This window comes from Phoxinus phoxinus (genome assembly GCF_949152265.1).
Source record: "Phoxinus phoxinus genome assembly, chromosome: 6".
Taxonomy (NCBI): Eukaryota; Metazoa; Chordata; class Actinopteri; order Cypriniformes; family Leuciscidae; genus Phoxinus; species Phoxinus phoxinus.
Window position 1 is genome coordinate 13763424 of NC_136881.1, and position 505034 is coordinate 14268457.

The 505034-nt window shown below is 37.2% G+C and overlaps 24 protein-coding genes and 3 long non-coding RNA genes across 71 annotated transcripts; 17 read left to right on the plus strand and 10 right to left on the minus strand.

Annotated features, from left to right (window-relative positions):
• Positions 1 to 4042: 4042 nt before the first annotated feature.
• exosc9 (exosome component 9) lies at positions 4043 to 8521 on the plus strand. Its single transcript, XM_079616484.1, has 12 exons — positions 4043 to 4315; positions 4425 to 4519; positions 4899 to 5018; positions 5101 to 5203; positions 5781 to 5918; positions 6013 to 6095; positions 6795 to 6927; positions 7081 to 7169; positions 7367 to 7513; positions 7721 to 7839; positions 7975 to 8038; positions 8160 to 8521. Exons 1-12 carry the CDS (start codon positions 4250 to 4252, stop codon positions 8182 to 8184), a joined length of 1182 nt encoding a protein of 393 aa, XP_079472610.1. The 5' UTR covers positions 4043 to 4249; the 3' UTR covers positions 8185 to 8521.
• A 272-nt stretch (positions 8522 to 8793) lies between these two features.
• On the plus strand, positions 8794 to 24000 carry ptpn9b (protein tyrosine phosphatase non-receptor type 9b). Of its 3 annotated transcripts, none has more exons than XM_079615214.1 (14): positions 8794 to 8884; positions 9560 to 9628; positions 10740 to 10883; positions 10986 to 11075; positions 14207 to 14331; positions 14421 to 14526; positions 17786 to 17896; positions 18030 to 18871; positions 18996 to 19092; positions 20194 to 20263; positions 20345 to 20423; positions 20997 to 21147; positions 23032 to 23239; positions 23321 to 23839. In XM_079615214.1, the coding sequence occupies exons 3-14, from the start codon at positions 10809 to 10811 to the stop codon at positions 23542 to 23544; spliced, it is 2178 nt and encodes a 725-aa protein (XP_079471340.1). In that variant the 5' UTR covers positions 8794 to 8884; positions 9560 to 9628; positions 10740 to 10808; the 3' UTR covers positions 23545 to 23839. The 3 variants fall into 3 exon arrangements, with proteins under 3 accessions (XP_079471340.1, XP_079471338.1, XP_079471339.1); XM_079615212.1 differs by having other exon boundaries at positions 9560 to 9686; positions 23321 to 23832; XM_079615213.1 differs by lacking the exon at positions 9560 to 9628 and having other exon boundaries at positions 8800 to 8884; positions 23321 to 24000.
• Positions 24001 to 30683: 6683 nt separating this feature from the next.
• On the minus strand, positions 30684 to 90541 carry ptprdb (protein tyrosine phosphatase receptor type Db). 2 transcript variants are annotated; one of them, XM_079615144.1, is made up of 36 exons: positions 90234 to 90541; positions 72956 to 73099; positions 70581 to 70726; positions 70208 to 70349; positions 68999 to 69184; positions 67808 to 67816; positions 61342 to 61452; positions 60389 to 60400; positions 58841 to 59110; positions 57032 to 57613; positions 56777 to 56919; positions 56539 to 56680; positions 54593 to 54895; positions 54062 to 54255; positions 52206 to 52229; positions 51783 to 51900; positions 49066 to 49719; positions 48464 to 48561; positions 46983 to 47239; positions 46085 to 46178; positions 45691 to 45900; positions 45300 to 45460; positions 44620 to 44735; positions 42976 to 43073; positions 42608 to 42731; positions 41657 to 41832; positions 39997 to 40020; positions 39267 to 39386; positions 38044 to 38198; positions 36747 to 37032; positions 36357 to 36535; positions 36108 to 36234; positions 35412 to 35537; positions 33797 to 33951; positions 33328 to 33463; positions 30684 to 31239 (listed from the first exon to the last, which is right to left on the minus strand). In XM_079615144.1, the coding sequence occupies exons 2-36, from the start codon at positions 73041 to 73043 to the stop codon at positions 31171 to 31173; spliced, it is 5835 nt and encodes a 1944-aa protein (XP_079471270.1). In that variant the 5' UTR covers positions 73044 to 73099; positions 90234 to 90541; the 3' UTR covers positions 30684 to 31170. The 2 variants fall into 2 exon arrangements, with proteins under 2 accessions (XP_079471270.1, XP_079471269.1); XM_079615143.1 differs by lacking the exons at positions 49066 to 49719; positions 51783 to 51900; positions 52206 to 52229; ... (2 more) ...; positions 60389 to 60400; positions 67808 to 67816.
• LOC306999986 (uncharacterized protein) lies at positions 90518 to 131000 on the plus strand. 3 transcript variants are annotated; one of them, XM_079615147.1, is made up of 7 exons: positions 90576 to 90679; positions 124626 to 125636; positions 127926 to 127997; positions 128104 to 128280; positions 129065 to 129185; positions 129794 to 129889; positions 129982 to 131000. In XM_079615147.1, exons 2-7 carry the CDS (start codon positions 125123 to 125125, stop codon positions 130103 to 130105), a joined length of 1104 nt encoding a protein of 367 aa, XP_079471273.1. In that variant the 5' UTR covers positions 90576 to 90679; positions 124626 to 125122; the 3' UTR covers positions 130106 to 131000. The 3 variants fall into 3 exon arrangements, with proteins under 3 accessions (XP_079471275.1, XP_079471273.1, XP_079471274.1); XM_079615148.1 differs by having other exon boundaries at positions 129797 to 129889; XM_079615149.1 differs by lacking the exon at positions 127926 to 127997 and having other exon boundaries at positions 90518 to 90679.
• A 290-nt stretch (positions 131001 to 131290) lies between these two features.
• tyrp1b (tyrosinase-related protein 1b) lies at positions 131291 to 140040 on the plus strand. Of its 2 annotated transcripts, none has more exons than XM_079615145.1 (8): positions 131291 to 131363; positions 133056 to 133411; positions 133527 to 133837; positions 135098 to 135302; positions 137394 to 137561; positions 137732 to 137911; positions 138074 to 138223; positions 139541 to 140040. In XM_079615145.1, exons 2-8 carry the CDS (start codon positions 133057 to 133059, stop codon positions 139738 to 139740), a joined length of 1569 nt encoding a protein of 522 aa, XP_079471271.1. In that variant the 5' UTR covers positions 131291 to 131363; position 133056; the 3' UTR covers positions 139741 to 140040. The 2 variants fall into 2 exon arrangements, with proteins under 2 accessions (XP_079471271.1, XP_079471272.1); XM_079615146.1 differs by lacking the exon at positions 131291 to 131363 and adding an exon at positions 132760 to 132865.
• Positions 140041 to 144232: 4192 nt separating this feature from the next.
• Positions 144233 to 175115, minus strand: rbm47 (RNA binding motif protein 47). Of its 6 annotated transcripts, none has more exons than XM_079616729.1 (7): positions 174877 to 175115; positions 167570 to 167736; positions 151759 to 152482; positions 150585 to 151053; positions 148865 to 149071; positions 147509 to 147699; positions 144233 to 145923 (listed from the first exon to the last, which is right to left on the minus strand). In XM_079616729.1, exons 3-7 carry the CDS (start codon positions 152449 to 152451, stop codon positions 145672 to 145674), a joined length of 1812 nt encoding a protein of 603 aa, XP_079472855.1. In that variant the 5' UTR covers positions 152452 to 152482; positions 167570 to 167736; positions 174877 to 175115; the 3' UTR covers positions 144233 to 145671. The 6 variants fall into 6 exon arrangements, with proteins under 6 accessions (XP_079472855.1, XP_079472857.1, XP_079472854.1 ...); XM_079616731.1 differs by having other exon boundaries at positions 148865 to 149068; positions 174877 to 175112; XM_079616728.1 differs by lacking the exon at positions 167570 to 167736.
• A 5576-nt stretch (positions 175116 to 180691) lies between these two features.
• lap3 (leucine aminopeptidase 3) lies at positions 180692 to 190363 on the minus strand. 5 transcript variants are annotated; one of them, XM_079616343.1, is made up of 14 exons: positions 190233 to 190363; positions 189269 to 189366; positions 189046 to 189161; positions 188890 to 188944; positions 188684 to 188789; positions 188044 to 188203; positions 187737 to 187901; positions 185131 to 185289; positions 184929 to 185053; positions 184752 to 184840; positions 183400 to 183502; positions 183226 to 183305; positions 182966 to 183078; positions 180710 to 181625 (listed from the first exon to the last, which is right to left on the minus strand). In XM_079616343.1, the coding sequence occupies exons 2-14, from the start codon at positions 189359 to 189361 to the stop codon at positions 181439 to 181441; spliced, it is 1551 nt and encodes a 516-aa protein (XP_079472469.1). In that variant the 5' UTR covers positions 189362 to 189366; positions 190233 to 190363; the 3' UTR covers positions 180710 to 181438. The 5 variants fall into 5 exon arrangements, with proteins under 5 accessions (XP_079472467.1, XP_079472469.1, XP_079472468.1 ...); XM_079616342.1 differs by lacking the exon at positions 190233 to 190363 and adding an exon at positions 189868 to 190080; XM_079616345.1 differs by lacking the exon at positions 190233 to 190363 and adding an exon at positions 189868 to 190036 and having other exon boundaries at positions 180720 to 181625; positions 187737 to 187898.
• clockb (clock circadian regulator b) lies at positions 190047 to 210196 on the plus strand. 3 transcript variants are annotated; one of them, XM_079616339.1, is made up of 22 exons: positions 190415 to 190495; positions 190671 to 190728; positions 191161 to 191267; positions 192390 to 192449; positions 194615 to 194763; positions 196105 to 196196; positions 196388 to 196477; positions 196595 to 196712; positions 196878 to 196991; positions 198449 to 198567; positions 198716 to 198798; positions 198896 to 199002; positions 199090 to 199237; positions 199741 to 199816; positions 200514 to 200655; positions 203106 to 203197; positions 203308 to 203418; positions 204536 to 204682; positions 204770 to 204997; positions 205790 to 205899; positions 206045 to 206312; positions 207720 to 210196. In XM_079616339.1, the coding sequence occupies exons 3-22, from the start codon at positions 191251 to 191253 to the stop codon at positions 207900 to 207902; spliced, it is 2454 nt and encodes an 817-aa protein (XP_079472465.1). In that variant the 5' UTR covers positions 190415 to 190495; positions 190671 to 190728; positions 191161 to 191250; the 3' UTR covers positions 207903 to 210196. The 3 variants fall into 3 exon arrangements, with proteins under 3 accessions (XP_079472464.1, XP_079472466.1, XP_079472465.1); XM_079616338.1 differs by lacking the exon at positions 190671 to 190728 and having other exon boundaries at positions 190047 to 190495; XM_079616340.1 differs by lacking the exon at positions 190671 to 190728 and having other exon boundaries at positions 190069 to 190495; positions 204548 to 204682.
• An 889-nt stretch (positions 210197 to 211085) lies between these two features.
• On the minus strand, positions 211086 to 248276 carry kitb (KIT proto-oncogene, receptor tyrosine kinase b). 4 transcript variants are annotated; one of them, XM_079616350.1, is made up of 23 exons: positions 248197 to 248276; positions 247138 to 247242; positions 241940 to 242025; positions 221072 to 221341; positions 220334 to 220618; positions 219724 to 219863; positions 219473 to 219641; positions 219014 to 219200; positions 218291 to 218406; positions 218083 to 218197; positions 217473 to 217657; positions 215826 to 215932; positions 215586 to 215712; positions 215321 to 215425; positions 214652 to 214762; positions 213947 to 214085; positions 213777 to 213838; positions 213591 to 213691; positions 213310 to 213432; positions 212813 to 212924; positions 212594 to 212693; positions 211948 to 212053; positions 211086 to 211866 (listed from the first exon to the last, which is right to left on the minus strand). In XM_079616350.1, exons 4-23 carry the CDS (start codon positions 221241 to 221243, stop codon positions 211705 to 211707), a joined length of 2724 nt encoding a protein of 907 aa, XP_079472476.1. In that variant the 5' UTR covers positions 221244 to 221341; positions 241940 to 242025; positions 247138 to 247242; positions 248197 to 248276; the 3' UTR covers positions 211086 to 211704. The 4 variants fall into 4 exon arrangements, with proteins under 4 accessions (XP_079472476.1, XP_079472475.1, XP_079472474.1 ...); XM_079616349.1 differs by lacking the exon at positions 248197 to 248276 and adding an exon at positions 246269 to 246342 and having other exon boundaries at positions 247138 to 247213; XM_079616348.1 differs by lacking the exons at positions 247138 to 247242; positions 248197 to 248276 and adding an exon at positions 246269 to 246393.
• Positions 231345 to 234200, plus strand: clrn2 (clarin 2). Its single transcript, XM_079615951.1, has 3 exons — positions 231345 to 231907; positions 232751 to 232930; positions 233071 to 234200. Exons 1-3 carry the CDS (start codon positions 231655 to 231657, stop codon positions 233337 to 233339), a joined length of 702 nt encoding a protein of 233 aa, XP_079472077.1. The 5' UTR covers positions 231345 to 231654; the 3' UTR covers positions 233340 to 234200.
• Positions 246189 to 248387, plus strand: exoc1l (exocyst complex component 1 like). The gene is made up of 3 exons (XM_079616351.1): positions 246189 to 246403; positions 246622 to 246785; positions 246985 to 248387. The coding sequence occupies exons 1-3, from the start codon at positions 246283 to 246285 to the stop codon at positions 247246 to 247248; spliced, it is 549 nt and encodes a 182-aa protein (XP_079472477.1). The 5' UTR covers positions 246189 to 246282; the 3' UTR covers positions 247249 to 248387.
• Positions 248388 to 248459: 72 nt separating this feature from the next.
• On the plus strand, positions 248460 to 263724 carry smc2 (structural maintenance of chromosomes 2). The gene is made up of 24 exons (XM_079616346.1): positions 248460 to 248779; positions 249052 to 249201; positions 249283 to 249405; positions 249683 to 249721; positions 249839 to 249949; positions 250117 to 250161; positions 250425 to 250658; positions 252285 to 252434; positions 254485 to 254718; positions 255344 to 255503; positions 256753 to 256870; positions 256975 to 257113; positions 257726 to 257845; positions 257940 to 258144; positions 258934 to 259069; positions 259176 to 259300; positions 259434 to 259627; positions 261152 to 261295; positions 261392 to 261586; positions 261662 to 261862; positions 262332 to 262448; positions 262530 to 262690; positions 262885 to 263032; positions 263161 to 263724. The coding sequence occupies exons 1-24, from the start codon at positions 248612 to 248614 to the stop codon at positions 263341 to 263343; spliced, it is 3600 nt and encodes a 1199-aa protein (XP_079472472.1). The 5' UTR covers positions 248460 to 248611; the 3' UTR covers positions 263344 to 263724.
• A 590-nt stretch (positions 263725 to 264314) lies between these two features.
• On the minus strand, positions 264315 to 286995 carry ecpas (Ecm29 proteasome adaptor and scaffold). Its single transcript, XM_079616021.1, has 49 exons — positions 286921 to 286995; positions 286013 to 286143; positions 284828 to 284944; positions 284515 to 284633; positions 283856 to 284002; positions 283580 to 283763; positions 283293 to 283432; positions 283123 to 283201; positions 282890 to 283009; positions 282718 to 282803; positions 282411 to 282486; positions 282271 to 282320; positions 282069 to 282135; positions 281852 to 281974; positions 281563 to 281666; positions 281347 to 281470; positions 280651 to 280731; positions 279674 to 279893; positions 279294 to 279385; positions 278626 to 278760; positions 278374 to 278515; positions 277366 to 277538; positions 277103 to 277204; positions 276700 to 276823; positions 276058 to 276203; positions 275909 to 275963; positions 275688 to 275802; positions 275380 to 275448; positions 275121 to 275238; positions 274851 to 275018; positions 274667 to 274746; positions 274474 to 274579; positions 274331 to 274378; positions 274119 to 274237; positions 273889 to 274039; positions 273192 to 273257; positions 272776 to 272865; positions 272065 to 272131; positions 271878 to 271969; positions 271721 to 271787; positions 271352 to 271543; positions 269588 to 269799; positions 269378 to 269421; positions 267136 to 267328; positions 266830 to 266971; positions 266635 to 266740; positions 266352 to 266440; positions 265978 to 266049; positions 264315 to 265318 (listed from the first exon to the last, which is right to left on the minus strand). The coding sequence occupies exons 1-49, from the start codon at positions 286940 to 286942 to the stop codon at positions 265179 to 265181; spliced, it is 5505 nt and encodes a 1834-aa protein (XP_079472147.1). The 5' UTR covers positions 286943 to 286995; the 3' UTR covers positions 264315 to 265178.
• Positions 286996 to 289866: 2871 nt separating this feature from the next.
• Positions 289867 to 304416, plus strand: fbxo10 (F-box protein 10). 2 transcript variants are annotated; one of them, XM_079616430.1, is made up of 11 exons: positions 289867 to 290014; positions 292253 to 292881; positions 293553 to 294368; positions 295542 to 295691; positions 296164 to 296300; positions 296400 to 296470; positions 296618 to 296770; positions 297422 to 297751; positions 299004 to 299314; positions 300180 to 300361; positions 301695 to 304416. In XM_079616430.1, the coding sequence occupies exons 2-11, from the start codon at positions 292291 to 292293 to the stop codon at positions 301870 to 301872; spliced, it is 2919 nt and encodes a 972-aa protein (XP_079472556.1). In that variant the 5' UTR covers positions 289867 to 290014; positions 292253 to 292290; the 3' UTR covers positions 301873 to 304416. The 2 variants fall into 2 exon arrangements, with proteins under 2 accessions (XP_079472556.1, XP_079472555.1); XM_079616429.1 differs by having other exon boundaries at positions 289886 to 290014; positions 293553 to 294407.
• A 32-nt stretch (positions 304417 to 304448) lies between these two features.
• On the minus strand, positions 304449 to 313419 carry polr1e (RNA polymerase I subunit E). Its single transcript, XM_079616431.1, has 14 exons — positions 313344 to 313419; positions 313055 to 313119; positions 312696 to 312835; positions 312335 to 312438; positions 312160 to 312236; positions 311994 to 312079; positions 311457 to 311509; positions 310158 to 310302; positions 309958 to 310068; positions 309746 to 309842; positions 308055 to 308188; positions 307086 to 307167; positions 306828 to 306959; positions 304449 to 304944 (listed from the first exon to the last, which is right to left on the minus strand). The coding sequence occupies exons 3-14, from the start codon at positions 312751 to 312753 to the stop codon at positions 304782 to 304784; spliced, it is 1242 nt and encodes a 413-aa protein (XP_079472557.1). The 5' UTR covers positions 312754 to 312835; positions 313055 to 313119; positions 313344 to 313419; the 3' UTR covers positions 304449 to 304781.
• A 954-nt stretch (positions 313420 to 314373) lies between these two features.
• Positions 314374 to 324311, plus strand: tmem192 (transmembrane protein 192). The gene is made up of 6 exons (XM_079616942.1): positions 314374 to 314558; positions 315113 to 315265; positions 315461 to 315722; positions 317297 to 317434; positions 321921 to 322023; positions 323357 to 324311. Exons 1-6 carry the CDS (start codon positions 314529 to 314531, stop codon positions 323478 to 323480), a joined length of 810 nt encoding a protein of 269 aa, XP_079473068.1. The 5' UTR covers positions 314374 to 314528; the 3' UTR covers positions 323481 to 324311.
• A 681-nt stretch (positions 324312 to 324992) lies between these two features.
• On the minus strand, positions 324993 to 330134 carry apela (apelin receptor early endogenous ligand). The gene is made up of 3 exons (XM_079614976.1): positions 329488 to 330134; positions 327279 to 327368; positions 324993 to 325243 (listed from the first exon to the last, which is right to left on the minus strand). Exons 1-2 carry the CDS (start codon positions 329588 to 329590, stop codon positions 327280 to 327282), a joined length of 192 nt encoding a protein of 63 aa, XP_079471102.1. The 5' UTR covers positions 329591 to 330134; the 3' UTR covers positions 324993 to 325243; position 327279.
• A 5317-nt stretch (positions 330135 to 335451) lies between these two features.
• Positions 335452 to 337855, minus strand: LOC306999889. Its single transcript, XR_013797931.1, has 3 exons — positions 337485 to 337855; positions 336149 to 336276; positions 335452 to 336059 (listed from the first exon to the last, which is right to left on the minus strand). It is a non-coding gene; the product is annotated as an uncharacterized lncRNA (long non-coding RNA).
• A 10436-nt stretch (positions 337856 to 348291) lies between these two features.
• On the plus strand, positions 348292 to 368736 carry marchf1 (membrane-associated ring finger (C3HC4) 1). 10 transcript variants are annotated; one of them, XM_079614987.1, is made up of 8 exons: positions 348292 to 348420; positions 348637 to 348907; positions 359369 to 359419; positions 359509 to 359588; positions 360760 to 361434; positions 362145 to 362325; positions 364000 to 364135; positions 366261 to 368736. In XM_079614987.1, the coding sequence occupies exons 2-8, from the start codon at positions 348818 to 348820 to the stop codon at positions 366575 to 366577; spliced, it is 1530 nt and encodes a 509-aa protein (XP_079471113.1). In that variant the 5' UTR covers positions 348292 to 348420; positions 348637 to 348817; the 3' UTR covers positions 366578 to 368736. The 10 variants fall into 10 exon arrangements, with proteins under 10 accessions (XP_079471113.1, XP_079471112.1, XP_079471108.1 ...); XM_079614986.1 differs by having other exon boundaries at positions 348411 to 348482; XM_079614982.1 differs by having other exon boundaries at positions 348415 to 348482; positions 364000 to 364147.
• Positions 368728 to 371948, minus strand: tma16 (translation machinery associated 16 homolog). Its single transcript, XM_079614993.1, has 7 exons — positions 371242 to 371948; positions 371049 to 371158; positions 370900 to 370937; positions 370360 to 370444; positions 370080 to 370228; positions 369273 to 369315; positions 368728 to 369119 (listed from the first exon to the last, which is right to left on the minus strand). Exons 1-7 carry the CDS (start codon positions 371242 to 371244, stop codon positions 368966 to 368968), a joined length of 582 nt encoding a protein of 193 aa, XP_079471119.1. The 5' UTR covers positions 371245 to 371948; the 3' UTR covers positions 368728 to 368965.
• A 77-nt stretch (positions 371949 to 372025) lies between these two features.
• On the plus strand, positions 372026 to 397041 carry fnip2 (folliculin interacting protein 2). Of its 5 annotated transcripts, none has more exons than XM_079614978.1 (18): positions 372026 to 372164; positions 379724 to 379847; positions 382744 to 382836; positions 383000 to 383100; positions 383191 to 383265; positions 383346 to 383398; positions 384143 to 384205; positions 384909 to 384980; positions 385961 to 386096; positions 386190 to 386391; positions 388395 to 388483; positions 388858 to 389004; positions 389267 to 389436; positions 391549 to 392284; positions 393139 to 393295; positions 393495 to 393695; positions 394323 to 394438; positions 394854 to 397037. In XM_079614978.1, exons 1-18 carry the CDS (start codon positions 372079 to 372081, stop codon positions 394930 to 394932), a joined length of 2700 nt encoding a protein of 899 aa, XP_079471104.1. In that variant the 5' UTR covers positions 372026 to 372078; the 3' UTR covers positions 394933 to 397037. The 5 variants fall into 5 exon arrangements, with proteins under 5 accessions (XP_079471104.1, XP_079471106.1, XP_079471103.1 ...); XM_079614977.1 differs by lacking the exon at positions 372026 to 372164 and adding an exon at positions 376254 to 376495; XM_079614981.1 differs by lacking the exon at positions 372026 to 372164 and adding an exon at positions 378599 to 378681.
• Positions 397042 to 401596: 4555 nt separating this feature from the next.
• Positions 401597 to 410727, plus strand: zbtb5 (zinc finger and BTB domain containing 5). 2 transcript variants are annotated; one of them, XR_013797961.1, is made up of 4 exons: positions 401597 to 401800; positions 403717 to 404799; positions 405709 to 407495; positions 408297 to 410727. XR_013797961.1 is itself a non-coding variant. In XM_079615275.1 (3 exons), exons 2-3 carry the CDS (start codon positions 403720 to 403722, stop codon positions 406738 to 406740), a joined length of 2112 nt encoding a protein of 703 aa, XP_079471401.1. In that variant the 5' UTR covers positions 401597 to 401800; positions 403717 to 403719; the 3' UTR covers positions 406741 to 410727. The 2 variants fall into 2 exon arrangements, 1 of the variants encoding a protein (XP_079471401.1); XM_079615275.1 differs by having other exon boundaries at positions 405709 to 410727.
• Positions 410728 to 411345: 618 nt separating this feature from the next.
• Positions 411346 to 419550, minus strand: grhprb (glyoxylate reductase/hydroxypyruvate reductase b). 2 transcript variants are annotated; one of them, XM_079615277.1, is made up of 9 exons: positions 419320 to 419548; positions 413616 to 413746; positions 413456 to 413528; positions 413264 to 413380; positions 413106 to 413194; positions 412913 to 413017; positions 412678 to 412813; positions 411850 to 411980; positions 411346 to 411767 (listed from the first exon to the last, which is right to left on the minus strand). In XM_079615277.1, exons 1-9 carry the CDS (start codon positions 419469 to 419471, stop codon positions 411646 to 411648), a joined length of 1056 nt encoding a protein of 351 aa, XP_079471403.1. In that variant the 5' UTR covers positions 419472 to 419548; the 3' UTR covers positions 411346 to 411645. The 2 variants fall into 2 exon arrangements, with proteins under 2 accessions (XP_079471403.1, XP_079471402.1); XM_079615276.1 differs by having other exon boundaries at positions 413264 to 413528; positions 419320 to 419550.
• Positions 415326 to 416574, plus strand: LOC307000048. Its single transcript, XR_013797963.1, has 3 exons — positions 415326 to 415459; positions 416221 to 416294; positions 416439 to 416574. It is a non-coding gene; the product is annotated as an uncharacterized lncRNA (long non-coding RNA).
• On the plus strand, positions 416987 to 418430 carry LOC307000047. The gene is made up of 3 exons (XR_013797962.1): positions 416987 to 417205; positions 417372 to 417531; positions 417620 to 418430. It is a non-coding gene; the product is annotated as an uncharacterized lncRNA (long non-coding RNA).
• Positions 419470 to 439776, plus strand: uba6 (ubiquitin like modifier activating enzyme 6). 2 transcript variants are annotated; one of them, XM_079615271.1, is made up of 32 exons: positions 419470 to 419610; positions 421746 to 421828; positions 426038 to 426132; positions 426818 to 426846; positions 427528 to 427622; positions 429262 to 429373; positions 429519 to 429599; positions 429678 to 429800; positions 430060 to 430183; positions 430262 to 430365; positions 430451 to 430513; positions 430607 to 430683; positions 431544 to 431610; positions 431696 to 431839; positions 432351 to 432418; positions 433120 to 433279; positions 433373 to 433450; positions 433542 to 433723; positions 433817 to 433922; positions 434014 to 434103; positions 435289 to 435369; positions 435450 to 435578; positions 435756 to 435807; positions 435898 to 435961; positions 436090 to 436159; positions 436303 to 436374; positions 437172 to 437295; positions 437387 to 437580; positions 437670 to 437797; positions 437894 to 437981; positions 439061 to 439155; positions 439354 to 439776. In XM_079615271.1, exons 1-32 carry the CDS (start codon positions 419512 to 419514, stop codon positions 439502 to 439504), a joined length of 3228 nt encoding a protein of 1075 aa, XP_079471397.1. In that variant the 5' UTR covers positions 419470 to 419511; the 3' UTR covers positions 439505 to 439776. The 2 variants fall into 2 exon arrangements, with proteins under 2 accessions (XP_079471397.1, XP_079471398.1); XM_079615272.1 differs by lacking the exon at positions 419470 to 419610 and adding an exon at positions 420728 to 420838.
• Positions 439777 to 444766: 4990 nt separating this feature from the next.
• apbb2b (amyloid beta (A4) precursor protein-binding, family B, member 2b) lies at positions 444767 to 503012 on the plus strand. 8 transcript variants are annotated; one of them, XM_079616718.1, is made up of 21 exons: positions 444827 to 444845; positions 461825 to 461899; positions 462714 to 462763; positions 468153 to 468283; positions 468514 to 468548; positions 469901 to 470851; positions 481040 to 481257; positions 481369 to 481560; positions 482010 to 482084; positions 482387 to 482440; positions 483279 to 483364; positions 483471 to 483531; positions 487064 to 487210; positions 489796 to 489923; positions 494890 to 495004; positions 495222 to 495309; positions 495616 to 495699; positions 496873 to 496914; positions 497473 to 497588; positions 497739 to 497918; positions 499692 to 503012. In XM_079616718.1, the coding sequence occupies exons 6-21, from the start codon at positions 469903 to 469905 to the stop codon at positions 499860 to 499862; spliced, it is 2706 nt and encodes a 901-aa protein (XP_079472844.1). In that variant the 5' UTR covers positions 444827 to 444845; positions 461825 to 461899; positions 462714 to 462763; positions 468153 to 468283; positions 468514 to 468548; positions 469901 to 469902; the 3' UTR covers positions 499863 to 503012. The 8 variants fall into 8 exon arrangements, with proteins under 8 accessions (XP_079472843.1, XP_079472845.1, XP_079472846.1 ...); XM_079616717.1 differs by lacking the exon at positions 461825 to 461899 and having other exon boundaries at positions 444767 to 444845; XM_079616719.1 differs by lacking the exon at positions 461825 to 461899 and having other exon boundaries at positions 444767 to 444845; positions 495619 to 495699; positions 499692 to 501922.
• Positions 503013 to 505034: the final 2022 nt, after the last annotated feature.

The window sequence follows — 505034 nt, forward strand, 5'->3', positions numbered from 1 at the left end:
AAGATCTTAACTCATAAATAACATAAATAAGGTTAGAAAATGGCACTAGCTGAGATCTAAACAGTGATGTTTGAAATGGCACATCATGTCTTTTACTGCTCAACACATGCACGCAGTAGTAGCACAGTGAGTTAGGTGACCGCTTGACCTCTGTGCCTCAAGAGAAGTTACGCCTAACAAAGGCAGTTCTTCTGGAGCTTGGCCTTCTCTGAGACCGCGGGTGTCCTGTTTCTGGTCTTCGGTTAGGGTAAGAGTGGGCTGTGTGCTGTCTGGGTCAGGAACTGTCATTGTTTTGGAGCTGGCATGAGAAAGCGAACTGTGCACTTTGGATGATGACTCAATCCATGTGGCCGCGCGCTCCTGTTTACGAAATTTAGCTCGTCTGTTCTGGAACCAGACCTGAATAAAATAAAATAAAATAAATAACCTTTTTAACAAATATAGGCTACTTTAAATTCGCCTACCTACTAAAGTCTAATCGTTTTAAAACCTGCATTTTTCATAGGGGTTCTGTATTTATTGTCTCATTGTGTTTTGAGGACAACTAACACTGTGTCAGATAGGCATTCACAACCAACACTATTAGATATTTATGATAAATAAAAAGAGGTTATAGGCCTATATCATACAATAATACCTCTGAACATGTTATAAAAAAAAACATTATATTATTTTATTTCTTCCCCTTTCTGGTTTGTATATACTGCCACTCTCTAAAATTCTGAAATGGTAAGCTTGACTTAAATAACCTGTTTTACGGCTATGAAGGTGGTCTTAAACTCTCTGAGCCTAATCGGAACGTAAGATAAGAAGAGAAGAACATATACCTGAACTCGAGCTTCAGTGAGATGGATCTCCTGCGCGAGCTCTTCTCGCGTGTAGATGTCTGGATACTGAGTCTGTGAGAACACGCGCTCGAGCGCTTTCAGCTGCGCGCTGGTGAAGATGGTGCGGACGCGTCTTTGTTTGCGTCTCTCCTGGATGCCTCGTTCATAACTCAAAAGATTGTGATGAACTGGAAGTTAAATTACATTTTAATTGAACACAAAAATACATTTTATACAATTAGTAGCCTAAATGTTATGTATCTAGCCTATACACTAAAAATGTGTGGTCGGTAAGATTTTTTTAATGATTTTGTTGAAAAAAGTATCTTATGGTGCGTTCACACCGGACGCGAATAGCGCGTCAGGCGCGAGTGATTCCAATGTTAAGTCAATGCAAAGACGCGTTACGCGCGTAAAACGCGTGTAACGCGTCTTTGCATTGACTTAACATTGAAATCACTCGCGCCTGACGCGCTATTCGCGTCCGGTGTGAACGCACCATTACGCTCACAAATGTTGCCTTTATCAGATCAAAATACATTATAGGCTACAGTAATTGTGTGAAATATTTGTAAATTTTTTCTATTTAAATATATTTTAAAATGTAACATAATCCTGTTGTGGCACATCTACATTTTTGTAGCTATGTAAAATCTTGAATTGATTAATGCTTTATTTCTGAATAAAATTATTAATATCTTTAAATAATAATAATAATAAAATAATAAAAACCTTGCACAAACTTTTGAACGGTATGTTATAGATAGGCTATAGACTATGAAAAAGTATTAATGCTTTTTTTCTGTAGTTAAAAGGGTTATAACTATTTCAAGTTTTAAATCTTATAATCTCAAATGCAAATAATTACATCCTTAATTAATGTTATATACTAATTAATTAATATGATTAAAGCACAGACCAACCTGTTATGTAATGTGATGGTTGATGAGAACCGGGCGCCATGAAATGGCAACTGGTTGTGTTACCTAAATTGCACCTGTTATATTGGAAGCTGAAGGGCTGACTGCAGGAGCTGATAGAAGTTCGGCCAGTGTCCATCCCAGACTCGTATGCAGACGTTAGGTAGCTGTACTCCATCATAAGTATTGCAGTATTGAAGTCTCTCTGGTGCAGTCCTCTGAACTGTTCTTACGCGAGGGCTCTGTGGCTTTTATTACCCCCGAATTCAGCTTATTAAGTCGGTTATACTGACACGTGGCGGTGGGTCTCATTGTATTATTCTTTTGACATGTCTCTCCATCATCTCTGCCTCCACCTGCATCATATCATTCAGCAGCCTATAATGATCCATTTCTATAGCCTCTGGACTTATATCTATATTTTGCATACAAAATTTCCCCAAACAAAAACAAAAAAACACTTGCTGACTTAAAATGTACAATCAACTTGGATGTTTAAGTTATTTCAATTAATTTACATTAAACTGACTTAAAGAATGAGTTTATAGCTACGTTGAAAATTGCTTAACTTATTTTTATAAATTAAAGCAATGTAAAAGCATATGTAGTCATAACTTATTGATCATTGGGCCATTTTTTTACATATGCAACATATTGATTTGTCATTTAATAGACTATTTATTTATTTATATTCATTCATTCTTTTAGCCAGCTTAAAAATTAAATATGAACGCTCCACACCTGTGAAGGTGTTATATTGCCTTTATTTTAAATATTTGCATGTGTCATTAAAATGTTGCTGTTATTGTATTTGTAGCCTTTTATAGCCCATATTGCACACTTTTCATGTAGTATACCTAATTAGAATTTCAATAGGACTAAGAATAACAAGCTGTTTCAGAAATAAAACATTTAGCATCTGCAGTATGCAGTGCTTGCTTTTGCTTTAAAACCCTGGTGAAAATATGCAGCAATTTTTCATAACCAAATGATTTTTTTTTATAGGCTTATTTGCTTTGTAGGCCTTTAGCTATTCACATTTATTTGATCTCACTTAGTTTGAACCTTGCATGACATTTGACATGAACTAGGTCAAATAGTTATTGTGTCGTGTAAGTTTATATGTAGGTGGAAAAGAGAGACAGGAGATGATAGAGTGGGGTTTGATGCAAATATCCACGCGTCTTTCTTTGTGCTGCACAAGCGGGTATCACGTTGAGCTGCTCAAAAGATTGGCGAGTGTGCAGTCCATCCATCATAACGTTATGAGAGGAACAGTCCTACACAAGAGCACCAGCTGAACAATATCAACGCTGCCATGATTAGTCGTGTTCGGCTGGTACCATTAACTGCGTTTTTAAAAGGGACATCTGCGTACGTGTGAATTTGCCACAGGCACATTTGGGCTTAACAAAAGCTTTCTAATTATATCAAATGATAAATCACATTATTTTGTTACAGATTGCACGAGATTATGACCCATCAAAAGATCCAAATTGCTGCACTGAAAGGGGGGCTGGTTAATAAATCAGTCTAATTTTTAATAAACGCTTAAATTCTTAAATAATTTTTTTTTTCACATACATTGTGCATGCAGCTATGCCTCTCGCTAGCGCCCATGACGTTTCTTACAAAAAAAAGATTAATCTATCAGTTAAAACCATGGTTAAAACACGTAAAATATTTATGGCCACTGCAATAATCAGTTTCACAACTGGATAGATAATTAATTTAAACAAAGATAGGCCTAATAGATTCAAATGAAATTACATACAACATTTCAGAATAAGATTATGAGTTTCTCACGCACAAAATCACCAAGATATTCGAATATAGGCCTAGTCAACAATTTGACAAAATTGGACTGAAACTGAACTGTGCTTGTGTTGACCTGGCGCTGATCTGGACCTTTTTTTTCTTCTGTTAAAAATCCACAAGTAGCCATAGCTATATGCAAATATGCAATTAAACAACAAATTATACATTTACAACAAATTTTATAACAAACAATTATTTTCATATTCTGGCATGCTTCGGCAACTGAATGAATTCCTTGGATTTTCTTAAACTATATTTATCGGGGTAATAGGGTGAATTCAGGTTGATTGGGACACTTTTTGCCATTGAGTGGGGGAAAGTGTCCTTTTCAACCTGAATTCACCCTATTAGCCTACAAAATGTATTCTACTAGTAAGACAATACTATTCTTCTATGGCTACAACTCCATATCCTTATCATTTTCAACGGTGAATTATATAATTATATATAATACATTTTTATTTGTTGGAACAGGAAATGTCAAACAAACGAAACGACTGTGTTTTATGTTTGATCAATTCTAAAACTGAGCCGTCGTTCACCAAGCTCATCTGGTGCCTACGCAAGTACCATGCGCCAATGCTATACTTACGTCATAACATCGCGCAGGTTCTACACTGAGAAGCATGTGAGAGGATGCAGTGGTGGATCGAATTGTTTATGTGATATATTCAAGCTGTCAAAATGAGGGATACTCCGCTGTCAAACTGCGAGAAGCGTTTTCTTCTTAAAGCTATAGAAGAGAAAAAAGTAAGTTGCACATTGTGAATATTTTTTTGACGTCATTAGTAATGAAAGGTTGTGATTATTGTCATTCTTCATTTCACATCTCAACTGATTGGTTTTCTGTTTTCTTTAGCGCTTAGATGGGAGACAGACATACGATTACCGGAATATTAAAATCACTTTTGGAACCGATTATGGCTGTTGCATCGTGGAACTTGGGAAAACAAGGTAACGTTATCATCAGTTACAGTTGCTTAAATACAAACCACCGATTCTGAAGTCATAACAACCTCTTGTTTACTATCTAGGAATATTTACTCCCGGTTTTACAGACAAGACTTAAGCCTACTCTAGACTAAAATGCATCATTGAGTGGAAAGCCACTTGCGCTGATATATCTTAAAATATGCCAGTGCCATTGTTTTGTCTTTTATGCACACTAGTAATGTTTTTTAAGGCATGTTTATATAAGCTACTTAAATGTCCTAATTGAACTGAGGCCAAATCCTGGCTTAAATCTAAACCCTGTCTGTGAAACCAGGCTTTGTCTACTTTGTTTGGGTACTTCCTCGAAAATCCCATTTTGAACACGTGTTTTTCCTTTCAGGGTGTTGTGTCAGGTCACTTCTGAGTTAGTCCCTCCGAAAGATTCACGTCCCACAGAAGGCATCGTGTTTTTTAATTTGGAATTGTCTCCCATGGCATCGCCAGCCTTTGAGCCCAACAGGTTCACACTGTCACACACAATCATGTAAATTATTCTCTTGTGTTTTCTTTCCTCCTAATCCCTGTGTGTTTGTGTTTTATAGGCAGTCAGAATTGTTGGTGTTGTTAAACAGACAGCTTGAGAGGTGTCTACGGAATTCTAAATGCATAGATACGGAGTCTCTATGTGTAGTTTCAGGAGAAAAGGTGATATACATACCTGTCATATGATAACATACAATATCATTCAAAAGTTTGGAGTCAGGTAAACATTTTTTTAATGAAATTAATGCTTTTATTCGGCAAGGATGCATTAAATTAAAGTGACAGTAAAGACATTGTTACAAAAAAAAATCTATTAAATATTGTAATTTTGAACTTTGTATTGATCGAAAAATCCTGAAATATGTATCATGGTTTCCACACACATATTAAGCAGCACAGCTGTTTACAACATTGATTATAACATTAATATTTTTAATAATAAAATGTTTCTTGAGCACCAAATCAACACATTAGAATGATTTCTGAAGATTCATATGACACTGAAGACTGAAGTAATGGCTGATGAAAATTCATATTAAATAAAAAATAAAAAGTTATTTTAATAATATTTCACAGTTTTTACTGTATTTGATCAAATAACTGCAGACTTGGTGAGACATGAGGGGAAAAAAACTTACAGACTCCAAACTTTTAAATGGTAGCATCATTTCTTATTCTCATAGTAAAAACCAGAGCAAATGAAATGTCCCTTCACTCACCGTACCTCTGTTATCGACAGGTTTGGCAGATACGGGTTGATGTCCATGTGTTAAATCATGATGGAAACTTGATGGATGCAGCAAGCATTGCTGCCATATCTGCACTCTCACACTTTAGGCGGCCAGACGTCGCTATTCAGGGACGAGATGTTACTGTGGTGAGTCCTGAAACCCCAGAATGGATTCATTTGGCAGGTGATATCTTTGTATTGGTGGTGTATTCCATTTTTTTTTTTGTGGTGTTTTGAGCAGTTCAGTCCAGAGGAGAGAGATCCGATTCCTCTGAGTATTTATCACATGCCCATATGTGTCAGCTTTGCTTTCTTCCTGCAGGGGTAAGAAACATCACATGCACACAATCTCTTACAACAATCTCATTACTGATGATTTTGCTGGAAATTAGGGATTTTATGGAAGCTTGTTTCAGCTATGCAATAGAAAGAAAGAAAAAACACACACAAAAAAAACACAATTGTTTACATCTGCATGATATAAACTCAGCAATTCTGAGTTCTTTTTGCTCTCAAGTGCGAGTTTATATCTTGCATTTCTGACTGCTTTCTCAGAATTGTAAGATATAAACTCGTAATTGTGAGCCATAATGTCCAATTCTGAGGAAAAATATATAATAAAAAATTCTCTGAGTTTATATCTCACAATTTTGACTTTATAACTTGCAATGGTGTGAATTGCGAGACAGAACTTTGAGAACTAAGCTTGCGAGTTAAAAAGTCCAATTATGCGGAAAAAATAATGACTTAAGAACATGCAATTGAGACACTATATCATGCAATTCTGAGGAAAAGAAAAGGTCAGAATTGTGAGATAAAAATCGCAATGACCTTTTTTTATTATTCAAGGGTGGAAACAAGCTTCCATAGAATTCACTGCAAGTTACCTATTGCAAATACTACTATGTATTGAGTTGCATTTCAAACTTGCCTTTCTCTTCTATTCTTTTACAGTAATTGCTGTTTTCATTTGACATAAGAGATATTTTTTTTACAATCTTTGTTTACTTATTCCTTCGTAAGCTCGTATTTGCTCGTGGACCCTTGTGAACGAGAAGAGCGAGTGAAGGATGGATTGTTGGTGATAGCCATGAACAAACATCAGGAGATCTGCTCCATTCAGTCCAGTGGTGGGATCATGCTACTGAAAGACCAGGTAAGTGTATGTGTGTGTTAGTTATAATTTATTTAGTCTAATTTGACTAATTTTTAGTTGCTGTCATTGATTTATCACATACTGAACTTTCTAAACTGTTTTTTTTACTATTAATCTGTACTGTAGAACCATAAACATTTTGTTTTCCCACAGGTTTTGAGATGCAGCAAAATAGCAAGTGTGAAAGTTTCTGAAATTACACAGCTCATCAACAAAGCCTTAGAGAATGACAAAAAAATTAGGTATGCGTGTAGGTTAGGATGATTTTTTTTTTTAGATGTTAGAATTTGATCTTCCAATTCATACAAGACCTTTTATCACTCTTTGTGTCATATTACAGCAAATATAAATTGAATAATTAAAATGTATATTATTATATTAAATTGATTTACCGTTTATTGGTTTTCCTCTTGTTTTTTTTTATTATTATTTTTTTTAGAAAGGAGGGTGGAAAGTTTGGCTTTGCTGAGTCCATGCCCAAAGAGCGAATCACAACTCTTAAGAGAGACGAAGCCCCGGTGGAGATGACAGATGTCAAAGAGACAGCCAATGACATTGTGAACAGAACAGAAACTTCCACAGAAGCGTATCTGAATGCATACAGCATGGGGACATGGGGAATAGCCAGTTTTAGAACTCATGTTGATTGAGAATGTTTTAATATCTTGTTTAGGAATGCAGAAAAAGCAGAGTGATGGTTTGACGTCTCATTAGTGAAGCATGAAATGTTAAAGGAATATTGTATTGCTGTGCCATGTTTTACCCTAATATTACTCCTTAACCCCAGAGCCAGTGTTCCCTCTCCTGTTCTTGTTGCTGCGGGAACTGCACACGTAGGTGAGGGTATTGTAAACTCATGGGGACTCGATGAGGATGAAGAGGATGAACCTCAGACAGAGGACAGGAAAACAGGTACATTGTGTGAAAAACCTGTGTGTGTTTTTGTGCTGTAGAGTAATAAACACTATATATGTTTGTTCTAAAATCTGAGAAGAAAAATTGTCTGCCCAAAAATACGTGTGTGTGTGTGTGTGTGTGTGCGTGCAGATGAAGTGATGGTTATCTCAGACAGTGAAGAGGATGAAGTTGTCATTCTTAATGAAGAAGCCAAGTGAGTAAAGTCAATACATCTGTTATCTTAGTTACCTCACTCATAAAAGAACAACATAACCACATAATGAATGCATACCCTCATGCAGTGTGATATAACCAAAAATAATCTTTTTTTTAAGGAAATCCAAGAAGAATCGAAAATGAACTTCAGTACTGCAGAGGAAAGAGATGATAATCAGACTCCCATACCACTGGACACTAGTTGATTATTATAATTTTTTTTGTATTACAAAATAAAATGTAAAAATATGGAATTCTTTTGTTTCTGAGTTATTAAAGTGAAATGAAAATAAATAATGCTTCCAGTCATGTTGATGAACCGAATAATGCTTCCAGTCATGTTGATGAACCGAATTATAAATGTCTCAATTTAAGATTTTAAGATCTCTCACACGTGAAATGCTGAAATCATAAACATCTAAACAATAAAATATCTTCTGGCCAGTACGGGGATCGAACCCGCGACCTTGGCGTTATTAGCACCACGCTCTAACCAACTGAGCTAACCGGCCAACTTGCTAATGGGTTAGGCACATGAGTTAAGAAACTTAAATTAGACTAGCTGATAACTGTTATACAAATAGATTGCCACCGATTTAGAACTACTCTCTTGAAAAATAAACTGCTCCCAATCTATTCTCCTCGTGCCTACTTAATTCATTTTTATAAATATCTTGTGTGCTAACTTTCAAGCATGGTTTCACACATTACTGGGCATGCGCGTCTACATACATGCGCTTGACAGGCACCAGCGGCGCGTTCCCGTCAGCAGAGAGGGCGCGCCCGTAGACGTTGCTGCTCAGGCTTCAAGATGGCGGAAGCCCTGACAACTCAAGAGGAGGTGGTAAGATACCTAAATATTTTCACTAGTCCTTCGTCGATTCCGTAGCGTTTCAAGCTGAGCCACCACAAGCTCAGTTTTAGCATGCACTATGGTGATATGTCAGATAATACAGGTTGTGGTTTATTTATTAACGCGAATCGCGGCCCTGTGGCTATTTTTTAGGTAACGTTAGCTGAGGTTAATGCTAGCCGTGTTAGCGACGCTTAACATAATATTGAGCGCTTTATTAAATATGTATTGACAGTTATGATTTTAGATTTTTGGAAAACTGGTATTATAAAACGACCCTTGCATGTGTTGGACTGAACTCCAACTGTCTGTCTAGCAGCAAGTAACATTAGGTTGGCATAACTTACAACGTAAATGTGACTCGCGTTATCTACGTTAGTCTGTTTAGTCTTATTCCAGCATTACATAAAAGCTGTTATAACACAGTTCTGCATCGCTGTCATGTGTGTGGATAAATTAATGCCCATGTCGCTGTCGGTAAATAACAGTGAACCGGCTGTGTGATGTGCTCCAGTGCGGGAAAATGTAAGACAGGTAACTTAACGTTAACGTGAACACTCGCATATAGTGCTGGAGGTGCCATTTGTTCTGACTCGTTGAGGAAACGGTGTACCGTAATATGAGTGTAGCATAACGTCTGTCAACACGATCCGTCTCTCTTTACAGATGTCAGATCATCCTCCAGCTTCTGCACATGCATTTGATTGAGTAGTATCATCTTTGGGCACTGCAGAAGTAAATGGTTTTTTTTTCTTTTTGCATTGGCAAAACTGGTTCATTTTTGGAAAATCAGGTAATGTGAGGTAGATAGACTGAACGTTATAAGTGCATTAACTAGTGGCATTTTTCTGGTAATATGGATAACTAGAGGGTGGGATGTACAGTAATGTTATTTTAGCCTAGTAAATACGGTATATAGCCTTAACTACCTTTATTATAAAGTTTGTGGGGAGTAAGAATTTAGTTTTTTTATGCTCTCATGCTCACTAAGGCTTAATTTATTTGATCAAACATACAGTAAGAAAAACAATAATCTAAAATATTATTACAATGTAAAATAACTTTCTGTTTAAATGTAATCTATTCATGTGATGGCAAAGCTGAATTTTCAGATATATGCTGATTTGGTGCTCAAGAAACATTTATTATAGCAATGTTGAAAACGTTGTGGAAACAAAGATTATTTATATTCAGGAAGGATATGCTGATTGATAGAAAGTTCCAAAGAATAACATTTATTTTAAATATCTATTGTGTCCATCCATGCTGAGTATAAGTAGGCTATTCATTTCTTTGAAAACGTTTTTTACTGACCCTAATTGTTTGAATGTACACTGAAATTATTACATAAGATTGTCAAAATGTACTAAAACTATCCAAAAATGGATGCATTGTTCATTGACAAGGCTGTTGGTAGATTTTGAGTTTGTTGGTTTGACATGGGAGAGTTAATATTTCTGTAATAATACCTGGAGAAAAGCATCTGCTATTCATCTTCATGTATTTTGCCAGAATAAACAGTGACTTTTGAATGGCAGCAATGAAAAGGATGCTGTAGGCAGCCAGATGGTGTCATGCTAATCAGACAAACTTGGCCGAGCAGCACGGTTATTGGCCATTACGATAATCTCAGAATGCCAAATATCAACTGATTTATCAACAAGATTTATATATTTTTATCATTAGTAACAGCGGCCAGACAAAATTAACACTATATAGGAATATTATACTATATAGGTTTATTATAATAAATGTACAAAAATAAAAAAGAGAACAAAAATAGATGATGTGTAACTGTCATTAACATGTTTTTTTTAGATGAAATTTGTGTTTGTGTGTGCGCCAGGCGGTGGAGAAGTTTCTGGCTGAGCTGAGATGTCTGGAACAGTCTCAGAATGCAGATCTTGTCAGTCAGATGACAGCGGTTAAGTTCCTCATGGCAAGAAAGTTTGATGTATCCAGAGCCATTGACCTCTTCCAAGCTTACAAGGTACAGTAACCTAACATAAAATGTGTGTGTGGTTGCTCATATGATAACATCCAATATACTGTGTGAGTCCATTTATATTCTAACTCATGTGTGTGTCTGCAGAACACCAGAATAAAGGAAGGCATCTACAATATTAACCCAAACGAGGAGCCTTTAAGGAGCGAGTTACTCAGTGGAAAATTCACAGTTCTGGTGAGTGTGATTTGAGATGGACATAATGCGTGAACATTACTAATGAACAGATCAGCTTTTTGGACACTGGTTGCTGTTGCTTCTCGGATGAAAGAACATTTTGGTTGTGCAGATTGGAGATGGCATGATTTGTAGACTCAAGTCATTGTTGTTTTTGTGGTCGTAGTCGGATGTTAAAAACTATTTCAGATTTTGGACATATTGTGGACATTAGCATATTAGAATGATTTCTGAAGGATCATGTGACACTGAAGACTGTAGTAATGGCTGGTGAAAATAAGGATGCATTTTAAAACACATTAAAATGGCAAACAGTTTATTTTAAAGTGTAATAATATTTCACAGTGTTTTTGATCAATGAAATGCTTGGTGAAGAGACTTTTAAACGGTGGTGTATCTGCACATTGAAAGACAGAAGAACGAAATACGCTCGGTAAGAAACCCTAACTTTGGCCAACTGCAAATACAAGAAGAATTTGGACACAATACTTTTTAAACACTTTCAGATTATGCGAATGAAAAACTGCGCAAGTCGCAATCATTTATATTTACTGTTCCTGTAAATAAAGCAGAAAATAAAGGCCACCATCATTGCTAAAGTGACGCGAAAGGAAATTTAATCTCTGATATCACACCATCACACACTGAGCAGTTCCATGATCTTTGTTTAGTCTGGTCGTTACTGTTTGTTTCAGCCATTTTTCATTCAGGATCATGCTGTATACAGAGTTTGCTCAAGTGTTTGTGTAGGCAGGTCTGATGTATTCATCACATCTTAAACAGTTTTCAGAGCACTGAGCATGCACGAGAACTGTTCCAATGATATATGGATGGAATAATCAGTTTTAATCCAACTTGTGGTTGGCTACATTGACTGGTTTTACATGCACTTGCTGGTAATGTGTGTACCGGTATGTATTAGTTACAAGTAGGGCTGCACGATTTGGGGAAAATGTCATATTGCGATATAATAAACAAATGGTTTCATGAGTCAACTTGCTTGGTTCTCAAGGAAAATGCACACACAGATTAGTGATAATGCTGAAATGTGTATTTCTCAACTCAAACTAGCAACAACAACTAAAATGTACTGTTTGCAAATTAAAATAACATTTATTACAAAATGAAATAATGACATCTTTGCAGTCCAAACTTGTTATTGTCTCAGTAGTACAATAGTATAAAATAAATAGAACAATAAATAAGAACAAGTATGCTCATGAAAATAAGATTTTGAACATTCTCTCCAGATAAACAGGGACATTTAAGCAGGATGTGTATTGTGATTGTCAAAACATTGGGTAACTAAACAGAAATGTGTTAAGTTTAGTGACAACATGTTACAATGTTTACATGGTTGACGGGTAGGCTACTGTTTTTATTATAGCTTGACACAACTTTTATTTCAATTCAAATCAAATCTTGTGATTTGATTCCAATCTTGATTCAATATCGATTCATTGGGAAAAATATTAGCTACAGTAGATGCAAGTTAATTTTTCTCAAGAAAAAAAAACTCACCTAATGCTGTAAACATAACAGAGAGCCCTGTCAGCTGGTATTATTTATTAAAGGTTAAAAAATAAAATAACAACTCAAATTAAATGTGGTTTTTACTAGGCTATAATAACGGTACAATATTTTAATGATGTAAGGAAAAATATAATACATATTTAATATAGTGCACATATATTAAATGTAATGAATTATTATTATTATTATTATTATTTAGCAAAATACTCGGTCCTCTCTATAATTTGTCTAGCCAACTTATTGTCTTTCCTGAGGTATATGTAACGTTATGTGACACATGTTCTCCAGCTGTTTTATTGACCTCTTTTCGCAGTTGAAAAACACTGATTGATCGATATTATGTATGAGGCATAACATTTTGGTAAGTTGTAGGCCTACTGTATCTTTCAACACCCCTATTGTTCATTCGTGTTTATTTACCATTAAAGGTAGGGTAGGTCAGAATTGTCTAAAAAAACTTTTATTCAAATTTGTTTAAACTGTCTTTATATACCAATACATAATTAAAATGCAAGTACTCTGAAATAGAGAGTATAAAAAACTGAGTGACTCTAGTGTATTTAATCTTCAATAAATGCAGCTCATTAATTCCATTCACTCCTACCTAAAAACGGGTGTGCGACTGCGCGCATGTGGGAAGAGCCAATAATAGCGGCGGTAGTCATGGCGACGTAGAGTGACAGTCGCGCAAGCCAATCACGTGTTTCGTCCCGAATGGAATTAATGAGCTGTGTTTTTTGAAGATTAAATACACTATAGTCACTCAATTTTTATACTCTCTTTTTCAAAGTACTTACATTTTAATTATGTATTGGTATATAAAGACAGTTTAAGCCAATTTGAAAAAAAGTTCTTTAGACAATTCTTACCTACACAACCTTTAACTAGTAAAGAGTAAGAAATGTTCAGTTCATGACCACATTCTGACTGTCACGTCACATTTACAAGTGCCACAACGCCATTGTTTGAATTAATAAAATTGACAGAATCTGAGAGCTGAGAATTTGTTTCATATCATAAGTAACCTGCTCTGTCTAGTCTGTTGGTGTCAGTGTCCTCTTTGCTTTGATTTTTCTCAGCGTGAGAAAATGGATGTGTTGTGAGCGTGTGAATTGCGTGAGTCTCACGCTGAATGAGTGAGAGTTGGCAGCCCTGCTCTCTCTGCTCAGTGTTGGTTATATTATAGCCAAAATATCGCCATATAACAGAGGTAGAATTTTTTTCTGGCCACCAGTTCAGTGTCCGCATGCTCACCATCATCTTCACCTGTTCTCCACGCTGCACACCAGAGAAAGTCACGACGTGACCATACGAGCCACACGTGCCACTGCCTAAACTGAAACTGACTGGTCTTCTTTTCATTAGCGGTGTAGAAAATGGGGAAACGGCTCTCAGAGAGAATGGGTTGTCATGTCCACACATGCATTTATTTCATAAGATCACAGCATTTTGCGTCATATAATCGCATAGGCTTAAGTTTGCGAATGCAATATGATTTATCGTGCAGCGCTAGTTACAAGTATGTTGTGTATGCTTTAATTGCAAGTATGTTGTGTATATAAGTTGTATATGCATTAATTTGGCTTCTTTGTGTATAGCCCGGCCGTGACGCGAAAGGTGCAGCTTTGGCACTTTTTACAGCACGTCTCCATCGGCCAGACCTCACTACCCATAAGGCTGTTCTTCAAGCCATTATATATCAGCTGGACAAGGCCATTGAGAGGTAAATAGACCACATCCATAAATCTGATCAAATTGAATGTGGTTAACTGCTCTGCATCTTCATCTAAAACATCTTTCTCTCCCCCTTAGTGTTCAGACACAGAGAGATGGGCTCATTTTCATCTATGATATGACTCACTCTACATATGCCAACTTTGACTATGAGCTTTGCGTCAAGATTTTGAATCTGCTTAAAGTAAGTGTTGTTATGCTGTCAAGACCATCTGTCTCTTTCACAGTGTGTTCATCAGTAGAACTCGGTGGGGTTTGGATTTGCTTTTTTGAGATCTATTAAGCTTTTCATCTGTCATCTGTATTTACTGTTATTAGGGCAACCGTGATAACTGCATTACTGTAATACAAGAAACCGCCGCAACCACGTTGTTCACGCTTTTTATTTATTTATATAAGGCTATGCCATTCTTGTTTACACTTCATACATGTGCACTGAATGTTAAATAAGTTAATGATAACAAGATTGAAGAATGTATTTTTTCCGGCCAACTGGCTCTTTTCTACTTAAGACGCCGTGTACAATTGTGATTTGTACAGAGGATCCGTAGATTTACTAAACAAGTTTAAACAGAGTGAGAGTGAGAGATCGACTGAGCACGTGCGATTACCTGCGTCTGTCTTACTTAGGTCAAGGCATATATTTGTGAAAGAAAAAAAAGTTTGCCATGTCTAACAGAAAAGCAAAATCTTTTTCGTAGCATCCTGTCAACGTTTAAGGATATTTCCCATGAATGGCATCAGCGCTGGTCTATGCATTGAAGCAATGCCATTGGTCTCTATGAAGTGAAGCGTCACCCCGGTGACACATTGCTGGTCGGTTGAGCCTTGTAAAGTGGTCCTCAAAGTTAAAATTTTCAACATCTCGCTTCATTAATGAATGAATCAGCGTTTTTGAACGTATTAGTTTAATGAACAGTTTAATGATTCACTCAAAGATCGTCCCTGGCCGCCACCTAATGGCATAACAATGTAACCTGCACTGACTGACAGCCTGTCTAGAAAACGCAGAGACTTGCAGTGCTGATCCTGGTGAAATATCAGCAGTCTTGGTTAGAAATCCTCTCATCCAATAGCCCAACAAGCTATTTGTGAGGTTTCTATTCTGTTATGTGGACCCTTATTTTGACATTCTGTTTCCTTTAGTTCCTGTTTCCCCGCTCTGTTTAGTTTTGGTTTCATTGGTTACTGATTATGTCTTTGTATGTTTCTATAGTTATGTATTAGACATACTAGACAGTATGTGATTTGTACAGAGACAGTATGTCTAGTTTACTTTCCTTTGTTCTACCCGTTTATATAGCCCTGTGTTTCAGTTGTTCTTGGTCAGTTCTCGTTTATGCATTGTGTGTGTTTTGCATTATTGTCCTGCATGTTCATTCAGAGTGTTTGGATTATTAATAAAGCCTGTTTTGTTTTTGAATCTCCTTCATCTTGGTACCTGCTGACAAATTTAGATGGGCTAATATTGCGATATTGAGCCACTCAGTATCACCACAAGGGAAATTCCTTCACCTCGACAGCCCTAACTGTTATACTTGAAATTATTGGAGAACTGGAGCTGTATTAATATTCAATAACATGCAAGAAGGGCTGGTGATATATTGCATTTTTACAATATATCATATAACAGCATTTTACATATCGCTATGATTTTATTTACTTCCTTGAAAAGCGTTGGTTTTCTTGCAACTGGCAAGGGTTTGTAATCGTGTCTGAGTTAAGTTGCAAAAGCTACTGAATATTTTAGTGAACAAAAGGTTGATAATATTGCTGTTACTTTTGTTCATATGTAACATTCAAAAGTTTTGGGATCTCTAGTTTTTGAAAGAAGTCTCTTGTACTCACCAAGGCTGCCATTATTTGAACAAAAATACAGCAAACAGTAATATTTTGAAATATTTTGTACAACTATATTGATTGTATTGATTTCATCTTTAATATATTTTAATATGTTCAACCTAATATTCCTTTGATGGCAAAGCTGAATTTTCAGCATCGCAACGCCAGTCTTCCGTGGCACATGATCCTTCAGATGAAAAAATATGCTGATTTGCTGAAATATGAAAATATGCTGATTTAGATTCCTTTCAGAATCAAACAAAAACATACTGACCCTGATTTAAATAGTACTGTAAATGAAAATTATTAGGTTAAGCATTTTTAGTGCTACTTGTGCTCATTTAACTAGATTTCCAGTGTTTTAGTTCTTGCATTTTGAATCTTCTACTTGGAAACAGTGGTTTGTTTGGTTCCTCTGGTTGAAAAAAGTGGCTATGGAGGAAATAATGACCAGATCTTGAGAAATTTCTTGATAAAATGTTATTGTTCAAGTCGTTGAGTCCTGCTATTCAGAGAGACCTTAGAAGGATTATTCTGAGAGTGCAACAGGAGACAACAAACATTTTAGTAGACCTCCATAGACAAACGTTTTAGTAGAAAGGCAAGCCTTTTTTGTTCAAGCATTACAATGCCCCTGTGCACATGGCAAGATCCATTAATAGATTATTCAATGAGTTTTGTGTGAAAGAACTTGACTGGCCTGCACAAAACCTGGATCTGAACTTCACTGAACACCTTTGGGATGAATTGGAACGCAGACTGCAATCCAGAACCCATCACTCATGTTCACTGCCTGGCCTCGCTGATGCTGTAGTCTCTGAATGGGAGCAGGTCCCTAACATAATGCCTTCCGAGAATAGTGGAAGCTGCAGCAAAAAGGGGGTGAACCGCTTATTAATGCAGATGGTTTAGCAAGCACATGAGTTTGTAGGCATACGCTATATTCCTACACACTTTAAGACCTATAGTGTTTTCAAAGACAATCCACCAGTCAGTATGTTTTTTTTTTTAGTTTTTTTTTTTACTTTATTCAGCAAGGACACATTAAATTAATCAAAAGTGACAGTAAAGACCCTTACATTGTATTTGTTTAAAATTCATCAACTTTTTAAAAATAAAAACATGTATAAAAATATATATTTTTTAATCAGTTCCACAAAATATTAAGCAACACATCTGTTTTCAACACAGATATTTCCTGAGCAGCAAATCAGCATATTAAAGTGATATCTGAAGGGTCATGTGAGATTAGTAAATGAAAGGCTGTTCACACCAAGTATGATAACTATCATCGTTGTGTGAATGGGCCTTAATGGCTGATACAAATTCAGCTTTGCCATCACAGGAATAAATTAACCAGAAAAGTTATTTTAAATTGTAGTTATTTTTCTTTATTTTTTGCTGTATATTTCATCAAATAAATGCAGCCCTCATGAGCATAAGAGACTTATTTTAAAAACATTTAAAAGTCTTACTGACCTCAAACTTTTGAACCATTGTGTATGTTCCTGATTTTTTTTTTTTAGATGGGTGGGTCTGTGAATGGAAATACCACAGTCCTTTGTGTATTGTGCTTACTGTCTGTCTTTTTTGTGATTTAGGGGGCTTTCCCTGCTCGTCTGAAATGCGTCTTCATTGTGTCGTCTCCGCTGTGGTTCCGAGCACCGTTTGCGGTACTCCGTCTGTTTGTGAGAGAGAAACTGAGAGAGAGGGTATGTCTAGAGCTCTGTATGACTGACTGAATATACGAACATTAAACTCTTTGAAACTCTTGGAAGGTTTCAATAATTTGAATGTGATTGCTTATTTATATTCATGTTTTCTTTTTTCCCTCTACCTCTGCAGGTGTGCACTGTAAGAGCCCACGAACTGGTTAATCACATCCCGGTCAGCTCCCTTCCGGAACATTTGGGTGGCTCGTCACAGTATAGTCACATTGCCTGGATCCAGTCCTGTGTCAACTCCAGCCCCAATAACTCTTCCTACGTCACTGCGGACTGCTTGGGCAGCCTGCTCCGCTCCTACTCCATGGAGCATGGGGAGAACACCTCAGCTGACCCCTTAACTGCCAATACTTCAGGGGCCACCCTCCTGGGGGACGGACTGAACTCGAACTGCACCTTACTAGATGACGGCAATGCCAACCTGCAGAACCACAGGGCAGCAGGGCACGCGCATTGGAATGGCTCTGTGCTGCCAGGTGGCATTTCGGGGTCCAACGCCAATGCCGTCAATGGCCGTGGCCGTCAGCCGCCCCCTCAGTCAGACACGCCCCCAGACACGCCCCTACATCACAAACACACAGCCGGTGCTATATTACCGGGAGGAGGAGGGACTATGGGTGTGGAAGGAGCATGTTTAGACGACAGTAGGCAGGATGGCAACGGTGCTGAGGACAGCCAACAGGAAATGGAGTTTCTGGAAGAGGAAGGGGATGGAGACGGCGTTCCACCCCTCCCACTAAAATCAAGGCCGCCACCCCTCCATCACAGCCCCACTCCAGATATGAGCTGGTTTCCGGGAACGACGACGGAAGCGGCTGCGTTGTCGGTGCACGTGGCTGAGCCGGGCGGAATGAGCCTGCAGGATCTGGTGCAGCACGTGAAACGCAAAAAGAAGAAGGGCATTTATCAGGAGTACGAGGAGATCCGCAAGGAACCTCCTGCTGGAACCTTTGACTACTCTAAGTAAGTGACATTTGCATTTGGGTATTTGACATATTATAAACTTCTTTGTCTGTAAATGTATTTGACGATACATTTACAGACCAAGAAGTGTTTGCTTGTATAAATATGATATTTATTCTGACAGGAAAGCCTCTAACCAGATAAAGAATCGCTACAGTGACGTCCTTTGCCTTGACCAATCACGCGTTCGGCTCTGTCCGCTCAATGATGAGGACGACGAGGTCAGAGTAATGCCCATTTCCCCTTATGATGATCTTAATGGTTGTCATTGTTCATTGCAGTCATATTATAGTTTTTTTTTTAAAGTATTTAATATTAGCTTCTTTTTTTACCTTTAATGTTAGTAAATGTATGTGTGTAATGTTAGGGATGCACCGAAATGATAATTCTGGGCTGAAACCGAAAATTCTGGATGCACTTGGCCGAAAACCGAAACCGAGAAGGACTTTAAAATAATTCTTAATTTCTTATTTTAAATTAATCTATTTTGTATAATTAAATTAATATTAGACTTTAATTATATTCAATAATTATATTTAATCAGATTTTTTAAAAAAGCCAATAAAATAAAAATTTCCATACCTTTATTTAAAGTAACACACCAAAATGCTTCGACTTACATGCTCTGTAGGGCTGTGCGATTTGGGGATAATATCTAATGCAATTTTTCTGACCGATATTAGGATTGCGATTTGATTCGCAATTTATTTTGTAAAGTCAAGTTTCAGCTCAATATTCTCAGTAGTGTGCAGCACACACTCTAAATTAAAGGAGTACAACATGCCTTTAATGTTAGACCCCTCCACTACCTTGTAGTCTAGCAGATGCAGTGTGCCCACTATTAAAACAACTGCAAAAACCACTTAGTGTCATATAGAGCTGCATAAGTGCAGTTATTCAACAACCACAATCAATAGGCTTATAGTCTAGATCCATGTTTGGATTTATTGCAGTTCATCATTGAGAAGGTTTGATCGCAGATTTAGATTTTTGTCCTCTTTTATTTTTTCCCTGACAAAAACAGTGTGACAATTTGGTTTGAATTTTTTGAACTACCGGTACATTTAGTCTCGTCTTTTTTCGTCAACGATATTGCATGTTTATTTAGTCAAAGGGGCATATTATATTATTGCTGGGGCATATATTTTCGGTCTTTTTTCTCTTTCGGCCAAAAAACATACATTTTTGGTGGCCAAAATTTTGGTGCATCCCTAATGTTTATGTATTGTCTGCTTTATATCAATTACTGATTTTTTTAGCTAATCTAGTTTTAGCTACCGATAATAACACATTACATTTGATTATTATTTTATTTTATATAGACGTCTGACTACATCAACGCTAGTTTCATGGATGGTTACAAGAGGAGTAATGCTTACATCGCTACTCAGGGTGAGCCTTTTTGTTTTTCACAACTAAAATTTTTTTTGTGAAGTACACAATGTGCAAATGTCAAATTTTGGCTTATTTCAGGGCCTTTGCCAAAAACGTTTGGAGACTTTTGGCGAATGGTGTGGGAGCAAATGGTTTTAATCATTGTTATGACTACAAGGTTAGTTTCCTTCTATAAAAAGTTATAGATTTTATAAGATTTTTTTTCAATGATGCTTTAACAGGATTTTGGACACAATAATAAAGGGCTGCAACTAACAAATACAATACCGGTCAAAAGTTTGGCGTCAGTAAGATTTTTGCTTTTTTTCAGCTAGGATGCTTGAAATTAAACAAAAGTGACAGTAAAGACTTAAACATTTTTACAAAAGATTTCTATTTCAAATAAATGCTGTTCTTTTGAACTTAATATTCATCATAGAATCCTGAAAGTATCATGATTTTTACAAAAATATTAAGCAGCACAGTTGTTGTCAACATTGTTAGTAATAAGAGCACCAATCACCATATTAGAATGATTACTGAAGGATCATGTGACTGAAAATTGAAGTAATGGCTGCTCAAAACTCAAATTACCTTTTTAAAATATTAAAATGGAAAAAAGATCATAGAATGTTTGTCCTTTTATTCCATTTATTTATTTTTTGTCTTCATCCTATTATTATATAAGTATTAATGTCTGGTATAGAAGACCAGTATAATTCTTGACAATCTTATCTTTTGTCCATCTCAGAGTTGTAGAGCGAGGCCGAGTGAAATGCGGACAGTACTGGCCATTAGAGGCTGGCCGCACTGAGGATTATGGGTACTTTTTGGTGAGAAATGTCCATATTGAGATGTTTCAGGACTTTAAGCTATCACACTTGGAGCTCTTCAACACTCAGGTCAGTCCCTCGGTCTCTGTTTTTATCTTTTGTTGCCTATATATTCTTTTTACTGTTTTTATTAGGGCTGGGCATTGACAAATTTCACAATTCAATTTCTGTTCATAAGCTTGTGATTCGATGAATCTCCATCGAACTGATGTGTATATAATGCCGTTTTTATAATAATAACTTTATATTAATATAGTATAATAATATGAATGTTATTATAAAATATATAATAATGTAAGAGTACAAATATGAAAATGTACCGTATATACCCGAATATAAGACGACCCTGAATATAAGACGACCCCCCCATTTTCCAGACTTATTTTTGGGACAAAAAGAGATTTTTGTGGAAAAAATCTGGTTTTCAACAGAAAATAATTTTATTTGAAAATTGCATTGATAATTCACTCTCTCTCTTCCAGCACGTGCGCGCACCTCTCTCTCTCTCTCTCTCTCGCTCACTCGCTCGCTCTGCGTCTCGCGCGGCAGAGAGGAGCAGCGTTTTAATTCAGTTAAACACAGATATTATGTTGCTTCTCTAATTTTACATGCAAGTATAGCCGAAATCACAGCACAGGTATTGTTTTTATCTTATGTGTATTTGATTTCATCAGACGACGGCTTGATTATCAGGTTTTTTGTGCAGATTAACATTTTTGGATGGGAAAGCTGGTTTTGACGTAATGGGTCGCGTTTCAGTCACTATTTAATATTAATTCTGTTGTTCTTTCTCCCTTTCCCCCTGTGATTTTGTCTATATCGCGAATATAAGACGACCCCCCATTTTTCAGCCTATTTTAAGGACAAAAACCTTCTTATATTCGGGTATATACGGTAATAGTGTGTTTAAAAAAATAAAAAATCCTCTCTAGAGTACATTTTTCTTGGTAATTGTTTATGGTCTATGAATGGCTTTCCTGAGGTAAATGTAATGTTACGAGACATTGTTCTCAAGCTGTTTTATTGACGTCATGTCTGTCCCTGGTTGAAACACTGATTGAGCGATTACACGAGACATGATGCATTTCAGTTTGTTGTATTGTGACTTTCAACATGCTTTCGGATGTTCATTCATGTTTATTTTGTGCTGTAACTAGTAGTAAAGAGGAAGAGATGATCACGTGCCACTTCAACTGAGGCGCTACAGCGAATTGTCAAATGAAAGGGCGACAAAACCACATTTAATGTTTGAATTCAGTAAAATTGAAAGAATTGAAAAGAATTGAGACTGTTTAATACAAAAGTAACCTGCTCTGTCTTGTCTAACAGAAAAGTAAATAAAGTTAATAAAACAACGTTTACTTGACTGGCAGGACAGCTGTTTCGGGGGTTGCCTAGCAACATAAAAACCCCGGAGCGCACTGCTCTTTCTGTGTGATGGGCCAGTGCTGTGCGCCTTGTGTTTTGAACCTGAAAAACGCGTTTGGTGTGAGCGGGGGCCTAAAGGAGTGAAAACAGCAGCAGGAATCATTGCGCACATAAATGAAGATCTGTCGTAAGGAGACAGTGTGTCCGATGCTTGTGTCGAACCGTAATGGGCAATGTAGCTCATATGACGAGAAGGGAACGAGAAGGTTTGCTTGAGCATTCTGCCCTTTTTAGGATCGCATCTTGTGACCTCGCATACTATTTTGGATTTGTTTAGATGTCCTTGCGTTCATATTTCAGTCAAACCACACCAAGGTTCGGTTGGCAGCGTTCACACTTATTTAAATTAACTGCACTAACAGAGAAATGGCGCCAGAGTTCGTTTCAATTGAACCAAACCTGCCAAGAGTGAACACACCCTTAGATCACACACTTATTGTGTAGTTACAAGGGATACGTTGAGGCCTTTTATATGCATGTTAATGTTTATAATAATGTAAATGACCGTACAAGCTTCTCTTTCAGACAGGGGAATGTAGGGAAGTGTCTCAGTATCTCTACATGAGCTGGCCAGATTTTGGTGTTCCAAAGTCAGCGTCAGCCATGTTGGATTTCCAGGCACACGTGAAACGGAGACAAGAGTCCTCATTACGAACACTGTATCCTGATTGGACGGGCCCCCCAGGTGGCCCCCCAGTGGTGGTGCACTGCAGTGCAGGCATCGGCAGAACAGGTGAGTCTACTTTCTTTTTCATCTCATTTCTTAACTGCACTGTAGCGTGTCTTACAAGCTTGCTTTATTCTTCTCCCTCAGGCACGTTTTGTACTTTAGACATTTGTCTCTCCCGTCTGGAGGACATCGGGACAGTGGACATTAAGCAGACGGTGCGTCGCATGCGGACGCAACGTGCCTTCAGCATCCAAACCTGGGACCAGTACTACTTCTGCTACAAAGCAGTGATCGAGTACGCCCAACAGAGCGGCCTCCTGCAGCCCGTGGAGTGGTCCGACACAGAGCTGGAGACCGACAGCGAGTGAATCAGGAAAAACAGAACTCGCACGAGAGGGCGCAAGAGGCACAGAAGGAAAAGAAACGGTCTTTTCCCCTCTCCGGGCTACCAGGTAGACTCCACTGCCACCTCTTTTCTTCCGAGGAAGATGCGGAGATAAAGAAACGAGGAGCGGAGGATGCTTTTATCCTGCCACTTTTCAAGCCCTTCTTTTTACTCTGATCTGGACGAGATCAGAGACTGTGGCTTGGTGTACGAGTTGTAGCATTTTTTATACATCTAAATATAAATACTGACTTGCACATGTGGGAATGACAAACTTGAAAAATCCATTTTATCGTATTACCTGCTCTTTTTTGCTCAAAGTGTTGTCAATTCAATATCACTCAACTTGGGGTTACATTCACACTTTTTATCAAAGTGTAGGAACATAAAACTTGAATTTTTTTTTTTTTTTTTCTCCGTCACATTTAAAGGGGTGATGAACTGAGAAATCATATTTTCCTTGAGCTTTTGACATATAAGAGGTCATCATACTATAAAAATATCCTGTAAGTTTCAGAACTGAACTTCCTTGTTAGTCCAATAAAAGCTTTTATTGACACCAGGCACAGCGAACGACAGGTTTTTCAAAGTGGGGATCTATGACGTCAAAGGGTATCAAACACCGCCTCCGCAGAAGAAGATCGACGCCTACTTTAACACTGCCTGTTTAGCCCTGCCCACCGATTCGTGCATTACATGAAACTCATTATAATATGCAAAACTGTTATCCAATCATAGCAGTGGGCGTTTACTTCCAAGTCTTCAGTGCTGCACGAGCAATTGACGAGCATAAAAACCGAGCGTTTCAGGAGCTAGGCTCAAAACCAGGGTAGAAAATAGCCTATTACTTATTCATTTTGATGTTTTTGAATGTAGAAACCAAGCGAACGTCATAAGTTGACCTCAGACAACAATATAAACATTTTTAAAAAGCCAGTTCATGACCCCTTTAAATAGCAATTTATTTGTGTCTAAACAGGTTCCAACAGTTTTCTTTCCTTTTTTTTGTTGTTGATATTATTTGTGTACTTCACCGTTAAACTAATCTTCAAGCCAAAGGTATGGTGTCGAATGCTTGGATGTATCCGTAATGATCGTTGTGACTTAAACCCTTGTATATCTTGTAACATACATTTATATATTGTGCATAACAACCTTTGAAAAGCCTTGTTTTAATATAATACTCTTAACTCTCTTCAGAATTATGTGTATCTATATACACATCTATCTATATCTATATATATATATATAAAGAATATATGTATAAGTATATGTTGGGTTAAAACAAAAGGAAAATAGGAGGAACACAACTGTTATATATGGTGTATCTTGGTGACTGTTCTGGAGGTCCTGCAGTTTTAATTTTTTAACTTACCGTAGTCCATGATTATCCAGCCTTAATGCAGGGCATCTATCATTCACAGAGCGTCTCAACTGGTAGATCCTCTCTGGATTCTGGCCCTTAACCTTCAATCACTGCCTTGCTCCCTCTAAAGTATGAACTTTTTTTTTCTACCTAAAAAAAAAACAAAAACAAAAAAACTATGAGCCCCAAGTTGAAGTATCCTGAGCCGCACGGACACTAATTCTGTTACCACGATTATCTAAAGAGATCCGTTCTGATGTGAAGTGTTGGAGTCATTTGTTACGAGTGAGCTGGGGTCTTCAGCTGTGCGGTGTGTGGAGTCCTGGGGTCAAAAAGCCTCAGTTTTTGTGCCTTCAAGTTTTCCGTAGCAATGTGTAGTTTCAGGCAACGAGTAAAACAACTGGTCTCACATGCATATAGGGAATTTATTTTAATCTCAGGGGTATACTTGGTGTTTTCCTGCTCTCAAAAACGTCATTTGCCTCTCTGGTAATTATTTCCAAAAAAACAAAACAAAAAAAATCTAACTACCGTATACAAATTTTATTTTGAATTTTATACAGCATCATGTATTATATTGTTTTTATTTATGCCTTTGTAGAACTTCAGCAGTATTGAAATTTGAATGTTGGTACGAAAAAATGAACAGTCAAACTATTTTAAACTGATAAGCTAAAGAAATCAAACCGTAAAACAAAAGACTGATCAGTTTTGTTTTAAGTTGTTTTAAGTTCCGTATGGAATTATGTTACTCAGCATTGTGTTTTGGGAGAAAAAAAAAAAACTCAGTTATTTTTCCAGATGCCTGTAGCAGAACCTTTTTTTCATACCCTGTGAACTGTTAAAGGGCCAAGACTGAAACGGACATGTGACCCATCAGCACGGCTGCCACTAACAGTTTTTAACTATTTGCCAATCAACAAGACAAGAAGTTTTACATGTAAGAAAACCAAAAAGAAGAAGAAGAAAAAAAAAACAGGATATGTTTGAATGTTATATGATTAGATAAAAACCACGTTGTCTTTGGGAGAACTTTGGAATGCTTTCTCCTTGAACATGCTCGTATGATGACACATGGTAGTGAATGTGTGAAACGTCCTTCTCATCTAATGTTTACTTGTTGAATGACTTGTCCAATGCAGGTGTGCAGAACATGCTTGACTGTTTTATACAGCTGATTCCTGCTTGAATGAGACTAAGTGGAAGACACACTTGGCTCTGATTTATTAAAGCAGTCGGGAATGCAATGTGTGTCTTTTTTCATTTGGTGCCCAAAGTTCTTGTGATTGAGTAATGGCCTTTTTACCCGACATCTGCAGCAGTGTCGTAGTAAACATGAATATTATTCTGAAACTGAGTGTGTGTTAAATGTTAATGAGGATTGAAACTTGAAACGGTGACTATAGAATATATATAACTGTTTTGTTTTCAGAAAGGAGTTATTTTGGAATCAACAGAAAGCTGCATAGGAATTATAATATGGATTTGTAACTTCATAACAGAAGGTGAATGGTATTCTCAGCTTCTGTATATCCTGGAATTGGATATAAATATAAAAAGCTTACCAGCATTCTTTACATTGTTCCACTATTGATTTAAACTAAAATTAGTTACCTTGTTTATACAAAACATTGAAAAGTTATTGGGTTACTGCTATAATGCTGATCACATATTATACAGTTTAAAAGCAAAGGAGATATACACGTTAACATGTTTACACAATATTTAATCCAAATGTACTCCAACGTTAAAACTAATATTAATGCATTGTGAAGACTGTAGGTAAATTGTTGAACTGACACTAGGGGGCGCTGACAGCTATTATTGCTGATGGCAATAATCTCAAAATGGTCAAATCAGAACAAGAAGCATTGCATCAGTCCTTGAGTTTATTTTAACACTGAAATACCTGACATGAAATAATAGTCCTGTTTTTTTTTTTCACATTCGATACATCAGGTTTTTATCATAGACTATAAAAATATTGTTTTTTATGAATCATGTAGTATGAATATATGATATAGGAAAATATGGAGTTCATATTCGAGGAGGAAAAAACACGTGTTTCGCTCTGGCCCAAACTTGAGCAAAAATATCCATTTTGGGGCTGTTGTTGCTAATAATTACAGTGTATATGGCCAAAAGGTAAGATAAGATTCTGATTTTATAACGGTATAGCAACTAAAATGGATATAGCCTACCAGTTGTCACTCTGTCTCCCAACATGTATTCTGGGTAAGATACTTAAATGCATAGCGTTGTAATTTTTATTGTGGGGGCAAAACATAATGCAATGCAACACAATGATAATTACTAATTATCGACGATAACTAACAATATAACATTCTTACGTTTACTTTTTATTAAAATCTGTAAAAATGTCACAGAGCTGTGTAGCATGACCTGCATTTTTTTTTTTTAATTATAGGCTAACGTTACTTGACAGAAGGATTTATTTTGGATCATGTTGAAATTTAGAGGCCTTTAAATAATTTAGAGAAGTTTGCGTATCAAATATGTAAGTTTAATAGGGTGTGGCACGGCCGGATGTATGCAGGCATTCAAGGCACGTGCCTGTGCTCGCCATGGTGCTCGCACGTCCATGGGGGCCCAATTACAATAAGAAGAAATAATATTGTTTTATTATTAGAAGGCTATTATTTCACTCTGATGCTAAAACTCTGTATGACAATACATTTAACCACTGAAAAGTATTGAAAAGAGCTGTGTGACTACCGCATAAGTCCCACCTCTATCGTGACTGAAGTGCCGCATGCTGTTTGTTTGGACCATCTCTGCTTGTTTGCGAGGGTAAACTGGTTCTGATTAATTACAGCGTTTTCTTTACTCAAAAACACTATATTTAAAGGAGAACTCCGGGCAATTTTTAAGTTAATCTTGATCATATACCTTTGTGAGTACTGTCTATAGAAAAAACCCCGAACCGGATTGGTGCTTGCAACACGGAGCTGCTATACCGCTAATGCCCAGAGCTCCCACTCAGCTAAAACAGCAGTTATGGGGCATATTCATAAAGAGTGTTTTTGTGCCTCTTAACAGACACAAAATGCAATTAAAATGTCTGTCCAACATGAACAGGGTCCTTACATGAAAACAAGATGCGTTTAGCAACTTAGCCATTGTTTAAATTTACCTTAATAGTGTTTTAGACCGCTATTTGTAGTCTCGCGCTGAAGTCCCGTTGTAGCCGGAAAAGGTAAATAGAAGTGTGCAAAGATATGCTCTGTGGGTCTGTTGTAATATTTTACATTGTACCTGTTTTGTCTGTATTTGCTTCGTTAATAATAATAAAAAAAATAAAAATAAAAATAGAAGTGTGCAGGTGGGAGGAGCGTTATGTGTGTGGTCAATATAACCAATTACCGTCCATAGACCATTACCAAGAGGAAATAATGACTCACTGGACTATTCTTACCATTTTATTTGTAACAAATAAAACTTTTCCAGTACAATTGTATTCTCACACAGCTGTCCTTACAACATAAAGTAGGAAAATTAAAAAAGAAAACGTCCTCTGAAATATTTACATTTACTACAAAATCAGAGGTAAAAGATTTCCCTTTTGTGTTTCACATTACTTGATGGGTGAAATTGTAAAACCACTCACAACATTTGACAATATGAAATTTGTGATACAATGCATATTTGGTCAGATTACATGATATAGATTGTGCTAGTTTATTTTTCACATGAAACAATGTCATGATTCATCAAAATCAGATGGTGCCTTTGTATTGTACAAATGGGGACTGTCATGCACTGGAAAATAGATGAATTTATTTCTTTTTTGACATTAGCAGATAATGTCCCATTACACAAATGCTAATTTATATCCTCTTGAAAAAATAAGCATAGCTAGTTTCAACGAAAGTTGAAATTTGAAAAACCCTGAAACTTGGTTGTGATATTAATATGTTGTAAGGTGTAACAATATGGAGAAGGTAGATTTGCGAGATAGATTTTTTAAATACAAAACTAACTCAACTCTGGTTTTAAAAAAAAGTACTCAAAGACAAAGATGTTGCAAATAAAGAACAATTTCCTTACACTGAAAGTAAAATGAGCTGAAGTTCGCAGTGACCAGACTTCCTTGGGAATTACTGAATGATGACTATTAGAAAGAAAATCACTCATTTTATACCACCCTGTCATCTTAAGTATTCAACAATAACATTATGCGCATATTGTCTTAAGCTTTGTAACCAAAACTTATTTTTCTCTTAACATGCACACACTGTGAGCAACACTGTGAAATTAATCTCATTCAATACAAATAACATTCTGTGTTGAAGAAATAGTAAGGGTTAGTGCATAGAACAAGAGTGCAGTCATTTCCAAAACCATAACCAGACTGTCCTGGGCCATGATACTCATTTAGACACGTCAGGGTCATTTTTGTATGTGTTGTAATAAAAGTTGTAGGTCTAATTTGTCATGCATTGATGTTTTATGAATCAAATTTTAGACATCGAACTTGCAGTGAACAGTTTTCAATTTAATTTAGTTTGAAACGACTTGCTCTGGCTTTTGAAATCTCCCTTTCGAATGCGTCCTCACCAGCATGAAAAAGTCATATCGTATTTGTGTTGATGTTGACACACCAACATCATTAATGCTTTCAAACATATGTGAAGATGATGACACCTCACAACGCTGATAAACAAGAAAGCAGACATTAGCCGTTAGAAATGAAAGTTTCCTGCAGCGGTACAGACTGAAACTGCGAAAAACTTTACTGAATTATAATTTCAAATACAAATCATTTATAATGTAATAGCTATTATTATATATGTAATGGAATATGCAGTTCTCTTGGCCCAATATAGATGCAATAAACGTGTGCCCTCTCAAAAATGGACACATATTGGCTTTCAATAATATAATTGTCTAGTCTTCTTGGCAGTACTTCACTTGAATGAATAAACCGCACTGGTACTTAAAATTGGTCTGTGTGTGAAATATATTATATATTAAAATTCACTCAGGCGGATATAACTGTATTTAATTATGTTTTATTACGCATTATATATATATATATATATATATATTGTTTTATATGTGTGTTTTTTTAAAGATAAAAGCAGGTTCATATCCATAAATATTGAACATATAACCATTTTAAACATGTGACTATGATAAGGCACTACCAGTGTCAAATTATCCATTATGTTATTGTTTTGAACACATCAACTCATGTTTAGAGAGTTTAGCTTCAACATTTGAACTTCCAAACCCGATCGAAAGCATCTAAATAGTTGTTTTGGTAACAGTTTAGTGAAAAAAACCCCTTTACATTTTACTGCAATCAGTACTTTTCTTAACATATGTGCATTGACACGAACCTCACTCACATAGTATAAATATCACTCAATACATTGACAATTTATATATATATATATATATATATATATATATATATATTTATATATATATATATATATAGCTAATATGCATAATAACAAATTTGTTTTATACTTTATATCATATAGGATTAATGAGACAATATAATTACAGTGAGAATATCTCTAATACTTGAGTGGTTTAAAACTTGAAGGTGCCGTCACGTTCAATATTGCACAGTTTTCGAGACAAATCTCCATTTTCAGCTTGTGTTATTTTTCCTTGTCTTAAATCTGTGATAGATATGTACGTATATCTATGTGTGTGTGCTACAGATAAACGAACAGGATACTGGCATAAGCACCAATACTTAGGGTTTTTTTGAATTTCATTTTGTATGTATCACTTAAACAAGTGAGTTGGTGGATCCACTATACAACTGGTGACAAAAAACAGTGGAAACTCTAAACCCGGACTGCATCCCCTTACTGTTTTTTTTTTTTTTCTCGTTAAACAAATTATGACACATAAGAAGTACCATCAAATTGTTTGATTGTTGCCGTCTCCCACAATTTCATTGGTCTGTTGAATTGGTCCAGACGGCACATGGCTGGCTTCAGGAGATTTCATTGGATCTGTTGGCCTGTTGGCTGTAATGGCAAATCTGTACTCAACCCTAAATATGACTTGACAACTTTCAGCTATATGATTGTGTTGTGACAATTCTGTATCTCAGCTGCCCTCCCTGACTGGCTGTTAAATTGTGTGCTGTCTGGAGAAATCAAACAGACTCTGGAGCTGTGGGCAACACAAAGAGGCAGTCGGATTGATCAGACGCAGGTCTCGTGTGTGATGATGTGGCCCTTGGTCCAGGGGAAGGTTTTAGGTTGCATAGTGATCAAAACTGCCTAGGTATTCCAGCGCTGCTCGATAGCAGAACTGGTACTGCTCCTGTGGAGGGTAAGCACACGCACACACACACACACACACGCACACACACACCATTTGATTTGACTCAGAGCTGATCAGTATACTACTGAAATTGGTGTACACCTCAGTGTAAAAGTAAAATTGATAGTAATATAAACTTTTTGAGATACGAATAGACAATTATAAGAAATAGTCACAAGTAACAATGAGATATGAAGTCACAATGAGAAATAAAGTCAGAATTATAAGAAATAATGTTGTAATTATGAGATATAAAAATCAGCTACTAGAAAGTCACAGTTGAGGGATATAAAGTCATAATAATGAGTGATAAAAGTTACAATTGTAAGAAATAGTTAATTAAGTCACAATGAGAAATAAAGTCATAATTATAAAACCAATATTGTATTCATTAGACAGTCACAATTGTAAGAAATAGAATTATGAGCTATAAAGTCACAATAACACAAAATATCTCATAATTGGTTTTATTTCTTATAATTGCGTCTAATAATTACATGAATAACAATAGTCATAATTGCAAGAAATAAAGTAAATTGTGAGAAATAAAGTCACAATTGTAAGAACTAAAGTCAACTATTGAATAAATTAGGAGATTATGAGAAATAGCAGCAATTGTGAGATAAAAAGTCAAAATAATGAGAAATAAAGTAAATTGTAAGAAAGTTGTATTTATGATACAAAGTCAAAATTATGAGAAAAGTCATGTGTGAGATATAAAGTCACAATAGTAAGAAATAAAATAAATGATGGCATATAAAGTCACAATAATAAAAATATTGGCTTGAGCCAATGTTTCAAAATAGAGCAAATAGAGCTTTTAGGGAGAATCAACCAACAACTGCATGTTAAGCTACGATAGGAAAAAGTACTTTAACATCAACATAATTTTTCAGCAGTTTTAAAAGTGATTCACTCTTACTAGTCTAAAGAAATGATGAATCTACGAGTAGTTCCATGGAATTGTGGGTAAAAGACATCAGTACTAGGGGTGTCACGATTCTCCAAATCCTCGATTCGATTAAATTTTCGATTCTAAGGTCACAGTTCGATTTGATTCTTTTTTTTTTTTAAAGCACAGGTTGCTATGCCATTTTTAGACCAAATGTCAAATTTAAAACATTTATTAAGAACACAATGTAACAATAACTTATATCTTCAGTCAATTGGAAACTTAAGCAAAATAACCTGCGATAGTTTCTCCTGTAACCCCTTCTTCACAGAAGATGACATTCAAGTTCACAACAAACAAACAAACAAACAAACAGTTTAACCGTCGCGCAGAGCCACGTCTTTAAAATTCTAACACTTTATTCTCTGAGTGTACACTCACTCACACACACACACATACACCGGCGGCGCCATTCGGCGTCTGTCCGCGGCACCCAGCAACGGCTCAGGACCTTGTTCAAAATGAATCCTGCCGCGCCACAGTGCTCCATTTACATAGTTTTATGTTAAATTTATTTTAAATTAATACATTTTATATACATTTATTTGTCTCGTGACTTCACACTGTGCTGCAATATAGGCCTACATGTTTTACATTTACAGAAATCAGCTGGTTGAATGGAAATTGCTGATGTTATCGGATTTTCAGGATACATTCAGTTAACGGACGCTCTCTGAGATAAAGTGCTTCAGACTGCAGACTAAGCAACGTATTTAATTGTTGAGTAGCCTCATAACATAGACATGATCTTAATTCCATAATGTCCTTAAACATAATATTGCAGGTCATAAACTGAGAAAGTGCGCGCGTCCGGTGTGCGATACCTCGAGTTGTCATAGACGCGACGCGGCGCTTCTCGTCTGGTGTGTGCGATGCCTCAAGTTGCCATAGACGCGGCGCTTCTCGTCGGGTGTGCGGCCCCCAGAGGAGGTTGACTCGCAGCATTTCAACACGCGTGTTTTTTTCCGCTTGACAAGCCGACCGAACGTGACATGGGGGCGTGACAGCATCGACGATTCCATTTTTTAATTCGATGATCGAGATTGTGACTTAATTTCGATCGATTTCGATTTAAAATCGAAATCGTGACACCCTTAATCAGTACTGTATGATGTGGGTTCAGTACGCAAGCTTACCTCTGTCTGCACCATGGCTGGTCTCTGAGTACGCAACATTTTGACAGTCTGGAAGATGTCGACCACTCCCTCATAACGCATCCTCTCCAACACTATACTCAGAGTGATGAATACACCTGTCCTGCCAACGCCAGCACTGCACACACACATCCCAGGAAATGTGAGAATTCATTTTATTTCACAGCTCTTTGTAAGACTTGAGTCGGACTGGCATTTTGAATCATGACATTTTGCAGTTACATATTATTGTACAATGTTGACCTGAACTGTAAGCACATAATGAAGAAATTTGATTCTAATCTACAGTATGTAAAAAAATATATATATTCAGTAGGTAACCTTGCGAAAAGATTTTAAAAAATGTAAGTCAGACGAAATAACCCCTGAACACAGACTACTACACTGAACACATAATAGAAAAAAAAGAAATAAAAAACATCCAAAATTCCTCAGCACTTATTTTCCTCACCTGCAATGTACTGAGATCGGCCCATCCTGCCCAAACTGCTCTTTTGTTTTGTGCACTTGACCGATGAAATCAATGAAGCCTTCACCAGATTTTGGCACACCCTGCTCTGGCCAATCCGTGAACTGAAACTGCCGGACCGTTCTGGATTGACCGTCCTAGAAGAGAGACACACCAGTGAGAGACAGACAGCGGCAGCATTTCAACCTCAATTTCTGTGTGGAGAGGTTATATAAAACATGGAATCATATTACATTTTCAAGACATTTTTAACCGATAAATAATTTGCCAGCTGACTTTTAAGCATTATATATTGTAGTAATGTTAGTTAATGTTCCAAATGAAAGTTTCATAAAGTGTAATCGAGAAAACCTAGCTTTTCTATGCTGGGAGCCTCTGGTCTGTAAAAGTTGGAAATCCCAATGCTAATGATTTATGCAGACCAATCAATCTGACTGAACCATGGAAAACATTTCAATAATACATATACGGTACATACATACACCCCACCCTAAATGTTTCCATTAATCCGTGTTTCCACTGTTATATGGTAGGGGCCGGGGGCACTGTTACAGATTTTCCGAAATAGTATTGCATCTCAGGATCCAAAAACAAGTTAAGAAGATCTGTGTAAACCAGGGCGGTGTCTGAAATCGCCCCAAGTACTCTTAAATACAGCCATTTGTAGTGGTGTCCGAAACCATAGTGGACATTAACGAGTACATTCATTCAATCCCATAATGCACCACAATAACGAGTGTACAACCAATGTACAGTCAACGCAAGAGAATACCCACAATGCACTGTGAGAGCCAAATGCCGAATTAATTCCCGTGTCTGACCAGAAGATGGCGCCCGAATCATCCATCCATTCATTTTCCAAACCGCTGGTCCAATGTGGCTACAGCGTAATATCATACAGGTATAAATTCCTTTTCAATTAATTATTAAATTGTTTAATTAAGGTTTATACATATCTTTTCATCGTACTACTGGAGCTGCCAGTTTGCTAAGTTTCAAATAATTATTAAACAGCAAGCACAAACTACGCAAAAGCTGCAGCCCTTCCGGCACACTCGGAGTCCGAATTCACTCACTCGTTTTCATTCACTCCATCAAGTGGATTATATTAGTGGACTACTGTAGGGAATATGATCATCAAATATTCAACAGCATATAAAATCAAAACTGCCAAAAGTTACAGAGAAAAATGTCGATCCCACAAAGAGGATAAGACTGTGAATCTTTGGGGGTGTTGATGGTCTCGGTCTACTCTATCTATGTTTAGATCATCATTCTGAATCTGATCTGGGCGAAGTCTTTGACAAAAACAAGATTTTTTTCAGCTTTTTGTTTTGTTCTTTGTTGTCTTGATAAAAAAAAAAAGAATAAATGAATAAAATGGGCTTTTTTGTTTAAAAGCAGAGGCTCAGTTCTTTTTTTTGATATATTAAATTTTTACATATTCATACAATAAAATATTCTGGAGGCCATGAAATTGTGTGAATATGATCAAAAATGCTGGCGCTAACTGACAACTTTTTTAGTAAACGCTGATGGGGAAAGAGATTATTGAGAATATTTGAATGGCCAGGTATTACATCACAGTTTGACCTACCCTTGCGTCTGTGACTTTAAACTCTCGGAGTATATACTGAGGCATGTTGTACTCCGCCATGGGATCCACCACAAAGTACTGATACCGTGCTGACCTATCAGATGGCCAATACTGATGACATTTCTCCTGCATAAGAAAGAGGTTCACACATTAGCTTCTATCACCGTAACCTAAAACTAAATCTGTTAAAAACATTTTTGTCAATTGAAATTCTAAACAAAATATAAATAACTGGAATTAGTTTAAGTTGAAGCACAAAAATTACTAAATGGATCTAAATAAAAAGTACTGAAATCTGAAAAATTAACTAAACCTAAATAGTCATATTTAAAAAGAACAAAAACTAATAAAAATGACAAAAGCACAACACCAAAACTAAAACCTATCCAAATAAATGCTAATAATTCAATATATATGAACACCACACCACAAATATAACAATAAATGCACAGAGAAACGATATCGTTGGAATCACTTTCAAAACGATTTTTTCCAGCTGATGAATGATAAAAATATTGACAGCCAATCAGAATCCATCATGCTTTAAAGAGCTCGAACATTTAAAGGGGCAGACGACAAAACAGAACGATATCGTCCGCTGGTTTAGACACTAATATAGTTATCATTATAGTTATCATTCTTGATGTGAACGACAGCCTCTAAACACTATTGACGTGTGTGTATGTGTGAACTGACCCTTCCCATTTCTCTGAGTTTAGTAAGCATAACTACTATAGTAGAATTGTGTTCCCAAAGCATCCGCCAGTAATCTTCAACAGTCTCTGCCAGCGGCCCCTGAGTCCCAATATACGCCCTCTGTTGCCTAGAGAGTAATGAGAAAGAAATGAAAGAATTCCACCAGCAAATATTGATGTGTCAGTGGTTTGTTTTGTAGTTGTGTTGTTTTATTTTTTTCTAGTAAATATAAAGAGATCACAAATGTACCTGTAGCCATCTATAAAACTGCCATTGACATAGTCTGAGCCCTCCACTCCTCTGATTGGCTGCAGACACACACGTGTGCTTTCATATGGCATGATATTGACCAGTCGGTTTTTGAACTTATTGCACGGAAGGCTGGCACTGACGAATCTGGAGTTGTGAGCTTTGGCATTAGCTAACCGCTGAAAGGGAGATACAGAAAAAAGAAATGAGCAAACAATTTTTTTCATTTTATGAACAATAAAAATCAATGCACAACTACCAGCAACAATAAATAATATAGTATTTTATATTGCTTAGATTAGAAGATAAATGGATCTAAAAACTTAAACTGTTGTGGATTGTTTCTTTTTAAAAAAAATTTTTTTTTTCAGTTGTTTTTGATGAACTCACTTTAAACTCCTGCTCCATTCCGCTGATGTGCTCTGGCGGCTCCGTCTGCGACAGTCTCTGGATGTAGGCGTAAAGGTTTCGCGCCGGAACCTCTGTGTTGCCGCAGGAAACGGCCTCCAGCAGCGCATCATAAATAAAGATGTACTGCTCCTCTGTCTGCACCATGTAGTTTCGCTGAGATCGCATCAGAGTCACATGACCATAAACATCTATCGCCTTCTCCTGCTTCACACGTTCCAACATGGCATCAATCACAATGAAGCAGCCCGTTCGGCCCACACCAGCACTGAGAGAGAGAGAGAGAGAGAGAGAGAGAGAGAGAGAGAGAGAGAGAGAGAGAGAGAGAGAGAGAGAGAGAGAGAGAGAGAGAGAGAGACTCCTTCTGTCACAAGCACTCACAGTAGCACATCTCTCGCTTAATAGTTTCATATCATAAAAACATTCTTATTAGACAAGGTGAGCCTGAGAAAACTTTTTAAATTATATTTTTTCAATAAATATATATACATTTTAAAATCATTATTTAAATATTATTATTTTTCTCCTTGCTTTCTTCTTTTCTCATGTATTTTCCCCCTCTGTTGTTGCCTGCTTTGTTCATTCAGTTTTGTTTATGTTGTTAGTGGTTTAAATGTTAATAAAAAAGATGCAATAAGAATAATTATTTTATTTATGTTTATTTACATTTCCATAACGACCAACGCAATCTACCAAGAGCAACGCAAATTAGCGTCTGGTTTAAGACATGCTTTTTTGGGGGGGTAAATAATGGAGCAAAAATACCAGTAAATTGACTAGCGCAAACCTTAGTAAATCATCTGGAGTGATTCATGTAAATACTCTCCTCCCATTAATTTTGGGTCTGAAAGAGAAACTCAAAAAAATGCATATGCAATAAGGTCAGCTGCAAAAATAACCCTTTTCAGCGCTAATTTTTAACTGCTTGTCTTTAGTAAATCCTAACAGTGGTTTTTAACGCCAAAAGAGGGTTTGAGCTGGCGCAAGCTGTTAGTAAATCTAGTACTCTGGTATTCTGACATGTAATTTTATGTAATCTACATTTTTCCTGTCAGTTCATTTGTAAAAACCTTAGCGATGTATATAGTAATGTTGCTTTGTTGTGTTAAAGCAAAAAAAAAAAAAAAAAAAAAAAAAAAAAACTACTACTTTACATTTTGTAAATAGTCAATAAAATTTAGGCCAATGATTTAAATAAAAGACGTACCAATAGTTTCCTCAGAATCGTACCTTGCATGTCTGACTGGATATAATGTTTGTTTAATTCTGTACCAGTTACCTGCAGTGGACCGCGATGGGTCCGGCGTCTGGGGGGTTGCAGGCTTTTACCCGTCTGAGGAAGGCCAGGAAGGGAGTGGGATGTTCAGGAACCCCCTGATCTGGCCATGCTGTAAACTGGAACTGACGAACCTCCCTTTTCTCACCACACCCACTCTGCACATAGAAACAACACAATTCAGTACAGTACCATATACTTCTAAAATAGAATAATGTCCATTTCTAAACGCATAAAGCATAATATCCAACATAATCTCATCCAAACTACTCGTCCAATCAGCAGCATGCACCAACAAAATGAGTCTAATCTTATTCAACATACTTCCCATCTAGCGTGTATGGTCTTAACAGTGACAAACTAAAAAAAAACTTATTATAATTGATAAATAATTGATAATTATTTAATTATTAAAACTGTTGAATAACAAATAATTGAAACTGTTGACAAATACAATAGCATAAATGAAAGCTGCAAATAGCAAAACAGCAACACCGTAATCTGCATAATTTATTCAAGCATTGCTGTGAATTTGAATACTGTTTTATCACATGTTTTATCCCCAGATTCCATAGCTTGCTCCAAAATTCCTGAGCTTAGCAGAAAAATAAGCTAGTGTTTGGTGAACTCGCTGTTTAATTTTTAAAGTACTTTTGCAAGACTTTATCAAGAACAATATGGAGAAGAAAATCAGACATTGCCGAAAAGATGATGATGTCAGAGAGCATTTCATCAGCAAAATGTTAATTTTCGATATATATTTTGAGGTGTTGTGTTTCTATACAATATATAGGTTTTGTTTCAATTATTTATTTATTATTTCATATGTATTTTTTCCTCACTCGCAGTGGCTGTACCTGAATGAATTGACTAATGTATCCCCTTTCGAACAGTTTCATAGTTTCGTTTTTTACGATCATTTTTGTTGCATTTGAATACATAGTAATGTCACAACTACATAGTTATGCGGTGTGACAAATAGTTTAAAAAGTATAAAAAAGTTCATTTAAATTTAATTGAAAGTTGATTAAAAATGCATACAAAAAGTTACAGTATAAACACCTTCTTTCAAACATTCCAAGGTAAAAACAAAAAAGTTATGTGATTTCATAACTCGTCTAGGGTTCCACAAACCTACAGGTCGACCCTGCCATAAGGTTACATTTATGAGAGCAATGAAGTGTTGGTATACAGTGTTTATGCGCTGATCGCTGCTGTTTCGTTACCTTAAACAGGGCAAAAGTCCTGACGCAGTAGGTCGCAAGCTCCACCGTGTCCAGTAAAGAGACTTGCATGAGTCCGTATGTCTCTGTGCCTCTGCTGGGCCAGTACTGATCACACTTATTCTGCACACAGTTCAGCAGACACTTAGTTAACCTCACACAGCTTGAATATGTCTCAATGTTAAAGGAAACATCAGAGGAGAGCTGAAGAACCAGCTGAGATAAACTGACAGTCAGCTGCTCTTCAGCCTGGCTGCTTTCCATCAATAACAGTACTCACTACGGCTATGTGTCAGTCTGCTCACTAGTTCAATAGTAGGTATACTACCCAGGGAGTGGGTTGCCTCATTATTAAAATCATTCCAGTGCATTGAACAGTTCACTCCCTAGAAATGAACAGAATGCTTTTTTAACTCATCTCATTTTTATTAATTCCCATCAAAGGGAACTAGGGAATGGACTGAGACACACCCTTTTGAGAGTACATTTTGGCATGCAGTGATAGTGTGATAATAATCAGCCAAAAATAGCAAGTTACACTTTGTGACTTGTGGCAAAATGTGTCTCTGAAGTCAGTGGGAAAGGAAGCGAGAAGAGACAGATCAGAAGAAGAGAGAGTAGGTGTAAATAAAGGATGAGGCAGAGATAAAAAGGAGTAAGAGGTGAGACACGACATATCAACCATTCAAGTGAAAAGTGAGAGTGGTCTAATTAGCCAAGTGAGACGTCTTGCCTTTGAGAAGAAATACGAAGGCATCTGGAGAGTAACAGACAAACATCATAAGACTTACTCTGCTCCGTAACACCACACAACAGACTCACTGAGAAATACGCAAAATATCAATGCTGTGTTTGATTAAAACAAGGCTAGTAAGGTTAGTGTGTGTGTGTGTGTGTGTGTGTGTGTGTGTGTGTGTGTGTGTGTGTGTGTGTGTGTGTGTGTGTGTGTGTGTGCTCTTGTTTATGTGATGTATGAAGACACAAATTTGTATAATGACATGTGTATTACACTGGTATTACAACTTAAACGTGGTTCATGAGTCCTCATAATTCATTAAATAAAAATTCATTTTATTAAAAATGTAAAAATGCAGAATGCTTCCTGTGATGGGTAGGTTTAGGGATAGGGTCAGTGTAAGGGGTTAGAATATACAGTTTGTACAGTATAAAAACCATTACGCCTATGGAGAGTCCTCACAAGTGTAGCAAAACAAACTTTTGTGTGTGTGTGTGTGTGTGTGTGTGTGAGTTTGATTAAGTGTTTAGTGTCTCAGTAGTCTGTTCCAAAATCTAGTCAGCTGCCAAGTGCCTTTTAGGCATCCTGATGTAAAGACTCAGATTTTAGTCAAAAAAATTTTCTTAGTTAAGTTTAATGTTTTGGTGGGCTGCATAAATGGCCATAGCTTCTGAAAATCGGTTACATTCCTGATAAAAATGTGATTTTGACAAGCATTCAGCTTTCTTGCTGTTAAAACTTTACGTTCTGCAGGTAGTGTTTGCAAATACACTACCGGTAGTTTTGGGTTGGAAAGATTTATTTAAAAAAGAAATCAATACTTTTATTTAATTAGGAAGAATGCATTAAATTGATCAAAAGTGACAGTAAAGATGTTATTTTTAATGTTTTATATTTCAAATAAATGTAAAAATATTAAGCAGCACAACTGTTGATAATAATAAATCATAATAAACAATAATAATAATAACAATAAATGTTTCACGAGTACCAAATCAGCATATTATAATGATTTCTGTAATAAAGACGGGAATAATGATGCTGAAAATCCAGCTTTGCCATCACAAGAATATATTGCATTTCAAAAAATATTAAATTAGAAAATAGTTATTTGTAATTGTAATAATAACAGCTGGGTAAAATCATAGTGACCCCAAACAATTTGAATGATAGTGTACATTGTTCTGTAAGATATAAGATGCACTCATAGACAGTATATAAACGGGATGCACTACTGCAGTGTAATCATTGTGAATAGAGCTTAATACAGCGTTGCAGAGATCCTTCACAGAATCCATTGCAACAAGGTCAGTGAAACAATCAAAAAGGTGAAGGTGAGAAGTGTCATAGTGTCAAGTGACATAATCTTTATTTGATTAAATATAGAAAATTATTGATAAATGTGTGTGCAGGGTATTTTTGTGCTTATTAGACTATGTTGTTGTTAGCTTAGCAACATGCTAACAAGAGGAGTGTGCTTTGAGGAGCTGCTGCTAATGTTTTTAAAATTATTCAAATCACAAGGTAAGTGTGCTTTTTTTTTGTCAAGACTCTACCTATTTAGGTAGTAGACAGCTAGGATTTATACTAGGTTTTGGAACAGAGCTTGTGTGACTCCACACATGGTGTGGTTTGTGTATGTATAATTAAATCTCACCCTGGATTTCTCCTCAAGTTTGGTGATCATGATGATATTTGCTGTGTGTTGTTCCCACACCATTCTCCAGAAATCACTAAACGTGTCTGGCATGGGGCCCTGGGTGGCGATGTAAGCGCCCTGTCGGCGGTACCCGTCTATGAAGTTGGCATTGATGTAGTCACCGCCAGGAACACCTGCATAACAAGATGGAATGGGAAAAAACTAAATCACATTCAATCTAACAAGAGGAAAAAAATCTAAAATGCCTTTCATAAATTTTAAAGGGTGTAAATGAGATATATAATTAAATTCCATTAGTGGTGTGTCAGATCTAATATTTTACAATTAATTAGCAGCACAAATCAAGCTCAGAAGTCCACAGTATATGGGATATTAACTGGAAAATGACAACAGGATTTAAAAAAAAATCTATCAATGTGTCAGAGACAATTAGATCATGGACAAAGTCATATGCATTAGTGTTATTTTACTATTATTTATGTACAATCATAGTATTTAATAATATTTTAAATTAGCTTTAATTTGAATATTTTCAGTTATGCTTTTTTGTTTAAAGTTTATTAAGTTTATGTGCTTTTTTAGTTTTTTATATTTCTATTTAGTTGTCATTCTTTTTTATTTAAATTTTAGTAATTCTAGTACTTGAATATATTTATTTCAGTAAGTTGCAAAAGTTAGCAAATCGCAAAATCTGCCATTTCTAATTAAATTATCTTCTCCAATATTTATATTTTATTTGACTTCAGCTTCATTTAGTTTACTGAAAATGGCTAACACTGGTACAGTATGTGTACATTTAGAGATAACAAACAGCAATGGTGCTAGATGCCATGTGAACAGGTAATAGCTTTAAGTTGATTTCCCATGTTAATACTCCTGTACGATTAGAACGTGTTATTTCTAATGAATACACACAGAAACAGCAATATTGAGCACACACGCTCTCACCATCATTGTTGGAGAGTGATACTCTGGTGTGGTCGTAGGCGATGACGTTGGCATATCTGTTCTTTGACTTGTTAATCTCAAGGTTAGACTGTTCCCATGAGAACTGTTGCCCTGGATCAATAGACTACAAGAGAAAAGCACGCCATGAATTACACATCACGCTGGACATGCCCCATACTGTACTTCACACGTTACAAACATCACATGGGCTATGCAATGAAGTTAGTGCTCACACACGAAAAAAGTACATTAAAAAAAACATGCAGAAATGTGGTGCTAATGTACATAATTTATTGGCCAATATCATTTTAATGTACATCTGCGGGGTGTGAATGTATGGGCGTGTGTGTGTGTGTGTAAGATCTGACCTCATACTCTTGAGAGAACCTCAGATTGTCATTGGCTTTCATCCTCTCTATTTGAGCTGGCAGTTCTGAGACAGATACTGGAGGGTGACTGGTCATGCCTGTCAATCACATCACACAAACACAAAGATCAGTTCACACTCTGAGAACACGACATGCTACTGGATTAAGTGCTCTGAGCAGTGTGAGAGAATGTTAGTGATATCATCTATATTTTAACACTTGGGTTCTTGAGTGTGTGTGAGTGTTTTGAGGATAGAAATTGCTAAAGGAATGTAAAAGGATTTGTGTCGTAGACTAGTTGTTTGTACCCAGAGATTAATTTTATAATGTAACGACACTGATGGTTTAGACCAAATTTAAATGGAGTGGACAGGTTGGGCTGATTGTACTTTTAGGGGGACATTTATAAATATTTCCTGTTTTAATACATTTATGTGCAATGAACAGCTATAAAACAAGTAATTCCACATAAAATATAGACCAAAACTAAGTAAAAAAAAAACAAACAAAAAAATAACAATAATATTTCAAAGCTCACTAATTTGTCATGTTGTTTTTAATGACAAATGCTGTAAAGTAATAGGTGAAGTAATATAATTGTTTAGATTATTTACTTTTTACCTACTCAGTGGGAAAGAATACACACAAATGTTTTATTTAGTGAAGTAAACAGCCTCACAGAAAACTTGATTTATATTATTTCATGATATACAACTTTTTTTGGTGGCTGTGGGCAGAGCCTCATATTCACATCCCGCTATAAAATCTCTAAAAATAAAGTCTGAACATTACTGAATGATGTGTGGTGGAGGGTATAGATTACAACAGTCAGAAGTATTAAGCAAGATGGAATTAGCATTGAAATTGCTGAATCAGATCAAATTAAACTTTAAAGCAAAAAAATCAATATTGCTGCATTTAGAATATAATTGAGAAGAGTTAATTTAATGTTTGCAATAGTTTTCTGTTTAGCAAAGAACATTGATTCAACACCAAACTTATGATTACTGTAATATTTATTATAGATAGCTTTATTTAAAAATGTCTCTGGCATGTCCTCCTGTAGATGTGTGTGTGTGTGTGTGTGTGTGTGTGTGTGTGTGTGTGTGTGTTTTATCATTGACTAAATGTCCATAACAAACAATAAACAATGTCTTGAAAATGAAAATCTAAAAACGTAAAAAGGTTTATGTGAGGGTTAGAGGAAGGGTTAGGGGATAGAAAATATCATTAGCTAAAATTAAAAAAGGAAAGCTCAACCATATGGAAAGTGTGTGTTTGCTGGTGTGTGTAAGGTGTTGTGAAGTCAGTCAGAGCAGAGAGAAAAGCTTCACACGCTGCAGCGGGTGTTCACATACACCCCTGTTATGACTCAAATGAGTTAAGAGGATGGAAAAAAGCCAAACCAGTTACTGCATATGTGCGAGCATATGGGGGTTAATCAGTCAATATAGACTATAAAACACATAACTAACTTGATAACCGTCGATAACCGATGAAAGATGCACGCAAACCTAGAAAAGAGACAACACCGTGTTGATACCGACAGTGTGTGAGCATTAAATAGGGACTGGGAAATTGATTCTTCAGCACTCTGTACCTGTGTGTGTGTGTTAGTGACATATCTTTTCATCAGTATATTACCAGCCGTTGGGAAGTTGATTCTACGCAGCTCCACTGGATCAGATGGATGCTGGGAACTCATGGCTTTACTGCTGCTGGGAAAGCTGCACTTCCTGCCTTCCAGCTCTGCCCGCTTCCTGTAACATCACACGCGTAGGAGCATTAAAGCAACACTCACTTAGTAGGAAATAGTTTATATTGCATTTCGAGCATAATTAGATTTACAGAGAAACATAATACACAGACCTGTCTGGTTTGCTGGTTTGTGCACATATAATGCAAGGGAAGACAAAAGAAATAGGGATAAATAAAATAAGCTTCTGCGTAAGTAAAATATAACACATCTAGCATTTTTTATTCCTTTGCTTATTATCCTTTTTTTTTTTAAATCATTCAAATTAATTAATCATTCATGCCAATTTGTGAATCGCTCAAGAGATTAATTGAAAAGGATTGATTGCTGGTTTCAAGTTTTACTCTACACAAAACAAAAGCAATATCTAGTAGGTAAAAATGTAGATTTTAGAACATTTTAGAGCAGAGCATAATTAAAACAATGCATGTTCACTATGATTTTTCCATTTTAAATTGGAAAATTCTTTGATATTCCCACAGTGGGAACTCCCATTGATGTAATTGAACCTACATTCACCTCTTCAAATTCTAAATCACTTTCCTTCTCAATTCTCCTTCAATCTCACCTTTTAAAGAGGAGAATGAGGATGACAATGCTGATGATGAAGATGACAGCCAGAACTGGCCCAACCACCCACAGAAGCCCCTCCTCCTCGTCTACGATCGGCTGCGGCTCAACATCGGAGAACAGCACGGCATCAGAGAATGGACTTGTGGAGTACACAGTCTGTCAAATCAAGAATTAAACAAGACACTTAGCATATTAGGATAAACATATATACAACATTTTTATGTAAAAAACAAAACAAAAAACAAATAAGGTATTGTGAATTCAGAGACAGCTGAAGGGTTGCAGGCACTGTACTCAAAATATAACATTGTTTTTTATAAATTATTACTTAAAAATTTAATTGTGAACCTCAAAAATCACCAACATGAGAGAAAAGAAGGACTTACGTTCTGGCCCAGTTCAAGAATAGCCAGCACGAAGCACACATACTCCTGTCCGTTCACAAGCGGTCGGTTCATGAATGCTCCATACACACGGCCGTCTCCTAGTTTAAACTCGGCTGGAAGATTCTGGAAATGAGAACTGATGTATGCTTTTGCCTCCGCCTGCCTCCGTAGACGCACAGAGCGACCGGTCCCATTAATCTCCCTCAGTAGCTGGAGAAACCAGAAAACAGGACAAGCACTTGACATGAGCCACGTTAACCACAACAGACGCTGCAACTGCCTTATGCTGAACCAACATGTTTAAAACTGTCAGCAAAGACAGTGAACGACTTGATCAAAACTGTAAAAAATATTTATACTGCGGGATCAGCATTTCATTACAAAAATGTGGTACCTCATCAATGTTCATCTCATCTGGATCACTCCATGAATTCTGGAAGTTTCCTCCTCTCTGCCTCTTCAGAGGGACAACCACAATGTAGAAACCCCTTCAATTAAAAACATGTTATTATATTATTATGGGTGAATCTCGTGAAGAAAAATCTTTTTATTTTCACACACAAAAAATTAAATGAAGGCAGTTAAATATTTTTGCATTGTGAAAATATGAATAAATATTCTGATTACTGTAATAAATAATGAAAATATATGTTTTAGTTTAAAATGAGCATAAACTGAATTCAGTACAATAGAAAAAACAAAGTATATATATATATATATACACAATTATTATTATTTTCAAATGCTGTTCTGAACTTTCTATTAATCAGAATTCTGAAAAAAGTGTTTAGAGTTTCCACAAAAATATTACGGAGCACAACTGTTTTTAACATGAATAAAAATAAGATTCAAAAAATATATTATTTTACAAACCAGATCCGTAGCCTACATTAGAATGATTTCTGAAGAATAACGTGACACTGAAGACTGGAGTAAGGGCTGGTGAAATTCAGCTTTGCCATCAAAGGAATAAAATATATTTCAAAATATTTCAAAATGTAATATATTTGATAATGTATAATATATTAAAACTGTTATTTTAAATTCTATTTACTGTATTTTTGATCAAATGCAGCTTTGAGCATAAGAGAGAAAATCATACTGACCCCAAACTTTTAAACCGTAGTGTATATTTTATATATAATAATATACATTATTCAGTTGAGTTTAAAATTGTAAGACCACACTGGAAATCTGGAATTCAATATCTTATTTAAAGCTGGAAATAAATAGTTTAAAAAAATGTCAGAAATTTTATGAAAATTTGAATCATTCTTTGGTGTTTTGCTGACCTGACGTTAGCCTGTCCCTGGACAGCGGGCAGCTGTAGGGTAGCGATGCTCTGAGAGCTAGTCTTGTCCAGGAGCTGGGGTTTCTTGGTCATCAGGTTTGGAGCGGTCATGGCGTCTGCGCGGTGCTGCAGACCTCCAGTGCTATCAGCTTTACTGGTTAACAAGAAGGTGTATAGAGACTGGGGCTTCAGCTTGGTCACTAACTTCTGCCCGAGCCGCCCATCCACCTCCACACTTTCACCATCACCATATGAGATCTGAGGGAAAAAGAGAGAATGGAAACTAACCAGCAAAGACTATGAGCATGTTGTGACACACACACACTCTCGAGAAAGGCAGAGTGAGATTAAGAGTGACACCTCAGATACTTGCTAACATGCACACGCTCGCACGTTTATACCAACACTGTCATACACAATTCCACTTCAATATGTTGCATGAAGGGTAGCAATGGAGGAACAACACACACGCCCAACGTAAGCTTTATACTGAGCTAATAATAGTCTATCACATAACCCAGCCGTTATGGGCACCACAATATGACTTTAAATTATTTAAAATGAGAAAAAAAAAACAGCTTTAAAATAAGATAACAGCTAAAAAAAGCAAACTGACATCCTATTTCTTATTTTAATTAACCATTTTTATAAAAAAAGATCGGAGTTCCCATGATCTTGGAAAAACGGGATGTAGAATATGGTCATACAGCCAATAACCTAGTAATATGCATGCTAATAAGCAACTAGTTAACAGTGAGCATTGTACCCTAAACTAAAGTGTTACCGAAATGTCTATTCTGAATGTAAATTTTTCTAGTTAAGTCAAGCTCTAAATATTTTAGCATGTAGAAACTGCTATTTTGAGTAAAACATATATATATATATATAAAAAAAAAAAAAAGTAATGTAAATGTGAAAAAACATTAAGTTCTTGAAACTTCTAGAATTACCAAATTTAATCATTTTAATGTGGATTATTTATAATTATTTATTTATTTATTTATTTATACATACAGGTAAGTTGACTGAGAACGAGTTCTCATTTACAGCAAAGACCTGTGTAGGTCACACAGAAAAAAAGAGAAATACAGCCAGGAATACAATGTACAGTAAAACAAGCTAAATCAATTAAAAACAATTAAAAAGAAAAGCCAAAACAATCATAGGAAAAAAACAAAATAAAATCTTTTTTGTTATTGTGTTATGTTAATATATTGCCACTACTAGTTTGTGTTAATACAGACGTTTGACAATACAATAGGTCTGCACTCTAAAATGAATGTATTGACTTAAAACAGGAGATACAAAGACAAATGTTTTGGCTGTTCTGCCTTCGTCAGTCATTACAGAAGTTTGAAAACAAGCTCTATATGAGAGGCTTTTGAATATTGTCTTGGATAACGAAAGGCCACACACACTCGTCATGTAGACCCAAAAATTTTGTGCAAACATACACAGCAAAAAAACTGCAGTACTACTTACAATGAGAGATTGTGCTTTATTACTGGCGGTTCGTGGCTCCCAGGTCAGCAGCACAGAACTCTTCATTGCAGCTTTCACTCTGAAGTTCACGGCAAACACTATTAAAGAGAAATAAAACAAAAGATCAACACAACACACTTCAATACTTCAGCTCACCTGAGCAGAACCTCTGGCCTCCAGCATGAGCAGAACATCAAAGAATCTTTTCAACCGTTTCTACTAAAAACATTTACCACATCAGGTTGTTATCTACAAAGGGTGCACAAAGCCGAAAGGAGAAAAAAGAGCTAGTCACTCTTTTCTCATACGGTAGTGCTGATAAGAATTTGCCACTCTTTTCCAAGGGCTCACCTTTACCATAGTTGAGATTTATGTGATTATGGAGCCCTCCACGTATACCTAGACCCATTTTCAGAAAGATTCTCACCTTTTATCTGCGCTTCGTGAACGTCACCAAACAAGAGACTCAGACCAACAAAGACAGACAAAAATGACCAGACAAAAACAGAAAATATCCTTCCAGGGTAAAATTGTTGTGGTTTTGATTAGGGAGGGTTGCCTGACAGTAAATGTTTGTATGTGAGGATATACAAGTGTCATACCTTCCTGTGCTGGTTGTGTTTTGATGGATACGGGGAGACTATAGGCCCCAGGGCCGTGTTTGCTAAGCACGCACACTCTCGCCACATACTCAGTATTTGCCCGTAGGCCATTGAGAACCACTGTAGCCTCCGAAACGTCTGATTCCATGGCAATATCCGTGCCATTACTATAGGTGACAGCGAACCACACGCGGTAACCTTGGATCCGGTCATAGCTTCTTGGTCGCTCCCATCTCAGGATCACGGACGAGGAGTTGATGTTTTCAGCCGTTAAGTTAGCCAAAAGCGGCACGGGTTCCTGTATGCTCACATTTTGACCGTCTGTTGTCCCCGGGAATGTTACCATGTCATCTGTGGTTGTTTGCACCACGTTTGGTGTTAAAAATGTGACCTGAGCGCTTGAACCATAACCCCATATGGTACGGGCCGCGAGCCGGAACACATACAGCACCCCTGCACTCAAAGAGGAGACGGTGTAGGTGTGTTCCTTAACGTCTAGCTCCTCCACCATGAAGGAGTCTGAGGTCGGGTCAGCCTGGCCATATGAGAGCCTGTAGCCCAGCACAGGAGACAGACCAGCAGGGGGAGGCTGCCATTTTAGTAGGGCAGTGCCATCCTCTGATGGAGAGACTGTAAGAAGGGGCAAACCTGGCACTGTGGAGTAGAGAACAATACTTTAGATCAACACTAAATATGTGGCGCTGTAGTGAAGTCATGATGTGTTAGGTTGAGTGAAATACTTGACTTTCTGGTTATTACAATAGTTCACTCAAAAATGAAAAATCTTTATTTTCTTCACAGCTCCAATAAAAACTTTCTTGCACAATTCACAAAAGAAGGCCGTGCTCTTTTCAACTGAATTACAATGAACAGGGACCGAAGCTTTCATCCTTTAAAGGGGTCCTATTATGCTTTTCCACTTTAGTAAGTGTGCAATGTTCCTGTTTGTGCATAAAAAAGATCTGCAGAGGTTACAAAGATCAAAGTCCCTTCCAAAGGGAGATATTATATTTAACATAATCAACTTTTCATGAACTACAACGAACGGCTCGTTTAGACTACAACGCGATTTTTTTGGATCTTATGACTTCATAATGTTCCTCATTTAAATAATCTCCGCCCACTGAATACCCAAAAAAAGGGGACGAGGCCTGGTTGAGCTGCATTAGAGAAGACAGTGTTGTCGCTATGTCAAAGAGATGCTGTTTTGTCCACCCCGTTTCCAAAGGTCATTTGTTTGACCTTCCTAAGGCTTAACGTTTATCTGTGCGCTGCATATTTTATGGAGAACAGCTTGTGTAAGCTCTCGCTTTTGTAAGACGGTTCACTGCTCCTTAGGAAAATTAACCATGGTTTAGTAATCGATTAGTGTTTGAATTACCTTAGTTTTCCGACAAATATCACGATTAAATGGTGTATAACATCGTATAATGTAGAAAATTACAAAAAAACATAGCACTCTGAAACCTCCTGTAAAATCTGTGCTTGCAAAGTCTGTGCATGAAATTCATTCTGCATGATTCTCGTTTGTAAACATTGTCAGGGTCTGAATCAAATTGGTTTGAAATTGACGCCATCATCAATACTTACACGACTAGAGAAGAACTCGCAGTTATAGAGGGGCGGGACATTTCCTGAACACGCACTAAGCACTGCCAATCACAACACACTGGGCCAGCTAAACAATCACAGTACATTTCGTATTCCAGAAAGGAAGGACTTCATGTTTGAGACAGAATGGGGAGAGAAGAGCTGTAATAATGTAAAATATGTGAAAAATAATGTGTTTTTTAACAATCAAGCATGAAAACATATTCTAGTAGTACACCCAAAAAACAAAATCAAGACTTCGTAAAAGGGCATAATAGGACCCCGTTTAAAATGAAAAGACTCACTGAAATTCACTACAAAATTAATTAATTGAAAATCTTGACATTTACCATAGCTTTCCTTGGTATATTTTTAAGAGTGAATAAGAGGAGTAGTCCAGTTTGTTAACAGATAATTCTTTTGAATCAGAATCGTTTGATCCGGTTCACAAAATTGGTCTGAATGATTCGTTTATGAATTGAAAAGTTTAACTCATGCCTTACAATTTGAAAAGTTGAAATCACAGACTCAATATCCAATATAGATAAATCACTACAAATATTGACACATACTATAAGTAGTAGTCCAAGCTGTAAGCAAATAATAATTTTTAGTCAGTGAATCGTTTGATCAGGTTCACAAATTGTGTGAATGTTTTATGAATTTGAAAATTTAAACTCATGGAAAAATCCAGTGTTATTCACAAAAAATCTTGACATCTGCCATAGCTTTCTTTCAAGCATTTTTAAGTTAATAAAAGTAGATTTGTTAGCAAATAATTATTGAGGCAGATCTTTTCAGTGAATCAATTGATCTGGTTCACAGAATTGGTCTCAATGATTCGTTTATGAATCATAAAGTTGAGCTCACACCTTACAATTTGAAACGTTCAACAGCTCACATGAGGGGAAGGGGGACTGTCATTGAAAAGAGCATACAACTATTTTCAAATGTTCTCCTTTAGTGTTCTGTGGACAAAAGAAAGTCATATGGATTTTGGATTTGGAATGATATGATGATAAGTAAATGCTTTTCATTTTTGGGTGAACTTTCTATTTAACACTGAGATAATCACAAGTGTGTATACCAAAACATGAACGTGTATGTATGTGGGAGGGTGTACACACATGATGGTTTAGTTCTGATGACGATAGGCTTGCTGCGTGATCCATCGCCTTTTGAGGTGAACGCAGCCACGGTCACAGAGTATTCAGTGTTTGGCCATAAATCGGTCAAAATCAGGTCCTAATAAACACATGCACTCACTAAAACAATACTTCAACAAAAAAAAAAAATGTAAAGAAACTAAATGTCCATTTTATTTGAAATTCATTATTGAAAAATCATCTTGACATACAGATTCCATTTCCCCCCAATTCAAGTATAGGAGCTGTACATGCCTATTGCCTAGATTATATATATATATATATATAGCTGTCTGGATTGGAACATTACCAAGATGGCCAGAGTGAACTGATGTGCCTTAAAGGGACTTTGGTTCAAGTAAATGTATTAAAATTCTGGGTCATGTTCAAAATAGTTATACTCACATATTGTTTCGAGTCATTCTGTGGCTGTTTACACACACACACAAAAAGAAGTAAAATGAATTTGAATGCCAAGATGTAATATGATTATTTCCAACAACACAATGAATAAAGGTCTACTGAGAATAAATAGTGTGAAAGGTTCACTGGAACAATTACATAGTGGTTTTAAGGCTCTTTGATTCTAAGATAGTTATCGGAGGTTCAGTCTTAGCATGCGGATAATAAGCAGATCCTGATGTTATCTGATGATTAAAGCGAAATGAAAGTCCATTTAGAGAGCATTAGCTGTGCTAAGAAGCCTAATTACTGACAAACAAACAGCTCATCCAGATCAAGTGATAGTTAGGATTCTACGCCATGTTCTAGTGTACAGTATGTGAGTGATTCTTCAATTTCTATTCTCCTACTATAAACCTTAAAAAAGTAAACATTTTCAAACTTAATGAAAAAGTTTTTTACATGCCTTTAATCAAGTTGATTTTGGTATGTGTGAATTTTTATATTTTGTGTGATGGAAATGACCTTCTTTAAGTTTTTAGAGAAAAAGTTGGATAAACCTTGTACTTATTAACACAACAATTAACTAGCAGTAAATTATGAGTTTGTAAAATAAAGAAAATCTGCCCAAATGTTGTACCAAGTCAAGCACAGTTGTCTGGAAAAAAAAAAGCTGAAATGTTAAGGGTTTGTGAGTTCACAGCATACACTGCAGCATGAATAAATGATGCGGTTACTGTTATATGATTACTGTTTTGCTGTTTGCTGAGTCTTTATTTCAACTTTTGTTTTGTCAGTATTGTTAGATATTTGTTGTGTTGTGATGTTAAGAGCTCATCTTTTTACATGTTGATTGTGACTGTTATTGTGTCAAGTGTTTAGGTCTATGAATTAAATTCTAGACATCTTTGCTTTGTAAAGTAATACCTGGCTTTGGAATTAAAGGAACACTCCACTTTTTTAGAAATAGGCTAATTTTCCAACTCCCCTAGAGTTAAGCAGTTGAGTTTTACCGTTTTTGAATCCATTCAGCCGATCTCCGGGTCTGGCGGTAGTTTTAACATAGCTTAGCATAGCTCATTGAATCTGATAAGACTGTTAGCATCTCTTATATATTTATAAGCAAACTCTTATATATTTTTCCTCGTCATGACGCATTTATTGACGACTTATACTACGGAGCGGCTTATAGTCCGAAAAATACGGTACTGAAGGAAAATGAAAATTGAGTGGAAGTACGTAGGAGGGTGGAGCCAGGCTATTGGAAAATTAGCATATTTCCAAAAAAAGTGGAGTGTTCCTTTAAAGTTCACTTCACATATTAAGTGTCCTATAGAACTATGTATATATATGGCTAACAAAATTATGTTGAATTAAATTGTGTTTAACAAGAAAACTGTATAGTTGCTTTAATGCATTTTTTGGTTGAATTATGCATTTTACATTTAACAAATTTGAATGGACAAAACAAAGCAGTGTTACTAAGGACCATTTTTAAGAAATATTTTTTTCCCCAAAAAGTTTCAAATATGAAAAGTCATTTCTTATGAAAAGTCAAATTTACCTACTTCTACATTTTTTTATAGATTTACTGAAGACTTGTTTAAAAGTTTGAAAAATAAATTACCATAAAACATTATTTTAAGATTTTCTACACAACCAGAAAAAAACTTTTTTATATATATATTTTGGAACCACTTGGTGTCAAAAGAGTGAAGTTGCGTGTCCTTGAATTTGGAGAGTCCTTGATTTTTGAGATCAAGAATTCATTATTTTCAAACTGAGAACAACTCAAAAATAAACCACATTTCTAAAGAACACATATTGAGTGTGTGTGTCCTTGAGGTGAAGTCTCCTACCTGTGGCTCTCTCAGTAGGTGTTCCCTAATTCTGGGAGAGACTGTTCTCTCCCCTGCTGTTCGTCTGGCGTATGTCACCTGGTAACCACGGATCTTTCCATGCTGTCGCTCAGCAACTGGAGGTTTCCATGACACTCTAGCAGAGGTGGCGTTTAAGACCACCACATCCACACCCCGCGGCGGTGCGCTGGGCACTAAAGAGGCATTTGAGTAAAGGACATATAGTCACAGCTGAACATTCCTTTCAGCTCACAGGAGAAGGACAAGGAAAGGTCAGGAAAAGAGGTATGGTACTGAGGTTAAATTATCTTGACAAATCCTTTGGGAAAAAGCTTAAGTCATGGAACGGGATCTGAACATGTTATCACCAGGGTGAATGAGCCAAAAATGCAATTTATGCAGATGGAAAAATTCTGAAGGTAGGAAATCCAAAGAGGAACTTTTGCAACCACTAGTCTCCAAGGCTTTTGAAGGGCTTTTGGGAGAGGCTCAGCTTCAGGTCAAGGGTCAAATTAAGGCACTGTCACATACCGTCTTCCTCTGTGCGGACCAATATCGGTAGGCTCTCAGGCCCTTGATCTGTGTCAGTGTGGGCAGCAACTGTCACAGAGTACAGGGTCCCTTTCTTCAGCCCCTCTATCCGGTACCGGAAACAATTAGATGGGATGTTCGGGATCCTCTGCACAGGGTCATTCTCCCGTTCCACTGCCACATATCGGATGGAGTATCCCGTTATGATTCCGTTTTCATCTGTGAGGGGTGGAGTCCAGCTGAGCAGTAGACTTGTGGAGGAGGGGCTTATGCATGTGACTTCCTGGGGAGGGGGTGTGGACTCTGATTGGGTGGTTAAAGAATTGGGTGGGTTTAATTGTGTGTGTTGAGGCAGCGGTGGTTAGTTTAAGTGTTGTTGTGGATGATAATGTGTGGAAATGAAATGAAATCAGAGAAAGAAAAAAAAAAGACATAAAAGGACAAAATTGACACGTAAAATGTGGTGTTGACACACACAGGTCAAATAAAGCAAGACATCAAACTGCAAATGATCGTCCACATATGGTGAACTGAAATGAAAAACGAATACATTCAACGTAAAACTTACTTGTTTGACTCCCTCTTTCCAGATCCTTTCATTGAGTGTCTCATATTCTTACCTGCTCTTTACACTTCACTAAATTTTCAATAGCCTGACAGCTGTTTACTGTATCTTTCCCAAACAACTTCTAACCAGTAGCGTTGTGTCATATCAGAATCCAAGTCTTTACAGCCGAGTGAACAAAGGCAATGAAAAACATGCTCTCTCAAACTGTACTCTCTATGTCTAGCATGAAAAAAAAATCTGATTCATTTAAGGAATCAGTTCATACTGATGGATTCAGTGAATACGCAAGATTCATGACATGCAATTTAGTTAATGCAGCTGATTATCACTATGTTTCTGATACAGTTATAATTTATACAAAGAAAAATCTAGTTTTATTAGCTGTATTTGTCTCTTTAATTATGTTTAATGATTCTGTTCAAGTTTAATGCTGTCACTCCATTTGAAGTCCTTGTTTTTTTTAAAGATAAACTACCATGAAAAAATGGCATTGTGAGACTTTTTAATGTCTTTGAAAGAAGCCTCTTATGCTGCATTTATTTGATCAACAATACAGTAAAACAGTAATATTGAGCAATTTAAAATAACTGTTTTCTATTTGAATATGTTTTAAAATGTTAAATGTTTATTCCTATAACTTTTGTCACCTCAACATTTGAACCTATTGTTATGGATCACAATATATTACAGGCCATAACAATATAATATTTTCTGTAAAATAATGTTTTCTTGTTGTTTGAATAAGTTAGTGTATTTATTCCATAAGGTATCATTGTTCAATCAAAATATATTATTTTACTTTTCTTTTGGTAATATTTCATTTATTTTATTTATAAAAGCCCTAAATAGTCATTTTCCTAATTCTACAACATTAAATTATTAAAAAAATAACTTTTATCTTATAAAAATGTGTTTATAAATATTGTGTCAATTATGTTACCGCACCAAACATTGCCTTTAAATTGGTGGAATTATCTTCCACAATTATGTAAGATACATGCAAGAATGTATTACTGATCACACAGTGAGTTGTTTAAAGGTATTTTAATCATGATTTCATTAGTGCAATGTGCTCTTAGCATTTATGCTAGCAAGTAGAGTTTTTGGCTAAAAAGCTTAAAATTGTCCAATCTGTTACCAAGCTGTTGACAGTGTGTAACAGAATTGACAGTAACAGAGTTGACAAACAATAATATAAAGAAATCTGTATTTTTATTAAAGGTAAAAAAAGGAAGTGACTCGTGTTTGGCAGGCATTGAATTATTAAAATTGAATACGTTTTCAATAAGATACTGGAAAGAATTTATGTTACTGAGCAGTTTTTTTCCTTAACTTTTTGAAATGCAAAATGTAACTCCAATTATAGAATCACTCATACGTGTCTGTGGAGTCTGAACGGTGATTTCACTGGTGAATGCCCCCAGGCCGTGTTTACTGCGCGCTGCTAGTTGAAATATGTAGGTGGAAAACGGCTTTAGATTCTTCAGCAGATAACTGGAGCTTGGATCAAATGATATTTTCTGGAAGAGAGAGGTTTAAAGGAATTAGCATTAAACCAGACGCTACAAAATGAAAACGTTTTGTGTGTGTGTGTGTGTGTGTGTGTGTGCGCGTACCTGCTCTGGCTGATCTCCAAGCCTGTAAATGAGCTCATAGCCAGTGATGGCATCTGTGCCGCTGTGAGCAGGAGGGATCCACGACAGAAGAATGCTGGTCTCTGATTTCACCTCTGCCTTCGGTTCTGTGGGCTGGGATGGGACTAGAAATGAGTGGAGGCAGAAAGACAATGCTTAGAGAATGATGCAACCGAAACAAAATAAGCTGCAATATTAGATTCTATAAAATAATCCCAACTTCACAAAACTGCACACCTCCTGTTTTGGCAATGATGTGCAGATCGCTGGAAAGAGGTCCATCTCCGACTGCGGTAAAGGCAAGCACTCTAATAAAATATGTTTTGTTGGGTGTCAGGTCTCGTACGTTTAAAAAATTAGCCCCTCGAACCATTTCCTTCTCCCATTGGCTCACAGACAGAGACGAATCAGACGTGTAATACACCCTGTACCCAACCACCTGACCGTTGGCTTCCTCTGGCTCCTCCCACTGCACCATCGCTGTGGAACCACTCAGCATGCGACCTCTGACACGACGGGGAGGGGAACTAGGCGCCTGTTCGGCTGTGCGAGCTTCCACGGTCTGACTCGGTGGGCCGCGGCCAATCGAATTCACCGCCATGACCCGGAAATTGTAGTGCGAGTAGGGGCTGAGTCCACCCACGCTGTAACGAGTTGTGGCTATGGCATCAATTTCTTTAAAGGTGTCGGTGGAGGAGGCGGGACGATACTGAATGATGTAATAAGAAACAGCAAGTGGATTTCCACTGTCCCACATCAGAGTAATGCTGGTGGCAGATCGCTCCATGACAACTGGAGCTCCTGGAGGATTGGGGAGGGCTATGGAGATGAAGGAGGAGAGAAATAAATTAGGGAAATTTCTAAAAAGATTTACAAAAAATATCTATTTAAAATAAATGCTATTTTTTAAAATTTTATATTTATCAAAGAATCATGAAAAAAAATGTATCACGATTTCCACTAAATATTCAGCAGCACAAATGTACTGTATTCTAATTAATATAATATAATATAATATAATATAATATAATATAATATAATATAATATAATATAATACAATATAATATAATTAGGGCTGTCAAAAGATTAATCGCGATTAATCGCATCCAAAATAAAAGTTTGTGTTTACATAATATATGTGTGTGTACTGTGTATAATTATTTATATATATAAAAAAACACACAATCATGTATATGTTTAAGAAAAATTGGTTATATTTATATATAAAATATTTATATATAATATAAATTATATAAATGTATATACAGTATATAAATGCAATTATTTCTTAAATATATATATGAATGTGTGTGTTTTTTTTTTTTTTTTTTTTTTTTTTTTAATTGTACTACTATTTCACAATGTCACAGTTTTAATGTATGTTCAAATAATTGCAGCCTTGGTGAGCATAAGATAATTTTTTCTACTTTTAAAAAATCAACAACAACAAAAAATCATAGAAGAATCAAAAGAAATCAAAATAAATCATACCGACCCCAAACTTATGAATCATAAAAATAAAATTAATTACTTTCAGAAAATGTTTAATACTATTTAACTTATTTTAATTTAGTATCATGAAATTACATGACATATGACATAATTTAAATTAATTACGGACGCTCCCAATGCAAAGGTTGTAACAAAAGATAGACAGCAGTTTTACTGCCTCCTATATAATAGCTAATACTTGCCAAATTCTGAAGCAGAAGCTCAAGCAATTTGTATGCTTATTTCAGCTTGTTTGCTTAAAAAAAATGAACAAGCCTTTTGAAATCAAATGTGTTTGATGTGCACTCAGAGTGAGTCGTAGCCTATGAGTCCTATGAAGAATGTTCCAAGTCATTGACTTATATGAGGTTACATTTGAGTCAGCCAGGCAAGAGACAGCAAGGCAGCTCACTAGGTGTTGGAACAACCATCAGCCCCCCTGCTTCCTTAATATTGGCTCCTCCAATGGAACATATTGTTTAACTAAATGTTTTTTTTCTTCTTCAAAAACATTAGGCATTTTCTTTGAGTCTTTTACCATCACTCCTGTGTACCTTTAACTGTGATCTGGGCAACAGTTTCAATAACTCCAAGTGTAGACATTGCCACACACGTGTAGTTGGCAGACTGGCGTACATCTGTGAGCTCCAAAACATTTCGCCCAATAGGCATGTCATCTTCTGGTGTCAAATCCTCGGCTCCCAGCATCCACTTGACATATGGCATGGGAACGCCCACTGCCTGACAGGAGATATTCACACTTCCTCCCGGCATGATCTCATAATCCATCGGTGGCACTGAGAATCGAGGAGGGATGCGACGCACTGAGGGTGTAAAAGACAGTGAGCCATTTACTAACTCATGCTAAAGACATTATTAATGCTACAGAGAGCAGCGCTTCTAATAAGATACGCCCTCAGGGTGTTGTACGCTGCAGGTTATTAATGTGTTTTGTAGAGAAGAGTGGGATAAGATGCGGCTTTGTCATCTCTTTAATGGATCAAACCATGCATAATTGTTATCAGGTGACTATATACTAGAAGAAGCCATCAATATATGTATATAAATGTTATATAAAGAAAAGAAGCCATCAAATACAGCTGCCTGTGATCGAGAGATGCACATTAAAAAGTGATATGCATTGTTTTATGCTAAAGAACTGTATTTGACATGTCAAAGTACATATTCTACAGTTTTTTTTATCAAAAGCAAATTTATCCACGTCTAAAAATATCATTTATTTAATAAATATAATATAAGGTCATATATTAAGGTGAATTGCTGGAGTACAGATACAAGTACATTTTGCTAAGGATTAGCCAAGCATTAAATAAAAAAATATCTCTCAAACTGGTATCTGTGGGGTAAAGTGTGCCAGATAGTGATAGTGAGTTTGTCTTTTAAATGTTGAAAAAAGTTTTAAAAATACTGGCTTTTACTGGCTGGTTTATGAAAATGCTAATAACAAAACTGGGATGCATTAGTAATCAAGAAATATATTATATATTATATTATACATTTTTCTTCTATCTTATTTTCCTTTCAAAATAAAATTCCCACACTTTTTAGTCTGCTTACAAATTGTGAAAATAATTAGTGAAAATGGAGCAGTAACGTAACAGTATACTATTACAAACACACAATATTCAAATTTAATTAATCAATGAATAATACTATTGATTAGCATTACCAAACATGGACGTTTTATTATTATTTTAATTTAATACTGTGAAGCTGCTTTGATACAATCTGTATTGTGAAAAGCGCTATACAAATATTCTTGACTTGACTTGACACAAATAACCTAGGATGAATGTATGAAATAAATTGTAGTTTTGTAAATTGTAAATGGACAGAAGTTCAAATAGGTACATGGCATTACTATGATATAATTTGCTATCAGCATTATGTTATGGAATGCAGTTGAGAAGGATCAGGTTAAATGTGGCGGATTAGTGTCAAATGACATATGCAGTATTAGGATCTGGAAAGTGAGTGTCCGGAGGGAGGGAATCCCAGTGGAGGGGAAGGATTATGTAGATGTGAGGGTCTGAAACTCAGATTAGAGTAAGAAACTGAACACTGATTTGAAGAGCACTTACCATCTCTTAATTCTACACAGGAGTCCAACAGTGAGACGGGAGCCAACAGGGAGAAACAAACAAACAATGACAACATGTCTAAGGTACGTAAGAGGCAGGGCCGTAACCACCATAGGCATTCAGGGGGACAAGTATTTCATTAGAAATGGACAAATTGCCCTCCCCCTCCCACCCCCCACAATATGTGATGATTCTTAATGCTGCTCTCCATTACGCACCGCTCTGTTTGTTGTTAGGATGACAGAAAGTTTAAAAAGTTACAATTTCAGGCTGGTCTGCCTCAGCGGTCTAACAGCGTTTGTCAATGTCAAAATGATGGCCAGTCAGATCAAAGAAGGCGGCCAGTCAGATTACCATTCACTGACAACGAGTGTGAATTCCAACGCAACATTTTTAATTTTTACAGTGAAAGAGTGTGTGCGTAATAAGATATAAGTAGCTAAACATTTAATAATTGATTTAATAACTGTTTTTACGACAGATACGTTTAACGAACCACAGTACGGTAATATACAGTGATGCAAACTACTTAACCTCTTGGCTTTAATTTAGCCATTTTTAATTGAAAATAACTGAATGTGACAAGACAAGAACGTTTTTTGTTTTTTTCTCTCTTACATTTTTGACATATTAGACAAACAAGAGTGAATGTGTGCATATTTTTAAATAAAATATTATTTGTAAAGAGTTTAAATGGATTATTTCACAACTATATAGGCTTCTATATAACTTATTTTACCGTTCGTATTTCTTCTTTTCCCTTAAATTAATTTTAATCCTTTAGTTATTTAATTTCTTTAAAGAAAAAGACCAAAAAAAAAAAGAAAAAAACTTTGGTCCCCCCCAATGTTCAAGACATGGTTACGACCTTGATAAGAGGAAATGATCTAAGAAGAATCAGACAGATCAGACTAAAATAAAACAGCGCTGAAATAAGTAACTCAAAGCTGTACCTCTGACGTAAAGGTTAGCTGGTGTCGAGTAGCGCGTTCCTTCACTGTTGGTTGCGACACATTCGTATTTACCCTGATCAGTTTCTTCACTCTGATCAATCTGAAGTGCACCTGGATACATATGCACATATAAAGACAAAACATTTACAACACAACGACACGTGCACATACTTTATCCCCCAGCCCAGTCCTTTGGAACGGTTAAGCTCAAGTTAAGCTCTATCGACAATATCTGTGGCCTGCTGTTGATCATCACAGAAAATCATTTAACTCGCCAAAGAAAGACATTTTATATAATAATAATAATAATATTTTTTTATTTATCTGTAAATAAACATTTTATATACAGTATATTGTTTTATTTACGTTATACTTACTGTAATTTCATATACTTTTCACAAAGTTAGTAATAGATTCTATCATGCTATAGTGTAATATCATATACATTAGCAATACTGTCTAAGTACATATTAATTTTTTTCCCAGCTAGAAAAATACAGTGTCTTGCACAACCAAATAATTAGTCGGATCATGTGTCGTAAAAAAAGTCTAATATAAACTAATGACTTTTTTTTTTTGAAAGTAATTTAAAAATTGTAACTAATTTATTAAAAGAAAATTATAAATGTATAACGTTTCGGACAGTCGACCTTTCTCAGGCTTGCCTTGCTCTATTGACAGTGCATAGTGTACACACAATTTCTGTTTGTTTTCACAAACTAAGGGATGAGTAAAACTTTTTTCCATGGAAAATCGAAAGTATGTCACAGATGCTGTCCATAGAGCTCAAAAAATGTGTTAACTGAAACTCAGGCAAGCCAACGCCGCACAAACTGGTTTACATGTAAATATCAGGACAAAATTACAGTGGCCAAGAGAGTTAAAACAACATATAAATCAGAGTATTTAGAAAAACTCCTGGAACAAGTCTGCCAAGAATAAAATAAACAAAATATTGCCTTGTTATCTCAAAAACAAAGCAATCAAGCAAATGTTCTTACCAAAGAGAAACAAAGCAGTCAAGTCTCTTTCAATATATATATATATATTTTTAAATAATAATATTTAGATATAGACACAGACAGACAGACTCCAAAAAGAGACACAGGCTGTTTGTTGCACAGCATGTAGAGCAGATTCTAAAAAGGCTTCATTAAAAAGATAAGATAAAAATAATAAAAAGCCTGATTTATCATCCAAGTAGAAATTTCTAGCTGAAAAATGAAGTGATGTTTAATTAGAGAGAGAAAGAAGTGAAAAGATCCGCAGAGGGATCAGAAGAGCGTGAGAAAAGCAGGAAAAATGTTTTAATTGGAATAAATTAACAGCATTTCAGAAAAATATCAATATTTTCTGTAATGTTAGTTACAGTAAAATAAGTCAAGTAAATTACTGGGGGAAAAAATCAGATTTGGTCTATATTTTCACAATATATTATAAGTTAATTTAGCTAATCGTTTAGGGGTAAAACAAAGTGACCAGCGATATACTGTTAGTGAACATCTGATGCTGACTGCTGAGAGCAAAGTTTAGATAAATATGTAAATACATCCTGCGCGCTTTCCTCTCAATAATAAAATAAACACACAATGGAATTGAGACAGTAAGCATTTTAATAAAGCATAAGAAAAGTATCTGATCATAGCAACGTGGATATGTTTGCACAAGCTCTGCAATTCGGCACTCTAGTAAAGTTACGTCATGTTTATTTATATAGCACTCTATACAATAAATTGCTTAAAATCAAGAAATACACATAATTTTATACTTCATTGAAAAATTAACCAGAAAAAATTTCCACGAGAAAGAAGACGGAGCCTCAGTGCGCACACCCACCTATTACATAATCGCCACGGACCAATGGTACTATAAACGTGTTTACAGTACCAGCCGTAGCAAACTTTTCTGGAGAGTTAGCTTTGGCAAGCTGTTTCGATCTCCCAAAATGAACTCCAAACGAACTTAATTTCATCTCATTAGTTCGTACTTCGATTTCGCTTGAAGTATATCGGGGCCTTAAAGGTACAATATGTATGAATTTTGTAATAAAATATCCAAAGATCACTTGCACAGTGTGATATATTTCCTGCGGTTGTGTACTAACAATATCCCAAAAGTTGTTTCCGCTCGTACTGCCATAGTAACCATGGCGACAGACGTGGACAACTGTGTTACGTCTAGCGGCACGCTCCCGTTGTCGTCGTTGTTGTTTCGTTTAAACATTATGAACCATGGCAAGCAAACTTTGTGACAAAAGAAGAACTAAAGCGAGGATCAATATCAGCGTGGCATTTTCGAGATGCCGCAAGCTCCACAACCGTGACAAACTTCGACTTGACAGCTTCACAAGTCAGGACTTGACAGGTACTTTATTAGACAGGTGAGCAAATGTACATAAAACTAATCAATGTTATATAGTTCAACATGATGAAATGTTAGAATATGATCTGTATGTTATTCTAATGTTGATCTAGCTTACTGCTAGTCTCATATAGCCAATAAAAAAAACATAGAATAACATTATAACTTTCAACACACTCAAATGCGGTTTAGTATGATAAGAGAAACAGCGCTGCGTTCCCTCACAAGTTTCATTCGTCTAATAAACTGACCTGTGTGAGTAACTAGTAATTCAGCACTTGCGGGTAGTTTGGTAGAATGAAATGTCCTTATTCCTTTATATCCACGGGACTCACGTATGGCGCTGAAATCTGTCTCTAATCATCCATAAACATTATTAGATCCTTCAGCTTGACGACAATATCCATAATTCTGCGCAATGCTTATGAGTCATCAACCAACGCCTTTGTTATTCACCGCTAGCAACCCCTAGCGGTGAATATTGTAGCTTTAAGTCATCTCTGATATTTGCTACTCAGAGTCTACTAAAAAATTATAGCACATACATTTTTTTCCAGTTTCAAGCAATGATGCAACCATTCAAAGGTTGGAAAGGGGACTAAACATAAAAGTCCATGGCAGTTAGCTCTGAATTTCTTTAAATGCTAAGCACTTTTAGAGGATATACACATTTTAAATGTATAGCCTTTTGGGACAACAGGCCAAAAACAAAAGTTGACTCATCTATTAATTTTTGTTGAAAGAATATGCTATCTAGAATGATAACATCCCTCCTTTTAATACCTCGTACATACGGTTTAAGGATGAGCCTTTCAATAGATCCTGCCCATGCTTCCTTTTCCAATAGGTAATACATCACCACAAGAAAGAAAACTGCATCAGACAATGTCAGGGGGCCTTTAAAAACCATATTGAACAACCACTAAAGTAAATCCTCTTTCATTTTTCTAACCTAAAGGAGAGATTTCAAATTATTTTTATCAACTCACAAAATGAATGTCTATTTGATTTTAATTCACCATGAAAATAACACATTCAGATAAGATCTGCGAAAAAGGGGATGTAGTTTTATCATGGAAACAGAACCCAAACATTAATCATGATAAACACAGTCTCTGAAAATGACACGGTTAGTCAAACAAACAGGGAGAGAGAGAGAGAGAGAGAGAGAGAGAGAGAGAGAGAGAGAGAGAGAGAGAGAGAGAGAGAGAGAGAGAGAGAGAGAGAGAGAGAGAGAGAGAGAGAGATGGAAAGAGAGAGATGGAAAGAGAGAGATGGAAAGAGATGGAAAGGAGAGGAGAAATGGAAGAAAGAAAGAGAGCGATAAGGTGAGGATAGATGTGGTGGGTTGCTTTAGTCTCTTACCTCGGATAGGCGTACCCCCTGGATGTGTGAGAATGAAAGCAGATGGGAGATTAAAGAGAAGACGAGTTAGTGCAGCGAGGGAGAATGAGAAAAAAACAAAGTGACAGAGAAAGAGAGAGAGAGAGTGAAAAGTAGATACAGAGAAAGAAAACAGAAAGATAGAGGGATAAAATAGAAACAGCAAAAATAAAGTGTGCAAGAAAGAGAAAGAGGGGAGAAGGGAGACTCTTCATGTCTTAAGTGCAAAGTGTATGTTGGGATTTTATGAGATGGCAACAGAGGTTGTCTTAACCAAAAAGAACTGAACATTTTCCGTCATTTAGCACGTTTTAATGATTGGTTATACTTTATAAATATTTTCAAATAGGATTAGGATTTTACAAATAATTTAAACAAATACTTTAATTAAAAAAAAGCATTTAGTCTATTGTGTATCCCTATTTCAGAAAATTGTTTAGCCATTCCCATAGTAAAATATGTGGTAACACTTTATTTTGATAGTTCACTGTAGACATTCTACTAACTATAAGTTCCTTTGCAACAACAAGTCAAGTACCAGTCATTAGAGTATTGCTAGACTGTCTGCTTAATATCTGCTAACATTTATTTGAATGGTCCCCCAACAGACCTTCTACTTAATATAAGTAACTTTGCATGTACTGTACATGTCAACTTATTCTACTAACCCTAAACCTAACCCAGTCTACTAGTACACTAATAGTTGACATGTAGTTGCAAATTAATGAGAGTTAGTTGACATGTAGTTGCAAAGTTACTTATAGTATGCAAATACTTGTAGGGATTAGAAGTAGAGATGTGCCCGAAGCCGAATATGTTCGGAAAATAAATTACGATTCTACGGAGCTTCTAAAAATACGAAATGGGAGGAAAAAATATATATTTAAATGCTTTTGCGTTCTCTCACAATTATTTAGTTGGGCAATTATATTGTATATAATTTTCGAACATCAGGGAGTAGCTATCAATTATGCGGGGTATTGAAATCACTTTTAAGTGCATGCTCGCTTTTCACTTCCCCTTTCGAATTCGCGATCACGCGCACTGAGAGGAGGGAGAGGCGGTACTGACACCACATTTTACAAGATAAGATATTTATCAATAACGCTCAGGATCTGTTGTGCACCAAATCTTCTGACATCGTCCTGTCAGTTATCTCTCCTACTATTTTACGTGACAAGTGAAATCTGATGTACTGTAATGTAACCGACTACCGCAAGCCTAACCATGTCCCTTTAGGGGCTCCGTAGAATGAGTTTTCCGTGCCTTTGTGAATTCGGATTTAAGCTTCAGGCACAACCCTAATTAGACGTAAAGAAAAAAAAGGGGTAAAAAAGTTTTAGGTTCACACTTGTAGTTTGCTTCACCCTTTGGAGTCTCCGAACAAAAAAAGAAAATGATACATTTAGTCCTGTTTGACTTCTAATCTAAAGATACAAAACAAAGGAAAAAAACAGCTTCTATGACATACATGTTTATTTTGAGACAGAACTTACCGAACATCCAAAACAATGCTGTGTACTAAATGTGCTCCTTGTATGTGCATACATATGATGGTATTTTTACCAGCTGAGAACTCACAAAGAACTTATAAAATGTGTAAAGGAATCAAAAGAGCGCCAGAAATTGCTCCGTTGCGCCCACAAACAAAAATGCTGCGAGGAGACGCTGTTTCTGATGCCTGTGCCGAACTGATAAACAACGTAGCTCCTATAATGAGAAAAAACAAGTATGCTTGAGAATTCTTTCCTTTTTAGGCTTGCATCTTGTGACATTATCACATACTATTTTGGGTTAATTTAGATGTCTTTGGTCCGTGTTCATTTGAATAAGCTCACACCTATTCAAATGAACCACACTAAGAGCAATCGCACCAGAGTTTGTTTTTAACTGAACCAAACCTGACAAGTGTGAACACACCCTTTAAGAACCCCTGCGTAATCTAAATGATTATTTGAGGAGAAAATCAATAGTTTATTATTATTGTTTATTAAATCAGATGAACAGATTACAAAAACAAAGAGTGGAATAAAAACAAAAAGCCAATAATCTGCTACTAAAAAACTCTTTCCACTAAAGTTTGTGTAAACGAAAAAATTTACAACCAAGTCCTCTCAGTGACGGATAACGCTTAATCGTAGCACAACCTCTGGATGACACCTGTTTTCTAAAAAAGTTGATCATAAAATTCATGGAAAAGAACACAGAGACTTAAGACAGGCAGACTCGAGCCCAGAGAAAGAGGAAAGCCAAAAAGGCCACGGTTTTGGGTGAAAAGCCACTGTAACATTCAGCATTAGGACATTCAAACCTATCTAGGCAACAAAGTAAGAGAAAGAAAGAGAAAGAGAGAGATCTGAAAGAGTGAGAAGGGGGGTAGTGATGCAGGAAATCCAATGCCAAGGGCAGTGAGTGTTTGGAGAAGTGAAAGAGTGAGCCAGTGAAGGAGGGAGCAAGAAAACGTAAGTGAGAGTGGAAGCGAGAGGCTCAGTACCACACGTTAGAGGGGCAGCGCTCGGGTAAGGAGAACTATCTACTGTACGTGAATACTGTGTGTTAAACTATGTTCTGACTATATGTGTGTGGAGAGAGGGTGACTATATTGTTAGGGGAAATTCAATACTGTAAGATATATCATGCGCTTTACCAATAACGACATGTTTGTGTGTTTTGTGGTTGAACATGAGTGGGTGTGTGTTGTGCCTCAGAATAACACACTTACCAAAGGACTCTGTAGATTAAAACACAGAAAGAGAGACAGCACATTTATCACTTAAGGTCGTCACACAGCAAAAACAGTGTGTTTGAGACTCTGTGTGTGTGTGTGTGTGTGTGTGAAAGGACATTAGGCTACAGGATTTCTTTAAAGATGCACTCAGAGAGGTTATGCGTGTAAGTTTGCGGCATGGGATCTCATGGATTGTTTCATTGGTCTTGCAGTGACTGCGTGTCTGGATATAAATTTTTTCCCACTGTTATGTTGTGTCTTTTATATGTCTATTGTATTGTCTGGTTTCCTTGTTTGCAGGTACTTTTATAATTATGTTTTTTTTTTAAATATATAGTGTATATTATATATTTGGTACCACATTCATTATCGTCCAATACTAGATTTTTTTAATTTATCGGTATCAGCCGATATTTTTATTGTGAATGCAATTTTTTGGTTACATTTAAATTACATCTACCATTATTTAACACTCACTTAAAGTTACTCTTTAAAAGCACTTACAATTTAACAAGCACTGTTAGATCTTTTAAATCTTTAACAAATTTTAAAATAAATATTGTTTTTCATACTGTACATTATGTTGTGATGCATATATATATATATTTTTGCATTTAAGATTATTTATTTTAGTAGTATAGCAGTTTAATATTGGGCACAATATAAAAAAAATGATAGGCTTTCCAATATCGTATTGGCCAGAATTTTAATATTGGTGCATACCTACCGTATATATGTTAAAGGATAATTCCGGTATTTAACACCTTGAGTCTATATTGTAGTTTGTTTTGGATGAACAAGGGTGGTGGACAACATTTTTTTGACAATGGTTCCTCTCTCGAGTTTTTGACTATAATAGAATTGGCCATGGACCCATTTAACATTGGAGTCAATGGGCATGTCCGAAAATGTCATTAAAACAGCCAATAATGTTCGTTTACAAAACTGTTAAACTCACCGAGTGGTTAGTGGTGTTGGTCCCATGAGGAGACCAGCTCCATGTAGACTGAACCATTTTTTTTATAAAGCTACTGATATGAGTCTTCATCTCATGTGAGTGTACATCATTTACAACTTATAAAATGTACTATTTATTTTTTAATGAGGAAAATTTGCTAAGTGCACCTTTAAACAAATGACGAGAATAAGAGAACAAAGACTGCAAATCCTTCAGAGCACACACACCTGAGCGTAGTTGTTTGATCCGGCCATGAGTGTGTGTATCTATGGGGAGGAAATCTTTAAACCAGGTGATCTCTGGGTCAGGTGTTCCGCTGGCTGCACACAGCATGGTAGCGGTGCGAGAACGCTCCACCACCTTCAGCTGAGGACCCATATCTATATTAGGGAAACCAGCGGGAAGCTGGTCCTCTGAAATAAATAAATACAAACAAACATTACACTCACACCTCTGTTGATATTGGAAATCACCAAAACAAACACTATGCAACCCAGGCAGCTCCCCCATCATGAGTGTATACGCTCCCGCTGATTGCCTACAAGTGTGTTTTGGATCTCGATCTTATCCACTTTTTTTAACAGTGTTTCACAGAAATCGCTTACTGCACCTTAAAGACAATTCCTGTAGACTGTAAACAGCCTGTACTATAATTATAGACCACAAACTACAAAATAACTAGTGATGCACAATATACAGTAAGTGAGACAATTTTAAATTTTTACAAAAAAACAACAAACACTTGCTCATTTTTAAATCTTGTCTGTAACATAAGCCGATAAATATTTTCAAAATTTTTACAAGTTGTTTACTGATTACGAAAAAAATAAGTTTGGGGTTTGTCAAAGTTAACATCTCAATATAAGATATGAATTGAAATATAGTAGGGATGGACAATATATCGGCCACCATATCGGTTATCGGCCGATATTTGTTCATTTTTAATGTTATCGTTATCGGCCCAATACAACAATTTGCGATATATTAAAGCCGATAAATTAAAGCCGATATATTAAAGCCGATAAATAATGGATTATTTCCTTGAGCTGAAACGCTTCAGATTCTGAGACACTGTTCGACATGATGGTTTTGAATTGCTTATATGATTTGCTCGTTATCGATTGGATCGTCATATTTTGGGGTCCTTGTCACTAAAAAGATGGTTTAATGCATAATATCTGCAAAAATTACAACTAAATCAGCATAGACAAAGCGTAAAAAGCATAGATTCAGTGTTGGCCTATAGCTGTATATTGGCCATTATATTGATTATTGGTCACTGCATGAAAACAATTATTCTAATTACTTCTAAAAATTCTGTGGTACTTCTCTAAAAATAGCAGAGATGACATGTATCAGGCAAGCAGAAACGCACTTCAGAACTCCAAGCTAAAGCAAATCTTTTGAAGAAGCTTCCAGTCAGATCCTGTACCTACCGCGGAGAACACTGAGACGTGTGGAGGCGCTGATCTCCCCCCTGTCATTAGATGCCACACATTCATAGATAGCCTCATCTCGCGGAGTCCGAAGCGGCTGCACTCGCAACACAGACCCTGAACCATCCTCAAAGTCTATCACCTACAGACAAACAGAGAAAAATGTGTTAGTAACTCCCTGAATAGCTTGTGTGTCTTTATAGACCATGTGTATGGAATCCACTGAGCCAGGACAAATGTGTGAAATTACAGGAAGTGTACTATGGGAATCTCACTTTAGTAGTGTTACAACCTCATATCGCTGCTTGCAGCAAATGTGTAAGCAAGCTGTCTGTACGGTTTGTGTTTGTGCAGTCGGGGGTCGGGAGTTTACCTCAAATCTCTGGTTGGTGACTTTTTTGCCTTTTCTGCTCCATGTGATTGTGGGCAGTGGATCTCCTGTGGCTTGACATACGAAGGAGGCCACGCCCCCCTGAACACCTATCTGATCAGTGGGCATACGAGTGAACCGAGGAGCACCTGCCAAGAAGGACAGAGATTGGTCAACACAAGCCCAGTTAAAGGGATAGTTCACCCAAAAATGAAAATTCTGTCATCATAAACTCACCCTTCAATTGTTCCAAACCTGTATTAATTATTTTTTTCTGCAGAACACAAAGATATTTAAAAAAAATGTGGGTAACCAAACAGTTGATGGCCCATATAAACATACATACATACATATGTTTTTATACTATGGAAGTCAATGGGGACCATCAACTGTTTCGTTACCAACATATCGATATAAATATATTCTTTTGTGTTCAGCAGAGTATTGAAATTCATACAGGTCTGGAACAACTTGAAGGTGAGTAAATTATCAAAGAATTTTCATTTTTGGGTGAACTATCCCTTGAAGTGCAAAAGTGTCTTGAGGATGGGGAAACTCTCATCTAGTATTTAAAATCTCCAGAATTAATATGAATGCATCCATACATTTTTAAGTTCTAGTTCTCATATAGTGTAGTATAACTTAAAGGTTAACGGCAGGGTTTAAAATGAACAAGTGACAAATGCACTTCATATAACTTCGTATAAGTTTACTGCATATATACATATGTCATGACATGCACAGTTAAGCCAATAATTATTTTCATGTTTTAAATGCTATTGGTTCAAATAAACAAAATAAAATATAGAATTTTGCATTTAAGTAACTAAAACTTTATGGACCAATTGGTGCTTTTTAATTTTAAACCCTGCATGTAACCCTACATGTAAGCCATATCATTATTTTTTACATTGAACCAAATACTAAAATGATATACTATAGGCCCTATGCACAGCTGCACTACTTCCTGAACTTGTGCAGGCTCCTTTGTTTCCTGTCTGCCAGGATTGGCCAAACTGATTAATCCAGGTGTGTCTGACCAACAACAATAATCAGACACACCTGGATTAATCAGTTTGGCCAATCCTGGCAGACAGGAAACAAAGGAGCCTGCACAAGTTCAGGAAGTAGTGTAGCTGTGCATAGGGCCTATTATGTCAATTAAATGAAAAATAAAAATTCTAAAAACTAAAATCAGTCGTTTTAAATGCCGTTTAAAATAAAATAAAATGGATCTTATGCAATTAGATGCAAGAAAGAATCACATGTGAAGACCCCTTACAAATAATGATCACATTGTTGAAAATGACAATAAATCTGACTTTGACTTAAAGTCATAAAACCTCTTTAAAAATCAGGCAGTGACTTCATGCGTGCATCAAAAGTGCATTACAGTTAATACGAAAGACAGAGTGAATTAACTTGTAGATGAGGAAAAGTGCGGATCAGCAGTGTGATTGACACAGTCTGCAGCGCTTGCTAATCCACTCGGTCTACGGATGATGACACATTAATCTGCTCTATAACCCACTGACCAGCAGCTCTAAACTAATAGCATGTGTAATTAACCAAAGGTTCAGCTCCGGTTCAAACAGAACAATAAGAGCGCGGTTGAATGTTCATGTCATCACCCCAGATGATGTGCAATGAAATCTCTTCATCTTAACTTTACATGCTTTAATCTACACAGGCGCAGATAACATTTGCACAACAAAGCCTTTGAGTGCAACTACATTTTTCATATTTATATTTTATATTAAAGTACAAAGACTTTAGAGAGAACAACACAATATTTAATTATTATTATAAAATAATTAAATTAAAAATAATTAATACAAAAACATTTTTTACACCCACATAATAAATCTATTCAATTAATAAAATTAACTATATTTTAATTAAATGTAATAATTTTTTTCTTCAAAAAAAAAAAAACTAAAAACACAATGGTATTTTTTTCCGTCATCTACAAGAGTATAACAAAATGCAGGCCTGATTATCTGCTTAAATGTTTTGCCATGGTCATCAAATGAAAAGATGTATTAAATCCATGTATTAAATGTTGACGTCGTTTCTTTACGTCAGCGGGCACAGTTGTCTTGTAAACACTGATCCAGATATTTGGTGCAGTGAAAGAAACAAATGGAGGATAGTATTATAATCCATCCAACTGGTTTAGCATTATGAAATTGCTTAGCATGTTCACGAACCTTATTTTTTTAATTACATACTACGTTGTAAGCTGCATTAAAGTGTGCCTTTATCCTTTTACACTGGTGGGGATTGGGGAACCCATTTCATGAAAAGAGCCGGCAATTATTCTGAGTTTCAGAGGATTCTGCCTCTGTTTGATATGTTTTTGATGCCTGTGTACTCACTTTGCGTACGCGCCAGCTGGAGCACGCTCAGTAGAATCAGTAGTGCCGGCTGGTAGGCGCTTCTGTAGATCATGTGACCTCTGGCCATCCTCTCATTGGCTTGTCTGTTTATGTGGATCACCAAGCTGTAAGTGCACTCATAACCTAAAATACACATGTGAACAAGCAACCATATCTGTCAGTCACATGTCTAGGCCGCAGCACATGACATGAATCGATTGCATTAATCAATTAGTACTCTGTGTGTAAGACTTTCTCTGAGGATCAGATAACAAATGACTGAGTGGTCAATCAATTCCTGAACAATGAACATATCATTTAACATAGAGCCTTACAGGCTGAGAGTAGTCTAGCTTGCATTAAAGGAATAGTTCACCCATTTACACACCCTAATGTTGTTCCTAACCGAATGGGGGCTGTTGAGCTATGAATGAATGAATGAATGGATGAATGGATGAATGGATGAATGAATGAATGAATGAATGAATGAATGGATGGATGGATGGATGGATGGATGGATGGATGGATGGATGGATGGATGGATGGATGGATGGATGGATGGATGGATGGATGGATGAATGAATGAATGAATGAATGAATGAATGAATGAATGAATGAATGAATGAATGAAATCATCTGAAGCTGTACAACTTAATGAAACTCTTTACATAAGTTCTGTCATTCATGTTTAGGTATATTCAAATATGGCGCATCAAGGCCGATTGTCGTTGACATCAAAAATTGCAAAAATTATGTATTTTTAAGCTTGACAGCCCTAGTCCCCATTTAATTGCATTTACAGAAAAGTTCAATGAAGACATTCTGCAATAGATCTCATCAGTGTTCCACGGAAAAATACATTTTATTTAAAAGAAATGAATACTTCTATTTGGCAAGGATACATTAAATTGATCAAAAGTGACAGTAAAGAGATTATGTAACAAAAGACAATAAATGCAGTTCTTTTGAACTTTGTGACACTGAAAACTGCAGTAAATGGTGGCTGAAAATTCAGCTTTTCCATCACATAAATAAATCAAACTATATTAAAAAAGACAAAAGTTATTTTAGATTGTAATAATATTTCACAATATTACTGTTTTTACTGTATTTTAGATCGAATAAATGCAGCCTTGGGAGCATAAGAATCTTCTTTCAAAACATTATAAAACCGTACCCAACTTTTGAACAGTGGTGTATGTGTCCAGAATGGCATGAGGGTGAATTAATGATGTTCATTTTTAGATGAACTATTCCTTTAATTTAGTAAGAAAATACTGACAGTAATTGCCCTTCAGCGTGCTAAACATATCGAAGCGATAAACTTTAAAACAATCTGCCATTTCTCACACTTCAAAGCTGTCAGCCGAGTTAGCAGAAAAGTTTTTTTGGGGGATAGTTAAAAAAGGAAATAGCTGATAGTTGGACGAACAAAAACTGTTCAGATCTGTTCTGGTTTTAACAAAAGTGGGACAAAAAAATAACTGGGAAGTTATACAAGGTTCAGATTACAATAAAACCGTAGAAAACAGTATTTGAAGTAGAAAAACAGCATGGAATATATGATAATACATAACAGCTCCTAAAGGCATCTCTCTCTCTCCAGCAGGCCGGAAAACTTTACCATAAACTCAATAATTATAACCTAGAGCCCATAAATGTATAATGTATCTTCTGAAAATATAACGAAGAGAACGAGAAATGGAGAGAGAGAAAGAGTTGGGTGGGCAGTTGAACTGCACTAAGTAAAAGTTGCATTAAATATGGATGCTGTGCATGGGAGATTGCCACAGATGGGGTGTGTGTTGGGAATCGCTATGGTAACTCTGCCCCCATGAGCACCACGCTTGTCACATCACATCACATCATTAGGAGAGAGAGTGGTTGCAGACCCCCTCATCCGTGCAGCCTCCCCCGTCTCCTATCCATATTTAATTCCTCCACTGCACTCTGAGGCTTCCTTCACTTTTACAGTGCTGAGAGAGAAAAGACCACACGTGTCACTTCCTGCAGGGAATCATGATGATGTAGGAAACGGGGACTGAAGGAGGGGAACGGTGACACATACAAACCCCAAATGAGTGTGTGTTTCCACATGTCTGGATTAGACTGTGGAGGAAATGGGTCAATCTGATCTCTGACTCATGTAAAACTGAAGCCCTTCAAACCCCTAAACCTACACACACACATACACACACACACACACCATCTGCCTCATTTGGAAAACACTCCACAGCAGCTTAACGCAATCCCTAATACACATTATTATCTGGAAAATACGTAGATGCACGCAAGGCATACGCAAACGCACAAATGCACCAAAGTATATCCACCAAAGATGCGTCACATCTAAAAGTCTAAGACCACTAATGAAAATGCTCAGTTAAATGCTATGTTTTCTTCTAATTTATATATTTAGAATTGAATGAGTATAACAGTTTCAGTAAAAAACAACAAAAAAAACATTTTTTATCATTTTTTTTTAAACTTTTTTTACAGCATGCACTCAAGCTGAAATATACTTCACAAGTCTGATGATCCATGTTCAGCATTCTTTGAAAGAGCATCTTCTGCTTCAATGGAGAAAATCTGACTTCTTGCACAAAGGTCACAATACTGCTGACTCTTGCTGACATTTTTTTTCTTAGAACTAACTGTTTATTTACAGGATTAAATAAGAATTTATTTTTGACATTTGGACAATGTGGATATTGTGTGTGTGTGCGTGTGTCCTGGTAAACCCTATGGGGACAAAATGGTAGGTTTAGGGTTAGGGTTAGTGTAAGGGGATACAATATACAGTTTGTACAGTATAAAAATCATTGTCTATGGAAACTTTTTTTTTTTACACGATGTGTGTGTGTGTGTGTGTGTGTGTGTGTGTGTGTGTGTGTGTGTGTGTGTGTGTGTGTGTGTGTGTGTGTGTGTGTGTGTGTGTACATACATGTTTTTCTATCCCGGTGGGGACTTCAACCTGAATGCACACAGACTCATATGGACTAAAAGTCTTTTTTCAACACAATTGAGGTCCCCATGAGGAAACAAGCTTCTAAATCACACAGAAAGAGTACAAATGTAAAAATCAAGAAGGTTTTCTATGATGGGTAGGTTTAGGTATAGGGTTAGTGTAAGGGGAGATAATATACAGTGCAGTAAAACAACCATTACGTCTATGGAGAGTCCCCACAAAGACAGTAAACCAGACGTGTCTGTGTGTACACGTGTCTGTGTGTACACGTGTGTGTGTGTGTGTGTGTGTGTGTGTGTGTGTGTGTGTGTGTGTGTGTGTGTGTGTGTGTGTGTGTGTGTGTGTGTGTGTGTGTGTGTGTGTGTGTGTGTGTGTGTGTGTGTGTGTGTGTGCGCGTGTGTGTGCGCGCGTGTGTGGATTATATTCCTCTCCCCTGTGTTAGAGCCATATGCTACCCTGCCTAATCTGAAAAGAACAGAGATCATTATGATAACCTGATATTTCCTGCTTCAACTCCATTTGTGTCAGAAGTCGATAGCTAAGCTTTGTGGCTACGTCTGTGTGCATATGAGAGAGACAGAGAGAGAGAAACATATGAGACTATGAAAGTAAGCCATCAGCAAGCACATATATGTGTGTATTTGTGGAACAGCGAGACATAGCTGCTGCTGACTAAACAAATCTGCATCTTAATTACTTATTCAGATGCAACGAGTCATATAATTGATATTTATTACTAAGGCACCAATCATGTTAACATGCTCCGACACAATTAGCCTGCAATTAGGGGATGAGAGTGCTAACAGCATATCAAACAACAGTGAATGATGAGCTTTCTTTTGAGAGACCCTCGTCTATTGTTAGAGGGATAGTTACACATTTACACAAAAACATTACACATCTTTCAGTATATATTCATGATCCTCATGTCGTTCCAAACTCGTGCAGCCTTTTTTCTGGCATGGAACACAAATTTAGATATTTTGAAGAATATCCTGGCTGTTCCCCTCCACCCCCCACTCCCAACAATGAAAGTGAATGGGGACAGGTGCTGTCAAAAGCTTTATAAAATGGCCCATATGATTTGTGCGATATAATGTATATTTCCATTCTTCTGAAGCCATACAATAACTCTTAGTGACAAACAGATTAAACAGATTTTTCACTGAAAATATTGGCTTCCATTCTAAACTCAACTATGGCACATTTGATGTGTCGCATGCACACAAATATGCGGATAACTACCAAAATCAGCTTTGAAATTGAAATAACCCGTTTTGACCAGTTTACATGTGTGGTAGATTTCCCCCCACGCACATGACTTAAAGGGCACCTATTATGACATTTAAAATGTTCCTAATGTTGTTGTGGGAGTCCCCAACAACAGTTTTACATGCATACAATGACAAAAAACACTTTTGTTTTCGTATAATATGCATTTATTTTTACCTGATTTGCTCACCGACTCCCAAATGATTCGTTCAACGACTCGTTTTTCAAACCCCTCCTTTGCGCGACGCTAATCTGCGTTGATTGGTCAGATGACCCAGCAGTGTTTACAGAGATAATACTTATTTTTAACACGGAGTGCAATGATGCTTTTATCAATTAAATTGTATTATAATAATGATTATAGTCCACTGCTTTATAGTTTGTAGTAAAAAACGAAAAATAAGATAAATAATTTAATGTTATGTTAGCGAGCATAGCCCAGAGTTCATATTGTAAAAGCACAATCAGTCTTTGTTTGCATTAGCCCGATGCATAAACATAACGTTTTTACAAATAAAAAAAATGCAGTTACGTTACTACGAGGTATTACTCTATTCTTTAAGACAACTCCGAAAACAACGACAAACACTTCACATCTCAATACAATTGTCATTGAAGACCTAGAAGCTAAACGGTGCTTACACAACAAACAAAATAATTATTAAGCATGCTACATAAAATATAAAAGCAAAAATTATTAATAACACTTACAGGTTGTGATACGGAGGAGGAAGCTGATGCAAATACACTTAAAACTGAACCTTCCTTCAATATCAGTCGGCTCGCGAATCCAAGTTTGAGTGCATTTAAAAAGCAATCGTCTTCAAAATGACGCGAACAAAGCACAAGGCTCGGACTATACTTCTGTGGTATAGTGAATTGTCTTCAAATGCTCCTCCTTGGGCAGATGAAAAAAGTTTGCTTTTGAGCCGCACTTCAGAACACAGCGTCTCGTCGCCATGATATTTTCCCTGCTGGCCTTGGAGCGCAATAAGTGGGCGTATCGTATTCAAATAACTTGACAAGTTGACGTCATCTAGTCAGAGAAAAAGCTTCGGTCTTCTAACGATTCATAAAAATGACTCAGAGTCGACTCTCACTTTTGAAAGACAATAACTTTATATACGGTGCACTTTCATATTTCAAACTTTGCAGGATGTTTTTGTTCACTTAGATCTATGTTACACACTACATGAAAGGTACATTTCAAAATTCCATAATAGGTGCCCTTTAAGTTTACCTGGGGAGTCTCCAGTCGACACCCAAGCGTCTACAGTCGACACTTGCAATATTATACTCAGGTGAATTCACTGACCGCAAACTAACCCCGCCTAAGAGTCTCACACTGAGTCGAACGACGTCTCGTTCCTTTTTGAACACTATCACTTGGGAATAAGGTCTCTAGTGTTCCACTAACCTGCTGCACAGCAAGAACTAAACAGACTCCAGAGTCCAGACAATGCCTTCGAATGCCTTCACGGCCAGAGGATCTCAGACAAGGTTCAGAGAGAATCCCACCAGCAAAAAGAATACAACAATTTTTATAGAATAGGAGCATGGCAAAGGTGACATGATACATTATTACATAATTTTCCTACAATAAGATTGGTCATTCATTTGCATACTTCAGCAAGCCTTTCTGTTACTAGGTAGAAGCAAACTATGATGACCGTTGATTTACTTCACTTTGTTACTCGAAGTCATGAGTTTATAAATTTAGATATCGGTCTAGTTTCATTTCCCCTTTTGTAATCTTCAGACATGATTCAGACACACTGACTGACTGACTGTTTGGGGACATTTCAGGTTTCAAAAGCATATAATTGCTAATTCTGTTTAATAACTGTAAAAAAACAAACAAATCCATCATACATGCAAAACAATAACCATGGAATGCAAGATCAGGTTATTTCAAAGTGGTGATGCCAAAATGTCAGCATTTATGTATTCCACTCTATGCATTCCTTTCAGTTTTCGATGATGTGAGTTGTGATGTTAAATGTCAGTAGGAAACTTGTACACTCATATTCTCCTCTCATGCTTGCAGTTTCTATGACTGTACTACTTCTCATTCGCCTACACAAGGTGAGAACACAATTTTTATAATTTCTTGGGTATTTCTATGATATATATACAACCAGATACACTCACTCTGGTTGGATGCGCTTACATCTGCAGGAAGGATGCAAAAATCAATCAGTGACGATTGGTTTGTTGTCAAGCAGTTTTATGCCAATAAAGGAAAATGGTTTAATGCGTTAGCATGACCACAGGTGTTTCAGCTTATTAAGCATAATCGGTTTAAGAACATGCATGAACGAAAACGCACTCAAAACGCACATCATTCTTGATGTAGAAAAATCTACATCAACATCTAAATACATTCTAAATCTGATGCTTTTATAGTGGTTTTGTCATTATGGATCACTTTCATTATATATAAATGACTGACCAGGATATGCTTTAAAAATTCACCTTTTGTGCTCCACATGAGAAAGAAAGTCATATGGGTTTGGAATTTCATGAGAATTTGGATGAACTATTCCTTTAACGTCTCACAACTTGTATACTGTATTAAACCCCGTCCCCTGTATTTCAAGTGAAAAAAGGAACCAGAATTATGTAGGCTTTGAATGACTACAGTTAAAGCTCAATGGACGAGCCACTAAACTCCCTCGCAAACCCTGACTGAGCGATGCACTCTTATTTTGCTGAACCACGTCAGTTTTTAACTATTAAATCAATATGTGCTCTAAGGTCCATGGACATAAGCGGCAATTTAAAATGAAGCTTATTAACTATAGATGGAGCTGCAATGCCATTGCCAATAATACATACAACTGCTGATCTATTAATCCTGTACAGCAGGGGTCTTCAACGGGACGTTTGTGACAGTACTGCAGTAGTTTTTGTAAAAACATATGGTGAGTAAACTTCAATACAAATGAGCTAAAGTTAATCAAATGAAGCTCAGCTAAATTATTTATTCCCCCTTCAACACTAGAATGCATTAAGTAAAATTAAACTTAAAAATTAAAACTCTCTGTACATAGTTAATGATCATTTGAATGGTTCTGTAATGTTAGAATTATAACATTAATTTGATACTATACGCATATTATTGCAGGCCATACTTCAAAGTTAACTAGGGGTCCCTGCTCTGTCTTTTATCCACCAGGGGGTCCTTGGCCTGAAAAAGGTTAAAGACCCCTGCTGATCTTCCAAGCAAATCTTGTTTATTCATGTAGAAGACTAGTGAAACTTGTTTATATTTGTTTGTGCACATAGAGTGTAGTGTATATGTGCCTCAGATGAGGACATGGTAATAACGGCAGTTACATAAGGTGATTTGCAGTATTGGGTAGGAAAATTGCTGTGTGTCCTAATGTTTGTTCTCTAACATACAAAAACGCACACTGAATCGGATATAATCACTAACTGGAAAGAGAGATTACCATCGTGTACTAGGTATACATTGGAATCAAATCCAAGTTTTCTCATTTTCAAACAGCTTCTATAATATGCATCCCATCACATGAGCACTCAAACATATAACAGCGAGGAAAAACAATTCTTTGGCCATATGGCCGCTGTAACTCAACACAAGAACATGTAAGTCTCTTACAAACACAAACTCTACAAAACCCCTCATTAAGTCTCTGTACAACAGATGCAGCTGTCAGGGCAAGAGACAGATGAGGACAAAATGACATGTAGATGTGGGACAGTCTTGCTGGCAGGCACTCATTGCCTTGACAATGCAGAACTCCAATTAGAGCTACTTTGACATGGAGCAGCTGTGACAGTTAACAGGTACACACATCTGTCTCACCCTGGCGAAAAGTGACCCGAAGCTTCTACATATGGAACGCCCTGCACGGCACAATCATATGGGTCCTCTGCGTATTTCAAGTGGCTTCTGTTATACTTCAATGCAACATTTAAAGACCTTCTAGATATTACATTCCACTTTTTTTCAACAAAAACAAAAATAACTACTTGCCTGGATGTGCAGAACTTACAATTCATTACAAATAAAATGCATGTCTAAATAACTTGGTAACATGTTATTTTAGTGTCCTTGTTACATATGTTGTTACATGTACTTACTATAGTGATAACAGTAAAGTATGCATAATAATTACATGCAACTAACCCTCAACCAAATCCTACCCTAACCCTATAGTAAGTACATGTAGTTGCTTAATATTACAATGTAATTTTATACAATGACACCTTAAAATAAAGTGTAACCAATAACTTTATACCATGGTCTGTCTCACTAGACTCTAAATACTCGGCTGGAATGCGTGCATTAAAACGATTTATGCACAGTAGGCTGCAGGATATATTGTTTGAGCATCGATATCACAACGTGTCACGTCGCAGGATGTGCGATGTCAAGTATAGTGATCGTAGTTGATCCATGATACGTACAGGCTAGCTGCCCCCCCAGTTCGAAACATGTCATTCACAGATTAATTGCTAAGTTTATCCATCATATAGGGTAAAATTATATAACTTGCACGTTTTTAAGTGGAACCCACGTGCTGTTTTGTGTGCACGCACTCACACAGAGCAGACAGAGCACGCGAACACCAAATTCTGTTCTCTTTGTGCTTGAAGGGACACATACACACAAAATTAAGTCAAAATGTCCGTCTCTGCGAGAATCCTGGTAAATACAGTAAACAATTGAGAAAGAAAACAGATATCATCATTATATTGGATCCGTGCATTCGTCTTAAAGTGACAGCAACCTAATAAGCCTTTATCTGTTTGTGTCACCAATGTTAATCAAGCAACAAAAGAGAAAGATAGAAAGATTTTTACAAAGATAAATTGTATTAATTAATTATATTTAATTTATTAAGTGAAGGCAATGTAATTTTACATTTGATTATTCAATTACTGTTAGGTTCACCTGAAAAACAAAGCACTGCTTATTTAATTTGTATCTTTGTTCTATTGTATTTATCTATGCTTTTAATTTGATGAAAAGCCGCCTCTCATGTAGTGCACGAATACTGTACTGATTCCTCTTTCGTGTCTTCTTGCGCTTGATTCGGACAAACACACAAACAATTATGTCCAAATATCCTTGTAAACACACAGTCAGTTATGTCTTAAGGTGAGACACTACAGGTGAATAGGGTACAATTTTAAAATAATAGATATCACCATGAAACTTCCTCAGTTGATTACTTACACAAGTTCATAAAAAAAAATGTATTACAAGTTTTTGAAATTTGTATGTTTAATTATGCAAATTATGCATTATCTCATTAAATATGTGAAATTTTGCATATTTTTCGGTAGATAGATCTGAACATATGATAAAGACAGGTGCAACATTCTTTTTTCATTTTGATTACACACAAGATGAAAAGATGTTCAGAGGGATTCCAGGATATATGCTTTCATTACAGGAAATCAAAATATACTGTCCATAGCCTTAAAAAATAGATTTTCGCCATTTTTTTTTAATTAAAGTGTCACATAAATAAGGCCAGGAATGATTTATTAACAAATCCCTCTGAACATATCTTCAGAATACTGCTAAGTGTATAACTGGAAAGTTTGGTGTACATCGGTGCTACATAGGCTGAGATGTTTCTACTGGAGAATGACAAAAAACTCATTTTGAGAAAAAGGCATTTAAAGATTTGTAATGTAAAAAATCATACTTTTTTAATGGAAACAACTATTTACTGACACAATATCTTATCAAATCATTAGCAACAACAATACAAACCACCTAAATCACATCAAAACTTATAAACACAACATTTATGGCCTTTAACTGAGCAGAAAAACAGTCAAAAACACACATCTAAATGTCAGAGCGAGTCACGTGATGCATCTGAACGAATCAGGTTGTCAGAAATTGACATCAGCCAATGAGATTCCGCTTTTAGAGTTAAATGCCCATTATACTTTCACGATTGGTTGCTGATTAAAAGGAAATTACCATATTTGGATCCGACAGCATTGTAAAGGAGAGAGAGCGCTTTCCAATGATGTGTGAGATTAAAGGAAGCAGAGAGAGATCGCGGAGCAGCGCGTTGATTTCGAACGCCAACTTTTGTTGAATTTCGGAGAAATCTACAGACGCAAATAGACAGAGTGTAGTAAAATAAAGACCTAAATGTGTATTTTGGACTTTTTTTCACCACAAGTCTGAAAGAAGACATGTTATTGAAGACAAATATCCCAAAATTGACCAGTGAAAAAAAAACAATGTTTTTGCCTGCCGTGTCTCGGTTGTGTAGGTAAGAATTGTCTAAAGAACTTTTTTTCAAATTGGCTTAAACTGTCTTTATATACCAATACATAATTAAAATGTAAGTACTTTGAAAAAGAGAGTATAAAAATTGAGTGACTCTAGTGTATTTAATCTTCAAAAAACACAGCTCATTAATTCCTACCGGGACGAAACAAGTGATTGGCTTGCGCGACTGTCACTCTCCGTCGCCATGACTACCGCCGCTATTACTGGCTTTGCCCACGTGCGCGCAGTCGCGCACCCGTTTTTAGGTGGGAGTGAATGGAATTAATGAGCTGTGTTTATTGAAGATTAAATACACTAGAGTCACTCAGTTTTTTATACTCTCTATTTCAGAGTACTTGCATTTTAATTATGTATTGGTATATAAAGACAGTTTAAACAAATTTGAATAAAAGTTTTTTTAGACAATTCTGACCTACCCTACCTTTAAGTGAACGTAAACAGTAAAAAGAAAACACATGTGTAACAGTATATTGGATCTGTGCATTGTCTTAAAGTGACAGCAGGCTCCTAAACCTGCTGCTGTAAGAGCAACATGTGCAGATAACAGAATACCACTTAAGGAAATGCTTTACCTGACTTACAGGAAGCCCTCACACATCCACCGACCACCGGGGGTGGGTGGCCTTTAAATGTTTTAATGCGAATTCCCTTTTGGTCTCTTCTCTGTGGAGGGTCCTTCTTGCAAGAATAAAAACCTTATAAAAGACACTTTGTTTGTTATTCCAAATCGGCCTCGTCATAATTAAAGGGATCACTGATCTTGAATGAATAACTTTTGTAACTTTAAGAAGGATTAATCTATATTTTATTTATAAAAATTAAACTACACAGTGTTATTTTACATTTGATTTCAATTTATGAACTTGAACTTGTTCAGTAGTATTTATTTGTGCAGTTGCTAATTTGTTCTTGCTGAACTTTCATAATGTTTGAAATGTATATTAGTTAGTCTAGTTTATTAATTAGTTCTTCTTTAGGCTGCAGATTTTTTTTCATGGCATTCAGCTGCAACCGAATGTTTTGCAAAACGACACAGATAAATATGCTTGATATCTAAATGTTTCCTATGGTCACCTATGGTCATGAGCTTTGGGTCATGACCGAAAGGACAAGATCCCGGATAGGCGGCCGAAATGAGCTTTCTCCGCAGGGTGGCTGGGCGATCCCTCAGAGATAGGGTGAGAAGCTCGGTCACTCGGGAGGAGCTCAGAGTAGAGCCGCTGCTCCTCCACATCGAGAGGAGCCAGCTGAGGTGGCTCGGGCATCTGTTCCGGATGCCTCCTGGACTCCTTCCCGGAAAGGTGTTCTGGGCGCGTCCCACCGGGAGGAGACCCCAGGGAAGACCTAGGACACGCTGGAGGGATTGGATTATGTCTCCCGGCTGGCCTGAGAACGCCTCGGTGTCCCCCCGAAAGAGCTGGAGGAAGTGTCTAGGGAGAGGGAAGTCTGGGCATCTCTGCTTAGACTGCTGCCCCCGCGACCCGGACCCGGATAAGCGGAAGAAGATGGATCTAAATGTTTGACTTTTTTATCAATAGTTAAGAATCGGGATTGATAAGCAGAATCAGAATTGCTCAAATTCAAATGATACCCAACCATAATCGCTACATACTATTTCTCAGCAACGAGGGGGTAACATCGTAGTTTTTTAAGGAATTAAACTCACTGCTTCATTGTTAGTAGAGAGAGATGCTGCACAGACGCGGGTAATTCACATGTCTCATCTCTCTCTCTTTCTCTCTCAATCAATGATTCATTCAAATAAATGCAATAATATATTCATTCAAATTAATGTAATCTCACCACACTACTATATCTCTGTCTGATTTAATGCGGGCAGAATGCTAGATCTAACGAGCCATAACTGACGAAAATATCTGTCATTTTTATCCTTCCAGTCAAATATTGCGCTGCAAACATAAATAACAGCTTTAATTTGTTAATGCTGGAAAATGACAATTTGAATACTTCACACCGGGCGATTCCTTGCCTCCATGTCACATTAAAATCATTTAATGCACAACTAGCCGTAGATTATCCCTTACATACTGTATGTAAGTCACAAATATACACTGCAAAAAATGTCCTTCCTCCGTATTTTTGTCCTGTTTTCCATTATAAATATCTAAACATTCTTAAATCAAGATACATATACTTGAGAAGCAAAATGACTTGGGATATTATTGTTTTCTGAAAATATCAGATATCAAATATCAATAGAGTTTAAGCTAAAAAAAAACAAGAACAATATCTTCAACATCAAGTCAATGTATCTTCTCAAGTGAATGTATCTAGTGAATTTTTATTTTATTTTTGGAAAACAAGAAAATCAACGACTGGTTGCTAAATGATTCAAATAGGAAACAAAGATCTGAATATCCCCAAAACACACATTTTGAGATAGATCAAATTATTCTTAGATATTTGGAAAAAAAAACATACTTGAGAAGACAAACAGCTTGTATAAATGGATTACCATAATTGCATGTTTTATATCCTACAAATGGGATTTGCGGAACCAAGTTAAAAACCATAATCAATAACAAGCCATTTTAAAGTGTCTGATCACTAACGACTGAGGATTATTCTTTTTTTACTCCTATATTTGTCCCTGTATTTCAGAATTCAGTGGAACATGGAATGCAAAGCATAATACTTAAAGGATAATTCCGGTATTTAACACCTTGAGTCTATATTGTAGTTTGTTTTGGATGAACAAGAGTGGTGGACAACATTTTTTTGACAATGGTTCCTCTCTCGAGTTTTTGACTGTAATAGAATTGGCCATGGACCCATTTAACATTGGAGTCAATGTGCATGTCCGAAAATGTCATTAAAACAGCCAATAATGTTCGTTTACAAAACTGTTAAACTCACCGAGTGATTAGTGGTGTTCGTTGATGATTATAAACAATATATCGTCGCAATATATGATTCCAATCCGTTTATTTAGCTATCGTGGAACTATTTTTTCAACAATGGGATTTTACAAAATGACGAATAAAACACGACAGAAACTGTATTTCGCAACACTTTTTGGTTCGGGAACATCAACTAACATCACTAACCACTCGGTGAGTTGCACAGTTTTTAAAACTAATGTTAAAGGTTGTTTTAATGACATTTTCAGACATGCACATTGACTCCAATGTTAAATGGGTCCATGGCCAATTCTTTTATAGTCAAAAACTCGAGAGAGGAACCATTGTCAAAAAAATGTAGTCCACCACTCTTGTTCATCCAAAACAAACTACAATATAGACTCAAGGTGTTAAATACCGGAATTATCCTTTAAGGTCGTTTCCATCTCCATATAGTGGGCAGTAAAACTAGAATTAAAACTATAAACCACTCATGGATGGTTCTAAATAGGTTCCAACCTTGAATCAGACTTCTCCATTCAATAGGAAAAGTGCTGTAAGTGTGTTCCTTTATGTGGCATGAAGACAATAACTACAGGGTGTAACTGAATAGACTGAACTGAAACACACAAAATTACAGTCAATACGATAAATACTCTTTAACATATTCCAAAATATGCAGCTGAAACATTATATATATATATTTCCTACATCATGTTAAAATACGTAAACAAATAACTGAATCAAACGGATTTATGAAACAACCAGTTTGAAAGAACTGAGAGTTGTTGAATTGAGCATTTGATTTAGATTCAGTGTGTTTCGTGAATCAGGTGCAATGTTTCTTTTAAAACAACATGTCAGAATAACTTTTTAACAGAATAATATTTTGTATAGCCTACCACATTAAAGCCATGGTAATTATGCATCAGTTGGCTCCACTATCCAAAAAGAGGCAAAAATTCTTAAAAAAAAGATCTGAAACTGGTTGATGAATTGTACATCACTACAAGGTCTCCTTGATCACCACTCTTTGATGTTTAGCTTATGGAAATCAAGCAAGAAAATGCTTGCACCCTTTAAGTTCATGGAACCTCACACTAGGAGCTTTTTTAAAGGTAAAGTGGTAAATTGTTCAATGTTAATGTACAGACAACTAGAAGCTATTTAGGTTAATTTACTGTGTCACTTTTAAAACATTGCTCTGTTTACTTCCTGACAAGCCAGAAATACCAAAAATGGCTGTTAATGGCATATATTTGGGCCGGAATTATGTTTTTCTGAACAATGGCAGATGTTTGGAAAACTTGTTTAAAGACAAAATTTTGCGGTGCCATTTGGAGACAATTGTGTCATTGAAATTTTAAACTGGTAAGCATAATGACTGAAAACAGATGTGACATGAAATAAGTAAAAATATAGCCTCCTAGATACTTACTGTATGTTAATGCTCAAAACGTAGACTACAAGTAAGTGATAATGTACAGTCAGCCAGTCAATACTGGAAAATAGCCACTTTCAGATCATCCTGTTGAGGTTTACTTTGCAATAATGATCGTCTCTGTAAATGGTACGACTGTACATTATCCCACTTATTACACAGCTACTTGCAATATAAATAAAAAAAACTGAACATGAAACATTTATTTGAGTTTAAATGATGTTGTCATGTAAAAAGCAAAAGTCAAAAGAGCTAAACAAGAAACTAGCACAGCTATGTAGTGTGTAGGAAATCAGATTTCAATTGTACAGTTTAGCAGTCATTTAAAAAATACACAATGCAATGAAATATTCCAGAGAGCCATGTTAAGCAACAATCTTGTCTCCATGTCTGTAATCCTCATCATGCTGTGAGTGAGCTGATATCCTCAAATATTACAATAATATAGTCACAGTCAAAACAGGACTCAACCAAAATGATTTAACAAATACAGACGGGCAACATTTTTCCGGCCCTGAGGCACTGATGAAAATGAGTTATTTTTTTCCAACAAAATATGTCTATTATATGTTTATGTTATATGTTCTAATATGTTTATATTAAACATTATGGCTTCTTTAAGATTTACAAATGTACATCAAATAACAGAAAATAAACAAATATAAAAAAAATTGACTGAATAATTCCATTCCAGAAGTAAGTTTGTAAAAGTAATGTTGACTTTAAGATGGTGAACAGACAGGACGTGTTCCTGTTCTATACTTTTTAATTCTTGTCAACATTAGACATGCATCAAAAAGACTTCTTTGCAATTCATCTCAGTGTTTTTTAGCATCTAGCGCCATGAGGGTTCAGTTTTTAAAACTCTACTGTCAAGTCCAAAAAGTATGTAGAAGTTCTGTTCTAATTGTATTCAACAGCAGGAATACATCACACGTTGACGACTCCTCACTCTTTTGCATCTCTATTGCTCAACAGTAGCTTTAAACACAGAAGCACAGCACACCCAAACATAACTTATGGCATAAATACAGTATTGCACCAATTGAGCCAGTCACAGTCCCATGAAGTTGTATGAAACTCAATCTTGCCCTGGTCCATCAGACCAGCTTTACCACTATATAATGGCTACTGTGTACAAGCTGTTCTCAAGAAGGTTAGAAATCATACAAAAAATGTATGGTTTTGACAGTAATGCACATGCAGAACACTTGAGCTGATCAAGCTTTAAGCACTGAGCACATCAGTGCTATTAAACTCTTCTCCAGTTTCAGGAAGAGATTTTACAGCTCGCTTTCAGCTCAGTGTCATAAGCACAACTTTCACTAGCAGAAGCACTTAAGACCCACACCTATAAATGGTATCAAAGACGCACGTCTGGGCAATAAGCACAGGGATTGTGCCTCTGTGATATCTACATTATTAATATAAACCATATGCCACTGAAGCTGAGGCAACCTGCTTTTCAAATAGTGCAGGTTTTCAAGTGTGCCCTGAGCAACCCTTAGTCTGCAGGTGTGGAATGAAATAAATTATTCAAAAGTCAGAAAATCACTGTCTCTCTCTCTCTCTCTTTTCGTCCATCTGTCATTTTCTCACTGCTCATGCTCTGAGCATTTCAGGTCAAACATTTACACCTCAGACCAACCACCAAACTCTCTGCTCCTTTCCTTTCTGTTGCATATGCAAACCTTAATACCCTAACATCATAATATCCCTCACTCTCTCCCTCCCTCCCCCTTCAGTCTCTCTCACACACACTAAGAGCATTACGACGTATAGCAAAAGTCGTCACATAATCCCCTTCAATGTGAACTTTGTTCAAATGTAGAGTCATTCAGTTTATTGGTCCATTAAGAATATGCTTTTAATGATCCGTGGAGAACGTTCCGTCATAAACAGTAATACTTTAAGCTCAGCATAATGCCCCCGAGCACTGGGTTCCCCGAACATCACTGAATGATCTAAAAAGCAGTGGGGAAACCACCACAAAAAAGCATGCCTTTTAAGACAATAAAGCCGATTGCAATTGCCTAAATTATCATTTAACAGCATATTGTATACTGTATGATGTGTGTGTGTGTGTGTGTGTGTGTGTGTGTGTGTGTGTGTACATATACATTTGTGATTTTGTAAAAAAAAATAATGTATATATATATATATATATATATATAGCCTATATATGACAAATAGAAATATTAGGAACATGATGCAATACTCCTTATCATAATGTTATGCTTGCAAAGCAGCAGCACCCAAAAAAAGTGGGAATGTGCATTCAATATGGTCTTCTGTATTAGCATGCCAATGATTAAAAAAAAGGATTGACAATCGATTCACATGCAATTGTAGTTCGAGTGGATGACTGATCATAACAATGAAATTATTTTGTCATTTCCTCTATAATAACCAGGGAGCGGATGAGGCTTTTACTCCTCGCCTACCTGATCAACATCGCTGTCGGGTTCAGGTTTTTATTTGGGTCTCACCGGCTCGGTATCTTCATGAAATCATCTATAAGCACCAGAGATATAATCCAGAAGCCCGTCTTCTTCTTTCTGATGTTCACCGGTGCAGGGCTGAACTATAAAAAGCACAACAGCAGCCGAAGCACTGCGTGTTTCCAGCGCTCGTAAAGAGCTCGCAGGTCTCTCTTTTTGATGATGCTGATGCTGTGTGTGCAGCCGAGCGCGCGAGCATACAAAAGCGCTCGCGCACACGCACACTCACGCGCACACTCACGCACACGCACAGCGGAATATGAGGGACGGGCTCAAGGCAGGACAGAGCGGCGACGGCGGAGTGACGTCAGGTGCCCCGGAATGAATCTCCGGTTCAGGGAAAATAAATAATTTGGAGGAATTGCATTTGCACATCGGAGACACTTAAGGTAAGCGTCCAGAAACCAGGTCAGTCAAATTTGAAAGTTATGTAGAGTGACCGTTCAGGGTCCCTATTCATCTTTAACTTCCTCATCCTGAATGTGTTTTTTTTTTTTTTTTTTTTTTTTTTTTTTATGTACTGAGACCATATATGGCACTGTTTTAATTCACAGGGTTGGCCTAGCCTATATTAAAAAGAAATTATGCATCTTTTTGAAAGGTAGGCTTATATTAATGTGTGACACAAGCCTAAAGTAACGGCAGGCAATGTAACGTTAGGCTAATTTGAATGGGGAGACTGGGGTAAGTTGTCACTTTGAACTCCAGTCAATATTTCTTATGTTAAGTTTATTAGGTTCTGTTTAGGCATTATTTTGGCTACCAAAATAAGAAGGGGTAAGTTGTTACAATTGATCCTCCCTGCATTAAATGGCCTATTACAGGCTTTTCAGGAAAATATAAAAGTAAAAAAAAATTTCAAACACAAAATATTTTAAATACACATTTGACAGCCTGTACAAACCAGCACTGTTAAAACAAGCTCAAAACTTAGATATAGGCCTTGTGACAACTTTATCATGCAGCATGACAACTAGCACTTGGCTCAACTAAAATGTTGATGTAATAATATGAATATAAAGTCGAATTTATCTAAATAAACTGTAAATTCTTTCATATATATATACAGTATATATATATATATATATATATATATATATATATATATATATATATGTGTATATATTATATATATATATATATATATATAAACACACACACACACACATAAACAGTGCATGTATAACTGTTATGCAAGTTAATATTCTAATCATATTTTATTCTCCAAGCACAATAGTAATAACTACTATTCATTTTGTATTTAATCATCTATAAGTGATATATAATTGTTAAAGCTACAATATGTATTTTTTTCGCAGCTAGGGGTCGCTTACCTCTTACAATAACAAAGGCGTAGGTTGATGATGCATTATGGTGTCATTATGCGGAATTATGGAACTTGTCGCCATGCCGAAGGATCTAATAATGTTTATGGATGAGTGAATACATTGATGTTTTTAACATGACTGTGGTATGAAGCAGGTCGCGATTGCTAATGAGAGACAGATTTCAGCGCCACATGCGAGTCCCGTGGATATAAAGGAATAAGTATATTTCATTCTACCAAACTACCCGCAAGTGCTGAATTACTAGTTACTCACACAGGTCAGTTTATTTGACGAATTTAACTTGTGAGGTATCGCAGTGCTGTTTCAGTTGGTCTAACGTTACACTATCACACTAAACTGCTTTTAAATGTGTGTTGAAGGTTATAATGTTATTCTATGTGTAGGTTTGTCTGTGTGAGACTAGCAGTAAGCTAGATCAACATTGGAATAACATACTGATCATTTTCTATCATTTCATCATGTTGAGCTAGGCTATATAACATTCATTAGTTTCATACATTTGCTGACCTGTCTAATAAAGTACATGCAAGAGCTGTGTCTCTGTCAAGTCGAAGTTTGTCATGGACATGGAGCTCTCGGCATCTCGAAAACGCCACGCTGATATTGATCCTCGTTTTAGTTCTCCTTTTGTCCCAAAGTCTGCTTGCCATGGTCCATAATGTTTAAACGAAACAACAACAGCGTGAGCGTGCCGCTAACGTAGTTGTCCACGTCTGTTGCCATGGTTACTATGACAGTACAAGCAGAAACCAGGGATAACGCGGATATTACCTCATTACCTCATTATATTACCACGATATTAGACAAGCCATTATTTAAAATAGGATTTTCTCTGAAATGAAACATTTTGGGGAACTTTTGGGATATTGTAAGTACACAACTGCATGAAATATATCACACTGTGCAAGTGATTTTGAATATTTTATTATAAAAATCTTACATATTGTAGCATATTGTAAGGAGGGCTGGAAGTGAAAACCGCCTTATATTCATGTGTGCATAATTATTAAGCAGGTTTTCTTTTACATGTAAAGTGGCCAAAAAGAGATTTATTGTAACTCGCTCTGAAAAGTAAAAATGATTTAGTGTTTATGAGAAGGATGCAATACTAATGCAATACTAGAAATTGCTTAATTAAGACGTGACCAATGGACAGCAAGATGCTCATTGCTTTAGCAGGGTCAGACAAAAACAGGCCAAGAAGAAAAGACATATGTTTACTGCAACAAAAAACAGAAGAATTAGGTGGGAAACCATTCTGAACCATTTAGTCTTCAGCGCCACCATTTTCCAGAACTACAACCTACCAAGAGTCTCCAGATGTACAAGGTGTCCGGATCTCAGACACTTTAGTAAAGAATCCTGAAATATGACGCACACTTAAGAATCACAAGCTGAAGTGTTGAGTGTTTTTTTATAGGATCTATAGACAGATAGGTTGGGAGTGACTCTTGAAGGACCAGCACGACAATAATTAATTTTCCAGAATCTGGCAGTAAGTTTTGGGAGTTGATTTTAAGTCCATCTCCTACCCTGAAAGGTCCGTCTAGCTCATTGTTAAAAGTCACTCTCATCCTATATGTATATAAAGCCTTCAGACAGATAGGTTGTCTGTGAACAGTCTTCATGTATTTCACAACACTTCAGCTTGTGATTCTTATTAAGTGTGGGTCATATTTCAGGATTCTTTACCTTGGCAAAGTCTCTGAGATCCGGACACCTTGTACTTCTGGAGACTCCAGGAAGGATGCCGTTCTGGAAAATGGTGGAACTGGAGACTAAAGGGTTTGAATGCATCATCAAATGTTTTTTTTTTTTTTTAAGCACTGTTTTCAAGCATGTTTCCACCAAACACTAACCCATCTGTCATTGGTCAAACAAATAGATAGCCTCACCCCCAAACTCACCCCCAAACATTGTCCGTTATGTTGTATTTTGTTTAAATAATATTCACAAATGGTAAACATTTTTTATCTTATCAATGGCTTCAATGTGTGATGCAAATATGTTATAAGGACATATTTTAAAAAATATATATTTAAAAAAAAAAATTTACATATTGTTATATTGTCTCTTTATGTCCAACACAAAATAAAACATTTAAATGCAATAAACATGTTTCTTTTTTTTGCAGTCTCAGGCAGAAGTGAGAAATAACGGGGACACTTATGATGAACTGTTTTAATTAACTGTTTACTGCAGCAGAATTCAATTATATGCAAATTAAGGGTGCCAATTTTTCTAGTGGGCTGAATTTGAACAATACACAAAATAAATGCAGAATGAAATTTGTCTCTCTCATGCTCACTGTCTCTTACACACACACACACACACACACACACACACACACACACACACACACACACACACACACACAAAAAGATGTATGGCTCATCAGTACCCTAGTTCCCACAGCGATATGTAAATGAAGGCATTAATTTGCTTTAGTTGCAGAAAGTACCCAGGTAACCACAGGCCCGGCAGCCCTTGCATACAAACACTAGCACGCACATAAAGAAGAGTTATTTCTGGAATCGACCATACAAATGTAAGGTTATGTATAATGCATCATACAGATAAAAAAAAAAGTTGGAAGTATTCGATGCTTTTAATCAGAATATCATCGTAAGAGCAGAAGACACTCGACATTTCGCACCAAATTAACTCACAGCAAGACACCAAACGCATGCGCTCGCACGCACACGACATCAGTGTGCTGACATTTAATTACTCGATCTGGCCTTTGAAAATGAAAGAGAAGAATGGGTAACAGAAACTACTATCATCTGTGATCTGTATTCTCCGGTGAACTGTTGATTATAGATTATTCAGCGTTCTCCGTCACTGATTTAGTGTTTTAGATGCTCATACGATTTCTCTAAAATGGTTGGTGCTCTGTAATCCTCACACTAATCTGATTTCTTGTGTCAGTGTGAGCACGTGAAAAAGAAATAGAAAAAAATCAACCCAACCCATCCCCCAGATATTCATCCTTCCTATCTCTCTCTAACACACACACACACACACACACACACAAACAAACTCGTACACACAAAGACACGTTGTGTGCATGACCAGTGTCTATTTTTTTTTCTGAGCCGAATTATGAGTCATTCTCATACTGATCAAGCTGGCCTTATACTGTACTGTGTCCATTTAATTCAAATAATAATAAAAAACAAATTGAACAGACTTGCAAAAGAAACAGAAACACACACACACACACACACACACACAGGGCTGTTAGTCACAGTTTATCTATGTGTGAGCCTAATCTATTTTCATGTTCAGCTGAAGTGACAATAATCAGATAATTTACTTATATCCACACTATTGCACACCTAAAAAAAAAACCACACATCTCTCTCTCTCTCTCTCTCTCTCTCTCTCTCTCTCTCTCTCTCTCTCTCTCATTGAGTGTTTGAATGTGAACAAGTATAGGCTAGCACAAGTAAGGATCAACGTTAAATTAAGTTCCCCCCTCAGAGTTCAATAATCTCTCAAATTCAAAGATATATCTTGTCTTTATAAGTAAGATGTAATTTCTTATATTCTCCTATTCCGTCTAAGAGCCTCAGTTGTGTGTGAGTTCGGAAATTTTACACTGAAATCTCAGTCTTACACTGAACTACATTTATTTGGACAATTTAGTCACACTGGTAATTTTTTTATGGATATATGAAGTCATTTCCCTCAGTTAACCATATCATATTAAACTACACACTATAAACATGTCCCACAACATTTGTCCCACAACCAGAACGTGTCCACGACTTATCTTCATTTTCAAAATACTTCAAAATCTTAATTTTGAACTAAATATTTATTACTTCATATTCTGAAAACTAACAAACACGTTTTTGTGAAATGTTTTGATTGAATTGACTGGTTGAGTTACAGTGTATTTCATTAAAATAAATGCTACTTTGATATCTTCATAATGCAAAGACAAAGCAGCCATTAGTCTTCAGTGTCACATGATCCTTCAGAAATCATTCTAATATGCTGATTGGGTTCTCATACATTTTGAGAACAGTTGTGCTGATTAATATTTTTGTGGTGATACGTGAAATACACCATAAACCGTGAAACATTTGTTCAGTATTCTTTGATAAATAGAGGTGCATTTGTTTTAAAATAGAAACCTTTTCTAACATTATACATTTCTTTATTGTCACTTTTGATCAATTTAATGTGTCCTTGCTGAAAAAAGATTTTCTAAAATGTAGACTCAATTTGAATTTCTTTTGTTTAACTGTATTGTTAAATCATTATCACACTATGATTGACACAATCATAATCAATAACAGTGTTGTTAAGTACAATAACACTGTAGCCTATAATATAATATAATATAATATATGTTATAATATAATATAATATAATATGCAGCCATATTTTACCTTTCTCGTCTGTGCAAAATTTCAGAGCCTGTGCATTATTTTTCAAGTCAAATCTCCAACTAATTTCCATTTTGTTGTAGGTTTGTCTGACTCTATTGGGGTGCATATACTGTAACTGTACTATGTGGCCAGTGCTATTTAGGCCTACTCCTGAGGCAAAAATGATCTAGCCAGTCTAGTTCATCCTTTGACACAACATGGCAGAACGGTTCCACTTCCTACCAAGAAATCAGGCACAAAACTGGCTGAGAGAGTCATGGTTGGATGCATAATATACGATTTATATAATACAGAACAACAAACTGCAAACCAAGCCTGGATTTACTGGTGTTGTGTTGAGCTTGAGGTGTTCTTACCTTTTAATATCCCACATGCTGCTGGTCAGAGTTACGAAAGCTGATATGAGACAAAAAGAAGAAACAAATATTTTATTTCTTTCGGCTTTTAAAATGTTAAAATATCAGCCTCCAGAGGAGGGCAGCAGCAGCAGTCTCACAGCATGCGATAATGCCTTAAAATCAACAGTAAAAGTTGTGCCAATAAACAGAGGAGGACGGGGTGCTGTGTCTGCTTTCTCTAATGGTTTATTTGCACCTTCTATTTATAGATGAGCAATGTGGAATATGCTATATTCATCTATCACTTTAATGCACTACCAGATTCATAAGTACCACCTCTAATAAAGAGATAGAGAGAAAGGAGAGTGAGAAAAAGGAAGGGATAGTTATTGAGCGACTGAAAGGAGAGGGGAAAAACGATCTAATGCATCTAATGCAGCTCCAGTTTAGCACATTAAAACAGTGAGACGCGAACACACACACACACACACACACTAGAGAGGGCCAGAAAGTGAGAGCCGAGGAGTGAATCAAGAAGTGAAAGAAAATAATTGGAGAGAGGGAGTAAGAAAGAAAACCAACACAGGAAGAGGGAGAGACAGAGAGTGAGAGATGAGGTAAGTAAGTATTTTTAGTGGATTACATCTTCAGTGTCAAAAAGAGTTGGATGCATCTGTGAGTAGCTCTCAATAATGCAGCAGTGTATGCACTATAAAACACACACGCACTCTTAACGCGCTAAATCCGCTGAGGTTTTATGGTCATATACAGTATTCATGTGCGCGTTATTTGCTGCAAGGCTTGACAGCAGCTGGTCAGAGAGAAGCTACTTCAGGAACAACTGTGTGAGAACACAGGAAGAGGGGAACAGGGATGTGGGGAATACAGAGAGGCATTTGTACTTGCACATGTAAAAAGGGGAGCAGTCTAAAGCTCCTAAGACTGGCTCTGTTCCAAATCCTAATGAGCTGCCTTCCAAGGCCGCATTTTAAGACATCAAACATGTGAAGGCTGTTCCACATGGCTGTGCTCCTTCTGATGTGGCTAGTTTAGGCTAAATTGTAAAGTGTGTATCATTCACAGAGAATGGTACCACACGATGCACTGCAGAGCTTAGCTGCAAATACATCCAAGTTGGTGAATAAAGTATGAGAAATTTTGATTTATAAGCTGCATTTAAAATAATTAAAATAACTTCTAAAATGCTGAATTTTCAGCATCATTACTCCAGTCTTCAGTGCCACATGATCCTTCAGAAATCATTCTAATATGCTGGTTTGGTGATATATTTTTTATAATTGTGTTGAAACCGTTGTTATGCTTAATTTTTCGTTGTTGTGTAAATCGTGATACATTTGACCCAGGTTCTTTGATGAATAGAAAGCTCAAACAAACATTATTTATTTGAAATAGAAAACTTTTGTTAAATTATAATGTCTTTACTTTTTTACTTTTGATCAATTCATTTGTAAAAATTATTATTTTTTTTTTACTTATTACACTGCCCGGTCCGACAAATTTTTATTTAATTTTAATATCCCCCAGAGTTAGATAAGTCCATACATACCCTTTTCATCTCCGTGCGTGCCGTAACTCTGTAACTCGTAACTGACGCACCCACCGCTAGCCTAGCTTAGCACCAAGACTGGAGGTAAACGGCTCCAGCTAGCATACTGCTCCCAATAAGTGACAAAATAACGCCAAAATCTTCCTATTTACATGTTGTGATATGTATAGTCACAGCATGTACAAATAACGATCACATGAGACACAGCCATCTTCTAACCGTATAACTATATTCTCAGAAGGCGAAGCACTGCTACTTCTGCGGAGTGATTTGCTTGCAGCACCTGAGAAGCCCCGTGGTGAGGAGACGAGAGTTCGCTCAGAGTGTTGCGCTAATCACTCCGCCCAAGTAGCAGTGTTTCGCCTTCAAAAAAATAGAGTTCCCAGTATGTATACGGATTAGAAGATGGCTGTGTCTCATGTGACCTTGTTAATTGTACACGCTGTGACTATAAAAATCACAACATGTAAATAGGAAAATAGATAAGACCTTTAAGAGTCTATACTGGATCATTATTGCAGTGGTTATTATGTTTCTATAGCATGTTATGTTTGGCAACAGTTGATGGAGTGTGTAGCTTTCCATTTCTTAAACAACCATGTAGGAAAACACATCATGGCCATATTCCAGGATGAAAATGTCAAGATTCAAATTGTGAAAGAATGGTTGTGAGGGAAAGTATTTTAAGTATTTGGCTATTTAAATCCTAACAGTGTTAAAGTAGTAATAGTAGTAGTAGCCCTTTATCCGCCCTTTAAATCAGTGTTAAAATACTTTAATGAGCTTATAAGAAATATGTAGATTGATTTGGGGCAGAGTTATTTTTTTAACTGACCAATAGGCTAGCAGATTGTCGTCAAACAATTATATATATATATTTTTTGTATCCTTTAGCTTAAAAAAATTATACCATTTTATCAACTATTTGTGTGGGCATAGTACCGTATAATGTTGTTAGCTAAGCAACATACTAACGATGTTACTGCGCGTTCTGTGTAACGGTCACCAGCTGGAGTGCCCTTGAGAGCCACAAGAGAGCACTCCACATCAGACTATTATCACTCCCTCACAAACTACATTTCCCATAACTCACTGCCTGGACTCATCATCACTGATTGCATTCACCTGTGTCTCATTACCCTGTTAGTCTCAGCCTATTTATACCATGTTCACTCATTCACTCACTGCAAAATTTGTTGTTGTACTGCATTTCCGAGCATTTTCCCTGGTTTCATGTATCTTGGTTCTTGGATTTCTTGCCTGTTCCGTGGATTACTCTTTTGCTTCTGACCCCTGACTGTTTAGTTTGTTTGTTTGTTTGTTTGGACTGCCTACCTGTGTTTTTACTTATTGCCTGTATATTGGATTACGTGTATAGATTGCCCCTTAATTAAAGCTGCATTTGGATCTCAACCTTCGTGTCACGGAGCAGTTTGTAACATTCTGTATTTTTAGTGTGGCATTAATTCCAATTTACTTTTATTGCTACCTCGAATTTAGGTTGGATTGGCAATTGGTTATTGGTCATTTATATGATAATTTATCTAGACATTTGATTATTCTATTTAACTCTTTACTCTTATTGAACTTGTTCATTTGGATGCCAATGTCGGTCTCGCGCTGACCGTTTAACGCGGATCCCACGATCACAAACTCGCCAGTCTATGTCACTGGACTGAGGTAGTTGACTGTACTGTTTAGATGGCCACTCCCATGGAGAAGGGTATTCCTGCACAACGGGAGGCTGCAGTTTCAGGACCCCAGTTTTAGGACCGCAGTTTTAGGACCCTAGTTTAATGTGACAGCGCCACCTACAGAACTGGATTACCAAAAACACAAATTTAACCCCTTTCGCGGCAAAGATAAAAGATCACATTGTTGATCACAACAGATTGTTGTTCAACATTCATTACTCGTTAAAACATCACACTCTTACTTATTTTATCTGGACAAACTGAGCATCATTAGAAAGATTTAAGACTCGATAGTGTTTATGATAAAACTCAAACAGCGAACACAGAGAGATCTGGGTCTCCTCTTCCTGATTTGCGTCAGTAATGTACGCAAGTCTCATTCGCTGTACAGCTGTCAATCATCTCACGTGGTTCAACGTGACAATAATCCTGCCCTTCTGCATGACACGGTCCTGTTATCCGTGATAACAAAGCTAAGACACATCTCTTCACCTGAAACAAGAAATTAATAAATGCACGATTTCGAGTATATGTGGTTTGTGTGTGATTTTCGTGCAATTTTGGGTATTTTCATATGAATTAAGAATGTTTACAGTATTGCCAAGCAAGTATAGCCATTAGCTGCATATAAATTGCTTTATTATACCATATTTCAACATCTTTTTATGACTTAAAACCATTTTAAACCGCGACCGGAATATGGTACAAATATCCTATCTTACTCGATGGTGGTTTAAAGTGAGCTTTAAGTAAAAGTTTAATATTAATCTTTTAAATTGTGTCGTGTAGCTTGATGCTACTTGCTCTAATCCACCTGCTGCAGGAGCTATTCTATTCCATAATCTTATTTGTTAAAATATATATATATTTTCTAATGAGACTTAGGATCAAGGTGGATCTTGATACTATGTACAAACTAAACCACCTGGATCCTAGAACTGCGGTCCTGAAACAGAAGCCGCCGCTATATCATCCAGTTCGGTAGGTGGCGCTGTCACAAAAAACTAGGGTCCTAAAACTGCGGTCCTAAAACTGGGGTCCTAAAACTGCAGCCTCCGGTTGTGCAGGAATATACTACTGCTCCCATGCTTGCTTTCTCTAAAAGTATTTTGTTTAGTCCCCATTGATCTGTATAAACTTGAACTAAAGTAACACTATCTTTAGTCAGAGGTCATGACCACTAGGCTACTACAGATATAAGCTGACCAATATTACTTTTTTCTGATAGTTAGAGTCATTTTACAATAAACTTTTACAGTAAGGCTCACCCTATTTCGGTTGGTCGAGCAACATTGTGTTGTCCTAAACAGAAATTCCCTTTTATTAGCCTTTACAGTCTAAGTTCACTTGAACCGCTGCCAAATTTTAACCGGATCACTAAAATCTCAGTTGGCGTGCTTTATGATCCACTCAAAACTAGACTTTTGTCTGCAGATTTGCGGTAACAATGGATACAATGTAATCTACTAGACTAGAGTTAATAATTTCAGAGTAGGTCTATCTTGAAATAAAATCAAATGTAACTGTTTATTATTAGTCAGGTAAATGTATCATGTCAATGACATAACCAATTCAAAGAAAATCAAAACAATAACATCAAATGCTCAGAAATAATGAGTAAAATATGCATACCTGACATTAGAAAAATACATAATGCAGAGTTTGTGGAGGACACTCAGCATTATAGGCTCGAGCCCTTTGCAGCATTTCTTTAAATACTCGGACCAAGACAAAACATCGCCCAAAGTGAGGCAGACACTTAAAATAGTGCATGACAGAAAATGGACCTATAATCCAGTGTATATGTACCATTTTAAAGTTTGGGGTCAGTAAGATTTAGATTTAAAGAAATTAATACTTTTATTCAGCAAGAATGCATTAAATTGGTCAAAAGTGGCAGTGAAAAATCTTTAATAAGGAATTTGCATTTATCAGGGTCCCAGATCTGGGTATAGTTTGCACCTTACTCAGGACAGAAGACAATTTGCATGAAAGAGCCAGTGAAAGGAGCACACCCACCACAGTAAGCAAATTATCTCTAAACTCTTAAAACCTTTACAGAAAGTCGCTCTCTCTTGGTCCAGACAGTCCGGCATCAGTCTTACAATATATAAAACAATTGTTGGTCGGGTCACTTGTGTGTTTTACGCAGTGTTGCTGCTACCTATGTAAAGAGTTTCAAATCAGTCGCTTATGACTTAGAAGATAAGCTCACATTTTGGACAGAGCCAGTGTGTGTGTGTGTGTGTGTGTGTGTGTGTGTGTGTGTGTGTGTGTGTGTGTGTGTGTGTGTGTGTGTGTGTGTGTGTGTGTGTGTATGTGTGAGAATGCAAACAACTTACATGTGCTAAAATGAGTTTAAACTGAGTCTAAACTCAGATGTCTCTCGCTGGGTGAAAGAAGGACAGACTCCACAGGACTCTCCTGAAAGATGAAAAACTCATTAAACACACAACACGCAGCCCTTTTAAATCCTTCTCTCTCAAGCATCCACACACTCACTGAAAGCACCAGTTGGGATTTGACTGTTTTATGATTTTTTTCAGGCTAGTTTGGAAACTGCTGACTCAGGTGTTCTAGCACTAAAGCTCTGAGATCAACAGACATCTGTCAGAATATGCGGATCTTACTGTGAGCTTGTCACTTTAGCCAGATGGAATGAAAATTTGCCTATTATTAGACTTTTTGTATTAAGATAGACTCTGCATGACAGAAAATGGACCTATATAATCCAGTGTATATGTACCATTTAAAAGTTTGGGGTCAGTAAGATTGAATGAGCAAGAATGCATTAAATTGATCAAAAGTGGCAGTAAAAACATTTCTATTTTAAACAAATGCTGTTCTTTTGATTTTTATGCAAAAATCCTGAAAACATGCATTTAATTTTTTTTTTTAGAAAATAATACATGTTTTTTAAGCACCAAATCAGCATGATAAAAAATATTTCTGAAGGACCAGGTGACAATTGCTGCTGAAAATTCAGCTTTGCCACCAAACATTATTTATATTTTATCAAAAATAGCCTTGGTGAGCATAAGAGACTTTTTAAAAAACATAAAAAAATCTTTCTGGCCCCAAATGTTTGAACAACAGTGTATGTGTATTTTTAATATGTTTGTGCATATGGTGCACTGCAAAAAAAAGTGTCTCCCTAATTATTTTTGTCCTGTTTTATATTTTATAAATATATCCATTACGAATATATTTAATTGAAAAGCAAAATGACTATATTAAGTCTGATTTTATGATAAAACAAAAAACAAAACATCAAAATTAGGGAGTTTAAGCCTAAAACAAGAACAATAATCGGAGAACAAGAATATATATATATCTGCAACCACTTTGGCAGATTATTGTTCTTGTTTTAGGCTTAAACTCCCTAATTTTGATGTTTTGTTTTTTGTTTTATCATATAAAATCATATATATATAATAAGTTTAAACTAATATTTTAAGTCATTTTGCTTCTCAAATAAGTGTATCTTGATTTAAGAATGTTTAGACATTTGTACTGGAAAGTAAGACAAAAATATTGTAGTGTGGAGTCCAAATGTTCAGAAGTAAAAACGCTTCTGTTTGGCATTTTGTCTCTTTAAATGATTAGAATAGAAAGTGTGATTATAAAATCGGCATTGTAATTTATAATTACTCGAGCTGACAAAAGCTTCCGGCGCGATTTGAGAAAATTCCATTGAGCATCTCATGTGCTTCAATGGAAGCAAGAACATCTGACCTTTTGCTACAAATTTGTTTACATTCGATTAGTGACCTAGAAATAATGCTGAAAAATGTCATTATGTAACGACAGTCTCAGAATTATGGACCCCACTTTATACTGCACTTGCGAACATCTGGATAGGAGCTATTTTTAAATGAGGAACACCGATGAGAGACATCATGCTCTTGTGTGAGATTACTATGACAGATGGGGTGTATTCTGGGTTTTAAGAGCAGAAAGGTGTGAATGCAGTAAGAACATGTGGCCACTAGGTCGTGCTGTTCACTTTCATTCATCGATCACAATATTGATTGTGAACAGGTAGTAAATATTACCTGAGAAATGCTGGGCACATAAATTCAGCATTGGCTATTAATTACATAATATGTTTACACACTACATGATCCGTAGGGTCTAATATGCAGAGTGTGCGTTCCTGAGTGAGACAGTATACAGACTGAAGAGCCTAAAACAGTCAACCCTTTGTGTGTGTGTGTGTGTGTGTGTGTGTGTGTGTGTGTGTGTGTGTGTGTGTGTGTGTGTGTGTGTGTGTGTGTGTGTGTGTGTGTGTGTGTGTGTGTGTGTGTGTGTGTGTGTGTGTGTGTGTGTGTGTGTGTGTGTGTGTGTGTGTGTGTGTGTGTGTGTGTGTGTGTGTGTGTGTGTGTGTGTGTGTGTGTGTGTGTGTGTGAGAGAGAGAGAGAAAGACCAAAAGGGTTTAGTGAGAAAGAGAAGACAGTTTCAACCCCTCACTGAATGGAGGTTTTATTGATCTCAGTGGACATCAGCGCCTTCCAGCAAGGCCTTGTACAGAAAGGCACATTAAGATGTCTAAACAGTGTTAGAGCATTGAATATGAGACAAGACAAGCCTTATCTACTGGCTATGAAAGAAAATATAAGTGGCCTTTTTATGCTTTTAACTGCTCTGGATAGGCATTCTTCATATTTAGAGAAGACAAGTATGCCAGACCCAGAAGGAATCTGCTTCCTTTTTAGCATTTTCTGTGCTGATTTTAGTGGATTTAAACATAGTAAAATGTTTTAAATGGAGCTGATAGTACTACGTCTTCAGTGATAGCTGAAAGCATTTTCACATTATGCAAAATATTTCCTGAACAAACACACAAGAATGCAGACGGGTGTTCCAATTCTGTGGAGTTCTGCGCAGATTCCATTCGTGACTGTTCAAATATCTTGTAATTAAAACAGTTTCTGGTTTAAGAAATGTAAAGATTGATCTTTGTCGTGCCACATTTCATCTCTCGTTCCTAAGTCACCCTGCTTGTTAGTTTTTCAAGCTGTGAAAAACCCAACGTGAAGATCTCACTTACCTCTATGTTCTATTTGAGTCAATCTGGAAGAGAGAGAGAAAGAGAGAAAAGCGAGTGAGCTGAATACAGTCATCCAAAATGACAGCACTTCATTATCATGCAACTGTTTTCCAGACAAAAGATCAAAAATGCAGTCTCCATGAACTGTGGCAATATCAGATGCTCTGTCATAGTTGATGTAGCGCAGTGATTCCCAACCAGGGTCACAAATACCCAAGAGGATACTAGGAAAGATTTTGCTTTTTTAAACCTGTTAAAACAGGAATCACGACTTTAAAATAAAATATATTAGGGCAATCAAATTGTTATTGTAATGTTAAACAATTTTTGCAGATAACATTTTCAGTTGTTTTTCAGGGGGAAAAAAATGTGTATCAGTTCGGTCAATTTGTGACATGGAACATATTTGCAAATATATACAACTACCGTTCAAAAGTACAGGGCCGGATTTATGCATAAGCATTTTAGGCACTTGCCTATGCTCGCATGAGGAGAAATAATATTTTTTTACATTATTAGTATTATTTCAATCTAAACAATTGTACGATAAGTAGCCTACTATCTAAATTAACAAAAAAAATTATATCCGGCAGAAACCTCCATATTTCTTTTTTTTCATAAATCATTACTATTGGTCACCCTTTACATCTGTTTATGTGTTTTTGCAAATATTTAACCAATGAAACGTATTAAAAAGAGCTTGTGAGTAAACTTCATATCTTCATTGGATTCTCAAACTGTCGATCAAACCTCATAACTTCCCCGCCTCTATAGACCTTATGTGCCAGATAAACGAGGGCGAAGCCATCTTTAGAATATTGTCTTTGAACTTCTGTTTTTACGGTCGCTCTGTATATTTCTATGGCATTGCTGTCCAGGAGTAATTCGCTTTTGAAGTGGATATACCTAATGTAAAGTTAACGAAAGTTATCATGAAGATTGTAATGTTTAAAGCAGATGTCTTAACAAATGTCAGTCGACCGGGAAGATTTTAAAACGAGCCGTTCATTCATAAATACTCAAGATTGCTGTGAAAATACAGACCAGAAGACAAAAGACAACGAGTGCAGCGCTGAAAAGGGGCGGGGCTACATTAGGTCTATAGAGTGGTGCAGGTATGACATCACTTTGTAGGCCAAAGCGAGTTAGCGAGTTAGCATTTTAGCGCTTCCGGTTCCATCGCCCGAAAGTCAATGGGTTTTTTGAATGGGGTTTTGGTTAAAAGGCCGAAATAAGGTCTGTGGTGAACACAACATAAAATACATCGGTATTACCCCACACACGTGATTTTTTGAAGCTGTTACGTGTCTTGAAAAAGGCGGTTACTAACAAGAGGCTAAATTGGACTAGAGGAGATTAAACGTCATCATGCTGAACAGGTAAACTAAATCCGGTATTACAGCCTCATTATGCTTATAATTGTGCTCTTATAAACTATTCTAACTCAAACGTTCTGGGAAAATGTTTTTAAATAAAAACTGAAAGAGTTGTCGGAAGCTTATTGGTGACGTTGAATTCGTGGGACAGTAATGTAGTTCGTTTATAGCCTATCTTTAGCTTTTTACTTCTGGTGACTGCAATTAGGCTTCAAAATTCATAAAAGTTGTAATCATCTGTAAAAAAATTATCTTTATGGACAAAACGTGTAAGTATCCTATTGGGTAAATAAAATCCTATTGGGTTTTTGGCTGTTCAAATGGCAGACAAAACACGTTGGCTATAGCTATTATATATGTCCGACATTCTCCATTTGAGCTTGATTTTAGTAATGTTAATTATATAATGACACATGTGACCAAGTGTAACTTTGTACATGTAACTTTGACAACACAATGTTTAATTTTTTTTTAAATACCGTGACTGTTTTCCATTTCCTGAAAAATAGCAGTTTTGGACATTTGAGGTTTCCGCCTGACATTATTAAATTATAAAAAAGACATTTACATCGTTAAAATTTCCATTTAAAATAAATGCAGTTTTTTTCTGCTTTTGTATTCATTCAAGAATTCCAAAATAAACATGAACACGCTTTCACAAAAATATTAAACAGCACAACTTAGGGCTGTATCATATTTACAGTAAATCGTGATATCCATTTATGCTTCTCTCGATTAATTAAAAATATTCGTAATGATATTTGTCCTTCTAATTATTATCCTGCAAACTTTTTGTTATTCTATTAAGACATTTCCTTTGTCTTGGATTGGTAACAAGCCTCCACTGTCTTTCCTGCTTGGGGTTGCCAGATGTCAAGAGAATAAATCCCCCAAACAGGGCTTTTTTTCTTTAAAGGATATTTTCTGCCCAGTGCTTTACTGTGCTCTGTTTTACTGTATTATTGATCAAATAAAATTCTAGTTTGGTGTCTTAAGACAAAAAAAAGGTTGGGAAACACTGGTCTAATGTCTCTCTATCCCCCTGCAGAACTGCTACGGGTAGGTAAAATCATTTAGGGATCAACTGCCTGACGGGTCAAGGGTCACATCAAGTAAATTCACTGACCACCAAAAGAGTCGAATATGTATGTTTGAGTGAAAATGGAGCAGGTCAAGACTGTGACCCAGGCCCGTCAATCATGAACTCAGAAAGAGAAGATTCTCTCTTTTTTTTTTCACACTCATCTACTCCCCCACATTCGTACACACACTTTCACACCCACATCTTGAGAGAGTTGTTTGACTGTGTGCCTAATGATAATAGATGAGGTGTCAAGATGAAGGTGAGAGACACTAAGTCATCCTCACAGCACGAGGGAGAAACAGCTCATTTCTAGCTCTCTCTCTCTCATTTTCACTTCGCCTAAATCTACAGGCGCTAAAATAGGAGAAAAAGCGCCTATAGAGCTTCTATTCTAAGACAACACTGATGTTTTCCATTTGATTTTACGCTTACTTTCTAAATAATATGGTCATGTGTCTGAGTTATAGAAGGGAGGACGTGGATATTCAAACTGGGCTGTCTTTTCAGTACACATTATATCAGCGGGAAGAAGTCAGCACTTTACACAAGTCTTGTGAGAAAGTGTCAAAATATGACAGGGCTGAACAGAAATAAAAAAACTGCTTATGCAAGCCTCTTGTCTCTCAGAGAATCTCTAGAATAAAGTGACCTCTGGTTCTCAAGAGCATTCATACATCCGCAGGCATATATGTAAACATTATTTAATGTCATTTAAAAGTATAGACGGCAAAATACAGACAATATAGGTAAGCAAAAATAATCACACCACATAAAAAAAATACATTTAGGGGGAGGGGACTTAATTGTAAAGAACTTAACTGTAAATTACAGTGACAGATGTGTCACAAGATGCATTTTGGTGACTGTATATGTCATTAAAATATATAATATTAGTATAATACATTTTAGTATTAAATCTATTTGTTTCTGTAAAACGTGATAATTTTCTGTACAATGACATAATTGTCACATGATTACAAGATAAGTTTAATTGGCCTCTTTGGTGACTGTGCTACATGGTCACCACAGAAACACCATGTGTAACAAATATGACAATAACCATATAAACATTAACTAAAAACTAAATATAGCATACCTTAAAACACCCCATTGTGAATCTAATAGAATTCTGGGAATTGCACTTTCAAGTATTTATGAGGTGATTTGGATTCATAGCTACTTAAAATAAATAACATTATTTTAACAATAATAATCCATAACGTAAACCTATAGCTTTAGGCTATTGTTAAATACAACATTTAATGCGAACATTATAATAATTTATCAATTCACTCAATTTTAGGCTAATTTTTTTAACATGTATTGTAAAATATATTACATGCAGTCCATTATATGTATTGTCTTTTAAAATGTAATGTATTTTGTACTGTAGGCCTATATGCTAATGTAACTTACAGTTTTACTGTAGCACTTTGGCCTTATTCCAGTTAATATCACGGACATTTTTACAGTGTGGTTTGGTAATAGTCCGCAGTCAGTGCAAGTTTGAAAACCAACAAAACTTCAAGACTTTTAATGAGTTCATCGTGTCCTAAAATGTTCGACAGCCCGTCCAAATCGAATAAATAATTCAATTTAAGAGCGTTCTGCACATTGTCGCTGAATAACGTCATGTTCTGTGAAAGCACATCCTGGACATTTTTTTTTTCTGAACTGACTGCCTAACAATAGTTTGTCTTTCAACGAATATCACAGCTCTCACACATACACACTTACACACACACACGCACACACTTGACCAAAGGACCGGACGACCTCGCATCATCTTGAAGCTGCGCGAGCTCTTACCGGATTCTCCAGGTACAGTCGCGGTGCGAGGAGATTCCGGTGGAGATCAGTCTCTCTATCCGCCCAAGTGAGAGTCCAAGATCCGCTAACTCCGACAAAAGACGAGTGCAGTCTGCACGGTTCTCAAAAAACCCGATGAGTCCACGCGCATAGCCCAATAGAAGTGAATGGCTTTAGAAGCTTTTGAAGTGCTGAGCTTCAAGCGACGCGCTCGCACCCTGCTTTTAAAAATACTCTCCAGACTCTCAGGTGGTCTTCGGGGTCGCGCAAAGGCAGAAGAGTCGAAGCGCAAGTTGATTCTCAACACATATCTGATGAAGACACGAACAAAGATATGCAGGATGCAGCCCATACACACACACACACGCGTGCGCGCGCGCGTAAAGGGGGGGTGACGATTTAGAATAGATTTTTTTTTTTATATATTCAATTTTTCAGTTACATTTAAGCTACATTTTAGCAGGAAATCCACTTGTTTTCGTGTGGGAGATGTAACAAAGAAAAGAGGGCCGAATTAACAACTTAATGTTAATACAAGCCCAAAGGGGAGCTCAGCTCAGAGCAATAGAAATCTCATCATCATTCATTAACTCATCAAAAGACAACACACACACACACACACACACACACACACACACACACACACACACACACACACACACACACACACACACACACACACACACACAGTGCATCTATTCCAGGACATCCCATGGCTTCATTAGATTGAGTGTGAGCTCATTAACAACACAACACAATGCTTTAACAGCATACATATTTAAGTATATTCCACGAGCACCATTGTGCCGATGTATGATATTTTGAGTGTGGATGTGTTTGTGTGAAAATAAAAACTAGGTCGTATAGCCCACCCAGTGCTTCCTGTGCTTATGGGGGCTGTGTAAGGAAAACACACACAAACACATCAAACACTCAATTACACAACATGCAAACCACACTATATGACCTAATAACAGCCTTCATCATTATCTTCATCTCTTGTTTTCACATGGCTAAATTAATATATAAGAAACAGATGAATGAGAGAAGGTGAATAATGAGTAGGCCCAGACAGAATCCTTACCCGTTTTTTTTTTTTTTTTTTTAACACTTTCTGCACAGATTTTGGGGGGAAATCTGTGGAATGGAAATATAATAATAGTTCAAATATGATATATTACATAAAGGGAGCTGAGAGTACTGTACACTTTTATTGGAAGCTGGAAGCGTTATCAAATGAGCTGAAATATTTAATAAATGAAAGCGAAGGAGAATATGCAAAAACCTGTGAATGATGGCAAGAGTAAAAACAATTATTGTTGAAAATGTATTTGGATGCACATAAATAAAATGTATAAAAATAAACATTCTGTCATAATTTACTCACCCACATGTCGTTCTAAACCTTTCTTTCTTCTGTGGAACACAAAGGAATATATTTTAAATACTATTTAAAGTGTCCCTAATTATGCTTTTTTTTCTCAGATATTAGCTGTACAAAAGGCTTATATCTGTCTGCAAAGTTAGCCATAATTTTTTTATATGGACAAAAAAACTAAAGAAAATAAAGATTTGGAACGACATTTTTGGGTGGGCTATCCCTTTAGCTCCTTTGACCTCACACCCAGAGGTCGAGTCTACACCTTTATTAAGGTCCGAAAACACACAAACACTCATATTGTACACACTTGCAACTCAGCACCTTGCTCTAATAGATGAGAGGTCAAAGAAGCACAGCCATAACTCTCTACGAATCAATCCCCTGGCGGTGTGTGTGTGTGTCTGTGTGTGTGTCTGTGTGTGTGTGTGTGTGTGTGTGTGTGTGTGTGTGTGTGTGTGTGTGTGTGTGTGTGTGTGTGTGTGTGTGTGTGTGTGTGTGTGTGTGTGTGTGTGTGTGTGTGTGTCCACTATGTCAAGGAATGTATTAAAAACACTCAAGAGTAAAGAGCATTCGAAATAGACAAAATATAATATTGTGTATGCAAGCCTAATTAAGAAGAAACACCTTTCTTCTCACTTCTTGTCTCGCTTTGTCTGAGCGTGAGATAAGGAGACAATGCAAGTGAGGAAGGAGAATGTGTGTTGATTGTGTACATGTGTGAGAGAGAGAGCTTATGTGTGAGTATGTGTGGTTGTGTGTGTGTCTCATCACCATACAGCTGAGACTGCAGGTGGTGGATCTTTCAGTGAAAGACTGTCTCACTTCTCATAAGAATCACTGCCAGATAACACACACAGGAGCCACTGTTTATCGCACACGCATACACACACCACTGCAAATGAAGACATAATCAAGCCTGATCATAAAGCATGTTGGACACATTAAACACGATTAAAGCGTGGATCTCCTAAACAGATGTTTAAGAATTGTATTAAATATCTATTGTTTATAATTCTTTAAATAACAATAAATAAATTAATCCTATAAAGCAGCCTCATATATACACAATTAAAAACAATGAAATATGAATTATGGGATCCACTATTGATCATTAAAAAAATGTAACTCATCTTTGGTGTTTAATGTGTTTGCCCTCTAGAGAGACAGTGCAGAGATTAATTAGGTTCTGAACACGCACGCACGCTCACACACACACACACACACACACACACACACACACACACACACACACACACACACACACACACACACACACACACACACACGAGCGCGCAAGCGACTTTTCATAATCATAATGATTTTTAACCTGTACAAACTGTATATTCTATCCCCCTACACTAACCCTAACCTATCCATCACAGAAAACTTTCTGCATTTTTACATTTTCAAGAAACATCACTGTGATTTATAAGCTGTTTTCCTCATGGGGACCACAAAATGTCCCGTCAAGGACAAGGATATTGCCATATTTGGGGGACATTTTGTCCCCATAATGTAGGGTTTACCAGGCCATCCACACACACACTGCTCAATGCACTGGGTATTTTCACTGCATTTCGTTCCTGCCTTATATCCAATCGTCGCCATATCAACATTACATCTTTATCACTCTCTTTCTTCCTTTTTTTCTCTCGCACACAGCCTCAGTTTCATGTTCCATGTCTTCTTTGTCTCATATTCTCCTCCTTCACGGGCTAAAACAGTAGAGGGACCATTAGACGTATAGCAGAGTCCCAGAAACAGCTTTGATCATCTGTTCATTAGATCACATGGGAATATGTTGGAGAAGAAGACAGATACGGGGATGGGCGTTGGAGCATTTTTCAATAGGATGCACCAAATTTGTAATGTCAGATTGTTTTGTGCCCACAAAAAAACATTTTACACCTTTAAATTCACATGATCTTTTTTTAAATCTATACAAAATGAATGTTATTCTAACAATAAAAAGAAATATGACATTAACAATATTTTGTCATTAAAAAAACTTCTGTTTAACATTTTTTTTTTAATGTTTTTGAAAGAAAACTTAAAACATTTGAAAGAAAGAAAGGCTCTTTTTTGTCACGTCTGTTTAGGTTTTAATTCCAGCTTATATGTTAATGTTCATGTCTTGTGATTTCCTTTTCCCTAACCCTTCAAGTTGGGGAAATTTGTGAGAGAAGAAGGAAGCAAGTTTTCTTCCAGGATAGGCCACGGGGTTTGTGTCACGCATCCTTCACAAAGACGTTGAGGAGGGATTTGTCACATCTGTTTGGGTTTTGTTTATTGGTTAATTTTCATGTCTGCGTCCGAAATTGCATTCTCTTGAGTAGGTATTTATTTTGAATAATAATAATTACTTCGCGATCGCTAAAAAAATATGTTCTATAGTATGAATTCGTGTAGTATGAATGTAATTCGGACGTACTACATTCGCCATGTTGTCATTATGTGACCTACGGAGCCAGTTGCACCGCTTCACTGCCAGTCATAAATCCTCTCCCATAGTAAAGTGTCCATCGTGTGCAGAATCTCGCCAAAAGAAGTAAGCCATCAGGGTACTTTTTACTCTTTTACGGGTACTGTGAATGTCAACATACTTCTTTTGTCACATACTGTTTTTCACCTTTGGATGCAGCCAATAGCTGTGCACTGTGCAGACCAATCGGTGTATGACATCAATGCACCGTGAGAGCGATTCGAAAGTAATTAAGTCCTAGTATTTTTCTTTTGTTTTTGTATTTTGTTCAATAAACTCGACTCGCCATTAGTGGATAATATACGTTACTCTTATGTTCACCAAGGCTGCATTCATTTGATCAAAAATACAATCAAAACAATAATATTGTGATTTTTTTAAATAGCTGTTTTAATTCATTTAAAAACGTAGCTTTTGATGCCTTCATAGCAAAGCTCAATTTTCAGCAACCATGACAAATGACAATTCTTATCATCACTGTGAATTGTGTCAACTGTAAGCACACTTTTTTGATTAATAGAAAGTTCAAAAGAACATCGTATATTTAAAATAGAAATCTTGTGTAACATTATGAATATTTCTGACTTTTAAACAATGTAAACACATTGCATTGTTTAAAAGTCACAGAAATATTCATAATGTTACACAAGATTTATATTTTAAATAAATATATGCTGAATAAAAGTATTAATTTGGTTCTAAGTAAAAAAATAAATTTCTGACTTTTTTTTATTTTAGTTATTACGTGACACATGTACAATATATCAAACTGAAAAATACTGTATGTGTCGTGCCCTTGGTCACGATGCTCACGCGTCTCACGACTAGACCATACTACACCACTCTGATTTAGAAAAGCCTCAATGTCTTGTATCTATTCCTACCCCCATAAATGGCACAGGAGTCCAGACCACATGACCTATGTTATTATATAGGACAAAGCCAGTGTCCACCTTTTACAATAGTGCACATACCAGAATGGTTCACCCATCTGTCCTCTCAGATGACATGAGTTCACCATTTCCCTCATTTCTAGATCCGACTGGGGCTTTTTTTTCAATCTGGCAATAGAAAATGAATGATTGAAACCCATATCAACTTTTCTTGAGGCAATCCACATGGACTGTAATGACATCACACCAGAGGCCTGTCATTCAAGGCACTACTTCCCCCGCTGTTTGGCTAAAGAACCAGATTCAGTTGTCATGTTGATGAAATTGTGGCCACATCCAAATGGCGGATGTAAACACCTGTTCTTTCATTTTGCACAATCGACGACACGACCAGACCACAGTGCTTAGGCTTACACAGATGTACATTTTTTGAGTTAATATTAAACTCAATTACGAATTTTAATTACACATTTTTTTTATGTTCACCAAATCTGCTTTTATTTGATCAAAATACAGTAAAAACAGTAATATTGTGAAATATGATTGCAATTTAAAAGAACTGTGTTCTATGTAATTTATTTTAAAATGTATTTTATTTCTGTTACGTCAAAGCTGAATTTTCGGCAGCCATTACTTAAGTCTCAGCGTGACATGATTCTTTAGAAATCATTATGCTGATTTGGTGCTCAATTGTGATCAATTATGATTGTTGCTCAATTTTTAATAATGGTTGTTGTTATTATTATAATTTATCAATGTATCTTTTGACCGGTAGTCTACTTTCAGTAGGTAGTATACTGTCAGATGTGTTAATTAAAAAACAATTTATTAAGTTGATTAAGGCATTTTCCTCATGGGAACTGTTAGCTCCCCACAATGTCCTGTATAGCTGATTTCAGGTTTAACTATCCTTGTGGGGACATTTGGACCCCCAACAATGTAGGCAAAATGTGACCTACACACACAAAGAGCCTGAGAACCTGCTGTTACGCTCGGGACGATCATTCTTTCTAACGCTATAACCTTCAGTCAGTCGTTTACTTTAACATCCATCCATCTCACATACTCACGCACACACTCAAATCCATTAAGACTCAGGAAGCTGGGATGGCTAGCGTTAAAGTTATGAGTCATTAAAGTAAATCTGAGACACATCAGACCTTAAGACATCACTGGAAAATGTAATACCGTTATACACTCAAGTGCAGCTCTGGTATAGAAACACACACATACACACACAGGTTTTTTGACTGGTAGGTAGATGCTCTTACACCCTAGAGGCAGCCTGACCCAATTCTGCCTCAGAGAAGATGCTGTGAGCATCTTTTCCCCTCTCTTTCCTCCCTTTTCTCTCTCCTTCTGTTTCTTGCTCTCACTGCAAATTATGCATGCGATAGTGACAGTTTAAAACAATAATATTACGAATAAAGAAACAGAGGTGTTTGTGTGAGAAAGTGTGTAAATTATGGAGAGCGAAGGGGGAGGTGTGAGAAAGGACATGCTGATGTAAGGTTTTAGGTTTCACATCGATGATATGAGGGGTTTCTATAAAGACGCATGCGCCCTCTGCCGACAAGACACGGATATTGCTTTCTCTTTTCAGCACTCACCCAGTTTTATCTCACCGTTCGTGTCTCTTTTTAATCCCCTCAGTCTTTCTTTGTTTAAAGAGGGTGTGCGTGTAGGAATGACGAAAGATATCTACCTCTCTGACTCAGTAGTCTATGTCTGTCTCTACACTTTGTCTGTATTAAATAATGATCGCGAAAACACCCTCGCCCTCCCACGGTAGAACTCACGCGCACAGACTCACAGGCGCACGCGCGCGCTCTCGGCGTGATTGTGGACCACCGTGAATGTTCAAGGGACGCAGATAATTCAAGAGTGACATCAAACACAGACGACCACCCACCACACATTTATGAAATATTAATAAAGGCATCCCACTTACATAATGTACAATGCTTATATAAGCGCTCCATTTAAGCACAGGATATTGTCTAATGATCTCTCGAAAAAGGGAGGAACCCATCGGTTCCATTAAATACATACGACTCGGATAACTAATCTGACATCAGTTTGGTAATGAAGCAACATAATTTGGACAGAGACCCACGAATGTGAGCAAGCTGTCCCAAATCGTGGGTAAACTGAGTCTGAGGGGGAAAAAGTAGCCTAATGATGCTATTATTTGGACTTTGCTGCAGGTGGGTCAGGTTTATGTTGCTTAGGCTTATGAGATTTCATTACTTATCCTTTTGACCTCGGCAGCATTCTTAAATAGTAGTTTTTGTTTCCTTAATATTCCAATATTATTGGTTTTGGTTTTAGTAGTTAGCTTGGTGCTAACTGAATAATAGCTCTGTGTCAATCTCTTGATGATAAAAATATCATGACATATTTGTGTCCTAAAAGCTCAAAAAACTCATATTGTTGGATATGCTTTTTTTTAAAGAATGCTGCTGAGGTCAAAAGGTGAAGTAATGGAACATATAACCCAAAGATATCATATGATATCGTTATAATCAGGAGACATAGTTATTATTATTCAGTTAGCTCTACACCAAGCAACTAAAACCAAAAAAAAAAAAAAAAGTAATATAAACTTAAATATAAAGGAAACAACAAAGTAATGAAATGACAAAAAACACACTTATACTACACTACTATACACAGGTTTCTTGTATACAAACAATACCGGATGCGCGCGCATCCAAGAGGCAAGACCGCTATATGTTATGCCGAGTTCTGTAAAAGAACATTGTAATTAACGTAGATTTCGCATTGTTTGTAAATTCTTGTTGACTCAATAATAAACTGCAATTTCAGAGTTGAATCTGTTTGCTTGTGTTTCATTTGCATATTAATATAACATTATGTAAAAAGTTAGTTAGTTGACTAGTATGGAATTGTCCAACTAAGTTTGCGAATCATAAAAACATGACATACCCTATGCATTTAGGTTAGTTTACAGCACAACAGCTCCGCGTCATCTCTGCTTCTGCTAGATATAGCCGTAAAGACTGTTGCTTTCTGCCTCTTAGATGCGCGCGCATCTATGTGATGACGTTGCACAGAAACCCGTGTATATAAAACGATTAAAATTGAAATGAAAACTGAAAGTAAATAAATAAATAAAATGAATTAGTTACAGCATAGGCTATATACCAGAGAGTGTTAAGTGGTCCATACAGTTACTTAAACCATGACCCTTTTTTTGGGGGACCAGAATCAAGTGAGAGTGGATTTCTATCTGTTTTACTTTCAGTCTGAAGGTATAATTAAATGGTATTAAGTCAATGATATTCCATTTGGATGACATAGTAATCAATACATTTAAGACCTTACAATCCATTATGTCGATAAATCACCATGGCAGAACGTCATACTTAAACTATAGATATTCTATTTTAAGAGTCACCTTCTGGACAGGTGCCCTTGTGGATTAACTATATACATTTAGCATTAGTAGGCCTATAGTAATTACATTAAAGGGTTAGTTCACCTAAAAATGAAAATGTTGTCATTAATTACTCACCCTCATGTCGTTCCAAACTCGTAAGACTTTTGTTCATCTTCGGAACACAAATTTATTTTTGATGAAATCTGAGCGATTTCTGTACTCTCCATTGACTACCAACTACCATTTTGACGCTTCGGAAAGTTCATAAAGAGATCGTAAAACTAATCCATATGAATGGAGCGGTTTAGTCCAAATTTTCTGAAGAGACCCGATCAGGTTAAATGATGAACAGATTTATTTTAGGCTTTTATTCACATATAAACACTGATCAGCGAACATCAAAAGCTCAACCAAACCTGCTGCGAGAACAAACCTCATTGGTTCCTGCAGAAGCTCAAACATGCTGCGTAACCATACAGTATATAAGATGGACACAGCGACCCCATAGGTTTCAACCATAGACAGTATATAAGATGGACCCCATAGGTTTCAAAGGAGAAAAGTGAAGTAAATTAGAAGCACTCACTTCCTGATGGCTGGGCGTATTGCACAGGCTCAAACTGCGCTTGACGACGTAGATGTGACGTGAGCAACCTGTCTGACAGCTGTAAGTCTTCTAGTAGCTGTGCCGAGAGAAATCTGAATCATTCCCTTCCGAATCTCACAGAGACGGAGAGCGTGAGTATTAGCTGTCCATGAGCTAGCAGCAGGAGCAACTTTATCACTCTCTATGGGCTTCTCCCTTGACTTTATGCCTCCACGTCCCCCCGATTGCTTACGAGCTTCTCCGCCTGTCTATACGGTAATTTCTCGACTGAGCGACAGAGAGTCGAGTGGTGATGACGCAATCGTTAGCCTATTTTTACAAAAACTGCTTCTACGGGGCCATAACGTAAGATACAAGGTAATGGAGTTTATCATAACTGATGTATATTTCACAGATTATGAATGTTTATAAGTGAATAAAAGCCTAAATTCAATCTGTTCATCATATAAAGCGATCGTGTCTCGTCAGAACATTTGGACTGAACCGCTCAATTCATATGGATTAGTTTTACGATGTACTTTTTGAAGTTTCCAAATTTCAGTTGCGTAGTTGTCAGAATGCTCTCAGATTTCATCAAAAAGATCTTCATTTGTGTTCTGAAGATAAACGAAAGTCTTACGGGGTTGGAACGACATGAGAGTGAGTAATTAATGACAGAATATAATTTTTTTTGGTGAACTATCCCTTTAGGATGTGCATGTATATTTCTATTGTTGAGGGGCTGCATTATTTGAAGATTGTAATTTCTACGCCACTGTGGTCACCAAATGGTACTGTACAAATAACCACTGTTTTCAGACAGGTTTCCCCAACTTCCTTCGATAAATGAAGAAGTGTGCGTGCGTGCATCTGTAATTACAGCATCTACCAGCAGGGGATCACAGGGCCACGTTAACCACCCAAACATCAGCTTAGATAGGAGGAAGTAACATAAACCTTTAAATAGGAACTGTTTCAATAGCAGACCTATCCTCCCAATTGGAAGTGAACAGGAAATGAGAGAAAGCTTTTTAACAAAATATCCATTTTGTTGGAAACCATCTCTTTCTTAGACGTACACATGCCAACAAACACACCACAAAATCAGCTTGCCTGTCGACTGGTATTGCCACGGTTACATGGCTCTCTCCTTTGATAAGTTTCCTAACGAAGGCTGCATAAATTAGAAGTTTCTCTCTGAATATTAATAACGCATATATCATTGGAGCTGTTGTTTCTGTTGCTTCCATGAAGCTGATTTACATATGAAAAATGGAAGCTTTCTGAAAACAGAATTTCTGAAGTTTTTGACCTAAAAAGATGTCCTAGATACCTCGAAATCCACATCAAACATGCTCCTCTCCCTCTCTTCCCCTCTCTCTCTCTGTTCCACACATACACACTCACATGTAGGGACACAAGCTAAGCCACCATTTTTAGGTACCATGACATCATCTTTGTCAGATTTTCAAAATAATTAGTAGATTTTTTTCATGGCTGGCATATGCTATAGTGAATAATTTTTTTTAGCTGAAGCTGTCATAATGATTCAAATGAGAGACTTTGATCACACCCTGTACTCACTAACGATTTGGGTGTTAATATCAGCCGTGATGTTTTTAATGATCTGCTTTTGATACTATTTTTGCTGGTCTCTTTGAAAATGCCTGCAACTACATAATCTTACTAGAGAATACGCAAACCGTATTGTTCACAACTTGCACATGGGGATTCTGCTGTAATAAGATATATGATGAATAAACTATTTTGATACCTGTCTGCAATTATGGTATTAGGGATGTGTGCAAGTGTATCCTCTATGTAACTCTCACTTTTGGACATATAGTGTTGTGCATGCTGCTGACATTAAGCTGTGAAGGCTAAAGAAGAGTCTGCACTTTGATCCAAAGAAACTTTTAAAAGTTAGGCAGAGCTGTCCTCTAAAAACCCCTTATGTTGTCATCATTAAAGGAATAGTCCACCCCAAAATGAAAATGCTGTGATCATTTATTCACCCTCATGTCATTCCAAACCAGTGTGACTTTTTCTTTCTTCTCTGAAACATAATAAAATATATTTTGAAGAATGTTGGTAACCAAACAGTTATACAATTTATATATAATAATATAATAATATATATATATATATATTATATTATATTATATTAATTACACCTTAAATATATGAGTGTACATATCACAAGTTTTTATATACAAGTTAAAAAAGTACATCAATTCATTCATAAATATCATTGTTTTATCATGTTTTTGTATTTTGGTTGCACCACATGACTTTGATTTGGTGGACAAAAGTTTAACCTAACATTTTTTATTTTACAAAAGAATGACTTACAAAAGGAGAACAAAAGCAGTTTGTCAAAGAGCCAACAATATTCATAATATACCTGTGCAATGCCAGATTTATTAGACAACTGGATTAGGAATTAGACAACTAGATTAGGTTAGGTGATTAATAAGGTTTTCTTTTCAATTATTGAATTCCTTTATTGAGGCTTTTTCTTTATTGCCATATAAGGACATATCATATTTTCAGTTTAGAAATTAAAAATCATAGAAACTTGGTATTCAAGTACGTTTGAATGACTACAAAGACAAAAAATACAAGACAAAAAAATTAGTATCACGCCACTGTCCCGAAAGCATTCCCTATGGTGTTTCTTAATAGTGATCATGTCTCAAGTCACACTGTCCATGCATATATGACAACATCTTAAAAATGTGAGCGTCACAGTAATATTCCCTTTGAAAGTGAAATAAAGGAATTGTTTATACTTGTGAATTTCAGGGCCTCAAGCGAGTGTGTGTGTGTGTGTGTGTGTGTGTAAGTTCAGCTCCCTCCCGCTGTTGGAGTGTGTTTGGGTCTTGCGTTGCATGGCTCAGTAATCCCAGTGCAGTCACAAGCTAACAGTGCCTCTCTCCTGCCGGGACTTAGCGCACACAATGTGAGCGGCATGTGACTGCATTAGCATAGCTCACTGTCAGACTACACTGGTCTAATCTCTGTACAGTCACGAACCACAGCACCAACAAAGCCTGAGAGAATAATAAAACAGGAGGAAATTCTTGAAAAAGAAGTATCTGTCCACAGCGGTGGGTTTCAAAAAGATTTAGTTATTTAGGAAACAATGAAACACTATTTTAGTGACCATTCAAATTCATTTGTGCCCTTTGTGACATTGTCCATCTCACCCAGAGCCATTGATTGGGGTCTGACCCCTCTCACCTTATTTGGTTTCCCTTTAGGAATACATCAAGTCTTCATAAAGCTGTTTTATAAGAGTGGTTTTGTCATATGAGCACATGAGCGAGCGTTATCAAACACAAAGCGACTCTTATACAAAACACTGTAAAAAGTGCAGGAACAAAACTTCTTACAAAATGTTAAGGGTTTCAGGGCTGTGGCAATGTGCCAGAAACTATGATGATCATGTGAACTAGTTATGATGTGAATTGCGAACTGAATGATTACAATCATGCCTGCTTATGGGCTCCATTCAGAACAGTGAGACTGAGGGCAAGCATTCCACGAATTCTTTGAATTGAAGGAGTAAAAGCCAGCCGACTGAACACATGAGGCATTCAAGCTTGTTCATTAGTGAGAAGAAATTTCAGGTGCTGGACCTAATCACCAAAACTATTTTAACTGCATATATGTATAACATTATGGGATGAAAATGATGGAAATCAATAGGATCTTTACTTATTGTAATAGATCCAAACAACTGTTAATAACTCAAGAACACACGACGTGCATGAATGCATTAAGGGGGTCATAACAGCATTCAATGGATTTCTTGGCATGCTGGTTTTTTTATTTTTTTCAGTGTAATGTTAAGAATTAGATTTCACACAAATGGTTAAATGGTTCAAATAAATGTTCATTTGTTCACTTTCCCAAAATAATAATTTAAAAAAGTCACTTTTTTGTAACTTGCAAATGTAACTTGCTTTCGCAGAGCTATGATTATGGCTATGTTATAGCCATCACATCTCACGGAAAAAACTTTCATCTGAAGTCATAAATTTATCATGATATACAACATATCCTGCATATGGTACCAAAAAATTAAATGGCAACAATAAGCAAAAATAGCAAATGAATACATTACATACTGAATTACAATACATACTGAACTTATGCTATATATATATATATATATATATATATATATATATATATATATATATATATATATATATATATATATATATTACACAGTATAGCACCAATTTAACAAAGCAATAGGTAATAAGTTTAAAAATGATTCTATGAATTAAGGTATTGGTCACTTTACACAATGTTTATCTTAATCAAAGTAAAAAAAGAAAAGAAAAAAAGTTCCAAATCAAAACCGTGGCACAAAAGGCTGATAGCTTGAATACTCTTGAATGGGCCTATTGCTCTGATGTACTGCCCGGACGAATTCACAGGTAGGCCTTAATTACTACACGAGTGAGACATGTCATCATGGCTTGGTGCCGCCACTCCGAGGATTCCACTGCGCATTCCGCAGAGCCTTGCGACTTTTCCAGACGAGGGCAAATCCTCGATGCACCCGACGCCATCCCAAAGGGAGATCAAGCATCCCAGCCCAGAGACCTCCGCTTTTGAGTTCAACACACCTGGAGCCAGCTAATTCCCTCATCCATCTCAAACACACTAAAAAAAACACACTAACAAATAGACCCTACAGAAAGAAGGCCACTTTGGACATCTGTTTTCCACCATGGGACTGTGTTCTCATAATGGATTGTTAGTGATGTTGCTTTTTCATCTTTGCCAGGCACAAGGTATAGTAACTTTTTTTTTCAATAACACTGAATTTGTGCTTGATAGCAGATGTTAAGGAATCGGATTACAAAGTCTATTTAAAGACTGGGAAGAAGGATACTATATTCTTAGGGAATTACCCTCAGGGCAAAATAGCTTGGTCCATGTTGAGTCAGCATTAGATGCCAGTATGTTTCACTGATTCATGGACTGCATCTAAGGCTGAAATCAATTTCTGACGTGCTATCTGCATAATCAATTTTCCTGGTCATTCCAACGGCACTTTAGCTGATGATTGGCTGAAAACCCACTTTTCAACATGTCAACTAGATCTAAAACCAATAACAACTTCAAATCAGTTCTCCAAGGCTGACAGTAACCACAGCACTGGCAGCCTCAGCTTGTGTTTGGCTGTAGTACAAGCAAACTAATATCTCTAGACTCGAAACTGAGATCCCATTAGCTTCTTCATTTCAGGCCTATAAAAGTTATTCAATCACTATTTCCCAGCACTGCAACACCTTCCTGCTAAACAAATGTGAGATCTCACATTCCACAGGAATTCACACAAATCTATTTCACTTTGCTTTGAAAATTGCTGTGAAAACCAAAGACTACATTGAAGATGTCTTTGACAAAATAAGTTTATACCGAAACTAAATATATAGTTTGATTCAGTTGTTCAGAAAATGTAATAAAAATTTGGAGTTTAAAAATTACAGTATTTGAATTAGTTTGAATATCAATTAATTATTATTCTACTTCTTTCCGTTCAGTTATTTTTTTTCTAATTAGAATGACTAATATCATAAATATTACGATCCATATTTGTAATGATGGTCAGACTCCGCTTTACACTTTCTCCAAGGTAACAATTGCTTTCACTTTTATCTTACAGCTTCTTAAAAAAGTTATTGACCATTGTGACTCAACACGCATTTTGAGCTCTGTACTTGAATATACTAATAATAATCCATCAGAAAAAAAGGCTACTGAACTTGTGTACTGTATGTTGAAAACGTCTCAGGTTACGTATGTAACCATAGTTCCCTGAGAAAGGGAACGAGACGATGCGTCAAAGCGTCATCGACGCATCGGGAGTTCCCTCGAAAGGGAACGTCTCAGGTTACGTATGTAACCATAGTTCCCTGAGAAAGGGAACGAGACGATGCGTCGATGACGCTTTCCCAAAGCGTCATCGACGCATCGCGAGTTCCCTCGAAAGGGAACAGAAAATGTAGAGTTTAACATTTTTTAATAAATATTCAGTTTAACCTTGAATGTTGGCTTGTGAAAAGTTGGGAAAAGTTTAAAGTTGGCATGAAATGAAAATTCATCCTATTTATTTTGTAACTGCATGTTGCAGATCTCTTTGTTAACCCGAAACTCGATCTTCAGTGATAACGACTTCTGGTGACATATTCCAAATCCAAACTTCTCCAATGATTTATTCTGCTTAAACCCCACTCAATCGACTGCAAGCTAACATTCATTTCTGAATGCAACGGGCACATCCCAAAATCCAATCAACAAAAATTCAAGTCCCTGCCCTAAATGTTTTTCGATAATCCGTTACACTCAAATGTGCTCCACAAAAGGAGGAAAGGATTTGTCAGCACTTACGTTTCATTACGACTTTAAAGGGCCTTGGATGGATGGATGGATGGATGGATGGATGGATGGATGGATGGATGGAAATCATGTGGTAACAGGGTTGTGTTCAAAATATAAAATTTTTGGTCATTAAAATGGATAATTTTAAATACTTATTACTTATTATATACTGTTTTACTTTGTGTTTAGATATTTGTTGTGTTGTTGTCATCCGTGTAGATAGACAGACAGATATATAGATAGATAACATCTTAAGGACCAGGGTGAATTATGTGCTGAATTTCTTTGAATTACAATTTCTTCCATCAATTCAACTTCCTGTGACCAATTCGGTTCAAATTCCAACTCATAAAACTGAAGCCAGTTCTTCAATTCTGAATTCTGTCCATCTTTGCTGCTCATATATGTATTTAAACTCACAGAAAGAGTGATGAGATGTGAACCTGCTGCACATTAGCAGCTTGACAATGTTGACCTGGTCTAAAGTCTCTAGTTCTCTTTGCTGCTTTGCACAGATGATGCTCTCCCGTCCCCTGACCCCGAGCCCGCCCCACCAAGCCTGGGTGATGTGATTGATGCAGTGAAGGCAGCATTCGAGCATGCAGTACAGATCTCGACAACCGGCGTCGTACGCGAAGCCTTGGAGCATGTTGTAGGGGAAATCACGCCGCAGAAGACTCCGGCAGAGCAGGAGTCACCATCAGTAGAGAACACAGCAGACCATACAATAGAAGAAGCAGCTGAAGAAGTCCATCTCAGTGAAGGAGAACCAGATGTGCATAAGTCAGAATCAAATGAACAAACATACGAGGAAACAGCTCGAAAAGGGCTGGCCCAAGATATAGAGCCTGCAGAGGGGATTCAAGGACTGATAGCTCAGGAGGAGTCATCAATTTCAGAGCCAGAACAGAAATCAGTTATAAAACCATTGGACCCTGAGGCAACAGATTCAATTCAGGAACCAGTAGAATCAGTTTTGCAAGACCCTGAGATTGTTGGAGTGGGTGAATCAATGACAGAGGAAAGTCAGTCAGAGGAATCACCGGTCCAGACATATACTGTCACACAAAAGGAAAATGAATCAGGAAGAGGAGCTGTGGAAATAAACAAGGGAAGCAAAGAGGTTGAAGAGGGTGCAGAAGAGCCATGGCAGGGATTAATTGAGGACAAAGGAAAAGTAGAAGTAGAGGTGACAATTGGTGGTGGAGAAGTTAAAGTAGAAGTACCACAGGAAGAAGAATCTGTGGAAAGGCAAGAAAAGGATACAGAATCAGAGCATAGTGAAGAAGAATGGCAGGCAGTAACAGCACAGATGGGTACAGATGGTGGCGTGGTTGATATGGATGAAGTAGAACAGGAAGAGGAAGAGCAGGGAGCAGCAAAGACTGAAGAAAGTGTGATTGAAGTTGAAACAAGTAGAGAGGAGGTAAAGGCTGGATCTGAGGCACAACTTCAGAAGGTTTCAAGAGAGGAGGATGTTCTTCCAACTGACAAAACAGTACCAGAGAAAACTCAACAGGAACCAGGTAATTAAAGTGCATTCACCACCCAAGATAACTTCAAACCAAAAATGGTGATAAATTTCAAACTCAAACCATTAAATTACAAATTTCCCGTTAAGTTAGAGGCGTGACATTTTCTAGTTGTACGCCATAGCGGAAAATTATTTTGTTAGCTATGGTTTCCCAATTGTTATGGAGTTTTTTCCCCCCAAACCTAATGCAATTAGACTTTCACTGTCTGATCTTTGCACTTACAATATACAGCAAAGGAACCAAGCCGCCTAAGGGCATCCCTTCAGTTTATAACAGCGAAAATACTCGTAACATGCATCTCTGGAGATGACTGGCTCCTGGGTGCCCTCCAAGTCATCTATCCACCACTAATTACACAGTCACGCTGAAATACACTGAAATACACTGCTTAATCAGACTGCGCACACTGGGGATTCACATAGCATCACTTTATTTCAGTTTTAGATTGAATAGAGTGTGGTAGAATCTTCCTAAAAAGATCCAATAGAATAGTGCTGTGTAAAAGCAGTTGTTTTCTTTAATCAAAGTATGTATCTTGTTGCAGTACATTTGGGAGTATGGAGAGTAATAAAGCCCACACAAACACCTGCAAACACTAACAATATCTCCCTCTACTTGAGAAAAACGTGACTGAAACAAATTGAAAGAAATATAATCTCCCTTCAGTGTCATTTATAGTCTGATGTCATTAGCATTCATACTGTACATACAAATACATAACATACAACATGTATGTGTATTGTAGGAATACATGTTTCAATATTTGCTGAAACATACAATATGGATGTATTGACATTATTTAAAACATAAAAGTATTTATGTATGCATAGCTTTATTTTTGAATCTTTATTATATTATATTATAATATTAATATATTATATACTCTCATCCTCAAATATTGAATAAGTCTCTCTGATTAAATACAACAAAATCAACCTATTAATTAATTTAAGTCATTATTCTAAGAACCTAAAATAATTCAGAAACATCTCTAAAGTTTATATGTATATGTACTGACAAAAAATGTTAATACATTCAGTCTATACAAATTTACAAAAACGTAAGCGTGTTAGAACCACACTATATGAACAAATTTCTTCGAGTACTAATGAGATCATGTTGGATTTTAACATCTGTCTAAACATCATATCAACCAGTGTGTGAGTGTGGTCTGTTATAGTACAAGTCCAAAGCTCCCTAGTTGGAGCCTAATTTATGATGAACCACTGTCCTATATGTTTCTGCTCTTGCTGCTCCTGTGACCTACATACAAAAACACATTTATCCTGATGAAACTAAGAAACCCCTAAACCTTAATTCCCAAACAGCGTGGACTTTACTCTTCAATCCCACTAAAAGCACTACATGCTCCAGTGAGTCGAATTGCCTCTGTCACAGTTGGTGGTATTCAGATAAATCAGACTTTCTTCATTTATGTGCATTGGGTAAATATGTGTATAAAATGTGCATCTGTAATGATTTAATAATTTGAGGAAGTAAGAATCTCACCTCTGTCTTAATGAAGACCAATAATCAGTTGCTTACCAATATCTTTGACCATTTAAACCAAAGGTCTGGAGGAAAATTTCAAATATCGACTTCCCCTCACATACATTATAGTTAATTAAAGTTATTTTGTCCTCTGACAAACACAGATCTCTTTTTGCAAAGGTTTATTGGTCCCTTAATATACTGAACTCCAGTGTTGTGGAAAGTTAATTATAAAAGTAATGTATCACAATATTGTGTTGCCCCCTAAAAAAGTAACCAATTGTGTTACTTAGTCACATTTTATGGAAACATACATTACTTGTGCGTTACTTTTTGTCACCTGCGCTGGGCTTGCTTGTTTGTTTTAAATAACATAAAAAAGTAATATTTTTAGAAAATATAAAAGTGAAATAAATTAGCCCTTAGGCTGAAGGAAATGCAAGCGCAGCACAGACGAAAGGTTTGCCATTCGTACTCCCGATTTCTCTCAACATGAGGTGACAGTCAATCAATGGGAAAACAAAGTAACTTGCATTATTTAAAAAAAGCAACAAAATATTTTTTTGTAAATTTAAAATGCGATACTTTACTCTTTACTTGAAAAAGTAATCTGATTACGTTACTCACGTTGCCTAATGCGTCACCCCTAACACCGCTGAACTCCCGTGTCACACAAATATATACTGTGAGAGCGTCATTTTAAATTCCATACATATCCTCCAGGTCTCATCTCATCTTTACGCTGAAATTTTCACCACTATGTTAAATGTCTCCCTCATTTCACAACAGAGGTCACCGTGGATACTAAGGGACCAATTAAGTTGCAGGATCCTGTTATCACCGAGTCTAAAGCAACAGGCGGTGAGGCTGGAGCCTGTTAATGACACAAATTCCCTCTAAAACCTCCAGTCGCCTGCTGTCTGAATGTAACGCAATGAATGTGTGGAAACTTCTTCATATTCTACAGGTAAAACACACGAGGCCAGTGATGTAAATGAGATTATCAACTCCAGGGACCCGAATGGGGAAAGTCTGGGAGAACCGGTGTTGATGAACACTATTGAGGAGCTCCCACCAACACCAGTACTCAAACTGAGGCTCGGAGACGCTGATGCACCAATGGAGGAACACGTTGAATCTACACGTATGACAACAACATGACAAATATCTAAACACACAGTAAAACAGAAATAATAAGTAAACTCATATACATTTGCAAAAACAATTTCAAATTATCCATTTTAATAACCAAAAATTTGATATCCTGTTACCACATGATTTCTATCTATCTATCTATCTATCTATCTATCTATCTATCTATCTATCTATCTATCTATCTATCTATCTATCTATCTATCTATCTATCTATCTATCTATCTATCTATCTATCTATTGTATCTAAAGTATCTATCTATCTATCTATCTATCTATCTATCTATCTATCTATCTATCTATCTATCTATCTATCTATCTATCTATGCTATAGTATCTATACTATCTATCTATCTATCTATCTATCTATCTATCTATAGTATCTATCTATAGTATCTATCTATAGTATCTATCTATCTATCGTATCTATCTATCTATCGTATCTATCTATCTATCTATCTATCGTATCTAAAGTATCTATCTATCTATCTATCTATCTATCTATCTATATATATATATATATATATATATATATATATAGTATCTATCTATCTATCTATCAAAGTTTGAAGTTCATTATTGTTTATCGGTAAATAAATTACACTGTATTTAGATATATATAAAAACAAATATATTTTTTAAGAGTTTCCCTATTTTGTACTGGAAAGTGCCAGATGGTAGTCTCTATAGAGAGGCACACCTGCTCATTTTCTCTTTTTTGATTTATTTAACTTTCTATATTTGACAGTATTTTCTCTCTCTCTTTCACGCTTCAGAGACCAAAGCCATAGGGCAGGACGCTTGGAAGATAGGAGCCATAGCAGCAGCTTTCTTTCTCATTCTGCAAACTGCTGTCACCATAGTTTACATTCTGAAGTGCAGGAGAAAGCCAAACAGGTTTGTGTGTGCAATGTAAGACTTATAGGATCTTTGAAAAGAGAAGAAAGTTATTGGAACTTCACTATAATAACTGATGAGATGTATTATAATGTATGTATAATACATAGACATCTATTCAGTGTGTTAGAGTATAAGTATACATTACACATATACAAAAATGCATTCGGCAAATGCGTTATCAAAAGTGACTATAGGACTCAAAACCATGAGTGAGCAACAGGAATATTACGAGGTGGCTAATTCGTACGAATTCATACGCCCTCACTCGTACGAATGTGCGCGATTTTTGCTAAAACGCAGGCTACAAATTTTACGAATTGCCCAATTCGTACGAATGACCAACCCCTGACCCACCCGTCCCTAAACCTACTCCTACTGGGGTTTAGACAAATCGTACAAATTCGTACGAGTGAGTTCTTATGAATTTGTTCGAATTATCCTGCTCGTACTCACTCGTACGAATTCGTAGCCTCCGAGATAGCGTCGTGAGATAGCGTTCTATTTGTGGTCAGTGAGTTTTTTTTTTTTTTTAAAGAAGTCTTGCTCACCAAGGCTGCATTTATTTTATACGTACTTTAAAGATAATATTCTTATATATTTGTTAGCAGCAGTGTGGCCCCAAAGAACCCGTGTCCAGGAGGAAACGGGGGTATAGAATGTGACGCAAACAACACAGATACCACCATTCCGATCGATGAACAGTGAGTATCTGACCACCACACACATACTCATCCTGATTATGAGGACCGTAAACACACACACGTGCATTGTGACTGATTGTTTGTGCTCACAGAACTGCTGTAGACGACCTTCCAGAGCACTCGCAGGTCCAGCAAGAGGACGTTGCTATGACAACTATTCCACTGGATTCCACAGAGAAGAATTCGTCCTATGACCCCAGAACCTCTGTTGTTTAGCATTGCTGACCTTAAGGAGTAGATGTGCAAGTGTGTGTGTAAATGATTGAGTGTCTGACTGTATGAACATGTGTGTGTGTCTATATGTGTATTGAACGGTCCGGTTAACCTTGACTGCAAATGTCCCCATAGAAGAATTAAGTGTATTTTTCTGACCCCATTGGCAGATATTTGGTACTAAGAATAAACTTGCCTAAAAAAACAAGATTTGGTAGCTGATGCCATTTTCCTTCTCAAGTAAATGTATCTTGATTTAAGAAATAATATATTTGTGGAAACCAAGACATAAATATTAAGGAAAAAGCTTTTTTTTTTGCAGTGTTAAAAAGCAGAGTTATTTTTTTCATAACATCTAGATATTGCATGTATACTTTTTGGGCTAGTTTCTCAGCTATAATATCTATATTCTGGGGGGAAAAGATACATTTACTAGAAAAGCAAAACTGCATAAAATATTAAGACGTGTTTTCCGAAAATATATTTAGAATTGAGTTTTTATTGAGCTTTTTTCTTGCTCAAAACATCTAAAAACAATTTACCCATGGGGTGAGATAAATAAACTAGGCTAATTCAATATTTAAGTATTATCATACAATGCTTCTTAAGTATATTTATCTTGTTTTAAGAATGTTCAGATATTTTACTGAAAAAACAAGACAACAACAAAACATTTTCCAGTAGAATATTGGAATTGAATCCATTGGTGCTGTTCTTATTTTCTTCTTTTGTCTATAGATGAAGCCGAAGATAGTTGCAATTCACATCAATTCCTTCCATTAAAATATTTCCATTTACTTGTAAACGTATGTCCAATTCCAGAAAACTTGTTTAAGTTTGGCATGTACTAATTCAAATGTATTACTTTGTGCCCAGAATTAAAAACGATTCAAACGTTATGTCTTCCTATCTTTCCTCCACAACCTTTTCTTACATAAATGGTTTGTTTGTCCACTTTTTCGCCTGTTATGAAAGCAAAGATCACTGATCTATCAGACCTTTGAAAATGTCAAACCAATATACGCAAATGAAGAACCGCATTCATTAAAGAGGTAAGAAAGTGGTGGACTCTCTCTTCACCCGTTCTCTCTCTCCTCTCCCTCCCTCTGCCGGCTGCTGATCACGGGATGGAGGGATCAGAGAGATGAGTGCAGTCAGGAGGGGTGTAAGTATAAAAGAGTTGGACAGGGGGCAGCACAGGGGGGCACTAGTGTGTGTGAGAGAAAGAGTGGGGCAGAAAAGAGAGAACGGATGATATAAGGTACTTATACTTTTATCTTTTTTTTTTTACTCGACTTCATATCACTGCATTGTTTAAAGACTGACATTATGGCCCACTATAGGGCTTGACATGGATGAATTGTTGTTTAATAAATCAGTTCAGAATTAATGATGAGCATAACAGGGTGAGTTACATGCATGCGATTTATTGTCAGGTTCTTTTTGCTATCATAAGAGTTGAGATGACAAATCGATGAAGGAAATGATTGATTTTATTTTGTAAGAACTATTAACGCGACGTGTGTGTGGGTTTACTCTGAGGACATAACTAGTCTGCAAGTTAGACAGTTTGAGGTTGTGAAGTTTGAACAGTCTATAACTTAGATGTTTCTGGACGGCTGTTACACAACTGCAAGCCTATACTTCAAAAAAAAAAATGAGAGAGAAAAAAATCAACTGTTGCTTTCCATTGTTTCTCTCTGACAGGGTAATACATTTCTCACATTTTTCAGATCTTCTGCAGTAAGAATGGATCTTTACTGTGCACATTTTTTGCACTGATCTCAAAAGCTTTACCAGCTTCCTTAGGTAGCCTACCATTTCTTTTGCAGATAATGAGTGGGTTACTCTTTTTCCTGAAGCAAAACCATAACCCTTTATGATTAAATCATTTTCTCTTCACATGTAATTTATCCAATTTAATCGCTAAATTAAATAAATAAAATCAAGTAATTTAGATTTTATAAAAATTATAAATTTTGATTAAAAATATAAAAAAAAATTTGGTAACACTTAGACAGTCTAGTATAAGTAACTTTACTATGTCAACTTATTCTAACACCTAACCCTAACCTGATAATCTAATCTGAGTAAGTTGACATGTAGTTGGAAAGTCATCTAGTAACGTTAGAATGTCTAAATTGGACCATTAAAATAAAGTGTAACCATTTTTGAAATAGTTTTCCGATTTTACAAGTAGGCCTACTAAAGCCCGTTTTTTTATGATCGTTAGATATTGGCCATGTTAATTTACGTAACTTTTTACAGGGATATTTCATCCCCCAAAAGTAACTGTTTTACCCTCATTCCTCTCCAAACCTCTATGATTCTCATTCTGTTCAACATCTGCTGTGCTCCATAGAATAAAGAAAGTAATAAAGGTTTGTAATGGCAGGAGGTTTAGTAACTAGGACACCATTGTCATTTTTGAGTGAACCAGCCTTTAAAGGGTAAATATATAATATAATTTACTCACCCTTTCTCTTTAAAAATTCTCGTTTTAGACTTCTAATTCGTGGCCGATGTTTTGTTTTGCTCTATCCTCTGCGCTTCCTCGTTCGTCAATACGTCATGCGTCGGGTCAGCAGTCACTCTTCCGCCAACACTCGACTCGCGTACGGCCGTTACCGGAAGCCAGTGATTATAGTTTATAAAGTTATATGAATACTAAAAAACACATCGCTTCACTTCAGACCTATATTAACCCCCTGGAGCTGATTAATTTTATGATGGATGGATAATTTTGGGGCTTCCAAATCTATGGTAGGCTCCATTCACTTGCATTATAAAGCTAGGAATATTTTTTTTATATAACATTAACTAATTTTGTTTGGCTGAAAGAAGAAAGTCATATACACCTAGGATGGCTTGAGGGTGAGATAATTTTCATTTTTGGGTGAACTAAGTTAACCCTTTAAGCATAATACATGCGGGTCCATATTTGTCTTTCCAGGATGTGGAAGAGTGTGTGTTTAGTGCTAATGTGCGTTGTGCTGACGCAAGCTCAGTTCCCACGTCAGTGTGTGACACCGGAAGGTCTGCAGAGTGGCACCTGCTGCCCATCACCTACTGGACTGCCCAATGATGAGTGTGGATCCAGTACTGGCAGAGGTCAATGCGTGTCGATTAGTGCTGACCGTCACCCACACGGGCCTCAGTATCCTCACGATGGCCGGGATGATAGAGAACGGTGGCCACTGCGGTTCTTTAACAGAACCTGCCAATGCAACGGAAACTTCAGTGGATTTAACTGCGGGCAATGCCGACATGGTCTGACAGGGCCAAACTGTGATCAAAGAGTCACTGTGGGTGAGGATAAACATCCCAAATACATGCTGCACATACAAATATGCACTGCAAATACACATGTGTAGCCTACAAATGCATTGCTTTCTTTCTCACCTGAGTCTGTTTGTGTTCCCAGTGCGACGCAACGTCATGCAGATGTCCACAGATGAGAAAAGAGCCTTTGTGAACGCTTTGGACCAGGCTAAAAGAACTGTCCATCCTGACCTGGTCATCTGCACCCGCCGCTATCAGGAGATTTTCGGGCCTGATCAATTTGAGAACATCACCATTTATAATTATTTTGTCTGGACCCACTACTATTCGGTCAGTAAAACTTACATGGGTCCAGGCCAGCAGAGCTTCGGAGGTGTGGATTTCTCTCACGAAGGACCAGGATTTGTCACTTGGCACCGGTACCACCTGCTACAACTGGAGAGAGACATGCAGGTGACACAAATCATGATAATGATAATTATACAACAGGAAATTTAATTACAAAAGATATTAAATAATGTCACGTCATTCCAAAACGGTGTGACTTTCTTATTTCATGGAACACAAAAGGAGATATTTCAAGGAATGCACTGGCCTTTCTTTTCCATGCAAATGTAATGAATGCGTATTGGATCTTTCTCGTGCCCTGTATCTTAAGTTTTCTAAAACCATAGCTATTGGTAAGAAGCAGGCAAAATTTTAGGAACATTATGACTTATTAATCATTAAAATCATTAATTAAAACATTAAAAATTATTAATCTACTTATTATACAAAGATATCGTATGACTTCAGAAACTTGTAATAGGGCACAGAAGTTATTTGGTCCACATTTATGATGGTTTGATATTATTTTTAAAGCTTGAAAGATCATGTAGAAAAGTGAGAAGAATACATTCTTTAAAACTTCTTTAAAATTCCATTTGTATTCAGTGTAAGAAAGTCACTCGTATTGGTTTGGAATGAGATGAAGGTGAGAATTCAAAATAGGTAATTTTTGGGTGAAACTTCCCTTTAGTATGGAAGGCCATTTATGCCACATAGGAAAAAAAGTTATGCCTTGCACATCATATGTCATAGAAAGTCCAAATTAAGACATACAATTATGCATTAAATGATAAAGATTAAGTTATATTATAGATAAAAATTATGACTTTCAATGCTATAATAGTGACTTTTCTGATAATGATGACTTTTTATATCATAATTATGAAAAGCCTTTTTTCTTATGTAGCAGAAAAAAAATATTTAAAATGATTTCATCTTTAATCAGTGTTTGTTGTTGTTTTCAAATAAAAATATCTGAATACATTTTCTTGAGAACTAAAAACTATGTAAGATAATAAGACTTTTTTTGTAAAAGACCTCATTTGTAAATTTTTTTTGTTTTAAGCATAAACGTCTAAAGTTTTGTTGGATTTATGCTTTACTCCAGAAAAATCAATTTGGCAAGTCTTATTATCTTGTGCAGTGAGCAGAAATTCCCTATTGATTCAACAATTCAAAATTCAACAATTCCCTATTGATAGAAAAATCAGCTAATGGGACATGGTGTGTGTGTGTGTGTGTGTGTGTGTGTGTGTGTGTGTGTGTGTGTGTGTGTGTGTGTGTGTGTGTGTGTGTGTGTGTGTGTGTGTGTGTGTGTGTGTGTGTGTGTGTGTGTGTGTGTGTGTGTGTGTGTGTGTGTGTGTGTGCGTATGCGTGTGTATGCAGGACATGCTGGGGGACCAATCGTTTGCCCTGCCGTACTGGAACTTTGCTATAGGAGGCAGCGAGTGTGATATCTGCACTGATGACCTGCTGGGAGCCAGAAGCAGCTTTGACACCAATGGCATCAGTTCCAACTCTGTGTTCTCTCAGTGGAGAGTCATCTGTGAGAGTGTGGAGGAGTATGAGACACTGGGGACCATCTGCAACAGTACGACACACTCGCACAACATACCAGTAACACACACATCACTCAAACACTTATACACAGAATTCATCAGAAACACACGTTTAATTTTGTGTCCTCTCCCCGGTGGGAGATCTGTGAGAGTGTGGGGGAGTGTGAGACATTGGAGACCATCTGCAACAGTAAGACACACACACTCATGCATTCCAAGACCTAAGACTGCTCACATGCTGTTTGAACTAATCCTTTGAGGCATTTCGAGAGCTCAGAAGAAAGATCAAACTAGGGCTGGGCGATATGGCCAAAAAAAAATATCACGATATTTTTTTTTATATCAGTCGATATCGATAATTATCGATAAATGTCAAATCTTTATTTATTTCAAGTTTAAAGACAGATTTGTACTCCTAAGTGAAAGCTGTAGAAAACAGAGCGTTGTGTTTTTAAACTACTCTTTATTGTTAGAACATATCATGACAAACACTTGCCAAACAGGGGATCATTTCACAAATCCGAGGTAGAACATTCAAATATTTGACGTTTTTCCTTAACAAAATAAATATCTTTATTTCAGTAGTATTAGCTTGAGTTAGGATGCAGATTTGCTTTATACAATTTATGTTCATTAACAAAAACAGTAAAATCTGTTAAAAAAAAGTAACAACATTCTTTTTATTTGGTAAAATGTTCTTTAGTTTTATTAAAATTAACCATTGGTCATCCAGCATCATGCATTTAGATCATGATAACCACAGATAAAATGTAACTTTATGGTTTCTATTGTAACTTTATGGTTTCTATGTGAGAAACGTCACATATTGTGACGTTTCTATGGTATTTATGAAAACCAGTAGCCTAAATACATTATTAAAAACTGTAATTATATTCCATTAGTCCTTTAATACATTGTCTACATTAATAATATTATACAATTCAATATATATATATTATATATCCCTTATTTCATGGTGCAGTTAATATTACTAGGCTAATGTTACAGTAACGTTAAATCCGTGGTAAATGATGGGAATGTGTAACTTAGACGGAAAAGCCTTCTGACTGTATCGTTGCGCACAGTGCTTCTCCTGTTCGTCAGCGCGGTCTCATCTGCCTTTAAACTGGTTTAAATCACTGAGACATTTCTGTTCCTTGCTGAATTCAAGCGCTCTCACTGGATCTAGTGATCGAGACCGATCAGAGTAAACGCGTCTGCTCGAGTCAGTCGAGTGAGCTCGCGCTCGCGCTGCCGTTTGGACTTTGAGCCGAGCGGATAAACGGTCCGTGTGGCGCGCGCGGTTCAAATGAGATTCGTTCCGCTTTTGGCGCAAAAACATTATCGAACATTTATCGAACTCTTGATATCGTTTTATCGAGAAAAATTATATCGCGATAATTATCGTTATCGTTTTATCGCCCAGCCCTAGATCAAACCTTATATGGGCAGAACGATTAGGATCATGTGATAGTATTTGCAAGTATGTGACTCACGATTGCAGACAAACGGAATAGTATAATATTCAATCTTATGATGCTTCTTTCTCACAGTCTGCGAGAGCTCATGAAGAGATTTGGCTCAAGGGTCAAAGACTAATGACAGATCACAATGAAAAAAAAACTGCCAAGCTTCTTTAGAAAAATATTGTTTTATTCATTTTGGTTTTGAAAAATGTTTATACCATTTTCATGAAACTTTAAATGGAATTACTCTAAATATGTCATGAGGTGCAACTATCAAGTAAAAAGTAATAACATATTTTACTTGAATATATGGGTCAATCAATACATACTAATTATTATTTTCTTTAACAATGTTTTTAAATATATTTTTGGAGATAAATGTAATTTTTACAAATATGAATTAATAATTCATGAACATAATTTTGTTGTTGGGGAGTTGCACCACATGACATTTTACAGCCTGAACAAATCTTGCATTATCATAAAAATGTTATTTGATATTTGAAAGACTTATTGACCTTGACATACAGTCAATACGGTATTTTAGGGGTCATTTTCATTATTAAAATATTATTGTTATTGTTACTATTATTATTAGAATACTTTATCAGAAGTTCAAAATCAAAATGTACCTTCTCTGCTTTGGTGTGTATTCAGATTCAGAGTCAAGTCCAATCAGAAGAAACCCTGCCGGTAATGTGGCTCGACCCATGGTTCAGAGATTACCACAACCACAGGATGTCATTGACTGTCTAGAGCTGAACACTTTCGACACGCCACCATATTACTCAACTTCTTCTCAGAGCTTCAGGAACACTATTGAGGGTATGATACACACACAGCTGCAGACAACAGTATTCCTAAAATAAACATGTTTGGAGCCACCACAGACAAAGAGACTATACCAAAACAAACAACCAACCACCTGCATAAACTCTTTGCAGCCTTGTGGAGAAATGAGGAGACTTTTAATTGGTGTTCTGTTGTGTCACTAGGTTACAGCGCTCCTCAGGGAAACTATGACCCAGTAGTGAGGAGTCTGCACAACCTGGCTCATTTGTTTCTAAATGGCACAGGTGGACAGACTCACCTGTCACCAAACGACCCCATCTTTGTCCTGCTTCACACGTTCACTGATGCCATTTTTGATGAATGGCTTCAGCGGCACACTGCTGGTAAACACACACACACACACACACACACACACACACACACACACACACACACACACACACACACACACACACACACACACACACACACACACACACACACACACACACAAATCATGTCATGTTTCAGCTGCATCCTAACCAGTGTTCTTTGTGCTTATGCAGCAGGAACAGTGGCCTATCCTGAGGAAAATGCTCCGATTGGTCACAACAGAGAGTTCAACATGGTCCCTTTCTGGCCACCAATCAGAAATGCTGAAATGTTTGTCACCGCCCCAGACAACCTGGGCTACACCTATGAGGTTCAGTGGCCAAGTAAGTGACTCGTGATACACGGCAAAAAAACAAAAAAAAACAATGCATAATAAACCCATGAACCATGTGAACTTTTATTTCTGGAAAGCTTTATTAGTATAACTTTAAGTGTATAAGTTAGGTTACTTAAAGGAATAGTTCACACAAAAAAAAGATTTTGTTGTTGCATAAAACACATGACAGCATATGACTTAATTTTCGAATTCAGCATCTTAAGACAATTTATCAAAAGAAGACACATCCATTTATCATAAAAGTAGTCCAGAGGGCTAATAAATCTGTAAGTGCATATGAAGTGTGCCATTTGGGACAGGGTCAATAGACACCTCTTACAAAAGCCACATAACTCTTATGAATGAGCGCATTTGCCATATAAGCCAGTGATTATAGTTTATAAAGTTTTAAATATGGATTTTTTTTTTGCTTTAAGGCCTTTATTAATCCTATTACTATTAAGAGTCATATGGAAAAGCCAGGATATAAGAGCCGGAATTTAACTCCTATTGTGTTCAGCTGAAAGAAGAAAGTCATATACAACTAAGATGGCTTAAGGGGGAGTAAATAATGCATTTAAATTTTTGGGTGAACTATTCCTTTAATACTCATTATAACATTCAAACAACATGCATCATAGCGCGATTTTGTCAATGCAATCTCATGGAAATTCATAACTATTTTACGTTGTGCCGAATTGGTGGCTAAATTGAATGAATTTGTGTAATCCTGTTTATATTGATTTTGTAGGCTACAATGTCCCACTGATGGTTAGGTTTAGAGGTGGACCTTCATGCTTGATTTGTTCCCATAAATCGTACATTTTTGTACAAATCACATATGAATTCGTACTAAACCACCACCTTGTAAAATACGTTTTCTCATGAGATCGGGCTAGATATTGAATCACAGTAAAGACAGTACTCATTCAAAGTCAATGGGATCTCTTGTGGGTCCTAATGGAGACCCAATTTCGAGGGAAGACCCGATTTGTCACGAAACCAGTTTAAAGCCCGTTAGCAAACCAACATGAGAGCAATGGCAGCCGCCACACTTGTACAATTAAAAATGCAGTTCATCTTTATACATTTGTGGTGAATGTGACATGTGAAGGCCAAGTATGGTAACTCACACTCGGAATCTGTCCTCTGCATTTAAGTTAGTGCACGCGCACACGCACACACACACACACACACACACACACACACACACACACACACACACACACACACACACACACACACACACACACACACACACACACTGCAAACAGTACATATAGATACATATAACCAAAAAACCTCTCTCTTTCTCCCTCCCCAGCTCGGTCATACACTATTTCAGAGATCATCACCATAGCGATTGTAGCCGTGGTGCTTGTTGTGGCTGTGATGGGCGGAGTCATCGGCTGTGCTGTTCGGGCACGCTCTTACCGCTCAGCTGAGGGCCTGGAGCCGTTGCTAGGGGAACAGTTCAGGCGTTACTCAGAGGACCAGCGCCATGCTTCTCAGTCTGTGGTGTGACTGAGGAACTAAAAACACACATTTTAAACACATTTATTATTGCACTGTGCATCCACCCTGTACTGGAGGAGTTTGAGTTATGAATCATTAGCGTTCAAAAGCACTGTAAAGGTTTTGTGGACACAGGCGCTACATTTATTACTATTATCATATTTTTCATGTCCATGAGACATTGAAAATACTGTCATATGTGCCCTTGTTTAATGTGTCACCTTGAGTTTATACAGTGCTTATGAATGCCCTTTGAACACATATTGTACAGTGTGACCTCTTTTATATTACTCTGATAAAAGTTTAAAATACATTTAAGTTTCATTTTTGTGTACTTTCAGCGCAGACGATTCTGCAGCAAGAACCAACTTTCAAAGAGTGCCAACATTACATAAGTCCTAAGTAAATTATATATATACGGTACGTAAATTATTTTTCCAAGAAAATAACTCCTCCTAGTTACCATAAATATAAAATTCCTGATAACTTCCACATCCCTATACACAGACCCAAACTATGGTTCGTGTGATGCCATAATAGTGTTATGATTAATAATCATAATCCATCATAACAAAGTGTCCAGAATAAAAAGTATCTTGAGGTAATATAAAATGGGATGACAATACATAGGCTATTGTAAATTTCATTCAAAAATTAAAATAATAATTAAAAAACTACCATAAATGTTATGTGTAAGTGATTTGTATTCTGTATGGTGGCTTGTGTTTAAGAGGAGCATTTTTATTGGCTTGAAGCTTGATTTTATCCACTGTGAAACATGATTGTGATGAAAATGAAAACATTTGAAATGACAACTACCCTTGTGGCAACTATTAACATTTGATTTTCTGCTGATATTTAAAGGGCAATCAATCATGAAACATTCGTACCACTTCGCCTTATGTCACCCTATTTACAAAGAAAAACACATTAAATAAAGCCTGTTTCCTCTTGGCTGACCTTGCACATATTTATACCACTGGGGAGTGGCAATAATAACCAATTCAGCAAGCCATATCATGTCAAGTATGACACTTCTACTTAGTACCTTCTCGAGACAAAGAAAAAAGAACAACCTCGTTTGGTTAAGAAAAACCTAACAGTTTCAGCCATATTACAATAACACAGGTGCTCAGATGCCATTTCATCTGGTCCCTCTGCACTGCTGCCCCCTAGTGGTACAAACAGTACTGCATGTTTGAATCTTAAAGGGATAGTTCACCTAAAAATGAAAATTCTGTCATTAATTACTCACCCTCATGTTCTTCCAAACCCGTGAGTCTTTCGTTTATCATCGGAACACAAATGAAGGTGTTTTTTATGAAATCTGAGAGCTTTCTGTCCCTCCATTGATGCAACAGCCACTTTGACGCTTCAAAAATTTCATAGAGATCGTAAAACTATATGAATTGAGCGGTTTAGTCAGAATTTTCTAACACGATCGCTTTATATATGATGAACAGATTTAATTCAGGCTTTTATTCGTATATTTTGTGCAACATGAGGGTGATAATTAATTTGTATTAGCCTACATACAGTAGTCATTGAAAAGGCATTTTTAATGAGGGACCTTTTTCAATGAGGGAGTTCATTTTTGGGTGAACTATCCCTTTAAATGTCACATTAGTTCATAGGTGCTTAATCCTTTTCTAGGACAAAGCAAACCTTACAAAGTTCAGTTACAAACCTAATCAAACACACCTGAACGAACTAATTAAATTTTTCAGGAACCGGTTCAGACTAAAATGCATGTTTGAGCTGTTAACTGAAAGCAACGTGCACTGACATACCTTCAAATATGTCAGCGCCATTGTTTTGTCTCAAGATCCACTCCAGTAATGTTTTTAGTCTAAGGCACATTTATAAAAGCTACTTAAATGTCCTAATTGAACTAAGACCTAATCCTGACTTAATCTGTTTATAAAACCAGGCAATTAATTGTTGGAACCAAACTTTGCAGGAATGTAGCTCTTCAGTAAGAGGATTGGGCATCCGTGCTCTAGCTAAAACCATTTGGTACACTTGAGGACATTGTTCATCACCAAAAGACATCTTCAATTGAGAAAGACCCTCATTGTCTGCAAAATTTCATCTAATGAACTATACACATTATCTGATCAGATCATTGTAAAAAACAGAAATAAAACAGAAAAGTTAAAAATGTATGTTTAAAAAGGAGTAAAATTGCTAATAATTTTAGTGAAATCATTTTGTTTGAATGGAGAGCAAAGAACACATGTAGGAAAGGCAAGCACAGATCATACTCCTCTTTTTGAAAATGCTTTATTAAACTACCTCTATAAATACAACAATGCCAAAAAAGCCTTAAACAAACAATGCAAGAAAGAAAACAGCTCTAGTAGATCTTAAAAAAAGGAAAGATAAGAATATTTTGGCAATAGCATTCTACATTATCTAAATGTCCTCAGCCGAGGTCACCTTGTCTTGTTCATTTGTTTTTTAGTAACAAAAAACAAGTCTAAAAAAAAAGGAAAAGAAAAAAAAACGCTACACATGTAGTGTTTTATGAAATGTTCGCTAAAGAAAGTTTTGCCAATGAATGCATGATCAATTTGGGAGAGAATTGACACCATACTGGCAACTTATTGCCACTTTTATGTATCCACACATGCACACATTCGCATTAGTTTAGTTGCATTGAACACTTTGGCAAAAAGGAAACGTTTTTGTTGTTGTTGTTAAACTCTCTAAAGCACACACAATGAGAAGGAAAAGTCTTCTTAAAATATATTATAGCATTTCCTCTTACTTCATACACAAAAACAATGTACTGTATATATTAAATATCCTGACTGCTTCGCTCATAATAAAAGATAAGATAACAGACTACTGGGGATAGTTCACTTTTCTCAAAAACACACAGACATGCCATAACCGAGAGATATTGTCCTCGACGATGGCAGCAGTGTGCAAAAATGTGTCTCTAGCTAACGTGATGTGAACTGCATGGATTGTCGTTCTTTGTTTGGTTGTATATTGTGAAGTTATCCCCGTCTAAAAAGAAAAACAGGATATACTTAATAAAACATCAACTCTGTTAGAACATGAAAGCATAATACAACATAAAGCAGCACTCTAACACTCAGAGCCCCCATAGACACAACAGTACAAAACAAAAAAAGAAGAAAAACTTGACTTTCTGAAAGGAAATAGGAGAGAAGAGGCACCGTGGTATTACAACCAGTGTTTAAGAGGTCACTTGACAGACAGCGGTCTGAATAAAGGCACGTGACATACGCAGTCCTACAGAAGGCATAGTGGTGGTGGCATACAACATTCTTCAAGAGGACATTGATATTACATACAGCAGTCATTGAAAAGGCAATGAGGATATTATTCTGAGCTCCCTGGTTTCAGTTTGGTCCAGTTCATTCCAGTTCTAGGAGTATCGCAATACCCCTAAAAAACAAAAGTGCCTGCTCAAACACATATTATAAAGCACATACAGTACATACACAAGAACTTCTAAACCCCCAAAAAATGTTTAAGTGCACCTCAGAACAGTCATCTTTACTAGCACATGCCGTACTACAGTAGCTACGCAATATGGAGTGTGATCTACAAAAAAATGCAGGGTTAAAACAACTAAAGAAAACAAACTATAAAACTCTATGGCCTGTCAGTTGTGTCTACACGTATCTATAGGAGGAATTATGATCGGGAGAATCACGCCATTGACCTGATTTTATCCTGCAACTCAAGACCGTTAATAAACAACATCAACATATTTGGTTCAGCGGTAAATGGAACAGCACTTCAGGTGCAGTTTGTATTAATGGCACAAAAGCGGATATAAGGGAGCCTGTGTTCTCCTAATGATGCACAGGACTGGATGCTGGGAATCACAGTAGTGGTCTGAAAAAATAAGGGCTGCTCACAGTTGGTCATCAACTATTAACTATAACCAGCACAAGTAAGCAGAACTAAAGGTCTCCGATCTCACGAAGGACGATAACTATACCGATTTCAAAATGGATGGAGTTTTAGCTGATAAAAACATAGACAGCCAATCAGAATCCATCCTTCTTTAAAGAGCTTGAGCACTTAAAGTGGCAGACGACATAACTGCGCACATACTTAGAATAAACAGAACGATACTGTGCGTTGTTGTGGATGCCAATATAGTTATTGATCTTGGTGTGAACGGACCTTAAGTCATCATAAACAGTGCTGTATCCTCAACCCAGCTACTTTTTTGTCAGTCCAGTTTGTGCTTTTAAAATTTTTTAAAGGCATAGTTTAAACAAAAATGAAAATTCTGAAAATCATTGCAAATCATTGACTCACCCTAATGTCTTTCCAAACCTGTACCAAAAGGTTTTTGGTTCCCATTGACTTCCATTGTATGAAAAAAACACACACTGGCAGACGCTTTGCATGCACTTGCACTGCATTCAATCGGCATCCATTAATTCATGGATTCCAGGAAATCGAACCCATAACCTTGGCATTGCTAGCGTCACACTCTACAGGGTTAGACAGGAATACTGTATTTCTCAAAATATCTTCTCTTATGTTCCAAAGAAAAAGAGAAAGTCATACAGTGCTGGAATGACATGAAGGTGAATAAATGATGACAGAATTGTCATTTTTGGGTGATCTGTTCCTTTAACAGAGAACAAATGTTATCCAGCATAGATTCAACTGACTTTTTTTTCTTTTTCCAGTTTGCTTTTTCTTGAACACTCAAACTTATTTAGCCTCTGAGAAGGAAAACAGTGTTGGTCTATCTTCCAGTTTAGAAACGAAAAAACAACCTCTAGACAATAAAAACAACATCTGAAAAGTCTTCAAGCCAACTAAATAGTACAAACTTAAAACAATCTAAATATAAAAATGCATAAGCAATAAACAGTAAAGGAGGAAAAATGAATGCAGGACTCGCGTGCAGAAAACCCAGTGGACGGAAGATTCCGACATCTTCAAAACATTTCGCAAATATGTGTTATACTCAGAATACAGCATTTTCATGAAACACTTTAAATCTTCTACTTCTGTGGTTGTTGAAGTTTCTGCTCAGCAGTTTTCTTTTTTTTGTTCATTTACAGTTTTTTTGTCAATTTCGTTTTTCTTCACAAAACAAAAGTAAATGCACTAAAGCATAGAGAGGCATTAAATACACTCTTTTTAAAGTCCACTAATACTACAGCGCTCCTTCGGTATTCTTGTGGCCGTGAACGCAGAGGAGTGGTATTAGGATTGTGCGATGACATAACCGCTCTGGCTCACGATTCTCAGCTGGAGTGTGTGGGGAAGATACGTCAGGTGATATGTCAGTGGGTGTGCTTCTGCAAGTCTTAAATGCTCGGTTTTGAATTTCTTCATATGAACATATCACTCGGAGTCGGTCCGCCGCTGTACTGGTGATCAACTAATAAACAACACCTTTGCAGAATGATAAAATATGCAAATGATGTCATTCATTCAGTCGTGTGATGGCTTTGGAAATCAGCAAGTGTGGTCAAGTCCTTTAAGAAGTCGAACTGACAGACTGATTCCTATTGGTCTAAAGGGAAAAGTGGGCAAGGTTCTGGTCACATTGCAGGGGTTTGAGTCCACAACATATAACACAAATGTCTACCTATCCTAGTTAGCTAATCAGTAGCATATAAAAGTGGTTTTGGTCTAGGTCATACATCTAGATTAATAAATGTGGGCTAGAGGGTCTGATGAAGCTGTGAGTAAATTTAGCCGAAATCTACATCCTTGCTGCCAGCGTTAGCTTGTACACGAATCTAAAGGCTTCCAGGGAGCTTCACACGAGTCATAAGGTGTTAGTTTTGTTGTGAGTTTGTCAGTTTCACTCTGCGTGGTTCAGTTAGCCAGCAGACTTCATAGATGCAGTGTAAATGTCTGATGGCCTGTGGTGATGTGGTGTGTATAATTGTAAGTCGTTGCGATTGATGCTGCGGGTATATCTCAGTAGGTCTGGTATATATCATGGATGGGCATCTGGAAGGTGGCAGTGGCAGGGAAGGCCTGAGGCATGTACCCAGCGTACCCTCCGTAGGTTGCGGCAGCCATCGCAGCGTTCTTCTGCAGCGCTGCCAGCGTGGCAGTGTTGGCGTGGGTGGCGTAAGGAATGTACCCAGCCCCATACAGACTGGCAGCTGTAGCCGGGATCCTCTGGACATTATGAGCCATAGCATAGATGGGAGTTATAGGTCGCCCCTATGGAATAGAGAGAGATAGATTGTTAACTCTTTCCCAGCCAGCCTTTACTGAAAAATTTGCCAGTCAGCGTCAACATTTTTGATAATTTTAACAAAAATCTTGTGTACGATATATCAAAAGAAAGAACAAAGCCTCTGCTCTACAACAACAACATTTAGTACAAAAAGAAGTGAAAATCATGTTTTCGTCTGGATCAGATTCAGAATCACGATCAAAGCATAGATCTAGAAGATTGAGTCCATCAACACCCCAAAGCTTGCATAGACATATACTTCTTTTCATTTTTCTCTGTAAATGTTTAAATGTTTGATGATCATGGTTTACGCAGATCTTCACTTGGTTTTTGGATTCGGAGATGCTATGCTATTTCAGAAGATGTGTAATATTGCCCCCTACAGAATAACAGTGGAAACACGGATTGGCGGAAAAACTTGTCAATGTCGGGGTCGGGGAAGCGTTGTGTTATGATGGAAAAGCTCATCAATGGCAGGGAAAGAGTTAAGGTGCGGTTACATTTACATGTACATTTTTTGCAGACAAAATCAGTAATTCCGAAAAAATTAACCATGTAGATTTCACTCTTGTTCAAGTTGGCCATGTGAATTTGCCACACTGACCATGCTTTACACAGAGCCCTAACAAGACGCGATAAAGCAACAATAAATAAAGGCTATAATCAACAAGCTTTTTGACAACAAGCTAAATTTTCCCCATAAACAGTCTTATTAAAGTTCTTATATGTTTGCTTACATATCATGAATGTATGAGCACAAGATCTATACAGATCTCCATAGGCTACAGATGTGAAGGCAATAAATTGCATTTTTACTAGACATTGTGTATTTTTGATCTGTATTGTCATTATTTTTCTGATATTTTACAAATTCCATTTTTTTTATGCTTGTCTGGGCATATTTTAAGAATTGGCGTCCCTTTAATTAATGAGTTGGAACTTTAATTGAACAGGGAGTTAAATTGGAATTTGGATAGGAATTAAAGTAAGTAGAATATAAAGGCCTTTAAACCCTTCTAAATTAAAAACTTATTTTGCTTTCAGATAAGGCTTTCAAAGTTCTTTTGACAAGAGACTTCATTTTCTAGTTAAAAATGAGGTAACACTTTATTTTGATGGTCCCTTTTGAACATTCTGTTGACTACAAGTAGCTTTGTAACTACATGTCAATTAATCTTTCTGATTAGAGTATTATAGACTGTCTGCTTAATATCTGCCAACTCTTTATTGTGATGCTCCCCTAACAGACATTCAACTAATACTTTAATTATACTTCCTTTAATTCAAATTCCAATATTTCTTATTGTGCAATTTAAATTCAAGTCTCATTGAAAGCAGTATCAGAGGAATCTTGAAGTGCAAGAAAACACTAACGCTCCAGGCATAATCACGTTCCACATAGTTGAACAATATCAAACATCAAATATGTTTTCATTGGCTGTTAATGTGCCATGTAGCACAGCATTTTCGCTTTAGATGTGGACAATACAAATGTCCTCATGGTATTAGAGTTATCTAAGTGTTATAATAACTGTGAAATGTCCCATCTGGTGAGGTGCTGGTCAGTACCTGGTAGGGGGGTGGTGTGGAGACCGCAGGCATGACCGCTGCATTGACCGAGGCAGCTGTGGGGTCATGCTGGAGGGCCAAAGGGTTCATCAGGTGCTCCACTGGGTGCATCTTTCCTTCCTCCATTAACTTATTTGCTGGAGCAGCAGAAAACACAGTAGGGTACTGGGCACCAAGTGCTGGAAGACCCACTACACACACACACACACACACACACACACACACGTTCAATTAGAACAATGGCAAAAATATGAAGAATGTATGGTTTAAATAAGCACATATTGTAAATTACTATGTGTAACATATGTAAAAATGCAGGTAAGTGAAAGATAAGTCAGAAAGTGCAAGAATGATAGAGGAAAAAGGAAAAAGACTGAGACTTGCACAACCTGTCCTCATTTACAACAAGTGTATGACTCAGCTTAAGATTAGCGACAAAAAAACACACCCACACGCAGCCACGTACACATTGTCTTTCACACACACACACACACACACACACACACACACACACACACACACACACACACACACACACACACACACACACACACACACACACACACACACACACACACACACACACACACACACACACACACACACATTGTTTCCATGCACAAAAACTCTTTTCATTCCCCCACGTTAATTCAGACTTAGGATCAGTAGGTTTAGGTGACGTCTCTTAGTTTACTGATCTCAGATCAGAATTATGCAGGATCAGTTAATTTCGACAGAGCAGCTGATTAGTAAGAAAATAAAAACCCTTGAACTCAATGCCCAAACAAACAAACAAACTCAAATACTCTCAAAGTATTTTTATTGATGGCTTAGTTCTCTGGACTGTTTGATCCTATTGTTCTTAATAATTGTCTTTTCAAATGACTGTGCGTTGATTTCATCAGGAGGTATATAACATTTTGAGAGTTTTTGTGCATTGTTTGAACATTGTGTATATAATTGAAAAAAGTGAAGCTTTTAAGCAATAAAAAAAATCAAAAGCCTGCTTACTGGGGTAAGCAGTGACAGCTATGGCAGCTGTCATAATAAAAGGAAGTTGGTGTTCCTCTCCAGACCAGTAGGGGCAGTAATACGTCTTACAAATTTATCTCTACATTTTGGTGAATAACTCCAATTTGATTAATTGTGGGTTTTTTAAACGTAAGAGTTGAATGTGAAACTTACTGGTGGCTCAATTTCAGTCATAACACTTATAAATGATCCAGAAACCTTTTTTCTAAATGGAAACAGTGTATAGATTCTGTTTCCAGATCGTTTTAGATTCTGCCTCCACTGGATGGACAAGAGCACAACCGAGGTAAATTCTGTATGTATGTGGTTTAATTTCACACTGACTTGTGCCAGGCTTCATGCCCACTTGGTTCACAGCTGTCAGCTCTAGATTGGGCATGATCTCGTAAGGTTTGTCCATCAATTTGGGTTTTCCTTCATGGTAGCGGCTGTATATGCCTCGGCCAGCTGAATAGCCACCAAGGTATGAGCCGCGGGGCCCTGGGCCCCTATTACCGGCCCCAGCACGACCACGACCTCTTACAGTACCTGCTTGAGATACAAATGAAAGGAGGTGCTGTTCAGGTACAGAGCCACAAGGAGGCACATACAGTGCCTATATAAAATGACTGGTAACCCCAGTGCTTAAGGTTGAGCAGACATTTAAAATAAAGTAATTAGCTTTCTATTCAGATTCTATATATTTCCTAAAAGGTTTGCTCGCATGGGGAGACTTCATGATCAAGATATGGGTGCGGCTACACGTAAGGCGTAGATTAAGATCACTTTTCAGCATTCTAATTCAAATTGCTGTCAGTGTGAACACCTCTTTGTAATTTCCTTCAGTTCTTTGAGATGGGAGTGGTGCTTGAGTAAAGTTGAAATGAAAAGTAAAGATACAGTTTTGTTTTCATATAATCAGATAAGCAAATATGTCTCGGATTGAATATGCAATCACAATTCTCAATTGCTACCCAACCCAAACCCACAAGCATTTATAATTGATGATTATGGGTTAGGAAATGTAACAATACCAGATTCCCATTATTAGTTTCAGTATCATACTTATTGTGGATCTCAGCTCTTCGGCCCAAAACAATCTCAAAGTGCATGCCATCTAGTGGCCATAGTAAATATGTGATTAGCAACAAACAGGGCAGAGCTTTTTGTTTGGAAAATTGTCTTTTAAAGCAGTCGTTCTCAACTGGTTGTGCTTCTGGATATCAAATGGCAGCTACAGTACCAAACTTGTTCATCGTAGAAAAGTAAACAAATTTCCTTATATCACCATGAACTAATCCGCAACATTATTAACATGACAATCTCTTGGAAGTCAATAACTGACAGCTCAAAAGACATTTTTGTCAAACCAAACCATTTTTATCTTCATTACATTTAAGTTAAAGTATGAGTACTGAATTGAGTCAAAACATACTTGATAAAAGCATAATGTTCCCCTTTTAAATGTACATAAGTGTTAAATATGACTGGGCTTGGTAGCTCAGAACAATGGACAGAAATAGGCCTATATATATTTCTCTTAGAAATGTTATTGAGTAAGCAAATGTAATCACAAATGTCACAAATTTCCCCCAAAATATGTAAATGGTAATTAAGTATAATTATTTAAGTGCTTTACAACCCTGAATGCAATCTGTTTTTTGTTTTTTACCTGGCGTAGTTCATGGGTTTTGATTTTTATGGTTTCTAGCATTGTTTTTCTCCAACCGGTTGAGAACCACTATTTTAAAGGATGAGACTTCCGAAAGCTCTGGGTTAAAGGGGACATAATTTTCACATTCATTGTAATGCATCCCCTACATTTGTTTGTGCAGATCAAGTCTGGTTACTTGTGTGAATATGGACTGTTATGCAAGAGAGAGTTGGAAAACAATCTAGTTTCCCAAATATAATTCCCAAATAGCATGACACTTAAGGTCGTCAAGAAAAAGCAATTGTTAGCAATGTTTTCAGGTAATTGTGATTTCATCAAATGGTATTGCATTTCTTGAGTACATAAAGTTATTGATCTTAGAGAATAAAGAGAGAGAATGAGTTCTCCAACCTTTGATGAAGTAGTCTCGGTTGGGTCCAATGAGTGTGCTGTATGGATAGCCGTAATAGGCGAGTGTGTATGGATCACACTGATACACAATACTTTGTTGGGTAGTTTCGGGAGTTGCTGCAGGCGCTGTTCCCTTCGATGCTTTCTGATAGCGAGTGTACTGCTCCTTATCCACAGGCTTGGCCAGGGTCACTTCGATACGGGAACCTTCGATCTCTGTGCCGTTCAGGTTGTCCATTGCAACCACAGCATCTTCTCGACTGGCGAAGTGAACAAAGGCGTAGTCTCGGATTTTTTTGACACGTTCCACACAGCCAGGGTTGTACTGGCCAAAGGTTTGGCGTAGAGTCTCCTCGCTGGTCTCTATCATCAGGTTCCGCACATACAGAATTTTCACTGTTTCCATGACGTCCTCGTCAACGTCAATCTCAGGTTCTGCCCAGTCAACTGCAATCTGGTGACCCCACAGCTGGATACACACACATAGAGAAACCGGAAAACATAAACACACAAATAAGTAAGGCAGGAGTACTCACTAAATTGTCATTTAATGAATAGTTTTCCCCAAAAAATTCTGCCATTATTTATTTATCCTCATGTATCCCCCCCAACTCCAACCCAAAGGAACACATTTTTAAAAGATCTGCACACATCTATTTTCCAATGCAACAACATTACTCTATCTGTATGTGTATTTCTGTAACATTTTTTGATATCTGTAAAGCTTCAAAAAGCACAACATGATAAAAGCACCATAAAAGCAGTAGATATGACTTGTGATCAAAGTCTTCTGAAGCCATGTGATGAACAAAGCAAAACTATAGCCACTAATAAAAATATCTTCAACCAAAACACTGCGACCAAATCACCGAATCCAATCGGTGAAGCAGTGAGTCAGTGAACTCAGAATCGGATCAGTCCTATTTGTTATCGATTTAAGATTTTGGTCTAAACTCAATGATTCGGTCTTAAGTTAACAGCTCACTGGGTAAAAATAAATAAAATGTATTATCATATGGCTTCAGAAGACTTGGAATAGAGCACACAAGTAATATGGAATGCTTTTATAATGCTTTATGTCTTGTTTTAGATCTTAGCAGATGTGGTCTATGACTTTTGTTGTATGTTAAACAGCTGATCAATTCCCTTGATCCCAATGGAAAATGGTGTTAACCTGAATTCGTCCTGGCATGAGCTTTCTTCTGGCCATAGCAGCAGCACGGTGAGACTCATACTCTACAAAGGCAAAGCCACGATTCTTCATCTTATCCGCAGCACTCGCGTACACGATCACATCCAGCACCCCCTCTGTCACCTTGGAAACTTCCTCCAGGATCTCCTCACGTTTCTTGGTTTTTGGGATTCCGCCAATGAAGAGGCGGCAGTTATCTACGCTACAGCACACACCTAGCAACCTTCCTGGACGAACTTCGAAGTTATTGAGATCACGCACCGCTCGCTTGGCCTCATGCTTCTGTGTGTACATGACGAATGCGTAACCGCGGTTCTTCCCATCAAAGTCCATCATAAGGCGCATCTCGTAGATCCGTCCAACAGTCTCAAATACTGGCACCAGCTCGTCTTCGTAAACGTCACGTGGGATTTTACCTACAAAGATTTCACAGCCACGTGGGGGCGAGGGACCTTGCCAGCCAGGTGGCGGGCCGTATTTGCGCTGTCCGTTTTCTTGCACCATTCCGTAGCCTGACCGCTCCATCAAGGCCACGAGTGCAGCTTCATTTGGGGCCCCGGCCACTCCTTCTGGGACAGAGCAGTGATGCTGTGGATGCCCAGAGGAGGCTTGAGAAGAGGAGGGAGGGCTAGGGTTACTCATGGCAACGGCAGAGGCGGAGTCTTCTGCTGTCATTCTGAAATAAGCATCCAATCAGGATTGGAGTCTGAAAAGAGATGGAAAATTCATCCGTTTAGTGTATTTTGTACTGAAAACAAACAATGAGCACCACTAAATAATTAGCTTATAAATCCATAAACAATACAATTTCAAAAACTTTTCATTTAAGTAGATGTTTATATTGACACTGGAATCCCAGGGCCTGATATTAATTAGGGATGTACCAATATAAAAAATATGGTCAATAAATATTTCCATGGTATGGCTGATTAAAACATGGATTAAAACATTTTTTAAATGAAATACCAAAAAATTACGTATTTTAAATGCTACTGGTGGATGATGTACCATATGAAAATTAATTTGATATTAATTTTGAGATTTACCATTGCATTTAACAACATTCTTATAAACTATATAATGTTTTTTAAGATTAACTACATATGAGTATTAGATGGTAACAAAGGTAACAGAAGGAAATAATTAAATATCAAATATCACTCAATAAATTAAAGAAAATATCTCATGAATATATTTTATTAATAATTATTACTGTACGATATTACTGTAAAAAATATTTTCATCATTTGTCATCACAATAACATCACAAGTTATTTTAGATAGATAAGTTACTTCGATAAGTTATGTGGTTCAGATAACATTTCTGTTGATTATGCCAATCTCCATTGTATTCAAAATTATAAGGCAACCTGGTTACTTACTTTTTTATGTTAAACCAATAATATTTTTTTACAGTGCATAAGTCCTATTTTCTGAATAAAACACCCACACATACACACATAAAACGTAAATCCTCTTCTACACCTAAAGCTGCCTAATAAACCTCACTAAGCCGCATCTACATTCTTCAGCATGGAATAAATCTCCAGAATGCCCAAATCCTACAGTCCAAAATGTTCCATAATCAGAACGCAGACGCATGGACCACAAAATCTTAGACAAAGAAATTGTGTTTGGTATAAAGAAACTGTGTTTTTTTTTTTTTGGAAATTTGTACGTTTCTTGCATAATAATAATAAAACATCATAGTATACTGTATATATTCAATCACACCGTTTAGCTGTTAGTTGGCTCTGCTTAGCCGGACCTTGATGCCGCTTAGAGGGTAAGGTAGTTAGGTTGCTTAGCAATAAAACCATGGTTACACACGCAGAGCATGCTGACCCACACACAGCTTATCCGCACACAACTAAGTTCACACAACTCCCACACCACACAAATGCATGCAAACACAACTAAGTGGACCTAAAGCAACAACAAAGGTGTAAAGGTTATTAATTAGTCATTTGCTCCAGGAATAAAGTTCAAATAAATGAACAATTACAACACGCACCGTGCTTAAGTTGGTACCTGGTGTTTTCATGATGAGTTCAAGAGGCTCGCTGAAGGAGCATGTGACTGTGACTGAGGTTGGAATAACAGGCAACTCAGCAGTACTAAACCAAAGCTCTCTCTCACACACACACACATCCACAAACACTTCCTCATTCACATGCTTACACACACATATACTGAAAATCAGTACATGTGTGGCTCAAGGCCAAGCTGAAACAGGAAGAAAAGCAGACTGACTAATCAAAAGCCAAGAGGACCAGGAAGACCCAATAAAAGATATTAAAATAATACATCTGTAGATGTAGCGTTTCGGTGATCACTTTAAATGAGGAGATGGCAACACCAAGAGAGAGTCCAAATTATAGCCTGAAATTAAAGGGTTAGTTTTATTAAACTTAAATAATAGTACAAAAAAAACATGTCAAGAATATGAACAATAATAAAAAATTAATAAAAATCCATAAAATATACCGCCTCTAAATGAACTACTGGTTGTCAGTTTGTATTAAATTGGGGATATACTGGTGGAAGTGGGGGTCAATGGAAGTGTGCAAATGACAATGAAAGACGATTCAGCAGAAATCGGGAGGAAGTAGAGGTCGAGAGAGAGAAGAAAAAATGGATTTCTGCCAGACACTGAAAAAGTATAGAAAGAAAGAATGAGTTAAAAAAATGTGATTCAGCAAGAGGAGCAATAATAGCTGTCAGTTTAGTCCAACGATTTTATGCGAGGCACACATGACAAAAATAGTGTGATTTAAAAAAAAGCTATTTAAAAAAGCTGATCTCAAGACTTTTTCAAGTTTAACTGCTTTTAACCTGATACCACGTTTTAAAAACCTGTTCAAGAGCGAGACTCTACAAAAGGTAAGAGACGCGAGTGAAACTTGCAGTCGCATGAAACATTGGAAAAGCAGTGCAGAATGCTGTGCCTCTCCAAAAACTTATGAACAAACGTTATGAACAAACGGTCTCAACAAGCTCAAAGTTATCTAGTCTTTAATAACTTTCTCAAAACATTAGCACAAAATCATTATTTATACATCATTCATAGAACGTTATTCTGAAACATTTTAGTTGGATGTTCATCTAACTTTTTTTAAATGTTACTACTTTCTAGTTTGAGATGGTTTAGAGAACATTGAAAAGAAACATTCCCAAAATGTTTGCAAAATGATCAGATTGAACATTCCCTTAATTAATGTTCTGTTTCATTCTTACTGACCGCCAGAGGCAGTGTAAACACTATGGATTATCGCAGCGCCAGCCAGATAGGTCGAGAGAATATACCAACAAAGTCACGTGGCGTGACGTATGCTGAGCCCTGGAGGTTATAGGCTACAGTAGCTCAGCACTCTACCTCTTTCGCTTTCTCGCCTGGTTGAGGTTGTTTTTGAGTGATTATTCGCGCTGTCAAGTGCAGCTTACAAGAGCAGCGAGATTCGTCCTCACAAGCTGTGACAGCGCGCGTCTACGCAATTTCAAGGATTTGGATTTATTTATTTTTATTATTTTTTCATCCCGCTCAACTTAACCTTACGGTGCTATCCGAAGGTGTTATTAACGAGTAACTATGGCTCACAGCTCGATCGCCACTGGTTTTCCACTGACTTGTAAGCTGTGCCCTAATCATCTTCTCCCTGACGACGGTCATGACTTCTGCCCGTCGTGTTTGGGTGTTCAACATCTGCGAGATGCTCTCACGGACCCGTGCATGCACTGCAGCCTTTTGCCTATTTCGGAACGACAGCTCCGTCTTGCCGAGTTAGACCCTAATTCGACAGTGAAACTTGGGCAGTTGGATGCAGCCCCTTCACGCACTCGGAAGCGCAAAGCGTCGGCGGCAGCTGGTGCTCCCCCCCCCCATCTAGTCAAATCGCGAGGTGATGAACATTCACGTGTTGAGAAAAGTTCACTTTCTATGACGGTGTCGGTGCTTTCTTCAGAGATGGCAGAGCTGAAACGTCTGCTTCACTCGCTTCAGCCTGTCTCATCTGCTACACCTGTGAAGCTGACACAGGAGGATGAGAATGTTCAGAATCAGGGAGCTGGGGAAGAGTCTCTTGATTTCCCTGGTTTTTCTCATCGTTCAGAGTTTGATGTGCTTTCTACAAGTGCTTCAGATTCCTTTTTTCACGATCATGGGGATACTATGGATGTTGCTGCACAACCATCACCTCAGGCTGTTTTCACTGGTTACCCAGCAGCGGAGGGGTCTAGTGGGGGTTCAGTTCAGTCGTCTGGACAAGCCCAGTCATCCTCCGATGATACTTTGGATGTGCTTCGAATGGCAGTTGCTCGTCTAGGACTTGATGAGTCACCTGTCCAATCTGCCCAAACAAATGTGTTTTTCAGACAGAACACAGCAGCAACTTCTTTTGCCATGCCACCATGTAAGGATTTTGTGGCTGAATTCTCAAATGCTCTCACTGGTTCTGGTCCGCCTAAACGGCGCTCTAAGATTGCTCGAACGCTAGCATCTATGGCTGAAGCAGATTCTATCGGGGTGGGTCGTGCTCCAGAAATAGAGCAGCCTGTGGCAGCTTTGGTGGTGTCTCCTGATGAGGCTCTGCGAGGGAATGTGCGATGTCCCAGTGCGCAATGCGGTCGTACGGATTCCTTGCTGAAAAAGGCATACGAGTCTGTTGCCTACATTACTCGAGCAGAAAACACAATCTGCCAGTTACTTCTTGCTGCCACCAGTACGCTGGAACCTGCGAATGCGGATCCCTCTGTTTCACAGTTTCTGCAAACTGCTCTGTTGGCAACAGGCCATGTGACCCGCGAGCTGGGTAGTCTTACAGCCACGCTTCTGGCAGCCCGCCGCCAAGTGTGGCTTGCCCAAGCACGACTGCCGGAGGACTGTAAGAAAACCTTGAGAGAACTTCCATTCGTTCCCGGGCATCTTTTTGGTCCAAATGTTCCGGAACTGTTGGAAAAGAGGATAAAGCTGTCTGAAGCTACTCGTCAACTGACACAGGTGCAGCGCAACCCTACCTTTAGGATGCCAGCGGTTCAGACCCGACAGCACTATGCCACATCGGAGCAACGTTTCCGCCGGCATGCTACACCTCAGTCACAGCCCCCTCAGAGACCTCGTGCTCCTGAAGAGGCAAGAGTTTTTCGCCCACCTCATCGACAGTTTCCAGGAGGACCCCGTCAGCGTCCCCCCGCGAACACTAAAAATCGCACACATAAAGCCTGAGACAGCCAGGCCGGCGGTCGATCGCTTTTCAATAGATCAACTGGAGTACTGGAGATCCAACACAGCAGACCCCTGGGTGTTGGCGACTCTGAGCAGGGGATATACTCTACAGTTTCGACGTCGGCCTCCCAGATTTTCAAGAATTGTTCCTACGATTGTCAGAGACGCGGTTCGCGCGGTGGCTCTCTCTCTGGAAATTTGTTCACTGTTAGAGAAGGGAGCCATAGAAAAAGTTCATCCCCTCGTTCAGAGAGACGGGTTCTATTCAACATATTTTCTTGTTCCGAAGAAGGACGGTGGTTTCCGCCCAATTCTCGATTTGAGGCTTCTGAATTTGTTCCTGAAGGTCCTTCCTTTTCGAATGCTGCGCACAGCCGATGTTCTTCGGTCTGTGACTGCAGACGATTGGTTTGTAAGTGTCGACCTGAAAGATGCTTACTTTCATGTCCCAATTGCTGTACATCACAGGAAGTTTCTGCGTTTCAGTTTCCTGAATCAAGCCTATCAGTTCAAAGTGCTACCCTTCGGCCTTTCCCTTGCTCCTCGCGTCTTCACAAGGTGTGTGAGCGCAGCTCTGTCTCCTCTTTGGATGAGAGGCATGCGTATTCTTCCTTATTTGGACGACTGGCTTCTCTGTGCCCCAACAGAGCGGCAGGCTGTACAAGACTCCAGACTGCTTTTGAGACATGTGCAGAAGCTGGGGTTTTCTGTGAACGAGAAAAAGAGCCGTCTGATTCCATCACGGACCACTACGTTCATAGGAATGACCCTGAATTCCTGTCTAATGTCTGCCTCCCTGTCTCAGGAACGTGTGACGAACATTCTGCAACTTTTGGCTCGCTTTCGCCCGGGGGTGTCTTTGCAGTACGAGGTGGTCCTACGACTGATAGGGATGTTAACAGCGGCTACAGTGGTGATTCCCCTGGGTTTACTCCACCTCAGGCCACTCCAGTTATGGAACAACAGTTTGCGGCTAGATCCCACCAGGCATCGCCATCGACTGGTTGTGATTTCTCACCGTTGCATATGTGCGTTGAGGCGGTGGAGACAGTTAGAGTTTCTGAAGGCAGGAGTGCCCCTGGGTGTTGTTCCCTCTCGTCGGGAGTTGGTCACGACAGACGCTTCCCTCACAGGATGGGGAGCAACGTGGAATCGGAGGGGTATTTGCGGGCGCTGGACACCGATCCAGGCCACAGAACATATCAACCTGCTAGAACTAAGAGCAGTGTTCTTGGCCCTAAAGTACTTCATGCCGGTTCTGGCAGGCCGCCATGTTCTCGTTCGGTCCGACAATACCTCAACGGTGTTCCATCTGAACCACCAGGGCGGCACGAGATCCCGCAGGTCTCTACAGCTGACTCAAGAGATCCTGACTTGGTGTCAGCCACGACTCGCTTCACTGAGGGCAGCTCATATTCCAGGAGTGTGCAACCAGACAGCGGATGCTCTTTCCAGGGATCAAGTACACCCAGGAGAATGGAGGCTTCATCCAGTTGTAGTGCAGGAGATCTGGCTACGATTTGGAAGAGCAGAGGTGGATCTTTTTGCTTCAGAGATGACCACCCACTGCCGATTATGGTTCGCAAGAACAGAAGTGTCCAGCCCCCTGGGCCAGGATGCGCTGTCTCACGAATGGCCGAACTGCCTGCTATATGCGTTTCCACCTATCCCTCTGTTATGGGAGACGTTGCACAGGATCTCCCTGCGCAAGCACAGAGTGTTGCTGGTGGCACCACGGTGGCCAGCCAGACCATGGTTTCCTTTGTTGCTGAGACTTCTGACAGGGAATCCATGGAAGCTTCCCCCCAGGAAGGACCTCCTCTCCCAGCTGGAGGCCAGTGTCTGGCACCCGGACCCGGCACGTCTGCAGCTTTGGGTCTGGCCATTGGGCTAAATCCTTCCCTGGAGCATTGTGACCCTGCTGTTATTCACACCATCTCTAATGCCAGGGCTTCTTCCACACGGCAGATTTATGCTTCCCGTTGGAAGCTTTTTTCTACATGGTGTGAGGAACAAGGGCTTGATCCTGCAAAATGTGACATCCCGAATATCTTAAGCTTTCTTCAACGCTTACTGGAGGAAGGAAAAGCAGCTTCCACGTTGAAAGTATACGTTGCTGCGATTTCTGCGTATCATGTTCCAGTTGGCGGCTCTTCGCTGGGCTCTCACAGTCTTGTCTGCAGTTTTCTGAAGGGCGCGCGCCGTCTGAACCCTGCTCGGAATCCTAGTTTTCCTGTGTGGGATTTGTCACTTGTGCTTGCATTCCTGTGTTCACCCCAGTTTGAGCCCTTGCAAGGCATTGACGTTAAAATGTTGTCCTTGAAGACTTCTTTTTTGTTAGCTATTGCTACTGCGAAACGGGTCAGTGAGTTGCACGCGCTGTCTGTTAGCGAACCGTGCTTGCGTTGGTTACCGGATGATTCCGGGGTGGTTCTACGACCCAATCCTTCTTTTCTTCCGAAGGTCCTTCTTCCTCAGTTCATAAATCAGCACATTGAACTGGCGTCTTTTCAGACTTCTTCAGGGTCTGATTCAAGTGCCCAACTTTTGTGTCCTGTTCGTGCCTTGAAGTATTATGTGAACTCTACTGTTCAATTTAGACAGACGGACCAGTTATTTGTCTGCTATGGTGGTGCGAAGAAAGGTGCTCCAGTGTCGAAGCAGAGGTTGTCGAACTGGATAGTAGAGACCATTACACTGGCTTACAAGGCAGCAGGGAGACCACTGCCCTGGGGACTAACTTGCCATTCCACTAGGGCCATCTCATCTTCATGGGCTGTTTTCAGAGGAGTTTCCCTGGTGGATATCTGCACTGCTGCTACCTGGACTTCTCCATGCACGTTTGCCCGGTTTTATAAAGTCAACGTTGCTGCTCATCATGCCGTTAGTTCTGCGGTTCTTCTGGAGCAGCCTTAATTTCATCAGGTGGGTGGCATTCCTCATGACTATGTTGGTATGTGTCATCCATAGTGTTTACACTGCCTCTGGCGGTCAGTAAGAATGAAACAGAACGCTAGTTACGCATGTAACTGTGGTTCTGTGAATTCTGGATGACCGCCAGAGTTCTCAGTCACTCGGAATGCGCGAGAAAGGCGTACCGAGGTAGAGTGCTGAGCTACTGTAGCCTATAACCTCCAGGGCTCAGCATACGTCACGCCACGTGACTTTGTTGGTATATTCTCTCGACCTATCTGGCTGGCGCTGCGATAATCCATAGTGTTTACACTGCCTCTGGCGGTCATCCAGAATTCACAGAACCACAGTTACATGCGTAACTAGCGTTTTCTCTAATGTCCACAAAACCAAGAAGAAAAAAAAGAAAGGAAAAAAAGCCTTGACATTTTTGATTGTTCAGAAAACATTCAGAAATAATGTTTTCCTAACTTGATAAGAATGTTAGCAAAACGTTCTTAGATTTCTATTTTTTTTTAGTTGGGGAATTCACATGTGACATGTTTATGTTCTCATGAAAACTGAGCTGTTTTTACCTTGACACGCTATCTTAACAACACGGCGCTTATGCATCAGCTTGACTGCGAAACGGAGTGCAGTCTTTTCATTTGAGGCTTTGCTCAGCAAATAGGGGCAAGTTGTCACACTTTTTAGGTCTATATTTTAAAGTAAATTTCTGTATATGTACATACCTTAAAGTCTTGATGATATATTTTAGTTTTATAAATGTTTTACACATTTACAATATTGCCCAGGATGAAAAGAAGAGATACAGTTCATATAGGTGTGTGTTGTCCCAATAGCAGTTCACGTTGACACACTACAGTATATGGGTTATCAATTCTGTACTTAAAACAGTAGAGCATGGCAATAACAATGGCAAGGTCTTGGGTTCGATTGCCCAGGAAGCCATACAATTTTTGCTTATAATAATAATATCTGCTGAAAACAAAATGTACAATAAAACCTTTCATTAAACAGTATATAGGCTAATTTTAAGGTAAATCACTAGGGTCAACAAAAGACACGAAGAAGCATATTTTAGGCCCTCGTGTGTTTCTGGAAGTGAGACTATGTGGATGTTTCCTTGTTCCGTACAGATGTACTGAAAACAGCAGGAAGTGAGAATCAGTGGCAAAAGAGAGAAAATGAACGATTGAGAGGGTAGAAAAAGATTACTCATTTTCCAGCCAACATTAGGTCTCCATATCTCATTGTACCTGCCTGGCAATGGTTGACCTTTATGTGTGTGTGTGTGTGTGTGTGTGTGTGTGTGTGTGTGTGTGTGTGTGTGTGTGTGTGTGTGTGTGTGTGTGTGTGTGTGTGTGTGTGTGTGTGTCCGCACTTGGTGCAAGGAAACCTGAGGCAGCAGCAGGTGGATGATTAACCAACACAAATCACTAGCTGCACACACAGACAAACGCATTTACACACACATACAGAGTGCACTTATTTTAACCAGACATAGGGCCCTTAATTTCACACACCCGGCGCAATGCGGCAAGTGTTCTTTTGCTAGTTTCAGCCCGACGCAGTTATCATTTTCACGTCCTGCGCCAAGTTGTTTAAATAGCAAATGCAATTGCGCTCATCTGTTCGCCCATGGGCATGCATAGGTGTGTTCTGGCGCACACAGGGACGTGCAGCAGCACACAAACATGCCAAATATTAAAACTAAAATTATTACAATGTAAAATATTAATATTGTGTTCATAAAGATATGGTGGAATTCGGCTTGTCCCGTAGATGGTCTGCTCGCGTACTTTAACCTCGCGCACAAGCAGATCCGTTTGCTCTCTGGAGATGCGTTCGGTTTTTCCGCTTGCAAATTCAGCCATGTAAATAGCAATCCACCATGGCGCAAGCACAACTGGCTTTTAAAGGGAATGGGAGATGAGACTAATTGTTTTATTGCATGTTACGCCCAAAACACATCCATTACTCATTAAGAGAATAAAGACAACCTTTTCAGACCATGCGCGGCGACCATTTTTCCCGTCGTTAAACTAGCAAAAGTAGATTCGGAGACGCCCTAAGTGCACTTGCGCCGTGCGCTTGAGACCATGCGCTTAGATCGTTAAAATAGGGCCCATAGACTAATTATCATAATATATTTAAAACTTAAAATCTTCTCTACCATTTTTCTAACTGAACAAAACAAAACAAAACCAGTAACACTTTCAACCAACAAGTTTACATTTTTTAAACATTATTTCACTTCATTAGTTACCATGAACTAATAATTGAATTAAATACCTAAAGCATATACTTTATTTTAGTTAACTTGAATATTTATCTAAATATTATTTAATGTCCTTGAGCTTACATAAGCTTGCATGTGAATTAACATGCATTAACAAATATCAATGCATACTGTACAAACGTATTGCTCATTGTTATGTAATGTTAGTAAATGCACGAATTACGGTTAACTAATGGGACCTAAAAAAAGTGTTGCCACACAAACTATGTTTGAGTATGAGCCAATGGTCGGAGTATGCTTGATCTTAAAATTCAAATACGCCATATTAAACACAAGTGTGTTTTCATTTTGATTAAAATATATGTCATTTAAGCTTATAATGTTCTTAAATAAATGGCTTGTTACTAAATAACAAGTGATAGAAACAACAAATGATGGCTAAGCGTGTTAACGAAGAAGGGTCATTCTTGGAAAGTGTGAGGGTTTATGTGTGTGTGATCACAAGATGATGGTTTGTTATTATCTAAGACACTGATTGACAGACATATCTGATCTTTGACTTCTTCAACACACAGGACAATACTTGACAATCAGCACAAATAAACTCACGCACACGGGTACACAGGAACACACACAAGGCTTGTGTGTTCACTGCAGACAGATCAATTAGTGTATCTCTTGGGTGAAACTCCTTCGATCTCAGTGAAAGAAAAGTGTGAAATGTAGAAGGGTCGAACAATACACATGCTGGCCTCCCAGAGAAAGAAAACTGTACTAATAGCAAACACACACACACACACACACACACACACACACACACACACACACACACACACACACACACACACACACACACACACACACACACACACTACAGAGTTGGGTCACTGTGGCTTGGAAAATGGATCAACACTGACATTTTGCATAATGGGAAGAAGTGGGGAAGTAGCATAGAGTCATTAACGGAGATTTAACTCAAAATTACGCGGTTACGGTGGTGTGAATGAATAACAAGGTTGTGATTTTTACTCAATTGCAAGAATACATTAGTGCGCATTCAAATACACACTCTCAAATACAAAAGATAATGAAGCAGCATTTGGGTCAATGACAAATAAGCATGTCAATGAATCATAATAAAGAGAAGGGAAAATAATCTAGTTTGAAACACGTATGCCCAGTTCTTAGAAATGTATTATTTATATTTAACCAGGATGGTTTCATATGGTTTTGAAAAACAAAACAAAAAACCGGTGCAACCATCAAGTACAAAGTAGCATATTTCCTCCAGACCTTGAATAAATGTGGGTGTACACACCTGAATCATTATTCTAAAATATGTTTTTTAAGATAAAAAGTATATTTTACAAAAATATCCGAAGAGTTAATAAACATCCGTTTTTGTGGACCTGCATCACATGACATTTTACTACGTCTTCTAACATTGCGTTTTCATAAAACCGTTTTATCTATTATATCACTTCCTGTTTTACGTTTTCTGCATGTTTTTGCATTTTGTTCACACCAGGTGACTTCGATTTAACAGACAAAAGTTTTTCGAATAATAAACAGTGTAGCAGTTTGATTTGAGAATACTCAAGATTAGTAACAAGTAACAATTAAATTATTAAGTCTTTGAAAAAAAGAATTTTTCAAAATGCTGCTACCAAGACTTTTTTTACTTTATTCCCATGAAAAGTATCAAAATAACTTTAAATTGAGAATTTAAAACACGATCATAGAATATGCATATTCAAGTTAAAGCGTGTATGCATTGCATTTTAAATAATAGATGAGCGTCACGTCATTGACCCATTTGTGTCAGTCTTTCGGTTTATGTGTGGTAGATGCTTGGCAGGTCTTTAGCCATGACAAGGGCTCTTCCAACAATATACACTCCATAGAGCAACCAAGAGAGCAAATAAAAGCCCTCACAGAGACACAAAAGCTCTGCTGGTCTGAGTGTCATGAAGGACTCTCAGGGATAAACGACATGAGTCAGACAGCGTGTGTGTGTGTGTGTGTGTGTTTTTACCGTGTCTGAATGTTAGGGTGTCAGCAAGGTTTAGATTAACTCAGCATCCATACAAGGTGACCATTGCATTAAGACTCAAGTTTGTTGACTCGCCAACACATAATCTGGGAAGTTAATGTTTATTGCTGAAGAGACTCTTAAAACACCTCACTTTAAGAAACCACTCACATGATGAATAGAAAAGTGCAGAACCCTGTGTTCTTCTCAGTGACTAAGCAAAAACTCTCAATAATTATTAAACCTCATCTCTGACAAACGTCGACCTTTGCGACACTTCATAATCAATGTGCAGATCATTAACATTAACTCTGCTTAAACGAGAATCCACAATTCACTTTAATTTAACAGAATTTACTTAACCAAAACATAATGGCTATACGTAAACCCTTGTGGGAAAACAATAGAGGTTTTTAAATGGCCAGTGATCAAGGCGGCCGGTGGTCGATAAAATGGCGGTGTATATACATAAAGGCCTGGTTTCAGGCAGGGCTTAGATTAAGCCAGGATTAGGCCTCAGTTTAATTAGCTTTTATAAACGTGCCTTAGAAAGAACATTTTTTTTACTGGTTTACATCTTGAGAAAAAACAATGGTGCTGACATATTTTAAGATATGTTGCTATGAGTTCAGACAGCTCAGACATAGATTTTAGTCTGGGACTATAGGCTTACGCCTTGTCTGTGAAACCAGCCAAATATCATTTAATTATAGTGAAATCAAATGGACACTTTTAGTCAACTTCAACTTAAAGTTCCCTAAATGTAACTTTCATATTAAGCATAAAATAAGTTATCCAACGAAAAAGCTGCTGATTGATTTTGAACCAGGACACATGAGGAAACTACCACTTCTGTTAATCACCCAAGCGGTTAGGCTGAAACGGCCAAATGTGCAATTCATGATGGGATCCAAACAGCTTATGCACTTTATGTCTTCATGTAGACAGAATAAACGTCCATGTCACAATAACAATCAATCTGATATACTGAAAGTGAAAAAAATATGGGTGAATTCTTGAAACCTCACAAGAACATGTCTAGTATGTCGCCCCAAACTCAAAATTAAGCACATTCCAACCTAATAATTCCAGTTTTTATATGTAACAAATCATTGTATTACAGTAATGAGAAAGAATCTCATAAAGAGAATAACCACTGAGAATACTCAAAAAACGGTATGTGTGTATATGGTTCTATAATTATGTGCATTGTAGATGAACATCTGGATCAGGAGGCCACTTAACAATATTACATAAACACATGAAGACTTTAGATGCACAAGCCTCTATAGTGCCATCTGAAATTTTCTTCTAGAATGATCATTTTAATCAAATGTGTATGTTTATGTGCAGTTATTTCACTTTAATGACAATGAAAATGACCTATTATTTTGTCATTAAAGAGAAATTACTGAACTTAAATATACGAGCTTGATAAAAATGCTCATTTTAGAAGAAAATTTTCAGATGGCACTTAGAGGCTTTTGCATCTGAAGTCTTCACATTATGGTTCATTTTAAAACGGAACACTGGCGTGGCGTCAAACGATGCCAGACAGAGTGAAAGACATGTGGACATGGTGACCATCATACCCACAACACCATTCTCAATTCCTGTAGTCCTCAGTTTCAATTCTCTATGAAAACAGGCGACAGTAAAACATTTATCCAGTCATTCATTTAAAACACACACAATGATTTGTGTTCACATGACTTGAAAAACTATAGTCAAAAATGCCCACGCATCATATACTATTATAGTATTTATTAACACTTCTTATTAAATTAATATTTATTAATATTATTTTTATAAATTTTAGTTTTTTATAAATATCACTAATTTATTTATATTTTTATAATTGTAAACTAATTTTATTTTAGGTGCCACGACAACATCTAATTTTCATTTAAGTTTTTCATCTAATATTAATTTCAGCTTCACGGTATTGTTTACATTTTAGTAAATAGCAACACTGCTTACAAAAACCAAACAGGAAGGAGGAAGTAGAAAACTTAAAATGATTAAGTTTAAGTGAATACACACACAAGCATATAAATGAGCACTGGGATGCCCACTGATGACATCTTGAGGTTTCTTATCTTGTAGTTTGAACTCTTCACCCTTGCGGTTAATCTACTTACTGCAACACAATGTGACGAGTCCTGATCAAACACTCAGACACACGCAGCTGATGATCTGCTCAAAAATGCTCCCTCCAGTGAGCACATTTCTGATGTCTCATCACTTTCTCTTGATGATTTTTCTTTGAGAAATCTCCACATGGAGAATCAAGATACCTCTACCACAGACTGAAGAGATACAGGAACCTTTCTGATAACAGTAACACGCACAGCTCTGGGCCCACCCCAACAGCAAACATAAGACTGAAGAAGTCCAAAGACCAACAACCAACACTGTGACGCACAGTTACATGATTTTACACTATTTTACGCTCACTTGCTTAATACACACAACACTGCTAGTCAAATGATGCTATTTCCATGTCATTTTAATACAATTACTCTTGAATATCTGGCAACAACAAGGTTTCATTTGTCAACATTAGTTAACATGAACTAAAATGAACAACAATTCTACAGCATTTATGGTAACACTTTAGTTGATGGTCCAATTGTCACTATTAGTTGCTTATTAGCATGCATATTACTAGGATTTTGGCTGTTTATTAGTATACTTATAAAGCACATATTAATGCTTAGTTCTGCATGACCATAATCTACATCCCTTATCCTTCCCAATTCCTAAACATAACTATCTTACTAACTATCAATAAGCAGTAATTAAGAGTTTATTGATGCAGAAGTCATAGTTAGTTATTCATGTACAAATACATTATTAAAATAATATTTGTTAACATTAGTGCATGGTAACACTATTTTACAGTGTCCTTGTTACACGTTACATGTAGTAATAAAATAAAACTAAATTCTGCATAACTACATGCACCTAAACCAAACCCCAATCCTAACCATAAGTACAAATGATTATTACTCAATACTTAAATGTATACTTACACAGCAACATGGACATCTTAGTGCAACCACATAAATGCACTGTGAACTAACATGAACAAATACATTTTTTAAACGCTTTAAAAATATATTGCTCTTTGTTAGTTCATGTTGCTAATCAATGTTAACAAATGAGACCTTGTTGTAAAATGTCACTAAATATCCTTAGCGAGCAAATATATTGTTTTCCTTTATAAAGTTCCCCTGAAGGTCATAATGTCATTACAACATGGACGCATAAGTAAAGATCAATTGTTTAAATAAGACATCAGCCAGAACTAAAAAAAGTGCTCAAACACACACATACTTAAGAATCCCAGCGGTCACAGACAAAACAAAAAAACAGACGTTACCTGTCTTTTCAGGTGAATGAATGTGTGTCCGAGTGGCAGTGTAGCTGATGTGTGTATACTGTGATGTTGTTTCACTCACACACAGTCACACACACACTCAGGCCTTCTGTTTGTCTGGCGTCAGCGGTTACCCTCTTCTCTCTCGCTCTCGCTCTCACACACACAGTCTGTGGGGTAGAGAGGCGGAGTGTGTGATTGGAGGTGCAGTTGGTAAAAGAGTGTTTACTCAGTGCATGTTAGGGGTGGGGCAGAGCAAAGGTGCCCCCTCCTACACCTCTCTCCTATATTTCTTTCTTTCTTCCTTTTCCTCGTCACACCCAAGAACCTTTCTCTCCAGTTTTTCTGGAAGCAAACGAGATGTCTGTGCGGGTGCGTGACTGTGTGCGGTGGGCTGTGAATGAGCTTGTCCATTGACTAAGCAAAAGTTCATTACAGGTGGCAAATGACTGAAAACTATTCAGCTTGACCTGGAATCAATTTCCTGAATTCCGCCGTTCAAAAACTTTTAAAGGCAAAAAGTTTAAAGCTCAGCACCCCTCATGCTGATTCAAACCTGGAAATGTCTGTGAAATCTTTTCATTCCTATTCCTAAGAAACAGGTACTCGCATGTTACAGTGTGTCTTGTGTTGCTTTAGTTACTTAGATAAGGTGGAAATCATTGATTTCACAAATGGTTGTGTGTTTTATAACCACCACTAGCCAAGTGAAAACAATTATGAAAAACAGTTGTGCACCCCAAACATAATCTGAAATATAAACACAGACCTAATACTTAACGCGTTTAACATTTAAACGTTTTGCGCAAAGAAATACATTTTACTCGTGAAAAATTTTATACAACATTAGATAAAGAATCTAATAATGTTAGTAGCTCAGGGAGCGGGTCCACTCATCGGGCTGCCATTTCGAGATCACATGACAATTACGAGCTGGAAACACTGATTCTCTAGCGACTATCATAAATTGTTAAAATGAAATGCAGTAGACAGGAAAGTATATGCTATGGGAAAAATATATTTCACGCTTTAAAGACCCCTTCAAAAAATTGCCACTTGCAAAACATCTACTATAATATAATGACAGATTTGAGATTTATAAACAAATCTCTTTTTTTTCTCATTTTATATATAATATTGTATTGTTTAATTTTTTTTAGATATATTATTCATGTATTCAGTCAGATTGAATTCACTTTTTTTATTATGTTGTACTGATCATGCCTAACAGTCACTATAATATAAACAAAAAAATGTCTGATTGCACACAACCATTCAAACCAAGTTTGGTGTCAGTAAGTTTTTTTTTAAATAAATTAAAAAAATAATTCAACAAGGTTGCATTACACTGATCATAAAGACATTTAAAGTCTAATAAAACAATTGTATATGAAATTAATGCTGTTCTTTTAAACTTTCTATTCATCAAAGATCCGAATCCTTCTATTTGAAGACGAATCACGGTTTCCACAAAAAATTATTAGGCGGTACAAATTGCTTTTTTAACTTGGCTAATAAAGTGTGTTTCTTCAGCAGCAAATCAGCGTATTAGAATGATTTCTGAAGGATCATGTGACACTGAAGACTGGAGTAATAATGCTGAAAATTCAGCTTTGCAATCACAGGAATAAATTACATTTAAAAAAAAAACATTAAAATAGAAAATTGTTATTTTAAATTGTAACAATATTTCACAACATTACTGTTTTTACTGTATTTTGGATCAAATAAATGCTGCCTTGGTGAGCATAAGACACTTTGATTAAAACATGAATAACCTTATAACAAAAAACGTTTGAATGGTAGTGTACCTTTAACACTTTCCTTTAGTTCATGGACATGTTATTTATCAACTACCCAATTATATTTTTCTGCAGAGTCAGTAAGATGTCATATGATGGTCACTTGTTACACATTCAGCTGTAACTACTAAAAATCCTGGGCTTGGAAAGAGGGAGGGGGATGAGAGAAGTGCATATACAGGGGATGTGCATATACAGGAAATTACGTTGCGCTTAAGAGCCGAAACAGTTTTTGTTCTAGGCGGCTGGCTGATCACAAAAATCCCTAGTAGCCACACTAAACACACACACACACACACACACACACACACACACACAAAGGGGTGGCAAACCAGTTGGATGGATCGCTCAACTGAACTGACTACAACAGTCCTGAGCTCAAAACGCTAGTGCACACACATTAATTCACAAGGAAACATTACAGAAGTTTTTCCACACTCAATCAAAATGCAACCTTGAAATGTAAAATAGCACCATCAGTGATTATGTTTTTAATCATTGGCAACATTATAAAACCTGAGCACATGATGCATTGTGGGTAGGCTATAAAGCAGGGTGAGGCTGTGTTGAAAGTCAACATGCCTTGAGAGAGTGCAAAGTCTGCCTTTATAGCCTTATCAGTGGCCATTATAAACATGTAAAATCCTTCTCCTTCATTGAGTTCAAGTCTCTTCCCTTCTGTTCTTCCTCAGTATGGAGGGATGAGAGAGTTTATTTGTTACAGAAAAAGGGACAGAGTATTAGATAAATATAAATGAAACATATTAACTGTATTCTCAAGGGACATGGATATAAGACGTACGTGTGTGTGTGGTGGGGGGGGGGGGGGGGTGAAGGATAAAGATAGATTGTGTAAGTGTGTTTTAGTTTTGCACACATTGCGTCATACATTGCCGGTGGAGGTTACTGGAAAATCAGGTTTAACTTAAACTTCAACACTGTACGAATGCATGAATAGACTAAAGACACACACAGGCACGCAAACAGACATGCGCTCTGACTGTCTTTGCTAGTAATACTTCTAACCTACAGTAGATCTCTGAGTCAAGGTCATCTGATGGTGACTGCGCTGATGGCTCAACCACTCAAGAGCTGTAAATATCACCAGACGTGGAAGAGCCATATTGAAGAGCAAAACACAGTGTGATTTTGGACCAATGAGATGTCACTGTAGGCGGGGCTACAAAGCGCATTGGCACACTAATAGAAATAAAGGACAAAAACTCAGATTTCTTTAGAAGTAATTCAGTGAACTTTGACCTGTGAATCCCCGTAGTGCGAATATATTTGAACAATAGAGGATCCAAACATCACAGATTGACTTTTGAAGTGCAACGCCAAAATGATTATTGATTATTATGATTATTAGTTGTGATTTGTGATTTATTTAAATTCATATCATGTTGAATCTTGTTGCGTGTCGAAGCAATTTCTCATGCTCAATGCGTAGTAATCATGGAGGATAACTCTGTAATCCCATTGGTTGCCACTACTCATTTGCATAACACTGAACTCTGTTTAAAGGGATAGTTCACCCAAAAACCAAACTTATGTCATTCCAAAAGATTTTTTTTCATGTTCGAAACACAAATTAAGATATTTTTAATGAAACCTTCCTGCCTCTCAATTGAAAGTCCATTCTACTAAAAGTCTGACGATTCAAAAAATTAATAAAACACAGTAAAAATAATCCAAATGATTCGATCATTTTAATTCAAATCTTCTAAAGATTTATATGGATTACTTTTCTGATGTCTTTATGAACATTTTGAAGCATCACCGTATAGGTGTAAAGAATGTTTGAGGAAGGGCCAGAAATCTCTCAGGTTTCATTAAAGATATATTAATTTGTGTTTCAAAGTAGAATTAAAGTCTTATGAGAGAGTAAATAATGACCGAATGTTTAATTTTGGGCTGAACTATTTGCAGACAGTCTCTGTCACTAATGCCAACTCTCATTGAAAATAATTGACTTTCTGACACTTTGTTGATTCAAATCACTTTGAATGCACTTACTCTTCAAGTTTTCCCATTGAACACTGACTAAAGGGTCACACGAAACAAAAACATGTTTTTGAGAGGTTAACACTTAATGTAAATCAGTGATGCCGTGTGCAATTAATGTTAAGAGAAAAGAGGTTACTTTTTGTCCTATTCTGTTTCTCGACGTCTTAGCTGAAGGACAGGGTGTTCTTACAGAAAAGGAAACACTATGTGAATGTCCGAGTCTTCAGTATCAATGCAAGAGGGATGAGATGTTTTAAATGGTTACATTTAAAAGAAGGCAAGCTGCTAGGGACCATTGCGTTCTCTCAACCCTTCATTTCACACGTACACACACTACAGCAGATTTGTACGTCAAAATGTGAGTGGCACATTGGTAATGCAATTAAGATGTGCACACTATATAACAGTATTCACACACCAATGCTGCTTTTGTGCGGTTTGTTGGGTTCAATGGACGGGGCCTATTATTACTCACTACAACAAAGTAAAGAAGAAAGGGGAGAGAGAGCAGTGTGTAATGAAGCGGCATAAAAGCATTAGCAAGACAGAGAGAAATTGAGCGACTTGATTTGGACATGCAGAACTTGTGTCACTAAGGAGACGTGTGCGTGTGTGTGTGTGTGTGTGTGTGTGTGTGTGTGTGTGTGTGTGTGTGTGTGTCACACGGTGGGATATCCCAAATGAAGTCTTTGGACTAAAAGAGCTCCACCCCTCAGGAGTCACTATTAATCAAACTACCTGGAGGAGAACCATGCTGAACACACACACGCACGCACACACACACACACACACACACACACACACACAGCTCTTCTAGTCTGTCTATAGAGACAGTATAAGAATGCATTCATTGTGAAGTGCAGGTATTTGGTGTGTATTAGGGAGAGAGATGGGAAGAAAAGCAGAAGGGAGAGAGAGGAGATCCTGTTTCACTCACTCACACACAACTCACACACGCTTGTCCAGATGTCTGTCAGGGTTAAAGTCATGCTGAGGAGGTCACATGATCAGTCATATGACTTTAAGAACACAAAAAGAGAGGTGACCTGTCTTGCTCTCTCTCTGTTTCCTTCTTTATATCTAATAGTACATCTACAAGAGTCAAGAAAGACTGACTGAAGTACTGAAGGTGGATGAATAAGAAATGTGTGTGTTTCCCGCAAAGAGGAAACAAAAGTACTGAGTCAATAAAGAATGTAGAATTGAGAAATGTCCCTAAATCTTATCATTTGAGTTTGTGGGGATCAAGAAATGAAAGAGTTTGACTGATTCGGAAGTGTTTTTCTTTTCTTCAGAAATAAAGAAAGTTGGACAATAGGACCGAGCAATATAAAACTAAAATCTTTTTTTTTTTTTTTACTTTCTTTTATATTTGTATACGTATCCGGAAATTACTTTGAATGAAGGTCAAAGTACAAGCAAACAAGCCATTGATTCAGGGTTGTGAATCGATTGAAAATTTGAATAAATTAATAAAAAAGGACTGTTTGAACTGATCTATGTATGACTCTCTCAGAAATTCGAACCACATTTCTGAAGTATAAGCCAGAGGCACAATTAAAGCATATCTGTCTCAACGTTCATACTCGATTTGCGAGACAAATTTTACGTCTTTAGGAAACTTGATGCCCAAATAAAAAGAAAATTGAATTCATTGCTATATTCACAAAATCAATAAAAGATAAAAGTGTATATAAATTCTAAAAACACACATGCACCTAAATATGCTTGCCTTCCGATAATCAGATAAGCATCTGAATGGAAACCGAAAGAACTGGTTCAAGTCAGAGCCACAGCCAATCAGATTTCAAACAAACACACACACACACACACACTCAAGTGCACGCACTACTGGGCCCCCAAAGGTCTGTCACCAAATAAACATGCCTACACATTTAACTGATGCGGTATTTAGAGTAATAACAGAGAGTCACCTGACCAGTGAGACGTGTACACACAGTGACAAGTTGTCTTTTCTTTGTACTTCACCTCAGTGTTAATTCTTTTCTAGTTCACTTCATTTCTTTTAAACTACATCCCCACAATGCAGAGCCACAGCGTGTCAGCTCTCAAGACCACTGACCTCTTTACCCCCTACGTGAAATAACCCATTCATAGGCGCTCGCAGACACACACACATGCTGGGATTTCATGTTTCATGGGGACATTCCATAGACAAATGGTTTTTATACTGTACAAACTGTATATTCTATTCCCAAACCCTAAACCTACCAATCACAAAAACAAAACAAAAAATCTCAGCATTTTTACATTTCCAAAAAACATAATTTAGTATTTTTTATAAACTGTTTTCCTCATAGGGACCAAAAACTGTCCCCACAAGGACAAGGATTTTTTGTCCCCATAATGGGACATTTTGTTCCCATAACGTAGGGTTAACCAGGACCACACACACACACCAAGATATCCAAAAAGAGACTTAGACTTCTATGATTTTTATAAAAAGATAATTGTAATTACGACTACTAGGTAATTTAGTTTTTTTTATATATATATATATATAAATAATTTGGTTTACTTATGAATCGTTTTCCAGTTTAAAAAGTCTGGATTTCCCTGGCGGAGGTTTTGTATGATTTAGCTCTCTTCTGCAGACAAAATTGTACCTCAGGTACAGCAAAGTAAACACACCCACCCACACACACGTTTAACAGTTATCTAGCTATTGTTCTTATATAAATCTAATTATAATTGCTACAAACTAACCCTAACTCTACAAGAAAACTTTCATTTTAAGATTAAACTATTTGTGTATGATATACAGTCATTTTTACTTTTGAGGAATCTTTTGGGCATCCCGAAAGTAGCTACTTTTTTGGAGACCACTTAAACCCACTTCACTATTATATGCATCAGGAGGTAATTTCCACATTATTGACAGAAAAACAAGATTCCACGGCTCTAGAAACAATTTTTGCTTAAGAAACAGTGATTAATCTTTAATTAAGATTTGTGTCTTGTCCATTCATGTTGTGCCTTTCCCCTTTGAAAAAAGAAGCACACGTCTACTCTACGCTCATTATATTGACTATGCAAACTCTTGGGTTGGCTTGAATTGGCCTTAACTTCTTTCAATCTTTTTCATTCGTTTTTTTTTTTTTTCTCTTAGATTGAGCCATCTCTCTGTCAGAAACCTGATTCTCTCACACACACTAAATTATAGCACACCCCCTGAGTGCAGTTACACAACACACATACACACACAAAAGACCCGCAGAGCAACTTTCAACACAGTTTTCGCAACACAAGGACATTCTAACCTTACAACTGTAAGATGGAAAAGAGAAAAAAACCGGAGGGAGGGAAAGAGGGAAAGAGAGAGAGAGATGTCAATTTAACTTTATGAAAATAAATAAGGTCAGAGGGGAGAACATGATCGCTGGACCATCTGTGAGAAGATGACACAGAGAGAACAAGGAAGAAAAACAGACAAATCATGAGACACTGAAGGAGAGAATGACAGACAACGTACGAACTTACCTGCGCTTTTAATAGCTGTCAAAGAGAATCTACGTGTTGCATTAATCAAGCAGATCAGCCACAATCATCCCCGTTTCTCTGTATTTCACCCTTTATCGTGTCTGTTCTTGTAGGTTTTCACAGTCCAGAGTGATTAAAAAAATGTACGTTTCTTGTTTTTTCTCTTTTAGTTTCTGTCTCCAAACTGTTTCACTTCCCCGTCCCTGCTGTTCGTTCCCCTGTGTCTCTCCTTCACTGGCGAGGAGAAGGAGGAGGGAGGGAGAACGAGAGAGCGCGGGTGGAGAGAGAGAGAGAGAGAGAGAGAGAGAGAGAGAGAGAGAGAGAGAGAGAGAGAGAGAGAGAGAGAGAGAGAGAGAGAGAGAGAGAGAGAGAGTAATTAGCGCTAGTCTCTGTACCTGCCTCTCACTGACATAATCTTCACATTCCTCTGCTGTGAGGAGGGAAAAAAATGAAAAAAAATTTGTAGGAATACTGGCCCAGTCTGAAATCCAGAAGGTCAAAAAACAAACTTTTCGCAAAAAATATATATACTGTATATAAGGAATATGAAATCTTCAGACACTGATAAAATGAAAGAGAGGAGTGTGAGTGTGAGTGTGTGTGCGTGTGTGTGTGTTAGTACCGGGAAATGTTTTCTCACCGGGCTGGTCCGAGCAACCTGTTCCTTTCTGTGTGTGTGTCTCAGAAACTCACCAAACCAGAATGCTTCCAAGCTCTCGGATTGGAAACGCTATCCTCCCTCAAACTGGAGACAGGCCAGATCAGCATTCCACTCACACACACACACACACACACACACACACCTTACATATATAAGAGCTCACCATCCCATTTTGTTGTCTGATTTATGCAATAAAGGCCTCAAAGTGACACAAAGATGAACACACACTCTGTTTCTCATAGACCTCGAATAATTTTTTTTTTTAAAATCTCTATCTCCCAAATAACCATTTCACCTAGTTCACTGACCTCTAGCTTGTGTGTGTATTTCAAATTATGACTTCATGAAATGCGGTCATACAGACAACATGTCATGTACACGTATTAATAAATAAATTTGCTATGAATAAATTACACTTAAGAAAATCACACTTAACGTTTCTCGTTACAAACTCGCAGGTAACATTTTATTTTAACGTGACGTAGTTGCACATTACTTGTACTTACTATAAATGATGCACTATCACTAACCCCAAATCATACCCAAACATTAACCCTTTAGTGTGTCACTATAATTGTCTTCCCAGGCAAACAAATGGTTCATCTACTGATAGTCACTGATTGGAACGTTTCACTAAATCATTGATTCCTTGACTTGGCTGAAAACAGAAATTAATGAACTAAGCCCCATGTGTGAAACACAAGTCTCTGAGAAGAGTTCTATTTATTCTCGCACAGAGAAAAAGCCTTTCATACAATCAATGCATTCAACACACCTTCTTCTTCTCTCAATAGACAGACAATGCAGAGAGAAAACAAGAGCCAGAGAGAGCGAGAGAGATCGGAAACACTTCCTCAATGCTGGACATGACAAAGGCTTACAGGTGAATTTCACATAAGCAAAAGCAGTAGGAGTGGACAAAATTACATTCCTCATCTCTGGTTGCAGAGTCACTACACTACGGTGACGCAGCAAATTCAACATGAACTAGACCAGGGGAGCCTTTTTTGTATTTTACTATATTTATTTTTGGGGGGCACTATAGTGACATAAATGGCTAAGCTTTTGATTAAAAGGTAAACGAAACCATGCGGTAGGGTCAGTATGTTTAATGAGTAGTTTTTGTTCTGAGTTACTGGGTGGATTTGAGACTCTGGCCGTTAGAATGTTAATCTGTTTAAAACCAATCACACTCCTGTCTGAAGAGGGGGGGATACAATCACACACTTTCTCCCACACACACACCCATTAACATGACGCTCGAAAACATACACAATAGGCCATTTGCAGGCCCAAAACATACATACACCACCCCCTCAAACCAAAACACATACACACCCAGAGGAAACATTTATGTGTGCTTTAAAGCTCAACCTCTATGAAGCTTTCATTTACGTTTCATTTCACACATGAGGTTGGTAAAATGTTTTATTGTTTCTGAATGAAGTTCTAACCAAGGCTGCATTCATATGCTTAAACATACAGTACAAACAGTAATATTCTAATATTGAGCGGATTTGGTGCTCAAGAAACATTTGTTTTTCTGATCACAGTTGAAAAAGGCTTGTGTTGCTTAATATTTATGTGGAAATAGTGACTCTTTTTTCATGAATCTTTGATGAACAAGGTTCACATGAACTGCATTGATTAACAATATAAATGTATTTACGGTCCGTTTTGATAAACTAATGCATCCTTGCTGAATAAAAGTATTAATTACTTTAAAAAATAACTTTTGACTGTAAGTGTCAACTTTGTCTTTGATGTTTCTCCTAAAATTACTTAGCAGAAATTAAAATTAAATGAGACATCAGTAAAATTATCGGCTTTGGAAGGTTTTGATGAGAAATCTAAGATCAAGAGTTCATACTGAATTCTCTAACTTTTAATTGCAGATTTTTGTATCTTGGTCTAACTAAGCAAGTTTATGACATCTTGCTAGGGTATTGATCTAAAAAGCAGGAGACGTTAGCAAAATTATGAACCATTGCTGTTTAGAAAAAAACTATTGAGATACTTGGATAAATACATAAATTTGAGATATTTTGGATAAAAATTGTCTGCTAAATGAATGCAAGTGATTTTTCAGTCCTCATCATTGTGCAGTTCTCAAATATAAATGATTAAAACACAAATGAACAAGTTGCCAATTATTTATTATGTGGATATCAGCACTACGTTTACCACAAACTATCTCACTTTAACAAAAGACACACAAAGTGGTAAAAAGGATATTTTGACTGCATGAGGGTGACCTTGTCCTCTGGCTGCACTTCTGAACAATACTCGTTCCCTTTGTCTCAGCCTCACAAAAAGCTCATATAACTTCATTCATCTGAGACGCGAGCATCACACTAAGTCTTCATTCTTACACACAAAAAACTCACCAATAAAAATTCATCCCCATCTACAACCTAAGATCCACAGCTCTTCGACAATGAATTTCGATTTTGTCCACCAGACCTATTATTCAATTACACATTTTATGTCATTCACAGCTATTGGCTATATTATACAAAATATAAAACAGTTAGTTTTGGTTCTTGAATTTGATTGGCCAAGCACAAGCACTACTGAGACTTTAATTGTTGGATCACTCCGTTTGTTTGTCCATTCCAGAGACTGCTTTATTGCTTTATAGACCAGTATAGCAATAAGTGATTTAAATTTGTGCATTGAGAGTAAATTAATCAATCATGCAAGTAATTTGTTCAAAACAGTGATTTATTCAGTGATTTATTGCTCAGTGACACACAATAGCTTTATTCAAAGTCAAAGCATTGAATCGTTTGGAACCATTTTAATTAAAATAAACCTAATATAATCAGAAATACTGTGCCTAAAAGGTAAGGTTACTTTTTAGACACAGACTTGCAGATCACATTACGTCTTTTTTACTTTGTAAGATTACTTTTTAGACAGTACTGTCGATAGTTACATCTACAAATTTACTTGTACGTTTACTTATTAGACTTTACTGCTGATACGTTAAATCGACAAGTTTACTTTTTAGACATTACTACCACTTACGTTACATCTAAGTTTACTTTTTATATGCAGTATTGGCGATTAAGTTAATGACAATAGCAATGCAATTGAAAAAAAATCCAAATGAAGCTAAAGCAACCGTTGCATTTCAGAGAGCATCAAGTTGTTTAATTCCTGAATGAATCACAGGTTTGAACAAATACTTGCATTAACATTCGACAATACCGTGTCTAAAAAGTTAAATTACAAGTAAATGTACAGTAAAATAAACAACAATTGGCAATACTGTGTCTAAAAAGTAAATGAATGTTTTAGATACAGTATTGCTGATTATGTTACGTCTATTTTAGTCTGCCAACAAAAATAGTTTCAAATTAAGATAAAGCAACCATGGCGAGTCACAGAGCAATAAAAATGTCATGTTTAATTCCTGAAACAATCAGTTTCCCTTGCGTGATCAATTCAATTACTCAGTCACAATGCACAAAAATACAATCACTTACTACTGCCATAAAGATGGCTCTAGAATGCACAAGCACAGACTTGTGTGAAATATCAGCAATACTATGTCTAAAAAGTGTGTGTAAAATGGATATTTGGGCTGTGCGTGTGTAGAGGGATTGTGGGATGAAAGCATGGCGCGCGTGCTTAAACCTCTGCACTGTTAGAACAATCGTTCTCCTCTCCATCTCGACCCGCTTTTCAGATTACCAGTTTATTGCACAAATTCCACATCAGCTTACAGCACAACGTCCGATTTACCGCCTTCAAAACACACTGCCATTTAACCTAGTAATAAATCAGAATTACTACTGACAAACCAAAGACCTAAAAGAAAAACTTTTCATTTCAAGGATAAAAACACCATTTTACATGTATTTGTGATGCACTTTTATCTTTGAGGATGTGATAAAATTAGTTTTAATAGGATTTTCCAAACTTCTGGAGAAGTCTTTTAGCAACTATGTCCCCAGAGGATAGTTAGAATGTTCCTCAAGTTAGAAACACACAAAGGCATGGTGTGAGAGGGTTTCATTCCAGTAAATTGTCCTGTTTTGTGTGTAAATGAGTGCGCAAGCCCAGCTGACACAACACTTAACTTTCTGAGATAACACAAGCCTTCTCTTCTTCCTCCATTCACTTTCACAAAGCCATCTAGTGGTGTAAAGAGCTACTCACTTTTTATACTTTTCATTCAAAGTTATTGAGTTAAATCACAATGAATAGTCTTTGTAATATAGATGTTTTTTCCCCCCTGCACAGTTACATTAAAACATGGTTAGGGAATATACTAATAAGCACAATTTAAAGATATCCAAACATTTAAACTCTTTAAATCTGACTTCCTTTCTTCTACAAGAAGATATTTTGAGACATGTCACAAGTGTTTTTTATAATCCATATAATGGAAGTCAATGGTACATTCAAAATATTGTATGTTCTGCAGCAGAAACTCAAAGGTTTGGAACAACAAATAATGACATTTGTTTATTTTTTTTGATGAACTATCATTTCAAGTTCCTTTGAACATTAATATGGCAAAAAGGTGCCAAATGAATTAAAGTCCTCCTGTAGTCAATCATTTGATCAAACTAATCTTTGATCATCAAAATGGCATATTTAAAAAAAAAAAAATCCTGTGATTTTTTTTTTTTAAATTTCTTAAAATAGCTTGAATGTAATTCTACACCCCGTGCTATTTAGTATACAAGGAATCATGAATATGCAAATTAGCCCCGCCTCCACTCACTCATACAGGCCCGTCTAGAAGTCGATGTATCAGAATGGTAATGCATTAATGTATCGCTCTCAACAACCTCGGACACATAATGGTAATTCATATGATTAGCTTTTGGCTTGACTACGTTATCAAACAGCTAATAATGTGTTGCTAATGTTACACAGAACATGTTCCCCTTCCTCATCTCAGAGTCAGACAGCTGCCTTCTAAAAAAATCAGCATCCTTACAAAAGCTTTGAACATCATAGAAAGTCAGTGGAGAAAGCCATATAGTTCATCATAACATCGTAATATACATCATACATAATTATTTTGATCTGAACAGAAAATTATACCAAGATAGCTGCCCTACTTCGCAGCAGTTAATGATATGCTAAAGCCCGCCCATACATTGATGTGATTGGTTACAAGGTCATTTAAATTGTGACATAAGAAACTTTGAACCGTGTTTTTGACACTGCAGTTTTAATGAGAAAATAATCAGCAATGGTGAGTAAATGACTTATGAATTTGTGCATGGTTTGTCTTGAAGCATATTAAAAACACCACATGTACAAGACCTACATTAAAAACTTGATTTTCACAACAGGGAGACTTTAAGTATAAATGAAAGATATAGTTTTCATTTCTTTAGATAATTCAACTTGTTTTTTAAGACAAAAATAATCTGGACCGCCCATCCTGACTCAATGCCAACACACTTTCCACTGCGACATTTATCACACTCTTCATTGCCACATGACATTATTGACCTTGTATTTTGTGCATTTATACATGCGGCATAATACTGGTACCACGTAATCTTATTACACAACTATGAAAATCTGAAAAGTTCCCTGAACCTTATGCCACTTCTTAATACAATACCGTTTTAAAAGGCAGTCCACCAAACAGCTCCTTCATTCTACAAATTTTATTTGTTGCTAGTTACAATGTAACTAGACTTAGCTACAGCATGGCAGCTTTTAGCAGTGCTTGTCAGCAGTTTCCATTAAATATTATTTTCTGTTCGTGGCACTAAAAGTTTCTTCTTTCCCAGTGTTGATCACTTGTTGGTAAGTGTTTGCTAATTTCAGCAGCAAAAGTACTTAGAACCGCAGGCTATCGTTCTGAACACTAATCATCATGGATATACTTTTGAGGCAGTCCAGTCAAAGTTCATAAAGTTCACGCTACGGTTCAGATGCCAAACCAGCAGCAAACTCCACCAAAGTACGTGTAGGTCTTCCAGACATTCCTTTTCTCAGGTATGGGACTTCATCCTTATTGCTCATGACCCCGGCAATGTCGAGATGAGCCCAATGATCAGCTGTCACAAACTCTCTCAGAAAGGCAGCAGCGGTGCAGGCGCCACCTGAACTGTGAGGTCACAGACCAGTTCAGTGTCATGGCAACCACAAACAAGCACGGTAAACACTACAGATTACAGATAACAAATACAGTGCTAATCATAAGCTTGGGGTCGGGTAAGATTTTATAATGTTTTTGAAAGAAGTCTCTTTTGCCTACCAAGGGTGCATTTATTTGATAAAAAACCCAGTGATATTGTGACATTTTATTACAATTCGAATGTATAGATGTATTTTAATTAAATGTAATTTATTACTGTGATGGCAAAGCGGAATTTGTAACATGATCCTTCAGAAATCAATCTAATACGCTGATTTGCTTCTCAAGAAAATATTTTATGTTATTAGAACAATAGTTGAAAATGGTTGTGCTACATATTTTTGTGGAACCCATGATTTTTCAGGATTCTTTGAAGTTCAAAAGAACAGTAATTATTTGAAATATATATATATATTAAAGTCTCTTTTAATCAATTTAATGCATCCTTGCTGAATAAAACTTATATTTCTTAATAACGAAAATAATTTAATGGGTAAATGTAATGTAAACATTTTCCTATTGAAACAGGAAGTTAGGTCGGGACATATCGAAGAGCTTCAGTGCATCCAAAAGCATATATGGTCTGAGTATGTACTGCATTTGATAAGAATTTCTCGACCATTATAAATTAATTATGTGTGAATTAAAGTATGTATGTGTAATATGAATAAAATATGTGACCCTGGATCACAAAACCAGTCACAAGTAGCACGGTTATATTTGTGGCAATAGCCAACAATACATTGTATGGGTCAAAATTATTGATTGCCAAAAATCATTAGGATATTAAGTAAAGATCATGTTCCATGAAGATATTTAGTAAATATATAAAACATTTATTTTTGTGAGTGAATGCAGCACAACCGCGAACATAAAGTGACAACTTTAAAGGCAATTTTCTCAATGTTTAGATTTTTTGCACCCTCAGATTCCAGGTGGTCAGATAGTTTTATCTCGGCCAAATATTGTCCTGTCCTAACAAACCCTACATCAATGAAAAGCTTATTTATTCAGCTTTCAGATGGTGTAAAAATCTCAATTTCAGAAAATTGACCCATGTGACTGGTTTTGTGGTCCAGGGTCACATATGGACAGGCTTTATTTACCATGATGGTAAACATTTGGATGTTTGGACCTTTTTTTCTTTTAATATCCAAAACCTTTAGTCCACATTACACCACAGTAAAACCATGATCTGCTACTTGCTATTGCTAGTCGATGGCCAGTGAAATTAGAGGGAGGGAACATATGTAAAAAAGATTAAAACCATGTGAATTAGCATTAATGAGTGTGCATGAGTGCATATGTACCGGCTGTATTTTCCAACGTTATTCAGATCTGCCAGGGCACTGTCTGTTACTTGTCTGGTGTAGTGCTGAAACAGTGGCATCCTCCACACCCTGTCACCAGTAACAATGCTTGCCTGGGAGGACACACAGATCACATTATAATATGATCACATCATCTCACCTAAAGCCTTACAAACTGAAAGAAATTATGGCAGTGAATGATTATTGAAGTGTTAGTCAAGTAATTTTGACAATCACATTTGAGTGATGTCGCTCATTACCTTATGCAGCCGCTCCCACAGCCAATCAGAGTTGGTAAAGACTCCTGTAGCAGCAGAACCTAAGGCCACATCCATAGCACCTGCCAGAGGAACAAAGACAGAGAGAAATCCTTAATACGATTACATGTGTACTTAAAAAAAGCACAATTGTGGATACAGTGTGCATGTCTGTACCTGTAAGTGTAGCCGCATTGATGATTGCTCTGGGATTGAAACTATGAGCATAACACAGAGCATCAGCCAAAATCAGTCTGCCCTCTGCATCGGTGTTGTCAACCTAGAAACAAAGAAATACATTTCTTGATCAGCATTTCTTTGGGCATTTAAGCAGAAACACCATCTAATGTAGGACAGTAATAGCCTGGCTCCGCCCTCCTACGTGCTTCCGCTCAATTTTCATTTTCCTTCAGAACTACGTCTGGGATTGTGGTTTTCTCCAGTCAATTTTTAACCGGTCCAATCAGCGAACAGAGGGAGTAGCTGAGAACGAGGACGTTGAGGTTGTGCGCTGGTTTGAGTCGTCATACGTCATGACCAAAAGTTAGCGATTGGTTATGGCAGATCCAGAGTGGCTCTGGGCAGATCCAATAGTTTTAAACTTCAACAGAGTACCCACCTTCAAGGAAGTTAACGCTTGTCAATGGAGAGAGGCCAGGCTCTCTGTACAGATGAAATGTACGAGAGTCTGGTAGAACTAGGCTAGGACAGTAAGGCTATTTGTAAAAAAAAAAAATCTTAGGCTATTTATTACAGATAAAGTTTAACAGAAATGCTCTTTGATGGCATTACATTTTATAAAGTTAATTAAAAAATTACGGTACTTTAAATATTCAGGCAAGGTATGCCAAGATTATTGCCATTTAATATAAACCTTTGTTTTCTACATAACAAGTGTCCACTACTAACAACCCCAAAATGTTTTTTAAAGAAAATTTATTTTATTCAGCAAGGATGCATTAAATTGAACAAAAGTAACCGTAAACACTTGACTTACAATATATATTATTCTGAATTTGCTATTCATAAAAATAAATATCATGATTTTTCTACAAACTCTGTTTTCAACATCGATAATAATAAAAAATGTTTCTTGAGCACCAAATCAGCATATTACGTAGATTGATTTCTGAAGGATCATTTCAAATTATGCTTTGCCATCACAGGAATGGAATTATGCTAAAACAGGAATTATGCTAAAATTTTGCTTTGCCATCACAGGAATAAATTACATTTAAAATAAATCAATTAAAATAGAAAACAGTTATTTTAAACTGTAATATTTCACAATATTGATGTTTTTGCTGTATTTTTGATCAAATAAATGCAGCCTAGGTGAGCATTAGAGACTTCTTTAAAAATTACAATTTTTTTAATTCTTACCGACCCCAAACTTCTATTTAATTCTTTCTTAATTTTATCATAACCTCAATATTGTATTTTGTTTAATGCATATTTTAGTTTAATTTGATTGAAATAATACAACATTTAGCAGATGCACTGTTGAAGTATGTGTGAGTGGAGAATACCTGAATGGTTTTGCCATTTTTGGCACGGACAACATCACCAGGTTTGTTTGCTTTTCCACTAGGCATGTTTTCACAGAGTGGTGCCAAACCTGAAACAGGGAAGGTGAGATTAGTTTGTGTGTGAACAGTTATGAAAAAGCAGATGCTAAAGCACAGTGTCTCGTGCAGTGGACAGACCGATGATATTGATGGGAAGATTCAGAGCGGCTGCAGTCACAATAGCAGAACACACAGTGGCTGCTCCACCCATATCTGCTCTCATGGCATCCATGCCTGACGAGGGCTTCAGAGAAATTCCACCACTGGAAATGTATGGACACATAAATTGTGTTTAGACAGATGCTACTGATGTTTTCAGGTTCTGCCCCGGTGCAGTTACCTGTCAAAGGTGATTCCTTTTCCCACCAGCAGAAGAGGAGGCTGTGCAGAGTCTGAAGTGCCTTTGTAATGCAGCTCGAGAAAGATGGGGGGCTCCTCTGAGCCTTTAGACACACTGAGAAAAGCCCCCATATGCTCACTCTCAATCCAAGACTGAGGCCTTAAAGAGTGAGAGAGAAATAAACACAGTAGAGAAAAAGTGATGCGTTGATTCATCAAGGACCTATTATGCTTTTTCATATTTACAGCTTTCTTTCGTGTGTCATGTTGCTGTTTGAATATGAAAAAGGTCTGCAAAGTTACAAACAATAAACTCCACTCCAAAGGGAGATATTCTGTATATCAGTAAGCACCGTTTCTGAACTTCCTAAAATGCCTTGATTGTAGTCTTGAGTTTTCTTTCTGGAATATACACATAACAATATCCCTAATTTAAATAAATCCTCCCCAAGGCATACGCAAAATAAAAAGGGCCTAATGATTTGCAACTCGCAGTTATGTAAGGGACGTGACATTTCTGAAAAAAAAAACGCTCAAAGCAGTTGACCAATCACAACACACTGGTCCTAAATCTCACTCCCATACGGGTCACGGCACCAAATGCAACAGGTCCTTCTCAGAGCGGGATTTGAACCAAGGGGTGCTTCTCAATTCTTATTTGTGCATAATCGTTTCCTTTCCTCACGTCTCAGCTCCACCCCCTGTAGGACGCGGGTAAAGGCTGCAAGGAAAAAAAAGGAGGACGTAGGAATTCGAATGAAAGCGGTTTTCTAATCAAAGTCACATCAAAGCATCATCAGCAGCGCTCACAGGATCTGCCCTTACGTTGTTGAAGTTTGGTTATTTAAATAATTCATAATAAAGCAAGATACCCTGTTGAAATATGTGTGGTTTATATAAACTGCAAACGTAAAGTATAAATTAAAATGATTGTGACCAATGTGAAGGGGGAGGAGAATTGATACATGCGTCACGTTTAGTCGATAAAAAACTTGCGCAAAGGATACACCAGTGTATCCTCGCTTATGACTCCTCAGGAATCCTCCTCACTCCTCGATCCTCACGCCCGTTTCACACATACTCCGTTTGCAGTGCGTTTGCGGTGCGTATTTTTTTCCGTACCCATGTTAACAGGTTAGAGCTTTCACACTGCACACGGATGCGGTCCGGCAATCCGTTCCAGTTGCGGTGCGTATACAGCAGTGCAGCGATCGTTTACGCACAGAGTCTATTTTCTGCTGTGCTGCACCGCACTGCAGCGTATTGTTCAAATTGAAATAAATATAGATTGACAAGAAACTGTAATAATTTGATCATATAGCTACTCATAATTACAGTTAATGTGTTCTACAGTTACTAAATTACAGGATCAAGAAATTAAAAACGTTTTAAACGAGAATATAAATATATATTATTGCTGCATGTTGTTCTATTTAAACATGAATATGTACTGTGTTGCCCTTTTTATTTATTTTGTTTATCGTCACATTCAACCTTCATGTCATGCGAATTTATTAAATGTAAATGAACATCTGAATATGTAGTTGTAGCCTATATCTGAATTCAAGTAAATCATATTATATAGTTTTATTTTTGAATATACAGAAGTTAAACAGGGTGTAATTATAAGTTTGTTATAGTTATGTAGGCTAGTTAATTAATTTTGACTATGTAATTGTAAATCAAAATATTTAACTTTTTGGTGCTACAGCCAGCCTTATTTATAGCAGAGGAAAAATACTCGTTTTAATGTAGTGGCATGTACTAACAATAATTAATATATCAAATGTTAATTTCCAAAAAGGTCCTTTGTCTTCTGGGGGCTAGCCCTCTCTTTCGGTTCTTATTTTTTTTTTCAGTCTTAAAATATGCATTTATAATCAGTATTTAATTTATACATTTGTATTCTAATTTAAAATATATGTGTAGCCTATTATATCTTAGCAACAGATATAGCGCGATAGCTTTTCTTCTGTCAACAACTCGAACTAAAACAAAGAATCATAATGATTAAAATTAATTTCATACTGTTGTAATGTCTGTAACAATGTCAAAGTTAAAGTTTGGATTTAAAATCAAAATTACTTAGCCTACCCATTTTTTATTTTGTGACACAGAAACTACGTAGCCTTTCAGTAGCGCACTGCAAACGCAGCATATGTGAAAGCACTATAGCGCGTGCTGCTCCAGTACCGCACACGCACTGCAACACGCACCGCAAACGCACTGCAAACAGAGTATGTGTGAAACGGGCGCCACTGTGCGATTAGAGAATCGAGATGTCCTTCAAGATGGCTGAGCTCGATCGGTTTCCGGGACATAGGATGGAGGAGCGAGGAGACGAGGAGGGATATTGAGAAGCACCCAAGGTCTCCGGCGAGGGAGGTGAGCACGCTAAAGACTGCAGCTGCTAGCAGGCCTCTTGAGGCCAGGGGAGTGAGATTTACACACACAGCTCTTACTGTCCTATGACAGTTACACATAGTTCAAATGAACATTCACAAACAGCTTCGCAAAGTTGTATGCTACAAAAATAAATATAAATGTGTGAAAATTAAGGTGTTTTTGAACATTGATGCATGAAACCCTATCCTAGTAGACATCTACCTCTTGTGGACAGTGACTCTATGACCAAAAGGTAACAGTTTCTGCTCTATAGTGTTTGCGAACACTGTGGGAGTGATGTGATTGGCTGGAGCTTCCATCAGCTGTCTGGCCAGGTTCTGCCCGTCCCCATACAGAACACCTTTCTTCCATGCTGAATCCACACTGCTAAAGAACAAGACAGAAATGAACTTGCAAGAAAGTGTCAGATTTCTTAGTAGGAGTGTAAGGTGCACTCTGTGTGAGGCTTTATTACAAATCATGCAATACATTTCCCAAGAAACGGAATACATGAATCTATTTAGTATACCTCCCATGTGGTTGGGCCGTGACACGGACCTTCTTCTTGGTCTTCAGCTCATCATACTCAAAAAGCCCGAGCACAGCGCCCTCTGCAGCTGACTGTCCGTCTCCACAAGTGTCCACCTCGACATGAGCTACCTCCAGATCCTGAAGCTGCCTGCAGCCCACTGTACAAACACAGGCAGACATATTAGGAAAATGTTAAATAGTGCATTAAAAACCATATTCTCACTTTACAACACATGTATTGTGAAGATCTGAACACAAAAAAACATGCTGTGATCACAAGGTTAAGAAATTATAATTTCGTAAGAAACTTAAGCCTATTGCGAATTTTTTTCATGACAATTAACCTCACTGTATCCAAAATTTTTACAATTGATTGCTTCTTGTAACTCTTGTAAAGTATTAAAAGCAGTACAACAAATACGACCATGACGTACCATTTAATTGTAAAATACGCATGTATACATTAGATTTCAGTAACTAAAAATACGATTTTTTTTGTGTAAAAATTGAGAGCAAAATTAGCAATCTTCAAAACGCATTAATTCTTAATTTTCATTAAGCAAACATTTTTCTTGTTATTTTGGGAGGAAATATTACTGAGACCATTCACCCGTCCCAAACACATCAATGGCACTTACCTGACACAGCTGCACGAATGCTTTCCTTACAGTTGTCCCAGTTTTCGTTTCCACACACACCTGTGCCGCTTTTACCCAGGCCAACTACAACTACACTAGGGAAGTCCTTTAAAAGACAAGACTTGTGTAAGCGTTGACTGATATATATTAATCTTGACATTACGCACCTGAAAAGGCAGCCAAAATGTAAAAGTGAGTTCACACACCTGATGTAAACCATAGAAAATCCGACTCTTCCCTTTCTTCAGAGGAGGTCCAGATCTACATAGCAGAGAGGGGGAATTGAGTGGGCAAATAATGGATCGTGCAGAAAAGCTAATGGACGGTCCAGTATGAATGCAAAGATCAAATGAGTGACTTACACCGACAGCATTTCTGACAGTTTTCCTGAGACCGTCCTGTCAAATGCCGCGGCAGCCTCCGTGAAATGCACCCCGTCATTGTCTGACTGTTTCTCATACACGCCTAGAACTAAACCCTGAATAAACCCATTCACACACAAAAATAAAAACAAAACAAATCGCTTGTTAGTGACCTCCTTACACAAAGAGACATTTAGCTGACAAGCCAAGTTATGAAACTTACTTTTCTTGTGCTGGTGATTTTAGAGTCCGAAAACAGTCTACAGTTGTGTTTTCGGATTGCAGTAAGCAACACCCTTCTGAATGGTATCAACATCGTCTCTAAATGGATAAAAACGGACTCAGTCAACCGTGATTCAAGAGGAAACGTTAATTCTTAGGAAGCTTTACACGTGACATTGGAAGGTTGAAAATCGCGCATAGTCGCAGCTAATGACGTCAACAAAAGACGACGTTTTATTACAAAAATATAAGTCCTAAAGGGACTGCACTATCTATGGAAGCTTTTTGTCACCACTAAATAAAAACATTTTAAACATTGTTTTTTTTAGCGCAATTGCGAGTTTCCATCTCGCAAATCTGACTATTTTTTCAGAACTGTGAGATATGTTGCCATTCTAAGAGTTCTTTTTTTCCTTAGAATTGCGAGAGATAAACTCCAAATTGAGCTGGGTTGCAGCTGTATAAGGGCGAAATAATCAATAATACATTATCAAAGAGCACAGTTAAAATGTAATGTAAAAAAAAATTATATTGACAATAAAATGCAAAAACACTAATTAGATCTTATCAAACATTGCATTTTATTCCCCTCTATTGAACCTTTTGAATGTAGATGACAAAGACAATGCTGACAAAATGTTCAAAGGTGCCACTGAAATAAAATAATGTAATACAAACAGTCCTTATAAAGGATAATAATTGCACTAGTATTTAGCTTTGCAGGTCTGTACTCCTCGTGGATTATTTTGCAAAAGAACTCAATGTACTCTGGTGTACCCTTGTGCGCTTATGGCGTAGGCTACTGCGCATGTCTTTGACTGCGCGTAGGCCTGGCTTTAAATGTTTTCATTCTGTTCGCAACCTTTATCGCGCTCTTGTCGCCGCCGATCTAAGGTAAAAGAAAAAGAAAAGAGGTACGAAGTCTAAACCGCGAATGTATATAGCGTTACGAGCTCGAACTTAACTTGCACTTTGAAACTGTGCTGATTTTGCGGTGATCAGGACTCAGGAGGGAGCTTCCGTTACGCCTCGCGTGCCACCAGGCCCACTGACCCACATTCGCGAGAGCGCTCGAGGAAGTGCGCGAATGAAATTCAGCATTGTATTTTTACACTACATTATTATTGCACCGTGATTATTCATCGCAACGCTGCATTGTGATCTCGGGACCGAATGAGCTAGATCTGTCCAGGCACCTGTGTGGATGTGCGAGTGTGTTTTTCGCTAGGTAAGTTACAAATAATGTTGTTAAAGGCGGTAGTACCGTGGTGCATACACTGTTGTGCAGGAAAACCCAGACATAGTATAATATATATATTTTTTTTAAGTCTTAAAAAGTAACACTATATCTTAAAGTGTACATATATCACTATACACTGCCGTGCCATTTAATTTTTCAACAGGCACCCTTGGTTTTGTTTGGATGTTTTGTTTTTACAACGTCATGTCCTTGTTATTGAGGTTTGAGTGATGTAAATGAATGATTGGCATGTTTATTATAACAGCTTTTGCTGTCGCAATTTACATGTAATTATTGGGTGGAATGATGAGCTGGAATGATGAGCATTCTGAATGTTAGAGGGTTGAGAGATGCCTTTCATAACTGCATGTTTTAAAATGCACTTCATTAGAGGCTTTTATATTATGTAATAAACTGTCACTTTTTGAATTAGCAAGTGGAAATGTACTAATGAATGAGTACAAGTATGATTATATCCTCTCTAACATGTATTTATTTTGAGTAAGCAGTCATGTGACCTCCAGTGCCATGTCCATCAATTAACTTTTCACCTCTGAGTGACCAAACAGATTCACAGAAAGAAACAGTAGGTTTACGGTAAACTAAACTGTTAATTTGTCATTCAGTTATCTTCTGTTTTGTGTCTGCCGCAGACTTTCACATTGGCAGGCCCTCTTCTTCAATGTCTTCCCAATGCGTCAGGGTGTTTTTAATCCCAGACTGATCCATGAGACGGCATTATCATGAGTTCCAGAGACAGGTAAAGCAGAAACCGTATTCACTTACGTACACTACTTTTTCAAAAGTTTGGACTTTGAAAGATCTTTGAAAGAAGTCTCTACTCACCAAGGCTGTATTTATGTGCTCCGCACAGTAAAAACAGTAATACAAACCCAAACTTTTGAACAGTAGCGTACTCCTTCAAAAATAACTCTTTAATATAGTACAACAGAAAATGTGTTTGGATTTTTATTTGTATAAATTCATGTATATGATGACATCCTGCTTATTAAAATGTAGCAATTTAACACATATTATTCTCACTTAAATTTTCAGTGTCCCACGTTCGGTTCTGCGCTTACATTTTAAAGAAAGTTCAGTATGTTTGGCTTGACTTTCATTTTTATTCTTGAGTCTGTCCTCAAATTAAGTCTATTTTTTGTCTGTTCTCTCTATTTTATAACATAGACATCTGTGGAGTGCAGTGGTGTTCTGAAGTTATTTTATAGTATTTTTTACAAATAAATATGTAATGTTCTATTCTATTTATTTATCTATCTATCTATCTATCAATTAAGCATTTCCCACATCTATTCCACAAACAATTTAAATGTTTTATTTGTGAACTAAGCGGTTCTTTTTAATAGTAAATTTATTTTCGGATTAGGCCTATCAGTCATCAAGCTCAGTAAACACCGGTTACAGACACGAAAATGTACCTTTAATTCCACCAAGCTGATTGCTCACTAAAAAAAACCCCACAGTCAACATGTTTTCAGGCCATTTCAACTTTGATTTTGATGTGACATAAAGCGGTGATATCTAAGTGGCTGAGTTGTTTACTTTTTAACTAGTCTTCATGCAGACCGATTTGCGAATGCGCACAAAAACAAGAAGTGGTATTTATCGCAAGAACCAATCATATCACGATGGAGGCATTGTTAAAACTCAATAGGCTCAGGGGAGGCACAAGAGACATGGACTTCCGCTGTAACTTAACCTGCTTTGCGCTTTTATTTTTGTAATATGGATTATTTTCTCATCCAATTTAAGGAGGCATTGTCTCCTTGGAGGAACATGTAGGAGACATGTTTTTGATTTACTGAAAATAAAAATGTTTTTCTATCAGACAAAGAATAAATGTTTATTTTCCCTGTTTTAGGGATGATGGCAGTGTTTTTGATGGGCTGATGGATGATGATGAGAAAGATAAGGCGAAACGGTGAGTTTAATTGCAGATTTTGGCTGTTCTTCTGTTTTATAACATGAAATATCATAATAGAAATGGGTATCATGTATATGTACTACTAAGTTGTTAGCAATCACTTGCTTAACCAACACAAAATAGGTGTCGTTTTAAAGCTTAGAAGCTTGGCTTTACAGTGAATAAAGGAAATATGACTAGAGGTCGACCGATTCATCGGTTTTGCCGATATATCGGTACCGATAATTCATTGGTGGTATATCTGCAAAAATCCATACCGATATTTTTTTCCGGGTTCCGTCCGTTGCCGGAGCAGCTGAGAAGAGTATGCTGTCATTACACAGTACGAGAGCGCTGAGAAGGGACTGCTGGCATTATACAGAGCGAGAGCGGCCTCTGTAGGCGAAATAAAAACTATCACTGGCGACTCAAGTTGTTTATTGTAACACGTGAGGCTGAACGGAGTGCGCTGGCACTTCAGATGCGCTTTTAAAACACAGACAGCGAAACAGTATGAATACAGAACACTGAAGTACATATTGCCATATCATTATAAAGTCATTCATTTATTGACTAGATACTGCTGTTCTTTTTCTCTGCTAATGCAGCATGTTTGCCGTCGAGGCTGAGAGGACTAACATTAGTAATGGCTACCTCAAGCGATTAAAACAATGTGACAAAAACACGCAAACCTGATCTTAATGTTTAATTAGTCAGCGAAGTTGCATATTTAAAGCTACTGACGTGATTGCTTTTCTACATTGATATGTTCATGCAGCTGACAGAAACATAAACAAATCAGAAACGTATTCTATTTCAGTTATGGTTTATTACTACAATACATATTGTTATTTTGATATCATCAAGTGTTCTAAAATAGAAGAATACCTTTGCAGATATTTAAAGATGACCATCTTTAAGCATGACTCTTTGGATTTATATGAAGTGGTAACATGCTGTAAAAATGTATATTGCATAATGCATATAGTTCATGAAAGCTAGCTAATACATCCGTCACGTGTTAACAAATGGGATTTGCACAGTGTTACCTATTACATTCACGTATGTTTCTAGGTTATAGCTAAAGAAACATGCATTTGGCCTGTAATATTTTAATGGTTACATTATTTTCTGTAGAATTCATTCTATAGAACTTTTCATCTGAATATATTACTATTTATATATTTATTCAATTTAGCACATTTCAGTTCAGCACTGTTTTACTTGGAGTGTTATGTTTTTTTTTTTTATCCAGTATCCATTTTTTTTTTTAATATCGGTTATCGGCAAGTATGGTAAAATCCACTAATCGGTCGACCTCTAAATATATGACCATCACTAAACTAAACAAGTGCTTTTAAACTTGCTGATATTATAAGTGCTTACAGATTATTAAAAAATAATCTGTAAAATCATAGGAGCCTACATAACAGATAGTCTTGTCATATATCTTTGCAAAGGTCCCAACTACCAGAAAACAAGCCGCATATTTGTTTCAGTTAGAGGCCAAACTATACCAAGTATTTGTATGAAAAATCGCCACCGTGTAAACACATGATGCTTTTGCGCCATGTTTTGGTTTGTAACTTAGTGAAATAAACCATAGTTGATTGCATATCTTTATTTTGGCCAGGTGGTTTCGAACGAGCCCGAACACCACATAAGTGCGTAGATCATGGAGTGACATGACTTGTTTCTTTGCTAAAGCTATAGGACTTCCGGGATCATTCATGACGCAGTGTATTCCTGGTTGATGATCATCACTCATCAACCAGGATCTCATTACTTGTTACTTATTCTATGTACTTTTATTGTGGTGCTACACAAGTAAATGGGTCTTATGTTCAGTAAAATCACTTGTTTGGAGGGTTTTTGGGACCTTTGGTTAATTATGTTTAGAAATAAAGGGCTAGCCTACTTAATCCATTGCATGGCTTGAAGACACTAATACGTTTAAATATGTAACTACGGCGCGCTCCCTTCATTTTTTCCTTGTGTGTCTGCTGCACATGTTTTTCACATTGAGGCACCTCAAAACCACGCACTATAATGATGACCTTGCTTAATCGATTGTCGATTAATCATCATCCCTAGTCTGAAGTAAATACTTTTTTACTGGGTTAAGTTCTTCTTAACCATTTTGCAGCCTTGTCTTATGCTTTGTTGCTTCTCTACTGTCACAGAGTTTCGAGAAATAAGTCAGAGAAGAAAAGGCGAGACCAGTTCAATGTCCTCATTAAAGAACTTGGCACCATGTTGCCTGGAATCACACGCAAGATGGACAAATCTACAATATTGCAGAAAAGCATAGACTACCTGTGCAAGCAAAAAGGTGAGGCAAAAAAAAAAGGAATTCAAGTTCTAGACAGAACAACAGGGGGATTTGTTGTTTGCAGTGCTCTGGAATAATTGCAGATCTGCGTTATTGTTTTGCCATGCGCACTACAGATGTATGTGTGATTGGGTATAGTGTTCAACTGCTGCAAAAAAATTAGAAAATAGACATACATAATACCATGTGATTTACATCTAAGTGGAATGCTTTAATAATCATCACATTTAATTAATTTATATAATCATTTACATTTAATTAATTTATACATAATTGTAATCTTCATTAATAATCATTACAATTCTACTACCATACTGTTCATGCAATTTCTGAAGAATGTGTGTTGTGAGCTTTATGCAAATGTTCTGTATGCATGGCATACTTGGATGACCTATAAAAATGCCAAAAGGGTGCAGTATAAAACAGATCATACTGCACAGAATCCCATAACGCAGTATGCTCAACCTTCCATTCTAGATTCACAGTTATATCACCACTGATTTTTAACATCTTCCACACTTAAGTTAAATATCCTTTTTAATTTTTGTGATATCTGGACTTTACTCGTGAATAATAATAATATGCAGTTCAACAAGGTGCTGTGACAACAAAGCTGCATACTACTGTAGTTTTCTGCACCACTGCTCAATCTACTGTGCAAAAACAAAGGAAATGATGAAAAGAGAAAATCCAAGGCACTCTTCTTTGTGCCTTGGATTTTCTCTTTTCTACATTTATTCTACATAATATTTAGTTTGCTAAAGCTATTTTGCTATACTAGTATTCCACGCAGAACTGTAAGGACAAACACTTTAATATACACTACCTTTAACAATTTTGGGGTCAGTGAGATTTAAAAAAAAGAAAAAAGAAATTAATACTTTTATTCAGCAAGGGTGCATTAAATGTATTAATTTATTAATTTAATGCATTTAATACATTTATAATTTTACAAAAGATTTTTATTTCAAATATGCTGTTCTTTTGAAACAAAGCATCCTGAAAGAAACTTTTTCCACAATTGTTTCCACAAAAACAGTTTTCAACTGAATTTTTCTTAAGCAGCAAATCAGCATATTAGAATTATTTCTGAAGGATTGTGTAACTGAAAAATTGAAAATGTGTCTTTGCCATCACATATTTGCCATTGTAATAATATTTAGCTATATTACTGTTTTACTGTATTTTTCATTGATAAAATGCAACCTTGGTGAGAAGAAATTTTATTAAAAAAAATAGTTCCGACCCTAATCTTTTTAAAGGTTGCGTAGTCTTTAATCAACTTAGACGTACAGATTCTAGAAAAACTGGTTACAAGGAAGTGTTTGTGTTCACGTACAGAAAATGCTGCACAATCTGAGTCGAGTGAGATCAAGCAGGATTGGAAACCCCCATTTCTTAGCAATGAGGAGTTTACACAGCTGATGCTAGAGGTGAGACCCCGCTTTGGGCAAAATGTGTGTGTTTGTGTTTCTCCTTTGTTTCGTTCTGTTGTGAAAGATGGTTCCACTAATAGAATATGAGTGCATCCTCATTCATGTTTAATGTTTATAATTTTTCAGATTAAAGTTGTAGTTTTGGATTGGAGCTGTCTTTAGTGTGCTTCTTTTTTTTTTTTTTTAAGGCGCTGGATGGATTTTTCCTAGTGATGTTGACAGACGGCAACATCATTTACGTCTCGGAAGGCGTTACCTCTCTGCTTGAGCATCTGCCTGTAAGTAAGAGAGTATGTGTGTGTTTAGTTGTGTGAAGTCTATTTAAATATTGTCCTGGAATTGTTAGATTTTTTTTTGTTTTGTTTTTTGAAAAAATATAATCGTATTTGTTTCAGTCGGACCTGGTGGATCAGAACCTTTTGAACTTTCTTCCAATGGGGGAGCATGAAGAAGTGTATAAAGCGCTGGCCTCACACCCAGACATTGAGAAACTCAACTCTGATTACCACAAGTGTGAGTGTTCAACCTCAATCACTTCCAGATATATTTTCTGCTGTGTATTTTTAAAATACTCTGTGCAAATGTGTGCTGCCTCTGCCTATTTTCACTGTAACTCTGTGATCTCAATTTAGATTGTCATGCACCTAAAGTGTTTTTTGTTTTGTTTGTTTTTCTTAGCCAAGAACCAGATGGAGTTTTGTTGTCACATCCTCAGAGGATCTGTGGATCCCACGAAACCGCCTGTATATGAATATGTCAAGTTTATTGGCAACTTTAAGTCACTTGCCAACAGTGAGTGTTTGTTTTTCCTCTTGATCTAGACTCACTGAATACGAAACCATATGTTAACTGCATTCATTACTGCCCACAATACATGATTGTACTGCCAATTTCCCTTAAAGGAACACGCCGACTTTTTGGGACTTTAGCTTATTCACCGTATCTCCCAAAGTTAGATAAGTCCATACATACCCTTTTCATCTCCGTGCGTCCCAGAACTCTGTCTGACGCACCCACCGCTAGCCTAGCTTAGCTCAAAGACTGGAGGTAAACGGCTCCAGCTAGCATACTGGTCCCAATAAGTGACAAAAAAACGCCAACATTTTCCAATTTACATGTTGTGATTTGTATAGTCCCAGCGTGTACAAATAACAAGGTCACATGAGACACAGCCATCTTCTAACCTATACATACTGGGAACTATATTCTCAGAAGGCGAAGCACTGCTACTTCTGCGGAGTGATTTGCTCGCAGCACCTGAGAAGCCCCGTGGTGAGGAGCAGAGAGTTCGCTCAGAGTTGGAGTAAATCACTCCGCAGAAGTTTACAGTGCTTTGCGTTCTGTTATTCCAGTCTTTGTGCTAAGCTAGGCTAGCACAGTAAGGGTAAAATCTTTCCGTGGCAGGGGCAGCTGCCACCGGCGCCTGTCACTCGACCTGTCACGGCTATATGCGCCTGTCACTCGACCCGTCACGGCTATATGCGCCTGTCACTCGACCCGTCACGGCTATATGCGCCTGTCACTCGACCCGTCACGGCTATATGCGCCTGTCACTCGACCCGTCACGGCTATATGCGCCTGTCACTCGACCTCGACCCGTCACGGCTATATGCGCCTGTCACTCGACCCGTCACGGCTATATGCGCCTGTCACTCGACCCGTCACGGCTATATGCGCCTGTCACTCGACCCGTCACGGCTATATGCGCCTGTCACTCGACCCGTCACGGCTATATGCGCCTGTCACTCGACCCGTCACAGCTATATGCGCCTGTCACTCGACCCGTCACGGCTATATGCGCCTGTCCCGCGACCCGTCACGGCTATATGCGCCTGTCACTCGACCCGTCACAGCTATATGCGCCTGTCACTCGACCCGTCACGGCTATATGCGCCTGTCACTCGACCCGTCACGGCTATATGCGCCTGTCACTCGACCCGTCACGGCTATATGCGCCTGTCACTCGACCCGTCACCGCTATATGCGCCTGTCACTCGACCCGTCACCGCTATATGCGCCTGTCACTCGACCCGTCACGGCTATATGCGCCTGTCCCGCGACCCGTCACGGCTATATGCGCCTGTCCCGCGACCCGTCACGGCTATATGCGCCTGTCCCGCGACCCGTCACGTCTATATGCGCCTGTCCCGCGACCCGTCAAGGCTATATGCGACTGTCCCGCGACAGTCGGCGTGATCCTTTAACACAAATCTCCACTTTATTCCTCTTCTATTCTTCTTTATTCTCAGTGCCTAATGCAACCCGGAATGGCCTTGAGGGGGTTTTGCAGCGTTCTTTGCAGCCGGCCTTCGATGATCCAGTCTGTTTTATTGCTACTGTGAGGCTCGCCAAACCCCAATTCATCAAAGTAAGCAGATAATCAATCAGAAAATCCAGAGAAACAGTAGATCTGCATTACAAATGCTCTCTCTGAAAGCAGATAACCATAGCCTTGCATCGTAATAAGGTATTACTGGTGTAAACACACTAATATTGACACAACTGATTGTGTACAGGAGATGTGCATGGTTGAGGAGCCCTATGAGGAATTCACATCTCGACACAGTCTGGAGTGGAAATTCCTCCTATTAGATCACAGGTTTTCACACTTACTCACAATATCACTTTCTCCATGTTTGTAACTCATCGTCCGGTATTTTTCTTCAATGAGGTCTGTGTGTGTCCTTGTGTTACAGAGCACCACCTATCATTGGCTATATGCCGTTTGAGGTGTTGGGAACGTCAGGCTATGACTATTATCATGTAGACGACCTGCATTCCCTGGCCAAATGCCATGAGCATTGTGAGTATAACAGGCACAAAAATACATTTGAGACTTTCATTAGGTACCATATTCTTCATGTCTTTCTCTTTATTTGTCTGCTTGCAGTAATGCAGTTTGGAAAAGGGAAATCGTGCTATTATCGATTTTTAACTAAAGGGCAGCAATGGATTTGGCTCCAGACTAACTACTACATCACATATCACCAGTGGAATTCACGACCAGAGTTCATTGTGTGCACGCACACTGTTGTGAGGTACGCAGAGGCAGATAAATGTCTACACCATCCAACCAGATAGAATCCATTTCCACCAGAATGGTTTGCGTTCTGGTGCCAGAGCCTGTTTTCAGCCAGGCGAACTGGAGCCTGATGCAAACCAGCCGCGTGTTTCCACAGACTTGAGGATCGGACTGTGACGTAATGCAGATACGTGTTGTTCACCTGACTATAACCAGTCTAAAATCAAACCGTGTGCATTCTGGTGTTTATGCAGGCAGTGCTTCTGTTTTGCTATTCACAGTACGGTACTTTAGTCTCCTTTTTGGTGATATATTGAAACTGAAACCGTTGAGTCATTCACTCTCGCACGTACAGTTTTATATATTTAGATAAAAAGAGCAATGTTACACTTCTCAACTAGACTTTAGACAGCGACAGCATTTCTCCGCTACCCAGCTCTGTTTGAGATCAGCCAGTTTTTGGGGCTTGAACCTGTTTTCTGCAGTTCTGCTCTTATTTTCAGTTCTTTTTGTCTATAGTTATGCCGAGGTGCGAGCGGAGCGGAGAAGAGAGATGGGTATAGAGGAGTCTCCCCCTGAGCTCACTGGAAACAAGGTGAGATGCTTGAGACGGAAACCTCTCTGAAATAGTCCACTAATGTGGTATAATGGACATGCTGTAATACAGCTTATCTTAGGCAGATTGTGATTAAGTATTTTACACAACATTAGTGAAAATGGCCAGGTCATTAATCATTTTGAGGTTATCGCATTGGCGGTTAACTGTGGCTGCTGCTTGCATGATTAACATTCATGTGCGTCTCCTTTGCAATAAATTATATTATAAAAAGAAATCTTTATTATATACCCTATTTTTCAAAAGTTTAAATTCATTATTGATTTATTTATCAGCAAGCATGCATTAAATTGATCAAAAGTCAAGTCAGTTATTTTGTATTCATCAAAGAATCCTGAAAAAGTCCACAAAAATATAAAGCAGCACAGCTGTTTTCAACATTGATGATAATAATAAAAGTTTATTGAGAATCAAACCAGCATATTAGGATGATTTCTGGCAAATCATGTGACTGAAGACTGGAATAATGGCTGCTGAAAATTCAGCCTGGTCATCACAGGAATAAATTGCATTTTGTCATTTTAAATGAATAATATTTCACTGTATTACTGTTTTAACTGTATTTTATCAAATGAATGCCTCCTAGTTGAGCATAAGAGACTTTCAAACACATAAATATAAGTATTAATATTTTAGTCTAAATTTTCCTCTCTCTCTCTCTCTGCATCTGTCTCAGATTTCTAGCCGTGAATCGCAGTTGAACACCTCCAGTCTGAAGGAGGTGCTGGAGCGTTTCAGTAACAGCCGCACACCCTCCACCTCGTCAAGGAGCTCCCGCAAGTCCTCACACACTGCAGTCTCTGACAACACCTGCACCTGTAAGCATTAAAACAAGCGCTTGGCATTAACTTTTTTTGCACACCAGCCACTGTCTAAGTCAGGGGTGCCCAATCCTGCTCCTGGGGATCAACTGTCCTGCACAGTTCATCTCCAACCCTAATCAAACACACCTGAAGCAACCAATTAAGGTCTTCAGAGCACGTCAGGATCATAGATATTATATAGAGACTAGATGCCCTATTGGCCGCTGGGCACTGAGAAATACGGCCGCCATCTTAAACCTGTCGTACTCCTAGTTTCGTTGCTTATCAGCAGTTAGATTCCAGAGCACTGTGGAGCATTTTCCTGTTCTAATCGGCGGACCAGCGCAAATAGGGCCCGGGATTACTTTTCACAAGTACATTTGAACATTACCGTACTTTTGGTTGTATTTTGTGAATAGAATATTACCAGATAATTGAGAAGGAGCAAGGATCTTTGATATTACTGTACTGAAATCGTAGCCAGCTAACGTTAGATGTTATGTTTACTGCATCACTCGGCATGGAGAGGTGGGGTAAAGTAATAATTACAAGAGCTTCTCGGTTATCAGATACAAGCATTCAACGGCCATGTAGTAAACATATAAATATAGGTTATTTGTGTTTGCGCACGTGATATCAGGAAGCAATGTAACGTTAATAACGTTACCTGTGTAATACACACATGACGGCGATGCGCAAATCGTGTGAGAGAGAGAGTAAGTGTGTGTGTGTGTGTGTGTGAGAGAGTGAGTAAGTGTGTGTGTCACAAATCATTATTGTTTCTTCAACTTATTAAAATATCTTACTTTACTGCAACTAGGCCTATCTGTTTCTGCTTCTTTATCATATTTATAGTGTGTGATTTATAAAATACCTTATATCCTACATCACATATTTTGATTTTGGACGTCTGGTCACTTTATATCTTATATCAGAATATTATATTACTGTTAAGCCTACTATTAATATTAAAATATGCCGAACCCATAGACAGTATATAAACGGCCGAACCAAGTGTCCTGTATCATAGCTACATGAATGACATTTGCAGAAAAAAACCCAGCGTGAAAATCAGTTCGGTATTCAGTGAGATATGATTAATTAAATGCGCTGACAGCTCATTGCACCTGCCATACAGATTACACTGAGTGGAGCAGGTGACCGGTTTAAGATGGCGGCCCCACGGCTCGACCGTGCTAATAGGCAGTAGCGGTCGATAGGGCGTCAATCTATATGATGTCTATGGTCAGGATCACTTGAAAATTAAAGGCAGGTGTGTTTGATTAGGGTTGGAGATGAACTGTGCAGGACAGTCGATCGCCAGGAGCAGGATTGGGCACCCCTGATCTAAGTGGTTCTAAATTATTAGCCATTTTCATTGGCCACAATTTTGTAGTTGGAAAATTACATTTTATATGATTAAAATGGACTGTGGCATGCTAAAATGTACTTGAGCTAGATGTGCAACCCTTTTAAATGCAAATGACCACTGTACACACACCTCCTTCACTCTACAGACCTCCTTTACAAAGAATCCCATAGACTTACATTGGCTGTGATACTAATGCTATTGAGGGGGGTTTAGGATAAGAAGTCTTTGTCCACTCTTTTGCTCTCCGTTTCAGTTAAAATGACAAATAAATGCGTACTCCAACACTCCACAAAGTAATGTTTGTTTATACCATCTGTAAAGCCTACTCAATATTGATCACGTGAATGCACGTTTAAACTGTTTATTATAAGTTAATCACTGTTCTAAACTAATGCGCTGCTACATTGTAGCACACACACACACACAAACATACAGACGGTAGCTTGCACGTCATGTACAGTTCACACTCGCACAGAAACGTATTGTCAATGCTGTCCTGTGATATACAGTATCAATAAAATAGATGAGAAACTGAAAAGTTATAGCATTTCTTTCTGTTTTTGAAGTAATGAAAACCCACAGCTTCACTGTTAGTAGAGAAACGCTGCGCAGACAGGTAGGATTGATTCACACGCAGTCGCTCTCTCACTAATGCATTCAAATAAATGTAATGTCACTGTGCTACTTTAACTGAATCTGATTTTGGACAAGCAGAAATCTGTAAGAAATATAACGAACCATAGACATTTATCTGATGAAAATGAGCCATGTCGTCAGAGCAATAGCCCTCTGACATATGCCGCAGCTGTGCTTCAGGCGATGCGAGTTCGAGTCCCGGTTCAAGGTTCAGGCTTCTCAAGCCAACATCACAGTTAGTTGACAAATTTTAGCCTCTAGTCATTTCAGAAGCCTTTTGAGAAGACTACAATTGAAATGTATTTAAAATTCAACCCGTTAAAGTGGCCAGTGGGCGCAAATCCACCCGCCTTTGGTGTTAGTCAAGCCCTGGTTAAAACCAAAAGTGTGCTGTTCTATTGGGTTTTCCTGATTTTGTGCCGGTTTGAAAGCGCTCATATCTGTTTGATTTCCTCAGCAACTCCCTCCAAGCTACAGACTGATGTGAGCACTCCACCCCAGCCCGCTGTTGATATGACACCCCAACGTCGGTCCTCTTTCAGCACACAGGTGAGATTTGCCTCTTCATCAACATCAAAGTATTTAATTATCTTACAAAACACTTCTAACTTAACCTTAATTACTCACCAGCTATGAGCATATCTTATTTGTTTTGATAGTCCATAAGTTCTCAGAACACCAATCAAACTGGATCTTCGGTCCAAATCAGCCAACATCAACATCAACCACAACAACCTCAACCACAGCAGCAGGTTCAACCTAATGTCCTGGTGAGAATTGTTTTTTGTTCAGCAGTTTCAGCTTAAAGGATAACTCTAACAAAAAGAGCCTAGGTTCGATTTTGGTGAATCTACCCAAGTCAAACATTTGGGTAAAAGCATAATTAGAATGGAAACTCCATTTTTAAGTTTGACCGTATTTCCTTTTTCGCTATTTTTAAAGCACTAAGGAGGGTCTAAACAACATGAAACTGTGCTTGAAGTATTACCAGGGGCTCTACACATGAACTTGAGCATTGAGAACATTGTTTGTTTACACTGAGTTTACTAAAAAGAAAGATTTTGAACAACTCACTGTGTTTTCGTCCGCCGGCATTTTGTCAGTCAAAAGTAGTCGATCTTCGAATGCAACGTAATGAACTGACTCCATATGAGGAAATGTCATGAACTTGTAATTCCAATGAAAAGCATGATAACTTAAACACTTAGCTCATGGCAATATGTCATGGAAACAAGCTTTTGGCGCTTTCCATCTTTACTCTCCTCATGTTACGTTGTTACGCTCAACACATTCACAAATTTGTGAATCGGATTTTATCAGATAGTTCATGATATAGTTATTAACAAGTTAAGTTATATATGAATATTTTGAATAAAAAAGGAAATACAAAATTAATTTGTCACAGCGCTATTGTGGCTGGCGGTGTGTCACGTGACAAGGAAATAATAAGGTGATGCGTTCTAAAATAACAGTTGCCTTAGGCCCCGTTTACACGTACATGGTTGTTTTTAAAAACTGAGACATTTCCCTTCGTTTGTGCCCTTCGTTTGCACGTTTGCATGTAAACTGAGAAAAAATAAATTTTAGGCAGCCAACGTCACAGTATGTAACTATTTTCGCGATTCTGATTGGCTAATGTGGGCTTGAGCTTCTCGTTACATTGCCACCTACAGGTTTGGCATGCTCTTGACGGCATATAGGCCTACACGGGTTCGTGTAAACGAACACTTTTCTGAAAACTGACAGGTGTGCACAATGTTATTTTCAAAAACGGAGAGGCGTGAAATGTCTGTAAACGTAGCTTTAAACTCATAGTGGGCGCTCAGCTAGAATATATTTTTTTCAATGACACCATAATGTTTATCTTTCTGTGCTTTCTGAATGTAGTTCTCTACACAGTTGAATGCGATGCAGCACCTAAAGGATCAACTGGAGCAGAGGACACGCATGATAGAGGCCAACATTCAGAAACAGCAGGAGGAGCTGAGACAGATTCATGAGCAGCTGCAGAGAGTGCAGGGTCCGGGCACTCAGGTACACACTCATAATTATGTAAATGTTCGTATTGACCGTTTTGTTGTCATGGGAACAGAGGCATGTGATTCATATGGTGTCTTTCAGATGATATTGCAGCAGTCGGGTGGTGGACTCAGCGTACAATTGCCTCAAGTTGGAGGAGCACAGACTAACATTTTAGGGGTTGGGGCACAGACTGGGGTCATAGCTATACAGGGCCAAAATGTGACGAGTACAGCACACAGTGGGACTGTTCCACAGCAACAAGCACTTCCACAGCAACAGGCTCCTCGCTCCCTTCAGCAGAATCTACAGGGTTCTTCTGTTACACAGGTATTTTAATAAAGAATTATATTCAAGTCATTGACAATGTATGATGATAATCTGACTTTTGGTTACAATTCAGTGTTTCAGATTCGGTCAATTCATATCTTTTTAATATATATTATATTATGTACACTAAAAAATATATTACTGACCCTACACTTTTAAATGGTAGTGTGTGTTTTTGAAGTAAGTGTCTTATGCTCACCAAAGCTGCATTTATTTTATTAAAAAATAATAAAAACCGTAATGTTGTGAAATATTACAGTTTAAAAGAACTGTTTACTGTTTCAATCTGTCACATGATCCTTCAGAAATTGAGCTAATATGATGATTTGGTGCTCAAGAAACATATTATCAATGTTAAAAAATAGTTCTGCTACTTAATATTAGGATTATTTTAATAGAAAGGTCAAAAGAACAGCATTTATGTCAAATACAAATATTTATGACTCACTTTTGATCAGTTTAATGCATTTTTGATAATCAAAACAAATCGTACTGACCCCCAACTTTTGAACATATATATAATTCATTGATTTAACACAGCTATATAAATTTAAGGTATAAATCCCCAATCACAACTCTATTGCAGTTGGTTATTAAAAACTCTATTAAAGTTGAGGTTATTAAAGTTGTTAACACTCCTAAATTGACTTTATAGACATTATCTTTATCTGTGTATTACCTAGAAGTTTTTAAAAAGCCCATTAACAATGACATAATGTCTCGTCCTCCACTTCATGTGGTGACATCATCTAAATAGATGACTTAATTTTTCTGACTCATTCTTTTTCTCAGCGTGGTCCTGTATATAATACCATGATGATCAGCCAGCCTGCCAGTGCCAATGTTGTGCAGATACCCAGCAATCTGGCTTCAAAAATCAATCAGGGCAATGCAATAAACCGGTACAGTACATGCCTTTTTTCTCATCTCTCTTTTACAGGACACTTTCTAAAATTATATGTTTATTATTATTATTATTATTATTATTATTAATACAACTAATATTAATTAATAATTTCTTTCTTTGCCTGACCCTGTCACTCTCAGGTTTCCTTCTGGGCAGCAGTTGGTCACCAAGATTATGACCGCTCCAATGGCGTGTAATACTGTCATGGTACCCACAACAATGTTAATGGGTCAGGTGGTGACGGCTTACAGCCCGTTTCCACAGCAACAAGGTCAGACACAGACCATAGCACTGCAGACTCAGTCAGCTGCGCCTGCAGAACAACAGGCTCAAGCTACCTCATTACAAACAAGTCAACAGCAGGGGGCGACGCAGCAGCCAACACAACAGCAGCAAACATTTTTACAGGTAACAAAGCGGGCACATAGTTTCATTTTGAATCTTTTCAGAACTTGATTCAGTGATTCAGCACTAAAAGAATTATATATATGATTTTAAAAAAATTATAATAATAATATTGTTAAATATTATGACAATTTAAAATACTGGTAACTGTTTTCTATTTTAATATATATTGAAATGTAATTTATTCCTGTGATCAAAGCTGAATTTTCAGCATCATTACTCCAGTCTTCAGTCTCACATGATCCTTCAGAAATCATTCTAATATGCTGATTTGATGCTTAAAAAACATTCATTATTATTATCAATGTTGAAAACATTTTTTTTTTTAAGATTCTTTGATGAATAGATGCTGAAGAACAGCATTTATTTGAAATAGAATCTTTTGTAACATTATAAATGTCTTTGCTGTAACTTTTGATCAATTAATTTCATCCTTGATGAATAAATAATAATAAATAGAAATAAAAGCTTTCTATTTCAGATAAATGCTGTCTTTTGAACTTTCTATTCATCAAAGAATCCTGAAATAAAAATGTAAATAAATAACTGGTTTCAACATTGATAATAATAAGAAATGTTTTTTGAGCATCAAATCATCATTTTACTGTAGAATGATTTCTGAAGGATCATGTGACACTGAAGACTGGAGTAATAATGCTGAAAATTCAGCTTTGATCACAGGAGTAAATAACACTTTACTTTATATTCGCATAGAAAACTGTTGTTTTGAACTGTAATCATATTTCACCTTTTTGTTGTTATAATCAAGTAAATTCAGCCTGGGTGAGCAGAAGAGACTTTCTCTTAAAAACATCTTACTTTCCAAATCTTTTGACTGGTTGTGTGTGCGTGTATATACAGGTGAAACTCGAAAAATTAGAATATGGTGCAAAAGTTCAACTTAAAAAGTGAAACTAATATATTATATAGACTCATTACATGCAAAGTGAGATATTTCAAGCCTTTATTTGTTATAATTTTGATGATTATGGCTTACAGCTTATGAAAACCACAAATTCAAAATTAGAATATTGTGAAAAGGTTTTCATAGCTGTAAGCCATAATCATCAAAATTATAACAAATAAAGGCTTGAAATATCTCACTTTGTATGTAATGAGTCTATATAATATATTAGTTTCACCTTTTAAGTTGAATTACTGAAATAAAATAACTTTTGCACCATATTCTAATTTTTCGAGTTTCACCATGTGTGTGTGTATATATATATATATATATATATTATAGAGAACCACTGATCTGAACAAGCGATTCATATAGAAACCATTTAGAACCACTTCCATCCATTTTTGTTTTGTTTATTTCAGTCGCATGTAAAACAGTCCAGTCGACTTTAATTTTTAAATAAAAGTGTTTGACTCATATCTAATTTTCTGCTGTGTATTTGTCAGAACACACGTCTTCTCCATGGCAACCAGTCTACACAACTGATCCTGCAGGCTTTCCCTATTCAGCAGCAAGGCACATTTACTCCATCACTGCAGCAGCAGCAGCAACTAAAACCACACACTCAAAAACAGCAGAAAACAACCCCTTCTCACCAGACTGACAGCACTAGCGCCCAGTCTCAGTAACGTGGATAAACACAACGGCCAATCAGATGGAGGAGCCTGCTCACATCATCTCTTCTGGATGTTTATTGTTGCTGAACTCATTTGTTCTATGACAAAACGGCCCTTCCTGGCAGCATCTTAAATGCTTTTCAGACAAGGAACCCCCCTTTAACATGGCAGCTGGGAGGAACCCAACACCACCAGATGGACACTGTGGCAACCATGCAGAATGTCTCACCAGACCAACAGGTGGTTGCCAAACTCATTATTTATTTCAACAACAGAAAGTATTGGATTGCTAGCCTTTGCATCGTCTTTGCCAAACAGCAAACCTCGTTCTCAGGCTTTCATTGTAAACAGCCCAAAGAACTGAGTCTATCTGTACAGTCTCGTGTACCATACAGTGTAAATACACAACCGTAAAGAAACAAAGCAAGATATTGAATATTTTATATGCTGCATGAAGTGTAAACTTTCATTTGTACTTCCAGTTTTGTTTTTTAAAGTATTACTTTAAATTTAACGTTTTTATATTATGCATATAGTGATGCTTTCTACTTTTAACCCTTTCCTTACAATAGTCTCTTGACGTACAGTTAATAGATTGTCCTTGAGGTTTTTTAGAGGCACTAGAATTGTTTTAGTTTTTTTTTTTTGGGGTGGGAAATTATTATACCCCATGTCTCTGACATACAAAAAAAAGGCAGAGTTTCAGTTTATTTCTAATTATCAAAGACATTTGATGCAGAAAAATCAAATTTGACTGTTTTTAAGTGCCAAAATTGATTTAGGCTAGTTTGTTTAAAAAACAAAACTACTTCCAGTTTTTGAATGTTAATTTGCTTTTTAGCTGATTCATAGTAGTCCACTAAAAAGTTTTTGTGCACCTTTTCCCCGTTACATATAGCACTTATTGTGTTTATACACACTAAAATAGTCCATCCTTCTAGTAATTGTGACCTAATGGTTTCGTTTTTGTGTGCATGGATGGTACTTTGTATTTTTCAGAGAATAACACGCCATAAATAAGCTTTCAAATCCTCTTTCATAAATGTTCTCCCTTATGGCTTTGGGAACTATGCAAGGAAGCCACATCCAAGGCAGAGCGTTTCTAAATGTGTTATTGAGGACGGTCCGGAATACTGTGGACCTTCTAATTCCCACTTTCAGGAAAATAATTATTATATTGTCCTCTTCCTCGTTTTATTTCCAAAGTTGTAATTTAAACCGAAGCAGGGTTATCGTGCAGCTGTAGAGTCTTAAAGTTAAGTGATCTTCCTTTTAACTGCTTGAATGTTTGTGTCTGTGTTTGTGTGTGAGTGAGAGGGAGAGAGAGAGAGAATTTAAAGTGCAGGCTATTATATCAATAACAGTTTGTGACTCTTCCAGTATCGCTGTGTGGGTTGCTACAGTGTGTATTAGCCCCAGCGATGACCAATCAGTTCTTGCGTTGCAGTATCTCAGTATTCTAGATGTTTCCCCATTTTAGCTTTATACCTCAGAAAGGGATTTATATAAGAAGTATTCAAAGCAATTTTATTTTCATATGGCAAAAGACGTTCGTGTTAAACAGTATTGCTGTGTATTGACCGGTAACACTGTTAGAAGACTAGTTAGAGCTGAAAGGTATATGGAAACTGAACAGATTTTGATATTGTTGACTTCTGGAATTCCAAAAGTGGAAATGCCCCTAAAGTAGATGTCCACTTTCCTCTAATTTGTCCTGTTTTCTTTCATAGTTGTGTTGTGCGTTTCATTTTGTTGTGCACTGAAACCCCCAAGTGTGTTAGTTGTTACTGTTGGAACTGATGTTTCATTGTGTGTACAATCATAAATGACCCCCAAAAAGCTACTGACAGGTTGAAGAGATAATTGATTTGGACTTTAGATGCCATTCCTGGATATTTCAACCGTCTGTATTCAAAATTATCTTTTATTTTTTACACTGTTTGTATTCCTATATGCAACCAAAAGAATGTGTGCTTCCAGAATATGATGGTTATTGGTTGTAGCCCCAGAAATTTGATTAGTGCTTCTAATTTCTGAGTAGAAAATCAGTGAGTTGAGTGAATGATAAAAGAATAAATCATCAAAGGAGTAAATGTAGTAAAAGTCTTAAGTTGTTACATAACCTTTATTATTATTATTATTTTGTTCATACTGAATTGCTGTGCACCAAAACCATGTTACCAGGTCATATCACCTTCAATGTGATTGAATTTGTTGGAATTGTCCTCTGTTGGTTTACCAAAAAAAAAGAGAGAATTTTCCCTCCACAATATTAAATCTTGAAATAAAGCAAACAATGTTATTCACATTGTCTACGTAGATGTCTTCATGATTTGCTTATGTTCATGTTTATGTGACATGTATACTGCAAAATGTGGTACCAAATGGAATTGCCAAAATAATGACCCTTTGCAAACAGGTTTTTTTGAATACTCCTATTGTCTGTCATTGGTCAGACAAAAGGATAGTCCCTCCCCAAACTCGCACCATTGGATTAGCTGCTCCAAATTGGAAGCTGGATATTAAAACAAACATCAATGTATTAACACCAACCGTAACTTTTAAGGAACTGCACACATTTTCTGTGTTTTAAAAATACACAATTCATGCAATGGCTCCTTTTTCATTTTCATTTATTCTGTATAAAAACATTACATCATTCCTTACTGCTCTTTTATGTCTGACATAACACTCTACAAGTTGGAAAAATAGCTTGACACATCAGATATTTACAAAGTCAAATCTCATAGCAATTCAAGTTATTTGTCACAGTCAACCTTCAAAAACATTGAATTTGATTTTTTTTTTTTAAACCAACATCCCATCCTTCGAACGTGGTTTAGTTGGCTGAATAATTTAGCATAAACCTTGGATCCACTGGAATAATTAGCTTGTTAATTAGCAATGAGCAGATACCTGATATGTTTTTCATCTTTAAAGCATGCTTCGAGAACAAAAACGTATGGTTTATTGCAGCTACTGCAGCCAAATTAGCCACTTTTGAAGAATAGAACCCAGTCAGTTATTACAACAAACAATGTACATTTCAAATATGATTCTCAATTGAACACTGCAACAAATTGTATTTATATATACACGTATTCAACAGCTCAAACGTTCAATTCCAAACTAAAAAAAAATATAAACATCCTAGTTTTCCTTTCATCATTAATAAATATTACAATTTTAGTTCGAGAAGTATCTCATAGATACTATATAGCATTACAAATCGATAATGCATTCTAATACTCACCTGAGAGTAATGACATGCTGAAAACAGTATGCATGAACGAGAATTCGTTGGTATTAAGTGCTTCAGATAGAGACACATTAAACAAGATTCGGGTTTAACATCTTTACCACTTACCCACCTTACTTGCACTAAGACATAATCGCAGTTGTTCACCCAGTCCAACTCAAAAGAATACACAACACGACATCATCACAGAGACACTCACTACACGATGATGTCATCAGTAGAGCTGGTCATTTATCTGGTGAGGTAACATTAGGTTCTATATCTAAATGCTTGCCTGGTCATGGTTGCTACGTGCTCATGCACTCAAAATACTATAATCGATACAATTAAATGGAGCCCAGCTGCATTTAGAAAAAAATATGTTATATGGCTGGACATGCTGTGTCTTGAGTAATTTGAAATATAATGGAAGACAAGGCTAATGGAGTTGCATTGAACCAGCAGAGAGCAGGGAATCTTAGGAGATGCCCTTAAATGCCACAAAGTCAGTACTTAAATGGAGGTTAAGGCTTTTGAGAAAATGATTTTGAGGCAAAACAAAGAACGTGATGTCATTTATATGCTCTGATGTTCCAGAAAAACTTCATTTGTTGCCTGCAACAGGGGTTGAGTCGAGGAGGCTGTCGAGCTGCCCACAGAACTCAGCCGCTGCGCCCTCTGCAGCTCTGGAGGAACAAACGCCTCACAGCTGCCACTAGTGCTGAGATTCAAGTAATCCTGCAAGACACAAATGCAAACCTAACTGAAGAAGCTTGTTCAATGTCAACAGTTTTTGAGCTGAGATGAGTCAGAACGTACGTGTTTGGTGGTTTCCGACAGCAGGAGTTCAGTCCTTTCCACCAGTTTTTTAAAAGTTGGTCTCTTCAGAGGGTCAGCACTCCAACACCATCTCATTACCTCGTAACTGATAATGTATACACACAAGCCTCATTATCATGCACATCTGACAAATGTTTGGGGTACGTTTAGAAATATTTTTATTTTTATTTTTTTATTCAGAAAGGATGCATCAAATGGATAATTTATAATGTTACAAAAGAACAAAACTACCACAAACACTTCCAACAACGAATCCTTAAAAATGCATCATGATTTCCACAAAAATATTAAGCGGCACAACTGTTTTCAACCTTGATAATAAGAAATGTCAGCAATGATTTCTGAAGGATCATATGCAACTGACGACTGGAGTAATGATGCTGAAAAAGCTTTGCCTTCACAGGAATAAATTACGTTTTAAAATATTTTAAAATAGAAAACAGTTAATTTAAATTGTAATAATATTTCACAATATTATTGTTTATTGGTGAGCATAAAATTTGAGATTTTAATAAAACCCCTAAACTTTTGAATGGAAGTGTGCTAATACTATCTCAATGTAGTATTTTATATAAAAATAAAATACTAACGGCAGGCTGTTTAAAGACAATTATAATTCTCTTACATTTCAATTGGGGCAAACTCAGGCTCAGTCATTCTGTATCCATCTTGTATCATCTTATAGAATGCGGATCCAACTTGAATCCCCGGATAAGGCGTGTTACCTGCAGGCAGATTTTCACCTCATAAGACCTTTATAATGAGTCACTTAAAGGCCTTGGTTTAGGAGATGTATTCTGGGTATGTGTGATATTTAATAGGCCTGATACCGGCCCATACAGACCCAGAGAGAAGATCTCCCACAGTAAGATGCCATAGGACCAGACGTCACTCTCAAAAGTGTACACGCAAGCAAACAAGCTCTCTGGGGACATCCATTTCACTGGTAGACGTGCCTAAACCGGAAAACACATCATTCATGATAATGAACAATGCTTTAATAAAAAAATAAAAAAAAATAATTTAAAAATGAACATTTGGTCATCATTTACTCGCCTTCATGTTGTTCCAAACCTCTGTGGATTTCTCCAGAATACATCGATTTCTTTCAGTTTTGTCAATATAATGTTAATGGAGTCCAATGTTGCTTTGTACTCCACTGACTTTCATTAGGTTTGAAACAACATGAGGGCGAGTAAATCATTTTGGGTGAACTATCCCTTTAAACCAATGGTGTTTTTACTACATAAAATCTCCAATATAATTCTGAATATGCTGGATATTAATATAGAGCCTGACAGTAGGTGTGAGTGTGGTAACGGTTATACAACACTTCCTTACATTTCCTCTCAGGACGTAGCTGGAATCTCTAGTGATGTCACGTGCCAGACCGAAATCACATATCTTTGCTACCCGACCCTGAGTCAGTAAAACATTCCTAGCGGCCAGATCTCTGTGGATACACTAAATATACATGGAAACACACATAAATGGACATTTATTAGTCAAAAACGTATGTGTTCACTATAGACCTGTCTATGAAAATGAGATAACATTACAAAGTCTGAATGTTCAATTCACTCTGAAACTCGAGAGGTGAATAAATGTAATTACACACTCACGTTTTTGGACGTGAGGAAGTCCATGCCTTTAGCCACTTGATATGAGAAGCTGAGTAAATCCTCGGTATCCAAAGAGAGATCATCTTTATCATCACTCCATTCTAAGAGAGATGATACCGATTGAAAAGTGTGAAATAATGAAAATTGGTAGTAAAAGTGATTGTATTTTCTTGGGATGGGCCTTACCTGTCTGATTCGATCTCTTCTGATACGACCTCATGGGCATGTAACCATTGTCAGTGCCCTCTCTGTGTGTGCACACATGCATATAATGGTGTATTACATTACAAAAACCTAACAAAGGACATTTATACTCTTATAAATGTTGCACCACATTTCTCAGACACACATCTTACCCTGAAGGCTGTATTTGGCTGAGCAGATTTTTGTAATATCCATCGCCTGTTTTGGAACTGAAAAACGCATCCCGCTTTCTTCTCAGGAAGTTCAACATGTCGCCATAGCAACAGTATTCCGTGATCACCAGAGTAGGGCCTGTTGAAAAAAAAATTGTCACTTTAACAATTATCAAATTTCTCCTCAAGGAAAAAGTCTCCCAAAAAATTACATTTCGCCAAAATATATTTCCCATATCATTGTGTGACTTTTTTTCCGTGAAACGTCAAAAGTTTAGGCAGAATGTCTAGACTGCTCTTTTCCATAATAAAATTTTTGATCATTTGGAAAGCTCCAAGTATGACAAAAGGCACCATAAATGTGTGTTATAGTCCAAGTCTTATGAAGCTATATACAACGCTATACAGTTATTACCCTATAAAAATCTATACAAAAGATTTGTGTAAAGAACAGACCATCATTTTCGAGAGACAAATATTACTGTTTTCTACTTTTGTGGTGCAGTATAAATCCACTTCCACTTTCATTATTTGGAAAAGTGCAGTAATTTCCTAACATCTCCTGTGTTTCAACCAAAAGAAAGAAAACAATATGGGACAGGAATGACATTAGGAACATACAATATATCTTATAATAAACGTATAGGTATCTTTCTTTCACCTGTCACCACTGTTAAAGTGATCGAATCAATATTAACCACGTACCTCCTACTGTACAGGCGCCAAGCAAGTTGACAATGTTCATATGGTTGCCGATGTAGCTCAGAACTTTCAGCTCTGACATTAGAGCCTCTTTCTCAGTGGAGTGAGCGCTCGCTTTGGGAAAGATCCACAGATACACACACACACACACACACACACCCAAACACAGATACGTTATATAAACATTAAAGGTTTTGAAAACCAATGATTGGAGTCTTTATAAACATATACTGCCCGGCAAAAATAAGGCAAATGTCTTTGATTGTCTATGATTAGGTTTATGATTGGATAGTCTATGATTGGATCATTATTGCAGTGATTATTATGTCTCTAGCATGCTATATGTTTGGTAATAGTTCTTCTAACTCTAATTGATGCACCTCTTGATGGAAATAACATCACAACATTTTCATCAAGAGGTGCATCAATTATTGGTCAAGATCTTGCAATGACAATGTACAGTCTCCTTCAGCACATCCCAAAGACTTGCTACATGCTAGAAACACAATATTTCTGAAACATATCACTGAAATAATCATAGACTTAAGAATTTGCCTTAAAAATCCAAAAAGTAACTTTTTGGCCAAGCAGTGTACTTTACACATGTTAAGTCATACATCCAGGGAAGTGTACTTTACACATGTTAAGTCATACATCCAGACATATACTCACGTTTTAGCATTTTTACCGCAACAGTGGTCACTGTGTCAGCTGATAGGAGCCCATATGCAGTAGCTGCCACCACTTTACCAAACGCTCCAGAGCCAAGGATTCTACCTTCATCATGACAAACAACAAACATTTAGCTCTTATTTACCATGTTCTTTCTATTCACCGAAGAATCCTGTATGTATGTTACACACTTTTAGTCAGATTAAATAATGAGCTATTGTGTAATCTTAACGTTTAGATTGATGTGTAATGTGAATGCCTTTACCAAAGCGGAGTCTTTCCCTTGGAAACTCCCATCTGGGGTCATAAGGCAGCTGCGTCGGGTCTATGTAGGTATAACTGTTGCCATCAAAACTGTCGATCACCTTCCAATGGATCTCATATTTGGGTTTCTGTGGCAGTGAACAAAATGGCAAGCAGGAAATAAAAGTGAAATAATAAAAACCAGAGTTATTGCTATAGAGATTTAAGCTATGTCATAGTGTGTAGTGTGAGTGTTGTGTACCTGCATGTATTTGAAGAGCAGAACCACCACAAGTAAGCTAAGCAGAACAGCAGTGGAGACGACACCAGACAACAGAGGTGTGAAGAGTTTATGGGGCACAGTTCTTTCTGGGGAGAGAAACGCATGCCCACACATCCATGAATATACACACTCACAAATTGAAACACCACCTCTGCATTTAAACAATAATACTTCTTAATTCACAGTACCATATTACTAATAAGGTGAGTGTTTTAAATCTGTTGTTCAGAGGATTTTAACAGCTTAGCGTCAGTATCAAGTCCTAATGTGCACACGCTGCACAAAATAATAATCCCTCATATTTGTCAACAAGCTCAGTGTGTGTCTGAGAACATTCAGGGATTATCTGTGAACAGCTGTGTGTGTGTGTGTGTGTGTGTGTGTGTGTGTGTGTGTGTGTGTGTGTGTGTGTGTGTGTGTGTGTGTGTGTGTGTGTGTGTGTGTGTGTGTGTGTGTGTGTGTGTGTGTGTGTGTGTGTGTGTGTGTGTGTGTGTGTGTGTTAATTTTTAATTGTAATGAATTGCCCACTTCATCAAAAAGAATGTTTGTTTGTTGTGTCTGGAGAAATTAGCTAATAATTAGCTTAGGGCAATGAACTAAATGAAGTTAGTTTAATCTGAAAACCTCCATTTTGGTGATGTCCTTGAAAAAAAAAAAAAAAAAAAAAAGATTCATAAATTTTAAATGTTGACTGTATAGTTTTAATATACAGTACATACACTACCGCTTATGTTTTTGAAAGAAGTCTATTATGCTCACCAAGTCTGCATTTATCTGACTAGAAATAAAGTAAAAAAAAAAAAAAAAACAGTCATTGTGTACAAATAATATTACAGTTTAACATATCTGATTAATTCTAGATCTGGTATCGAAATATTTTATTCTATTTTAATATATTTTAAATTGAAATGTATTTCTGTGATGGCAAGGCTGAATTTTCAGCATCATTACTCCAGTCTTCAGTGTCACCTGATCCTGAAGAAATCAATATAATGTGCTGATATGGTGCTTAAAAATATTTCCTATTATTTTCAGGGTTCTTTGATGAATAGAGAAAAAAAAAATATTTGAAATAATTTATTATTACTGACATTTTTACTTTGCTTTGGTATTACTTTGGTTTGTTTTTTTGTTTGTTTGTTTTTTTGAGGTCATGTGTAACCAAACTGCATTTCCCACCATTCTCTATGTCATAATAAAATACCAAGACAAAGCATCTATTACAGACCTAATGCGCATCCTTTGCTTTTCATTTTGTTGCATTAGTGTGAAAAAAGCTTTCTGTCTTATCAGTAAGTGAAAAAAAGGGGGAAAAAAATTTAATTGCCTCCATTTTTTCCCACTAAAATCACTTGAACACACATCACATAGTAATTATGATTTCTGAACTTGTAAACAGCAGCTGAAAGCAGCATTAGGGTTTGGGTAAAGGACAGTCAGTAGAAAGCTTCTTCTCTATGCCACACTGACACTTATGTAACAACTGCATTGTATTATGACAATACAACATGTACTATATTTTTGGACCTGATAATTGGTGTTTACTGCTATATTTGTGATTAGCTTTATATGAACAATAGAAGTCTAAGGAATATCCTCATTCAGATAAACATGAATGAATCTCACCGCTGATGGAAAAGAGGGTGTAGGCATGCTCGCTCTGGGTTTTTGCCACACACTCCAGAGTGTGAAATTTTCCTTTGCTGATATTAAGTCGACTCTCCACCTTGCTTCGTCCAAACTCTGACCCTGACACTGTTACAACAGCAACTTCCTCATCGGCCTGCGTCGCATTCAACAGAAGGGAGCACCTGTCAGAGAATATAAAGAGACAAAAGGATATGACAAACAGCTATTATATCTATATAACATTGTTTATTTAGACCACCATTTATCATCTTAGAAACACTTTTCTATTCTAAATGGCTTTTTGACCCTCCAATCTCAATAGTTTGTTTACTACTTACATAACATAAGTTAGAGATGCGTGCGGTTACACTTTATTTCAATGGTCCACTTTAGACATTCTATTAACTATAAGTAACTTTGCAACTACATGTCAACTGATTCTCATTAGAGTATTAGACTGTAGTAGTCTACTAATACTCTAATGAGAGCTGGTGAGATGTAGTTACTTATAGTCACTTATAGATAGTAGAATGTCTAAAATTGACCATATACATAAAGTGTAAGCATGTGTGCTATTGCATGGCTGTTGAGTGTGTGCGAGTCATACCGTGTGTGTGGCGGCTCGCAGTAATACCAAGATATTTTGGGGACAGGATATCCTGAAGCAACACACCGCACCTGTCCATCAACCGGCCCCTCCTGGGAAACTATCTCTGGTTTACCTGAATGAGAGATTTACTGTATTTATATAAAGACTCTATTGAGGTAATCTGGCAAAATTGAAAGCTAAACTCCTCTCAATCCTCTGAACTCACACATAACATGGACGGTGAATGACTGATTGACAGATGCATATGTGTGATTGGCTGAGAAAGTGTAGATCCCGCCCTCTGCTCCATGAATTCGAACCAGCCTCAGTTCACTGATGAACCTGCAAAATTCAGATGAATGACACTCAATGTCTGTTAAAGATTCACATATAAATGTTTGAAATTAACAAATGGACATCAACTTTTTTAAATTGTGGTTCATTGTATAAGACAATGTGTAATAGTTCAAACAAAAAGTTTGATTTAATAGTTCATACAAATAACACAAATTTTATTAATATTTGTAGGTAAAATTCTCCTATTTCCTAACTTACAAGCGTAATAAGTGATTTACTTCAATCAGTCAATCAGATATGAATTTATCACTTCACAAGTTGTTTTCATTTTCAATTTTGATAAAAATAGTAATAATAATATAATACCACAATATAATTATAATAGATAATTTTATGTTTATTGACTGAATCTGTTATTTGTCTTCTATCTGAAACGAATTATAAAAATTTAAGAGAAAAAATAAATGATTGGTGTTTTCTGTGAGGAAAACTAAAAATACACGTCATGTCAAGTGCTCATAATAGTTTTGGCTTTTAATATACCAGCTTTAAAGAACCAGTAGCAATAAGATCAAAGTTTAGTGTATAAAAACACTGGTGCAGTTACCACATAATTGACTGTGTGTGTGTGTATATGTGCAGGTATGTGTACCTGTACTGCTGGTTGTGTAGTGTAATGACGTGCTCGGATGTGTTTTTGAGCTGTTGGTTGTTATAGGACCAGTAGATTTCAGAGGGTTTGGGGTATGACGTCATCTCCACGCTGAGGGTCAGACTCTCTCCGTCTCGCACCTCCGCCACACTGTCCTCTCCATCCGTAAGGTTAATGAAACCACGCTCTGCCACAAATACACACATAAACAGATGTTCCGTTGTTTAGCCAGGGACGTGTCTTTTGCTGAAAAGGCCAAGGTTTAAAGATGCAAAGTTAAAGTAAAACCCATGCATCTATCAACTTAAAGGCGAGACTTCCCTATCAACATTTCAACAATCGTCATATTGAGTGTTACAATTTAGCCCTTTCGTGTTACTACAAGTCTTGGCCTTCTTGCTCTCTGGTTAAAGTCAATATTATTTAGAAGATACAGCTTAATCTTATAATATTTCTTACCGTAAACCTCCAGATTGACAGTTGCCATGGAGACACCCTTCTCATTCTTCGCATTACATTGATAGACTCCTGAGTCATTCATCTTCACAGAATTGAACTTCAGTGTTGCTGAGCGCAGATATCCTCGAGAACCAGGCACGACGTTAGATTTAGTTGTTTCCTTTGCTGTCTAAATGATTATTGACAACATGAGTCCAGGTTAGATACTGTGCTAAGCAATCTAAGATATGCAACAGGTGTGTGGATCTAACCGATTCTGAAGGGATACTCCAGTTCAGGTAGAAATCATGGTTGATGTTGATGCTGCTACAGGTGAGCTCAAACTCCTGATCCTGGATAAGAATCACATTTTCCATTCTGGATAGGCTGATCACTGGCACTGTCTCCGGGACTGCATCACAAAAACAAGAATATGCAATAAAGCATATAGGCAAAGATATATTGAGAGAGATATATGTAATGATATAATATGACAATGATACACTACTGTCAGAAGTTTTATGTTTTTGAAAGACGTCTTTTATGCTCACCAAGACTTCATGTATTTGATCAAAAATACAGTAAAACAGTAATATTGTGAAATATTACAATTTAAAATAACTGGTTTTATTTAGTACATTTAATTATATATATATATATATATATATATATACGTAGAATAGAAACGTCAATGAACAGCATTTCTTTGAAACAGAATTTTTTTTTTTAACACAATGCCTGTGAACTAACGATTCCTCTCAACATATAAACAACTTGCGTTACTTATCAGGAAAAAAAATACATACAGATTAGAATGATTTGAGTGATTAAATAAAAACTATCCCTTTAAGAACCACTGCTCTAACACACACATACACGCACCTGGCCGCACATCCAGGTTATAATGGCTTGATTTCACAGGTTTTTCATCCATCTGTCCTGCACAAACGTAGCAGCCATCAAAGGCTTTGGAGACGTTTCTTATGGTGATCCCTCTCTGAGGGTGTGTGATGTAGGTGAGGCCAGCTGGTAAGGCTGTGCCAGCACAGGTCAACAGGGTCAGGTGATTGACAGCTGGATCTGTTACTAAACAAGGAATAGTGCAATCCCCTCCTTCCCTCACCAGAAGCCCAGTCACCATGGACTGCACAAAAGCGTTCCTCAAATCTGCCAGAAAAGTGAGACATTTTAGGTAGAAAACAAAGAGAGTGATGAGAAAGGGAACAAAAGACATGCAAAACAAAGAAGAACATAATGAAGAAAAGTGGAAAAAAATGTGAATGCAAAACAAGGGGCGTTACATTAAACACGGGAAGGACTTGTCTATGAGGAAATAGTAAAAAAAAAAATGAGTGTGTGCAAGTGGTTTATCACACAATACGGCTGTTCAAATACCTACATCATTCAATGACAGTTAACAATAATACAATTAAAAGAAATTAAACCACATCCACACTAAGGTGGGGTTTGAGTACACAGCTTAAGGACATGCATTTGTGCTTTTACAAAAGACCTATTCAAGTTTTAATACTCCTTCTACAGCGAAGTGTGGGAATTGAGGCCAAAAGAACAAATAAACCCCTCAGAATCAAAGAGAACTGCAAACACGCATATTCAGACCTTTCACGTAGACATAGATGGAGCTGTTCTCTCTCGTTTGTGTGTTCTCACAAGTGTAGCGGCCCAAATGCTGCATCTGTGTGGAGGTGAGGAGGATGACACTGGCTCCGTCCTCCTTTAGCTCTCCATCGATTTTCCGACCTTTTTCCCGCTGCCATTGCACCATGCCCATGCTTGCCTCTGCATCGTCATGACAACGGAGTTCCAGTTGTCCACCTTTAGGTATCACCAGATCAGGGGCATCGGGAGTGATAACAGGTTTAAACCATCCTGAAATACAAACACACATACGTTCACTGTGCATACCAAGTCAGGTCTAATCAACGACAACATCCTGCAATCAGTTAATGCATCACTTTGTTGACAGTCAACAAGCCTTGAAGGTGAGAAGGTCTTTATGGTAGACATGGTGCACTGTGATAATTCTTTAAAAGCTTAAACCTGATGTATCTGCTCTGAACATTTTCATTATGGCAAACAGAATTTTTAAAAACTCCTGGATCTCAATAAGTGCTATGGAAAAACAAAGAGAAGAAATTATATTTAGCATTATGTAAATGTTTAGATTATTAACATAATTTTTTTTTTTAAATAATATATATATATATATTAATACATGTTTTTTATGTCAATTATGGATAATTTTTTACTTTATTAGCCTATATAAAAACAATAATACTAATGTTTTTTCTAATTCACACAATGGTTCAAAAGTGTTTTTTTTTTTTTTTTTTAATGAAAGAGGCCTCAAGCTCACCAAGGATGTATTTATTTGATCAAAATATAAAAATATTATTTAGAAAATATTTTTAGAATTTAAAATGTCCGTTTTCTAGGCTATTCTAATATATTTTAATATATTCCTTAATTTCAAATTTAATTTTGTGCAAAGTTCCTCAAAATAGTATAAATTGTAAAGTTTTAAAGAACAGCATTTATTTTAAATAAAAATCTTATGTAGCCTACTATTACAAATATCTTTGCTGGCACTTTTGAACAATTTATTGTGTGCTTGCTGAATAAAAGTATTGATTTCTTTAAAAACAAAATCTCACTGAAAAATCTTACCCCAAACTTTAAATGGTAATTTATGTCAACAAAGAATGTGATCTTTAAATAGACTACTCACACTTACATTGTAAATAATATTTTGAATTTTAGTGAGAATTATTTTTGCTTAAAATAAAAATAGGCGTTTTCTTTATTCAAGTAATAAATTAACATTTTAATTTAATATATTTAATGAATTTAATCTGTTTATATTTTTGAGAAGAAAATATTCTTATTTTTTGATGCCCTCACATTTAAACAATTAAGCACGCCTTCACCCCATTATCCGCACCACGATGACTAATCTGTTACTTCACCATGATGATCTGTCCAGATTAATCAAACGTTATACGAAACAAGTACGGGATGCATTAGTGACTAGCCAAAAGACAGGAGAGCCAAACAATACGGAGCTTTCCCGCTAGATTAGAACAGTAATCACTCGCGCGCGAGACACACACACACACACACACACACACACAAGTGCGCCAATGACAACAAACCAGAAGACAAGGCTAACAGAATGTATCAAAGCAACGTAACATGCGCATTCTGAAGATTCTTAAATGGTGTGGGCATGTTTTCGGAGTAATAGGCCTATAATACTCATTATAAATTACATTACAATAGCCTATTTTAAAACACATTGACCATGTGTTTACAAAGTGTCCTAATGACAATGAATGTTGTTTTTCAGGTGTTATTGGGTTGGCAGCCTGAGAAAATTAGGCTATGAAATAGGGGATTGAGTTAAAAGTAGCCTAATATAAAAATATGCAATAGAAATATGCACACATGTCCACAGACAATAAAAGTTGTAGGCCTACGCGTCTTCGTCTCGCTGTCTCTCATATTGCCTAAAAACACGAGACACCTGTAGGCTACGTGAACCTTCTCGGACTGCATCTGTTGCTTGCAGCTATAATCTATCCGATAATCTCGACCAGGAACGCAAACCGACCGTTAGTTGAGAGCAGTTTGTGACAAGGCCTGTAACTTAATAACTCGGTAGTTGTTCTGGTCATTATGTTGACAGCACTGACAGTAGTAGTTTTATTAGTAGGCTAACCGATTGCTTTTGCGCTATACTTTGTTTCAAGTATACGCGACTCTAATTACACGCTAATTAATTATTGACACTATGCACAGCACATGAGATTCTCCCTGTGTGAGAGTTAACTTGACATAATAACTGAAATTAATCAATAGCTAGACAGCCTAAATAAATCAATAATTAAATTGATAGCGCGCTACTGTATCGAGAGTATAGGCTACATCAACAGATGGACAAAAACATAACTCTTAACGGTCATCATCTGCATCTGTTGTCAAAACAATTGGATAATTCCCTGGATATCAGCCTAATCATCTGCTCATTAACTTCACATAATTAGTCTCATACAAATAGGAATTGCGAAGCCAACATTTTTCTGGGGGAAAATGCAACATATTTTGGGGTGGAAATCGGCGAATAAAACGGCATTTTATATCTTAACTGAAAATGTAAGTTCTTACCTCCAGGTAAGGCGAATAAAAGCAGAACTGTGCGTAGAAACCAAGCGTGATCCATTCTGTCTGCGAGTGTGCGTGTGTCCGTACATTGGTATGACTGATCCACAACTGACTGTGCGTCTTCAAGTGCCTCTCTCTTTCTCTCTACCCCCCTCCTCACTCACTCTGTATGGCAAGCTATTTAAACATTTAATCATTTAAAGTAGGCTATCTATTTTTGTTACTAGTAGCTATATTTTGTAATTGCTTAATCCAATAGGCATTAGTGTAGTATTTAGTTTCACCATTAACTATTCACTGCTGTCAATGGGGTTAATCAGGAATGTTCCAACTTCACTTAGGCCACATACACACTGTTACATTTCAGGAGTGACAACCTCATTTAAATACCGGAGTTTAATCCCTTAAATTATTGTTCTGTGTTTATGGGACTCACTCCCGAAATTGCATGATTGACAGCATGGTAAGCATTGCACAGTTCTGGCGTCTCACGTGTTTGGTATCCGCTATTGTTGAGTAGCCTATATTACAGTGACCAAAATAATAATTATGTTCTGCAATTTTAACTAAACCCCTTTCCTGCTGAGATAATCATCGGTACGCCCACTCTCTGTATCCAGAGTGAGTAAAAGGGCTGGCAAAATCACGCTGGACCTCTCACATTTCTTGCACCGCACACATTGAGAAGAAAGACACATTTCTGATGCACGTTTAAATACGTCATTAACAACTAGTTGTTCGATTCACTAGCTGAATTTTTGCGGGAGTTAATTTGGTTGTAGAATGCTGCTGTCACTCCCGTTAATTACTGCACTGTGTGTGTGCAGAACAGGATTAAACACTAAAAGGTGAACTGACCCCATGGTCTTAAAACTTTATTCAAATTGTTGTTATTTATTCCACTTTTACTCTTAACTATTCATTAGGTACTAATACAGTTTCAGTTTTTCCCTTCCTTATTATTCATCTATCATTCTTACTAGTATATTTCTTATATCACCAATTGCAATGCTTTTTATTTGTCATATGTAATGACTAATATTTGCTACATTATAGCTATTAAAATCTTAATAGGCTACTTAATGAATACTTAGTAAACCTGAATATGTGCCAGTAACAGTTGTAATATATACTTTTCAGAAGTGAATAAGTGATATCTGATCTACAGAAACCATTGAAGTCAGTGGCAAAAAAATGTGATACTGTTAAAATGGCTTGCCATACTCTGCCTCTCTCTGACTCTGTTTCCCAGCTGCCATATGAAGGTTGTTTTGACCAAAGGTTTTTGGTATACCGGTGCTGGACATCACCCGGTCCAGCTGACGTGTGCTTACAGGAAATCCAAACAGATTTTGAATTAGACCTGCCCTTGTTAAGAGGACAAATTGTAATTTTCATTATCTTAAGTGGAGGATTTTGGACGGTGTCACGTCTCTTGCAGCAGTTCAGCTGCTCAGTCATCTCTGTGTTGCCAAAGACCACTGACATGAATTTAAAACTTATTGCTCTGCCTGCCCTCTCATGCACATGGTAATCGATAGAGTTTAAAACGTTGCAGCTCTTCAATGATGACGTGCTGTCTGCTGCATCAGAAATATTAACAGGACAGGAGTGCGCGCGCGCATGTGTGTTCATCGTAAACAGACACGCATACTCTGTTTCTGATATTGTTTTTCTTCTCACACAATTATGACAACCTGGTGGAAATATGGGCTTTTCAAACCTTCAAGTACTTTTGCTTTCTCATTTTATTGTGAGAAACTTCCATACGACACCTGTAGGCTGATGCTTGTTATGCAGTGGGCATGTATGTTGTGTGAGTGAAGCTACTTTGTGTTTGATTAATTATTCATGAATCAAAGCAGGTTTTTGATACCGATAGGTCCTTACTCATCATCTGCAGGCTGTTTGTGAGAGATAGAGATGCTGACTCACTGGTCTTTCTTTTCAGAAGTGACTCATTCTTTTATGGACATATGATCACTTTGCCATTTTAAGCAGAAACAGTGTCCTTTTATATTCCTATATATAATGTTTGTTTTCCAGATGATTGATTGATAGATAGATAGATAGATAGATAGATAGATAGATAGATAGATAGATAGATAGATAGATAGATAGATAGATAGATAGATAGATAGATAGATAGATATATAGATAGATAGATAGATAGATAGATAGATAGATAGATAGATAGATAGATAGATAGATAGATAGATAGATAGTTTTAAGCTCAAATGCTTTACTGCACCATTCTGGAATAAGATTTATCAGTATTAAAAAGGCCTTTTAGAACAACGCAGACTGAAATCGAGAGTAGTCTAATGGACTAAGATGCCAACCTAATGAAGTTTTGTCCACTGGATTTTTGCTGACCGTACAGACAACCTCGTCTACTCAACCAAGTGACCATTAGGGTCTTCAATCCATAATAGTATGATTGGTGTGTGGTAGGGTGGGTTTTGTGGTGCTTTTTAAGTGTTGCTGTATGTCTACACATTGAGAGTACTTTGCTTTTGTGGACCATTTTAACTTTGTCCTTTTTAATATTGTATAAGTGCATACCCTAAACTGACAGGAGCCTGACAAAAAGGAATAGGTCAGTCCACCCATATGGATATAAACCCATATATGACTTTCTTTTGTGTATGAAAGCTGAACTATAAGCAAATAATAATTATTCTTTTTTTATCTGTCCTATTTTGTTCACAGAGTAAAGTAAACTGTTTTGGTTTTGTTTTGTCTACAGGGTGCAGTGGATTTGTTTTGTTTTGTTCAACTGGATTTTTTGTTTTTGTTCTGTTTTGTTCACTGAGTAAAGGGATTATTTTGGTTTTGTTTTGTCCAGAGTGCAATAGATTTGTTTTGTTTTGTTTTGTCCACAGAGAACAGATTTGTTTTGTTCTACTGGATTTTTTGTTTTTGTTCTGTTTTGTTCACTGAGTAAAGTGATTATTTTGGTTTTGTTTTGTCCACAGAGTGCAGTAGATTTGTTTGGTTTTGTCCACAGAGTGCAGTGGATTTGTTTGGTTTTGTTTTGTCCACAGAGTGCAATAGATTTGTTTTGTCCACAGTGAACAGATTTGTTTTGTTCTACTGGAGTTTTTGTTTTTGTTCTGTTTTGTTCACTGAGTAAAGTGATTATTTTGGTTTTGTTTTGTCCACACAGTGCAGTAGATTTGTTTGGTTTTGTCCACAGAGTGTAGTGGGTTTGTTTGGTTTTGCCCACATAGTGCAGTAGATTTGTTTGGTTTTGTCCACAGAGTGCTGTACATTTTTTGGTTTTGTCCACAGAGTGCAGTGGATTTGTTTGATTTTGTATTTGTCCACAGAGTGCAATAGATTTGTTTTGTCCACAGAGAACAGTGGATTTGTTTTGTTCTACTGGATTTTTTGTTTTTGTTCTGTTTTGTTCACTGAGTAAAGTGATTATTTTGGTTATGTTTTGTCCACAGAGAACAGTGGATTTGTTTTGTTTTGTTCAACTGGATTTTTTGTTTTTGTTCTGTTTTGTTCACTGAGTAAAGTGATTCTTTTGGTTTTGTTTTGCCCACAGAGTGCAGTAGATTTGTTTGATTTCGTCCACAGAGTGCAGTGGATTTGTTTTGTCTTTTCCCCCCCACATAGTGCAGTATATTTGTTTTGTTTGTTTTGTCCACACAGTGTGTGTTTTGTTTTGTTCAACTGGATTTTTTGTTTTTGTTCTGTTTTGTTCATTGAGTAAAGTGATTCTTTTGGTTTTGTTTTGCCCACAGAGTGCAGAGGATTTGTTTGGTTTTGTCCAGAGAGTGCAGTAGATGTGTTTGCTGTTGTCCACAGTGTGCAGTGGATTTGTTTGTTTTTTTGTGGCGAGTAGGACGAGGTCGAGGGCCGTGGGAGGACAGCACGAAGCTGGTGGCATCATTACTGATGAGCGACACCGGTCTCGTATCTCTCACGGAGGAGCGGAAGCATAAAAGCGAGCGCAGTCTCGTGGAGGACGAGGTCGAGGGCTGTGGGAGGACGGAATGAGGTTGTTTTGTTTTGTTTTGTCCACAGGGTACAGTGGATTTGTTTGGTTTTGTTTAGCTTTGTACACAGAGTGCAGTGAATTTGTTTTGTTTTGTCCACAGAGTGCAGAATATTTGTTTTGTTCTGTCCACAAGTGCAGTGGATTTGTTTTATTTTGTTTTGTGTTTTGGCCACATAGAGTACAGCAGAGCAGACCACTACAGTGTAAGTTATAGAATATACTGTCAACAGTCCTGGAGGAACACTGTCATTAGAATTTGACTAATGGAGCTAAATTCTCCAGGACAGTGGCTCTCCAGGACTGGAGTTGCCCCTCCTTGATCTGTTCACAGATTCATAGCATCTCTTCCAAAACACCATGTTCACAATCTGTTAATCAGTTGAACATCTTAATGTCTTGTGATGCATAAACTCTCATGGTATCTTTTAGAGGGCAATTTCATGCTAGAGTCAGACATGACAGGAAATGCATTTTAACTGATCTGTGAAAATTCTAATGCGGACAGCAACAGAGTCAATCTGAAATCTATGCAATACGTCTGACTGTTTTGCAGAAAAACAAAGAGATTAAGAAATGTTAAGATGCTAAACTGAGTGTGTAATCAAAACGATGAATCTGATTAACTGGGTTACAGAGCACTTTGAATCTCATTAAGCTTATTGGTGTTGGGAAGAAGGCAAAAATACAAGGATAAAGAAGAAAGAGCATAATGTGAAGCTCGAACTAAGAAGAAAGAGTAGATTTAGTAAAACAGGAAGCAGAGGGTTAGATTTATATTAATGCAGTTAGATTGAGCAGAAAATGATAAATAAAAAACTAAATAAAAAATGGGTGGAGCATTATATATTAAGAGCAGAAAGAGTGATCAAGAATACATAGAAAAGGATATTTGACATTAATAAAGGCACCTGTCATAACTCATGTCCAATCATAACTGCATTATAAACATTTAAAACATTCCAGAATGCATTAAGTCTATAAGGCTGTCCAAAACCACAACAGTAGTCATTTGATATTCACAGTTGCCTCAATGAGCATCGCTGCAATTTAGCTGGTCAATATGCCTCCATTCTTCAATCAATATGACAAGACTCTTTAACCACAGGGAACATATATTGTATAAGCGCCTGGCACTAAAGCTAACATTTTGTTTATACAGCCAATTGGTGTTCTTCACAAGCAGTTTTCATCAATACATTTCAATATAGATTGAAGACATGTTTTGAGACATGCCTCAAGAACCCTGTAACCTTTCTTTCTCTCAGCATCAGCCATATTGAATAGATATAGTAATAACATCAGATAAAAATGTTGACGTCTTTAAAATTTAAAAGACTGATCAACAAAATAAATAAATCATGTTTACTCAGTTTTGTTTTGTGTTTGTTTATTCATATAAAAGTTAAAAATGAGGAATGAGCTGACAAAATTACATGAAGATTAGAAATACTGAAACCAATAATCACATAAGATTTAATAGGAAGATTGATATGCATACTAGTCACATTATATTGTGTCTTTAGCAAATTTGCAACTTTATGTCTCAAATTTGAGATCACTTAATATTGCCATGACATGAACACTGATAAGTGGAGTGATCCAGACAGTGAAACATAAACATAATAAATATCAACAATCTTTAAACCCCACTCGGCAAGTCAAATTTGAGGACAAGAACTGATTGGTGTATATTCAACTTTGTATCATACTTGTAAATATTATGTTTTATATAGTTACAGTACATTTATGTAAAATGCTGTTTTTTTTCACAAGTATATCCTTTTAATTGGTCTTATGCTGTTTTACGAAGTCTTGATTTTGGGAATATGTTTTCATGCTTGATTGATCAAAAAATACATGGTTTTGCACATATTTAACATTATTACAGTACCTCGAACATGTCGTTTTCGATGAAGCCCCTCCTTCCGAATTACGAAATGTACTGTGATCGGTTAGCTGGCCCAGTGTTTTGTGATTGGCAGCACTTAGCGCGTGTTTGGAAAATGTCCCATCCCTCCATAACTGTGGAGGGTTCTTCTCTAGTGAAGAATTCTTCACTAGAGTTCTTCTCTAGTGTAAATATTAAGGGTGGTGGCTCCAATTTATAGCTAATTCGACCCCGCATTCAGACCCTAACAATGTTAAAGGTAGGGTAGGTAGGATTTATATAAAAACTTTTTACCAAATTTGATTAAACTTTCTATATATATCAATGCATAATTAAAATGTAAGTACTCTGATAAAAAGAGTATAAAAATCGAGTGACTCTAGACCGTTTAATCTTCATTAAACACAGCTCATTATTTCCATTCGGGACGAATCACAGGATTGGCTTGCGCGACTGTCACTCTCCGTCGCCATGACTATTACTGGCTCTGCCCACGTGCGCGCAGTCGCGCACCCGTTTTTAGGTGGGACTGAATGGAATTAATGAGCTGTGTTTATTGAAGATTAAATACACTAGAGTCACTCGTTTTTTTTACTCTCTATTTCAGAGTACTTGCATTTTAATTATGCATTGGTATATAAAGACAGTTTAAACAAATTTGAATAAAAGTTTTTTTTAGACAATTCTGACCTACCCTACCTTTAACAAACAAGATAATCATGCAGAACGGATTTCATGCACAGACTTTGCAAGCACAGATTTTACAGGACATTTCAGAGTGCTATGTTTTTTTGTAATTTTTTTATACATTTTAGATACGATGTTATACACCATTTAATCGTGATATTTGTCGGAAAACTAAGGTAATACAAACAGTAATCGATCACTAAACCATGGTTAATTTTCCTAAGGAGCAGTGAACCATCTTACAAAAGCAAGGGCTTACACAAGCTGTTTTCCATAAAATGTGCAGCGCTCAGATAAACGTTTGGATTCAAATGTTCAGGAACAGTGTTTAAAATAAGTTTTAGTTCTTGAAAAGGGGATTCTGTTAAATAAAACATCTCCCTTTGGTAACCTTGCAGATATTTTTTATGCTCAAATAGCAACATTACACACTAACTAAAGTGGGAAAGCATAATAGGAACCCTTTAATTAAATGGCACAGGGCTCAGCTCAATGAAACGGTAAGGTATCCCCCTCTAGTGGTGGAGATCCGCACTGTTTTGGCACCACAGAGCTCTTGAACGAGCTGAGCTGTCCGTGGTCCTGAACCAAACGGGACAAGCAATACTGCTGTCCGTGGTGCTGAAGTATGTTTAAGACTGTTCCAACTGACAAAGTAAAGGCTTTTTTGGGAAAAGTGGGATTCCTTTTATGGAATCCCAAATTCTGCACCAAATGAAACAAATAGCATGTTCCTATTTCAAGTCATTAGTCCATTTATTGCTGTCCAATTGCAGTGACTTTTTACTATCAAACCCTCCCCTTTCTTTCTTTATTTCATTGCTCAGTGACCCAGTAGAGTCTTGGCTGGACTGACATTTAATGTTTTGAATCGCCCGTTTCTATGACCTATAGATTTTAATGTAAAGGAGCCATCGCTATTTGATTAATTGTTATAGCAAAGGACATCCAATAAAAATCCTTGTTACTGCAGGTTGATTTACGTGTGTGACTACAATATTTGACAATTCGTTTGTGCTAGATGAACTTCACTAAATTTCGCCGCAAAAATTATAACCCGTAATTCCCACACCCTGTGTGTGTGTGTGTGTGCGCGCGCACGCGCGCGCTCTGGCAACCAGACCAAACGAAGGCAAGTAAACTGTATAAGGTTTCGTTAGGCGGTAAAGGAGATCCATCTGACCGCTTTATATCTAGTTTCCTGCTCTTTCCCTATCGCAGTCTATCTCGCGTTACTTCAGTTTAGTATCTACCATTGTGTTTTAGTTTTTAGTGTTGCAAACTTACCGTAAACATGTTGCAAATCGGTAGGCTATTTGCGAAAGGTTTTAAACTCCGTACGTTGGCTCGCGCAGTAGCGAATAGAGGTGGACGCCTCGCTGAGTCGTGTTACTTTGCGTCTTGCTTTTAAATAGGAGGAATGGGGTAAGTGAAATGCCAACTCTGTGGAAACAGATAGTGTTCTCCTTCGCTTCCATACTCAGCATCGGTTCTGTGGTACTTCTGGTCGTGGCACTGTCCACCGAGCGCTGGGTCACCGGAACCACTTTGTGTCAGACAGGAGTAGATCTGGTGAACGCGTCTAGTCTAGAGCTCGAGCAGTTCACGGGACACATTTACTACGGCCTCTTTCAGGGCGGGAAAACACGGAGATGCGGGCTCGGAATCCGCCGCTCCAAAATATACAGTAAGAGGCACTAACGTGTTGATTGATTAGATACGATTCCCCTCTGATTAAACATTCAAGCTCTGTACACGTATTATAATGAATCACATTTATTTAATGTAGGCCTATAGCTTATTATTAGAACAGGTCTTTGAATTTTGTTTTTATCTCTAGTTGTTGTTTTGTTGATATTATTGTATTTTTTTAATTAATAGGCCTACTTTTATTACAAATTGTTTAAATATTACATTTCTAAATTGATTTTTTTTTTAAATAGAAAAAGACATTTATGTACAAACTATTTCTATTTAAAATAAATGCTGTTCTTTTGAACAAGATTCTTGAAAACCTGTGTGTGTAAAAATATAAATATAATATAATGGAATTTAAAAAAAAAGTTTTTTATAAAAATGTATCACAATTAAAAACATTAAGCCACACAACTGTTTTCAACATTAAAAATAATAATAGGAAATCAGCATATTAGAAAGATTTCTGAAGCAGCATGTGACACTGAAAACTGAAGTAATGGCTGCTAAAAAAAATTAGCGTTACCATCAAAGAAATAAATTACATTTTAAAATATATTACAATAAATTAATTTAAAATTTTAATAATATTTCACAATATTACAGATTTTACTGAAATTTTACATTACACATCTACACTTTAACTTTTGATTGAATAAATGCCATCTTTGAACGGTAGATAGATAGATAGATAGATAGATAGATAGATAGATAGATAGATAGATAGATAGATAGATAGATAGATAGATAGATAGATAGATAGATAGATAGATACGTAGATGCTTTTTTGTGAATCCTGATCTCTCTCTCTCTCTTTTTCTCACAAATTCTGCAGTTTTCCCAAAGCTCATCAAAAAAATCAACAGTAGTCTTCACATGATCATTATCTTCTTTCTTTTCATTGCTATTGGCTTTGCAGTGCTCAGTTTAGCTTTCTGCATATATAATGCCAGAAAAGTTCCATATCAATCTATCAAAGGACCTTTTGGCATCTACCTCTGGAATTTCATTGCAGGTAAGTCAACATAACACAACATCTAAGACAGTGTTTTACACCTCATGGATAATAAATCCAAAATCAACAATATCAAACAAATTGTGAATCACTACTTCTTTCAGTTTCTAATCATACACCTTTTCAATCTCTTCTCTCAGCTCTGTTCAGTGCAATGGGCTTTGCGTGTTTCCTTGCAGCAATGCAGTGCCATCAGCTCACGAAACATGTGGCTAACTACCGTGAGAGCCTTTTTACCCTTGTGATCCTTGAGGAGAATCTTGGCTTCTCCTTCTGGTTGTGCGTTGCCAGCGCTGTAACACATGGAGCTAACATTCTTGTTGTAGCCTCCAGTAGAATACATCTGCCTAAAATACAGACTAAGAAACCCGAAGAACCCTCAGCCACTGGAGAAGACTTCCTCTACTGAAGAACAATGAGCTGAGCCAAACACAATGCTCATGTGACCCGACATCTACTGAAACTGAGGTGATTTATGGGGTGATATGAGCTGATTTATGACTACGGACTATGGAGTTTCTATAACACAGTTTTATTTTGGAGTAAAAAGTAAAAAGAAAATCACTTTAAAATGCTTTTTTTTTTTGTGGAGGCCAGCAAAATGTTGTTTGACTGCAGGGCTTCCAGACTGAAATCTGACATTGTGTACCGACCGGTATGTCTTTACCACCAAGCAAGTTAAATATTAATGTTATCTCACTTTTTATTTTAGAGCTATACTAAGAAAGATGTAATAATGCATTACCATGCGAAGATATAACGAGTCAATAAACTTCACGTTTAAAATCTTCCCTTTTTGGCAGACAAGCTCTAAACATGCTAAACAACCATTATCACAACGGATATGTAACAAACAGCAGGGCTGTTTCTGGACATTTTGATTTGATACTTTTTGTAAATGATTTAAATAAGCTGTCTCTTAATAAGCATTGGAATTATTCACCAACTTATATACACAAAATATTTTTTTCTGTTCAAACGGAACGATACTAACGCGCAATGGTTCCGCGTTAGCAATGAAAGTTTTGCAAGTGCACTGTATCAAAAGCTAAACTAATTGATTGTAAATGTATTTTTTATTTACTTTCTATACATCTAGTACAGTGGTTGAGTGGTCCTAGATTACACCCAGCACTGCACAGTCATGTCACTCCATGTCAGAATTGTTTTAGTGTGCTTTTAAATAATGCTAATCTCTAAACACACAATGTATTAAATAAACAATAAATGGACAATGCTTATAATTAAATAATACAATTTCTTCAACAACATTGTTTTTCTCTTTCAGTGCCAATTATTTTTTTCTATAAACTTATGTGCTTTATTAAAACACATAAATTAGCCCAAGTCCAAGAAAATTTGACATTTTTGTTTCGTACAATTAACATTCTAAGTAATTAAAATGAAATGTTACAACAATATCACATGTTGATGCCTTCGTTTCTCAAATATGAATTTAGTAAACCTTGCCCTATAATTCTGTGCACAAAACAAAGTCTACAAGGACATTATGCTGTGGACATTACATTATGTGTATAGCTAACCCAACACTTGCTCGCAGAACACGAGAGAGAATTGCAGAGGTCCGGTGTTGTACCTGGCTTTACGTGCACACCCTGGGGTAAAAAGTGGGACCATTAACTTTAGTTTAGATTAGTAGGCTACTGGGAGGTGTATTAGGGACCTCCAGGTGACTGTGAAGCTGGAAGTTGGGCACCGCCTTTACGGTTGGTTGGTGGGCAGCAGAGGGCGCCCTACACTGTAAAAAAATTATTGTTGGTTTAACTTATTAAAGAAAGTCACCTGGTTGCCTTAAAATTTGAGTTCATTGAAATTAAACAATTGAGTTAATGCAATGAAAGAGATTGGTTTAATCAATAGAAACTCAAAATATTATGTTATCTGAAATACATTAATTATCTAAGTTGATTTGACAAAAGATAAAAAGATTACAAATATTTTTTTACAGTGTAGATTGTAACCAACCCTAACCATAACCCCACACTCTGTATAGTCTGTATAGGGAGAGTGGAACAGGTAGAAAAAAGATGAGGGGAGAGTTTAAGTAAAGGGGCGGCCATAGGAAGAGTAGAATGGGGAAATGAGTGGGAGAAGAGATGGGTATATGGGAGGGCATAGTGGAAAGAATAAGAGGAGAAACTGTAATAAGACATGAACAGAAAAGAAATGGACAGCAGGGTGGAACTAAGAGGAGTAAAGAGACAGTAACAGTTCTCCTTTGGGTCTCATATGTTCACGCCTCATTGCTTTGTGATGTTAATTTCTGTTAATTTTCCACTAAGTTGTGCAATCTGAAGTGTAGAGTCAATTTAATGACTTATATATTCATAACATAAGTCTATGATATATGAGTTATTACACAACCAAGAGTGGCATTTTCCCTACATCTGCAGTGCAAATGTGGCATTGATTTAATACAACAATAAACAACAAATTACTAAACTTCCATTGACACATTCTGTTTGCTCTTGCTCCGTCAAAGAAAAAAGAACAAACAGCAGAACCGTTGCGTCTCCGAGCAGTGTTTTATTCCCCAAAGAATCTATTTGAACGAATGAGTAAATGATTCAGTTTGGTGTCCGTGTACCTATACACACTCATGCGATACAAATATTAAAGCATAATCTTTTTTACCCATGGACAAAAATCTTAATAAAAAAAAAATTGGTTTCTTAAGCAAAACGAAAAAAAAAAAAAAATCAAACTGTTTCTCATTTCTCTTTATTTCTTTTTAAGTAGATAATCAAATTACCAAAACATGCCATTAGGCTATTCATAAATACAGTAATTGCGTAGGTAATTAAATTAATGAAAGATTCAACTCATTCATTAAGCCACCTCCAAAGTTTTTTTCTTTTTCTTTTTTTTTCTAGTCCTCATTAACACAACTTTATAGACAAATAAAATATATTTTACTTTTTCTGGACTTTCCCAGTTTTGGGTCTCATTCTTGGGACCGTCAGGAGAGGCTACACAGAAAAGCTTCATCGTGAGCTCATCCATCATCATCCAAATGAATGTCTTGGAATCTCCCAGTTCACTGGGGTCACCTTCCTCTCCCTCAAATCCCTGGACCTCCACCACTTTGCTTCCCCACACTTGCTCCTGCACCTCGCTGTCCTTCTCCAACCAAGCAAACATCTTTCTCGGTTTCATTTCATCCTCCGTCGTTTGAGGTCGTTCAGACTTGAGTAAGTCACTGGCCCGGATGGTCTTCCCTGTGTACTCCACATACTCGTTCTCCTCATCCTCTATGTCAACCAGCATGAGTTGTGGAGGTGGCTCAAACTGGGAAGAAGTGAACTTTCAGCTGGGAGGACTTCGCAGAGCAATGACTTCATCAGGTGCAGTAGTGGGGCTTGGAGGAAGCCGTTTGGGATGACACTCTTGGGATGAAGAGTGTTGGATGGAAAACAGTTAATCAGGTGCTGGAGTGGGACGAGGAGGAACCGCCAATGGAAGCATCTGGGATGAAGGGCGTCAGAGGGAAACAAATTTATTCGGGACATGGAGGAACCTCCAAGAGTTTGGGAGGATCCACTCGAAGCGAAGAACACAGCAGGGATAACACATCCTCAGGTGCTCGAGTTGGTTTCTGAGGATGCACGGGTGCTTGTGTCACTGGCAGCTGGGATTGAAGCGAGCGGATGATAGAGCGAGGTGTCTCTGACACTTGGAAGCATTGGTAGCTCTCCCTCTACGGCTTTGAGAAGGAAGATCTAACTGTAGTATGCAGAGGTTTGACCTCCACAAGAAGTGACGTTGGCTCTGTGATCTTCCGTTTTCTCTCCTTCCTTTTCGCTTCTCTAAGCTCACTTCCTCCCTCCATCAACTTTTCCAGACTGTGCATTTCTCTCTTTTATTCTGGTGCACATGTCCTCTCTTCTTTATCTTTTCAAGGCTGAGTGTTACTCTGTCTATTTTAGTCTCATCTTGATGACTGTCCCCCTTATTGTTCTTTACCTTTCTTTCCTCCTCTCTCTCTCAAGCTGGTTCTTCTCAGGTAGGCTACCTTGCGTTATCTCTTCCTGCTCTTCCCGTCATTGGCAGTGAAGTCGCAGGCCTCACACTCCTCTGGAAGTTTCTCTCATGTCGCTAATTCTTGCGCTGCACACTCCTGTGCTCTCTGAGGTCTCCCATCTGCAAAAGAATTGAGCAAAATGCTCAAACAGTTGTCTAAATACAAAGCTAAACAGCGCCATTATGGACACCGAATGCTGCAAGTGAATTCAATATTTGTCGTCAATATCTACAGAAAGTCTCGAAAGTATTCACCAAATGAAATAATACTAATTACATCTTCAACAGTGTAATTATATTACTACTAATTATTGTCTCTCTAAGAAGTATTCAATTACTTATTATTATGGTAACACTTTGCATCAAGGTTCATTAGTTAACTACCGGTAAGTTAACATGAACTAATAATGAACAATACTTCTACAGCATTTATTAATCTTAGTTAATATTAATTTCAACATTTACTAGTACATTATTCAAATCAAAGGTTGTATTTGTTAACATTAGTTAATACACTGTGAACTAACATGAACAAACAATGAACAGCTATATTTTTACCAACTAAGATTACCCAATACAGTAACAAATGTATTGCTCATGAGTTCATTTTAGCTAACTAATGTTATAATGAACCTTATTGTTAAGTGTTACTCTTATTACTAATTATTATTTTCTAAATCCCAAACTAAATAGACCAGTTGAACAATACAAAGATAGACATGAAACTGCTCTTTTAATTCTTTCAACAACAAAAAAAATATATATATTAAATTGCATAAATTATTCTTTAACTGACCAAAATATTTAAAGGGAGAAGAATTAATACAATAATAATACATTTGTAAAATGATTTGAATATGTTGAATAATATTTAACATTTTTGATGTTGCATCTATTGTTTTATTTAGAATTATAGTCTATACAGTATTTAAGAATGTGTTTTTGGCTGTGTTAATTGTTTTGAGAGCAGTTATCGGAGTTCAGAGAAAAACTGTAAGCAAATTGCGTGCATTTTGGCAAGTGTGCAAAAGAGTACATACACTTGTACAATTGGCACAATAACTAAATGCACAAAACTGACATTCTTGTATAGTATAGAAAGCAGTCAGTGTCAACAAAAAAAAAGTAGAAAAACATGAAATTTGCATATAACTAATGTTTCCATAGTAAAAAAAAGAAAAAAACATCTAAACATTTCGACCAGGACATGGCTCCACAAGATGACAAAAATACTTTATTTTGGTGACATTGACCAATTAATGATACAATAATTGGGTTATGAAGCATGAATTAAATGTTTTGGGTGAGTTACTACATTTTGCAGACATGCAGTAGTTCTGATGTTCCAGCAAACAGATGTGACAATTGCACTTACAGTGTAGAGAATGTAAAACTGTGATTTAAACATGAACAAAACTAATGAACATTAACCCCAAGATTAATTTATGTTCTGCACCATCGAACCTGAAATTGATCAAATCAGCTGACATTATTTACAAAATCTACCTGTACTTTTGATACTTTATTCCTTAAATTTTACTTGAGTCAATATCCATTAGGGTATCCTTACTTTTTTCTTAAATATTATAATTGGATACTTTGCACAACACTGGTAATGAATTAAACCTTTAGTTGGTGAACAGATTAACACAAGCTCACACATTTTCCGTCGATGACTCCAGAACTGCAGAACCACACATCACAGCAGTCTGGGGACAGCAGTGCCAGGCCGGCAGCCTCAGTGTGGTGCTAACAATCACGTATCCCGCTCCAACCACTAACCCTACCCCTCACAACAACAATAATCTCTACCTTAAAAAATGCCCAACCCCACCCCAGCACTAAACCTACCCTTAATAATGCTATAAGCTCTACCCTAATTCTGGTCTGAGACTGCTGGCCTGGCGCTGCTGGCCTCAGACTGCTGTGGCGTATGGCTCTGCTGTTCTGCAGTTGGTTATTATTGGTTGGTTATTATAAGTCAGCAAACCATGATAAGCCCTCCACCATACAGCAGTTTGTTGCCCATTTGTGTACTACATGTTTTGACCAACAGAGTGCATCATTGAAGCGGTCCTGACTACCATTATTGTGTCCTAAGGCGAGGTCAGCAATGAATGAGGGTCTCTGCACCTCTTACCTATGTATTGTATACCTATTCTTGCTATTAAATAAAACAAATTATCAAATTAAAATGAGATTTAATGGTTGCATGGGCAATTTAAAAAAATCATGTATTATTGGAATTTCTTTTTAATAAATTGTATATATATATAACTAACACTGATGAATAAGTAAGTAATTGTTATAAGGGAAGGCTATTAAATAGCAGTCCCAAACTAGTTTTTGTCCTACAATAAAGTTAGTAAGTTGGTATTAACCACCACTGTCATAAAAAAATAGAAAATACCAAAAAGTGAAAAGAAAACAGTGGCAGTGGTTTTGGCTTAAGTTTATCGGAAACTACAGTTGGTAAATGGTAAATACAGCATGTTCTTTGACGTTTGGATGCATTTCTGTGGGGAGAAGCAAATGGAAACCTCAGTATGTGTGTGTGGGCGAAACACAGGATATCCCACAGCACTCAGCCATTAGCATCACACCCACAAAAGCATGAAAAATCTAATAGAACTGGTCCCCGAGCACTTAGTCCCTTTGTGTCAGTTATTGACTTCTGCTCATTGGAAATTATTGATCAATTTCCACATCCTTTCTTGAGTAAATCTGTGTGTGAGTAAATTCCACACACAGACATTATGAATATTAGATCAAAACTGTGGCTTGTTTTATGAATCCCTATACATTTGTGAGCAGTGTTTCTCAAGTGGTCAAAAAGACTCTAGAGATTTAGAGGAGAAATAATCCTCATAACTACAGTATCTTTATGATTCTCTTTGCAAACAGTTGCTTTTTTGTAAAGAAATGAATAGTATCTGTCATTCATGTTTTTACAGAAATTAAATTTAGTAATTTGCAGTAGCCTATATTAAAGTCCATATACTCTCTTAAATTTGTACCTAGCACTTGACTGAATAATGGCTAGTTTGGAAATCATTGGTGATTGGAAATTGTTTGAAGTGACAACTATTGTTTTGAAGTAAAATAATATCGGCACTACTGTTTTAATTTACACCTGAGTTACAGATTATAATTAGGAGAAAACACAAGAATGTAAGGTTTGCATGTTAATGTTTTCAATATGTTTATGGAATTAAAAACATAATATATATTGTTATTAATTTATGGCCATAATATTCATATTTTGGACTGTAAACGCTTTAGTTTCCTGAAGGAACCTTATTATGTTTTAGTCCATTGTCTCAGAGTTCATTTAAAAATCCTTGGACTCATTCCCGGCACAGTTTATTGGATGTGGCAAAATCAATACAGTGTATCTTGGAGCACTTCAGGGCATCCCATTGTCTTTCCCCGGATTCAGACTCCTTGGCAGAATAAAAAAAGGTTCCGCATCACTGGAAATAGTGGGTAAGTCTCCATAGTTCTGTCCACTTTGCCACTTCACTATTCCAATTCACTGCAATATTTATAGATGTGCAAGGATCATAGATGATATAGTGACACAAAACATAGTGAAGATGAAATACTGGAAAGAGGTTTATCTGTGCTTTGGTGTTCTGAGCGACTACAATGCTGAAATAAAAGCACTATAGACAGGATGTAAACAACCATTTAGCTGAGCTTTTATCTAAAGTGACTTTTCACACTTTTTACAGGGAAACATACAGAAACATACATACAGATATAGGTGTAAATGATAATGAAGCAAAGATTTCATCAAATGTGCCCACCCTTCTTACTTTATTGAAAAACATAGTGACACTTATACAATTTACTATACCTCAATCTTTTATGCAAATATTAGTTCATAAACTTTTAGACAATCAACCTACCAAGGTTAATGTCATGATTCCTGTCTCGTGTTCCCCTTGTCTTGTGTGGACTTTTATGTTATTTTCTGTTTTGCGCATTAAAATTTAACGGTTTTCTATTTCAATATATTTTAAAATGTAATTTATTAATGTTATTTCAATTTATTTAACCTTTTGCAACATTATAAATGTCTTTACTTTCCCTTTTAATAAATTTTGATCACTTCAGTATGAAATTTGCTGTGGGTTTCAGCACTTGTCTCATTGCTTCTCTCTTTAGGATAGTTCACCCAAAAATGAAAATTCTTTCACTGTTTACTCACCCTCCTATCATTCCAATCCCGTATGTGTCACGAGTCCACCATTTCTCCCTCACTGCTGCACTCCCTCACTCACTCACACTCTAAACTACACTTCCCAGCATTCCTCCTGCTCATTAGCATGCACTTACTCAGCCATCACCACATATGGTCTAGGCTGTGTTCCAGTCCAAAATTGTCATGCCCTTAACTCGCTAACTTCCCTCCGTGTTGTTCACTCGGATGTACGTCATTGCCTACGTTGCACAAGTCGGAGTGCCACTACTGGCGGAAACTGCAATGGACTAAATTGGAACATCCTAACCCCTTGATCACTTGTAATCAGTTATGGGGTTGATTTATTATTTACATTTCTTTTCCCTTTAAGAATTTGTTTAATGCAGCATCCAAATGTATATAGGTGTGTTTGGGCTGTTTTCAATAAAATAAAATAAAAGAAATATATATATATCATAGAGTTGTTTGTGGTGGTGGTGATTAGACGCGATCTGTGGTGACATCATAATCGTACTGCATTGTGGGATATATAGGTGCCTGAAGTGTACATATGAAGTAGACTCGCTCCCTCTGTCAAAATCGAGGGAACGAGGGTCTGTCCATATAAACTTCCCTCGTCCACTTCACGAAAGGAAACACACTTCAAAATGGCGGCAGGGATTCCCCCGAGGGGAAGTGCTTAGGGAAGTTCGCAAGTGTGTGTCTAAAAGTGGACTGGAACGCAGCCATGGTCGTGTCACTCACCCATAAGAAGGACTTACCTGACTGCCTGCCTGTTCACTATCCATCCGTCATCTGTTCACCCAGCTCCCGCAGCAGTCCTCGGAATCCTCTCCGGCCCCATTACCTGTGGAAAAGATACAAGACTTTATATTCAGCTAAGTTACCAGTTTGGATTCTCAAGCATTGCCTTGCCATTGCTCGGGACTGTGGGGAAAGTAGGATCTCATTTGAATGAATGTGTGTAATTTGTAAATTAAAGCTACAATGTAGTATTTTTTTCTAACCTCTTACAATAACAAAGGCGTAGGTTTATGACGCAGTGACAAGCTGAATGATGAGAGTTTCTGTCAAGCTGATGGATCTAATAATATTAATGGATGAGTGAAAACATTCATGTTTTTTAACATTACAGTGTATGAATCAGGTCGCGATTGTTAATAATAGACAGATATCACAAGCGAGTCCCGCGGATATAAAGGAAAAAGGATATTTAATTCTACCGAACTAACGTTACCTGCAAGTGCTGAATTAATGCTCACACAGGTCATATTATTTGACGAATTAAACTTGTGAGGTAACGCAGCGCTGTTTCACTGGGGTCTAACACTACACTATTATACTAAACAGCATTTGAGTGTGTTGAAAGTGTGTCGAAATAAGAACAGCGTGCCGCTAAACGTTACGCACTACGCAGTTGTCCACGTCTGTCACCATGGTTACATCCTGGTACATGGTTATGTCATGGCTATGGCAGTACGAGCGGAAACCGAGTATAGCGCGGATATAGCGTCATTGACAGGCAACAATTTTTTCCGGGACGGGCCATTATTTAAAATTGGAAATTCTCTGAAATAAAAAACATTTGGAGACTTTTGGGATATTGAACACAACTGCAGGAAATATATCACACTGTGCAAGTGATTTTTGGATATTTTATTACAAAATTCTTACATATTGTACCTTTAGGGTAGTAAGCAAGGTAAAGTAAAAGGTAAGTAAGGTAAAAGCACACAAAGTTATCATTAAACACTTTCATTCGAAGTTGATCGAAGTTTATAATTAGAGGGATTCCTCATTCAAACATAAGGTACATTAGTAATTAACATTAGTAATGGTGAAAAAACTACAATGTTTTCTTTTAAAAATGTAAGATGTTTACTGTAATGCAGATGCCAGAAAGTCTGGACTGAGAAATGACTACTCGGGAACCAAGCCAACTTAAGGCTCCATACTCCGGGCATGGGGGGCCCACTAGGAAACCCCCATGTGCCCAGAGTATGGAGCCCCAACTCGGCTTGGTTCCAGAGATATACTAGCTTGAAGTTGGAACTTTGACCGGGTGTATCCAAAAAAATAAGCAGAGTTGGGGCCCCAACTCGGCTTGGCTCCCGAGATACACCCGGTCAAACTCCCAGCTACAACTCCAGAATCAAGCCAACTTAAGGCTCCAGACCACCGGCCTGGACCCCCAGCCTCTAACACCTACCCATACCATCCAAGGCTCTAATCAAACATTAGTATAATCAATCGATTGACTTTGTAAATCAATCAGCTTATTTGAAACACATGCAGGCTTAAATGGTTTCTAAGTACTAATTAAGCCTATGCCAGACAAATATCTTAAAGCTGCAGTCGGCAAGAATTTTTTGATCATATTCACTGCAACCGACACTATGCTCCGACAGAACAACATAAATCAGCCGGTTTTAGAAAAAAAACCCCGCGCTTCTACCTCCACCTGGAGCCTGTTATTTGTTTTGCAAAAATCCACCACTCCCGGTTCTTCTGGTCCAGTCAGCACAGGGGGGTGTGAGATCTGACTGTCAATCACAGTTTATGCACACGCCACAGATCCCCCTCCCCCTTGCGCACGTTACAATATCACATGCTTTCAAAACACTAACGAATCAAATAAGCTCATTTAGAGTATAAACAACATTAGCAATTGCTATCTGTGGGTAGATTAGCCAGGGCAGCATACCTCCGAGTACTCCATGGTGTTGATCGATGCTGATGTTCACAGAAAAAATGGTGCACACGCACTGACGAGCACGAACTCGATGGGAGGGTACTTGGTGATAGAGGGGGAGGGGCATGAGAGTTGTAAACATTCCAAATTTGGCCTAGTCCACTCGATGTGCCAGACCTGCCGACTGCAGCTTTAATTTTATAGTCTAAAATGTACATCAACAGTTTTTTCCAACTGCTCACACACGTTTTTTAAAACTATGTAACCTTTTTTCAAAACTCTACACACAATTCCCACACACAAAATGCAAAATGCCTCACATCTCCATCAAACTGTAACACTGCGTTCAAAATACCACATGTCAGAATGACATTTAGGTACTGTCGTTCCTAGTTAAGGTACTGAATGATCTGCTCACATATGTAAACCAAAAGTATATTCTTTAGAATACAGTAAAGAACACAATTGTGTGTGTGTGTGTGGGGGGGGCATTGTTGGCATCCATTGTTCAAAACAGGTAATTTGACCTTGACCTATTTGTAGGCCTATACTACAGTAAAGCAGTGACTGGTTAGTGATCAGTTAAGCAATTAGTGTTTGCACATGTGACGAGTGTGTGTGTGTGTGTGTGTGTGTGTGTGTGTGTGTGTGTGTGTGTGTGTGTGTGTGTGTGTGTGTGTGTGTGTGTGTGTGTGACCTGGTGAATAAGTGTAGCATTTTGATTGGTCGTGTGTAGTATTTTGAAAAAAGTGTTTTATGCAATTGAAAACTGAGTCAAAGGGTGAGAAATAGCGTATGGTTTTGGAGATTTGGTGTGTAGTTTTGCACTTTGAGTGAGAGGTTTCAAAAATCGTGTGACATGAAAAGATTTTGTGTGTAAGCATTTGGAAAAAGCTGTAATAGGTACACTTACCCTATCCCTTTAATCCATTACTACTCCATTACCTAAGGAACTGCACATGGGAGAATTAAAAATATCTAACTACTCATGACCATCCTTTAGAACTGACTTTAACAGCAGCCACAAGTAAAGCCTCAAAGACCAACTAAAAGCTACTCTGAAGACTAAAAGCATAAGTCATTTCCTTCATTTCCTTCATTTGGGTAAATAGTACCTGAGTGTATAGTTTCAGGTAGCTGAATTTTGTTAATGATTAATTAGTTAGCCATCTGAAAACACAGATGGATATCAAGAAGGCCTATAAAGCTACAAAAAGTCTTTATCGGGTGCAATCAGAACACTTGTTTGTATGAACGTGTTTTGTGGCTATAAATTATGCATCTGTAGATCCGCTGGATATCGAATCTTAAGAGGTTGATGGGACCACAGTCAATATGTGGGCTATCCCTGTAGAGGTTATAATTATAATGGTTTCTAACTGCACCTCTTACGATGGAGATTTAAGAGGGAAATGTGTTTTCATAACTAATGATGTATTTTCCCCCAAGGCCATTTTAGTACATTCAGTCAGACATAGCTCATCTAAGCCAGGAGTGAGTTTGTTAGTGGTTGTGTGTGTGTGTGTGTGTGTGTGTGTGTGTGTGTGTGTGTGTGTGTGTGTGTGTGTGTGTGTGTGTGTGTGTGTGTGTGTGTGTGTGTGTGTGTGTGTGTGTGTGAGGTTATAAAATACTAAAAGCTTTCACATATAGGTTAAGAATAGAGTTAGAGCAAATTCAACAAATAACAGAGATGAAATGTAGAGCAAGGAAGATGTGTACACTGCACCCAATATTTCAGGCTTGTACGGATGGACTGCTGTATAATATTTGTAATGACAGAGGAAAAAGTAAAAACATTTAAAAAATATCTTATGAGTGAAACTGCTCAAATATTATGTCTATTTATAAGCAGAAATTCCAATATAATGATGTACTGGAATATATATATATATATATATATATATAGGCTATATATCAAACATTACTACAATTTATGAATGTTTGCTAAAATTTCCTAAAATTTGCTGATTTATTCGTTTTTGAATACACTGTGTAATCCAAAAACATATTTGATATTGTTAGACATAACCTGACTGATTTTATTATTAAAATAAAAATATATAAATAATTGATATATTATCTATGAAATATATGTTATAATTTCAAAATCATATTTCCATCATGGATTCATTTCAAATCAGCTTTTGAGAACCAAAAATAAATAAATAAAACCTTTTAAATAATGGCACAATTCATAGTTCAATTGAAAATCCACAGTAGACAGAGAGAGAGAGAGAGAGAGAGAGAGAGAGAGAGAGAGAGAGAGAGAGCGAGGGGGGGGGGGGGGGGGGCTTGGAAGGAGGGCAATAAACCCCACAAATCAGGTCCACCTCCAGAAAACATTTTATCCCTCACTCTGCTCTTGCTCTCTCTCACACTTAAATTAATTTTCTCTCACTTTTTCTGCCTGAGATGTCATCTCTGCTGAGGGAGGAGATGGACAGAGTCTTGTTCCGACCGGAGGGACAGAAGCTGGTGGAGTTTATAGAAATAGAGGAGCAGCATCAGGGACGACATTTTCTCTGTGTTTCTAGTAAGAAAATTCACCTTATTTTGTGCATAATTATTTGATGTGGCATGCGCTGAACTATTTTCCATCAGATAACGGTTGAGATACTGAGGAGGGGAAAAAAACTGTGGGGTCATCTGGGGACACGATCAGATATTGTTTGTGAAGGAGTGAGAATTGTAAAATATATTATTTTGTTTTATGAAGGGGTAGAATAAAAACTAGAACCAATGTGTGTTTAGTATCGAAGGATAAAGAAGCTCAGATCTCAGTGGTCATGTGTCGGAAAGTTAAGCATTCACGGACCAAGAAGCTGCAGCACTGTGGGCTGGAGGACAGCTATGAGAGAACAGAGATCTGGGCCCTGGAAGACCTGCTGATTCTGGACGGTAGAGATCCAGATGTAGTGAGTCGAGTTCAAACTTCATCCCCTTTTAATTTATGATTGATCCCCCTAAATATGATGATGCTTGAAAAACATATTATATAGTTAAATATGAGCTAGACTTCAAAATAACAGGCTTTGATGTGCTATATTATATTAGGAAGTGTTTCTATTTCTTTCCATTGAAAGATGTTCAATTTGCATTTCTCTGCTGTGTTAGGATGATCCCTATTTCTTGATGCATTTCGACTCTGTGCGGTCCGTCAGAGCAGTGAGCTGTGCTGCGAAATACACGCTGGCCCGTTGTCTGCTGTCCCTGAGCAGGAAGCATGACCACACGGCACTAAAACTTAAGAACTTTGACTTGACGTACATTCAACCCACTGCAATGTATTCAGATCGTGGTGACTGTGTTGTCCTTGCGCAGATCTGTTTCTATGCCTTTAATCTGGTGTGTCTTTCCTTGTGTCCTGTGCCTCTGTAGAGAAAGCAGACAAAAACTAAACTCTTGATGGTGACCACAAAAAAAAAGTTAATTTCAGTGTAACCTGTGTAAACCTTTGGGAGTGCACAAAGACCATGCTTTGTGTTTTAAGCACTTAGCTATGCTTTGAGCACTTAGACCTATAACTGTAACATAACTCCACAGTGTGGGTGAAATCCAATTTGTGCTTGTGCAAATGCAAACACAAAAGGGTGTTTCTGATGAGCAATGCTGTGACTTGAATTTATATTTATTCATCAACTGTTATAAATGCTACATTTGACATATTTTTTGCATGTTTTAGCTGATTCATTAAATTATACCAATGTGGTTTATTATTGTAAAAAACTATGAGACAAACTTGTGGATATATTACAGCATACACTTTTAATAATCTTATGCGAGCTCATCTGGTGAAACGTCTGTTTGTCATATTTCTCCTGGGCTGTGCTTTACGTTTTGTAAAATAAAATATTATGACATTGCAATGGCATTGCGAAGTATCCATCAAAAAAGATTTATGCCTCACTTTTAACAAATTAAACATTTGGAGAATTCGCAGAATATTTGAAACTGTGCACGATAGCTTTCATTCTCTGCATGCATATTATGCTTGGTTAGCCTGGCTAATGCTTGGTCTCTCCAGGAGTCTCAAATATTGTGGGCCACTAAAACCTGACATTTTAATAGCATGTAGGCGGGCATTTGTGAAAAATAAACCCTGAGTACACATTACACTGATAACGTTACTTAACGTTACTAAATTAATTGGTATTTTGTGAAAATAAAAACCGGGCTATGTAGAAAATATATAGTTTAGCGATCATTACACATAAATGTTGCAGAATGCAACTGCAGAATGCCTCGATTGACCAGTCAGGGTGTATTTCATAGAGTCGTGTATCCAAATATGATAACATCATGTAATAGTTTAAATGTGTACTGTACCACACTCTTTTTGAACGAAATGACACCAAACACCGCCTTGTCGACGTCATACAGGCTTCAATGTTTTGGGTCCATCAATTGGTTGGCTAAAACATAGCCTGAATCAAAAGAATAATTCAATTAAATTTTAATAGCAATGCCTTGATTGTAATGACCATGCATTTTATCAAAATAAAATTAACATTTCGTCTAAACATATAAAGGATTCGAGTGAATTTCTTTGTTTGTGGTTTTACTAGTAACTGGCATCTCTCCCTTTTTTTGAACGGCGGAGCGGAAACACGCCTGGCGCCAAATTTCAAGTTTGGATCATTGAACTGAAAGCAACGCAGAGGTTTTTTGAAGTTGTTATCGCACATAATATAGCGGCGTATAGCGTTGTTATTGTATTTTACTTGTACTGTGATTGATAGAAATGTACATAAAGTCTATTGTACTAGAGGGCTTCAAGTCCTACGCCGAAAGGACGGAGATTAACGGATTTGATCCGTTTTTCAACGCCATCACCGGACTGAACGGCAGTGGAAAGTCAAACATCCTCGATTCCATCTGCTTTCTGCTGGGAATAACTAACTTATCACAGGTGCGTTTTAATACATTCAACTAATTTGTTATTAACACGTAGCCATATGTATCAGCTCTGTGATGGGAGTTTTTCTGTGGCTGCGCAGTTTTTGTTTACTTATTTTATATAAATATTTCTGATTGCTCTATTTTACAAATCACTTGTATGACAAAAAGAACCTTAAATAAATATAAAGAAAACAAAGCATGACTGTTTAATAAATTAATAGATGTGAGTTGCAGAGTTCAAAAGCTGTAATACTGCTTGTTTTGGTTTGTCAAACATTGTAGGTTCGTGCCACTAATCTCCAAGATCTAGTGTACAAAAATGGCCTGGCTGGAATCACCAAGGCAACTGTGTCTATTACTTTTGACAACTCCAACAAGAAACAGAGTCCCCTTGGTTTTGAGACCCATGATGAGATTACCATCACACGACAGGTATTTGGCCAGAGATCACTGATTTCAGAGATGGCATCAAAGAGACAGTATTAATAAAGCTTGTGACGCTGTTGTATGCAGGTGGTCATAGGTGGACGAAACAAGTACCTCATCAACGGCGTGAATGCAAACAACCTACGAGTCCAGGATCTGTTTTGTTCAGTTGGCTTGAATGTCAACAACCCACACTTTCTGATCATGCAGGTAACAACCATAATACACCCATCTAGGAATTTATGTGGCCTAATAAGATTTTTGTTAAAGTATTGGATATTCTTATTCTTAACCACTGGACTTTAATTTAAAAATGAATGTGAATGGCTGTTTGCAACTATTTTACATGTGTAATGTGACAATTTTCCGTCTGGAATATTTCACAAGTAAATAGTGTTGATTTTAAGACCAATTTTTTGGGGATTTCCTGATTCAGTTGTAGTTAGGGTTCCCATTCCCAGTGACTCTAATTCTATGTTTATTTCAGGGGAGAATCACCAAGGTTTTAAACATGAAGCCTCCTGAGGTGAGATTGATGGATGAAGTGACACAAACATCCAATGTCTTAGATGATCATTAGTTTATAGTTTTCTTTTCTTATGTGATTTTTATTTTATTTTTATTGTGTGTTTTTAATCTATAGATTCTGGCCATGATTGAGGAAGCGGCAGGTACCAGAATGTATGAGTGCAAGAAGATCAGTGCTCAGAAAACTATTGAGAAGAAAGATGCCAAGCTCAAAGAGATTCAGACTGTATGTGCATTTATTTAAATATTTTTTATTTATTTAAATGACCCAACAATTGGAATGACGTCAATTTCATCTCATAGATATATATTGTGTGTGTGTGTGTGTGTGTGTGTGTGTGTGTGTGTGTGTGTGTGTGTGTGTGTGTGTGTGTGTGTCTGTGTGTGAGATAGATTCTGGATGAGGAGATCACGCCTGCTATGGAGAAACTGAAGGAGGTATGTGTTTTTAAAAAAAAAAAAAAAAAAAATTTTTAAACAATTGTTTTGTTTAAAAAAAAATCATTGTTTTTCTGTATATTTTACATCTTTATTATATAAATAATATAAAGGCTATACATTACTGTGCTGCTGAACATTATTTTGTTTATCATTGAAGTTTTCTACCAGCTTCAGTTCCTTACTGTGGACAAAGTTCATATAACTTGTGCAATATATACTTATCTTTTTGTCATATCCTATCCTTCTTCCTTGCTTCTTAGGAACGTGCGTCCTACCTGGAGTACCAGAAGCTCATGCGTGAGATCGAGCACTTGAGTCGACTATATGTGGCGTACCTGTTTGTGTGCGCCGAGGAAACCAAGCTGAAGTCGACTGAAGAACTGCAAGAGATGCAGAGCTCCATCGCGCAGCTGCAGGAGAACATGAGACAGAACGAGGCCAAAGTGAAGGAGCTGAGCGCGGAGATACAGGAGTTGGAGCGCAAGAGGGACAAGGTGAGCAGCAGAGCAGACAGTCTGGGTTACACTGATCTGAGAACAGGAGCAACAGGGATGATTTCAGCCTCCGTACATACACCCAAACTATATAAAATCCTGTGATCTTGAGAAATGGAAAGAGATCCACGGATGAGTGATGGAGAAGCGACTCCTGCTTTCTGATTTGTGAGTCAATCAAAGAGTTTAAAGTGGGGCAGGTGAAACTTGAATTGCTTATGATTTATTCAGGGATGTGAACTGCTCGGTTTATCAAAATAAGCCATTTTTAACCCAAAATGGGTCACTTAAGTTAGTCATCTAGATCAGTTAATCATTATTAATATTTATCTGAAGCCACATTATATATTAACTATAATACTGTTAGAACTGTAAGTGTAGTCTTTAATGTTTACATTTTTGAGTGGCATATTAGAAATACACTACCGTTCAGAGGTATGGTTTTGGCCATATTTTTGTGTTTTTGAAAGAAATTGGTTGAGAACTTTCTATTCATCAAAGAATCCTGAAAAAAGTTCAGTTTCCACAGAAATATTTTTAGTTTTTGATTATTTCAAATGTTTTGATTAGAAGAAATGTTTGTTGAGCAGCAAATCAGGATCTTAGAATGATTTTTGAAGGATCATGTAACTAAAGACTGGAAAATAAAGTTGCTGAAATTGTATAACTGGAATACATTACATTTTAAAGTGCATTACAACAATAGAAAAATCTTATTTTAAATTTGTAATAATATTTCACAGAATTAGTAATAAATTATCAAAATTATTATTATTAGGGCCCACAAATATTCCCCAATTGCATTGTTATACATTTATATAGTGGTTTAATGTAGTAATAATGTCACTGAAACTACGTAAACGTTCTTCTTCTCTTTTTTTTTTTTTTCACACAGTACTAGCGCTTTCAATGCAGAGCCGCGCACACACAGACTCCCGGTGCTCTCTATGTCTCGCCGTCGCCTCTCCCGCTATTAATACATATAATAAACCATCTAAAATGCTTTGAATAATCATACTATTAAAACTAAATGTGATATGGTGATTTAAATTATGTTTGCGCCTTCACTTATAATAATAAATGCAATCAATCACAGTTCTAATCATAAGAAAGCATGTCAAAATTATTATTAACAAAACTGTATCTTGCAAATCTTGCTATATTACTATACAGTGTTATAAATGTTATTGCAGCTTCATCTGCTGTGTAGCTTTTGCAGAGTAAAGATGGCTTAAATGTTCTGTGTGGAGAGCAAAACTGTCACTAATTTATAAGAAATGATTTGTGGTCCTAATGAAACCCATTTACAGTCCAGATTTGGACCGCAGTCCTAATCTAAAAGCTAAATGGTGTGGTGACCTATGATCTAAACAGGTAGGCTTTCGTTTACCTGAACAGGTTTGGCAATAGAGTATTTGTCCTGTGGAGACTGAAGGTCTGTAATAGAGGTTTGGATAGTGGGTAATGGACTGGCAAAAAGTATTAAATTATTTGTACGGGAAAAGATTTTTGAATATTTTATGATGCAAATTGATACCTGTTAGAAAAGTGTGCGGTTGATTGATTGAATATTTCTGTCTCCTGTTGTATTCCATTAGTATGTCTCATATCTGTCTGTCTCTCTAGGAGGTTGGAGGGGTGTTGAAGACTCTGGAAGAGACTGTGTCTGAAGTACAGAGGGTGGACACAAAGGCGCAAAGCGCTCTTGACCTGAAGAAGCAAAATCTGAAAGATGAGACCAAGAAGAGAAAAGAGCTGGTCAAAAACATGGAGGAGGTAAAAAAAAATATATAAAATACTGACGAGACTCTGTGTAATTCAAATGATTACATTAAATTCAGTTTAAAGGGGACCAATTATGCCACTTTTTAAGAGATGTAAAATAAGTCTCTGATGTCCCCACAGTGTGTATGTACAGTTTTAGCTTAAAATACCCCACAGATAATTTTTTATAGCATGTTAAAATGGCCACTTTTTGGGGGTGAGCAAAAAGGAGCTGTTGCTCCCGGCCCCCTTTCAATAAGAGGGCGGAGCTTCAAGAGCTCGTGCTCCGGCAACAAAACAATCTCATGCAATAAAATGTCAGAAACTGTATTATCGGTGTTCAGTTTGAACCTGAGTCGGACAATGATGCCTAGAGAGCCAGAGAATATATGCTGTATGAATACAGTATATTCTGCATGGAGATAGAACAGGTGTAGTTTAGTTTAATTACAGTTATAACTTATGCTGTCATCTTGCTTTTATCCACTATTAGTACAAGCCTGTTGTAGAGGACCCCATTCGAATGATGACCAAAACTTTATTTATTTTTAAGTTTATTGTACTTAAACAAAACATGAAGCGTCCGTTTTCACTCCAGATAATTTCCGTAAGAGCTGAATAAAACAGTACAAGAAGTGCGCTTTAAAGTCTTATCCATTAACTCTCTCTCTCCCTTTCGTTATCAACAACATACACAACGCATTACACAAAACCACTCATTTACAACTAATAGTAAACAAATATATACAGACTTCATGCCGTTTCGGGGAGTGCTTAAAGGGTTAGTTCACCCAAAAATGAAAATTCTGTCATTAATTACTAGCCCTTGTGTAGCTCCAAACCTGTAAGACCTTCGTTCATCTTTGGAACACAAATGAAGCTATTTTAGACAGCAATGTCATTGCAACTTTCAAGGCCCAGAAAGGTAGTAAAAAACATTGTTAAAATAGTCCATGTAACTACAGTGGTTCAACCTTAATATTATGAAGCAACGAGAGAACTTTTTGTGCGCAAAACCCTCCCAAAATAACGACATTATTCAACAATCTCTTCTCTTCCACGTCATTCTTTTACACTGTTGACGTTGTGTAAACAATGCAGTGCTACTGGGTTCTACGTCAGAACGTAGGCTCACTATTGGCCGACGCTGGTTCATGCGTGTGAAGCTGACCAGCATTGGCCAATCGTTGGCGTCGGCTATAAAACAGTTTACTCCCTTTCTGGGCCTTGAAAGTTGCAATGACGTTGCTGTCAATGGAAGAACAGAAAGCTCTCAGATTTCATCAAAAATATTTTATTTTGTATTCCGAAGATGATTGAATGTCTTACGGGTTTAGAACGACATGAGGGAGAGTAATTAATGACAGAATTAAAATTTTTGGGTGAACTAACTCTTTAATAGTCAGTTTATATCCGTTAAACAACTCTGATGAACTGTAATAAAGTGCATGCTCTCCCTTTCATTACTGCCGTGACCAGTACCGCTCCGGAGACTGGATCACGAACAGTTGATCCATCCTCTCGAGTAACAACTTCAACCACGGTGTCCTCAGTGATGCTGAGAGTCTATGGAGTCTATGGAGACTCTTATGTTCGTTGGTACATCCAACAACAGAACGTAATGTCTTTTGGCACAGACATTGTATATCCCCAGCTGCTACAGCGAGTAAACCAAAATGGCGACTGCTGTCTCTGTGGCTCACTCAGGGTGGAATCTATCCTAAAAGGGCAGATTGTCACCGGTCAACTTACGTAAGAGTAAGGGGAATTCTGAAACCATGCGTTTGGAGAGATTGTTTATTATTCATGGGGATTATAAAAAAGTATTGGGTGGATTTTTACACACACGACACACATCTGTGTTCAAACACCTTAAAAATCAAATGAAAAAGAACTGATAACATAAATAAAATCAATTAATTTATCCTGTGTGGTGGGGGGAGGGGGTCTATATTTTAAAGTATTGTGATTATAAATCAAGATATTCCCAGAAAACAATGTTTTTTTCTTTTTTAATGTTTATTTATATAAATTATTTCAATGTTAACCTTGTTTAAACTAGGATAAAAAGATGATGTCAGCTAAGGAAGTGGAGGTTGCCAAAGCGTTGGAGCGGCTGAAGGCCGAGCAGGAGGAGGGGCAGAAGGATGCAGAAGCACTGGAGGCGGCTCAGCAGCATTTTAAGGCAGTGTCAGCTGGTCTCTCTGCCAATGAGGATGGAGCTGAAGCCACACTTAGTGGCCAGATGATGACCTGCAAGAATGACATAAGTAAAGCTGAGACAGAGTCCAAACAGGTGACCTATTTGACATTTAAAAACGGTCAACAAGTCCATTAATCACAGTGATGTGGGAATACTTCAAAAACCTCCTTCACTGTCCATGCTGTATTACTCTCATTAATATTGTCCCAAGAAAAAAATTGGGGTTAATATATTTTAATATCAATTGATTGTATGATCAAAATACAATAAAAACAGTAATATTGTTACAGTTCAGATTAATTATTCTATTTTTAATATATTTTACAATGTAATGTATTTCTGAGTTGGCAAAGCTGAATTTTCAGCATCATTACTACAGTCTTCAGTCACATGATCCTACAGAAATCATTTTAATATGCTGATAAAGCTATTTGCTTAATCTTTTTGTAAAAAATGTGATTCATTTTTTCAGGATTATTTGATGAATGGAACGTTCTAAAGAACAGTATTTATTTGAAATAGAAATTTGTAACATAATTTTTTTTTTTGTATAAATATTGTATTACATATACAATATTACATTGTAATAAATACTTTTGTCAGTTTAATGCATCCTGGCAAAATAAAATAAATTTTATTAACTTTTGATCAGTTGTGTATATATGATATTATATATATATTTAAAAGTGATTGTTGATGTCTCTGTTTTGCGTTTTAGTCTCAGATGAAACTGAAACACGCTCAGCAGGAGCTGAAGTCTAAGCAGGCTCAGGTCAAGAAGATGGACAGTGGCTACAAAAAAGACCAGGACACATTTGAGGCTGTGAACAAATGTATAGAAAAACTACAGGCTGAAATGAAGAAACTCAACTATGAGGGTACTAAAAACATATTGAATGTGATTGTAGTTGAATTATGTGCAGTTAATTCAAGCCTAATATTTAAAGGGGTGGTATAATGCCCTTTTCACAAGATGTAAAATAAGTCTTTGATGTCCCCAGAATGTGTATGTGAAGTTTTAGCTCAAAATACCCCACAGATATTTTGATATAGCATGTTAAAATGTCACTTTTTGAGGGTGAGCAAAAAAAAAAGGTTTTGTGTCTGTCCCTTTAAATGCAAATGAGCTGCTGCTCTCAGCACAGAGGGCGGAGCTTAAAGGAACACTCCGACTTTTTGGGACTTTAGCCTATTCAACGTATCCCCCAGAGTTAGATAAGTCCATACATACCTTTTTCATCTCCGTGCGTGCTAGAAGTCTGTTTGACGCACCCACCGCTAGCCTAGCTTAGCACAAAGACTGGATGTAAATGGTTGCAGCTAGCATACTCATCCAAATAAGTGACAAAATAACGCAAACATTTTCCTATTTACATGTTGTGATTTATATAGTCACAGAGTGTGCAAAAAACAAAGTCACATGAAACACAGACATATTTTAACCGTATAAATACTGGGAACTATATTCCCTGAATATAGGGCGGAGTGATAACCGCAGCACCTGAGACGCGCTCTGAACGAACTCTCTGCTCCTCACCACGGTGCGTCTCAGGTGCTGCGGTTATCACTCCGCCCAAGTAGCAGTGCTTCGCCTTCTGAGAATATAGTTCCCAGTATTTATACGGTTAAAATGTGTCTGTGTCTCATTTGTCTTTGTTTTTTGTACACTCTGTGACTATACAAATCACAACATGTAAATAGGAAAATGTTTGCGTTATTTTGTCACTTATTTGGATTAGTATGCTAGCTGCAACCATTTACATCCAGTCTTTGTGCTAAGCTAGGCTAGCGGTGGGTGCGTCAAACAGACTTATAGCACACACGGAGATGAAAAAGGTATGTATGGACTTATCTAACTCTGGGGGATAAGTTGAATAGGATAAAGTCCCAAAAAGTCGGAGTGTTCCTTTAAAGAGCTCCTGTCATTTTACCTCACACAGACATGCACTGAAAATGTTTATGTTCAAACCTCAAACCGGAGTCAGATCATTATGGAGCGACTCAAGAAGTGGCAACATGTAGAATGCGACTTGTAAACTCTTTACAATTTTATTCAGAATTTAAGTATTAGATGAGTCCTTTTTTTAAGTCAAACACTTTAATAAGTAAATTGACTTGTGTGTTTAGATGGACGAGAGGAGCGTCTGTTGGAGCAGAAGAGGCAGTTTTCACGGGACGTCAATCAGCTCAGGGAAACCTACGAGTCCCTTATGGGGCAATTCCCCAACCTGCGCTTCGAATACACGTGAGAACGTGCAGGCCATTTTCACTCATTGCTAAAGGCATTCATACACTTCATTTATTTAGCAAAAACGTACAACAGTGAATCTAATGGTACTGTGTGTGTAGGGACCCAGAGAGGAGCTGGGACCGCAGTAAGGTGAAGGGTTTGGTGGCAAATCTTTTCACTGTAACTGATGTGTCAAACGCTACAGCCCTGGAGGTGGTCGCAGGTGGTCGACTCTATAACGTAGTGGTCGACAATGAGGTAAGTCTTCCTTTCAGAAGCACACAAGCGTAGTTATTGATTCGATTTATTTGTCATATACTACCATTTAAAAGATTTCTATAAAGGTTCTATATATAACGCCCATATAATATTGGAAAGAAATTTATATTTTTATTCGGCAAGGATGCAATCAATTCATCAGTGTCAGTAAAGACATTTATAATGTTACAAAATATTTCTGTTTTATATAAATGCTGTTTGAACATTATTATGTTTATCTTGAAAATTGGTTTCCACAAACAATAAGCAGTACAACTGTTCTTAACAATGATAATAATAAGAAATGTTTCATGAGCACCAAGTCAGTACATTATAATGATTTCTGAAGGATCGTGTGACACTGAAGACTTCAGCTTTGCCATCACCGGAATAAATTAGTTTAAAATATATTAAAGTGGAAAACGGTTATTTTAAATTATAATAATATTTATCATATTACGGTTTCTTTTTACTGTGTATTTAATTAAATAAATTCAGATTTGGTTAGCATAAGAGACTTTTTTTTAAATCCTACAGACTGCAAACTTTTGAATGGCAGTTTGTCATTATCTAGCATAATGATGTTTTGATTTTAAACTTGGCTATTTGCAGGTTACTGGAAAAAAGCTACTGGAAAAGGGTGAACTGAGACGCAGATACACCATCATTCCTCTAAACAAAATCTCAGCACGTACCCTCAATGACAACGTAGTGCGCGCTGCCAAAAACTTGGTGAGAGCTCTGCTATTGAGCTGTTGTTGATTTGATTATGATTCTCCTCAGGATTTTGTTTAATGAAAGGAAACCCATTTGTTCTGTGTTGCAGGTTGGGCCAGATAACGTCCATACGGCTTTGTCATTGGTAGGTTATGAATCGGAGTTGAGGAAGGCCATGGAGTATGTTTTTGGCACTACGCTGGTTTGTGACAGTTTGGATAATGCTAAAAGAGTTGCCTTTGACAAAGGTGTGAGCACCAAAACAGTTACGCTTGGAGGAGACGTGTTTGATCCTCAGGGAACATTAACAGGAGGTTTGTATGTGTTAAACCGTCTAACTGCATGAGATGCATCACAGACCCTCACAACAGTATTCAGACCTGTTATTAATTACTCAGTTATAACGCTAACTATTTGTTCTGGGATGTCATTTCACCAAAATTCCAAATTACCATAAATCAGACTTTTTTTCCCCCTCTCGATTTTGATGAGAATGAATGTAAAAAAATGTTTACGAAATTATAAAATAAAATAAAAATCCATTATGAAGGCAATTATGACCTGTATTTTATTTATACCTGTACTACTAATTTTGTTATGTGCTTTTGTTATTTTTATGATTATTTTTAAATTCATTAAAGCTATAATTTATTTTTAGTACTTGGTACTAATTGTTGCCTTGGTAAATACATTTAAATTACTCATTAGTTTTTGAGTTCAGTAGGTGGCTTTTTGGCTCTGCTTTGTTCTTTTTTGTTTGATTTATCACATTATTAGCTAATCTTACATTTTATCAGTTCATGCATACCCTGGGAATTAAACCTTCTACAGTTTGAGCTATAGGATTGCTCAATGATGCATCTTTGCTCTCATCAAATTGTACAATGTAAATGTCACCATTACACTGGTCCCCCATTCTTTCTAGTTATCACTTTCGGCATCAGCCAGTAAATGTATATTGGTGGACCATTATTTACAAAAAGAATAATGAAACCTGTGGGGGGGTTTATCCAGAAGTCAGATTAGATTACAGTCTGCAAACATTTCCAAGGCAAAGTAGAACATGGTGTTCTCTAATAACTGTTACGTGTGTGTGTGTGTAGGTGCACGTGCTCAGACGGCCTCCGTCCTGTCTAAACTGGCTGAGGTGAAGGACATTCAGGACAGTCTGAGGACTAAAGAAGCAGAACTCACCGCAGTGGAGTCTGAGCTCAGCAGCCTCAAGGCCACAGCTGAGAAGTGAGCCTCTGTCCAATAGACAACCTCTTCAAAATCCTCACTGACCAATCAGAGCAAAAGTACAAGGTGGAAGACTAAAACATGTTTGTTTTTTTCTCTCCTTCAGATATCGTCAGCTCAAGCAGCAGTTAGACCTGAAGACTGAGGAGGCTCGGATCTTAGAGACCAAACTTCAGCAGAGCTCCTTCCATAAACAACAGGAGGAGCTGGAGAACCTGCGCAAGACCATCGGTACACACAAATACCCCTCTTTGCCAAAATGACACTAGTTCTCATGCTGAAGTCAGGGCTCTGTATAGCTACACAATAGGATTAATTGTTGGTTTCACTGTTCGTTAACCATCCTGGTACTCCGTTTCTTTAGAGGAGTGTGAGGAAACACTACAGACGACAAAAGAGGTTCAGAGGAAGGCGGAGGAGAAGTACAAAGTTCTGGAGAACAAGATGAAAAACGCTGAGGCCGAGAGAGAGAAAGAACTTAAAGCAGCCCAGCAGAAGCTCAACCAGGCCAAGAGTAAGGCAGATGCCTTCAGCAAGAGACTGAAAGAGAAACAGCAGGTACTTTGCGTTTACTATAGCCTGGCGATTGTTTTTTCATGGATATTTTGGGTGTACATCTTCAATGTTTACAGGGACTTGTCTATGATTTTTATTGCTGTCTGAATCTAGATTTTCCGTGTTTTTCTCCCACCACCCATGTGAAAATTCCTAGCCAAATTATATATTTTTTTATTTTATTTTTTTGTGCATTTAATTGCAGTCCGAAACAACATCTCTGAGTTTAGATGAAGGGATGCATTATATGCAATTTATATAAATTGGGGATTGCACAACAAATCGTTTCACTAGTTGACAAAGCAGCCAGGTTTTTTATAGGTATTTGCAATATTTCGTTATGTAAATGAGATGTTAACTTATTTCTGCTAACTTCCACCTTTTAAAAAAATGACATCAATAGTATAGGAGAGAGAAAAAAAGCAAGATAAAAAACATTTAAAGTGAACTATATAGTGTTATTTTTATTATTAGATGGAATATTTAAGTGAATAAATAAATACATATTATTTTCCTGTTATTAAATTTGTCATGTCACCTTTATTTAAATAGCACTTTATACAATACAGATTGTTTCAAAGCATTTTTACAGTGATAAACCGTAAATGATGCAAACAGACTTTAATTCTGCTGTCAAGCATCTGTAAAAAGACAATAGTAAACAGTCATTATTTAGGTGACATCAGTTCAGTGTTGATTCATTTCGGTTCAATAACTGTGTAAAGGTCATCAATTATGGAACGAGTTCAATTCAGCTCTGGAGAAAACAGTGATGACATCATCCAGCTCTGTTCAGTTTTCATCCACTAGTGTCAGAGTAGTCAGGGAAATGATATTGTTTTAAATGTCACTAACCACGTGAGAAGTGCATTTTCAAGTTTGTTGGATCACAGAACTCGTTCCTCCACTGATCAAATTTGAACGCATGAGTTTTATCCCTTTAAGTCATGCTTTTTTAAAAAAAACAGACATCCCCTTGAGAAAATATTACCATCTGAATAGGGATTGTGACATTTCTCGAAAAAAGAAAATATTTGGGAGCAGATTTTTGCTCTAATATCTAATCTGGGTTTATTTTATTTATCTTTCATCAGGGTTCTGATGGTCATGAAAAACAGAATCATCAGGGGATTTATTTATTTTTTTCTCTAGCAAATGAAAGATTTTTTTGCTCTTTGTAAGCTCAGTCTCTAAAAAGTCCTTATTCAGTAATCATGAATGACTGCAAAAGTTGTAAGGATTCATTGGACAAAAGGTGTGGGAATTCTGTGGTTTAAACACTCTTTTCCCAGGTTCCACAGACAAGGTTGATGCAATTTGCACTGGCATATCTTATATGTCAGAGCTATTGTTTTGTCTCAAGGTGCACACCAGTAATGTTGTTTTTTTCTAAGGAACGTTTATAAAAGTTACTTAAATGTCCTTATTAAACTAAGGCATAATCCTGGCTTAATCTAAGCCCCGTCTGTGCAACCAGGCCATAGTGTTTTAGGTATTGAAACTTTTTTTTTTTTTTTTTTCCTGTAGGAGGCAGACGCTGTAGCTCTGGAGTTGGAGGAGCTGAAGAGAGAACAGGCTGGATATGAGCAGCAGATTCAAGCTGTAGATGAAGCTCTCAAAGCCATACAGGAGCAGATCGACACCATGTCCACTGAAGTTTTGGCCAGTAAGGTAAAGAACTACGGTTGCCTTAGAAAGTTGTCCCTTAAAGGTTATGCGTTTTTCATTTCTGTGCCATATATGTTAACTCGCACTCTGTGTGTTTAGGAAGCAGTGCGTGTTGCGCAGGAGCAGCTGTCCCAGCAGAAAGAGGTGATTCTGGGACAGGAGAGAGAGATTAAAGGAAAGACCGGAGAAGCAAATCGCCTCCGAGAACAAAACAATGACGCCCAGCTCAAAATCAAAGAGCTGGAACACAACATCAGCAAACACAAGAAAGACAGCGCAGATGCCACAGCCAAGGTCAGAGGAAGTGAATGATACCAATAGACTAGCGTGTTGCTGATTTGACTGTATGTAATGTTTGCTTGTGTTCAGGTGGCCCGCATGTTAGCTGAGAATGACTGGATTTCCTCTGAGAAGCATCTCTTCGGTCAACCTAACACTGCCTACGATTTCAAGACCAACAATCCCAAAGAGGCTGGACAGAGGCTGAAGAGACTCGAGGAGACTAAAGACAAGCTGGAGAGAAACGTCAACCGCAGAGCCATGAACATGCTCAGTGAGGCTGAGGAGAGGGTACGACCTTTGACCTCTTAAGTGACTGCTGTAAAAGATGTTCGTACAAGAATACATTAAACATAGATGAAAGTAAAAGTGCAGAGGTAAATCTAAAGAACATGCCTGGGTCTCCAGACTCAAAAAAGTCCAATTATATATTTTTTTGTACTAATTATTTTTTTCTTTTTCTTTTTAAAGAAGTCTCATGCTCACCAAGGCTGATTTTAATTTGTAGCCTGTGAAATATTATTACAATTTAAAACAACTTTTTTTTTTTTCAGTAAATTTTAAAAGTAATTTATTCCTTTGATAGCAGTCATTTATTATTATTATTATTATTATTTTGTGGTGGTGTTCATGGATGTGTGAGGTTTGACCATTACAGCTCTGGTATTTTATTATATTACTATTATTATTAGTTATATTAACTATTATTATTAATAATAATAAATAATAATTTTTTTATTATTTGTCTCCCTTCTTTTAGTACAATGATCTGAAGAAGAAAAAGAGAATTGTAGAGAATGATAAAGCCAAAATCCTGGAAACGATTGAAGAGTTGGACCAGAAGAAGAATGAGGCACTCAATGTGGCATGGCAGAAGGTAAAATACAAATTTGACAAATGAATTGGTCACAAAAAGAATCACGATGCATCTGGTTCAGTACAGTCTGTGTAATTGCAGGTGAACAAGGATTTTGGCTCTATATTCTCCACCTTGTTGCCTGGTGCAAATGCGCGTTTGGCTCCACCCGAGGGGTGTGGTGTCCTGGATGGGTTGGAGTTTAAAGTGGCTCTAGGGAAAACCTGGAAAGAGAACTTAACAGAGCTCAGCGGGGGTCAAAGGTCAGCCTTTGCATAACACTTTTGCTAAAAGTGGCATATCGCTCTTGGAATCAATAGCCATTTTGGTTATGGCTCTCCAGGTCACCATTTCTCGGCCACAGGTCCATTAGAGCATCAGATCGTGGACTGAACCAATTACTGCATATTTCCCAGTACATGTGCTGCCCATTGATCACCTGATGCATTTGTTTCAGGTCTCTGGTGGCGCTCTCTCTAATTTTAGCTATGTTGCTGTTCAAACCCGCTCCCATTTACATCCTGGATGAAGTGGATGCCGCTCTTGATCTCTCACACACGCAAAACATCGGACAGATGCTGAGGACACACTTTACACACTCACAGGTAATACACGTTCAAAAAGAATGTCGAAATTAGGGCTATACGTTAGGTTTCCAGCGCATCAGTAATACACAGCTATAACATGACTGTATTTAAACAGAAATTGAATGAGCCATTTTTATTCTTTGCAGTTTGTGGTGGTGTCTCTGAAAGATGGGATGTTCACCAATGCAAACGTGCTCTTCAAGACCAAGTTTGTGGACGGCATCTCTGCGGTCACTCGCACAGCTCAAACGCATGAGGGAAAAGTCTTGGCCCAGCGCACCCAGGAGAAGGCTAAGGACAAACGCCAGCGACAGATACTGGCCAGCTAAACACACTTTCTCTATTGCACAAATGTTTAAGCTTTTATTACTTCCAGTTGAGAAAATGAAATGGAATATTTAAAATTGTCAGTACTAAAAGCTTTTTGGACACCTCTGATTTGTGCATCCGATGCATGAGAAATAGCTCTGTAAATCAACTTTCCATTACTTATTTTAAAACGCTGTTGTATTCACGTACAAATCTTTTCACATTATTATTTACATTGTGGAGTGTAGTTGCTATGCTGCTTTTTAATCCTGCTGTTTTTTTACTGAGTCTGTTTTCTCTCTCTGTACACTATACACTTTCAGTATATTTGTTTGTAGGATGACTTGCCTTTTCAAACTTTCAAACAGCTAGTTTTGTATAAATAAAATTTGTCAAAAAGAGTTGTGGTTTCAGAAATTCAAAGTGATATCCTGCCTAATTGTACATATAAGATAATTAAATATACATATATATATAATTAGGTGTTTCTTTTCTAAGTAGTGTATTTGATGTCATAGATCTAATTTACACTTTGAGTATTATATGTATATATACATTTATACAAATGATATCCTGCCTAATTGTACATTTAAGATAATTGATTAGTTTGATTGCCATTACTTAGCTAAGTTACACATATATATATTTTGTGTATTTGATGTCATAGAATAATGGTCTAATTTACACTTGAGTATTATTTATATAATAATAATTTATACAGTGTGTATATATACATTTATACAAATGACATCCTGCCTAATTGATTACAGTTTGATTGCTATTACTTAGCAAAGTTACACCTAATTATTTTTAGTGTATGTTATGTCATAGAATAGTGGTCTAATTTACACAAGTATTGTCTCTATCTTGAGGCCTCTAAATATATATATATATAATATACATTTATGCAATTATCAGCCAGATATTGCTTGGAGATTAAGTGGAATACACTGTTGAAAGAGTGAAATAGGATCAATAACATGCATTTCATGCTGATTTGAACAAATATGCTCCAAAAAAATTGCACAACTTTATTTTTAATTTAAGGGGTACAAAATACAAAGGATGATGAGACCCAGCACAACATGCCTCCTTCCAAAGATTTTATTCATTCATTATGGAAAAATGTATTTTCACACATGCAAAAATGGGCAAAGGCAGGTTTGAGGTTTCAGTTTCATTTATGTTACAAACTTCCCATTAATACACACATAATGCCTTTGTACCAACCCTCATTTAAAAAAATGTTCCATTTTGGATAGATCCTTGTCTCTAATGCCTGACTTTTGTCTTACCTCCTTTTATAACAGGAATGAATGAAAGCAAAAGTCTGACTGTACAGTTCTGCATGTGAGAATTTCTTTAACAAACTGGGGTATTTCCACAGAAAACTGCAGTAGGCTCTCAACCCCTTTAAGTGCAATGTATGTGCACAAGGGCAGCTCTGACTGATCTCGACAAAACAAGCAGTTTCATGTGTAGACCTGCAGCAAGCCTTTTGCTTCACAATTTATGATTTTTTAGTATCTTAAACAAAAAACACCCTCCAGATGTATGTATTCTCACACTTGCACATACTGAGACTTCAACAAGGTTAAAATGGTCAGTGAAAATGGCTAATTGTAGCAGAATGTAGTCTTTGCACATTGGTTAAAGCACACATTATGCCAAAGACTTAATACATGGGAAAAAAAGGTTTATGGCCTACACACAGAGCTGGTGTAGAGATTATGGCAAAATATGTGAACTCAGGTGTATATGAGATGGCCGTGAGAATTATTACTGAAATGTACAATTGATATTCCCAAATCAACCCTCAGAACAGTGTGACTGAGCGTGTGTATTGGCAGGTTGTTCATGGCAGGGCTTGTATTTTTCTTCTCATTGTCTGGGCTTTGTCCTTCAGGTCTGGACGGCTGTCTGTTTCCATGGTGGCTAAAGAACGCTGAAGCTGTTGCCGGCTCCTCTCAGACAGACACTCCCACTGATCACTTTCTGTAAACAAAGCACCATGAATCTTAATAGTGAGAACATTGCTATCCCAATTTCATACCTGCATCTTTGTTGCTTTTCAATTCACTTTTATGACATTGAAAAAGGCCATTCAAGTAAATCGTGCAAGTCAGCGCACCTCAGTATGATGCCTAATAAAGTAGTGTTCATAAGCGCATTGCTGCTATGTTTACAGCAATCATCTATATTTCTGCTTTTTCATAACCACCATCTGTACTGTTAGAGACCAATTGTACATAACATACATAATTCTTTATTACGCTGAAATGAGAAATCTATCACTTTATAAAACTAATGTTTTGTCAAAACTTGAACTGTAAAGTTGTTTAAACTGTAGTTCTTAAGTTTAGAATGTAACTGACATTGGTGTTGTTTCAAAACAATATTGTAACAAACAACATGTAGTTCTATTCTATTATCAGATTTTTTCTGAAACAATTTGAACTTCTGAATTCCTTCACTTTAAAAAGGGTCCTCAGCATTTCAGGTACTACTTTTAACGCATTGGCATGTTGTCTATCACTACAGAAAATTATTTCGATTTACACTTAGAACATTTGAAGCATGATAAAATTAAACCATTCCTGTAACAACACACTACTCAGTTATTTTTTATGATTGTCAGAGCAAATAAACACTACCTTCAATCCTCTTCAAAAGGAGTTCAACTACCACCAAGGCGTCTGTTCTTACTGATGAATAGCTTTTGTTTTCTGTGGGAGGAAAAGAATGATTCTCATGAGAAAAGGCTGAATAAAAAGGTGATATTTAAAGGGATAGTTCACCCAAAAAATACTTGTGTAAAATATACTGTGGAACAAAAGATATTGTAAGAAATTTCTGCCGGAAGTCATGAGTTATCAAAACTATTTAGTTACCAACATTATTGAAAAAGTATTTGTTTTGTTCTGAAGAAAGAATTAAGTCATACATTTGGAAAAACATGAGGGGACACACACTCATTTTTGGATGAACCAATCCTTTAATATGTTTAGAAGTTTATGAGAAACTCCACCTAGTGGTGCTGCCAGGGCAGTGCAGGTTTCTGACAACATCTCAGTCAGAACAGCAGCGTTCTGATGTTCCTTATCCAACAGCAACAAACTAGAACACACAAAAACACCAGACAGTCATTAATACGATTTTGAATGCTGTAAAGCATTTCACCAACAACTTTATCACTACTCTTCTTCTAGCTTGTAAGCACTGCTATTTCCACCCAAAAAAAAAAATCAATGCAAGTACATTTTCCACAAACAACGCATCTGTTAGAAAACTTTCAAGCAAGTACACTCTACCCCTGATAGAAGACCTTCATGGCGCGCAGGACTCCCAGTTGAACCCTCCATGTGCTCAGCTTCAATCTATCACACATTAATCTACAAACCTCATTCTGGAAATCATCTGCAAAACAAAACACACTCATTATACATCACTCTGCCCCTGTGTTCGTTTTTTTTTTTTTTTTTTTAAGACTTGTAGCTGAGACTTACTCTGTGACTGAATGGTTTTAGGCCAGGCCTTTCCAAGAGTCTCAAATGCACACAGTAGAACTTCTGTCTGTAATTCACGAGCTTTAACATCATCGTCCTCATCATCATTATGTCTCGGGGAGCCGGCCCTTGCTGGCTGATTCTAAACAGAAAAAAAACCACACAAAATTTTATGTTTTTGAATTGGATCCTGGATGTGGAGCTCCCAAAAACATTGAGGAATATTGTTACACTATCACTCAATTGGACTGAATGCCAAAGCTGAGTGGGTTTAAAAAAAAAAAAAAAAAAAGGGGTTTACTGTACCTTTTTAATGAGAGGAAGAACAATGTCAGTGATTTCCTGAAAACGATCCACCTCCGTCGACTCCAAGATGTCTGCTGCACTGCGTAAAGCCGCCATCTTATAAACCAGACTCTCCTTCTTGCATTCCTTCAGCACCAGATCCAGCACCTCGCTCACCGTTGGCTGACCTACTGCAGGCTTCTGTAGCTCAACACTACAGATAGAGATCACATGTTATGAAAAGATATTGAATGTACAGTTCTGCTCATAGGTTTACTAACCCTCAATCAGTAAGATGCTAATATTTCTTTTTACTGTGAGTTATGTTTTCCCAACATGCTCTGCACATTTTCCCACTGTGGCTCAATTATGCTGACTTGCCCAACAAAATTAAGAATCCAAGGTCTGAACAACACAATTAAGAATCCAAGGTCTGATCAGAGTAATTTATGTAAATTGTAAATAATTTATGTAAATTAAATAATTTATGTAACTTTTTTTAAATGTAGTAATTCTCTTAAAGGGATAGTTCGCCCAAAAATATTTTTTCTCTCATGCATTCCTTGATATATATGACTTACTGACTCACTACATAATGACTTTTTCAGATAAACAAAAACTGATTTTTTAGGAAAATAATCCATCTCTCAGAGTCCATATATTGCAAGCGAAAGGCTGCTGCTTGGTTGACGCTTGAAAAACCACACAGCGATCGTCACTGATTTATCCACTGGGGCTGTATGGATTACAATGTCTTCTGAAGTGAAACGATAAGTGAGTGTGTGTAAGAAAAATACTAATATTTGAAACTATCAACTATAAATCATTGCTTCCAGCCAACTGTTCTAGGCACGTTCACAAGTTTGCATGAGAAGTAACAGGAAAGCGCAAGCTTCAAAACGCACTTGCACTTAAACAACACTCGCATCATGACAGTAGATCGAAAATAATGATTTATAGCTGATGTTAAAAATATTAGCATTTCTCCAACACATATCGGTCTGGCTTCAGAATACATTGATGTATCCACTGGGGTCGCATGCATTACGGTCACGATCGCTGTGTGTGGTTTTTCAAGTGTCCGCCGAGCAGCACCCAGTTAATGACATCATATTAGACTCTAAGAAATTAATTTCTTTCGCACTAGAGGAACCTTTTTATATGGTGCTTTTCCACAGAATGGTACAGCTCACTTTTGGGGTGGTTTCCACAGTGTACAGTTACCTAGTATTTTTTTTGGTACCACCTCTTTTGAGATCCCACCCACTTTGAAGCGGTACTACAATGCAGCGGAAAAGCAAACATACAATGCAGCGGAAAAGCAAACATACAATGCAGCGGACCGAGCCAAAGTAAAGCAAGCCAAGCCGTACCATGAAGTGGAAAAGGGCCATTTTCCCTTGGAACTAATGGCAGAAGTACCCAGGCTTTTTGCCGTGTTCGTGCCTCAGGTGCCTCAGGAACTTTTAGTTATAGGAATACCTTTTGGGGGAAATAAATGAGCTCCTACTTCAGAGTAGGGTCTAAACCAGCATTATAGAAATATAAGCAGTGCCCACACAAAGATTATAGCCTATACATTTACTCCACTCACTAACTCTATGAACATGGAAAACCTGGACCTCTCAACCTTTACGCCAAGGAGAAAATCCAACGTGGACCAAACGAAATATAATTATGTATTTCTGCTCAGCTAACGACATTTGGCATTAATCACACGGCAAACACGAATACTTTTTCATATACTGTCTACTTTCTTTGTATAACAGTTCAATCTAATAACATGTTAGACAGGACTGTTATACTGATCGTAAACTAATAAAGACGGAGAATGAGAACGCTGTGTGCTCAGGCTCTGGCGTTCTCAGTGCCATCAAATAAATGTCCGCTGCACCGTCAAAATACACAGTCACAACAACAAGCACCGCTTATGTCACTTCAGAGTTCCTACTGGTGGTGCGAATGAAACAAGAAAAATGGCTCTCTGGGAACATTTAGTTCTCTGTGAACCACCCTGGTGGCTAGTTCCTATAACTACCTGGTGCGAAAGCCCCCATTTTCCTAAAAAATATCCTTTGTTTATCTGAAGAAAGAAAGTTGAATACATCAGGGATGGCATGAGTCAATGAGAGAATTTTCATTTTTTAGTGAACTATCCCTTTAAGATCACATATTTACGATTTTCTAATGTTTTATGCTAAACATCATACATATCCTGTAAAATTGAGCACAACTACTGTATATGTGTTTGAAAGAATCTAACCTGCATTTAGACACTACAGATCCAACAGCTTTCAGCAGCTCTTCCTGTGGAGACACAAGCCATTAATACCTCAATGGCCACAAATACAGCAAGGGAGAAATCGGTTTCAAACCACTGAGATCATGCTTCTAATGTCTTATTTAAGTGTCCTTTTCCCACGTGCATAAAGTCTGTCCCTCGGCACAGAGTTTGTTTGAGAGAGTATATTACCTTCCCTGCCCAGGTACGTCCTGCAAGCCCCTGCAGTAGTGCACTTAGCACCATGCCCAGGTGAGGTGCCACCAGTGAGCCCGTTTGTTGCTTAGCGATAGTTGCCATGGCAGCGGCACCCTGAGCCTTCATCTTCCAGGACTGAGACTGCAGAGCCCTCTGAGTAATGGCTATGAGCTCGGTCATGTACAACCTGATCCCACCAAAGCTGCCTAAAGATACAGAATGCATACATTTTTTTAAAAAGTGGATTCATTCATGATTTTGAGTTAAAGTGATAATGAAAATTGTCACCAATTACTCACCCTCATGTTGTTCCAAAACCGTAAGACTTTCGTTCATCTTCGGAACATAAATGAAGATATTTTTGATGAAATCTGAAAGCTTTCTGTCCCACCATTGACAGTCTACAGAACTACCACTGTCAAGCCCCAGAAAGGTAGTAAAGGCATCATTAAAGTAATTCATGTGACTCCAGTGGTTTAACCTCAATTTTATGAGTGCTTGGTTTGTGCAAAAAAACAATTTACCTCTTTATTAACAAAATATTAATCTCCAAAGCACGCAACAACATCCGCTCTCGGGTTAACAGAACATGCCGTGATGCTCTCGTGAACGCACTTTAAACCACTGGAGTCACATGGATTACTTTAATGATGTCTTTACTACCTTTCTGGGGCTTGAAAGTGGTAGTTCTGTAGACTTTCAATGAAGGGACAGAAAGCTCTCAGATTTCATTAAAAAGATCGAAAGTCTTACGGGTTTGGAACAACATTAGGGTAATTAATGACAGAATTTTCATTTTTGGGTGAACTATCCCTTTAATTCATTCTTTCATGATATCCCCTAACACACACTGTAATATGCAGTAGACCACTGTTTGGGGTCAATTTTCTTTTTTTGAAGAAGAAAATTAATACTTTTATTTAACAAGGATGCTTTACATTGATCGAAAGTGTTAGTAAACACATCTATCACTTCTAAACACTTCTATTTCAAATAAATGCTGTTAAAGAATCCTGAAAAAAAGCTACCAAAAAATATTAAGCAGCACAACAGTTTTCAACAGAAGAAATGTTTCTTGAGCACCAAATCATCATATTAGAATGAATTCTGAAGAATCGTGTGACTGAAGCCTGGAGTGATGATGCTGAAAATTCAGCTTTGCCATCACAGGAATAAATTATATTGTAAAACATTAAAATAAAATAAATTATAATAATTGTAATACTTCACCAAATTATTGTTTTACAGGTTGTTTTTCTTCAAATAAATGCAGCCTTGAGCACAAAACACTTCTTACAAAAATATATTTAAAACCTTATCAACCTCAAACATTTGAAAGGTAGTATATATATTTTGGAGGCTTTTAGACTATAGAGGGTATGCACATGAGGTCACAGTAGGCGGGAGTCACCGAGTGGAAAAAATATGTTGGGTCCAGTGTAAATGCTGAGAAAAACACTTTTTTACAGATTATACAGAATATACACTGATGGCCTCATCACTTATTTATATGCAACTGTTCGAATCGTCCATTTCAATGAATCAATTCACAACTCGCATTCAATTATTCATGTGTCGACACATCATTAAGTGAACTCACTTAATAGTTCACTTAAGTGCTATTATTTATTTAAAAATAACATCATAAATAGCCTAACCTAAAATAAAATCTTTAAACATTGGAAGAAAAAAAGTGAACAGGTTAAATGAAATTGGGGGATTTTAGTTTGTTTAAACTGAATGTGCATGTTAACCTACCAGGCACATGATCCTGCCAGACCTCAGCCCACAGGTTGGCCTCCGCGCTCTCTCCTTTCTCTTCCTCAGCCTCCTGGTGCATGCCTAGAAACGCCAGCGGCAAACCCACTCCAGCATGAGCCTTTAACACGTCGGGACTGTAGTGACTGATGGCATGAACCACCAGACAACATGTGGACTTGTACAGTACCTCTGAGAATCACAGAAAAGCACTTCACAAATCTAGGCAGCAAGAGGGTTTATACAATTCTTATTTTTTATTTTGTATGATCTTATCAAGTCAAGTCAGTTGATTTTGGATGGGCATGAGGGGTGTTTATGACAACTGAACTTGCTTTTTCTATTACTTTACAGTCAAAGTCCTCATACCCTCTTTTTCCAGGTACCAGGTGTTCAGTTTCTGCAGAAGCTTCTCAACACTGCCGTCTTTGGACGTCTGATGGGGAAAACAGAGTATTGTTTTGTATCTCTGTAGTTGCCTTAGGTTAAATTGAAATACTGTACATATTCAGGTGTGTTTTCATACCCTGACCAGATGTCCAATGGCAAAGGCAAACGACTTCTGAATGACACTACTACGGTCATTGATCCCGTTTAGGAGTGCACTCATGAGTTTACCTGTGGGATAAAAACACCCAAACACACGTATAAGATGTATATACTTTATAAACTTGCATACAGTATAACACCTCTGATTTATAGTTGTGTGTTACCTGAATATGGTGTGAGATCTTGAGGGCACTGCACTGTCAATGACACAATCACACTGGCACATCCTCCCTATAAAAACACACACACACAACTGTTAGGACAGGTTCACAGAGAACATGTTTTTCCATTCCAGTGGGCTACTTTTTGATTGTTTTTCTAGGTAAACGTACTAGATGGACATGTTTGCCCTGGGTGCTTATTCTCGCATCTTTTGCAACATGACATAAGTTTTAACTTTTAAAAACACAATCCTGAGACCATGATTTTTTCCTCCCATTCCACTGCCCCACGTCTCATTTTTTTGCTTTGAAAAACAGGTTCTGTGTGAACCTACAGAGCTCATAAAGGGACATGGCAGTGGGAGGGAAAAAAAGAGCTGGGAGGAAAAATAAATCAATGCTTTTGCAATCTCCCCAAAAACTTAGCATTTGCTTGCAAAACCTTAGCGTTCGGTCACAAAACGTTTTGCATTCCCCTGGGAAACTTTGCATTCGCTCGTAAAACCTTTTGAGCTCTTTGAGAACGAACGCAAAGTTTCTTGGAGGAAGGCACACTTTTTTGCGAGGGAGGGAACGCAAGGTTTCTTGAGGGAATGCAAAACATTGAAAAATATTTTTTTCCTTCACGATGTCCCTTTAGGGGCTCCGTATGAACCGGCCCTTAGCCTGTTAGAAAAAAGTATATTACTGACAAAAATCAAGCAGGATGTTTACCTTTGTACCAAGTCCAATTCCACTCTTTAGCAGATCACAAAGTTTGGGAACAAGCTCTCCTAACACAGACACATCCAAGTGCTGCAGACACTAAAAACACAAACACAGTGCACATAAACATCACTATCCAAAACACACTTTTAAACATCCTGTAAATGTGGCTACATATAGATGTTTGATGTAATTAAATGTAATTCCCCTTATGGAATAAATAACTAGATAATGGATATACTATGCTTATAAGACATTCATTCTCTAAAGGACAAATTGTTATGTTTCAATTTGTTAAGTGAAATTAACTTCTAGAGATGCTGAGGAGAGCAGTGGACACTGTTTAGGGACCCTCTGAATCAGAATGCAGCTTAACGCTTAATCCTTATTCTTCAAACGGATGGTGTATAATAATGGTGTCTTACCATATTAATGGTTTCCATCATAGGAGAGGACTTGGCTGCACTTAACCTAGCAGCATCCATGGCACTCTGCACAGAAAGAAAAGAAAATAATGAGTACAATATATTCAAAACAAATGTGGTGTTATAATCTCACTGTCACCAAAAGAAATTGCAGAAATATTTTCAAACTCCCTCCTTTGGGCATTGTTTGTCCCTCCTCAAACTCACATCATTCGCTGGGCCAAAAAGACCATTTAACAAAGAGTGTCAAGTTTTATTCTTTGGTGATTTACTGTAGAGCAGTAATGTCAGAGGATTAGGAGTGCCACAAAGAAAAAAATGAAATGTTTTGTTAATATTTCCTATTTTAGCAGAGTGGCCTTCACGGCATCACACACCTGAAAGCTCAGTATAGCCATTTATGGAAATGTTTATAACCAAGTGTACTTTTTGTTTTATCTGTCCCATTTATTGTTTTTATTGACATTTTGTTTGAACTCTTGTTCTTAATTATCACGTCTATTGAATGGAATAAGGAATGGTAGGTTCTAATTAGTAAGAGTGGATAAATGTGTATATATGGTTGAGTTATATTAAACAATAATATTGGTACTGCTTGAGCATGGTAAAACTGGTCTCAATTATTTATGAAGGGGAGCAGGAACTGAACCTGACACCTAACAGTACTAATGTTTAGATGATGTTTTGCTTTGCTCACCTTCTCCTGCTCTGTGGCTCTCAGACTGAGGTAGTTGAGCACCTGTGGTTCCAGCACACTCAGGGCCTCCAACAGAGCCGGGATGAGTCGAGGAGCATGGGGTTTCAGACGGCTGCCTGCTGTCTTACTGATCTTCACTAGAGTTTGGATACTAATACACAAAAATACTCTTATACTCTGAATACTTAAGTGTTTTTTGTGCGTGTGGCTGGTAAATGCTTGTGTACTACCTGAGAGTCCGCACTTCGGATACGTTGCTGACAATGCCTTTGTCCAGTAAAGTTGGCAACAACACAGCCACTGTCCTTTGAGCATTAGCACCTGTCGATTCGCACATGCGCACACACACCTATTGGAGTAACATACACACACACTTCAGTTATCGGTGGTGTCCCTGAGTGGAAAATCAATGGGGTATCCAGCATTCAATCCTGCAACTCACTTTACTGAGAGTCTTAAGAGTCAGATCTGCTGCCTTACGAACAGACTCCTACAACAGGAAACAAATACGATGGTCAAATAAAAATAGCTGTATGTCAGAAGCAAAGCACACACATAAACCCAGAACATACATTTATTACTCACCTTAATATCATCCAGGACCCGAAACAGAGTCTCCCAGATTTCTGACAGGCGGTCGATGATATCACTTGCCTGCCTTCCACGTACGAGATCGTTCAAAGCCAAGCAGCTGAACAAAAAAACGGAAAGGGCCCTGATTATAGAAACCTGATCTAGCATGGGTGGAAATCTAGGAAGCCTAACTAGACACAATTACCTTGACTCCCGCACCCTCCACATGTTACTAGTGAGGTTGGATATGACATCTTGAAGAATTTCCTTAAAATATTTCTCCACCTGACAAAAAACAATATAATTAAAATAACAAATCATTAAAACAACAGTGTCCTCAATTTCTTTTAAGCAATGTAATTTATGACTGAGTAATAATAATCTCTTACAATGGATTTATCCGTGACGAGAGCATCCCAGATGCTAGTCATGGCCTGCCTGATGGCCAGGTTGGGGTCAAACTGGTATCGATAGAGGCGGGGAACTAACTGAGGCAAGAAAGGAGCCATCTGCTCACCAGCCTTGGCTGCAATGATGTTAAATCCAAATGCGGCCCCCTACAGCACAGGAAGAGTCAATCGTTGCATGCCAATAAGGCTCTAAAAAAGTATTAAAGTTACCAAGTTATAAACAATCACATTGTGGTAAATATAGCTCACCTTTCTGGAATTCCACATGGCATGATGATTGGCAAGATTCATGAACTTGTAAACAAGATCTGGTTGGTTTAGATCACTAGCCAATGAGCAGAGCTCTTTGTAGGTGGAGAGTCCTTGTCTACCAAAGTAAAAGATCTTTCAACATACAATAAAAGAAAACATCTGGAAATCCTTATTAAAGAATACAATTCTCAAATCTGGTAAGTCCTCCCTAAAATGTTTCTACAATCTGAAACTAAAGTGAACTAGGAGGACGTACCCATCAGGTGCTTTACCAAGAGCCTCTCCCTGGAAGACTTCAGTGTCCTCTGAGACGGCATGTTTGGCTCTGAAAACAAAAACCCACAGCTCTCAAGAGTCAGGAGCCAAAATGCACATTGCAATGTGTCCAAGATATATTATTCTGAGATGTAATTAATTGAAAATGTAGAATATGTTCAGTGTGCATCTGGTTAGTAGTGTTTGCACTATGTTCAGGGGCTTGGTAAGTGTGATGCTATATGACAAATCATACTCTAAAAGTGATTAATAATGAAAAGAACCAGAAATAAGCTGGTTTATTAATACCTTTTACCAGTCATGAGAGTTTCCACAAGGGTTGATACCAGTTCCTGTTGATCCTGTTCCCCTCCGAGCTCATAAACCAACCCCAGACCTTTAGACGCCACATCTTGACTAAGTTCTACACACACACAGATAATCACCATCAATCTTGCCCACAAGCTCCCAGACTTTAGATACTCTGTCAAAATGTAATGTGATCTTTAAAAGAGTAGTACGTGACTCACCATCTGGATCAGACAAGATAGAGATAAAGGCTGTCTGTATCTCCTTCAGATGAGACTATAAAAGACGAAGAGAAGACAGACATTTTGTAACGTCAATGTTTCTTTGAGTGTATAAATGAGACAGAGTGGGTTTTTGTATGTGTATTTACCTGTATTTCTTTGTGATGACTGAGTTTCTTGACTAGAGACAAGAGCCAAATACAGGCAGCCTGCCGAACATGAGGGTTTGGACTTGGTATGTATTTAGCCAAGACAGAGTTTAACACCCAGGGCACTATATCATTATTCTTCATATCTGTTAGAGAAAGAGATAAATTATTGCACAACTGAATTAGGGCTTAACATGCTTGTCAACAAAAAAATAATAATAATAATAATGTGGTAACACTATTTTACAGTGTCATATGTAATATTTAATTATTATAGTAATAACTATAAATGATGCATAATTACATTCAACAAACTAATCCTAAACCAAACCCTACAGTAAGTACAAGCAGTTCATTATTATAACTCAGTTCTTGAATGTATAATTACACTGTAACAAGGAGACCTCAAATAAAGTGTAAACAATAATTTAAGTACATTTTAAATAAATAACACACATTGAACAAAGTGCAGTTGATTTATATTCCTGATGGCTCGTTCCATGTTGCCAATAATTGTAGGTTTTCAGGCAAGCAAACAAACAGTTTTACTTAACCACACAAGGGAAAGCTTTTCCAGATACTGGATAAGCCCTGTCTGAACACGCACAGCTTCCTCTCTCTGTCTCTCCCAGACATACTTACTGTCAGGAGGGCAGTACTGGTCTTCAGTACATGTCCACACATCTCGGGCAGCTCCAGAGCAGCTTCCTACAGCAGCATTAGTTAAAGCCTCTCCCACTGTAAACTGCAGCTCCACTTGCTTGGCCTAAAGAAACAAAACACAAATATCTAACAATAAAGAATATGAAGAAATAGCAACATTGTTTTTTTTCATAATATTTATTTAATATGAATTCACTGCACTATGCTGACAAAACACATTATTATAATAAAACTAAAATTATAATAAAATGTTACTTGTATATAATACACAATAAACACATTGTCAGTATTTTATTTTTGAATGAATGGAAGTTACAATAATAATAACATCAATTTCATTGGCTTCAATGGTGATGTGTCATGAAGAGGGTCATAATATCACCTCTACGGAATCCATGAGACCCTGCAGGATTTTCTTCTGGTGTGGGAATTCTCCATCTCCCACCGGCAGGAACCCAAGTGTCTGGATGGCACGTTCTTTCATCTGATAACACAAACAGCATCTGATCAGTACCATAAATAAAAATAATAATAACCTTAGTTTCAGTGTGGAAACTGATAAATACAGAAGAGCCTAGTTAAATTTTGAATGCACATATCAATAATACAGTCACACTTATTCCCTCTCTGAGTGTTTAGTTTTACCTTGCCAGTCTCTTTGCCAGATGGTATCCTGGCGAGCAGATTATCCACTAGACTGAGTTTAGTGAAACCATTTCCATCCGCTGGTATCAGCAACACGCTGTTACGGCCAATCTCACCCAATGCTGTCACAGCAGCAACAGTCAACAGAGGAGACTCACTATCTAAAAATGAACCTGTAGACAAACACATTGGTAGCTTTTGTTAAATTCATATAATTGGATTTTTTTTTTTTTGCTACAATAGTTAAAGGTGAAGTACCGGTATGTAAGATTATTTGTTAAAATACATTCTCTTAACCCTAAGTTTATTGTTCATTGACTATTAGTGGGTTTATCTCCCCCAAAAGTCTATACATCCGCTCAGGTCTGTCTCTTTCCAGCTCAACCAACAGCATGATTTTGGGGCAGGGCTACTGTAGCAGGTGGAGCTAGAGGGTTACAGAGCTTCGGTTACAGAGGTGAACGCTACATTTAGCTGCCCGTACAAAAATTAACCAGTTTATAAACATGTCAAAGCGAACAGGGTATTAAGATGCAACGCGCTAAAATGGATGCTTTAATCCAAGATTATCATGTAACCACTCTTGTCATGTAACCAAGACAACTGTTCGTGTTTATATTGTTTACTTCATGCGCCACAAAAATTTGAAGCGGTCTACACTGGACATGTCAATGACAAAAACATGCACTCACTCTAGACAGTGTCTCCTCAAATCTTTACTCACAGCTATAAGAAGTATTCTTAATATTTTGGACCTTTTATTGAAAGTAGCCTACTTTTACATGTTGAGAGACCTGTAAGGGCAGTATTTGTGAAGTTTGGGTTAAGGGAGGTGCAGATGTGTGAAAGAGGCGTTCGCTAAATATGCTGTAATTCCGCTAGGTGCCACTAGTGTCCCAGAAATTACATACTTCACCTGTAACTAATGAAACATGTTAACTTATAAAATGTTATTTAAGAGCATCCCAATATCAAGTGTCGAATGTAAAACTGTAAAAACGCACATACCGATGATTTTCGTGGCCATGGCAATTTGTTCCTCATTTTCTTTGGGAGTGGCTTCAGTAGGCATTAAGCTCCGCCTCTTATTCATGTATCTGCCCACCATGTAGCCCAGAGCCAAGATGGCACCATGCTGAGTCTCAGGACTCTAAATGTAAAACATAATAATAATAGTGACAATTTTATCAAATTATCATTTAAAAATATATATTTTAATAATATAATAAATATAAAAATAAAATAATATGTTTTCCATACATGCATGTCTTTAGTTGTCTTGATCAGGTTTTGTACAGCAGTTTTAAGTTCATTTCCAGACATAGTAGAGACAACCATGGCGTACAGTTGTGCTGCCAACTCACGCAGGTCTTCTTTATTAGTGTTCATGAGACCCTGCAAAATTAACATAAATAATGAACAAATTTAATTTTTATAGTCAGACATACTTAAATGAATAAGTCTCCATTCCAGAGGATATATTATAATATATACCATTCAAAAGTTTGGGGTCGGTAAGACTTTTTTTTTTTAATTATTAAGAAATTATTTTAAAACGTAACTGATGTCAATGCTGAATATTCAGCAACCATTACTCCTTCAGTGTCACATGATTCTTTAGAAATCATTCTAATATGCTGATTTGGTGCTCAATTTTTTTTTTATCATCAATGGTGAAAAGAGTTGTGCTGCTTAATATATTTGGGGAAACTGACAATTTTGTTCAGGATTCTTTAATGTATAAAAAGACAAACATTTATTTGATATATAACTTTTTTGTAATGCAACTCTGTCAGTAATCTTTTTCCGCCAATTTCTGATCAATTTAATGTAATTTTTTTAAAAGAAATTAATAATTTTTATTTAGCAAGAATACTTACCCCAAACCTTTGAACAGTATAACATTCATAAAAAAAATAATAAATTACTTTAATCCAGTCGATTTTGTCAACAAACTTGGGAGTAAGTTTCTCTGGGCACACAGAGACCACTTCCAAAAGACAGTACATCACTGGAATACCTGTATTAATGAATTAATGTGATGAGATCACAACATCAGATCACACAAAATACATTTATATTAATCCACTTTATTTTCTTGTATATTATGTTTTACATATTAAATATATTATAGGCATGTAGTAAAGCCAATTTTCAATAAATTTGATTATTTTGTTTGGAACTATAATTTTCTGTTTTGGTGAATACACTGCGAAAAAATCTCCATTACCCGATATATATTCCCACAGTATATATATTTTCATACTGCCCACTCCTATTAGAAACCACAATTTGTAATCTTCCTCACCTCCTACAGCTGACAGCAGCTGTTGCAATAGGTCAATGTATACATGAACTGGATTGACCTCTCCTCCTTTATTGGCAGAGGAAGGAGAAGCATCATTGGACAGCAATGACTGAACATAGCGTCCAATAAGAGGAGCATCATCCTGCATGTCCATGAGGCTCTGAGTTGTGGGTGTGGCTCCAGCACTATAAGATAGACACGTCCTAAGATAAAGAACTATCTGTGGAAACAAAATAGTAAAGAATAGCATTTATTCAATTTAAATTATATGTGGCCATTCATTAATTGAATAAAATATTGGAAAAATTCTAAAGACTTAAAGGACAAGTTCGGTATTTTACACTTAAAGCCCTATTTACAGATCGTATCTGATGAAATAGAACGGTTAAGTTTAAAATTTGGACACATGTTCCAGTCCCGAGAATTTTGGGTTTATTTCGCTTCCCCCCCACCCCCACACAATGGTTGTCTATGGCCACTGGAAGATTCCTTCCTAAAACACATTAAACTTTCGTTTACAAAGACGTGAAACTCACCGAGTGGTCAGGGGTGTTCACTGATACGGGCCCAAAAAAAAACGCTGAAAAAGATGCATTCCATCAGGTTTTATCGTAGTGTTAGTCCAACTCCATTGATTGTATTGAATGTGCTGTGTGAGGTACGTTATTCCTCCGCCGCTTCTTCTTCTGCTTCTTCTGTGTATTAAATGAAATGCGAGCGGTTTGCTTGCAATCGGCAAAGGTGCATTATCGCCACCAACTGGTGTCTATTATTCAAGCTCTCAACGGAAGAATCTGGGTGTGACGCGTTTGGCAAAATAGGTCCACAAACGCTAAATAAAACTAAAATTCTCGGGACAGGAGCATGTGTCCAAATTTTAATCTTAACCGTTCTATTTCATCAGATACGGTCTGTAAACAGGGCTTTAAGTGTAAAATACCGAACTTGTCCTTTAAGCCGAAAGACTGGCAATTTACCTCTCCAAATGTGGCAGGATTAAAAGGCAGTGTGGAAGTACCAACAATGTATTTCGCAGGAGTCTTCAATCTCTGTGCAGCCTATGACACATACATAAAGGTCAGCCTATATACATTATAATACATTATACAAAAGCACAAACTCAACTCCAAAGGGAGTTATTCTCTATATCAGTAAGCACTGCTTCTGAGCTCCCTGAAACGCCTCAAAGTTTTCTTCCGGGAATGTACACATCACAATATCCCTAATTTAAATAATTCCCGCCAAAGGCATCCGCAATAAAAAGGAGGCGAGGCCTGGTTGAGTTGTGTTAGTAGTGTGTTGTCACGGTGTACAAAAGACAAGACGTTTATTCACCCCAGATCTAACAAGGTTATGATAAGCAGCGTGACATTTCCAAAACACTCGACCAATGACAACACACTGATCCAGCCAACCAATCAGAGCACATTGTGCTTTTTAGAAGGAGGGGCTTCATAGAGAGAGGAACTAAAAAGAGAATTGGGAAATTCCCAGACATGGGAAAAAACTAAGTCAAGACTTTGTAAAAGGGGTGCTTAACGATGCATGATTATATGATCAGTTATATATTATATAGCATTTAGCATTTATCAAAACAGGCCTGGGACCCATTTTGGGTCATGACACACCATTGGAGAAGACATCTATAGAAATAACTAATCAAAACACCACACCTTTTCATGGATGTAGCTGACCATCTCAGGGAATGACGGCATGGGCCTTGATCCCTCTTTCTCTGTCTTCGTAGAGGGGAGAGCCCTTAGAGCTCGCTGAGCCTCCCCAGACACCTCTTCACGACTACGAATACAGGCCATATGATGTATAACGTTCATGACAAAGATTAATTGAAAAGCTTAAAAGAACTCCAGGAAGTGCAAGCATGTACTCACGGATCTCCTGCAGCCAGCAGTAAGAGATATCTAGAGGCTACGTGATCAGGACCAAACACTGTGCTGGCAAACTTCATCGCTACCTGACGCACCTGTACCTCAGGCTAACACAAATCCATAAGCAACGTAACATTATACACCGCATGTTATTTTAATATTTCATATTTAATCATACTCAAATTTGGGTTAAATAATTATGTATTATATCATCAAGAAATGTGTTCATTTTTAGTTTTGACATTTGTATTTATTCTTTCAAGGTGCTTGTAATAACAGTTAGATAACAAACCTTTGTGATATATGCAGCCACAAGCGCTTCCATTAGGTTCAGAAGCGCCCCCTGAAGATTAGCATACGCTCCCACCATCATTGACAAGGCCTCCTGTATGGCCAATCGCACATCAGATTCCTCCTGTTTACATTAAGAGAAACGAGGTTTAAAATCATAAAACAAATCATTCAGTAATAACGGGATAACTCATGTATAAAACGTGTTCCAAACAAACCTTGCACATGGACTCAAAAAACTGCTGTACCAATGCAATGTCTTTCGTGAAAAGCTGAGGCATTCGACTATTATAACAAAGCAAAAAGTGAAAAATACATATTACACATTTATTTAAATAAATGCAATGCATTATTTAATGCAATCATATGGGTTTTATTAGTTATACATTAGTTTTGTTTGTTATAAAAGGATTTTTTTACCTTGAAAGTTTTCCAACAGCTGAGTAAGCCATACATAGTAGCTTGGGGTCCTTATAATAATAAATAAATTAAAGTCACTTTAACAGAAACTTCAGAAAAGCCATAATCGATAACCTAAATTGTTCAGCATGCGTTCATACCTCTTTATACTCATTAATAAGCTTGGTAAGTCCATTCAGAAGCATCAAACCCAAAGGTTTGTTGGTATCAGGGCACCTTCAGATTAAAACACAATTATTATCATGATCACAATGACAGTGGCCGACAAAACAGGCCATCTGATGCACATCAAACGCACACAAAACAGAAGAGCACTTGTGAAAATAGTAAATTACGTTCAGTAAAATATTGGTTGCATTCATGGCTATAACATATCAACCTATTAAATGTTTTGTATTGCAGTAAATGTGAATTTCTATGTGACTCTTAGAGATAATTGATACTTACACCATACAGATGTGATGTACAAACTGCAGAGTGAGGGACAGGAGTTTGTTGTTGGTGTTTGCTCCGAAAAGTCCGTCATAGACAACCTGAACGAACAGACAATCACGGTTACCATGACATCCTTTGAACAAGTTCTTTACTTATTCACTTTGTCAAACATTGTCTCTCTGACCTGTATATTAGCAGGAAAGCATTCAGCAGCCAGTCTGGAGCGAATAAGATGAGGCAGAATCTTCATCTTGACTCTGGTGCTGACTGGCTCATGCTTCAGCTCCTGCTTCACTGTGGCACCCTGGGTAAAAAAAAAATATATATATATATATATAAAAAATAAAATAAACACACCTCACTGAATATAAAAGTAATAACGATATTAGACAGACCATGTGTAATGCATGTACTTACTTTAGTTTTGAGTGGAATATCACCCAGGTAAACTTTATACATTTTGTTGACAATGAGTGGGTTGTTCCAGTCAATAATGCTGCAGTACAAAACAGGATGCAAGAGATGAGTTTCAATATTATTTAAAGACCTCATGCTTTCATTTGACATCTCATAACAGAGAGCCTCACCTCTGCTTGCTTTTCAGTTCCAGATCAGCTGCGGTGGCAACACCGTGTCTGGTGTCACTTGAGGCCACAACTAAGTGAATGACTGTTTCGACCTCAGGTACCTGCTCTGCCTCTATGAACTTCACAATCCCCAGCTTACACTGCAAACAGAATGCTAAAAAGGTTACTCAAATGAAGAATTAGAAAGAAAACACCACAGAAAGTGTTCAATCCATTCATTCTTTCAATAATTATTGGTATAGACAGAACAGAGGCATCTCGAAACCTCATATTAAAAATATCCTCACCTGCTCCAGTTGTTCTGGGCTCCACTGAGCTTCTCCAATGACTCTTTTAACTGCGTAAACGCTCATTCCTGGAGGAGGCTGAGGGAGACCTTGTGCTGCTGCGGCCCCTGCTCCTGCTCCAGCCCCAGATCCCCCTTGTGGAGACGAGGGGGCCGGGCGAATTGGAGGCTCATTTAACACAAACCTTTGTGTAATATCAAAGAGAGTTAATGAGATTCAAGAAAACAGTACTACCATTACCAACTCAAACCTATTTTACACATTTAGCTGACATACCCATAAGGCATCAGAAGAACATCAAGCATGAACTCTAAGAGGAGTTGTACAGTTTTGGGCCTCTCCGTCAGGACAAATGGGGAAGGTTTAGATGGCTCTGATGGATATTTCATATGATACAGTGTAGGGATCAGCAGGTGCATCAGACTAGACAGAGAGAAGAAAAAAAATTAATTATCTATACTGTTCAGTACTGACATATTTGCAATAACAATGGCTATTTAAAAATATATATGCATGTATATTATATAATACTTTTGCGTGGTTACAAAAATTCATTCATATTTCAAATAAAAGCTTTTGAACTTTCCTGAAAAAAGTGCTTTACCAAATAGGCTCTTTAGAATGATTTTGGAAGGATCATGTGCTGAAAAATTCAGCTTTGCAATCAAAGGAACAAATTACATTTTAAAATATATTACAATAGATAATTATTTCAAATAGTAATAATATTCAACAATATTACTGTTTTTGCCTGTATTTCTAATCTAATAAATGCAGCCTCGTGAGCATAATGGAAATTAGTGTGTGTGTGTAATAATAAATATATTTTATAACAAAATATTTTATAATATATTGTGAATGTGTTTATATCCAGGTACATTCTACCTTAATAATAAAAACAACATTGTTTCTTTTTAAATAAAGTTGAAACTAACCTGTCCTGCTGGGGCTGAGGTTTGCCCTCCATTGCTGTGAGTAGAGTAGGTGCAAGCTCACACTGTTTGGACACCTCCAGCCTGGGATAGCCCATCTTTATGTAGATGATAGTGAAGTTCTGCAAGCACAAACACAGTCAGCCGTGACAATGATGTTCTCACTATATCATATGGGAATATACAACCTTGGGATATAAAAAAAACATGACCCATTTTTCAAGGGCAGTCACAAGGCGTATTGACAGTGGTGAAAAGGGACATGTGGTGAAAAGGGACATGTGGTGAAAAGGGACATGTGGGTATGCGATCATACCGTGACAAAAGATGCAGCAGCTGGATCCTGATACTGAACCAACAGTGTCTCTACAGGCAGCTGAATCTTGGGTCGACTCTTTATCCTTTTGTTCAGGTGAACCAGCAATTCCATAACCTGGAGACAGCAGTAACAAAATCCAGCTCTTTAATAGATCTTCTATGAAATCCTTCTCATGGGTGATACTTAATAGAGCAGGGGTTTTCAATCTGGACCGCAAGGGGATTATAGGGGAGCCGTGGAAAGTAAACTAAATAAATTATTAAAATAAATAAATGAATAAATAAATAAATAATCTAACAGTACAATACTATTGTTGATAGGAAAAAAATGTAACAACATATAATGTAAATTAAATATTCTCCAAATTAAATTTCACACACATTTTGGGATAGGGGTCTTTTCTCAAGGATGATCATATTTGGGGGTCTGTGGGATCTAAGGCCCTGTTTACACCTGGTATTATGATGCATTTTGGTTGTTCGGATCACAAGTGGACGACAGTAAATACAAAATTAAAAAAAAAACATTTTTTAAATAAATTTAAAATACGGATAAATAGCGAGCCTGCGTACGGCAGTAGGCTGCGGTAGGCTAAATTATTTACGACAGCGGTAATGGACAATTCTGCTTCCAACCTGTAGGGCGACCGCAGAGGGAAAGTTCCTTGGTGTTGCTTTAAACTTTGTCGGCTGAAGACCCAAGTTTGGTTTAAAACAAGTACAATGTTCTCTCACTGAGCTGCTGCTCTCTGAAAGTTTTTCCGTTGTGTCCGTGCATTCATATGTAAATTGCACAAGCTTATTTTTGTCCATTAGATCAAATGATCTGGGGGGAAAGGATACATAGAACCTCCCCTTGAAGAAATCAGGACAGAAGTGGTTTAAAAATGGACAAAGGAGACGAATTAAAACACCAGATGCAAACGGGTAGCCTATGTGTATCCCTTTTCTACTTGTGATCGACCAAAACGCATAATACCAGGTGTAAACAGGGCCTAAAAGACTGAGAACACCTGCTCAAGAAAATAATACACAAAATATTGTATGATCATAATTGAAAAGAAACAAGTTAATAACGACATATGTCAGAAATGCAAGAGAAAATGTTTATATATATTTTCCGCTGACCCCTAATTGCAAATCCTGGTTCTGCACTGCAAACAGTTTTCTCACACACACTTACTTTCTTGCGAACCCCCTCTTGCACACTGGATAGTTTGAGGAGGACAGGAGGCAGGAATTTGGATATAATATCCTGTAACTGCTCATCTGTTTCTGCATGACCCAAGCGCATAAACACACGCTCCAACTGGTCTATGATAAGGAAACAAAGAGAAAGAAAGTAAGCAACAGATAGTGTTCAAAATGAAAAAGGACCAACTCCGCTATTTTCAAATTGATTTGAATAGAAAGACTTTCTCATATCATTCCCGTAAGATCACAGGTTAGGCTAATTATAATAACCTTCTCATTTATTCAAAAGATTTATTAAAGTGAGACTGAGAATGAAAGCAATGGAATCTATATCCATGACATGAGTGTCTTTCACCGGCTCTCTATGAATGAATAAACGAATCAACTTACAATAAAATCATCCAACAAGCTTGCAAATGAACAACAGACAATAAGACTAACTGTAAACATAGAAAAACAGTAAATATAGACGTTCAAATTCGCTAGTTGGTTAGCGTGCGAGCTGCATAGCCTCACTGCTAACCAACGTTACCGTTTATCATCTACAGTTATTTCTCACGCTGTCAATAAATGACAACCAGCCTTGGACTACTATGACATTCAGATAACGCCAATTGCACGAAAAATACAGCTTGAAGAATCCTCTTACTTAGACAAACCCAATAGAAATACTTTCATTTTGGAGCATGACTGAGCATTGGGCCTCTGTAAGCACATACTAGCCGACTAGCTGCCAAACTGATATTCACTTAACAAATATTATTTATGTAACTACCGGTAAGCAAACAGACAACAAGATGAGCTCAATCTTCATTTAAGTGACCAATAATGAAGAGAGTGTTGAAAACAAGTATTCAGTAATGAAGTAATAAAACATGTAGAATGAGTTCAACTTACTGAGCTCGTCCTGTGCAGCCATGTTTGAAGTGAAGTCAGACTCAACACCACCACCAGCACTGCCACTCCTATAGAGACAACATATCTCTCTCTCTCTCTCTCTCTCTCTCTCTCTCTCTCTCTCTCTCTCTCTCTCTCTCTCTCTCTCTCTCTCTCTCTCTCTCTCTCTCTAGGTTTCATAGTAGTTGTACTTAATTTTTATTTAATTAATATAATCAATCTAGACTATGTTCGTACAGTGTAAAATGCTACAAAGAAAATAAATTTAAATAGCTGTATAAATTAAAAGAAAAATTAACTGACACATTGAACAAGGACATACAGTACGTTAAAAGCATTATAATAGGATACCTTTTTTAATTAATTACAAAGCTTATTTAATAAAGCCAACAGTCTCATATTTGATACATGCATTTCTAAGCCCTCTACATGATCAATATGATCAAAAGATTTGCTAAGAAAAACTGCTGTAGCCTACTCTACATGCCTTCTGTACTTTTAGTAAGCAGCCTTTAAGTAAAATGCCTTTAAGTATAAATGTTCAGGTTAAACATGCCTAACCATAACTCTAACATACACGTGTCTTTTTTCTGAAATAAATAATAACTTTCATATTGTTGGTAATATTTCAAGATGAGCTTTTACAGAAGTGAAACAGGTTTTTTTTTTTTTTTTTTTTATTGAAAATGTATTTACATCTCTCAATCCTCATTGTATTGCATTGTATTTTTACCTCCTACGGGAAACTACAGTGCTTTGATAAAACTATAGCTTTTAAGTTTCACCTTAACAAAAATAAATAAATATTGGAAGAAATAGTGACAATGGATATGTATTAATTTTGTCTGCAATACTAATAATATATAATACATAATATTATATATATGACTCTGAATGAACCTGAAATGTCTTACGCCATATTTTCCCTATATCATGAGCCACAAAAGCCTGCTGTATCAAACATGATACATAGGCCTATATGCAAACTTTACCTGTCTAAAGGTTCAATAAAAAAAAAAACTTCTAACTATTATTTTATATGTCAGGCTTTACAGGATTAAGAATGGGACTAGTTGTCACCTTTTTTACACAAGTGAATATTTCTTAGGGTAGTTTCATTTTTACGTTCCTCAAAATCTTCACTAAAACTTTGTGACCTTTGTGGTCAATAAAGGTGCATGTAGTTGCACTATAATATATGATGGAGTAAATTTGTCATAGTGGGAAACTGCAGTAGAAGGATTTCTTTATTTCATTCCATCTTCTGCAAAGAAAAGAACAAAACATCTTTCAAAATGTTTAGACCAAAACTTTTTTTGTGGCATTTGCTTCATGTCTTTGAGTAAAAACGTTCAAAACTTACACATATATCTGAACATTAAAAAAAAATATATATATAAAATGTAAAAATCACAAAGGAGTTTCAGAAATCACCTTCTAGGTATGAGTGTGTGTAATTTATGTTGTAGAACAAAACAGGACAGTGTCAATATAGGTATTATTTTACTGTTTTAAAAATATTTATTAAAAATTCCACAGGAACCCATTGAGAATCAGCCTTAGGTCTTCAAATATTGAATTCAGTTTGCTCTACGGGAAGTGTTACTGCACTCAAATGAAGATGACATTTCAAAAAATAAAAGTGTGTATTATTATTTATCAAATTTATTTAATTATGAATTAAATAAATAATTAAATATTAAAATTGACACACACACACACACAAAACTGAAAAGTCACACACAACAACTGTCTCTGTTAAATAAGTGTAACTAATATATTTGTGATGCCCTTTTGTTAAATGTTGTCACTTTTTTTTGTTTTTGATTTGAAGTGATTTGTATTTTTTGAATTCAAAAATAATAATAAAAAAAATTCTGTCAGCTATTTAATAATTAAAGCTATGAAGGAAGGACAACATTTGTATGCCCTATAGAGGATCTTGGACAATGATACACAATGATACTGCTATGCCGACGGCCCTTTATGGGGTAGACTAAACATGATGTATTGATTGACATAAAAAATTGATTGGAAATGCCATTATGGTTTGTAGTGTATGTAGATGGAGGTGAGATGAATAATCTGAAAATTGTCCAGGGTTTGAGGTATAATTAAGGTCTCTCTGACCGTTCTTCAGATAACTTCTGCCAGATGGAGATTTTAATTAGAGATTAGTGGACTGTGGGAGACAAACAGGGAAAGGCTAGAAAAGAATACAAGAGACAAAAAGGCAATTCAGACAAACGCATGATGTTTCACTGCACTGCTTGTGTTCTCCAAATTGAAAGGGGAGTATTCCCACTGCTGGTATAACCTATTAGAGTCTTTAGTTTTGTGAAGGTTTTTTTTCTCACGTATTTCACTTCTGTAATTTCATTAATCATAGCCTACTCAGAAAATAAATTATTATTAAACCATATCAAAAATGTTTTATTAAAATGAATTTCAAAATGCCTTTGTCTCAGGCAGATTACTGCTGACTGGCAGGGACTTTTAATTTGAATGAGAAACGTTTGTCATTTCCTGTGCAGGCAGTAATTGAGAAAATGTTACTAATTTAGATCGTTTTTTTTTTTTTTTTTTTTTTTTTTGTAGACATGGAACTGTAGATGACTAGTTAAATTGTCATTTTTACATACATATAACTACTTACAAGACAACGTAGTTTGCTAATAAATTATTAAATAGAGGGTGGTCCAGGTCTGCTGTTATGTCTGCCAGTCTAGTCAAAAAAGGCATGTCGGCCAACAACATGATGGGCGTGCAAAATAGGCATAGAGAGGGGGGAGTTGGGGGTCGAAAGCAAAATATCACGTGTATTGCTGCACAGTAAAAGCCATGTTGCTTAACAACTGTGTCAGACTAGAGGGAAAAGTTGTCTTCCTTCGTAAGAGAGAACATCCCCCGCCTTCTGATTGAATATACGTGAGCCCTGTTTTCCACGCCTTTAAAAAAACAACAAGGAAAATACGCAAAGAAATACGAGATTTTCACCGGATGGGTGTTTGGTTTCTGCCTCAACCTAAGAGAAAAACGGCCGTGATGAGCTATACGTCTGATAAAATGCTTGCTGGAAACAGTATTGTCAGAGGTAGGCTCGTTTGTTTTTTTATTGCGCTGAATCAGATGGCAGCATCGTAACATGTCGTTGTCACGCAGATACGAAGTTGCTGCAGAAACGGAGGATGTGTTTGTTTTCCTTTGCCATTTCCCCCTTTCCATGAATGCATTCATGTCTGTTTTCATTTGTGTGCTCTTATTGCGTCCTGTGTTGCTTTGTTATTCCATGCAGGTCAGGGCATTGTGATGCTACTGTCTCTTTGCCAATAATAAATATGTTAGCCTTGCATACACATTTTGTTGCAAAAATTTATTATATGCACAGAATGTCTTTATTCTAGATTGCAGTGAAACCTTCCAAATATTTTTTGTAATACAATGTTATTTTCGGGTATTGGCAACATGCTTTATTGTCACACTGAATATAAGCAAACATAAATAATGTAGAAAATGAATTTGTTTTAATAATATGTTTTTATTCTTTTGCATAAAATGAACTCTTTTAATGTTCTATCTGTGATCCTATAGTAAAAGAACCTTTCAGCATGTTATGCAGCCCTAAATAGGTTTTTATAAATCATGTTTAAAAAAATATTTAATCACATCCTATGAATTCAAAATTAGAGATAGCTATGCTTGTGTCCTCCTAAAAGTTGACAAAATGAACCTTTATGAGATTTCAAATACGCTCCTGTGGGAAAAAATTAAGCCTAAATAAGCCCAGAATGGCTAAACGCTAGCTTTTAATTGTCTCAAGCGCAAATTCTTGGTCAGAAAATTAGCAAGATTTAAACAAATGCTGCCTTAGAAAAACGTCAAAGACTAAATGAAGTATTTGGCAGAATATGGGAAGTTGTGTTTGGAGTGATAATTCACAATGAAGCGTGAGTTGCGTGATGTTCCAGAGCGGCGTCTTCAAAAATCTTGTGAGAAATATAATAATAAATGCATCTCTACCACAGTGAAGACTAGGAAGACACTGTCATTGTGTGGGGAGCCTTTTTAGCTGCTGGCTTTGGTGAACTGCTTCACTGTGGAAAGTACAGGATGCAGAAAGGCTTGTTTCCCACATCTAAAGAGAAATTATCAGATGTTATTTTTCAACAAGACAATTCTTCTGCCCAAGTTGCAAAGACAACCAAGAAGTGGCTTGAGAGCAAGTCCATCAGGCTCATGTTTTGGTCTGGTCAGAGTGCAGATTTGAACCCTGTAGTGAATATTTGGTCATTAGTCTTACAGTGAACTCAAATGAACTGGGAGACATTTTTCAAATACTCATGATCCGTTTGAAGCCATCAACATTGAGTGGAACAACACTGACTCCTTTTCTTGTAAAAGCTGCCTGCATGTGTACCCACACGGCTTAAACATTTAGGGGAAAACGCTGTTCTGGCCTAAGTGACTTTATCTACAGTATTTGTGCAATTCTTGGTAATTTCGAAAATATTTAAGACCATTAAAAGACCACTAAAATATTTAGGCATTTTTTGCTTGGCCCTTTTTTTCCCTTCTTCTTCTTTTTTTGCCCAGGAGTGTACATGCTGTTCTTTTAAGCTTTCTTCATAAAAAAAATGCACTGTGGTTTCCAACATTGATAATAAGAAAAGTTTTTCTGAAGGATCATGTGACACTGAAGACTGGAGTAATGACTGCTGAAAAGAAATTAATCTTTGCCATCAGTGGAATAAATTACATTAAAAAATATTAAAATATATATGATTATTTTTTTATCAAATAAATCCAACCTACTATAAAAATTCTATAAAATGTCCTTCTATAAAAACAGAAAAAAATCGTACAGACCCTAAACATTTGAGTGGCAGTGTATACACATTTAAAATCTCTTTCTCTTGGGAAACAGACCAAAAATGAGAGTATCATATAAGCATCCCATAACTGCAAGTAGTAATTTGTAATTCATGTCTAAATAAGTTTTGGTCACACTTTATATTAAGGAGTCCTTTTTACACTGTCTGTAATTATACATTTAAGTACTGAGTAATATTAAGTAACCACATGTAGGATTAGGGTTTGGTTTGGGGTTAGTTGCATGTAATTATGCATAATTTATAGTTATTACTATAGTAACTGCATGTAACGTGTAAAAATGACACTGTAAAATAAAGTGTTATAAAATAAAACATAATTTAAGAACATTAAAAAAATCCTCATTGTTCCAACAGGAAATATGTCAATACAAGAACGCAAACTGTATTCTTTTATATTTATAATTTTAATGAACAAATGCATTTGCCCTGTTTACTCTAAGGTGATCTGCCCAGGTGAGGTGGTTTGGTGCTGACAGATATGGAGGTGGGAAATCTGCCTGTCGAGCTTTGGCGCCTCATCCTGGCATACCTGCCTCTGCCAGATCTTGGTCGATGCTGTCTGGTGTGCAGAGCCTGGCGGGAACTCATTTTGAGCTTGGACAGCACACGTTGGCGGCAGCTCTGTCTAGGATGCCCTGAATGTCGCCACCCAAATTGGCCTCGTCGCCCCCATATGCCCCCGGTGTCCTGGAGAGAGGCTCTCCGTCAGCATGCTCTTGCCAGCCGAACCTGGACCCAGAACGGCTCGGACCTCCACTCGTCTGCCTGCCTCCACCTTTTCCGCCGGAGGAAAGACCGCAGGGTTTGGCATGTTGGCACAGTGGCAGGGCGCGGGTATGAGACTTTTAGGGGGGCGCTGGCGGCAGCAGGACCGTACGATAAGGTGGTGCTCCATGCGGGTGTATACGAGGAACAGGTGGAGGTGTCCCTCAAGGTGCCTGTGGAGATTGTTGGAATGGGCAAGTTGGGGGATGTATCGTTGTTGGTGAGCTTTGATCAACAGTGCCCGACGGCGAGACTGTGCAATCTGGTATTCATGCCAGCGTGGTTTTCACCTGTGGTTTATAAGGTGAGCCTTGATACTTTCACAAGCACATCACATCCACATCAAAAGCATGCAAAATGTAACATCTGTACTGTGCATATTCATTTACAAAAAAGTGACAAGCTAGTCATACATCCATAAATGGCTGAACACATACTAGACTCTAGTAAGGGGGAGGGGGCAAGGTGAGCTAGCTTTTGAAAGCATAAGATCCCACCCTCCCTTCAGAGTGTCTCCAAAGCCACGTCTCCTTCAAAACACATGAACGCGTACAGCAGGGAGCAAACAAAAGCGCCACAAGAGACGGCGTTATACTACCTCATGTCTCAAAGCACATAACATTACAATAATAATGAACATAAACAACTTATAGAGCACTGACCTGTATCACCTGACTGACCAGCATAACAAAAAATATTTCTGGATGAAATCACCTACCCTGCCTCTGTAAACATCAGTGATAGTTTCCTTTCTCCATGTTTCAGATCACATCTGTCTGACTGGCTGTCTGTCTGCCTGCCAATCACTTTGTCTATCCGACTGTCTATCTAACATTGTTTGTCATCAACTTTTTTTATCTGAAGGTTGATTAATATTGGTTCCATGTGTCCCTGCCACTCTGTAACAAGCTTTACACAGAAAACACTGTTAGTTTTCCTATAGTGCTCTAATTGATTTTTTTTTTTTTTTCTTAGACATCTTCTGGACATGTCCAGTTGGACAACTGCAACTTTGAGGGCTGTCAGCTGCATATCCGGGGTCCAGGGACGTGTCAGGCTCGTTTCTGCTCTTTTGCCCAGGGCAGCTCTGCCCATTTTCTGGGAGTAGCCATCAGTTTAATGGACAGTTGTGAATTCTCAGGGGGCGATTCCGCCTCTGTCACTGTGGAAGGTGCTCCGGTCTCTGAACGCAACTGGGCCTTCAAACACCTGGTCGCCTTGGCCAAGACCTTCACCATGATGACTAGTAATGGGTCAACTGAAATATCTAATCAGGGTGGGAAAGACAGCATGGATGCTGGTAGTCATGGAAACACACCCTTGGAAGGAGTAAACACAATGAAGGACTGGAGGAAGCAGGAAGTAGATTGGGAAACAAACTGGGCAAAAGAGAAAGGTGGAGATAGTCTCCTTCCAGGCCAGGATGGTGCAGTGATCGAGGAGGATGGCATGGAAACATCAAGTGAGTCAAGTGAGGAAGATGATGAGCTAGATGGCGAGAAAAGCACAGCCTTAAAGCTTTCATACGACCAGCACGGACTAGCGCATCTCTCCAAAGCGGATATGCCCGATTCTTCTGCTTTTCCTCCACTGTTGAGCCTGTCTGCAGAGCTGCAGAGGGACGCAGAGGCGCGGGAGTTGGTCGCATCAGTTCAAGGCTGCTTGCTGCGCCGCTGTCTGCTGCGGGATGGAAAAGGTGGTGTGCATCTGTGCAATCATGGTCAAGCTCGACTGGAGGCCAATGTGTTCAGGGGGCTCAACTATGCAGTGCGCTGCATCCAGAATGCCAAAGTGTGTAAAACATGTATCTTCGTGCCCTTTAAAGCTGAAGTATGTAATTTTGTCAACGTTAAAATTCCTGCTCCAAGTTTAATGTGCAGAGATGACTAGTCTTTAGTTGGCCGATTTCCCTCTTCCAGCTCTGTGGCGCAACAGGTTTTATGGTTTGGTTTAAGGGTGTTTTAAGGTGTAAGGGAAATTAATTTCAGCTTGTAAAAACATGTACTGTATGTACACAGTAGTTGCATAGTATCAAATGATCATTATATCAAATGAACTGTTAGTACATAGTAGTTAAATACACTTAATATAAGTGGGATCAGAATTCCATTACTGGACCTTCTGTTGAAAGCGACATACTTCTCTCTGGAATACACTAAATGCCCAGTTATTTCCCCTGAATTACAGTTTGGAGGAGTCACTGCTAGTTGCCAAAAGTCAGAACTGGTCTGCAGATATTGGGCAGTCAGAATTGAGAGATTTCACAGAATGACTCATAGTGTATGATGGGCACAGACCCAGACACAGATTTTTAGCTTCAGTCTATGAGGATATAAAACATGTTTGATATTTTGAAACTACTTTAAAACACATACATTTAATTTGTCATGCATCTTGCATGTTATTGCAGTTGTGTAAGTTTGTTGTGTTCGAAAAAGACTTAAAAAATCTGGTAGTGTGTGATCCTCGTTTGTGTAGTGTATTCCAGCCTTATGCCGTCCTGCACAGTCTGTACTACAGATATGAATGTTATCTCAGTTTGTGCAGGTTGTTTGGGCAGCAGTGCTCAGAATTCCAATTTTTACTTGGCAGATGTTAAAATGGCAAAAAAGCAAGCACTTAGAACACCCTAGCAACTGCATAGTAATACTCAGCAACCAGTCAAAACACCTTAGTAATGGCATAGCACCTTCCTGACAACTGTCCATAACACCCTAGTATCATGTCAGAGCCTTCTGCACAGGCAAGCACCAGCTACATTTCCTGAAGAGATTTTTTTCATTCCATTTTATGCTTGCAAGAAGCGCAACAATTACAACCAGCAGATTTAATAATATCAGCAATCATAGAAAATATTTCATGACATTGCTCTGTTTCTGATCATCTTCTCTCTTTTATCTTTCTTTCATGTTTTAGTTCTCTTTCACAAATCTCTCTCTCTCTCTCTCCCCTTTTTCTGTTTAGATGGTAATGTTGCGTAATGAAGTGTGTGGGTGCAAGGCGTCTGGTGTGTTCCTGAGACTCTCTGCTCAAGGTCTCATTGCTGACAACAACATTCACTCCAATGGAGAAGCGGGACTAGACATCCGCAAAGGGGCTAATCCTATCATACTGGTACACATTTCTTTTAGTACACTGCAAAAAAAAAAACACATGCCAAAATTGCATTAGATTATAAGAGTTAATAAATCTTGAATCTTATTTTCCTTACCCCAATCACAATTTTATATATAATATATATATACTTTATAAATCTAACCAAATTTAATGAGGTTTATGCTTTTTTATTTTAACAATAAATTCAAATTTTAACAATTTGCCAGTGGCATATCTTAATATTTTACATGATTTTGCTTTTAAATAAATAAATTTGTTTTAAGGGAGTTTAATATATTTAAGTTTTTAAGAAGTGTGTGTATATTTAAAGGAAAACAAGGAAAATACTGATTTAAAACATTTTGTGTAGTGTAATCAAATTAGAACTAGTGAAGTGGAAAGAAGTCTGTAAGATATTTTTGAATTTCCACTATCCCATATAGTTTTCTATGTATACATTTTCTTTCCCTTTCTCTTTTCCTGGGTGCAGTGTAATCGAATCCACAGTGGCTTGCGTTCAGGGATCGTTGTTCTAGGCAACGGGAGAGGTTCCATTCGCAGCAACCAGATCTACGGCAACAAGGAAGCTGGCGTGTATATTCTCTTTAATGGCAATCCTGTTGTCAGGTATGCAGTGCAGGCCTGGGGTCTTTGTGTTTTAATGCAAATCAAATTGGATAACAAGAACCATTAAAAATATTCTGTTTCTTTCTGTCTTCATGATAGTGGAAATCACATTTTCCAGGGTCTTGCAGCAGGCGTTGCTGTCAATGAGAACGGAAGAGGACTGATCTCCGGTCTGTTTGACTGCTGTACCATTTTCCATTTAATTGTTTATAGGTGCTTCAAGCACTTTAGACCTTTCCATTTTCAAGTGTTTCCTCGTGCTCTTGAAATGGCTAAATCAATTTTAACTGCTGCTTTACTATTCTCGTCTCTGATAGAGAATGTTATTAGGCAGAATCAGTGGGGTGGCGCTGATATCCGCCGAGGAGGCGATCCAGTCCTGCGCAATAACTTCATCTGTTATGGCTTCTCGGACGGAGTGGTGGTGGGAGAGAGAGGGAGGGGTCTCATTGAAGGCAACCACATTTACGGTGTGAATATTTCAGCTTTTTGCATTTAAGGCATTTGGCAGATGTTATCATTCTGTTGCTAATATGTGTGTGATAGAAATACATTTTGTGTGTGATCGAGTGCAATGCAACACAAAAATCGTGTGCCCTAACACAAAGGCTGCATCCGAAATCGTATACTTCCCTACTATATAGTAGGCGAAAAACAGTATGTGACAAAAGAAGTATGTCCAAATTCACAGGTACTCATAAAAGAGTAGGCAAAAAGTACCAGGATGACCTACTACTTCTGGCGAGATTCTGAAGAGCGAATATTATGGCCACAGAAGAGGATCTATGAATGGAAGTGAAGGAACGCAACTGATGCTAGGAGGTCACATGATAATGACAGCATGGAGAATGTACTGTAGTATGTCCGGATTGCATTCATATCATTCATACACATTCATACTATATATATTGTACTTTTTTAGTGGTCCTGTACCAGTAATTACTTTAAAATAAGTACCGGTACCTACTCAAGAAAGTATGTGATTTCGGATGCAGTCGCAGTCCAAGACCAACTGATTTTAAAAGGATTTTGTTACAGATTAAGACGAAACAAATCAGAATAAAGATTTTTTTGTTCTTTTTCTACATCATAAATGACTTGCATTCCCTGGTGTTTTGTAGGCAACAGAGGCTGTGGAGTATGGGTTATGTCATCTAGTCTACCTCAGCTCATTGGAAACCATATTACCCATAACCGCATGTATGGGCTGGCTGTGTTCTGCCGGAAGGACACAGAGTCCGCAATGAGCCGAGAGGGCTATCGCTCTTTACAGGACAGGGAGAGAGTCGTCGGTGTTGGAGAGAGGGACAGAGGAGGGCCGGAGAACTTCAATGAGGAAGGAGAACTGATGGCATGGGAAAGTGATATCGATAGTGAAGATGAGCGCTTTTCCACTCGACGGCCAATCACAGTTGCCCTAGTGGAAAACAACTGCATTAGCCACAATGGAGGTTAGTTGCTGTTAAATATCATGTCTCTTTTACTGCATCTGGGATATTCAAAATTGGACTGCTACTTTTAGAAGTTGTGTTTTAATTTTGCTGCTAATTGGAACACATGCTTTTTTGAATATGCCATGAGTGGTCTGTCACTATTCACAAATAAAACGTGGCTGTGATTAAATTAATTCTTAATTTGTGGCTTTTTTGTGCATGTCATGTGCAGGGCTCCATAGATTACCATTTAAATGTTGTTTAATATTTTAAATGTAATTTCTCTTTTGAGAGAAATTCTTTTTTATTTCAGGGCTGTTAAATGTATAAAATATTCTGTACACAATTTTTCACATTTTTTTAAACAAATTAATTTGATGATGACGTTTCATTCTGACTTTCTGAAGTCTTGTTTAAATCGTAAAATGAATCACATTTATTTTATTCTTTTGACTTTCTACAGTTTCTCCTTGCCACGTTCACCTTTCGCGACCGCTTTTGTGATGCAATATTCTCTGAAGCTACTTTGCAATTATATTTTTAATGGAAAGTGTTATTCAAGTATATTAAAATTGGAAAATGTTTCTTCAGATACTTATATACATAACTCTAATAGTGAATAAAACATATTTTGTTTACTTAGGTTTTCAGATAATACTTTAATATTAAGCCAATTATTTAATTTGGGAAACATGTTGTTTTTACAATATCATGCTGGGTGAATGGTTATGCACCGTATATACATGTATTGTCTGTATTATAATATATTGTGTATACAGTTTGCTGTATTAAAAATAAAGTTTGCTGTATAAAAAAAAATATATATATATATATAGTTGCCTTTATATTTTAGTAATGTGGTCCTTCATAGGGGGATCGGGTCATGTCCATTTGTGAGTGTGCTGTATGTATGTGGATAAAGTTGAACATACTTGTATATCTAACTTTATATAAAGATCAGGGCAATAATGTTTACATTTTGTAATGAAATAAAAAGATCAGGTAATTGAGATCTGCTAGTATGTATCGCTTTACATGAGTGTACCGTATGTATAACTTATAATATATATCCAACTTTATATATAGAGCTGTGGGATTATACAGTTTACAGTTTTGTGATGATATAAACAACCATGCAGCTGAGATTTGCTATATAGAATGTATTATACTATATCATCTCGTTGCCCTTTTGCCATCAAATCCCTGTCATACATGTTCAGATTAGATTGACATCTCACTCACTTCTGTGTTCATTTCTCCGTCTCTCCAGCTGTTGGAGTGTATGTGAAGAGCAGTGAGCCTCTGAACGTGGTGGCCAACATGGTGAACAATAACAGAAGAGCCGGCATGTCTATCATTCAGAGCGCTCAGCTGACACGTTTAGTTGGAAACTGTGTCCTCTGTAATGGCTGGACCGGAGTGGCCGTGGACAGAGAGTGTCGAGTAGAGCTGCGCGGCAATGGGGTTTATGGAAATGGATGTCACGGTGTCTGTTTCCGAGGCGATGGGCTCATTGTGGAAAATGATGTGGTCGGAAATAATGCTGTTGGAATACGAGTGATGGACAATGCAGATGTTAAAGTGAGTTTGCTTCAATCTCTCTGTCACAGGGTTGAGAAAGTAAAAGCATACAGAGGCTGTCTGAAACCAATATACAGAGGTAGATGGTGTTTTTGCGTCACAACCAAACAACAGAAACTGTTTTTTAATGGCCAATATTGATACTGATTATTTTTGTATTCACAAAAAAACAACTATTTTCAGAACTTATTTTTAATCGTTGTATTTCTACTTTTTGACAAAAATAATACAACTAAAATAATGATTAGACTGCAATAAAAAATGTGGATAGAACTTTTTATATTAAAATAATAATAAAGCTATGTTCTTAAAGTATACACTTTATTGTAGTCTTAATAATTATTTTATTATTATAAATATTGATTTATATCAATAATATTAATACATGTATTATTGTTTTTGTTATTTCAATCATAATTAGCCTTTAAAAGTTCTTGCTATTTCTCAAAAACATGTCTTGATTTCTTTACAACATGTTTTATTAAAAAATATATAATTTTATCAAATTATATAATTATTTAAGTCATCATCTGTGTCTCTTCCTGACTGTTATATCACACAATCCTGAACGCACAAATTGGTGGTTGGTTGAAAGAACATTGTGTCGGATGGAGCAGTTGAAGGGGGAAACTTATTGATAAACGTGCATTTGTTTTTGCTCTTCATTTTTATAAACTTTTTGTTTTAATGAGAAATAAGCTAATCATTAAATATTGATATGGTTATTACTAAAGCCTACATTCATACAAAAGCATTGGCTGTGTAGCAAATCCTTAGGTTTCTGACACTGCCCATGTACTGTTTGATCTGCAGTCCTGAAAAGGCTCCTGCTATCAGATGCTGACATTTGATATCTGTTCTGCAGGTCTTGCGGAATCGTGTTCAGGCGTTGCGGGGTTATGGGATTTCCGTAAAGGAGCGGGTCCGAGGTGTGGTTCAGGAAAACCTGGTTTATCAGGGCCACCCTACGAGCACTAAAACCCCTATACGGACAAACACACAGAACATGGAGTGTGTTGTACTTAACAACTCTCTGCTCAGACCCAGGTAAGAACACACACGTAACAGACGCACAACTCTATAAATGTAGTCTATAAGAAGTAAAAGGCAAGTTTCACATGTCTACAATATATATCATAATATAGTGATGCTCCAAAAATTATTGAACAAAACACAGAAACTGAAAGTAATTTTGCTGAAAGCTAAAACTGAAAATAAAGTTCATTTAATAATCAACTTAAAATAAAAATGTGTATAATATATATCCACAAGCTGTAACTCGTAGTAAAGAGGAAGAATAGATCGGTTCAATTCACCCAATTCGTTTAGTTCACCCAAAAATGAAAATTCTGTTCAATTCATCATTTACTCACCCTCATGTCGTTCCAAACCCGTAAGACTTTCATTCATCTTCAGAACACAAATGAAGTTCTTTTTTAATAAAATCAGAGAGATTTATGTCCCTTCATTGACAGCTACACAACTACCACTTTGGCACTTAAAAAAGTTCATAAAGAGATTGTAAAATTAATCCATATGAATTGAGCGGTTTAGTCCAAATTTTCTCAAGAGACACGATCGCTTTATATGATGAACAGAATGAATTTAGGCTTTTATTCACATATAAACATTCATCAACACACACATTAGTTATGATAAACGGAAGCTCAAGCATGTTCGCTTGGCGTGCGAAAAACCAATGAGGTTCATTCTCGTGTTGCGCAGCACATTTGAGCTTCCGCAAGAACCAATGAGGTCGGTTGAGCTTCTGTTTATGTTCCCTGATCAATGTTTATATGTGAATAATGTCTACATTTAGTCTGTTCATCATATAAAGCGATCAGGTCACTTCAGTAAATTTGGACTAAACCGCTCAATTCATATGGATTAGATTTATAATCTCTTAATTCATTTTTTGAAGCTTCAAAGTGGTAGTTGCGTAGTTGCCAGTAGAGAGTACAGAACTGGCTCAGATGTTGTTAATAATATCTTAATTTGGTTTGAAGATGAACAAAAGTCTTAGGGGTTTAGAATGACATGAGTGTGAGTAATTTTTGGGTGAACTAACCCTTTAAAGAGAGCTGTTGTGTTCAGCATAGACTAAAATATCTTGGGTCATGGAAATGAAGACAACCCAGCCCTATTGTGTCTACACATTTATCTGTTGTATCTTATCCACATTGTGTGCATGAAATAAGACACTGACACGGTCAAACGCGCCATCGGAGAAACGTCAATTAAATGTCACCATTTCGGTCAATGATTTCGGCCCTCTGTCTCAGCCAATTAAATGGTTGCTTAAATGGTTGCTTAAAATTCAGTGCATCACTAATAATATATGGCATACTATATTTGACCTCTACTACTCTTTCTGTTGTAGATCGCAAGCCCTTTGGGCCCTGGAAAATCCACCTCCTCGTCCCCACAATACTAACCCCTCTAGTGTCACCCCTGCCACACTCCCTGCTCACCTTGCCATCACCATGACAAACAGAATCACTGCCTCTGTAGAAAGCGGTTGCCATAACAACGGCAGCATCTTTTGCTCAATTTTATGAGGTACATAATTCCCGGCTTTATAGCTCAACGATGGATCAGACGGAAACATTTTCCCCTCAACATGAAGAACATAGAGGAGGTCAAGGCACTGCTTCAACATTCTGGGTTGGATGATGGACAATTGGATTAAGCCTAAACCACTTTGACATCCAAATGATCTAAAAGCACTTTTTAATATGATTAACCAATGGTAGCTTGTTCAGTAGTCCGGGAATCAAACTATGATGGATTAAAGGTTCACCCAAAAACGAAAATTCTGTTATGAATTACTCACCCAAATGTCGTTCCAAACCCGTAAGACTTTCGATCATCTTCGGAACACAAGTTAAGATCTTTTTGATGAAAATTGAGAGCTTTCTGTCCCTCCATTGACAGTCTACACAACCAGCCCTTTAAAGACCCAGAAATGTAGTAAAGGGATCATTAAAGTAATCCATGTGACTCCAGTGGTTTAACCTCAATTAATCTCCAACAGACATTCACAACAGCACCACAATGCACCACCGGAGTCACATGGATTAACTTTAATGATTTCTTTACTACTTTCTGGGGCTTGAAATTGGTAGTTGTATAGACTGTCAATGGATGGAAAGAAAGCTCTCAGATTTCATTAAAAAACTCTTCATTTGTTTTCCGAAGATCAACGAAAGTCTTACGGGTTTGGAAGGACATGAGGGTGAGTAATTAATAACAGAATTTTCGTTTTTGGGCAAACTATCCCTTTAAGACCTTTTTTGTTTTGTTTTTTACTCTCAAAAATGGAAGTGAAGCTGGTCTGGGATCAGTTTTCATGAGCAACTTACTGGAGTTTGTATTTTATCCTGTTTCTTAATTTTGTTTGGCTAGCAAACCAGCTAAAACCTGCCTCCCCATCCAATACAGATGTGGAAAGCTTATTTTTTTGTTTTTCAGAAACAAAACTAAGAATTGTTGGAAGCAAATCAAGAAAGCAATTTTTTAAAAGAAATCCTATATGATTCAGTAAGGCACATTAATTTCATTGTCCAGTGAACCTACAGCCTGTTGTTATCATTTCAGCCATTCGCACAAAGTCAGGAGGGACACAAGAAGTAGAAGAGAGAGACATGTCACATGGCTCTCTCTTCCCAAAAGACCAGAACCAGTGCTGAAAATAGAAGATAAACAATTTCAGTGCACCTTGGGAATTGTAGTCCTGCTGGCTTCTGCTGAGATTCCTTAATGGACAAAAACAAATACCGTATGCACACACTGAGTACTGCTGCCAAACTGGCAATATTTAACTCTATTAAAACCCTCTAGTTTTATGCACCTATGCACATTACTGAGGGGTTTAGTTCTCGAATGACCTGGCAACCCTTGGAGAATTTGCAAGAACTTATCAGAAAAAAGACAATTTAAAGATCTTAATTGTGATTTCAGAGGCACATATTCAATATGCCTTTCAATTAATCATTCATTTTGAAATGAATAACAGTGAATAATTTGACTAAATATTGTGATATGCAAAAACTGCTATGCTAGCTGTTTTGCTATTTTGAAGACTGTAAGCTAGATTATCACATGTCGCTCCAGCTAAATAGTAGAATCGTATGAAATTCCTTTTGAGACATTGTGATGTCAGAAACCTTAATAGGTATGAGAATAAAAAGAGACTAAAGATGAATTGTAATTTTAAGGGACAGTCCACCCAAAAATGAAAACGGCATGTAGTATGTTGGTGAGAAAACAGTTTTGTTCCCAATGATATCCATACTATAGGCAAAAAATACTATTGAAGTCAATAGAAACCAAAACTGTTTAACTACCAACATTATTTCAAATATGTTTTGTTTAGCTGAATGTCATACACATGTTGTTTCAAACCTGTGAGCAAATGATAACAGAATTTTCATTTTTGAATGGATTATCTATCAAAGGGCTTGAAACTGGGTTTTTATTTTTTAAGAGACCATGACTTTGTTCGGAATGGAATTCTAGCTTACTATTTATTGGAAGCTGCGCATATACTATACATACAACAGTAGGTTTTATTCTGAATCCAAGTAAACATCACATGACCTCATTGCTTGTGTGTGGCATACAGTTGTCAACTTTAAAAATGAATAGAGTAAAAAAGTCTTAACCTATGGCAGTCTGATCAAATGACAGTGTTTTAACAGTAATTTCAGTTTATTCATTATACTGGAAATTAAAGTTACTCCATGGTCTTTGCACTGCTTGTAAACCGTGGTAGATAGTTAGGTATCCTGAATCTTTGCACACTGTGTACTGTACAGTATATGCTATACAGGAATAGTATGGAAGTATGCCATTTCGAACATAGTCCATAACTAAAATAAGGATTTTGTAATGGGATTTTCTTCCAGAACACTAGACCTTATTTATCGAAAGGTAGCCATCTTATGTTAGATTTACAGCAGGCTGTTATTATTTTAGTAATGTTTTCATACCAACTGCTGGTTTGATTTATAAAAGTGCAATATGTATCTACTAAAATGTGCCTATTTTTACAGTATGGTTTTTATACTTATTGTGCAGTATAAATATAATCGCTATCATTGAAAACTGACTATTTTCTGTAGTTTTTGTCTTTAGTTGTCTTTTATACTGCATAGATATGGATTTGATTTTACATTTTTCACAGGAAAAGTAATCCTTGTGCTCGCTAGCTAGGCATTGTCAGTCAATCAACACTGGCGTAATTACAGTCATCTCAAGTATACGCAAATTTAACTCAATATGGACCGATTTTGCATCAGGTTGTAATCAGAACACGGGTAATTCCAATTTCCATTTATAGAACAGTCTTTTATTTTCCAATTCAATCTTACAAGAACACTAAATTGAGCACATTTGTGAAACTGCTAAATAAAATGCAGTTATATCCGGTTCCGACACAGCTTAGAAACGCACTACTGTCCATGGCTCAGTTCATCCTCTTGCGTTTCTTGCGTTCCACCCGCCGATCATAATGAACCAGTGGAAGCACCAGACAGGCCATCCTGTGCTCATCCTGTATCTCTTCTTCTCTACTGGAGACAGTCAGACGGGACAGGGTCAGTCCCATGGCCTTGGCCAACTCCAACATTCTGCACACAAACATTTGAAACAATGTAAAAATAAAGTTTACAGTGGTTCTCAACATTTCTTTTTTAGCATTATAATTAAGATTACTTAAAGGAGAACTCCGGTCAATTTTAACATTGAGCTCAATTTTTAGTAAATTTGGAGTGCTGTCAATACAGAGAACAACGACAAAATCGGTGTTGCCTACACCGTGTTATCCTCTTTTTAAAAGTTGCACCCTATTGACTTGAATGGGGTCTAATTTTAAACCTGCTTTTATTTCTCTTATCATCCTTGATGTGTCGTTACAAGTGCCCAGTCATGTTGAGTGATTCCTTCAGAGTAAACACGAGTGAATCTGACTGCAGTAGATGTGAAAGGTATGAATAAAAATGATGTTATATCAGCCAGCGCACATACCTGTATTTAGTTCCTGTTTTCGGTCAAAGTCCAAAGTAGTCGATTGTCGAGTTCACGCGCGTGATTATAGGTAACTAAACCTATGCGTGTGAACTCGACAATTATTTGTATTTGAATCGTATCGAATAAACCAGGCTAGTTTATTCTTCTGAGGTACACAAAATTAAATCGGTTTCATCATATAAAGAAACATCATAAGCGATCGAGTCTCTTTAGAAAATTTGGACTAAACCACTCAATTTACGATCTCTTAATTTTTTTGAAGCGTCAAAGTGATAGTTGTGTACACTATCAACAGAAATTACTCAGATTTATTAAAAAGATCTTCATTTGTGTTCCGAAGATGAACGAAAGTCTTACAGGTTTGGAACGACATGAGGGTGAGTAATTAATGACAGAATTTTTATTTTTGGGTAAACTAACCATTTCAAATATGATACATCTGGCTATTGAGTAAAGATTGTCAATCATCGTTGTATTGCATTGTATTATGTCACAAATACGATACAATTATCACCGTTATTTGAATACGATACGCCCACTTATTGCGCTCCAAGGCCAGGGAAAACATCATGGCGACGAGACGCTGTGTTCTGAAGTGCGACTCAAAAGCCAACTTTTTTCATCTGCCCAAGGAGGAGCATTTGAAGACTAAGTGGCTACTATTCATATAACTATACCACAGAAGTATAGTCCGAGCCTTGTGCTTTGTTCGCGCCATTTTGAAGACGATTGCTTTACCAACTTAAATGCAATCAAACTTGGATTCGCGAGCCGGCTGATATTGAAGGACGGTTCAGTTCCAAGTGTATTTGCATCAGCTTCCTCCTCCATATCACAACCTGTAAGTGTTATTAATAATTGTTGCTTTTATGTTTTTTTTTTTTTTTTGTAAAAACGTTATGTTTATGCATCGGGCTAACGCAAACAAAGACTGATTGTGCTTTTACAATATGAACTCTGGGCTATGCTCGCTAACATAACATTAAATTCTTTATCTTATTTTTTGTTTTTTACTACAAACTACAAAGCAGTGGACTATAATCATTATTATAACACAATTTAATTGATAGAAGCATCATTGTACTCCGTGTTAAACAATTTAATTGATAAAAGCATAATTGTACTCCGTGTTAAAAATAAGTATTATCTCTGTAAACACTGCTGGGTCATCTGACCAATCAACGCAGATTAGCATCGCGCAAAGGAGGGGTTTGGAAAAATGAGTCGTTGAACGAGTCATTTGGGAGTCGGTGAGCAAATCAGGTAAAAATAAATGCATATTATACGACAACAAAAGTGTTTTTTGTCATTGCATGCATGTAAAACTTTTGTTGGGGATTCCTAAAACAACATTAGGAACATTTTAAATGTCATAATAGGTGCCCTTTAAAGCTTGAAGTATCAAACATGATACTCAGAAATAAATAAAAAAGAACATGTAAACTTTTGTGTAGTAATGTGTAGAATAATAGATTTGACTGACTTGTTATTGCTGATGTCCATGTCTCTGTGTAGGAGTGTGAGGTTAGCCGACTGATCACCCATGTGCAACAGTAAAGCCAAACAGTGAGAAACTAGTTTCAAGCGCATGGACGTCGACACAGTGTTCCTGAGTCTGTAGAGAGAAACATAACTTGCATTTAAATGGCCATTGTCTGAAATTTCAGAGGTTTTGAATAAATAATGGCAAAAATTAAGTCAGAACAGGCTGCAGGACTGCCTAGTCAGGATACACACATACCGGCCGTTGTGGAAACTCTCCACTGTGAAATTCTTCAGCACTTTGTTGATGATGATTTTGGGACATCCATACTCGGTACCAACTTGCAAAAGAGAGTGAAAATTATAAGGTTATTTAAAGGTAAAAAAAAGAAAGATGGACATATACAGTTGTGGTCAGATTTATTGGCACCTCTGGTAAATATGATCAAAGATGGCTGTAAAAAAGAATGCATTGTTTATCCTTTTGATCTAAAAAAAGAAAAATTTACAAAAAACTAACCTTTGAAGTAAAATAATTAATATTCATGCATGTCAGACACGACTGAAATAAAAAAACCTGACCGCTTCTGCTAGAAATCTTACAATGGGCTGTGGTTGGATCTTCCATCAGGACAACGATGCAAAACAAACATCAAAATCAACACAAAAACGTGTCAAAATGAAGCTTCTGCCATGACCATCCCAGTTCCCTGACCTGAACCCTATAGAAAATGAGTGGGTGAACTCAAGAGAAGCACCACCAACATATATCTGGGAATCTGAAGGATCTGGAGAGATTCTGTATGGAGGAATGGTCTCTGATCTCTTGTCAGGTGTTCTCCAAACTCATCAGGCATTATAGGAGAAAGCTCAGAGCTGTTGTGGCAAAAAGGTTGCAAATAGTATTTAATAAAGGGGTGGCAAAAATTATGGCCAACGTGTTTTGGAGAAAAGTATTTATTTCATAATGCAATTTACCCCCAACTTTCAATTATTTTACTAAAATGAAAGGTTAGATTTTTGTGAATAATAATAATTAAAAAAAAAGATAAAGAAGATGAACAATGCAGATTTATTTTCACAGCCATCTTTGATAATATTTACCAGGGGTGCCAATAATTCTGACAACAACCGTACAACCAGTATTCTTGAAATCAATACATTATTACTATTTAATCTACTGGCACAGACAAACTAAAGAATTTAACTTTGTTTCTTTAACACTCACATTTGAAGGATACACTACGTTTCTGTAGTGAGACTTTGATGAGGAAGGACAGGTACCAGGCACAACGAGACTGTCTTTCACGAGCTTCTTTCTCTTTGGGAAGTGATTCAAGATGTGCAAGAACAGTCTGCGGACTAGAGAACACATTTTTATGAATAAAAACAAGCATTTATATCATTAATCTGGAGCTAAAATATAGCCAAAGCCAACAACTTTTCCAGCCATTTCCAAGAGTTTGGAGTACAATTATTTTCAAAACTTGCCAGTGCCGTGCTGGAATCACAATTTTATTCTATGGTATTTCAAGATTATTAAAAATTCATTTTGGGGTCAGTCATTTCTTTGAAGAAATTAATACTTTTATCCAGCAAGGATGCATTAAATTGATCAAAAGTGGCAGATTTTTACAACCTCTGGAAATAGAAGGTAAGGCGGATATGCCGTCTTTGACCGGCGACGCAATATTTCTCTGGATTTAAACATTATTGGATACATTTATGATAATGCAAGTACACAAGTCAACTAAATTAATTAGGGCTGACTTCTAATAGTCGAGGATTCGATGATTCGATTCGGAGAGGTCTGATTCGACTATGAACCTCATGGTCGAATAGTAGGGAAGTGTTATCAGAGCCGCTGCTAGCCATTTTGGTGCCCTAAGCATAATTGCATAATTTATTTATGATGCCCCCTACCCCGAGAAACTTCGTCTTCATGAGGAACATGCGCGCGGACTTGCTCTCTCTCCCTCTCTGCCGTGCACGCGCTACGCGGTTTGGAGCACAGTCTCTGTCTCGCGGGCGCGCTCGCTCTAGATTCCGGAGATTTTAACTAATTCGCGGGCATCAGTGAGCCGCTATCAATATGCGGGAGACTCCCAGAACTTCCTTTGGGATGTCTGTATTTCTATAATGAAATAATATCGGCATTATAATTATTGATTTTTCATTAGGCTATTTTTTTGGTGCCCCTTCACCTCAGCTCTTGGTGCGCACAACGCGTGATGCGCGTGGTGGGAGCGGCAGCGCTGAGTGTTGTGTAACCAATGAGCAGCAGCACACTACATGCCTAACGTCCGGACCGCATTTGTTAGCATTTACGGATTTATTGGCTGACAATGGCTTCTAAAAAATCATCAAAAGTGTGGGAGTATTTCGAGAAGGTTAAAGATGTTTTTTTTGTTGCTGCATGTGCACTTTCTGAAGCCCATTCGATTATAACTTATATTAGGCCTATGTTTATTTTTATTTTTCTGATAAAGGCCTGTTTTGGCACGTTGTTGTTTTTGAAGCCAATTAGTTCCTATTTTATGTGAACTTTTCTGATGTTTGATATATGTGTGATATGTTTTGTTCATCTGGCTTTAAATGAGTAAAAGGTATTTGTTACACACCATGTTTTTCTTTTAGTTTTTTTTTTTTAGCTCTTTTGTTTGAAATGGAAAAAATCTAGCTGCTATCTAAAAAAAAAAAAAAAAAAAAGTTCGACTATCAGTCGACTACGGCAAAATCTAACGAATCAGATTCGACTATGAAAATCCTTAGTCGAAACCAGCCCTAAAATTAATGTTTTACAACTCTACTTTTTTACAAATAAATCCAGCCTTGGTGGTTATAAGAGAATTATTTCAAAACTTTTAATTGGTATGTGTGTGTTATCATAAAAAAACAATGGCATGATGTTCTCCATACCTGAGCTCAGCTCTCATCTTCTGCAGGTCTTCAGGTTTCAGCGCTGCCATCTTCAATCCAACATCCTTCAACGCATCAAACTCAATTGGAGACAACACTAGAACAAAGTTAAGGATCTTGACACAGAAAAATGACGTGGAAAAACATATATATATATATATATATATATATATATATAGAGAGAGAGAGAGAGAGAGAACCAAAAAGGATACATTGGTCAAAGGGGTATACATCTTCTGCTTTTTCGGCTGCAGTGTTGCACGGGGGGAGGAAGAGGGGGATCTCTGTCTTAGCCTCACTTTCATTCACTTCATTACGCAGAGCTTAGAGACAAAATTGAAGAGCCATTGCTATTAATCCTTTTTAATGCGCTATTTAGTCATGAATTGTGAAAACCTATTCTGCTACTTACCTTCCATTCCTTTCCGATCTATGACGTTGCTGGCAGCCAGTGCCACAGCCTGCTGAAGCATTTCGTTGCCCACCTCGTTGAGTCTCCTGGAGCTCAGAGCACGCTTCTGTTTAGTCGTACCGAATGCTTCAATGAGAGCATCCACCTGTGCCCAGACAGAGAAAACATACACATATGGTTTATGACTTCTTCAATGATGCACATGTTTTTCATTTTTCAATTGAAGTACATTTTGATATTTTTTGGGGTGCTCAAAGACAAGCGTTCTAAGGGTGATTCAACTGTCCTCATTTCATAATGAAGTAAAAAGATAAAATTCTTCAAAAGAAAGCTTTGACCATAGGTAGTTTGGAATATTATTTAGTAATTTCTTAGACAAATAAAAACATGCAGTTAAAAACTTTTGTTTCAAAGTCATGTGGTCTAACCATTGGCAGGAGAGAAAAAAACAGGAAATGATATCATAGAGAGGATCTCTGCCAACTCTCAAGATTTAGTGTTAAGATGAACAAGTCTCTTAAGTCAGCATGAAATCAAAATGGTAAAAAAAAAAATCTGGAAAAAAATGCATATTTAATTTTTTTTAAATGTGTACTCAATTTTTATTTAACATTAAAGTCGGCATGAAATCAAAATTGACCCTATTTACTTTGTTAGCGGATATTACTAGTCTTGTGGTGAACAATTAATCCGTGCAAGTTAATACACGGGAAAAAATTGTTTGCCGAAGTTATCTTTAATCAAAGTTTGAAAAGTTACTTCCGGGTCTGGAATGGTTATTTTTTTGATGACATAGGCTTGACGACTTGGGTTGGTTAATCGCTTAACCTCCCCTCAACCCGTTACTCTGCTATGGGCGAGAGATGGAGAGGAGGAGCGCTAAAGTAAAACCCTGCCCTCTGTTCAATAGTCCGTTTCACTCGGAAATGCGTCACAACACTTGAGAAAAGTCGTTTGGAACTTCCGGTTCACGCGGACTTTAAAGCATTTTTTAAAGCTGATGACATGAGCACTGGCACGAGTGTGGAACAACGATCCAATCAATTCCCACTGAACAAAATGTTTTCCTCATTTGAAAAGCCATTTCCCTCGGATGTGTCACAATAGTACCAGCCTTATATTTCAGATAATTTTATAATAAGCCCAGGTTAGTTGTTTTTAGTCCCCAAAAACATTTTTTAATTGGTTTGTCAGAAAGAGTTTGTAAAAGTGCTTTTGACTTGATAATGGTATAAACATATAAACAAAGTGAATATAAAAATAAATATTTCTAAGAAAGGCACATATTCAGTTACTCGCCTTCTCTCTGTAGGTCTCAGCTTGCTTTGTGTTGTCATCTGCTGCGGATTCACCTGAAGACACACACTCAACATGAACTTCATTCACTGACATCCTGTCTAACAAAAGACATAATGCAAATGGCTCCTATCTCTATTGTAGACAACAACATTACTGTTGAACATTAAAAAATTACAAAGGAGCCATGATAATAAAATATATTTTTTGCAAAGCTTATGACCAATAAATGACTTTTCCAATCATTAAAGATTTAATTTGACAGGAATTACACACAGGAAGCAATCTCAAGCTGATAAGATATTTCAGTATGAAGCTAAATGTATTTTCAGATTATAAACTAAAAATCATAACTATAATCAATAATAATATTAGAACTTATACTGTGCAATAATAGCAATAGACTTGTAATTAATGACTTTGAAGCTTGAAAACAACAATTTTAAAACTTCTAATAATTTTCCATGACCAATAAGAGCACTGAAAAAAAAAAGTATGCCACTATTATCATACATTACAAATGTACCATATGTACCATACCTGGTATAAGAGGCAGCATATTGAACACCTGAGCATTGTGAACCTTCATTTGCATTGTGCTCTTGTCCAGAACTCCCACAAAATACCTGTTAACGACCATTACAATCCCATTATTCAGAGATCCAATTATCATTAAACTAATCAGTTTTTATACAGATAACCTCACCTGCACAGATTGTTACATTGCGATGATCCAGGCCCAAAGTTGCTCCCAACATAGGGGAGTCTGTTTGATTCTGCAACCTAACATGGGAACAGAAAATATTTTTTAACACCACATACGCCAGATTTACTTTCAGACCTAAAATAAAAATGGTTTAAATCTGCATAGGTAGTTTTACCACAATCCGTCTGTTTTTCTTTCTGGGGTTGACTCCATCTTCGTGTTTGAAGAGTTTGAAGTCCAGATGTTTTGCTTTTCTCACGTGTCCATTAGAGAATTTAACTACAATGACAAGACATGTGACTTAAAAATATGGAAACGACTTAACAACAAACATATGATTTATGACTATTTTAGCCTACAAACTATTCAACTGAGTACGTTAATACATTGTTTGATTTGGACACGAGCATGGACAATTTCCACGTGGGTTCATTAAACACAAAGATGGTAGTGTATTTTTTATAAATCAGAGTCAACAAATAACCCCAACAATATATTTTAGTACACCTATGATGATTCGGATATTAAAAAGTTACCAATATAGGCATCCTTTCCCGTTTCTTCACATGATTTCCATGTACAGGTCTCCGCCATTTTTAAAGTTTCTTCGGCTGAAATTCACACGCGCATCTGCTCAAACAGCGACATCCAGCGGTTAAGAAAACTCCATTCTCTTCTTAAAGTCCCCATGAAATCAAAATGGAAGATTTTTGGCGTTTGGTATGAATATGTTAGCCTTACTGTTATCTATATAATATTATGTTATCTACTGTGATCCAAACCAATTGCAAAATTCGCATTTAGAAGAGAAGTATTTAAAATTATCGGTTGTGATGTTAAATAAAGCTTGCAACATGTCAGCGGGAAACTTACAACATGTCAGCGGGAAACTTACAGCTCATATATTATCCTCTCGTGCAGTACAGATGCAGTATTTTGACTGAACCACTTCTACTTCTGCTGCAAGAAATGAGAGCACATTTTTATAATTATCTGGTCCATGAAAGAGTCTGCGTTTGTGATATATTTCCTTCTTCCTTTCCTGCAAAACGCTCGTTTTGCCTGGATGTGTTTCAATTTGCACTAAGGATGCGTCCTGTTACATTTCACACATCAATAAGCCGACAAAGCAGGTTATTTTGTTTACATGTCGCGCAAAATCAGAGTAAGAGGCAAAAAACTACCTGTGTCGACCAGTTTATGTTTAAGCCATTTATGACCATACTCCGATAAAAGAAAATGGGTTTCCTTGTTTACATGACCACGTTCGTTGTTGGCTAAGCATAATAAGATGTTTTTAAATAGACACTGACAAAAAGTTTTATGATGATAAAACATTGCTATGAGTGATCACCTTGATTTAGACCTACATATAAAGCATTCACAGGTAAATTTGCTTTATGTATTTCCCCGGCATCGAAATCAGGCATGTCAGGAAACACGATACACGGTGTTCCGGCTGGAAAGTGATGTCAATGCATGCCCTCTAAATGGATCAATGATTTTGATGACATCTTCAAATGTCATCTAAGCTTCTCATCATATTTTCTGTCCAATCTAATGCTCTCTAGAATAAAGTGTCCCGACCCAAATTATAAATACATGCTGTAGCTGCATGGGGCTAAAAATCTTAAGGTTTTTTTTTTATTTTTTTTATGTGTTAAGATTGACAGTCTTGAAATGGTTTTAAACTCTGGTTTTAGGACAGAGCATGAAAATCTTCACAATTATCTTCTCATTTATTTGAAATTGTCTTGTGACATAATTTGACGTAATTCAAGTGAAAAAGCTCAAATGCCGGCGATGAAGACAAAAAAATACAACATTTCCACAATGAAAAACGTTATGCGTATTTTATGTAGCCTTACATTAGGGACGTCTCCATTAACCAAGAAAAAGAAAATCTATGCTTGACATGCAAGATTTCTTTTGTACAATTCCTTATGAAAATAAATCATCTTCAAGTTCTAACTAGTGAGATTCTAAGTATTTGGAGACAGAACCTTTTTCGTACTCCACGTTGTTTATAAACCGTTGAAATCGGTTAAGAAATGTAAAAGGTAATTGTGCTGTTTGTCCAGAAAAAGCAGCCGGTCTTGCCCGGACCAATATGGCGGCTCTTTCGGTGTCAGCTGCATGCATCCGGTGTCATACTTTGGTTCCGCCTACTAAGGTCACACTCGTGTCTAAGCCAATCACCTAAGAGTAAAGGATGAGCGTCATGTGACGAAATTAATATTCATATGCCATTGCCTTTGTAGTAGTAGGATTGGTTATATCGCCAGCCACCCGGATATCCAATTTAGAATGTTTATGTCGGAGGTTGTTGCTTAAATCTAGAGTTTGGGCTTTGCCTGTGATGATCAGGCATGGAGTCCGTGCGCACATCGGCTTATGGCGTGTGTATAAACATTTTGTTTCTCTTGCTGTTCTTACTACTTGTAGTAAAAACGTGTACGAAAGCCGGGTCACGAGAGCAGTTGAAATGCAGCTGCTCCTTTATAAATGTATTTATAATGACAGATTGCTTCAATGTATTTGGTTTGTGTATATTTAAGTAACACACGTGTTTCTCCGTGCTGTTGCTTTTGGTTGTCTGTTTGTTTCTATGTAGTAGTATAAGTATAATAACAACATACACTATACTTTATATAGGAGTTAAGCCTACTTTCAGTGTCTCTTTGGTCTCTTTATAATGACGCTGCTATTCGTGTCACCGATGTTTTGATAATGGCGCTATTTTCTAGGTCGTTTAGCTGGTGACAGGAGCCTTTTACATTTTTTGTGTGGAATAGAGAGTCATTATTGGGCCCTAATACAGTTCTAGCATGAACACTTTGAAATGCATGACTTCAAAGTAACAATTAATGCTAGCAATTAAAGCAGCTTTCAGCAAATTGCTATATGCTATGACGACCTAACCAGTATGTGTCTCTCTTGTTTTGGTGACTAGAATAACACAAATGTAGATTTTACACAAAGCACTGACGATGACCCTCTCGTTGATGGACCACTTGTATCCCAAGATGCACTCGAGTCAGTAATCAAGAGAGAGTTTCAGAAATTACCCACTCATTGGGCAGTGAGTGTCCTCTCGTTTTTTCATGTGAGTACCATTGCAAAAACATACACTGTTGCCCAACTTAGAAAAGTTACTTAAAGTATGGCAAATCTGTTATTTACGCGCCTTCATGTGGTTCTAGACTTGATTGGAAATTCTACTTTCAGTTATAATAATAAACCTATTGCAGACACACTCACAATGTACTTTTTGAGTCTTTTCTCTGTTTGTGTTTTGCAGGTGGTTTATGTGGCCTTGTGTATTACAATCACATTATTTTGCTGGATATCTGATGAGCACACTCCTGAGTGCACTGCAGCATTGCAGGGAATCGACTCCAAGACTGTGGTGTTACTGGGGAAAGTTACACTCTGGGTGATGGTCTTTATATTTGACAGATTTGTCCAGCGTCAACATAGTGCTGTGAGACGGAGAGGTTATCTGGACTTCTACAGGTTGACCCGAGGAATAAAAAACCTTCCTCTGCTCATTCACTCTGCAGGTGAAAAGATATTTCACACCATGTTAATGTCATGGACATGCACATTTCCCCCCTCTGTTATAATTCACAAAGGACCACTAGATGGCAGCACATAAGCTATCATTAGGAGTGTTAAAGGAGAACTCCGGCCAATTTTAACATTGAGCTCAATTTTTAGTAAATTTGGAGTGCTGTCAATACAGAGAACAACGACAAAAATCGGTGTTGCCTACACTGTGTTATCCTATTTTTAAAATTTGCACCCTATTGACTTGAATGGGGCAAGTTTTAAACCTGCTTTTATCCTCTTAACATCTTTGATGTGTCATACAAGTGCCCAGCCATGTTGAGTGATTCCTTAAGAGTGAACACGAGTGAATCTGACTGCAGTAGATGTGAAAGATATGAATAAAAATGATGTTATATCAGCCAGCGCAAATACCTGTATTTAGTTCCTGTTTTCGGTCGAAGTCCAAAGTAGTCGATTGTCGAGTTCACGCGCGTGATCATAGTAACTAAACCTATGCGCGTGAACTCGACAATCGACTACTTTGGACTTCGACCGAAAACAGGATGTAAATACAGGTATTTGCGCTGGCTGATATAACATCATTTTTATTCATATCTTTCACATCTACTGCAGTCAGATTCACTCGTGTTCACTCTTAAGGAATCACTCAACATGGCTGGGCACTTGTAATGACACATCAAGGATGATAAGACTAAGAACTGGTTAAGTTTAAAACTTGCCCCATTCAAGTCAATAGGGTGTAAATTTTAAAAAGAGGATAACACGGTGTAGGCAACACAGATTTTTGTCGTTGTTCTCTGTATTGACAGCACTCCAAATTTACTAAAAATTGAGCTCAATGTTAAAATTGACCGGAGTTCTCCTTTAATATACATTTGATTATGGAATGTTTGGAAATTTTTAAGCAAGGAATCATTAAAATGGTCAAATGTGACAGTAAAAACTTTTAAAATGTTAGAATAATACAAATAAACTTTCTATTGATCAAAGTATTCTGAAAAAAAAAAGTTTAACATTTTCCACAAAATATGACAAATATATTAAGCAGCACAACTGTTTTCAACACTAATAATAATAAATATTTATTGAGCAGCAAATCAGCATATTAGAATGATTTCTGAAGGATCATGTGACACTGAGGAGCTGGAGTAATGATGCTGAAAATTCAGCTTTGCCATCACAGGAATAAATTACATTTTAAAATATATCAAATTTGAATTTTAATAAAATGTCACAATATTGATTTATATGTTATCAAATAAATCCAGCCTTCGTGAGCATTATAGACGTCTTCTCAAAAATGTATTAAAAAAATCTCACAGATCCCAAACTTTTTAACAGTAGTGTATGTTTTGGCCAAATTATTGTTAATCATACCACATTAGTCCAATTGATTTGAACTGAGCCATGACTAAATCTTATGCAGTGGTTTATCTAGTTAATAAGCCATAATCAATGAAATATTTACACCCCTAACTAGTGATCAACAGCTTTTTTTGAATGGCTAATACAGATATCCGTGTCTGATATAATGCAGAACTGCTCTCTCTTCTCTTTTATGTAGGTAATGCATTGATCCTGACTGTAATTGCTCCATCCTCTCTGCTGGACGCAAGAGTGAAGAATCTGTCTGTATATCTTATGTTGTCCATCATCTGTCTGGAACTACTGCTGTCACTCATATGCTTGATTAGATACACAGGTACTCTCACTCACTGGTTACATTCGCACAACATTTCTTATTGCTTTATTCGGATACGGAATCATACCCCAAACCTCCTATATTTTTCCTCACACACAGTGTCCAAAATTGACGTTTTGCTACACCTGCCTACCAAAAGTATATCTCACTGGCTATAAAGCTGTATTTTTTTGCACTTTTTGTTGTCCTTCTGACAGTAGAAAAATGTAGTTTTAGTTTCTCTGTAGAAAACATTGGTCATTGTGTCGCTCACATCCTCATATATTAGCTATTCTCTGCAATGCTACCGCTCACAAAATATATACTTGTTTTGGTGGCTAATTGCGAGTAGTAGTTACCACAAGGACTGTAAATGCACACCTCCCCCAGCATGCATTACAATACCCAAGCTTCTGTCCTTATCCCCTTTAGAAACACACCAAGCAGCTGTTGTCCCTCTCAGCCTCTTTTTCTCGCATTTTGTGCTCCTTATGATAAAATAAGTCTTTGCTCACCTGCGGAAAGGGATGGAGAAGATGGGGGATATTTGAGAGAATGTCAAAGAGAAAGAGCATATGTGGGGGGAAGAGGCTTGTTATGGACACACAGCTCATCTTTGCCAAAGGCAACCTGAATCCACCCCACCCTAATACACCGTGGCATTGTCTTTACTGTTGACACACACACACACTTACACACATTCTCGTATCAGTGCCTGGATTCCAGAGATGATTAGTGAAGTGAAGCTTGACCACATGTTATCTATAGAGACACACCCTCACTCGCTCACTTCATTCTCAATGAGGTCTATCAGTAGATATCACCTTGTGTCTCATATATCACTCTATGAAGTATTCATGTGGCGAGGAAAATCTTTTAAGCTGCGTTTTATTTTGTATTTGTATGCTTATATACTACTTTTCAATAGTTTGCGGTCAGTAAAAATTTTTTTTATACTTTTATTTTGCAAGAATGCATTACATTGGTCAATAGTGACAGTAAAGATATTTATAATGATACAAAGGATTTCTGTTTTAAATTAACGCTGTGCTTTTGAACTTTCTATTCATCAGAGAAAACGTTTTTTTTAATGGTTTCCACAAAAATATTAAGCTGCACAACTATTTTCAATATTGGTAGTATAATAAGAAATAAGAAATGCTTCTTAAACATCAAACCAACATATAAGAATGATTTCTGTAGGATCATGTGACACTGAAGACTGGAGTAATGATGCTAAAATTGAGCTTTGCCATCACAGGAATAAATTACATTTTAAGTTATTTTACAGTTTTTATAAATTGTAATCATATTCATAATAATATCAAATAAATCTTGGTGAGTATAAGTGTTTCAAAAACATTACTAAACCCACATTTTTTTTATATATATATAGGTCCAGTGAGGTTCAAAAGTCTTTCGTCTTTGTTTAAAAATCTGGAAATAACGCTTTCACAATGTTTTATGTATCTATTTATTTATTTGTCAAATTCTGATGTAAAATTTATATGAAATATTTAGGATTCTGCGCCTTTTAATATTAAATTTTTTGCTTCCATTGAAGCACAGAATGCTCTTTGGAGCATTTTAAAACCTTGTGGATAAAATAACATGATCATCAGCGTTCGCACAAACTGGATCTCATTAAGCTTGAGTTCTGCTGAAAATTTGAAATTCATATTCATTTTTTATTTACACTTTTCACTCAAATTGTTATGCTGATAATATATCTTTTTTTAAACTATATATATTCAGTAAAAAAAAAAAACTTATACATTACATGGATATTGCTAGATTGTCCATTTTTTTTGGTCACACGTACTTGAGATGATTCCAAAAAATGTAACCCTAGTCTCGATCAAAAACCGATTATTTTCTTCACATTCATTCTGCTAACGAGTGATCTCTATCCATTTAATCACCGTTTATCTCCTCCTATCCATATATCCATCTCTCTGTCCCTTTCCTAAAGGAAGGTGCAGTTAGGTCAGAGTCATGCTCCAGGGTCTTTGAAGTGTCCTCTGTGATGTTGTATCTCTGCCTCTCTCTCTTCATTTGAACATGAATGCAGCGTTCTGTATGGGCCGTATGCCGCCTCTGCACTTCAAAGGAAGTTTAGGGCCCTTCAAAGGGGGCGAGGGAGGTGATTGGGACCGGCATTGTTTTACCGCGATGCACGGAGAACATGCGCTCGGCCCCCGTCGTGTTCAAATGTGCTCAAGGATGCCATTGGAATGAAATGGAGAAATATGATGCTTGAGGGAACATGCTGATTTAAAGTTGACCGTGTTTGTCTTTCCGAGCTCCAGAATGAAACGCTTCTCGGTTCTAAGAGCAAGTGTATGTCGCACAAAAGTGCTAACATTGTTCTATGGATCGGACTTCTATGCAACATTTTGTTAGAATGCAAATGTCACGAATTATTGACCGCTAGGTTTGGTTTATTGTAATGGTGTTTATTTTTACGGTGTCTTTTGAGGAGGGAAGCACTACTGTTTAGCAAAGATATAAGGAATGTGACACGTATATCAGAAAGACTGTCACTCTTTCTCTTTAAAAACATTCTTTAAAGGCTATTCTTGATGTATGGCGACAGATCTGACGAATGACCCTAATAACCTTACAACATTACGTATCTAAACTCTCATGTACACTGTATTTGTCTCAAATAAATGCTTAAGCTCCATTTACTATTATATATTACACTTATATGACACTTCAGAGCGAGAGAAAAGGTGTGCATTATCTCTAAAGAGGGAATCCCTGATCTCCTTCCTGCCCAACTCAATGGCCTGTTGGCCCCCATTTCCTGCAGGTGATTGAAGAAAGAGCAGTTTTATCTGATTGGTGTGTTTGTGATGGGTTGGCCAGGTGTGGGTCAGGAACAACGCGGAGGTTTGTGTATGTGTGTGTTAATGTTTTAGGTGATTATGGTGTAATTAGAGTGTATTCAGAGACCCTGAGATATTTTCCACTTTGATTTGTAGATTATATTTAGACAGATATGTTTGATCCTATAGCACCGCCTTTAGGATGCATCAGCATTAGAGGATAAGTATGTTATTATTTCAGTATTAAAATGCAGAGACAAATATCACAAAGCATCGTTAACATACCAAACATTGCTCAGTCTGATATCATTGTCGCTCATGATATAAGGGATCTGCTGGCGATCGCTTGCAAACTTGAAGGTCTTCCGTGCATTTTGTCTATGCGCTGTAAACCGCAAGTGGTATTATTATAGTACCCGTTTTGACTGACCAATGGCGAAGTGGCATTGGTATGTGGCTGAAAAGTTTTTTCTTCTGTGCTTTAGTTGAAAATGGTTGTCTGGGGATGTCCGCAACATGACCAAGACAGCTGAACAATTCTACCCAGAAACAAGCCTTTATCATGTTGTACATAACTGCAAATAATACAGTTAAACTACCGTTCAAAAGTTTGGGTCGGTGACATTTTAAAAAATGTTAAGAGAAGCTTATTCCAGCTCACCAAGGCTGTATTTAATAAAAACAATACAGTAAAAACGTTAATATTGCAAAAAAAACAACATTACAATTGAACGGTTTTCTATTTTAATATATTTGAAAATGTAATTTATTAGTGTAATGGAAAAAATAAACTCCAGCCTTCAGTGTCACATAATCCTTTAGAAATCTAATATGCTGATTTGGTGCTCAAAAACATTTGCTTTACTCTTTCTTCTTCTGCATAATATTATTGGGTAAACCATGATGTTTTCCCCCAGAATTCTTTAATGTATAGAAAGTTTAAAAGAATAGTACTTATTTGAAATGGACATTGTCAGACAAAAAACCCTGTTTCAATAGTCTTGTCTTTTGATCAATTTATTACAATGAATGCTTATAAAAGTATTAATTTCATTAAAAAAATATAGCTGAACTCAAACGTTTTAATGGTTATATAGTTTCCAGCTATCCAAATAATTGTCAAATATATTTTCCATTTACTCGCTGTACAGTTTATTTCTCTCTTTCCCAGTCTGCCCTCTTTTGTAATCAAGTGCATATTGTGAACTCTAGAATATTTGGTTCGGATTCTGATCGAATCTGCTTGAGCGTGCTGTTCTTCCCGGTGTAGAAAGTGAAAGTTTGCTGATTGAGAGATACATTAAAGGTGTGAGAGAGGAGGGAAGTGACGTGTGAAATCCCACAGTTCCCCTGCGTTCTCACGCTCCCAAAACACACACTAGCGTCTACTAGCACACCTTGTGGTGAAGAGTATCCGTGCTGAACGTGACTCCTGCTCACACACACTGTACGTGTGTCTTCACACACCTAGCTCACATTGCGCCGTCAGACGCACACTACAGCTATCAACATTTCTGTCTGGCTCGATTTTACTCGTCTCATTTTGGTAATGGCAAATACTCTCCCTGTTTATCATGTTAAAGGAGTAGCCATTGTGGCCTTAGACATTTGGATGAGAGGCGGGTGGAGAACTTTTTTTTTTTTGTACATTTATCTCTTTGTATTTTGTGTTTCAGTTCATGTGAGGAAGTTTAATGGCAAGAAGCCCCATCCTGATGTGACTGAACAGGAGCGATCGCATGGCTGCTCCACCGAAGCGCATACCGAGACAGGCTTCAGGTAACACACATTGGTGATAGACCTATATATATATATATATATATAGACATATTAATCAGCTTATATTGGACCATTTTGAGAAGCCGTTTAGCAGAAGTATTCGTTTAAATAACCCAACAGCTTTCTAAGTAGATAATGTGAGTTTTTGTCCATTACATTTTATTTTTATTTTGAGTAAATATTGAGTAAATAAGTATTTAATTTCAGCATTTGCATGTCCATATTGGGCATAGAAAAATACCCATATTGGTCGACCAGTAGTACACATACAAATTGTACTTGGTAAATTATCAAAGAATATATTTTTTTAAGCATATTTTATAAATTTAACTTTTTCATTATATCGGTCTTGGTAAGTAAAACTTCAGTAACACTGATAGCTATTCATATAATTTGTTTATTATAAAATTAATAATTTGGGATCAGTAAGGTATTTTTTTATATATATATATATATATATATATATATATATATATATATATATATATATATATACATTCGACAAGGGCACATTAAATAGACCAAAACTTTGTTGACTTTTAGGTTTGTGTGACTCTATATATATATAAAAAATTTTTTTTAAAAGAATAAACTTAATTTTGATTAATTTTAGACTTCATATTTAATGTAATTTTGCATATACAGTAAATGCATCATTATTTAAAGATAGGACAGGTAATTTTCAGATAGGCTAGCTATAGCGAATAAAAGATATTTCCACATTCTAGTGTTTGAGAGCTGAGACTTTTTTTTGTAAGATGAACTAAAAAGTAATGAATATCTTTTGTATAATCGAACTCACTGTGTTTCTCCCTAGACATTTACATTTAGAGAATATACAGTATTTTACTCATTGTGTTCCCTTCAATATACTCCTTACATTTTCTTGACTTGGTCTTCAAAAGCTCTTCAAAAAGTCTTAAATGTAATGTACCTTCATAAAACCTGCATGATTTGTTCAAGTTAACTTAAAAAAAAAAAAGTTGGGCTGTAGGCCTGTATCATTTCTTTATTCCAGTGGTTCGTAGTAGGCTTAAATGAGTGAAACGGTTGTAGTATAAGAAAGATTGTTCACTGCATTTGCACCCGTTTTAAAATGAGAGCAGTTTTCCACAGTAGACTTTTGGCGTCTCACAAAATGGAGATTGATCTCTCATACTGAACAGTATATAGTTATCTGTATCAGCCAAAACAGACCATATTGGGGCATCCCTAAATGTACTGTTTTTTTGTGTGTGTGACTAGTGTTTTCATAGACGCACAAACACTCACATTTCACAGTGCTGTGGACAGGTCAAACAGGTGCACATGTGTTCTGTGGTTTATTTCACAGGGACGGCTCCAGTCTGGAGGATGTGGTGGAAAAGCAGGCGGACCTGATTGATTATCTGAAACAGCACAACAGCGTCCTGAGCAGGAGGATCCTCACGCTGACCGCCCAGAAGATCAGAGCCTGACACGTGCAAACAGAGAGAGTGACTCGGGACTGCTTGTGCTTATGATGGCGTCTGAAGCGTTGTGTGTGTGTGTGTGTGTGTGTGTGTGTGTGTGAGCGCGTCTATCTTGACTGGCATCGGCAGCCATGGCTCACTGATCAGAAGACTTTTTGTGGGAAACGATCCTTGGTAACCTCTCTAACGACGCTCTCGTGTTTCCATGACGACGAGTCTAAATAGACAATGGCCGCAATTGGGAAGTCAAAAACCCTGCAGAAATGTTCAATACAGATGCTCATTATGAGTTTGTGGGATAGCGTGATCTTATCAAACCAAAAGTGCGTGTGCATGTATGTGAGCATGAACAAGAGGGTACAGCGGTGGAGTTATTTGTGTATTTGATTTGACTTATATTGTTAATAATTTGTAGTTTTGCTTTGTGGGTCTGTGCTGTGTATGTGTGTTAGAATTGTGTTGGAAGGATGTTTCTGGTGGAGTGTATGAGTCAGAAAACTTTGTTAAATACTGACCTTTTTAGTCCTGTTGCTTAATCTCACAGATGGTTTGAACTACTGTCTTTTTATGTAAAATATTGTGAATAAAATTGAAACTTTTTGGGAATAAAAATGAACACATTTTATTGAGTCCGGTAGGTGCATGTCTAGATAAAGAAAGGGATAAGATAATACTTGATAGAAAATGTAGTTTAGAACACACATCAAGGTCTTAGAAATGCACTCTTTGTATTTTTGTTGGTTGCAAATGGATTTTGAGGTTTTTTTTGTGCCGTTTAATAAAAGTTTACATTTAATGGCGAGTGGTGTAACTTAATAAAACATATTTTTTTCTTTACACCGTGTGCATAGGTAAGTGTACACCTCTTAATTATTTTGAAAAGTTTTTAGACATTTTATGATGGTTAAAGGTTAACTTTTCAATGTAGTTTCCAGATATTTTGTTACAAGTATTAGTACAAAATTAAAAACCCTTACTCTAATTATGAATCGTTTTTGATGGGTTGCACCACATGCCATTTTATGGTTTAAAGAAAAGATAAACTTATCATAACTTGATGACCTTGACATACAGTCATGAGGGTTTGCAGGGGTCAATTTTGGTGACATGAAACTTGGGATAAAAGTGTTCAACAAATTGTAACTGAACATGAAAATCTGTTGGTTTTTTTGAAATCGTCTATGGATCCATGTTAAAGAGGCTCAAATAAAACTCCATCTTGGACTGGGAATGTTAACTTTTCTGATTGGGGGCTTTTCATTTTGGAAGCTGTCAATCAAAAATGTAACAAAAAATGGATCTAGTGATCCAACACACTCTTTTTCCTCTTTTTTTCATACAGTAGCAGCTTGTGAATTTGAAAGACTTTGACAAGCCGCATGGATTATAAGACGCGTTGAGCCCAGGTGAAAAGACAATACACTTTTTATTTAATCAGGATAATAATAAAACATTTGAAGTGCATAACTTACATATAAACATTTCATTCAGTCCTTACTATTTACAATGATTCTGGCAAACTCAAACTGATTGAGCGATGAGTTTTAGCGTGTTCTGTTGCAGTGGATCTCCCTATAACTTGTTCACTAACATTTATAAAACAATACACTCCCTCTACACAGAAGTGACTAACATGGCTTGGTTACAATATATGGGCGAATGAACAGCCTTCAGGGAGTCGGATATGAAACTTTTTCCATCCATTGCTGGTCTTTGGGTTTCCTAATGCTTGAAGAAGCTGCATAGAGGTTCCTCTAGAGTTGTAAAACCTGTTGGAGAACAAAACAAAGAGTTTAAATCCACAATGCACGGTTATGGAATGGATATTTATGTGATCTTTGTGCAGCTTTTCTTTTAGACATTGATTCTATATATATGTGTGTGTGTCTGTTTGTGTGTTTTGTTAACTCCAGACTAGCTCTGGCTCATTGTGTGGGGGTCACAGAGTAAAGGTTAAAGGTGACAACCTCTCCAGAGTGTCTGAAAACAGTAGGCGGCTCCGGTAGGCTGTCACAGTGAATGTGTGTCCCCGCAGATACAGTGTCACACATATCACCATTAACAACATGTGCTCATGGTTCAATGATCGTGTCAAGATAAAGAAAACTAATGTAGTGTATATATATACAATATAAGTCATATGATAATACAATACATTGATACAATATAATCTACTAGATAAAAATGTACTTTAAAACACACTTTCCTATGTACTCAATTTATTTATGTTGGTTACAAATGGTTTTGGGAAACGTATATGCAATGTTCAACAAAAGTTTCAATTTAATGACCTGTGTGGTGTAAAAAAGTCATTTTAAAAAGTGTATTATTTTAAGTTTTTTTATGAAGTTATTTTAAATATTTTATGATGGTGAAAGGTAAAATGTTCAATGTAATATCATTTTGTTACAAGTGTTGGTAAGAGTTATAATTAATTAATTTATTTAAAATTATAAATAATTTTTATAAAAGAACCGACTCTAAGTTGCTCTTTAAGTAACAAAAAGGCCTTAAGCAGCCAAAAAACTCACATACATGTTGGGTTTCCATGTTTTATGGGGACTTTCCATAGACATGATTTTTATATTTTTATACTGTACAAAACTGTATATTCTGTCCCCTAAACCTAATCTTACCCATCACAGAAAACATTCTGCATTTGTTTTCTGTCTGTCTTTGAGGATACATTTTCTCCCCATAACCTCACACACAAACTTCATTTACCCCTGTACCATCTTATGACCCCCTTGGTATTTCACATTTGATAATCCTTGTTTAGTATTTTCTCTTTAGTCTGACTACTTTTATTTTATTTATTTTATTTCATCTGATGTTTTAACAGGGATAGTACATATTAAAATTAGCCTTCTTCACAGAGCTGAGCGCTCAGATGTTCTATTTATGCTTCTAGGTGATATCTAATTTACACTAATTGCACTTTTGTCTTTAGGCTTTCACTAAAAACCTAAAAAAATACAACAACAAACATTCTAGAATTTAATTTTTTTTTAAATATATATATTTAATTAATGAATTAATGATCAAACAACTGATGATCACACAGTTTAAGCCTGTTTTTTTATAACTATATTATATATTTTCTTTAATTCTATTTTTTAAATTCTATTGCTAAATCATTACATAACTGTACTCCCTTCACTGAAAAGGCCACCAGGTGTTTCTGAGGACTGGCATTACTAGGCGTCCCACCCAAGTTTTACAGTGTGTGTGGCAGATAGTTAAAATGGGTTGAATTTATGGGGGTAGGGCTTTTCTCGTCTGTCTGTGTGTCTCTGTGTGGCTATGTAGGTTTCCACTCTTTTGTGTGTGTGTGTATGTGTGGGTGGGTGTGGAGTGTTTGTGTTTACTCCCGGTCCGAGAGAAAGTCACACAGCTATAAAGATCCAATAATGTCCCAGCTCATTTAGTACACGGTATTTAACCCAAAGTACCTCCGTCTGTTTCTGTTGTGGCTTAGGGCCGCTAGAGATCCGACAGCCGGTTTGTTAATTAATCTGGCCGTCTTTTCTCCAGAACACAAACCCACAGATCACAATGGAGTGGTAAACACCATTCTCAAATGAAGTGCACGCACTTGTTAGTCAAGAATCAGTTTGTGTTGTCAAGGAGTCACAAAAGTAAATTCGAGGTATTTCACGATTATTTGTCAGCAAATACACGCTAGGAATGTCAGAATTTGGATTTGCTAATGATGCTCCCCTTTGATAACTCTTTTTCAATATTTGCCCATTCCTCAGAGTAATAAAAGGGAATAAATAGCCTGCATGTGAACTAAAGTCTCACCTCAAGGGAATGGTACTCTGGAGTGAAGAGGTAGACAACGCTTCTTTGGACAGTGGTGTCTGCGATATTTCCGCCTCAGGTTGAGAAAATCTGGAAAGGGAGGAAAATAAAACACTTGTCAGGGCTATGAACTATTAACCTTAAGTTACTGTATATCTCATGTCAAGTCAAGTCACATTTATTCATATAGGGCTATATATACAATACAGATTGTTTCAACGCAGCCTTATTCGTTCAAAGTGATCTGGCCTTTAATAATGTTCTCAAAATTTTAGCACAAAAACATCTATCATTCATGGACCGTTTTTTTCCTGAAACATATTAGTTGGATGTTAGTCTAACATTTTGTTTATGTTCAGGCCTACATAATTGTTTCAGAATGTTGAGAAAACATTTCAAAGTAACACTCCAAAATAGAATCTTCTCATAACCAAAGAATAAAAAATAATTAAATATATAAAAAAGAAAACATTCAGAAATAACGTTTTTATAACTTAACAGGAACATAATAAAAATGTTCTTAGAACATATTTTGTTTTCTGGGTTAGTTCAATGTAGATTTTTTGTTGAATTGAGTTCTGTGTGAATCTCTACTGTGAAGATCAGTTCAAGAGAGATCAACAGTTTTCTTTTTAATATTGGTTTTAATATTGACTATTTGATATTTTGGGGGGGTTGGGGAGATGTAGGCTACGCCCCACCCCCACCCCCAGATTGGGGTGTTACCTGAAATAAAATCAAAATGAATGGTCTCCCCAGTTGGTAACAAACAATCTGGAAGGCAATATAACAATCAGAGGTCTTGTGATAACGCTCATGTCACTTCCCTCCATAAGCAGCTATTAGATTCTCTCCCAGAGGCGCAAGGACAATGGCACGGTGCGCACGGGAGGAGAACCGGGCGCTTTTATATCTGCCTTTGACTAAAGCTATGCGAACTCCATGTACCTCCCTCTCTTTCTCTCTTTCACCGCAGTCACCCTATGCTAATGCATTATACCTATTGTGCTCAACATCATGACTAACAATGAACGCCGGTGCTTGATCGCCCACGGGCACCAGATTAATTGCGCATAGCCGCCACAGCAGCGGGAGATTGGAGTGTAGCTACTATACACGTAGGCTGAATTACATTTAGTTACTGTATAATAGCTATGCCCCAGCGTTTAGATAATCGCTAAACCACCAAAATAGTGGAAAAATAAATGGGTCTCGCGCGTAATTGCGGTTTATTTACAAATTTGCTATACGTGTACAATGTATTCATATTGTCCCATTTAGTATAGAATTGTAAAAAAACGAAAACAACAACGTTTATTTTCAAGTCAAGGGTCAAGTGTGGGCTTAAGCTCATTTCTGGAGTTAAGACTGAACTTTTCAGAAGCGTCAAGCGCCACTTAAAATCCACTCAAAGCAGTGACCCTAAATCAGCCATGACCGCGCAACAGACCACTAACCACGACAGACCTAAATATGCCAACAAGAACTTGGTTTACTAATTAGGTGACGTTTATCCATAGTGACTCATTGTAGGCTAGAACAGTTGGATAGGTGAATGGGTAAACCGTTGTGAGGTTTACCACAAACTTTCAGCTATAGCCCTATAGGCCTATTCAAAATGTTACAGCCTATAGCTAATACAAATGCATTTAGATTAAAATGTATTTTAAAAAGTCATTTGTCTTTAACTACTCCCCGTGAACAACAAGTCACTAACGATAGGCCTATTTGTTTTACAAACCTTCAGTACACAAAACTTTATTTCGAGACGATAACTCAGTTTAATAGGCCGAAGTTAATCAGATGTTGATTCAGTAACCGCTCTGAGGGGGAGCAATTCGTCAGACTGATTCAAACCATTAAAATAACCTGTTCATAAGAGTCATTTGCTTGTGAATCTGTGAATCATAATTATTATTTTATTTTTTTTGCGTGATGTTTTTCCAATTTAGGGAATTATAGGGATCTAATTAAATAAAGTTGACTTGATATTTTTAGCTAAAATTGTATAAATAATTTAGAAACTTATAATTGCAGGTACATCAGCAAGTAAAAGCACTTAAAAAAAATCCTTACACTTGTTACGTTTTTTCTTAATTTGCAAGTGTTTTGATCCAGTGCTACACCACACAACAGACTTGACTTTTTGCATAACATAATTTTTGTCGAAATGAAATATTTTAAGTAGCTGAATGAATATATTCTTTACCCCAAAAACCAGGTCTTGTGATACCTTGTTTCTCGGCGCTGGTGATGAGCAGAACTGTCAGCAGCAGCAGAAGGAGGAGATACAGAGGATGGAAGAATCTCATGGTGATGCTGTGTGAGGTCTGCGCAGACCCGAGTGTCCTCAGATGTGTCCGGTACCTTCGAGGGCAAATTCTGTGAATATGCCGATAACGGACTGTTGGAATCCTTTTATGTGTCTTTCGGTCTCAGTATTTTTTTCTCGGAGATCATTAAGATTCAGTTTTAGAGGATGCGCAGCTGCAGTCAGTTTTCACGCTCTCCAACTTTTCCAAAGTTTCAGATGGCGATATTCACTTTCTTCTCTCTCCTCAGAGGGATGGATGGGCTTGCTAGATAGATGACCTGATGAGTGGGAATGTCCAGTCGTGACAATGTAGCTTCACCCCCTCTTTATACAGACAAGAGAAAGGGGGAGGAGAGGGTACAACAGAAGGAGGGGTATGGAAGACCTAAAACTGGGTGGGGACATGGAACATCACTCACACACACACACACACACACACACACACACACACACACACACACACACACACACACACACACACACACACACACACACACACACACACACACACACACACACACACACACTTTGCATTGCACATATTGACTCCACATGAATTAGGTAAGAAAGCTGGCAGCTGAAATGACCCCCAAAACACACAAAGTTTGAAATAAGTGTTTGGAAATTATACTTAAAATGTATTTGTGGTGTACACAAGTCCAAAAGTCTCTAGTCTGCTTTTTTTTTTACATGAATAGATAGATAGATAGATAGATAGATAGATAGATAGATAGATAGATAGATAGATAGATAGATAGATAGATAGATAGATAGATAGATAGATAGATAGATAGATAGATAGATAGAAAGATAGATAGATGTAATTTAAGTTGAAATAACTTAAATAGCCAAGTTGATTGTACTTAAAACATATATTTTATATATATTTTTAAAAATAATTTTATAATAATTATTTAAGCATTGTTTAAACATTTAAACAAATATTAGAATTCAGAAAAGTATGCTATTATGCTATGTATAGAGAACATCTAATTTACAAATAGTATGCCAACAAAAACATACAAAAGTACAAATAAGTGCACAGCATATTTAGAATATTTTCAGCTTTAACTACAGACAGATTTTCATTGTGATGTTAGGCTTTTGGAACCCATTTTGTATGTGGATTAAAATATATATATTTACATATGGTGATAATTTATGTGCAGTCGAGTGTGTCTGTTTTTGGTTATGATTAGCACTGGACAAAGAGGTGTGTGAATTATTGGCTGGCCTGGTCAGTTTGTGTGTGTGTGTGTGTGTGTGTGTGTGTGTGTGTGTGTGTGTGTGTGTGTGTGTGTGTGTGTGTGTGTGTGTGTGTGTGTGTGTGTGTGTGTGTGTGAACGAGCTGTGAAGTGCTGATTATAGTGTAGCTGTTGGATCTATGAGCTCTCTCTTTACTAATGAGCTACTATTGTACTTCACTACCTAGAACAAAACCTCACAACAGGAGAGCCAGCCTGACACACACTTACGCACTGGCCAAAGTCTGTTAAAGCTAATGTTCACCTTCTTCATCAAAAGTATAGATTTACATGGTCTAATACTCGTCGGCTTGACATTTGCAGGCATAAAATGCTAGTAAATCACCATGGAAATAACCAAGGAATGGAGCGAAAAGACAACTCATAATGGCAGGGCACTAGAATCAGAATTCATCACACAAAACATAAATATAGTTTACATTAGGGTTAAGATTTAAATGGAGCCCGTGTTAATTCAGGAACACCCCATGTGTGTTTGCATGTGATTTCTCAAGTACAAATGTGGACATTTTTTGTTGGAGACAAAGTTGCAAAGACTATTTACCCTAAAACAGACTGAATAATGGAAGAGTCACTTTCTAATGGATAGAAAGAGTGAGTTTTTGCTCAGAATGGCTTTTCTTTGTGTGCACGCTATTGTTCAGTGATGTGATGCGAAACTGGACAGATACCCTAGTGTGTTATGGGTCCAGTATGGTAATGTTATTAGATTTTCAGATACCCCATGTTGCGCATGTGAGTTATAATGAGCCGGAGTTGCGAATGGCTCGACTGTGCAAGACAATTGCGTAAAACTAGTAAACTATGCAAATAACATAGCAGCTCCATCAAGCAAACAAATGACAGTAAATATAGGATCATTTGTGGGAGTATTTATGTGATTTAAGCAGTTAATTGAAATAAAGCTGAAATAAAATATAAATATTAGATGAAAAACTTAAAGTAAATAAAAATTTGAAATGTTGCCTTTGCAAGTAAACTGGAAAATGCAATGTGCTGGACTAGATCAGAGTGCTTGACTTTTGCATTGTCAATATAAGATCTTGACCAAAAATATATGCACCTCTTGATGGAAATAAATGATGTTTTTTTTCCCATCAAGAGGTGCATACATTTTTGGTCAAGATGTTGTATTGACAATGCAAGAAGCACTCTGTAAAGTCTCCTTCAACACAACCAAAAGACTTCCAATGAATTGAAGGTCTGGACTTAGAAGTGCCAATTCATGTGTAAAAAAATGATTCTTCATGCTCCCTCACAACCATTGCAACACTGCAATAATGATCCAGACTCTTAAGCATTTGACTTTTTAAATCCAAACAGCGACTTTTCTTTTTTCTTTTTGGACGGGCAGTGCATGTGTGAAAAAAATCATTGAAAATAAAGCTAATAGCACATAAATAATACTAAAAAGTCACTTAATAAAGTGTGTAGAGAGAGATTTAGAGGTTAGAAGTGTGTGTGAGTGTGCCTTAGTTGACCTCTTGGAGTGTAAGTGTGTGTTTGTGTCCATAATGAAGTGCATATGTGTGCAAACCGAGTGTGTGAGCCATATGTGTGTCCACTCTTTGACCTTTCTCATGAGTGTGACCATTTATCTCAATTCTTCTTTGATATACTGGGCCTGTCATGGAGTTATAGTGTGTGTTTTAGGTTGGTCTGATATAGTGCAGCTGTCATGGATGCTGCCCATCCTTATTAAAAATCCATTTGTGCCAACTGTGTGTGTGTGACTACACATCCTCTGAGCTTTTTTTTTCATGTCAATTAGGATTAGAACCCAGCATGTAACTAATGGACAGCCCGGTACTTCAGTCCAAAGACCAGCTTTATTTGACCCCATGCGAGTGTGTGTGTGTGTGCATGTCTGTTGATATGTGTGCAGCTACTCTTATTTATTGCTTTATAGTGTTTGCAAAAATGTTCCCCACCAGTGCCATGCATTCTGTGTGTATGTCTTTTAATTCTCCCCGGTGATTCACATTGCCCCCTGCCACTCATTCCCTCAGTTTAAATATGCTAATGAAGTAGCATTCTTATTCGGAGCCACCTGGCATCCATGGAGACTGATACCTATAGACTAGAGCGCATGCATGAAAACACAGGCTTGGCGAAGATGTTGGGGTCAGTTTGCTCGTTGACTCGTAATGAAATCACAGACGCAGCATGGTCTGGGTGGGTGTATGTCTGTGACTGTGTGTGTGTGTGTCGTAACGTTTGCTTTATTGGGGATTAGATGTCATTACTTGGATTAACCTGCCTCCTCAAATAATCCCTCCGCTTAGAGACGTGTGTTACTGACTCCACCCGCTGTACAGACACACACACAATCCTGAGGAAGAAATTTAGATTCCTTAAAGTGTAATTAAAAAAAAATAGTGATTACAAATAAATAAAAAATTGGTGCAACTGTTAAAATGTTATATATATCACAGACAAAGCAACAAGTAGCATATAAAAAGGTAGATGCTTGTTACATGTAAACTTGTAAATGTTGATTGTTGAATCTCTGCAGAACAGAGGAAGAATTTTCATATGGAACGTGCTGCTTGATCTGCGCACACATACACACACACACACACACACACACACACACACACACACACACTGACCTTAAAAACACCCCTGTCCCAGCAGGCAGAGGTCGAGTCCATCTTTCAGGAGCAAGAGCACATGATGTGTCAATCAGCAGATAGACACACATTAAAAAAGTCTGGATGGGCAGTGAGAGACTTGTGTCTTTTAAAATTCTGATGAAAATACTCCTGAACAACACTGTAAAAAAAAAAAAAAAAGGTGTGGGTACTTCAAAAAATGATGAATGAATGAAATTGAATGAAAGCAGGCCTATTTTAATAAAATGTGGTACTTGTGGTACATCAAGTTATGGTGTCAATGTGTCTAATTCTATTTATAAATGTATTAGATTATTAGATTATAATCAGGATATTTGAAAAGTAGTTGAGATTCTTTAACTGAATAGAAATTAGTTTTGTTTTATGGCCCAGCGCTGAGTTCAAAGTGAGAGTGTGATTGTTTGTGCCAAGTGCGTTTGTATAATATTGGTTCAGTGTAACAGGAAGTGTTATCAGTGTGGGGCTTTGTTGACTGTTGCAATAGCAGATAAGAGTGGCATTCCCCATAACCTTTCTTCCTCCAAAACTAGATTACTACCCTCCCTTTACAACACACACACACACACACACACACACGCACACACACACACACAATACCCCCTTCTGAAGTTTACAACTCCAAGTAGTTACTGCCAGGAAGCGCATACCCAAACTACTCCCCCAACATACTCCCTTCCTCCAGCGTACCCATGTAGGCTCCTCATATGTGTGTGTGTGTGTGTGTGTGTACACACAAATACAGCTATATTATGAATATAGAATATAGACTATATACAGTTCCCTTTAAAAAAAATACAAACATTTTAAAAACCTGTTTAAGTAAGTTGTAGGCCCTTCACATTTTGTCTTAAATTGGTCACTGAATCTTAGAGAACGTCTGTATTTTGTTGCATGAAAGAATACCACTGTTAAGGAAAAGTAAGAATACAAAGAATTTGTAAGAAAGGCTTGAAAATCAGTGGCTGCATGGTTGGCTTATTCAAGTAAATAATCAATGTGCAGAAAAAAAAAATCTAACCAATTTTTTTTTTACCAGTAGAGGGCGCCCCGTATTCTGTTTTCATTTCACAACCGAAATGATGACAATGAAAGTTTTGCTTTTACGCAGTGAAGTTTTATCAGTAAAGGTTAATAAACTGTATGGAACTTAATTTAAGGATTTCATTTTCAGAATTATATATTGTGAACTTTATTTCCTTTTCTAACTGTTCTCAAGTGTTACACTTGAAATTGACCTGCATTATCTTTTAGCAGTAGTAACAAAAAGAGCACATGGTCATGAAACTGGACACCATGTAACCTCACTTTCCATATAGGCCTATCATTTGAGACAATGTAATCTAGATGAGTGGATTTTAATGCCATGTAAACATTTTAAGATTAAGTGCATATAGGAACGTACTGAGTCCATCTAATGCACTGTCATTTTCAAGATCCTTCAATGGCCATAATCCAGAGTTAGCAGTTAGTTAGCAGATCTTTATATCCATAGTGACTTACACAAGACTAATTACAGGGGTAGTTGTCCTGCAGCACAATGGTGTTAACTGCCTTGCTTAAGGGCACAGTAATGGCTCATATTACCTGAACCAACAATTTTGTAGAAATTTTCAGTGCAACTCTTTCATACTGAAAATTTGATTTTACTACTGGCCAAAATATATTTGAAACATGGAGTATAAATAAGTTACAAACAGCATGGTTGACTACATAACATTTGCTACTAATATTTACACTATGGTATGGTTCAAATATAATTTAAAACGCATTATAAAATGTTATACGGGGACCAATAAAACGGTTCAAAACACTAGGACATTTTTGGGCCCCATGAGGGAAACAGCTTAAAATACAATTCAAATATTTTTAATATAAAAATGCAGAAGTTTTCTGTGAGGTTGTGTTTAGGGTTAAATTATGTAATATACAGTTTGTAAAGTATAAAAATCATGTCTATCGAAAGTGTGTATGAGACAATATTCTCATTTTTATTTTGAAATATATACATTTTTGTGGAAAAATAAATAAATAAATTACAACTAAAAAGGCATTAAATACAAATATTATATATAATATAGTTTTTTTTCACAAAATACATTCAGCAATATGTTTTCCTATTTTAACTGCCCTAAGCTACCTCCACCCACAGACTTTAGATGCAGTTTGCCCAAAAAGCATAATGTGTAAAAAAAAAAAGAAGTTTTTAAATAAATACAAATGTTAAGCAGATTTAGGTGGGGAAAGGGGTGGGGTTTCGATTTCAATAAATCCTCTTTACTGGTTAATTACTTACTGGGGTTATACATTCAAGCCAATCAGAAACAGCTGAGAGAAATCACATGTGTCTTGAGTGTGAACTGAAGTCTCAGAGATCTTCACACAGTTTGTCTGCTGATTAACTGCATTTGGTGAGCCAGGCCTTTAATCCAATGAGCACCAACAGAGAGATTCTGTATGTCTGTGAAATATGTTCACGGTGTCTCTTGATCGGCTTTGGTGACAACTCTTTTTTTCTTTGAGTTGATCTTTTGTCGTGTAATCCTCTGTTCTGTCTGAGTGTAGTCATCTATGGGACACACATATAGACTTTAGGTGACATTTTGATTTAGTCATTCTTTCAGTGTTTGGGTGAGTGGATAAATAAAGTGCGTTTACCTTGATGGTCTGTATTATGTGTGTAGACTGCAGCCAGGCCAAATAAGCACATGATAGTAAAAGCAATGACGATGAAGACCAACTCAAACCCTGAAAATAGAAGATCCATAACACACACACTTCCACCCCTACACACACAGAGAGAGAAAGAGAGAGACGAAGGCATTATTTAAAATATGATTACAGAGCATTAACCAGTTTATTATTTCTCTCAAAAAGGTTTTAAAAGTGAATGTAGAAAAACAACAATAAGTGTGAAAAACTGAAGCGGCTGCGAAATGCAGCTAGGGCCCTTAAGACTTAAATGCAAGATTGATTGAACAGAGAAAATCCATTAACAGGCTGCATGTATTCAGAATCAATAAACTACATTTAGATGTGCAGTTGTGTTGATGAATAAAGCAAAAGACTGTAGAAGAGCCTTAAAGATAGAGCTATAAAAAAAAACTACCAATTAATGCAAATAAATAATGGTTGTTAATGTTGCAGGGCTATGATTAGTAAAAATTTCCAAATTTGGTAAAACATAGCCTATCATAACGTTTTCATATGAAACATCCACAAACTTAAATTAGTGTTATCCAGGGTTATGCTTTTATTAAAGTTATTTAGTGTTATTTATAAAATTATTTATAAAATTATTTAGTGTTATGCTTTTATTAAACTAAAAGCATAACATTTTACTTACACCTCACTATAATATAAAATAAAAACTATTTGTTTTATTTTATTTGCCAAAACATAATTTTCATTAAGTTAACTTGATGTATTAAAATAACTAAAAATGAAATAAAAAATGAAAAAAAAAAAAAACTATATGGACATTTAAAAACAAAAAACAAATAAAAATGTGAAAAGCACAACAAAATGACTCTAAATAAAAATAAAACTGAAAATATAAAACTAAAAACGAATTAAAATATCATCTGTAACAATATCTCAATGATATCAATAAAAATGGTGTCATCATCAAAAATTTCTATTTCATAGATTTTTAATTAGTTATTGCATAGTATGCAACAACATTCTTTTGCAGTCAGTATTTTCTTTTATAGGGCCTTAACATTGTGTGAAGAGAGAGAAAATTGATTTAAATACCTTGTTTTGCTTGCTTTCAACAGGATTCAACCCATCAATAGCACCTCATTCCATTTATACCACACACAGTATGAAACATGCTTGTGCGTTAGAGACTTTTACAAGCTTCTCACACACAGAGCAATCAAAGTCCACTTCTTCCTGCTTCCTTACTGCTGGCTATAAACCGTGTCAACGTTAAACCCACTCATACTTAAGGTATACCTACAGACGTACACTTGCTGTCTTTATTGTTTACCTGAGTTAGCAGCCGGATCCAGTCCAGGTGATGAGGTTTCAAGCGCAATAAAGGTAGCAGCATACTGGTCAAGCTATGTGCGCAGCACCACTCATCATATTTGATCCTGACCTGGATTGACCTCGTTGCATGAAATCAGTCTTGAGAGGCCTGCGGGTGGACTTAGACGATGAGTGGCTCCTCAAGTCTTTCTTTGATAACTTCACTGCCTTAGTTATAAGAAGAGAACAAACCAAGAATGCCACGTCACATTTGAAACTAGTTGAACCCGTTTTTGTTAGTCAAGTGCACATTGCAATTCTTATGCTATTGGCAAATAGGCCTACTGCAATTGGCTACTTGTTAGGGATCTCAAAAAATGAAACGGTCTCGGGGCGTGGGGTGTCCGTCTTGGCGATGACACTATTATTTAATTAAAACACTACCGAAAATTAGTCATGATGACAAATAAAAATATGACATGAAAATGTGTCTAACAAAATATGACTAGAAAAATAACAGTGCCAGATTATCAATAATGCAATGTTTTCGAAGGAAACATGGTGAAGCTGAAAAAAAAAAACGAACAGGTGATCTATATTGAAAAAATATGACGTGAAAAAATTAAATCATATAATTAATCATATCATCGATGATTTTGAAAAAGAAACATTTAAAAGCAACATGACTGTCTCCAATACTAGCCTAATAGGTAAAATCGATTATCGTATTGTTGAAAATACAGTTACGAATAGATTACGTAGTCGCATATCTGCGCGCAGTGCTCGGAAACCATCAGCCAGTCGCGTACGCTTTAGTGAATTAGGCTACCCATTTCTGGACAAAATGCATATGGAAAATTGCGGAGGACAACGATTGGGCTGCTGCGGGAAAGGTTAGGTACATGATCCAAGTTCTCCGAAACATGACAATGCTTTATATTTATTAGCGCTTAAAACTAAAATCATATAGCCTAGCTTTACTGTCTCTGTCGGCATTTGACAGCTGCGTGTGCTGTTGCCTGGCACGTGTTTTCCTCAGCAAGTAACTTACATTTTATGCTTATATCTTTATTTGTAAATGTTAGAAAGTCCCGTGAGTAGGCTATTTCAGTTTTACACATTCTGACAACAAACTTAACAGACTTCAATGAACGAGCGCAAGTGGGCGCATGCGCGTCAAACAGCAGGAGAGAATTATGAATTCGAATCAATTCTAAATTCTAAATCAAATGCATATTTCGCTCTCTCTCTCTCTCTCTCTCTCTCTCTCTCTCTCTCTCTCTCTCTCTCTCTCTCTCTCTCTCTCTCTCTCTCTCTCTCTATATATATATATATATATATAAATTGAGTGGGTTTCAAATTATACAGGTTACACAAGTAATCATTTATGAGAGCGCTCAGCTGCTGAGGTCAGAGATTTCTAGTCTGTAAAGCCCCTAATAGGACTGGTCCTGGTGACAGAGCCCGAGAGCCGTTACTTACAGCCATTCTACAGCTGTTACTTTTTAGCGCCAAAGGATGGTGGCTTGCACCCTATTGGTAAAGTTCCTGTTCAAAATGATCAAAAAAGAAGCTGATTCTCGAGCAGATTCGCCCTGGAGTTTGATTTATTTCGGTGGACCTGAAAGATGCTTATTTTCATATTCAGATAGCCACGCAGCATTTTCATTCAAAGTACCAGTTCACTGTCCTCCCCTTCGGTCCATCTCTGGCCTCAAAAACATTCACAAAATGTGTTGATGCTGCTCTGTCCTTGCTAAAATCAAAGGGAATGCGTGTTCTGAATTATTTAGATGACTGGCTTGCCATGGCGCAGTCAGAGGCTGTGTTACAGAAACACAAATGTGAGCTGCTAAATCACACGTGTTGTCCCCTCGGCTGACAGTGAATATGCAGAAAAGTGAATACCTCAGTGGTTACATACATAAACCACCGTTGTGGTCTCCAGTCCAGATCGCTGTACAGGTTGGTGTAGAGCCTCCTGTTATGGTTCCGGCCTCTTGTCGATCCGGGCAGTACATGTCCCTGGCCAATTGAACCTCAAGGGCAGAGTAGTCCGCGGAGAATGGAGATGGACCAGATGGAGGTGGACCTCTTTAACTCAGCTGAAGAATGCTCATTACCTGCAGTTCTGTGCGCTGGCACAGGCCCAGTGGATGTGCTTGCCCATCACTAGCCAGAAACCAAGTAGCAAGTAGGCCTATGTAAAGGCCTACTTTTCCCATCAGTAAAGATTATTGTATCACAGTTCGTTGTTATGGGAAGAAGGAGGCGGGAACTGGCGAACATTTAAAGACTTTAATAATAAATAAAATGTGTGTATTATTTAAATATACAAGCTTGATAAAAATGCTCAGTTTAAAAGAAAATTTCAGATGGCACTTAAAGGCTTTTGCATCTGAAGTCTTCAAATACAAAATGAAAGTAAAGACAGCAGCCCCTCTTCAGAACCTGGTGCAGTGTGAGGAACCTAGATCTTGCCCCTTTGCTGGTTCTCCTGTCTTTTCTACAGGAGCGCTTAGAGAACAGGTGCGCACCTTTCATGCTCAAAGTTTATGTGGCGGCGTTTACAGCGTATCATCAATGGATTCTCAACAAGCCAGTAGGTAAATGTATTTTGGTTATATGGTTCCTGAGAGGGGCAAGGCGGATGACCCACTTGCCCAGTTCGAGCACTATAAATTAGCCGCGTTTCCACTTGTTGGGCCAAAAGCGGGCATGCTAGTGCGTATCAGGGCCAGTCACGTTTCCACTGTCATTGGGCCACTGTCGACTGTCATTGGGCCAACGGCCATGTTTTTTTGGCCCGCCGAACACCTTGGTCCAAAGCAAGCCAGCTCGGGCTTGAGGAGTGATCATGAACAAAGGTGGAGTTTACCTGAGTCTGGAAACGCAGTGTGGTTTTGGGCTCAGTGCTACAGGTCCGAGGCTAGTAGCCCAGCCCGCCCCGTTGAAAGCCCTGGCTCGCACTGGCCCGACAGTGGAAACGCGGCTATTGAACGTTCAAAGCAGTTCAGGCACCACTCGCTCTGGCTTGTGTCTGATGCTGTGGTGTGTTCTGCACAGTGTTCTGCTTTTGTTGTTGCTGTTTCAAACTATGGTAGTCGCTGGCAACCACCTTTATTCTGTTCACCAGCGTATATTCTTGAGAGTATTAAGGTCATGTTATTTCATTGCCTTGAATAAACAATTTAATGCGGTGCATTATTATTTTGCTCATTGCGCCCTCTTGAGGCTTCAGGAGACAAGCCAAAAGATTTTTTTTCCCTAACTGAAAATATGCCATTTGAATTTGAATATTAGTGTTTAAATATAAAATTTGAATTTCGCTTTTCAGCCATTTCGACGGCCCTAGTCGAATGAACCGATCTCAAAAGTGAATGTCTTTGACTTTGGTTAGCAGGCTACTCATGTAAGTGACCCTGGTTCCCCGAGAGGAGGGAAGGGAACGACATTGCATTAGTGGTCGAACTAATCACTCAGAGTCTTAAGCTGGGTGCACACTGTACGATTTATAATTAGTACTTTACGATTGTTGCTTGTCAGACTGTACAAACCTCGCTTTAAGCCATGGCACTGTGGGATCTCAGAACGTCGGTAGACTGTATGATAGTCAAGAAGACGCGTTAAAAGCGGGCGTAGGCCTACACAAGAAAAAGTTTACGTTTGTTTTTACATCATCAAGTTTACGAGTTTTACATCATCGATCACGGACAGCGAGTGAGCTGCCTTACACTACAGAGAAATGTGTATAAATATACAAAGACAATTAACATCAAACAGAATGGAGGATATATGTATTTATGGTTCTATAACGTTTTGTGATTAACATAGTTATTAGTTATTTAATGATAATTGTTCACTGTCAATCTTCTCTTGCAATAGCAACCAAATCATGGAAACCAAATGAGTCGGATTAATGAGTCAACTAACTGAAAAGACTCAAAATAATTATTAATTAAAAAAATTATCATTACTCTTACATGACACACTAAGGTGAGCTAGAGTGGATGCCAATATTTTCTGTAAAAAAAAAACTCAAATGTTTATTTCTGGAAAAAAAGCTATTGTGTGACTTGGCTAGTACTCGAGTCATATGGACAATGTTTGAACCCCAGCCCAAGTTCTCAATACAGAATGAAACCACTTTCGTTTTCGGGTGAACTATTCATGTTGTGTTGGTAATCAGCTTGACCAGCATTTTATTTTCTAAATGGTTAAAAAACTTTAATATATATATATTTGTAACTTCCTCATTTAGGGTCATGAATGTTCATGCAAAGTTTGGACACATAGATTTGTTTGTAAAAGCTGTAAAAATTTTGCATCTTGAACACCCCCCATTGGTTTCCATGAAGCAGAGTCAGGTAAAAAAATAAAAAAACTTTATTGTAGCTCGTAAAACATTAAAATATGACCCTAAGAGAACTTAAGAACTTAACCCGAAATTAAAGACTCATCTTCTGAATCATTCAAGGAAATAAAATATGTCAAAGGATGCTTTTGGTTGCTAGTTTTTAGATCTTAATTACTAGACTGTTGCAGCACTGAAAGAAGTGAGAAACCCATTTTACTCTCACAAGGGTTTGAGACATAACAATAAGGCAGAGGCTATTTTAAGTACATATAGCAATACACAACGTACAAATAATGTTAGATACTATTTATACTTAAATAGACATATTTGTACTTAGTACTATATCTATAGAGTGTGCTAATTGACACTACAAGTATTCATGACAAAAAAATATTGTTTTGTCTGTTCAGCTAATATATAACACCCCTAACACAATGTAAATAACACAATATAAACAAATAGATGGGAATTATTAAATTCCTTGCATATTTTATATTTTTAGTTTCTGACAAGCTACAATAGAGGCTTTCTGTCTTTAGTGTGTTTCTAACGCTAGTTTTAGTCTATTTTTGGCAAATTGCATGGAAACCAATGCAGGTCTGTTTGACCCACACAACACAAAAGTTGTACCCAGTTTTTTTAACACCACGTTAGGATTAATGAACCATTGCATTGTTTATGCGTGTTGGTCATACCTGTAGTGTGCACACATCTCGTCTCTTGCATTAGGCCATGCAGGGTAAAGAGACTGAACACTGCCAGAGAGAAGAGAATAGTGTAAAACTCCATCTCAGTGAAGGGAGAGGCCATCTGCTCCGGCTGAACGAGCAAACACAAACTCTTTGCAAAATCAGGGCATCACTGATACCTCAGCACCACTGTGGCAGAAATACTATAGCAATACTGGTACATTATCAAAATAACTCCACTGACATCATCTTGTTCATCTGAGCTCAAACTGCACAAATCTAAATTAGCAACACTACAATTAAAACGCTCCAGCACTTGACAACACATCATGACCAGGGATGCAAAACATACATATTTAGTTATAAAACTCCTTACTTACATGGACTGCCGCACATAAAGGCATCCACTTTGAAGTCTCTGTACATAGTTTTTTATTAGGTTGTGCGTGTGCACCTGTTTACAGTCGATACTGTAACATGATGAGGGGGTAACCACAATGAGTGGCTCATATTGCATGGTGAGATTAACTAACTACGGTTCTAGATATATACCAGATACCAGCCTGACTGTCCTGCTGTGCCTATTGTAGAAGATTTTATTATTTAGAAAATAAGTAATTTAGCTACCGGTAGTCAAGTCTACTTGTCTCCCATAAATATCCTTTTTGACCAAACAAATATTTCCTTGGTGAGAATACAAAATATCTTGTTGGTCAATGCTGGTTTATGCTGGTCTTCATGTGCCAACTAATCCCCACTTTTCATTAATGATTGCATATCCATGTTCCAAATCTTATATAAGAAAATCTGGATTCTCACTCTCATCTTGATTATTTGTTAAAGGGGTGGTAAAATGCCATTTTCACAAGATGTAAAATAAATCTCTGATGTCCGCAGAGTGTGTGTGTGAAGTTTTAGCACAAAATACACCACATTTATTTTTATATAGCATGTTAAAGTTGTCACTTTTTGAGGGTTTGCAAAAACGCACCGTTTTGTCCCTGGCCCTTTAAATGCAAATGAGCTGCTGCAGAGGGCGGGGTTTCAAGAGCTCATGTGTGTTAGCAGCTGCGCTCACACAGACACACTAAAATGACAGAAACTGTTCTGTCTTTAATGCAAACGGAGTCAGACAAAGATGGAGAGACTCAAGAAGAAATGACAACATGAAGAATGCAACAGGTCGTCTCTGAATGGTTAGTTGATGAATTTATGTTGCTGATGTGGAGTTAACTATCTTCAATTAGGATATTCTGTCATGGTAATCTATAAATCGCTCGTATAGGAACTGTTGTGAGATGCAAACAGAGTGACTTTCTATTGCATGTGAAAAGATGGATGCTAAAGTTTGAGCTGACTCACAAATGTACTCTTATACAACAACTTTTCCTCTTCTCAACATGGACCCAACAATCCCGGGGGCGGGGTTTATATACATTTTAGGGTTGCTGATTTCACTAACCTTGGAGGAATGTCGTGTAGTCCCTACCAGCCATTTGTTGTAGTCCTTTTCTTTAAAAGCAAATATCTTCCTTTGCTTTGAACTTTGAGCGTTGTAACTTTGCAGATGTTGTTTATGCTCAAACAGCAACATTACACACTAACTAAAGTTAGAAAAGGTTTGTTTATTTTGGATGAAAGTCTCATCTTGTTTTACATACTGTATGAGCTTTTGTGGTGGTAGATACCTTCAGAAGTGATTAAGAGTCCTTGTTCTACTTGAAGGTTAAAGAGTTATAGCACACATACGCTATTATCTACACAGGGGTGCACAGTCCTTGCTCTCACACCTGCCTGTAACTTTCAATCGAACCTGAAGATCTTGACTCTTCTGAGTTCCCAGGAGAAAGAGTGAACACCTTATTTAGAACTTGAAAATAGTCTGTGAATGGATCTGGCTTCTCCTTTTTCTTCTTCTTCAGTATTCAATATTATTGTAGGCCTATATTAATAATAAGTATATTGTGCAAAAATAATTAGAGATTTATTTTTAAAATATTTATTTGATAGAATTTTGGATGAACAAAAACGAAATAAATAATAAAAAGTTTTATTTCTTTAATCTCACCAAACAGTCAATGCAGTGCACGTGTATTCGACATAAAATAGGGATGTGCGAGAATAGTCGGCATTGCAATTAGTCGTTTACATGAACTCTTTTTAGCACATTTATGTTTTTCTTTATATTTTTACAAAGGCAACGATCAAAGTACTGTCATGTTATTGTTACAGTATAATACATTTTAGATCCGCAGAAGACAAAATCATTTTATTTTTACCTCAGAGCACTGACTTTGCACGCCTTCGCCTGAGAAATGTCAAATCAGAAGACAAGCAAGGTGAGGGAGTGTTGTGACTTTAGAAGAAAACAAAAGTTTTGTGTAGGCTATTGTAACATGTATAGAGTCCAAAGAGGAAGACGAGGAGACGATGAAAGTACAAAAAAAGGTAATACTTTAATCAAAACAAACAAAAGCAGATATCACGGCACGATAAATCAAAATAACAGTGAGTACTAAAACTCAGTCAACACCAGACAAGTGAACAAAAGGAACTGAATGGTATAAATCCACACATGATAACAATCTGAATACAAACAGGTGAACTAACTAATGAATAAACATGGAAACCAATGGTGGTGGGAAACTAAGGACAAAAGAAAACAGGATGTAAACTAAAAGAAAACTTGAAAATGTAAACTTGAAAATGAAAAACAAACACAATGAAAGTTTGCGATGTCATGTCAAGCATATAACAATACGGCTTGCTTATAAGCTTTTTATACTACCGGTAATGAGGGAAAATAGCCTACTGATATAAAATTGTATAGCCTATCGATGAGGAAACCAATATGGATGAAACTTGTTTTTAAGGGGCTCTTGATGTATTTCAATGTAACAAACCAATCAACTAATCAAAATCAGACATAAGCGAACAACCTTAAAGGAGAACTCCGGTCAATTTTAACATTGAGCTAATTTTTTTGTAAATTTGGAGTGCTGTCAATACAGAGAACAACGACAAAAATCGGTGTTGCCTACACCGTGTTATCCTCTTTTTAAAATTTGCACCCTGTTGACTTCAATGGGGCAAGTTTTAAACCTACTTTTAGCATCTTAACATCCTTAATGTTTCATTACAAGTGCCCAGCCATGTTAGACGATAACTTCAGAGTGAACACGAGTGAATCTGACTGCAGTAGATGTGAAAGATATGAATAAAAATGATGTTATATCAGCCAGCGCACATACCTGTATTTACATCCTGTTTTCGGTCGAAGTCCAAAGTAGTCGATTGTCGAGTTCACGCGCATAGGTTTAGTTACTATGATCACGCGCGTGAACTCGACAATCGACTACTTTGGACTTCGACCGAAAACAGGATGTAAATACAGGTATGTGCGCTGGCTGATATAACATCATTTTTATTCATATCTTTCACATCTACTGCAGTCAGATTCACTGTGTTTACTCTAAAAGAATCATCTAACATGGCTGGGCACTTGTATGACACATCAAGGATGTTAAGAGGCTAAAAGCAGGTTTAAAACAACTTGCCCCATTGAAGTCAACAGGGTGCAAATTTTAAAAAGAGGATAACACATTGTAGGCAACACCGATTTTTGTCGTTGTTCTCTGTATTGACAGCACTCCAAATTTACAAAAAAATGAGCTCAATGTTAAAATTGACCGGAGTTCTCCTTTAAGAAAACCTTAAGGGCCTGAAGAGAAAGATAGTAAATTGCAACAATACTTCACTCCAATAGGAGAGAAAGGGTTCGCTTGCACGAGCAAAAGAGAAATGGCTCCCTCCAATGTGAAATAGAGAATAGTCCCACACTCAAACTATTTTTTTCTTTTTTTTGTAATCATAGTAGACCTTTGAGTCATATAATGTTATTTTCTTGGTGAGTGAAAGTACTTTATATTCAGGTGAAGTAGTCAACTTCACATTCTTTAAAAATGGGAAATTTTAGGTCTCTGTGACATTCAAACAAGTGTCGTTATTTAATAAAGTATCTCACAGCATTTCGTCTTCTGAATGTGAGTAGTGTAGTGTACTAATAATTTTACAACCAGGTTCAATTATTCACATGGGCTTTTGAGCTTGAAAATTTTGTCAGTTTTTAACCCTGGGTTAACATAATCATGGGTTATTTGTTTATGTTTCACTGTTTGTGAATTGCGTTACTGATCAGTCATAGTCCGGTTCTGAGATTTTATTTATTTATTAAGGACCATGTACAATTTCAAACATAAATGTTACCATTTGATGCATTGTACAAGAGTTAGCCACAGGCTAATTTACATCTGCAGTCCCCAGTCAATTTCACATTGTACATTTGTAAAGCAAAGGTTAAAGGCAGGGTAGGCAGGTTTTTTCTAAAAAACTTTTTCCAAAATGTGTTTAAACTGTCTTTCTATACCAATACATAGGCCTAATTAACCAATACATAATTAAAATGTAAGTACTCTGAAAAGGAGAGTATAAAAATCGAGTGTCTGTAGTCCTCTCAGGGCTGCAATAAACACAGCTACTTATTTCCATTCAGAACGAATTAAATGATTGGCTGGGCGACCACCCCTGCTGCTACAGGATCTGCCCACATGCGCGCACCCGTTTGACTCGAGGAGAAGAGGCACGGAAGCTAGGAAGAATCACAATTATGGCAAAATTCCCAGTACCTGCATATACAGTCAGCGAAGGCAAAAAAAGGAAGACAGTATTCGAAAAGGCTATGACCAAAAAGTGCGACGGTATTGTCTCCGGAGTGTAGTCCTCATCAGAGCCAACAGTGCTTTCATCGTGGAAGCTCTTACATGCAAAACACCGTATATGTTATGAATCTTACACGAAATTCACCTTCATCACAGTGTAACTGATGGTAGTAATGGGAAAACGTGTATCAATGCAACCTGTTTTTAGCTTTGCCTTATGTTACTAGCTCGTTATCGAATCAAACTCAATATATTTTAAACTTTACCAGTATCGATATGCTAGCTTGATAGTGAGTACTTACAGCCATGTTAGTTGTTTATATTCATAATGATAAAGTTAGGTATTTTATTACATGTGATTCTGACATGATGCCACTACATGCACTGCGCTCCTCTCCGCTCGGCGCTGGTAAACACGTCCTCCAGCTGAGCGGTCGGCATCGCGCGTTCATGTGTTTTGGGGGCGTGGCTTTGGAAGGAGCCCAGAAGGGAGGGGGTGGGAGTGAATGGAATAAGTAGCTGTGTTTATTGCAGCCCTGAGACTGAGAGGACTACAGACACTCGATTTTCATACTCTCTTTTTCAGAGTACTTACATTTTAATTATGTATTGGTATATAAAGATAGTTTAAACAAATTTTGGAAAAAGTTTTTTAGAAAAAACCTGCCTACCCTGCCTTTAATATTCTCATTTGCAAAAATGTCTTTTTGGTCTGTTAAAATTGTTTTGACCTCTACACAATTCCCATAGCTACTTAGGAATAATGACTTCTAAATTCTAAGTGGGAGTAGGTCCAAAATGACGAATGGTTGTATATAAGTGAGTTTCTGCAGCTCATGAATATTTAACGAGGCTGAGGAGAATATTTAATTTACTATTGGTTGTCTGTTTCATATACTAGTCCTTCCAGTATAATTTAGTTTAGCTGCATAATGAGTCTATATAAGCTCTGAACTGTTTGTTTAAAATTAAACATTTAACAGTTCATATGTTACCAACTAGTTTGCTCGGTCCAGTGTGTCTTCCCATGTTTGTGTGAGCGTGTGTGTTTGTGTGTTACAGTAGCCGAGGTTGTGTGAAGCCCCTGGGGTTGTAAGCTGATTAGCTCGCAGCTCCATCCCACACTGCTCCTGGAGGGAGGAGATTTGGAGCTAAAATAACCTCTAAGTCCTCTCAGCAGCATGTTTACAGGTCAGGTTAACAGACGCGCACACACACACATCCACAAACTTAGGGATCACTGCAGCTCTCAGGTAGAGTAAAATTTAAATGAGCTCTTTCTGTCTGTCTGTCTGTCTCTCTCTCTCTCTCCTTGTCACAGATCACACAGGTAGAACGAGAGAGGTTGGCTTAAGCTTTTTTTTGGGATGTGACGACCAGCTCTCTGGATGTTTCCCTCTTTTGCAGCTGAAGTCTGAGATCTCAACCAGGATACCTGATTTCATGCATGTGTCTGTAGGAGCGTGGATACGAGCTCTGGAGCGGGTCATATTCTTTGTTTCCATGCCGACCCACAGGATGATGTGAGTCGGTTGTCTTTGGTGGGCTGAAGGTAGTGAGGTATCCCGCAGTCCTGAGCACTGCTAGCATGCCTGTGCATCAGATATCGGTTGTACCCATCACTAAGGAGAACGGCAACAGCTCCGGCCGGATTAGAGACAAGAGTAAAGAGAATGAGGCAAGTACCCATTATGTGCATATGTAATGTATGTGGAGTTTTCATAACAAATACCATAGTTTGTTTCATAGCAATTAGTTATGTTGAAGGTAGAGGTATAGCCATCCATGGGTTTCCATGTGGTTACTAAAGTCTGAAAATACTAGTTGGTATTTTAATGGATTCTGTGGAGCAATGTAACATTTTCATTATGGTTACTTACTGTATAGATTGGGGTCAAGTGGTAAGTTCTGTAATAAGATATATGGTACTTAGTTTGCATTAATCTGTGAGATGTAAATGCCAAAAGCAAGCAAATCCTTCTGCTTTAATTTTAAGATGTGAGGTTAAAAAAAGACTCAATCTTATGTAAACAGAAATATAGCCTAGAGCAGGAGCTGGACGCTGTTGTATTGGAAAATAAATGGCTGCTATAAATAGAACTGTAAGATGTAAAACAAAGCACATTGTGACCCTGGACCACAAGACCAGTCTTATGTGTCAATTCTTTTTAATTGAGATGTATACATCATCTGAAAGCTGAACAAATAAGCTTTCCATTATTTTTGTAATATCCAGGACATTTTTAAGATGTATGATGCACATCCACAGTCCATTCGCTGATCGCCTGATGCAAATCACACACAAAAATGGGAAGTGCTGCCTAAAATAACCAGCTCCAATCTTTTGAGACACTTGATTTGCCAAATATTTTCAGGATTGTGGCATCAAATCTATAATATATTCAGAATTTAGTTTTAGACACTCAGTAGTTCACTTAGTCCACATGCAGAATTGTATGTTACAGTATATGTATCAATTTTGTACAGAACAGAAATTATAAATATTATTAGAATTTGTTAGTTTTTTGCACACCTTATTATGACTGACACTGCTGTTCAATTATGTATTTTAGATAAACTTGCCCCCTAAAGAGCATGAAAAAGTAAAGCAATTCATTGGTTGTTTGTAAATGTTTGGCTAAAGCTATCTTCAGTATGTTTTGGCTGCATTATCCAGAAATAATTTAGCCATTGAATGAACACTTTTTGGACAGATTTGTTACAAACATCAGAATATATTGTTGGATGGCCTAGAGAGTGCACTAGTTGAACAGTCCTATGCAAATTTCTTTGTATCTTGAGTAAAGAGAATGAGGCAAGTACCCATTATGTGAATATGTAATGCATGTGGAGTTTTCATAACACATACCATAGTTTGTTTCATAGCAGTAAGTTATGTTGAAGGTAGAGGTTTAGCCATCCATGGGTTTCCATGTGGTTACTATAGTCTGAAAATACTAGTTGGTATTTTAATGGATTCTGTGGAGCAATGTAACATTTTCATTAGGGTTACTGTTTAGATTGGGGTCAAGTTGTAAGTTGAGAGTATTGTTCTGTAATTGGATATATGATACTTAGTTTGCATTATTATCTGTGAGATTTAAATGCCAAAAGCAAGCAAATCTTTCTGCTGTAATTTTTGGATGTGAGGCTAAAAAAAGACTCAATCTTATGTAAACAGAAATATAGCCTAGAGCAGGAGCTGGACACTGTTGTATTGGAAAAGAAATTGCTGCTATAAATAGAACTGTCTTATGTGTCACTTTTTAAAAAAAGATTTATGTATGGTTTGTTAGGATAGGACAATATTTGGCCGAGATACAACTATTTGAAAATCTGAAATCTGAGGGTGCCAAAAAATCAAAATATTGAGAAAATCGCCTTTAAAGGTTTCCATTTCTGTTGGCGATTGTGCTGCATCCACTCACAAAAATATTTTTTATATATATTTAAGGTAGGAAATTTACAAAATATATTCATGGATCATGATCTTTACTTAAAGCGGCACTCGGTAACTCTAGCCACCGCTTTGCTGATTTTCTCAACGAGCTCCCCCTACAGCTGCGGTGCGTATATTTTTCACATCACTGTCGTAAAGTCACTTGCGGCGCGCCGGCGCACTCCTCCCCCTTTCTACCGCTGCTCATGTGCTTTTGTTATGGTCGGAGCCGGTGTGGTGAACAAATGAGTCCCAGACGCACCAACTTTATTGTGTGGAGCTATGTCTACCGAGGTGGGTAATACATCATACACAGTATCATTTAACATTGACATGTACATTTTGTATTCCGTAAAGCAGTTCGTGTTTCTCGCTCTTTCTCGCTCGTTCTCGCTTCTCACGAGACTTCCTATTTTCAACTTACCGGGACGTCAGTCCCAATGTTGCAAGGCTGCTTTTCCGCCTGGGAACGCTGGGGGGAGCGGGGAAAGTAACCATTTTCACCAGAACAGATTATTTAACCATCCAAATGATTTCTAAACGGATTTATTAAGTTGAAAAAGTTACCAAGTGCACCTTTAATTCCCTAATGATTTTTGGCAGAAAAGAAAAATAGATAATTTTGTCCCATACAGTGTTTTGTTGGCTATTGCCAACCAATTATGGCTGGTTTTGTGGTCCAGGGACATATATATGTAAAATGTTACATATATTTCAGCCTATTCAGATTCATTGACATTGACTTTTATCACATTGCTTCAGCATGTATGTATTTGTTTTAGCTATGTGAGTTTTTGTTATATCCAGGACATTTGTAAGATGTATGATGCACATCCACAGTCCATTTGCTGATCGCCTGATGCAAATCACACGTTATCCAGAAATAATTTAGCCATTGAATGAACACTTTGGACAGATTTGTTGCAAACATCAGAATATATTGTTGGATGGCCTAGAGAGTGCACTAGTTGAACAGTCCTATGTAAATTTATTTGTATCTTGAGTAAACGTGGTCACCCAGCGGTCTTTCACCATCAGATGTACTTAAACTTAATAACATGCTCTTGTACCACTTGTGTGTTGGTGGTGCGCGTGTTGGACATTGCTTTGCTGTACTTTGAATCAATTACCAACATATTCATGAATGGATGATACTGTGAAAATATTTTAAAAGATAATTTTTCATGCCAATGAAAGGCTGCACTTTTAAAGTGAATGTAGCAATTTTGATACTTTGTATAACTTGAAATTACTGAGTTTAGAAATGTGCCTTTGAATCATTTGGCTGTAATGAAGGATATATTAAAATATGAATAGGCCATAATACATAAAAGATGTACATGTCTTGAATGAAATGCCATGCCTAAAATTGCACGAAATCCAGAATTTAAGAATTGGCTCCCTTTCGATGGATTAGGAATATTGGAATATTGCGTGCACAGTATATATATATTTGATTTCATAAATTAATTGATGTGCCCTCGTATTCTGTAATCAAAATAACTTGCAACAACTCTCTTCTTTTCTCTTCTCTTCTCTTCTCTTCTCTTCTCTTCTCTTCTCTTCTCTTCTCTTCTCTTCTCTTCTCTTCTCTTCTCTTCTCTTCTCTTCTCTTCTCTGATGATGTGTTTACTGGCGTGAGGGCATGACAACCTGTACTTACATTAGATCACAGCAATAGCAAACCACAATTATCTTCCTGTGCAAAAGTTGCCATCACAGGTCTAGTGTGTTGTTATGGTTTTTATGTCATTGCATTCAAGTTGATATGGCATTCTGTGTGGTTTCTAGGTGGCTGCTTACTGATCCTAAGTCAAAAGAGCAAGTCTCTATGATATTCTGGCCCCTATATATATTTAAGTACGGACCTGAGTCATAAGATTAAGTTTTTTTTTTTTATCCTGAAAAATATTAGTACATCTCTACACAGCACTGATCAGTTTTTTGTATCTATCATTCATGTCAGTAGCACATGGTGTAGGATGAGGAATGTGCTGAACTTTACTGCTTAAGGTTAGAGGTTTATGCAAATCCTTAACCCTAAACATGAGATAAAGTAACAGTGATGCCTAATTATGTAAATATAAATATTACAGGCACTGTAATAAAGATGCAGCGATCTGAATTCTTGAAAGCATTATCACCTACCAAGAAACTGAGCACTGAGCAAACACGTTAGTTATTACTTTCTTTATAATACGATTTAATTAATATGGAGACTCTCAGACCTTCCATATGTTGTTAGGTGTACTGTTGCGTGTGATGTGCATTTCACGTGTTCCATTTCTGTGAATTAGCTGCTCTTTCTCTCTCTAGTGGGCGTCTAATCCACTGTGCTCTCTGCTGGAGATGTCACCTGTGATCACTCACTAACACACATACATAAGCACATTCTCTTGGCACCGTGATGGTACCTGACGGGCTGTCCTGACCTTTTCTCTTTAAAACTAGATTCCACATAGTTCGTGACTTCGACAAAATTCTATCTAGTAAGGATAAATTAGATGGTTAAAACAGTAATATTGTAAAACTTTATTTTCATTTACTGTATTTTAATGTAAATAATTCCTGTGAAGGATGCATTCAATTGATCAAAAGTAACAGTAAAGACATATATATTATATACATATATTTAAAAGATGTCCATTTCAAATAAATGCTGTTCTTTTTAACATTCTGTTCATCAAAGAATACTGAAAAAATGAATAAAGGTTTCCACAAATATTAAGCTTGAATTTGAAGGCTGAAGTAATGGCTGCTGAAAATTCAGCTTTGCCATGACAGCAATAAAATATATTCAAATAGAAAACAGTTATTTTAAATTGTAATGCTATTTCACAGTATTTTCTGTATTTTGGATAGAATAAATGTAACCTTTGTGAGCACAAGAGAAGAAAACTAACAATCGTAGCGTTTCAAAACTTTTGACTGGTAATGTACACTAGAGTGCCCCAAAAATATTTTATGAACTGCCCTTTTATAAAAAGGTATGGTGGAAGATACCTTTATTAAGCATATATCATTGTGTTTTTATTGTAGGTCCTAAACAATGTGTCATCTGTCATTTTTTCGTGTTTGAGATGTATTTTATAACTTTGATCAGGTGTGTATCTAATGCTGTTCAGATACAGTGCCCAGTGTATATGTATAGCAAATTAGCAGATTATGTAAAGTGGCTGTTAACCTGCCCTGAATATGTTGTGGCCCTGTTTATATTGTGTCAACATTGCTCCCGACATGCTTATTGGCAGCTGTTGGTTTGTACTGTGATTGATGCAAAGATATTAATACATAAATTCTGCATTAGTTTGTCATATGGCACCTCTGCATGTTGCAGGTGATTTTAAAATTCAAGATTATAAAGATTATTGGTAAAACATGGTAGTTTTGTTGGTAGTATTAATCATCATAGAGTCTTGATTGTTTATTATATGATGACTAGAAAGAGTTAACTCAACACACGAGGCATCTGCTCCATTAACTTTCATTTAAAGAGGCCTCCTTGTATCTGGACCAGCAAAATATAGCATCTTTGTGCTACTATCTTGCTTGTGATTCTGTGCGAGTAGTAGTTTGAGAACCAGGTGTATCCCATCAGCTCATTATCCCATAATGCACCTTTGTCTATAGTTAGCTTTTGAATGCCAGCCAGAGCCAGAGCCTCTTAAACAAACACAAATCACTAGGGATGGTCACCATTGTATATGCACCTGCATACATAAGTTTGTATGGATCCAACACTGACAGGTTTATCTAAAATAACAGCTGTTCTGAAGCCGAAAAGCTGAACTTCAGATGACATGGCTAGAAAACTACCTCAGACATCAGAAAAATATAAGTGGATCTAACACTGAAACCGTGTGTTAGCCTATTTCCGTGTGTATTTAAATGAATGCACGACCAGAGACTAACCACTTACAGATTATACCCCAGAGAAGCAGCTCGAGCTAATCCAGCCCTGTCTAGCACATAAACATGCATGTGTGAGCTCTTAAATGCATCGGCCTTTGGAGCAAGCAGTTGATCGGCAGTTTGGTAGCTTATAGAACATACAGGGGTGAATTTATGGGTAAGTGAATGTCAGTTTGGATGTTTCTGGTTGTATGATTCTAGATTATTGTTTCATAATTGTACATGTAATGGAGATGATTTTAAAGAAATGATATACCTCACTTGCCTTTGGTTTGCACACTATGGCTCTGATGATAAATATGGCATGACTTTCAATTAACTTTTCAGTTAAACTGCTTAGGTTGTGTGGTATTACTGAAATTGTAAATCCCGTCATGCATTTTAATCATTGCAGTTTGCAAAACAAGTGACTAACTAGCCTACTAAATGTATATCCAACTTTATCTGCATATGTACTCAAAGCGATATATATATACACAGATAAAGTTGGTAACTGTTTCTGTATATAGGGTATCTACCATTTAAAAGTTTGAGGGCACATTAATCAAAAGTGACAGTAAAGACATTTATATTTCAATAAAACTGTTCATTAAAAACTTTCTATTCATCGAAAAATCCATTATTGCGGTTTACGCAAAAATATTAGTCAGCACAACTGATTGATAATAATAAGAAATGTTTCTTGAGCACCAAAATAGCATATCAGAATGATTTCTGAAGGATTGTGATGCTGAAAAACTGGAAAAATGGCTGCTGATAGTTTATGCTGCTTAATTTTTGTGGAAACCGTGATAAAAAAGTTTGAACATATGAAAGTTCAAAAGGGCATTTATTTAAAATAGAAATGTTTGTAACAATGTAAAAGTTGTCAAAAAACTTTTCATAAATGTCTTGCTGAATAAACATTAATTTATTTGAAAGAAATTAAGTCTTACTGATCCCAAACTGTTGTGTATATTGTTTACAATATCTATTTCTTACAATAAAAAAGAAGAAGAAGAATTTGTGACTCTAATCGTATGGGACACCAAATACCAATTTGTACCATATCCATGGAAAGCGTTAGCATTTGCTTGTGTCTTCCACATGATCAAAATTACTTTTTGTTTATTTGATTTTGTTGTTTTGTATAAGCAATGATATAACATGCCTTTCGATTTCAATTTGAGAACTGACTGGAGAGACAAACAGTAGCAATGACTTATGAACCTTGATCTTAAAACATTGACTTGATCTTTGAGCCTAAATAGTATTTAAGGGTCAAGGCTAAAAATATATTAGGGCTTTATGTTTCATACTCTAGACCTTTACAGGGAATTTTTAGAATGTTCTATTAGATTCATGGTCAGCATTTACTAAGGGGACATTAACTAAGGTCATATCAGAAACTTTGTCAGAGCCCTCAATGAGATTTTTATTAAGGTACATTTGTTTTAATGGATCTCTGTAATAAGCAACCATATACTATTCTGAATGCAACAGAAAATGTGTAATTTGTGAATTCAAACTGTTAGAAGAACGGTTGGTTTTGTCCATATTTGACCCAAACGTGGTTTGAAACAACCCAGCATTTTTTAGAGCGTATTATATATTAGCAGACTGCATAGATAAGGAGAAACTATCCATAAAAAGGTCATATTACACGTGTGGTCAGAGTATAGAAATTCTAGACAGGATGAATGAGCACTATTTTTCCAGCGAGGAAGCAGTGTCATCATTCAGAACAGAAGCTAAGGCTTTTATGTAGAAAGTGAATCCATTATGTGCATTACACACCACTTTAATCTAATTCTAAAGCCTGTGGAAAGCATCCAGAGTAGTAATTGTATTTGCTTAGATGTTGCTCTTCCAGTCTCAGAGGGTGTAATGGAATTTTTAGTTATGTTTTATTTAAGTGTCAGCTTTAGTTTAGATGGTTCTCCATAAAATACCTTAGGAAAAATTAAAAAGACACATATAAGAGACAACTGCTGAAGGAGTAGCAATATAGAGCAATAAAATGAATGTGCACTTTGATGAGAAATGTGTTTTTGTTGAAATCGCTGACCTTCGATCACAGACTTCTGTTTTTGGTGAATTGCCGTGTTTGGAGTTCAGGTGTGAACGCAAACATGATCATCATGTTTGACTGATGTCAAGCAATCAGAGAACATGTTTATAATATAATTTTCCCTCAAAGGATACATTTGCACCCGCATGCTCGCTAAAAAATAACCCTGCGGGTGAATTAAATATTTATGAGCTGATCAGATGTTGGTGTCTGTTGACTTTCACATCAATAATTCAGAGCGATATAGTGTCGAGAGAGAACAAAGCTCAAGCCTTACTAACATCAGCTAAACAATAGACGTTTTCTTTTTTTATACAAAAAGAGAGCAAAGTACTGGAACAACAAATTGAAAGTGTGTGTGTGTGTGTGTGTGTGTGTGTGTGTGTGTGTGTGTGTGTGTGTGTGTGTGTGTGTGTGTGTGTGTGTGTGTGTGTGTGTGTGTGTGTGTGTGTGTGTGTGTGCGCTCTTGTATGTTAGCTTGAAAGAAAAATGTTTAATAATGGGCCAGGTGTGGACTAGAGACAAAGGTGGACCCACCAAAAGCCCAAGAGGAATCAGCTCTGCCTGAGGCACATGGAGGCAATAAACGCTAATAAAGCTTGGTTTTCAAAAGCGCCTGGTAAAACAAAGCATTCAGCATTTAAAAAAAAATAAAAAATCAAAGGTCATTGATTTCTAAACTCATTGTAGCCAAACCAGAACTGTGCAGAAGGTCTTCGTTTATACACTACCATTACACTACCATACCAGTTTAAGGATTGTGAGATTTTTTTTTTTTTTAAGAAATTAGTTTCAGTTTTTAAATGACCAATTTTCAAGATGCATTACATTGATCAAAAGTGACAGTAAAGACATTTATGAAGTTTCAACACTGAAAATACATTTTAATTTGTAATATCTTACAATATTTTTTTTTTTCAAGACATTTAGTTTGCATTTATTTTTGATATGCTGTAATATAATAGCTTGTACGACCAGTTCAGAGGATGAGCAAGTTTTCATTTTGATTGAAGATTACAAAAACATTTTTGGGGAATAACATGCTCTGATTAATCGTCCACAATCAGACCAGGAATGTGCCTTAAGAAAGACTTATATATGTTTCCATGGTGACTTTAAACAGAGGTCTATAAAATTGAATGAATGAAGACCTGAATGATTCCCTCTTCTTTTTTCTTACTGCTTTTCTCGATTGCTACGACACTAAACCTCATTCTCTGAACCAAATTCTCAAAGGCCTAAACATTGTCGATTTAACATTCCTCAAATAATTCACTCTTTCTGCAAAACCTTGAACAAGTTCAGGCAGTTAAACACCTCATGCACTCTTTTTGCAAAACACATTCTCACTCACTAAAACACATTTTGTACTGTGATGCGCTTCAGCGCTTGTATGGTAAAACGGTAAACACAACTGGCAAAAGTTAAACAGAGCTACAACATGGTTGTCATCGTTTACACAAAACGACTCAAAATTGTTCACACTTGTTTCTAATGATGTGATCAAACCAATTGTGAGAGGATGAAGAGTTTGGCTGCATCTGAAATCGTATACTATATAGTTGGCTAAAAACAGCATATGACAAAAGTAGTATGTCCGAATTTACAGTTTCTCATAAAAGAGCACGCAAAAATTACCCTGGTGACCTACTTCTTCCGGCAAGAATCTGAAGAGTGCATTTGATGGACACTTTACTATCCCATGAGGCCAAGGGAGAGGATTTGTGAATGGCAGTGAAGCGATGTAACTGACGCTGGTAATAACAGCATCGCGAATGTAGTACATCCAGATTACATTCATACTACTCACATTCATATTATATAGAACATACTTTTTTAGCGGTCGTAAAGTAATGACTTACTCAAAATAAGTACCTACTCAAGAGAGTATGCGATTTCGGACGCAGCCTATGTGTTAGAGGTGGTGGACGTGGAGGAAGAGGATGAGGACGAGAAAGAGCAAGGTGTGGAGAGTGTTGCCTGGTGAGAGACAACATTGCCTGTGATTTGGACGAGGTTCTCAGGCTGGACACAACACGAAGACGTGATGCTGAGGCAGAATGAATCTCTCATTGATTTTGATTTAGCAGTTGCACAACTTTTTTTTGTGTATGAAGATTTGGTTTTGTGTTTAAAGTTGAGAGAATGGGGGAAGTCTTAGCAATTGTGGAAAACCTGTAACAATCCTAAAAAATAGTCGTTGTGGTCGTTAGTTTCCATGAACACACACACACATATGTGTGCACGTAAATGGTCTTACGATGCCACTGTTATTTTTAGTAATAGGATTGGTTTGTCTTAAAGCTGCAGTCACATTAAAGATCTGTTCAAACATGTGACAGAAACCCTGCTTTAAAAGCCATGTTTTCTTTATTTGTGTGTAATGTGCTTGTAATTTCTGCTCTACTAGCTTCACCAAACTGAATTGCAAAAGTACTAAACAGGTTTTGCATATACTCCCCCTGTCTGCCATTTGTTCAAACAGACCAACAGACAAACTCATGGCATTGGTTGAGCCTGTGTTGTTGTGGCAGAATGTTTTCATAACTCATTTGTAAGTTGCTTTGTATAAAAGCATCTGCAAATAAGATAAATGTGAAAGTGCCACAGGGGTCATAGTTGATTGTGCACTGTAAGTTGAGATAGGAGAAAGTATTTTGTAGTACGACTGTAAAGGTTTGGCCTCAATGTGGATGAGAGAGAGCGCGCATTTGATTAATCCTCTTCGTTTCCATCAGGGTGAGAAGGCACCTGGGCGATCAGGAAGTCGATCCAGCAATATATCTAAGGTATCACATCATTATTCAAAGGAACCCAAATGGCAGTGTATATTGTATAAGTGTATATTATTTTGCACTTTTGTCACTTTCTATTTCAGGCCAGCAGTTCCACTCAAGGAGCCGCTCTGAACAGCGTCTCTCAGACATCAGTTACTGCGTCCTCCCAGGACATATGCAGGTGTGTGTGGGGTCATAGACCGTTGCCATAGGATGTTTATGATTGGTGCTTTGCTCATCTACATGTTTGCACATCATGTGATTTTATGAAATTAGTCATAATGAATGTCAGTGTCTTTGAATGTAAATGCAGTGTAGTCTAAAAGGTCTGAGACCACAAGTTTGCAATTCATCTTTTTTCTATTTAAACCATAAAATAAGCAGACAAATAAAGGATTTTGAACAATGAATATAAATATTTAGCATTCTGCAATATTTCTTGGTCACTAATCAAATTTGTTTTTTGTAAGCAAATGTTTTCTGATAATATCATTTGTAATAAAATAATATAATTTCAGGACTTATAAATTAATTAAATAAAATTTAAAATATAATAATATTTATAAAACGTTTAGTATTAAATTAAATTATGAATGCAAAATAGAATATTATAATTTATAAAACCATTTTTAATTAATTAAAGGTGGGGTATGTGATTTGCAAAACGGCTGGCAGATTTTGAAAATACACAACTCAAATGGTCCTACCTTCTTTCCTTTGACTCCACCCATTCAAAGAACATGGACATGGATGGGGGGAGGGGGGATGGTACGACCGATTGATTGACGCACTTACTGTCCAATGATTCTAGGTGGTCTTGGAAATGATTGGCTGGAGTTTTTCGAGTCCTGCCCGTTCCACAGATGATTAAATTGCTTAATTTTTATTTCAGTGCTTCTAACTCAGTGGCTGTAAGTGGGTTAGGAATAGGATTTTAAGTGATTTTGAAAAAATGGCCAAAAAAGAGAATTACATACCCCACCTTTAAATTACGAATGCAAAATAGAATGATGTAGTTTGTAAAACATTTTGACTTAAATTACATTATGATGCAAAATAGAAAAATATTGTAGTCTTGTACTCATAGTTTATGAATGCATACCTGTAAAGGAACTTACATTGTGTTTGGAATGCCACATTTATTTTCTGGGGTTCTGTATTAAAAATATTTATTGAAGAGTGCGTTGCAAGGAGAAATAAAATCAGGCCAATGAGAGGGGGAAAAAATCCACAGATTTAGAAATTCTCTTTTTATTTGTCCATTATGTTTTCGTGTCAATCATTTCATGCTCTCTGTCTTCTTCATCCCTTTTGTTTTTTTATGTATGTGTGTTTGTGTGTGTGTTGTGCAGCTCTAGTGGTCACGCTAAACTTGATGTAGATGGCTCAGATCAGACTACACCCGTCATGCCCATAAACCCGGTCTCGGATCCCGCCCCCACCACGAAGCGGCAAGTCAAGCGTCGTGTTCGACGGCGACGGGAGAGCACCGGGTCTGTTGGGTGTGCCAAGGAGTGCGTGGGCCAGACGAGACATTCCCGATCGCATAAGCAAGTGCACACACACTCTGAGTCATCCTCAGAAGACGAGCAACGCAGTAGAGAAGCTCGTTCTTGGAGCCGCGAGAAAGCGAGACGGAGACGCAGTGGCAGCCGTCACACGCAAACGCATCCCCGTGAGGAACAGGACGGCATTGAGCTCATGTCTGTCAACTCTGACGAGGGACAAAAAGAGAACCAGCCGCCTCTGTGCAAGGATCCCGACACCAACGCCCACAAAAAGTTGTTGTCAAAAAGGGAGGAGCGAGGGGGCCAAAGCCAGGCAGCCAATTACAGGAAAGGGAGTGAACATGGTACTAGTAGGAGTGGAAGTGAGGAGGAGAAGGAGCCTATTACAAAGACATATGAGGAGCGAGATTCAGGGGATCCAGATATGTCTGTCCCATCCCCCTGTAAATGCACTAATCCCACCAATCAAAATGGCGCCACGCAACAAGCATCCACTGATGATGAACAAGAGGTGTGCAGGTGAGAAAGAGGAAGAGAAAGCTGCACTCTCAGAAAACTACTGCCTTGATCAATACAATCAAAGGCCATCCATGTGACAGGGGGTCCATGGAAAAGTCCTGTGTAAAAAAAAGACATAAGTAAATAATTTAATTAGATTAAATTAATAAAAAATGTGATTAAAATAAAACAAGTTGTTAGTTATTAATCTATTAAATAGATTACATTAAATTGAATAATTGTTTTACTAATATAAATAAATAAAAATAGATTGAAATGAAATGAACAAATAATGAATCAGTAAATTACTATATTGAGAAGAAAAATATATAATAATGTAATTATTATAATCTAAACCAATTTTAGATTCATTGTATACTTTTTTCAGTGTATAAACGACGTGTTTATTAAAAAAAATGGATCCATTTTAAATTTTAGGGTGAGGGTGCCTCACATGAGGATGATCATATCTGGGTGTTTTATCTTATTTCCATTCATTACTTAGCACTTTATTTTAATACCATTCTTATGTTTTATTTTGTTTGTTATTTATTATTGTTATATATATTTCCTTTTCTTGCAATTACTTGTTCTGTGTATAATGCTTTGGCAATATGTAAACACAATCATGCTAGTCAAGTATTTCTAAATTGAAAGATTGAAATGAAGTTGAGATGGATGTAAAAGAGAGGCTGAAGGAGCGAGAGGTTGATCTGTTTTTGCTTGTGCAGGATCTGTCACTGTGAAGGCGATGAAGACTGTCCACTCATCACCCCCTGCCACTGTACAGGAAGTATGCGTTTTGTGCACCAGACCTGCCTGCACCAGTGGATCAACAGTTCCGATACACGCTGCTGCGAGCTGTGCAAATATGACTTCATCATGGAGACACACCTCAAACCTTTGCGCAAGGTAACACACACATACGCAAGTCTATGAACAGCTCGGACCCTGTTTTATTGAACAAACACGTGGTGTTTTTAAAGAGTGGAGAATATATACTACTAAACAGTGAAAATAATTGTTCAGAAATGTACTTTTTCATATATTGTACATATATTACATATATTGTAATATATTTTCATATATTACAATATACAAGAAACAAGATTAGCTTATTTCAATTAGCTGTGTGACTGCCTTTGAATTTCAATGATTGCCTTGGTTGTAAAGTTGTCCCTCCCCTTTGAGAGATCGTCCAGTCATCAAATATAGAAGCCTGGCTTCAGTTGCAAAATAAATAGTATGCATTCAACAAAAATACAGTGAAGCTAAAGTCAAGCAAAATTCCCTCCCACGTTAAAATACAGATTATTTTTCTTCAGAAACGACACATTAAATGAATCACAATTGACAGTGAATACATTTATAATTTTGCAAAAGATTTCTATTTTAAAATAAATGCTTAAATATTTTCTTTTAACTTTTTGTTTATCAAATAATCCAAAAAAATCCATAATATTCAACATTGATAATAATAAGAAATGTTTCTTGAGCATCGAATCAGCATTTCAGAATGATTTCTGAAGGATCTTGTGAGTAGTGATGCTAGTAATGATACTACAGAAAAATCATGATCCTAACATTCATTTCCATACCGAAATCCCAGATGGCCAGACTGTGATTCATCTTTTATAAATTTAAATATTTGTGTCCGGGATGCTGTGAGCACGTAGACAAATGCTTAGCTTAAATGTGTAATATGAATAAATAGTGCTCATAAACAGCTATTGCAATACCCGTAAACAGTATTCTTTACATCACGACTTAACAAGCGGATTAATTCTGTACATCATTAATGATCATTTTAATGGTGTATCATGTAAGCATCATAATATATAAATAAATGAATATGGTAATATAAGCATGTTATCATAGGCCAGGCTTAAAATGCAAACTTAACGCAATATGTAATAGTCATCTGTCAATTGGTCTTTGGCTTGAAAAATGTTAAAGACCTCTTCCAGTGGACACTACAAAATTTCAGAACTACAAAATATCATTGAACAAATATAATTGAAAAGCCCATATAATTTACACTATCGTGCCTGTTTCCCAAGCTTGACCATCACACCATACTGTGCTGTGTTTCCATAGCGACATGTGCCATCAGACTCCAATGTTTAATGACAAAATAATCATACAAAATTCATACACTATACACGGTTGAGTGTATAGTGCATATGTAGATAGTGTGTCATTTGGGTGTGTATGGCAGTACAATCTCTTTGTGACTTTCATAATTTTTAAGCATATTTATAGAACAAAAAAGCAACAATTTAACAAAGAAAACAAGCTCATTTATGCCTACAGCACAAATGATTAGCGAGTTACACACCAACGTTTAAAGGTTAGGGGGTTTGTTTATTTAAAAAAAAAAATCCCTTGGTATAAGCAGTAATAATAGTGATGCTTGCCTTAGCAAACACTGCTAATTAAATAAACTCAAGGGTTATTGTGCAGATTTGTCTGAATATGTAAATATTGTGAAGGTCAGAACACACATCCCAATGCTGCCACATGGTGGCTAAAAAAATGATTACAGGAAGGAAAGAAGAATAACATTAATTGAAGTCTCTTCTTTAGTGGGAGAAGCTACAGATGTCGAAGAGCGAGCGACGGAAGATCTTCTGCTCTGTGGCCTTTCACCTGGCGGCTGTGGTGTGTGTCATCTGGTCACTCTACGTTCTGATTGACCGCTCGACTGAAGAGATCCGACAAGGCAAGAGCAATGGTAGTCACAGTCACACCCACAACTTACACAATAATAATCAGAAACAGAATGAGCTTTATTGCCATGTATGTTTACACATACGAGGAATTTGACTTAGTGATTTTATAAAACTACACAATAGTTCATATTTTTATATGTTTGCCTGAGGACATGAGGTGCAATGCAGTGTTATTCAGGTTACTATGTAATTTAGCTTAGTACAGCTGGAATGTTGTATTGAACAATCAGCATCTAAATATTAGTGATTATAAAGTGGTGAAATGCAGTGTTGTAAAGTAGCTTCGATTAATCTTATTTTAAGTCAGTTTTAATTTTTTACTCTGAATGATCAGTACTTTTGACAAAATAGGCTTAAAATGATGTAAACTCAGATAAAATGGGGGGGGAAAAAAGTCAAACTTGTTTTCGGTAATTGAAATTGAAAAATGTTAGTCAAATAAAATATAAATACAACTTGAAAAAGTAGTTGAAATAAGTTGAAAAAAAACTTTGCCTTGACAACTAACTGAAAGAAGTTGAAGTACAAAACTTACTAAAACTAAAGCTATATATATATACTTAAACTAGGGATGCACCGATATGAAAATGTTGGCCGATACCGATAGTTCTTTGTGTTTGAAAGCCAATAACCGAGAGTCTGATTACAAAAACAAAAGTCTCACCATTAAAAGCCATGTCCCAAGCACACAATTATAATGTTCTCATTATAATTTATTGTAGCCTATATGACAGACTTGCGCTGCACATGTTGCACTGTATTTTCCTTTTTTGAAGTGATTCCAATCATATTTTAAGCAATTCAAAACCATCATGGCGAACAGAGCACATCTGAAGTGTCTCAGCTGAAGGAAATAATCCACTATTTACCGGCTTTAATATATCGGCAAAATTTTCTCATTGGGCCGATAATGACATAAAAAAATTATATATATCGACCGACACCGATATGGAGGCAGATATATCGTGCATCTCTAATTTAAACTAAAACTAAAATGAAAACTTAAAATAAAAAAAGCCAATTAAAAATATGAATAAATACTATAATAGTATTTAAATAATACTAAAATAACCATGGAATATTACTACTATAATAATATGTAATTTGTATATCGCCTTTCTAGAGCACCAAAATGGCTAAAATGTCATTTGGACTAAATGTAAATTATGCATTTAAAAAAAAAAAGCAGCAATGACATATAAACGAGAAAATTAATTAATCTGGGCCAAAGTTTCTGTTTAAAGGTCAAAACAACTGGGCTACGTCATTCCAAATCCGATTATTTGTGTATCCGATTGGAATTTGATCTAAAATAATTGACGTCTTCATTGTGTATCGCAGATCTGATTCGTGTGCCCATGCCTCTCTTTCGTTTTCCGAAATATCTGCAATGGTTTCAATGGCAATGATGTTGCGTTGGTAGGTATACGCCAAAAACAACAACCACAACATGGAGGGGTTTTCAATACAGATGTTGTCTTATTTACAACATGACAATGTGTCGCCGACTACTGCGTCTTCTGAGGCAGCGGCACAGCCGTAGGAGGCAGGTTTGCATGGCTTTATTACATGCTATCGTCTCTGCCGACCTCCGAACATATCTCCGTTATATTGTCATTTTCTGCTCGTCCGGCACTTTGCAACAACACAACCTTGTTTCTGCAGCAACTTTCAGCATGTTTTCTTTAACAACGTTTGTCGTTTACATTTTACGTGGCGTAAGAAAGACACATAAACCATTTGAAATCCGATCACAGCATTCAGACTGAAACGGGTTTCCAGAAATGCGTAGAATGTAGCTCTAAACGGATTTGTAAAAATCGCATTACATGTGATTTTTTTTGCCGTTCACACTTGCTAAATCTGATCAGATTTCAATCAGATATGCACAAAAATCGGATTTGGACTGACAGTCTGAACGCAGCCTGAGAGCCAAGGAATAATAAAGCCCTAAATGACTTAGTGTCCCTGTTAATGCAATGATATAGTGCTGTTATGCTTGAATGTGTCAGTTGAAACCCCAGTGTAACAGTGTGGGATGTGATTCTACTTTAGAGTAGCTGAATGGTGATATAGTGCTGTAATGCCATGCTCATACTCTCATTGCACACACAGCGTTGGTGCGTTTGTCCCCTCTCAATGCCGTAGGGGTGCTGGAGTGGCCGTTCTGGACTAAGCTCATCGTGGTGGCCGTTGGCTTTTTTGGAGGACTCATCTTCATGTACATTCAGTGCAAAGTCTATCTGCAGCTCTGGAGGAAGCTAAAGGCTTTCAACAGGATCATCTTTGTACAGAACTGCCCCGAAACCGTCCGCAACGGAGAGAACAGGCCGCCCCCGGTCACCCAGAGCAACGGCACGCACGGGGCAGTGGAGGTTCCCGTACCGCAGACACAAACAAACACAGGAGGTGCGGAGGTGGCTCCTGTTTGATCATGGATGCTTGGTGCCCTGAAACCTCAGAAAAGTCTAGTAAAGGGCTCCTCTAGGTGTATTTGACCAAAGTGATGTGATTTACATAAAATAACAAAAGCACTTTTTATTTTCCCTGTAGGTGGATAACCTTATATAAGATTTCATAGATGTATATGAAATTAAAAGATTAATTGTGTGCAATGATGTCATTTGTTATGACATGGTGTAAAAAGATTATCACATATAATCATACCCCCAATCCATAATTAAATAGTATAATAAAGGATTTCCCTACCATGTGAGCCATTCAAGCTTGAACATCCCTCATGTTTTTTGCGAGTCCGCAGTCATATGTCATTACAGTTTTTTTTTTTACAACTGACACATTTCTCAATACTTTGGTCTCTTTTTCAAAACTCTTCACAGTTCTCCTTAACCAAATTTCAGCTTGGCAGAGCAGTTCATTTAACGTTCAAACTGCACTAAAACTACCAAAGCACTTCACACACGTCTCAATCAAGACACTCTTCAAACACACTGTCACTCATTTAACAAAAACCTAAAAAAAAATTATTTAGTAAAATTGAAAAATACAAGAATGACAGGTATCTACTGTTTAAAAGGCTTTCTGTGCCAAAGCAATGATAAACGGTCCAACGTTCAGCCCACATAGATGCTGTTGTGCTGTACTGTGTGAAGACTTTTGAAAAAGTGACTTACGTATTGAGAAATGTGTCCTAAGCTGAATAAAAAGCCATGTCCTATAACCTATACGATTACTGGTTAGATTCAATCAAAATAAGGAAGAACTTCTTATATTCGTACCTTGTTCTGAAGTGTTCTCTCCTGCACCGTAGATTAGCGAGAACTCTAAATGTGACCGAGAACCAGAGGTGAACATGGCAGTTACTCTGTTGATTATTCAAGTCAAGGAGCCGGTCTTAAACCAATCCTCTTTAACTTTGTCTCTCACCTCAGTTGTCTTTCCTCCAGCTGTTGAATTCTTGGATCAGGGAGTCACCTTACAGAGGAAGAGAGTTCAATTCAAGAACCTAAATGAACCAAAGATATGTTACAAACAGACATGCATTGATAAATAGCTTGTATTCTTTTATCATTTACTTTTTCAGTGATCTGTGTAAAGACCGGTTGTAAATTGTTGACCGATTCTGTGACATATTGTGTATTATTTTTTCCTTGATATATTTATTTTGTTTATGGTTTTATAGTTTGTTTACAGTTGGCAAGGGAGGGACCGTCCATTCATTTACCTAACAGTTTCCTTTCAATTGTATTCTATGGGTGAAATTAAGATACATTTTTGTTTATAGAAAGCAAATTGTACTTTTTTTATCTTCTAAAAAAGTAGAAAATGAAATGTATTTTACTCTAGTCAATTGAATAAAATAAGCTATCATAAAAATGCAGTGGATACAAGCAATTCAGGGACAAGATGATATGAGACACATTCTTAGGTTACACATTAGATCAAGGTTTATAGTCTCATTTAATACATCTAAGTAACATTAAATAAACTATAGGGTTAGGCTTAAGAGTATGATTTGGTTCAGGGTTAGTTGCATGTAATTATTAATAAAATGACTGTTATTACTATAGTAAGTACATGTAACAAAGACACTGAAAACGAAGTGTTACTCATTCTTGCTTTATCTGACTTGCCAAAAAAAGTCATTGTGTGCAATTTACATGTTTTTCTGTCTAAAAATAGCACAATCTATGAGAAATGTTTACTTATGTAAACTAGGATTTGTTTTCCTCCATGCATCATTTACTGAGCCACTGGATAGTTTTTTCTCTTTTATGTTAACTTTGTTCTTTTTAAAAACTTATGCAGCTTTCTTTTTTTTTGGGGGGGGGGGGGGGGGGGGTTGGGGGGGGGGGGGGTTTGAAGCGTATGGAGGAGAACAGCGGTCATTTATTTGCAAGGAAGAGATTTGTTAATATGCCAGTTTGGAGGTGATCATGTTTTGCTGAGAATGAATTCAACAAATTTTACATTTTTGTATTTTGTGATTTTCTGTAGTGATGATCTTCATATTTAAAAATTAATTTAAAAAAAGATATATATATATGGGACATCAGTGTTCACAACTAAAATGCACATTATAAAAGAAACATGCAAAAATCAGTCAGTGCAATAAACCAGTGAATGTATCAAACTGTTTCAAAGTCTGTTTATTTATGTATTAATAGTATTGTGTTACTTGAGTAACTCCCTTCCAGGCCTTCCCGGACAATACATTTTTGCAAGAGACCCAACACACTATGGCTACTAGTAAAAAGCACTAGCAGCACAAAACGCAAGGTCTTGCTCTTTCTGTCCTTGCACACAGCAAGTAGTCCATTACTCTACAGTAACCTGTACTGTAGTAGAGCTGCAGGATTTCACAGTACTATGGAATCCAGAGATGCATCTTCCTCATTCTCTTCCTCCGTGTGTTTATCTTGTGAAACTGCAGACGATGTGATGTCAGAGCGTTTGGCTGAAACCTTTCTCATCTTAATGTTGGGAAGTTTCTTGAGGTCACCGCTCCACTCTCTGTTAAACAAATGCGGCTTCAAGTTAGACGATTTTGACACGGTTACTGTCTGGATGGGACTTTACATAGATAGCTTTGTTCCAGAAATTCTTTAAATCTGATGACTTGCTATAAAAGTGTTTAACAAAAAGAATGTTTTAAGTAATAACTACCTGAATATTTTCAGATGCTTAGAATTGATAATGTCAGGGATTTCTGTAAAGGAAAAAAAAGAAAGACGTTTTTTAACCACTATACTAGAGCATGATGTTGCCAAAGGTTAATAAAGACTTTTTTTTTACGTTACAAGCACAAGATGCATACAGGATGGCAATAAAAGTTAGTCACCATGAAATCAACATTTACAATTCTTACTTTTTTTTTTATGGAATTTTGCAGCATTTATTATAATTTATCAATGCAGATCTTTTTTCCCCCCATGTTCCATCATAATCTTTAAATTAAAAATAAACAAGAATCGGCACAGGGCACACTGCCACTTCTGCTCCCAGTCCCAAGGATTTATTAAGGATTTAATACAATTTCTTATTTTTTGAATCCCTCGTAATCTTTAATCAAAATAACAGTCTCACTCTTGCAGTACATTTTTTCTCATCTCTTCTATGATGATGCGTTTACTGGCTTGAGTTAACATCCAACGATCCTACATTTTTTCTTGTTTGAAAAGTCATTTCACTCGGATAGTCCGACTTAAAAAAAAAAAAGGGTTGACTTTATGCATGGCTTGAGAATGCACATCTTTGCTCAGAAGTACTGACCTTAAACGTGCATTATTAGCATGATTTTTTCCCGTCAATTTTATACTAAACATTTTAAACTTGTTTTTGAGAAATAGTGTACAACTAATGCAAGAAATAATTTTATTCAAGCCGTTTTAACATTGATTTCAAAAGTCTTGTAAGGCAAGAAACAAAGATAAGAGACCTTCACAAAAGTTCAGGAGAATGTAGAAAACTCACCAAAGCCACTGCCTTCATATTGAGCTCTCTCTCGCTCTACTGTTTGATTGACGATAGCTTCTCTAGATCCATGCTGACGACCCTGTCGTCCTTTAATACTGTTCGCTAACTCAATCTGCTCCAGTTCTCCATCAAACCGGTGAAGGTACCTGAGGAGGAGGATATCTTATATAAACCAAGATTATTCTCACAGTACAGCTGACATTTCTAAACCGAAGACAGTGCTGTTTATGAATGTTACACAAGTTATAACAGCATGTTTGATTGGGAGTAGTTGTACCTCTCAATTATTTCACAAGCATCACGTTTGGTGTATTCTAACTTGTCAGGGTCCAGTTGGCTTTGGAACCACAAAAGTTTTTCACCTGTAGAAAATGAGTGAAGACGTGAAGATCTAACGGTACGTTCACAGAACTTTGGCTAACGTTCTGACAAGGTTCTCTTGTCAAAGTTATGAACAAACGTTCTTCCAGTACTTCCGTTCAAAATGATCTGGTCTTTAATTACGTTCTCTGAACGTTAGCACAACACGTTATTTATACATCATTCATGGAGCATTTAAAAGTAACGGAAAAATGACTTTATCTCTGATATTCACATGACCAAGAAAAAAAAACTGGACGTTTTGAAAGTTCCTAGACTTAGAAATAATCTGAAATGCCAGAAATAATTTTATCATAGCTTAATGGGAACGTTAGCAAAACGTTCTTAGAACGGGGTAACATTGATGACAAAATGTTCAATGTCCTTTCGCAAATCAAGCTTTTAAATCCCTTGCTTACACAAAGGCAGTACAAAAAAAGAGCCTAACGTTACTTACCGATCAAATTAAGACGCTGTGCCTTCTCACCCTTTGACCTAGAAGTAGTTAAACAAATATTACATTTACAGGTGTATGTAACAGTATAAAAATGTACCTTGGCAATATCATTTATTTATTTTATTTCCCTTTAAATGAAATACACGTACTTTTCTTTCCTCTCTTGTTTGCTGGCAGCTCTTGCCAGATATCCAGCTTTCCTGCTGTATGGGTGAATAGCCTTCTTCTCCACCTGTCCCTTACCTTTCACTGCTTTCGGCTGAAATGAGGATACTAATTGTTAAACAAACAGTTCTAAAAATGTAGTTCTTATTTAAACAAAAGGCTTAACAAAAAACTTACCATATTAACTGATGTATGAATGTTTATCACACGTGTGACGTATGGGGGAAGGTTTAAGGGACGGACCACTGAAACGGTTCGACAGTATTTTTTGTTCCGTGTATTACATACATTTGCCACGAGTTCCGCTTATATAATTTCATATATATCAAGATTCTTTATTCACACAATGAAAATGGTCAATGTTGTTTTGTGTTGCTATTTATTTATACACACTTGCGAAATTAATTTATGATGTTGGAACTCTGTTGAAAAAAATGATCAAAATGTTGTTTGTATAATTTTCCGACTGAATGGCCGGCTTTTGCTTTGGATTCAATTGACTATTTTATATTAATTATATATATGCCTGTTGTCAATTAAAAACAGTTTAGCTTTATAATATGCTAATTTTTTCTTTCTCTTATTTCTTTTGTCATTTTTCTTTTCGTTTCAATTTAATTCGTTTTTTCTCGTTAAAAGAGGTTAGAATTGCATACTTTTTCAGAGAGAGAGAGAGAGAGAGAGAGAAAGAGAGAGAACAAACAAACATTGAATACATGTTGTCTATATTCTCTATTGATATCATAGATTTAATTTAAACTGAATGCTATATTTTAATGGAAATAACAAATTTAAATGATCAAAAATCAAGAGGAAAACAACAAAAATGAAGAGGCACGTTCTGCACGTGCCGCCTGTGAATCCGTGTCCACACAGCAGAGAGCGCGCGTGGGTTTTGGCAGTCTTCTGTTCTTGGTGTCTCAGCTGAGCTGCTGAATGTGTCACATGACTCCAGCATGATGTGGAAACGGGAATCCCAGAGTGTGTTGTGTTTGTGAAAAATAGAGCGCGAGCATGCCGACGCTGCTGCAGAAGCTCTTCAGCAAGAAAGCCGTCGGTAACGGCAGCGCCCGGGACTGCTCGAGGGGAGCGGAGCAATGGTAAGACCATTAGCACGCAAATATCCTACACATCTATCTCTATGGATATACAGTCACGAGCTCCTCCGCACCTGCACGCGCTCACTCATTGTCAGCTCATCTCTGCAGACAGCTGTTTCTTCTGCAATAAAGAGTAGAGGTTTGTGCACATACGAGTTTATGGTCACCATAATTGTGCCATCCTTTCCAGGCCGTAGTGTTGATCTATGTGTTAACGGTGTTGTGGACAGTCACACACGAGTTCTGCGTACCGCGCGTCCATGTCAGCTGATCCCGAGTCCACACGTTATGTAACTTGTCCGGAGCATTTTTGCGTGCACAATTCTTTGACACGTACATTTATGGCTTATGCTGTGTGCTTTATGTTGGCTCCTTTATTCTAGTCAGAGTGGGTGGACAGGGGTTTTATGGGTAGAAAACTAAAAGTTGAAATGTTTATTTGTATTTTACAAATGTATGGTCGTCTTTTGCTTTTGATTCAAATGACTATTTTATATTCCTTTTGCACTTTTCATTATATTACATAATTCAATATACCTGTTGTCAATAAAAGAGGTTTAATTGGGTAGAAAGTAAAAAAGCATGTAAATCTGTCATATTTCTGGTGTCTGCTATTCTGAAATTAGAGGAAAAAGTCGTCAATATCAAAGGGCTATAGAAATTTAAGTTCTCAGAAAAATAAGTAGTCCAGTGACACCTGGGGATGATGAAAATTCTTAAAAATGTTAAATTTACGCATTTTAGAAAAAGATGAAATCACCATGAAATCTAAATATTTTTTAATGGAATATTGCAGTATTTATTTTAACATTATTTTATAAAAATGCATGTGCCCTAATCTTTAATCAAATTAACTTAAAGGGATAGTTCACCCAAAAATCCACCCTCAAGTCATCCTAGGTGTAGGCTATATGACAATCTTCTTTCAGACGAATACAGTCAATCGGAGTTATATTTAAAAATGCCCTGGCTCTTCCAAGCTTTATAATGGCAGTGAATTGTTGTTTCTCTTTTGAAGTCCAAAAATGTGCATCTCTATCCATCATAAAAGTGCGATCTATCCATCATAAAAGAGCTCCACACAGCTCTGGGGGGTTAATAAAGGACCTCTGAAACAAAGCGATGCTTTTGTGTAAGAAAAATTCATAGTTCATAGTTAATGTGTTACAAAGTTAAATTCTAGCTTCCAGCCAAACGGCCATACACAGTCTATAATATATATAAAATATATACAGCGCTATATGCGCCTAATGTGCCCTCAAGCAACTTGTGATGTCAGAAGTAGCGTAGTGTTTCATGGCGTAGCGTAAATATCAGCAGTACATTGCATTACTCACATAAGTGGCGCATTACACTTAAGTGGAATCCGTATGTTTGTTTGGCCAGAAGCTAGTTATTTTAGACCTAGTTATTTTACTTAATAAAGTTTTAAAATATGGATATTTTTCTCACACAAACGCATCGCTTTGCTTAGTTCAGATTCAGAAGGCATTTATTAACCCCCCAGAGCCATGTGGAGCACTTTTATGATGGATAGATGCACTTTTATGGACTTCCAGGACATTTTTTAATATAACTCCGATTGTATCATATACACCTATAGGATGGCTTGAGGGTGAGTAAATCATGGGCTATTTTTCATTTTTGGGTGAACTATCCTTTTAAGGACAGTGACATCATTCTAATATCTTCTTTGATGTTTACTGGTGTGAGGGCGGGATAACCTGTCACTCACATGAGATCAGCAAGCAAACCACAACCATCCAACGATCCAATCAATTCCCGATGAACAAAATCAAGCTTAACTCATTTTGTTTGTTCCAGAAGCCGTTTTAATCAGATAGACATCAAAACCTGAAAGAAAAGACTATTGCAATTTCCATTTCATGGCGACTTTAAGTTCTTCATCACAAACCCTTGGATCTAAGAAGAAATTAGGTCCACTGGGTCAGTGAGATCAACATATAGTAGTATTTCCATGTGAATGAAAAGCTGTCATGCTTTAAGTAGAGCTAATTCCTCACTTTAAACTACAACTATAATTCTTTAATAATGTTAACCGCTTTAGCCAAAAAAAGGCATTATTTTATATACTGTCTATTGTCTAGCATACGCTTTTTAAGCGGTAATGCAATATCATGGATTCTAAATGCATTATTATCGCATGACGAATCTGCAGTTTCTTAGCAGAAACTGACCCTGTGTACTATGGAATGCCAAAGCTGCCGAAATAATAAATAAATAAATATACAAAGAAATGTAAAAACAAAAAGAAATTTGTATTTATACTTTACTTTCCTTACGTACAGGTGAAACTTGCATAAGTTAATTTATTTCAGTAATCCAACTTAAAAGGTGAAACTAATATATTATATAGGCTCATTACATGCAAAGTGAGAGATTTCAAGCCTTAATTTGGTATAATTTTGATGATTATGGCTTACAGCTTATGAAAACCCCAAATTCAAAATTAGAATATTGTCCAACTACTCCACACACACATTTAATGTGATCACACCACAGGGTGTCACTGTGGCCTCAAAGCTTTGCCACTCTGAGCTCGATTGCTATGTCTGAGGTAAAACACACACACACCCCTCATTAGCATACAGACAAAAAAAAGTGTAAATAAATAAATGTAGACATAAATACATATATAAATAAAAAAGTAAATACACATTTATTCATTTATTTTTACATTTCTTTGTATATTTATTTATGCATCTATTTATTTATTTTACATTTCTTTGTATTTATATTTATTAACTTATTATGTCAGCAGCATTCCATAGGTACCCACTGATAATATATAAAACATTGATCCCAGTGTTAATTTGAAGGTCTAAAACAACAGAAAATAACTGAAGGAATCTCCCACTAATGTAATCACCTTCCATTCACTTCCACAGCCACTGCTCAAGATTTGTTTATTTGCAGAATTGATTTAGGTAAGAATCACTGGATTAACCAAAATATGGATATGTATCATTTGACAGGGAAATAAATAGTTTTCGCAGAGTAACATTTTGTTTACATAAAGCAGTGAGCTGAGAAATGTGTTCTTAAATTCGATAAAAAAAAAAAGTTTTTTCATTATAATTATAATTCCATCCCGACAGGTCTAAAATATAAACACTTATAATAGGCTTACCAAAGTGAATCAGGGTAAGAACAAAAAAGAAATGATGAAGGAATGATGATGTATTTACTCCTCATTTAAATTGTTAATTTTGAACAAAAATATTACACAGTGTAGACTACCTTTAATTTTTATTTTAATGTTTTTGTTCATATTGTCTTTTGACATTCTTACAAGTTAGTTTTTTTAAAAATATGTTTAAATTTAGCTTTAAATTAATTTGAGTTTTTGTAATTTTAGTACTTCAGCTTATTTCAGTTAGTTGTTATATGTTTTTCATCTAAGATTTATACTCTTTTTATTTCAGCTTAATTTCAATAATTTTGTTTTTAATCGTTAATAAATACAACAGTTCACCTTGTGGCATTGATGCAGCATAGTGCAAAAGTTTTTAATAACTGATGCCATTGTAGAAATGCACTATTTGCAGTCAGTCAGTTTATTCTGCGAGTGAAAGTATCTCCATATCGCTCTAATATTGGCTAAATAATTATTCTGCTGGTCATGTGATTTCAAAATGTCTGCTCCCATGAGGAGACCCACTCCATGTAAAAAAAAAAAAAAAAAGAAAACTGCATTTAATAGGCTACTTATGATCTTCTTCTTTTTTGTGGAAAAATTCCACAGTGAACCCTTACTTTTTGAATCGGGTGGGGGTAAAGCATATGACTGACCGAATATGTGTTGCAATATGCATTCTTAGTGTAAGAAAAGGGTACATGTTAGTTTGTTTGCTGAGGTTTGCAACTTCGGCCAGTGAGTGTCCTATGACTATGTTTGGATCACATGCTTTGTGAGAGGGTGTGTGAGTGTGTGTATGACAGTCATGTGACATTAGAGCTGTATTCAGTTTGTCATCAGATAGATAAGGGTAGAAACCCCTCAGTCTTTGAACACATGCCACCCAAAAACATCTCTCTCTTTTCTTCGTCTCTCCATCTGAATCTTCCCATTATCCGAATTCATCTTCTTTTAATTTCATAAATGCCGTTTGATTTGGAGAACTTGCTTCTAGACAAAGTAAGAACTAAATTTATTACGAGAACCGGATGAGTGTACGCATGGCTGTATGCACACACACACTCTCTCTCTGTAGTGAGTCGAGTGGAATACCTTTGAAGATGAAGATTAAGAGTCTCAAAAAACCCACTGCATGGTGGCTGTTCATTCCAGAGGATGCTTCACGGAACAGGTAGACCAAGTGTGTGTGTGTGCGCGTGCTTTTTCAGCCAATATACAAATATTGTAACATCTTTGTTGGTGAATGAGAGGAATCTGATCCAAATCTTTATGTTTTTACCTTCGGTCAACACCTGGCCAGTATGTGCTTGCATCTGCATAGTGAAACATGTATTCTTAAGACATTGTTACACAGCCGAGTTAAGGCTACTCTGTGGCTTCTCAACTTACATGTTAAAAATAAACCAACACACAACATGTAAAATATGCATCTTTGACCCACCTCAGCCCCTAATGTCAGAATATGTTTTGATGCTGCTTTGCTTCTGTCTAAATGAAATGCAGCATCAGAGCAGCCTTAAACTGAGTACATATTCGTATATATTTAAATGACTTGCAATCTAATGTATACGTATTTTTAATTTAAACATGTATGAATGATATACATGAAATATTTAGATTTTCTTCTCATTGCTTATGCTTATTTTATTTTCATATCCATTTCATGTTTATATGTTTTAATTTGTAGTTATTATATCATAATTCATAATTCACATAAGACATTAATTTGATGAACATCTTTTTGAACTGTGATATCTTGCATTGCCTCTGTGCAGCATTAAACTGTCTGTGTAAATGAATATTTTTGTGATATATGTTAATATATGCTACTTGAGATGCAGCTTATGTGCTCTATTGATCCTTCTTTTGGCAGAAAAGAAGCATGGCAGAAATGTTTTTTGTTTATATTTGTATAAACTGTACATTTTAGAGTAAATCTGTGTATTAGTGGACAGGTAGCCCATCTCACTGCTTTTTCACTTCTGCTGGAGCTGCTTGATGTGTGACCTTTGCTTTGAGTGTATGAGGCATGTTGGACTTTTTTGGGTTGCAATATAAAAATGGTACATGTGTTAAACAGAGTTAAGAATACTTGACTGTTAGTGCTAGGTGAGAGCATGATCAAATTTCTCAACATATTGAATCAACAAACATGCAAGGGATCGTGGATTTATAGAATTTGTGAATGAATGTTCCAGTTCAGCTTTCTACACGCAGACAGGTTTCAGCCAATCTGAAATGGTTCTAGTTGTCAATCAGTGAGATCTCAGTGTGTGTTTGTGTGTAATTGCAGTGATCATGTGACCGAGCTAGCGGTTGCTGATCATGTGCTCTGAAGAGGAAAATCCCAAAAAGGATGTGTCAAGGCTAATTTATTTCTAATTTATTCTTTTTTGCTTTAAAAGTGAATCACTGTCAGTTAGATGTTTGTTTGTGTTTAGCTACACTTGTAAAGGCCAAATAAAAAAATGACCTCACAACAAGCTTAGTGAAACTTGTCGAAACATTTGAATATATCATAAATAATTTTTGCTTTAAATGTAATAATGTTAACAGGTTTCTGCGAGAGTTAGGTTTAGTATATGCTATTATCTTAGTATGAAAACCATTGTATCTATGATGAGTGTTACTAATACTTCTAGGGTCGGTGTGTGTGTTTGTGTGAATGTGTAGTGGCAGTACCACCCCAAGCAAGTGTTTTTCTCTCCCTCCTTCCTTCTGTCTCTCTCTTATATACTGGCACACACACTCAGGCAAAGTCTTAGTAGGAGAGGATAAAGAGAGCCTGTGCCCTCTGTGTGTGTAAGTGTGTGTGAGGGATAAAGGGGGCCTGTGCATAGCAGTGTATTGTTCAGCAGCTGGGTTAGAAAGGACTGAGCAACGTATATTCTAACACACACATACACACTCACATTAACACTAAGCAGTCCATATACAAAGTCTGTAAGCTCAACGCAAACAGACATATAGTGATTGCCAACTCACACATGGACACTGATATAAGATAACAAACATTATCACGGCATCATCTACGCAACCAGAGAGAAGGGGCGCTGCCGACACCATGGGTGTGTGTGTGTGTGTGTGGTTTCGTGTGACTTGTGCACTCAGAGCCCGGACAAGCGGAGATGGAGACGGTGTGCCTGTGTTTTCCGTTGTTAGACTGTGGTGATCTTTTGATGTTTAATAGAAGAAACATGCAACTGTGTGAATGGTCCACTTTCCGTGCCTTCGGCTGCTTTCTTGGCCAGTTTCGGGCTTCTTGTGGTTATTCATATCTATTTTGGATGTATATGTAGTGATTAGAGGCTGGAAATGAGTGTCTGATCACTTATCATACACCAGGATGGAAAGCAGGTAGGATGTTTGTATTTGTGTAAAGGAAATGTATTTTTGCTCGTTTAGATATGGTGAAATGAAATGCTTTATTAAAAGTTCTTGCAGTTTTATGGTTTAAATGAAAGGAATAGTTCACCCAAAAAGGAAAGTTGTAATTATTTACTTCCAAAACAACACAAAAGGAGACATTTTGAAGAATGTTCACGCTTCTCTTTTCCTATGTGAATTCAGGGAATGATTCAGTGAACAGGGATCTATATAGCACTATACAAGTAGACCAAATGACTGATTTGGTATATTCCAAGTGTTGTGAAGCCATACGATAGCTTTGTGTGAGGGAAATAAATAAATGTACACTACCATTCAAAAGTTTTGGGTCAGTGCAGTTTTTAAAAATAAATGAATACTTTGCTTTATCAAGGATACATTAAATTGATTAAAAGTGACGGTAAAAAAAACTTTAATATTGTTACAAAAAAACAATTTAAAATATATGCCGTTGAACTTTCTATTAATCAAAGAATCCAAAAAAAATTATCACTGTTTCCACAAACATGTTAGGCTGTAAAACTGTTTTCAACATTGATAATAAGAAGAAATGTTTCATAAGCATCAAATCAGCATATTAAAATGATTTCTGAAGGATCATGTGACACTGAAGACTGGAGTAAAGATGCTGAAAATTCAGCTTTGCATCACAGCATAAAATTACATTTGAATATATATTACAATAAAAATCTAATATAATTTTTCATAATTGTACTGTATTTTTTAATCAAATAAATTCAACCTTGTGAGCATTTCGAGACTTATTATAAAAACAATGCATCTTAATAACCCCAAGCTTTTAAACAGTATTGTAAGTTGTTATTCACTTAAAATTCACTGGAACTGTTTGAGAATTGAATCGTTAAAGAATTGAAATTGACGTTATATACATATAAATTTATTTTTTTTGGGGCTTTTTGCAATGGACTGTAGAAGTTGTACAGTATGTATTATTTTCTGTTTTTTAATGTTTTGACCACAATTACTTCTGTTTGTCTCTCTTTTTTTTTAGTTGGGCATCTGCAGAGTTTGATCTAGCTCAGATCAGGTTAATAGTGTATCAAGACTGTGAGAGAAGAGGGCGGCAGGTTCTCTTTGACTCCAAAGCAATACATAAACTGGACGCATCCGAGCCGGTAAGTTGCTAATGTGGTGTGTGTATGTGTGGGGGGGTCTATGAGCACTGTTTTGGGAGGAGTCACATGCTCTGTAATCCAGCTTGCTTGGATCTCATGACAGGTGTGACTGCTTGGCTAACTGGGTCAAAGTGTTGCTTGAGAGTGAGTGTATGGGTTGGATCTTGGATTAGTATGGCTGTTTACTGACTTTATATTTGACTTTTTGGTATAAAACTATATAAAAAAAATGTTGGGGTGTAAATTATACACATTTCACAGCAAAGATGTTTTAAGGGTGTCATGTCATGAGAATTCAGACTTTTCATTATCTTTAAAAGTAAAAAAAAAAAAAAAAAAAAGTATTATGTACTATGCAACCATACTGTAACTGTTATTGTTACTCTTCAGTAAATAAAAATGTCAGTGTCTATTCAGTGTTTGTAAACTTGGCCATCTAGTCATGATGAGATAAAAGAAGGACATAATAGATTATGTTCGTAAAAAGAAAAGGAAAAAAAGAACTATACCATAAGAATAAAAATGGGAAACTTGGGATTATTCTTGACTGTGTAACACCTGCCTTTCTGTATGTCCTTCTGAAGGATCCCATCTTTAGGAAAGTACGGCTGAACTTTTAAATAATGATTTATTTATAATTTGTATGATACACTCAGGGTAAGAGGGGGGAAAACAACAATAAAGAAAGCAACTGAAATGAATAAATAAAAAAAGGTAAAATGCACTTCATGCAAAAGAGGCTATTAAGGAAGGCAAATATTCTTAATTCACATGCAAAGAAAAATGGTCAGAAAAGATACAAGTTATGACTTTTTAGCAAAAAGGAAAAACCCTTTAAGTAGACCTTATTTACTGCAAAAGTTTAAACTGATGTGTAAACTGATTTTTCATCACAATATGCATACTTTATTTTCACTGTTGTAATATTGAGTTGAATTTTCCTATTACTTATACATAGTCTTAAATCAAAGCTGTATTTTTCATGTCAACCCATCTATACTCATGCATCTAGACAGTTGTTATTGAATGTCTCTGACTCTCTCTGAACAGAGTGTGATTTATTGTCAGTAAGTTGTCACATGATTGGTCTGTTTATTCAGCTCTTCAGCTTTTTTCACAAGGAGAGAAAGACAGAATAACAGTGTGTGCGCGAGTGTATTGCTATAGAATTGTCTCATGGTGGAATATTGCACTGGCAGATTTCCATATCATTGATTTCCTTGTTTTTTATTATTATTATTATTAATCTATACATTATTGCACAACATAATTTCTGTGAGAAATATATTTTGTAGTAGAGCTGCACAATTCTGGATTAATACAATTTTTTTTATAGAGATCACGTTTCTTCCAAGATTTTGAATAGACAACTAAACAATATAACATGTAATTTACAAGAAGTTCTGACAAAATGTTAATTGCTGCAGTCTATTTAAAAAATATATCTTTAATTTGAATACATTTTTTTTTTTATCGGTTTGAATGAATGATTCAATGACTCGCTCATAAAAGACTTCACTTGTTTCATTACTTGTGAATAGGGCTGCACTATAGCGAAATTATTGAAATATTGCATATGTAAATGCTTCTTCAAAATGCTATTGAAGTTAGAAATGTATACCAATGGTGTATGCAACTTTAATTTTCCCTAAACATCCAATGTCAAGCCAACTTTTATACCAGTATTTCACTGGGAAACACTTAAGGCCATTGCACACTGAGTCTGAAATTCGCATCCGAAATTTTCGCATGTTAAAAAATAAATACGACTTCACGTTATGTCAATCACGCTTGCACACTGCCTCCGAAACTTTCGTCCATCATAAAAAAAATCGAAACAGGTTTGATTTTCTGTGTTTTTCGCATCCGTAACAAGCAGTTCGAATGGTGCTTTGACAATTCAGACCACCGAATCATGAATACGAAAAAACGCATACGAAATTTTCGGACTCAGTGTGCAATGGCCTTTAGCGTTATATTCTGAGTCTATCTGCTTGCCTGTGTAGCCTATATAGTATAGCCTAGCCTACATCCCCAATAAGGTGCGAGTTTCATTACTCTATTCTTTGAGGAATAGAAAGTTTTATTTCCTGGTGATAAGATTTATAAATTGAATGTTTAGCAACAATGTTTTACTGTTTACTTTTACTGTCACTTTGAATCAATTTAATGCATCCTTGCTGAACAAAAGTATTAAAGCTGCAGTCGGCAAGTCTGGCAGATTGAGGGGACTTAGTCAAAATGTTGAATGTTTACAAGTCGCATGCCCCTCCCCCACTACCATCGAGTTCGTGCTCGTCAGTGCGTGTGCACCTGATTTTCTTTGAACGTGCCCGTCTCTTCAGCATCGATTTCTACAGGTGTTTTCTTTTCCTTGGTTGTTTTGAACCTCCTAGCTCTGGTTGTTAACCGAGGAATTGGAAGCTCGTTAGTAGATTTTCTCTCCACCATCACGCTTCGTACAATCCAACACACCTGCAAACTTCAGGCGTGTGCATGTAACGTGCGCGAGGGGGGAGCGGGGATCTGTGGCGTGGTCACGAAATGTGATTGACAGTCAGGATCTCAAACAGCCCTGCGCTGATTGGACCAGAAGAACCGGGAGCGGTGGAGTTTTGCAAAACACAAAACAAATAACACTCCAGTTGGAGGTAGAAGCGTGGTAATTTTTTTCTCAAACCGGCTGATCTATGTTGTTCTATCAGAGCATAGTGTCGGTTTCAGTGAATATTATAAAAAAAATCTTGCCGACTTCAGCTTTAATCTCTAAAACCTTTGACTGGTAAGCCTTAATATGGATACCCATATTTCGTAGCAAATATCCCCTTGATTCTGTGATGACCTTAAAGATTGAGAGGCACAGGGTGATGTGGCCGATTGTTTCTTCATCTTACAGACTGCTGATGAAAACAAAACTCCGCCCAATCGGAGTGGTGCGTGCCATATAGGAGGCCAAGCAAATGAGAAAGACAAGCCTCCTACATATCAGGTTTGTGCAGAAAAACATTTATGCTCAGGCATTTAGTCAGTATCATGGAAATCCATTAGTCAAAATTATTTTATAAATTCTAATCATAAAATTCCAAGATAAACTGTGTGTTTATGGCTACATAGAATACTTTGTCACATTTGACTTATGAATGTATGTTCAGTATACCAGACCAGCTTCAGACGTGAATATGCTTGGAGAGATGATGTTTGGCTCAGTTTCCATGAGCTATAAGGGTTCAACTCTTAAAATTCACCACATTCGGTGAGTATTTTATGTAAATGTAATATCACAGGAATCAGGGCCTTAGCTGTGTGTATATGCGATAACACTGTAATATTGTGTATGTGACAGGTCTCCACCGCAGCTGATGGTCAGTAAGGTTTTTTCCACCCGGTTTGGAAGCAGCACTTCTGGAAGTACAAATACGTACGTCTCTTTCCTCTCACATGTAATCTGCTGCTACATAACTCTGCTCTCGATCACTCATTGTCTCTATTTTTTTAAAGGCTGCAAGACAGTTTTGAGTCAATGAGCCAAACTTTTCACACCAGCAGCATAGGTAAGATAAGTACAAACATTTCTTCTTTATTTGTTAATTTGTCACAATCTGTTCCAAAACCTAGTGAGCTACCGAGTGCCTACATAGGCAGCAATTTATAGGTTCGCTCCTATCACAAAGGCTGTTCCAAAAGGTAGGTATCTTATTTATCCTGTTTCCCGAGTTTTAAGGCAGCATTCCTTGTACCTTTCACAAAGAACAGTCCCAGGATACACTGCAGCAAGCTCAATGAAAAAAACAACCAGGATGACAGATGAGAGAGAAATGTTGACATCATTACATTTTATTTGCTTCAATTCTGAAAAATAATGATATAATAAATAATATATCATTATCAAATATAATAAATATATACATACATAATATATCTATATTTACATATAGATAAATATAGTAATATAGTTTTTAACCATGAATTCAGCACTTAATCATGATTATTGAAATAATGCGAATGAATGGCTTCAGCAAAACCATATAATACCCGTATACATGTACAGTAGGTCTGTTTAAAGGTTTATAAATGGTTAAAAACCAATTTCCCTATGGATAAAATGAAAGTTTTTACTTCCTGAACACAAATGAGGTTCTATTTAATTGGGGATGCTAAGATCAGCTGCATATGTAGGCAGCATGGCAGCTCATGGTTTCGGAACAGCACTTTCATCTGTTTATTTTCTTAAATCTTCCTCTGATTTTCACCCAAACATACCGTTTCTCAACATGGCCATATACCACTCTTTTTAGGAGTTTGCCGTGTACCTAGCGCTCCTCTGCTCTGCCTGGCTCGGAGCGCATCTTTCTTTGCAGGTTTGTGTGGAATGCTGAAGCAGCGTGAGCATGTGTTGATCTCACATGCACAAACACTTTAGCTATGTTTCATTTTCTGCTGTGTCTTCTCTGACTATTTAGCCTTTGATTGATTTTAGGCCGCTCACATAATGCACTTCCTCTGCCTTTGGCCCTGTGTTACACCTGGTATTATTAACATACTTGGGTGATCCGATCACAACAGCTGAGACAGAATGCTATTTACACCTGATACTAATATGCATCTCAACTCGTATTACCACAATGTGTTTTGTGATCAGATCACAAATATTTTTCACCCTGTTTACATCTGTATTTATAGCTGTACACTTGTGATTGGATCACTGAAATGGATTTAAATACCAAGTGTGAACAGAGTTATTGTGGGTCAGCAACACTGTTACAAATGAGACTGCAAGGTTTCTAGGTTACGGGCTTTATCTTCACGCTTTCAGATGGGTCCACACTTTTGCAGGTGTTGTGTGTGTGTGTGTGTTTGTGTGTGTGTGTGTGTGTGTGTGTGTGTGTGTGTGGGGGGGGGGGGGGGGGGGGGGGGATACTAACCTGCATGCTCTCTTGAAAAGTGCTTGGGAATCCAAAACCTCCACCAAATCACCCACAATGTAAAGCAATGCGGACACACTTTACATTCTTCAGAATGAGGCTGAATGTGAGGGAATGTGTAATGAATCTCTTTTTCCAGCCCACAGTAATCCAGTGGACATGCCTAGCAGAGGACATAGTGAGGATGGAGACAGTGGCATTGCTCGCTCAGGTATGCACACATTTATAAAGTCAGAACATCCTTAATGCATTCTTGAATTGACCAAAGCATTATCACTATCATATCAGTTATCGGCCGATGTTAGATGTATATATATTTATTTATTGTTGTCAGTTGATAGTGGATATTTAATGGTGCATGCTCATTTTCTCTACTTTTACATTGATTATATTTTAATATTATAATATTAATGTAATAAATGTAAATTATGTAATAGAGGATTAAAAATTCTAGTTAAATGTAATCCTTACCCAGTTTTGAAATGAATATACTTAACATTATAATGCTGTGATGTCTACATTCGTGTGTACAGTAGCATTTAAAACGATTGCTTTTCATTTTATTTTTTAGGGTTTTATTTGTAACTTATTTAGACAAAAATAGCATAGAATGTTAATATTTGCCATTTATCAGTTATCCACCATGACATTAAAGTAATTTCTTTGGCTTAAAGTAATTTATTGTCCATTTTATTTGCTATCATTAAAGTCGACATGAAACGGAAGTTGTGACAGTCTTTTCTTTCCATATTGTAACATATATTCGAGTGACGGCTTCTTGAACAAGAAAAAATGTATGGACTTAATTTTGTCCATCGGAAATGTATTGGATAGTTGTGGTTTGCTATTCCTGTGATCTCATGTGAGTGACAGGTCGTCCCGCCCTCACACCAGTAAGCGCATCATCAGAGATGTCGGGATGGGAAGTTATTTTGATTATTACGAGGGTTTATAAAGGTTACGAGGCACGAGGTCCAAAAGGTTACGAGGGCACATTAATAAAAAATAAATAATGATGTGCACAGATAAATCATTTATTAGTAAACACTGCAATATTCCATAAAAAAAGAAAAAATATATACTGTATAATATACATATCGTCTGTTGAAGTCTTATTTGTCTTACTTGCTGATTTACAGATAAACAATATAATGTAATTGTGCCTGTGAACTCCACTTTCCCATTCTGCAGCATCTCTGAGCAGTTTATTGGCCACTCCCCTACCCTCACCTGGCTCCTCCTTCAGCAGTGGCTGTGCCAGCAGTTACCAGCGGCGATGGCTCCGTAGCCAGGCCACCAGTCTTCAACATGGCCCCATGCCTCGCTGGTAAGTGTGAATCAATTTATGTTCCACAAGTAAGATATCAGAAGTTACAGTGGGCAGATAAGTTTGATGTATTTGTGTACGTCTGTGCATCAGGAGCACTGAAGAAATGTTTAACCTGTCTGACGAGAGCTGCAGCTCCAACCCTGCGATGATCCGGAGGAAGAAGATTGCCATCAGCATCATTATAAGCCTGCCTGAGAGAGAGGAGGAAAACCACAATTTTCAGGAGTTTTTCTTCTCCCACTTTCCTCTGTTTGAGTCTCACATGAACAAACTCAAGACTGCCATCGAGAGGGTGAGTGTGATAGTGCAGCCGAGTTATTTGTTATTTTAACCTATTTTGGCCAAAGGTTGTAGTTCTAAAAAAAAAAATGTATCCAAAATTTTTTATCATTTTGTTTCATAAACATTTATCATTAGGATTAAAAATGTATTATTAAAAAATCTGGGGGGTTTTGGAAAAAAATTACAGAAACAGGGCAAAGGGTCTAAACAATCTGTATTTTACAGGCCAAAGTAAACAACCAACAAGGCTGATACTGTTTTATTATGCCAGCTTATACAGTTTTGATGGGTGGGTCAGAGCAAACAAATTTTAGTATGACCTTTATCGATCTAGTGGTGTTGCTTTAAAATTGAGATGCATGGAGAATATATTCTGAATAGGATTGTGAATCAAAATTGAACCGCAAGGTGTCTAGAAATATATATATATATTGAAACATTTATGAAAATATATATATTGAAAAATATATATTTATATATTGCTTACCAAGATTTATTTGATCAAAAATACAGTAAAACTAATATTGTGAAATAGTTATACTATTTAAAATAACTGTTTTATATATATATATATATATATATATTAGAATGAAATTCCTCCCCTGTGGTAAACATGTAGGCTTTTCAGCAGGTATTACTTCAGTCATGCAATGTAGAAAAAAATTTGTATAAAGTTTAAGATTTATTTGAAATAGAAATTTCTTTAAAGGGGTCCTACTATGCTTTAGTTAGTGTGTAATGTTGCTGTTTGAGCATGAAAATGATCTGCAAGGTTACAAAGCTAAAAGTCCACTACAAAGGGAGATATTTAACAGAATCCACTTTTCATGACTTATTTGGACTACAACACATTTTTTCCAGATTTTGTGAAGTCATAATGTTACTTATTTAAATAAGTATCCCACGGAATATGCAAAAAAGGTGCAAGGCCTGGTTGAGCTGCTTCTATGTCAAAGAGATGCTGTTTTTTCCACCCCTTTTCCAAAACTCATTTGTTTGACTTCCTAAGGCTTAGAGTTCCTGAACATTATAACCCCAATGTTTTTCTGTGTGCTGCACAGTTTACAGAAAACAGCTTCCAGAAACTTAGAGGGCACAATGCAGGCTATATGCAGAAAAGCTCTCATGAAACTGAGCAGTTCCCATTTTGTCGGGACAATCTGTTGTTTATGGATCACAACTTGTAAGCATGTCTTGTAATTTGCAGTTGCGTTTTCTATTTACAGATCCGATTATTAAGTTTTATGTTGTTGAAACGATGTAAACAAATGGCAAAGCTTTGCCTCCACTAGCCTGCTAACTAACATTACTGTATTTATGTAGTGTTTACTGTAGCGTTTGTAAGCTTCCATGTACCTACCATAGTTTTCCGACAAATATCATGATTAAATTGGTGTAAAACAACGTATTTAAAATGTATAAGAAAATTACAAAAAGCATACCACTCTGAAACGTCGTATGAAATCCGTGCTTGCAAAGTCCGTGCATGAAATCCGTTCGGGACGATCCTCTTGTTTGTTAACATTCTCTGAATCAGTCTTGAATTGGTTTGAAATTGACGCCAGCCTTAATATTTACATCTGAGTAGAGCTCACGGTTATGGTAAGGGGCGTGACATTTCCCGAACACACGCTAAGCGCTGCCAATCACAAAACACTGGGCCAGCTAACCAATCACAGCACATTTCGTATTTCGGAATTTCGGAGAGAGGTACTGTAATAATGTAAAATATGTGTGAAATAATGTTTTGTTTTTTTAACAATCAAGCATGAAAGCATATTCTAGTACACCCAAAAACAAAATCCAGACTTCATAAAATGGCATAATAGGACCCCTTTAACTATGTAAATGTTTTTACTGCCACTTTAAATAATGATAATTTAAAGCGTCCTTACTGATAAACTTATTAATTTCTTTAAAAAAAAAATCTTGTATATACTGTATGTAGTATTTCTATTTGCATAACATTTCAACTTTACCTCAAAGTTCAAGCTGTGTGTGATTGTTTTTCAGGCAATGATTCTGTGCAGAAGGATAGCTGAGTCCAGTCAGCGAGTGCAGGTCTATCTGTGTCGAGTGATGGAAGCACTGGGAGAATTCAGGTGAAAGTGAGAGGGATGTGGTGCTGATATCATCACACTTCTTACAGTATATTTTTGCCATTATATTGTTCATGTACAATGTACTATTTTTGTAGCAGTGAATAAAATCACATAATTAATTCAGCAAGGCAGTGATCATAGCACTGGAATGAAATATGTACAGTAATGTTTTAATGTATTTTCAGCCTTCTTGTTCTGCCTCTAAAATTACAGAACAAAAATTAATCTTCATGCCCCCCTACAGTATCAAACATCCTTTGTTTCATGACCAACTTGGTGCAGAGGATATTGTTACAGAACCCCTTAAGTTTGAGATCAAGTCAATTTGAACATTGATTTGCGTTAGTCTCATCTGGTTCTCTATTGGTTTGTAGGATGACGGTGTGGAACCTGTACATGGCTCCCCGCATCAGCGAGCCAGTCTGGCTTTCCATGATATCCCATAGTACCGAGCGAAACCTACTGTGTCATCGCTTTCTGAAGGAGATGAGTTTTCTGATGGAACACGGAGCCAAGAGCCAGTCAGTGGTCTTTAACCTTTCTACTAAACATATTACTTCAAATCTTTAACCCTGTTCTTTTACTAGTACTGTGTAATCAAAGGGATATTTGGAAAGTCAATTATTTGTTTCCATCACCATCACTGATCCTAAGCGTGTCAGGAAACACAATTGGCAAGGTTTGTCTGTGTGGCAGTCGGTCATGAGTGATTTCCTCTTGATTGCCTTATTGTATTGAGTTCTGGTGGGAACTTTGTGAACTATTCCTTTCATTTTTGTCTAGGTTTCTCTCAGCTCTCCTCACTGCTGTTCTTACGCATCACTTAGCCTGGGTTCCCACGGTGATGCCCAGCAGCTTGCCGCCAATCACACCTGCCTGTCAGAAACCTGCCTCACAGACAGTGGATCTGTTGGCAAAATCTCACCCATACAACCCACTGTGGGCTCAATTAGGTAAAAATTCACACAAGACTAAATATTTACATATATACTATAATATAAATGTATATTCACCTTATTTTCCACGACAACAAGGGTGACGCCATTGCGTTCGTTTTGTCATCTTACTTCCCACTGAGAGGGACTTCAACTTCCGGCTGAGAGGGACCCATGCTAGTTGCTAGGCGTAATTCTATAACGTTAGCTGTAACTGTAAAATATGTTAAGTTTTATATGCTCAGTTAGGGGCTGTCATAACAATTGGATTAAGAGGAGAGAACATTTGAACCAACAGTGTTACGAACACAATGTAAAGTGGTCGGAGTGTTGTGGTGCACTTTATGATTTACACCCACCATCTAAAGATGAGGAGCACCTCAGGCAATGGCGGAAGGCGCTAAACTTGAAGTGCCCACCCAAGCACCCTTATGTGTGTTCGTACCGTTTCATGGACGGGAAAGCCGACTGACGAACACCCTTACCCCAATTTAAAACATTTACGGTATTAACGTTATTTGTCATTTCACTAAATTTATAGCTAGCTATAAACAATCTTCTAACTACTGAACTAGCTACTGAATGTGCTGTGTGAGTTTAGCGAAAGTCGGATGACAAAATGCGTCTACTGCATACTGCACTCTGGACATCACATTAGTAGTTTTGAAAATCTTCAAAAATCATGCCATGAGCAATTAATTATCTGAGTAACCATATATATCACAACATTGATATATGTGGTTACTGAGATATATAATTAATTGCTCATGGTTATTTTAACTAGAGTTTCAGCAAATAAATTGTTTTATAAATTAAAGAGGACCTATTATGTTTTTTTTAACATTTTTAACTTTCTTTAGTGTGTAATGTTGCTGTTTGAGTATGAAAAAGTTCCGAAGCACAAAGTCACTCCGAAAATAGTTATGCTCTGCATCAGTAAGCAGTGTTTCTGAACTCTCTGAAACCACTCGATTGTTGTCTGGAGTTTTCTTCTTTTGAAGATTCCTCATTTAAATAATTCCTGCCCAAGGCATATGCAAGATGGTTGAGTTGCATAGTGTTTTGAAACTAAACTCGCGGTTATGGTAAGGAGCGTGACATTTCCGAAACGCGCTCAAAGCAGTTGACCAATCACAACACACTGGTCCAGCCGACCAATCAAGAGAACATTTAGCTTTTCTAAAAAGAGGGGCTTCATAGAGACTGAAACTAACAGAGCGTTACTGACAGACTGGGAAGAGATGTGAAGCAACAACATAAAATATGTGACAAAATTGTGTTTTTTAACATTCAAGCATGAAAAACTATTCTAGTAGACTAAAAAACTAAATCAAGACTTTGTAAAAAGAAAAAGAAAAAAAGAAGCATAATATGGCCCATTTAAATAACCATGATATGAAGGAAAATATTATATTGTTCACATTAAATGAAGCATGTGGCAGCAGTGCAAAAACAGCTTCATATTATTAAGCACTTGAGTTAAAAATACTCAAACAATAATAATATTATAAAACAGATATATAAAATTCTGATTGGATGAGCCAAGTTTGAAGCAATTTAAATTAACATCTGTCCCTGCACAGCAGTTGAATTCTGTATAATTTGATATAATTCTATATAAACAAAATATACATACTTAATGATTCTTTTACATTATTAAAACAATTATTATGTATTGAGTCATATACTTAAATGTGTTAAATATTCATTTTACTATTTAAATACTATTACTACTAAATATTAACTTTAACGTGGGAGAGACAATGAAACATTTAGCTGAGCTATAGTTTCTTTCTTTGTTGAGGTTAATTTATTTAATATCGTATTTTTCTTCTTCTTTTGGTATATATTTGTGTTTTTCCCTCCACCAAAATTTGTTTGAGATCCAGCAATAATTCAATTCAATAATTCCCTGATCCTCTGTTAAAGACTGGTCTTCTTGCATTCTCATTTTCATGATGATTTTTTTGCCTTAAAATAACTTGACTTATTTGAACTGTCATATACAAAAGAACATGTCGCTAATTTTTGTCTTTTTAAAAAAAGTGACTTTGTTTGTCCTGCATTTGTTTTCATTTGCAACTTTAAACCAGTTTTGTTACTGTATTATATTGTTTGTTGTGTGTTTAGGTGATCTGTATGGTGCATTGGGCTCTCCAGTGAGAGTGTGTCGAACGGTGGTCGTGGGACGCAGGAGGGAGCTGGTACAGCGAGTCTTGTATGTTCTGTCTTACTTCATTCGCTGCTCAGACCTGCAGGAGCATGTGCAACCTCAAGAACAGATGAACGATCCGGCTAATCCCTGCACCTCTCAAACCACTGATCCCACCTCTGGAAGTGAAACTATCAATGAAAAAACAGACCCCTTAAAGCCCTCTCTTAGTGTTATTGGAACCAGTGAAAAAGCACTGAACTCTGGCTTGGGCGATGCCATTCCAGGCACCTTTGTAGAACAAAATGATGAAACGCTTTTGCCTGATACAAAATCAACTAATCCATCCCCCAGTATGGAATCGACCACTGTCAGGCCTGAATGTACAGAAATGGGACAGGAATGTTTTGGAGAAGACAGTGACTCTGTTGGGGGATTAGAGCACATTTTGGCCAATCAGAGTCCTCTTCTGCATAGGGTGCAGTTTCACATTGGCAGCCCCAGGGAGGCAGATAATGACGGACAAGCCAGCGGTCTTACTGGGGCGGGGTGTGGGCGGGGATTGGACAGGAAGTTGCATCAAAGGATTTTGAGTGACATACGAAGGAACGAGAGCTCAGATAGTGCTCTATATGACAGTGATGATGAGGAAACATCACCGCAAGAACTGTACGTGGCTACGGAACAAAAGGAGTGTGAGTTACCACTGCCAAAGTAAGTGCAAACTAATCGCACTCTCTTAATTTAAAGGGGTCTTGTCATGATGCATAAAATTGTATTTGACCTTTTGACAGGTTTGGCAATTTTTTGATGTCAGACGTATAAATGGATTTGAACACTTGACGGTTCACATCTATGTCAGTGTTGCCTATTCAGTGTTCAGAAACATGTGCTGCGTTCTAGTCCAAAATTGTCATGTCCTACACTCGCTAACTTCCCTCTGTCTCGTTCACTCGGATGAAAGTCATTGCTTACGTTGCGCGAGTGCCCACTTCTGCCGGAAACTGCAATGGGCTGAATTGGAACGTCCTAAGCCCTTGATCACTTCGAATCCGCTATGGAGTTGATGTATTATTATTTTTTTTAAATCCCTTTAAGAATTTGTTTAATGCAGCATGCAAATGTATATAGGTGTGTTTGGGTTGTTTTAAATAAAAAAATATATAATATATCATAGAGTTGTTTGTTGTGGGGGTGATTAGATCTGTGGTGACGTCACAATCGTACTGCATGGTGGGGCATATAGGTGCCTGAAGTGTACATATGAAGTAGACTCACTCCCTCGGTCAAAATCGAGGGAACGAGGGATTTTTAAAATCATAACTTTAAAAAATATATATTTATTTTTTACATTTGTAAAAGATTTTTGCATTAAAATGTAGAAAAGTGAATGTTATTATATTTATTTTTTTAAGTAAAATTTAATCTAATATAGTTGTATTTAATGCAAGATTTATTTTTTGGCCCACAGCTATCAATCACGTCAGATTTTTAGCTCTTTGTAGTAAAATGTTTTAGCACATCTGCAAGGAAGGCTGCAATAACCATTTGTGTTTGTTTCTGTATAGTTATCAGGTAGAGAGTCGAGCCAGTGTTAATCATTTTGGGCATTCTTTGCTGGGTGGTTACTGTCCTCAGTACATGCCTGACTTTGCCTTGCATGGCATCAGTTCTGATCTCAGGCTCAAACAGTGCCTTATGGCTGACCTGGAACACACTGTTCTTGTAAGTACAGTTACATTTACAGTTATTATTGCATACAGTAAATGATTCATGTATGTTCACAATCATTCATTTGACAATTTTTGCTCCAGTGTTTTATGTAAAAACCACGTTATCCACGTTATGTTTAATATAGCGTCTAACCTGACAAAGGTCTATACCGTACATTCGGAAAAAGCGTGTACCTTTTGTGTATGTGCAGCATCCGGCGCTAGATGAACCCGTGGCCGAGGCTTTGTGCATTGTGGCAGATACAGACCGACTGAGTGTGCAGGTGGTGACGAGTCAAAGGCGTGTGTGTGAGGGCGGGCGGATGGGCAGGGACGTGATGGTGTCTAACCTCATACACACTCTCATCACATCAGTTCTGCAGCTGTATGCGCTCAACATCGCAACCGATTTTGTAAGTCTCCTCAACACACAGACACACAAATACAAACATAGTATGTTTATCTTCACTTCTGTTCAAATGTTTGGGGTTAGTAGGATTTTTTTTTATTATTATTTAATATATATATATATTCCTGCAAAGATGCATTAAATTGATCTTAAGACTTTTTTCACTGATAAAAACATTTCAATAAATGCTGTTCTTTTGAACTTTCTAATCATCCAAGAATCCTGAAAAAAATATTCCACAAAATTCCAGTTTCCACAAAAATATTAAGCAGCATAACATTTTTTATCATAGATAATGAGAAATGTTTCTTGAGCACCAAATCAGCATATTAGAATGATTTCTGAGTGATCATGTGAGGAGGAGTGGCTGCTGAATATTCAGCTTAGCCAGAAATAAATGACATTTTAAAATAAATAGAAAACAGCTCATTTAAATTATAATTATAATTTATAATTTTTTTTACTATTTTTTTTTTTTTTTTTTTTTTTTAAATAAATGCAGCTTTGGTGAGCATAAGAGAATTCTTTAAAAAAAAACATATTTTACAAATCTTACAGACCCTAAACTTTTGATCAGTAGTTAAGATTCTTATTTTTAATTTTTTATGCGTTTATTCAAACATCATCTCAGTGCGTGATGCATCTGGAGGACCGGTTACAGGAGGTGTATTTTAAGAGTCGATCCTTAGCAGAATATCTGAGAGGACAAACCAGGGTCCATGTAAAAGAACTGGGGCTGGCACTGGGGTAAGATCACACTTACCTACTTATTAGGTGTTCATGCCATGTTGTAATTACCGTAATTACGTCATTTCAACTTGTAAAAAGCGTTCACGTCCTTGTTGAGCTCGGAATTACAGCTTGTAAGATAGGAATTTTCTGAGAGCTCCTATATCGTTCCATGTGACCGCTGTACCACCTGACTGCTGCAGGTTAATTTAAGCGTTGATAGTGTTGCCATACATACTCATAATTTCCAGTCCGAGGACTCAGCTCCAAATTGAACTCAGTGTTGTCATCTGGAAATTACGGTAATTACGACATGGCGTAATTGTCACTAATCCTACACTTAAGTCTTGCATTATGGTATTCTAAATGCAGATAATGCGAGTACAAAACTGCATAATGTCAAATGCATGCATTTTTTTTCTTTTTCTTCCAGGATTGAGTCCAGTGACATTCCATTGATTGCAGCAGTGGCCAGCACACACTCACCCTACGTGGCTCAGATCCTCCTTTAAATAGACCAAGCTAGATTTATTTCACATAAAGGACCAATCAGAATGTGTTCCTGTTCTGCATGGACCAGTAAGGATCTGATCATTATCAGATGACCACACCAATCAAGATGCACTGTGCTCGACAACCATTCGGAGCCTACACCCAGCCTTAAAATACCAATCAGAATGCCTTGTTTGTCCAGCTGACAGTCTGTGTACGTACGAGTGTGCATCTAACTAACTATCTATAGACTGAAACGGGCACCACACAGGGCTTGTTAATGCTCTCCATTTTTTTTATCTGGTGTCTTTTTAAGTCTTATATGAAATGAAAGACTGGATACCGCAAAGATTATTTATGGAAAACATCTCTAAGAGCAAGAATATGGACAAGCGTCAATACATTTGATCCTTCCGTACTATGATTGCTGGCGCTACAGTATATCTGAATGCACTATAGTGTATTTAGGGATAGTCCTCCCAACAAGGAAATTTGTCATTTTCTCACTTTCATATCATTCCAAACCTGTATTCAATATATTTTAAAGTACATTTGAAGTCAACGGGAACCAAAACTGTTTGGTTATCCATCAATGTTCTTCAAAATATCTTATTTTGTGTTCAGCAGAAGACAAAAAGTCATACAGGTTTGGTACAACATAAAAGTGAGTAAATGATGACAGAATTGTATAGTCTCTCTGTGAAGCACATTAGTTTACATCAGGATCCACATTTTGTAGCATTCCTGAGACACGGCTATTCTTGAAATAAATAGTTCACCCAAAAATTCTGTCAATTTACTTACCCTCGTGTCATTCCAAAGTATGATTCTTTTCCATATAATATAAGTGAAATAAGATGGGGACTGCAGCAAAATGACAAAAAAATGTGAAAAATTTTATAATTAAAATGTGGTCCGTACAATTATATTATATTATATGCTCTCATTTTCTGAACTTTTTGACTTTTTAGAGCTTGACAGTCCTAAAAGACTGTCATCACATGGAAAAGATTAGCCAGGATAATCTTAAAATGTCACCTTTTTTGTTTTAGTCAGTCAGCCATATAGGTTTGGAACAACCTGAGGGTGAATATAAAATTGCAGGATTTTCAATTTTGGGTGAGCTGTCCTTTTAAACCCTTAAATTCCAACCAAGCAGCAACTCTGAAACCATAAAAAGGACATTTTAAACGAATCTTTGAAATTTCATTCAAGAAAAGCATCAGTTTGTTCCTGAATAATTATTGACAATGTAAATCATAGTAGCGTTTAGTTCCTTGTGTAGAAATTTGATCAAATCAATCAGTTTTCATAGTTTTCTACTCTGTGTGATCTTACGTTTCGTTTAATCTGCAATTGAAGTATTTTTCATTGTCCATATTCTCCAGAAAACTGTGTGTGTGCCTCAATCTTTGAAAGATGAGAGAATGTTTACATAATGGAAAAAAGTGGGTGTGATATTAAATGGTATTAAATTAATTACTGGACAGTCCACAGATTGTGGATTTCAGTATTAATCTGGTGCTACTATTGTGTCAAAGGCTTATTAAAGCACATGTTTACGCTCTGTCCTTGAGAATGCTTTATATTTCTTTCAGTGGTGTTTTGCACTGAAAGACATAAATGTCATGCCAATAGATCCCTAATAGTAGTTTGTGACACAAGAAATTGAAAAAAAAAACTTTTTTTTATTGTTCCATTTTAAAGAGCTAGAGAAAGATTATTATTTTTTTATATTTTCACAAAATACTCTACCTCAAATAAAAGATCTGAAAGTGTCCTGATATGAATGAATGAGTTTGATCAGTCAGTATCACACATCAAGAATGCAGTGTGTTTATATCTTCAGTGAGTATACACTTAAAAGCTGCATTTTGGATTAAAACATTACATGTGCAAAAGTAAATGTAAATTTGTCTTGCTTTGTTTACAATAGTTTTGTTGGGGTTGTAACTTTGAACACTAAGGTTTTGCTATACTTTCAGTAGTCTCTTGTTTTACTTTTGGTCTGTTCCCTGCATGGTGTTTATACTCCAGGTTGAATGTGGTTGAGTATTTTGTCTGTGACAATAAGATGTTGCTAAGAACTGAATTAGTGAATAAACAAATTTCCAGAAATTGAACAACTCTGCATTTTGTAGTTATCTTCTTTTGCATGGTCCAGTATGATAGCAGCCTATGAATTTATATAGAGATGTTTAAGTTTTCTAGATATTGTTTTGATCAGTGTGTTTTTATATATTTTAAGTAAATTAATTGTTCTCGTTAACTTCACTTGTGCACTAATCATATTACTAATCATACCATCACATTAACCAAACGGACAATTTGGTTGATTTTTAATACATTATGTATCTGTATCTATATATATTTGCATACAGTCATGTGAAAAAGAAAAGACACCCTTTAGAGTTTTATGGTTTTACGTATCAGAACATAAAAATCATCTGGGCCCGTATTCTTAAAGATTCTAAGAATCCTCTCAGAAAACTCCTAATTTATCTTAAAAACTTTACGTAGGAGAAAAGCCAAAGTGAAATTAAAAGCCAAGAGAACATGGACTGTTTAAACTCGAGAACATGGACTGTTTAAACTCAAGAGTGTTTAATGGCCTAACAAACTAATGAAATTAACACTTTGAAACTTTCCTTGGAGCATTTTTTTAGGAGGCATCAGCCTGGATGAACTTGAACTTGACTTTCCCTTTCGAGAGTACTCTCGTGTTGCTTAAGCTGGCTTACGCATCGGGAAAACCCCTTTTCTCGAGAAGATTGAAGCCAAAAATTATCCTTTAATTTTCTTTAATTTAAAACGCACTTGCTGCAGCGAGCAGACTTAAGCGAGGCGGCTTGCACGCTTATTGGCTGCTCTGCGGCAACTGCTGCAACCTATGGGGAGGCACGGCTGACGTGAGAGCCAATGAGGGCGCTTCGCGTCCACCAAGGGTCACAGCCCGCCAAAATGGCCGTGGCTTCAGGTTATAAAAAACCGTGCTGCCCATAGTTGCCTTGATTTCATCTCCTTCAGCGAAGTATCCTCTTCGCTGACTCTGGAAGAAGCCTCGCGCCATCGAATCAGGCACTTCAGCGGGCACTGCAGGACTGAAGAAGCCGGCTTCGGAGACTCTCCCTACGCCGCCTTCAGACGCCGTTCCAGCTGTGCTATCCGGCGCGCACTATATTCTTTACAAGCTTCCTAAAAGAGTGCCTAAAAGAGCAAATTGCGGGCAAAAAACAAAGCGCTTATGAGGCGATCGTTCAAAATGTTGACGACCAAACAGATCCTCGCGCAAATTCGCCCGGGGGACTGGTTTATGTCGGTGGATCTAAAGGACGCGTATTTTCAGATACAAATAACGCCCTGTCACAGGCCATTCTTGAGATTCGCCTTCGAGGGTCGAGCTTATCAGTGCACTGTCCTACCGTTCGGCCTGTCTTTAGCACCACGTACGTTCACGAAGTGCATGGACACGGCGTTCGCTCCCCTGAGACAACAGGGCCGCATGGCCTCGGCTTCAGCAGTGCTTCAGCTGGGTCTGCTACATATGCGCCCCCTCCAGCTCTGGCTGAAGTCCCGTGTCCCGTCTCGCGCATGGACGTCGGGTCGCCTTCATCTCAAGGTTACCCAGCGCTGTATCGAAGCCCTGGAACCTTGGAAGGCAGCCGACTGGTACCAGTCGGGCGTCGATATGGGAACTGTCTCAAAGCTAAAAGTAGTCTCGACAGATGCATCCAGCCTCGGTTGGGGGGCCCTCCACGAGGGCAGGCCGACCTCCTGTCTATGGTCAGACCTGGAGAAGAGTCTACACATAAACTGTCTAGAGATGAAAGCGGTAGAACTAGCTCTGGAGTTTTTTCTCCCATGCTTGAGGGGTCACCACATCTTAGTCCGATCGGACAACATGTCGGTGGTATCCTACATAAACCGCCAGGGCGGTATCAGATCCCGGAGCCTTTTTACCATGGCCAAACGCCTTCTCGTATGGGCTCAGCACAACCTACGCTCGCTGAGAGCGGCGCATGTGCCCCAGGGGAATGGTTCGCCTCAGAAGACAACGCTCATTGCCCAACATACTTCACAAAGAGCAGGGACGCGTTGGCCCACGACTGGCCCAATCGCCCGATCTATGCATTCCCAACGATCTCGTTGCAACCACAGGTTATCAAACGGATCAGGGTGAACGGGTGCGCTGTGCTCCTAGTCGCCCCGCTCTGGAGGAACCAAATGTGGTTCCCGGAGCTGACGCAGCTAGTGGGAACAGCCCCTTGGCCGGTCCCAGTGAGGAAAGACCTCCTTTCTCAGGCCAAAGGGACGCTCTGGCATCCCCACCCCGAACTGTGGGCCCTGCATGCATGGGCTCTCAACGGGTACCCGTTAACGTCTTAGAGGGAGTGTTAAACACTATCACAGAGGCTAGAGCGCCCTCTACCAGGCGGTTTTATGTCTTAAAATGGTCAGTGTTCTCTAGCTGGTGCTCAGCACGGAACATGAATCCTCAAACCTGTGGAGTAACGGAGTGCCTCTCCTTCCTCCAAGAGCTTTTGGACGCAGGTAGATCCCCCTCCACGCTCATAGTATATGTGTCGGCCACAGCGGCTTTTCTAATGCCAGCGTCTGGTCAGTCACTGGGGAAAAATTACCTGGTCGTCCGTTTCCTCAGAGGAGCGAGGAGGTTAAACCCTCCTCTACCTCCGTCGGTTCCCGTTTGGGACATTTCCATGGTCCTAGAGGCCATGAAAGGTGACCCATTTGAACCAATGCATTCCATAGACTTGAAATATCTCTCACTCAAAACCGTCTTCCTGATGGTCCTTGCCTCAGTCAAGCGTGTGGGTGACCTGCACGCGCTCTCCGTAAGCGCTACCTGTCTTGAGTTTGGGCCCAATGATTCTAAAGTCATCCTCAAACCAAGACACGGTTATGTTCCCAAGATACTTGCCACTCCATTCAGAATGCAAATCATTTCCCTGTTTGCTCTCCCTGTATCTGATTGTGAGGGACGTGAATTTTCTCTGTCCTGTCAGGGCCCTGAGGATTTATGTGGAGCGCTCTGCCGTGTTCAGACAAACAGAGCAGCTCTTTGTATCCTTTGGTGGCCGCACTAAAGGGCTGGCTACCACTAAGCAGAGCCTTTCACTTTGGATAGTCGATGCTATTTCATTGGCTTATGCATCCAAAGGCCTCTGTTGCCCTCTGGGCGTCAGAGCTCACTCTACTAGAGGCATGGCCGCGTCCTGGGCTTGGTGAGATATCACTTTAGGATATCTGTACGGCGGCAGGCCCGGCCTCTCCGTTTACATTTATCAGGTTTTATAACCTATAAGTTCCTGCGTTACAGGCTAGACTGTTAGCAGTCTAGCCGCGTTACAGCAGTTATCCTGCCCGACTTAGGTCTGGCATAACTGTGCTATAATGTGTCAAGCATTTTTTCATTCATGTAGCACTTGTGGTCCAATTTCATTCGGCCCCACCCTTACATACTCCCTGTTTAGGCCCTTTGTTGGCCTGGACATTAGTTTACTTGTCTTATGAGCCCCGGGCACTTGCCCTGGGACATTGACTGAGGGAGTCTTCGTGAGCACGCACAGCGTTTTACACTTAACTGGGTTCCCGATGTGTAAGCCAGCTTACCCAACACGAGAGTACTCTCGAAAGGGAACGTCTCGGTTACTAACGTAACCTCGGTTCCCTGAGATGAGGGAACGAGTGTTGCGTAACCTTGCCGTGCTTGTGCTCCGATTTTGTATCGCTTCAGTCGATGAAAACAAGGCAACTATGGGCGGTAGTTTGTAGTTTGAGGCACTAGCTCATCGGACTTTAACTCAAGGACTGTCTGTAAAACAGGAATATGGCACGTGTTTATGGAAAATATGCATTTCTTAGAGACAATATGCATTGCAAAACTATTATATGTGACCTGTTACTTTTATCTGAGTGTGAAGTGAAACTAAATTGGTGGACTGGTTTATGATTTTGTGTGTATTGATGTCGGGACGACATCTTATTTTGTTGGGGAGAGTGTGACCACACTGCATGTTTGGGTCACAAAAGTGTTTGTTTATTTGTATGTATTTTGTTTTGTATATGTCTATTTCAATTTATATACAGTATATATACATTGAAATAGACATACAAAACAAAATACATACAAGTAACCAAACACCTTTGTGACCCAAACATGCAGCGTGGTCCCATATAATAAGTATAGTCTTATGTAAGTCTGAATAAGTATATCTGAAGTCTGAATAAGTATATAATATAATTTCTTAATAATATACTTCACAATTCTTTAAACAATACATTTTTGCATGTTACAATAGCTTAAAAAGACTGAAAATTCATTGAAATTATGAAATTTCAACATCATTCATAAATAATGACAGTGTGAATTAGGAGTTTATGACTGAATCAGGCACTTATGTATGTATATATATGACTGACAGACTTCTGTGGAACTTAAAGATATTTTTAGAAATGTGTTTTTGTGTAGGCTATGCAAGTCAGTGGTAACCAAAACTGGTTACCAACATTCTTCAAAATATCATCTTGCAGAAGGCAGAAAGTCATACAGGTATGAAACTGCAGAAGGGTGAGTAAATGGTGACAGAATTTTAATTTTTGGTAAACATCCCTTTCAAAATTCACACGCCGGCTATTCATACTCTCTCCAGTACAGTAGGTGGCGCAATTAGATTCGTGTTCGCATTCCCAGATATGAAGACGCGCCTGGGCAGCTGATGCGGTCTCCCATGACCTGTCTTTATTGTATGTCTAACTCCTTAGGGCTATGCCTCGCCTTACTATCATGGGCAGTTTTTGCATGTATTTTTGGATGGTAACAGTGGACAACCCCGGACTCTCTGAAAACGCATGAGATAGACGTGAAAAGTAAGTGTGTTTCAGGACTAACGTCTGTGAGGGAACTGAGCTAGCAGCTAACAGAGTAACATTAGCATCTATCCTCCAACATAACTAGCTTAATATATTTATTGCACCCTTTAACAATCAGCTGCTATCAATTTGATCGCATCTGAATCGGTGTCCTTTTTTCTGTCACCATATGAAATGTGTGTTAATAGGACACCCAGTCAAGCTATAACGTTACATAAAAGTCGTTCTTTGTCTTTTTTTGCAGTAACGTTACATGCGAATTTCTTGTGTTAACTTGACTTTGTTTGAAAATGATGTAATTTACATTTTTGCATTAGACTAGGGTTTGGTTTAGACGCAAATGGCTCTTCTCTGATTTAGTTTAACGGAAACTAACGTAACGTACTGATGATGGTCAACGATGAGCAGATAACTTTACCACTTACAGAATTTGCCATGGTTACCATCGCTTCCGCTGTACCGTTATATTGTTACTAAGTTACCTTAACGGTGTTGGCAACTAAGTTACCAGTTTTAAAACGTCGAAATGAAACAAGATGGCAACAAGCCTTACGTTGATTGTTAATGTGATTAATAAGGTGGTCCCATTATAATGTATGATGGGTTTAATGTAGATCGACATTGTTTATTGTTTGTTTACAAAGAATAACCAAAAAGCACATGCAGTCAGTCTAGACAGTCTCACTTAATTAGTAGTTGGGACAAATTATTAAATTAAGTGATTGCTTCATCTGCATCAGACACTTTTACATTTATCAAACATGTCTGTTATACACCATCCGCATACCTTTTAAATTCCTTTTAACTCGTTATCATTTACTGTAGGACACTAACGTAATCCAGACTGTTATGGTTGTGGTTTTTCTCTTCTCCATTATAGTAGAATAAGGAGTGTGGTTAGTTAAACTAAATAATTGAGCAGTTTTCTATTTACTGTATGATGTGGTTTGATCAGATTTAATGTTTGCTACCACAGGACAGGAAATGAGTTGGTGTTTGTTGCATGTATAAAATATAAGATTATTTGATTTAGGCTATAGTCTAACGTCGTATTTTACTATATTGATTATACATTTAATTCTTTATCTAATATTTGAAGTATTTTTTTTTTGTATAAACAATAATAAACCAATATGTATAAACCAAATCAAAAGGATTCCATGGTAATGTTTTTTTCTTCTTCTACTCTCTTTAGTCACTTTAGTCCACAAACCATTAAAAGTTTGATTCTAACTTACATGATGGATTACATCTACACAGAAAAATTGAAGTGTAGAAACAATTTTCACTCAGAAATTGCTAGTATTATTTCACAAATAATTACAAAGAAATGCCAAGTAACGTTAAGTTTTGACAAAAAAAATATAAAATAGCACTTTCTTGTGAAGCACTACAATAGTCCTGTTTTATTTTCAATTTCAGAAATGTACTGTATTACTGTAAAACTGTATTTACAGTGTAGTCTGTATTAGGTTTGCTGCGATAATCGGTGTTTAGCTGCACACTGATAACATCAGTTGCCCACTGTGGCAAATCATTATTTTGATATTTATACTATAGTAATAAAAATCAGTTAGAGAACAACAGACATGACCATGAAAAACTGAACGCATCTGTTCAATTCAGATCAACAGTAGTCAGATTTTATTTAGTCACATGACGAGAGTGAGGCGAGCTACAATGGCGGCAGAAAAATGCGCACGGACACACGGGCAATCATTAGCGAGCGATTTAAAAGTGATGTGGAAAAGATGGAAAACCTCCAACTTCCCCCTCCCTCCCGGTGATACCAGTGTGGTCACACGTCAATTAACCTGTGGGAAAATTTCCTCACCGTCACATCCCAAGTCTGTATTGTTTGAACATTAAATAGTTCCTCATTTTTAACATTCCTATTCCTTATTTGTTCTCAGGTCATGGATTTCCCAGGGCACTTTGAGCAGATCTTCCAGCAGTTGAACTACCAGCGGCTGCATGGACAGCTGTGTGACTGTGTGATCATGGTAGGCAGCCGCCATTTCAAGGCCCACCGCGCCGTGCTTTCCGCCTGCAGTACGCATTTCAGAGCCCTGTTTACTGCTGCCGAGGGAGACGCCAGCACGAGGATGATCCACCTGGACTCCGAGGTGGTGACCGCTGAAGCATTTGCTGCTCTGATGGACATGATGTACACATCCACGCTGATGCTAGGAGAGAGTAACGTTATGGATGTCTTGTTGGCTGCTTCACATCTGCATCTAAACGCTGTGGTGAAAGCCTGTAAACACTACCTTACGACTCGCACACTGCCCATGTCTCCTCCGGCAGACCGTGGTGGGCAGCATCACGCTGAGCAGCAACAAGCAGCGGCGGCGGCAAACTCGCATCTCCAGCGCTCATTTCTGCTGCAACAGCTCGGTTTGAGCTTGGTCAGTTCTGCCCTGAGTGGGGCTGAAGATGGGGGAACGGGGACCGGGAGGAGAACGGGATCTGGGTGCGGTAGCGGGTTGGTGGATCAGCATGGTTCTCACCCGACACGCCGTTTCCTAAAGCGCAAACAGCCCATGACCCTGACCGCTCCAGAGCGGGGGAGGCCGCGCATCTCCTCACAGGTGGGGGTATCGGAGGGCCGAGAGGGTGGAGAGGAGCTTCTGTCTCCAGATTCCCACAGTAAGATGGTGGATGAGGTCGTCGCTGGGATCATTCCTGGGGATGGTGGAGGTTTACTAGAGCAAGATGAGTACAGAAGGGGACTGAACCATGAAGACATGCAACTTCCCAGCCAGTCAGATGGAGGCAGGGGAGCAGGACCGGAAAAAACGTTGCTGCTGCCGCGTAAAGAGGAGTATCCTGATGCGAGCCATCACCATAGCGAGGGGATAAAGATAAAGAATGGAGGCGAGGAAGAAGAGGAGCAGCAGCACATGCAAGTTGTGGTGAAGAGTGAGCCACTGAGTTCTCCCGAGGCTGCTGATGAGACTAGCGATGTTACTTCTCAGGCTGAAGGGAGTGACCAGGTAATTGCTTTTGATATTAAACTAGTGGGAATGTAACATATTTTGTTACTGGATTTTAGGCACAAATGATTTGTGTGTTTTTCCAAATTGACCCAGCTATGTTAGTATTTTGGTTCCTGAATTTCCCCATGAATCAAACTGCATGCCTTTTCATTTTAAAGTAAAAGTAAATATTAATAGTAATATTCATTGTAGATTTATAACCATTTTCAAAAAGGAAATGCTGTCATTTGTTTCGTATTTCATATATTGTTCCTGAAAAATAAATATACACTTCCATTCAAAAGTTTAAGGTCAGTAAGTTGTTTTTTTTAAAAGTTTTTTTTTAAAGAATTGAATACCTTTATTTAGTAGCACACATTCAATTGATCAAAAGTCACAGTAAAGACAAAGTTCCGACAAAAAATTACCAGCATTACGGTTTTCATCATTGATAATAAGAAATGTTTCTTGAGCAGCAAATCAACATATTAGAATGATTTATGAAGGCACATGTCACATTGAAGACTGGATTTGAAAATTCAGCTTTGACAATGCCATCACACAAATAAATTAAATTTTAAAATGTATTAAAATAGAAAACGGGTTAATAATAAAAATGTTTTTGACTATTTTGGATTCAATTTGATTAAATTTACAATACATTTGTTGTCAGATTTTTCGTGAACAAGAGGAAGCAAAATTAAAGTCTTGTTCCATTTTATTCCTGCTTCAAAATATATTATTGAAACAATTATTGTCATTGACAGTTTATAGACATTTTAGTAGATGTGAGCTGCTATACATATTGCCAAAGATAGTTGACGAGGGTGTTACCAAGATGGACTTTGTAAATATTTTGTAAGTACTAGTACTTTGTAAATATTTAGTAAGTAGTTAGTACTTAGTAAGAATGTGATGTTTCCTCAGGTGGAGCCAGTTGGGGAAAAGCTGGAGCTGAGTCCGGAGGGCAGTGAGCGCAGCTACTCTGATCCCCAGCCCTCCTCTGAGCTACTGATGAAAGGAAACAAAGGATTAGGAGCAGGGGAAGACAGAGGAAGAAGAGAGGAGCTCACCTGCAGTGAAGCTCTGGAGTCCTCCTCCGGATTGCATATCTCCAGTTACTTCAGCACGAAGACCTTTGTTGGCAGAGGAGCGTCATCTAACCTTACCCATAGTGTTGACAATGTTCCCAACACTACAACCGGAGAGTTTCAAGCAGACCACGATTCTGCTCGGTACTTCCTCCCTACCGATTCCATCAACACTGCATCTTCCTCTCTGCATCTTCTTCCAGGTGAGACTCAGGTCTGCTCTGACTTGCAGCCAGAGTCCCTCTTTCTGCGGCCACTGCATGATGGAATAGCATCATCCACTTCATTAACGGCGTCCCGTGGTGGATCTGTGGACCAGCTTGCGCTTGAGTTCCAGCGCAACATTTTGGGATTACAGACCTTCCCTCGTTCATCCAGGGGTGGCGCTGCAGGGTGCCACTCGTACCGGCGCATCGCTCCCAAGGTACCGCCAGGAGGTGCTTTAACACTTACGGATAGCCCTCAGCAACTTGACGTTGCTTCCTCGTCCTCTTCCTCGATGCTTCTCAATGGAGTAAACTTTGAGGGATCTATCAATGTAGGTCAAAATGGTGGCAGCTCCAACTTGAACCCTCTACCCCAGTTGACAAGAGCCTCTGCAGATGTTCTGTCAAAGTGTAAAAAGGCGCTTTCCGAGCACAACGTGCTAGTGGTGGAAGGCGCCAGGAAGTATGCCTGCAAGATCTGCTGTAAGACGTTCCTCACTCTGACGGACTGCAAGAAACACATCAGAGTTCATACGGGAGAGCGCCCGTATGCCTGTCTAAAATGCGGCAAGCGCTTTAGTCAGTCCAGTCACTTGTACAAGCACTCGAAAACAACCTGCTTACGATGGCAGAGCAGTGAAATGGCTAATGCCCTGCTCTAATTCATCACTTTCGCACGCACTCCAAAGACGCCATACAAGGATAACCGGCCACTAGTCAGTTTACTGTATGGGCAGACCTGTACACCATAATCTTACATCCACCATTATAGTAGCTTTAGTAACTTAAAAAAAAAAAAGTGTTTTTCAACACTGTTGTATGTTCTTAACATGCTTCCAATGAACATGCCATTGATGGTACAAATTAAAATGGATAGCTCACCCAAAAATGTTGTTTCTAACCTGACTTTCTTCTGCAGAACCGTTTTTTAAAACGGTAAAGTGTGTATGAGTTTGTCTTTTTGGTCCATACAATAAATGTCAGTGTGGTGTAATGTTTTAATTTTATGGACAAACACAGTTGAATCGTTTATCAAAATCTCATAATTTGTGTTCGGCAGAAGAAAGTAACTCATACAGGTTTGGAACAACGTGAGAATTTTAAATTTTGTGTGTACTATCCCTTTAGGTTTCACTGTGAAATGTTTTAAAAAGAATGGTGATGAAGAGGTCTGCTATAAGCATTGCAAGCAGATGTCAGACAGAACCTGAGTAGCTGAATCCTGGATCATGATGATCATGATCTATGGAAGTTAGTGTTGTATTGTCAGCTGTCTTGTTGAGGTATTTTTGCTTCAGTGTACATATCAGCTTTAATAGGTGGCCCTGTTGAAAATTGGTACAAAGATGAGAACCACTGCATAAGCTCTGTTCCAAAACCAAGCGAGCTTCCTGGCTGACCACTGCCTTCTGAGGCAGTATCCTAATAGAAACTGCCATTGGAACATAGGCAGTTGCTTTGTGCGCCACACATGTGACATTACGGAGCTCCTAAGGTAGAGATGAGCAGTTTAGCTCTATCTCTAATCAAATAAACATGCCTGTAATTTTCTAGTTATCCTGAAGACTTTGGTTAGATTTTTTAAGGTATGTTTGATTGGAATGAATGAGCTAAGCTCTGCAGGGAACTGGCCTTTCAGGTCCGGAGTTGCCCATCTCTACCTTAGGATCTCCGCAATGTAATGCGGTAAAGGATATGGTGACGGGAAAAAATTTGAGATGGGAGGGAAAAATATCTATTTAACAAGGTATGTTGTTATGGGAAGAAGGCGGGAACCGGCGAACATCCAACACATTTTAATAAATAAATAAACAAATACAAAAATGAAAGTATAAGCCAGCAGCCCCTCGCGGACGACTGCTGGCCACACAAAATAGAAACAAAACATAGCATAAAATCAGGCCTGTTCCTCCCTCGATCTTCACTATCGTCGCTCCGTGAGAAATACGAGACCGGTGCGTCGCGCACATGTCGTTCATTATCAATCACGCCACTGACCTCGCGCCATCCTCCCACGGCCATCGACCTCGTCGTGCTCGCCACTATTTAATTGCTCATGAATCTCATTTTCTTGTAAAACGTTTGGATTTTCTTGCAAAAGTTTTTCATTCCCCTGAGAAACTTTCCATTTGCTTGCAAACTTAGATTTCAATGCTTTTGTGTCCACTAACGCAAAGTTTCTCGGTCGAACGGAAACCTTTTGCAAGAAAATGCAAAGTTTTAGAACTTTAAGACTTTTTGCATGGGTTAACGCAAAAGCACTGAAATATAATCTATCCTTCCATTTCAATTTCCCCATTAGGGGCTCTGTATATCTTACAGTTGATTCCAATGGAGTTTGACGTAAAGTCCCTTTTAAGGAAAGTCATTTCATTCGGTGGCTATATTTGGCAGCTATTTCGGGTATCCAAGACCCAGTTCGGTCTACTTGAATGGAGAAATCCTGGAACCTCAAAACTGCTTGACCCTCTCACATTTAAATGACATAATTCAAATATCTTATGAGCTGTCCAAATGTTTTATCTTATGCTTAAATAGTGCTGAAAAAAAGTCAGGTTGGTCCAACCAGTGCACGTGCTGTCCTAAGCGTGTCCCAGGACACTGACTGTGGACTATGTCAACTGGAGCTTCTAACAGCAGTCGCAGTGATGCGATGACTTCAATCAAATGCTGATTGGCTTAGACTTCTTCCATCACAATTTGCGTTGCACCTACTCCCATTCATGGTATAGTGCATCATCTTGATGTTCAAATGTTGCTAAATAGTATTTTTTAAATATTTTAATCAGTACTTAATCTTACTTGTACTTAAATAATTAAATCTTTAGGTATATTTATAATCATGCAACCATTTTGGATGCATTTTCTCCCCCAGTGAGCTTGGTGCTATGCATTCTGGTATTGCCTTCGTTGTGCGAGTTACATGCGATTCCGCTTTCGAATTTGGCCAGAATCATCAGCCTTCACACTGAGAAACTGCCTATAAAGCCTTACAATGCTGTCTAGGTTGTAAGCTTGCTAGATTTTGGAACACAGCTAATATGTAGCAAATGGTTCATGAGATGAGTAGCCTACCAGAAACACTACTGGTACACTTTTACTGTTAAAAGGTCAAATAAAATGCCTTCTACTAAAAGTAAAGCTTTAAGAAGCTGAAACAAGTAAGGATGACTATAGGTGGAAATAAAGCTAAATTGATTGAGAGCCTTGTTGCCCAGATCTCCCTAAACTAATAAACACCTAACTAATGCGAACACCTAATGTGTTTTTTATGGACCACAGTCATTATGCGTAGAACCGTTTTGACTTATAGCACTGTGTATTTGTGCCTTTTTCTGTTGTATTTGAACGTTCATATATTGATAAAGGCTGTGCATTGCATAGATGGACTTTCAGCCTGTTTTGCTTTTGGTAAAGCTTACATTGATGCCTCTGTGGCTGAAACTACTATTCGTACTGAGAGAATAGTAGACTACAATGTTTATGGGTACACACTTTTCATATTCTCTCAAGCACATGCTTGGTGATTCAATTCACGCTGACGAATTTGAGCAAAATCAAGTGGTAGCTATTAGTCAGGGTGTCACTTTAGAAAAGGGTATTATTGATACAGTCGTGTGCCTCTTTTGACCTTCCAGTGCACAGAGAGAATGTTAGTGAAAGAAAATACAACCTTTATGTAAAAATTGCACCTTCAGTCTTTAAGGCTTTAATGTTTTATGGTTTGTGGAGTAAGTAATCATAGAATTGAAAAAAGAATCCGTAATTTGCTGTAAATGAAAATAGATGTTCAGTCATTGTATTAGTGGTTGTTTATGGATACTGTTAGTTAATATTGTATGATGGTCTTGTCTTAGTATTTTGTGCGAAGTGTTGTCTTCTGTCATGTGTTTGATACTGTACTGAGGGGAGTCCTTAAATACTCAAACTAAATATAACCGTTAAGATTTAAAAGCTGCTTTTATAAACACATTCCAACCTGTAAATAAGCTGTAAATCTTACTGTAGATTTTTAGCATTTTATTTATGCCATCTGTTATTTGACTATAGTGATGCCTTTGCTTTCATGGTAAATATTGCACCTATATGAAATCTTGTTTGATTGGTTCAACTCAAAAGTTCTGAATACGGAAAATCATAACCTAACCCCTTATCGAAGACTGCACATTAATCTAAAACAAAATGGAGACGTTTAAGTCTATAAATTATTGTACTTTATTTGTTCGAATGATTAAAATTGTGTTTTTTGTTTGTTTTTTTACATGAAGGTTAAAACGTGTGTTTATGAAACAATTCTGTTACAAAATGTCTAGTATAATCAACTAAATCTACTTGGGATATCAGAAATTCAAAGCCGGTTTAAAACTCAATTTACACATTAACCGTCACAAAGCAGATGTATCTACATATCATGTGTTAACTGTTACAGAAGTCACAGAGGGCTGTTTCTTTAAATTAATTGAATCCCAATGGAAGTAAAACAACAGCCTTATGTGATTTTTTCTTCTTTTTTTTCAGACCTAGAGATGCCAAAAGTAAAGGAATTTATGTGAGTTTGTGTAATGGCTATTAATCACCAGTTGTTAGAGCACTCCTTTTTTCTACTGTTTAAAAAAGAAAGAATGAAATAAATAAAATCATGAAGAATGCTAGACCTCTTTTTATTAATGTGTTTGTTTTTGTCCAGTTTGAAAAGGGAAGACTGCGAGTTCTAAACTTGTAACATATTCAAGGACCTAAAGACTTGCATGGACGTTCTGAGTTTGCTCTTTGTAGATCATTGATCTCAGACTGTGAACCTTGTCTGTGTACTCACAAACACTGGGCTTTTGATGTTAGAAAACTAATGTTGCTCAAGCATTGTTGTTCTTTTAAAGGAATAGTTCACCCAAAATGACGTGCGTGTATGTACAGTATGTGTATATATATATATATATATATATATTATTCGTCACCTTCCTAAAATAATTGCCCAAGTCATTTTCGTTTTCAAATAGAAAAGAGCTGTGAATATTTAGATTGTGTATATACACATAATAGACATACTGTATATATGTGTGTACACACACACACACGTACACATGTATTTTTTTGTTGCTCATTTTCTATATATTTTTTTTTACATTTAACGCAATAGATCAACACTAATATTAATTTCTAATATAATACAGTTAAACCTAGTCTTCAGCAAATCTATTTTTTCAGTATATTTTTAAATATTTTTGTACTGTACCTTAAAGTTGTGATGCCAAAAATTCACTCAAGCGTTGAAAATAATACAATTTGTTTTATTTTTAGTTCACTTAGACAAAAATAATATAGAATATTAATATAGGCTATTTATCGGTTCTTGGATTTAATATGAAAGTAATTCATATGTATTTTTTTGGAGCTGTGAACTCTTCTGTAGAAAAGAGCTGTGTGAAGATTTTTCACAAATTCTCTTTTTCCATGCCGTTGAAAAACGACAGCATACAGGTTTGGAACAATAGGAAGGTGAGTAAACAAAGACATCATTTTCATTGTGAAAACAACTATTCCCTTAACTAGTTCTCTGGCGTCTCGTTCTACAGTTTAAGTTCTTTAGGCATGGGTTCTCCTCTGAGTCCAGCCAGCAGGTTATTGGCAGCAAGAGCAGACATGGAGTTTCGTGTCGTATAGGAAGCACTGGCAACGTGGGGAAGAATGACTGCAAATACAAACATAAACGGGATACTTTTAGAGAAGACCTGCATCAAATACTTCAATAAAATACATACATGCATGCTTACCACAGTTTTTGAGTGTGTAAAGGGGATGGTGTGTGGGCAGCGGTTCAGGTGTGGTCACATCCAGGCCGGCTCCAGCAATCACACCGGTGGACAGGGCTTCATACAGATCCTCCTGATTGACCACTCCTCCTCTTTACAATTACAACAATCAGAGTCATGCAGTCAAGGGCCTTGTTGACAATATGTTGCTGAGAGCCATGGGTGTTACTTTGAAGTAAATTCTTAAAATTTCTATAAACATGATTTTTTTTAGGTAATTATTCCAAAAGTGACAGTGATGTATGTCTTCATACAGGGTGCATTAAAGATGCACATCATACTGTATGTCCTTGCACATTTGCTCAATTTAAAGTCGGCATGAACCGGAAGTTGTGATTTCTATTGTATAGTAGGCCATGCATGCAAATGCTCACTTTTTAGTGGTATTCTGAAACTATAACAATAAAATCTGATTCAATACTAGTAATAGTATTTAAGTAATATGAAAATAACACTGGAAAGGATTAGTGATGGGAAGTCCGGGTCATTTTACTGATCTTGTTCATCAAAATGAACGAATCTTTATCCGAGTCATTTCGTTCATTTAAGTGGCTTTAAATGTTATACTTTTAACAGTTAAATTCCCCGAACATATCCACCTACGCAATCTTGATCATATTCTGAATAACAAAATCATTATAATGCATTAAAAATGTATTTACAGGGAACATAAATAATGACTTTACCTTCCGAATCTTTCGTGAACTTCCGAGTCTTAATGAACGACCCTTCATGAATGAATGACCCTTCATAAATGACCCTTCACTAGAAAGGATGTATTAGGCTTACCTGCTTGTGTTGATGAAGATGGCGTTTTTCTTCATCTTGGAGAAGAGATTCCAATTGCAAATCCCATGAGTCTCTGGAGTCAGAGCACAGCATATGGCCAGGAAATCAGACTCCTTGGCCAGCTCATCTAAAGAGACTGATCACACACACACACACATACATACAGTTAATTTGTTTGATACCTAGTAACCAAAACTCTCATGAAGGTTCTGTGAAGGTTCTGAGATCTTCCCACCATATTCTGCCTCTATCATTTTTGCGAGCTCAGGTCTCGGCTCCACATCTGTGTAGATGAACTTCTTCACCTTAAACGGCTTCAGACGCTCGGCGATAGCCACACCTACACACATATTATACACACACCACACAACCTCAATTTAACCAACACCCTCAACTGTATTTAGTCATAAGGCCACTCTATTCCTTACCAATCCTCCCAAGACCCAATATGCCAACTGTGCTGTTTGCTAGTTCATGACCACACAGCCATAAAGTTCTCCAAGTTCCCCAGCCGCCCCTAAACACAAGTATAAATCAGTATGGATCCGTGTATGATTGACAAGCAAATGTGTGAGTGCTTTAGTACGTTTTAGCCTCATGTGTGGCCTCAATGAGTCTTCTGGATGTAGCGAGTAACAGGGCAACAGTCAGTTCAGCCACAGCGTCAGTCAGTACCTCAGGAGTATATCCCACACGGATTCCCCTGGGAACACACAAGGCCACGTAAACAACGCACACTTCAAGAAATGAATCTCTAAATGTTACCCGCACAACTGACCTTTTCTTGAGTTCATCCAGAGAAAGATGATCAAAGCCCACTGACATGGTGCTGAGGACTTTTAGATTTGGGCCTGCATTATTGAGACACACACGCGTCACTGAATTTGTCTGCTTTTTTTTTCAACTTTAAACCTAATGATCACGCATTGCAAGCTAACCTGCAGCGTCCAATAGCTGTGCGTCGATCTTCTCTGTGAGTACACACAGTATTCCGTCGCAACCTTTGACCTTTTTCAGCAGCTCCACTCGGGGCACAGGGTCATCAGAGTCCCACATCTCAAACTGCACCCTATGTTGTGTGGGTAGAATTTAGAGAAGGTTATGATCAGTGAGAAAGTAAGAAGAGAGCAGTTCAATGATTTGCATATTTGGCTCGATTAAATCTCCATAAATTGATCAAAACAGGTAATACCGTTGTAGCTGCCCACAAATTCTCAAATCAAAGTTAAACATACTGAGATGACTGATTGTCAAAAGACACTTTTTTTGTTTTGTTTTCTTGACTCTTGATTTTTGTTTTCTTGATTTATTGTTTCAAAATCTGTATAGAAATGAGACCCAAATGACTAATGTTCAGAATGAGAATGCTCAGCCAGCCGATCAAAAGTTTTGTATTAACTTTGTCTCCCTCGGTTATCTTCTACTGAGCAGAGGTTCCAGTTGGCACATGTTGAACAAGCCTTTGGTCTGGAAAATATGTAGGCCTACCTTATTACTGCTTTATAGGCTAAACTTGGCTGTGTCCTGTTACATATAGGCCTACTATACATATAATGAATGAAATTATTAGGGAACAACTTTTTAGTCAAGATGATCACTAGTTTTTCAATAACTCCGAATACCTGCCCAGATAGCAAAAAATATCCACACGGCTTCTTTTTGCCGCCGGCCCTAAGCTGTCGGCTATAGGTGCGTCTCGCTGGCGGGGATACAACGTTTGCCGCCGAATACGTCACTCCCATTTTATGCGAGATGCCGCCGCCGAATAGCCGGCGGGCCGACTGCTTCATTTTCTCTGGCGGTTGCCTCCGTCTAATGGACCGCGGCCAGCTGGCGGCAAGCCGCTTTGAAATACAGATTTCTACTCTCAAATCGACCAGCCATGTTGCAAACGCATGTTGGGAGTTAGTGGAACTGACAGCATTTTAACTACTTTTCACATTTGAAGCGATTATAAAATCATAATAGCCTAAATTATAGCTTTTTTTTTTTTTTGCTCCAAAGCCATTAGGGTTTAAATCCTGACTCTTGATTCCATAAGGTAAGGTTTAGGAAATTACATTTAAATGACGTTGAAACTCTGAAGTGATTATATGTAAAATATATCAAATTATTTTATGCTCTTAGGTGAAAATTGTTTACATTTCTTTGATTTATGCACAATTGAGACATGCACCAATAAACCAAAAATAATTCATTTTGTAAAACTTAAGTTACTTACTTACTTGCAATAAATAACTTTCTGATTCTGATTAGGTTTAAAATAGATATTTCATTCATGGTATGAACAATTTAGCAGAATAAATTGATGAAGTTAGACTTTTTACCAATGCCTGACTAATCAGTGAACAGTGAAATACATCTGCAACATGGCCAAAGGTATGGCCTACTTGATATATTTGTATTCATTTGCAAGTGCAACCATGGTAATATCAAAACCCTGTTTTGACCTGAAGGAAGGAAAAACTCTAAATTCTCCTCTGGCTTCAGAGCTGCGCTGATAGTTTTGTGAAATAGCTCCTGGCCCCGCCCCGCCCCTACTGTCGATGACGCACTGGAGCCACTGAGGCTAGCTCCTCCCGAGCACATTCGCAGCAGGTCGCCGCTCGCACCAAAAAGCTGGATGCCAACCGCCGTAAAATTGGAAAGAAGAAGAAGAAGAAGAAGAAGAAGAAGAAGAAGAAGAAGAAGGTCGCCGCTCAATCGCGAGTTACTGTCAGTATTTACTACGTTACAGCCTGCAGTTTGCTAACTAGCAAAGTCATCGACTACCATCGTTTAAGTAAGTACATGTTTTCTTTTTGTGTAACGCAATAGCATGTTTACATTGTTTTTAGTTTATATATTTAAAATCTGTAACGTCATCTTTGTTCAGCCTTGTTTACGCAATGTTGCTAGTAACGTTACATGTAGAAATATAACTAGCTACAGTAACGTTAGGTGGCCAAAGCTTTAAAGTTGCATCTAAGTTTAACTTTTGGTGTTTTCTTATAAAAAATAACGATGTATAGGTAATTTAAATTATTTTGTTTGCCTGAACAATGCTGCTAGTCCAGTAACGTTAGCTAGAGGTGCTAGCAAGTGTTAGCTAGCACATGCTGTTTTTTAACTTTTGTTGAGGTTAAGCAATGTTGCTAGCCTAGTACACGTAGAAATTTTACTATTTTACATATAGAAAGACTAAGTTTAACTTCTGGTGTTTTCTAACAAAACAGAATGATGTATATAGGTGTTTTTAATTTATTTTTTTGTCCGAACAAATATGCGGCTAGTTCAGTTCACCGTGTAGCTACAGTGGCTAGCAAGTGTTGTGCTGTGTGTTACTGTACTGGATTTAAGGCTATTGTGATTTCTAATTCTGTACTTTTTATGTTTGAGGACAATTCTGTTTTCACTTTAATCACTAACGTACACTCAATGAATACATTTTATTTTTTAACAATTTCACTGTTCCACGTTTGGCTGATCAGTTTTGTCTCCCACAGCATAGCTACTGTATATTCCTAACGTTAACAATGCGGCTTTGTTCACATTTTCTTGCAGATACCTTGACCAGAGCATAACTGGTTATCTTCACCCATGAGACCTACTGTTGGACAATCGTTTTGGCTTTAAAGGTAAATGCTTCGTTAGTCACAATGTCTAGTTGCTGGGCCAAAAGGAGAAGGATTTTGCGCTAAACTAAGTGTTACATTTAAGTCCAATTCATTAAATGTATGCAATAACTTCGAACATATTTTTACGTCAATGATTATCAATAGGGGAAAGTAATCACTCCGTTATTGGTCCTTGGACTCCCCTGGCATCTTGTGTTCACCATGAAGTTTTCAGCTATGAAGGTATATTCTAGGCCTATGTCTTAATGGCCAGTGTTTTAACAGTATTGAAAATAGTGCCTTTTATTTTTTTATGTAGATTTCCAGAGACTCCGGACTGAAAACCGAGCCCTGAGGGAGGAGAACCAAGCTCTAAGGGAAAGCAATGCACGAGTAGGTGAGAACATCCACTCTTCTTAAATTTTACTTTTTTGTGTGTGATGTAGGTTCAAAACTATCATATGCCTTTAAATTTGTAGCTTCGGATGACAGTGGCTCACTTCAAGAGCAGGTGAAGCAAGTTGGGACAATGTTGAAGACGTTTGCTCGCACTGGGCAATCAGGTACAACTTGCAAACAACACCTGTAGTTGTTGGTTTAATTCCCACTGGGGCCACCTGTACATGTAGTAGACCTAGATAGTAATGTCATAGTTTAGTAGTTGAGGGACCAGGACTAACTATTTTATTCTATTATTCCGGGAACCCCTGTAGGTGCAGATCAGACCCTAATGCTGCGACGTCTTGGAGAGTTTGGCGATGTTGTGCCACATGGACCACAAAATGGACACTATGCTGCAACATTTCAGTGCCAATGTGTCTGTTGGAGAGTTATCTCTGCCAGGGGATCTGTTACTCCCCCTAGACACCCAGGAAAATTTGGCGTTGCTTGACGATAGTTTGAGGCAGGATAAAGAGCTCCAGGAACGATTTGTAAGTGTGCTGCTTTCGTTTATAACGCCGTAGGGTAATCTAAAAAGTCAAATTAAGATTGTACCCTGCATATTCTACAGTCTGAATCCACAGCCTGTCACATTTTATATTTAATTATGAGAAGCTTCAGAAAAATGTAATTTGTAACACTTTTTTGGATTTTCAGCTTCGGTTTTTGGCTATCTAATGTGGGAGGGACCTAAAGACAACAGTGTGGCGAATGCTTCAGAGTATATTCTCTAATCCGCTTTCCATTAATACAACCTGGACTGGTGTAGGGGATAAAGCATGTTTTAGAGACCTGTTCCTGAAGACCATTGTTCAAAGTAAGTTGAATATTTTTTTTTTATATTTAAGTAGATGTGTATGGCCTTATTCCATTTGAATGGCATGACACATCTGTATTTTCTACAGGGGCCATCCGGAAGAACCCGGCAACCCAGGATGCCACTGATGAGGCGGTCCAGGTTAATGTTACGCGTTACCTGAAAGGAGCATCTGACCGTGAAGGCGGAAAAAGGCGCCGCACAGCTGAGAGGGACCCACAGCCAACCCCTTAAACCTAGGCTGACTACTGACACCCCAGCATCACTGACAACTGTAACTCTTTCGTTGTCCTGCAGTCAGTAACATCAAGAAGCGCCAGACTACTCACCCAATCCACACTGTTCACTGTGGAACTAACTTTATTTTTTTATTTTTTTTATTCTCCCCCTGACCCTGCATTACCAAGGATCTCAATTACTTTAAATACTATTTGCTGCTTATTTCATTTGTTACCGTGCTTAACTATTCTATTGTTAAATATAGCTTGCAAATGCTTGTGCCTCAGGTCAGCATTGTAGTTATAATGGTCTTTTCTACTACTGTTTTTACCTTAGTATTTTTATATATACATTTTATACATGTATATATACACGTCAAGTTTTGTTTATCACAGATACTAGAGACAGATCTTATTGCAGCACAGTGTAAATCTTGTGCCCCAGGTCAGCAATGCCATTATAATGGTATATTCTAGTCCAGAGCTTTACTCTAAATTATTAGGCTACCACTTATCCTATTGTTAGAAATGGCTTGAAAATGTGATGTTATATCTTGATTTATTTGCTATCCTGCACTTTCTTTGGTACCAAATATCCTCATTACTTGTTATAATGTTTACTGTAATTCTTTTCATCTTAGAGCTGACCTCTTTACATTATTAACAATTATTGCAAGTGCTATAATTTACTGGCAAGGCTGTTTTTTTTTTTACCAACATTTATTTGGAAACCTGCATGTTTTTTATCGTGTCTATATATATATATATATAATTTTATTATTTATATTTAAGTGATCTTACAAATTTTGTTTCAATGACAGTTACTGTACTTTGAAATGTGGAAATAAAACGTCAAATGTAAATTTGTCTGGTTTGATCAATCATTATCCTTGTTAAAACTGCATGCTATAAATATAAAAAATATATATTCAATAAGCGGCGGCAGATCGCTCAAACAGCGCTTGCCTCCGACGGGCCGCGGAAGGGCCGCCTTCGGTATAACGGTGGCGGAACGGCGGTTGGCCTGCGGGCCGGCCGCGGAACGAAGGCGGTAGGAAGGCGGCTGCCGCTTTTAAAAAGCGGCTGCCGCCAGCGGTGCGCCCGCAAACGTGTTTGCGATTACGCCATTCTGACGCTTCTACTGCCTCCGGAGCACCGCCGGTGGTCCGCCGACTCATTGCTATCTGGGTGAATGAATAGGTTTTGGGTGTGAAAAGCACCTTGATGTTGGGGACAAAGATCCTCTAAAAAAGGCCACTCAAAAACACTGAAGTTGAGATTTCGTGGGCAAAAAGGTCCATTTTCTATAGCCAATAGTTTAGTTTTAGTTAAGTAGTTAATATTGTTTATTGTTAGCTTAAGTTCACCAATGTAGTTAACTAAATTAAACCTGAAGTATAGGCTACCCAATTTTTGACTTAATGAGTCAAAAATCCATGTTTGACGTTTTGCTCAATCAATAGGCGATTTAAAACATTGTATTATACCAACTTTGGGGCCAGATTTTACGCAAACGATAACAGTGGAGTTAAAAACAGATTTTATATGGTGACTGACTGCTTCAACCTACTGTCCGGATTTGCGGAGAATGTCCAGTCCGTCCGGCGGCACCTTGCGCGTCACATAAACTTTGGGTAACGTGGAGATCGCGCGATGAAATCCGGTGACGGTACACGGGGCGATCTTCTGCAGTCTCCCGAGCGCTGTTCTACTGCACCACATTACGAACAATGGCAATCAATGAAGGGATCTTTGGTAAAGAATGACAGAAGCTGGAAGTGGCAGTGCAGTTTGTGGACAGTTTAGGGGGAGGAAACCAATGGGTCATGTGTGTCTCTCTCTCTCCACACAACATGAGCCGGTGAGCAAATATATGTTTTTTGTTTGTTTGTTTGTTTATTTGTTTTACATTCCAAAGTACCATAACTAATCACTAGAACATTGACTGTGTCTCAATTTCTGGTATCAATTGTAGGCTATTGATTTTGTTTCAGTTAATCATTAATCAGGGTCTCAAGCTATAGCTACAATATGTAATTGCCAAATATATCATATGGAAAAGAAATAGAAACATTTTATTGAAATTTTGAAAAGTGATATCCAAAGACACTAACTTATTAACACATCAATCAAAAATGACAAGAGAGAAAGAAAACAAACACATTTATTTAGGACTGTGGTCTTTGTGTTTCTCTGTGTGTTAAAACCATCCGTGCAAGATCTGATTTTACGCAACTTAGCCTATAAACACATCAATCAAAAATGACAAAAGAGAAAGAAAACAAACGAATTAAGGACTGTGGTCTTAAGTTGTATTTGTTTCTGTGTGTGTTTAAGATCTGATTTCAAATAGGCTAATTTGGTGGGGTATAGCCTACAGTTCAAGGCTGCTCCACTTCTATGGAAATGTGAGTTCAAATGTATGTGTGTGTGTGTGTGTGTGTGTGTGTGTGTGTGTGTGTGTGTGTGTGTGTGTGTGTGTGTGTGTGTGTGTGTGTGTGTGTGTGAATGTTTCTGGTTCAGGTTTGATAGGTCAGCACAAACAACTTTTTGTCTCGTGCTGAAACACCAGATGCTGAATAAATGAATGCACATCAAACATGCCATTAAACAGCATGAATAGGCCTATTTTGTCCTGTTTCACAAAATCCTCTGACCAACTAGATATTTAAAGAAGTTTATTGCAGAATGTAGGCTATGAGGTGCTTGAATATGTTATCAGAATACTGAGCTGTTTTAAAATTACTATTTTCTTTGTGCAAAAAAAATATAATATATAGCCTATACACAGACACACACCATTTCATGGCGAATCAACAAATGAGATAAACATACCTATTATATACAAACAATCTGTATTAACTTTTCTTTCTTTTTTCTTTCTTTTTTACTATTTACTACTTAAGTTACTGTGTTGTTGTTGTTTCTGTGCACTGAAAGTGAAAGCCTATTTTTATGTGTGTATGGTGGTGTGAAATGATTCTGAGTAACGTTACTAGGTGGCGGTAGATAGTTTCCCACCACGAAATCCCAGCGCGCACGCGCAGTAGAAGAAGTGTGCTGCTCCCGTTCCTAGCGCACATTGACAGGTAGCTAATACACAGCTCTCTTTCTGTTACATACCTTACTTTAAACCACGACTCACTGAAATCAAGCAATCACAGCCGTAAAGGCGCATTTGGCTGAGTCGTGCCTGCAGATTTGATTGATTTGTTTATAGTTAAACAGATAAGCATATTTTGTGAACAGCTCAGTTAGCCGATGTGCTAATGATACATAGATATGAGTAGGCAATATGATGAACTAATGATTTTATTATGTTTAACGATCAACAATTAAATATGAAATGTTTTTGTGATGATGTGATTTATATTGTTTTCAGATCTTCATGTAGAGCCTGTCGTCTTTAACGTTATATGGAGGATATTATACACGTTATATCTGTAATTTCGTGTGCCAGTGTTCAAACAGATTGCTTTTTTTTAGAAAGTCATAATGTGTTGATTATTTCATAAGTAAGTCATGTGAAGCATGACGATGCATAAAACCGAACTGGCACTGTAGGCAGAATTAATTGTCAAGTCATTTAGGGCTAAAATGCTCAAGGAAAACCGGGGCATATCAGGGGATTTTAAAATGGTGTCATCTAACGGCTGGAAAAGTTCATGGAAGTGAATACAGTTTTAAAAGTCATGGTTTCTGTTGTGAGTATATTTTCTCTAAAATGTTTTATTAAGCCATAGAGATTTGCCCATGAATCGTTCTTTTGAGTCGGTCCTTTTGAACGAATCAGTCGAACCGGTTTACAGATTGGTTTGTCCTCGTGAGTTACTGAGTTGCTCGTGAGCAGGTCATTGTAGGGCTACTGTAGATAATGTCTGTCAAAAGGGTCTGAGAAGTAACATGCGTGACATACCCAGATCTTTGACAAAAGGTGTTTACAGCTGTAAACTTCAATCGTCAGCGCTGAATAGATTCTCTTTATCTCTCCTACAGAATCTTACAGAGGAACACCTGGACACCCCCTCTCCCCTTCCCACTATGGCCGACTCCATGGATATAGATGATTCTCTGTACAGGTACACTGTAAATACTGAAGCTGAAACATTCTGGCCTGGTTTACACCTGGTATTAAAGGGGTCATATATGATGGTTCTAAAAAGAACATTATTTTGTGTATTTGGTTTAATGCAATGTGTTTACGTGATTTTAGGTTTAAAAAAGTCTTTATTTTACACACACAACATTATTGTTGCTCCTCTATTCCCTGCCTTTCTGAAACGCGTCGATTTTTACAAAGCTCATTGTTCTGAAAAGCGCGGTGTGCTTAGATTGGCCCAAAAACTTAAGCGTGTGACGGAAATGTCACGCCCCTTACCATATATGGAACATCACCTCCCAAAACAATAATGACAGGTCATAATGTCGGCACTACCTTATCAATTCGAGCTTAATTTGAACCGGAAAATGCAGATGACCAAGCTGATCAATCCACTTTGCCAGAACAACTGGACCAGATCATATCAGATTGGTAAGGTTTTATTTCATTGGGGACATAATTGCTGATTATAATGACTTATACCCTCTTTTTACACGTCGTGCCGCTCTACGGGGGGGACAACACTTATGTTAACATAAAACTATGTCTGCATTTGTTATTGTAGAAACGACAAGCAAGCGCTACTCTATACTGCTCAAAACTCGCGTTTGAATAGTTGGTAGCAAAATCTTAAAATATGAAAATAAGAATAAAAGGTACGCCTTTTTTCTTTGCGTATACATTTGGGCAGTGTTATGAAACTCTGCCCCCACAGACTGACCACTTCCAGAGGTAGTCGAAAATGACCGGACTTCGTAATATAAACGCTCATGTGGTCGAATATGTTTGAACGGCCACAAAAGACCATCTACTCTCCGCCTACTGACCTAATGCGGAAACATTATGGGAAACGGTCTAGCCAGATGGGATTTAAAGTTTGTCGACTGAAGAAACAAGTTTGGTTTGAAGACAACCAAAAACTTACCAAGTTCTCTCACCGTTCCTGATTTGAAGTGGTTCTAACACGCACTCACCGTGTTTTGCATGGTCTTGCAGTTGCAGCTATCAGAGCAGAAACGAAAGCCAATTCTCTCCGTATGTTTTTCAGGTGCTTTCATATGTAAATTGTGCGAGAGGTTATTTCATCCATTAGATCGAAACATCTGAAAAAGCCCATAAACCCTCCCCTTGAAGAAAGCAGGGCAGAAGTGGTTGAAAGTGAACAAAAGAGACTGATTAAAACACCAGGTGTAAACGGGAGTGTCTCCCTCGTCTACTTGAGATCCTATCGGAAAAACACATCTTAATACCAGGTGTAAACAGGGCCTCTGAGACAGAACTGAGTCATGTATAGAGTCTGATTAGTTAAAGTGCCCCTATTATGGATTTTTGAAAATTACCTTTCATGCAGTGTGTAATGTAGCTATACGTGGATGTTAACAGTCTGCAAAGTTGTAAAGCTGAAAGTGCATCTTAAATAAAGTTAGTTTATCTAAAACAAAGAAGAGTCGACTCTGAACTGCTCAAACGAGTCGTTTAGAGTTCGAATCTATTTTCGCGAAGTTCACACGTCACAACTTTCTACATTTGCATAATGCCCGCCTACGTTCTGCGTGGACAGGACATCTTGCTCGTTCGTGTGGATATAGTGTTGTCAAAACGCTGTGCTCTCCGCTGTGAAAGTAAATTGGGTTTATTTTCACTTCCAAAGGATGAGGCTGTGAAGAATCATTTTACTGACGACTTCTCATCTCAGAGTTCAATGCGGGATTCGCAAAACACTTGCGCTAGAAAGATGGGTCAGTAGCCTACCCAGTTTATTTGGACTAACTTGCTCCTCAGAATCACATCCTATAAGTTTGACTAATTATTGATGTATATATTTTCTACCGGTGTTTAAAGGGCACCTATTATGACATTTAAAATGTTCCTAATGTTGTTGTGGGAGTCCCCAACAACAGTTTTACATGTATGCAATGACAAAAAACACTTTTGTTTTCGTATAATATGCATTTATTTTTACCTGATTTGCTCACCGACTCCCAAATGATTCGTTCAACGACTCGTTTTTCCAAACCCCTCCTCTGCGTGACGCTAATCTGCGATTGGTCAGATGACCCAGCAGTGTTTACAGAGATAATACTTATTTTTAACACGGAGTACAATGATGCTTTTATCAATTAAAATGTGTTATAATAATGATTATATTCCACTGCTTTATAGTTTGTAGTAAAAAACTAAGAATAAGATAAAGAATTTAATGTTATGTTAGCGAGCATAGCCCAGAGTTCATATTGTAAAAGCACAATCAGTCTTTGTTTGCATTAGCCCGATGCATAAACATAACGTTTTTACACAAAAAAAATGCAGTTACGTTACTACGAGGTATTATTCTATTCTTTAGACAACTCCGAAAACAACGACAAACACTTCACATATCTCAATACAATTGCCATTGAAGACCTAGAAGCTAAACGGTGCTTACACAACAAACAAAATAATTATTAAGCATGCTACATAAAATATAAAAGCAAAAATTATTAATAACACTTACAGGTTGTGATACTGAGGAGGAAGCTGATGCAAATACACTTGGAACTGAACCTTCCTTCAATATCAGCCGGCTGGCGAATCCAAGTTTGATTGCATTTAAGTTGGTAAAGCAATCGTCTTCAAAATGGCGCGAACAAAGCACAAGGCTCGGACTATACTTCTGTGGTATAGTTGTATGAATTGTAGCCACTTAGTCTTCAAATGCTCCTCCTTGGGCAGATGAGCCGCATCAGAACACAGCGTCTCGTCGCCATGATGTTTTCCCTGGCCTTGGAGCGCAATAAGTGGGCGTATCGTATTCAAATAACTTGACAAGTTGACGTCATCTAGTCAGAGAAAAAGCTTCGGTCTTCTAACGATTCATAAAAATGACTCAGAGTCGACTCTTACTTTTGAAAGACAATAACTTTATATACGGTACACTTTCATATTTCAAACTTTGCAGGATGTTTTTGTTCACTTAGATCTATGTTACACACTACATGAAAGGTAAATTTCAAAATTCCATAATAGGTGCCCTTTAAAATATTTAGTTTTGTGTTTTATATCGTGTAGGTCTCCTGCTAACTGAATAACTCATGTTATTACTGTCTAACTGAAATACTTCTGCGAATCAGCTGTGGGCCACTATTACCTAAAACTGTCTATTAATGCAGATCGTCTGTCATTCTTACTACTTTGAGTAAAGATAAAAGATGGAGCAAAATGTGTTTTACCAACGTTTGTTACATCAGTCATTCACATTAGAGCTCGGCTAATGTATGCTCTAATGTATGATTTATTAGAAAAATACACATCGGTTTGTTGATGGACATACACTTGTTAATGCTGATGGTGAGGAATTACAGTTGCAACATCTTATAATGTACCTCAAACTGAGTAGTGCATCACTGAGAAACGTCCTACTTAAAGGACAAGTTTGGTATTTTACACTTAAAGCCCTGTTTTCAGATCGTTTCTGATGAAATAGAACGGTTAAGTTTAAAATTTGGACAGATGCTGTTGTCCCGAGAATTTTCATTTTCTTTCGCTTTCCCCCCCACCTCCACAATGGCTGCATAGGTGCACAGGAATAATCCTTCCTAAAACGCATTAAACTTTCGTTTACAAAGACGTGAAACTCACCGAGTGGTCAGGGGTGTTAACTGATATGTTCACACAAAAATCGCTGCAAAAGATGCTTTCCAACAGGTTTTATCGTAGTTTTTGTCCAACTCCATTGACTTGTTTTGGATGTGCTGTGAGGTACGGTATTGCAAAAACCACGATAAAACTTGTTGGAAAGCATCTTTTGCAGCGATTTTTGTGTGAGCATATCAGTGTATATGCATGTGTGTGTATTTATATATACAAAATAATTATACACAGTACACACATATATATTATGTAAACACAAACTTTTATTTTGGTTGCGATTAATCGCAATTAATCTTAAACTCTAATTTAGAGAGATTGATTCATCCATGGAGACTACATTCAATCATTGAAAAATGTGGTGATGTGCAATGTTTATTATGAGAGAATGAAATGAGTTTTTTAGCCTTTGATGCATGTAAACCTGTTGTAGGAGACCTCCAAAACAAAATTAGGAGACTTTAAAATAGCATAATAGGGGCCCTTTAAGAATCAGATTCAATCCAACTTTGCTGCTTCTAATTGTGTGTGTATATGTGTGTGTGTGTTTGTGTGTGCGCAGTCGGCAGCGGTATGTGCTGGGGGACAGTGCTATGCAGCAGATGGCCCAGTCCTCTGTGCTTGTCAGTGGAATGGGAGCTCTTGGAGTGGAAATAGGTGAGTGGTGCCAATGTCCATCCATACCCCACTCCAGTACTTTTTTCATATTTGTATTTCATTGGTTTCCTATTTACATGCTTTTAAAGTCACCATAAAATCAAAATTGACAATTCTTATATATATATATATTTTTTTTTTTAGATATTGCAGTATTTATTATAAATGATTTATCCAACCATGCAAATATTTATTTTTATAAAATATATGTGCAAATATATGTGCTCTGGTAATCTTTAATCAAAATAATTTCCACTATCAATGAGTTCTGTTCTGATGATGTGTTTACTGGCGTGAGGACAACCTGTCACTCACAAACCACAACAATCCAATAAATTCAATCAAGTCCCGCCCTACGTTTTTTTTCTTGATTGAGAAGCTTTCACTCAGATACGTCACTAAATGGAAGAAAAGACTTCCGTTTCTTGCCAACTTTAAAATCTCTAGAAATTGTAAATGGCTATACTTAGTACAAGGGTGTTAAAAGGATTCTAGTATATCATGATCTGAGATGTCAAGGATTCATGTATATGTATTTTCTTTAGTTTTTCCTCCAATAAGCTCATCGCTTCCTGAGTTATACATTTCATACCGTGTACCTCATCTACAGTTTAACCATTTTTTTTGTAATTTTTGTTTAGTGCTGTGATTACATTTCTAATCAAAAATCTCTCATCTTGTGCAGCAAAAAACATTGTTCTGGCAGGAGTGAAGGTAAGATAAATGTCTAATTTAATTTTCTTCTTGGTTTTTCTATATCCAGAAAAAAAAATATGCAGAAAGTTTTCTTGGCATACAAAAAAATATCATGGCTTTTTTTTTTTATTTTTTTTTTAAAGTTTTATTTATCGTTTTGAAAGTTTCTTATGCTTACCAAGGCTGGAATTTTTAGCAGTCATTATCACTTCAGTATTCAGTGTCAAATGATCCTTCAGAAATCATTCTAATATGCTGATTTGGTTCTTAGGAACAATTTCTTATTATTATCAATGTTGAAAATGGTTGCTTAATAACTGCTTAATATTTCTGTGAAAACATTGATACATATTTTTCAGGATATTTTGATGAATTGTGAGTCCAAAAGAACATTAATTATTGATTTTTTTTTTTATTGTTAGTAATGTCTTTACTGTCACTTTTGAACAAGTTAATGCATCTTTGCTAAATTAGAATAATTTCTTTCTAAAAAAAACTTACCCCAAACTTTTGAAATTGTATAGTGAAGTTGTAAGTTTGTATAGTGATTTATATTAAGTAATTTAAACACCTATTATCTATAGTATCTTGTGTGTTCTATTTTTACTGTTATAGGGTACTTGGACTATTTGCTGAGCAGTTTGCTTTCAGTAGTGTTGTGACTGTGTTATTATGAGATTTGCACATGTGTGTTTGTAGGCAGTCACCCTTCATGACAGTAAACGATGTGAAGTTTGGGACCTGGGCACCAACTTCTTCATCAGAGAGGAGGATGTGCAAAGCCAGAAGAAAAGGTACACTAAAGTTACTTTTGTTATAAGCAGACTTAGTGCTGGGCGGTATACCGGTTCATACCGAAAACCGGTGTATATTTTCGTTACGATATAAATTTTTAATATACCACCATACCGATGTATTTAATTACAAAACGTTCGGAACGAACGTTACGCTGCGCGACACTGTTTCAGACGGACCCTTTACAATGTTGCACTTCTAAGCAGCGACTACGAGGCGTGGTGAGGGTAAACGCAGCAGTGCTCTGGTGTTATGTTACAGGGAAGATGGATGCTGCAGAACTAGTAGAACATGACACAGAAGAACTTGTGCCAAAAAGAGCAGCCGGGGCTGTTGTTTTGAAGGTTTTTTGGTTTCCAAAAAAAAAAAAAAAGGTTTCGAGAACCGTTCATCCAATCGACTTCACAAGGGAGTGCAGTGTCGCATTTGTTGCAATATAGATGGACAGACACACGAGACGCAACACATTTAGAATTAATAAACTTTTAGTAAACTACAGAACAGCGGGAAGCAGCGCAGCGCGAGCGGGAAGCGGCGCACCTCAAGCGGCCAGGGCTTATGCTCCGAGAACGGACACTGCACTAGTGATATAAAACGCACACACACAGGTCTGTTAAATTAAGCTATACTTTTAACCTAAGGTAGTCTAATATTTTTCTGACTAACAAATTACTGACACAGTAAAGGGTAGATTTAAATAAAGAAAAACAAATTTTAAATAAAGAAAAAACTTAATTTAAATAAAGAAAAAACACATTTAAAATGAAGAAAAATGAAATTTAGATAAAGAAAAAACGAAATTTAAATAAAGAAAACTAAATTTAAATAAAGAAAAAACGAAATTTAAATAAAGAAAACCAAAATTTAAATAAAGAAAAACTAAATTTAAATAAAGATTATTTATAAAAAGATTTTTTATTTTTGTGTGTGTATATAAACTATAAAATTTGCATAACATTTTTTTGTGTGAAATTTGCACAGGAAAAGTTCTGTATTTTGACTGCAATTGTCTTTCCATTCTAATGACAGTAAAATAGACCATCTTAAGTCAATTTACTGCAGTAATTCCTCTCTCAACCAGTAGAAAATGCATTGAACACCTTTCTTTATTATGCATGAAAAAAAAATCCTTGGCATAATTTTGAAAAAAAACTTGATATAAATTTTTGGTCAAACCGCCCAGCACTAAGCAGACTGAATTCAATCCCTTTTTGGATTGAATTTCCAGAAGAAAATAACTAAATTGTGATTTTATATATTTATTTATTTATTTATTAACATTTATTAGAGGATCAACCCCATAATACGAATCTCGTTTTCATGGGGATCCTCAAGATCATATCCAAACAACATAGAGCAGCAGAACAACAGAGTAGATACAATCAAATAAAACAAAAAAACAATAAAAAAACAAACAAAAACAAAACACACACATTCACACGCACCATACGCACTTATGTGTGTGTGTATGTATATATATATAATTTCCCGTTATGTAAAATGTCCACCCTTAATATAGTTAAGACTCTACATAAGTGTCTCTGTGGCCTTATCCGACTCTAGGTTGTTAGTTTTCTTTTTCTTTTCTTCAATAAAGCTGCGCAGTGACCACAATGATTTTCTCTCTCTCTCTCTAAGGGTGGAGGCTGTCCATTCGCGAGTGGCTGAGTTAAACCCATATGTTCAGGTCAGTGTGTCCACTGATGTCCTGGATGAAAGCACTGACCTCAGCTTCCTGAAGAGATACCAGGTCAGTCTCCATGAAAACGCCAAGTTCAAATTGCAACAATCATTTTACAATATTTATATATTATTATATTTATATTATTCCAATTAGATTATTCTTTATGTTCATATCATACTTAATGCGTCTATTCTTGTATTTATTTCTTTAGTGTGTAGTACTAACAGAAACAAAGCTGAGCTTACAGAAACGAATCAACCATTTCTGCCACTCTCTGCAGCCTCCGATTAAGGTACATATATTCCCAGACATATTTGCACATAGCTATAACTCTCTGTTTGGATGCTTTAAAAATGTGTTTTTGGTGCAGTTCATTGGCTGTGATATTTTTGGGATCTGCTCGCGAGTGTTCTGTGATTTTGGGGATACGTTTGAGGTGTCTGACCCTACTGGAGAAGAACCAAAAGAAGTCTTCATCCAAAACATCAGCCAGGTAATGAATTCACCTCACTGTCTCACCTTGTTATCCTTTCTTTTGTCACATTTAGGGTGTGTTCACACTTGGCATGTTGGGTTCGATTAAAACGATACCATCATATGTAGTCTACACACATACGAGCGCATTTGTTTTAAATTTAACCAAACCTGCCAAGTGTGAACAGATGCTTAGTCTGAATGCCGAACCTAATTTGAAATGCTCAATTCTATGATATGGGTCGCTTTTTAACTTCCTGCTTGGCATCCAATCACAGGGGAGCCCTGGTGTTGTGACGTGCATGGACAGCCGAACACACGGCCTCCAGACAGGGCAGAGTGTGTGTTTTAAAGAGATCAATGGCATGAGTGAACTCAATAGTTCCACACACCAAGTTACAGGTATGAACAGAAACTCTACCTTTATCATGCGCAATTATGTACTCTGCTGACGTACTTAACACTCGTGTGTGTATTTAGTTCTGTCTCCCTACAGTTTTGCGATTGGAGATACATCATCATTCCAGCCATATGCTCATGGAGGAATCTTCCGCCTGGTCAAGATTCCCAAAACCTTCAGCTTTGTATGTTAACACCAACTTCAGTTGGTCTTTTTAATAGTGGTTAAGTTTAATGAGTAACTCTTTTCTTTATTTATGGTCTGTTTAGGAGACAATGGAGCAGCAGTTGTCTGATCCTCGGCTCCTCACTCCAGACTTCAGTAAACCCGAGGTCAGAAACACTCCCATTGTTGGAGTCCAGTTATTGTTACTGACATGAAAATCAGTCACTTTTTTTCTTAAAAAATGTACCCTATCCATTCAGGTCCCTCTGCAGCTCCATACTATCATGTTAGCTTTGGATGCTTTCCTGGAACAGCATGCTAGACTCCCCAGCATCGGGTAAATAACTGTTTTCCTCTTCCAAGCTGTGTCTAAGAAACCTAGCGAGCTTTACCAATAGCAGATTACTATGTTTTAAAAAGATTTTGTCCTACATTAGACGTGGCATGATAAAGCAATCAGGGAAAGAGGGTTTGGTTTATAGTAGTGATGCACCAAAATTTCAGCAACCGAAATTGTTTTGGAAGGACCAAAATCATTGACCGAAACAGTTAGCATTTTTCCGATGATGCGTTTTGACTGTTTCAGCGTCCATTTCGTACACATAATGTGTATTTTATACAGGATCCAATGAAATCTTTTTTTTATTTATTTTTTTTATTACATTTTTTCTTCCCATATTCCATTTTAATAGTCAAAAGCATGTATAATCAATTGAATTCATAAAACTTAAATAAATATAAAGTAAAAAAATTATAATAATAACAATACAAATTTGATAGGGCCCTATGAAATGTAAAAAAAATTATTCTGGATTTATGAGTTAAGACGGCACCCTGAACAGCATATGGAGTTCAACTACCAAAATTCAAACAATACCAAATCTTTTTTCAGTTTTAGTTTTCTGGCTAAATGGAATCTTAAATTTTGGTTTCAGTGTTTCGGTGCATCACTAGTTTCTATTTATGCAACATTGATAGACCCGCAATCTGAATTTTGAAAATTTTGGTTCCACATACAATAACTGTACATTAAACATAAAATATTTTATAATTGGCTGTGTCATTTCTCATTCATTGGACAGACAAATAGCTTGTTGCATTTTTTTATTATCTCGTTTTATCTCTCTCTGCTTATGATTGACATAATAATTCAAATAATTCAAATTGTGATGTGTTATTTTCGTCTTCTGTGTGTAGTTGTTTGCAGGATGCTGAGCTGCTCCTGAAGTTCACAGAGGAGATTAGCAAAACACTTAAAAACAAAGTCAGTGTGTTTTACAAAAAAAAGTCCCATCCTGTTTTGCACATCTTCACACTTCCATCTTTTAATTTAAAATGTGTGTTGTCAGGTATGCATAAACCAGGATCTGGTGAGGTGTGTGTCGCGCTGTGCGAGGGGATGTCTCTCTCCTCTAGCGGCAGCGGTGGGTGGTATCGCTAGTCAGGAGGTTTTAAAGGCTCTCACTGGAAAGTTTTCCCCTCTTCAGCAATGGGTAAGTCAAAGGTCAGATGTTCTTTTGTCTTACAAGTACACTACCATTTAAAAGTTTGGAGTCTGAAATATGTTTTTGAAAGAAGTCTCTTATACTCAAAACTGCATTTATTTGAACAAAAATACAGAGCAAAACAATAATGTTGTTAACTAAACATTTTTTAAAATATTTTTATAATATTTTCAAAATTAATTTCAATACATTTTAAAATATTAAACCACAAAGTAATTCTAATATGCTGATTTGGTGCTCAAGAAACATTTCTTATTATTATCAATGTTGATGGCAGTTAATGTTTAATATTTTGGTGAAAACCGTGATGCATTTTTTCAAGATTCTTTGATGAATACAAAGACAATTTAAATGTATTTGCTGTCACTTATGATCAGTTTAATGTATCTTTGCTAAATAAAAGTATTCTTACTGACTCCAAACTTTTAAACGGTAGTGTATGTATGACATTAATATGAAGAGATGGTATTTATACTTTCTTATATGTGTGTCTATACAGTTTTATCTCGATGTGGTTGAGGTGGTTCAGCCCCTCCAATCTCTTCCTGCTGAGGAATTTGCCCCAAGGTGAGTGTGAAGTTCATATGTTTCTACAGCATTTTGAGAATGGTAATATCTCTTGACGTACTTTTTTTCTTTCTGACCTACAAATATTTACATTTTAATTCAGAAATTGTTTTAAAATAATTAGTTCACCCAAAAATGCAAATTCTGTCATCATTTACTCATTGTCGTAATTATTTTAAATCTGTTGTTCTCAACCAGGGGGTCTCTGCAAACTTACAAGAGGCCTTAAAATGACTTAAAATTATTTTAAATAAGACAAAAATCTTTAAAATAAGCCAAAACAACTAAGGATCATGATTGTTTTTTTATTTTATTCAACTCCTCAATAACTTTTTTGTTTTGTTTTTTGGCATCGAAGAACTATAGTTCTCACTTGAAAAATTAGGTAGCCTACCGGTAATTTTGTGTTACTTTTAGACCTGGAAAAGTCATTTTTAATTAATAAAATCTTTTACCTCCATGGGCAGTTTTTAAAAATGAATATGCTTTTTTCTTATGCCAAGCTATAAAATATTTTTTTCAGGTAGAAATAAGTGAGTAAAAAAAAAAAAAAAAAATGTATCCTTAATCATTATCTAGTAAATCTTAAACAACTGGAAAAATCATGGAGCTTTCAAATATTGTTGTGGACAACGAGGAGCTTGGAGTCAAAAAGGTTAAGGATCACTGCTTTAAATGTTGTTTTTGCCGTGTGCTTGTAGGGGTGATCGGTACGATGCATTGAGGGCGTGTATCGGCGAGTCGCTGTGTTTGAAACTGCACAGTTTCCGAGTCTTTATGGTGGGCTGTGGTGCTATTGGCTGTGAGATGCTGAAGAATTTGGCACTTTTGGGTGTGGGATTGAACAGATGCTCAGGAGAGGTGGGGATATGCATCTGACTGGACATTTTTTTTCTCTTACTTGAGTAATGGAAAGTTGGTACAATTCTTAGAATGCATTTTTTTTATTCCTAGATTTGCGTTACTGATCCAGATTTGATTGAGAAATCCAACCTCAACCGACAGTTTCTCTTTAGGCCACACCATATACAGGTATCCTATTCATTTAATTGTTTTTTTTCGCTCTTTCATTCATGAATTACTTCTCATTTCTTTTTTTGCCCATTTGCCTCCCTCTCTGTAGAAGCCAAAGAGCACAACAGCAGCAGCAGCTACATTAGAAATAAACCCAGAGCTCCAAATAGATGCTCATCTGAATAAAGTATATCCTGCTACGGAGGACATTTATAGTGATGCTTTCTTCACCCGCCTCAACCTGGTGGTCACCGCACTGGACAACGTGGAGGCTCGGAGATATGTGGATAGGTAATCCATGATTAACAGCAGAATTCATTTTTTTTCAATGTACAAAGTGTGCTTCATTGCACTTTCTTTAATGGTTCTTTTGTGAACTCGCAGTCGGAGCGTATCCAATCAGAAAGCTCTGTTAGACTCGGGTACCATGGGTACGAAAGGGCACACTGAGATCATCATCCCAAACCTCACTGAGTCCTACAACAGCCATGTGAGTGTGTATATGTGTTTATATAGGCTGTGTGCCATTTTGTGTGTCCATTGCCCCATTTTTGTTTCTCAACTGTGGTTGTGTTTCTTAGAGAGACCCACCAGAGGAGGAGATTCCTTTTTGCACTCTAAAGTCTTTTCCTGCTGTCATTGAACACACCATACAGTGGGCCAGAGACAAGGTCAGTAACACACACTCTTACACACATTACCAGGCGTAAATATTAGGCTGATTTTTCAATGAGTTGATATAGCTGTGTATTTTGCATATATATAGTGTGATATTGCTGTTTGTGAACGTAAAATGCCTGCAAAATGTTAAAGATTAAAGTGCATGACATAAAGTTATCGTCTCCTAAAAGTTGAAATTCAAATATGGTTATGGGGTTTTTGTTTCCGGTGCGCTGTAAGTGGTAGACCAATCACAACAGACTGGGCTGTCTGACCAATCAGAGCAGAGTAGCTAGAGGTTTAGAGAGAATGAATCTTCGAACAAACCGTTTTCAGACTCTGAAAAATGAGGTGGTGTGCAATATATATTATAAGAAGAATCACTGTACCTATTACTAATGTAATTATTATCATGTTATTTTAATATATTAGTATTTGCTAGGGTTGCTAAGTGTGACATTTTGAAGACAATAAATATAATTTTTTATTGTAATATTTTTATTTGTGCGAGAATATTTGCGAGTAACTTTTAAAAAAAAAGTGTTTTCACTAAACCAGTTAATATTTAAGAATTTGAAATCCAAAAACCATCCCTTTCTTTGTAGGTTTGCAGCTGTTTTAACATTAATTTACTGCTAGCTGATGGCTTATCCAACGTTTTTTTTTCTCCAAAAAGTGAAAAATGTAATTACTATCACCAATACCAAAATCCACATGAAGGATGATCAGGGACATGATTTTTATTCTAGGACATGCGAAGAAATTTTTTATATAGACATAGTTAAAATAAGTATATTTAATCCTTTATTTAATAATCCCTCATTAACCCTCCTTTGTGAATCTTTTGCACTCTTGATGGCTCACTTCTTAATTTCTGTGTGATCTTATTCAACACATTAAAACCAATTGCTCTGTTTTAGCGTATTTTACTTTAATTTCCAATGGTTGGTCAATTTTCACCACAAACAGCCGCGGTGTGACTTATATGACAACTTAGATTCATTAAATGAAATCCATTTTTTGTTTGTTCAGATTGTGCATTTACGTAGGTCACCCAGTTTTGAACAACTCAAAAAAATAATTTCGAATAATTGGTCAAAACCGACATAAAAAAAGCTTAGATACAATCAGTTCGACTGGATATCTGGAAATGCTGCGAGTGATCTGATTTGTGGTCTTGTTTTTGTTGTGTATAGTTTGAGAGCTCTTACTCCCACAAACCCTCCATTTACAACATGTTCTGGCAGAGTCATTCATCACCTCAGGATGTGTTACAGGTGAGGATATATACTACATGCTTACCTAAACAGACTAATTTAGCCTTGTTGTGGTTTCATTTCATTGCTTTTGTGTGCAGAGGATGATGGCTGGGGAGAGTATGGAAGGATCATTTCAGGTCATTAAGTTGTTGAGTCGGAGACCTACTCAATGGAATCACTGTATAGCTCTTGCTCGACTCAAATTCGACAAGTACTTCAAAAGAAAGGTAACTGTCCTGCAGAAGTTAATAGTGTTTATCTTGTACTAATGACCTCTATTATTTTTGGCATGTAAGTATAATAGTTATAATGCTTTTATATTATAGTAGTACATTTCTCATTGAAATAAAGCGTGTATGTGCAATGTTTACATGACATATCTCATTTCTACTTTAATGTTTCAGGCATTACAACTACTTCACTCATTTCCACTGGACACACGGCTAAAAGACGGCAGTAAGTCTCATGATTAGCTCACTTGGGCAGAGGAGCTGTATTAAAAGCCAATAGTCACGAAAAGTGTTTTTCCTCTTTTTTTTTTTTCAGGTCTGTTTTGGCAGTCTCCCAAACGGCCGCCTTCTCCTATAGAGTTTGATCTCAGTGACCCGCTGTGAGTATCCGAGTAAATATTCTGTTTATAGACTGTTCTTCACAGTGATGGAGAGAAATGAGATTTAAAAAAAATAAAAAGATGTATTGTGTGGAAGTTCATGAAAAAATGTCTTTCTCCTACATCAGGCATTTTGGTTTTGTTGTCAGCGCAGCTCGCCTTTTTGCTGGAATTTATAAAATTCCATATTCAGAAGAGGTAAATTTTTACATTTCAACATCTCAATCTGGGTCTGTTTTCTTTTGTTTCTTTGCTTGTGTGGTATCTGAAAAAAATTCTTGAATTAATTTCTTTAACGTTCTGTTGTTGATTTTGCTTATGTGCTGTTGAATAATTCATAGAAACTTTCCTATGAGGCTGTTCAAAGTGTTTTAGCTGAAGTGGAGGTTCCCGAATACAAACCAGCTGAAAAGGTATGTGTTCTTTCACCAGTTATGTATTTAGTATTCAACCACTATTGAAAATGTTTGTCTGTGATGTATCAATTAAACCCAACCTAATTTTTAGTTGTTTAAAGGTAAAGTTAAGTGTTTTTTTCATACCAAGAAACTTTTCCTTGTGTTTAACTGTACACAACGGTCAGTACATTGATAGTAAAGGCATTTAAAATGTTCCCAACGATTTATATTTCGAAAAAGTGCTCTTCTTTTGAACTTTCTTTTTATGAAAGTTGTTGAAAAATGTATCACGGTTTCCACAAAAATAGCAGTGCAACAATTTGCAATGTTTTCAACATTAATAATAATAATAATATGAAATGTTTATTGAGCTCCAAATCAGCACATATAATGATTTCTTAAGGATCATGTAACATGAAGCTTTGCCATAACTGGTATGTGTTATGCAAATGTGTTGAATTTTAGTAGGTACTTCAAGTAAATATTTTAGGTAAAAGAGGTTTGCCTGAATAAAAAAAAGTTTGTGATTCTCTGCATATAGAATTGTTTTTTTTTTGTATTGTGAGTCGTGTGACCTAAATATTGATTTCAAATCAAATCGCTGTCTTTGCTAATTTATTCCCCTTATAGTTGCAATGGCATCATAAAATAAGTATCACACATGGTGAAAAACAGACAATGACATATATTTGATGCATATATTAATAGACAAACAATTAAACATTTTTTTAGACAGAAACGGCACCAGTGTTGCAGAAATTGCTTTCTTCCCCTTTAAGAAAATAACTACTAAGCGTCTGTATTTGTATCAGCATATAGAGACAGATGAGTCTGTTAAGAAGCCTGATCATTTGAAAATGACAGTGAGCAGTGAAGAGGAGAGAGATGCGATCTCACAGCTTCAGGAGGCCATCAGCTCCAGCTTTATAACACCTGGTTTGTTGATTCTCATCCACATACTCTAAACCTAGATACCCAACATTTCCATACACATTTTGTATCTTTTCCTTTCTGTTTTTGTGTTTAGAGAGGCTACGTATGACTCCGCTGTTCTTTGAAAAGGATGATGACTCAAACGGACACATGGATTTTGTAGCATCAGCGTCGGCTCTGCGAGCTCATATGTATGCCATCGAGGCCGCTGACAGACTACAAACCAAACGAATTGCTGGCAAAATCATCCCTGCTATCGCCACATCTACAGCTGCCGTCGCAGGACTGGTGAGGAAATCGTTTTCTATGATGATTCCTGTTGTGTTTAGTCCTTTGCTTTGTGTAATTATGATTCTGTTATTATTCATTCTTTGTAGGTGTCAATTGAGTTGGTAAAAGTTGCTGGTGGTTATGGATTTGAGTTGTTTAAAAACTGTTTCTTCAACCTGGCAATTCCAGTCATGGTGCTCACAGAAACCGCTCCGGTCAAGAGAATCCAGATCAGGTAACGGCAACACTCATGCAGAGATTGGCACTTGTAAAAATGAATAGATGTGTGTTTCTTATCTTCGTATAATTTGATCTTTTTGTTTAACACCAGAGATGATATCTCCTTTTCTATCTGGGACCGTTGGACTATCTTCGGTCACGAGGACTTTACCTTGTCTGATTTCATCAGCGCAGTAAGGGTGAGTACCACTTTTGAGCCTGAAGGTCAATAATGTCAAGGGCACTTTAAAGGGATAGTTCACCAGAAAACAAACATTTTTGTCATTATTTACTCACCCGCAAGTGGTTCCAAAGCCTGTATGAGTTTCTTTCTTCTGTTGAACACAAAAGAAGATATTTTAAGGAATGTTGCTAACCAGACATTTGATGGCATCCATTGACTTCCATTGTATTTTGTTTTTCCTACTATGGAAGTCAATGGGCTCCATCAACTGTTTAGTCACCGACATTCTTAAAAATATATTATTTTGTGTTCAACAGATTCAAAGAAAGAATCTCAGTAATGACAACAATTTTCACAGAGACCAACTGTACCAAAAATTACTTTTTGAAAGTAGAAAATACCCCCAATTTAATCATGATTTACACCAATCAGTGGTTAATCATGGTTAAATCTGATTAATCTGATTTGATTTGATCACCAATCTTGGTTAAACAACTTCTTACACTCTGAAATGTATTATGGGAGTGAATATAAAATATACAAATTTTGAATCTCCCAGAATGTGTCACAATATCATTGTGTCTGCTGTCAAATTGATCAGTCTTTTAATTTAGCAGTCTTTAATTCTTAATAATTCTTAATGTGATAGAAATAATACAGTATATTTTAAGATTAAAAAAAAGAAAAAAAAGAATTTCTAAACCTGAACTTCATTGAAACAGCAATGTAAATGCAATTTTTAAACTCTTTTCAAAAATTCACCTAAAATAAAATTTACCCTACTGTTCAAATTTTGGGGTCGGTAAGATTTTGTTTTATTTAAGAAATTAATACTTTTATTCAGCAATGATCCATTCAATGTGACAGTAAAAAGAATGAATCATGGTTTCCACAAAAATATTAAGCACCACACAATAAGAAATGTTTCTTGAACAGCAAATCAGCATGATTTCTGAAGGATCATGTGACACTTAAGACTGGAGTAATGATGCTTTACCATCACAGTTATATATATTATATATATTTTTTAATTAAATAGAAAACTGTTTTTGATATGAACACATATGAACAAACAGGTTTTATGCTTCATTTCAGGAGAAGTATGGAATTGAGCCCACTATGGTTGTTCACGGAGTGAAGATGCTGTATGTGCCGGTTATGCCGGGCCATAACAAAAGACTCAAACTGACGTAAGGCCCAACTGTAAAATAGCCTATTTTACTTTGATTATAAAAATAATCTCACCATGTAAAATACGTGTTTCAGCTAATGTGTGTAATTTTTGTGCGACGACTATCATCAAATGCTATTATAAAAATGATGCACGATGCTTTGTGGTTTTCTTATGCATTTCCATAACAATATCTCTATTTGTCTTCTCCTTGCAGAATGCATAAACTGATCAAACCTTCAGCAGGCAGGAAGTATGTTGACCTTACCGTATCATTTGCCCCTGAGGTGGATGGTGACGAAGATCTGCCCGGTCCCCCAGTGCGCTATTACTTCAGTCGAGAAACTGAGAGTGACGAGACGGCCTAACACGAACACACACACACACACACACACACACACACACACACACACACACACACACACACACACACACACACACACACACACACACAAACTCTCCTCCCTCTTGCTCTGTGGACCACAAGTGGAGTAGCACTTGATCTGACTCAATGTAAATAGTGAATTTTTGTTTTCTACTGGTTTATTATTTTATTGCACAGCATTGTCTGTGCAGATGCCTTAAGATAATTATATTGTGCTTCAAAGTGACAATAATAATGGTTATAATATGAATGCTCTGAAGAGTAAAACAAAAAAGAAAGCGTTTACACAACTTCCCCAGGGCTTATTATTCTATGTTAGTCTCTTAAACTAGGAGAGGACTCTGTAAAAAAAAAAAAAAAAAAAAACACTCAATAGAGGGCTTGTAAAAGAAGAACATTCATCATGAATCAGCTGTAATTTATTTGCACATGTTTTAGGAGGATATTGGGGTTTAAGAAGTTGTAAGTCACTGTAAGCAACATAAACACCAAAGATTTCACCTCTGGTTTAAAATGTTTATCATTGGCATTCAGCGATGCTTCACAACTGGTTTCCCCTGAATGTGGCTGTCAGGTTCTTCATGATCTTAGCTTTTTGCAAAAACAGATGAGGTAAAGATAATTGCTTCTGATGTTACACCTACAATGCAAAATGCATTTTGTAGTGCCACTAGAGGGTGCTATAGTTTATAGTATCCTTGTACCCATTTGGTACAATCAACCACTTCTACTTGAGCAACACTGATATAGACATCATCCTGTATGTGAAGGTATATTCATATCACTTTAAGTCCAACCTGCATGTTGAGATCTAAAACAGGCTTCTCACAAGTTTCTCGCTGCATTTACAGTCTTGTTGAGGTCATTAACTCCTAAAGTGAATCCTAAAGTGTCCTTTAGGCAGTTGGATGTTGCTTAGCACACATGTGATTGGCAGTAGTGATCAGAAATCACACACTCGCATAGACACACCTGACCCAACATTCCACTTTGAGCTTCAGTGGATATGTTCGAATACACAAAGAACAGGAAAAACACGGACAACGTTTCTAGTTTGATCCCTTTAAATTAAACCTTCAGTTTGCACCGATTTCCCTGCCATGATGTCCAGCATTTCCAGTTTATAAGAAAATGATATCTGACGATATCTAAAGGAGCTAAACCAGTGATTGGAAAATATGATGTCATTGTGACTACAGTATTCAACAGAAAGTTAAATAAATCAAGTAAAAAAAAAGTCAAACTGCATTTCCCTTTTTTCCTCTGCTTTCATGTATTTTCCCAACTCTTTTAACAACTTAACTTTGTGGTAGTGTGTGGAAAAAATCTGAAAAGTGGCATGGATCTTTATTTGATCCATGACAAGATCTGATTGACCACTCTGGAGGTTTGCGCTGTACTGAGTGTATATGGTACTCATAGTAATACTATTATGTAATATAATAAAACATATGGTTTAATTCATTGCTTTTATTCAGCAATAATGCATTTAATTGATCAAATGTGAAGAAATGCATTTAAATATATAAAATACATTTATAATGTAACAAAAGATTTGTATTGCATACAAATGCTGTTCTTTTGAACTTTCTAATCTTTAAAGAATCCTGAAAAAAAGTTTCACTGTTTCCATAAAAATGTTAAGCAGAACGAATGTTTGACAAAACCAACACGGCATATTGATTTTAGAAGGACTGAATTAATTGGCTGCTGAAAATTCAGCTTTGCTAGGAAAAAATTACTTTAAAATTGAAAGTATATTCAACTAAAAAAAAACTATTTTAAAGTGTAATCAATTTTCACAATATTGCACTGTATTTTTAATAAAATTAATGCAGCCTTGGTGAGCAAAAATGACTTTCAAAAACTTTTTTTTTTTTTTTTTAATCTTACAAGCGTTTGAATGGTTGTGTATATTTAAGCTAATAAATGCTAATAGTCTCTTTTTAATTGTTTCATATTGTGCACAAGTCATGAAACACTTCAATGCTACTTTGTGACTTGAAGCACAAAAGTGAGTCTGCATGCACGGAGGTTTGCGATTGACTCTGAAATGTTTGATTCACGCCTCTTCTCTTTAGAACGCAAACAACTCGGCTCTGTCTCTGTTCTTAGCACGGGTGCTGCTTTAAGGAGTGGAGTTTGACCTCTCGGTCACTTGGGACAGCATGTCTGAGCGTGTGCTTTCAGGACACATATGCCCCAGTAAACAATTACCGTCTTTCAACGTTGAAATATGGTTGAAAATAAGTCGGTCCGCCTTGGACTGGTTTACGACGTGATTTCAACTAAGTAGTTTTGGCCGGACTGTTTGACTACGTGTTTTCAACTGATCATCTAAAATGTTTTCAACTGATAATCTAAGACAGCTAGGATAAGTCTGTTATACATGCTAAAACAACAGAGAAAACAAACTACCAAACCATGTTCATTATTATCTCAAATAAATTTAAAGAGATTTACATATTCCGTCAAAGTTATAAAAATATACATTTTAAACTGTGATTGAGGTACGTGCAATGAGGATTACTTGGAAATAATTTCCACACCCCAGCTGGTGGCGGTAATTCACCATTAAAGTTAGTTGCCAACCGCCATAAAACCGAAAGAAGAAGAAGCAATGAGGAGGCGCGCGCGCGAACATGCAGCAGAGGAAGCGCGCGAATCTGTATTTTCACATTTGTAGTGTACACTTTCTGAGTAGTGTGTTGTTTACTCTTGGAATGTGAAATCTGTGTTGGTTACTGGACCTGTTTATTGCATATTTTATTTAAAATGTGCTGTTTTATAATAATAATAAAGCTATTCTAAGCTAACTCTTTAAAGCTTTGTTTCATTCTTATGTTAATCTAAAATGTTATTTGGCATGTTAATGTGTTGGAACTTGAGAATTGACAAAATCAATAGGCATTGAGTAAACGTTGAAGATCGACCTGTTTTCAATGTTGAAAAGTTAGACAAAATTGACGTCTTTTCAATTTTCATTTTCAACCCTCAATGGACCGTAATTAGACGTTGAAGATTGACCTGTTTTCAACGTTGAAAAGTCGGACAAATTTGACGTCTTTTCAATTTTCATTTTCAACCTTCAGTGGACCGTAATTAGACGTTGAAGATTTACGTCTATTCAACGTCTAATAGACGACTTTTTGCTGGCTGGGGCCCTTTGTTGTTTCTGCAACTTCATGCAACCCCTTCAAAAATAAATCTCTTTGATGGGTTGAATCAATAAAAATTCCTTTACCTACCTATTCACTACAACACAACAAAACCATGTTTAAATGTTTCATACCATTCAAACTGATTTTGTTTTTATAATTCTGAGTGTAAAAAAAGCACACATACAGTAGTTCAGACAGAGGAGGAGGCCTCAGGAATTCAATTTACCCTGGAGTGTCAAATGAACTGCCTTCCACAGTCTGTCGGGTCAAAGATCACACCAAAAGTCTGCACCCTCCCCCTTTCCCACACACACAGTCAAAGACATTTAAGAGCACAGATGGTTAATGGCTATCTTGTTGAACATGCATAGCTACAAGCTTCTCGGTCTCCTCCTGTGCCTTCTTTTCCCGAGGAAGATGATGTAACAGAATAGCTAATATAGCAGTCTAGACACCGGACAGCTGCTTGAAAGCTCATCTCATTGGGGCTTACAGGATCTTTGCTGAAATCCATTTATTAATTAGTTAGACCAATTACAAACAAGCTCTATTAATTAATTTCAACAAAGCTCTTATTAACCTAATAGGATATTTATTTTATTTCAGATTAATTTACAAATAGGCTATCATTAGATTTGATTACACAAAAACACTGATTTAAGTGTTCGAGTTAAATGCCCTTTAAAGTGCATGTTGACACGATGTTTATTATCAGAACTGAAATATTATTTCTTGTTTTCAGCGGTACATTTGCTCCAGTTTAAATTGTGTAAGGTTCTCTCTCCAAACTTTCCGTCACGCTCTCGCTCTCTCTCTCTCTCTTCTCTCCGGGAATGTGTTTCCTGTGGTCCGCTGTCTGATTGGTCCGCTGCCTTCCGGGGAGACGCGGATTGGAAGACGGAGCTCGACATCTGGAAGGGAGGAGAGTTGTGATGGGAAGTCCGACTCAGTTCTGCGAATCGGTTCTCTCAAGCTGTGGTTTTCATTGAACTGGTTGACAACGATCCATTGGTTCTGTTACGCCATTGCCTATCTGACATCACATCTTGGCATGTACAGTATTCTGTGATATAAATGAGCAATAATGGCATATATGCTATAGCATATATATGGCTATGCTTCCAGTAATCTATAAGCATTATAAACTATAAACATGCGAACCGCATACCATTTCATCCAATTGCTCATTTTGTAATGTCGTTGAAGAACCCACTAATTTAGAAATGATGTTGATTGCAATGTGTTTTGCAATGTGTCAGGAATTTATCTCCAAACATCTGTAGCAGCCTTTATTTGTGGTGGCTCTTTGAAAATAGACCGTTTTTATTTGAATTAGCCTATTGTATTATTCTTCCTGGCATAATTTTACATTCATGAATGTAGTTTTCAAGAAACTATTTGAATTATATATATATATATATATATATATATATATATATATATATATATATATACATTGTGTAATTTATATATATATATATATATATATATATATATATATATATATATATATATATATATATATATATATATATATATATATATATATATATATACACAGGCCAAGCCAACTTAAAGATTGTCTCAACGAACTTTTTAATCTAGTTTTACTATGCTATTGTGTAATTTTTTTTACAAGATGATAGGCTATACTTTAGCTCACTTCATAATTTCATGTAGCCTCAGTCATAGTAGCCTAGTTTTTTGTCTTTTTGCTTGTAAACGTATTCGTTACAACAAAACGTAGTAAGAAGTGCCCCACTTATATTGTTTTTGTAGATATGTTTTAGTTAGTAAAAACATAAAGTCATTTTGAATCTACCTTAAATTTACATTTAAAATATTAATTGTCATCACTCGTATAAAATTATTTTAATGTTTTAATAAAATGTTCACTCATTGTTTTTCAACTCTACGAATTGGGAAGGTCCAAAAAATTAGAAGACATGAATGCATCATTTGTTGACTCGAGAACCGCACGGTTCCGTGAACAAGTAGCCTAGTTCAGAATGGTTTGGTGAACCGGTTCAACTGATTCATTGAAAAGGTCCGACTCAAATGATCGACTCGTTCGCGAATCGGACATCGCTAGAGGAGAGAAGAATATACGAGAGGTAAACCATAAAAAAAGGAGGAGAACAGGAGAGGGTGGTGACATCTGAGGTGAGTGATGTACTATGCCAAAATATTTAACCTGGACATGAGAGCAACTGAATTTATGATTTGAGAACATTTAATTCTTTCCGTTTGCCACTTTTGTTGGTAATAAGTTTGAAAGGCTGGAAATATTTGTGGACGCGCTTCGCCCTAACAGCGAAGGCGAACAGACGCCTCGGAAATGGGCTTCTGACGAACAGTATCGGATATTATCGTTGCTACAGTATAAACACGCTGTGGCTTGATATATTGTAACAATTTTGACGTGTCTTTGATGTTGTTATATCACGTTCGATTTAGTTGCGATGTAATGGTGTGAACGGGGGTCGTGCGTGTGGTGGTCACAGCCCTCCTGAATATCGCTTGACTTAACGGGTCACACTCACTTTGTGTTTCGCGTTTGATCCTCCACCTTTACAACTAATGTCGCTTCAACATTAGGCTGTATATTATTAAATAAGTGCCATTTGTGCCGTTCATTTCGCCACGGTTATTTTTACGCGCCTCGCCTCGCCTCTCCCCCTCTCAGGTCCATGGCAGGCTCCAGCACCCTGTTCAAGGCCAGGCTAATGGAAAAGTCAAAGCAGCGGGAATCCACATCGTATCATACGAGGCTGTGGCAAACGCGCTTGTTTGTTTAAGTTAAAGCACCAACATGTGTGTTTGAAAGATTCATTAGTGTGAGCGCGCCCGTAGGCCCGTGTGTGCGTACTCGCTGCTGTAGGTGCGCGCGTCGCAGTGGCGAGACTCTAGTCCCGTTTTATGACGCCCGTTCTGCGGCAGGCACAGGCAGCTCCAACAGCAGACATGTTCTGTTCTCTGAAGACCATTTCACATTCTCCGCTTTTCTTATAGAAGTACAATAGCCAATTATACTGTACACCAGTCACCGGCATACAATCTTCCACAGTAAGGCCTTTGCGAGCTGTCGTATAATTGGGTAGAAAGCCAATGTAACATTGAGAGCAGGTCTGGGAATTGTTGTTACTTCAAAGCTTGTTGCTACATTTCTGGAAAGCAATGTTTGTCAGATAAAATGGTTTTGGTGGGTATTCTGTTTGTTTATGATCTTGCAAATGTGTTTGTAAATGACAAGAGGTCATTTCCACTGAGTTGCGTCCCTGGGCCTTCAATAGATGTTGGTTGTGATTGCTTCATGGGTTTGTCTTACCTCTCATTACTGCACTGTTCATAAGCTAACTGTAGCGTGGGGCATACATTTATAAATATTATTAACAATCCAATACAGAAATCTATAATATGTGGATGTGGTTCAAAATTCGAAGACCACCAGTGAAAATGTTGTATCTTTTTAATCAAAAGATTCTGTCATATTTACTCATCCTCATGTCGTTCCAAACCCACAACTTTCCTTCATCTTTGGAACACAAAAGAAAACATTTTTAATATTTGTTCCTATTTTTTGTCCATTTAATTCAACATTTGTAAACACTTTATAACAGTAATGAATCTAGCAATTTAATACAAGTCTTCTGAAAAGAGAATGAGCTTAAGTGATTTTTCATTTAGAGTTTTATTCACATATAAACATTGATGAACCGACGCAGCTCAAACATTCATGCTTAATACTCAAGAAGGTTTGTTCTTGTGTGTCAAGGCAATGTTTATATGTGAACCTTAAAAATGTTGATCATACAGACTTTCAATTAATAGAAAAAAACGATGAGAGAATATGAACATAAGTTTTATGTGTTTGGAATGAACAAAATTAATTAAAAAAATTCGGACAAAAATTATATTGTCAGGCCAGCATAATAATATGAGTGTTAAAGTCATAAAAATTCTGATTTTGTGAACGTAAAAGAGTTTTCAAACTTGTTCTTCATAATCATATTCTTTTGCTTTACCATGATGACAACATTAAAGCCAGTTGTTTAAATTTGGAAACAATATGTTGTTTGTCTTTAAGTCACACTTCATATTTTTCACAATAGGACATACAAATATAGCTAAAATTGAATTTTAGGGGGTCCCTTGCAAGCGATCCTGATTTAGCCTATTTGATCAACTCATTTATTTGAATTGTTACTGGTTGGTTAGAACTTGATTTGAAAATGTTCAGAATAGCATAATATTTTAAAGTTTCAGTAGAAGCAAGAAAATTTGACATTTTGTACAAAGGGAGTCACATGACCAGTGTCACAAATTATAATTTTTATATTAATAGTGGATAATCTTTGTTTATTTCCTATAAAATAATTTACAAACTTTTAGATCTGAGTAGCGGATACTGAGTGCTGGTATTGGGACAGGCATTTTGAACCATTGTTTCTGTAAAAACTGTGAGCGGTGAGCACACATTCAGTATGCATAATGCTGTTAATCTCAGTGTAAATAAACCTTTTTCAGTGGCTCTTTCTCTTCTTCTTGATCTCCTAAACTTGACTTTTATCCCTTCACTCCTTGTCTGTTTGTTGTGCAACCGCAGCTCAGTTCAGTCTATAGTGAAAATAGTTGTTGAGGATTCAGATGTCCATGTGCTCTGGCTGGGATAAGGTCTCTGCTTCGGGACTGAGAGTCTTCTGGAATGTTTTGCTGAAGGCTGTTGTGGTCACACAAAGTCTTATTTCCAGAGCCTGGGCTCCTCAAAAATGTTTGTATGATGCAATGTTTGTTATAACACTCATCATGGGATATATATTTGGTTAACTGCTGGCACACTGCTATGTCCTATGCAGTAACAGGATTTTGTTGGGGTGTAAATGTGCTTGCAGGATATAGACTGGTGGTATAGTCAGACATTGTTGAAGGCTAAGAGTGATATTTAGGGTATTTGGTGACTACCTCATTGGACGTTCATTAACTAGCATTTTATGGTATTATGTGGCCTAAAATTGTAATATACATCTAAGAAAGAAGATCCTCCAACCCAAGGTTTGTCGTATGACCCATTTTACAATTTGGATGGAGACCTTAACATTTCATTCATCTCATCTCTTAAATTAAAAAAATATAAAGTGTGAAAAGCGAAATATATTTAGTGCTAGATAAATGCTACAAATCACTACCTTTCTCACTGGACTGAGTAGACTAGGCTATAGCACTGCTGACCAAATCCTGGGATCTTACAGATGAATGATTTTTGTCTTTCAGAAATAAGGCCTGCTGATTTTGAAACCAAAAGATTAGTCCCAGTTTCAAAGCTCTATCAACTCCTATTGCAAGTGCATTACTGTAAATGATTTTTGGCCATTTTGCAAACTGAGGGGCAAATGTTTTTCTGTTGGCACAGATGCTGTAGATAAAGCTTAACCCAGAGCATTTATCCCTATGATGCAGCAGCTGCTTTCGTTTTCATACTGCTCTGTCTACAAATTTCTGTTTTTCTATAATGAGACACATTGCAAATGAAAATTTACCCTGCCAATATTTTCACCTGCCCCACCACAATTTATTTTTCTTTAAAATATTTGTATTTATTTATAATGTGCCAGTGAAAACTCTGTTGCAGTTTCTTTAATAAAAAGGGGTTTCATTTAGTATTGGTATCGGCTCTAGCTCTACTGCCATTCTTTGCCGACCATCTACAAATCGGGGATCGGTCGGGTATCGGTCAGACAGATCCAAATCCGATATTGTGTGTACTATTCTGTGTTATCGTTAAGCCCCACAAAAAGCATAAACACATTGTAAAGCACCGTAAAGTTTTTGTGCACTATATCCCAATTCTTCTAAAGCAATTCGATAGCTTAATGTGATGTACAGATGAATATTTTAGTCTTTACATTAAAGTTCACATAAACGCTTCCCTTCGCTGCAGCTGTCAGTCATTCTCCATTCAGCATTCAAACAGCGTGTCGCGTTAGGTTACAACAGTCGGCACGGTAAAACGCTATCCAGGATCATTCAGTGTTCCCATTATTTGTAGATAAAGGTCTATCATTTTGCATAAAAGAACTTTATTTTGCTGGAATTTATTATTGTTTCTAAATCATGTCACTTGCTTGGGTGGTCTGTTAGATCACAAGACGGGGGTAGAAAAGACAATCGGTCTTCATGCGCACAGTAATTGAAATATAAAACTGTTAAAAGAAAAGGCTTACTAAACTGTTGCATAGATATAATACACTACGCATCAATATCTCTTCCCTTTGTGCTTTGAACTTTTCAATGCGAAGAGATGTGACTTCCTGCGCACGGGATGTGCATAAGCCATTTGTGGCGCTCTTTATTGGAGCCTTTTATATTATAATACTTTTGCACAAATTCATAGCCTTTCTTGTTCCTGTCCTATCTATCATATGTTAAGCTACGCTATACTTTTTTAAAAGAAAAGTCTTTTAATTGAAATATATTTACTTCTATACAATTAGTTTTTCGTGAATGTATTTTCTAACAATACAAATAGCAATGTTTAACATTGTACCAGGTTTTGCTACGCTTGTTCACTTTTATTTGTTCCCCACTAAATACATTTTTTTCACTAAATGTTTAGATTTCATAAAATGATTGTGCACTCTAGAATAACTTAAGCTATTGAATTATCCACTAACCTAGTTTATAATATACCTTTGTCATAGATTATGAATATATATGTTTTCATTTGTTGTTTATCTTTATAATGAAGTAGTCTGTATTTAGTAAAAGAGTGATTATCAGTTCTTCACACAGAGGTGTAGAAATTCTACAATGATAAAAAAACTGCGCTGATATCGGATCGGTTCTGAAAAAAATGGTCTCGGAGCATCCCTTGTTTAATTGGCTTGTTTTAATTACTTAGCTGGAATTTACACCGCTATTAACTCCATAATAAACAAACTTAATTTAATTTGTCTTATTTGTTGTTTATGTTGTTTAACTAATGCTTTCAATAATTTCTTACAATTCAGTTTTGACTGGCATATTTGTAAGCCTGCAATGTTTAAATCCTTCAAATCTCAACAACATTCAGTTTATTACAGAAAATGTTTATGTCTAGAAAATGTTTATGGCCATTTGTAAACAAAATTTGTAATGCTTCGGGTGTCATCCGCTTCTAGCTGCAAACTGGTACTTATCATATTGTTTTAATTTATTATCATAAACACACTGGTTTGTAGCGCAAATAGTTTTACTGTTTACATCACTTTAGGCTTGCTACAGTAGTCTGTGTTACCAGGGTTCTCCATCTGCTTGCACATCACAGAAATTAACTGGGTCTTTAAAAACGCACCCTAAAAAATCAAGATATATGGGGCAAAAATGTCCCTGTATGAGTTCTGTTTTTTATTTATAAATATAGGATATAGATTGCTGTTTTCCTGAATATCAGCACAATTGCAAATGTGATAGCCTATTGATTTTATACAACAGTTCAATAAAAATAAAGTTAATGTTAGGTGACTCTCATTTTAGACTTAGAACCTTGTCTGATTTTGCTCTACTTCTCTAATAGAGCAATTGTGCATCTCAGTGCAACTGAATGGTCCGCAAATTGAAAAAATCAGAAGGAATTGAATGACTCGGTCGTTAAGATAATGATTTGCCGCCACCTACTGGCAGTTTTAGTTTCAATAAATGTTTTCCATCGTTTCATTTTCTATATTTATATCTCACGCCTGCAGTTGATAAAATCATACCTGCGGTGCAGCTGCAAGAGATTTTGTCCGCACTTGCGCCAACTGTTTGAAACGGGCCTCGGAATTGCACGTGGCGTGACAGAAATGCAGTTATCAGATGACTGACAAGAGGATAGGGGAGGATTTGGTGTGCGCAACATATCTTGAGCATCATTGACAAATGTCTTATCTTGTAACATGTGCAGTCAGTATCGGCGCTCCCTATGCAGAATACACATGATCACGAATTCAAAAGCGAAAGTGAAGAACCCTTCAGTACCCCCTCCCCCTCCAGTAATAGCAGCGTTGTCACAAGTTTATTTACTGGTGTGAAAATTTCCTAACCATGACATCCCTTCTGCACTTTGTTATTCTTTAAGTTATTATTCTATAGGGGCAAATAAATTGGAAATCTTGCACATTCACAGAAAAATAAGGTGGAAGGCCTAAAAATGCTAGATCACAGGTCTGATAGGCTAGTTCCACTATCATGGCCATCCTTATTGTTTAGCTTTGAAATGTACAAGAATTAACACATCATTTTCTTATTCTGTGTTGTATGCTATATGTGTATTGTATATTTCTGCTCCATAAACTATATTATTAATATATTTTAGATAATTTATAAATTTGTAAATATCAGATGAGACAATATCCTACGTATCACCCTTTTTAAATATACATTATTCCTCATGCTCTGTTATTCCATTGCTCTCTTCTTTCTTTCTTTCTTTCTTTCTTTCTTTCTTTCTTTCTTTCTTTCTTTCTTTCTTTCTTTCTTTTTTTCTTTCTTTCTTTCTTTCTTTCTTTCTTTCTTTCTTTCTTTCTTTTTTTTTACACACAGACACACAAATCTTTAGCATCAGACTGGAGTGATATTACTTTGTCAGTGTGTTGGTCTGGTAACCATCTTCATACAGGATCTGGTATCCTTGTCGCAGCCTGTGTGTTTTTTTTTTAGGTAAGCGATGTGATGTCACTGCTAATAGCAGCGTCCTCTGGGCATACTCTGTGTGTGTGTGTTAGTGTTGTCACGATACTAGAATTTCTAACTTCGATACGATACCTTGAAAAATATCGATATTCGATACCATTTTCGATACCACTGAGAAAAAAACTGCCACAATATTAAGGGGGTATTTTTTTTTATTTAAAGCTAAATATAACAAGTCTAGAACATGACAATGAGGTATATTTTACATGAAAAAAAATTCTACAGTATCGGTTAATATTTTTTTAATTGGACCAGGGCTACCATGACCCGTTGTATTTGTATAACCTACTGTTATCAAAGATTAAAATATAGCCTACTGTAACAAAAAAGCACTTAACAGTATCAAATTGGAGGATAGAGTGTCAGTAATGTATAATAATAAGATTAAACATTCAATTTTCAGTTAAAGGCATTTCATTATTGAATTCATAGATGCCATTGTCTAGCTGTCTAGTTTAATTCATATCTGTGTAATCAAATTGATGATAATCGCTAAAGAAGGCAAATTGCAGAATTAAATAATAATTTTCTGAATAAAGTTAAATAGGCACAAGTTAATTTACATTTGACCACAGTTCAAATATTTACTTGTCTAAGATTCCTCAGTCAGATTATGTTAACTTTAAGAATTACGGTGAATAAACGAAACACAGACTCATATCAACAACAATACTAGCCCATCTTGGTTAATGTTTCAGAAAAGTTAAAATGAGAAGAGTTTCCTTTAGGATTTTTTTAGCAGTGGGGAAAGGTCTGTCCAAACAACAAACACCCCTGATGCTGAGCGTAGCCTATGCTTGCTAAATGGTAGGCTACCCCTGGAGCCTGTTCCTTAAGTCTGTTTTCACCTATAAAATAATTTTAAAAAATGAGTGATGTGAGGGATTATTGATTGTCAAACAATCTTTTGGGTGCCCACAGCCCGCTCGCAGTGTGAAGCGCGTCTGCGCTATTCTCTGACATGCCCGCTCGCGGTGTGTAGCGCGTGTCCACGCTATTCTCCGACTCCGACATGCCCGCTCGCGGTGTGTTTTTACGCGTGTCCACGCTATTCTCCGACTCCGACATGCCCGCTCGCGGTGTGTTTTTACGCGTGTCCACGCTATTCTCCGACTCCGACATGCCCGCTCGCGGTGTGTTTTTACGCGTGTCCGCGCTATTCTCCGACATGCCCGCTCGCGGTGTTCTTTATCAATCAACCAAAGCCGGTCGCGGGGGCGCCACCTTTCCATTCATTTCACTTTTGCTATGTAACCAGAGCGAATGAGACGAGTGCGTCATGTGGGGTGTTTGTCAACGCGCCTTTGGAGAGAAGTGAAAGTGACCGCTCGGCTAGTATCGATACTTCAGGAAATTAGTATTGGTACCGTTCAAATATTTCAGTATCGATATTTATCGAAATATCGATATTTTTGACAACACTAGTGTGTGTGTTGGTTTATTTTCCAGCAGGCTGCTGCACTATGTCTCTGTCTCCCTCTTTAAGGGTCTGGAGTTGCTGACTGAGGAAAATGTGAGTCAGAGGGGGATAGGGAGAGAGAGAGAGAGAGAGAGAGAGAGAGAGGGGGGGGGGGGGGTGCTGTGGAGAGACTGCAGCTGATGGCTGGGGGGGGGGGGGGTAGTACAGGGGTACATCTGCACTGTTGGGTTATTGCTCTGTTATATTGTTTTACAGGATAGTGCTTTTACTGCAGCCTGCTGAAGTGTTCATTTAGGATTACATTATTACGGGAATTGAATGAAGGTTGTAAACTTACATAAGTTTGCAGGCTACTTTGATTTTGTGAATATAAAGTAGCCACAGGCTATGTAATATTTGGTCAAATGTAATATTTAAGAGACAAATGACTTTTTTCTTTTGCTTAAAAGTTACATAATAGTTTGATAAAGATGGCTGTGCAGACTTGGTTTTGGCTAGTTCTCATTTGATGCTGTCATTGTAGCGATCCTGATTATTTAGCCTATTTATTTCTTTTTTGCACTTGTGGTTTGTATGAACTGTCGGCCTGTTTAAAAAAGTTATGTAGATTGTTTAACTAAGGTATATTTACTAATTTACCCAATACCCATTATTTACTAGTAGGTTTTATTTACTCCCAAACATAATCAATGCAAACATTACAGTTTAATAATTTTTTTCAATAGTTTACTGGCTAAACAATGAGCAATAACATTTTGTTGTGTGAAATAGTGATTTTTGTGAATACATTTTTGTTAATTGTTTTTTTAGGATACCATTTATCACAGCAAATCTCTGTTGCGAATATTTATATCTTTAAAGATCCCTGTTTTTTTAAATAAGTCAAATCAAATGATTTGTATTCAGTAACGGAGCAACACTCTCATGGCAAATATTTTACATTTTGACAAATTGGTGAATTCATATGAATTCGTACAATCTCATTTACATTTTTATATGATATGCTTACTCCCCACTGACGGTTTGGTTTAGCGGTGAGGTAAACGTAAAATACTTACATTTTCTCATGAGGTCGGGATGGAGGGAGTCATTTGAAAATAACAAATATAATTTGTTTGTAAAACAAAAGATTAACTACCATACAAGATGTTATTTGACGAAACCACATATGAATGCACACAACTGTTTCCCAAATGTCACCAACAGTATTATTTAGATTTTAAATGACTCTGTCGCACATTTTACATTTTTGTTTACATTTGTGACCATTTTAGACCAAATAAATGATTGCCTCTGTCATTTCTCTCCAAATAAATACCTATCAAGTATTTCAGTTGCTCAATTGAGCATCAAATGAACGTGAAGCTCAGGGAAGTTAAAGCAGGAGTACCATGTTAACGTACACTATTGTAATAAACTATAGACTGAATTATAATGCAATACATGGAGTATTTTACCCTTTTAATATGTGTGGTTGTGTATTTCCCTTCTGCTCAATCAAAACATTTGCCATATGTGGCTTTGCGTTTGCTGAACAAAAGTTTGGATCGTATCAGAGAGATGCGGCTCCCTCTGATTCTCAAATGGCTGTGTAAATAAAGCTTACGACTGAAAATCGGCTTAAAAATTGTCTAGTGGGACGTTGGCCTTAGACTAACTTCAGAGAACTGAGTGAGCAGCCAGACTCATCATTCATCCAAATCAGTCCTGCTTTCCACTGAAGGGGGGTGTAAAATCATGCCACAATCCCACTGTCATTCTGTGTGTGTGTGTGTGTGTGTGTGTGTGTGTGTGTGTGTGTGTGTGTGTGTGTGTGTGTGTGTGTGTGTGTGTGTGTGTGTGTGTGTGTGTGTGACATTAGCACACTCCTCTCATCTGACCAACAGTTGCCTTGGGCTTGACTCAGGATTGTGAAAGTGCTGTTTCATTCCCGCTGTGTGTGTCCCTATGCCTGTTTTCTATCCCGGCCTAACAATAGGAGGCTTGTATTGTTATTTCTTGCTCCCTGTTCTCTCCATCTCTCCCCCTTTCTTTCTTACTCTATGTTGCTGTTGGAAGCAGACAACCACGTGGTCTGTTTTTATAAAGAAAGATGACGACTGATGCCTCTGTCATTCACGTGGGTGAAGATATAAATGGTGAAAAAAGTTTGTCTGTGACATTAAATGAAAACCCCTGATTTGCCTGATAATTCACTGGCCCCTTGAAATGAGTGGTCACAATTATTGACAAGCCTGACATCACTTCCTATTTCCTGTGGATGTTTTCACAGAGCCTGAGTACACACTCTCTCACATTCCTCTGTGTGTTTGTTCAGAGTGATTGTGTGTTGGCATGTCTGTCGAGAGCCGGCCAGGCTTATATTTCTTCATGCTTTTCTGAGAAATGCAAACACATTTATTCAGTTTTTTTCGGAATGAATTTGTATGTTATTCTGTCTGCCTCCCCTTGCTCGACCTTCGTTCTGTGCTGCACTGAAATGATATCGTGTCAGTCTTGTCTCGCTCTGAGATGTGAAACGCACAAACGCAGACGCTGCACATGAATTTTCTAGAAAGTTCCTCTGCTTAGTCAATCTTCTCCCGTCTGCAAGCCCTGTCGACGTCCATCTTGTTTCTTTTCTTTTCTGTTTTTCTTTTGACAGAGTGATGAGGTGAGATGCAGGTTACATAGACACATGAAAGTAAATCTGCATTTCCAATACTTCTTAGCTGCATGTGAGTGCGTGTGTATATGTTTTGTCAAGGCTGTCGGGAGCAGATGGTAATTTTTATGCTAATTTTCATGCCTCAAAGCAATGAGCTCTCAAACCTGACAGGTCCAAAGGTGCGAGTGTGTGTGCGTATGTTACTCATCGGTCATGTCTGCTGCTTTAAATTCATATTCACCTATTACAACCCAAAAGCAAGAGGATCACTGAAACATCAAGATGTTTTATTAATGCTAGAGCGTTCTGGGTGGTTGCCAGGGTGACGCTATCTTTAGTTTGTTTGTTGAGTAGTTTCTGGTGGTTACTTTAGTCAAAAGATCCTAAATGACCAGGCTAATAAACAGGGATTTGTTCAAATAATGACTATGCAATCTGAGTTGCATTTTCCAATCACCATCGTAACATGCTTTACTATACTAGGGTTGGGAATCTTTTGGTACCTCACTCATGGTTCTATTCAAATTCGGTTCACAATTCGATTAAAAATCAATTCTCGGTTTTGAGTCCAATTCAATTTTATACATGCATAGATTTAATTATAGTTGACTATTTTATGTTTCTTTTTATTTGAATGTGGTAGACGGTTTAATAGGTCTTGAAGAAAAGAATCCCACTGAATTAAATGTGAACTAGTTAGTCACGACTGTTTCCCAAAACCATATGTCACACATCCAACGTTTGAACCGTTTTGTTTCAATAATCGAAGTTTTGTTAATGATGTGGAGGTGGTGGAGTAGGCTACTGAAAAAATGTGATGTAAAATTTTATTCGATACAGTTTTAAACTTTTAACTCAGAAATTGCCAGTAAATTTCACAAATACAACATTTTGAAGTAGAAAGATTGAAATAGTATTTTATTGCAAAATGTACTCCAGGAATCTTTATTTTATTGACAACTTTTAATAAAAAAAAGTTTTATAACTTCTGCAAGATTAAAATATAGCTTGAGATTGAATGAATGTCAGATTTTAAACAACAAACATGACACGTGGAGGACTACTTTGCTATTTTTGTTCTCGATTGTTTTGCATAAATTGAAATCTGTGTGTGTGTGTGTGTGTTTAGCTATACATATAAAATTAAATGAAAGATGTAGATTATACTGCATGTTAGCTTGCTCGTTTCATTTTCTTTTCTTAATTTTTCTTAATTTTAACTACAGGTTGAGCTGTAGTTCCAACCAAACAAATTTGCAATGTTGTTTGCAAATGTTCATTGTAGAGGTGGGACAAAATATTGATATCGCTGTCCTTGGTCTGGCGCCATATAACAATATTTTAATTAATAAATGAATGCGCTCTAAATAGATTTCCTTGATCTCAACGTCGCTACTTCATGGCTCCTCGAGGTGGTGCTCAAGACATGAATGAGGGAAACGTGAACATACCTACCGTAAGTTATTATACCCTAAGAAAATTTGTTTTTTAACAGGATGGCGGACAGCAGTGTGAGTTAAAGGCCAAAGTCTGGACCCACTTTGGCTTTTATACCATTAATGGGACAAACAAAATGGACAAAGAGTATGCGATATACAAGAACTGCCTGGTAAAAGTAAAGTGCACGGGTAATACCACAAACATGCAAAGCCAACTTGCAACGCAATCACCCTAATCTCATTGAAAATGTTCAATTTAATTTACAGACTTTTTTCTGTTTTCTAACAGTTTGGACTTGAATAAATGCATTTTGTTTTCATATTTTAGGCAGATATCATGATGTATCATTATAGGATTGTCTAACAATATATTGATTATCGCAGAATTGCTGCATCGTGACAATATCAGTATCATGAGCCATGTATCGTATCGTATTGTGAGGTGTGATTCCCACCCCTTGTTCATTGGAACTATGGTTTCGGGAAATACTCAATAGTTGAATCGACAGAACTCGCGACCATACTTGGGTAACAATGCTTTTGGGAAACATGCCGCTGGGTAGTTGAATGTATTGTACGACACTCCTACTTTAAATAACGTACAGACCTGTCTAAAAATCTGCTGGCCAAAGGCCTGGTAAATTGCAGATTGCTGGTTTTAATGGGTATTAGTGCAAATATATTGCTGCACAATCTGATCAGGAGTTACAGAGTTTCACAGAAATGAAATGGAGAGAGAGGGAGAGATAAGCCCTGTATAAGCTGTTTTATGTAATATCGAGACTTTGCTGTGATTTGGTAATGCTTAGTTTAAAATGTATGTCCACAGGTCAACACACACATTTTTGCATTTTGCAAAACTGTTTTTCAGAGGAAAGACTGGGAACAATGGACTCATCCTGCTGGCTGTTATAGAACATGCTTATTTCTATACACACACATAAACACCCAATGTTTCTGGCCAACTCTTTGTTGCGTCTAGCTATCAACTTCATTGTTGTGTGTGTGTGTGTGTGTGTGTGTGTGTGTGTGTGTGTGTGTGTGTGTGTGTGTATGTGTGTGTGTATGTGTGTATGTGTGTGTGTGTGTGTGTGTGTGTGTGTGTGTGTGTGTGTGTGTGTGTGTGTGCGCGCGCGCGCGGCCGTGTGTGTGTGTGTGTATACGTGTGTATACGTGTGTGTGTGTCTCAAGCTCTCATGGCTTCTGTCATGTTTATTGTGGCCCATCCGCTCTATTCATTGTTCTGGGATCTATGTTGAGGTCACAAGAATCCTGCACCTATATTTTTTTAAAGGCTATGTACAAAATATATAGTTTCAATCTTCAATACTGTACATTTTACTGCTTTATCTCACTTTACTAGTGAGATAAATATATGTTTGTTTGGGTTTAGTTTTTTTTTCTGAATTTTTATTTTTATTTTTATTGATTAATCAATGACAAAATGTTAATTTTTTTTAACTTTCTATTTATCAAACAAAGAACCCTAAAACATTTTTATCAAGGTTTCCACAAAAATATTAAGTACAACTTTTTTCAAGATTGATAATAGTTTATTGAGCACCAAATCAACCTATTAGAATAATTTCTGAACCAGAGCTGTGGAATGTCACCACCACCATAATGACATCAATGAAACATTATCCGAAGTGGTGCGGGGCTGTACTAGTTGCATGTCTTCATGCTCTTTGTGCGTGTGTGTGTGTGAGAGAGAGAGAGAGAGAGAGAGAGAGAGAGAGAGAGAGCGAGAGAACGCCCACTCCAGATGTTTGGCATTGGCAATCATGTTTGAGGAGGATGGACTGGTTTTTAGTGACGCCCACCATCTCCCTCCCCCAATTCCTGTCTGCTGCTGGAACAGGAAATGAGTTTGGGGCTCTTTTCAGCTCTTGTGCTGTGCCTCTGGCTCTCACACAACGAGAGGGACAAGAATGGTCCTCCGTGTGTGTTCCTGAGCCAGGCTACGTGTCGTCTTTCTTCTGCATTGCTTTCTTGCCCTAAATCTTAGACATTTCTCATACACTTAAAGGGATAGTTCACCCAGTAATGAAAATTATGCCATTATTTACTTATGAAAAGGATGTCATTATTATTTAAATTATTGTCTTATAGTTTAAATTATTGTTGTAAAGAATGTGCTTGTTGCTATTTTTATTCAGTTTCAATGAATAGGGACTGAGGCTTTCAAGTTTCAAAAAGCATGTAAAAGCTGTATAAAAAGTTTAATGAAATAATCCATATGACTCATGCACTATAACATTCTGCATACGGTTTCCAGAACGTTTGTATAAACAAGGCAAAATGTTCTTATTGTAAAAAGAAAAAGTTGGACATTCACAGAACACATAAACAACATTAACAATAAGTTGTAACCTTGCTGGTGAGTAAATTATAAATTATTATTATTATTATTATTATTATCAGTATTATTATTATTTTAGGTAAACTTTTCCTTAAAACAAAATTGCTGGTATGTAAACAGTATTCCCTCCACATTTGTCACAACAAAGTCAGTCAGGAATATTCCTCATCATATTCTCACATAACCTTTAGCTGTGTGTGTGGCGTGACAGCATTGATTTATGGTGTTTCATCATGTTTAATCTTGCGGTGGTTATTAGGGAATGATATTATAATGCATACTTGTCACTCTTCATATGAGCAGTATCAGAGCAGCCTTCATCTCAGCTGTGTTTGACGTATGTCAGCATTTTCTTCTCTGATCAGCGGCGGCACAGAAGATATGGACTATTAGCTGAAGTGCTGTGTGTGCATTTCTGACCCACTGTAGCTGTACCGTTGGGGACACATTTCTGAAACTTTCCTACAACAACATTTCTTGTAGTCACGTCAGTATAATTACCGGTAGCTTCAGGATGACCTATCATGCTCTTCTTACAAAGTCTTGATACAGCAGCCATATCACCCTGTAGCCCAAGACTGGTTTCCCACTGAAGCTAAGCAGGGCTGAGCCTGGTTAGTACTTGGATGGGAGACCTCCTGAGAAAACCAGGTTGCTGCTGGAAGAGGTGTTAGTGTGGCCAGCAGGGGGCGCTCACCCTGTGGTCTGTGTGGGTCCTAACGCCCCAGTGTAGTGACGGGGACACTATACTGACAAAGAGCGCCGTCCTTCGGATGAGACGTTAAACCGAGGTCCTGACTCTCTGTGGTCATTAAAAATCCCAGGATGTCTTTCGAAAGAGTAGGGGTGTAACCCCGACATCCTGGCCAAATTTGCCCAGTGGCCTCTGTCCATCATGGCCTCCTAATCATCCCCATATACTGATTGGCTTCATCACTGTCTCCTCTCCACCAGTAAGCTGGTGTGTGGTGGGCGTTCTGGCGCAATATGGCTGCCGTCGCATCATCCAGGTGGATGCTGCACATTGGTGGTGGTTGAGGAGATTTCCCCCCTTCTATGTAAAGCGCTTTGAGTGTCCAGAAAAGCGCTATATAAATGTAATGAATTATTATTATTATTATTATTATTGATTCAGTTTTTGGGGTCTGCTAGGTTATTATGCTTGAATGTTCAAATTCAAAATATACATTATTTTTCACATATTTTACATTGTTGCAGCACCTCTCTTCCCAGTCTGTTAGTAACGCTCTCGGCTGCATTCCTCAAAAGCATCGTAAGCTTAAGTTGATCGTAGAACAGCCACCACTAGTCTCTATGATCAACTTAGGCTTACTATGCTTTTGGGAAACACAGCCCTGTTTAGTTCCGGTCTCTATGAAGACCCTCCTTCCGAAAAGCGCAATGTGCTCTGATTGGTCAATTGCTTTGAGCGGGTTTTGGAAATGTCATGTCCATTATCATAATCAAATTTTCAAAACACTATAAGGTATCTCAACCTGGCCTTTTGGGGTCTCATGAGACTTCAGTGAGAGCCTGTTTCATTCATCAACTTTGTGTCAGATGTGTCTCCTAAAATAGAAGTAAAAACAGACCCAAATGAGACAATTGTTGATTAAAGAGTAAAGAGTTACAGATAACACTTTACTGTAAGGTTCCATTTGTTAACATTTGTTAACTATGTTAAAATGAACTAACAATAAACAATACTTCTGAATTTATTGATATTGAAGGTTGTTGTTAGTCCATATCAGTCCTGCTCGAACAGTAAAGAAGCGATAGTGGCGTCAGTGGGTTTGATTCCCAGGGAATGCATGAACTGATAAAATTTACAGAATAATACAATACAATGAATAATTTAAATAACTTCAGATAAAAGCGCTGTCAAATGTATGTAATAGTGTAATGTATATATTTCACTAGTTCACCTGCCCATTAAGCCTTAAAGGTTAATTGTAAACTAACTTGGTTTGTTGTATTTCTCAATGCTGCTTATATAGTACACCTCGTAATGATGATTGACAGGACTGAATGTTTGGGCTCCTCCCGAACCTACGTTTGAAACTTCATTTCACAAAGCAAGCATTATCTAATGTTAATGAAGGATATATTTTAGTAAAGTATTACCTAGTTATAAAATGTATGTGAATAGCATAGCTATTCTGGGAGACTTTAATGAGAAATGTTTGAGATGTGATATTGGAATCTCTGACTGATTGCAGAAATTATTATTTTGGTCAATCTTTTTCGTACCTGATGAAATCTCATCTAAAACATGAGAAAACACATTTAGGATTACTTGGGTCTTCTTCTCTAAGCAGTGCAGGAGACTTAAGCAAAAGTCTCCAGTTATTCTTCATTTAATGTCATTGCTGTCTAAGAGAGACAATTGGCTTATTAAAAAGATCGCAATTGTGATTTTCCTTTTCTTGTGGGGCATTTTTAAAAACCCCTCTCCATATTCAGAACTCAGATCCAGGTTATTTAGTTGTTTATGTGATTCTTTTCAGATTAAAAATTTTCTTGATGTTTCTTCATAAGTTCTTCTGATCAGCGTATTTGTTCTAGGTTCGTTTAGGTACTTCTATGGCAATAAGCTGTATAACCTTATTGGCAAACTTAAGAGTACATGGGAAAAAAAAGGTAAATCATGTAGCAAGGTAAACGTGTATGTGTGTTGAAGGAAGTGCAAACTGTGACCAACTAATAAGTGCGTCTCAAAGCTTCTAGTATGCACACAGATTGTTTATACAGATGTTGATGGAAACCCATAGTGCTGTGGGTTTTCTCTTTCTTCTTTTCCTCTCTATTGCCTTTTGCACTCGTTCTCACTATCTCGCTCTCTTTTCCTCCCTCTTTTCTTCTCTGTCATTTGGCAGCTGTTTTCACAGTGCAATGTGCTGGAAAGCAAGTCTTTGATATGAAGCCTGTGTGTGTGTGCAAGACTTCTCTCTGAAATGTGATCTCGAATTGCCTCTTTCCCAGCATTCATCTGTGTTTATGTGTATATGTTTTTTTTTTGTGCGTTTTAATAGTGTTTTATGTTTGCTTGTTTTTTCCATGACACTGATTGGATGCTCTTTTATGGCACTTTTGGATGCAGTTATGAGCTGCAGTTTACTCCGACTGTACATGTTCCTCCCTGTTTCTGCAGCTAAATAAAAGCCTTTAATCTAACCAGTCTGTCTGTTTGTGAGCACAAGCGTCTCTCTCGCTTTCTCTCGCCCTCAGCGGGATGTGCTTCACAGAACTGTGCTCTCTGTTTTTAATTTGCACAGTTGGATTATTTAGCAGGTCATATTTACTTCTGTTCTGTGTGGTTTGTTTAACATTTTATTTTCAGCTGCTAAACTGTCAGTCAGAGTTTGTGTTGTGCATTTTGGCATTTCTGTCTAATATTATTTCTATTGACTTAATGGGAATTCTCAAACTAACTGTCTTTTTCTCTGTTTTGCAGGTAAGAACCTCAACTGATTGTGAGAAGCACCTCTACCTGCAGAGATACAGGTGTGTGTGTGTGTGTGTGTGTGTGTGTGTGTGTGTGAGTGAGAGAGAGAGAGAGAGAGAGAGAGAGAGAGAGAGAGAGAGAGAGAGAGAGAGAGAGAGTGAGAGAGAGTGTGTGATGTGTTTTTCTCAATGGGTAATTAAAGACTTCTGAAAATGACATGCCTAGAATTCTTCAGTTTTCCCTTACATTCCTTTTTTTTAACTCCTTGTAAAAACTGGATTTGAGGGTGTGTGTGTGTGTGTTATGATTATAGCTGTTGTGTCCAGACGCCAAACTCTGTCTGTTCTAGGTTGCTACAGAATTTATTTCTTAGTGAAGTTAGGGGGGGAAAAGAACTGAGCTATAAAGTGTATTTCATTCTGTTGTGTTTGTGTGTGTGTGTGTGTGTGTGTGTGTGTGTGTGTGTGTAATCTGGCAGCAGTTCTGTGAAGATGGAGTCTGTCCTCTCTGAATTGTCAGTTGCTGCAATAGTATTCCTTAACACACATTCCAGGGAACAATAGCGGGAACAATTTTCCAAACAATAGAGCTTTGAAAGGTTTTATTTTATAGATTGTGAATTGCATTATTGTTTTGAAAGGAATAGTTGACACAATTAAAACTGTCATCACCATCATCAGTATGTCATTATTTTCTTTGTTATCACTAAATGTTAAGCAAAATACCAGAGCTGATCTTTTCTAAAGAAGGAAAATGGTGTTGATTTATTAATTCCAACCTAAAAAAACAAACAAAAAAACAATAAAAGTAGGCCTGCCATGAAAATCGCCAACATATGTGTTCCAAGTCTTCTGAAGCCATTCAGTCGCTTTGTGTGAGAAACAGAGTCAGTGTTTTGAATATTCCATCCATTGGAAGTTCATGCAAGTACAAAAAGATATCGCATAAGCTCTATGCATGTCCATTGATCAATGTTTTATATGACTAATGGCCTGAATAATGTATTTTCAGTATGCCGAATTCGATTAAACTGCTCAATTCACATAATTACTTTTTATGATGTCTTTTTTGTACTTTTTGATATGTGTATATATACTTTCAATTGAGGGACAAAAATGATGAGAGAATATTCAAAAGTCTTATGGATTAGAATGAGTAAATGATGGCATAGTTTTCATTTTTTAAATCTGATGTAAACAAGTTAGAAGCAGATAAAAATTGCTTTGCAATGTAACACTTCATTCCAGCCCAAATGCTTTATGTGCGTACTGAAAACCACGCTAGTGTTCACTAAAATCTTCACTTGATTCCTATGGGTAGTTCTGTAAAGCCTGCCTGCAGCATACAACAGTAAACAAGGAGCGCAGAGTTTAGCCGAAGGGTCAATTACTGTGGTCAGGTTCAATTCATGTACTCAAACATACACACACACACCCTTTCTTTAAGGTCATGAGTGTGGTTGGCTCCTGAATAAGAGAAAGATGCATGATTATGAAAGCGGGATCTCAGGGAGGTTAGCTACCACTTTGACATCTCTAATTAAAGCTCACCACACTCTCACACACACTGAACTGCTCTACTTCTGTTTGTTTTCGGTTCTTGGTTATGCATGGATACAAAATGGCAAGCCAAATCAAAATCTCAGCGCTTATCTGTCTTTCTTTCACTCAGTATCTGTCTGTATCTGTTTTTCCTCTCCCCATCCTTATTAACAAACACTTGCAATTTTTACACTTGGGCGATAGAAAAATATCTTAATATTTATATTTTTCAGATATTTGATGACATGCAATAGCAGTATATCTTATTATTTATGTATTTGCTTCGAAATTACTTTGTAATGTAAAATGTAATTTTTTCAGTTAGAGAAACCATATCAACAAAGTGAATACAGTAATTAATTTTTTTTTCCCCAAATTATATTCTAGGCAGATTTTTCACTGTTTTTCATTAAGGAACACGAAGAAGAATGATATTGAATCATTTATATGCCGCATTAAAACGTGTAGTAATAAATAGAAACAATTTTTTACTCATGCTTTTGCTAAAACATTTGAATCCAATGGCATGCAGAGACTTCAGGATACATTTGAGTAATGCCTCACACTATCTGTTGAATGAATCAGAGTGAATGAGTGGAATCATTGGAATGCGTATTTTCATGATATTTAAGTGCTCAAGCTATAAAAATATCTATCTTATCACTTATAAAGTGCAGTCACATTTAGCATTGTTTTGTGAATTTTTGTGGTCAATAACCTTTTCAATAGGAATCCACTCAATTGCAAATGTCACATGAGGGCGAAAGACTTTCAGACACAGACTTTGCAACAGACCAACAGAAAGCTGCTTTCTGTCTTTGAGATTTCACCGAAATTTTGCTAATGTCACTGCACCTATACTCACTAGTCATGAGACAGGGAAGAATCGTGAAGCTAGCATACTAAAACACTTACCTAAAAAGCCAGGTTCCCTTTCAGTCGAGAACGTCAGACGTAGTCGACGTTGACTGAAATGGGGATCACGCTTAGGGAGCCTGTCTTCTTCGTACTACTATTTAATCAAGCCAATTCAACATTGGCGTGCGTGATTACATGCTCCGCCCCGCAGCACGGGTATAAACACGGAAGTGGACGCACGCACCAGTTGCCTTTCGCTTCGGAGCCGATCGGATGTCTGTGATGAGTACTATTGTTTACAAAACAAGCGAGTGTGTCGGTGTTCTTGTGGGAAGACCTCCCAGTGTTGGTGTTTCTACAGCGTGAGTGCAGCGGTGATCGCGAGCTTCTCAAGCTCTCAACTGCTGTTTTAACAGCATTAAATTTATGTTTGTTTGTTTGTTCTGATGGTTGGTTAGAGGGCGAGAAGTGAGTGCTTCACTGTTTTAATTGCTGATTCAGTGTTGCCGCGGTCATTCCCTGTGTGCTCCGGCACTGGTGATGGTCTCATTTCCTAAAAGAGCAACACGAGTGCGTTTGCATGTTTTTCACACACACACACACACACAAAAAAAAAAGATGTCATTCCGCCCGTGCGTTTCTGGATGCATTCGTTCCCTGTCTCTCTGTAACGGTCACAATTGTGGCATCACGTGTTGGGCTTACAGCACGCTGAAGCAGCTTTTGTGGACAGTTCATGTTCTCATTGCGGGAATATGACTGTGGCAGTGTTGAGGCCGAGACTCGCCTTCGTCCGCGAATCGCGAGTCCCCATTACCACGCCCCGAGGATAGTGTTGGATGTCTCGCCCGTTAACCATTCCATGTGGGCTCCTCACTCCTCCCTTCCACCGCAGCCGGTGGAGTCCCCCGTGGAGCGTGCTGGTCCATCTGTAATGGGTGGACCGGCCGTTTCACCCGGGGCTCCCCCTGAGGACAGGATGCCGATTGCAGCATCGGAGGGTGAGCTGGCCTCTGGAGATGATGACTTGACTGCGTTATCTTCCTCTGGGAGTTTAACGTTGCTCGAGCCAGATCCAGAACTGTCAACTATGCTGATTTGGGCCGCCGAGGCTGTCTGGCTCGAGTGTAACCCTCCACCGTGTCCCACTCAGTCTCAGTTGGATGATTGGTATCTCGGGGCGGGCCGTGCTGGTTCTCAGCCCGCCGCCCCAGTGCCCTTCTTTCCCAAAGTGCATGGAGAGCTTACTAGGTTGTGGATGGCACCTTTTACTGCCGAAAACTGCGTAAATGGTTCTTCCCCCTCGCTACCCTTGAGGGAGGAGCGGTTAAGGGTTATGAGGCTATCCCTGCAGTAGAGTGGTCAGTTGCGACAACAGGTGCACCTGTGTCCAACCGCCGCTGCATATGGGGGATCCTCGTCTCCCCTCGCAGGCCTGTGAGCTCGCGTCAGGTTTGATGGTCAGAGCTTGCGGGCAAGCCGCCTGCTCTTTGCGTGCCATGGCGTTGTTGCAGGTGTATCAGGCCAAGACGCTCATGGACATGCACGAGGTAGTCTAGACCGTGCGCTTATGAGTGAGCTCCGCACTGCAGCTGACCTCGCCCTCACGGGCACGAGTGGCGCAGCATGCCCGGTCGGCCTAGTGATGTCCACACTAGTGGTCCAGGAGCGCCATCGTTGGCTCAGCCTGGTTGAGATGGTGGATGCGGACAAGGTTCGGTTCCTGGACTCCCCAATTTCCCAGGTTGGGTTGTTCGGCGATGCGGTGGAGAGCTGCGCCCAACAGCTCTCTGATGCCCAGGCAAAGACGGAGGTCACCAGACACACAACCGATGGAGGGCCGGTTAGATTTTTTTGTTTGTGTGGGTCTGTTCTGCCACTGGCTCCTGCCAGGACATCGACTACGTCTGACGTTCTCGACTGTCATTTGGCCGCCGGAGTAACGTCCTGGTTGCGTATGCAACCCACCATTCTCTGAAGGAGGGAACGGAGGACGTAGTCACCTCGCCACAACTGCTGGACCACCACTGGCTCCGGGGGCCGATGGGCTCCTCAGCGAAAAAGCAACTGGTGTGTGCGTCCACTTCCGTCTTTATACCCGCGCTGTGAAGCGGAGCGTGTAATCATGCACGCCAATGTTGAATTGGCTTGATTAAATAGTAGTACGAAGAAGACAGGCTCACTAAGCGTGATCCCCATTTCAGTCGACATCGACTACGTCCTCCGTTCCCTCCTTCTGGGAACGGTGGGTAGCATACGCAACCAGGACGTTATTCCGGCGGCCAAATGACACTGTAAAATCAGTCAGAGCTATAAAAATGTATATTCATATTTACAAGTAAATATTAATATGCATATTCATGAAGATACATTAAACTCACTGTTATACCTACCTTAATAGCACACAAACTTGTGTGATCGCCAGCCTCTGCTTTTTCGCTAAAGACTTCCAGCTAATAAAAGAAAAATACAGTAATTTCCTGGTGTTATTTTTTGATTGGTTGGGGAATTCTACAGCCCTTCATCAAACTTCTCAACATACAGCTTGCCTCAGATTGTTTTTAATCAATGCTCAAATCATTAAAAATAAATAAATAAATAAAACAGATTAACACTATCTGTGCCTAAATTCAGATTGGGTGTGTTAAGCCCACCCCTGCTCATGCCTAGAAATCCTCACAAATACTTGATAAATCGCCCAGCCCTAGTTATTTTTGGTTATAATGTTTAGACATGTATGTCCTTTTGATCTGTGCAGTGAAAAATGATTTAATTCGTATTCACCACCCGGTTAGGTGATTCCCCTTGAGATTGAGTGTGTGTTTCTGTTTGTGTCTCCACCCTGACAAGTTATTTTTGTCATTGTGCTCCAGATGCATATTTCCACCCCATGCTGTTTACACACACAGTAGGAGATGTCCCGGAAGATACACACACACTCACACATCACTAACCTTAGATGATGGATGGGTGTACTGAAAAGGCATTAAGTAAAAATGTACATATACACTATCTATATTCTGATCATATTTTGTATTATTGTGTTCAGAACATATTTCTTGAGTGCTTCTATGGTGATATACTCAGCTGGTGCTGATTGGCCAAATCCTTGATGATGCGCTGATTCTACACCATGGCCCAGGAGGCTCTGTGGAAATACCCACAATCCTCAGCTCCCTGGTGAGTATGACTGCCTGCTCATTGAATGTTTGTATTAACCTTTGATTTTATACAGATATTATGCGTTGTGCTTTTCAAAAACTAACATTGAAGCTGCACATTTGTAATTGTGAATAAATGCATAAAAGTTACAGCATATATTGCAATCATACTGTGCTACCATTGCATCTGCATGCATGTTTGGATGATAAAAGAAGATAATTGTGTTATTATTTTTGTTGTTGTTGCAGATTTACATTGGCACCTTCAAGAAAACCTGTTCAAGGTCAGACAGCCCTCTGTGTCAGGACATGATTTGTGCATCAACTAGGGAGCCAATGGCTATTAAAATTAATCTTTTAGACTAATTGCTTTTGTTAATTGCCATTTTACAGAACCGTTGTATAGATGGTTGAATGTTTTTTCCTGCTTTAAAAAAAATCCAATGTTGCATTGATCCAACATTGTCTAACAGTGTTATTCCAAAACAACGTCAATTCAACCTTAAATTTTTTGTCTTACTATGCTAGACAACAAACAAAATATTCAGTTGCATTTTTAAATGTTTATAGAATACAATTTATTATTTGATTACTATTGTGAATCTGCATTATATTACCGTGTCAGTAAATGGACTGACAAACTTAAAGTACACTTTCCCAGTTCTTCTCAGTTAATTTAATATTGGACACACACACAACCAAAAATGACTTAGTTCAGTGAGGAAATCAGTTGTTAATTTTGTAACAGCTATAAATGATTCACTGAATAAGTATGATTCCTGACTCATCACAAAATGTTATTTGATTCAATTAATTTGGAGGCATATACTGTTCCCTACTGTTGCCCATGGTGACTAGATTTTACATTTAAATTAAATCTCAATCTTTTTTACTCAGTCTGGAGCCCTGTTTGTGTTCATCTGTCTTATAAAATGTCAGATTACTGTGTGATTGGTTACATCCTCTTTCCTAGTAAATGTACTGGCTCGTGACTCTGCTCTTTGAGCGTCAGTAAAAATCATCTCATCTTTTGGCATGAAACTGATTTAATTTTCCACCCAATCCCATCATAGTATGAAGCACTGAGTTGTAAATCAGCTAAAATCACATTCAATTCCAGCCAGATTAAGTTGATTTTAAATGTGGTAATTCAGTTTGGTAGCACAGAAGCAGCACAGTGTGCAGAGCTGCTTGAGCAAAGACAAATAAGCTTTTCATGAACGTCAGTGCAGATTCAGTCATAGTGTCGAATCTATCTGCAGTATTATCATCTTTTTATATTCCTTCACATTTAATAAAGGAAAGTCTGGTGATCCACATTTAAATTGTTTTTGCATTGCTTGAATTTTTATTTTTTACCCTCTTTACACCTAATCTGTCTTGACACGTCCTGACCAACAGCAAATGGCAACCTACTCACCTGTCAATGAACCACGGGACAAAAACAAGTGCTTTAAACTTTTCCAAAATGCAGCTTTAGCTAAATTAATAGAGGCGCTTGACCTAAAAAATAATGGCGAATTCTGCTTAGATTGAAAAATCTTTTTTACCTTTTGCATTTGCCTTTCTATTGTTGAATGCACTGTTGAATGTTTAAGTGTGATTTTGACTGCTTTTTCACTCTTTCTCACTTTAGCCATGATGTCAGTCTGCGTGCCCTCACCACGTAACCCCTCCCCCTCTGTGGACGTAGCCAATCGCAACGGGCCCTCTGCAACTCCGCCCACTTCCCTCAGCCTGCGTTCCTCACACAATCAACTGCTAAGTGGTGATGTCATCAAACAGGGCCAGGCCACGCCTCCGAAGTGCCGGAAGAAGTACGCACTCACAAGCATTCAGAGTGCGATGGGACTCGGCGAAGGCGTGACGCCACCGTCGTCATCTTCAGCAACTACTGCCAACCCTAAACTGGCCAAAAATGGTGCAAATCAGTTACGTAAAGCTGCGGAGCGAGAGGATCACAACAAAAACACCACAGAAGAAGACGAAGATGGAAACACAACTGGCGAATCAGAGCTCAACATCAATGATGAGTTGAGGAACGTTGAGGAATTAAGCCTCGACAGTGAGTCTATTGTTGACGACGTTCACAGTGACTTTGATACCAACAACGAGCTTGTTGACGAGGATGTAAATGAGTTGGTTGATGATGAATCTAATGAGGAGGATCATGTGGAGTATTGTGACGACCTACTCATTCTGTCTGAGAAAACTGAGATTGTTTCAGACAGGAAGTCCCCCGAGCTCCTTAAGACCAAGAGTTTCCTGGAGTCATGCCTGGATGACCTGTCATACGAACTGCCTGATGTGCAGGATGAGGATGTCACTAAGCCTTTGCTGGAGAAAGAGAAGAATCCCTGCCCCTCGTCTCCACAGAAACCGCACAGTCCCGAGGACACGCCCCTCCTGTCTGTCGGCTCTTCATCTTCCTCTTCCTCACCGGAGACAAAAAAAGACAGACCGCGGACGGGAGCCAAGACAGACCGGGCACTTAACCGCATCCAGAACCTTCCACACAGTGACGAGGAATCCAGCTGGACCACGTTGTCACAGGACAGCGCATCACTGGGCTCACCAGAAGAGAACGGTCAGTAGAACACATTCAAAGCGTTACATGTGTAGTTTGCTGGTCTCCTCACTGTGGTTTGGTGTGTGTGTTTTGGCCTAGTGTAGTGGATATGGTGCACTCATGTGGTATGTGTGGTTTTCAATTTGACTGAAGTGCGATGGCAGAGAGGTTTTTGTGTGTTTGTACTTTTCACTTCACTGGAGTGTGATCTAGGTAAACGCAGCACAGTGTGTGTCTGGTTTGAGGCTGTGAATGAAAGCTTGTCAAAAGCAAGTTTACTATTTGTGTGTGTTTTTATATACTTTTTTTGAAATTGTCCATTTTTCACCGTTTACTCTCTCTCACGTCATTCCAAACCTGTAAGATGTGATCCACAAACTAAGAATTTAAACCGAATTTTTATGCTGCTCTTTTCTATATAATGTGGACAGTGATTATTGGCTATCAAGCTCAAAAAAGTACAAAAAAGCTCACAAGTGAGATTTGAGTGTTACAGTGAGGGAATTTCAGTGCTTTTTGAAGTTTGACATGCACCGGTTACTGGTAAATGTCTGATTTCAGTTGGAAGAAGTGGACTAACTATATAGTTTCACGAGTTTACATGTTAATGAAATCTGATGTAATATTATAATGCGTATTTGGCTTGCTGTCCGGGGGGAGGGCTCCGAGCTCAGAATTCGGCCCGACCCCAGAGTACTCCCCCCATAACTTTAGAGATCATAGGTATCTATGAGCGGACCCAGCCGAATGTGGGGTGAAGGGGTGGAGGTGGGATGCTGAGAAATTAGTCATGAGACAGGAGGTAAGGAAAAGCTTTATTTATACTGGCTCCTTCTTGTGCTGATTGGATGATTACCTGAACATGCTCCTCCCGAACTTTGTTACATAAAACTTCATTAAATGTTTGAAAAATAACGCAAAAATCAAATGAAAATTGCAAAAACTCAACAAAATGAGTAAAACTTAAAAGTTAAAAGGATAAAAGAAAATATAAAAACTAATTGAAAATATGAATAAAAACTATAATAGTATCTGTAGTAATGATACTAAAATAGCTGGTTACTCGCTCATGTATGCTTGGACAGACAGATGAAGACTTTAGCTTGACTGCGCTGTTATAATAGTACAGGAGATATTTTGAAGAATGTTAATGCAGATTTTTTCCCATTCATTTTAAGTAGACACTTTTGTATTACACAGAAGAAAACTCACACAGGTTTGGAACAGCATGTAAGAGGAGCGTGAATATGTCCTCTGGAGCGGAGAATGACTTTCTGAGTTCAAATATTGTTTTAAGGAAGTTGGGAACCTTATACATAAATGCACAGTAAACATCAAAGTTAAGAACTATGGAAAATAAGTAATTGAAAGAGAGTGCGGAGTAGTAAAAAATAATTTTGTGATATACTAAGCAAAGTTTTTTTTAAATGATTTGCTTAGGGGTAAAAAGAAGTTTGAAAAACCTTTGCAGTGCTATACTGTTAATGAACATCCCAACACCGCCCGCCCTCGCTGATGCGAGCGGAGATCATTATGTAAATATGTGCTGCATGCTTTCCTCTCAATAACAAAATAAACATACAACAAAAATAACAGTGGTGAGAAAAAAAACAGTATAGAAAGCGTAGATATGATGTATCGATATAGATACGTTTGCACCAGCTCTGTAATTCGGCACTATCCAGTCAAGTCGCGTCACGTTCACTATCTGTTATCTATATCTCGCTATACATATAATTGTTATCTGTAGGCTTACTGTAATTGAAACATATATTCAAGAAATTCATTACAAACAGAAAGACATTTAGTACTGTACATAGAAATGTAGTTTTGAGTGGGATTTGAGCAAACGTGAGCGGTACATGAGTGGAGCGTTCGCTTGGGCCATCTTGCTCACATGCTCTGGTTTGGAACAACATGAGGATGTGTAAATAATTTTTATTTTAGGGTAAACTATACATGCAACCCATGTAGTAAATGTTTTTGACAATGGTAATAAATTGTGCTGAATTTCTTGTATTATCACTGTGGTGAGTCAAAAATGGCTGTTTCTATGGTCTCCTCTCTGCCCCCCGACTGTCACTCAAACCAGTCTACCATTGACACAGGGTCTGTCAATATCTCCCTCAGTAGACAGGAAAACCTCACAGGTGTGTGGCAGGTCTGTTCAGCCAGCATGGTGGGTAATGGACAGCTGCGAACTGGTTTTACACCCAGATGTTAGCTGGCATCCCCGGAGCACACTATTATGCACAATTCCTGCACATTCATCCCTCTCCCACCATTTCTGTTTCTTGTCATACCAAGGTCACATGACCACGCGATGGGTGACACTGTAGGAAAAATGATCTTGGGGTTGCCAGGGTGACAGATCGTTCGGCGAAAGAGGTGGGTTTGATTGGCCTGGTGACCAATTGCGTGTGCCGGATTGACAGGAAGCTGACATATCTTTTCCTGCAAGATTTAGATAAAAAATAAACAGCATATAAACAGAGTCTGTTGCTCTCGCATTCTCACCCACCCCGTCTCTCCCTCTCCCTTTCTCCATCAGTCGCTCGCCCCCTCTGTCTCTCTCCGCCTCTACCTCTGCTTTCCTCTCTCTTCTCATGTCATCCTCTCTTCTTGCGGCTGCTCAGTCATGATGCTGGGTAAAGACTACATGTTGGCCATTGTTATAGTGAATTACGAGGGTAGGTACTGTGTGTCGGTGTGTCTGGTTGTGAGTCAGTGCTGCGCATGTAGCTACGCGTCTTCGTTGCGTGTGCATGCTCATAAATGCAGGCAGAGAAGAGAGATAAGGAAGGAGGGAGGATGCAGTGAAGGGTGTCACGAGCTGTGTGGTGAATACTAAAGTTTGTGCATATGTTCATGGCACTTCAGTCCGTCCGTGTGTGCATGTGGGCATGAATTTTACAGCTGTCCTCCCCTCCCCCTCTGCCCGCCACATGCTTTATAGAATGCAGAAAGAGAGAGACATTATCGAAAGTGGGTCGAATGTTAGATCTAGCATAGAAAACTAGGCTTAGGATAGTAACTACAGTATAAGCTAGTACACTGTTTACCTGTGTTTAAAATGAACTAGCTGTTATTCTTTGCCGAAAACCCCAGGAAATGATTAAATGCCAACCTGATTATTGTCTCTATTTCTTTGTATTTGAATCTGTATGAAGGTTTTGTTGTCTCAGAGAACTGCGATGAGGTTTTTAGGCAGCTGTAGTGACCCACTTATGTATCAGGGACTACAAGTCCCATAATGCACCTTGGCATAATACTCAGTATTAAAAGAACACTACAGCTCCTGTACTGCAGTGCCTCATTGTCTTACTACAGGAGACATTTCGGTAACACTTTACTTAACGGGGTGTGCATAAGACTGACATGACACCTTCATAATCATGACTGTTACCGGCATTTCTAATAAGCACTCGTGTCCACTTAGCATGCTTGGAGATTAGATTAGCTATACATGACTAGTGCTGGCTAATAGCTGTTTCACTCAGTTAGTCAGTTCTGTTGGCTAATTATTAAGTCTCATTAAAGTTAGACATACCTGAGAGTAACAGTGAGGCTACTCAACTCATGCTTTCTTCCTCAACACGTTACTCAGTCACAGGGTATACCTTGTAAATAAAGATCAGGGAAGAAGCCTGTGTGGTAAAATGTCTGTTTTAGATCATCTTTTTGTATTTTATTTGGCACAGTCACAGTAGCAAAAAATAATTTGTGGCCAAAAAAGGGTCATTTTTAAGAATATAGCAATGTGTAAAACATCTTTCACACAGAAGTCACTTTCAAATGAAGCTCCTTTCTGAAGGTTATATATTGGTAACCAACTTGACCTCAATGCAAAATCTTTGTGGAGAAATCTTCGGTCCTCAATTGAAATCACGTGAATTCTTCTGATTGAAATTACTTTATTTCGCCTACAAAAAAAAAATGTGATGAACAGTAAAAAACAGCATAAAATGCTGTTTTTACAGCTCGAAATCTTATCACTGACATCCTCTTGACAGGCTACCATGTTTAACCAGCCATGATGCAACAAGTTAAGTCAAGTCAAGTCAAGAATATTTGTATAGCGCTTTTCACAATACAGATTGTATCAAAGCAGCTTCACAGTATTAAATTAAAATAATAATAAAACGTCCATGTTTGGTAATGCTAATCAATAGTAATATTGATTGATTCATTAAATTGAATATCCCCAACTGAGCAAGCCAAAGGCAACAGTGGCAAGGAAATGAAAAACTCCATCAGGTGACCTAATGGTGACCTAAAACTCCATCAGGTGACCTAATGGAGAAAAAAAAAACCTTGGGAGAACCCAGGCTCAGTCGGGGGCCAGTTCTCCTCTGGCGGTTATGAACTAGAGGCCGGATTTAACTGTAAGATTAAAACATTTATATGAATGCCTGGTTAAAGAGATGCGTCTTTAATCTAGTTTTGAACTGGGAGAGCGACTCTGAGCAACGAACAGTATCAGGAAGGCTATTCCAGAGTTTTGGAGCTAAATGTGAGAATGCTCTCCCTCCTTTGGTGGACTTAGATATCCTAGGTATAACCAAAAGCCTCGAATTTAGCGATCTTAAAGAGCGCGATGGATTATAGGGCGATAGAAGATCCGTTAAATAAACTGGAGCTAAGCCGTTTAGGGCTTTATAAGTCAGTAACAATACCTTATAATTAATACGGAACTTTATAGGTAACCAATGTAGTGATGATAAGATAGGTGTTATATGATCATATTTTCTTGATCTGGTAAGAACTCTAGCGGCTGCATTTTGGACTAACTGTAGCTTGTTTATTGAGGATGCAGGACAACCAGCTAATAGAGCATTACAGTAATCTAGTCTCGAGGTCATGAATGCATGAACTAACTTTTCTGCATCAGAAACTGATAGCATATTACGTAGCTTAGCAATGTTTCTAAGGTGGAAAAATGCCGTTTTTGTAACATATGAAATATGATTTTTAAAAGACAGGTCGCAGTCTAGTATGACACCCAGGTCTTTTACTGTAGAGGATAAAGTAGCAGGACATCCTACTATGTTAAAGTTGTATTGTGAGAGGTTTTGTGGGCGGTTTTTTGAACCGATGAGTAGTACCTCCGTCTTGTCTGGATTTAATAGAAGAAAATTACGCGTCATCCAATCTTTTATATCTTTAACACACTCTGTCAATTTTGATAATTTAGCGTTTTCATCCGGCCGTGATGAAATATATAATTGAGTGTCATCAGCATAACAATGGAAACTAATTCCATGTTTCCTTATAATATTTCCAAGTGGCAGCATATATATTGAGAATAATAGAGGGCCTAGCACAGATCCCTGCGGCACTCCATAGTTTACTGAAGTTATGATCGATTTTTTTCCATTTAAATAGACAAAATGGTAGCGGTCAGATAAGTATGATCTAAACCAGCTTAATGCTTGTCCTTGAACGCCAGTATAATTTTTTAGTCGATCTAAGAGTATTGTGTGATCTATAGTATCGAACGCAGCACTAAGATCAAGTAAAACTAGTATTGAGATACAGCCTTGGTCCGAAGCTAAAAGTAAATCATTAATGATTTTAACGAGCGCAGTTTCAGTGCTATGGTGCGGCCTGAATCCAGACTGAAACTTTTCATAGATGTCATTTTCTTGCAAAAAAGAGCACAGTTGAGCGGACACAACTTTTTCTAATATTTTAGACATAAATGGAAGATTTGAAATGGGTCTATAATTTGCTAGATTATGTGGGTCTAATTGTGGTTTCTTAATGAGTGGTTTTATAACTGCCAGTTTAAATGTTTTTGGAACGTGACCTAAAGATAGAGACGAGTTAATAATATTGAGTAGAGGCTCTTCCACTACAGGTAACACTTCTTTCAGTAGTTTAGTTGGTATAGGATCTAATAAGCACGTTGTTGTTTTAGATGAAGTGATAAGTTTATTTAGCTCTTTTTGTTCTATAGTTGTAAAGCGCTGTAATTGTTCTTGCGGGGTGATAATTGAGGCTGATTTATAAGGCGCGATTGAAGATTGAGTGTTTACAATTGTGGTTCTGATGCTTTCTATTTTCTCAGTGAAGAAGTTCATGAAATCATTACTGCTAAACTGTAACGGGATATTTTGGTCAGGTGACGTTTGTTTATTTATTAGTCTAGCCACGGTGGTAAATAAAAATCTTGGATTATTTTGGTTGTTTTCTATTAGTTTGCGGAGATGCTCAGCCCTTGCCGCTTTTAGGGCCTTTTTATAACGTGACATACTGTCTTTCCACGCGATTCTAAAGACCTCTAAATTAGTTTGTTTCCATTTACGCTCTAATTTACGGGTTTCTCTCTTTAGAACATGCGTAGTATTGTTGTACCATGGTGCTTTACTTTTCTCTCTGACCTTTTTTAATCTAATGGGTGCAACAATATCCAATGTTCTAGAGAGAATGGTGCTCATAGTGCTAGTTACTTCCTCTAATTCGTCTGTTTGTTTGGGTTCAGGCAGTAACTGAGACAAATCAGATAAGCAATTTGAGAAATTATCTATGGTGGATGGAAGGATTGTTCTGCCTGGTCGGTAACGCGGCGCAGTATGACATAGTACTGTAGTCCGTAATATACAAGTTACCAGGAAGTGGTCACTGACACCATCACTTTGTGGAATGATATCTATATCGGTTGGATCGGTTCCGTATGATATAATTAAATCGAGTGTATGATTAAGACGATGAGTTGGTCCGGTGACGTTTTGCTTGACCCCAAAGGAGTTTAATAAATCTGTAAACGCAGCCCCTAACGCATTATTTGAATTATCTACGTGTATGTTGAAATCTCCAACAATTAATGCTTTATCGACCTTGACCAATAGATCTGAGAGAAAATCTGCAAACTCTTTTAGGAAATCAGCGTAGGGCCCTGGCGGTCTATATACGGTAGCCAAGGCTAGAGATAATAGGGATTTTTTTTTTACATCTAAGAGCGTAACATTTAATACAAGTACTTCAAACGAATTAAATTTGTCACCTGTTTTCTGAGTAACATTAAGAATATCTCTATAGATTGTTGCAACACCGCCGCCACGACCAATCAGACGGGGCTCATGCTTATAACAGTATCCTGGTGGAGTGGACTCATTTAGACCGAAATAGTCATTTGGTTTAAGCCAGGTTTCAGTAAGGCAAAGTACATCGATGCTATTATCTGTGACTATTTCATTTACAATAGCTGCTTTAGGTGTGAGTGATCTAATGTTCAGAAGACCTAGCTTTAGAAATTGTTTTTGTTCACTAATAGCGAGATTTTCTGTTTTAATAACAATTAGATTTTTCCTAGATCCTACAGTAGATTTATTATTTGATCTCACTAAACGAGGAATAGACACAGTTTCTATTAAATGTTCTACACTAGTATTTATATCAATTAATTTGGTGCAGCAGAGACTGTGATTTGGATTTTTGGTAACTAGTCAGACGGTCTTTAACGTCTTGGAGATGTTATCCGACAGAAGATCCGCTCCATTTCTACTTGGGTGTAAGCCATCAGCGCGGAAGAGCCTAGGACGCTCCCAAAATAGATTCCAATTATTTATAAAGTTATTAAGTTATTTTAATATAAACAGTGAAAGGGAATTCAACACCCATATTTAATATATACAGCTATATATACATAGCTCTATGTGGAGCGGGATTTTGGACCAATGAGATTTCAACGTGGACTATCCAAGGGTGATACTACATCTAACATGTTGGCTTTCCTCTTTGACCTATGTGACCTTCAACATGTCAACAAATTACTTTGGTGTTGTTAAGAACAAGTTATGAATGAAGAACTTTCTTGGTTCCCCGCCATTGGTTTACCTTTTCAAATCTAATGGCTCCTGTGACCAAATGGCAAAGTGTCCACTGTCAGCAACTCTTCAGAACAGATCCAGATCCAGATGTGTGGGTATTGTTTTAACCGCTTTTCCACCACCGGGCCGAACGGTTCTAAGAACAGAAATTTGTATTACATTCCAAAGAGCTCTGTTATCAGCCCTACGGTATAAAATAAAACCATATCGACTGCGCCTGATTGGCACGGAATGGAACGGTTAAGCAATGAGAATGGTTTGGCCCAACGGTAGAAAATCGGCTTTTGTCTTCAGTAGGGCTGGGTGATAAAATATATCATATCGTGATCGCGATAAAATTAACGTTGATAACGATGATAAGCTCTAGACATTTTCCTTATTTATGGATTAATCTAACACATAAATAAATGCAACAACATCCAATCAGTGCATGTCGCAAATAAGTGAATAAGTTAAAAATAAAAATGCAAGTTTTGTTGTGAGTTAATTGTTATATTTTGATTTTGATTTTAAAAGCTTGATTATTTTTTTAAAGTTGATATAAATTTGTATTAAATCATAAAACACAGAATCCCCCCAAAATAAAATGCTATGTGGCGGGGAATAAGTAGGTAAGCATAGAAACAACAGTACATCAACTTGGAACATTAAAGAGATTTTCTAATTTGTGTCTCAGCTGTTTATTTCACTGTGGCAGTTAATGTTTCTTTAGTTAGTCATTTTTTATATTCATTTTGTGAAGGTAGATTTCATAGATTATGTGTAGATCAACAAAAGGTCTTTTGAAAATCTCTTTAGAGTTTTAAACACACACTGAATGTCACAGCTTCATGGTTTTGGTGAGGATGTGTTTCCTGGCTTGAATCTGTTCAGCATATGTGTGAATAGCAGACTGCAGTGGACGGTTTACTGTGTGTATGTGTGCTTTTCCTCACCCAGATTGCATTGTGTGAATAATGCTCTTACTAACATCTGAAACATGAAACAAACATTCCCAGCTGCTGAGCGAAGACAGACAGAACAGTAGCAAGTTCCTGTGTGAGAGAGAAAGATTTTACAGTATGATAGTCTCCAGTTGCACAGAAAAAGACCTAGGCTATATTCTTTGAAGGAATATTACAGTATTCATTATTAATGATTAATTTGTGCACATGATTTTTGTTATTTTAATTATTGTGCTCTCATATTCTTTAATCAAAATAAAATAAAATAAAATAACCTCTCCGCTCCAACAGCCTGTTACTCACATGTCGGCAATAACAAACAACGTTTGCGGTGGACAAAATCAAGTCCCATCCTACATTTTTCTTATTCAAGAAGCTGTTTCACTCAGATATACGTCACAATAGGGAAGAAAAAAGGTCTGTTTCATGAAGACTTTAGTGTTTACATTTTCTACACTAAATCGAAGAAAATGTAAACACTAAAGTCTTCAAGTCCCATCCTACATTTTTCTTATTCAAGAAGCTGTTTCACTCAGATATACATCACAATAGGGAAGAAAAAAGGTTTGTTTCATTTCATGAAGACTTAAGTATTTACATTTTCTTCGATTTTTGTGCCATAAACAGTGAACAGTTAAAACACAATCTTAATAATATCAACATAATGTATTACAGGGCTCTCATTTCCCACAGAAACACACAGAGATAAGGTGACTCATTATTTAGGCTTCAGACGTTTTAATTAATTGGTTGACACGGAAATGTCCATATAAACAGTGTCCAACTGTCCATATGTTGGGAAAGCAGTATGATGACAGTAGAAATGTGTTAAGCAATAGAGATTTTGCTGTACTGTTAATACTATGGTAGATATTTGCTTAAAAATATATTTTTGCAAGGCAGGACTACTTCACGCCATTTACACATGAGAGTGACAAAGAAACATGAGAACTGCAAAATTACAGAGATTGATGTATCTAAAACACATCATGACGTAATACAAAAAAATAATTGTGTCATTAGACACAATGTGGAGTAGTTGAAAATCAGAATTTTGATTCGATCTTTTATAATATTAGATTTATAGACTTATGATGAATAATCATAAGTCTATAATTTATGATGAATAATATTATCTTTTGGTTTACATTTATCAAATTCCAAATATCAAGAAAAAAAGAAATAAAAATGAAGTACATCTTCACCAACATTATTTTTTTTGGTGTGGCAGTAGTAGCATCGTCATCTTCTTTTCCCCCATTTTTTTTCTAGTACTGGAACTGATAGTTGTATGGTGATAAATATCATGTTATAAAATGACTCATGTCATCATACAAGGTTCTGGTCGTACCGTCCACTCGTAGGAGTCTTGGATATCTTGGTTGACGGGTGTGTGGACCACACCTGACCTTGTGTATTTGCATTTACAGATATCTGGGGGGAGCAGTCATTTCAGACGGACCCTGATTTGCCTCCAGGATGGAAGATGATGACAGACATGGCTGGTATTTATTACTGGCACATTCCAACGGGCACCACACAGTGGGAGAGACCCGCCCCATGCCATCCGGTGCCAACTGGACCCAGCCATGCCAGCCGCAAACCCTCCCTGGGCTCCCTGTCGCCTTCGCCCACTCCAGATCACGAGGTAACCCTTTGAAATCCTGTGGTTGCAAAAACTGGACGTGTTAACTCAGCTTAAGCGAATTAATTGTTCATTTATCCATATTGACCAATGTATCTCTTTGTTTTCCTCTAGTCGATGTCTCATGCCGACGTGTTTTTCGGGGCGTCAAGTCGTTCAGGCAGCACCACTTCCGACAGCTCTTCTGACCCCGCCCCCGTCCCGTCTTCTTCATGTCTGGAACCTACCCCTATCCTGTCCTCAAACTCTTCCTCATCCTCTGACGCTAATGTTCCTTCCTGTGGATTTGTCAACAGCTGCTACTTTGTAAGTATTTTCATCAATGTCCCATTTTACAGAATGAACAATACTCTATATGGATATATCCTGCCATTCTTTGGGTGTTTAGCTTTCATAATGAGTATGATTTAGTTGTGGAGAATAAATAGATAAGACCTTAACTTAACACAAATTATAGTTCATGATAGAATTAGAATTCAGAGAATTGCCATTTGTGACAGTACTTCAGTTGCCATGGATTAAATAGAGCTGGGTAAATGTTTAATATAGTTACAGGTTGCCATGACTGTATTTACTGTATCTTTCATGATTGGAAAGTTTAACGGAACAGCATTTATATGAAGTGACATTTTTTGTATCAATTTAAAAGACACTTGATTAATTTAATGCATCCTTTAATTTAATGCATAATGTCTTGGTGATTCTTCATACATAATAAAGCTAAAACGATGTGTATTTTATGTTTGTGTGTATAGCCTCGGTCCTCATCCCTACAGATAATGCCAGGAAAGGACAGACACTCTGAGACGCGCCATCGGGAAGAGGACAAGGTAACAACAACTCATTTACTCTCAGAATGTTGTGGGGAAACATTTTTTGCTCTCCTCTGATTCACAACCAAACACCCAACAGCCAGATACTGTACACACACACACACACACACACACACACACACACACACACACACACACACACACACACACACACACACACACACACACACACACACACACACACACACACACACACATTCTTGTTGAGTGATCTAACAACCCTGTCTTGTCTCTCTCCACCCTCCCACCCTTGACTCCTCAACCTTGTCCTCCATGTTTGTGTGTGAATAATGGTCCAGAAACAGCCATGGAGTGATTTTGCAGTGGGAAAGATTGACAGTGAGGTCTGGAAGGTTAGTAACTCAGGCAGTTTTTTATTGAACCAAATACACAGTAGAATGTCTCAGGGAACTGCACTTGGAACAACACTTGGTTCTGCTCTTCACAGGGTCCAAAAAATATATTTTTTCTGGCCAATGGCAGGTGATTTGAGCCCATATTTTGCAACTGTATTTTGCAAGAAAAGTCTGTACCTGTAGATGTTCTACTGGTGTACTTGTGCTCTGAGATCCTGTACTGCTTCATACCTTCCTCACCTTTTGACCTTTAACCTTTCTTCTAAGCATGGATTTCGTCTTTTGTCTGCATGCACTGCAAAAATCATTTATATATAAAAAAACCTTCCCCTTTTGTCAAATAGTTTTTTTTTTTTTTTTAAGATAAACCTCACTAAATTTAGTTATTATGCTCAAAACAAACATAAATTGCCAGACTGGGTAACATAAACCCTCAATTACAGATATATTCTCTAAAAACTATATATATCTTGTTTAAAATATATTTGGATATATACACTATTTCTTTTTTTCTTCCTTTAGATATTTCAATACTTATTAAGAAAATGCCTTTTGCTCATTCACTCTTCATTTCTCCTCACCCTCTTAATATGTTCCTTTTGTAAAATATGCAGGGCTCAACCTTTGTCTAATTTAAAAGTGGTTAATCATTTTCAGTTCAGTTTGTTTAATCACTCATCGCAGGAACTGTTTCCTGTTTTTTTTTTTTTTGCATGACCTGCACATCAACACAGATCTCTGCGCTCAACCCACTGGCTCCATGCTGTCTATTTGTATATTTTGCTGTATGGTCGTGTTCTCGTGTTTAAGCATCTCTGCTTTATCTCTGCTTCAGGATCTACAGGCGGCCACTATAAACCCTGACCCCAGTCTGAAAGAGTTTGAAGGCGCAACTCTCCGCTATGCCTCCCTCAAGCTACGGTGTGTGAAAGAGAATAAATAAATACAAATGAATGAGGGAGAGGATAAAATGACAGTAAAGTGAGATGTAAAATGTCTCTTCTGACTGCGTGTCGTCTGTGTTTAGAAACCCTGCTCCTGTGGAAGATGAAGATTCCAGCAGCATTAACAGTGACCCTGAAGCCAAGGTGAGAGCACATTCTGCAGCTATTCAAAGAAAACAACTGTACAGGGAACTTATTTTAACCCTGAGGACAGGATCCAACTTAACACTCACCAAGCTCTGTAGTAAATGTGTATAATATACTGTATAATGGAGATGGTGTTACCAATTGTTTGGTATGTATTTTTTAGAAACTGTAACATTATATGGTTTAAGTTACATTTTAAGAATGATAGTCAAACTCTTGCTGTGGTAAGAGACAAACATGAATCAAATCAAAGACATACAAACATGTACTAAAGAAAACCTTTGTCGCTACTGTCATATCATATTACACATTTTCCCTCAATGGAAATTTTATTAGTAGACACAAATGTGTAATGTTCCTTGCATTAAGACACCAAAATTAACATTTAGCATTTTTGGACAGATGCAAGAGACAGATTTCAAGTATGATTCTGCCAGTGATATGTCTACTTGTTTGTCGCATATATACCAAGTTCTATCATGAAACTCTAGACGGCGCAGGCTAATGAGTCCTTAACACAACCTGCTGACAATTACTTTGTTGACTACATGGCTCAAGCTGATTGGTTCATGTTGCATCTGCAGTCGATGAGCTTGTTGCTAAACATTTAAATAGTCGGTCAGTGTTTGCTGTAGCAGTTTCTCTGAAACCTTCCACCTTCCCCAGCTCCATCTGTATAGATCTGCTATGTGTAATAATTTCATATATGCTATTTGTGCAGTAGCAGTATGTCTGTGTATGTATTGGCAGTAGCAAGTCTCAGTACTTGCTCGGCGGGCAGCGTAGCAGATCTATTCTGCCAAGACCAAATAGATTAATATTGTCATATCCATTATCATGCAAAGACTTGTCTTGATAGAAATGCAAATAGAAAACAGCTAGTTAATAGGAACATAAAATGGAAAAATATAAGCCCTGTTTAAGAGTACATAACGCATTGATGTTCTCTATTACTGTAACGTTACTGTGTATTTACTGCTAGTGAGATTGTTTGTCTGAAATAAGCATGATAAATGAATGGTTTAACCATGTAGCAGGATTGGCACAAATTATTTAATAAACATTGTTTATTGCTGTTGTATATTAGTGGAAATTGGTTGTTCTGTCAGAAGATTTCAACTTCAAATGCAATTCTAGATATACAGTGCCATCTGCTGGCTGCTCAAAGAAATGCACATGCATGTCATGCTTGGAGACATGTGGTAGTAGGGTAACAAGACAATGCAAAAACATATTTGTAATTTAGATTTGTACCACACACACACACACACACACACACACACACACACACACACACACACACACACACACACACACACACACACACACACACACGCACACACACGCACACACACACAAAAATAAGAGTGAGTTAAATCCTTAGTGGAGCCCTGCTGTTAATATAAAGCACTAAACAACATCACTTCTGTCAAAAGACTATGACATAAATACGCATGCATTTGTGTAACAAAACACAAAACGTGAAACAAATCAATAAAAAATTACAAAATTGTAATGTACTACACTGATTAAAAAGAAAATGATACAAGAAATGTCCACATTGCTTTTTACTTTGCAATGAAAGTGGATGGTGGACATGACTGTCTACACAATGGTCAAACAAGAACAGTGAAAGAGTCTATTTGACTGTTGGGGTAAACTATCACTTTGACAAAAGGAAGTCCAATCCTTCAGAATTCTGCAGATTTCTTTTTTGTTGTTGCAAGTATTACCTTTGATCTCGTTGTTGTGCGCTTGCTCCACGTGTATTGAATCCTTCAGTTATGCCTTGTGTCACATACACCACTATTTAAAAGTTTGGTGTCGTAAGATTTTTAATTTTTCTGAAAGCATTCTTTTATGCTCATTAAGGCTGGCTTTATTTGATTTAAAGATACAATAAAAACTGTAATATTTTGAAATATTATAAACGTTTAAGATAACTGTTTTCTATTTCAATATATTTTAAAATGTAATTTATTCCTGTGATGGCAAAGCTGAATTTTCAGCATCATTACTTGTCACATGATCCTTCAGAAATAATTCTAATATGCTCATGTAGTTATTACAGTTTATCATTTGGGCCTATTTTATTATCATTATTAGTATCATATTATAAACGGTTCCAAGTAATAAAGATAAAAACACATATTAAGCTTACACTGTAAGTGACAAACAAAACAGAATGAAATCATGAATCAATTAGCTGTATCATAATTAATTGTCAGGACAACATTTATGATTGTGACAAGCCTACACATGTGTTAGAGTCTCATGATCCTTTAGCAATCATTAATATGCTGATTATGTACTAAAGTAACATTTATTATTATTATAAACGTTAAGTTGCATCAACTGTTAAGATTATTTGATAAAAAGAAATTTCGGGAAGAAACTACATTTATATGAAATAGAGATATCGTTTGCTATAAATGTCTTACTGTAACTGTAACTCTTGATCAATTGAATGTGTCCTTGCAGAATAAGAGTGTGCATTGCAAGCATCCCACTGTCTCTCAATTTTATTGGTAATATCCAGGTTTGAGTTTGCAGATGAGAGTTCATGCTGCCCCCCCGCCCAGTTGTGCTATTTCTCTTTCTCTATCTCCCTTTATTTCTCCCTTTCTGTTTCACACTCTTCCTCTTGAGGATCTGTTCTTTCAGCAGCACTTAAAATCAAAAACTGAAAGAGTACGACAACATTCTGCCTATTATTAATCTCTCTCTCACACAAACAGTTTCATAATGGAGGAGCCTCATCATCACAGATTGTTAGAAAAGAAGAGAGACTGAAAGATTGATGAATTTGCTCTTGGAGTGTTGGTATGAGATACAGATGAGTAAGGAGGAGGGGAACAAGTGGAAGATGAAAGAAAAGATCTTCCAGTAAAAAGGGTCTTCTTGTTTGATCTCTCTCTGTGTGTGTGTGTGTGTGTGTGTGTGTGTGTGTGTGGGAATGCTCTCTCTTTCTCACTTGTTTTAACAGCAGCTATTCTTAGAAGATGCCATGTGAAAATTTAAAGAGGTGTTTCCTCAGTTTAGCCTCTATAGAAATCTTCCACTATAGCAGGATAATTTTGGATATGAAGTATAATGTTATAGAATTATATATATCCAAAATTCTCCTGTGACTGGAAGGGGATCCTGGCACCAAAGGAATAACGCTAAGAAATATATATATATATATATATATATATATATATATATATATATATATATATATATATATATATATAAGAGAGAGAGAGAGAGAGAGAGAGAGGGGTAGATAGATAGATAGATAGATAGATAGATAGAGTATAATATACATATACAGTGTGTATATATATATACATACACACTATATATACACACAGTATAATAGATAACCTTGATACTATATAATGGTACTTGTTCATGTGAAAACTGTTGTTGTTATATCTCAAGTCGTATATTTGGTGTACTCTTCATTTGCATAAACTGTGTTGTTGTAGCGCAGCAGTTGTGTTACAGTGTTTGTGCTTAATCAGTGGGTTTGTGTTTATTACAGTGTTTTGCTGTGCGCTCTCTTGGCTGGGTTGAGATGGCAGAAGAGGACTTGGCTCCAGGTAAAAGCAGTGTTGCTGTTAACAACTGCATCCGTCAACTGTCCTACTGCAAGAATGACATACGAGACACTGTGGGCATCTGGGGAGAGGTGAGACACACACACACACACACACACACACACACACACACAAATGCACAACTACCAAGTATTCCATTGTCAACCAGATTTATAAGAACCCATGCTGGTTGACCAAACACACTAAGATGTATATGGTTCTGTTGACCAGCACTATTAAACCATCTTTAGTGCCAATCTTTTTAGCAGGGCACACACATATTCATTAAAAAATACACACAATGTTTCTAAACATGTGTTTTGGATCATCTTTAAAAAAGAGATGATAAAAAGAGAGGGACAAAATAAGACAATACAAGAAATAATTGAAGTAATGAAAAGAGGGAAAGCTGAAAATGTCATGCAGAAAAAAGCATAGAATAGAAAGAGAGTTTAATGTGTTGTGACAGGACACAGGAAGAGAGCCTCTGTTCTCCTTCTGCCTTTTATTTTCTGGTCTGATCTTTTATTCATTACTTCCAACACACATACAAGCACTTGCATCCTTAGACCTTATAGTAGCTTGTGACATCGATTCCAAAACCTAGTGAGTTTCCCATGTGAGCAGTATTTATATTTTATTTAATACTGAAAAGCTTCGATTTGACAAATAAGCTGCATTAAAAAAAGTTTGTTTTATTATAGTATCAAGTTTTAATTTAGCAGCAACTCAACCAGTGCTATTTGTACGAAATGACATGGATTATAATATACTTATACCATGGTCTGGGTGAATACTCGATTCTGATTGGCTGCAGGGTGTCCGTTAAAAAGTGATAGAGGACAACTAGTAAAGTAGTTCTGGTGAAACTGCCTGTTTACCATTCGAAATTAATTAATAAATGCGCTGCCTACAACAGCTGTGAGTAACCATAGCAACAGGCAGTCAAAGTATCAGTTAGATATTAGTTAGATATTACATAGCCTACTAATACAACAATGAGCGACTTCGTTATTTCTTTTAACATTTATGGAGAATATGACAACTTTGATGACTGGGATGCTGCTGAAGAAAGAAAAAAATGTAAATAAAACGGAGAAACGACACAAAGAGATAACACCGGGAGAATTGAATCAAATAGAAGACGAAAAAAATGAGATCAACACGAAAAAAATACGAAATGGGCAGTAAATACACTCAGAGACTTATTGTTCAAAAAGAAATGGACTCCAGCTTTGAAAATGACACCGCTGCTGCTCTGAATGAGATGAAATGCCCTCTATAAGCGCAAATCGCTGGAGCGCAGAACTAATTGTTTTTTTTGTTTGATTGTTGTTTGATTAATTGTTTTATGTGTAATAAAAAAAATAACTATGCCTACCTTTGTGTTTCATGAAAAATAAAATGCATTTTTGAACCTGAAGGGTTCTACAAGCTGAGCGGACTATAAATATCTCCGGTTGCTAAATAAACCGTGAGGCAAGTTATTATTTGTAAAAACTAGATTTAGCCTAATTAAAATATAAACTAATGTTTTAAATTTGGCAAGTGACCATGGTATAAGCGGGTTAATGCCCTCCGAGGTGTCCATTGTCAGGGTTTAATGGACTCCGCTGCGCGTCGGCCGGTTCACACCTCGCCGTCGTCCATTAAAACCTGACAATGGACACCTCGTCGGGCATTAACCCTTACTTACATTTCATTCAATACAAAAAAGCAAAGCTCGAGTTAAAAACTCAAATTTACAAAATTCACTGTTTTACCCATTGTTTCCATGTGTTGTGCATTTTATGTTTATTAGAATATTACGGTTTAAAGCAACATGGCGCTACTGTGTGTTCTGTTTGAGTTGAGCTATTTGTCTAAAATTACATGGATTACAATATAATTACATTTCTATACCAAAAAGCATAAAAAGCATGTTTTTACCCATTACTTGCATGTGCTTTATGTTTTATGCTTATTATAGTATCATATTTTTAGCTTAAAAAATGTGCTAACACCAAAGCCGAGCCTAGTGCACATTTTGTGAGAGGAGTGCTACTTGTATGACGCCTTAGAAGCAGTGGCGTTGTTAACCCACGCAAATGCGTAGCAATTCAATCAGTCAAACTAACACTAACCAAATCGCCGTTGTTTTATTCACATCAGAAATACATTGTGTAGGTAACAACATAGTTTACTTTTTTTTTATCCTTCTCCCAGTTCACCGGCCACTTCCTTTCATGTCTTTCAGGAGATGTGAATGAATTTACGTGTTGTAAATCCGACAACTCTGATTCTCTGCGCTGAAGAGCAAACTCTATTACATGGCGGCACCGATCACCCGTTATCATCTAACATAATCATTATAAAAGTGTTTAAAAGACAAAATACAAACACTAACACATATTTGAGAATCGGAATATCAGCCATATTTCACAATAAGAAGACACACAAAAAATATTTTTAAATGTCTCACTTAATTCTATTCAATATTACTGTTGTGCAATTCAGAGTAAAATGTTACGTAATGTTGAGGTGTGGGGGGCCTGAGATCCTGACTTTGGTTGTGTGCCCCCAAAATGGTAATCCCGCCCCTACTTAGAAGGCATCTGCCTGTAGGCATTAGACAGCAAGAAAGCTCACTATGTTTTGAAACTGAACCCTCATCTTGTTCTCTGGCTTGTGTTACCAGGGGAAGGATATGTACCTCATTCTGGAGAATAACATGCTGAATCTGGTTGACCCGATGGATCGTAGCGTTCTACACTCTCAGCCAATCGCAAGCATCCGTGTGTGGGGTGTCGGCCGCGATAATGGAAGGTAAACGCTGGTTGGCATGGCAATGGGTATTTTTATGGGTTAGTTAAGGAGAACATGTTAAATGATTAAGGGTTTATAAAATGTTTAATAAATGACAGAGATAAACTGAACAAAACTGAATCTTTAATAACTCTGTATTTATGAAAATATGGGAGGTGTTTCTAAAAATCTCTCAGTTCATAAATATTGAGAGTTTTTGAAACCGCACAGATGGGGCAAAAATGTATTTTATATCAGTTTAAACATTGCAGCTGCCACAGCTGTCATCAGGGTCTTATTTACGAGGAGCTCATTTTCTACTTTGCTGCACTTGTTCTGCTGACTGCTCATCTACCAACACTAATAATGTTTAATCTCTGTGACCCACTGAATGTTGGCTCAATCTTTTTGAGTAAGTACTTTCTCTGCCTAGTTAAATCAGATAAAGGCCATTTCACTGTTCACTGAAATTACCTACAAAAGCTATTGAATGCAGGTGAAGTAAATGTACATTTCACCATTACAATACTTTATTGCTGGGAAAAGGAAATACTATATAAATAATAATTAAAATAATTATAGAAGTGTTTTTCAGCCATTTGATTATACTTGATGTATCAAAATATTTTCAATAAGCCAGTGTTGCCAAGTATTTTCAAAATATTTACTGCAAAAACTTAAAGAAAAACATGCAAAAACTTTAGGACAAATAATTAATAAAAAAATTTCCATTAAATAATCACTAAGAAGGAATAATGATATCTTATTACTTTCCTGTATATGAATCGATAACAATAGTAATATAGTCATTATTAATTTTTTTAACATATAACTAAATATTTTTTGCTAAGACATTTTAATATACAAAAATGTACAAAATAAATAAATTGATGACAAGACAAAGACTTGAAACTTACAGTTTGTCTCATTCACAATATGTAGGAATAATTGGCGACGGACCGTTGAATTATTAGAAAGAAATGCACACGCGTAGATGGTGGCCATTACACCTCGGGTGTGCATTATTTTTCTAATAATTCAACGGCCCGGAGTCAATAATTCCGCTTATTCTACGCTACGGTTACCACACCTCAATTGTTCAGATGATGTATTTCAAAACGTTTGTCAAGTTTTTGTCCTTAAAACGCTCTTGTGTGTAGGACTATTTGCTTACGTATCTCATCCCAAGCCTCCGTTGCTAATTCCAAAACGTCATTTTAGAGCTAGTAGTCTTCAGCCACTGATAGCAGACTAATGCAGTTATATATATATATATATATATATATATATAGAGAGAGAGAGAGAGAGAGAGATTAAGCGTGTGTGATTTTTACCTCAGTCTGTGCATCTCTACCAGTGTCTACTAATAGCAAAACTACGTTTATCTGCACCTTGTGAGAAACGTCTTGTAGATTTTAAGTTGCTAAACTATTGTACTGATAAATCATCAGAGCCAGTGACAACACGCGACTGTGTGTCAATACTGTATGTGTGTGCGTTTGAGTGGGAGAGCGAGAGCGAGAGAGCACGAGAAAGATGTGTGATTTCCATAATAACTAATAAATGCATAAGTAATAAAACATAATTTTGTGACAATAATTTGTTGTTTTTATCCTATTGTTTACTATATTTATTTGCTCGGTCAGTGTCGTTGTGGGTTTTGGTTCCTTTGTCGTTGTGGTCTGTAAGGACCTTTGAAATAACTAAAATCTTTTGGCGAAGTGATATGGAAGTGTAATGTGGTCAAGACCTGCCTGGAACTACTTTAGCCGTGTGTGTCCCTGAAAATAATTGCACACCTTAGAACGTTCTCAACCAATCAGAATCTAAGCATTATACTACAGGGCTGTTGAATGCTTAATTTTATATCACTAGCAAAATTTTAACCAATATATTGCGACTATTCAATATAATCTATTGCCCAGTTCTAGTGGTTGATGCATGTGCTGTGAATTCTTCACATTTCATTTTAATTAGTGATTTATATCTGCAAACGTCAGCATCTCTGCACCTGTGACTTTCCTCATGCGTTCATTATCTATTACACTCTGTAAGAGATTCACTTAATGTGTCTGCGTTAATGTATTCTGATATCGAGATACTCCTCCAGTCCCTTCACGCTAAAGGTCATTATAATGATTCTGGATTGAAGAAGTCACCCCAGTGAAAGGAGGACAGAAATAAAAGATTGATGATTGAGAGACTAATGAAAGTTTAATACAGTGTTATAGGGGCTGCCTGTATGTGTAGCTGTGAGTGTTTGTGACTTCATCCAAATGTTGCATATGAATCTCTTACACACTCTGAAAAGCTGCACTTTTCCTGCTTTAGTCCCAGAAGAGCTGATTGGTGTGTGTGTGTGTGTGTGTGTGTGTGTATGAGTGTGTGTGTGTGTGTGTGTGTGTGTGTGTGTGTGTGTGTGTGTGTGTGTGTGTGTGTGTGTGTGTGTGTGTGTGTGTGTGTGTGTGTGTGTGTGTGTGTGTGTGTGTGTGTGTGTGTGTGTGTGAATGATGCAGGGGTGGAATGCAGCATACTTCATCAGGGATGCTGAATCACAGTTTTGCCTCACTGTTTGTAAGCAGTACCACACTCTGACCAGCAGATGGCATACTTCATATATTCACTCAACAGGAACCATGCTTTAGGCTGGGCTTTTTCAGACTTATTGTGTAGTCTGCATGTGTAAGTATGTGCTTGTGTCTGATCATCGTGTCCTCCTATGCTAATACTCCACTAAGCCCATCAGTAACATTTTCCTCCCAAGACCCCGGAGGAGGTTACCGTAGCGACAAGTGAAGCAGGAGGGGGAGGGTAGAAAGAACGCTGGGATTGGATGGAAGGAGAGAGAGCGAAAATGAGAAGGGGGTAAAAAAAGAGAGAGAGATCCAGCATAGAGAGGTGAGCTGCATGTTTTTAACAGAGCAGGGGATGAGACGAGGAGGTGAAAATCTGTAGAAGAGGGTACGACAATGCTATTGCAGGAAAAACACATTACTTGAAAAGATGTGAGTATTTTTCTCTCTTTCTATCACTTTATTTTATAACTTGAGACAATACCCATGAATAAATGTAATGCATTTTTTCTACAGCATGACATTTGTTGTTGAGTTGTTTTCAGTGGAAGTATGTATTGGAGTGAGAAAGGAGGAATAGTAGAGCAGTTAGAAGGTGGAGTGGGTGGAATTGCTCCAGATGGTGTGGATGAGTAGGTGGAGATTTCATTCGAGAATTATGGACGTACTCTACGTGTTGTTGTCATTTACTGTGGTGAGGATAGCATTGTGGAGTACTGTGTGTGCCGTTATTAAATTAGGTCACGGCGAGATGTTCACATTTGAAAGAGACTGCAACTTCCTTGTGTGTTCCCTCTGATCAGGCCTTCCCTCTGATACCATCCCACACATCCACGCAAACTAGAACACATGGCTTTTTTCAAATTCCTCAGGGGAACCTCAGGGTTCTGTTCTCGGTCCATTTGCTTTGTTCCCTGTACCTCCTTGTAGATTCTCCTTGACCCTCCAGCACATTTTTCTGTCAAATCCTGCTGAGATGCTGTAACATAGCCCAGTTTGAACAGGTTTACCAGCCTGGGGTTAATTCTGGACATTATTAAGTGCACTAAGTTCATCTGGTTTTATCCTCTCTCTGTCTGTTAAATCTCTCTAATTACATTTTCATGTCTTCTTCTGGCTGCACACAGAGAGCCTCATGTTTTGAGATGTCACATACATCTTGATAAATGTCTAAATTCTCTTGCCACACCTGCTGGTCTCGTTTCCTCTCTCTTCTCTCTTTTCTCTTTCTTTCATACATGCACACATAAAAATATGCTAGTCTTATTATGGAGGTTTGGAAAATGCAAAACTGCTAGAAAATGTATCTTTTCTTGAAATGACAATATATTCTGTCCACAGCAAGTTCTAGCAGTTGTTAAGATGCAATTCCTGTCCTAGTCTATTGTCAAACAATGGTCTGTTTGTTATGAATGCATTGAAATACCTGAACACATTGGAACTTATTCATGAAACAAAAGCAGTGTTTCTGTGTAAATCCTTCATAATGCAAATGTTGTTGCATTGAATTGAATGTGACAGTTTTGTTTTGTGAATGATGTATGCAGAAATTTGTTTTACTCCTGTTTCATTAATGGGCATCATTGTGTGTATTTTCTCATCATGTTTACTTCTTTAATCTTTTACTCGACTGCTTTCCGGGACTCAGAGAGAGGTAAATTGATTTACTCTTTTCTTATTTGTATTCTTCCCATTGGCCGGCTGTAGTCTGTTTCTGGTCATTTTGTTCATAATGGTTTATTTTTAGCTGAAACGTTAAAGAATAATACTGTGTATGGTACAGCTGGAGGTGTAAGTATAGAGACACTCATTCATCTTAGACATCCACGTGCACCTGGCTGCATATACAGTAGTATATGAGGTGTGTGTGTTTTCTCCACGGTTATATTTTACGCCATATTTTTTTGTTTGTTTGAAATGTTGGTGTATGTTTCTTTAAGTAACTGTTTTTAAATTGATTGTCTAAATCTAAAGGGCACATCATCCATCACAGTCTTTGAGGGCAGTTCTTAGCATATGCACAAACTCACATTCACAACTCTTTATGTTTATAACCAAGTGTCTGTTCAATTGCATCATTTATTGATTCGTTTAATATGGTTGTTGATTTAAAATGACTCTATTTATGTCCTCAATGCACATTCCTAGTCTTAATGTGCACTTTATTTAAAATAAAATATTTTTATTTGCAATTATTTTGTAAAAATGTACTAAATCAACAGTAACTTTTTGTGGCCCAATCATTTTCTTATGGATACATTTTTACTAGAACTAGAAAAAACTAAATTTTCTAGTTCAGTATTCTGTTTGGTAACACAACAGATTATGTGATTTAAATAGGTTGTGAAATGTGACTTTAAACAGCTGTTTACATATAAGTTTAATCGTGTTTAATTTTAATTGTGTGCAAACAGGGATTTTGCATATGTAGCGCGAGATAAGGACACCAGGATATTAAAATGTCATGTGTTCCGCTGTGACACCCCTGCCAAAGCCATCGCCACCAGTCTGCACGAAATCTGCTCCAGGGTGAGAACTACACACTATACAAACAACATCCAACACAATTATCCTCAATGGCCCATTCAAACCAGTTTAACACAAAAATTGCAGAGAAAACCACTGACAGTCTCAAGTATGTGCGAAAGGATAGAACACAGCTGAGAAGGAAGAAACAGGGTTCACATTCTGTTTAGGCGGCTGATTTAGGGCAGCGAGTCTAATGAGTTCGATCTCTGTGTAATAGATCATGGCAGAGCGCAAAAATGCCAAAGCTATGGCTGGAGGATCCCTACAGGACAGAACACATGCTGGGCTCGACGTCCCACTACAAGGTAACACAACGTGCTTATACACTACTGGTCAAAAGATTTGTTTAATGTTTTTGAAAGAAGTCTCTTATGATCAATAAGGCTACATTTACAAAAGAAATACAGTAAAAACAGTAAGATGATGAAATGTTATTAAATTTTTAAAACAACTGGTTTCTATTTGAATATATTTTAAAATGTAACCAGCCTTGGTGAGCTTAAGCATGTTTTTAAATGTGATTATTCCAAACTTTTGAAGGGTGGTGAATGTGTATTTCTTCCCTGTTAAATAATAGGTGTGTTAATGTGTACGTTGTGTGTTACCCTCAGCAGAGTTCCCCACACCAAAGACTGAACTGGTGCAGAAATTCCAGGTGTTATACGTTGGCATGATGCCGGTTGCCAGACCTATAGGTGAGCAATCACTCTCACTCGTAGTTTTCATGTTCTCTCTCTTTTTCTCTCATACACTTATATAATGTGTAATATATGTCTGGATAAATTCCTGTAGCTCAAACAGTAGAGCATGGCGCTAGCAATACCGTCATGGATCTGATTTCCAGGGAATGCATGAACTGATAATATTTATACTTTCAATGCAGGTGAGTCGCTTTGGATGCATAAATGTAAATGAATTGGTCATCAAATTTGACCTTATCCTTAACAAAAGATAAACACAGTCTGCTTAAACTGACAAACAATCATTCTTTTTTATGTGTTTATTGTTAACACAGTGTAAATATTTACAGTGCAGTGTGGAAAAAGTATGTAAATCCTTATTTAATGGGTACCGGTAGTTGATATTTCTTCCAAATCAGCCATGCACATCTGTCAGACATTTGGCACTTTTCTTACTTGCAAAACTTTTTCAGTTCACTTTTGAGCTGTCTGGTGTGCATCACATTCTTAAAGGACAAGTTCGGTATTTTACACTTAAAGCCCTGTTTTCAGATTGTTTCTGATGAAATAGAACGGTTAAGATTGAAATTTGGACATGTGCTGCTGGCCCGAGTATTTTCAGTTTCTGTGGTTGTGGTAGCACCCCCCCACCTCCACAATGGCTGCATAGGTGCACTGGAACAATCCTTCCTAAAACGCATTAAACTTTCGTTCACAGGTTTTATCGTAGTTTTTGTCCAACTCCATTGACTTGTATTGGATGTGCTGTGAGGTACGGTATTACAAAAACTACGATAAAACCTGTTGGAAAGCATCTTTTGCAGCGGTTTTTGTGTGAGCATATCAGTGAACACCCCTGACCACTCGGTGAGTTTCACATCTTTGTAAACGAAAGTTTAATGCGTTTTAGGAAGGATTGTTCCAATGCACCTATGTAGCCATTGTGGAGGTGGGGGGGCTGCTACCACAGAAACCAAATTTCAATCTTAACCGTTCTATTTCATCAGAAACGATCTGAAAACAGGGCTTTAACTGTAAAATACTGAACTTGTCCTTTAAGGTTACGCTTTTGTAACCCTTTTCAGCTTTATGCAAATCAACAATTCTTCATCTTAGGTGTTCTGAGATCTCTTTTGTTTGACGCTGATTGCCTTGTAAATAGCAAACTTTGTGAGTGTTGTTTTATAGGCCAGGCTGGTTCTGACCTCCATTCTCGTCTTAAGACTCCAGGTTAGATGACTCCTGACTCCAGTTAGCTTTTGAAGAAATCATTTTCACCCTACTTAGGGCCAGATTTACTAACAACTTGCGCCAGCGCAAACCCTCTTTTGGCTTTAAAAAACTACTGTCAGGATTTACTAAAGACACGCAGTGAAAAATTAGCGCTGAAAAGGCATAGAAAGGGGTATTTTTTGCAGCTGACCTTAATGCATATGCATTTGTAAAAGTTTTCCTTTCAGGCGCAGAATTTATGGGAGAGTATTTAAATTAATTACGCAAGGTGATTTACTAAGGTTTGCGCAACTCAATTTACTGGTATTCGTGCCATTATTTAACGCCCCAAAAAAAACGTCTTTAACCAGATGCTAATTTGCGTTTAGTAAATCTGGCCCTGAGTGTGTAATAAAGACATGAGAACGCATCATTGTTTGTTATTTAAGTAGACTGCATTTGTTTATTGTTGCGACTGTTGTAATTTTTGGCAAATTTATTCAGATAAAGCATCTCATACTTTTTTTTCCTGGAATTGTACATGCTATTACAAGGTCAGATGTCCCTGTTTTCTAGGCATGGACATTCTCAACGGTGCAATAGACAGTTTGATAACATCGTCAATCCGAGACGACTGGATCCCAGTGATGTTGAATGTAGCCGATGCAACAGTCACAGTCATCAAAGAGAAGGCAATTACAGATCTTTTCAACTGTTAAACCCAATTACATCATTGCCAAAATAGCTGTGTGTTTTGCTGAAATACAACTATAATTCAGGTGTGCTTATCATCTTTGTAATGTTGATTTGTGTATGATTCTTGGTGTCATAACCTATATTAGGAGGAAGAGGAGGTCCTAGTGGAGTGTCGTGTGCGTTTCCTGTCCTTCATGGGAGTAGGAAAAGATGTGCATTCGTTCGCGTTCGTCATGGACTCTGGGAACCAGCACTTTGAGTGTCATGTTTTTTGGTGTGATCCCAATGCTGGCAGTGTGTCAGAGGCTGTTCAGGCAGCGTGCATGGTGAGTTATAACACCGGAACACCGGTTATAACACCGGACTGCTGCAGTCTTATTCTATGGGCACTATAACTAAACACAATCATTGTCAAGAACAGAGCTGGACAATATAATGTAGCTACAAAAATTATATATCAACATTTTTCAGCTTATTGAATGCAAACTGGCATTCAAATGGTAAGATTTTTTAAAAATGTTTTTGAATTATGTCTCTCATGCTCGCCTAGGCTGCATTTATTTATTGAAAAATATAGTAAAACTGTAATATTGTGAAATATTTTTGCAATTTAAAAGAGCCCTTTAAAAAAAAGACAATTATTTTAATGTTTTAAAATGTGATGAATTGAACATTCAATAGCTTGTATTTGAAATTTGAAATCTTTGTAACATTATAAATGTCAAAAGATTTACTGTGACTTTTGAACAAATTAATTTGTCTTTGCTGAATAAAAGCTTTAATTTTCATTTATCATAAAAGTACTTATCCCAAACTTTTTAATATATAGAAGGGCTGTCAATAGATTACATTTTTTAAGTGCGCTTAATTAGGCCATAATACATACATTTTTGCACACCAAAGCACCCATTAAAAAAAAAAACTTTTCAGAATTCACAGTGTATAGTGTGTGTTTAGTGCAACAGCAAAGAGCTTGTTTACATTTTAGACAAGTCTAAGTTACGATACCGAACAGGACCACATGGAGATTCCAAAAAATAAATAAATAATGAAACCGGATATGACTGCACACAGATCCATTCAGAATTACTAAACACAGCAACATACACACGAGTCATGACAAATCAAAACATTATTCTGAACGTGTGGAGACAATGTGAATATACTGAAATGTGTCTGTGCAAAAATACAATGTGAGGGCTCGCGCTCTTCAGAAATGATCACAGAATTTGACAGAGCTCGTGTTTTAAAGCGAATCAGACACTGGAATGAATAATTCACTGAGAATGCAACTTGAGTCTCTATTCTCTCTGCCATCTCTAACCAGCAGATTTTTGGGGGTTTTCTTTACATTATTGCTGGTTTGGACTGATTGTTTGAATGAATTCGGTTACTGGATCATTGGACTGAAATTTTGTTTAACGGCTTGAAATTATCTTATCGCAAACAGAGAAGCGAAATCGAGTTAAATGGTTAGAATATACATTTTGACCTTCAAGGGCTACACGGTTACTTGTGCCATTGTAGATGCTTAGTGTAATAAACTCCCGACTCTCAAGATCATCTAACTGCGCGACGTTACGTTAATGACGCAATTTCACGTGCTTTATTTGCATTAAATTAACACAATAAGAATGTCGCATGTGTTAACGCGTTAACATCGACAGTCCTAATATATATATATTTATTATTTATATATATATATAGATATAGATATAGATATATATTCATTAAAATACAGAGCCATAAACAGCTTTGTTACCTTTCTACTTAAATTTAGTACAAAATATTTTATGAAAAATGCCCCACTGAGACTTCTATGAATGAAACGATGATGGCCAAATAAAAAATAATAATGTTAAAATCATTGCAGTATTCACAATATTGCTTAATCGTTGTAAACATTGCTTAGTCAACACTATAGACTATCTGTCTATACCAACTGTAGGTATTGTGTCCAAACTACCACCCAAACTTTTCATAATTTAACAAGATCAAGGTTAAAAGAAGATCTTTTCCAGCCCAGCCTGATGCATTGCATTCGACACATGAATTCATCCACTCACTCTACCTTCTTGTTTTCTTCTTTGTCTCTGCAGTTGAGGTATCAGAAGTGTCTGGTGGCACGCCCTCCATCTCAGAAAGCCTGCTCACAGGCGCCCCCTGCTGACTCAGTCACACGCCGCGTCTCCACCAGCGTCAAACGTGGAGTCCTGTCCCTCATCGACACGATCAAACAGAAGAGACCAGTCACTGAGCTCCCCCAGTGATCTGACACACAAGCACGCATACTCACCGTCACGCTCTGCATGCTTATAACTATCAGAATGTCCTGTACATAACCTGTCCAGTCACATGATGGAGATGAAGAGGAACTCGAGGATGAAAACTGTCTGAAAGAAAAACGACACATAAATATACAAATGATCTGATGCCAAGAAAATACTCTCGCAAACACACACACCTGATCAAGCCTCTCTCTTCCGTCACACACATGTCAGTCATGTGTATATCTGCATGGGAAGACACGCTTCTCCAGCATGACAATAACCAACAGGCTCCGCCCATCGATAAACACCGCTCCACCTGGACAAAGCCTGCTAAAAGAGACAACTTAAACTGAAGAAAGTTTGTGTAATTCAGAAGGAACAAATATGACACACAGCAGAGCTTCTTCAAATCGTCACATGTGTGCGGGTGTGTGGAAGAGCTTGATGCTGCTTCATTTGCTAAAGGATGTTCGCAAGTGTCATAAAAACAAGCTGTTTTTTTGTTGCATTCTTTGTTATACTGACGAACACAAAAGAAGAAGAATGGATGGATGTGAGAAAGTAATGTCATAAAACTCAGAAGATTATGAAGGTTTCCAGTCTGTTCCATTTAAAGTCGGATGTTGAATATTCCTACTTGACATCTTCTGACCAAGGTGCTCCAATGTTCAAAAGATTGTGTAAATCGGATTCGTCAGTGATATTTTAGTGAAATTTTGCAGGCAAAAATGTCCATTTGTCAATAGTGTAGCGATGTATGAAGCGCAGTCCACACAAAAGTCACTTTCAAACCAAGCAGCTTTCTGTTGGTGAATGCAACGAATTTGCCTGATGCGAGTGGAGAAATATCAGTCACATGGATTTCTATTGAAATGGCTTGATTTCATCCTCAAAAATCGGCCAAACAACAGTGAATAACTTAGCTAACTTAGCTAATGCTAACTTAGCATTGCTTTTGTTCAACGTAAACAATGCGCAAGTTGGGAGTTCGACTTCAAGTGAAGTTCCTTTGCACTTTTCCAAGTAGGAAGTTGGAAATTACAGCATCAAACAGCATAAATGTCAAAACACATCAAAGCTTTCACCAAATGATTTTTTTTCTTCTTCAAGAAGCTCTGCTGACACGCTTGTCTTCACCGGAAGTCGATGTGGAGGCTTGGTAAAGATGCGGACATGAAATGAACAACGTTGTTAAATCAAACATCCCCATAGACTTGCCCTGCATTAACACAGTCGGAAGGACATGACCTCTTCAGTTCAGTGTGTAGATGTAAATTATGAATGTGCTTTTTATAGTTCCAAAGTGAAATTGCCTCTTTTTTTTTTCTTTTGAAAGAGAGAATGTTGCAGAAGAGAACTAAATTACTCGTAGAGCGAAATACAGGAGGCGGGAAGAACTTAGCTTAGAGCCAAACAGTTCAATGGTGTCACTTCTGCTTTGAACCCCAGCGTAGTGCTTACTTCCTCGAGAGGCTTTCCAGTGACTACAAGTCAAAAATATCTGCTGCACATCCAAGTTAGTGAAAAAACTATAGAGCTATTTCAGTTCCAGCATCCGTTCCTCACGTTCGGATGTCATTAGTGGCTCTGGTTGCGCTTCACAAATGTTTTTGTTTTTTTACCCGCACGCTTTACCCTTTTATGTGCCACCTGTATTCCTAGACTTACCCTTTCTCTCCCAAGGGTTTTGAAGAATCACTTATGTGTGTACATACAGTATCTATATATAGTAAACATCATATCATAAGGCTTTATTTTTCAAATTTCAGATACTTTTATTTTGTCATGTTTTCTGTTTTATTTTGGTCGTACTTGCCTTGGCATGTCTTGTGATCCCATTTGTTCTAGCCATACTGTAAAAAAAAAAAAAAAATCATGTATGTGTTGTAGATAAACCAACTGACAAAACAAAGAAAATAAGAAGAGTGAATGATGGTAGAAATTGTGAATATGAATTTATTTTATGGTCCTTTTTAGAAGAGCTAGCTCTAGGGGAGGAGATGTGAACTGTAAGTGTCTATCTATGCATTCTTTTAGCTCTGAGGAAGATTTGAGAGAGAGAGAGAGAAAAAAAGACACATTGCCTTGCATGTCCTGGGACAATTTAAGAAGAATAACTGTACTGAACACAAATGATATTTTTTATTTTATTTATTCTATTTTATATCGGTATATACTGGTTTTATTGTGATGTCATATGCTTAGACATTCTTTACCCTGTCTCGGACAACAAATCAAACAAGAAATGTCAATCCAAAACATTGTACAGTTACTCTGGTGACTCTCAAAGAGCTGTGTGTGCTCAGATGCTGCCTGCACATGGTAACATAACATTTGAAAGGCCTTGTAGGACCTTCACGTTCTGCCCAAGCCAACATTAGACACACACTAAGGGCCAGATTTACTAAACAGGGCAAGTTAGCGTGAGAGTGGAAATATCTGTGCGATTTACTGACTACGTGCAAATTATAGAACACGGACGCAGCCGGATCAGTTCCATAATGACCAACGCAATCTACCAATTAGCGTCTGGTTTAAGACATGCTGTTTTGGGCGGTAAATCTTGGCGCAAAAAACAACAGTAAATTGAGTAGCGCAAACCGTAGTAAATCACCTTGCGTGATTTAAATACTCCTGTCCCATACTTTTTGCGTCTGAAAGGGAAACCAAATGCATATGCAATATGGTCAGCTGCTAAAATAACCCTGTCTACGCCATTTCAGTGCTCATTTTTCACTGCGTGTCTTTAGTAAATCAGTAGTATTTTAACGCAAAAAGAGGGTTTGCGATGGCGCAAGCTGTTAGTAAATCTGGCCTTATGACCAAAAGTATGTTGAACCTAACAAGTTGCCATTTTAGCTGCAACAGATAATAACAGGCATAACATTTATCGTACAACCAAATAAATCACATTTTGGGGCATTTTTACTTCAAAACGCATTTTGTGACAATTCGAGAAACAATGCAGGAAATTGGCAACAAACTTCCATATTGTGATGAATATACAAGTAAAACAGCTTCTCAAACAAGATTTTTTTTTTCTCTTCATGTGAGTGGCGGGTTGTCCTGCCCTCACGCCAGTAAACACGTAAAGAGATTACGAGGGCACATGAATTAGAAAAATATACATGATGTGCACACATAAATTATTAAACATTAAACACTGCAATAGTCCATTAAAAAAAAGTGAATTGTCAGATTTGGTCTCATGGTAACTTAGGAAGTATTAAGGATGAGTGCAAGACACTGAAAAGTCACTGAGACACGGCACAACGATAAAAGAGGTCCTTCTATTAATGCGTATTGCTATTTAACAGCAATTTTGTAGCAAAATCGGAAGCAGTGAAAGCTGTTATCAGCAAAGGGACTAGCGTTCTGTTAGGTCAAGCACCCTAATAATGATAACATATTATATTACACACCATTATGGTCATTTAGTGTATGTTCCAAAATGTCAATTTAAACAATTTCGTCAACAGATACATTCATCAAGTTTGTATTTTTCACAATAACCAAAATTAAAAGGCATTTGGTTGGGCAGTATGTAGATGTTCGGCTAGCTCCACTATAACCATTACTCCTGTATCTTGACACACAAGGCCCATCGTGTTCTGCTTTCACCCTGCAGATAATCAGAGTATGAGACGCTGAAATAAGCGTCGTCTGTATAGACTTGGCACCCCCTCTTTTTATCTCTTTGCAGTTTTGAAGTGCACGTTGGTTTTTGTTCAGTTCTTCATGTGAATTTCACTCTGTGATGTTGGGTCTTATTCAATGCAATTTCTTTTGGATTTTTTTTATGTGGGAGGGGGGGGGGGGGGGGGTCACTGTGAATAAGAATTAATCACACTTTGTTTAGAAATTAATTCGCTGCCAACCAGCAAAGTCAGCTGTTACATGCTAGAGGAAGGGGGGCTTATGGGTAATGTAGTCCAGTACAATAATTCAGCATAGAATCATCATTCTCATGTTAGCCAAGAGTAGTGTGTTTGATTGACTGTAGTGTTCTTGAATGGTGAAACACTCTGATTGACGACTATCAGGGGAAATCTCATCACAAGAACTAAAAAAGCTAAGAATGAACACGCTACTGAAGTAAACTCAAATACGTTTTTGTGGAAACATTGGCTTTTTCTGCTCTACACTAATTTGTACACCATATAAATGTAAACTGTTGTGAAAATAAATGGCATATCACAAAATACATCTAAATGTTTCTGACTGTTAATTGATCTCATATATGTATAGCGAGTATTGTTATTAGAAAGAATTGTACTAATGATATTCATCTCACGGCAGTTTGTAAATATTTTAGGTTTTGTCGAATTAGTTTTTTCATGATCATCTTATGGCCCAATGAGGTTTATGGGTGGACCTTTATGCTTAGCATTTCTCTTCAAATCATAAACTTTCGTAGAAGAAAGACTTTTCACCCGAAGAAAAAAAAAAAAAGTTCTATACTCATCAACTGAACACTTAAACATATCCGCATGTCACCGTTTTCACCAATTCACATTTTTGTAGTTTAGACAGAGACAATAATTGTGTCGTTATCAAAAACTTTGAAACCCATTTTTAAAACCTAACCGTAACCTAAGTCTACTAAGAGTTAGTTGACATGTAGTTGCAAAGTTACTTATTGTTAGTAGAATGTCTAAAGCCGACCATCAAAATAAAAGTGTTACCGGATATTCGCATTTTACGAAATATGGGTCAATAAAGCTGAAGTGGCTTAATTATAAAGCCTGTGAATGAATGAAACATATATTTTCTTTTACATTGTGACGAACATCCAAGTGAAATGGTTCTTGGGTCTGTCCATTGGTTGATGAGTTATGACATTTTGATTAAGAATAGGGTCAAAACAAAGAAAATATGGTGAATAAAATAATAGTGGACAAAATAAAGATGATGATAAACATTTTTATAGTGATATAAAATCTGGTTTAAATTAAACGAATAATTAAATGAGATATAAAATACTTTTTGAATTCATTTAAATGCATAATTAAATGAGATCCAAAATATTGTTTACATTAAATAAGATACAAAATGTGGTTAAATTTAAAAGCAATATATGACCACCACAGATTTTTTGATACCAGACCATCTAACACACACAATACAATGGGCTTTATGCACAGCTGCACTACTTCCTGAACTTTAGCCAGC

Bases quoted from the DNA above. Each gene is read 5' to 3' on its own strand.
- exoc1l (XM_079616351.1), top strand. From the start codon at position 246,283: ATGTCATCTCTGCTGAGGGAGGAGATGGACAGAGTCTTGTTCCGACCG. The intron at 246,404-246,621 runs GTAAGAAAATTC...ATGTGTGTTTAG, and splicing joins ACATTTTCTCTGTGTTTCTA to TATCGAAGGATAAAGAAGCT. The intron at 246,786-246,984 runs GTGAGTCGAGTT...CTGCTGTGTTAG, and splicing joins ACGGTAGAGATCCAGATGTA to GATGATCCCTATTTCTTGAT.
- uba6 (XM_079615271.1), top strand. From the start codon at position 419,512: ATGACAGAAGCTGGAAGTGGCAGTGCAGTTTGTGGACAGTTTAGGGGG. The intron at 419,611-421,745 runs GTGAGCAAATAT...TCTCTCCTACAG, and splicing joins TCTCCACACAACATGAGCCG to AATCTTACAGAGGAACACCT. The intron at 430,184-430,261 runs GTATGAACAGAA...GTGTGTATTTAG, and splicing joins TTCCACACACCAAGTTACAG to TTCTGTCTCCCTACAGTTTT.
- ptprdb (XM_079615144.1), bottom strand. From the start codon at position 73,043: ATGGCCAGAGGTCACATGATCTACAGAAGCGCCTACCAGCCGGCACTA. The intron at 48,562-49,065 runs GTATGACACTTG...TCTCTTTAATAG, and splicing joins AACACAACCAGCACAGGAAG to TGTTTGCCGTGAACTTCAGA. The intron at 33,464-33,796 runs GTGAGGAAAATA...GTGTGTGTGCAG, and splicing joins CCGATCTCAGTACATTGCAG to TGCTGGCGTTGGCAGGACAG.
- apela (XM_079614976.1), bottom strand. From the start codon at position 329,590: ATGAGATTCTTCCATCCTCTGTATCTCCTCCTTCTGCTGCTGCTGACA. The intron at 327,369-329,487 runs GTAAAGAATATA...CTCCCTTTCCAG, and splicing joins CACAAGACCTGGTTTTTGGG to ATTTTCTCAACCTGAGGCGG.
- LOC306999986 (XM_079615147.1), top strand. From the start codon at position 125,123: ATGACAGAGGAAAGTCAGTCAGAGGAATCACCGGTCCAGACATATACT. The intron at 127,998-128,103 runs GTGAGGCTGGAG...CATATTCTACAG, and splicing joins CGAGTCTAAAGCAACAGGCG to GTAAAACACACGAGGCCAGT. The intron at 129,186-129,793 runs GTTTGTGTGTGC...TATATTTGTTAG, and splicing joins TGCAGGAGAAAGCCAAACAG to CAGCAGTGTGGCCCCAAAGA.
- clrn2 (XM_079615951.1), top strand. From the start codon at position 231,655: ATGCCAACTCTGTGGAAACAGATAGTGTTCTCCTTCGCTTCCATACTC. The intron at 231,908-232,750 runs GTAAGAGGCACT...CAAATTCTGCAG, and splicing joins CCGCCGCTCCAAAATATACA to TTTTCCCAAAGCTCATCAAA. The intron at 232,931-233,070 runs GTAAGTCAACAT...CTCTTCTCTCAG, and splicing joins CCTCTGGAATTTCATTGCAG to CTCTGTTCAGTGCAATGGGC.
- fbxo10 (XM_079616429.1), top strand. From the start codon at position 292,291: ATGGAGGTGGGAAATCTGCCTGTCGAGCTTTGGCGCCTCATCCTGGCA. The intron at 295,692-296,163 runs GTACACATTTCT...TCCTGGGTGCAG, and splicing joins GGGCTAATCCTATCATACTG to TGTAATCGAATCCACAGTGG. The intron at 297,752-299,003 runs GTTAGTTGCTGT...CCGTCTCTCCAG, and splicing joins CTGCATTAGCCACAATGGAG to CTGTTGGAGTGTATGTGAAG.
- tma16 (XM_079614993.1), bottom strand. The intron at 370,229-370,359 runs GTACAACTACTC...CCTCCTCCTCAG, and splicing joins GCTTGTGAAATAATTGAGAG to GTACCTTCACCGGTTTGATG. The intron at 369,316-370,079 runs GTGAGTTTTCTA...TTTCCTTTACAG, and splicing joins ATATGAAGGCAGTGGCTTTG to AAATCCCTGACATTATCAAT.
- exosc9 (XM_079616484.1), top strand. From the start codon at position 4,250: ATGAGGGATACTCCGCTGTCAAACTGCGAGAAGCGTTTTCTTCTTAAA. The intron at 5,019-5,100 runs GTTCACACTGTC...TGTGTTTTATAG, and splicing joins CCAGCCTTTGAGCCCAACAG to GCAGTCAGAATTGTTGGTGT. The intron at 5,204-5,780 runs GTGATATACATA...TGTTATCGACAG, and splicing joins GTGTAGTTTCAGGAGAAAAG to GTTTGGCAGATACGGGTTGA.
- smc2 (XM_079616346.1), top strand. From the start codon at position 248,612: ATGTACATAAAGTCTATTGTACTAGAGGGCTTCAAGTCCTACGCCGAA. The intron at 248,780-249,051 runs GTGCGTTTTAAT...CAAACATTGTAG, and splicing joins GAATAACTAACTTATCACAG to GTTCGTGCCACTAATCTCCA. The intron at 249,202-249,282 runs GTATTTGGCCAG...TGTTGTATGCAG, and splicing joins AGATTACCATCACACGACAG to GTGGTCATAGGTGGACGAAA.
- rbm47 (XM_079616728.1), bottom strand. From the start codon at position 152,451: ATGACAGCAGAAGACTCCGCCTCTGCCGTTGCCATGAGTAACCCTAGC. The intron at 151,054-151,758 runs GTTAACACCATT...GTGTGTATCCAG, and splicing joins TCATGCCAGGACGAATTCAG to CTGTGGGGTCACCAGATTGC. The intron at 149,072-150,584 runs GTTGGAGAACTC...TTGTATCTCAAG, and splicing joins CCGAGACTACTTCATCAAAG to CAGGTACTGTAAGAGGTCGT.
- ecpas (XM_079616021.1), bottom strand. From the start codon at position 286,942: ATGGCTGCACAGGACGAGCTCA. The intron at 282,136-282,270 runs GTAAAAAAATCC...TTGTTATAATAG, and splicing joins GCTGTTGGAAAACTTTCAAG to TCGAATGCCTCAGCTTTTCA. The intron at 277,539-278,373 runs GTATGTGCGTTT...GTTTGTCTACAG, and splicing joins CATGGCCACGAAAATCATCG to GTTCATTTTTAGATAGTGAG.
- apbb2b (XM_079616717.1), top strand. From the start codon at position 469,903: ATGATGTCAGTCTGCGTGCCCTCACCACGTAACCCCTCCCCCTCTGTG. The intron at 483,365-483,470 runs GTGTGTGAAAGA...GTCTGTGTTTAG, and splicing joins TATGCCTCCCTCAAGCTACG to AAACCCTGCTCCTGTGGAAG. The intron at 495,700-496,872 runs GTGAGCAATCAC...GTTGTTTTATAG, and splicing joins GCCGGTTGCCAGACCTATAG to GCCAGGCTGGTTCTGACCTC.
- clockb (XM_079616338.1), top strand. The intron at 198,799-198,895 runs GTTTTCACACTT...CTTGTGTTACAG, and splicing joins TTCCTCCTATTAGATCACAG to AGCACCACCTATCATTGGCT. The intron at 204,683-204,769 runs GTACACACTCAT...GGTGTCTTTCAG, and splicing joins TGCAGGGTCCGGGCACTCAG to ATGATATTGCAGCAGTCGGG.
- fnip2 (XM_079614977.1), top strand. From the start codon at position 376,353: ATGAGTGTACGCATGGCTGTATGCACACACACACTCTCTCTCTGTAGT. The intron at 389,005-389,266 runs GTCAGTGGTCTT...ATTTTTGTCTAG, and splicing joins GAACACGGAGCCAAGAGCCA to GTTTCTCTCAGCTCTCCTCA. The intron at 393,696-394,322 runs GTAAGTCTCCTC...ACATCATCTCAG, and splicing joins TCAACATCGCAACCGATTTT to TGCGTGATGCATCTGGAGGA.
- zbtb5 (XM_079615275.1), top strand. From the start codon at position 403,720: ATGGATTTCCCAGGGCACTTTGAGCAGATCTTCCAGCAGTTGAACTAC. The intron at 404,800-405,708 runs GTAATTGCTTTT...ATGTTTCCTCAG, and splicing joins AGGCTGAAGGGAGTGACCAG to GTGGAGCCAGTTGGGGAAAA.
- kitb (XM_079616347.1), bottom strand. From the start codon at position 223,691: ATGGATCACGCTTGGTTTCTACGCACAGTTCTGCTTTTATTCGCCTTA. The intron at 215,713-215,825 runs GTACACAACACT...TCACTGCCACAG, and splicing joins TGCTCTTCAAATACATGCAG to AAACCCAAATATGAGATCCA. The intron at 212,054-212,593 runs GTAAGAGAATTA...ATACATTATCAG, and splicing joins GAGTTTGCCCCAATTGAAAT to TTACGAGGTAATGAGATGGT.
- lap3 (XM_079616341.1), bottom strand. From the start codon at position 189,361: ATGTTGATACCATTCAGAAGGGTGTTGCTTACTGCAATCCGAAAACAC. The intron at 187,902-188,043 runs GTATACTAAATA...CTTGTTCTTTAG, and splicing joins ACGGCCCAACCACATGGGAG to CAGTGTGGATTCAGCATGGA. The intron at 185,290-187,736 runs GTAGATGTCTAC...TCACTCTTTAAG, and splicing joins AGAGTCACTGTCCACAAGAG to GCCTCAGTCTTGGATTGAGA.
- tmem192 (XM_079616942.1), top strand. From the start codon at position 314,529: ATGGAGTCCGTGCGCACATCGGCTTATGGC. The intron at 317,435-321,920 runs GTACTCTCACTC...TTTGTGTTTCAG, and splicing joins ATGCTTGATTAGATACACAG to TTCATGTGAGGAAGTTTAAT. The intron at 322,024-323,356 runs GTAACACACATT...TTTATTTCACAG, and splicing joins CATACCGAGACAGGCTTCAG to GGACGGCTCCAGTCTGGAGG.
- polr1e (XM_079616431.1), bottom strand. From the start codon at position 312,753: ATGGCGGAGACCTGTACATGGAAATCATGTGAAGAAACGGGAAAGGAT. The intron at 312,080-312,159 runs GTGAGGTTATCT...GGTCGTTAACAG, and splicing joins CAATGTAACAATCTGTGCAG to GTATTTTGTGGGAGTTCTGG. The intron at 308,189-309,745 runs GTATGGAGAACA...TGTGTTCTCTAG, and splicing joins AAGATGAGAGCTGAGCTCAG to TCCGCAGACTGTTCTTGCAC.
- tyrp1b (XM_079615145.1), top strand. From the start codon at position 133,057: ATGTGGAAGAGTGTGTGTTTAGTGCTAATGTGCGTTGTGCTGACGCAA. The intron at 135,303-137,393 runs GTACGACACACT...GTGTGTATTCAG, and splicing joins ACTGGGGACCATCTGCAACA to ATTCAGAGTCAAGTCCAATC. The intron at 137,912-138,073 runs GTAAACACACAC...GTGCTTATGCAG, and splicing joins GCTTCAGCGGCACACTGCTG to CAGGAACAGTGGCCTATCCT.
- ptpn9b (XM_079615212.1), top strand. From the start codon at position 9,633: ATGGTTTTTTTTTCTTTTTGCATTGGCAAAACTGGTTCATTTTTGGAA. The intron at 9,687-10,739 runs GTAATGTGAGGT...TGTGTGCGCCAG, and splicing joins GTTCATTTTTGGAAAATCAG to GCGGTGGAGAAGTTTCTGGC. The intron at 19,093-20,193 runs GTCAGAGTAATG...TATTTTATATAG, and splicing joins TCAATGATGAGGACGACGAG to ACGTCTGACTACATCAACGC.
- marchf1 (XM_079614982.1), top strand. From the start codon at position 348,818: ATGCCTGTGCATCAGATATCGGTTGTACCCATCACTAAGGAGAACGGC. The intron at 348,908-359,368 runs GCAAGTACCCAT...CGTTTCCATCAG, and splicing joins ACAAGAGTAAAGAGAATGAG to GGTGAGAAGGCACCTGGGCG. The intron at 359,420-359,508 runs GTATCACATCAT...TTTCTATTTCAG, and splicing joins GATCCAGCAATATATCTAAG to GCCAGCAGTTCCACTCAAGG.
- grhprb (XM_079615276.1), bottom strand. From the start codon at position 419,471: ATGTGGTGCAGTAGAACAGCGCTCGGGAGACTGCAGAAGATCGCCCCG. The intron at 413,529-413,615 runs GTTAGCTTGCAA...TCAATAATGCAG, and splicing joins ACAGCTATTGGACGCTGCAG to GCCCAAATCTAAAAGTCCTC. The intron at 412,814-412,912 runs GTGGGAAGATCT...GTGTGTGATCAG, and splicing joins AATGATAGAGGCAGAATATG to TCTCTTTAGATGAGCTGGCC.